The following is a 576,716-nucleotide window of genomic DNA, read 5'->3' on the forward strand; positions in this document are numbered from 1 at the left end:
TGCGTAGTCAGAAAATTTGTCCAAAATCTCTAGGCTCATTGGCAGATCAACAATTTTTTTTAATCTAAGTGAAATGCCATAGAAGAAAAATGTATTTCATATTGCAGAACTGATCCAGTAGGCTCATTTGGATTAACTTCCCTCTATGTAGTTTTAATAATATTTAGATGCTTTTTCGACAATAGAGGTGAATGAATAAAGGTGGTGAGTGGTTGTTTTCAGTCAAAAAATTTTGTGAAATATTTTTGAAATATGTAGCACCAGTTCTTCGAGGTATCCCCCTATGTATTGTAAAATCGAAGTGATGAGAAGTTGTTATTCATATAAAGCTATTAACAATACGAAAAGGAAATTCATAGAAATGTAAAATAATAAAAGAGTGGAGAAAAAAAGATGCTCAGTTTATGGCGAGAAATAATTTTCAATGGATTAACACTTGGAAGCTTCTAGTACTTTTGGTACTAAAAGTTTGGGGATGACTAGGAGTTTTTCTCAATAAATTTGATCCCGTACACCCTATAAAAAATAATTTATAAATTTTCTGATAAATTAAATAGGATAAAATTCTTAAAACGTATTTGCTTTCTTAGAATATTTTCTTTTCCCTTTATAGCTTTAGGGAACACCATTGCGTTGTGCAACTTTTCTTGGAAAAGTTGATAATGTTTTTAAGCGTAAGTCCTTACTTTTCTTTTTGTGTGTTGACAAATAAGTTTTGAAACGTTTTTGACGTCTCCTCGTTAAGCTGCGATGATGTGACTTACATATCTCAATGGTATATATTTGCCTTTGTGACAGTTGTGGAGCGATAATAATTAACAGACAAATTCTGAAACAAAATACATTTATGTATATGAAAATGGAATTTAAAAAGAATATTAAAATATTATAAAAAAAAATAAATACATTTAATAATGTATCTGTAGAGGCAGAGGTGATTTTTTAGCTTCATGAAAATGTGAAATTTGTGAAAATTGGCAACATAGCCTTCTCTCTCCACACTATTTACAGTGTTTCAAACCTTTGAAATTTAGATGTTCTTTCCTATTTCTCTGCCGTTTAAAGATGCCTAAAACCTCGTACATATAATATTTAATTTCTGTCTCTCTCACCAGTTTAAAAATTGACTTATGCAGTGCTGTTAAGTCCCAAACTTTAATGCGCTTGGTGTCAATACAATGAACATCCCAAAATATATATGTATGCACATACGATTGTATATAAACATCCCTTTGTTTGTTGAAAAAATCATGAACAACCGACAGCTTCTTTAACCACATAGGGGAACATCAACGCCAAGCGCCAGCGACATGTGCCAAACAGTTGTACTCGGAACTCGGATCTAGAATACAAAACAACAAAAGTACATAAAAAAAGAAAAAAAAAAAACAAAAAAGAGGGAAAAAAGACAAATACATATGTACATGTCAAATCCATAGCGATTGTTTGTTTGTTTGCGCTTTTGAAATTTTTGACAATGTCAAAAGGGAAAGTTTAACAGAGCGCAACGCAGTGGTAATGAGTGGGGAGATAGAAGAGATGGCGGAAGTAAAATGGAACAAATATGTGTATTTCAAATGCAAGAAAAATTAAATTTAAATTAAAGCAGTAACAATTGAAGCGCTCTGTTCTGAACCCTAATCAATTTTCGGGATCAAACTTCAAATTTTTTAGGGTTTAATTTGTCTAGCATTAAAGAGATGGGTTGAGCGGAGTTTTGTCGGAAAATTTTCAAGTTGTACCTTTTAAAAAGTACCTTTAAATATCAAAAAACATATTTAAACTGGTTTATAAACTATATTAGGAACTACCACTGGAATAGAGTTGCCACATTTATATAAAAAGTGAATGAAATATTAAAAAATGTGTGCTAATTAGATTAGTTTAAGAAAACTGCCGAAACAATTTTCCAGAGTTATACTTTATGTCAGAGTTGCCACCTAAAAAGAAAGTAAACGTGAAAAGAGGTATCTAACAACTTTAAGAAAGCTATCGGAGGTATTTCAAATGTATAGAGTTGTAAATGAAAAGACTGGAAGAGAAAATGTATAGGTCTACAACTTTGATTCTGCCGTTTTTTTTTGTAAATTTCAGGTTTTTTTTGTATAATAATGTTTATAATATAATGTCGTAGAATGTAGAATTCGGCTTAAAATATGACATTTTTTCAGTTGAGAATAAGCCAGATCTCTACAAATATTTTGTTGGGTTTATGTTGACACAAATGTCCAAGATCGATAAAAAACGATTTAATCGATTTAATCGACCAGTGCTTGACCCTAGAGGCATCTATTGGAAAACGGCGGAAGTTGTAGAAAAAAGTGTATTTTGTAATAGAGTTGCCACCTGGAAAGAAAGCATAATTTAAATGGTTTCGAAATATGACTCTACGTAAGTTTTATTGCAAAATATGCAAAAATTATTATTTTCCTTTAAAAATTGAGGTAAAACGAAATCCATTTGTTTTTCTCTTCGTTCAGTTCTCCAAAAAATATAATTCAAAGAGAATGCTCGATACCATGTTATTAATTCGACACATACGTTACATAGAGAAGAAGCAGTACTGGCTAACAATCCAGGAAGTACTCACACTATCATCAAATAAAAATCACAAATTTCACTCGGAGGACACCAACTGAAATATTTATACGAATACATATTCGCAAGTTAATGTGTTATCCAAAGACAATGTCTCTCAGGCACCCACACACACCCATAATCACATAATCTGTACAGTCCCACACGCACGAAAGCCAACCAAACAACAATGTCTTTTGTTTTTGCAAATGTCTGTCAGTTGCGCCACCTTAAAGACATTACGCCTTGTACATGCTCGCAATAGATTTTTCTCGCTTGCCTCCAAGCAAACATATTATTTGGCCATGCGCTGCAGTAAATATGTTTGTGTGGGTGTGGGTGGGTGGACAGCTATGCATATTCAGATTTATTTGGAAGCCACAATCGCCCCACATACGCAAACATGTGTATGCATATGAGCGTCGTAAATTTTTAACGGCAGCTCAACTAGATTTTCGTTTGCGTAGACCGAGCGGACATTAAAGGATTTTGGCAGCTTGAAGAAGTTCGGCAGCGACAGTTCAAGGACGCGTGACTGCTTTGTGGTTCTATTTTGAGGAAATTTTTTTTTTCGAAAAATAATAATGGCATATGTGTTCATATGTTGGTAGTACATATATTTATGCTCTAGCGTATAAACTTCTCCTTTGAAAGCAATGTGATCACGATTTTGGCAGCTTTGCTCTCGTTTCTCACAGCGATTTATGGTTTCTCAAAGGTTTTTACATACATTGTATGTTGGCACCTATCAGCAAAATTTATATATGCACTTGAATACCTGTCTCTGCCTGTGTGTGTAATAAATCTTAAGTATATCTTAAAGATTTCGACTTAATGTTATTTTAATACCATTTAGGTGAAATTTATTTGTTTCTGGAATTATTTGTAAATTTGACAAATAAAAGTTTCTTTGAAATGCCTTATACTATCAAAAAATAGAACCCCCCCTACGGTCTCGGGGAACAATTTCGTCAAGATATCTTAATTTTTACTCAAGTTATACGTTACACGGATGGTCGGGTGGACGGACGGACAGACATCCGGACTTCAACTCGTCTCGTCATTCCGATCATTTTAAAATACAGTGGCTCAAACGTATAATTGGATACTTGGTATAAGAAACATTTTGATACAGAATTGTATTATATAAATTATGTCTCATAAGGGAAAATATGAAAAATATTAAAATTTAACAAGTTTTTGCAAACTTACCTTGTTCCAAAAGTGAGAATCTTTTAACAAATACTCCTAACAAAAAAAAAAAAACAAAATTGGCGTAATCCAAATACTGGTCAAGGTTATCAAAATCGGAGTTATGACTATTCAAAGTGTTGTGGTGCTCACACTGAAGCTCTGCTCTGACGGGTTACCGGAACCGGATATGACGTTACGGGAACCGGGAATGGGGTAAACGGATATTATGTTACCGGAACAGGATATGAAGTTAACGGATAATGGGTGTCAGGATATGGGCCATCTGGAACCGGATATGGTAATGATGTTACCGGAACCGAAATGAGTCAAGCAAATGAGGAACCAGATATGGGATAACCGATGGAACCAGATATACGATATACGCCCATATTCCAGCCGTGTCATCAGGGTGTCTAGTAAGTATTATGCACCGAATTTCATTGAAATCGGTCGAGTAGTTTTTGAGATATGGTGGGCGTGGTTATTATCCGATTATATCAGTTTTAATCGTGTGTAATGGGGTCCGTAAGGGAAACGACTGCAGAAAGTTTGGTTTACATAGCTCTTTTCTAAAATATATTTGACCAATAAGGTTAATTATATGACATTGTTAATTAGGTGACAACTCTTTAAAAATTATTTTCTTGTGTTTTTTTCATTTGCTTAGTTTACGGTTTTATTTGTATTATTAGTTTTTTATACTCAAACATTTCAAATAGGTGGCAACTTTCAAATTTACTAAAAAAAACAGCACTAATGCCTTAAAAATATACCAAAATCTATCGAAAATACAAAAAATAGTCTACCCATTATTTTAGTCCCTTCTTACAAAATACTGTCCGCTTATAATTTATGCTCCTCTTCCATTAGCCCGCATTTGCATTTCTATTGGAATTTATTAGTTTTCCCTCGCCAGTGAGTGAGTGCGCCTTTTAAGGCTTTCCGACTGCGCTAATAAAAATCTTAATAAGCACAATTTGCTATTTTTCACTACGAAAACTTTACACCCAAACTCTCAAACGCCGTGCACCAGTTAATGAAGACCACCACAGCTTTTTTGTATGCTATTAAATACATTTTGTAGCTCCCGACTTTTACGTTCCCTCGATTTGCGTAGCCTCTTCTTTTTGTCGTTTATCCCTATGCGCTTTGCGTTAATCCGCTTTGTGGGTAATAATCCGCGTTGCTTTATTAGTTTTTTCTTAAGTCGCATTAATGCTGATAAGCGCTGAGTTGTCGTGGGAATAGTGCACCCCAACTGTTTTACTTCCTTTGATTGGGGGAAGTGGTGGAGTGCTTGACATTTAAATCTTTGACTCTTTTATTTCGCTAAGCTGACTGCGTGAAATCCTAAGGGTGGGCTTAAAGTTTTACAAGTTTAATTAGTGAGGAGTCTTCAAGTTTTATATGGCTTTAAAAATAGCCACTAGATGGCGCTATTTGTCATTGAATGATATGAACTACAAAGTTGGTGGGTGAGTCCTACAGCTTCTCAGTATTAAGTATCTCTAGGTTCCATTGAAGTTCCTCGAAAATAAGAAAGTCTCTAATAATTTTTTCCTGGAATTTGTCTTCAGACTTTTCATACCTATTCACAAATATCTAATTACTATTTCTTTGTTTCTGAAAAATTCTCTTATTAATAGGGGTATGTCGTTTCATATTTCATTTCACTTTAAAACCATAGAAAATAGTCAATATGCGCATAATTTAACCTTCCATTGAAAGCACACGTGCTCATACACATATAACGGTAATGTATTGAAAAAGCATGCTTCTGAAAACAATAGCCATAGTTAGCCGTCATAAGTGAATGACTAACATACGTACGAGTATGTTATAATGAAAGCTACCCTGTAGGAATTTTTGCGGAGAAAATGCTTTGCGTATTATTTTTCTTCGGTATAAATGGGTTGGTGTTCGACTTAGATTAATGAATTATTATTTTTATGTCACAAAATATACAGAATAATCGATTTATTTGTCTTGTTTGCACATCAATAATATTACACCCCAGATCAGCTGATTTTCGGGTGGGTTGCAATATTGTTCAAAATTGATATGTTTCATTCAATTTTGGGTATCAAATTCTTATCAGATTATTAATAAAAATTCTCTTTCTCTCTTACGACTTTTTTCTATTCCGAAATACCATATTTGTATGAGTTTTTTGTTTGTGTAATTTTTTTTTATGTTCTGTATAAGTAAAACAGATTGTTCCAAAAAATGATTGAATGTTTCTTAGAAATCCTACATTAGTTGATTGTATTTATATTTCTTTCTAAATGTTTAAAGATATACCATAAATCAAAATTCAATGCCAAAAATTTCCTACAGGGCTTGAGTTCATCAACCATGGTTACTGTGAAGAATGTAACTTTTGTTTTGTATCTAAGAAGTGTTTGATGAGTCTTATGATAGACTATAGTAAAATCGATTTTGTAAGCCCAAAGATTAAATTGGCTAAATTTATTATTTTAGGAAATATTTTTATATTAAGTACCTTTAATAATATTTATTAGTTTAATATTTTGTAGATAGAATATTTTTTTTTAAGAAAAATATAAATCTTTTTTTTTGGGAGATATAAATAGAAAGTCTTCACCAAGTTTTCTTAAATTTACATGTTTGTCTTCAGTTAAGATTTTGGTACAAAAAAACCATCTCTGCGAATGATGACTGCAGACTTATCGTTATTGTAGGTCTTCGGGTTCTTCAGCTGGAAAACAGTCCTATCTAACGTTGATTCGTGAACAGTACCAAATATTATTTTTTTGCAATCGTATCTACAAGCAGGTCAAGAAAGGCGTATGAGTTATAATGAGCGTGATATGCTGACTAATTGGCATATTCATTGCCGATCTCCGAGCACCATACTATCATCTTTTAATGCTTAATTGATATTAATAATATCTTCGATAAGTGCTCAACTCTGGACTGAATGCTTCAACTCAAACACGAGTTAATTCACAAGGGAAACAAATGCATTCGTTAAGCCATATTCAAACCGATGAAGATGTTTATATTGCAATTAACTCCCATTGCTTGGTATAATAAACGCTGCAAGGATAATGAAAAGCAGAAATACTGAATCGAAGGCGTAAAAGTGCAAATAAAACGAGTAATGGGGAGAGAATATAAAAAAATAAAGTAAATGAAAGCTTAAATAACCAGCATTTGCTGCATTAAATGCCAACAATAGCAATAAAAATGCGCTTAAGCAAAATTATTGCATATCGCATATCGCTTGCTATGGGTGGATAGTCGACGGCAGTATATATCTGTATATATCTATATATATATATTGATATGTATGAATATATACTTTTTATAATAAAATATATTTAATGACTATGGCCAAATGCGCGCGCTCTTCAACCTTCTCGCTTTCCTCCCAAAATTCCATATACTCCCACATACATATATGTATATCTTTATTCATATATAGCATACAACAACAACAACAACAACAAATTGTCGTTAAATAAGATTTTATTAACAATTGACAACAGCTTAAGGCATCGAAATCAGCGCAGCAGCTTTACGCTCAGCCATGCCCGCTGTGTCATACAAAGGTCGCCGGGGCGTATGAGTGACCATCAATGCATTGCATATACATTACATATATGTACTCTATCCACTATCTATGCGGGTGGTTGTATTGCTAAACTAAGCGCCATTCAAATAAATGAGTAAGCAAATATATGCTTCAATTTATAAATAGCACGCACACACAAATATATATATATATATATAAGATATGTATCTGTGTGTGTTTGTTTGTGTTTATGTTTATGTATGCGTTGTAATCGCATTCTTAGTGCCATAAAAGCAACGTTAGAGTAATAGTTTCGCACACACACACACTCTCCATGGCTATGTGGTCTCAGCTTCTTGTGCTCCCTTCCTAGTGCATGCTGCTTGCGAGCATAATTTTATTTTATGCGTCATGGCAATACTTAGCACAAATTAATTGACCAATAAATATCAGACATTTAGCTGAGCAAATCTAAGAAAGTTAATAATTCAATAGGTTGTTGTTGTTGTTGTTATTTCATACGAATGTATTTGTAAATATATAAATAGCGTTTGTCTGAGTGTAGGTTAAGTGCTTATTTGTAACTGAAATTAATTAACTAATTGAATCGAGGTTGTGATATGCAAAACTGTTGATGAGTGGACAACACCAGGAGGCTTTGAGTTGTGAGCATCTTAGAGAGTGATTTTGTGCAATTGCCGTGGGAGGGTTTTTATGAGTTAATCTGATACAGAAATCTCTTATGTGGTCAGTTTTGCAAATATTTTAGTAAGAAATTAATATGTAATATTTCTAGCCTACTAATGAAAATAGGAATATTTATCAACGAAAATGGTTTTATTGTTTTTCAAAATATTCTCCTTCAAGATTTATACACTTTTGCATGCGCTCAAACCAATTTTCGAAGCACTTTTTTGAGCCTTTTTTTGAGCGATTGTCAAATTGTGCGGGATCCAACGAGAACAAACCTTTTTTACGGCCAGGTGTTCATGCAATATCGAATGTATGCTGGTGGGAGAAATGCATAGGCATGCCTCTATCTGAAGGTATGTTACATGACGGTCTTGCATTATCAGTTCACGTACGGCATCGATGTTTTCTGGCACAACGGCTGTTTTTGGACGACCTTCACGGAATTCGTCTTTGAGTGAGCGTCGGCCACGATTGAATTCGTTGTACCAGTTTTTCACAGTGCTATAGGATGGTGCTTCATAGCCATACAAAGATTTTAGTTCATCGATGCACTCTTGTCGCGATAATCCACGTCGGAAGTTGTGAAAAATGATCGCACGAAAATGTTCACGAGTTAATTCCATTTTTTGGCCGAGATGAATTTTTCAATTTCCTGTAAATAAAACAATTCACAATTAAATGACAAAACATTCTGAGTGATGTTATGCTAAAAAATGTCAAAATTTCCTATGGAAATGTCAGATTGCACCTGGCAATACTTAGTGTTGCCTAGGCCAAAAATATATATAGCAGCCCTCGTATTATCAACTGTGAAAATATCTCAAAATATCTTTACTGTGTTTTATCTGTTAACGAACAGAGATTACATAAAATTTGAATGTAGGAAAGATTCTATATTATATTGAGGCTGAGTCTGTTTTAATTATCATACTTAAAGCAGAACTAATAAAATAAATGGAAATGAAAAAGTCATAACAATAAAAATAATTAAGAATTAAATTCAACCTCTTTTTATTCATGAAATATTTTTCTCCGAAAAAAAGTGAAATTAGAACGCAACATTTGCTTTTCGATACAAATTAAGTACGACAAAGAAAAACTTGAAATTAAATCAGAACATTAACAAAAATCAACAAAAACGTGCCGGAATGTAATTTCAATTATACAATATAACTTCCTTCCATAAAAAGCAGGAATTGCTGACACTTTATAAAAGCGAAATAATTAAATTCAAAATAATTTTTTTAGTAGATACATTTTATGACTGTAATTAAGCTGCGCATTTAATATGCTGCCATTATACTTAGCTATGCGCTAGAATGTGAAATTTTCTGCAATTCATACACCGAGCGTTAAAGCTACTTTATTATCGGTTTATTTACTACATACAGACTGACTGTGCTAAAAATCTTTTTATTTGGTATAAATGAAATATTTTAAATGAGTAAAATGGAAAAGGTGTTGCGAATCATAAAAATAAGAGAAATCTTCAAAATATAATAGATAAACGATTACGAAATGAGCTTCATAGCTCAGTACCAATGCAAATTTGCATTTGTATTTAGAGCGTCAATAAGAAGCCTTTACTCATATGCTAACCAATGCAATCTGAAATGATTTTCGGAAATAAATTTTTTTTGATTAATAAATTGCCAAAAGTGAACCATTATTGTTACAAAAAGTAATTAACAAACAAACAAGAAAAAGGACATCATGGCAGAATTAATAAGAAATCAGTACAAGCTAATGCTGCTACATTGAAACATATTTTGAATGTTTTATTATAAAAATGAGATTTAGTGCAGTCTGCCTAGTATTTTTCTTTATGGTCAAGATGCATTTAGTCTTTATTTTTATTACGAAAATATCGATAAATATGGTATATTTAGACAATAAATATATCGATTTTAGTTTTATTTCTTGTCAAACGGACTTTTCGATAATTATGAAAAAAAAATCGATAAAACATTTCGATAAATATATCGATTTAATTTTTTCTCGTGATAAATATGGTATATCGATAAAATATTTCGATAAATCAAATATATCGATTTTTATTTAATTTATTGTGACACTGAATTTCCGATGATCGCTTCGCACTTGCTCCACCAAGACGACTCAAACGCGTAAAACCCAGCGATCTTTTAAATTAGCCAATACTCTCAGAGTATTTTTGTAATTTTGTAATAATTTATATCATACTCAAGTTGCTTGCTAGTCTTTCTTTTGTAAATATTTTAGAACTAGTTGCAATGTAAAATAAACAATAGAAAAAAAACTTGATTCACGTTTCCGGCAGATTAACTTTTCAGAAACAAAAAAATGTTGTTCTGTTAGAAGTTTGAAAGTCTGGGAATATTTTATTGATAATAGAGCTTCCCTACGGATTTCAAATCTTTCCTCTGTTAGATGTTTGAAAGTCCATTTATGAAAAATAAATTAATTGAGCTCTCAACTTTTAAATAATTTTTGCTAAAAGCGTCTGTAAATGCTCCAATATTTCAACAAAAGTTGTAAATTCCACCGTTCTCCCATCCATTAATAAAATTTTCAGGTATTTAATTGTAGTGCATTGAACAACAATTAGTGGTAATAATAGACCTAATAGGAGACAAAAAGAAATTTACCGGAACAAGTGCACTCTCGAACCACTCGGGTTCACTTTAATGTCTATTGAATTGTATTGCTATTTATTTCTCTACTTCATTACCTTTAATTACGGTGAATTAGAGTCACATGGCAGTTGTTTGAAACTCCAATGTTTATAGATGAAATAAAGCAGTGAGTGTGAAGAGCAGAACAAATAAAAAGTGCAGAAAGAAAATACAGAAAACAGTAAAACATAAAAACAACAACTGTAACCACTCAACGCACAGCTGAAGCGTGCAGCAAATGAAGTAAATAAATAAGCAAACCCAGAGTTGACAGTGCGTATGAGTGACATTTAATTAAAAACCACCTTTGCCGCAGCAGAAATAATATAATACGAAATGTGGTTAACTAATGAAATTAACTGAATAGATCTGTTGCCGGCGGGAAGCAGCAGCTTGCAGCTGACACTGCAATTTCGAATGAGAAACGTGCCATCGGAGAAAGCAAAACTAAATAAACAACAACAACAAGTGGCAACACTCGTCGTATATTTGTAAACGTCAGCTAAAAGCTGTTTACAAATGCGGCAGCGTTGCGCTGGCCGCGCCACTGGCGGATCAAGTAATTAGTTTGCGATTAGCGGCAATAATTGTTGGGCGAAAACTGGTTGGCACGCGGGAGTGTGGCGCTTAGCCATCAATGACCAATCAATAGCGTGCGCTCGCTAGCTGCCTGCGGCGTTTTGCAGCGTGTACGCTGAGTTAGCGCAGTAAAGTGCGCATAATGCGGCCACTCTGGTGTAGCCGGTAATTGATGTGGTTGCCACCACTAATTTGCAACTAATTAAAGATGTGGCAATTGCACTTTTATTTTGTGCTATCAACGCTAATAACGGTTAATTGTGTAATGAAATTGATTTCGTAGCGGCTGGCATAATTAAAAACCGTTAAAATTGTGGGAAATAGTTTGGTTAAATGGAATTTCGTTTAATCTAGGTAAATTGTGGGAAATAGTTTGGTTTATAGTTTAGTTAAATAGAATTTCATTTAATCTAGGGAATTTACTGTCGATATAGCTTCGCATATTTTGAAAATTCATATTTGTTTAAATTGCTTAAAATGTTTCGAAATTATAGTGAATTAAACGAAGCTTGCTTTTGGACAAATATTTAACTTAACACAAACCCACTTTTCAGTCTACTTTTGGGAGTATTTATATTCATATCTAGATACCACTTTATTTATAATGAAATTGTTTATTCTCTTCAAAAATACAATACTTTTTCCGTAATCCATTGCAGAAATCAAAACCGCCAGTTGCGCAAATTATTTGCAAATCATTGCCTACGTTTGGGCGCATTGTTAATTTAGCTAAAATAATTGCATAATAGCGTAAAATTGCCATTGAAGTGATTAAAAATTAAATAAGAGTCTCATAGCTCGATTAAAAGAGATAATCAGTGTATTCTTAAAGTTATTCTAAGTTTTTCGAGAGATATTGTTGATATATTTTCTATTAAGTTGTAGTAATATTGAGCAATTAATTTACAACTCATATTTTTCTAAGGCTAAACAAGTTTTGTTTTATTCATTTATATACTTTAAAAACTCTGAAGGTGTGAATATTACTATCTAAAAATTTTCGTATCTGAAATCATTCAAATAAAAGTTCTATAATGTACTAATGTAAATGATTTACTAATTGATTTAATTAATAGCCTTTTCACACAGGAGTTAATGTATCAATTAACCGGTCTTTGCTCGATTATATCGCTGATATAGATCGATTATATATATATTTGGCGTAGGAACCGCTTTAAGCGATTATGGCCTAAACCACCTATAATATAAAAATGAATCGCTAAATGTGTTGCTAAGCGCTTAGAGCAGCTGAACCGACTTCGCTAATTCTGATTTTAGAATATTTCTTAAAGTACTAAAATGGTTCTTACGGAGAGAAAAATTACAAAAATTCACTGAAAAAGTCTAAAATCCAAATCCAAATTCGTTAGTCTCACCAAAAGTCGAGAATGGCCAAACCGATCTGGCTAATTTTAGTCTTGAAATATTGGAGGAAGTCCAGGAAAGGTTTAGAAAATAAGTAAATATGGAAAATTGCGAGGAAGAATAATAAGAGAATTTTATTTGAAATTACAACAAAAATATAAGAAGTACACCAAAAATAATAAATCTTTTTGAAGGTTGCCTTTGATGCTTTGTTAAAATATGCTTGTTCAATTGTATCGTATAAGATTGTGTCGATAGCTCAAAAAAATTTGTAACAAGTAAGGAAAGGCTAAGTTCGAATGCAACCGAACATTTTATACTACCGAAATTTTTTTAATATACATTTATCAAGATTACACACAATTTGACCCATATATTCGGCATAAAGTTCACTAGAATAAGGAAAATCATCATATATAGTATATGAGGGCTGAGGTAATTCCTGAACTGATTGCACTCATTTTCACCACCAAGGTATAATGGGAATAGGAGCAACTTGGCAACTGATAGTAGGCAAATAAACGGTATATTCGGCCTCGAAATTACTTCTACATTGTAAAGCTGATGAACTAATCGCATGCCTAAAATCATCTAATTTGTGGCAACACATAAAGAGTCGCCAATTAACACTAAGATACAAATATTTTTGCAACAATATCAAACAGCGATCTAGGAAGCAGTTGGAAATGATAGGGTCGCAGTTGACACCTCGACGGATTAATAACATTTCTAACAGATTTCTGTCACTTCATGGACACGAAAGAGGAAACCGCAAAATAATAACAAAGTTGTCAATGATCTCAATGCGACAATTTAGAATTTCGTTCCATGGGAGTTGACAGAGCTACAAAACAAGATTACGTAGTCAATCATCCCACAGACTATTTAAAATTACCTAAACTATCAACACTCACTTTGCAATTAGAATCAGTGTGAGTTGTCATCGTGTATCGTAATATAAATTAACCTCGACTTTGCAATATAACAAGACTGGCTGTGATTAAGGTAATCACTATCCTCACCGAAGAGGAAAGATTAAGCCAACTATGGAATTTTCTCAATTATTATATACTTCAATATACGATTAAAAATTTCAAAGTTCAACAAATTGTTATGATTTACGCTTAATACAGATCCACAATAATGTGTATCAATCAATATAACGGCTATAACGTTTTCTTCCTTATGCGTAAAATTTTTTTTTGCTATATTGAAAAATTTACTAATTTAATGTATACGTTAGCCACAAAAACGTACGGTCGGGTCTGCTAGTATATAATAAAAATTTCATTTTTCTACATTAATTTTAAATCAAATACAAATCGAGTTGAAAATGGAATGCAACCCTACGACTGTAAATTTGTTTGTATTTATTGATAAAATAGCAATCAGTTGATGAAACTTTATAATCTTAATGTATTCAATTAATTTGGCTGTGCGAAAAGTCTATAAGGATCGCTTACTAAATTAATTTATTTATTTGCCAACTCTGCCTGAGTAGTTAAGTATTACTAGTCTGATTTAGATGCTCCACTCATACTTCCATCTATAATATTTATCCTGCAATGAATAAGCTGACATCGTCTTTTATATTTCTACTACCAAAGATAGGTAACAACCACAGCTGTATTAAGACATGGCTTACAATTAAGTTGAATTGCTTAATAACTTACTTCCTTTATAATTAAATTAATTTTGTTGCATAGTAGCCTTTGCGCTTTACGCAGCTATCATAGAATAGGCCGCATGAGTATTAAGAAAATAATATTAATTGCCAATTAATTATACGCTATCATTAGTGGTTAAGTTGAATGCTATTCTGCTTGCGGTTTTCCGTTGCGGCGGTGAAGTATTTCAAAATTTTCGTATTTTGTAAAGCATTAGGTTGACCAAATCAGTAGTCTAATGTCTAATTTTTTCAGTTGAACCACTACTACCTTCACTAAATTAAGTTCATTGCCACGTGTTTCGCCTTAGCACCGAGTGACCCTAATTGTAACTTCATTTGGCCGCTTTTTCTACTCTACTTAACTTAAAAATACGCCACTACCTCACTCACTTTAAATAGCGCTGTAACGTTTTTATAATTAGAAAAATTTTCGGAGTGTGGAAAAACAAACACACTGGGTCCTTGTGCGCAATTATGCTGCGAGCGACGAAAAAAATAAGTTCACAAAAAGTAAAGCAATGCAAATTTACAGTCAAAAATTGAAAGAACAAAATTCTACAACCAACTCTGCACATACATATGTATATACAATTCAACTAAGGCATTCAATTTCTCGCCGCTGGCAGCCTTGACTGAATGCCCGCCAAGTGTTGGCCTTTGCTGAATATTTTCTTGCTTTTTTAGGCATTTTTTTAATTTCTTTTCCTTTTATTTTCCGTTCTTTTCTATGCTTCTCGCCTATGCTCCTTACTTAAATAACGCTGCTTACAAGCTTTTCGCTTTTCATAGCATTCTTGACTTTTATTTTCACACTGTGCCTTTCACATTTCCGCTTTTCTAATTCCCTTTAATGCGCTCGCATTGTGGTTGGCATTTTATGGCCGCGCTTCGAGTGCAAAGCATGCGTGCGTCACCGACCAAGCAAGTCCTTAAGTCCGTTGGTCAGTCGGAGAAATTTTTTATTAGATCATATTTTAGCACTGTAGGCGGATATGAGAGGAAATAGAATGAGTTGCAGAAGTAGCAAGACAAGTGGAGAATATTATTTTCGCTTTGCTTGCTGTCGCACCCATTGTGGGTCATTTGCGCTCGGCTCAAGCGTATGTGATGTACATAGAAATGTCTTCATAATTATGTGTTGTTGTTGGAAATGTCATCACTGGTACTGTGAGCGCATGTTGGCTCAAATGTTTTGATTCACACACTCAGAAGCTTAGCTGGCAGCTTGCTTTTCGTCAACAGTCTTTGGAAGTGCTCATTTTGTGTACACTGTGAGAAATGCTTAGTTAATGCAATCAGAAATTTGTAAGGTTTGTGACTTTGCTAAATTTTATATATGCTGCGCCTGGATGTAGGTAACAATTTGTTATTTTAACTCTAAATTTCATGAATTCTGCAAAATTGATATTAAATTTCAACAAAGCTGGATTGGTAAGCCGATTTTATATGTAACCACTGCCTGACTGTAATGATTTAAGTTCTCAGTCTCACATTTACATCTGTAAGTATGTAATTGGATCACTCTCATTAATCCCAATTCCACTGTATATTGCAACCATTTAAGCACTTTGTAAAATGTCCGCACAACGTCACCACATTTCTAAAAATAACAAAACTAGCATAAGCATTCATATCATTCTCTTGCCCATTAACATCTTGTTCTCAATTTGTTTCCTGTTGTGGTCATGTCTCCGTAAGTACCAAGTGGTTGATGAAGAGCAATGCAAAGAAACTTACTTGCCAAGTAATGAACGAAAGAAAATAAGAATTAGTTAAGCACTTCAGCAATTTTGCCACACTTGGAGGGATTGCCTAGTGCAGACATAACCACACAACCGCTACATAACGGCATCCAATGAATTTCGCAAGAGTTTTAATTAAAGTTTATTATCAACTTTTTTTCGCAAGCAAACTTTTTCTTGTGTTGGCAACAAACTGCCGGGCGCGTGAAGTACTTGAAATGTTTGCCACTTGCAATGTGGGTGTGTTTGCGTGAGTAAATATATATACCAAGTGAGAGAATGAGTGAGTGTAGTTTCATTAAAGTGGATCGAGAGAGAATTGTGGTGGGAGAACTGTAAGTGTTGTAGTGTCGAGAGGAGAGATAATTTGTTATGAGAGAGATATAATATTTTTGGGAAAATATTTCTAAAAAAAAATAATAAAAAATCAATTTTTTTTATAAAAATATTAATTATGTTCCATAATGATCTATATGAGGTGTGTTCAAAAAATAACGGGAATTTTCGTTTTTGAAAGAAAACAAATATTATAATAATTTGTTTAATTAATGTTGTTTAAGGGATGACAAAATTCCGACGAAACCAAGCCATCGAAACAGCTCGGAATTTAAAAAATTATATCTATAAAATTTTTACTACAGAGATGGCTTGAATTTGGATGAAGATAGAATATCTAGCCGCAACTGGTCCACACTTAAGTCATCAATATTCTAGTGGTGCTCTCAACTAAGCACAATAAACACCATTCAATGACTCGGAGAATTTTATAATTTGACCAAGATTCGAACTCTATCTCAACTGTCCGAAAACTGGGTATAAGTAATAGTAAAGCTTCAACGTTTTCTTATCTTCGATATTCTGTATTCTGCTGATTTCATCTAGTTTCTGAAGGATAATTATTTTATTAAAGTAGAAGTTGTATGTCCATGCGAGTTGTGACAACTTTTATTAATTATATCCCTGTCTTATCCATTGCTTTAAAAAGGCTTTGAAAACGTTGAAGCCTAACACACTTCTAGAATAATATGTTTAAAATCAGATATGATTCAACTACCATACTGAAAGAAATATGAGTCCAGCAGTGAGTGAAAATAAGCACCCAAAGGGATGCTCTAAAGATTGTTATTTTAGACGCGTGCTTTTCCAAGAGGCAATACTTTTTTCGGAGGTGGTCTTGGCTGTGACTTGATTTATACACAAATTGGTTAGTCTTTTCATAATGGAATGGACTACCTCCGGCCTAACGCTTGTTGCTCACATACAACCCCATTTGCTGGAAAAGTTGAACGAAAATTGAGCCTCTCGATTGGAATTTATTCAAGTCAGTGACGGCGATCCATTGCTCAGAATCATTTTTTAAACATAATGGCAAATCGTTATCTTTATCATCAAGCTAAATTCTTGACTACAGTTTTATTTCTTATTGGAAATCACAAGTCGAAAAACCCCCTTTATTTAAAAGACGAGTAATGTAAAATATCAAAGGGTTTCTTAAAAAATTGTCCCTTTAAAGATAGCATATTGAAGGCATTCACGTATTTCGATTCATACTAGAAACGTGGTCTACCTTTGGGCGCATATTTAATTTAGTCAAGTCGCACTCCTATATGAAAAATATAAATATGAAGATGAATTTTCTGATGAGAAGAGACTATTTTTTCCTTCTTTAATTATATTTTATATTTTACCGTATTTATAGATGCAATTGACGACTAAAACCACGAAACCTCCCAGTATAGCTGTCTGAATTTCCGGTAAGTAGTTAAGAAGCATTAATTTCTTGTCTTACTATTATTTTGCTGCGAAAACATAGATCATCATTAGGCGAAAATACACGAAGTGCTGCTCCAAATGAGCTTTAATGAAAGCGATTTGCATATTTTTCGGCGCCAAAGCGGCCCAGCTCAGCGTGGCGTCTTGCAGGCGAACAACAAATTTTAATGGAAGAATTACATATACATACAAACATACTTTTATGCTTGCAAGGTCATAAATTAATGAGTTCACTTTCAATGGAAATATTTTTGGACAAAAGCAAGTGCTGCAAATGTCTACGCCAATTGTTAGTGTTGTTGTTGTTATTTGTTTTTGTTTACTTGTACGCAGTAATGCACTCACATGACCATAAAATCAACTTAAATAACAAATAATTTAATTCGTTTGCAAAAGCAATTGCAATGCAGTAAGTGCTGCGTCAACATTAAAGTGCAACAAAGCGCCGAGGGAGGAGGGGGGACGCAGAGCGGGGGTGTCTGCAGTGTAATAAAGGCCATGCAAGGCAAGGCGTGTTGCATTTGCTAAAGTAATGCAATAATCTTGGCTCCAGACGACGTTAATGCAGACGCAAATAAGTAAGCACATAAATGGAGACACAAGCATACTCACAGGCGCTCACTACACACACACACACACACTCACACAGAGCTTCTTATGCGCATTACGCATTTTATTGCCGCCTACATTTCGCATTGCCATTCCATCAGCAGCCACGCATATTAGCGTCTCATTGCGCTATGGTGTCTTGGCGACACTCGCACGCGCCAATAACTTCTCGAATATGCTTGTGTGTGTGAGTATATTTGTATATGTGGTACTGCATTACTTGCCTCTGTGGTCTGTATGTGTGTGTGTGCAGAGTGTTTGTGTTGCGTATAACCGCATAATGCAGTGACAGCAAACCATTAAAGCGTCAGCAAACACACAAACAAGCGGACGGGGGTATGTCTAGCGCCAAGCAATGCTGTTGATTACGTATACGCACTGTTGCACTCTATTGCATACTTTATGCATGCATGCTGTAAATAAGGCCAGCTAGTTGTTTGTTTGAATGTGTGTGCCTCTCGCTTGCCTGGCTTTGCTTCTATGCCAATAACTGTTTATGTATGCATGAGTTGTCGGTGGCGTGTTGCCATAAGCCATGACAATTGACGGCAACCACAATTTGGTGACACTTCGCATATACTCAAAAGCTTGAACATGATTTCGCTCTGTCTAAAGTCTTATTGGCTAAGAGAGGCGAAGCAGTAGAAAATATTTTTTGGTAAAGTTGCCACCTGTTCAAAACTTTTATTTAATTAATTTTATAATATAAAATATTTTATTTATTTTACTGGATATTTAATATAAGAGACTAATGAAAGCTAACAATATATTTTTAAAATGTTGCCACTTGCTTGGAATTTTGAAGTAATTTATTATTTTTGAAAACATTTTTATTTCACTGGATCACTGGATGGAATTAAAGAAAATTAAGAAAATTTACATTTAATAGTATATTTTAAATAAGAGTTGCCATATGTTTAAAATTCTTAATTTAGTTATTAAAAATAAAATAGAAAAATTTTTAAATTGCGGATATGAAACATATTAGATTTAAAAATTTTTGTTGAATATTTTATTCTACAAGAGTTGCCACCAAGTTTAGAAGTGTTGCCACCTGGCTGAAATTTCTAATTTATGTTTCAAAAAAAGTTAGGCAAATTTTTATTTATAGAAATTAGTGAGTTTAAAAGTTTTGTACTAAAATTAATAAAATGGAATAATTACTACATTATGGATACGGAAGCAAGCGAACTTCAGAATGTTTCAGCTAGAAAATAAAGTTTAAAAGGTTGCCACCTCTTTGAAATTATAAATTTATTAAAATTGGTTAAATACATGTTCGAATGCCGGCTTGAAATATACTTAAATAATAATCTCTGACATTTTTTTGATAAGGATTACTACCTGTTTATGAAACTTAATTGATTTAAAAATATGTATCGGGCGGTAAAACTCCATAAGAGAGAAAGATCTACCCAATATATTTTATTCTTAGTTCTAAATCATTTAGTTTACAATAATAAATATATCTACTAATTTTTTTTAACTACATAAATTTCATGCAAAGGCAATAGAAACCCCTCTCCCTCTATTGCGGCCGAATTGCACGAGAATAAAAAATCATTTAAAATAAGTCATTTGACATCAGAAAAGTCACATATTGATAGAGCATCCTGAGAGCAGCACGAGAATCGCGGATGATTGGTTTTCGCAAGGCAGTTGGACCAGAGACCCACCAAAAACTACTTGGAGAAGATCGGGATTGCACGAGCTAGAATAAAGCACACCCTTACTATACTCCTCATATAAAATATAATAATATTTGTATTAAAAAATCTAAAAATTAAGATAATATACAGTGGAACTTCCATAACTCGAACTTCTTTAACTCGAAGTTCTCCATAACTCGAAATTTTGTATTGGCAAAGCGTTTAGAAATCAAATTTCATACAAATTTCCTTCCATAACTCAAACTTCTTTAACTCGAAATTCTCCATAACTCGAACTCTTGAATTGGCAATTGAAGTCAAATTTCATAGAAATTTCCTTCTATGAATCGAACACTTCGACCAAGGCATAATACAAAAAATAAAATTTCGATAATGAAAATGTATATCGATAATGAAAATCGATAACAAAGTATATAGATATAAGAAACACTTATTAAATACTTTTTATTCGTTAATAAAAGAAGTTAGTTAAAAATGGAAGAAATGCATATATCAATGCTATAAAATACCGATACTGATATCGAAATTATTTTGAAAAACTTTGATTATTATATATAATAATGAAGTTATATTTCTTATTTAAAAATGTTCACAATATATCGATAGTAAAAAATATCTATAATTATATCGATACTAAAACATCTATAAAGTATCGATTTAAATTTCAAAATTTTAAACAAATCTATAATTATATCGTTAAAAAGCCAAGCAATTAGTGAGATAATTTATCGATGACTAAAACCTTTGAATTATATTATCAATAATGTTGTCGAAAATTTGAATTATTGTTAAAAATATCGATAATGATATCGTGAAATAAAACCTTGAAATTATTTAAATCATTTATCGATAACAAAAACCGATCATTATATTGATATTCGAAACCTGACATTTTTCAGAAAAAATTATAATTTTGCTTCATTATTTTCTTTTATATTTGGTTATATACATTTGAATATTTCATCCACCACCATTTAATATTGTGCGTATACAGAGATAAGGTATATCTGGTGCATGTGTATATTTACTGCACTCACGCTACACAGGTGCCACACGTCGTGGTTTCCGGATTCGTGAAATCAACACCAGCATTCTTGCCATATGGCGGCTTATCATTCACCTCCAAAATAAATTTGCCTCGCAGATTATGCGGCACAGCATAACCCATGGGATATGAATTACCTTTGCATCTACCCGCCTGCAGACTTAGCAAAGAGTCACAACGTTTGGCCAGAAAATCGTACTCATCATTTGGATACACCGACTCCGCATAGTATGTCACGGCACGGCTATGTGAGCAACTTGCGCTAAAGCAACCTGGTTGCAAGGCAAAATGACCACCCGCATAGAAGTCCACACTACCGCTCGGCTTCCACTGACCCAGAATGCCGGGATCCGTGTGTATGATGTCAACGAAGTCGGCATCACTGGCCGACAAGGTGGTGAGCCGCTCGCCTTTGTTGAAACACGGCAATGCGGGATCCAAACCGGTCACGTAAGGTAAGCTGTTACCCGTCAAAACGCGGTAGTGACGCGCCGCCGAACCCACTATTTGTGCGCCCAAACTGTGACCAATCAAATGCAAGTTCGCGATGTCTATAACCGTAGTCAGGTGCTGCAGGCCCTGAGCGACATATTTGCCAATGACTTCGGAGTTCTGTGCCGACCACGAATACAACGTGTTCAGGTACTCGCCGAAATCCAGAGCCTATGTAAAAGAGAGCTTTTAGTACTAGACAACAACAACGAAAATTATATATTTTTATTACAATATAATTGACATCGCCACGGCAGTTGTACGCCTTGGTTAATGCTTCCTGTTGACTACTGTTGATAGTTGTCGTCCAGCCGGTAGCGAATATAACGGTCGGTTTTGTGCGATCGAAACTCTTATCAGCAGTCAAGGCAGTGGCGTTCTCAAGCGCAAAATTACGTTTATCACAAGCGGTGCGCATCTGAAACTTAATATCAGTGAGTACCGGCGCATATTTATCCGGAGTTTTGTCTCTACCCTGATTGATAACCGCCACACCTGCGCAGTTCAAGCAAAAAAAAAATGAAATAATAAATAAAAAAAAAAAAAAACCTTAAGCGCTATCTCCTTTCTGTTACTTACAAATTTCGTTGGCCACGCTCGAGGCGATTTGTAGCGGTAAGCCCGCCACTAAATTTTCGATAATTCTGAAAATATAATCTGGACGCAAATCAGACGATGCTTTTGCGATTATGGCCTTGGCAATTTCATCCACCGAATGCAGCAAATCGAAAATGGTGAAATTCAAGGCTACATTGGCGCCTATTGTGGCCAACAGCAAGAAAATAATGACAGATTTCATGGCGTCCGAACACTGGAGTTCAAATACAAATTGCAATTTTCGGTGTATAACTGTTTACACCGCTGTTGAGAGGGCATGTGGCTCAACTATTTATATGACAGTGGAGTTCAAGCGCTCATCTAAATTAGCCCAGTAATTACGGTGCTTATCATTTTCCAGTTTTCCGGTGTCTCGATTTGCATAAGACAAACATCTTACATGTGACTCAGTGTGCGGTGTACAGTGGTGTAAAACAATACAGTAAATGTAAAAAATATTTAATTTTTATTAATCCCGAAAAAACGGGATCCCGGAATTTTTTTTGGTGACTCAGAGTGCGCTGTAAAACACTAAGTGAATTTTTAAATAATTTAATTGTGGGTATGAATTAAATAAAAATTATTGATCCCAAAAAAATGGAATCCCGAAAATTTTTTCGGGGATTTCGGGATTTTGGAATTTTAAAAACTACTTTACATGATTTAACATCTTTAAATTTCATTCTTAATTTCTGTCGAAAATTCAGTATATATTTCTAACCTTAAGTTACTTTTTTTGTCAGATGGTAACTCTATTTCAGCAAGTCCCCGGCTTTACTTTGACACTCGTTCTCTGATATTTAATAACAAATATGACAGTATTAGCAAAATTTTCTTCTATTTCTATTGTTGGGCATTGCCAGTCATAATGACATAACCTCAAATCATAACGTCATTTTCATTGACATTAGACTGACGCTTTGTCAAATCATTTTTTTTTATTTTTGAATGCTTACAATTAAATTGACTTCATTTTTTCATAACACAAAGCCTAGTCAAAGTCTTTGACATTTTGACTTACACATCGTTTGACATTTTGTAAAAATAAGTTTTTAAAATTTTGTCATAAAAATGACATTTCAGCAAGACAAACAAAAAAATAAAATAAATTTCTGCAGATAAGGAGAACACTCACATGTTAGTTTGTTATTTGTTTTGTTTTTGTTGCAATATTTTTGTAAATCTTGCGAAAACAGCTGATTAAGTAGTGTCATTAGTAGAATGAGCTTATGTAAATAAGATAACAACTTAATAAGAAACGTTACATTAAGGTCTGTGTTAAAAGATAAACAGCGTTTATTATAAAGCTTAGAAGCGCTTAAGAATACACAAAGAAATAAAGAGCAATGAAAAACGGGAGAACGCGCAATTTATGAGGAATTCTGGGATTCTTGTGATAACTGCCTTTTTAGGCTTTATTTTTGTAGTAACGCTCCAAATTACTCTAAGAACTTAGAAGAGACAATGCGTCATTGGTAACTGACGAGCTGTAATTGCTATAGTATCTAGATAGGGTTTTCAAATGACTTGCTTTCTAATAAGATCTACAAGTCTGTTCTTATTGACTGTATAAGTATTTATAGATAGGTAGTCAGTAGTTTACTAGATAATAGGATAGGTTTGGTTGAGGACATATCTGAATATTAGGTTAAGTGGTGAAGCTGAGACTTCAGAAGGTATATGCGATTATTTATAAAGTATTTTGACTAAAGAGCCGGTTTCTGGATAACTAGCTGTTTCGAAATCTTTAGAATGAACTTATGCAGAATAGATTATATATATTTAAATAATTCATTTATAACAGTAACTAGGTATAATAATAGTGATTAAATAACGGCTAATATAAATAAAATGGTGTAGCTTGCGGCCATTACTTATTCCTCCTCACAAAGCCCGCAAGTAGTGGTGTCCGGATTCACATAGTCCTCAGTGGCATTTTTACCATACGGCTTCTCTTCATTCACCTCCAGTATATACCTACCGATTAAGTCACGTGGCACCGCTAAACCCATTGGATATGAATCGCCAACACATCTACCAGCTAGCAGATTGTACAGCGAACTGCAACGCTTCGCTAGGAAATTATGCTCATTATTCGGAAAGACCGATTCTATATAGTAATCGATAGCGATTACATGCGAACATGCTGGACCAGTGCAAGGCGCTTGTATGGGAAACTTGCCACCCACATAAAAGGTGGCATCAGCGCTGGCCGCGAATTGTCCGGCAATGCCGGGTGTCGTGATTATGTTGTCGACAAACTCGGCATCACTAGCCGAGAGTATGGTCAGCACCTGGCCTTCGTTAAAACACGGGAAAGCGGGATCCAGACCCGTCACATGCGGTAGTTGACTGTCTGTGAGATCGGTATAATGTCGCGCCGCGGAAGCCATTATTTGTGCGCCCAAACTGTGACCGATTATGTGCAAATTGTTGATGTCGATAATTTCGGAAAGACTTTGTATGCCCTCAGCGAGAAATTTGCCAATTGTATCGGTATTTTGTGCGGACCAGACGTAAAGCGTGCCAATATAACCACCGGTATCGAGCACCTGCGTGGGGGGAAAGTAAAAATATTACTTCAAAAATATATTTTATAGTCTCTAAGCAATACCAGAAAATTCGTATCGCCACGACAACGAAATGCCTGGCTCAACACACCGGTGGCTTCATAGTCCAATGTCGACAACCAACCCGTCGAAAATATCACCGTCTTCTTGTTCGGATCGAAATCTGGATCTGTTGCTAGTTGTGCTATATCTTCGATGGCATATACTCGCCCACTACAAGCTGTACTTAACTGCAGTCCAATATCTTCTATTCTCGGTTCAAAGCTTTCGGGTGTTTGATCTCTGCCCTCCGCAAGCACCGCTGAACCTGTAAATTGTGTCACATTTAATCTCCGCTACCAGATCCATATGTTCTCAACTAATTATTGATACTCACAAACTGCATTTAACAAACCGAAAACAATCTGAAATGGTAAACCGAAAAGGAGATTCTCAACGGTTTTGAAGAAGTAATCAGCACGATACATGTCCCCTCCACTCTCTTTTAAGGCGGCAATAATTTCAGTCACCGAGTATATGTAGTCTGCCGCCGTGGCATTGATGGTAGCACTGACGCGATCCAGAGCCAGAACAAATGTAATGAAAAGCAATAGTTTCATTGTTCCAAGTTGTTTCAAGTAACGGTTTCACTTTGCAATACTTAAATGTGAATTTTTCTAAGCCCTCACACTAATTTATATGAAATTTCGCTCAGCAGTTATATTCTGTTTTGCAATTTTTACTAGCCCATAAAGTGAGATTTATCGTTTCCGCGAATGTCGCATACCTTTGAAGTAAGCCAATTTATTTTAAATACGCGTTATCTTGCTCTAAATAACTGTGGTTCGAAACTTCTATTTTTTTGTGCTCCAAGTAGTGGAGCACGAGAATTATATTGAGTTCCTCGGCTTCTACAATCCAGTCGAATATTTCCGACCTTACTGTTTTTCTTTCCGCCTTAGTTACAGTTTCAACATAAAGATTAAACATAATTCGGCAACTGCATTCCAATATTGATAGTCTGTACCAAGTGTAAGATGTGCTTGGAGATTGAAATAAATTTCAGAATCTTAGACAGACACGACGACATATTTATCACATTAAAGAGAGATAGACCGAAAAGGATTATGAGGATGAAAGAAAGGTCTAATTGTCCACCGAAAATCTATAATAATTTAAAGGCCTTTTTAAACATCAAGAGAGTGCCGTCGAACACTTCAAATTCTTAGACAGAACAACTTTTACAATATCTCGAAACTAGGTAGGAGTGATACCGGTGGAGGACTAAAGTTTCTCCCTCTATATTCAGATAGGTGCAGCTTTAAGGAATAAGTCTTTATACCAGTTGTTGAGTATGACTCAACTTAATTCCTTGAGATAGTTTCTCAAAGCTAAGATATGTTCTATAACTTCAAGTAAAATACAGTTATTTCGAAGTTAAATGAATCAGAAATTTGTTCTCCAAAGGCTTTCTTTATGCGACTTATTCGAATCATATAAGTAGGCATCCAGATTGAACATATTCACTTTCCCACTCATATATCGTTTTCGATAACCAAACAACTTATCGAGTTAATAAATGCATCGAAAGAACCATCTCCATTATAATTTGAGTCTGAGCGCCATCTGTGTTTTCAACTGACATTTCATATATCAAAAGTTTTAAAAAGCTGGCTCTCCTTAAGTTCATACATTTCACGAGTAAAAAAGTCCTAATTTACATTTGGGAATTTGTGATATTTTTGGTCAGTGTTCTCAGGAAATTAGGTGGATTCTTCATATCGGCAATTGACGTGTTTTCGTTAAGTTGGACAGATGGATTTGTCTTCTGGATATAAGATAATATTTCAAAGTTATGTGTATGCCATAAACTCGCTGTTGACTGAGGAAAGCAATTGAAGAATTGTTTGTCACTGGCAGAAACTATTGATAACGGACGGTGACCAGGAAAACGTATACTAAGAACCATACATTAAAGAATAATAGCGGGAACTTAAACGATTGCCTAAGCTTTTGAAGATGGTTCAAAAAGTATACTGATCCGCTACTAATATATTTCGGACTTATAAGTAAAGAACCGCAATCTTTTATTAAAATATCCGACGATTTATAGCACTTTATTGTTTTGCACCCTTGCAACTACCACAGCTCGACAATTTGGGATCGGTAAAGTTATCATTTGCATTTTTACCAAAAGGCGGCTTAGCATTTACGTCCAGCACATATGTGCCTCTTATGTCACGAGAAACGGCATAACCCATTATGGTCTTATGGCCCATGCATATAAGGCGCTTAGAAGACATGCAATGTCTTGCAATGAAATTATTAGCATTGTTTGGATAAACCGATTCGGCATAGTAGGATACAGCAATGCTATGTGAACATCGCGTATCCGCACAACCGACTTTTATGGGATATTTGCCACCGACGTAGAAGCCGACATGTCCATAAGTTTCATACTGACCGAGAACACCGGGATTTGTGTGTATGATATCAACGAAGTCGGCGTCCTTCGCCGAGAGTGTAGTTAAACCCTTGCGTATGCTGAAACATGGTAAAGCGGGATCCAAACCGGTGACGTAAGGCAAGTTTTTGCCCGTTAAAGCACGGTAGTTACGCGCCGCCGAACCCATTATTTGTGCGCCCAAACTGTGACCAACCAGATGCAAGTTCGCGATGTCTACAAACGCGGTCAGACGTTGCAAGCCTTCAGCGACAAATTTGCCTATGTCCTCAGAGTTCTGTGAGGACCAGGTGTAGAGCGTATCCACGTAGTCGTCGACATCGAGCGCCTTTTTAATGGAAGTTAAATAAGTCCATCGTATAAAAGTTAGTAGCAAATAAAATCGAGTTTAGTACCAAATAATTTGTGTCCCCACGACAGTTGTACGCCTTGGCCAGTATGTCGTGTTGTCCATTATTCACCGTTGTCGTCCAACCGGTCGCAGCAATAACCGTCTTCTTTTTACGATCGAAATCTTTATCAGCCGCTAATCCAGTTAGATTACTTAGCGGATATTCGCGCTTATCGCAAGCGGTACGAAATTGTAATTTAATATTCTCAAGCTTCGGCTCATGCTTGTCGGGTATATGCTTCCTGATCTGGTCAATGAATGCGGTACCTAAAATCACCTCTGTTGGTACAGTGTGTCATATTACTATAAATATAACTTACAAACCACATTAAACACATTGGTCACAAGTTTAGCAGGCAACGCTGGTATCACTTGCTTGAAGACTCTGTAAATATTGTGTAATAATCTTTTGGCCTTCTCTTTAAACGAATTAGTTTTAGCAGCCTGTGGGGATATCAATCTTATATGCGTGTGCAAAATAGCAAAAATCGTTACAAAGTATAGTAACTTCATTTCGATAATTCTAAACTTGAATTCTCTGGCTGTTCTCTAGGAGAATTTTCTTTCAAGTAATAGCACGACCTTTCTTTTCATAATTTACTGAATAGCTGTGTAAAAATTAAAACCCGCTTTTAGAGATAATGGAACCACTTAAAAGGCACATGAGAAGAATTATTGTGGGAGAGTATTAAAAATGCAATGCCCAAATGCCGCGAAAGTCTGGAGTCATTCGAAAATAAAATTCAGAGAAATTATAATCCCGATTTTTAACACCTAAACTTTGGGATTATTGTTATTTTTCAGAGATTCTATGTTTGAAACGGTTCAAAGATGCAAACGATTCTTCTAGAACCAAAAAATTAAATATTTTTAAAGTGGTTCTCACAGAGCTCCAGTTGACATTAGGGATGGAAAATCTTATCTAATAAGTTCCACATCACGTCACGATAGCCCTGTTCATAAATTAAATATTTGCCTTTATTACGCGTGATAATTCCAACATTTCAGTGGGTAATGAAACAATAAATTTGTATCGACAGCAAAAGTATTACAATCCCTATTTTGACTACCGAATTTTCGAGATTATTATTTTATGTAGATGTTCAATGCTTTAACAACTTTTGATTTGGTTTTTAGAACAAACAATGGAAATAAGTTTATAAATATTTTATTCACACGACCATATTTACCTCCCTCTGAAGCTAGAACATATCACGACTTCTAAACAAAGTTTTAATATCGGAGTCACGATTTCAGAACATTGTGGTTTAATTATTGAATATTAATAACAAAGCTTAAGCAAGTTTTTCTATAATATTAGTTTAGTTGGGCAAATAGCACTGTCTACCTTGCTAGGGAAAAATGTAGTCATTGTGATTGTAGATTGTTAAATAATTATTTTAGTTGAACTACATATCTATAATATATAAGATTTAGCAGATAATGATAAGCTTTGTTGACCTTTCATGTATAATTTTTTTAGACGAGTGTTTTTCAATGAGGCAATACCCTTTTCGAAGTTAATCTTTTTGACAGCTGTTACTTGATTTGCACTCAGTTTATTTTGCTATTTCATTATGAACAGATTTAGATTCAGTTGGACCTCTCTGCTGCAATTTACTTGAACCAGCCGCTACGGTCACCTTCCTGAATTCATTTTAAAAACATAATGGCGAACACTTATCCGTTTCATAAACTTAAACTCTTGGTCATAACATTAAAATTGAAAACCTCATGTTTAAAAAATACTGTTTACAATATTTGTTCAAATGATAAAGTTATTGTCATTATATTTGACAAAGTCTTCCACAAGGTGACATTGAATAATTTTGATTGAAAGAAGTTATATTCTATTTTTCATCAAGTCTCTTTTACTATGTCACAAATCAAAACTAAAGCGCTTCCTATAGTGATTTAAAGTTTAGAAGACTTTGGTATGAGCCCTTATTGCATATTGTATTTTGTAAAGCTTTCTCACAATGTTTAAGTTAAGCTTTCAGTAGTAAAATACTGTATGATTTGCTATCTTGGAAAATAATATATTCAAATTCTTTAAAATATTTATTTATTCAATGCTTTATAAAAAGTGTTACAGTGTTCCCGATTTAGTTCAAATTCGATTTTTCGAAAGTTTTGTTCGATAATCTGTTTCCATATAGACGATTCACAATACCCCCCTCGTAGAAGCCCCCTCCTTATTTGCGAAGAACTCGGACATCCACTTTTCTCAAGCCTCTTTTGAGTTCAACTTTACACCACCAAGGGCGTTCGCCATGGACAGGAAATCACTGGGCGCTTTGTCCGGGCTATATGGTGGACGCGATAAAACCACTCATCCGAGTCCCCGAGTTCGTTCGGTTTCAGCAGCATATCGCAGGCGTTGATTCGATCAAGAAGGTTTTTTGCGTCAAATCATGCGGCATCCAAACATCAAGCTTTTTTGTGTATCCCACCTTCTGCAGATGGTTTAAAACGGTTTGGTGACTAACTCTCATCTCTTGGGCGATATTCACGAGATGCCACATGCCGGTCTAACTCGATGTTTTCCATGATTTGTTCGGTATTCGTCGTCACAGGTCTTCTGCCGGCTGCCTTATTCATGGTATCGTTTTCACCCGCTCTGAATCGTCGAAACCATTCCTCCGCAGTTCGAAGTGATAGAGTACCATCCCTCAAAACACCATTAATCTCACGGAGCGTTTCTCTAGCGGATTTGCCTTTAACGAAGGAAAACTTTAAAGTAGCGCGAATTTGGGCGTTAGTGAACTCCATCTTTACACGTCTATAACTGTTGAATACAATATCCAAACTAATCATGCATAGCGTCGTTTAGTAGGTTATGTCAAGAGCTTTCAAAGATGTAAAGTATTGCCAGATACGCCACGAAAGGGAGATATTTGCCAACCTAATACTTTAACGATGAGCTGTACGATTGACATAGTTCAGCGAATACGGCTACGTTGGCTAGGTCATGTTGTCCGAATGGACGAAAACACTCCAGCTCTGAAAGTGTTCGATGCAGTACCCGCCAGAGAAAGCCGAGGAAGGGGAAGGCCTTTACTCCGTTGGAGGGACCAGGTGGAGAGCGACCTGGTTACACTTGGAATCACCAACTGGCGCCGAAGTGCGAAGGAAAGAGGGGAGTGGCGCGCTCTCATCGATTCGGCTATAACCGGCTAAACGGTTCAACGCCAATTACATCAATACTTTAACTACAGTTTTAGCTTTCACTATGTCAAACTCAATGACAGTCGTAGTCAAATCTATTAATACGGTCGTCATTTCATTATATGGCACCTGGAAATTTAGAGCATAGGGAAAAATAATGGAATTCATACTAATCAATCAATTTGACGTAAAATATTACCATGTCTAAAATTGATAGTAAGGTAAAAAAGTTTGTCAGTCGGCGTAGACATACCAGCAAAAATGTCAGTTTATTGTCAGTAAACTTGACATAATAAAAACCGAGTATCCACATGTAATAAATATCTCGCACGTATTTGAGAATAGAATTGGAGATATATTTTCCAGCGTCATCTATCGGTGATGTTTATAGTATTATTTGCATTTTTGGTCAGTAAATTCTCTGAACATGTTCTGAGGTCTTCCCTCAATTTCACACTTACGCAACATTTCCTTTAACAATATATACATTCCTACATTTCAGCATCTTATTTGTGGCAATCATTCGCTTGTGCTCTTGGCCACTACTCTCAACACGCACTTATCCTTTATTGACAATGCGTTAAATCACTGAGTGCAGAGCAATGCCGCAATGTCTAACCACAAAAGAATTAAAAATGCAAAGAAAAAATAAAATAAAAAAAAACCGTAAGTAAATAACGGAAGCAATCAACTGCACTCATACATATTTAAAACAACAGGTGAGTCGCTGAAGCCACAATAAAAGCCAATGCGAAAACTATATAAAAAGTGGAGTAGAAAAAGAGAGTGAAGTGAGTGAGCGAGAGAGAGAGATTAAACGATAAAAATAAATAAATAAAGGCACTGTAACAGCGCTTTTGCTTTCATTTAGTTTTCTACTTAATTTATTTAATTGTTTGCATGGATTTTATGTAAATTTAATTACGGTGTGATTTCGAACTGTCGCACGAACATACATACAAACACATATGTACACATACATATATAGTATACACAATCAGTAGTCAACTCGAAACGTTCCAAGCACGCACCGCTGTAAAGTAATAAGTTCACGTGCGAAAACAAAAACACAAATGCAAACAACAAACACGATAGGGTGAAGAGCAACAACCAACACCAACAACAACAACAAACAGCAACAACAATTGCGTTGGCTAATGAAAAGTCCTTCAATTGCGCTCAAGAAGCAAACGTGAAGATTGTGAATTTGCACTCGGCGCGCTGAAAAATAAACAAATAAACACACAAGTAAGCAAGTGGAATTGCGAAGACACATGATTGTTGTTGTTTGTGTTACTATGTATGTTTGTGTGTTTGTGGTAAGCGAACGCTCACTTACACTAGACAAACACTCAAGTTCAAGTTACTCACATTTGCATTGAGAGCGAATGTATGTAGCTGCTGCTGCAAAGAAAGTGAAGTATGAGGAGGTGGAGGAAGGTGAAAGAGGAGTTGAAGAAGGTGAAAAGGCAGCATTCGAAAGCGAGTAAGCACACAACCAAGGCAACGACCGCAACTTAGAATGGCTGAGTTTTTGTGAAGACGCGCTGGCACGTACACATACGCACAGCTGTGACGATGAGTTCAATGCGCACATGTCAGCTAACCATGAGCTAGCGGCACAAGCACACACAAATATATATGTATGTGACATGCCCTCGTGCGCTCGCTGCGAAAAGTGCCACAAAAAAGCGTGGCTGTGTAATTTTGAATTGCAGATAATTTTCTTATTTGCGAATAAATGCAAATTGTTTAAGAAACGCATGCATGTGCTTACAATTGCTGCTACCAACACACACACACACATGCAATGAGGAGAGACTGCAATAATTTATGCACATAATCAATGCAATAAATGCATAAATATAACAGAAAATTGCATTCACCAAATAAAATCGCAAAAATGTCATGCGTTTTCCATTTTTCATCACAATGGGTTGCTCATACGCTATGTCCATCGCTTCGCTGTCGATGGCTGTGCATGTGTGCTGACGCACGCATTGCTGTTATTTTATGCACTTTAGCATTTATTTTCGATTCTTTTATGATTTATTTTCTTCATGAATTTCGACCAACATTGAGAAATTGCATTCGCAAGTCGGTCGATGAAGTGTTTGCTTTATATGAATAGAATAAAATAAAATAATTTACTGAATTCTTCTCTTGCTCGTATTTCTCTCTCACGTATTTGTTCAGCACAGTGGAAAATTTGTGAGAGTACAGGGTTTCACCATTAAATGTTTTCGATATTGCTTGCCCAGTCTGATCCCGAAAAGTACATTGTGTTTCTTTAGTTTCCCATTCCCATTCTCGTCCCAAAGCTTTTAATTCGGTGGAGTTTATGATATTTATCGAGCTCATAATATATAAGAAGGATCTATGCTTGTACCCTAATGTAAGGGAACCGAAGTCATTTCACTGAAGAAACCATAAAAGCGATGAGATGGATAAAGTTTGGTATTCGAGTTGGTTCTAAGCAAAACTTATTTATTTCTTCTTCCTGACTGGCGTAGACACCACTGACGCGGTTATAACCGAGTCCACAACAGCGCGCCACGTATCCCTCCTTCTGGCAGTTTGGCGCCAATTGGTTATACCAAGCGAAGCCAGGTCCCTCTCCACCTGGTCCTTCCATCGGAGTGGAGGTCACCCTCTTCCTCGGCTTCCACCAGCGGGTACTGTATCGAATACTTTCGCCGTTGCCAATGTTTAAGGGACCATAAATCTTCCGCAAAACCTTTCTCTCGAAAACTCCTAGTGCCGTCTCATCGGATGTTGACATCGTCCACGCTTCTGCACCGTAAAGTAGGACGGGAATAATGAGGGACTTGTAGAGTTTGGTTTTTGTTCGTCGAGAGAGGACTTTACTTTTCAATTGCCTACTCAGTCCAAAGTAGCACCTGTTGGCAAGAGTGATTCTGCGTTGGATTTCCAGGCTGACATTGTTATTGCTGTTAATGCTGGTTCCCAGGTAGACGAAATTATCTACTACTTCAAAGTTATGACTGTCAACAGTGACGTGTGAGCCAAGACGAGAATGCGCCGACTGTTTGTTTGACGATCGGAGATATTTCGTCTTGTCCTCGTTCACCACCAGACCCATACGCTTCGCTTCCTTATCCAGTCTGGAAAAAGCAGAACTAACGGCGCGGGTGTTGTTTCCAATGATGAGGTCTCCCTTTTTGTGTATTGGGCAGAGTACACTGAGATTCCAATCGTCAGGCATGCTTTCTTCCGACCATATTCTGTAAAGAAGCTGATGCATGCACCTTATCAGCTCTTCGCCGCCGCATTTGAATAGCTCCGCCGGTAATCCATCGGCATCCGCCGCCTTATTGTTCTTCAAGCGGGTAATTGCTATTCGAATTTCTTCACGGTCGGGCAATGAAACATCTGCTCCATCGTCGTCGATTGGGGAATCGGGTTCGCCATCTCCTGGTGTTGTACTTTCACAGCCATTCAGCAGGCTGGAGGCTGTTCCCTCCACAAACTCAGTATACTCTGGTCATCAATAACTAGATCACCTCTGGGGGTCCTACTGGAGTGTGCTCCGGTCTTGAAACCTTCAGTTAGTCGCCGGATCTTTTCGTAAAATTTTCGAGCATTACCTCTGTCGGCCAGCTTGTCAAGCTCTTCATACTCACGCATTTCGGCCTCTTTCTTTTTTTGTCTGCAAATGCGTCTCGCTTCCCTCTTCAGCTCCTTAAGCTTGAAAAGCTTCCTTAAGATTGAAAAGTTTCGTCAGGCTTAAAAAGTTTTCAAAACATATCAGAGATTGCAGTGTTGCATTTGTGATGAGTGAACTTTGATCGAAAGCATCATCCATGATAACTTTTAATACAACGATGTATAGTTTTTATCATAATTTCCATTTCTTTAAAGGTCTAGCTATTATATGAAAACTCGTTCCATATACTTCATGAATCTTTTGGATATCTTAATTTGTGCTGGGAAGCACATAAGCTTTTTGCGTTGACACTTCAAAGCTCCACTCAACTACGGTAAGAATATGATTTAAATTAATTAAGCCATTATAAATCCATATATTTTGACCAACACCACATAACATACTTAAATCTAGTAATTGAATTATACAATGGATCATACATTCGGGGGAAAAGGGCAAGCACCACAGGGAGACGTCTCAGGATCAGTATACGCTACGGTAGCATTTTTACCATATGGTTTTTCAGAGTTCGCATCCAAAACATACCGACCATTTATATTACGTGGCACGGCATATCCCATCGGAGACTCAATACCTTCACATCGACCCTCCTGCAGGCTATAGAGCGAATTGCAAGGCCTTGCCAGAAAATTTAGTACATTATTGGGATACACCGACTCCTTGTAGTAATCCCAAACGATCTCATGCGAACACTCCTGTGTTATGCACGCATTCTGAATTGAAAATTTACCACCCACATAGAAATCAACATCGCCGTAAGCTGCGTACTGACCGTAAACGCCGACATTCGTGTGAATGATGTCAACGAAGTCGGCGTCGTTGGCTGAGATGGTGGTCAGGCCCTCATCTTCGTTGAAACACGGAAAAGCGGGGTCTAAACCGGTTACGTATGGTAAGCTTTGGCCTGTTAACAAACGATAATGACGCGCCGCCGCACCCACTATTTGTGCGCCCAAACTGTGACCCATTAGATGCAGTTTGGAGATGTCCATAAACAGGGAGAGACGTTGAATGCCTTGAGCCACATATTTGCCGATGTTGTCGGTGTTTTGTGCGGACCACGAGTACAGCGTATCAAGATAGTCGCCAACATCCAGCGCCTGCAAAATTCTTGCTTCTTTATAATTGTTGAGAAATGTAAAATTTACAGGTTCTTACCAGATAATTGGTGTCACCGCGGCAATTGTATGCCTTAGACAAACCGTCGTGATGTCTATGACTCACAGTAGTCGTCCAGCCAGTAGCAAAAAGAATGGTATTTCTTAATGTATTAAAATCCGGATCCAATTGTAGACCACTAGGATCCTTTACAGGATATGAACGGTTATCACATGGAGTACGTAACTGAAAATTAATATCTTCCAATCTCGGTGTATACCGATCGGGTGTTTGATTCTTGCCCTTTTCAATAAGTGCGGTACCTGAGAACAGCGCGTATAAGCATTTTGATATAGTGATCTTTGTTTTGACACGCGGTAGTACTTACAAACAGCATTCGTTAGTGCAAGTTCCTCTTGTTCAGGAAAACTTCTGATCAAATTTCTTATTACTCTGAAAAAGTAGTCGGCCCGTAGCGGTCGAGGTGCAGTCGCGCTCAATGCATCGGCTATCTGTTGTGCCTCTTGCTGGTAATCGAATGGTGTACCCTGCTCTTTTGCGCTGGCTTGGACGAACCACCAAAGTGAAATGAAGTGGAATATCTTCATAGTGTTTTATCCGAAATCTCCTTACTTAGTCGCGATCTAGTACCAAATTGAGTGACTGTGCGTTCCAAAGTAAGCTATTTATATGTACGATTTTCTAAAATTTGTTTAAGGTTATTCATTACTGCGCTTATCTTAATTGGATGGGTATAATAAAATGCGATTTGTAAGAATGTATGTTCATGAGGCAACTAATTAGTTTTTGTACTCTCGTAAGATGTGGTGAATACTACATCTAAGAACTACTAGACAAATTTCAACCTTATTTGGATATAATATTTTCTTGATATCCTGATGTTTCATTTGGAAAATGCACACCTACTGTCCCTATAATACAATTTTGAATTCCTTCTGTGGAGAAAATTAATGAAATCGGTTCCTGAATTACCTCAGCCCCCACATACTATTTATAATGAAGATTTCCGTTACCTCCCCTTTCAGACTACAAATTAAGCTGTAGATATATACACGTAAGTGTTAAAGTATAAACATAAATATTCATTATTCAGTCATATTTATTGACACTTAATAATTTATGGTATTCAAGTTATGGTCTTACGTAACGATTACAAAGTAAGGTACAAAGTCAATAGTAAGGCAAGGGCTAAATTTGGGTGTAACCTAACATTTTATACTTTCGCAATTTATTTATTCAATTTTTATTTAAGTTAAAATACAAAATGACCCATCCAGCATCTGGGATCTGTCAGAATACCGTTAAGCACGACAAGCTGGGTCAAAATGCCCCTTCACACAGTCCCTGAAAGGTTACGCTTCTCCGCTGCCGTGCTTTTATCCTAAGCTCTTGAAGCGTTATTGCGGTCCACTCCTTCTGTTTTAGTCCACATCAGCTCGATTGTTGGACGCCATACTTTCATCTATTATCCACTCTATGGTAGTTCTTTGATCTACATACCTCAAGCAAGTGAAACAAATACGCTCTGATACCCAGATACCTGAGTGTATTTCTTGCATTCATAATAGGCGGTTTGAATGGCTAGTTGAAAGTATTTTTTACGCATCCATCTGGTGTCCCCCATGGCCTTGACAGCAATGCCCATCAGTTTTCTGACTGCGTGTATGGGGCACTGATACCTCCTGTAGCCAAACTGGTTTCCAGATAAGGTGACGTTGCAGGCTCTACCGACGGTTTGGCTTCTGAAGAAGGACCAGACTTCCGTTTCTTCCAACTCCTTTGTTTAGTCAGCGTGTTTAAAGCTCGGTGAATGCCGTTATGGTATGTTCTATATCAGTTCTAAGTGCCTTGTTCGGGATGCCATCAAGTGAAGGCCCCTTTTTCCGACACTTTAATTATATCCTTCGTCTCGATTGGTCTTGTGTTGGGAAAATCGTTTTCACCACCTTTCCTTTCTTCGCCTAGATAGTAGGCACACGTGGAGAAAACATATAACTAGTTAAATAACTAAGCAGATAAGAGCTGTAAATTTATATTGGCTTTAAAAAAAAAATCAAAACTTAGCTTTGACTAGCTTGGTTACATAACGTGGTCATAAAGCCGATTTAGATGTGTGGTATTCAACTGTGGGATACGACATGTGCAACTAATATTGTTATAATACAGAGGTTCTAATAAAAATGCTTAGAGCAATCTACTAAAGCTATATCAACCAAACTCTCGTTTCCTTTATACACTTCCTTATATAGTCTAAAAATGGAGTAAATCGGATTACCACCACGCCTACATCCAATACAAACTGTTTTAAAAATTACTCCAAATGCTTTAATTTAGTAAGGAAAAACATCAGGAAACCTTAATATTATGGTAAACATGACACATAAGGAGTAGCCGCAATTTGTAATGGGCGTTACTCGGTCCACTCATCGGTCAAAAACAATATCCCAGAAACTGATCGACCCATTTTAACTATATTCGACTTATAACATTTCCTTGACATCCCAATGCTACAGCTTGAAAATGGGAGAATACGACTCAAAACCACGCCTACTTCTCATTAATTAAAATTGAAGTTCATCTTATTCGTTCACTGAGCAATCTATAAATTAAGCACCAGTGAAGATATCGGCACAAAAGTTTGCACAAAAGTTTGCACAAACATTGCGTTTCGAGTCTGACGTCACGCACTTTAAAAGTTCATTCATTTCAATGCCCCAGATACCGAACTTGAGGACCTCAATGCTTGTGACCTATTTTATATGTGAGATATATCAGGAAATTTAAGTGGACGTATCATCTTGTATATGCTGTAGGTGGGTTGTGAAAAGTAGTAAAAAAAGTCAAGTCAAAAAAAGTAAAGTGATTCTCGTTATTCTTGTGGACTGTATGTTTATAGTAAACACTATAAAATTTATTGCTTATAGCTTGCGTCTGATAGCTGAAAGCTTTAAAAGCTTAAAAAAGCTTAAAAAAGCTTTTAAAGCTTTTAAAATTTATGAAAGTTTGAAGTTTGATCGGAAGATGGCACGATTACTTTTAATATAGACATTTCCTCAAAAGTCGGTTTGAAACATTCAAACTCGCACTCTAGATTTCGTTAATCGTTTGGATAGTTTAATGTGTGCTGGGAAGCATCTAATACCATAGAAGACATGTGGTACATATTGTAGTATCTGGTTTGTGTGTCACCGTTGCTCTGAAATTTGTTCGAAAGCAAATAGTGTTTCCTACTACAATCTGCAGCTAGAAACCATTGAAATTATGTGGTGTTGTGAAATGTACCACAATGGAACGCATTGAACACACCGAAAGCTGTAAGCTCTTCTATGATTCTATCTATATGTATGTTTTCTGACAATTTGGCATCCAGAAAATATATTATATTCTAAATAAACTCCAATCAAAAAACATAATTTTAAAATATTATGAGAAACATTATATGTTGAAAACTAATAATGAAAATAATATTTTAATTAATGTTTTAAAACTGCTTGTACTTCGAACTAAGGAGAGATCAATTTTCGTGCCTCTTATTTATAACTTTCTTTTGCTGTAATTTATTTTTATCAGCTGATAGATGCCAATGTAGTACAATACTGTATGTGTCTGACTATGGAATAAGCTTGAAAGTTCTAAGCTGGAAGTAGGCTTTTCAGCTGCTCAGCTCTACTACAGTAAAATTGAGCTTTAAATTGATTAGGCCGTGTGCAACCATATATTTTTTATTTTGATCAACACCACATAACATACCAGACACAAACTGAAATATTGCAGTTATATTATAATATTTATACATATACATATTCATTCAAGGGAAAAGCAACACAGGTTGACGCATCAGAATCAGTATACTCCGAGGTAACATCTTTGCCATATGGTTTCTCAGAGTTCGCATCCAACACATACCGACCATTTATGTCACGTGGCACAGCATAACCATTGACCTTCGCCATGACTGTCTATACTTCATTAATCTTTTGGATAGTGTACTGTATGATGAGAAGCATATAAGCTTTTAGCAGTGAAACTTCAATCACCTTCAGTAAGATTAAGCTTTAAATTCATGGGGGTACAACCATATATTTTTTATTTTAACCAAGACCACATAACATACTAGATACAAACTAAATCAGTACGATTTTATTACAAAATGTATAATTGGAACGAACTTCCTTATTCATTAAAGATACGAGCACAGGCACCACAAGGCGACGTATCAGGGTCAGTATAGTCCGATGTAGCATTTTTGCCATATGGTTTCTTAGAGTTTGCATCCAACATATATCGGCCACTTATGTCACGTGGCACAGCATAACCCATAGGCGACTCAAGACCTTCACATCTACCTTCCTGCAGGCTGAAGAGCGAGTTGCAACGTCTTGCCAGAAAATTGAGCTCGTTATTGGGATACACCGACTCTGTGTAGTACTCCCAAACGATTTCGTGTGAGCATAGCTGCGTTATGCAGGCATTCTGAATAGGAAATTTACCACCGACGTAGAAATCAACGTGACCGTATGCTGCATACTGGCCGTTAACGCCGATATTCGTGTGGATGATGTCAACGAAGTCTGCGTCGCTGGCTGAGATGGTGGTTAGGGTCTCACCTTCGTTGAAACATGGAAAAGCGGGATCCAAACCGGTCACGTAGGGTAAATTTTGACCCGTCAACAAGCGATAGTGACGCGCCGCGGAGCCCATTATTTGAGCGCCCAAACTGTGACCCATTAGATGCAGTTTGGAGACGTCTATGAACTCAGAGAGACGTTGAATGTCTTCAGCCACATATTTACCGAGGACGTCGGTGTTTTGTGCGGACCACGAGTAAAGCGTGTTTATGTAGTCGCCAATATCCAGCGCCTATAAAATTCTAGCTTCTTTGTAATTGTTGAGAAATATAAAATACAGGTTATTACCAAATAATTGGTGTCACCGCGACAATTGTATGCCTTAGACAAAGAGTCATGACGTTCATTATTCACGGTAGTTGTCCAACCGGTAGCAAAAAGAACGGTTCGTTTGTTGATATCAAAAGCCGGATCCAATACTAGCCCACTAGGATCCTCCACCGGATATTCACGCTTATAGCACGGAGTACGCAGTTGAAATTTAATATCTTCCAACCTCGGTGCATACCGATCGGGTGTTTGATTCCTTCCGCTGGCAATAACCGCGGCACCTGAGAGCAGCGAATAAGAGCATATATTCTAACACACCTTTGTTTTGACGCCCCGTAATACTTACAAATAGCATTCGTTAGTGCATTCGCCTTTTGTGAGGGCAAACCTTTGACCAAATTTTGTACTACTCTGAAAAAGTAGTCGGGCCGTAGAGGTCCAGGCGCACTCGCAATCAATCCTTCGGCTATCTGTTGTGCCGACTGCAGGTAGTCGAATGGTGTTGCCTCCTGTGCTGCGCTGGTTTGGACGAGGCACCAAAGTGAAATTATAAGTATTCTCATAGCAATCTTTTTTGTTGGATTTATATTTGTTTGGATTGATTTGCGAACCGTATCCGAAGTAAGTGACTGTGCGTGCAATAGTGAGCTATTTATACGCAAACGGCTTTGAGTACGTTTTACTACTTTTGTAAGGTCTCCCATTACTGCGCTTATCTTAATTGGTTGTATGGCGATGCGATTTGTAAAAGTGTAGGTCGATAAGACAAATATTAACTACATATATGTATGTTGAATTTGAATTTGAATTTGAATTTTTTAATTTTAATTTTAATTTTAATTTTAATTTTAATTTTAATTTTAATTTTAATTTTAATTTTAATTTTAATTTTAATTTTAATTTTAATTTTAATTTTAATTTTAATTTTAATTTTAATTTTAATTTTAATTTTAATTTTAATTTTAATTTTAATTTTAATTTTAATTTTAATTTTAATTTTAATTTTAATTTTAATTTTAATTTTAATTTTAATTTTAATTTTAATTTTAATTTTAATTTTAATTTTAATTTTAATTTTAATTTTAATTTTAATTTTAATTTTAATTTTAATTTTAATTTTAATTTTAATTTTAATTTTAATTTTAATTTTAATTTCAATTTTAATTTTAATTTTAATTTTAATTTTAATTTTAATTTTAATTTTAATTTTAATTTTAATTTTAATTTTAATTTTAATTTTAATTTTAATTTTAATTTTAATTTTAATTTTAATTTTAATTTTAATTTTAATTTTAATTTTAATTTTAAATTTAATTTTAATTTTAATTTTAATTTTAATTTTAATTTTAATTTTAATTTTAATTTTAATTTTAATTTTAATTTTAATTTTAATTTTAATTTTAATTTTAATTTTAATTTTAATTTTAATTTTAATTTTAATTTTAATTTTAATTTTAATTTTAATTTTAATTTTAATTTTAATTTTAATTTTAATTTTAATTTTAATTTTAATTTTAATTTTAATTTTAATTTTAATTTTAATTTTAATTTTAATTTTAATTTTAATTTTAATTTTAATTTTAATTTTAATTTTAATTTTAATTTTAATTTGAATTTGAATTTGAATTTGAATTTGAATTTGAATTTGAATTTGAATTTGAATTTGAATTTGAATTTGAATTTGAATTTGAATTTGAATTTTAATTTTAATTTTAATTTTAATTTTAATAATTTAAATATATATATTTTTTAATTGAAAACTAATTCATGTGTGATTTACCTCCCATTTAATTATATAAACAAAGCAGTAGATACATAAATATTACAATATTGTATTCATATTATCTTAAAAATAAACTGGCACCGTTGGTGTTTTTAATTTGCGAAAAAAAAACATTAAGTATTGACACTGAGCGATTTTTTCCCACACTAGATATAGATTATACATATATATGTACATTGCTTCGTATTCTAAATACGCTCATAGGTAACGATAACAAACTATAACACCAGTCAAATGCCAGCTATAAGTATTCGCTAATGACAGTCTTGCTCACCTTCATGTACATATGTATGTATGTTTCAATAAATGTGTGTTAAAGCGATTACTTAATAAGAATTTTACGAGGTAATATTTTAGAACAAAAAGTAGATAAAATTTAAGGTAGACATGTACTGCCGTTTTTACTAAATAATACATAAGCAATTTAATTAGTATAATCACCTAGCGGATTCCGAATAAATGACGTTTCAATCTTTCGAACGTATAAGCCAGACTCTTATTGATGTCTCATGATAGGGATGTATTATAAAAAAAAAATTTACTGGAAGCCTTCTCATGCTAAAGTGTATGTTCGGATTTATACGGATCAGCTCTTGTCATAATCAGTATACCTACATGCACTGCTTCCCTTTACTTCAAACTGGGTTTAGATAGCATCAATATCATCAGTAGAACTCGTTCCTGATTTCTGATATAATTTTTATTTCATTAAGCGTTTGAGAAGTACAATTTAATATGAACGAAATGCCATTAATGCTCCCACGAAAAAGTATGCAAAGAATTGTAGAGCGATTTAAACAGTAAGCAAATATTTTAGCTCACTCTCACGCTCTTAGTTTCTTCCTCTCCCGCCTACATACTTACTCAACTTATTCTCATAATTCAATTGCAATAAAAAACGGAATTTTTAAACAATTTACGCCACAATAAATAACGGTCAATCAAAGCTAAAACACACTTAAGATTATAACCCCCTTCACTTTCTTGTTGTTGTGTAAATGAGGCAACAGCTGCTCGAAATGTGGCACAAAGGCATAAATTCACGATGCGCATATAGACATATGTATGTTTGTACGTATGTGAGTATGTATTAGTCGCTTTCAACTGACCGAACACAGCAAATATTTTCAACTCTTTCGTTTGCACTTTAATCGAACGGGGCCGCTGCCTGTCGCTCCACTGATGGCCTGAGAAAACTACATAGCGAGCAGTAATAAAGCAATAACAACAAAAGCAACTGGTCATTTGTCATTGTTTGTCTACGCGCGTGCGAGTGTCGATCTGTATATGTGAGTGGGTGTGTCTCTGGTGAGGGATGCGGGAGTCCTGGTGGAGCGATGTGTGATTGTGTGTAGGTCGCCTTTGAAAAATTGTCACAATATGCCTGATTGCATTGAAAAATGTTGACGCCAATATCCAACTGTGCTGCACATCTATAAAAGCAATAACAACAACAACAACAAATAACTGTGCTTTGTTCTTTATGGAATATAAGAGTGCTCTCCGCATGTGGGCAAGTGCCTGAACGCCAATGGGATGCGTGTGGTATTTATGTGCATATGTGTGTATGTATATAACTGTTTATGCGTTTGCATGTATGTATTTCTGTATGAGTCCACTGCTGTTGGTTGCGATAATCTAAAGCTGTCATATCCGCTGGTGATTTGTAGGAAATTTATTGCACTGATAACGACGGAAATATTCCAACGAGAGACGGAGAAACGGAGAGAGAGAGAGTGCGTGTTATACACTCATATATTTAATATTTACTGTTATTTGTGAAAATTTTTATAATAGAAATACTCGGGAAAATTATTTATGATGAGCGCCAATTTAAGTTGTATATTTTTTTGCTCATAAATATGTTTTAAGCTACACAAAGGCCTTGCTTGAACACATTCAATATGGATGTCTGTATATTTTAAAACATTAATATACATATACATATAATTTCATACTCACCCCCTCAGTTCTAAAAATTGCGTGCAAAAGCATGATGAGGGGTCAACCAATTGAAAAATTCCACAAGTGGCAGCAACCAATCTAGCGTCATCAAGAAGCTGGTCAAACAACAGGCGAACCGGCGCGAGAGTCTGACAGTCAGCCAGTTAATAACCAACTGTACGCATTAGAGCGGTACTTCTGGCACGCACACGCCCTCAAATATAACAGTTTTCATATATTTCCGACAAATAATTCTATGCGGTCAAGCACGCAGTCAAGCGGATAAATAGGCAGTCAAGCAGCCAGTTCGACTAGTCAGTTAAACCGTTAGTCAAGTAGTCACTTAAACCATTAGTCCGTCAGTCTGTCGAAGAGCCATATAGCACTCTTCAAGTGAGACCCATTCATCAGCATAGTCACGCACTCACGCATTAATGATGATGGCAAGTGCTCGCCTTTAAACTTTAGCTCGGCTCGGGCACGTAAGCAATTGACTGACATTTTAACTCGCCATCATTCTCTTTCTGTGGCGCTCTACAGAATATTTGTTCATATTTGTTGCGGGAATTATTGGTCGCTTCTTCTTTTTCTTCTACTTGTTATTGTTGTTGTTGTGTCTGTGCTTATTTTGTTGTACTTTCATGGTCATGTTGTTTATGAAGCGGCGATTTTAGTGCGATTTATCTTTCTGTTGTTGTTGGCGCCGTTAATTTGCAGCTGCGCATCAAATACATATGTTGCTAATATGTTGACTAACTCTTTTGAGGCACATTATGCCACATGCGGCATACACACACTAACAAGAGTAACAACTCATGCTTTAAGCACTTTAATGGACTGCGTCAGTTTGCGCTTAAGTGCTTGAAAGCAATCTCCGAGTTAATAAATAATCATTAATTGGTTATGTTTCTCTTTGAGGTCGGCTTTAAATTTTGCACTAATTGCTGCATTTGAACTTGGTTGCAATTAATTAAATGATTTAGATGTCATTATGGAAGTTTTAAGATTTATTGTTTATTGCAAATATTTTGGGAAGTTTCCAAATTATAGGTAAAATTATAGGTTTATAAAATTTATATAAAAACACTAAAAAAGCAGAAGTATAAAATAAAGATAAAACATGAAAAAACGTTAACTTCGGCTGTACCGGAGCTAATATACTCTTCACAAGTGCATTTCTTTTAGTAACTATGTGTTTTAGCAAATCTAAAGACGTAAGAAAAAGTAAGTAAAAAAAAAAGAAAAAATTTTACTAATTCTTTTTAGCCGGGTTGTTTGCTAGAAACATTAAGGTTATATAGTTAACCGATCTGAACAATTTTTTCGAAGATTATATTATTACCTTAAGCAGTAATCCATGTCAAATTTCATGAAGATACCACGTCAAATGCGAAAATTTTCCATACAAGCCCTTGATTCCGATCGTTCAGTTTGTATGGCAGCTATATGATATAGTGGTCCGATATCGGCAGTTCCGACAAATGAGCTTTTTGAAGAGAAAATAACATCTGCAAAATTTCAAAACGATATCTTAAAAACTGAAGGATTGGTTCGTATATATACAGAGAGACAAACAGACGGACATGGCTAAATCGACTCAGTTCAACATACTGATCATTTATATATACTTTAAAGTGCCTCCCACCCTTCTGGGTGTTACAAACTTCGTGACAAACTTAATATACCCTATTCAGGGTATAAAAAGGATAAAATTCAAAGTACAGCAATACATTCACTTAAATTAAATTATAAATTCACTTAAATATTAATTAAATTAAATTTTGCAAATTCAAATCAAACCAACCAAAAAGGTTTTATTAAAAAATGTTTTTAATTTTAAAACTTCATTTGAAAAGAGTTGCCATACACTAGATATTTGTGCGAAGGGTTGCCACTTGTGAACAATTTTTATTTCTGTAAAATATATTAATTAAAACCAAATAGGTATAGAACTGAAGCAGTTTAGAAGAGCTTATGGTGGAAAGTACTTCTTGAGCATTATTGCCACCTGCTTAAAAATATTATTACACTTATTTGCTAAAGAAAGGATTTGTTAAAATATTTGTTAAAACAATGTAATAATTTTTCAGTTAATTTTTTTTTTAATAATTGATATTTCTGAAATATTTTTGAGCAGGGTTGCCAGCTGTTTATAAATTTCAATACGGGATACTTAAAATATTTGACAAGTTTTTGAGTAAGTGCATTGAATTCATGAGATTAAAGAAATCTTATATAAAAAAAAATTCTTATTGGGGTTGCCACCTATTTCAAATTTTAAAGTTTTATAAAATTTTTAAGGCAAACGAATTATTGCAATATGTGTGTCAAACTGAATAGCTTTAAGAAACGTTTATTGTGAAGCTATTTTTAAGTAGGGTTGCCACCTGTCTTTAACATTTATTTTAAGAAATTGATCAAATAAATTGATTACAAGGATTTCCAGTAAATGTTAATACATTTATTATCCACAAAAATAGCCACTTATCTACTGCAACTCATTGGGATCCATTTAAAGCCAGAATCAGTTACCTGATAATAATCTATTGTTTGTTGAAATTGTCTTCTTGCGCCATTTTCTTCAATTAATTACTTCAATAAATCTTCATTTCTGTCTTTTACTATGCTGATATGAACGCAAATCTTCATTGCTTTGTAGAATATATATATGTAAGTCAAAATGTCTCTACGTATTTTCGAATTTTATAATCTTTATTCGTATTTTTTTTCAATGGCCACAGCTACTGATAGCCAACCGGGTACATGAATATTACTTTATTTCACATTCATTTAAATTTAAGAATATATTCATCTTTCATTACATAGAGCACTTTTCTGTACATATGTACATATTTGTATATGGTTTGTATATAAGACGATTGAGCTGGCATGTCAGTTGCTGCAATTTCCATAATTGAAAATAAAAACTTCATGTCTTGTAATAATAAATATTGACTTTCGAATTTATGCAAAGCAATTTCAGTTTACTCAATTTACCTGTGTGTGTGTTGAAGAAGTTGCTTGAAGACGTCTGTAAAGTTTTGTCTTAAATAAATAATATGAATTTGCATGCAAATACTAAATGCACATACAGGTTTATTAATTTGCTCATATAAAAAAATTATTGCTTCTACTTTCACTAAAATTTCCACCTATTTTCGCCACTCTTCTTGCCAACCATATCTCAGCTGAACAGTTTATTTAATACAATCAGTATTTACGTTACCACTTTTGCCACACTTGTTGTTGTTGCTGTTGTAAAAACTTTTATTATTATTTACTAGCCTTTGACATTGCAGTACGTGCCTCTTTCCATATTCTATAATACATATATTTTTTCTACCTTTTCGCTCGCCAAAAACTTTCATGCTTCACCGAGAGTATCTTTTTTCACTTGTTTTCTCTTGAGTCATCATTTGATATTCATATTTTCCACCTTTTTATTGCAAATCGTCTGGCGCATAAAAATATGTATATAAAAGTGAATTCAATACATAGCAGAGTTGATGATGAAATATGCAGACGCGCACACACCCACATATGTAGGTGTAACGGTACCAAATGCTCTGCCAGGTGTGTAGGTCTCTCCGAGTGCCGCGCCGTCGTTGGCTCATTCCAGCCACTGAGTTCATAAAAATATTTCAGCAAATGTGTGTGTACAAAAAAAAAAAAAAAAAAAAATTGGCGTTGCCACCCTGTCAGTATGTCGCTATGATCAAATTGCATATTCATTCATTTTCAACGCGGCTAACGAAATTTTCCACCTCAACACACTTAAACGCATAAATTATCTAAGAATATGCTGAGCCATGAAAAGTGGCGTTAGAAATTGTGGAACGAGCGACGAAAAACAACAAAAAAAGTATGAATAAATATGAAAAAAACCAATAACAATAACAACACAAAGGCGCAGCCGTCTATGCGCGCCCAAAAATATTTTTGAAGCCACTTCCAAATGTTATTTTCATACATTTTACCGTTATTTTTATACCTCGCTCTGCTGCATATGAATAAATTAAGCAAGAAAACAGAGCGGAGTGGTGCCATATTTTTCTACGCATATTTGAAGCTTTTGTCTCTCACGTGCAGTATATGTGGGCAAGCCTTTAGGGCAGAAGCGTTGTCGTTGCACGTTCGTCGCATAAAATGTGTGTGTGCCAGCGTTGTAAAATGCCAATGAAAGTGGCTTCCAGGCTCAAATCGGTTGAAGGCTAAAATGCTCAAGTAGTTCAATATTTTTCGGATGTGACATTTAAAGCTTTGGGTTTGTGTGGGTTTTTGCGTTAAGTTGTGTTAAGGAGATAAAAATTGTATTCTAACTATCTTAGAAATACTTTGAAAGTAATATGTGTACTTTTGGCAGGTACTGTATGTTAACTAATGTCCTATTATCTGAAATTAAGAGTAATTCAAGTAATATATTTAAGCCAAGGTAAACATTGTTTTGGACTGTTCTCATAATTCTCAAAGCATCTTTTCCCAAAATATATATATAGTTATACGAGTATAGTATAGTTGTTTGGCTTCATGGCGGTATTCACTCGATGAAATAGTCGTAAAGCAAGCTTCTGTTTATTATCTAGGGCTTGGCTTAAACTATAGCGACATTTACTGAGCTGATAAATAACTATGAAGCCGAAGAAGTCTTATTAGAAGTCTTATTATTTATACGAAGTGATGAAGAAATGAACAGTTCTATAAAGGACCCTCCGATAATTTCTTAGTCTTTATTCAATTTAGATACCTTTTAGTCCGATACACTTTACCCAGCGGTTCATAAATTTTTGAACGCTTTCCTGGAGGTCCTAAAAGGTATCCTATGTGGCGGAGGTACCGCCCTACTTGCCAGAAAAGGGCAACTCTTTTTTTTCGAATTTTGTAATAGAGATCTGTAACTGTCGCCGTAGATCACACTTTGTGAGTCTTATAATACAGTGGTCATGACTCCTATTCCACGTCAATCGAAGCAGGTCAAATTAACAGCGACAAACCCTGATTTAAAGTGATCTCACGGTTTAGGTTATACTTCGCAGGGAGTCCTATGCACGATACTTCATGCAGTATATGAACCATACAGTTTTTTAAGGTCTACTTAAACGAGCTCACGGATTTTTATCACGTTATACTGCTGAGTGGAACTCAGTCTAAAACTTCTCAATATTAATTAACTCGTAGATCAGAACGCTTTCTTCTATAGATAATTAAGAATTCGAGTTTTGAAAAGGTTTACTGCAGGCAGGTTTCTTTTAACTTCATTTAAGTGAAGTTTTGAGAAGAGTTACCAACTGTTCAGCAATTGTAATATAGTAAAATTAATAATATAATTGAAATATACCAGTTTTAAGTAGATTTCTGGCGTGAATATCAATTCAAAAGAGAAGGGTTGCTGCCTATTCAAACTAAAAAAAATTATAGGAAAAAGGAATAATACAATCTGAGCTCTAGGAAATTCAATAAATTTATAATGCAATAATATATTTTAAGTAGAGTTGCCACCTTATAAAATTGTATTTAAGCAGAATTGAGACATTTGTGACTTTTATGAATATCAAAACTAACAAATTTGAGAAATTTTTTAATCCTGCACATTCTTTGGAAGTGTTGCCACCTATTTAAAAAAGAAAAAAATTAAGAAAAGAATTAAAGCATATTTTTGAGCTTAAAAATATATTTATATATAGTTATGTAGGAAACTCACAGTTGAAAGTATTTTTGGTAGAGTTGCCATCTCCTCATTATTTTTAATGAAATAAAATTAATTATTTAAATCAAATTTACAATATATTTAACATTAATTAGACACCCAAAAATGTATTATTTTTGTCGCAGCTTAATATTGTTAAGAAGACGGTCCTCTATAAGCTGAATAGTATCAATTTTGTTTAAATCTTTTCTAGACATTTGAAGTATTGAATATTGAACTACTTAGTGCAAAAATTTACCCATATAGACTATATTTTATAAGAATGTTTTTGGAGCCACGACACACTTCTTTCGGTTCGACATTAGTGAACCGACAATTCGTCCTCTCTCTTATCTTATGTGGAAGAACTCTTCAATACGCACCCTGATTTAGTATTACTGTATATATGGATGTATATAAATGTATATTCACATACATATTTTGCAATGATTAAATAAGTTTGTTATGCATAAATCCTTCCAAGCCATTTATACACTCAACTGTATATAGAATGTGTTATCACAAAATCTAAATCTACTTCCATTTGAACAAAGCACTACTTAGTTAGGTGCATGAGTTGCTGTGGGTGCGTGTTTTGTTTCCAACTAATTCAACATTAACTACTCGAAGTCGAGTTGACATTTAGCATAGATCCAGTCAAACACACACCCGCACATGCCGGGAAACTTTAATGTCATAGGAGAGTTGTCAGCCCGCACATTGAAGTATGCGTGCAGCGAATTAGTGTCAGCACTGACTCCAGTATATGCATGTATGTGTGTGTGAGGGAAAAAATCCAGTGAATAAAATCAGTTTAAGCGTAGCACTAGCTGACTAGCTGCACTTTAAGCAGCTTTGTAGCGAAAAAAAGAAAATCAAAAAACAGTAGAAGAACTATGCGTACACGTAGGAAATTACAGCTGAATATGCATGCGAGCGTTTCTGTGTATGAGTGTGTGTGCGTTTTGTGCTCCGGTTGACGCATATGCAAATGTGCCATGGCTGACGGCCGTTGGCAGTGCTTTAACAACTGCCGCAGTTCGTGAACATGCGTTGCGCTGCAAATGCAAATGCATCGCTGCTGTATGATGAAATCCACTCTCTGTCCTCCGTAGGCACCGTGGCACCGGTGTGTAAGAATGCGACATGGCCTCAACGTAAACGGAATATCAAATGATTTTTATTAAACGAGCACCGTTTGGCCTTAACTTCCGTCCGCCGGCGTCACTGTTGTAGCAGCATTGCGCTTTTGCATCGGTGTTGTCATATAGACGAGGGTGGTTGGAAAAGTATAGAATTTTTGAATTTTACTAATTTGAATTGTATTACTTTTCACTACCCTAATTATAGATATATTTTTGAATTTCAAAAAAGTTGGAGTATTAAAAAAAAAATACCACATGCCCCTTCGGCTGCAGTAGGGTCTACATAACTCATAGGAACCTCAACTTATCTATTAGGTTATAGTCTCCCAACAAGACATACCAATATAGATCAAGAAAGAGCTCCAAGAATGTTCCGAGGCCCTTAGTTGTATCCTCAAAGGATAAGAAGAAGATAAAAACCATATTCAAAAAAAAGTTTTTCCAATTAGTTCGTAGTGATTTTTTCAAAAAAGAAAATTTGAGATAGTATCGAATCTAAAAACTGATACTATCTGGCTGCTTTCAAGCACACTTCAGTAATATGGATTACTCTGTACCCCACTAGAGGTCATTTGAGAGACTTTTGTTTAACAGAGCGCTGGAAATTCCTCTCCGTATGATCTGGTTCCAAGAGCTTATATGGTTCCCAGTAGTGAATAAAGCGAGCAAATGAACCCCCATTCACTCCGAACCTTGGAATATGAGAATAATATTCCTTGTAATCTCTTCAACCAAGTAATTAATGTGACCTTTCCATGATCATTTTCAAGATGAATTATAATATATCTTACTACTTGAAGTTTCTAAGTTACTAGCTCCCGACGTTTTTAAAGTTGAGCTTCTGATGCATATCCGAAGAAATTAATTTAACATGTATTTTAGAAACCATTTAAGAATAACCATTCAATAATAAGAAAACTCAAAGCGTTTTGTCGGCTCTTGATGGTCTATGGCATCCTTTTTGAGGAGTTTGCGGCATCACAAAGGATGTCGCCTGTCCTAATGGGATCTCTTATAGCTTATTATTATAGGGATCTGTCCTATAACGTAATATAACCTAACCTTAAGTGAGAAACGGATTTCACACAAATAAAAGATTGCTTTGAAAGCAGGACATTTTAATTCAAATGAGAAACCTTCACTGAAAATATTGAGGACTCATGATATGCGGATATTGAGATTTGGAAGCACGAACCTTGAAAGAGATCTTTCAAAAGTACTGTCTTTCCGAACCAACCCCGTATTCCGGAGTTCGTGTTATTTACAGTAGCACTTTTGTGTATGAGTATATGAGCGTATCGACATTTGTATTTGCTTAACTCTTGACAGGATATTGCTTTAACGCTTTAAAGCCGTGTCGTTGAAAAGTGAAAAAAGCCAAACAAGCAACAACAAAATAAATGCAAATAACAACAACAACAACAAAAAGTCGTGCTAAATGCAGTGAGCACAAACACAAACGGAATGTGATTATTCCACTTATTGTTTTGCTTCTACTTCAGTGACTGCCATCACATGGCATGGCATGGCATGGCATGACAGCTCGGCAGCGTCAGATTTAATTTACGCTCTTTGCAAATTTGCGATTTTTCTATTAGATTTGCCAAAGAAGCAGCAGCAGAGAATTAAATTAAAGCAATTAAATCAGCGCAGTGCTTTGTGCTGTGCGCACAGACCCGGCGGCTGCGCGCTGTTTCTGAACGCAATGCCAAACACAAAAATAATTTACAAAAAACAAAATTATGACAATTGAATTGTTATGAAAACCACAAAGTTTGTGAATGGAAAATACAATGCATTCGGTTAATAAAAAAATTAAGTAAGAACGTCACTGGCGGTGGTTGGGAATAAGGACAGAGCACTCTTACATAGTTCTACTTCAAATAAGTTAAAAGATTAGAAAGGGATTTATGACCTATATACAAAAAAAGGGTTGGATCTTTAGATGAAAATATTAAAATTCGGATTTTGGACCAGAGCTGTTTATGAGTTCGCTATATAGGCTATATTTATTGCTAGATTCTGAGCATTCTGGAAATAGTTCCCAGGTGAGGGTATCAAAAAGACTCCGTGATGGAGAATCTTAAACTGAAACTGAAAATCGTCAATATATTAGAAATATACAAGTTCTCTTCATAATCCAAGAGAAAGACATCGAACACCTAAGACCACACTAAAAAATGTAAACAAAAATATCACGTGATCTTGAAATGACATCACGTGATCAGGGTGGAGTCATTGAACTGTAACGAATAATATCACGTGACCTTTATGTGACATCACGTGATCAGGGTGGGGTCATTGACCTGTAAACAAAAATATCATGTGACCTCGAATTGACATCACGTGATCACGGTAGAGTCATTGACCTCACTCAAAAATTTAAACAAAAATATCACGTGATCTTGAAATGGCATCACGTGATCAGGGTGGGGTCATTGACATGTAAATAAAAATATCACTTGACCTTGAAAAGACCTCACGTGATCAGGGTGGGGTCATTGACCTCTCTCAAAAATGTAAACATAAATATCACGTGACCTTGATGTGACATCACCCGATCTGGGCGGGGTCATTGACCAGTAAACAAAAGTATCACGTGATCTTGAAATGTCATCACGTGATCAGGGTGGGGTCATTGACCTCATGGGGTAACCGGATATGATGTTACCGGAACCGGAAATGGAGCATCCGGAAACGGATACGGATAATGATATTGCCGGAACCGGGAATGGGGTGGCTGAATATTGGTCACTGAAACTGGGAGTGGGGCATCTGGAAACGAAATGAGCCAACTGAAACCAGATATGGGATAACCGATGAAACCAGATATGGGAACGATGTACCGGAACCGGAAATGAAGAAACCAGAAATATTTTACTGGAAACGTAATTCAAAATGACGGAAGTGGAAATTGTACAGGAAATGTCCCTTCTCTAGAAAGTACTTAGTGAAGGAAGCAGCGACAGCTTCAGGGCTTAACATAAATTTGTTTGTATCATTTCCGCTTCCGTTTCCTGTTATCGATATTGGTGTAAAGTTTTATTCCGCTATCTTCATCGAACACCAAAGACTAGAGGTCGTAATCAAGATTTAGCTCATTACAAATAAAATATAATTTCATGCTCGAATTTTCTTCATTTTACTTTGAATTTAAATGAACCCACACAAGAAACGGGAAGTACATACATATGTATGGGAGCATGTGTAAAAATTTTTTAGCATTTGAAATGTTTGTTTAAAGCCGTGCGAAGCCGGAGCGGTCGGCTAGTAATTTATAAATATATGTGTACTAAAGAACATAAAAAATTATTTTCCCAACAAAACCAAACAACTTTTTCCAACCGTGTGAACATGCTTTAAAATTTGTATATTCACCTTTGTATTACAAGCGTGTGTATATATTTTTGCAACATTGAAAGTTGATACTTTCATAATTCATGTGCGGCTGAAAATTATACAAATTGGATTTACAGTTATAGAGCGTTGATTTTTTCTATACAAATACCTATTTACATACATATATAGTATTTATTCGCACATTCGTGTTGTAATCCATTTAGTAATTAAATATTTAAATAATACGCTCGCACCAGGCAAATTTATGTATACCCAAAGGCTTACATATTAAGCAACATTAATTTTATTTGCATTAATGAGATTGACCGCTTTCATTCGCCAGTGTACGACCTGTCATTTTTAACAATTAATAAGCGTTAATTATGATTGAATTTTAATTTCAAATGTTGAAATATTGTGCAACTAAAAATTAATTACAAATTAATTTGTGTGGTGACGAGAGAAGATATTGAATAGCAGATTTTGATATTTTTTTAATTTAAAAATTTAATTGTCAATCATTCAAATATTTTCAACTTTAAAATATGAATTTATTGTTAAAATGTTTAATTTATATATAACAATATATAAAATATCCCCAATTGTTCAAATCGTGATCCATACGATTCTTAATTAATAGCATTGCAGAACTGCAAATATGCACTCAATCTTAAACATATACCCGATAAATAGGACTCGAAATTACTTTCAACTCGGTTTGACTAAATTTGTACCAATCTGAGAGGTATTTATTTTATAGCGCTTAAACTGAGCGTAAATCAATCAAAAATTCGAAAATTTGTTATTTTACGCTGTGGAAAACTTTGAAATTACATTATGTCAAAATTGCTGACAGTAATTTGACACAATTTGACAAAGTCTAAATCATTAAAAAATGCGAAAATTTGGCATTTTCAGATGTGGAGAACCAATTTGGTGTGGAAAGCTTACCATAACTGAACTAGTAAGAGTATTAATTACTTTGACAATGGCTGTCATTAATTTTGACATAATGAAAATAGTGTATAAATAGGTACTGCACCAGCACAAATAAAGCTAGAGTGAATGTATTAATCGTGTTATCGTCTAACTGTTTTTAAAACGCTGTGAAATTCGACTGTAATATTGACAGTATTATGACAAGTAGGGAACATAATATATCTAGTAATATTGTTCCACAATTTATACTTCAAAGTTAGCATAGCTAATGTGAAATCACTCGATAAGTGAAAGAATTTTTTATGATAATCATTTAAATTATTAAATTTGCTTTATATTCTAACGAGTTCCAACAATAAGTCCATGTTTTTATCATAAAATAATCTTAAAGTCATTCTTATAAAATATAATCACATAAAACGTACCGCTTCCTGTTTATTATTCAACGCAATTAAATGCATATTTATTGGAATCACTTAAAACTTTAATGCTCATTACCATTGATCGCTTATCTATCGCGCTTAATTGAATTCCATATCTACTCGGTTTAAGCATTTGCCGCGCAACAACTCGAAGCTAGTCTCATTACGCGTACGCACTTTCGCTCCATGCTCGTATGCCATTTAACGCAACCACACATTTACGGCGCTACAAAGATAAGCTTCATTAGCATTTAGAGAAAAATATAAAAGCCTTTGGGATTTTACCGCCTTCGCGCTGCTCATACTCTCGCTCTCTTCATACGCGCTTCGATTTGACTGGCATATGAAAGTGCGCTAAGCGTTGGAATGCTTGAAATGCTTGAAATGGAAAAGTTAAATATTTATTGCATACTATTAGGCGTTGAACGTTGTACGTTGCTAGCATCGAATGCCACAAGGCATTCAATCGCACCGAACGTAATGTAAAATGCCAAACAGCGACATGGGCACGACACGAAAAATTGTGAATACGAGTGTGCGAAAGAAATGCACAACTATTTGCGGTGTAGTGCCGTTATATATGCTTATGTACCGTTACGTGTGTGTATATAGTATGTATGCATTGTAATGAGTTGAGTGTTGAAGATGGTTGGATTTGGTATTGGCGCAAAATATATTCGAGTGCGTATTGGGAGTAGTAATCATGGCCACAGTGGGTACAAAACTGTCATATGGGTGAAGAATATTCAATGGTTTGGTCAACAAATATTTAATAATGAAAATCTTAAGACAATGTCATTAAATAAATTCAAATAAAAGAATACTGAATGAGAATCCCCAAAAATATAATTGCAGAAATCTAAAAAGATTCTCAAAAGATCTAAATCAAGGTCTGATTTATCAAGGGTTAAAAAATTAGTCAGAACTATGCTGGAACCCGCGATCGCAACAGGAAACCACTAAATTTGTATTTTTGAATTTTAATATTAGGTCTAGAACTTTGCTTCCGCCGTTTTTTGTAAATTTAAGTTTTATTTTGTATTAAAACGGTTACAAATGTCGATGAGCCTCAGCCGCACTTTTCTTGGAGTTAAAAAAGAAAAGCAAAATTTCCCGCAAACGTCGAGAATTCGGCTCAAAAAGTGACATTTTTTCAGTTGAGAATAAGTTTGGGATGCAAACAGATCTCTATAAATATTTTGTTGGGTTAATTTTGACACAAATGTCCAAGATCGATATAAAACGATTTAATCGACCAGTGCTTGACCCTAGAGACATCTATTAGAAAACGGCGGAAGCAAACTTGTAGACCTAATAGAATTAGTTTTTGTTGTTTTATTTTTTATTTTCTTTTCAGAATTTGAATGATTATTTTATTGATTTCTCATTCTTTAGAAAGCATAAATTCTTTTATATATTCTTATATATGAAGATGTTTTTTAAGAAGGTGGCAACCTTTTTTAACATATTTTGATATCCAAGTGCTGTTCAAAATACTACTTAAATGTTGGCGTATGTTTATATTAGAAGTAAAATTAATATTTTAGGTAGGTCGCAAGCTATAACCTTCCAAGAAAACCCTTTTAATATCAATTAAACTGCCCTAATAGACTTTTCGCACAGGAGTTAATGATGAATTGATTACCAAACAAAATATGCTTCGTTTTTCCTACATTAGTTTGTAATTTAATACAAATCGAGTTGAAACTGGAATACAACTCTGCGCGTTGTTGTCCACGCTGTCAATTTGGTTGTGGTTATTGATAAAAAAGCAATCAGCTGATAAAACTTACTAACTTCTTATGAGCAGCAAATAAAATGCATAACAGCTGATAGTTAATCGAGTACTGTGTGAAAGTCGAAAACTGGTTTCTTTATTATAATCTTATTGTACTAAATTTATTTGACTGTGCGAAAAGGCTAAAAAGAAGATTCGCCACATTTTTACGAATTTGGCGAACCGATTGGTATAAATCTCAAAAAATGGTACAATCCGACATATGGATACTATTATATTTTTCAAGTGGTTTCTACAGTTCCTCCTTCATTAAATTTAACTATCTACAACTTTGCTTTCGCCGTTTTCCAATAGATGAATAGATGTCTCTAGGGTCAAACACTGGTCGATTAAATCGTTTGATATCGATCGTGAACATTTGTGTCAAAATTAACCCAACAAAATATTTGTAGAGATCTGTTTGCATCCCAAACTTATTCTCAACTTTCAAAATGTCACTTTTTGGGCCGAATTCTCGACATTTGCACGGAATACGCATGCTGCCAGAAAGATGGTCAAAAGTAGTAGCTAGCGATATTTTGAATAACATTTTTGTAACCGTTTTTATACAAAAAAAGCCTTAAATTTGCAAAAAAAAAACGGCGGAAGCAAAGTTGTAGACCAATATATAACTTTATTGTTGCTTTTACTTTTATTTTTTTAGGAAATTTGTAGTGGCGATTCATTCACTTGAGTAAAATTTTTATCTGTTAGACATCGAGTTATACTCTTTCTTTCACCCATATACTGAATGTGTAATCAACAGGAGCTTCTACATTTTTTTTACCGAAAATATCGGTCAATCTCTGAGGAATCTTATTAAAATGAATGGGACATGTGCTCTTTAGCTTCTTGCATTTATGATACATCTTTTATAACATAAATTTATAATTCTTTCTTACAAATCAGAATAATATATATATGTAATGATATTTTGAAAAGTATTTTGTGGACTTTACAATTGTTCACATTTCAGTTTTCTCATTTCGACATTCATGACAAGCATATGAATGCAGAAGTGCACAAATTTTGCCAAAAGAAAAATATTTTTATGCCAAAAATTTCCGATTTTTAATACCAGTGTGCAGGCATATGCCAAAGAGGAGCATAGCTCTTTATGGCTGGGCGTGATGACTTGCTTCCATAGCCACCAGCGACGCCATTTTTAGTAACACATAGCAAAGCTTTGTTCTACGATTCTCGGTTTACTATTTTACTGAAATCAATTGGCGTATATACATATACAGATATATAATATATGTATATAAAAATATGACTGAGAATGTACATACGTATATTTCTACATATACATAGTATATATGAAATGCTTATATTCACTTGCTTACTTACTTGACAGACAAATAAATTTTATTGCCTTTTCCGTTTCGTTCTTTTACTCTATTACAGCAACAGCTATAACTACAACAACAACGACAACAATACAACAAATTCCGTTTGTCATAATAAGCAAAAATATTTTTCGCATATTTCTGTGGCAGTTGGTCGCGTTCCTTGGCATCTCTCATTATCCCTTCATGTCAGAAGCGCGCTGTGAATACTAAACGTCAAAAGGATAACCACATATTCCTACAAATATATACTAGTGTGAGTGACTATGTATGTAAGTGCCACAGTTGGCAGCCAATGCGCAACAGTCGCGGCCGCATAAATTTTGCGCTAAGCTGTGGATAGAGCGCGCACTCGAAGCAACAATCAAGGCAGATACAACAAAATAGACAACAATAAAAACCGTTATTTTGGAGTATTCCGTTTATGATTTTTTTCTAGTTTTCAAACTACACACGAAAAAGACGCGCCGAGTGGCATATGTGCCGCTATTATAGACACAAATAGTCAGCCACATATATATGCTTAGATGTGTGTGCCTTTGTTTAGGCAAATATTTATCGAAGTGAAACACTTGTGGCAGCTTAAGTAGCCAGCCTTTCCCTGTCGGAGAACAGCTGGTGCGTGCGCGTGATAGTGCCATTGGCAGGCTGTTAAACCGTTATTTAGCTAGTTAAGCAATCAAGGCAAATGTGAAAGCAACAACAAGAAAAAACAACGAAAACAAACAGAGAGACAAATAAACAGTGAATAAATCTTACAACAAGTGGAACACACTTTCTACTGAACAACAACAACAACCAGCAAATTATTGTCTCAACGCGTTCGCGCATGTGAATTTGTACAACTTTCGTCCTCTCAAATAACGGCGCCAAAATGCAGACAAATGTGCAAATTGATTCGAAGAATCTGCGCTCGAATGACGACAACTTTCGCTCGCGCGGCCATCACATCACCATCGAGGTAAGTGCTTGTCATACTTTCTTACATACATTGCTATATTTAATTGTAATATTTATTTGAAATGGATGTTTGTATATGGTTTTGGAGATTAATTTATGGTTTGGAGAAAGTGCAAAAGAGGTCACTGCACTGTCTTATTTATGACTTTACAAAAAATATTATTGTTAAAATATATATACTTAGAAACTAAGAAATTGCTAAGTTCAAGCGCCGTCGGGTCAACTTAAAGTGACTTAAAGTTCACTGAAAACTCGGATAAGTTCATAATAAGATATATTTTATGCAATAGAGGGATTATGGTAGTTTATGAACCAATTTCATTACGTTCTTATTCCCATATAACACTGTACTCAATAAAATTTGCTCGAAACTGGATCACAAATTTTATTGAGACAAATCTATATATTAACCTATCTTTATAATGTCGCGTCAAGCGAAGAAATGGAAGAGAATTTATTACTATGAATGGATGATAATTGAAGATATGTGTATATTTTATATTTTTATATTTATATATCATATATTTTACAAATACAATTCATGTATCATGATAAATAAATTACAAAGCATTCATAGCCGTAAATTTCACTATAGTATAACCAGATGTATTCAATAATATTGACGAAAAATTACTTTATTTTATACTAGACTTTTTTCTTTATAAAGAGTGCCAATAAAGGCGATTGTCAGCAGAAATTTTTTTATTATCTAATATCTTTTCAAACATCTCCTTCAGTATATTTCTCACGAATGTCCACTTTATACTTACCAATACTCCGAAGTTAGATTACAAACAGTTTGTTATTTACCAAATAGTCGCATGAAAACAGTCAAAGGAGTCACGTCATCAAATCTGAGAATCAATGTCACTTTGTTTGGACATGAGATGTCCAGGGATTTTTTCTTCTGCAAACTGAAGAGTTTGATGGGCAGTGTGACATGGTGCATTGTCTTCTTGAAATCAAGGCCTAGTTTATACAGTTGCGCATAAAAATAACATAATGAAGCAATGTGCAATGAACTGATAGTTTTGGAATTCATCATTTGGTTGAATATTCCAAAAAGTACCTACCAATTAAAGTGAAATCATCAAGTCACTTTTTTCATGCTGTTTGAAATTGAATTTTTATTAAAGAATTTAGGATTAAAACTAATTTTTGAGAAGCAGAGATTTAAAATATTTTTAAGATTTTTAACACTCTGTTACAAGATAGAATAAAATGATCCGTAAAATCATACATCAGTTAAATTATGGCCGTGAAAATATGTCCACTTAATTTCATTAGGCTATCTCCAATATGGTCGGTATAATAAAGTGACCAATTGAGATACTCATATCCCGTATAAAGGGCTTACAAAAAACCAAGTTTAGAATCTTGTAGTGTCAATATTTATTTTGATAATTTAATTATTCTTCTCTATGATGTAGTTCAATTCTCCCATTATAGTGGTACATCAATGCTATGCTTTACATTGAAAGAGAATAATCAAGTAGAGTTTTAGGTTGCCTAGTCCCCCTCATTCCTAATGCCTTTTATTATTTTTTCCGATTTTTTAGTAGCTTTAAAAAGTACCGTTGTATGAAAGATAAGATTCAGGAATTTTTTGAAGCTGCTTTAATAGGACTACTTTTATTAAGGGGCACACCTAGTTTATACATGTTTCAAGAATATACAGTGAAATTTATGAAGAAAAAAATTAAATATTTTTTAAGTTATAGTCGATCTCCAACGGCGCGAAAAAAAGGTTCTTCACTGCTGCAGTGATTCCGGCCTTCTCCGTGGATGAAATCTAAAAAAACAAAATTCTCCATAAACTAGATAATATTGTCTGTACAATGACCTACCAAAATTTTGGTCGTTTTTGGCCTGCCAAAATTCGGTTTTTTGATCAGATCAAAAATCGATAGTTCATTGTACTGAGAACTATATATAGAAGATGTAAAAAAATTGGATAGTGATCGGATCATTTGTTTTTGAGTAATCACTGCAGCAAATTCGGAAAATGATGTTTCGAGAAAAAATGCGTTTAAAGATAAAATGATCGTTTTCACCGAGCGGCTGCTCTTTAAATTGCTATAACTCAAAAACTATTTGAGACATCGATTTGAAATTTTAATATGTTATTTTTAAAGGTGTAATCTACCGAAATATGAAATATGAAAAAACAAAAAATCGATTTTTTTTTTTAATTTCACACTAGGTGTGCCCCTTAATCACCAATAAGGGTTCTTTATTCATAGTTAGTTTACCTATATATTATATATAAAATAGCTCAGTAGTCCATAAAAAGAAAGCTATTTAATATATGGAAAAATTTACTCTCCACGCATTTCAAAGATTGTTTTTATAAATTTAGAGTCTTATTCTAATAGTGCTTATTTTTTACACAGAAAAATACATAAATTTTTATTGACATATTAATTTAATTGAAATGAAAAATTAAAAAGAATGTTAAAACTAATCTTCAAAATACAGCTTGGTTTTCAAATCAAATCAAATCACCAATTTCACCGAATAAGATTTAAACATTTACTCACCATAGTTTTATAGCCAGTATATTCACCACTTTTCCTCTTAAATATGAAAATCTCTCTTTTCAACATCAGTGATGCTTCTCTCATTTCAAGCGCTCTCTTTATCTTGCACTCTCAGCTACCCAACTTATACATGCCTCAAACAAATGTTGAAGTAATTAACATTTCTAAATATATTTATTTTGCATGCAACAGGTGGTGGTGTAGTAAAGCGGTTAGGTTACCAAAAGGAGCTATGAAAGCTCAAAAAGCACACTAACCGAAGCTTTACTGCTGCAGAGAGGAGAGTATTTTTATAGTGAGTGTCCAGTTTATGCTCACTTGAGTGCTCGCAGCCACTGAATGCTCTTTTAAGAGTTTCTCAGCTTAGCTGCAATACCATTTGCAGCGCCTAAAAGCTTTCATAAGAAAGCTCACTTTGTAACAAACTCAAACAACAACAATAGTTTTATTTGTGCGCGCGTGCGAATAAAAAACAAATAAACGAAAACAGCGTAAACATATGATTTTTGTTTATTTTAGCCAGCAATACTGTGGCACAAAGCGAAAAAAAGCAGGCAGGAGTGGCAAAGGACGAGCTTTTATTTGTATATGAATACTCTTTGCTTGTGACAATGTGTATATGATGTCTGTTTGTATGCTCTGCAAGGCGTAGCGCGCTTTTTGATTTTGAATTCTTCAATGGAATTCACACAGACAGCATGGCGTATGAGTGACTTCGTATACATATACAGTTGTAACTGTGTATCTATACACACTCTACGTATACATATACGTACAGCTACGTATACAAATGCGTGAAGCTTTACTAACGCAAGCCTGCTGTTATTGTTCTCACGTCGTCTGGCGACGCAAGCTATCAGTCGCAAGTAACATTTTGGCGCGTGTTGACATGAGAGACAAAATTTCGCCGCTTCATAACTGAAACTAAAAACGCGCTTATTTTTAACACTTTTTTTGCATAAATTCATTTTCAAATATTCTTATCTGTTTTTTGCATTGTGATTAAACGTATTTTATTGTTGCTGTTGTTGTTATGCGCTTAGTACATACGCTTTTTGTCGGTGGGTTTCAAGTGATTTGAAGTGATTTGTGCGTGCTGTAAAGGCAAGTTGATTATGAAAAAAAATTTAAAATAATTCAAAAAATATTTATTTAGTGTTTCAAAGTGCTAAAGAATTGTTAAAGTGTTAAAAAAATAAACAAAAAAAAATATTTTTAATAAAAGTATTTCAAACTAAATTGCTGCGCCGTGTTCCAGCGACTGTTTATCACAAAATTTTCCACATCGCCGGCTGCTGCTCTGCAAAAATAAAGTAATTACTTGTGTTTTTCTTCTTTTTGTTGTTGTTGTGAGCCATTGACCCGCCGGCTTGCACACCGTTGACCGATTTTTTTTTTATTTGCAACGTCAGCTGGGCGTCGTGTCACTAGCGATTTTACACGCTTCAACACACTAGCGCTGTTGTTATTGTTTTAGTAGTGTAGCGAAATTTCTGTGTGGGCGCTTTGTGCGTGGCTTATCAGTTGGCTGGTGTACAGCGCTGAGTGTGCAAAAACGCCGAAAATGTGTTTATATGACAAAATAAATAATAAAAGTAAATAAGGAAGTGTATAAAAAATATGGCAACCCTAAAAAAAAATAAAAAAATGAAATATAATTTTTTTTTGCGCGAATAATAAAAAATAGGAAAAATTGTGGAAAAATAAAAATAATAACAACAACAACTCATAAAAGTGTTAATAAAAGCCGTTAAGTGTCGATTCCATGCACTCACACATATGCTGTTGAGCAAACACTTACATAGAAAATATGGCAAATTGCACAAAAGGCTTGTAAAAATTGCTAGCGCTGAGCTATAAAGTGTAAAAATAATAAGAATAAAGAAAGCGACTTTTTGTCAATAAACATATCTACAAACGCATTGCTCTCAATACATACATACATATATCTATATATACTAACATCACATGTGCCTGTCGTTGAAAAATCGCCACTATTATCATCAACGAAATTGCTGCCCATCATTGTCACGCTTTTGTCTGCCCTCACTGGCCATTCGCTTTGGTATGTGTGCACTGTAACAAGTAGTTTAAGTGCATGTGTGTGTGTGCAGATGGCAAATGACAGCTGACCGACCCCCGTGCTCAGCCGCTGCCAACAACATGACAAATTCATTGTTGCCGGAAATGTCGCTGCTGTTGTTTGCATGGAAAATTTCCGCCGGAGCAAAATTGTGCGAATTGTTTTTGTTGTTGGGCTTTTACAAATAACACACAACAACAACAGCAGTGCAGTTATTGTGTAAATATTTTTTGAAAATTGCTGACTGCACGCGCGGCTGTTGCTACATAACTATATGTCATACCACACACACACAGTACAAGAGCAAAAACAACAACACTTTAGCTCTTGCATATATGTGTGTGTGAATAATGATAAAACTCGATTATAATGGCACAATGGCCGCGTGAATATAATTAATTATTATTTCATATATTTCGTATATTGTATGTGCGTGAGGTTAAATTAAAAACGTAATAAAATTGTTTGTTGTTGCTTATGTGTGTTTATGCCACGTGCAACATTTTTTGCATTTTTGTATGCTGCAATGCATAAATATTCATGATGTTATTAAAGTAAGTGGCGAATTTGCAAGTGCTTACCAAAAAGGGATTAAATATATAATGAGGTGTATATATGTACATAACTGTAAACATATAATAACTGCATACTTGGTTTTGTAAAACAATGTGTGTGTGCGGCATAATTAATTGCTTAGTAGCATTGATTTTCATAGCATAGTTTACGGCGCTGAAAATGCACTGAATGCTTCAAAATGCAGTAAATACTTAATAATTTAGTGTTGCCAGACATTTGATATTAAAATGCATATAAATATGTAAGTAGTTGAAATGTTTTTTCGCCTTTGTAACTGTTGCAACTTTTATTGTATTAAATACACTTCAAATTGTTAATCAAATAGATGTGGCAATATTAATTAATTAAATTTTTTTATAACTTCTATTATTATGACAAAATTTACAAAAAAAATGATAATATCAAATTAGTTTAAACATAATATTAGGTCTACAACTTTGCTTCCACCAATAAGATGCCTCTAGGGTCAAGCACTGGTCGATTAAATCGATTAAATCGTTTTATATCGATCTTTGACATTTGTGCCAACATTAAGGGGTTATATACAGTTAGAATTTTCAAAAACTCGATTTTTTTTTTTATTTCATTTTCTTAATGTACATATATTTAAGAATACACACAGAAAATTTCATATCGTTCCGGTGAATATTTTCAAAGTTACAAGCAAATGAAAAATTTGAAAAGGCGTTTCAGAGTGCTTTTAAGTACAAGGTCCAAACTTTAAACACGTTTTTCTCTAAATGGTGTTTTCAAAGTAACACGACCTTCTTAAATATATTTTTTAGTAATTAGTCGTAGATTTTTTTCTCTTCGATAAATATTTTTTTTTTTATAAACAATTGAAGGCCGAAATTTCGGTGAAAAATAGATTTTTTTTTTTGAGAAACCGCCATTTTGTCAAAATGGTGTTATTCCTTATTCCTTATTCCTTCGATTAATTACTAGATTTAACATTATTTTAATGAAATCTGTTTGGTTTTTTAATTTCGGATGATCCAGCTCCAAGATATAGTGGTCACCGCAAAACGTCTTTTTTGAGAGGAGCTCCTGGAGATCAGCTGTAGCTCTTTTTCAAATAAATATTTTTACTAAAACTAAGTCTTAAAATACAGTTAAAAGATGCCATAATATGTGTATAAATTTTTGGATCAATAAATTAAAAAGTTTTCTCAGAAAAAATTCTGGAAAATTCACTTTTTTTCGGCCGTCTAACTGTATATAACCCCTTAACCCAACAAAATATTTGTAGAGATCTGTTTGCATCCCAAACTTATTCTCAACTGAAAATGTCTCTTTTTGAGCCGAATTCTCGACATTTGCACGGAATACGCATGTTACCAAAAAGATGGTCAAAAGTAGTAGCTGGCGATGGCTAATATTTTGAATAACATTTTTGTAACCGTTTTTATACAAAAAAGCCTTAAATTTACAAAAAATGGCAGAAGCAAAGTTGTAGATCATAAAAAAATGCAAATCAAAAATTTAATAAAAATTAAAATTATAAAATTTTTTGAAAATTTACTTGAGAATATAAATCGTTGTTGGCAAAAAACAATCGGTTCCATGACAAAAAAGACCATATATTATAATTTAAAGCATACTTTTTGGCGGCTTACATTTTATTTTCCCACCCATTACCCAGTCAACACATATCACAGCCCAGTAAAGTATGAAATTTGCTTTCTGAGATCAATATAATGCTTTGGAGATATTTTCATAAACCAGTAATACTTGGAGAAGCAATCAGTATACCGGCTTAAGCGCGTTGTGTATTAAAAGGATTCGTTTTTTGCTTCGAATTTTAACTCAAAAATCTTATACTACCGGCACATAATGGGGGTCTATGTATGATTAACGAATGAAACTAAATCGATGAAGAGTAAAAAGAGTCAGTGCTATAGTAACTTTTCTTGTAAGATTATATGTATGATGCCTTACAAAATGTGAGACTACTACAATTGAAGCAAAAAGTATTTTCAAAACCTCCCAATCGAAAGTAGATCTATATAGACATAATTTCTCAACTACACTTAACTACATTTGTGCCAGTATTTCCTCTCAGTCTTGCTCCAAATCTTCAACTTTATGCCAGAGCGAATTGCCTGCGACATAAACTACATTCGTAAAAATAAAAATGAAATGGCAGCATAACTTAAAAGTTCAGACTTACACACACACAAACACACACGAACATAAATGCAGTTAGTATATTAACTCAAAAGTAAATCAAAACAAATTGGCGCTTAAGTAACTGCCAGCGCCAGCGAAAGCGTGTAGCAAGTGAGAGAAGATGAGGAGGAGGATGAGGCGCGAGTTTGCCGCATTTCATTTCGTTTTGATGTGCTGCACTTAAATTGTTTACAATTTGTAATAATATTTTATTTTCGCATTCATTGCCGCCATTCCGGTGTCCTCTACTTTGTTTTTCTGCATTTTTTTCATTTTTATTTTTTGCTCTGCTTCTGCCTTCCTGTTGTCTCTCTGGCTGGCCGTCAGACTGCCCTTGTTATGTTACCTGCAAAAAAAGATAAGTTTATGGCCAAGGTATGAGCAACGAAGAAGACTCCAGTTAGCCACAGGCAGCAATAAAATAAAAGAAAACAAAGAGAAAATGGCAAGAAAAAATAAAGGAAAAATGGAAAAGGTAAGAAAATATAAGAAAGATATGAAATAGCACAGCATATATAATTAGAGATATATATATCCATGCTAGTATGTGTGTCTATGACTGACACATGGAACGCCCGAGCGCAGCCAGCATTTCGATCGCATTGAGATAACCGTTACAATAGCGGTAGCAGTTTGCGCTGCCAGCAGACACCTTTAATGGCACATGTAACCTTCGTTTGCGGCATTAGCACTTTTTCTACGTTGCACGTCTGCCTGCGGCGCTGATTTACAGCCTCTAGGATAAGCGTGCAGCCGAGGCTGAAACCTAAGTCGGGCAGGATGAGCGTGAAGTCGGCAACTTGAGCGCTGTGCAAGGCGAACCGGAAAAATGTGGGCGTTTGCGGTTAATAAGCGGATGTGCGAAGTGTTGTGTACGCCGCCGACACACTTACAGTTATCAGCCAAGTAGACGTAGACCGTAAATAACCGCACACAGACTTTGTTGCAGACTCTGGGCACATAAAATTGTCGGAAAAATGCGCTGGGGGAGAAAATATGGCAGTAAATGTATGCTTACATACATTGAAGTTGAAGTTAGGTGTGGAGGAAAGATGTAATCAAAGGAAAGGTGAAATGTCGACTGTGGCAATTTTTGTTATAGACAACAATAACAATAGTATTTATCTAGTAGATTGCACTAGCTCAAAATGCCTCTGGAAGGCATATATCTAGAATATAAAAATCGAAATTCAGTTTAGGCATCAAAACAGAAGCTACAACTTCCTCTGAGATCCGTTGAGAAAAATCAAACTCTTATTTAGTTCTTCGAAAACAGATATGTATAGGAAAGACTTCTTCGAGATTATTTTTTTAAATCTGATCTATTTGAGTACATCTTTTCTACAACTTTCTGGCTTCAAGACACCTTTCATCGGACATCAAATCAAATTTCGTCAGAACTTTTTCATACCAATTTGATTTGACGATTACTGACTTAATCTCAATATATAACGATGATCACCTAATGTCTTTAAAAGGAGTATCAGTCAACTTACTTGATTCTAACTTAATACTTTTAGCTAAGATTCCTTTGAACTGTTAAGAGACAATGAATAACTCAAAAGTTTTCCCTCATTCACCTCAATCCGATATCATCTTCTGGGCAAGATAAGGAAAAAACGAAGAAGACAAAGAAAGTTATGGAAAGAGCAACCATTTATTGGCAACATTGGTCTTTGTAGATTCTAATCTCTTCATGATGATGCTCCAATCTTGAAGTGGAGCAATATGGATCGAAGAGCTGAGTAATCTGAGATAATCGTTTAATAAGTTCGAAGCAGATGTTATACCACACATCTAACCAAAAGAGTACCCAAACTGCGAGAGCAACTGCCTCAAGATCTCCGCAACTAACATATGATTTAATTCTAGCAAAATACCAAATAGATAAATTTAGCAATGATATGTACGAATATTAAAAAAGGGTTTAAAGATTTAAAGAACCAACTTTATACTCTTGGGTTAGGCTAGATAAGGTTGGGAGACTGATCTCTGCGTTTGAGGTTGCTGCGGATCCCACTTGGACAGTTAGAAATGCTGGCCCTTTGTGATGCTAACGAATATATGGATATCCATAGATCAAGACGACCCTGATTGACATAGCGCATTGAGTCTTGGAGAAATTTCTAAAGTCGGTTTCCGAAATTATGCCTACCAAGTTTCTTCGACCGCAGCCTGGCGAAAATTTGCCATTGGAGTAGAAAGCGGCTGGATGATTCAAACTCGCCTTTTTCCATACAGCTTTGACACCTTGTATTAACAGAATCGCTAGACTCTCCTCATGCTTGCCTAATGAACTTTATACTCTCAGAGAACAAATAATCCGAAAAATAAAATTTGCTTTTACTTCCATTGGGTAGATGGCGCTGTGGTGAAACTAGTTAAAATTCCTATATTTCTCGCACGAATTTTTACATTTTCGCAGTGTATATTTTCAGGTAATAAATGCGATAAATATAAAGATTATATCGCCTAATTGGTTGACTCACTACATAATTTATTATATGAAGGAAAACGTCAGTCGATACTGCTAGTATTCACTAGAGTACCTTTTATAAATAATGATAACATCTTTCCTTTCATCTCTTTCACACTACTGCCACTATCAGCTAGCAAATATGTGTTACACTACACTAGACAAGCTGCCATTTGTCTGTCTACTCTGTCACTTTGACCTACGCCCTGCGTCAGTAAGGTACATTGACGTAAATACGTAGAAAAGAAACGTCCAGAAGGCGAAGTCGGAAAATATGTGTGACGGTAATAAGTCAAATAGTGTATATTATATACACACATATGGATATTATATATAAATGCAAATTTCTACGCATACGTACAACTTGACGTGACTTTAAGTATATGTAAGTATGAATGAATGTTGCTTGTTGCATTCGCACAACTTCCAACCGTGTGGTTTTATAAGTGCCATTGCGGTTACTGATAACTGACGTTGTTAAACAAACCCAGGTTTGATGGACACTAAAATGGGCCATGAAATTGATTTAAGTACTCGCATATGTATGTATGTATGTATGCTTGCCACAAGGATGTTGCAAGTAGCGGTTGCGGCGCGTTGAAGTTGATGACCATGAAAATGACTATGGAGGCGGTCATCATGACAAATGGCTGATGAATGACGAATAGCACGAGGGGAATGCTACAAATGAGAGAAGTGCATGCTGGCGGTATTTAGATGATGATGATTGTGGGTTGGCGGCTTTAAATTCTGGATGTGTATATAAATGCGTTTATAACTGTGGGGTTGGGCGAGATTTTACGCACTGAGAGAGAGTTTAAATATGAACGGTGCTTTGTAATAATGTTTATGTTGTTGGAATTGCTGAGGCGGTAATTGAATTTTTTTATCGCTGAATATCAATATTTTATTTCTTTTTTAGTTAGTATAATTCTCTAAGCATACAAAGTCGCCTAAATAAAATTGCCTGAATTGAAATCAGCAAGGCTTTTCAGACCATTTAGGCAACAGCGCCATCTGTTGGATACATTTTTTTCTTCCCTACTCGTTTATCGTATAATATGTATCTAAACTGAACAAGAAAGTTTCTTAAATCCTATAATGCCTTTTTAGCCCCTTTTTGGTTTCTCGCAAAACTCGACAACATTTTCCTTCCCTTTAGACTCATAGCAACCTTTGACCGGCAAAAAGAGAATAATGAAAAAAAATATATTTTTTTATTGCCCTGCATGTTTGAGTTGAATATTTTTCGCAAAACACTAAATGCTAAATCTAAATTGCAAAATGCGAAATGCAAAATTTACCACAAAACTGTGCGCCTTTCAAATATTGCATTATCCAATGCGCTACAAGTGCAGCATGAGGGCGGCAAAGTAATGCAATAAAAAGCAGAGCTGCTGAGGCGAAATAAGCAACGATGCGAAAAGGCCTTCGAGCAACTCAAGCAACGCAAACAAACCGATGCAAGCGGAAGGGCGAACTTTTGCAAATAGCGGAACAGAGCGGAAATTATTAATAAACTCGCATAAATTGGTGAAGAGTTGCTGAGGTGCAGAGAAGGAATGTTGGACTAGGCGAAAAATGCGTGAAATATGAGCAGGAAATATAATATATGTGAATATTTTTATGTATGTTTTGGAATGTGTGTTGTTATGTTATATATGAATTCCTATGTACCCACATATTCATTCTTCTGAATTTCAAATAAATGAAAATCCCGTAAAAATTGTATTTCACCTTAAATTATTTTTAAAACATGAATGTTAATATACAGAAATGAATAATATTATTTTTTGGTTTCCTCTAGCTTTAGAGTTTAAAGAATATTTCCTACCCAAAAAATATCTGAAATCAATTTTTTTTACATTTTTTTAACCATGGTTTCAAAGCCAGATTTCATGGAGAAATGTCAAAATAAACTGTTCAAGTACTCAATACATCATTAAAATTGTTTGCATATCATTTTAGATCATACGCCAGAGATTTTGCTATTTTCAGTATTGTCATATTGTAGTGAGTATTCTGTCATTATTATTGTCAAAAGAAATATTAAACTTAATTTCTGATATATTATCTTTTTTTTCTTAAAAAGCTCATCTTAAGTGCTCATTACATAAAATTCTATGACAGTTTTAGTCAAACTAGTGGAAAAGGTTGTCATTTTATTTTGACAACAATTTATGGTAACATTTTTCAAGCCAAATCGACCATATTTTTGAGACAAGTGAAATAGGTAAAGTTTGCATGAAATATCCATGAGCGAGATATTTGTCAGTTTATTGTCATTTGAGCAAGTTATCAGAGTTTATTGGAAATATACGTCATCAAAGTTTTACATTGTCAGCATAGCGTCATTAAACTTGTCATAGTGAGAACTACACTTTAAACTGTAACACTTTAACACTCATGTACTACAAATGTTTTAGAAATACCAAATAAATATGATCGTACTCGTATGGTTCATATAAGAATTTGAAACTTTTTTCGTCATATTGGCAGCATATAGAGGAAAAGATATGGTACCTTTTATAAATTTATTTACTTTACGTCATTACTAATGAATGCTATGTTTAAAACATTAACTTAGTTCATATCATCTACTGGAGGTTTCCTTTTCTAAATCTAGAAACATTTCTTAAATCGTTATTGTGCCCCTCAGCATCATTTCGCATTGAAATGAAAAAATGTTTAGCAGTATATACACAATAAGATTTCGATAACATTCATTCACTAGTGTTTGGTTGAGAAAATATCTGTACGAGTACGTATGTTTCGACACACATAAGTATTGCCAATTGTCAAACCTTCCATCAAGATATTGAACTTTGACCTCCAACTTGTTTTCTTGCTGATTCAGCATGGTCTATGCTATTCGACGCAGTTTTTTACTTATGAATATTTCATAGAAAATGCTATACATGTATATACATGTATGATCACAAGCAGCTGAGTTATGCCAAAGAATGCAAAGAAGGAATGTAGAAAAAATACGTATAATAAAATAGAAGAATTTCATTTATCAACATGCTGACAACATAGTTTCGCATATACGTATATTTTCTAAAAAAAAAAAAACAGACAAAAGCAAAAGCAAATGTAGGTAGCTGCCGCTCCTACTCACCATAGGCTCTGCGGCACTGCCATGGCGTATGAGTAATGAAAAATTATCTTGAGCGCATAAAGTGTTGCACTTAACACAATTCCACAACGCAAAGTGGCATATTACACAGCATGCTGCTGTGAAAAGCAGCAGGCAGGCATTGAAACGCATTTGTTTGTGCGCCTAAATGTATGCTGTGATATGGTGCATATTTATTGTGGCGTGAAAATTATAAGTTCGTATAACTAGTTAGACTATGAATGGTTGAAGGAAGAAAAGATAATTTTTTTTATATATTATGGACCTTGACTGCTCTTATGCACAAATTAATATAAAAAGATGAATATAAAATAAAATATACGATTTTTTCAAGTAAAAAATTATTTTGTATAAAAAATCTTAAATTTTCGTTTCATTAATATGTAATTGAGTTTTCATAGGTACCTTCATAATTTTTTATAAAAAAAAATCATGGTTATATTGGGCTGCATCACTGTTTGCCCCTTACATCCATCACAAATTATTTAAAAATCTCATAATGGCAACAAATCATAGTAATCTTTCTATCAACGTCTTATATTTTTTATGATTTGATTTGCTGTCCCTCTGCCATTTGACAAGGGTTCGCCGAGCTTTAGCTTAATTGACAATCTGCTATTAATCGTCTTTACCTAAATCTTACAAAATGTCAGCAACAGCTCTATGCTGTCAGTTGTATCTATAATTCAGCAGTAAATACAAATATGCGCACGTATGCGTCTTAATAATCAAAGAATATTGACTTTTGATTAAGTTAATAGAATGATATTTGACAGTATTCGATTTATAACAATGATTTTCGAAAAAAGTCACAATATAATATTTTTTAAGTCGATAAAATATATGGGGTCATTTAAAATACATTACACTTGATCTAAACAATTATAATGCATAAAATCCCGAAAATTTTTTCGGGATCCCGAAATCTACATTATATAAATAGACGATTTTTGACATAAATCGGCGATTTTTGGGGAAAAAAAATTTCTGTTTGCATGCTTTTTTGGCACCTGCATTGATAATATCTCAAAATAAGTTATATATAGTGAATTTTTAAAGAAGATACAGATTTTATGCTTCAAGACCTTTTCGCTTGGTAACCACCATTATGGGTTAAGAATCTAATATCTTAAGTTCTGATCGCTAGAATCATCAAATAGCGAATAAAATACCAAAATTTGTCGAAATTCCCGAAAGTCTAGTTTCATAATTGTTAAATAAAAAATTCGGCATCCCGAAAGTAAATTTAATTTTTATGTCTGATAATTCAGAAAACTTGTATTTAGATCAGAAAAATTACACCTATGACGAAAAACATAATTACAAAATACCGAAAATTTCGGGATCCCGGAAATAGATATCTCAGGCATTTTTGTTTTGACTTCTCGAAATTAAAACCAAACAAAATTTTAGAGATCCCGAAAATATGTTTGCATTTTATATCGTAATAGCATTTCATCCATAAACCATAATTTCGGGATAACGAAAATTAAATTATTTTATTTTGCTTCTAATTCAGCTGTCAAAGTTAATTTGCGGTTACCATTAAAGTTCTTAATAGAAGATTCGAAAAGGCCTTTTAAAGGCCTTTAGTCTTTAACATTTTCAAGAGGCTCGTCAGCAACATTCCAGAAAAATAATTTTCCATAGCCTCATTACACTGACAACTAGATATCAGTCCACTTCCCATTCAACTCAATTTAAGGCAACTGCTCAGCCGTCACATGTCAAACTCAGTCAATTAATTAAGTATGAAAATTAACAATGGACATTAATCTACAGAATTTTCGAGTAAAATGACCGCGTAACATAGCAGCATATGTGAGCAGATACTAGCTGACACACACACACATACACTCATGTCAACAAACCTTTGTGGCTAAGCACTACTGTATGCGGAACTAGTTTAAGCACTTTGTTATGCGATCAACATAAACCACAAACTACACTCGACATGAATTGGTGTTAAGGGCTTACACGCATACAAAGGTATATATGTATGTGTGTGTGTGGAGAGTGTAAGAGCCTTCATGTTCAATTTTGCGGCAGGCAATTTTATTTGCTGTACCCTTGCTGAGTAATACAAGTCTATGAAGGCGAGGCTCATTCGCATTGTTATGTCGTTTTCTGCCAACACAGCAACAAAATGACAGATGTCAGGCACAAGCAGGCATTGAAGAGTGAATAACATGTCTTCTACACATAAAAGTATGGGTGTGTATATGCACTTTATTAGGCGAATAACCGTAGATAACTACGATTAGGCATGCAATGAGCTGCGGAACTACCGGTAAAGATGTTTGTGTGTGTGGGTGTGTTACACGAAAAGGATCTAATGGTATTATGAATACATGTATGAAGGGGATAACCACAAAGGAACCCAGCACATACCCAGTAGTTGTCGCACTCAACAACATTTCGATGAAAATTTAATTATTTTTGTACATTTTCGAAAGTAATTTCTGCAACTTTTGGGCTACAAAACGAGGGCTCAAGCAATTTTTTATGATATTTTATGAAATAGCAACAATTTGTGAATTTATCACAACTAACGTGCCACTATATTACTTAATGACTTGTGAATATGTGAAATTTCGGCTTTCAATGCTTTAAAATGAAATTGCTAAACTACTAAAATAAGCCTCTTACAACCCAACAGCATAGCTTTGCTTTAACCCCTGCCAGCAGTAAGCCACACCCTCCTCCACGCATGTGTAAACTTGGCCGCATAGCTTGTAATCGAATCAATGTAATTCCCTTACGCTACTAGCCTACTATCAGCCACGGCCTACCAGCTGTTTATTGGCATGCCTAACGCAGCTGCGACACGACCGACAGCGCTCAGTTGACTTGACATGAGCTGTGTGGATTTGCCCGGCGCAAACAAGCAAATGCGGCTTAGTTGCAAGCTTATTGATTTCGCACTGCGCATAGATTCACTGCTTGCCACCAATCCGCAGTGTGTTGGTATTTGCGTAGGCGATTACACAGCACATTTGTCAACATTTGCATTGAATCGCCAGTGGATTTGTCGGGCAGTTTTCACCATTTTTTTTTTGCATGTACGGTGGGTCTCTGCAAGACTTTAAGGGTGACAAGAAGATAGCTATATGCTTGGCCTATATATCAATAAAGGGAGAGCTTTAAGTCGTTTAAATTCCTTAAGGTTGTAAATTGTTATTTATAGTTTTCAATTGCAAATGTTAAATTTTAAATGTTACGTATACGACATGTTGGCCCAAGTATCGCTTTGCTCTTTGTAATTTATTAGTAATTTTAAATACTTAGTATAGCGAGAATGATAGTAATGTAATGAAATTAGCTGGAATTTGATCAGTTGTACTTGGATTTAATATTTTTAATAAGCGTGAGCTAATTTAATCAGCAATGACAAATGAAGTAATTGTAAAACTAAGATTCAACAATAGATAATATTTTGACAATTTTAATAGAACTTAACAATAATAAGAACATATTTAATGGCTACTTAAACATTTTTTTTTTTTTTATATTGAAAAACAAAGGAGCTAAACACCTTTTGACTCCATCTATAATGTTACGTATACGCCCTGTTAGCCTAAGTGGCATTGCATTTGATCCATAATATTTATTTGTAATTTGAAAATGTTATAGAAAAAATCGCATTTACATATTAAAATTAACATAATTTGCCCGAAATTGTTGACTTTCAATGCAGTTTTAATATTTTGATAAACTTTAGATTACTTGAAAAAAAAAAACCTGAAAAACTACTTAAAGACTTAGTAAAAATTGTATATCATATGAGAGAAGATTGTTAACATTAAAATAGTATAGTGAAGTAAATTCTAGTTATATTTGCTTTACATATTTTTACTTAAATGTGAAAAAAGTATATATTTTCCCATATTTTTACTCTATTTAAAATGTTACGTATACGCCATGTACCACTACTTGAATGGTATAGTATGCTATAATGAGAAGTTTTTTGCAACAAAAATGTGCATATATTTTTATAATCTGTAAAGAAAGATGAGAATTGCATTTTCCTATAATTTTTTACCATTTTGAGTAGCTTAATGGATCTCATAACATGGACAAGGTGACTTGATTTCCAAAGGCATTAAAAAATAGGAAATATGATAAATACATACAAGTAGCAAATTTATTGCCACAGTTGATAAAATCATATTGAATGTATGTAGATATTATATAATATTTTTCATTTTCATAAGTACCAGTAACCTTTGTGATTAAATTTATTTAATGTCTACACTAAAGACTTTTCCATTTTTTATTAAAAAATATTTCACATTAAAATTATATCACCTAATGAAATGCAAACAGTTCCATATTTTACCGCAACCAATATCAACAGCATCACATATTCATTTCATTTGTTAACCGAAAGCTGATTTTACTGCGGTAAACCAGCGACCACGGCATTTCAATTGACGGAGTGTGAAATGCATCAGTGGCTTATGAACACGTGTAAATAAGTACAAAAGTGTTAATATATGCTTTCGGATAATTTAAATAATTTTACAGACAGCGATATGTATTGTAGTATGTCTGTGTTCATCTCGCTTTAAAATGAGGGGTAGCCTGGAATGTCTGAGGCTTCTTATTCCGTCTTTCTTCTTCTACCTTCAGCAGGTTGTAACCAGCTTCAACTCACGTCCTCCAGAGTCTTCGTGGTATTACACTTTCTCTCTTGTTAATTTGTTGTCATTCATCATCCTCAATAACAAGATTCCCGCAACAGACGAGGTCATTAGGAAGCCATCTCAACCCATACAAAATAAAAAAAAATCCCAAAAAATAAAAAAGTACCTGTTTAACACATTTATTACATAATATAATTACAACATTTCTTAATTTCCTTCATAACTGTCTGGCACTTAAATCAACAACCCCACTTCGCACCCCTCTGACATAAATAATATATTACAACGCTCTTTATTATCACCTCGCGCACACCGTGACAGTAACCTTGACCCATTAGCCAGCCGAATGCGAGCAGCATTTACAGTTTCACAGTTTACAGGAGTGTGTTTAGCTCGCTTGGGAGCGTTTTGCGGTCGCTCAAGGGCACCGAGTTTTTTTTTTTTGTGCCTCTATTTACATTTTAATAAACACACAAAGTTAAATTCAACTGCAGGCACTCAGGTTTTCGGATTTCGCTGCCATGTGCTAGCAGCCAACATCGTCTAAATAATACATATGTATTCACATACATATGTGTTTGGTTGTGTGTAGGCTCAGCTGAACTGCAGCTTAACTCAATTTAAATTGCCCACTCAGACTGGGTTTTTGAGAAAATATTTCATATTTCATTCGAGTGCCACTTATGTCACTGTTGAAGCTCTGCCTTGCTGTTGCTCTTAAAATTTTTGCTGTTGCTGCAGTTTCCTTTGTGCGTCTCAGTGCCACTTCTGCGTCAAAATGGTGCAATCATTGCCTCATTGATGCATGCAGTCGGCTCTTGTGTGCCTTTGAGCGCCGAAGCGAATTATAAATAACTAAAAGACATCCGATTGCTGGAGCTTGAGATCTGCTCCACTGCAGTATTTAATTTATTAGTGTTGTAATTGATTGCTTTTGTGACGAAATGTCGCGTTAAGAGCTCAGATACATATTAGTAAATATTGCAGATATGCTTGTATTAATAGACTTATTGAAGTATATTCTCAACTCACTTAGACCCTGAATGGATCCAGAAGGCAATTATATATATTTAAGTGAAAAAATGGTTTAATGGTTTGATGTAGTCTATTTTAAGCAAAGGAAAACAGGCAATTAATCTGAAAACCTGCTAATATAAATTTTGGAATAGGGTTACCAGCTGTCGAAAAAAATAAAAATTGGTTGCTTAGTAAAAATTTAGATCTCAATAAAAGTTCTTTTAAAATGCCTTCCGGAAAATATTTGAATATTCTTCACTTTTTCAAAAGAGTTGCCACCTTACATAAAAAAAGTTAAACTCAGAATATTGAAAAAACAAAATATATGATAATTAGAAAGTCAATACAAGAAAATGCATTGATTACATTTAATATTTTAACACAGAGTTGCCAGAAATGTATATATTTACAAAAATAATTGTCGAGATAAAGGTGTTTTTCAATAGAGTTGCCACATGAATAACGAAAAAATAAACTGGAAAATAAAATTTTTTAACTTAAGCAGACTTTATAATCGAATTTCTACATATAATATAAGAGTAGTTTTAAATATTGCAAAAATGTTATAACAGAGTTGCCACCTAGTGAAAAATTTTTTTAGAAATTTTTTTTTAAACATAAGTGACAAAAACGCCCTTAAGAAAGTCTTCTAGGTATGCTCAGCGATGACATTTTTGCCACAGTGAGGTTGCCACATATCAAAATTGTTTGTTTTTGAATTTTATATACGATATAATATTAAACTAAAAGTATTGCAAAATTTTTGAATAGAGTTGTCATTTAGTGAAAAATTAGTACAGAGAAATATATATAAAAATATACACTCAAAAAGAGAACCTTAAGAAAGTCTTCTAAACATCCTTAGCGAGAATTTTTTTTGGACGAGAGTTGCCACATTTAAAAAATTTTCAAAACCATAAAATTCGAAAAGAGAAAATTTAATTTTTTACTTTTATTCTTGTCTTTAATTAGTATTTATGTACCACGTATATTGAAACCATAAAAAAATGCCACAATTTTTTCCTCACCAAAACTGAACTTTGAAAATATTCGCCTCATTAAACGCCAACTAAGCAAAGCGAAAACGAAAACGAACAACTTTGGGAGAGCGTAAAAACAAAAACGCCGCTAATCACGGCAATAAAACTTTGGCATCGATTTGCTTGACGAAAATCTCCAATTTCCTCTCGCCCCACTCGACAGACTTCGGAGTGAGTAAACGGAGCGGGGTGGAAGCATTAATAAAAATGTTTTCAAGCGCCGACAATCACTCACTTTAAAGCTGCCTGATATCGATTTTAATTAAAGTCCACCGACGAAAGTGTACAAACAAAATACAACAACAATCAAACAACAACATCATTAAAGCACGCGCTGTGTTTTTGGCTTTCGCGGGTCGCAGTCGCGGGTTGCCAGCAAAGCATTAAAGCGTTAAAGCTGAGGTAATAAATCAAATTAGCGCTTGCGAAGCCCGAGAAGCGCGAAAAATCTCACAACAGCAAAAAATAAGGTTGACGAGGTGGTGGCGAAATATATAAATATGTATGTATAGTGGGTGTGTGGAAATGTTTGTGGGCTAAATGTGCCTCTAAAATATAGGTCGGAAAAAGTGCTATTTTAGTTTTTTGTAAAGGGGAAGGTGTCAAAAATACTCGATGTGAGAAAAATATGCTTGAATGTATGGAATATTTTATGTAGTGCAGATATATAAAATAATTGCCGCACAGTAGACTACAAAATATATCAACCTTTGGACCCCAAATATTCTAAAAATCTTAAAATAAAAAAATATTTTGAAATAGAGTTGCCAACTAATAAATTTTTTTTAATTAATTATTATCGTAAGAAGTTTGAAATAGTCTCCAAGAAGCATTTGAATATTATTCAAAAATTTCATGAAAGCTTAATGTTATTATTATTTCTTAAATTGAAAGAAAAGCAGTATATATATATTTATATATATATTTCATGTACTAAAGTATATAAATATATTATCTTACTATATCGAATATTTTTACCCAAATAAAGCTATGTAAATAAATGTCCCTGTACATATGTATTCTCCAAAAATCACACAAAAAGCAACCAACAGCACGCCATTGATATGTTATGCCTTAGCAATCAAAATAAGGACATCGATACAATTAATTACCGAAGCCATAATAAAAACCTTTGAGTGGCAATGAGCGAATATGCTACTGCGCTTTGGCGCGCGGAATAAAAAATAAATGTGTTGTTATTATGGATAAATTAATTAGCGTGATTGGATGTAATAGTAATTGCATGTTTTTCTAAATACACATTTGGTTAGTTCGAGGTTATGATTTTTAGTAATTTGAGATTGGTATAATTGAGGTTATGAGATACTATAGTAAACATTGATTTTATCACAAAAACATAATTTAAATGTTGGGAAATTGGAAACGCTTTCTAGTGCATGGAATATCACATTTTTCTCAGCTTGATATATTTATTTTAAATGGCGGCAACTCTTTTCTTAAAAAAAAACTTAAAAACTAACTGAATACTTTCTGATATTCTACTCTTATTACTGAATGATTTGAAAATTGCCTCAATACAATATTGTCCTCAATGCTTTTTGAAAGCTTTTCAGGCACATAGTTTAATATTTTTTCCGTTTTTTTTTTTTCAATAAAAGATAAAATTATTTCTAATGTCTCTCATATATGTATAATAGATTATATACTTTTCTTATACTCTCGCACCAAAAGAGTTGCTACACATGTTCCTTGGGACCGTGAGAGGTATTGAAAATGTGCGAAATCAGGTCACTGCTACGCCCACAAAATGGCGAAAACCGGAAACACATAAAGTGTCATAACTAAGCTAAAAGTTAGAACAACGGATCGCACTAGCAAGGGCCATATTTGGATGTAATTTTTTTGGGAAGTGGGCGTGGCCTCGCCCCCAAATAAGTCTTTTTTGTATATATCTCACAAACCAATAAAGATATATAAACTAAACTTTCTGCAGTCGTTTTTTTGGCCACTTCCTAATACAGTCCAAAAATGAAAGAAATCGGATAATAACCATGCCCACCTCCCATACAAAGATTAATTTGAAAATTACTAAAAGTGCGTTAACTCACTAACGAAAAACATCAGAAACACAACATTTGGCTGAATCCAGAAGAAGGCTACACTCAGATTTTTTTACAAAATGGAAAAGGGCGTGGCGTGGCCCACCTATGGGTCAAACATCATATCTCAGTAACTAATCGACCGATTTAAATGAAATTCGGTATATAATATTTCTTGACACCCTGATAACACGTGTGGAAAATGGACGAAATCGGTTCACAACCATGACAATTTCCCATATAACTCATTCTTGAATTCCATCTTATTCCTTCACTTTATAATATATACATAAGGAACCAATGAAGATAGCGTAATAAATCTTTACACAAATACTGCATGTGATCTGTGACATAATATGTGAACAAATTTTCGAAATCAGGCTATAACTTTTCAATGCCCCGACTATCGTATATGAAGAACTTAAAGCCTTAAGGTAATTTTTCACCAAAAATATCGGTAAAGAGGAATATCAAGAAGCATCCTGCCGCTATCCCACGTTAGTTGTACTATTAGGTCTTTCGCTCCCTCATCTGCATTTTTATAGTCCCCTTTATCCCCTTTTTACCCTCAAGCAAAATCTTTCAAGAATACAAAATTGACTTACCATAACTTCGCGTGCAACAAATCCCCCTCGTTCTGAATAATAACCCACTCACAGTAAGCTGCATTGTCACACGTGCATTGCCAAGTACGCACCTCACCAACAGCAGCTACGCAGCGAGTAAATCTCGTTTGATGTGCCACAAAATGGGCGGACAGCATAAAAGGTGACACAAGTAGACGCATTTTGCATTCGCCAAGTGCTTAGTGATGAGCACAAAAGCCGTCATTGCCACTGACGCACTCGGTGCAACAACCAACTAACTGCCACCTGCCGCATGCTACATGCCACCTGCTGGCATAACTCAGCGTCGAGCTAGCGAAAACCGTTAATGCTTCAGTGCGTTAGTGCTGAGCTGGGGCTTACACCGTCGTTTACTCGTGTCGTCGTGTTGCTGCACGGAGATGCGCAAACAAAGAGTGCATTATGTGGCAACCACCTTTTCGGTGGCAACAACACGCGCTATTTGCATTTCCCTGCGTCAACCTTGAAGTTTAAGCTAAATAAATGCGCGAATGCTCTTTATTTGTTGTTGTACTTTACTATTCTCCACGTTGTGTCTATCTGACGCAATGTCAAGTGTATGCAGATAGTACTAGTCGTAATTGCATATATAAACTACGTAGCACTTTAACGAGCTTAATCAAGTCATTAAATTGTAATGAAGTGTTGTTCGCCGTCCCGTCGCCCTGCTCTCGGTCGCCTCCCTTGGCGCTGCGCTGTCGCTCTATAAATAAATAAATGCTCGCAGAGTAGAGTCTAAGTGGAAATTGAATTAGTCCGCCATGAAGGGGGTGCGGTGGGGGTGAAGTATTTTTGTTCTGAAATATTTATACCAATCTATGTGTGCTTGTGTGTTTGTGTGTATTTGCAGTGTCATATCTACTCGAATGCGTTATTGATAGGGGGTCCAGCGCAAATGCCATGTTTAATAAGGATTGACAACGCAACTTAAATGCTATTATGTTCGAAATAATTTGTGAGTAGCCTGAATATTTTAAAATTAATTGAGAAAATTACGCAATTGTCATTGTGTTAAGAGGAGAAGCAGTGGTTTATTACACGAATTTTCAATCCCCGATAGCGAAATTATTTATATGATTAGTTAAAGTATACTTCGAGATTCATTTTGGCAGTCTATTAGTAGATTTGGATGGAAAATGTTTATATTCACTCTAATATAGTTCGCGGACTTACATTTTTTTGTACGAGGTGTGTTAAAAAAATTTTTTTAAACAAAAATTTATTCACAATATATTATTATACATTAATGTTGCCTCCTTTAAAACAGTCCCTATTCGATATGATGCACTTATGCTCGTGCTTCTTCCTATCAGACTTGTCAAACTCGATTTTTGGGGTAGTCTTTGGTTCTTTCAGAGATTTCTCGTATGCTTGTAAAACTACAACAAGATTAAAACAAAATCTGCTAAAGTAACTTATACGAAATCTTGGAATTTTTAGTCTGAGTGGAGAATATCTTAATCAAATATTCTAATTATTTTCTATTTTATTAACTTTCTTAAGGCTTGCGACGGTCTTTATAACAGAAAAGGCACACTAAGATGGCTTAAAACTTCTCGTTTTAAATAAGAAGTTGAAATGTAGGTACCTTTATAGACATCTTCACAGTATTTCCCATTCTCTACGATGTGAAAATACAAAAAATGGAAATATTTCTTTAAAAATTCATGAACGATACAAACAAAGAATTCGTTTAAAGTCTTTTAGACGAGGTAAAGGTTTTAGAGTATTATCACTATCGTAATTTTTATAAAAATATAAGAATAAATGATAATATCTTGGCATTATACGAGGGCTGCTATATATATTTGTGGCCTAATAATGAAAACAGGAGTATTTATCAACGAAAATGGTTTTATTGTTTTTCAAAATACTCTCCTTCAAGAATTATACACTTTTGCATGCGCTCAAACCAATTTTCGAAGCACTTTTTTAGCCTTTTTTTGAGCGATTATCAAATTGTGCGGGATCCAATGAGAACAAACCTTTTTTACGGCCAGGTGTTCATGCAATATCGAAAGTATGCTGGTGGGAGAAATGCATAGGCATGTCTCTATCTAAAGGTATGTTACATGACGGTCTTGCATTATCAGTTCACGTACGGCATCGATGTTTTCTGGCACAACGGCTGTCTTTGGATGACCTTCACGGAATTCGTCTTTGAGCGAGCGCCGACCACGATTGAATTCGTGGTACCAGTTTTTCACAGTGCTATAGGATGGTGCTTCATAGCCATACAAAGATTTTAGTTCATCGATGCACTCTTGTCGCGATAATCCACCTCGAAAGTTGTGAAAAATGATCGCACGAAACTGTTCACGAGTTAATTACATTTTTTGGCCGAGATTCATTTAGATTTAATTCCCTGTAAATAAAACAATTTACGATTAAATGACAAAACGTTCTGAGTGATGTTACGCTAAAAAATGTCAAACTTTTCAATGGAAATGTCAGATTGCACCTGGCAACACTTAGTGTTGCCTAGACCAGAAATATATATAGCAGCCCTCGTATGAGACAATAAATATCTAGAAAATAATTTTTAAAAGCCCTTGAACGTTTTAGTTTTATTAGATTAGAATCATTAAAAATCAATTGAGGTGCATAAGTTACTATACAAATAATGACTTTGAGGTTTTTATATTCAGCAGTTTGGGTATATATTCTACAAGAAAAAAATGAGAGGAATACAACAATTTGTTGGCAGTCTAAATATACAGATACTTACAGAGTAAAATCAAGGAATTTAAGTTGGTGAGTGTAACTCAGGCATTTTGATCTATAGATAGACCACCTTCCTTATATCATATCTGAAGTCACATTGAGCACGATATTCCGTCAAAAATTATTATCATTTGATCAGTTCCTAAAGCTGCCCTTATAAAATACCTCTTAAATAAAGTCGTAAAGAAAGGTGTCGAGTTTTTAACCAAATATCATCATCATGCAGAAGTGAGGTTTAGCATAAGAAAAGAATCACAACTATCGCTCGATAATGTTGCGGAAGTTGCACAAATAAAACTTTGTGAAATATCTAATATTATGAAGCCCACGGGGTGGTTCAGAGAGGGCGTAGTGGGATCGCGCCCGTGAGGTTTAATAATGGGCCTCCCAAAGGCCTAGATGCTTCAGCAGACAGCCACTAAGCCTAAGCTAACCTGGTACATTAGCTTTGAAGTATCTAAGCGAGAATTAACACAGTTTTCAAATCAATTTTCAAATCACATTCATCATTCTGAAATTATTTTGAATCATGAAATAACATAAAGCTCCTTTCATAGTTAAATTAGAGATAAGTTGATGATAAATTATTAAAAAATATGCAACACTACACTTTTGATTGTAAAATATCATTTTTATTACTTATTACCCCTTTTATTATAATTATAGTAAAATTCTGTCATTTCCTTTAAATTTCATTTCATTCAAAATAATTTCCTGAAATCAACTTAAACTACTCATCTGGTTTGGAAAACACATTTCTAACTCAAATCGACACAGTTACGCCCTCCCATTCATACTTCAATGACACTCTGCGTAGCAAGAAAACAACAAAAGACAATTGAGTGCACTAAAATCTGCACAATGAATGTGATGTCCCGCATTTCATTTCGGTTGAATTGCCAAAACAATGGACCTTAGCACAATGTACCGTACGAGCGATAAGCGGCTACAGGCAGTCGGGCTATTGTGTCAGCTAGCTGTCTCTTAAATGTTTACAAGCCTTCAATGTGCTTTAATGCACGCATTCATGGTCGTTAAAATGTAAATGCGTATACGAGAGTGTGTATATGTGTGTTTGAGTGCGCTATGCACATAAACTTAACCAGTGTCATTGCCGCAGATGTACATCATACTAGTTGTACGAATGACTTACTCAACTGTGTGTGTGTGATTGCATGTGAATGCCTGCTCGCCCACTGTACTAAAAGCCATTCGTCAACGAAATGAAATTGTCATGCCAACAATATAGCGGTTGGCGCATTCATTTGCTTGCAACACTGTACACACATAAACACACACTCAAACAGTGAATGGCAAATACCTGCATATTTACAGCAACACAATGACCTTGGCTGGCAAATATGTTGCGCGTACTGACCTTTGTTGGCAACAATGTGTCGAAATGCCAATTTTATTAAAAATTTGTCACGTTACGTATACGCAACGTACACCCACTAGCACTGAACTCAATATTTGAGCGCTAAAAAATGTACAAAATATTTTAAATTTTTGTGTTTTTTCCTGCTCACTTAATAATGCTGAATTGTTCTAGCGCGAATAAAATGCTAAAATGCGCCACATTATTAAACCCTAAAGCCAAAGGGATGGAAATTTCTAATGAAAAATTGCTGAAAATTGCAAAACGCATGAATGGAGGTCTGCTTGTGCAACCAGCGGGTGGCACAAAGGCTTTAGCGGAATATTTCAGCAATTTGACAGCAAAACATCAAAGCAATTTCGAATTTCGGTATATGCAGGCAAATATTTTTTGGAAGCGTTTCGCTCTCATTATTGTTGTTGTTGTTGCTTTAGGGCTGCCAAATTTTTGTAGATTGATTGCATTATACATATCTACAGTTGTGCGCTTGCGGTAATTGCGGCTGCAGTAGGGTTTAACAAGTGAATCATTTAAAAGGAATCTGTGCCAAAAAGGGTGCACACAGCGTATGAGTGACAATTAAATAGGAGTTAGGAAATTTTGACTTTTTTCGGCTTTGTTGAAATTTTCAAAGCATTTGTGCGGCGTAAGTCTGACAAAAAAAATTGTATAAGTATATTAATAATAATTGGGGTATTACTATGAAAGCACGGATGAAAAAATATTGAAGAAAATATTCGAAGCTCACCCTTTTTGGTGAAAAATTTTAGAATATTTGAAAGAATAAATTAAGACATCTCATTTAGCAATACTTTTGAAAATTAAGAAAAACATATATTTTTTTTTTTTTGCTCAAAATCTTCTAAGTACAATGTTACTCATACGCCCTGTACGTTCAGCACATATTATTGTCACAAAGAGTTGGCTGCAGCTAAAGCAGTCGAATTTAAATTTAAATAATTATATATTTCACTTTCATGATTTCTATTTCTGCAGGCAATTCCACAAATACGTTTTTTTATATAAAATTCGCTTCAAATTTACCTCAAAGTAATTACAATTGACCATATTAAATGCATATATTTGCATAAATAAATGAATTTGCCGTCAATATCATCCATTAATATGTCACCCACTTCCTTCAGCTCGGAAATACGTCTTCATGTAATTCTATATGGTTGAAAAGCACTCACTTTCCATTTGCTACAAATCAGATCTTGGCTTCTCTCCGCCTTGCCATTACCTTGCCTTTGCCGTTGCTTAAAGCAATTTTCTATGTGTAATCAAAATAAATCTGCTGAGGCAACCGAAATGGAAGTGAATTAAATTTATATGTGGTTGACAGCATGTAATTTGCTGTGAAGCTGACAATTTGTGTCAAATTTCAGGCAAAATGTGCAAGTGAAAATGTTTTACTGGAGACGGGGTGAGAAGAAACTGGGAAAATTTGCTTAAAGTGGCAAGTGTGCTTACTTTAAGTTGTGTGGCGCAAATTTCAAAGTAAATTATTACTCGCCGAAAAAGTAACTAAAAGTGATTAAATGTGAGATTTCAAATAACTTTTGGACAAAAAAATATAAAATTTTTTATTTTCATTCTTTCATAGTCTCTGAATCACTTTACTTCTATATTTTTCACTTTCTATAACCTTCATCTTATGGCCCTATGCTCCTTAGTAACAGGAACTATATATATATAACCTTCATCTAACCTCTGACCTTCATCAAAGTATTTATTAATGTATTTTATATGCCTTCACCTCCTCTAACTATTATATTCTCGAACACAATAAATAAATACTTATCGAACAATATGTTACAATTTCAAGCTTTGAACTTCTATTGGCGTTCATTCATAAACGCACAAGTATTACAAAATCCATTTGGCACTTGCCATTCAACGAGTTGGACTTTCGATTTTAAGTGCTCATGCAGGGGTGTAAGCGTGTAAGACATTTTCTCATATTTTCCACAACAACTAGCACACGAAAGTGCATACATGAACGTAGTATTGTAGTGGAAATAGGTTTTCTGCTACATTGTTGTACATTACAATGGCAACAAGCAGTCTGAGCTGCAGCGCAGCGGTAAGCTGCTCCTTAGATATTGTGTGCTATTAAAGAGTGGGACGTGGAAAGTGTAGAAACTATTGTAAAATCTGTTTTGAAATGACACTGAGTATTGTTGTTGCTATATGCTGGAGGTAGTGAATGAAGAAAGCAATCACAAATAAATAAATACATACACACATACAAAGCCTAACAGTGACACACACTTCCAAGTGCTAGCGCAAGTTGGTCACTTGGGCGACTATAAAGAGCATAACTAAAGGCAGGTGGAACGTTGCCAATCAGCATTATTGCTGCATTCCTTGAACCAGCGTCCATACAACCACAAACCAGTCAACAGTGAAGAATTGGAGACAACATAGCCACGACCAATAAAATACTGAAAATACTGCTTAGTACGCTTTGTTGAGTACAAATTTTGTAATGAGTTGAATTCACCGCATTGCCAGCAATTTCATGTATGCCACTCGAATGCTTATATATTAAACAGCTATATTTGTTGTTGCATTTGGCGTGGTATTTGTGTTCCTCTGGCATTCTCCTTCAATTATATTGAACGTTTATTAGAATTTGCTCCACTTATGCGCCCGCGCTGTATTTGCAGTCGTTGAGGTGCTTGTTTGCTGCACCAAGTGTTTGCTGTATCGAGTAGAATTTAAGTGTTTGTAACGTAAGTGAGGTTTAAATATAACTCATACGACAGGTTGGCCACTCAAGTAATTTGCTGGAGAGCTGTGTAATGGTTTACAGCGCAAATAGAGGGTCAACATTTTCGTCTGTAAGGGATGTATATTTACTGACGTTCTTAATATGTGTTAAGCGTAAACTAAATAAAATATATTTGTAGAAAAAAATTTGTTCGACATGGCGTATGAGTGATATTTTCTGTTAACTTATTACATTTTTTAAATATGAAATCTGTGGTTAAATTGATGATAATTGCGATAAAATATTTGAAAGCGATAAATGTTTGTACAATATTATTTAAAAGTTCCAGACTATATTAAATGCTCACTTGAGTATAAACTAATAATTTTAAGGATATATTTGATTTCAATCAAATAAATGTGGTCTCTTTTTGATAATTAATTTTAATAATGCCATCTTATATTCTGCCATTTATTCATTTTCTTATGACTTTTAAACACCATCACAAAGCTTCTAAACATTTCATTTACTTCGCTGTCAGCCAAATGCAGTCTTTGCGTGTGGTGCGTTCACTTATTTCAAAGCAATTTAGCAATTCACTTTAACTAAAATCAACGTGACACATTTAGTATGCACACACAAAGTGGAAAATAATATTTAGCATTCAGTTGACGTGCATTAGCCGTAAATTTGCTGCGAATTATTATGATAATTGCTGTTTGTCGGCAATTTCACTTAAGTGTTTTGAATAATTTAATTAATCTCATATGAATTGTACGTGAGCGAATGCGAGATTTTAATTAAGTGCTTTGAATTTCGAGCGGGAGTAGAGGAGGTGGTATAAGTAAGCTCGAAGACGGTGTAATATTTCGATACAAAAATTCTCGTAGTTGTGCTAGTAGTGGTATTGGAAAATACCCGATTTATTCCGATCTAATTAAAACATTAAGGTGTGTGTAATGGCCAATAAAAAAGGTGATTTTTGGGAATATTTATTTAAAAAACTACTTTATCAATTAATTCAAAATTTTAAGAATACATGTTTCACGAATATACAGTGAAATATTTGAAAAAAAAAATTAAATATTTTTTAAGTTATACTCGATCTCCAACGGCGCGAAAAAATGGTCCTTCACTGCTGCAGTGATTCCGGCCTTCTCCGTGGATGAGATTAAAAAAAAAAAAAAATTCTCCTTAAACTAGATAATATTGTCTGAACAATAACCTACGATAAAAAAAATCAAAAATTGACAATATGGCGGCGTTTAAAAAAAAATAGTCGAATTTTACCCAAAATTTTGGTCGTTTTAGACCTGCCAAAATTCGATTTTTTGATCAGATCAAAAATCTATAGGTCAATGTACGGAGAACTATATAAAGAACATATGTAAAAAAAACTCGATAGTGATCGGATCATTTGTTTTTGAGTAATCACTGCAGCAAATTCGGAAAATGCTGTTTCGAGAAAAACGCGTTTAAAGATAAAATTATCGTTTCCACTGTTACCGAGCGGCTGCTCTTTAAATTGCTATAACTCAAAAACTATTTGAGATATCGATTGATTTTTTTGAAATTGCACACTAGGTGTGCCCCTTAACAGCAGAATAATGTCTAAGAAAGGTACTTCATGTTCGAAGTTCTTCGAAAAATATTTTTTAGCTTACTTCAGCTTCAGCCTTGACTTTTCTCTCTTAGCAAATGCTTTCAATACTTTCCATGCGAAATACTCTATTTACTTGAAATAAAACTATACTTATCCACGGAATTGTTGAATAAAATACGAGAAATATTAAATATTCCTCTTCTTCTTGACTGGCGTAGGATTCATATTAAATATTAAGTATAAATAATAAACACCATTTTGGGATCCCGAAATTACGGGATTGAATTTTCTAGTAGTCAATATTTCCAAAATTACATTATTTCTTTAAATATTAAATTTAAAGGATCCCGAATTTTCGAAATTTCTTAAGAGATTCGGGATTGAATTTCGAAGTGTTACTTTTTTCTAATTACGACAAATCCACTGACTTACACCGTTTTTATGAATGTGAAATTTTCTCGGCCCTGAAATTTCGAGAGTACTCAAAAGTTTCGAAATTGAATTACTAATTGTGCCATACATATTTCATAATTGGGTTAAATCTAATGATTTGCAACAATACAGAAAATATTGAATTTTCAGGATTTGAGGATTACGTGTTTCGGGAATGAATTCCTCAAAGTTCAAAATTACCTTATTTAATTTAAATATACTGATTTGCAATATTTCTTTGCTTGGCACAAAAATTACTAACATTTCGCCAGTCATTAAGAGTGAAAATCGGATATGTTGCACAAAAGCAATTTCCGCTAGCAGTGTGAAAAAAGTTTTACTTTTACAGTTTTGCTATTTTTCACTTCATTATTTTTCACTAATAAATGCACGTACGCATAAGTACAGTGCATTGTTGCTACCTTAGAACACACTCTCTGCCACCATTGTTGTTCATTTTCCAACATTTGTGAAACTAACTGTGCAACGCTCATGGCAAATAATATGTAAACGCACAAAGTTTTTTCTAAAAATACACATACTTACAAATGTGTATGTTTATATGTGAGAGCTATGGCTGCGTGCAATTCACAGCACAAATGCAATAAGCGGCAAAACAAATAAGCGAAAGCAAGGAAAAAAAGAAATGTGAAACAGTGAAATTTGTAATACCAGCGCTTAAGCAAATAAGCAGTGACAGCAGTTACAACAACAACAACTACTGCAATAACTGCAACAACCATCGTTAAGCGAGTGACGAGCAGTAGCAGCAACAGCAGCAGCCAATACAACCCTGCAACCTTGTGCAGAAGTCATTGTGCATGTTTTATTATAGTTTGACCTTGTGTAACCTTGCAACATAGAGCAACACACACAACAACACAAGCAACAAGAGCAGCTGCAACGCTGCACATTTTCGAATGATGGCTGACTGGCTGGCTGTGCGAAAAAGTTGTGGCAAGGTAAATGAAATGAGCGAACAAAAAAAGAGACCAAAAACAAATACAAGCGTGTTTGCACAACAAATAGCATGCAATAAGCCAAATAAAATAAGCGCTCACTTTTAAACACACACACACACACATAGATAAACATATACATGTATGTATATGTGTCTCTGCATGCGCTGCAGTCCGCTGGGCGCCAGCCGTAAATCCTTAAATGCTAATGAAAAGTTTTAAATGGTAAAATGAAATGATTGTGGATTTTTGCTTTCACTTTTCTGCTTTCTGTTTCATATTTTTTTTTAGATTTGCAGTTTGTGCGAGTTGCACTTGCTGAAATGGTAATTAAAAAGTTATTTGTTTCAAATTTTTTCCAAAGCTAGTATGGCATGAAAGTTCAGCTAATGGCTGTGGGCGTTTAATCTTTCGATATTTAAATACATATATGTACATATATATGTATATATAGTAGTGTGAAAGGTAACTTTTTCAAAGCTGTACTACGAATCTCTTCATGATTATTAACTTTTCTGCTTTGGTTTCTGGCAAAAAAAAAATGATTTAGCAAAAGTTTGGAAGAATTAATATGTGGCAACATATAGACGAGGTAATAAAGCATATACATACATACGTAACTAGTACGGCGAAAAACTATTTACTACGCTTTGGGAATTTGTAATTAAATTACTAAATTGAAAAATATTTTTTTTTATTTTAAACTAGTTTTCTTATTGCACTTTGTCTTTTGTGAGAAGCGCATGAATACTGCACAAATGTTACTCATACAACATGTACGCCATACGACTTTATATGCAAAATAACAACAATTAATATAATAAATAATAAAATTCTTGTATTTAGACTTAAGAAAGTTTGGATTTCAAGCCAGAGAAACCTCCTCAACTCAGAAAAAAAAATTATTAACATTTTTTCTAACATATCAGGTCTAAATTTCAGCAATTTTCTTACCGAAATCTTCTATATTGCCATTATCTCTATAATAGTGATTCATGAATTTCCAAGAAGCAGCATATCGAAAATTGTCGATCAGACAGGTTAATTGCGACGAACAGTTCGTCTAACAAATTCATCTATGAATGGACTGATCTGATTAATAATTTTAAATCGAAAAAATTGTACATTGCACACTAAAAATTTACTTCCAGATCTTGGAACTGCTTTTTCTCCTAAAATTTGGGAGTAAAATTCTTACGAAACGGGCAAGTTTGCTATGAGGAGTAAAAAAAATATGTTTTTGATTCTAACACAGTTAACTGGGAAAAGCAAAAATGTTAAATGCATTTACCACTATTATACGATATATTTTTCAATGCATATATTCAAATAAAGCTCTGTTTATCTCATACTAAGTTGTACGTGTGGTATACACAACTTTTGAAAATTTGTAACGCCAGTCCAAAACATATCAATTAATATTAATTTAGAATCTTTTCTAAAGCATCACATATTTGCTTAATACATATGTACAATCTATAACACATACAAATTTATAAAAAAAAGGTGCGTGGAGTCCCTACGCGCGGAAGAAGTTATACCTCTTAGTGATAGAAAACTAGCAAGAGGGAAAGGATAAAAATATGGTGGAGTGACCAACACTTTCTTAAATTCACATTTCATAAATTTATTATGCACATTTTATAAATAATTAATAATCATTTCTGGGTTCTGACGGATTTATATCTGTACTATATACAATTGGATTATGATAACTAAAATACGATATGAAATGTCTTACATCAATTTTATCTATATTTCTCGCGAATACAGCATCAATAGTCATACCTCCTTTTGTCGTAGAATCATTTCTTCCATTGATCATTTCTATTGAAACTTTCTCTCTGAGGAATGCCAGTATTGGTTCAGCTTCTACATACACATGCGAATATGTTTATACATACACATGTGAATATGTCACCAACCAAAAGACTTTCGATTTGCAAAGAAAGTAAATGAAGACTGACTACAAGAAATGATCCTGTGAAGCTTTACTTTTCAACGGCCAACGCAGAGTATTTCAACCAAAAGTCACACAAGATAGTTGAGAATTCGCAGAAATGAAACAGAAACGAAAGAAAAACAAATAATGCACAAACATACATATGCGTACACATGTGAATATGTCACCAACCAAAAATTGAAACATTGTTCTACAAAAACAAGAATTGCTCAAATACAGTGGTCGGCACTCCATACCACAATTGTGACGACTCAAGTCACACGTACGCTTACGCTCTATCATTCAGTCGTTGTCGAACCAGCAACGAGTAAACATCGCGCATGGCTATGGCACTTTGCATAAGTGCCCTGCGCGAAATGCCTACTTTTATGAATGTCGTTTTATGTTATGTATTATATTTATGGTTTAAATAATAAAATAACTAACATGAATAAATGAGCATAAAAATTCTTGTTTAATTAAAAACATTCTTAAAATGTTAGGCTACAAAGTTCTCACTGGGTATTCATTATTTCGTGCTCACCTATACAGTCACAATTCCTTTCGTGCCGACCACTGCTCAAATAGCATAAGCATGGCAAGTGCTTTAAGTTCTCTGCTTTACTCTCATTCACTCTCTCTCTCTCTATCGCTTTAATTGTTCAACGCTATTCCCTCTCCACTGAAGCGTTAAGCAATTATCGCAACCTTTTCCGAAGTCGTATAAGAAGTATAACTTCAAAAAAATTTAAGCAGGTGGCAACCTTAAGTTTTTTAATTGCCGCATCTTACCCTGAAATTTCAAAATAAGTGACTAATAGACATTTTTTAAATAGGGTTGCCATATTTTAAACGACTTAAAAATTATGTGAAAAGTTTAGAACAAAAGTGATGTGAAATTTTATAAATCAAATATAAATAAGGAGAAAATATGGCGCGAAAACGACACTAATATGATGAATTTCAAAAATATTTCTTGTTTTACTAAAAAGAATTAAATTGAATACAACATTAAAATGAAAATATTTCTAATAATAATTCTGAGGCGAAAATCATATAATATGGTTATTTTTATTAATTATTTTATACGTTTTTTATTTCATATATAATATTAGATATATACAAAAACAGATAATGCAACTCTGAAATTAAAAACTATATTTCGAAATAGTCTATGAAAGAAATACAAAACCGATGATGAAATAATGTTAAAAATTAATCGAATAATCAACATAAAACAGTATATATGCAAAAAATAATAAGAACAACAAAAATGAAAACAAATATATACATATATATGTATATAACTATTCATATTTAGCAACATGGTTTGAAATCGCTGTTATTGGATAATACAACATGTTTAAATATTAAATTATATATGTAAAGAAAACTGCTAAAACTAATTTATATGTATATTATGCCAGGAGGGTATAAAATAAAAAATAAATTAATTTAAAAAATATGGCGTTGATAAAAAATTACATATATCGATAATTGTAATGTGAACCACTCTACAACGTTGCAGCAAAATCAAAGAAAAATACAATAAAAATTAAAAATCAAATGACGGAGACTTTACTTCAGCACAATCTAGAAGAATAAAAGAGCAAAACAAGTTTCAATAATTTTAAATAATGAAAAACACGAAAATATACTATTTTTATACCAACTTATCCAACCAAAAAGCCTCACCATAAAAAGTTCAACATTGAAAAGTAATTCTTAACAAAAACCACCCCCAACCAAGTAACCCATATCCGGCTTACCAGGAAAGCCCAAAAAAAGTTTTATAAAATTTATACACCCTTTTTAACCAAAAAGAAAAACAAAAGAACAAAAGATGTCTGTGGATCTGAGCGTGCAACACGAGCCGACGGTGTCGGTGATCACCTCGGTGCCGGTGGCGCAAAATGGCGGCGAAATGGACGCACTGCTGCTGGGACGCATTGGGGTGAGTACCAAATGATATTTTATTAAACATTTTTATTAAATACGATTTCTTTGCTTTCATAATTAGTTAGTGTCATGACAATTGCTTGCATTCTAAGCGCACGCAAACATTCAACATTTCGTATTTATTGATAGTTCTCAGTAGTTTATTTTGCCTCATTTGCTCCACTCTGCTATGCTATTTGGTATGCTGCATTTGGCGCGTTGCCGTAGTTGACAATAACAACAACTAGTCTGCTATTTTCACAATTTCCAAGTAATTTACATTCGTACTCTAGCTTGCTCACTAATAGAAAAATGAAAAAAAAAAAATATATTTATAACGATTGTTTTTGTACTCTACAACTATACTTGTACTGAACTCAACTGTAGTTTCATCTCAATGCCTTGCCACTGTATTAGCACTGATTATCTTCGTAAAATTATTTCATATTTCATTTCGTTTTATTTCGATTATCTGCAACTGTCTGCGAGTATTTGTGTCTGCGATAGACTATAGCTCTGGTCTCTTTGAGATCGAAAGAAGTTTATATGTTTTCGAAATTCAACTTTTTGTATACAACAAAAATATTTCGTAGATAATTTCGAACAAAATTATCAAAGTGTCGAAAAAATGGTTGGGAACTAGATATTCCGTATGAGTCGAAATTAGTAAAAATAAAAAAAAAACAACTTGTAATATATAGTATACTTGGCAAGTATCGACTACTTGACCCCACTCATGAACTGGGAAAGAAAATTCCGAGTGAACTTGGAAAAAGACTGGCGTAAGGGAATGATAACCGCACGCAGAACACTGAATATCTACATGGATGGTTCGAAAATTGGGGACGGGGTAGGTGCGGGAATATACTGTCCGGAGTTAGGTCTAAGGCAGCCTTATAAACTTCCGAACCACTGGAGTATTTTTCAAGCGGATGTGTTTGCTATTGGTAAAGCCGCAGAGCTGGGCCTCAATATAGCAGCCGGCTACTCCAAAGTCAATATCTACGTAGACAGTTTGGTTTGCATTTCGGCCAAAAGTGTTTTGAATACCAGGGTGGCTGTGGAGAAATTTGCTAGCAACACGTGTCTTCACTTCTACTGGGTGCCAGGACATAAAGGCATTGAAGGCAATGAGATTGTGGACGAAATTGCCAAGAACGGTGTAAAACTGTCTTCCGGAAACGCGATCAACATTGGCAAACCCATGCACTGTCTATACGAAGCCACAACAACTTTTAAAATTCGCGTCAATCGCAGGCATCCTAAAGGATGACTACTCCTCGTGGACAACGTGACGGCACTCCATCTCGTATTGCAAAGAACCTGAATGGTCTATGTGTGGCGTATTGGCCTACCAGTATAATCGAACTTAACCTAATATATACTTCAGTCTCGTTTACGGGGCAAGTTTCTATAGCTAATATTCTGCGCAAATACTCACGCTCTACTTGTCATCAAAGTTTTTTAGATCAATATGTTGGTTGATACAAAAATGTATATCGAACATTCATTGGCATGACCAAAACCACTTGAACTGCCTTAATTGAGTAATGTCGATTTTTTTATAATTTTTTGAGATATATGTTTGCAACTGAAACTCATATGTAAGTTACTTTTAATAACTTTTTATTATTTTATTGGGCATCGTGGCCTATTCTCTCAGTGGAGAATTAAATTTGAATATTCCCAGCAATACATGTATTTGCTTAGTCTTATTGCTTCAACAAAATACTATCAGATGTGAAATGAAATTCGATATTCTTAATTGTTAAATTTGTATCACCAGTGCGGATAAGTAACACAATTTCATCTACTCATTAAGCTCAACCCACACCGCGTTAGTCAATACGTCATTTTTTGGCTGATACGACAACAGCCCATAGCTTCATATGTGACAACCCACACCGAACGAGAAGTGAGAAGTTCGCTTGGGTTGGGTTAGATCAAAATACGTTTTGTGTCTTAATAGTCAAAGACGTTTTTGACTAATCCTGTCTGGGTTGAGCATTTTTCTCTCTTCGTAAACGAGTAAATATTTCGTTTTTATTCATCATAAAAGCGGTCTTTGAGTACCTTGTTTTTCAAGATGTATATCGCAATTAAATAAATATTCCCGATTTTTGAGTGATCATTGAATTATCAGGAGAGCTATAGTAATACCATATCTCAATGAACATCGTCAATATGATCTTATATTGTACCAAAAAGATTTTCCTTTCTGAAAAATTAATCCAAAATTTATATTTACATTTGGAAAAAAGTGCAATTTAAGATAAAAGAGGGAGAACGCAATAATAAATTACTCGTTTATTAACTGATTGACCTTTGGCTGTGTTCAATAACGTATAAAAGAACCTTTTACTGCGAAAATGCAATATCAATAGGCGATGGAATTATATGAGCATTTCATTTCCAAGTAAAATCGGGGTACCCGCGCAGTGATAAAAAATACTTAACCGCCTTTACTCACTAGAAACCGTAGATTTTGACTTAAGCTATGCATTTAGCTTACTGAAAATTATTTTATCTAGGTCTACTTACTACTTTTTTGGGCTTCCTGATATCTATATAATTCTTAAAACTTTTGTATTAATTTTAAGGCATAGTCCCTTATTCAAAACTTTTTTCAAAATTAATTATTGAACCACACAATATTTGCATGACTAATTAAGATGATATGTCTTACCTGGAATATTTCTAAGCATTCACTCACTCTTTTCTAAACAAGCTACTTATTACACTAAATGAAAGCAAATGGATAGACACACCCACACATACTTACAACTTAAATATATTTGGTATTAAATATTAATATCATCCATGCCTCCAACTTGTCTACTAAACTCTACATTTAGGGCAAGCAATTCGCACAACCGAGACTTTAATTAACCATAACCCTAAATACTTTACTATGAATTGTGTACACATTTGCTAAAGCTCCAAGCGAAATCAACAAATTTATTAACAAACAAAGTCTTCTTTCAGTACTAAATAACTCAAAGTCATAATCCGATGGCAGCATAGAGAGCGCCTCATAATGTATTTCCAAATTACATATCCAGCGGCAAATGTACGCTTAACGGTTTTTATGTATACTAGTACATATTTACTTTGCTCATCTGAAGTAAAATGTTCAAGCTTATTTCGGGTCACTCACCATGCCCATACACATCAAGGCAGTGATGTTCGCCGGAAGCTTAATAAACTTTGAACTGACTTTTATTCGCATTTTGTATGCAAAAACATGTAGACGTGTGGGTAAATACATATTTATTTGGGTTTTCATTCATATTCATATGCAAGTCTATTTGTTCATAACCTTTGGCGAACTTTCTTACTTTAACTTCGAGTTAGTTGGTTTATATGGGTAGTTTCTGAAGTTAGTGACCTTACGAATATAAAACTTGAAATAAATATCGAGGAACATGAAATAAAAAAGTAAGCAATGAATATAGCCGAAAATTTTATCATACTAAAGAGGCATATATATCAAAACAATAAAAACAAGTAAGGAAGGGCTAAGTTCGGGTGTAACCGAACATTTTATACTCTCGCAATTGATTTATTTAACTTTATTTATATTAATAATACACAATTTGACCCACATCTTCGTCATATATAGTGCATAAAGTCCATTGAAAGTTGGAAACCATAATATTAGGTTAGAAGCACCGAGGTCCTCGTGTGCGATATATGGGGCCTTAAAAACCTATGGTCCGATTTCGGCAATTTTTAGAATGGGGCTGCCACACTATTAACATAGTATTTGTGCAAAGTTCTGCACCGATATCTTCACTAGTACTTACTTTATATATTGTAAAGTAAACGATTCAGATTGTCTTCAAAGTTCTGGTATATAGGAAGTAGGCGTGGTTGTGAAGCGATTTGGCCTATTTTCACAACATATAATTGGGATGTAAGGAAACTGTTACAAACCAGATTTCATTGAAATCGGTCGAGTAGTTCCTGAGATATGGTTTTTGACCCATAAGTGGGCGATGCCACGCCCATTTTCCATTTTGTAAAAAAATCTGAGTGCAGCTTCTATCTGACATTTCTTATGTGAAATTTAGTGTTTCTGACGTTTTTCGTTAGTGAGTTAACCCACTTTTAGTAATTTTCTACCTAACTTTTGTATGGGAGGTGGGCGTGGTTATGATCTGAAGTGGCTAAAAAACGACTGCAGAAAGTTTGGTTTATATAGCTCTATTGGTTTGCGAGATATGTACAAAAAACTTAGTAGGGGGCGGGGCCACGTCCACTTCCCCAAGCAAATTACATCCAAGTATGCCCCTTCATAGTGCGATCCTTTATACCAAATTTTATTTCCATAGCTTTATTTATGGCTTAGTTATGGCACTTTATGTGTTTTCGGTTTTCGCCATTTTGTGGGCGTGGCAGTGGTCCGATTTTGCTCATTTTCGAAAGCACCTTCCTATGGTGCCAAGAAATAAGTGTGCCAAGTTTCATTAATATATCTTAATTTTTACTCAAGTTACAGCTTGCACTGACGGACGGACGGACGGACGGACAGACAGACATTCGGATTTGAACTCCACTCTTCACCCTGATCACTTTGGTATATATAACCCTATATCTAACTCGTTTAGTTTTGGGTGTTACAAACAACCGTTATGTGAAAAAAACTATAATACTCTCTTTAGCAACATTTGTTGCGAGAGTATAAAAATAATTTAAATTTTACAATTCCTGTTTTTTTTTTTTTGAACACACCTTGTATTAGACTATTTTGCAAACTCATTGACCACAGCTGTGTTTGTTGACATACATATCAATGAATTATACATTACAGCTTAAAATCCAATGATTAAATAGCCTCAGAGCAAATACTTACATCACTTATTATACATATATTACAAATATACATAATATAGAAATAATATTTCTTCTTAGTTATTGAAAGCTTTTGAGGTAAAACTAATTAAAGTACTCATTCAAAATGCAATAAGAAAACTTCAAGGCGACAAGTAATGTATTAGCTTTTAATCCTATAAATGTCAAAAGAAGAAAATTCTCTCACACACACAATTCCGAGAACTTAATAACTTAATCTTCAGTGAAAAGCACTTATTTTCTTTAGTTGAGTTCTTGAGTCATGGAGACACTTTCTGCATCAAAATAAATCATAATTTTTTATGCTGAAATCGATAGCATCCACTCAAATCGCATTCAAACAGCTCTTTCATACGGAATTATGGCAATAATCGTAAACACCAGCAGTTTTTCGAGTGAGAATTGCAATGAATAAAATGCGAAAAACTACTCGAGGGAAATCAATGTGGCGACGCACAACTAATACACAGACATATACAAATACATACATTAATACATATATAATATATACAAATACAATAATTTCTATAAAAACTCAGATACATATACCAGTTTATGTTGGTGCCGGTATCAAATTCACATTTCGCAAGGAAGTGGGAAGTTGCGGATTAAAAATGTTACTCATCAACACCATCAACAGCCATTGAAAAATATGCAGTGAACTGCTGTAGCAAATGAAAGATGACGCGCAAAATACGATGATGTCAAGCTGCTTTAGTTTACCTTTGGGAAATTAACGGTTATTTATGGATTTCAGTTCAAAATGCAGGGTGTTTGGGGTTAAAATGAATTTAGAAAATTTTCATATTTTTTAAAATTTATCGAACATTTTTATTTGCATATAAATAGAGCTACTATTGGAGCTACTAGCTTTTTAATTGAGTTCTAAAATTGATTCAGAAATAAAAATTACTTTAGGGATCCAAGTGACATTAGTTTTTTAATTTTTTAGATATTGCTTTCGTTGCCAAAATGTATTCAGCTAATAGTAATATGAATATAGAACATTTAATTCTGGTCGTGAAGTCTTGGAATATTCATACGACCCAAGGGAAGAATATTGTTCTCAAAATCATTTCTCATTTCAATTGTGTCTGTCATTGCCTTAGAGTATGTCTGTCAACAGCCACCGATTAATGATGTTTCATCAAATCATTCTCAAGATATTGATCTGAAATTGGCTTACTGCAAAAAATTTCACTCCAATAAAGTGGAGTCAAAGAAACCCTTTCGTTGCCTCTAAATTTCACACTATCGAACCAATAGAAATGTGGGATTACTATTAAATCAACAACATCACACTATATTGAAATTATATGGACGAATTAAGTAATATTTTCTTTAAATATGACCGACCTTTCAATGATAAAAAGAAAGGACTTTCAGCTCATATATTATATTTGCTTCCGCCGTATTTTTTTTTTTTTTTTGTAAATTTAAGGCTTATTTTGTTACAATAATGTTATTCAAAATATTGGCCGTCGCTAGCTACTACTTTTCACCATCTTTCTGGCAGCATGCGTATTCCGTGCAAATGTTGAGAATTCGGCTCAAAAAATTACATTTTGACAGTTGAGAATAAGTTTGGGATGCAAACAGATCTCTACAAATATTTTGTTGGGTTAATGTTGACACAAATGTCCAAGATCGATATAAAACGATTTAATCGATTTAATCGACTAGTGCTTGACCCTAGAGACATCTATTGGAAAATGGCGGAAGCAGAGAATTTTTTTCCGCTCCTATTCTCGAAACTCTAGTATTCGCCTAGATTATCAGAGCTCAGATGTATTTAAAAAATTGTGTTTTAAAAGTCCAATTCAAATTTGATCGATAGTTTAAAGGCTAAAGGTTATACTTGTATAAAGAAAGCTAAGAAGCTGTGGGAAAAATTATCGAGATTGAAATGGACTAATAACAACATTATGTTGGTTTGTGGACTGAAAAAGACAATCATATTTTCATAATAACTCACTGATGGGCTTGGGATTTTCCCTATTTCTATCTTCATATCTGAATTCCACGATATTTTTGTAGGTTTCTCGTGAACAAAAAAAATATAAACAACTGCTTCTAGTTAAATAATTTCTTAGTTACCATAAGAACTTAGCACGTACAACAGCTTAATTAGTAATATAACCTTTTCTCATACTCATCACAGTACTCAATAATACTCACTACTACTCATTTAGTAAGTCACTTGAAACCATTAAATTTGAACCGTTTTCGACTCATCCTCATTTCAAATGTAGAACGCCATGCAATTTGCCTGCCTAATTTTACCATTTGAATTTTGCTCTTATTACAAGTAAGTAACTAACTAGCAACAAATTTTGAATAAATACATTCGCAATTCTCACTGTAGTTAACACAAAACGGAATGCATATTTTTGCCTCCTTATTTTACGTTGCTTCTTTCAAACATTTCCAACACATTAGCGATGCAAAGCAATTCGGTAAATTTATTCAACTAACACTTTCAATTTCACGCTCACACTCCAAAATAATATCACTCGCTCACTTTAGCTCACTTTTGTAGTTCTTTTAGTACTTCTCTACTTCTTCTACTTCCATCTCCTACTCTTCCATTGCCACTAGAAACGCATGCAAAGGCCGTAACTATAGAATTTTGTTTTGAGAAACTCTTAATTAGCATTTACTGCATTCTAGAAGAAACGTTGTTGTTGTTGTTGTTGCTTATTCTACTTCCACACACAGTAAATAGATTTTGGCGCATAATAAATTTTGTATGTAAACAAAAAACAACAACAACAACTGAAAGCCAGACAGTTCCGCAAATTAAATAATTCCGTTTTTTCTCTCTCCCTCTCTCTTCGCTCGGTTGCTCTCAACACGCAATTCTGCGAATGTTAAATGCTGCGAAAATGAAAAAAAAAATAAATAAAATTAAATGGAATAAAATAAATCATGCTACCAAAAACTGTACACAAACAAACAAAATGTAAAAATAAAAAAAAAATGGAAAAAATTATAAATAAATAAAATACAAATAAAATGGCTCAAAACAAAATGCAAACATTCCGCCAAACGCCAGCAGCATCCGGTAAGTACGCGTGCCTTACTATGAAATTAGATATATTTGTATATTTTTTCTCAAATGTATCTATAGATGTTTTTAGGCGAGCAGACAGCTGGAGCTTAGTCAAATGGTGAATATTTTTTCTGATTTGTTTTTGCAATAAACAACTCAAATTGCTTGTTATTATAGACGTAGCTTTTGGTATATTACAGCCGGCGGCACTTTAAAGTTGCCATACAAACAAACAAATGAATTATGCAAAATATTTTTTTGGAAGCCTTCTAACCGCTCTCATACAGAAGCGCTACAGAAGACTGCGCTATGAACGGCCATTTGTGGCATTTCAAATATTTAAATCCATTTTAATGAAGCTGTAATTAAGTTGGAGCGTATAATGATAACGTAATATTATTTAATTGGTCGGCATTTTGAATTTTCATGGTCGAATTATGCAGCATATAAAAAGTTTGTGGAAAAAAATTCTCCCAAGCGACATATACAGTTTTTCTAGCATGCGATATAAATATATATATCATGCTAGTTTTTGTACTTAGTACTTCTTCTTACGCTAATTGATTAGTTGTGTTCAAAATGGTTCAAATATTTTTAATATGCTATTCAAGCTTAGTGGCAGCTCCATTTCGTATATCTTCATATCAAATTCCAATTTGAGATAAAAGATCTAGAGATATTAATATGACGCCAAATGTACAAAGAAATAAGCGAACTAAATTTCAAAAAAAAATTTTCACCTTGATTCCTAAAAATGGGACTTAAAATATTATTTCTTTAACAAGCACCAGAGCTATGCTCCCTGCTACATATATATCTAGTACAATTGTTTCGAAAATACATCAGTTTAAATTTTATCTGAATTTTATTCATTTTATAAACAAACAAATAGAATCTTTTTGAAAAAACAGAATGGGCTGGAAACAAAAAAAAATAGTTATAGATTTTTTAATCAATATATCATATCCCTCGAATAACGGTTTAATCCAAGGATATCGGCCAGAGTTTATGTGATATGGCTAAGCAAAATGTATTATAGCTACAAACTTAGAATACAAAAACGAAGCTTTACCAAAATGGGGATCAGGCCACCAGACAAATTGAGTAAGTCCAGGAAAAATTTTGGTAATCGCAGCAAATTTCAAATCTTTTTCGGTCCCCAAACCAATATAATAATAAAAAATAACTATATTTAGGAAGTATTAGGTTGTTTTAGTCTTTGCTCTATATCTCATTTCGATATTTGATCAATCTATGGATTAAAAGGGAAGATGAAGATTAAAAGATAAGATAAGAGCATTTGTTGAGAAGTATGTGAATTTAGGCATTTTCAAATTAAATGTAAAGCATTCTATGAATTTATTTTAAGACTATCACAGCCGTATTACTTCAAGTGACTTTAATGGATAAAATATTTTCATTGGCCCATTAATATATACTTTAAAACAGTTTTAAGTGAATATCTTCAGCATTTATTTCTTTTTAGTGCTTTGCTACATATAATACTCAATAAAAAATAAAATCCTTTAATCTCTTTCCATGGCACAGAATATAAGTAGCTCCGTAGCTATGACTGTTATCGTTTCTTAAATATTCCCGCTAGCTCAGTTAATAATTACGCCGCTAATCCTGTTCATTAATGTTATGAATATTTAATCTCTTAATGCAGATTAGTATTATGGCGATTTGCTAGTCAAGTTGAACTTTCTTCTTTTTTTGAAGTGAAACAAGAAATTTTTTTAATCTTGCAAGGTATTCGTCATTATTTTTGCTGTTTAAAGCAAGCAAACTTTTACTAGGTTTAAAGTTCAAATAACACCAAACAAGTTCCACTTAAATCTATACTTTTTCTTGATTTCTTTTATTTTCCTTTTGTCGTCCATTCTCTGAACTGAAGGTGGAGTAAATAAATTTCGCAGAATTCTATTATGTTCCGCATTTTTTGCAACTTCCAGGAATTGAAGCGAAGAAATTCAGAATGAGAGATCATAATTTTTTTCTGTGAATTCATTCCTGAGAAAAGTGTCTAATAGTACAGCGCAAAATGAAAGGAATTCATTTCCTATTTTAAACCCGTGTTTAAGATTTGGTGGGTGCCAACAATTTTTTATAGAGCTTAAAGAACTTTGAATCTTACTAGCAGTTTTTGACAAAAAACTATATTTAAGGTGAGTTTGTTTTAGAATCACTATACGAGGTGTGTTCGAAAAAAAACTGGAATTTTCGTTTATGATAAATTTTGAGCTGTTCACTTTTGGACCATCAAAAATTCTCATTAAATTTTGAACACACCTCATATATATTTTTAGACTTATGTATATTTGAACAAACATTCATAAAATGTTTCAAAAATCTTGAACTTCATAGAAAACCAAATCAACTTTCCAACGACTTTGTCATCATATCAGAAACATTTTATTATAATTGCTGTCATGACAAACAGTGTGTGACTTAAAAAAATGTAGACGCAAAATCACACAGAAAAAATAAAAAAGTAAAGAATAACTGTTTCAAACGTTGCCACTGACAATGGCGACTTGCCAACAGAGGCACAATTTTTTCACTTTTTCCGCATTTTTTTAATTGTTTGAAACTCGTTTTGCTGTAATTACGCGCAGGTAGCAGACGGAAGTGAAAAACTGAAGTGAAAAAAAAAATGAAAGAAGAATCGTGGGAAGAGACTGCGCGCTTGATACAACAACAAAGTTCAAGTTCAACGTGCACGTCCTTGCAGAGCTGGCTGTGGATATAACAAGTAAAACAACAAACATACAGACATGCACATATTTGCTCCTCACGCCAACCTACACATGTTAGAAGCTTTACAAGCATATATTTGATTGTCTACATGTGTTAGCTTGTAGTTACAACAAAAGCACTTACAAGCAGACGCAGCTCAGCAATCTAGTCGGCATTCAACATCAGCAAAGCCTTGTTTTTGGTTTTTTTGTTGCTAAAATGTTAAAAAATAATAGAAGATTCATAGCGAGCACACACACTCTTATGTATATTAAGAGTATACACATACACATCCACCTAAACATGCCAACTCAGGTATGAATTCATGCGAGAATTAACGTACACACACACTCCTATATTTAAAACAATTCGTGTGCGTGTGCGTGTGTGTGTTTTTTGTATTTTTTCTATTTTCGTCTGCATTAAACTGTCATACATTTTTCATTCATAATTTAGCTATTTTCTCGGCAACACACCGCCGTTGAAGGTATGCCAGACGCACACACACTTGCAAACATTCTGACTGTGATATTTCACCAGTTGGCGCGCAGTCTTTCGCTTTAATTAAAGATTTTCATGACATTGTCGAACGAAAATTATATATTTGCATGCATTTATGTATGTCTTTTAAATTCCAGCATTTTTTGAAGTCTTCTTTATAGCAGAGTCTTCTTGCATAAATACATGTGTACGTACATACAGAGACACATTTTCTATTTAAAAACATTTTTGCTGGAATTTAAATGGCCTTCTTCCCTATATTTTACTTTCTACTATTCTTCCTTTTTATTTCTATTATATTCTTCTTTCACATGTAAATGTGACCTTTCTGAGGAATTTAATTTTCGCTCGAAGCTACAAATTTGCAAATTCAAATAATTTGTAAACGTCTTTCGTTAGCAAAGTGATGCGGGACTATAATTATATTGGTGTTGGCTTTGAAAGTGAATTTTTACAATAGCAAGAGGTAACTCTTGAACAGTTGAGTTATACGATCTGAGCCTTTAACTGCACCAAGCAATATAATATTTAAAGAGAAGCTTTCTTCTTATACATGTCAGTTCTTTGTTTACGCTTATTTTGTATTATATTTTTCTAAATTTTAGGATTGATGTAATTCAGTTTATTCGAAGATTTTCAAGATATTTATTTGTTTCGGCTCATTATATATATTTGCTATTCTAATAAAACTGACAGGATAAGAACTACCTAAGTGTGAGAGGATCACTTTCTATATAACCAGATATCATTTCCCATTTTTCTATTCCGAAATTAGCCTTCGAACATTTTTCAAACCGGTTTACTATTATTATACTCTCGCAACAACAAAGTTGCTAGAGAGTATTATAGTTTTGTTCACATAACGGTTGTTTGTAACACCCAAAACTAAACGAGTTAGATATAGAGTCATATATACCAAAGTGATCAGGGTGACGAGTAGATTTGAAATACGGATGTCTGTCCGTCCGTCCGTCTGTCCATCTATGCAAGCTATAACTTGAGTAAAAATTAAGATATCTTGACGAAACTTGGCACAAATATTCCTTGTCACAATAAGAAGATCAAGTTCGAAAATGGGCAGAATCGGACCATTGCCACGCCCACAAAATTGCGAAAACCAAAAACACATAAAGTGTCATAACTAAGCCATAAATGAAGATATAAAAGTAAAATTTGGAATAAAGGATCGCACTAGGAGGGGCATATTTGGATGTATTTCTTTTGGGGAAGTGGGCGTGGCCACGCCCTCAAACCGGTCATTTGTATATATCTCGCAAACCAATAAAGCTATATAAACCAAACTTTCTGCAGTCGGTTCTCTTACATACCCCACCACACACCATGAAAATAGTTGAAATCGGATAATAACCACGTCCACCTCCCATACACAGGTTAGGTTGAAAATGACTAAAAGTGGGTTAACTAACTAACGAAAAACGTCAGAAACACTAAATTTTGCAGAAGAAATAGCAGAAGGGAACTGTACTCAGATTTTTTTACAAAATGGAAAATGGGCGTGGCATCGCCCACTTATGGGTCAAAAACCGTACATCCTGATAACGCGAACAAAAAATGGGCGAAATCAGTGCACAACCACTACTACTTTCCTTATAACTCAATTTTGAAATCCATCTTATTCCTTCACTTTATAATGTAAACATAAGGAACCAATGAAGATAACGGAATAAAACTTTACACAATTAGTGCATATCATCTCTGGCTTCACTTGTGAAAAAATTGTCGAAAAAGGTCCATAACTTTTCAAGGCCCTAGATATCGAACATGTTGAACTCAGCGCCTAAGGTTAAATTTTCATCGAAAATATGGGTAAATCACTCAGATATCTCAATTTTATTCAGAGGAAATTGTTTTCTTCTAATAGTGTGTCTCTGTTCCAAAAATTATTAAAATCGGGTCATAACATTTCCATATCCCTCATTGTAGGTTTTTCAAAAATACGGTGAGCTTTATTCCGCATATATGTATTGGTTAAATTTCTTCAATAAATTGCGAGAGTAGAAACTGTTCGGTTGCACCCGAACTTAGCCTTTCCTTACTTGTTTTTAATAAGATTAGCATTTTTCGAAATATTCGAAGTTTTTATTTTTTCGAAAGTCTAAATTTTATCCCTTATAGCATCTTGAAGGTTTTCAGAAATTCTATTTTCGAAATTCGAAGGCGAAAATTTTGGTTTTGGAGGCTAACTTCGAAAAACTAAAAAATCCAAAGGACCAATAGAAAAAATATGGTTGCCGTATTCCTCTCTCTTGTGATATCGCAGAGTTTAAAAGTCTTTAACGAAGCCAAAAATTGCTTTACAAATCAATTCCATCCTTAATACTACTGCTTTATAACTTTGACCTTTAGACAGTCTTTACTAATATTTTATCAAAGTATGTGTAATATTCCCTACTAAAGCCTAATTCATTTCAAGAGTGTTCTTAAAATATGTATATGGCTTTTAAAGCTACTTTAAACTTGGAAACTTAAATCGGTTAAAACCAAAAGTGAAAATCCCCTTAAAAATATTTTTTAAATAACTTGAGATATGCTACAAGATTAAATTACCACCTACTCGTATTATGGAATTCTTTAAGAATAGTACCTATTCCGCGAAGTAGTTATGGAGCTTAAGCGGAGTTTTTAAAATATGCCAGGCTTTTTGCCTAAAATTGAATCAAACTATATGTGTAAAGGTTGTCTTTATTTCAGGTTGTTTTAAGCAGTTGAAATGACCATCAGCCAGACCAACGATATAATTAAGGCTCATTTTTATTAATATTTATATGTATATAATTGCTTCCTTGTAAATTATCAAGTATGTCGAATCAACATTTACATTTGCGCTTATTAAAAAACGCTCACAGCTATGAGTATTTATATTGATATCATTATGGCTTTTAAATTCTTATTGAATTATGACCACTCATATAACACTCAGCATTTAATGAAGCATGGTTGATTGAAATTCGTTTCGAGAGCTATCACAGTGGCCATGGATAAATAAAAATTTAATTCACAATAAAATCAAGAGCGCATATTTAATTGTGCGTAAGGCATGAAACTCAAATAAATCCGGCAGAAAAGCAAATTCATATATGAGTACAAACACAGCAACAAAATATTAATAATAAACCGAAATAAAATTAATGATTTCCAACTGTAAACAGCTCATAGCAATTTTCAGTAATTTCGTTTATTCGATTTCATATGAAACTGCGGAAATATACATAAGTGATTAAATCGAAATGAAGCGCAACGAAAAAAATTAATAATGACACCATTGACAATTGTTGTTATTATTTCTTGATATAAATAAGGCAAAAAAGCAAAAGTGGCGAGTAGGACACATGCCTTCTACTCATAATCCTCCAGAAAATTTCACACTTCCTTTTCGGCAGTTTTTCGCCGTTTTTATACCTACAGCATATGAGCACAGAACACACATTGTGATATTGAAGCACAGCTGAATACATATTTTCTTATACACATACATATGTGTAACCATATTTGTATTCTTACTTTTTGTCCTTTTTTCTGTTTCTGTTTCTGATTTTTTCTGCATTTTTTCTGTTTCTTGATTTTTTCTTCATCCAGTAACATCATGCCGTCATTTACCCAATGCGATGAGCACCGGCATAATCATTGTGCGAGCAGTAGTAAGTCTCCTGAAAGCTTGTAAATATGCATATGAGCCGGTGCGGAGACTTCCTCAAAATGGAAATGAAAATGAAAATGTATATGCGCCTTTCACGAGCGTTCGGTCGCGTTCGGCATTGGAATGGCATAATAACACATTAAGCCGGAAATATATACTTATATTTGTCATTACATTCACTTAAGCGAGTGCTTGCTTTGTGTATGTATATTCTCACAGATGAGTATGGAGGTACATGCATGTGCTGAGACATATTTATAAATATTTGACAAGTATTTGCATTTGCATGTATGAAATCGAGTATGTTAATAGGAGAATGTGATTGGCAGTGAGGTAGCAAGCAAATATGTTGCTGTATATTTGGAAGAAAAAATTTCTATCATCGAAGACTTGTGAAGAGGATTTGTTTAAGAAGCTTTAAAAATATTCCCATGTTGTATATATCAGGTAGTAAAATACTAGGGATGAATATATTTTTATTATTATTTTTTTTTTACTTCAGAGTATTTCCTTAGTGCTTTGCATAGTCTCCAATTTTAATAATCAATAATAGAATATATAAATAATTACAAGTTAGTCGTACAAGTTAGTATTATATTACCCATGTAATAAATGGTGGAAAAAATGTTGGTGAAAATGTGATATATTCCGGCCTTTTTTGGTGATATTCTTATCTCATAAAATTTAAGAAATAAAAATGAACATCGAAATATTAAAATAAAATAAAAGTGGCAACCCTATTTTAAAATAAAAATGCATTGTTAAATTTACTACTGAAAAAAATATATGTATATAATATAGCCAACCAATTTATTAAGGGACTAGCCGACCGCTCCGGCTTCGCACGTTGAGATTAAACAAACATTTCAAAAGTTATAAGTTTTTACAAACGCTCCCATACATATGTATGTACTTCCCGTTTCTTGCGTGGGTTCATTTAAAAAAGTAAAATGAAAAAAATTCGGACATGAAATTATATTTTATTTGGAATAAGCTAAATCTTGATTACGAGATCTAATCTTTGGTGTCCGATGAAGATAGCGGAATAATACTTCACACCAATATCGATAACGATTACAGGAAACGGAAGTCTCATAACAGAAGCAGATATGATACAAACTGAAGTCTTCTATGAACAGGAAACATTTATGTTAAGCCCAGAAGCTGACGCTGCTTCCGTCACTAGGCACTTTCTGAAGAAGGGACGTTTCCTGTCCAATTTTGCTCTATATCGAACATCCGTTTTCGGAAAAATATTTCCGGTTGCTTCATTTCCGATTCCGGCACACCATTCCCATATCTGGTTCCATCGGTTATCTCATATCTTGTTTCGGTTGGCTCATTCCGTTTCCGGATGCCCCACTTCCAGTTTCAGTAACCAATATTCTGCCACCCCATTTCCGGTTCCGGCAATGTCGTTATCCATATCTGTTTCCGGATCCCCCATTTCCGGTTCCGGTAACATTATATCCGGTTACCCCATGAGGTCAATGACCCCACCCTGATCACGTGAGCTCGTTTCAAGGTAACGTGATATTTTTGTTTACAAGTCATTGACCCCGCCCAGATCACGTGATGTCAATTCAAGGTCACGTGATATTTCTGTTTACATTTTTGAGTGAGGTCATTGACTCCACCGTGATCACGTGATGTAGTTACAAGATCACGTGATATTTTTGTTTACAGGTCATTGAGCCCGCCCCGATCACGTGATGTAATTTCAAGATCACGTGATATTTTTAATTACTTTTTTGAGTGAGGTCAATGACCCCACGCTGATCACGTGATATTTTTGTTTACAACCATTGACCCCGCCCAGATCACGTGATGTCATTTCAAGATCACGTGATATTTTTATTTACATTTTTGAGTGAGGTCAATGACCCCACCCTGATCACGTGATGTAGTTACAAGAACACGTGATATTTTTGTTTACAGGTTATTAACCCCGCCCAGATCACGTGATGTCACATCAAGGTCACATGATATTTTTGTTTACATTTTTGAGTGAGGTCAATGACCCCACCCTGATCACGTGATATCATTTCAAGATCACGTGATATTTTTGTTTACATTTTTAGTGTGGTTTTTGGTTTCCGATGACTATCTCTCGGATATGAAGTGAGCTTGTATATTTCTATTATTTTGACGATTTTCAGTTTCAGATGAAGATTCTCCGGAGTTTTTTTGTTACCGTCACCTGGGAACTATTTCCAGAAAGTTTAGATTATAGCAATAAATATAGCTTTTGTTACTCGAGGTGAATGCAGCTATAGAATGGTGAACGAATTTTTGAAATCGCCACAGTAGTTTTTGAGCTTATTCATTACAAACATACATACAAATCTTTCCTCTTTATAATAGTAGTATAAATTACATTAGTTTCGTCTGGGAAACCCGCATATTTTCAATATTCTTTTTATATAAAAATCTAAATACAGTTGAACTTACCTAACTCGAATCACCATAATCCACAAAAAAAAAATCGAGTTTGAGAGACTTCCATGTTACGGAAAGTAATTTGTATGACAATTGACTTCGATTGCCAAATCGAGAGTTCTAGTTATGGAGAACTTCGAGTTATAGCAGTTCGAGTTATGAAAGTTCAACTGTATTTAGTTCAAACTTTTTATTGCCTTTAAGACAAATATTTAATGTTTAATATCTGCCATTGCGACGCCATTTTTGCGAGCACTTTGACTTTCGAGTCCTTATATCTCGAAGATTGATTGAGTAGTTCTCTGACAATAAATCTTCCCTGGAGCCTGCCACTTCTTCAGGAGCCCGCCACTGCAAACATATGAACATATTCGTTATACTTTTATCTAGTCAAAAATACTATAGTAATTTGACTTCATCAGTCGAGTGGATTAAATGTCTGTCTTTATGAAATGTGCTTGCTTCAAATCACACTTGAACAACATTTAAAATAACAATTTATTATATTATAGTTTCACACATACTTATATAAGCTTCATTCAATCATCTGCTATTGTCACACCCATTATTTTTATTATTTCCGTTGGCAATTGACACAAATGCGAAATACACTTATTTACCTTCCTGTTAGCACTCAACACACACACACTCGAAAACATATTTACCAATTTATTTGCGGCTTAGTTGCCACGCACTTATCCGCTTTCAAAGCAATTTGTCTTAGGCGCTATGCTAGACACTCAACTAACAGCAACAACAACAAACAAAGAGCAACGAACAACAATAATACCGAAAATAAAACAATAACCCAGCTTGTGAAGTTGACTTTGCCTTCGAGCTTTTACACGAGATTTATATTTGGTCGAATTTCATTTGCGCTTTGTTGTTTGTGTCAAAACAATTTTGGGCTTAATTTCCCGTTAGCTGGCAACGTGATTGAGATTACGTGGCGCTTGCGAGCAGCTAGCCAAACCAATGGAGTGGTGTCTAATTGCTGCGCCACCATTGTTAAGCGCGTATTTCAAAGGCCGAATTGGGTGCAAACTGTTTTAAGAAGACTGATGAGCTTCGTTAGGGGTAAGCAGTGGGTTCTCACACACACAAACGTACCTTTATAAGCAGCGATATATGTAGTTTCCATAACTTTAAAATGTGCCTAAAAGCATGCTCCATTTTTTGGCAGCGTCGAAGGGACGAAATTGATTTCAACGCGAATATTAAAGAAAAAGGAACAATTTTTGTTGTTGTGCTTTTTATGGACTTTCGTTAGTATTTTGCGCAAATATTTGCGGCACAAAGCAAACACTACTCATACCTGCGGAAGTAACGGAACTGTTACTTTCCGTTAAGCACGTGCACTTAAGCGTCGCAACGAATGCGTTGTAAAGCCGAGCACACACTCACACACCCACATTTGTTGAAGTGAATTTTCAGCAGCGAAATTCTCTAGAGTTTGCACAGCAATTCACCCACTCATAATAGTAATTCAATAATCGGTAATGTTCGATTAACTCACAGTGCGCACCCGTGTGTGTTGGTGTTGTTGTGGCTTTTGTTGTGTTAGTAGCAGTAGCTATGGCAAACACTGTAAATTCTGTAAACTTTATTTTTGATATTTTATTAACTGTTTAATTGTATGTGCCGCCGAAAAGTTTTACTGCTGATTGAATTGTGAAATATATTAAGGCTTTCGAGGGAAGCGCCATAAAAAGTTGAAAGGAGAAGCAAATAAAAACAGAAACTAATTCTAAAAAAATGGAAATTATTAAGTGCTAATTATTAATGCTCGCTAATGGTGTTTTAGGTCTGTTTTCTACACGAAATCGGAAGAATAAGCCGTAAATAGTTAAAATAACAGAAAAGGAGAAATTTACAAACCACAACTTGCCCAATAACCAAATTTAGTCCAATTTTCGGAATTCGAAATTTTCAAGTCTTCGTACCTAGAGTATCATCCCATATCGCCTACGAAACCAACTTTTTGAGTCACTAAAAAACATGTCACCAATTGATCCCATCTTCAGTCTCACCTCGTGCCTCGATGGGTACGATTCTTAGTTCCCTCACGATTGCTTTTAAATGCTTCAATCAACATACCTTAGCCGGAGCAGATATTTGAGATTCGAAAATGGAAAAGGTCACTAAATGTTACCAATAAAGCGCTCAAGTCTTTTATTTGTCTTGTGATGACCAACCACAATTGTTGCAATGGTTTTCTATACCTTGCTTGGAGAGAAAGTGCAAATAAATTGTCAATGACTAAATGGAAGGCCAATAAATTAGGAGTTTTGACGGATTCAGACCATTAGGAGAAGTGTGTTAGATAATTAGGCCTCATTGTGGATGCAAAGAGATGGTTGGTATCATGGGTATGCAGAACCGAATTTCAAATATCCGGTTAATCTTCAAACTTATGGGTATTTAAGCCATGAAAGTTAAACTAATATATGGATCACAATCGCCTTGAACCTTATCATACATATATAATTCATGAGTAAAATCTTCCCAGATATTTTGTACTGTTTTCACGCATCAGTAAATAGTTTCTTAAATCATCGAACATGATGAAATCTCGAACACCAGTTGAAATTAAATTTCTCTTCACTTCTTCTTTCCAATCTTTAGAGTTTCTCATCTCAACATTAAAATATTATTATTCTTTCACCAGCACTTGCTTATGTCGATTTCTATATTTCAAAACAGAATATTTTTATCTACTTTGATTAAACTAGTCTGGCTTTTGGATCTGTTATATCCATATATTATAGCGTCAACGACCATTGCTATAATTAACCCAGTGGAATCGCTGTGAGATTCATTCCAATTATTGTATGATCCATCACCTTGTTTACCTTTTTATAATATATACTATATTTATAGTAAAATATTTATGAGACAAAATTCTTTCAAGAACATACAATTCAACCAATAGGTTTATCTATTGTGACACACACTTATCCAACATGGAAAATATTCTCTGATATTTTACCAATTGTCATTAAATTTTCTTTCTTTATTTTTTCTCAAAAATACTAAAAAAATCTTTTGCACATTATTTATAGCAAATTGATTGTCGAAACTTGAAAATAATTCACACCACTTCGCCCACACGATATTACAAAAACATATGTTTTCATGTGACCAACTTCAGTAAATCACCTACTTATCGCCCATTTAACACTTCATAAACTTGCCTTTAGTGTTATTGTTGTTGTTGTTGCGCAGTGTCAAAATCGAAGTATTGCAAAATGGAAGACCAAAAAGTATCGGCATCAGAGTGCAAATTGCCTATTAATAATTTACAACCTTTGGGACCTATTGCCCTCTCCACTACACTCACCACTCGCACTCACTGTATGGTACATTAAACGCACATAAAGTGCCGCCACGCAAGGCGAAGTGACTTAGACGCATTCATGTTTCTCGGTATGTAAATTGAATGTCCACATGAGTGTGTGTGTTGGAAGCCATTAAGTGGCGTTGAAAAAGCGGTTATTCCGTAAGCAAATGCGGCACGTACGTTAGGCATTTGTGCGTTGGCAGACAAGAGTGTCAGCGCCACCGAAGTTTGAAGCAGAGAAATATTAAAAAATATCTGCGAGCATATGTGGCCATAATGACTTTAAAAGGTATATAAATACGGAGTGTTCAAGATGGAAATACAAAAATAACAAGCTTTGCATACATATTCACTAAGTGAGGATGTATTTTTAGCTTTCTGCTTATTTTTGCATATTATTTCGTAATGTAACTGTAATCAATTTGCTGATTGAATGAAATTCTTATTTTTTTTGGTACTTTTCTGAAAAATTACGTATACATTTATGTCTCTATATATTGTGGAGGAAATAATGCGAACTGATCCTAAGATAACTAGTTTAGCCTCAAGTAAGGCTAAACTTAGCATCTGATTGTTAAAGTTTTCGTGACCTTGCGTGACCTCTAGTTTGACCATTTAACTTGACCATTAGCTTAACTAATATCTAGATTACGCTTGACTTTAAACATGACCTCATTGGACCCTTAGCTTGAGCTCCAGTAACCAATAGTGAGCTCACTTGACTCCAAGCGTTAGCTTATTTGACCTCGTAGTTATTACTTTTTCTTCATATTAAACCTTAGTTTTGAGCCTTAGTGTGACCATTAGCTTAACTTCGTTAGACCTCTAGCTTGATCACCTTGATCCTACCTCGAATGGTCCATAACTTGATACCAATGTTCTTAATCTACTTAACGCATATTTTCTAAACCTCTCGTTATCGTAAACCTATTTGGACTTGCTTCTAATGATCAATGTTGACCTTGTATGTATGCGATTGGCGTTCAACCGTTTAGCCGGTTATAGCCGAATCAATGAGAGCGCGCCACTCCTCTCTTTCCTTCGCAGTTCGGCGCCAGTTGGAGATTCCAAGTCTAAACCTCTCGTTATCGTAAACCTATTTGGACTTGCTTCTAATGATCAATGTTGACCTTGTATGTATGCGATTGGCGTTCAACCGTTTAGCCGGTTATAGCCGAATCAATGAGAGCGCGCCACTCCTCTCTTTCCTTCGCAGTTCGGCGCCAGTTGGAGATTCCAAGTGTAACCAGGTCGCTCTCCACCTGGTCCCTCCAACGGAGTGGAAGCCTTCCCCTTCCTCGACTTCCTCCGTCGGGTACTGTACTTTCAGAGCTGGAGTGTTTTCGTCCATTCGGACAACATGACCTAGCCAGCGTAGCCGCTGTCTTTCTATTCGCTGAACTATGTCAATGTCGTCGTATAACTCGTACAGCTCAACGTTCCATCGTCTGCGGTATTCGCCGTTGCCAATGTGTCTGAGGACCATAAATCTTGCGCAAAATTTTCCTCTCGAAAACTCCTAGTGTCGTCTCATCTGATGTTGACATCGTCCACCTTCTGCACCGTAAAGCAGGACTGGAATGATAAGCGACTTGAAGAGCTTGATTTTGGTTCGTCGAGAGAGGACTTTACTGTTCAATTGCCTACTCAGTCCAAAGTAGCACCTGTTGGCAAGAGTGATTCTGCGCTGGATTTCGAGGCTGACACTGTTCGTGTTGTTGATGCTGGTTCCCAGGTATACGAAATTATCTACGACCTCGAAGTTATGACTGTCAACAGTGACGTGGGAGCCAAGACGCGAGTGCGCCGACTGTTTGCTTGATGACAGCAGATATATTGACCTTACTTCACCCTTAATTTGACCTCGCTTGACTTTTTACTTTTAGGTTGATTTTTAACTTTACCATTGGATTGACTTTGTTGAGCTGCCTCCCTTACATCAATTTTGTTCAAGCTTGACCTCTCTTGATCCTTAGCTTGACCTCGAATGTAGCCTCTATGACCCCTAGTTTAAGCTCACTGGATCTCAAAATTGGCTTCCACATGCGAGTATACTCCGGCAACCACTCGTTCAAATATGCATTTTTGGCATTTTCGTGTTTACATTCGAAAGTCATGTTACACAAACTACTGTTCACACACACACATAGAGAGCAATTTGTGAGCATATGTATTAACATTGCAATTTGTATTCATTATTTGGCTGATTGTTGCTTATCTGCTACCACACTGAGTACATGCGTGTGGGTGTATGTACCGCCAACCAGACAAATAACCACATATTCGTTAGAAAATTCGAACTCTCAAACAAACAAACACATACATGACAGTATAAATATATGCGCGCTGAAATGAAATCAGTAGCACATTGCATTCAATTTACAGCAATCCACGCATACGCCCACACACACACATACATTGAAGCATTACATGAATAACTTTTGTTGCATTGCTCATGTGGTACTCTGGTGCATGTGTGTGCGAGTGTTTTAGTTAGCCTGCCACTGCATGGCCTTCACAGTTATTCGAGCATTGGCGGTGACTGTGCGCCGCCCTATCAGCTAATCAGCTAACCAAGCGTAGTTGCAGTGACGACCACACACAGAGTGCCGCTAACCCAAAGCACAATGGCGGCATGCGCCAACGCGGCGTACGCGGCTGTTGTAACCATTTAAGTGGATTATTCGACGCTTCGGCTTTGGGTTCCGGCGCACAAATGCGCTTGTAAAATGCGTGAAATGCATGAAATAAAGCGCCCAAGCTGCGAATGCCGTTAATTTCACTGGAATAATGCGATATATTTTACTGGTAATCAAGCAAATAAATTCAATGAATTTAATTTGTAACTTTCGCTGGAAAGTTGCTAGGATGTTTTTGAGCGATGATTTAATGTTTAATTGAAAAATATAAATTTTTAAAACAAAAAATAATTATTCGGAAAAATGTTTGAAAAATTATTATTTCATTAATTATCTTGTACTTAGCCTTTAATATATATATGAATTTACAGAAAAAATATGTTTACAGTTCTAAAGAAGTAAAAAGGTTATTATATATGTATATATTTTTAGAAAATAATATTTTCGATTATTTTTCGAACGATCTTTTTCTAAAAAACGAAAAATGGATGGTACTTGCTCATAAGCAAGGGAACAACCTTAAATAATACAAGTGTTATGCCATCACACATCATTCGGATTGTTATGAACCCAACACTTTGCAAAGCTCTCAGCCATCATAGAATTCTTGTAGCACTTTATAGGTGTTTTGGAAAAATTACCGTGCCAGTCTGGAAAGAGCAGTTTTTTTGCTCTCTTGGGTCTTTTTCGGAGAGTAACCTCATCAGTTGGTATCACCTTATATGGTATAAACATCCCATTTGTATTTCCAAGGTTAAGCACTCAATCCTTCTACTATAATTAATGTTGCCAAAAATGGTTTATTAAGGCAGTAGTCTGCTTTACAGGCTTCAAAAAATTGATTTTTTGTTTTGTTTTAAGTCTCTTCCAAAACTATCCTAGAATATGTCTTTAAAATTCCAGATGCCAATTCGACATATTTTCGAAGCTAGAGCAGTTTTAGTGGCCGAGCGTCGAGCAGGTGCGAATGCTAAGGCAAAACTTTAAAGCGCGTTTTCTCGAGTTTTCATTTTCACAAGTGTTAGAAAACGGTGCCGGCGATAGCCAAAAGAACGTATGTCCGATCGAAAAAAACCAAAGTGATCTAGCTTCAGTGTTAAATTATCTTCTATTTGAACTAGACAAAAGTAGTTGAAGTTGGACAAAAGTATTATTTAAACTACTTGTTTTGCAACTTAAAGTCAATTTTTTTTCTTAAAAAAGTGAATTTTTTTTTCAAACTTCGAAAAAATTTGGAATTTTATAACTTCTTCGGTATTTGTTTAGTCCATAAAGAAAAGAAGCTTATAAAAATTAAAAAAAAAAATTTGGTTCGACTGTTTCAGATGCATCGCACGACCTCCATCACCGGCACCGACTTACAAGTGCAGACTCCAGAAAAATCCTTACAACTTTGAAAAAATTTCAATATTTTTTAAGCATAAATATTATTTTTTAAGCCTTAAATATAGTACACTATCGTCTTAAAATTCCGTTTGCCGCAATCATTTCCTTCCCTTTCAAAAAAAATTGCTAAAAACAACAATTTTTTCCGGCTTCTAAAGCAGACTGCCTTAACTCTGGCACGTATATGCAGCACTTCAGGATTATTCTCTAAGTTAATTCATTATTATTAATTAATACTGGATGCTTGATTTGAAGGAATCCTGCGTAATAATTTTTAAAGAATTCTCATTTTGGGCATTTCATCTGGGCTATCCTAAAAAAAGCAATAGTTGATAATCAGTGGAGATGAAATTTGGCAACTAAAATATGGGTTTCAACCAAATGTTGTACGCAAAATTAGTATAATCCTTTCAGCACCGTTTAAAAATAGGCAAACTCGAGATATTAATATACGAACTTCCTATAGAATGTAATAGTAAATTTCATAAGATCTTTTAACCTCATAATACCAACAAACCAACATAGAAAATTCATATAGTCCTACTGACATTATAAAATTATTTCTGCTAAATTTGTCTTTCCATATTTTCAGTTAGAAACCATATACGAAATTAATCCCTATATAAACCCCTATATATCCAATAAGATGAACCACGTAGACAACTAGTAGTCTCTATACAGCACACATTTATTTATGTATCTATTTTCAATTGATCAATTGATTATCTGAATCTCTTTGTTTAAAAATGGAATCTATAATTGTAAAATCATTATTTCATTATGTATTTATTGCCTCCTCATCATGTCAGTTTATAACAGAAAACGATGCCAAATTTAATATAGATTATACTACTCTTACTACCTTTGTAAATATGAGTTCTTATGCAACTTTTTAATTAATCCGTTTGCTGCAAGGCATGCGTCATTAATTATAAATCCGATGAAGCGCATTAAATGCAATTTACAATTGCGAGAAATATAATAAAATTCATTAAATGTGCATTTTAACAAAAACAGAAAAATACACAAACTGATGCATTCGGATGCCAGTGATATGATTGCATCATAAACCACATTCACCTGTGGGCGTGCATGACAAATATGACAAGAACAAAAAAACCATCCAGCAAGCCGACTCTTAATGCCATTAAGCCGTGAGACTCTCTATCTCTTCTCCGTCCCACTGTAACAGCGCGCAAGCGAATACAATTACTCAGTCAACCGTGCGGCAAAGAATTGCAAATGCGAACGCACGTGTGGAAATCAAGCGCACCGCCACGCAGACAGACGCAACTAAATTTATGGAAGTGTGCGTGTGTGTTTTTTGAATATGCATATATGTGTCAATATGTATATGTAGAAAGCCACATATGTATGAACACAGCCACACATGCATGAAATCTGCATTGTATGCATTTACACTTTTCGCTTGTGTGTGTGCCTGTCGAGTTCGGTGAGTTGATGCAAAAATAGTTATCCATCATTCATTCACCACACAAATTGGTAAACAAAGAGCGTAAATTTCTTTGTGTAGTATGTGTGTGTGAGAGTCTTAAAATTGTCAAACTACTAGCCGAGGCAGCTGGAAAATTTAAGAAAATTAATTTAAAAAATATTTTCCTTAATTATTTGGATACTTGATTATTTGGATAGTAATGTGTTGATTTTTCGGGATCTCGAACTTTTTCCTAAAATATTGTTATAATCCATACCACTATTATGAAGAGCAAATATTTGTACAGGGTGGCTGATGAATTTTGCTACGCTACATTAAGAAACTCAAATAATTTTTTTTTTTTTCAGTGTATGGAATTCATTTTTCTTTTATTCATGTTAAAGCTCATTCAATTTTATTAAATATAGCTGAATTAGTTTTAAAAATAATGGCATTTAAATGCCCCCCCTGCTCGTTGATGCATGTGCGGCATCTTACCTTTTTTTCTTTTGTATGGCAGCAGTTACAGCAGAGATTGTATCCTCCGTTCGAACTGAAGGGGTTTCGATGGTAAGGTCTTCTGTTGACTGTCCCATGCTCGTCAAAATTGTTTACAAGTCTCATTATGGTCCATCTGCTCGGAGGATTGCCGAACCTTCTTTGAACAGAAACTACGGACTCCAGTGCGTGATAGCGGCGGACAATCCAAATTCTTGTTTCAGTGTCCCAGTTATCCATTTTTGTTAAATGTAAAAGTCAATCTGCAAAATAAAAAAAATTAACCAGATTCATTAAATAGAAAAAAAGTAATTTGATTTTTTTTTTTTTTGGTAGCGGCTTTCATCAGCCACCCCGTATGTATGTTTGTAATGAACTGTGCCGATTTCAAAAATTCACCATTGGAAAGCTACATTCACTTCGAGTAACATAGGCTATATTTATTGCCAGAATCTCGAACTTCTGGAAATAGTTCCCAGGTGAGGGTATCAAAAATACTACGTGATAGAGAATCTTAATCTGAAACTGAACCGAATAAGACCGAATAATTTTCAGGATCCCGAAATATAAAATTTATTTTTTTTTGTCTTTCAATTAACTGTGAGCAATAAAAATAAGTAAGTTCTAGGATGCTTGATATACTCATAAGGAAAGAGAGTGGTAGAAATTGGACTCATAAACATGCATACTATAAAAACCTGGAAATATTTCGGGATCCCGAACTTCGGAATTAATTTAAAATAAATTAATTTTGTTTGAAACTTATTACGATTGCATCAAACTTAGTGCTAGAAATTACCATACGGATTTTTTTCTCAATTCTTATTCCGATACTGTGTGTATGTACATACATATTAATGTATAAGTAATATCCAACGAAGAACATGTGGAAGTGTAAGTGATAACCCACACCAATTTCGACAATACCTTTAAATTTGAATTTTAAATTCCCTTTGGAAATTTCCAAAGTATCTCTCCCTTGACAAGTTTGAAATATTAAATGTCAAGTACAGCTGTGTAATGTCATAAAAATATTTGCGAAATTCCTTATAGACTCGCCAAAAATTAATAATTTCATACTCTTTACACCTGTATACACACACTCAGGTATTAACACCTGTTCAAATGCAATATAGCAGCGTGCTTGTCACTTGACAAATGATATGCAATGCAATAATACAGAATTGTCAAAAATACTTGAAATTGCAAAGAGCAGAAAAATGAAAATTGCACAAACGACAATTGACGTAGATAACGCAGACAGAATTCGCAAACAATTGCCAATTCTCAATGGACAATGCTTTCCAATACAGCTACAGTTGCAGGGAGTAAATTGGCAGCAAAGACACAAAGGACTGCAATGAAAGGAGAGCTGGTCGCAGCGGCAATTCCACTTTATTACCCCACATTCGGACTGCAGTGAGTGGTTTCATATTCTCATAACAATAATCATCGCATTTTGCTATCAACTGTGTGAATTGGAAGTGTTACCTTCGCACCATTCCAATCAAGCTTAAAATGCAGAAATTGCACATGAAAGAAGATTCGATTTCGTGAAATGACAAATTCTTCGCTTGTAATTGTTGCGTGTAATCCGCAACACTTTTACACAGCCAAATATTATTTCTATAAATGCAAACAATTTTTTAACACATTAACAGTGGGCGGGTAGCCAACGCGTGACAAACAACTTAATCGTCTGTACTACAGTGTGTTACTCATACGCACAGGTGCACACGAAGTGGAAATTGTGACAAAATAGCATTGTTGGCGTCACAAAAAGAAAAAAAATTAAAAAGTTGTTGAAAACTGTATCAGTGGTGTATGCAATATTTATATTTATAATACTGAAAGGGTGGTCCAAATGTTAGAAATTTAAAATAAACTAGTAAAATTAAAATTAAAATTAAAATTAAAATTAAAATTAAAATTAAAATTCAAATTCAAATTCAAATTCAAATTCAAATTCAAATTCAAATTCAAATTCAAATTCAAATTCAAATTCAAATTCAAATTCAAATTCAAATTCAAATTCAAATTCAAATTCAAATTCAAATTCAAATTCAAATTCAAATTCAAATTCAAATTCAAATTCAAATTCAAATTCAAATTCAAATTCAAATTCAAATTCAAATTCAAATTCAAATTCAAATTCAAATTCAAATTCAAATTCAAATTCAAATTCAAATTCAAATTCAAATTCAAATTCAAATTCAAATTCAAATTCAAATTCAAATTCAAATTCAAATTCAAATTCAAATTCAAATTCAAATTCAAATTCAAATTCAAATTCAAATTCAAATTCAAATTCAAATTCAAATTCAAATTCAAATTCAAATTCAAATTCAAATTCAAATTCAAATTCAAATTCAAATTCAAATTCAAATTCAAATTAAAATTAAAATTAAAATTAAAATTAAAATTAAAATTAAAATTAAAATTAAAATTAAAATTAAAATTAAAATTAAAATTAAAATTAAAATTAAAATTAAAATTAAAATTAAAATTAAAATTAAAATTAAAATTAAAATTAAAATTAAAATTAAAATTAAAATTAAAATTAAAATTAAAATTAAAATTAAAATTAAAATTAAAATTAAAATTAAAATTAAAATTAAAATTAAAATTAAAATTAAAATTAAAATTAAAATTAAAATTAAAATTAAAATTAAAATTAAAATTAAAATTAAAATTAAAATTAAAATTAAAATTAAAATTAAAATTAAAATTAAAATTAAAATTAAAATTAAAATTAAAATTAAAATTAAAATTAAAATTAAAATTAAAATTAAAATTAAAATTAAAATTAAAATTAAAATTAAAATTAAAATTAATATTAAAATTAAAATTAAAATTAAAATTAAAATTAATATTAAAATTGAAATTAAAATTAAAATTAAAATTAAAATTAAAATTAAAATTAAAATTAAAATTAAAATTAAAATTAAAATTAAAATTAAAATTAAAATTAAAATTAAAATTAAAATTAAAATTAAAATTAAAATTAAAATTAAAATTAAAATTAAAATTAAAATTAAAATTAAAATTAAAATTAAAATTAAAATTAAAATTAAAATTAAAATTAAAATTAAAATTAAAATTAAAATTAAAATTAAAATTAAAATTAAAATTAAAATTAAAATTAAAATTAAAATTAAAATTAAAATTAAAATTAAAATTAAAATTAAAATTAAAATTAAAATTAAAATTAAAATTAAAATTAAAATTAAAACTACCTCCCTTCGAACAACCCTTTGCATTTCAATGCAATTGCCATACGCGCTCATTGTCATTGTTGCATTAGCACACTTCGATTGTTATTGTTGTTGTTGTGTACCGCAAATTGCACGTAACACAGCGACGTGTTGAAATTTACAAATATCTGTAGCAATTTGGTTGTTTGTGTGCTGCAATATCAACTTTCTCTTTGCTTAGTCGTGCCAACTTTGATGATGGCTTTGTTGCATTGAAGTAATCGCTCGCTGTGGCACGATTTCTTTAGGGATCCGCATGTATGTGCTTATGTATGTGTATGAGTAGATATGTGTTCATAGCACTTTACAAAATTATTAATACTAGTGTAGTATTTTCTTTTCGATCGCAGATGAGTAAAGTTTTCATTGAAATTGTTGGTTGCTTCACGGACACGATATGATGAATTAATCCTGTGTGCGAAGTTCGTAGCACAGTTTATTATCTTTGAAGTTTTATGTTAGTACTAGTTCAGAAATGCAAAGCGTAATTGTCTAGGAAAGAACTCATGTGATATACACACATAAAACTTTTATCTAGTTTTTGGTTAAAACATTATTATTTATAAAATTCGGAAATCCAATCTAAAAATACTTTTGTTTACTGTTATTTTGCTTTTGTATATCATTTTTATAGAAATAAAAATATTTTTATAAATTTAAAATAGTTTTGAGTATTATCTAGCGATAGACATTGACTAAACATTTCATAAGTACTCATTGTTGTGTATTTTGTTTTCTGTTATAAACGGACAATTTAGGATTATACATTAAAAATTAAGATTTCCTTCCTTAGGCTCAACCCTTACCGGATTAGTCAAAAACGTCTTTGACTAATCAGACAAAGAAAACGTATTTTGCTTTAGTCCACATCAAGCGAATATGCATTTTTGTCTCATCTAGTGCGGTGTGGGTTTTCACGTATGAAGCTATCGGACAAGAAAAGACTTCTTGACTAATTCAGCTTGGGTGAGCCTTAAACTTCCTATATGGGCATTTTTTAAACATATTTACTTTTTTCACGACCAAAAATGTGGTCACCATAGTTATAAGCCTACTTTTTAGAATATTTATAGTTGAGAGATTAAATTTATAGCAATGGAAAATATGTTGCAAAAAAGCTCATCCTGAAAATTTAATATCCAATATTCTTGAACTAAATGAAAGCTTCTGATATTATGCTATGTAACACTGTTTAATATCTACTAATAATATTCAATTTTAAGCTTATATTTTAGTACACTTTATACTGCGTAACTGTTATTTAACTTTTTGAAATGTTATAAGCTCTGCTGGTAGAGCTTTTAGAGCTTTTTTAACAGAAAGCTGTTATGAATAATAAAGGCAGAGAGATTTATTTTCAATTCGTGAGTACGGGTATAACATTAATTATTTATTCATAATCTAATTAAAATAGATGAGAATACAATTAACACAAATTAAACCGATTTATGACAGAACTTTATATACGATATAAGCTACGATATATACAACCAACGATATAAGGCAACATTTCAAAGAGCGCTGATAATATAGATATCAGTAGGTATTCACCCCTTTTCTATATTCTACACTTATTCATATCTAGTCTTTAACATATATACACTTCTAAATATAGAAATATATGCAGCTTTTCAACTCTTATCATTTATTACCGAACAAAATTCAAAAGAAGGGACAACTAAAATATTATAATAACATAACATAAACTTGCTATAATGAGTTTTATTTGGTTCTTTCTTCTAATCTCTCTCTCATTCTGCGCAAATCAAACAAAATTTAATATACTGCTACACCAAACCAAATAATTATTTATCACAAAACAGCATACAATATCCTAATCCTCTCAAACACACAAGCTCGCACTCATACTACAACATAATTTCATGTAACAATCGCGTGCGCTGCCTTTATGACATCTCTAATAAAATAAAAACGCTTACGATTATAACTGTATATCTGTGGTCATAATTTTACCGAGTTCGTTGAACTTTTTTATCTGTGAAGACTACGCACTGTCTATTGAATTATATATATAAAAATATCTATAGAATGTCAGCTTCACAAATTCATCAAGCATGTCAAGCATTTGGTTTGGAGCAGCGGAAACGGAAGTATTCAATGAAGCGACATAAAAACGACAGCAAAATGTCTTATGCGCACCGTCAAGCGAGTGGAAAGCGCGCTAAGACAGATGTCACTTGCAGCCGCTTATTGCTCATGTAATCAGATGAAAGAAAGCTGACAGACCGCAAAGCCCATAAAGCCCCGACAAAACCTGTTGCTGGCTCGTGAAGCAATTTCAGCGCATTTACTTTGTGTTGACAAAGTTATAGAAATAGAAGAAGACGTAATAAAATGTGGTTCTAAGTATGAATGTAATATAAAAATCTGGCTTTAAGATTGCTGAGGGTGTTATGCAGTTGTGAATAAATGTAGACAAAAGGTTATGCTGTAGCTGAGAGATTAAGTAAGAAAAGCGGTCTAAGTATACTTAGCCGATAATTCTATGCGCAATCTGAAATGAAGAAAATAGTTTTCTAAGTGATCCTCTGTATAGAAAAATATATGAAAAGTAACAGTATTGAGATATAGATATTTTCGAAGTCATCTTAGATTATATCATACCACCACGACTTGGCCTTCACAAATGTCAAAACCAACCAACAAATATTACAGTATATACCTAATACAGACTTACAGTCGGAAAAATTTTTATATTCAATGCTTTACTCATTTTTTCAGGCTGCCGCTCATATTTTGCATTTTTATATTTACTGCCTTCTATATATTTCTATAATTTCCTTCATGCATTGTTCGCTTTTATTGCGTTTGGTATATGCAAACGACAGCAGAAGAATTATTGCTTTTGTGCGTCTTTATGACTGCATTGTGTGCGTGCGGATGCGTTATTGTTGTTGTTTTGTTCCATTTGTGGTAGATTTTATGAGCGCGTTGTTCAACTTTAAACCTATAATACGTAATGCTGTGAGTGGAGAGGTGAGGGTAAGTTGAGGTTGAGGGACATTTAATTTCTTTAATGGAAATATTATTTGAAAAGAAAGAAATGGAGAGAATAGTAATAATAATAATAATAATATTATATTTTACTTTGAGTATTTTTTTTATTCTTTTCGTTGATAAACAATACTAAAATTGAAGAATATTGGTGAAATGGTTGTCGAAGAAGCGGCAAGTGAAATGTTCATAGTCACTCATATAATAAACTAAAATGCATATAATCGCCAATTTAATAAGAAACGTGGATTTTTATATATAATTCATTATAAATGATACTTTAAACTGTAAATTTTTAACTGGAATCAAATTATAAAAATATGTAATGGCGTATACGTAACATTCATAACGTTCAAATTCGTGACCATGGCGTATACGTAACATTAAACACAAGTTGAAAGAGCCGTTGTTTGACAAACAGACGAGAAATCGCTGAAAGATACAAAGGTTATCCCAAAAATCGACCATATTAATGTAGATCCATGATTTTTTTTTTTGAATAACAAAAATTTAAGTTATTTTTTAACACACCTCGTAATGGTAAATTTTATAAGAAACTTGCGTATTTACTAAAAATTATTTATAAATCATTCTATAAGCTGTACGAGGGCTGCTATATATATTTCTGGCCTAGGCAACACTAAGTGTTGCCAGGTGCAATCTGACATTTCCATTGGAAAGTTTGACATTTTTTAGCATAACATCACTCAGAACGTTTTGTCATTTAATCGTGAATTGTTTTATTTACAGGGAATTGAAAAACTCATCTCGGCCAAAAGATGGATTTAACTCGTGAACATTTTCGTGCGATCATTTTTCACAACTTTCAACGTGGATTATCGCGACAAGAGTGCATGGATGAACTAAAATCTTTGTACGGCTATGAAGCACCATCCTATAGCACTGTGAAAAACTGGTACAACGAATTCAATCGTGGCCGACCCTCGCTCAAAGACGAATTCCGTGAAGGTCGGCCAAAAGGCTCAAAAAAGTGCTTCGAAAATTGGTTTGAGCGCATGCAAAAGTGTATAAATCTTGATGGAGAATATTTTGAAAAACAATAAAAACATTTTCGTTGATAAATATTCCTATTTTCATTATTAGGCCACAAATATATATAGCAGCCCTCGTACTGTTAACATTAATCGCATTACAAAAGTTTGAAATGGCGTATACGTAACATGCAATTTGTACCAAAATTCGTGACCGTGTCGTATACGTAACTTTTAATATGTTGAAATTCATTTGACAAGACACTTTTTCTGCGTGACTATAATATTATACTCAACTATAATTAAAAGTAAGCAAGCATTAGCCAAATTTTCAATGGCGTATTTATTCGGCCTGTCAAAATGAAATCAAGGCCTTCATTATCTGAGTTTATAAAGCAATTCTATGCTTAGTTGAATTTTATTCGAAAGAAAAAAGTATAATGCGACAAAAGCAAAGCTAATTATACCAGCGGTTCATACTCGTAGTTAATGCCTACAAACACAAACATACACTTACACACACATACATATCCATATGTATAGGTAAATCTAATATATCAGCAGCTTTCTATCGCATTTGCCCCACGAGCATTTTCGCATAATTTAGGCATAAATCTGCAGAAAGCATAGAAAATCACAGCGGGCTATAGAAGCGCACACACATACGTACAAACACTTAATTTTGTAATAACAACACTCACGCCTACGCTCACCATTGCTATACACTCAAACCATTGCTCTTTCATCACACTTTCGCCACCTTAGTTGCTGCAGTTGGATTGTAAGTTACTTTTTTTCTCGGCAAATCACTTTTGTTTTGCTAAGCAGCTTCGTCCACTTGCGGCGACTCGTGCATTTCGTGCAGCACGTGACACGGCGTCGCTCATACAGTTGACTAGCCAGTCGCGCTCTCACTCATACAACACTTTGCTTTGTCATAAAAAGCTCTACAAGTAGCCGACACTCCCACGAAAGCTTGCGGCGAATTCACGCACAGCTGTTCACCAAATCACTGAAGCGTTGTTGTGTCAACAGAGTTGACTGAGACCGCATCTCATGCAGCTGGCAAGCTATGCGAATTCAGTTCTTCGTGAGCTTTTGCCTTTGGCGCACGCATAACGGTTGTACGACGGTGGTACGCGCGTGCTGACTGCATTCGAATTGTGACAGTTTGATTTGAAAAATTTAAAGAATTATAAATATTCAAAAAAAAATAAATAAAAAAATTAAAAAAATATTGAACAAGTGGAAACCCCTCAAAATAATTATTTTCCGAATCGCGCTTTAAAGTAAACGGTAAAATTGAAGTGTTTTTGTGTATGCTGTAAATTGTGTTTGTGTAGCGTAAAAAGGCTTTAAAAAAAATTAATTTAAAAATAATTTCAAATTCTTGAAAGTCCTTACGATCCTTTAAAAAAGAAAAAAATATTCTCCCTCTTAAAATTTCAATTTAATTAATATGTAAGTGTGCGAGCGTGTGTATGTCATTATCAACTGTTGATGAGCTGCTGATGTCTCTCATCACTATGGCGCTTCAATTATTTTCAGACACACAAACACATCTCCTTACTGCCATTGGAGTCCTGAAACCACACAATTTTAACTGCGTGTGCTCGCTCAATTGACGCGTGAAAATCATTGTGCAAATGTAATCATTCCCATTGTCAGCACTGGTTGTTGCGGTGGCATGAGTGTATTGCTGTTGAGATAAAAGTTAAAATTACCAACGCACATATAACACACATATTAATATGAACGCGTGTTACTTTAACGACTTCAAGTTGATCCCTTCGATTTATTTGCGATTTTCTTCGACAACAATTCACTCGTCGTGTGTGTGTGTGTGTGTATGTTCGATAACAAATATTCATTGTCGTTGTTATGTGCTTGTGAAGTGCTGTGGTTATTCTGTCTGGCGATAATATTGTTGCACGGAGTACATGACAAGCATGCCGATGCATAAATGTAAGAATGGAATTATGCTGGTGGCGAGAAACTGAGATGTACAACTTTGAAAGGACGGAGAAATTGTGTTAAAAGAAGGCAATAACAAAATCAAGCAAATAAAAAGAGAGAAAAAGCAAATAGAAATAAAATTAAAATCACAAAACAAGTGCGCTTAATTTTATCTTAATAAAATAAATAAATTGGTAGATTAATTGTATATGAGAGTTTGTATATGAGAGGTATAAAATTTTCTAAAAAAGAAAACAACGAAATCACTCTGATTCTCACATATGAGAAGTACAAGTAGCAGCAACTTACAAAGCAGATCACTTATAAATTCAAAATGCGAAAGATTTTACCTTAATTTGTGATACAATTTTTATAAATTACTGTTGTCATGTCATAGAATAGATGCGCCACAAATTGCATATGACTTAACTACCTCTTAAAATGTTGTGTATACGCCATGTCATACTTGTATGCACTACTTGGAGATTTACGTTCAAGGGCATTTAAAAACTTTGTATCAGTCATATTTTTTTATAAATTCATTTGTGTACAGAAAGCACTCAAAATTACACTAACAACAACAACAATAATAAGTAATTTTTATTCAACAAATACCATCGTACTAAGAAAAGTAAATTTTTTAGGCGATTATACTACGAGGATTATATTGACTTTATTTTTCTTTGTCTCAGATTAATTTTTTTAATTTATTAAATTGTATTTTCTTTTAATTCATCCACATTCGAAATAACAAAATTCGAAAATTTTTACATTTAAAAGCTACAGTGCTAAAAATTACTCGACTAACTTAAGGGGTTCAGTGGGTTTTAGAGGCTAAAAACAAAAAAAAATTTACAATTTTTTTTTAATATATACAATTATATATTTCATTTAAACATTTCAGCGTATCGTACAGTTTTGTTTGAAATTTTTATTTAAAAATTCCGAAAACTCAGCCGTTGGCACCTCATCTCCCATGACGTGTTCAAAAAAAAGGTCTTGCGGTGGACATCATAACTCATGATTGGTTCACCTAAAATCAATAAACCAAAAATATTTCGATAGTACATGGATAAATCTAGTTAATGATCAAGGAAAAAAAATATTGAAATTTGAATTTTTGACAAAGGTATAACCAAAAAATTAAATTTTCGCCACATATTGGCCCGAAAAAGTTAGTTATAATATAAATATAAAAAAATCCACCGACTTGAAAAATTTAGTTTTGAGATAAATACATTTAAAGTTTTACATTCGTACAGACAGAATTTACATTCTCTTAAAGTATTACTCGGATTGATTTGATATTTTTTTGATAATATTTTAGAGATATTGCACTATTTAATAAGTATATACGTTTTTCATATTTTGAAACCCACCTAACCCATTAAGGCAGCTGCAAAGTGTAACCTACTAGACTAGAAATATATAGAAAATTTTCCTTACGGGTTATCAAAAATGTAATCGTCAGTTTTCTTAAAATTTAGTAAAATTAGTGTTAACTTGCATTCCATCAGTTGTTCAAAACATTTTCTGTGAGATATTATTTATAGTCACTGCCTTAAAGCTTTGAACAATAATGATTTAGCTCTAATAATTACACGCATATATTTATAAAATATATGTTTATATAAAAGAGATCCAATATAAAAGGTTGAGAGTAAAATTTTAATAAATTTAAATGAATGCAATTGCAAAGTAAAAACGTCTAATAAACTAAATTTATAATAACAGATGCATGCGCTATTCATTAAAAAACAAATTGTCTCTACCTTTTTACCTTTGTTGCTTCTGACTCTTAATATTCCACAAAATGAAAAAAATGCCTTAATTTTAGTAATCAAAAAACAAAAGAAAAATTCTTTCCACGTGACTACACCAAGGTTATGTTTACCTCATTAAATGGGAATCACTGTCTAAAGATTATTTTGTTCCGTTCTCTTCCGCTTCTCAACTGAGTATTTCTAGGTGATTTTTTTCTTTTTTTTCCAAAAATATTCCATATAGTCATATCTCACTTACTTGAGATTCCACATTCATTTACACATATATTTATATCTCACTTATTTCTCATTACACCGACAAATATTTATATTTATAGCTTGCCACATGTCAAGTGTCGACTGCACGAAACTGAAAGCCACAAAAATTACTGTATGCCTATACAAGCGCGCCTAAAAGCAGGCTACTTAAAAGTGAAATTTTTATTTCGTTGCTATTATGCCTATCGCGCTTTCATTTACTGACTACCTTTCATAGCGACAGACATAGAGGCTTACATACGCGCCTTCATTGATATGTATATCTAATATATGTATGTGTCTGTATACATATGTATGAATGCATGTACTGGTATGTGTACTACTGTATGACTATGATTTTTGTAAGCATAACCTCGAGTATTTTTGAATTTTCATGCGCTTTGAATTTTGATGCTGCTCATCATAATCAACAACAACAACATCGGCTCTATTTCCCTTTCATATTGCGGTTTTCCGTCTCAATTTCAAGGTAGCTCATTTGTAGCAAACCTTTGGCTTACGTTTAACCCACGAGCAAGGTGCGTATTCCGAACTTTTGAAAGCCGTTTGTATTACAAATGCTTTGAGGAAAGCAAACAGCATAAAAAGTAACCGAAAGTTACACAGTCTTTATTACCTAGAGTCTACGTTTTACAATTCTTTTGCAAACTTTTTGTTGATTTTACATTTTTTAGACTCAATTTCTCCTCTAGTTTACTGTAAAAACAGTTGCGCGACAATCAAAGTGAGATTAGCTGACCTTCCTACCAGCCAAAGTGCGTGTTGGCTTCACAACAGCGTTTTGTTTGTTGTTGTATTAGTGTATCGCATGCTATTTTCATTGCTGAGATTTATGTGGAATTCGTTGCGGGACACCTCTCGTGCTATTCCCATTTGTGGTAAAGCCTTTTTTCTGCTTTTTATATATTTTAGTTGTTAGCTTGTCTACATATGCACAGGAGTGTGTGTATTTGCAAAAAAAATCTGCCCTCGGCATAATCTCATGTGAAACACGTGCAAGCAAATCTCTGATAACACACTGCTCGCTGCGTTTGTTGTTGTTATTTTTGCTGTTGTTGACATTTTTATTAGCCGCTCAGCAGTGGTGAACCCAACAACAAACTTTGCACTGACACGCCGCTGTCTATGGCAATGACCTCGTCTAAGGTTGGGCGCTTAATTACACACGCACATACACATATGCATACACTCATATAGGTTTTTTTTTAATTTTTTCATGTGTGTATGTGTGTGTTTTTGCAACTGCTGTAGTATATTAAAGCAAGTAAAATTTGTTGAAAAAAATGTCAGAAGAAACTTTGCCCACAACTCGTGATTGCTGTCATGCGTGTGCTCTTTCGCTGAGACAGTATATACTCGGTTGTCCAAATGTGCTTAATGGTCGAGTCACGTCTGATGACATTTTAATTTGGTGTGGTGCTGTGCAAAAGTTGACGCAAAGTTTCATCTGTCGGCGGTATTGAAATGCCATGACATATTTATGATATTATGTATGTCTTTATGAGACATGAGTTTTTGTTTTCAAAGTATTCATTGCTCGTTTGTTCATATTATATTGGCTTTTAAGAGGTAGATGAAAATCAAATATATATACTTTAACTGGAAAAAAATGTAATCTTGAAATGATAGAATCAAATAATTTTCCGTAAAAAATCTTCATTCCTCCAAAAATATGGTACTATTAATGAATATATAAAATTCTCACCAATGGGTCAATTTAATCCCATTTTTGACTTCTTCATAAGAACTGAAGTGCTCGTTAGCTAGACCGTGTGCCATCGATCGGAACAAGTGATAGTCAGATGGAGCAACGTCTGGAGAATACGGCGGGTGGAGTAAGATCTCCCATTTCAGCGTCTCCAAATATTTTTTGACCACCTTTGCGACGTGAGGCCGAGCATTGTCATACTGGAGAATGTCTTTATCGTGTCTTTCCTCGTATTGTGGCCGTTTTTCTTTTAGTGCTCGGCTCAAACGTGTCAATTGCGTTCGGTATCGATCTCCTGTGATGGTTTCACTTGGCTTTAGCAGCTCATAATATATCACCATTCTTAAAACGTTGAAACCATTCGCGACATGTTCTTTCACTTAGGACAGCCTCACCGTACGTATCCGAAAGCATTCGATGAGCCTCAGCAAAAAGCAAAATTTCCCGCAAATGTTGAGAATTCGACTCAAAAAGTGACATTTTCAGTTGAGAATAAGCTTGGGATGCAAACAGATCTCTAAAAATATTTCGTTGGGTTAATGTTGACACAAATGTCCAAGATCGATATAAAACGATTTAATCGATTTAATCGACCAGTGCTTGACTCTAGAGACATCTATTGGAAAAGGGCGGAAGCATAGTAATATGACACATAACTGAAGAGACCTTGGTATTTAAGAACGATTGAGTCATTGAGAAAATTTATCCCTTGGTTTTTTCTAATACCAACTCCCCTCCATGTTCTACTCCTTTTTGTGGCTGCCTAATGCATATCAGCTGAAATCTGCAAAAGTTCCTGCGAAAATTCAATTTAACTTCAACGCGGGTTGGAAATTCACATTCATTCAGCACACAATAGAGCCCACTCATTTGCCCAAACAAAAACACACACGCACAAGCGATTTATTAGTGCTGTAGTTTGGCTGCCAGCGTTTGAGTGCGAATTCGTTTGTGCAAAGTTGCATACTTAATTGACCCACATTCGCCAACAAAAAAAAAAAAAGAAAAACACATCGCAAATCAAAGCAAAGTGAAAAATTGGAGGAAAAAACCTGGTTGCGAAATGCACAACGGAAATCACAAAACGAAAAACGCCATTAAGTGTGCGCTTCAGCGCACGGAAATCCCGTTAAGCATAAGTGAGAGCGCATACAAAGCATAAACAAAATGTAAACGCCAATAGCTAGCTATGGGTGTGGGTAGAGGGAGGCAGGGAGCGGCAGCAACTCTGTTTTGTTGTGAAGTGCAAAGCTTGCGTTTAGCAAGAACACTCACACATACACCTCCGCACCCACTTGCATTCAGCGGCAAGCATGGCCGAGAATGGCTCAGCGCCTGCAACTACAACCAAGTGGGAGAATGTGGATAGTTGAGTGTATGGACTCTGCTATCACATATGATATACTTCTTATTATTTTCACCAATATTTGTTTTTGTCATTGAACATTGTAACAAATTTTGCGCGAATAATCTCAACTTCAAGGCGAGACGGCAGACTTGCACACACACATGAGGGATAAATATAAATATATTTAATGTCAGTGTATGTTTGTAGTGTAGAGTGTACGCGTGCAGCCACTTGAACGTGCCACAGCAGCTTTCGCTGACGCGCTTTTTGTTGACTTTTTCTTGCAAAATTTTTTTCGCGATTTTTTCTTTATTTTTATTGTGTCGAAATTGTGCTGACATTTGCACTACACTATAGTGCGCTACATGCTGCGCTGTTTCTTTCAAAATTATATAGTTTATTTTCAACTTTTTTTTTTACTTTTCTCGTAGAAATTATGAAATATGGCTTTTTGGTAAAGCGCTTAGCTTTTCTGTTTATTATGTTGTTGTATTCGTCATAAGAATTCACTTTAATAACTAGATATGGCATTTCACAGCTTTGACATTTATAACAATAAAAGCTTCAAGTTATATTTGAGTTTATTATTCTCTTGTTGGTATTTAAAGCATTGACAGTCCTTTATCACTTTTATTGTTTTTAAAATCTGCGAAGTGTGGGGTATGGTATCTCCGACTTATCAAAGTTCGATCACAGTTTCATATTAACTTTAAAAATTCTTTCCTTTTTTACAAGCGGTGGAGAATATCGGGTCTCACATTGTCATACTTAACCTAATATATAAAATTCTCGTGTCAAGGTGTACGTTATTGAACTCCTCTGAAACCGCTCGACCGATTTTCGTGAATCTTAGCGTGCATATCGGCTAGGGTGGAGAATCGAACAACATCTATTTTCCATCCTCCTAAATGTTAAGGGGGGTCCACCCCTAAATTTTTTTTAACTTTCCGCGAAGAAAATTAAAAAATTTCTAAAATCGGGAAGTTATTGGTTGTTGAAGTTCAAACCGATCTGGCTAATTTTAGTCTTGAAATATTCGTGGAAGACCAGAAAAAGATTAGAAAGTGAGTAAATATGGAAAAGTTGGAGGAAGATACCAATAAGAGAATGTTATTCGAGTTGAAAAGAAAAATATAAAAAGAAAAAACAAAAAAATAATATTTTGAAGGTTGTCATTGTTGCTTTGTTAAAATATTTTTATTGTTATTCAATTGTATAAGGTTGTGTCGATAGCCCAAAACAATTTGTAAAAAATAAGGAAAGGCTAAGTTAAGGTGCAACCGAACATTTTACACTCTCGCAATTTATTGATGTAATTTTATTAAGATAACACACAAATATGACCTATATATTCGGCATAAAGTCCAATAGAAAATCATCATATATAGTATATGAGGGCTGATGTAATTCCAGAACCAATTTCACTCATTTTCACCAAGGTTCCAAGGTTTCCAATGTTAACGGGAATAGGCACCTGTTAGTAGGCAAACAAACGGCACATTCGGCCTTGAAATTACTCCTACATTGCAAATGAACGAAACACCAGTCGGCAAAATCGCCAAAAATAGCGCTTTAACGAAGATTTTCCAAATATTCAAGAAGTCGCTGGAGGTACTGCACAGGACTTTAAAAGATCTTGATTGTCGATAAACGTTTTGGTGGAGCCAGGATTCTGTTAACATGTGACACAACAACGTGTGGCCGGGTCTGCTAGTTTCCTATAAAATCCACTAGCCTTTCTGATGCAGAATTTCTGCTTGTATTTTTCAAAGTTATCTAGGTCCAAACAACTATAGAGAGATGGGGGGGATATCGAACAAACATCTAACAAAGACGAATAACTACTAACAAGAGAAATTTGTAAGAGGTAAAATCTGTCAGATCCGCTTCGACTAAAATTCGTCTATATCTTTCTCTCTTGCGGCGAAGAATTTAAAATTTTGTATAATTTGTGGTATATTTAAATTATTTTATTTAGTTTGATATGTAGCTGAATACCGGTAAAGTGTGTGAACTATATATAGCTCTGTATCGTTCTCGTTCGTCAGAGCCTATAAAACCTTATTCATTCTACATTTAATACTGTCATCTTTGGTCGATTTTAATGTATAACATTCAGGATTTATTCCAATAAGGATAGTTTATTACACATGCTGATCTTTTTCTCATAGTAAGCATTTAGGAGAATAAATCGAATATCTAAATCAATTTTATTTCAGTTTTATTCCAATTTCGGCTTTCAATCTGTAAATTGTAAAAAAAAAATATTTAGCAATTAGTAGGCTTTCAAATAGGATACGTGATAATTTGTCACTTTTCTACTCGCTTATTAGAGCTCAGCTTGCGTTGAAATTGGTTTATAAAGTTTTGTGTTTCTTTGTAAACAATTCAAATGAAGTGAGTGCTTAATTATTTCATAAAACTGGTATAATACTTTCCTAGTGTACTTAGTTATACCAGTATTTTATACTTATGCCAGTTTTTTGTTCGAATTGTCAATCTTTGGATAGCTCTTTATCTGCTCATATGCTCTTTGGAAAAAAATAACATTTCACAATAAAACTTAACTCACTAGTTCCACATAAAAGATTATGCTCGAGTTTGTTTTACATTTTTTAGACCAGTTTTAATATTTTCAATGGTAATTTTGACAAATTATATTAAAAAACTATAATACTAATATTTTTTTATTGATTTTAATTTGAAAATAATATTAATTATCAGAAAACGTCAGGTACGTATAGGATTATCCGCTCTTCGAGAACAACACTTAATTCAGGGAATGCTTCATTGACTTTCAAAAGAAAAGCGAACGAAAGTTGGTCTTAAGAAAATCGCAAAGTCTTAGAATATAGAAAATATATTTTCCAATGAATGTTTAGAACACTTACAAAAACACCACCCAATAAAGGTGAGAATTTCTATTAAATAAAATAAAATAACAAATAAACCACTTGCAAAAACACAGCCATTAATTTCTGGGGTTATAGTCAATTTCCTTGAATTTGAGTTCAATTAATAACCAGTGTGCTATTCACCGAAAAAAACTTTCAAAGCAAATTTTTTAGATAACTAAATTGGACTTCCTGCCTTTTATTGCACCAACACACTTACATATTACTCATATTTGCCTTAGTTGCCGTTAAGTGAAAACCGCAAATGAGCCATAATTCACTATGTAATCTTGCGGTTAAGCGCAAAAAATTATTCGTGCGCCTAATTGCTGGTTAATGCAGGAAAATGCGACGATAATTCAATTTAGCGCAATTATTTAGGCGAATGAGTTAATCAAATTAGCGGTAGAAGGCAAGAAGGAGGGTTAGTAGTAAGTATGGATGGAGTATGGAGGTAGTGTTGTCGTAAGGTTTTATGTGCTTCATAGTAATAAATATGACATAAAAAATCACTTAAACTGCAATTGACGGTAAAAATTAAAAATTTATGTCATTAATAATTTCAAAAAAAAAATATAGGAAAAAATAATAATAATAAATAAATTATAGCAAACAAAATATAGCAAAAAAATATAGGAAGTGCCTGTGAATGCGAAAAAATTATGCAAATAAAAATTAATTAAATATTTTTTCCGCATAAAAATAGAAAGAAAAGCTTAAAGTGGAATTAGTGAAAGAGAAAAATAAATAAATAAGTGCAAACAACAGCAACAAATACAAGAGAGCTAAGAAGTAATTAATTTAAAAGTGGAGCGCTGCCGTCAACGCCGTAAAAAATTAATAATGAAATAAAGTGGCTGGTGAAGGAGAGTGGCAAGTAAAAAGCACAGCAAAAGTGTTTGAGTGTAACAACAACAAAGTCACTCAACTTAAAGGCAAGCGAGTGTTAAATTAAATAGCAAATAGTGTTGAATATATATATGAGAGTGTGTATGTGTGTGAGACCTGCAAGTAAGACTGTAGGCAAGTGTGCAGAAAATAGCGTCTTTATTTATTAAAGCCATTTATCTGCATAAATAAATGCAAGCTGGCAACACTAACGCAAATTAACGGCAGAAGAAAACGCACAAGTAAATACAAACAAACACACTTCGAAGACAGACACACACATAGAGCACACCAACGCAAGAAAGTTCCAACTAAATGAAAGGTGCAAAAATAAATACGCCGGAAGCAGCAACAACAACTGTAACAACAACAACAAACGTTGCCAGCATTCCGTGCGCTTAAGCAGCGACAGTCCCTACTAAAGAGAACGCTCACCAGCGTTAAACCTTAATTGCCTCGCCTTCATGCATATGCGTGAACACATACAGACACACAAACAAAAATAAAAACAAACACGCACACACGCAGGGAGTCATGCATGGAGCGCTCTGAGTGCGTTCGTTCGGACAGCTTGGCTTGACTTGGCAGCTGTGTCTTCGCGGAGCAAAGCAAATTTCTTGCAAGCTGCAGAAGTTTCAGGACACGCTGTTGATTAAGTAGAAAGTTTACAAAAACAACAACAACAAATTTTAAAGCAAATAAGTGTAGTCAACGACATGTGGTTCTTCGTGTATATCTGTTTGTGTGAGTTATGTCGTCATAAAATTGTTAGTTGTGTTGGACACTGAACGCCGACAACAACAATAACTACAACAACACACCTAAACGTGACAAATTCAGCAAGAATCTTTCAACTTTAACCTCGACAAGGTCAAAAGAGCGCCAACAAAAATGAATGCAGCACAGAGCGGTGGCCACACGAGCAGCTCCTCGATGGGCAAGAAGGGCTCACAGATGGAGGTAAATTTGTGGTTATTTTAATATTTTTTTTTTATGGAATGATATTTTTGGGTAAATATTGTATTTTTGTACACTACGTAAGCTTATCAAAGTATATCAAATTTTATAACGGTACTTTGTTACAACTATAAAATCTCTTATAAAACTCAGATTTGTTTATAACTTAATTTTGGAAAATACCAGGCAACTTGATTTCCTATAGATTCTATTAAATTTTGAAAATCGCCACTTCAAAGAGAACAATGAAGGCGATGCAAAAATATTATACCCATCAACACAAGTCATAAAAATTAAATTGAAAGCATTGCATATTCTCCGGGCAGCAGGAGCCAGCTGCAAGCAGGCACTTTGATGTAGAAAATATAGAAATATGAAAATTTACAGCTACATTAGCAGTAACAATTTGGCATGTGGCATGGCAGCACTTGAGTGTAATGAGCGTGTTTATTGCAGGCAATTAATGGCAATATTTCACGAAATAATAATACTAGCTGTTGTTGTTATTTTTAGAAATGGTAGCACAAAAAAAATTCACTAAAATCTATTTAAAACAAAATTTTTGTACTCGCCTACAACAATAACAGCAAATAAGTGGAATTGTTTTGTGGCAAATTGGCCATAAATGCAATGTAGCATATACATAAATGCGAGACAATTGACGCCTTGAGTCTGTAATAGAAAGCTAAGAACAATATTTTTGTTGTTGTTGCGCGGTCATTAAAATTCGCAATTCATTATGGCGCAAATATTTCGGTACTTGAGCTTTCAATTAAATTGCTCTATCGAGTGGAATGTCTTGTTTGAACGCCTCGCAGATGCAAGTATAAAATGAATGATGACATATTTATATTTGACAATCTCGCGAACATGTTTTGTAATATTTAAAAATTATTTTTAATTATAAATTTTATTGAGCGAAATTTTAAAATATCATAATTTAATTTCTCTTAGTAATATTCATAGTTGGCCAACATTGTTTTAAAAACCTTCTATTGGTGACAGTGTATTGTTCGAGAAATTGGACAAAAGCTTTACTGGAATATTAGGCTACACAAATATGACTGACATACGATCGCGATTGTCGCAAAAAGTGCTCAAAAATTTGGTAGAACGCGGCGGTCAATTGCCTGAAATAATTTTTGAAACAGAATTACAAACCCTTATCTCCCAATATAGCTAAATTCTTGGTCATAAGATTCAATTATACTATACACTAACTTTTAAAGCAGTATTTCTAATTCAGTTCTATATTATCTTAAATGATTATTTGTATTTTAAGTTGGAAAACATGTAAAATAGATTAATTGTTATGGCAAAAACGACTTGTCTCTGGGTATTGGACCAAACTATTTTTTTCCAGGAGATTGAGTCATAAGTAAAAAAATTAATTCTCCGATTTTCGAAATTAGCCTCCTAAATCGAAGTATTTGATATTGAACTTCGAAAAAAGACTTTAAAAAAATTAATTTATAGCTACTAAAAAGTCCAAATTTTGGATAAAATCTAAATTTTCCTCTTATTTGTTTTGAAAACAAAGCTGAATTTGTATAGTGTTGGAAAACATTTATTTGCGATTTTTCTACATTTTTTTTCAATGTAACTCAGCTTAATAAACAACATTTTTTGTTTTCTGTTCCGGGGCGTAAATGTACAGAGAAGATGATCTTTCAACTCGTAAATGAAATTTATGCCACACACCTCCAGCGACTGTCTTTGAGACCTGTTAATTGTCATCCCAAATGCAAGTCTCATTGGAAACTGAATACGTTTGAACTGAAATGGCAAATCTTTGGAACCCAAAGAAATTCGTGGAATCAAGCATTCTGTTCCCTTGTAAGTCCCTTTAAAAAATTCTTGCAACTATTACATTATTCGATAGCGGCTATCAAGATTGCGAAGCATAATAAATGACAAAGCATTATAATGACAAAGAATTTAGAAATTTCACTGGATAATTCACAGCTTCGTCTTCATTTTCAACATGATCGATCGATGTGTATGAACACAAATCTCCCGGAAGTTGACTTTAAGTCGTATAGATTATATCATCGACATCGGTATTTTTGGCAGTTAAAAATCTGCGTGCACTCAACCAATCGTAGTTACGATAAATTTGGCTAATGTTCGGATTGATATCAAACCATTAGAAGTATTAACCAGAATTTGCCCAGTTCTTTGCAAATCTTCTGCGGTGCTTTCCTGTTGCAGGAACACACGCATATTCATGGTCAATCATATGGTTTTCGCGTGCCGCCACAAGTACGATGACTTGAGGCATGTGTTCAATTCCTCCGCCGCTGTTGATTTCGAAATAACAGAATGTGTTTGTCAATAACAGTATCATTACGCCACCAAAGCGATGCTTATTATTCCACAGATCTTTCATTGTTCTGTCAAGTGCTTCTAGAAAATTTCGCTCATCTCATAGATGTTTCATAGGTTTGCATGTTTAACTGAAGCTAGAATGTCGAATGTGCCGTTCTTCCAACTTCAAGTAGCTTTGCTGCAGTTCCAGTAGACGCGAGAGCCAACGTAATGCCATTTTGAGATCGTATTGTTGCCAAAATCAATGATATCAGAATCAATCAGGATTCCCAGTTCCACCGTGCGTATCAAGAAATAAAAGTCCACCATTTCCATCATGGACAGCCTTAATCAATTCATCATAGGTTGTCTTTTGCTGCTCATTAAATAATGGAACATTTCTTTATACTTGTTGCTCCAAAGTTATTCTGTCGTATGCACGATTCAGTACATCTCTAATTTGACGATTTGGTGATGGCATATGAATTTCAATGCTTCATTGTAGATGTCACCGTTCATTTGCAATTTTGAAATCTCTGTTGCCACTTGCCAATTTCCGACTTTTCCGAATTGTTTTTTTATAGATAGATTGAAAAAAGAAATGTATGGAAAACAACACTTTTTGATCCACAACGAACAACCTCTGAACATTTCATCAAGAATGGTCCAACCGTTCTCGATCCTTAGCGTATCTAATCTTGAACCGCTTTCGCAGCTCAAGGAACGGAAGCCCTCAAAGATAAATAATTTCTCCCGTTTTTTACACATTTACCACTGTATCTTCGCTCCTGATGCTATATAGCCTATACCTTCGATAAATGGACTATCCAACACAAAAATAATTATTCAATTCGAACCAGTAGTTTAGGAGATTAGCGCGTTCAAACAAACAAACAAACTCTTCAGCTTTATAATATTAGTATAGATTATTCGCAAGGCTAACGTTGCCTACATCTCGGCGCAATGAAATATTAAACGGGTTCCCTTAAAAATTCTGACAGTATATAACATATTTCCTATTCGATCCGTTGTATTTTTGAAGCGTGTGAGCACGCGACTGACAACTCGGAAAAATTAAAATTTAAAATTTTTTGGAGTTGGGAGAAGATGCTATCATTTTCACTTAAAATTTTGCGAAAACATATATTAAATACTGCGATTTAATTAAGTTATTATTGTAAATTGTTTATAATACATACAAAACCAAAAATTTTTGTATTAAAAAATATATATTTTAGTCTGGCATTTTGAGAAAATTGTATGTAAGATAATAACATACATATCTACTTTACAAGTAAATCTCATAATAAGACACTGTTTTTTACCTAGTTGAGGCAACACGAGTTTCTAGAAGGCGTCTTGAATTATCTAATTCTAAAGCCAAAAAAATTTGGTTCACAATTTTATAAAAAGCTATCGTAAAAGGCTTGAAAGTAAATAATTCGATTACTTTTTCCCCGACTTTCATAACAAATTGCCGTAGGTGGGCGCTCAAGACTAGCCTAACCCCTTAATACACTCTTTTCCACATAATACAACGAGAATTCCAAACATATAAATTTTGGTTTCATATTAAAATAAAAACCCCGTTATGCAGAACTCAAAGCATTCAAAAAATCTAATTCCGTTCCGCCGAAGAGCATAACACTAAATTTTAGGCTTGAAAGTTTCGCAAAACCGTCATAAACTCAACCACAGCGGTCAGCAGAAAACACAACCACCACATGCAGCTCACCGCCGACGGACACGAGTGAAATGGCGAAATGCGCGGCGAAATACCAGTGGTAACCACAGCAGCAGCGGTGGCGGTGGCGATAGCTGCAGCAAGCACACTTGGCACTGAATGCGTGGAACACAATTAAACAAAGTTGAAACTGCAATAAATTAGTTTTCATGGCGAAACACGCAGCAACAACAGCAAATACCACAACAACAACAACACAAACACATACAAATGCACACAGAAATACAAACAGCGCTAATTCGCAACAGCGCAATGGGAGATAAGGCAGCGAGCAAAAATTGGCGTGAATAAAAATGGCAACAACAACAGTAATAACAACAAAACGTCACTTCATCATCACCACCAAGCTCCAGCGCCGAGACCAACCGAACTCAGGCGAACGAAATTCAATTAACCCACTTCTGTCGCAAGCACAAAGGCCTGGAAGCGACAAAAACAAGAACTACACTGACAACAACAACAGCCGCATGGAAATCACAGCACATGCAAAGAATTAACAGCGGAGACACTTTTTCGCCGCTGCTGCTGCTTCTTCTTCCTCGCGCACCGCTCTCATTTTTAATAGCGAAACTTTTAATTGGATATTATTAAGGCGCACGCTGAGTGGGTGTGGCAGTTGCCCGGCAGCGTAAAATGTGACAAAGCCAAGTGGCTAGCCACTTTTTTATGCCACAACAACTTCAGCTACGGCGCACTCTACATAAATAACAGCTCGTTATGCGGCGTCCACGGAGAGTTCGCAATTAATGCGCTGCCGAATAGTGGAAAGTGGCAAGCGGAAAATTTGACAGTTGGTCAGGCGTTAGCGCTGACGCCTTCGCAATAAAAAGCTTCGTAATTATGTTGCAAATTAATTTTTTGAAAAAGAACCAGTTAGGTTTCTGGTGGGGTGGGTGGAAATATGTGTGAAATTGGCTCACTTTTGCTGTGTTGAGTGAAATTGTGCAAATTTATTGGGGAAATAGAGGGTAAAATCTAAAAGGCTTATGTTTAAGTGGATCCATTTTAGATGTTTTTTCCATGCTGGAGGAGTTCCCTAATTTGCCAAACTAAGCTAAGAACATATGACGAAGTCTATTTTAAGGCATTTTGGACCACGCTAAGTTCTAGTTACTTGTTAACAGTTAGACTCAGTGAGACGCGCTCAAAAGATTTCTGCAGAATATTATACATTGCCTTAATTGAAGTAATGATTGTAGAGTTTAGACAAAACTCTCGAGAATTTTTATATTATTATAGTTATATAAATATTTCATAACAAATTCATTCATTGTAATTGGTAATTGTAATTGACTTTGGTAATAAAAAATTTACAATCCTAAATGTAGGCAACAATTTTGTAAAATTTGTCAAAAAGATATGAATTAGCAAATATTTAGGTAGTAGCTGTGTTATCAAGATCCACACAACATGTATGTGATTGGCGTTGCAACCGTTTAGCCGGTTATAGCCGAATCGACGATAGTGCGCCACTTCTCTCTCTCCTTCGCAGTTCGGCGCCAGTTGGAGATCCCAAGTGTAAACAGATCGCTCTTCACTTGGTCCCTCCAACGGTGTGGAGGCCTTCCCCTTCCTCGGCTGCATCAAACACTTTCAGAGCTAGAGCACTTTCATTCATTCAAACAACATGACCTAGCCAGCGTAGCCGCTGTCTTTCTATTCGCTGAACTATGCCAATGTCGTCGTATAACTCATACAGCTCATCATTACATCGTCTGCGGTATTCGCCGTTGCCAATGTTCTGAGGACCATAAATCCTGCGTAAAATTTTCCTCTCGAAAACTCCTAGTGCCGTCTCATCCGATGTTGACATCGTCCAAGCTTCTGCACTATAAAGAAAGACTGGAATGATAAGCGACTTGTAGAGTTTGATTTTGGTTCGTCGAGAGAGGACTTTACTGTTCAATTGCCTATTCAGTCCAAAGTAGCACCTGTTGGCAAGAGTGATTCTGCGCTGGATTTCGAGGCTGACATTGTTCGTGTTGTTAATACTGGTTCCCAGGTAGACGAAATTTTCTACAACTTCAAAATTATGACTATCAACAGTGACGTGGGAGCCAAGACGCGAGTGCGCTGACTGTTTGTTTGATGACAGGAGATATTTCGTCTTGTCCTCATTCACCTCCAGACCCATTCGCTTCGCTTCCTTATCCAGCCGGGAAAAAACAGAACTAACGGCGCGGTTGTTGCTTCCAATGATATCAATATCATCGGCGTACGCCAGGAGCTGTACACTCTTCCACACAACATACTTTATTCAATAAAAACTATATTAAAAATTCGACAGAACCACTTCAAAAGCATTCTTCAAAGCTAATTAGAATCCAAAAATTGTGTACATTTAATTGAAAATAATTCAAAACTCAAAAATCTTCAGCTAAATACTGAGTAAGTCAATAATAAACATTTTATAAACTCAGCAAATACGGAATTCCACTTTTCTGCCAACCACAGTAACCTAGACAGCAACAGTAGCCGCTCAAAGCCAACCAACCTCCAACCACTCTCAACCACTCGAACGAGGTCACGACGTTGAAATATGCATAACTTTGTTGTTGTTAAATTTATGACCTGTTAAATTTCTTGAGCAAATGAATTATTGACGAGCGACAATGTTTGCCGAATCAATGGGCTTCGGCTAATAAAACTCTACAAACTTTCGCCAAGATTTCGCTCATAAACCTCGAAGGAAACATAAAACCGTCGTCGACGGCGTGCAAAGTATATTAATAAAAATGCTTATTTAATAAACTCTCAAGTATTATTTAACGCTGGCGCAGTAACAAAGTGGAGCAACAACAACAGCTGACCACTACTACACCGTCTGTGAAAGGTTAAGTGCGAATAGCTTTAGCGGCATGAAGCACGAAATGACGGGCAAAATTAATGAGCTCGAAAATGCTGTGTATAACGGAGAGTGGGTATTTGTAACCACTACATGGTACGACACAGCTAATAAATATTTTTGTAGACGGTAGTTAATGAGTAGTGTCAGATGGCATGCAGTATTTTTGAGATATTTTGTTAGTCTTTTGGATTTAGTGGCTGCTGAAAATTCATTTGATGCTTGATGATTAACGAAAATATTATGTCACAAAAAATAACGGGTGTTGTGAATTTGTCCTGTGATATAATTATAACCAAGAATCGATGCAGTACCCGCTGGTGGAAGCCGAGGAAGAGGGAGACCTCCACTCCGGTGGAAGGACCAGGTGGAGAAGGACCTGTCTTCACTTGGTATTACCAATTGGCGCCAAACCGCCAAAAGGAGAGATGCGTGGCGCACTGTTGTGGACTCGGCTATAACCGCGTAAGCGGTTTCTACGCCAGTTAAGAAGAAGAAGAATCGACTAAATAAACTCCAGGCTCCTAGTAGCACTCATATATGCTCAATGCAAAATATTTCAATAATCATTTAATAGCATAAATGCTCATTGTCAACTTGTTGTGATCAAAGATTATCAGCTCACATCTCGATTGCATAAATAATTCGGTTCATATGCAAATATATGCGAAACAAAGGTAAGCAAAATGAATGCAAATACCAAATGGCAAACATTAAGTGTACGTGCGGTCCACAAAACAAACCAATCCATTAAATATAACTCAAAACAAATCTTATATAATGTGCATGGAAAATAGAAAGTATAAAGTTTCACTAGATTTCCGCAAGCCATAAGTACATGAGACCACGTACATGAGCCACAAAGCAATGCCCCGCTCTTGCGGTTGCGGAGGAGTAGAGAAAAACATGAAAAATAATCGCATATAATTTGAGTTTGTCTGCAACGTTTCGCAATGGCATTAGGGTGGTTCAGTGGTTAGCATAAGAATTTACATGAATTAAAAAATGTAAAACAGATTTAATAGCAGGAAATAATTTACTTACTGCCTTATGTAATCAGTCTATAATAATATTGTAACTGAAATCAGAGTGATCCGTCCAAAAATGATCTCAAAATTTAGAAAATATTTCGAGAAAGTCTCAAAAAATATATAAAAATCTCAAAAGCCTCACGAAACAAATACGAAAAAACACAGAAACGATCCAGAAACCGTTCGAAAAATTTTTATTGAAACCAAAAAAAAACAAGTAAATATATTGAAATGCTACCAATAGGATCTCGAAATAATATTGAAATATTGACATAATGAAAACAACATGGAATTTTCTGGAAATACGACCATAAAACAATTCAAAATAATACCGAAAAATTCCAAAATTCTTCGAAATATAGTTTTTTATGAACTTTACTTTGAGTATTATACGATGGCTGCTATATATATTTCTGGCTTTGGCTACACTAAGTGTTGCCAGGTGCAATCTGACATTTCCATTGGAAAGTTTGACATTTTTTAGCATAATATCACTCAGAACGTTCGGCCATCATCATTATCTCGGCCAAAAAATGGAATTAACTCGTGAACATTTTCGTGCGATCATTTTTCACGACTTTCGACGTGGATTATCGCGACAAGAGTGCATCGATGAACTAAAATCTTTGTATGGCTATGAAGCACCATCCTATAGCACTGTGAAAAACTGGTACCACGAATTCAATCGTGGTCGGCGCTCGCTCAAAGACGAATTCCGTGAAGGTCGTCCAAAAACAGCCGTTGTGCCAGAAAACATCGATGCCGTACGTGAACTGATAATGCAAGACCGTCATGTAACATACCTTCAGATAGAGGCATGCCTATGCATTTCTCCCACCAGCATACATTCGATATTGCATGAACACCTGGCCGTAAAAAAGGTTTGTTCTCGTTGGATCCCGCACAATTTGACAATCGCTCAAAAAAAGGCTCAAAAAAGTGCTTCGAAAATTGGTTTGAGCGCATGCAAAAGTGTATAAATCTTGATGGAGAATATTTTGAAAAACAATAAAACCATTTTCGTTGATAAATACTCCTATTTTCATTATTAGGCCACAAATATATATAGCAGCCCTCGTATTTGAATTTATTTTTTTAAAGAAATGTCCAAGTTTTATGATACAATAAGAAAGCAAAGTTCGAAGCACCTTAATGTAGCATCGTCTTTTATCCATAACAGACTCATGTTTTGTGCTCTTATTCAGTTTGATATGTTCTCACACAAATAAAGGAAACCAAAAGCTGAGATTATGTGCAGCAGGTGCACCTGGCGATGTTCACTTTGGATACATTCCACAACGGTAATAGTTTTGTATTAGTAAAGTAATGCTGACAGCACACGTAGTACTCCACACAACATGTTGCAAATGGCAAGAGACAATATCCTTGTAAGAATATGTATGTAGAATGCAATTTAAACTGATACTAAAACAGTACAAATTTTGGCCTAGCGATCTATTAAATCTTTCGATAACAGAAGTTATATCATAAGTTCAAAGTAGTACTACAGGGGATTCTTCTGAAGAGTTAGGAGTCGCAACGAAAGAGATTTCATACTTATAAATATACTATCTATGGATTATCCTTAGAAAAAATTAGAAGCAAGTTAAAAATTTCGAAAACATTCAAAACGTTTTTATTTAATTAATAATACTCAAACTCACATAATTTGAGACATATTTGAGGTAGACAAGCTCAGTATTGCTGCTCGGCTATCGGAATGATTGCCCACTTCTCTAAAGAACACTAAATCAGAGCAGTATCTGATGGCAGTTATTCATCAACCCAGTGGTTTGATCTATTCGCGAAAAATATGCCACCAGACACATTTAAAAACATTCCTCGCAGGTATGTATGTATAAAACGGTGCAAGTATTTACTAACAAAGTGACAATCAATCACATACCCATACATCCACACAAACATCCAGACATTGTTAAGCACTTGACATAACTCGTTTTGGCACTCACTCGCTGAACACTTTAAGCAATCAATCGCTTGGCAACAAAAAACTGCATCTTCTTTGTTGCTCAGGCTTTATATTGTATAAAAACTACAAGTTTCTGAATTGCGCTACTTGAATTCGCGTTACATTGTAGAAATATGTTGCAAGATGTGTTCTCTTGTAGTCGAACACGAAAGTTTTTCCGGTGAGATGCAACCTTCTTCTTACGAGATTTTGTACTCGTACATATGTGATTTATAACAAATGACGGAGGTAAAACTTGAGTTGTGCATTGACGTGTTGCAATTCTGACAATGTGGCACTTGGCATGTGGCATGTTGCGACATATGACATACACGGTTGATAGCGAAAATATTTTCGGTTATGACATGACGACTTCAAAAACAGAACTTCTTAAAAAAAGAACAAAATAATAATATGTCAATAAAAATAAGAAATTGTTATTAATCCTAATACATACAGCAAATAATGAATGTGTCATCGATTTATATGAATTAAATTTTTAAAATATATGGCAACCACTACCTTTACCTGCAAATTTTAATCGATATTAATTTCAACTCGTGTGGCGCACCTAGCAATAATCATGTTGCAATAGTTCGTCCAATTAATCCCGTTTATTGGTTAAAAGAATTTAAACATGTGGCAACACTCCCCATAACGTATGAGTTTTTTGTATGTAACTTTCATAAACCCTTTATGTTTCTAACATCTTTGTTTTTCTGGTAAAATTTTCTGTCAATTATTTTTAATTCAAAATAGGTGGCAACACTCGATCTAAAAAAAAAAAAATTTAATTGCTAGCTTTCTTAAACTCTTTAACCAAACTATTATTTTGCAATATATATTTTACTATCTAATATTTCAAATAAGTGGCAACACTTGACAATAACATTTTTTTCTTTCCAACTATGCAATGCAGAATTCAAACAAATATTGAATTTTTCCACTTTCATAACTATTTGTGCGCTTTAGCTAGGAGCGTGACGGATTTTTGTTACGTTACACAATTTCGTTGCAGTTAAATGTGTCTGAAATGGTTTTTTGTGAAAAAATTTTGTTATCAAAATTTCTTTTCATGACCTCCATATTTTTCAATTCGTATTTTTGCACACGCTTCAAATAAACACGGAAAAATACCGCAGAGAATAATATTTTGTTTATTAATGGACATCACTGTTTACAAAAAGTTATCACGTATTGGCACACTGCTTTCCCAGAGCCAACGATGCGAGTCTTTTTTTCCACATATGCAAATTCATAGATAACAATTCACTGTGCGAAAACACCAACACATATACACATATGTAACGTATCTCCCTGACGCATTTGTCAACATATGTTTACAATATTTCAAAGCACCGCCATACTGACGTACATATGTTTTTGTAATAAGCGTTGACGCTTTGTCGCTATTGTCGATTGCTCGTGACAGCTTCAAAATATAATGAACATTTTGAGGTTTTATGCTGTTTGTGTGACATATTGTTGTTGTTGCTGACGTGTGAATTATGCAAAACACTTTCAACGGCATTCATCATGCGGTAAATCTAATTAAAAACGTAAATTGAAGGGGACGCCAGTTAGTACACATATGTACACATTTAATTATGGGGTAGATAGGGGCTTACATAATGAATGTGAGCAGTCAGCGGTGTTGCCATATTTCATTGTTGCTTTACAAGTATGAGTGATGTTTGTGGTGTGAGCTTGCATATTTTCAATATATAGTATATAGAGATTTTTCTTAAAAAAAAAGTATAACTGAGATAAAGGGTCTGCGGTTAAAACTCGATTCCGTGTCATTATTTTGACATTTAAAGTGTCAGTATTTAAAACTAAATTTCTGCACATTTTCAATTGGTTTCAATGTCATATTTTAACACCAATAAATAAGTCTAAGACCCTAACTACAAAAATTGGTGATTATGTGAAGAGTTTTTTATTATATGCCGTTTTCACTCTGTCAAATTTTATGACAGCCTATTCAACAAGTTAAAGTGATTATAATTTCCATTTTATAGTAATATTTGTCGAGCCAAATTGTTAACACAGTGAGAAAATAAAGATATTTCTAGACCATTAAGTTGACGTGAATTGTTTGGGCGACGAACAACAATTGTCAAATTAGTGTCATAAATATTGACAAATGTAAACACTGCATTAATTTCTAAGACAATATATACCCATATAAAAATATTTCAACCACATAAGATCATATGAGAAATAGTTCTGAAATCCCCTCTTTTCTTTTCATCCCATTGTATACCAGTTAATAGACTTTTTGGCCACTGACTTGACTAAATTTTGTTTTTCAACTGTTGGCTGCGGTCATCTGGCATGTTGCATCATTAACCAACATACAGCCCGAAATTTCCAACAACAAATGCACGGCTTCCTTTGAATACTTCGTGCACTTGCTGCCTTGCCAAAAGAGCTATCTTTGGAAAATTTTCACAAATTATCCAAGGGAATGCACAGCGCAGCAAACGAGCTGTAAACATAAGTTAAATGTGGCAGCATGTATGTGGCATGCGGCATGTGGCACAAATAGATTGCCATGCAAGCAACCAACGCGCTGTGCCAAGAGCAAAACGACAAACGACATGTGGCAAAGCGCAGCGAGAGATGCTAATTTTTTGTGTTTCCCCTGAGCTTGAGGGTTACCACGCGCACGCAACAACAGTTTTAGAAATGCGAAGAAAAGTGAGAAAATTATTTATGCACATAAGAGTGTCACACACGCAGCTGAACCGGAAATGTCAGTGAAATGCAAAATTCTTGGAAAGTTGCCTCGAAAGTGATGGAAAATGAATGTTGGAAATTTGCTGTTATTTTTGGTTTTCCTGCATTTGATGTGTTTTGTGCAGTTTTATACTCGGTTTCAAGTGATTTAGAAGCTGTTCGTGAGCGCTTGCCATACTCACTTGCACTGAATGACTGCTTACTGATACATACATAGAATGAAGTCTTCCGCTACTTATTTGCATGCTGAGTAAAAGTTGTTGCTGATTAATCTGCGGTTTACTAAATAATTCGTTTGCTAAATAAACTTAGTAAACTACAAGTGCCACAATTTGTGCTCTGATGACAAGCGGAATGACACCCGCGTGACTTCTGTGGCAAGTTGTGTCATAAAAGAAGGATAAAATGGAAATGTTGAATGCTGCAGGGCGAAAGAAAATTTCAGTTTTTTTTAGAAAAGTAGTCGAAACAATTTCTGCAGCAAAATAAAATGAGATTAAATGCAAATATTTGACTTTCAACATCACTTTGTTGCACTCTGAAGGATGTTGATATGAATGAAATGCAGTAGTGCCTCAAATTTATTTAAATGTAGCTTTCTTGGAAGAGGAGACAAATATTTATGTAGGCAGTCAAACATCAGTTATGACTTCCACCTTATCAGTTGAAATGTAGTGAGTTACTGTTTCAATCGCTAAACAACTCTATGTACATTTCTCTTGTATGGATAGCTTAAGGGGGTATTCTGGTCTAGACGCATGAATTTTATACATTTTTTAAACTAAGATAAAAAAAAATTAAAAATATTTTTAATATCCATTTTGTTATATGTTTTTTATTGACGTTTTAATAAAATAAAAAAAAAATTGCAAGAAAAAAAACCAAAATTCGTCGAGATACGTGGCGGTGGAGTGGGTTGATTTCAACCCTTGTAGAGATCTAAAACTCAAAAAACAAGAAGATTCTTCATTAGTAAGGACGGACCGTGGGGGTATTTGACCACCAAAACGGCGATTAATTGAAAAATTAATATTGAGATATCCGATTAATGTTTTATACTCGATTATTGAAGACAAAATTCGCCATCATTAGGCAAAGGAATCGATAACATATGTTGCGTAATTCAATTTTTGTGTTGTCTCAAAGTTCATAATTTTTTTCGATTTTTTCGCGTTTTTGCAAAAAGTAAATTTTTTATATTTTCAAGTGCAAGTTTTTGTATTTTTGCCATGCAAAAGCCAAATATTATTATGGATCCTTCAACTTCAGGTAATTACGAACAAAAGAAGCAGTTGCAAGTCGACATTTACCCTGTATAACTATTTTTAATCATTTATGGAAAAAGGTCTAAATTTTAGCCATTATTGAGAAGTATGTAGAGTTTTAAAATGGTGCCAGACAACTTCGTGTTCTGAGATTTATATATTTTTAAAGCTTAGGAATTATACTAATATAATAAACAAAAACATCTTGCGCGTTGTTGTGCCAATTCGATTTTTGATAAATTTTGAAAAAAAAACGCATGTCATCCAAAGTGAGAGAAGTACCGTTGCTGTAGTTTTTGTTTTGTTTTCGCTTTCGTAGGGTAAGTTTATTTTTGTATAACTTAATTTAAATAACAGATAATATAGATAATAACAGATGATAAGCGTGTAGTGTTACTTTACATTAACTATTACATATATCTATTTAATACGAATACAATTCGATGTGAGTGGTCGTGGTGGTATATTTCCGGTTACAGCAATGACGTGCTGTTATATTTTTGTTAAGTGTTAATATATAGAATGTGTTGTTCCTCTTCGTTATTTTGTTAATTGATAAAAGAAATATCACGCGAAGTTTCTGAATACAGTCTTTATATTTTAGGAATAAACTCAAAAAGATTTATTTCTCGGCGTAGTCTTTACAGTATTTTTAAAAATGCTGATTGATGTTGAATATATTGAAGCAAGAATTGATAAGACAAACGAATCCAGAGGATATGCAAGACTTTGATTTGAATTTTTGTCGTTTTGTCTGTGATTTTAAGGGTCGATGGGCAAAATCCAACAGACATGAGGAGAGGTTTTTGACACAAAATCAAAATTGCTTAGATTCTTCAATACCGTTTGTGACTACAACAACTAAAATGTGTCGCAAAGAAATTGATTTCGAGGAGTGTTCCGAAAAAACAAAAGTGAAAAAATGTAAGAATTTAAGACAAGACTTCCCTGAATTAATCTCCGGTTTAGGGGTCCTATACCCCACTGTGGGAATCCGTTATCGGGTTGATAACTTTCAAAAAAAACGATAACAAAATGGCGTCGACTTGAAAAATTTTTTTTTACCCGATTTTTTTGACATTTTCGAATTTTTTAAAAATACTTCAAATCAAAATTTTTGGACATCCAAGGCAGACACGATAGGGCATTGTATTAAGAGGTATACCAAATTCCAAAGAAATCAGTTCAGTAGAACTTGAGATATCATGTCAACCACCTCAAAAAAATAGTTTCGAGAAAAACGCGTTTAAAGTTTAGGAGATCGTTCGGCCGGTTCGGACGCCACGTCACAAAATCGGCTGTATCTCCGAAAATAAATCGAATTTTGAAAAATCCTTCCAAGGTCATATTATAGAAAGTCTTAACTTTCAAAATTCATGGAAATTTCGGGAGCATTCAATAATGTGTCTACGGAATACATCCTGCGAAGTATCGAGTCATTGGGTGTTGAGATTGTCATACGAAGGTGGTGAAAAACCTCTTGATTTCTAGGAAGATAAAAGTAGAATAGAATGATGCCAGTGTGACCAAGGAAGTCTGTAGAGGTACTCCGCAAGGCGCAGTGCTATCTCCACTCCTATGGAGGATGGGATCATGTGTAGAGGAGGATGGGATCATGTGTAGTGGAGGATGGGATCATGTGTAGAAGTTCACGCAAGTGAGGAAAGTTTTTGATTGTCACTCACTTGGGAGTGGCCAGAAACGATTCTTCTCCACATGGTTCAAGCAGCTCACGACTTCCGGTTTTAGACCAAGTATCCTCTGGGTAGCCAACAGACATCCGTTTGAAGGCGAGCTAAAGTGAGAAGGCGAAGCCCGCTTATGCGGTTGTGCGTAGGGTTTGGGACCCACCACATAAAAACACCCCCCAATGAAAAATCTACGAAAGCCTCGGATGAGACACCCCCCTTTTGATGACGACCCCTGCAAACGTTTTAAGGATAATGATATAAGGGCATGCACCTGGAATGTCCGGACCCTTAATTGGGAAGGTGCCTCTGCCCAGCTGGTTGATGTCCTCATACGACTTAAGGCTGACATCACCGCCATCCAAGAAGTGCGATGGACGGGACAAGGACGGAAGAAGGTGGGTCCTTGTGACATCTACTACAGCGGCCATATAAAGGAGCGCAAATTTGGTGTTGGATTTGTGGTGGGAGAGAGACTCCGTCGCAGAGTCCTGGCATTCACCCCGGTGGATGAACGTCTAGCCACAATCCGCATCAAAGCGAGGTTCTTCAACATATCGCTGATTTGCGCCCACGCCCCAACGGAAGAGAAGGACGATGTGACCAAAGATGCTTTCTATGAGCGCCTAGAACGCACCTATGAGCGCTGCCCCCGCCACGATGTAAAAGTCGTGCTTGGTGATTTTAACGCCAGGGTGGGTAAAGAAGGTGTCTTTGGCACAACAGTCGGAAAATTCAGCCTCCATGACGAAACATCGCCAAACGGCCTGAGGCTGATCGACTTCGCTGGGGCCCGAAATATGGTCGTCTGTAGTACCAGATTCCAGCATAAGAAAATACATCAAGCTACTTGGCTGTCTCCTGATCGAAACACGCGGAACCAAATCGATCACGTTGTGATAGACGGAAGACATGTCTCCTGTGTTTTAGACGTGCGTACGCTCCGAGGACCAAATATAGACTCGGACCATTATCTGGTCGCAGCGAAGATACGCACCCGCCACTGTGCAGCAAAGAATGCCCGTCAACAAACACAAGGAAGGTTCGACGTCGACAAGCTGCAATCGCAACAGACAGCCACGAAATACTCTACTCGACTTGCACTCCTGCTCTCTGAGAGCACTCATCAGCATCTCGGTATAAGGGAACTGTGGAACGGCATCTCAAACTCACTGCGTACCGCTGCAGCCGAAACAATTGGTTTTCGGCAACGACAAAAAACAAGCTGGTACGATGAGGAGTGCCGTCTCGCAGCGGAGAGAAAACAGACTGCCTACCTCGCAACATTGCAAACGACCACAACACGTGCGGGATGGGATAGATACCGAGAGCTGAAGAGGGAAGCGAGACGCATTTGCAGACAAAAAAAGAAAGAGGCCGAAATGCGTGAGTACGAAGAGCTTGAGAAGCTGGCAGACAGAGGGAATGCTCGAAAATTTTATAAAAAAATGAAGCGACTTAACGAAGGTTTCAAGACCGGAGCATCCTCATGTAGAGACCAAGGTGGTAATCTGGTAACCGATGTCCAGGGCATACTGGGATTATGGAGGGAACACTTCTCCGACCTGCTGAATGGCAGTGAGAGTACAACACCAGGAGATGGCGAACCCGATCCCCCAATCGATGACGATGGAACAGATGTTCCATTACCCGACCATGAAGAAATTCGAATAGCAATTACCCGCTTGAAGAACAACAAAGCAGCGGGGCCGATAGATTACCGGCAGAACTATTCAAATACGGCGGCGAAGAACTGATAAGGTGCATGCATCAGCTTCTTTGCAGAATATGGTCGGAAGAAAGCATGCCTGACGATTGGAATCTCAGTGTGCTCTGCCCAATCCATAAAAAGGGAGATCCCACAATCTGCGCCAATTACCGTGGGATCAGCCTCCTAAATATCGCATACAAGGTTCTATCGAGCGTATTGTGTGAAAGACTAAAGCCCACCGTCAACAAACTGATTGGACCTTATCAGTGTGGCTTTAGACCTGGAAAATCGACAACTGACCAGATATTCACCATGCGCCAAATCTTGGAAAAGACCCGAGAAAAGAGGATCGACACACACCACCTTTTTGTCGATTTTAAAGCTGCTTTCGACAGCACGAAAAGGAGTTGCCTTTACGCCGCGATGTCTGAATTTGGTATCCCCGCAAAACTAATACGGCTGTGTAAATTGACGTTGAGCAACAGCAAAAGCTCCGTCATGATTGGGAAGGACCTCTCCGAGCCGTTCGATACCAGACGAGGTTTCAGACAAGGTGACTCACTATCGTGCGACTTCTTTAACCTGATGCTGGAAAAAATTATAAGAGCTGCAGAGCTAAACCGAGAAGGTACAATCTTCTACAAGAGTGTACAGCTCCTGGCGTACGCCGATGATATTGATATCATCGGAAGCAACAACCGCGCCGTTTGTTCTGCTTTTTCCCGCATGGATAAGGAGGCGAAGCGAATGGGTCTGGAGGTGAATGAGGACAAGACGAAATATCTCCTGTCATCAAACAAACAGTCGGCGCATTCGCGTCTTGGCTCCCACGTCACTGTTGACAGTCATAACTTCGAGGTCGTAGATAATTTCGTATACCTGGGAACCAGCATCAACAACACGAACAATGTCAGCCTCGAAATCCAGCGCAGAATAACTCTTGCCAACAGGTGCTACTTTGGACTGAGTAGGCAATTGAACAGTAAAGTCCTCTCTCGACGAACCAAAATCAAGCTCTACAAGTCGCTTATCATCCCCGTCCTGCTTTACGGTGCAGAAGCTTGGACGATGTCAACATCAGATGAGACGACACTAGGAGTTTTCGAGAGGAAAATTTTGCGCAAGATTTATGGTCCTCAGAACATTGGCAACGGCGAATACCGCAGACGATGGAACGATGAGCTGAACGAGTTATACGACGACATTGACATAGTTCAGCGAATAAAAAGACAGCGGCTACGCTGGCTAGGTCATGTTGTCCGAATGGACGAAAACACTCCAGCCCTGAAAGTGTTCGATGCAGTACCCGCCGGAGGAAGCCGAGGAAGGGGAAGGCCTCCACTACGTTGGAGGGACCAGGTGGAGAGCGACCTGGTTACACTTGGGATCTCCAACTGGCGCCGAACTGCGAAGGAGAGAGACAGGTGGCGCACTATCGTCGATTCGGCTATAACCGGCTAAACGGTTGCAACGCCAATCACATACATGGACATTAGTTGTGAACAACTTGCAAAAACATTTTGAAAACAAAGCTCCCAAGATAACAGCGTATGCGGATGACATCGCCATCTTAATAACGGGGAAGTGTCTGCACACTGTCAGCAGTATAATGACTAGCACTCTCAAAACTGTCAATAACTGGGCAACGCTAGCGGGACTGGGGCTCAATGCGGAAAAGACAGACCTTCTGGTGTTTACTAGGAGGTACAAAATACCTGCCCGGAGGCCCCCTTCGCTAAATGGAATCGAGCTCCCGCTCAAGGACCGTACCAAATACCTAGGGATAGTCTTGGACACCAAACTTCTGTGGAAGTACAATGTGGGGGAGAGAGTAAGGAAAGCCAGTAATGTTCTGTATGCATGCAGGAAGATGCTTAGCACTATCTACTCAGCAATAGTGAGACCAATTATGCTCTACGGTGTTGTGGTGTGGTGGACGGGTACTAGGAAATTTACGTATCGGAAGCCGAGGGAAAAGGTTCAGCGACTTGTATATAACGGGGGCCCAGCGACTTATGTATAACGGGGGCCCTAAGAACCACCCCAACGGCTGCTCTATAACGAATATTAAACCAGGCTCCTATAGATCTCTTTGCCGAAAACTTCGCGGCGAAATCGGCGGGTCGACTGATGGCAACAGGTGAATTTACATACAGTCCTTCGAACACAGCTCGGTTGTTAAGGGCAATCTGACAGGCACCGACTATTTGGTCCCATTCTACAACTGGGAAAGAAAGTTCACGGTAAACATAGAAAAGGATGGTTGGCGCAAGGGCACTGCAACTACACGCAACACCTTAAAGATCTATACGGATGGCTCTAAAATGGATGAAGGAGTAGGTGCAGGGATATACTGTTCAGAATTAGGCATAAAACAACCGTTCAAACTGCCGAACCACTGCAGTATATTTCAAGCAGCGGTCTTTGCTATTGGGAAGGCAGCAAAGCTAGCCTCCAACGCACAAGCCCAATACTCTAAAATTAACATCTACGTAGACAGCCAAGCAGCAATCAAGGCAGTAACCTCGTGTCGAATATCGGCCAAAAGTGTCTTGGGCAGCAGGGCAGCGGTGGAGAGCGTCGCCAGGAATATGAGGCTACGCATCTACTGGGTGCCAGGCCATAAAGGCATCGAGGGCAACGAAATCGTAGACGGGATTGCCAAGAGTGGTGTACAGCTGTCACCCAGAAACATGATCAACATTGGTAAACCCATGCACATTCTGTACGACGACACAGACAGGTCCATGACAAGAAAACTCATATCTCACTGGAAGGATCTACCGGGGTGTAAAACTGCAAAGGTTATGTGCAAAGCGGTAGATAAAAAATATACAAGGTTCCTACTGGAGCTCGATAGAAAAGGTTGTAGGACCATGGTTGGCAATCTTACCGATCACAGCCTAGTAGCGATGTGCTTTCGAAAAAGAGCCACGGAGATCTACTACAAATTAGCCTGTAAAAAGTGGTCGAAAATTGGGACTCTCGGCTGGAATTCATTCGAGGCAGCGGCGGCGATCACTAGCGCGAAGTCATTTTGGAAACATTATGGTAAACCCTTATCTTTATAAGGAAGCAAAATTCTTGGCTTGAACATTAAATTAAATACTTTTGATTTCTTCTTGGGAACCACATGTCTAATTACCCTATATTAATATATCCAACTGGACAATTCATTTCATAGATTGTAAAAAATATCAATTTAAAATAATTTGTAAAACACTTATCACATGAAATCATCTCGCACAAGTGTCACATGCACACACAAATTCCACTTAATCCATAATTAGTAATTTAAATATTTACTTTCATAACTTTTGAGTGGACAAATATTTATTTATGAAAATATAAATTTCCTGATAACTACAAAAAGCATAACATTAAAGTTGAAATTTAACAAATTAATTAAGCATTGTTGGCATTTTAACAATATAAGTAATATATAGGCTTGTATGCATGTTTGATATATGTATGAGTATGTGTGTGTTTGTCCACTTAAATTCACTGGCTTCTACTCAATCAGGCATTGTGTTACATGACATTTGATGCATGTGACAGTTAAGATAATATTATCATTATAAGCTCAGATGGCAGGAATAATAATTGTGTGAGCAGCTCAAGCACGACCACAAATACACACGCACACACACTCTCAACCATAAGTAAACTGCACACAGCTGCACAGTTGGCAAACAAATGTAATTGCAGTAATTGAAGTGTATACATTACCCGGATAGACATTTGAGCGCAACACCATTGCATTTATAGCCAGAGCGTGCATTTCGCTCTATTTTAATTACAGTTATCGGACGCTATTGGTTGTTAACAAGTGGCAATTAACTATCCATGACACGAGTTGACATTTTATTTACGCACTCGCTGCACAAAAATAACCGTTTTTAATTACAACGGAGTGGAATGGACGTGATGCGCAGAGTAATCTCCACGAACCAAACACCCTTCCGGATAAATGACAATGTGTGTGTGTGTGAGTTGGCTTTCGTTCTGCGTAAACAATTTTCTTTTTAATGAAATTTTCTCTCGCGTGTTCCGTTAAAATCGCACCGCTGCGTAGGCGGGTGCGTGTGAAAACGTCGCTTAGTCGTAGTCGATTGAGTGGCAAACCATAAATATTTATATGCTTGCAAAAGCTGTTGAGCACCCGGCGGCGTATGCGTAACATTTCAATATGCGCTCACTGAAAGTGCAGCCAATATGAGCACTCATACTCATGGGAATTTATGTGAATTTGTGTGGAATGGATGAAAGTGTCAGTCGAATTATGTTGTAAAAATGAAGTGTTTTCTCGGTTGCCAATCTAGAATATTAATGCAGAAATCAACTTCATAAATGGCATTCAAATTATGGGGTGTGGCCGACCATTTAAATTCTGGCACCTCATTTGGCTGGGAAAACGCATAAATACATGTATTTTCATGGTATGATTGCTTGGCTGGCTTATCCGTCCCTTCCCCTCCAGTCTGTCAGAGACTGCCAAGGAAGAAAATCGCGTGCGAATATTCAGTTTGTCTGCGAATGTGTCTTATATTTCTATTTCTACTTGACTTTAGCAGAATTAAGCACTATAGTGAAACAACCAATAAAAATTTTTTGAACGAGTAGTGGTGTTCTTTTTTGGTCTGGTTATCAAATAAAAATACTTTATTCACCTCCAAATTAAAGAAACCGTTCACACAAAGATATTATTATATAAGTAATATATTTGAATAATTTTTGTTGACAAAAACTACAAACCCTGCATATTTTTGAGATAGTAACATTAAAGAACCGGTATCTTTCTCAACACTCCTTCAGAACTCGCTCACATAATGCATCTGTCTTGACTGTCGAAGTCTTGACTAAATTAATTATTTTTCTTCTGAAATTAATAATGTTTGGCATACTTTTAGGGTTGCACGTTATTATTATTTTATTTTAGAAACTGTAAGATACCTTTAGGATCCAATAATTTTTTTCAAGTGTTTATTGGATAAGACATATGTAACACACATACTTCGACAATAATTTTTTTTGGAATTTTTTTCCTACCTTTACCCATGATATAGTTCCTCACAACATCTTTTAGGTTAGAGCCATTAGTGGATTTGTTCTTTATCTGTATCACTCTTCTAGCTACTTTTTGGTTTATTTATTAGGTCTACAACTTTGCTTCCGCAGTTTTCCAATAGATGTCTCTGGGGTCAAGCACTGGTCGATTAAATCGACAAAATCGTTTTATATCGATCTTGGACATTTGTGTCAACATTAACCCAACAAAATATTTGTAGAGATCTGTTTGCATCCCAAACTTATTCTAAACTGAAAATGTCAGTTTTTGAGCCGAATTCTTGACATTTGCGGGAAATATTCCTTGCCTTTTTTAATTCCAAGAAAAGTGCGGCTGACGCTCATCGAATGCTTTCGGATGCGTACGGTGAGGCAGTCCTAAGTGAAAGAACATGTCGCGAATGGTTTCAACGTTTTAAGAATGGTGATTAAGAAGCCAAGGTCATACTCTGCTTTTGGTGGGACCAGCTGGAGGTGATATATTATGAACTGCTAAAGCTAAGTGAAACCATCACAGAAGATCGATACCGAACGCAATTGATGCATTTGAGCCGAGGACTAAAAGAAAAACGGCCACAGTACGAGGAAAGACGCGATAAAGTCATTCTCCAGCATGACAATTCTCGGCCTCATGTTGCAAAGGTGGTCAAAAAATATTTGGAGACGCTGAAATGGGAGATCTTATCCCACCCGCCGTATTCTCCAGATGTTGCTCCATCTGACTACCACTTGTTCCGATCGATGGCACATGGGTCTAGCTAACGAGCACTTCAGTTCTTATGAAGAAGTCAAAAATTGGTTTGATACTTGGATCGACTCGAAAGATGAGGAGTTCTTTCGTCACGGAATACGCATGCTGCCAGAAAGATGGTCAAAAGTAATAGCTAGCGACGGCTGATATTTTGAATAAAATTTTTGTAACCGTTTTTATACAATAAAGCCTTAAATTTACAAAAAAACGACGGCAGCAAAGTTGTAGGTTTATATTTCTAATATAATTTAGAGAATTTTATACAAAACTATACTAGATAATAATTTTTTTGAAATTTTTACTGAGCCTAAATGTAGGCAACATTTTAATTAAAGCTATATGCACATTAAAAAAGAAAGTACAAATTTGTATAGCCCAAACAATCGCTTCCTGACTACAAAATGACTCATTACGTGACTCACAATATCCGAATCAAATTGCGGTAGTCTTTGGCAATAACAAAAAATAGTAGTTCTTAATTAACCCTCTATTAACAAACTCAACTTTATTACTACTACAATGCTTTTTATAAAGCCTAAAACCACATATTCTTAATTAAATTATTATTATATATATATTTTTTTAAATAAACCCAATAGCTAACATTGAAAAAATATCTATTATTTTAATTCTGCTCAAGAGAAAAAATTCACGTTCAATGAATAGCCAACTGATTGCTGATTGATTAAAGTTTTTTGTAGACTCTTCCATAAATGTGTCTGTATATACCTATATGTAAGTACAAAAAGCTCAACTCTACTTGATTGCCTCTGAAAAGCATAAGCAATAATTTCTGTTAAAAAATTGGATTATCATGTAGCAGAGAAACTATAACAAGCTTTCGTAAGCTGCAGGCGATTGAAAATCAAATGCCTTTCAGCAAAAAGCCTGCAAGTAAGACACATTTAGTTGTTGGTAGGTGGAGGTGGGTAGAAAATTAATATTTCCACCTACTTTTCTTTAAAATATGTGCTGCATTCTTCCCTGAATTAAGTAATGAAATTTCAAAGCGCTGGTGGCATCACGTGTAGTACATTGCTTGTGCGCCTGGAAGTATGCAAAGTTGTTATGATTTTTACAGAAATTCACTTGCGTTCCCATTTTTTATTTAACTTTCATTGCCTTGCAGTAATTTTCCTATTTGTCTTTCATTCGTAATGTTATTGTCTTGGCTTCTTTCTCTCTTTGGCGAAATTGCTGAAAAACTTTTAGAAATTTACCTTTAGTCTACACTCAAAGGCATACTTTCGGGCGTATATTTGCAAGTTTGGCTGAAAGTTATTTGCATTTATGGCTGAATATTTTGTTAAATATTGTAAAGTAGAAAATTTGAATAATAATAATAAATTAAATTTTGTGAATTTAAGAAAATGAATTATGAGTCATGAAAAATATTCTCAATATTTCCAAGCCACTTTAAGAAATTATTGCTTTGAAATATTATTGATATTAGTCTTCTACTTTAATATCTAATATCTGACCACAAATATTTCAACGTACCCTTGAGAGCCTACAAATTCTCCGCCGCTTTTGGCTCAAACAACAATTTGTACTTTCAATTTCGGTCAGTCGGAAATAGGCAAATGTTTACGCACACGTATAAAAGCATACCCTATCTGTATCTACGTTTGTATGTGTAGAGTGTATTCAACCGAGATTTGCATTTCGCCTTGACCCATTGTATACCGTAATCCGCACAAACGCAACTTTAATGCAAACAGCTGTACATTGAGTTCCGCAAAAGTTTTTCACAGACACGCACACATTAACACTCACATACTGCTGTGTAACAGTACATAACCGAAATGCAAACAGAAAAGTAATGAAAATAAAACTTCATTAGCACTGACCCAACAAAATAAGCGAAGAAATAACGTGAAATGTGTAAATAATCAGTGCGAAAGGTCGCTATAAATACATATATAGATTTACAAATAACGGTACACAAACAAGCAAGTAGCTTTGAAAAACATTTTTGTAAGAATTTCTGAAAATAAATAAATATTTGTTTTTGTTTGTTGGAGAGTAAATATTAATATCCGAGTTATATTTTATGAAATTTCGGAGTGTTTTTACTGCAATTCATTATAATGAATGTTTCGTGATTATAATCTCTATATAAACTATTAAACGTAATGTAACAGTCAAAAAAGTATTAAGCTTAATATAGCAGACAAAATCTTGCGGAGGGGCGAATCGAACAAACAACTGGTATACATATAAAAAACTGTTATAATATACTTAATTGAATAGCGAACAGATTTTAATCTGGTATATTTTCCTTTTTAAAATATTCTTCTGTTGCTCTTTGAATCAGATACTATGTTAAGGGATATTTCCCTACATATAAAATGATCTTAGATTTCTGCTTTGCCATACATATCTACTCTTTTGTATTATATAAGTCTTCAGAGCCGGTAATATAATTTCCGACAGGTGGCGCGAGAGTCGAATTATGATTGAAATTTTCATTTGTGGCCTAATTCGGATCATATTTTGTCATGTGCTCAACATATGTTTTTTATATCTCAGTAACTAATAATTCCCACATTTTGGGAAAGAGTAAAACAAGTACTCTCCCAGCAATACAATTCACTGAGTTACAAATCATGAGACAAATTGGTAATTGAATTGGTTCCGAATCCAATGCATTATACAGAACTAGTTTCTTTGACTTTTTGTCTTTTCAGTCTTCAAATGAATGGTGAAAAGATTATTAGCAACGATTACAAGTTAATTGTCTAGGATAAGACCTATTTTAACCCTTTCATGCTCTTGTACTTACCGGCTTCTAATTCTCGTTATTTAAATATTTTTGACCAGGGGCTTTTTCAATTATGTAGACTCATGTGCTGTACAAGCTTACAGTTACATTTTCTGATATGAGTTGTGCACGTGTTCATTCAGTATTCGTTCTCGGCAGAGTGAAATTGGCAAAAATCGTTTCGCAAAAAAAGTTATACTAAAGTGGTTATACAAAAAGTGTGTTCAAAAACATAAAAATAATTGTTTTATTTTAAAACAAAGTGAGCTATATAAATGAGTAAAGATAAGAGAGTTATTTAAAAAAAAAATTCATGAGAAAAGTGTTTAGTTTATTTATAATAATTTAATTTGTGCCTATAAGCAACATCCTGTAACTAATGCCCCAGGATACAGAGGACTTTGAAATTTGTATGACTTAATATTTGAGTTAAGGCTAATTTAATTCGGGTGTAACCGAACATTTTATACTCTCGCAATTTATTTGTTTAACTTTATTTATATTATATAATACACAATTTGACCCACATATTCGTCATATATATGGTCCATTGGAAATTGGAAACCCTAATATTAGGTTAGAAGCACAGAGGTCCTCATATTCGATATATGAGGCCTTGAAAACCTATTGTCCGATTTCGGCGATTTTTAGAAAGGGGCTGCCACACTATAAATGCAGTATTTATGCAAAGTTCTGTTCCGATATCTGCACTGGTGCTTCCTTTATATATTGTAAAGTAAACGATTCAAATCGTCTTCAAAGTGCTGGTATATAGAAAGTAGGCATGGTTGTGATCCGATTTGGCCTATTTTCACAACATATCATTGGGATGTAAGGAAAATATTACAAACCAAGTTTCATTGATATTGGTCGAGTAGTTTCGGAGATATGGTTTTTGACCCATAAGTGGGCGGAGCCACACCCACTTAAAATTTTGTATACCAATTTGAGTGAAGCCCTTCTGTACCTTTCATATAATGAAATTTAAGGTTTCTGGTGGTTTTCCCTTACTGAATTAAATCATTTTTAGTAGTTTTCAACATAACCTTTGTATTGGAGGTGGGCGTGGTTATAATCCAATTCCCTCCATTTTTGGATTGTATAAGGTAGTATCTAAATAAAATGATTCTAGAAAGTTTCGTTGATATAGCTTAAGTAGTTTACGAGATATGTACAAAAAACTTAGTCGGAGGCCGGGCCACGCCAACTTCTCCACATATGCCCCTTCATAGTGCGATTCTTTATAGCAAATATATTTCCATAGCTTTATTGATGACTTAGTTATGGCACTTTATGTGTTTTCGATTTACGCCATTTTGTGGGCGTGGCAGTGGACCGATTTTGCCCATCTTCCTATTCGAAAGCAACCTTCCCATGGCGCCAAGAAACAAGTGTGCCAAGTTTCATCAAGATATCTTAATTTTTGCTCAATTTACAGCTTTTACAGACGGACGGACAGACAGACATCCGGATTTCGTTTAGTTTTGGGTGTTACAATCTAACTATACTATAATACTATAAAAGTCTTATAAAAAAATTCCCTAAAATAACGGCTGACATAAAAATAATTGCAGCATATGGAATAATTGTTTGCTTACTTCACTCCTGTGCTTAACCAAATTGTACGCACTGCATTTGCATGGAAACACAATTATTTCAGCACATTTTTGAATTTCACATTTTTATTTCTTTTTCATTTTTGTGGTTGTGCAAATATTGTCGAATTAAAAACCATTTATTATGTGAAATCAATTTCAAATTTGTGTACAAATTTTAATTGCCTAAAAGCACACGAACAAGCTGTTAGTGAGATATATGTAATATTGTACAATATATGTATAAAATATTATTTTTTATGAACACTTAAATATAGATTTTGTGATTTTATAGTTTTCATTTGTTTTGTTGTTTTATATAAATTGGCTAACTACTTGCCTCTAGCGACTTACGTATGCATGCTGTATGCATGTTGATTACCCAATTTAATTGCAAAAATTTGTCAAACCGAAATTGATGGCAAATATTTTTCAATAAATCACATATATATATAATACAAAAAAATATATTTTTTATAAAACAAGCTTCGTATGAAACGTGCTAGTACGCACCATAAGAGTTTAATTTCATAAATCTTTTCAAAACAAAAGCAAGAAATTCCGTACAAATCTTGCAAAGTTAGCTGCAAATCGAGTTGAAACTAATATAACTGTTGTTGTTGTTTTTGTTATTGTTGTTGGCTTAGTGTTGCATGCAGCAATTCTATTGTATATGAAATTTATTTCCATAAAAGCACGCTTTCAATTCCAAAGCGCGTACAACAAAAACTCGAACTAAATGGAAAACAAAACAACAGTAAAAAGAAAAAAATAGAAATAAAAAATAAAATAGAAATAGAAAGTTCTCACTTTGAAATTGTAATTGGTAATAAATATTGTATGGTTTGTAAACGTGCGAAAATGCCAGATTAATTCGTAAGGCCAGTGCAAAACTACCGCGTTGCGTTGGTATCTGTTAGGTATGTAGAGAGGAATGGTGAGAGCGATGAGGGGTGAGAGTTAGAATGTTGATTGGAAAAATTGCTTACGGCGCAAAAATGCCAGAAATACTTACTTTGATGCTGATTGCTTTGGTGGGAGAGCATATCTTTGAACTCAGCGTGTATACTATCTTCAATGAAAATTATGAAAATATAATTTTTACGAGCTGTGTGAGTGGTGTAAAATGTGTCTTTATTTGATCTTGACTATTCGGAGGGTAAAATAGAAACTAGTACCGATGTGATAATTAATTTACCAATCCTTGGACGGTAACCGGTATCGAATAGAGAACTGGTATAAATCTAAGAGACTGGCATAATCATGAATAACAAGCAGCTTTCCAACCTTAAGGCAGTAATCTGCTTTTTTTAGCAATTTTTTTTGAAAGGGAAGAAAATGATTGCGGTAAAAGGAATTTTAAGACGATAGTGTACTATATTTAAGGCTTAAAAAACAAAATTTCTTATTAAAAAATATTGAAAAAAGTTCTAAGTATTTTTCTGGAGCGCCTGGAGTCTGCACTTGTGTGTGCAGGTGCCGGTGATGGTGCCGTGCGATGCATCTGAAACGGTCGAACCAATTTTTTTTTTTAATTTTTATAAGTTTCTTTTATTTATGAACTAAAAAAATACCGAAGAAGTAATAAAATTCCAAATTTTTTCGAAGTTTGAAAAAAAATTCACTTTTTTAAGAAAAAAAATTGACTTTAAGTTGCAAAACAAGTAGTTTAAATAACAATTTTGTCCAACTTTTTTAGTTCAAATAGAAGATAATTTAATACTGAAGCTAGATCACTTTGGTTCTTTTCGATCGGACATACATTCTTTTGGCTATCGCCGGCACCGTTTCTAAAAACTTTTTTTTCACTTGTGAAAATGAAAACTCGAGAAAACGCTCTTTAAAGGTCTGCCTGAGCATTCGAACCTACTCGACATAAATGATGACATACATTCTTTTGGCTATCGCCGGCACCGTTTCTAAAAACTTTTTTTTCACTTGTGAAAATGAAAACTCGAGAAAACGCTCTTTAAAGGTCTGCCTGAGCATTCGAACCTACTCGACGCTCGGGCACTGAAACTGCTCTAGCTTCGAAAATATGTCGAATTGGCCGCTGGAATTTTAAAGACATATTCTTGGATAGTTTTGGAAGAGATTTAAAACAAAACAAAAAAATCGATTTTTTTAAGCCTGTAAAGCAGACTACTGTCTTAATAACCATAAATTCCTCTCCTCTAGGCTCAACTCATATAAGTCTGGATTTGTAGCACTCTCCTGATTTCATCGAACACACTAATTAGTGCCCATTTTTTCAGCAAACGAGGCAACTTTTTTACTTTTCTCCTTTACTAGTGTCTCTTTAAAAAGCTTTTGAGTTAGCATTCCTTCTTTATATTCTTCCATACTGTACTCTCTCTTTTTCTTATGCCACACGAGGCACTTAAAACCAGCTTGCAACCTATAAAATTTACCATGAAATTGGCACAGCCAGTAGCAAAGTAATTGCATTGTCAACTGATATGTGTCAATGCTGCCAGGGAGTTGGGCGAAAGTGAAGTGCATGTGTTCATACTTGCGCATCTTCGACCTTAGTTGCACGAAAGCTCCAGCCGCCTACAGTTTTGAATGCACTTTTTTCTCACAAACTGTGCTTAACATCCTTTTTATAGCTTGTTTCGGTATAGTCAATATCTTTTTTTCTACTCGGTTGGCATCTGAGACGCCTGTCAAATTGACACTTTCATTTCAAAGTGCAAGTGCTGGTCGGTTTACCCAAACTTACTTCGATAAAATTGCATGTTGGTATTTGAGTGCATATTTATGTGACAGACAGGTAGGTTTAAAGCCTGAACAATTGACAAGGTTAAGCATTTTTTTCGATTGAAGAATTTTTCAAAAAATGCAAAAATAGAGAACTAGTAAACTTAGACACTCCCAAGCCTCCCAAGATGACATTGTTTTTCTTCTTTGTCCTATCTAAGCTATAGGTTGAAATTTTAAATGTCCTCACAACATAAATATACCGTTACCTCCATAAAATATGAGCGCCTGAAAATTATATCGATTAACACTTGTTTGCAAGACCATATGTATTGACAATTTAATAGCTTTTAATGCCAATAAACTTTCACTCAAACATGAAAGCTCACATGAATATAAAAAAACCCTAGATTCATGAGTTTACATACCATAAACTTGCTGGAGGCCAATCTACTGTGGCTATTGCAAAGATTCCTTCGACTGAATACATATTTATTTATATGATAACAGTAAATAAATAGCTGCAAGTGCCAAAAAGTGGACAGCTAAATCTTCACAAGCAATATTCTCATACAAATACTCTCATGTGACCCCACCAAGGTGTTGCCTTAAGGCAATCAGGCATATGTTTCTTTCAAGATGCCGAGTTATTGGTCGCCATTTGCCTTTGGGAGCTGTTGCGGATTTACAGATGGTCCCATAAATCAAACGCACATACTCTGACATGTGTAACGATTATATAAACACGCATAAATTTTCCATCGACTGCATGGTTTATTGCCCCATTTTATTGGCTCATATAAATTTATAACAATAACCGTCGGCACTTTTTAACCTACTTCCACTTACTCTTCTCACTAACGACAGCCTTCTTTGCTTTCGCTATTTTTTCTTGGCACATTTCCACCCTTTTCCTCTGCTGTCTATAATCACCAGATTCTGCGTCAAAAGTTACACTTCATTAGTTTCCGGTCGTTCGCTTCCTTTGACGCCCGGGAATTGCCATATGTGCGGCAAAATATGATGATAATGTGCGAATTTTTTATGCATACTCTCTTCATATTCTTTCAATATTTCAGAGTGAGGCGTGAGTAGAATGTACACAATAAGTGAAAACTTTAGATTTTAGATTAACTCTAAAAGTGTTGTGATTTTGCATATGTAAAGTAGTTTTATTTGGTAGCTAAAAAAATAAAATATTACTAAATAGTTCACAGGAAAGCAACAACAAATTCATACCAATGAAAAATGGTACTATTCTACACCTATTTTATTACATCATTCTATTAAATTTATACCAATTGTTTTTTCTATTCGCACCTATTTCGTTATACCAGTTTATAAAGTTTATACCAATTGTTTGTTTGATTCGCCACTGTAGATAAACTAAATATTTATTTATGAATAGTTGAGTTCAACACAAGAGGGTATATGAATACCCCATGAAAATGGTACTTTTCTATACCAATTTGATACCCATTGATTATATTGGATTTATACCAATTGTTTGTTCGATTCACCACTCTAAATACACTAAATATTATAGTTCACAGAAAAGCTATAAAAAATGTATACCAGTTAATTTCAACATCAGAAAACATCTGGATACCTTATTAAAATAGTATTATTCTATTCTACACATATTTGATTGATACTATTTCTTTGCTCGATTCGCCACTCTCCAAAGTTTGCTCATTATTAAATAGACAGCTTAAGGGGCTATATCAGTGTAATGTATAAAAAATTCTACGATTTTCCTGAATTTTTTTAAAAGAAAGTACTTGATCGATTGTGTCTAGGTTTGTTGCACATAATAAGGTATATTTTCAGCTACATTTCACATTTTTTTTTTTTTACAAAAACATTGAAAAATAACGGAATTATATGCTATCTTCGGAGGTGTCAAAAAAAAAGTTCCATAACTGATGATATGATTCCGGCCGAATGAGTTGCTGAAACAATAAAATTCGAAAAGGATATTAAAGTTAAATATATTTCCTATACAATGACCTACGATTTTTGAAAAATATCAAAAATTGACAAAATGGCGTAGTTCGGAAAAAATTTCGTTTTTTTAGGTAAAACAATGGTCTATTTTAAATTGACAATTTTAACTTTCGTCTATATGTAGCTGCTTATACCTGCGGGCGGTCGGTCTTTAAAACGCTACTATTCAAAAATTCAAGATACGATCTTGCCGCTTTCAGAGAATATTTTTGAAAGTATAAACTATCGCATAAGCAAAAAATAAAAAAATCGATTTTTTGAAAATGTCACACTGGTATAGTAAGGGGGTATATGATTATTTCAATATAATATGTTAGATTTTTCATGTTTTAACTGCACTCAATTAATCTCTAAAGACTATTCGGCACTAGAAAATCAAATGCGCGTGACAAACCACCAAATCCCCACTTCAAAGGCTAACTAAATACCCACAACAATTTTGAAAAATACAACGCCGTGGCTTCAAACATTTAATTTTATTGTTCGCTCTGCCTTTCATTTTTTACTTTTCTCATCTTCCAACTTTTTCCACACTATTTTATTAGATTTCCACATTTAATTCGCTTTTGATGTTCACACTTTGTTAGCAATCAAATAAAAGGCCTGTCACATTGAGCGCTTTCAGCGAGTTGAAATTCGTTTAGCCGTCAAATGGACAAGTACTTTTTTTTATTAGCTGCAGGTCGGTTTTTGTATTTTTAACAAAAAACTGTACTCAATTGTGCTGTTGGCATAATAGCGGTTAACACAATAACGGTTTGAGTGTGTGACCACTTTCTCGGCCATTTAAAGCGCATTAAAGGATTACACACTTGTTTTCGGTTTTTTTTTGCTTCTTTGTGGAGAGTATCACTCAAGCGATAATTAAATATAAATTCGAAAACCTATTAAAATAATCGACGACCAGTCACTCAACGGTATTAAATATATGGTGATTATCAACGAAGTAAAAGCCCTTTTTACAGTAGGGATATACTCATAGCGTTTAATTCTATCTTATTGAATATTAAAAAAAAAAACATTTAAGCTATTTCGGGTTATTTGTTTGCTTAAAAAAATTGGACAATTTGGTATTCTCAATTGCGCAAAAAAAGCTGAGCACACGCTTTTTTTGCTCTCCATTTTATCTTTCGCCTTTATTCCTTGGATGCCTTTAGAAATTCCGCCAATTTGTTTGCTAACCGCCGCTGAACGTCCTTTTTTGGATAATAGCATTTTATTGTCAATTTACTTGTGACCTTGTTGTCGGAATCTGAACCGTCCTGGCCATTGTCACAGGCACTTATCGTATTATTAAGATGAAACTAATGGGCCTGAGTTGTCTGTCCATTATTTGTACAATTTATACTGAAATTTTGTAAAAGGAATGTCAAGTAAATAGTTTACATGAAGTGGACGGAGGGTATGAGAAATATGACTGAATTGAAGAGTGTGAGAGAATGAGCGGGAGTGAGAGAACGCTCAATAGAAGAGTATCTTATTAATAGATTGGCTTTAGAAACATGCATTTAGACATTTTAATACCAATATTATTATTAAAATATTTTATTAAATGCTATGATTACTAAAAACACAAATAATTGATGTGTAATTAGAAAAAATTTGCTTTTAGTGAAATGAACATTTTCAGCGCCATCTGTCGGATTTTCGTAGTGAATGAAATGTAAATGTTATTTTCTAAAATTTGAAAAAAGCTCTTGAAGTACTTAAAAGCTTATCAAAGTCAGCGAAAATAATTATTTTTAGGGTTATCTATTTTCATTGTAATATCTAACTTATATCATACAAATGCACTTACTAAATTATTTCTTTTTCCTTTCAGGTAAGTCTATATGCATTACGAAAGTGTAGAGATTGAAGTTTTTCAATTTAACCCACATGGTGCTAAAGCTTCAACAGGTAAGAGGATACTATTGAGTATATTATGGGGAAAACTCTTTTGTAGGAAATCGGACATTATGCTACTCAATATTTACCACCAGAATCGAAGCTATTATAACGGAACTTTGAAAGTAGCCGATAAATTAGTCCTTTCTCTCTCTCTCTCTTTCTTTTCATATATATCTATCTCCCTTTCTCTGCCTATCTCACTGTCTCTCTCTTTCTCTCCAAATATCTTTGTCTCTCTCTCTCTCCTTTCATACATAACTACCTCTCTACATAACATAATTGAATTACTAAAACGGAATCAAAGATCAGGTTGTGATTACACTTATCGTTGGATTCTTATAAAATATTGTATCTGACTGTTTAGCTCTTCAATGACAATTTTTGCGGGTCATTTGTACCTTTTTCCGAATGTCTATTCAAAATATATTTCGGAAGCAATATTAACAACTGGAATATTATTTAAAAATTATTAAGAAACAGAAGGAACTACCAACCGAAGACTCTTAATTTCTACCATATTCGAATGCTTTAAACCCCACTTTAACCTACAAAAGCTTAAAACATGCTGCTAAAGTAAAATAGACTCCATGCTTTAATAAATTTGCCACAAAGCCAACAAAGCTACCACGCCCACTGTGTATAAAACAAATTAGCCGAGACAATTTTTTCCCAGCCAGCCGCACTAATTCCCAACATACACGCAAGGGATCTGCAAAGTAGTTGACCCCAATTTATTAGCGGCACAGTGAAAATTAATTTCAGCAACTTGCCTTACAACACAAATTTGTAAAGCCAAACAGCCTACAACGATTAATAACAAAAGCTTGACAAAACACAGAGGAAAAAACTGAATTTTCGGTTAGCCACAGAAGCTTGAAAAGTTTTGTTCACTCGCTGATTAAGAGCAACAACAACACAAATATATTTGAATGCAGTGGAAAATTAATAGATAAACTAAATATATTCATGAATATATATAATATTACAAATTACTGCGAGATTAAAAGCTGTCGCATTTTATTTTGTAGAATGGAGAGCTTTTGCTTTAAATAAATTAAGAAAATATAAACGAAAATAATTCGTATGCAAATTGTCTATCGAAAAATTCTAAAAGTTTTTAGCAATTTAACAAGCGCTAAAAATATATATCCCACACTCCAGTTCAAAGTATGGCAACGCCATTAAAAATAATAAATAATGCCACAAACAATAAATCAAAGTGAAAGTTGCGCATCTCATTTGTCATAAAAATTGCTGCGAAATAAAAAATTCAGCAATTCAAATTTTACGAAAAATACGCGAAAAGCTTTCGAAAGCAAAAAAATATGAAATAAACCAATAAATAATTCAGCTTGAAGCACACACTTGAGCGCCAATCGATTTCGTCTGCGAGTATTTACTCACATAATGCATCATTCTCCTCCCCGCTCCACTTTTATGATTTATGATAATTTTTATTGTAATTGTCATTGTTTAACTGTGGCATCAGTATGATAAGCGCTGGAGCTTAATGTCAATAAAACGCTCTTTACACACTGCAATGCTTTGAGGGCGGAAAATACTGATTTAAGCATATTGAGCACTTGTAATTGTATTTTCGCAGATAAATATTGGCAGATATACACGTTAGGGGTGTTCTTATATTATTTTATTGCAAGCTTTTGAAGCTTTGGTGCCATGGGAGCTTTTGATTTACCAAAAGCTTTTAAGGACGGTCTAAAGTAGGTGTCATTCAATACATCTCAACAACTCTGGCGAAAATATAGTTATAAGTCCTATCCACATCTTTCTTAATTAATACTATAAGTAACCTTAATGTCACTTCGAAGCTTTTTAAAGAGCTTTTTCAAGTATTTATATTTTTTGTAGATGAAAGGTAGTAATAAAGCCTATATTTGTATACCTTAACCCCAAAATATTAGAATCACCCTAATGCTTTCTTAAATTGTACACTAGTCCTACTACATTCGCTCTCCATTTGGCCTATTTGCAGTATAATCGTAAGCTTCATGTAAATCGATAGTGTAGGCAAGATAAAGCTGCAGCAAATTTCGGATTACCCACAGCCATTTTTCCAATCTCTATTGGTCCTTAATGGCCTACCAGCTTTATTTTTATTTTACTACTCTGGCGAACAGAGTATTTTGTGGTAACTAGAAAAGACGCAAAATTGTAGTAGAAATAAAATTGGGAATTAAAAGCGGCAAAGCTGCACAGCTTTAGCTTACGCTTAGCTGAATAGCAAGTGTAGCTAAACACAATTATTTTTGGGGCCATCAACGGATCAATGTTAGGGTTTGAGGTTATCTTATACAGACTTATTAAAGAGAACAAAATTCAAAGAGAGGGACAAGACGAATTTTTGTCTTTAGTCAGAGCGGGTCAGAGAGTCAGAGGGACACGGAAATTAAGTATATGAATTATGAATTATGAATTATGAATTATGAATTATGAATTATGAATAATGAATTATGAATTATGAATTATGAATTATGAATTATGAATTATGAATTATGAATTATGAATTATGAATTATGAATTATGAACTATGAATTATGAATTATGAATTATGAATTATGAATTAAGAATTAAGAATTATGAATTATGAATTATGAATTTTCAAATATGAATTGTGAATTATGAATTATGAATTAAGAATTATGAATTATGAATTATGAATTATGAATTAAGAATTATGAATTATGAATTATGAACTATGAATTATGAATTATGAATGATGAATTATGAATGATGAATGATGATTTATGAATTATGAATTCTGAATTATGAATTATGAATTATAAATTATAAATTATAAAGGAGGCTAGATAATTTACATAGGAGGTAAAATCACTTAATTAATTTAACTCTGCTGATAACAGCTGATATATTTTTTTGTCTCTCCATATTCCAAGTGAATGGCTCCAACAGGTATTCAATTAACACAGACTAATTATGCTGCTTAGTGTGGCATTAACTATAGACACTTTTTCTGCACTTTTTTCCCTAAGCAAAAGCAACAAATGAGCATTCTTGTCTTCCAAACCCTCTCATACACACATAAATAACACACCAGCTGCCACATATTCACGAGTACGTAAAATAAACGCGTTGTGTACGCCATCAGCATAAATTTGCTGTGATAACAACAGGGTGGAGATAACGGCGAGGATTTTTATATATTTAATAGTCAGCAGCTGTGGCGCTCCTCTTTTCCATATGATTTCTCATGTGTGTGCGTTGGTATTTATAACTTAAAGCAATGAATGGCACATGAGTTGGTTATTAAATAACACAAGCGACCAGCTAACAGCTGTGCTTGGGAAATTAGGGTGAGGTGAATAAGGTCTCCATATGTAAATGTTCATATATATGGATTTAAATATTTGTGTATGCGTGTGAAATAATTTTACTAAAGTCACGTACTTGGCTGCAATGATATATTACTGAAGTGAGACTATTTCAAAGCAATGCGATGGGACTTCATACAGCTAAGCTGAACAGACAGGTTTATATGCCATTCTGCATGCTAATTAATATTTCTAGGAATCTTGGCTGACCACCTAATCTTGCTAACAATTTAGTATTACCGATGTTGCTTAAATTTCCAGAAATATTCATTATAAGGTTGCTTGCTGAAGTCTTATTTCAAACTTAAGTCTTTAATTTTTTCTCCTCTTCTCCTACACATATGTCTCTGCTGTTGACGTTATTTTATATATTTATTTTTTTCGCATTGTTTCTGCGCCTTGTCTATTTATTCACATGTCTGCCGCCAAATTAATGTGTGTGCGCACGCTAATGTCTAACGTCGCAATCTTATATTTTACGCATTATATATTATTAATTTATATATCTTTGCTTATTTTTATGTTCTTCCCTTCGTTCAGCTGTTAAAATCGCAGCGCGTACATTTTATGCCTGGGGTATACATATACTTACAGGATTTTTATACAACGAAAGTCTGTTTTAGGGCACAAATTGCTGTTAAAACAGACGATTTTCCGCGAATTTTGTTTTTATGTGTAATTTGTAGCGTGTTCGGCGTAAATTTTAAAGCAATGACGTATATTCATAAATATATGTGCTGAAGTTAATAAAATAAGGCGTGGGGCGTATATGTATCTTCAAAGCAAGAAGGCTCATGAAGTGTTTCAATGCACTTAAATGTGTTACTAAAATTTGAGAAATGTTCTAGATTAGAGAAAGCTCTTATCCAATTTTTACTCATCCATGTGACTTAGCAAACTTGCCGATCAAATCAATAATCTAGTTAGCTCTATCGATTAGATATAGCTTGAAACGCAGAATCGTATGAAATATGAAATATAAAATATGAAATATAAAATATAAAATATAAAATATAAAATATAAAATATAAAATATAAAATATAAAATATAAAATATAAAATATAAAATATAAAAAATAAAATATAAAATATAAAATATAAAATATAAAATATAAAATATAAAATATAAAACATAAAATATAAAATATAAAATATAAAATATAAAATATAAAATATAAAATATAAAATATAAAATATAAAATATAAAATATAAAATATAAAATATAAAATATAAAATATAAAATATAAAATATAAAATATAAAATATAAAATATAAAATATAAAATATAAAATATAAAATATAAAATATAAAATATAAAATATAAAATATAAAATATAAAATATAAAATATAAAATATAAAATATAAAAAATAAAATATAAAATATAAAATATAAAATATAAAATATAAAATATAAAATATAAAATATAAAATATAAAATATAAAATATAAAATATAAAATATAAAATATAAAATATAAAATATAAAATATAAAATATAAAATATAAAATATAAAATATAAAATATAAAATATAGAATATAGAATATAAAATATAGAATATAAAATATAAAATATAAAATATAAAATATAAAATATAAAATATAAAATATAAAATATAAAATATAAAATATAAAATATAAAATATAAAATATAAAATATAAAATATAAAATATAAAATATAAAATATAAAATATAAAATATAAAATATAAAATATAAAATATAAAATATAAAATATAAAATATAAAATATAAAATATAAAATATAAAATATAAAATATAAAATATAAAATATAAAATATAAAATATAAAATATAAAATATAAAATATAAAATATAAAATATAAAATATAAAATATAAAATATAAAATATAAAATATAAAATATAAAATATAAAATATAAAATATAAAATATAAAATATAAAATATAAAATATAAAATATAAAATATAAAATATAAAATATAAAATATAAAATATAAAATATAAAATATAAAATATAAAATATAAAATATAAAATATAAAATATAAAATATAAAATATAAAATATAAAATATAAAATATAAAATATAAAATATAAAATATAAAATATAAAATATAAAATATAAAATATAAAATATAAAATATAAAATATAAAATATAAAATATAAAATATAAAAAATAAAATATAAAATATAAAATATAAAATATTAAATACCATGTGACTTCTTCCATGTCTGCTTCACATTATTCATTTGCGATTTCCTCTACTTAACTAAAAGTGCTTTTATATCTTAATTTCTTAACAAATACATACCTAACACATATACATATATATCACATATATACGAGAAACTTCCGCGAAAAAGTTCGCAATCTTACACAGACAAGAATTCATTCCCGCTAACTATTAACAATCAACCAACCATTACACTTTCAACGGAAAATTGAGAAGAAAGTGTATATCCGTGTGGATGTGTGTTCAAGGAATGTAAAATATTTCAACCGCTTGATAGTTTAATGGCAATCGTGGTGAAGCTAAATGTGGTTTGATGCGCGTTGCACCGCACTTAGAGTGTTAACAATGGAAGCACCCCTCAAAGAGTGCTTTACAAAAGTAAACTCACATATTTATACATACATATGTATATACACCTATATATATTTCCAAATAGCTGAAAAATGAGCACTTAAAAGCATTTTAGTGATTTTACAGAACTTGTCATACTAGCTGCTTTCACTTCCTTTTACACCAAATGCAGCCGGATGTTACAAAATACACTCGAAAATTATTTCACACAGATCCATACATATACACATGAACATATGCTCCCGCGCAGTTTCTTATCAACGATTTGACGTTTGATGTTTATTTGGCATTTAGGGTGAATTCCCCGCTGTCGCTGACTATCATTCAAGTTCACTAAGTGGCTGATTGGCTGTTGGGCGAAGTGTTGGCGTTGCGGATGCGAAAATAACGGTTATTCCGGGCGTGGTTCGTGCACTAAATTGAATTTGATGCCCGTAAAACTGAATGTTGCAGTAGTTTTGTGCTTGCCAAAAAGGTAATCAGTGTGGCATACGATGCGTATTTAAATGCTTGCGAAGGGAAAGTTAGATTGACTGGGCGTATGAGTGACTTTTTTATGTGTGCAAGTTAAATTTGGTGGAAAGTTTACAATTTCGGATGGAAATTACTTTTGAAGTGACTTTTATTAAGAGATATTGAATTTGATTGTAGATTGGCACGAAAAAATTTCAAATAATTTTAAAATTTTACATTTTTGGAATTTTTTTGATAAAAAAGGGATCCAAGTTCCGCTTGCTTGACAGTAATTTTTGAATTTTGAAAAGTCAATTAAAATTGATTTTGATTTTCTTCAATTGAATCATGAAAATTAATTTAAAATGTTTCTTTCGCTTTGGATAGAAATATTAGCTTCCATCTTCATAGTCCCCAGAACATATCAAAACAGCTTTCCAATTCAATTTAAAAACAATCTTGTACCACTCGTTTACCCTTGTAGCAATTTATTTTTCCATGATTTAAACAATTCAACCCTACCAACAAAAACCGCATAAAATATGACCTCATTTTCCGTAAACAACGCTTCCATTTATGAACTGCAAAAGTGACACTTCCGCTCCGAAATAAGACCATGTGAATGAAATTTTAAGAAATTGCAATTTTTGTGTTTCGCATTTGTCTCTTGCTGCCGTGCAGCAGCTGTACATTTTTAAGCCAACATTTTGAGGTTGCACACACATACATGCACATACAAACATATTTATTTTCGTCCTGTCACCCTATGTCATACAACTGACCTTAAGTGTTAAGCATAATGAGATGTAGACGCCATTGTGCCAGCCGGTTCAGTGACAGCAAAGGAAACGCTTAAGAGTGCTGACATACTTTTAATCTGGGTGAGAGAACAAAGCGGATCGCATGAAATGGGTTCACCAAATTAAATTCAAGTGACAACTGTGAAAAATAAATGAATTAATATATTATATTAAAGGGTGATTTTTTAAGAGCTTGATAACTTTTTTAAAAAAAAAAACGCATAAAATTTATTTGAAACGTTAGATTGGTTCATGACATTTACTTTTTGAAGATAATTTCATTTAAATGTTGACCGCGGCTGCGTCTTAGGTGGTCCATTCGGAAAGTCCAATTTTGGGCAACTTTTTCGAGCATTTCGGCCGGAATAGCCCGAATTTCTTCGGAAATGTTGTCTTCCAAAGCTGGAATAGTTGCTGGCTTATTTCTGTAGACTTTAGACTTGACGTAGCCCCACAAAAAATAGTCTAAAGGCGTTAAATCGCATGATCTTGGTGGCCAACTTACGGGTCCATTTCTTGAGATGAATTGTTCTCCGAAGTTTTCCCTCAAAATGGCCATAGAATCGCGAGCTGTGTGGCATGTAGCGCCATCTTGTTGAAACCACATGTCAACCAAGTTCAGTTCTTCCATTTTTGGCAACAAAAAGTTTGTTAGCATCGAACGATAGCGATCGCCATTCACCGTAACGTTGCGTCCAACAGCATCTTTGAAAAAATACGGTCCAATGATTCCACCAGCGTACAAACCACACCAAACAGTGCATTTTTCGGGATGCATGGGCAGTTCTTGAACGGCTTCTGGTTGCTCTTCACCCCAAATGCGGCAATTTTGCTTATTTACGTAGCCATTCAACCAGAAATGAGCCTCATCGCTGAACAAAATTTGTCGATAAAAAAGCGCGAAACACATTTCGAACCGAACACTGATTTTGGTAATAAAATTCAATGATTTGCAAGCGTTGCTCGTTAGTATGTCTATTCATGATGAAATGTCAAAGCATACTGAGCATCTTTCTCTTTGACACCATGTCTGAAATCCCACGTGATCTGTCAAATACTAATGCATGAAAATCCTAACCTCAAAAAAATCACCCGTTATTTAACGACATGAAGAAGTAGGAGAACGAAAAAGAGCGAAGTAAGGATTGCAAGCGACTTTATAGATTACGTTACGCCTTGGATTAGCATTACAGTCATGTGTGGCTGGCAAACAGGATTGTTTTACGGAGAATGCCATGCGAGAAGTAAAAAAAATATGGAATTTAAAGAAAATTATTACTTAACATTTTGTGCTTGGCAACCCTATATTAATTAATTTTCGTTTGGTGAAATAAGTGGCAACTCTATTGCAAAACATTTTCAAACAGAAGTTTTCTCAAACTCATTTTTTCGTTCATTTACATAATGATTGCAGTTGAAGAATTTTATTGCCTAATTTTTATTTTTCGATAAGGTGGCAACTCTGGTTATAACAATTCAAACTGGAATTTACTCAAAATTTTACCTTTGTATGTCCATTAAATTAGTTGGTTCTGAAGAATTTTATTGTCTAATTTTCATTTTTCGATAAGGTGGCAACTCTGGTTAAAATATATCCAAACTGAAATTTGCTAAAATATTTGCTTTTGTAGAAATATTAAATGTATTAGGTGTGAAAGATATTATTGAAATATTATTTTTCGCTACGGTGGCAACTCTATTTCAAAACATTATCAAATTGAAATCTACCGAAATATTTAATTTTGTATATTTCTTCAATATATTCTGGCAACACGTCAAACTGTGAAGTTTAATTTTTTCTCGGTTCTTGAATTTGTGCTTAAATTTATTAATATAATTAAAGAAAGTTTACTTTTAATAAGTATAATCTAAAGCTAAGTATTTGTGCTAATTTGCTTTTGTGTTATATTTAAATTTTAATTGTATTTTAACTATTTTCTTAAATTCTGGTGCCGAGTCTTTTAAATCATTTGTTGTTGTTATCAATTATCAATTTTATTTCCTACTTTGCAATTGTTTGTGCGATTGCATATTGTTTTTGTTTTAATTTGCTCTTTTTCTTTTGATTCGTCTTTTTTTCTTTCATTTTTGCTCACAGCTGTTTGCGTGTTATTTTTAAGTGGCTCAGTGCTTCTCAAACTGCTCACTATTATATTGGTTGTGATCTCGGCTAATTCAGTATAACTATTATTGTTTTTCTATTTACTATTATATCATATTTTAATTTTTATTATTATTTACTATTCTGTTTTTTCCTTCAATTTAAATTTTTTTTTCATAATGACTTGCAATTTTCCGAATTGTACTATTAAAGGCGATTCTGATCGTTTTGTTTCTTGTTGGCTTTGTGACGGGCTTGCCCATCTTAAATGTGCTGGATTGACAGGTAGAATCTTAGATTCTATTCTCGATGGAAAGGGTCTGCGCTGGTCGTGCTTAAAGTGTAGACCAACAGATATTGAATTATTTAAAGTTTTTAAACAGGCGCGCAATAATTTTAAAGAAATCGGTCGAGAACTTCAAAACCTTACAGAAAAATTTAAGCATTATGAAGTGTTGTTTCAATCATTTAAATGCCTAAATGATCAAGATGATAATGCTAAGCCTTCATCAAAACGTAAACGTCCGTCTAATGAGGAACCTGCCACTTTGTCCGTGAAAAGTATGTCACCGGTGAAATTAGACCTTATTAATCTCTCATCTCCTTGCCCTCAAGGAGAGAAGCCTTCCTCTTCAAAAGTGCTTAATCCTCCGAAAACAATTAACGATAACCTTAAGCGGAAAACTATTCAGGATCCGCCTCCTATTAACTCTGAGTTTGTGGCAAAAAATTTGGTAGTAATACCTCAACGAAAATCTATTTTCGTTTCGAGATTCGCTTCGGATACCACAATCGAAGATATAAAGTTTTACATCTCGTCGAAATTAAAAATTAACGATATTGATATTGATGTCAGAAAATTTAACTTTAAATACGAAAGAAACATATCTTCTTTCAAGATTGGCGTTTCAGCTGTTAATTTTCAATTGCTACTTGATGAATCATTTTGGCCACCTGGTGCTTTCGTGCGCGAATTCGAGCAAAAGCAACAAAAACAAACTGTAATTGCTCATATTCCACAAAATGCCGCGGATTCAAAAAACTAATTATAAAAAATTCATTACAAATTCACTATCAAAATGTAAGGGGTTTAAATACAAAATTAAAAGAATTGTATTTGAACAGCACTAATTGTAATTTTAAAGTCATCGCTTTTACTGAAACTTGGCTTAAACCTCATATCTTTGATAACGAAATATTAAATAGTGAATTTCAAATCTTTAGATGCGATCGACTGAACAGAGTCGGGGGGGGTGTACTATTTGCTGTGCATTCTTCAATTCCATCTGAAGAAGTAGAAGTTCCTCATGCGGACTTTATTGAATTTAAGTGCATACGAATTTGTATTAATAAATGTTCTATTTATCTAACTTTATCTTATATTCCGCCTCAATCGGACTTATCTGTATATACGCAGCATGTTTCTTTAATAAATAATGTTTTTTCAATTGCTAAGAATACTGATTACATAATTGTTCTAGGCGATTTCAATTTACCGTGTGTATCTTGGAAATCTGTTGACGATTGCATTACCCCTTTTTGCACTCGTTTAAGCTTTAATGAGTTTTTGGAAGAAATGTCGGGGATGGGTCTTAACCAAATTAACTTAATTCCGAACAAGTTTGGTAAATTCTTAGATTTGGTCTATGTTGATAATACTTCAACAGTTTCTGTGGTCCGATCTGATCCTTTAGTTTTGCCAGAGGACTCTTATCACCCTGCCTTGGAAATTAATATCGAAATCATAGACGAATTACTTGTATGCAACAAACAGGACCTTTGTTCTCGGTTCAACTTTGCGAAAGCTAACTTCAAAAAGATTAATTGTGAACTAAATTGACTTGGCCTGATTATAGTGGTAATATTGAATTAAATGTATCACATTTTAATGAAACAATTTTTAATATTTTTGAAAGATTTGTTCCGAAATGTTTTATTATCAAAAGAAAAAGTTCAAATTTGTGGTATTCGAATGAGCTATGTAAATTAAAAAATAAAAAAGCTCGTGCTTTTAAACTTTATAAAAGAACTGGAGCTCTTGTTGACTATTTAAAATATTCTAAATTGCGTCGTCAGTTTGAGGAACTTAACAAAAAATGTTATAAAAACTACATAATCAAAGTAAAAAATAATAGTATTCGTAATCCGAAATTGTTTTATGGTTTCGTTAACTCCAAACGCAGGATTTCAAATTTTCCGTCCGCGATGAAATATAAATCAACAATGTCATGTGACAATTATATTATTTCTAATATGTTTGCAGAATTCTTCAAATCCAATTATTGTTCAAACTACCCTATGAATGTGCCATATCATCAAGTGTTATGTCCGAGTACTGTAATTAATACACCAATTATTTCTGAAACAGATGTCTTAAATTATTTAGTTACGTTAAAAAATTCGTTTAAATATGGCCCTGATATGATTCCCTCAAGCTTTCTTAAAAATTGCGCAAAATATATCTATCTGCCCTTAACTAAGCTTTTTAACCTATCTCTTAAACAAGGTATTTTTCCGTCAATGTGGAAAAACTCTTTTATATTACCTTTGCATAAAAGTGGAGTTAGATCATCTGTTGAGAACTATAGGGGGATAGCTAAAATGTCAGCTATACCCAAACTTTTTGAAGCTATTGTCACTGACCAAATAACTTTCTTAATCTCTCCTTTAATTTCATTCTCTCAGCATGGATTTTGTAAAGGGAAATCTACAGTAACTAACTTGCTTGAATTTGTAAACCATGTGTCAATGGGTTTTAGGGATAATAAGAATACTGATGTTATATATACAGACTTTAGTAAAGCATTCGATAGAGTAAACCACTCAATTCTTTTGCAAAAACTGAATCTTCTTGGTTTTCAACCAAGACTTCTTGAATGGGTATCCTCATATCTTACTAACAGAAAACAACAAGTTTTATTTAATAATACATTATCCGATTCAATTAGTGTCACTTCAGGGGTTCCACAGGGTAGTCATCTCGGCCCGATTCTGTTCTTGTTGTTCATCAATGATATACCTTCAGTAATTAAGTTTTCAGAAATTTTATTATATGCGGATGATGTAAAACTTTTTAAATCATATACTTCTCATAACGAAAGGACTGAGTTGCAATCGGATTTAAATAATTTAGTTACTTGGTGTCACAAAAATGATATGCCACTGAATCTTAAAAAATGTAAAACGATGTGCTTTTCCCGTAGAACTGTTGATCTTTCCCCCTATGTAATAAATAACTTCAGTTTAGAGCAAGTTTTTAGCTTTGTTGATTTAGGAGTTAATATGGACCCTAAACTAAATTTTAATTCTCATGTAAATTCAATTGTCTTAAAAGCTAAAGGTGCTCTTAGCTTTGTTAAACGTTGGTCTAAAGAATTTAGTGATCCGTATATTACTAAAATTCTATTTACAACATTGGTAAGGCCTATATTGGAGTATGGTTCTGTGGTATGGAATCCTAGCTATCAATCCCATTCTGATAAGCTTGAGTCCGTTCAAAAACAATTTTTACTTTTTGCTTTAGGCCACTTACATTGGGATTCAAGATTGAATCATCCCCCGTATACTAGTCGTTTAAAACTTATAAATCTTCCCACACTCACTAGTCGCAGAGAAATGCTAGGTATAATTTTTCTAGTAAAACTTCTGAATGGTTTAGTTTGTAGTTCATTCCTTTTGTCTGATATTAAGTTTAATGTCCCATTGCGTTCATCCAGGCAGTTTAGACCATTATTTCTAAAATCTTCTAGAACAAATTTTGAGTTAAATGAACCATTCTGCCGAATATGTCATGATTTTAATTCGCATTCCAGCACATTTGATCCATCTGACTCAATATTTAGCATCAAAAAAACTATTTTGTCTTCTCTTAATAAATAATATTCAGAAATTTTTAACTTTTTGTTTTTATAAATTTTTAAATCTCAGCGGTTGAAATGTTTCTTTCTGTAGCTGAGCAGTTTGAGAACCGGACGCTTAAAAATCTCTTGCCTTTCTAGACTCGGCAAATTCCGCTCGTATGCGGACTGCGCCCCACGCGTCGGTTGGGCGGGAGGAGGGTAATCGTTTGGGTTAATAATTATGTGTGACGAATTTTATTGTTTATTTTTTATTTTAAAATAATGTGACAACTCTGGTTGAAACATTTTGAACTGAAATTTATTCACAATTTTTATTCGCATTTTTTTCGATGTATTGGATTTCAAAAATTGTATTGGTTATTTTTTAAACAAACTTTTTTAAGTGGCAACCGTGGATAAGACATTTCAAGCTGAATTTTGCAGAAAATAATTATTTTAAATACTTTTTCAATGTTTTGGATGTGAAGAATATTATTGTTTATTTTCTATTGTTCAATAAAGTAGCAACCCTGGTTAAAATATTTTGCTTTTAAATTAGTTTCTCTAATATATTTCTCAGATACTTTCAATTTGATATCAAATCTTTATTTGCTGATCAAAATAAATGTATTTAGCAAACAGGTGGCAACTCTTCTTTAATATTTTTTATTTTTATATTATTTTTATTCTAAATTTTTTAAGGCAATTCTGAAACAATCTCATTTTATCCCTGCCATTAAAATTTATTTCCTTTAAGAAAAGCGCCGTACCTTACGGACACATAAACATAAGTGCACAATGAAAGTACAGCCGAGGGAGTTACATTAAGGCAACAATAACAATAATTATAATATTTACAAACATTTCAGTTAAGACTCTTAAGGGAGTATACACAAAAGCACACAAGCCGATACATAAGCAAACAGGCAATTTCATGTTGAAAGCATAAAGAGCGCCCGCAGACAATCAACTCACACACACACACACACACACACACACACACATATGATGAAAATATAAAATTCCATAAGCGCACACACGCATTATGCGAGTAATGCATGAAAATATAAACGCTGACAGCATTATGGCTAATGCATGCGTGTAAACAAAGCGAGACGACAAAGTGTTACGTATACGCAGTGTTGTCTCAAACTAAAGTTAAAATGTTACGTATACGCAGTGTTGTCTCAGTGGAAGTCCAAAAGTTGCGTATACGTAGTGTAGTCTGAGCATAAAGTCGTCGTGACTGGGAGAGAAAGTGAATTGTTTGAGTCTATATGTACATACACACACAGATATATATTCAACCACGTTATAAGTAAAGTAAAACAAAACCGAAAAAAACGCTTAAAATAACTTTAACTAAAGCTAAGCCCGTTAGCTGCGAAATCTGATGCTGTGCAAATGCTTTTTGAATAACATAGTTTTACAAAGGAATTTTCTGCGCTCAGCAGCTGCTTAACATAATTCCGCTAGCCTTGCCTTATACTCTTCTTGCTCTTGTTGTTGCTGCAGCAGTCTATATAGCAATAAAGTTGCGTGCGGCCCCAACACTGGCAGTGCCGCTAAGCCGCCAAAGTCAACGAGAGTTTGAGACTGCTCAATGGCCATCGTGGCTGTCATGCCATGGCCGTCGCTCTATTTTATGCCGCCATCATTAACGCCCGCTTTTTTCTAGCTTTTTTTCTGCGGCTGCAAGGCTCCATTGGCTGGCCGTTTCACTAGTTTCAGTTTTATGCGGTTTTTTTGTTCTCTCATACACTTCACGCATATTAGCGGTTGCTTAAATGCCTCAGTTTTATATACTTAGTATATGAAAAGTTCAGACACATACATATAGTTGTATGTGTAGAATTATACGCACTCTTGAGTTCGCTTATATGCAATGTCATGTGCGGATGTTCATTTAACCTTGACTCTGTTGCGGCATTACGTTGCTAAACTTCTCTTATTATTGTTGCTGTTGTTGTTCGTGGCAACGCAGTGGGTGCGCGTGACAGTTGGCCTTGAAAAGTGTTGAGTTCTTAACATGTTCGTTAAAGTTAGCGTTATTCACTGGCTTAAGGCGCATTTAGAGTTATGCAGTTAGCTTTTGGGGCTCACCTTTTCTGGTTTTTGGTGAGATTTTTTAAATTCGCTTTTTTGTTCTTTTTCGTATTTTCATACACAATTTATAAGTTTTATAAAACACTAGCTGACTCCGCAGTCGTTGCACTGCGTGAAATTATTTGTTTTGAAAACAATAGATAGGTTGAAAAAAAAATGTATGGAAAAAAGTCACTTTTTGGATTTTTACAATTTTCCGACTAAACCATCCAAGATCCACAACGAACAACCTCTGAAAATTTCATCAATAATGGTCCAACCGTTCTCGATCCTTAGCGTATCTAATCTTGAACCGCTTTCGCAGCGCAAGGAACGGAAGCCCTCAAAGATAAATGATTTCCCCCGTTTTTTACACATTTACCACTGTATCTTCGCTATATAGCCTATAGCCTTCCTCGATAAATGGACTATCCAACACAAAAAGAATTATTCAATTCGAACCAGTAGTTTCGGAGATTAGCGCGTTCAAACAAACAAACAAACAAACTCTTCAGCTTTATATATTAGTATAGATTATAATAGATAGGTAGTAGCAGTCATACATATGATTGTACCACATTTTAGACAAGTGATATTTAGACATAATTTATTGACTGCAAATGTCAGACAGGCTTAAATGTGCGATAATATTTATCTTTTACCTCAATTTACAATGGTAAACTTGTAAATAAATCATCATGATAAACCACTCAGAAAGACAAGAACTTTGCAAGTGTTGAGTGGATATACAATTACATAAAGAGTGAATAATTAGAAAGAGAATGCAGTTGTGGTGGATGGAGTTTATTCTGAGCTTATTCTGATTATAAAGAGTGTTTTTTTGGACATGTGGTTTCAAAGAAGAATTAAAACGAAGATGTAATTGAATACTATGACCTTCATTTAGCTTTATTAGAAAGGTTTGCCATCATGTCTTAAATATGCTGTCAAAAGCACCAACTCCGAAAATAGTATTATCTCAGTGAAAACCACACGTCTAACAAAAATGATCTTATACAAACGCAAAACGAACACGAACATTTTTTTTTCAATTAGAGAAAAAGGATAAATAGTGAATTCAATACAATTTATTGAATTGAAAGAATTTCAGAAATATATTTTGAAGTTTTTTTTAATCACAGTTGCCACATTTTCGAAAAAAAATGTTCTAATATAATTATTCGATCACAATAAATTTTATGAAGATACAAGAGAAAAACACGGAGTTAATTTTAGTTTGAAAGTGTTTCGGAAAGAGTTGGAACTTATTTCACATAACTAAAGTGGCTTAATACAGAGTTGCTACTATTTAAATCTCTCAAACTGAAGTATTATATATTTTTTCTACGCTCGATAATATCTTACTTTGCGAATTTACAGTATTGGCCCTTCGCACTGCCAGCTACTCGATTAACTATCAGCTGTTATACATGTTTTTTGAGCTAATTTGCTCTTCATAAGAAGTTGTTAAGTTTCATCAGCTAAGTGATATTTTATCCATAACTACAACCAAATTTCCAGCGTGTCATTCTAGTTTCAACTCGATTTGTATTCGATTAAAAATTAATCCAGTAACATACGATTTTTCTTTTGTATGGTAAATCGATCTAAATTAGCGTTTAATCGAGCAAAGGCCAGTCACTGTGCGAAAAGGCTATTAATGTATACGCCTTCATTATGAAGGATGTCTTGACTTCTCTAAAGTGACATACATATCTTCTGGTAACCATGCATTTTTGTGCTGCTAATCCGAAAATGAGCTCTTCTAAATTATGTTTTAAGGGGTTATAAACTGTATATAATATATGAGGTCGAAAAAAAGGAATTTCAAGAATTGTTTCTAAGCAAACTATTTGGTTTATTGATTTGAAACGTGGCAGGTATATTATGACGACCTTAAACTATATTCACATATTTTTTATCGCCAAACATAATCATCGGGAACGTGAAAAAATTTTCACAAAATGGCGGCTACTCAAAGCAAAAGGTTCGATTTTCGACCAAAATTCGGGTCTTTAATTGTTTATAAAAATAAGAAATTTTCATCGGATGGGGAAATCCTTCTATTAATTACTAAAAAATATAGTTAAAAAGCTTGTGTAAAAATTTCAGACCGATCGGTTCAGGCGATTCTTAGAAATCTTGCTCACCGACTATGAAAAAACCGTTTCGAGAAAAACGAGTTTAAAGTTTTGTAAGCACTTTACATGTAGTTTATAACTTCGAAAATATTCGTCGGATCGACTTGAAATTTTGTGTGTGTATACTATTTATTTTGAAAATTCTTTATTTATTCTTCCAAATCAATTTCATCCCCTTCAAAGTAATCCCCTCCCGATGTAATGCACTTATGTCAACGGATTTTCCAATTTTCGAAACACTGGTTGTAGTCACTTTCCGGGATGGCCTTCAGTTCCGTCTTCGCTGCGGCTTTAATCTCCTTTATCGTATAAAAACGGTGTCCCGGACCGGTCTTTTGAGCTTGGTGAACAGCCAGAAGTCGCACGGCACCAGATCAGGTGAATACGGTGGTTGCGGAACGATATGGGTTGAGTTTTTGGCGAAATGATCACGAATTACGACTGAATTTTCGGTACCAGTCGAGATTTGATGCGCTTGAGGCCCAAAACATCCTTCAAAATGTTATTGGCTGAGCCTTTCGATATGCCAACTTCATCAGCAAGGTCTCTAATTGTTAATCGATGGTTTTTCAACACCAAATCTTTGATTAGTTGAACGTGAGCTTCGTCGGTTGAGGTTGATGGTCGCCCTGGACGCTCTTCGTCTTCAACACGTTCACGGCCGGCTTGGAACTCACTATACCACTTGTAAACATTTTTTTTTAGACATATCCTCATCACCAAAGGCTTTCTGCACCATCCTGAACGTATCCGCAGCAGAAAATTGATTCCGTCAACAAAATTTAATGCAAATTCTTTGCTCAACAAATTTCGACATCGCAAAAAACGAAAAACTCACTTTTAGCAGCTCACAAAACGACATGAATAATGAATGAATATTTTGATATGAAATTTGACGTAAATGTGACTGACAGTACTACCAACCTAAGAAAAAATAATTCCCCAAATCCCTCGACGCGCGCAGTTTAAATTCAAACGTCACTTTATTATTATTAAGAAAACGCAAAAAAAATCGACTTTTTGAAAATCCTAACTTTATATAACCCCTTAAAGAGATGACGCGCCAACGAAGTGGACAGTCGTCTGCAAACGCTTTAGTTTAGCCTGATACACCAGGCACAGTCTTCGGATCATACATAAGCTTTATCTGGAAACCAAAGATGAAAACTTATCAGAACAGTATCGGCATGACCTCTCATATTCCTGTTAACCTATATTGAATAATATATTATTTTCAGAAGTGTATTGGAGATAGTTTTGAGTCTTCAAGTGTTTTGTAGTGCCTGTTAGCCGTTCAACCCTCCTTCTAGATCTTATTTCAACTTCCCACAAATTATGTACAGTTTAATGTGTCCTCCAGTATTGTATATTATTTATAGAAATATCTGAGTCTGTTAGTGTCTGCCATACTTTACATATGAAGTACCCACAGTGTCTTCTCTCAAATGCGACATTTTACTACAATTAAATAAATTAAACTAAAAAAACTTCCAACAAATTTAATTTCACCTCCTTCCACCAACAGAAAATTAAGCAGCCACTGCAAAAAACAATCACAGCCATTCATTTGTAAAATTTAGCACAAAAACACTTGCTGCATTTGAAATGTGCTGCTCTGACAGCAACGGACAAAACAAACTTACAGTAAGAAAATAAGAATGAGAGAGAGAGCAGTCAAATGCAAGATATTTCCGTTGACATTCACAGCAAAACAAACTGGTTTTAAGCCAAGAAAACACAGGATATTCAAAAGCAATGAGCGTTGTTCTTGTTACTGCTGTTGATCTAACAGAGAACGGAATGCGAAGCGGACATTTCATGCTGTGATGAGCAAATGCCGGCGAAATGAAGGAAGCAGCCGGACAAGCTGTCAGCAAAGCAGCGAAAGCAGGAAAATAGCGTGGAAAACTTTTCGTAAATAATTACCAAAATCCCAACGATGCTTCAGCTCATTCTGCATGCAGTGTGCGTATGCTTTAGCATTTCAACTTAACGGTAGTTGCTGGTTGGCGGCGCGTTGTTGTTGTTGCTGTTTATCTTTGGCGGTTACTTATTGCATTGTTAGTTCTATTTTATTTTTATTTTTTCTTTTTGTTTTTGTTGTATTTATATGCAGTAAGTCCGTAATTGCTACTTTCATTATTGCTTCCATATAAACAAGCAACATAAAAATTTATGTATTTATTTGTGTTGCTGCGCTTCATTGTTGTCCAAGCACCTGCTCAAATACATTTCTAAGAATCTATTTGCTTTGCAACCTTCAACTCTCCAACAGCTATTGGTTGCTCTGATATTGCTTGTACACACCCTGTATATAAATGGCGCTAATTATTTGCGTCCATTGTTACTTTTGCAGTTTTTTCCGAATTCGGTTGGGATTTATATAAATTAGCTGCTGTTGTTATTGGAAATTTAATCGAAATGAATGTGATGTGAAAATAATATTGAAGTCTTGTTACTAAAATTTTATGTGAATAAATGTGGTTTTATTGATGCTATAAAATTTTATAGAAAAAGCTAATAACCTTTATTTAAGAAAAAACTTTATTTAAGAAAAAATATATTCTTTGTTCCTTGTTATGAATATTGTAAAGCTCCCTTTTATGCATTCTTTCATCAATATGCGCAAATTAATTAATTTAATTATAGTATCCACACTCATTAATCATAATAGGTACTTCGCTGTATAACTATGACGACGATAAATTACTCACATTCAACTTTGATGAGTTATTACATCAGCAGTGATTCATTTCAGTCTCTTTTTAATATATTTTATACACATTTATTTATGTCTTTATATGCAAGAGAAATTCACATCATGCACATGCTCATCATATATGTTCATACATATATACTTATATAAAACAAACATTTAGTACCCATTCTGCATGGATAATTACGACTCATTAAAACAGCATGAACTGCATCGTTACACATGAGCATACACTGCTCATTCACTTTAGTATGCGCTGGAAAAAATATGTATTACTATTTATTGAGATATTCATGTGAGATGGTTTTCCATCACTCATACGCCGTGGCGGTTAGTCAGCGCTTTGCTGCTAAAGCAATGAAAACGCTGTAAAGATATAATTAAAAGAAAAAATATTTTTTGCTGATTTAAAGCAGAATGTCATTTGCATAATGGCAAAAAAGGTAATGTATGTGTCTTTATTAATATCGTTCATTAATTAATTGAATTGCGAGATTACTCATACGCCATGGACACTCACAAACTGATGTAAAAAATTGTAATAAAGTATGAATTTAATTCATAACTACTAATATGGTATTTAGAAATAAAAGAAAAAATATATATTTTAATATACTTTAGAGGGTTTTTCATCATTTAATAAGAATAAATTAAAATGAATTATAAACTATTTTTAAAACGGGACATTTTTTTTAGAAAACATAAGTGAACATATTTATGTCGAATTAGAAAAAAATCGAATACTATTCTTCGATATTGTCGTCTAAAAAGCTTTACAATATATGTGATTCCCTTATTTCGCCAAAAAAAATTTATACCAAAACAATTTTAATGAAAATTAAGCAATTTTTGTTGTTTTTCCCTCTATTTGATTTTTTATTGTTTTTTTCGAAAACCTTATTTATTGCCAAAGTTTTTTATAATTTCACACAACCACAAACACTTGTTTCGGTTTTCCGTCCTTTCGCCACTTAGTTCAGTTCTTTTTTCCACTTCACGCTATTTATAACAACAGGCTTGGAGAAACCAACAAAAACACACAATGTTTGACCACTTACAGCGTGATTTATTGTTTTCAGTCAATAAACTTACACACCCGCATATAATTGCTGGCGGTGAGGAGTGATTAAAAGTGATTTCCGTGCATCGCACTCATAAAATGAGAATAAAGAAATTTATAAAAAAGATTTTACAAGCGACAAAAGTGTGAAGTGTGTGTTCGTTAATTAATAGCTCAATTTCCTTTTGTTAATCCAAAGGATATCTCAAAAAATATTTTTAAAGAAATTTTTATACATTTTTATTCAGTTAATTTTAAGTTATTTTATTTTATTATTATTTTATTTTATTTTATTTTATTTTATTTTATTTTATTTTATTTTATTTTATTTTATTTTATTTTATTTTATTTTATTTTATTTTATTTTATTTTATTTTATTTTATTTTATTTATTTTATTTTATTTATTTTATTTTATTTTATTTTATTTTATTTTATTTTATTTTATTTTATTTTATTTTATTTTATTTTATTTTATTTTATTTTATTTTATTTTATTTTATTTTATTTTGTTTTATTTTATTTTATTTTATTTTATTTTATTTTATTTTATTTTATTTTATTTTATTTTATTTTATTTTATTTTATTTTATTTTATTTTATTTTATTTTATTTTATTTTTTTATTTTATTTTTTTTTATTTTATTTTATTTTATTTTATTTTATTTTATATTTTTTTGTTGGTACAAACTTTAGATCACCTGCTAGTGGATCTACTTGCACACACATGTCCTGCGGTTATACAATTTACACGACGGCACTCAGACAGCAGACCAATATGTTATTCGCTCCAACCTTTGTTTTGACCTCAATAATTGGCATGACATGTGCGTACGATGATTATTTTCCACGCGAAGCATACCAAAATGTTTTCATAATGACATATAAATACTAGACTCTCTCACCGAACTACACAGCAAGGGCACTGCCCTTTGGCGCATGGAAAAATCTGGGCATTCATTTACTGTAAGATTTATGTCTTAGGCGAAAAAGTGTGTGAACTTATAGCTGTAGTCACACATATAAAAATATCCAGAAAGCGTGCGACAATAGCCAGCGGCGATATGCAAATTCGGTATTATCGCATAAAATATTTCGAACGACGCAGCTCACACTACAAAGCAAGCGTCTCACAATAGCTAGTGAGATTGCTTAATGTTTGGCTGTGGGTAGGTGGCGTATAAACGACAATCATAAATAAAAGTCATAGTAGAAATAGCTGAGCAACGCCTTAAAATAAGCTACAGGAAAGAAAGGCACACGGTGAGTGGTTGAGAACACGTTTTGTAAATTTGCTACGAATGCAGTCCTTGGCTGAGGTTGAAGCTTCTTTTTCGAAGAAATTTTCCAAATATTTACATAAAATGTATGAGGACTTTCCTCTATTAATTCGACTAAACGTGTCTGGGAATAAAAACTGGAAAATGAAGGAAGAGGTGAGAACTCCTTTGAGTTTAAAATATTGAGTTTTAGAAATATGTAATCTAAAGTAGTTTAACTTAACTCCAAACTCAACAGCAAACTCTGTAATGTAATTATGTAGATTCCTTACCTAATTTCAAATTCACTTTTTCAACAAGACACTCTCGGCATATTCAAATATGCGCGCTCGAGCACTAACGCAAATTTATCGGCACGTTTGTCTTACACAACAAAAAACCAAAAATAAATCGAAAGTGAATTTCCCAGAAGACCAGTGGATTGCAGTTAAAAAATATTCAACCATAAAGAGTAAACAAGCGAAAGCAATCTGCCGTTGTTACAGTTATGAATGGAGTGTAGCGTGCGAGAGAGAAAGTGCAAAGTGAGGTTAGGCGACGCGCTGTGTGGAATAACAAATGAGGCAAATTCTCTATCCTCTCCTCCTCACTCCGCAACTAAGTAATGCAGTCGCCAACCGAACAGCCACTCAGCCACGCATTGCTACATTCTTGCACAGTCACAGACTCACTGAGTGCAAAAAACTAGAGTAGGTAAAAGCGCATCCATCTCCCTGAGTCACATGGCACGCTGTGCGCTCTTTCGATTCATTTGAATTCAGGCCAAGTATGCAATTGAATTTTCTCACGAATGAACTCGAACTCTCGCAATGCAGTCTGTGTGTGGGTGGCCTAAGCAAAACTAGCACTGTAATTGGAAAAGGAGGCCACACTAACATCAAACAAGTGAAATCAACGAAAGTAGATCGAAAAATTATAAAGTCAAATAATAAGTTCGGAAATTATGTGACAAGTGTTTGGCAAACAGTCACTTCCTTAAGTTCGCCTGTGATATTATTATAAGTGAGTATGAAGATGGCTAAAATGTGAACGCTCAGCTCTTGCTGCGGTCTTGAAGATTCTAGAGACAGAGAGAGTGACATAGTTTTAAGAAAGGCATTACATTCATTATAGAGAAGCATTCATGTTCTTTATCGTTTGCAAACCTATGAGAGTGGGTGCAGAAAGTTTCAGTGAAAGACTATTTTCATAAAACTTTTGTCAATTGAAGTCGCATTCATTAATTTTACTCCTAATTTATGTTAAGCCTATCATGGAAACAATCTTAAATCGACATTTACAGTAAAAAGCTCTCAAAGCTCACGGAGATCGCAAAAGCTCGTTAAGTGTATGTATCTTTGCAGACTTTTTTCGAGTACTTAAGCACATGCATTACTGAATCCTTGAACTTTCTGAAGTACTGTTGAAAGCTCTGTGAGCTTATAAAGCTTTCAAACCTCACCGAGATCGCTAAAGTTCGCTTGGACTCAAATATGTGTATTTGTATGCTTTCTTCGAAATATGTTATTTGCTCTTGGTATTGTCTGTCTTCTGTATCGCTCGTCATTCACAGGCAGTTTAATAGTAAATTGCAAATTGTGAAGCACTATAAGAAGAAACAAACTTACTATATTCTTAAATAAACGAATAGCTTAGCAGCTAATTAAAGAGATAATTGACCTTCTCAATAATGTATAAAAACTAATGAGCTTCTTAGCACACACATTTCCATTAAAATACATTCTAAAATAAATTGAGACATTTAACTATACTAACTGGCAAAATATTGGTAATAAAAATATCCATTAAGTTTGAAGAAAAGCAGGCATATGAAGACATTACAAACAGAAACTGCAAATCGAGCGCTATAAAAATGGTGCGAAGTGTTGCGCGAATAGCTGCACTAACCGTAAATATGTCTAATTAAATAAAATGAAATTGCATCTGTCTTTTGTATCTGCCACACACATGTGAAATCGCAACACAAAAATGCGGCGCGTAAGTGTAGTTTTTACGATATTCACACACGAGCTAATGCGCGTCGTGAAAGCATGAAATTCTGCTGCAGCGATGGCGATAATATGTGAAAGCTTTTCAGCATGTGAATGCTTGGCATAAAGTAAGAAATTTACATTTTTCCATAGCGTTCTTTCATGAAACGAAATAGCTGTACTAAAAAAAAATATGTGTATATATGCGTTATAGGTGAAAAATCTTTTGCTCAAAAGCTTTGTTGTGCAGTGCATTTTTATGACTACTTAGCATAGCATTAGCACAAGCACTGGCGCAGTGGTTATTGATATTTAAAAAGGAATATGGAAAAAAATGCTATTTCGTTCATCTCTCTTTGCCGCTTTTGTAGCTTGTTATTGAGTTTTCTTTATCCCTCTCAATTTTCTGGATTAAGTGGCAGTACAAAGCTTGTTAGCGTTAAACTAGAATTCCACTTTCTGCTAATTGTCAATGCGCTATATTGCCTTTCAATTTACAAGTCAATAAAAAATTTATTTCTTTCGCTTTATGCTTACAGCAGTAAATTACGAATTCACTTGGTTTAAGGAAGTTATAAAAAGGGTAACTGACAAGTGGTCAGACTAGCTTATTGTGCACTTCTTTTGCTATTTCGTTGGTTCCATAATTCGATTTGATAAATATTCATAGAGCTTTCATAAATTTGTTCTGAAACAAAGAGCTTTTATAAACGCCATAGAACTTTTATAAATTCTTTCTGAAATATAGTCCTGAAATATATAGCTTTCGTACATTCATTCCAAAATAAATATCTTTCATAAATGCCCATAGATATTTCGTTCATTCATTCTAAAATACAGAGCTTTCATAAGCGGCCATAGAGCTTTCATACATTCATTTTAAAATTAAGAGCTTTCATGAACGGTCATAGAGCTTTTATATATGCACTTAGAGCTTTCATACATTTTTTTTTAATTAAAGAGCTTTCATAAATGCCCATAAAGCTTTCACACATTCTCTATAAAACCCATTGCTTTCATTAATGTCTAAAAAGCTTTTATACACTCTCTTTAAAATGAAGAGCTTTCACAAATTTCGTAGAGCTTTCATTAATTTTACTTAAAACAGATGATTTCACAAATTTCCATAGAGCTTTTTCTTAAAACTCTCGGTCACATAACTGACCTTACACTTTTCAGTGTCATAATAATGTCACTATAGTTTTACTAACATACACACACGTAACAAATCATATTTTAAATACAACAAAATGAATTTAAAATTTTTCTCGAACCCTGACAGTGAGACATATGTATTTGCCGACATCTAAGTAAACTGTAATTTAAACAATGTATGCTATGCTTGTTTGCTCAGCCAGCTAGTCCAATAACAAGCCGGAACATATGACTGAGCAAATAATGATGGAAGAATTTATAACCATATCACAAATGATTACATATGTACATATGTATGTATGTATAGTTGATGCATGTTCATGGCAATGCATTTCTTCTTTGGTGTTTTTTTCTATTTCGCCATCACTGTATTTTTAGTATGAAAGTGGTGATTTGCATTAAATAGACTTAAGTTCATATTATGAAATTTGGGAAAAGGTTTGAATATTTTTAAAATATATAAGACATATCCGAGGTAACATATAACTATATACCATTTGAACTACAATATTCCCTCCATTTGAATATTTTTGAGCAGGGTTGCTATATTTTCTGATAATCTTTGTATTTCAATTTTATTTAAAATAATTTCTGAGCAATATTTGAACAGGGTTACCATTTGTTTCAAACCTTTTTATTTTTTATTTGTTATTTTTTATATTTTTTATTTGTAAGAACTTTTTCTAACGCTTGGACCCAATTGATAGATAATTCTCAACCACACTGCCCATATTACAAATACAAAGCAAAATCACTCAAAGTCGAGTTATCTCCTTTTTAATAAAAAAGGCAAGAGCATCATGTGCACTCGCTTCACAACTCACAATCATTCATTTACCTCTGTTTCACTCGCTTTTTGTCATGACCTCCGTCATTCATTGCTTGGCATTTCACTGTTTGTTCGTCACGTTTCTTGTTTGCTTACGCGTCAGTTTGCACACCTGTCCGTCCATCCAACTCAACTATCAGCGTGCGTTTTCTGACGCACCCCCCTCCCCCACAAAAAAAAAACTGAGACAGAATGAGAGTGCGTGCGAATTGCAGTTGCCATTTATATTCTTGCCTCAAACAACCAATACAGTGAAACAAATGAAGCTGGCAACAATCCTTGACATCCAATTTCGCACACACAGTTGCTGCAGCTAACGGTGCAAACTGAGCGCTTTTAAATTTTTTTTAGTGCATTTGTATGCAAGTCAGTGCAATTGGTGAGTGAGTGTGCAAGTCATCGCCTGACAGCTTGTCTCGCATTTTAACGGTACAAAGATATTAGATAGCGCAATTTGTAGCCGCATAATGCAGAAAGGATGCGCACGAAAATCACGCGTCCGACAAGTGACCGACTGCAGACGAGGTTAGTCTAATGCAAGCGAGAAGACTGTGCTGTGGAGATAATATAAGGCAGCTGATGCTGGTTAGGAAATTGCTTTGAAAGATAACAAAATATAAAGAAAAATATAAATATTTTGTGCAGGATTATTTTCACTTTTCATATAAATACTTTTTTTATAAAATAAATTAAATATCTCAGCTAAGAAGTATTATGACTTAAAAAATTATTTTCGAATTTCCTGCGGGGTATCTTTTCTTACAGGTTAATTGCGACAAGACACTTTAACTATGACCTACAAGCAGGTGACTACGAATGTGACAGACAGGAAGGAAAGCCATTCGAAAATGAATTTCTCTCACGTCGCCCGTTTTCCTTGCAATTTTCTACTCTTAGTTTCAGCTGAAATTAGTTTGACACAAATAAAGGGTGTTCAAAAAATTAGAATATTTTTTTTTGTATAACTAACATACATATTTGAATATTTGGGTAACATATTTATCGCATGCAATAAAAATATATCTCATGCTATAATATACAAATCTCATGAAATAAAAAATAATTTTTCATCACATAAAAAATTCGGTGCAAAAGTGTTTTCGATAGTCTTCACTGGAAGCGAAACACTTAAATTCTACTCAACAGTGGTCATTTGCATTCCATGCATTTTTTACTTGAAGGTGATACTGGTAAATTCAATGATGGTAAATCGACAAGAACACAATTGCAATTTCCTGGATTTTTTCGGCATTGAGACAAATTTATCAAAAGTAATGAAGAAGTTCCATTTCAGTTTAGGGAATATAGCATACCAACTTCACAGAGCAGCATAGATTTGACGTTTGTCATTCCGTTGTCAGTTTGCTGTGTGAAAAGACGGTATTTTGACACCACTGCCAGAAGTAAATAGCTTAAAACCTTCCTTAGGGAGAAAATAGTGGTATTTCATTTGCTTATTCAGTGAGATTTGTTCTTGAAGAATGTTCAATAAAACTTCAAAAATTAATAAAATATAATATTTGAACTCCATCGAGTTCAATATATTACCGCATCACGCAACTGAAGTATAAATCAGTCTGAATACCTTAATTCTTACCCTGTATTGTATAACCTGTAATGTACATGTACCGTATGTGTCTAAGATAAGAGAGTCCAGTACTGGCAATTAATCAAGTTGTTGACATTACTTTTGGGGTTTGAAAAACTGAATACATTTTCGAGGAAATTCGAAAAATTCTCTTCAAAAATTATGGGCTATAGTGCCACCAAATATATATCTCTCAAAAAAGTTAACTCTTTTTAAAAAATTATATTAAATGCTTTCTCAGAAATATTATTTCGTTTTATAAAAATTAAATTTTGAAAATATAATACTAAAAATTTAAGACGCCTCAAATTGAAGAAGAAAAAACAAGTGAGACTCTTCCTCTCCATGTTCCTCTAATTTCACCATACCAACAATCAATATCCTTACACTTTCAGCTGTCTAGCTCTCAACACCTCCTCTAAAAGCTATTAAATTTTAACGCTCACTACTGCAGCTCACGGCACGGCAACAGCAGCTCTTGAGATGGCAGTCAGCGGAAATTCTTTGCATTTTATTGACTGCCAACAAACCGGAAGCGTCCGCACTTGAGTCAACTGCAAATTGAATTTAGAGCGCAACAACAGCAACAAGCGGATAAGCAGATGCCATGTCAGTGGGCTTAACTCGAGCGGGACAGCTGCACAAAAGACACTGCAAAAACATTTCATTTCGAATAGTAAGCTTACGTAAGGAGCGAATAAATTGAAAATGTGAAATAAAGCGCAGTTTGAAAGGCACAGTAATTTAGTTGATTTTATTATAAAATACATTTATTTGCTCATGAAATTTATTGAATGACACACTGTGCGAAATGCAGCAGCAGCCAGCTAGCACTTTCGTTTTCATACCCTCGATTACACTCTTTTCTGTTTGATTTTCAGCGTTGATTTGAAAATTCAATTAAATTTAGCCAGTGGCTGTGGAAAATTCACTGAAAACGCTCGACAGCACGACGCAGCGAATATGCAAATATGAAAGCAGGTGACGGTGCTTTGGCTCTTAAATTATGGCATATAAATTTGCAACTAAAGTTTAAGCATTGAGTGGACGGGAGTTTGGCTAATGAAAATGGTAGCGAAAAAATGTGTTTTTTTAGTAATTAACTATTTATGTGACATAATTAAATTGGAATTTTGTGCAAGTTTTACGGAAAATATTTCTGGCGATGGCAATTTTTATGGTGAAACGGGGAACTAATTAAAATATTTTTAAAATTCCGCTAGGAGCGCTATATAAAACAAATATTTCTAAAAAGCTTTAAAGAAGCATGCTAAAAACGAAAATTGAATTTATGTGAATTCATTAAAAATGGGATATTATGATATAGAAAGAATTTTTGGACTAAATAGTTTAAGACTAAATTTAGTGGATATCATCGAATGGTCGTGTACAGGAATAAGAAAAAGCTAACATCTATAGTCTAGATCTTAGAATATATTCTGCTTTCAGAAATAGTTAAGTTTATTCGTCTTTCACAAGATGCATATCAGCATCTATTGCCTTACTATCTCTCGGTCGATGCATGTCGGCCGGTGATAGGGCTTTAATATCATTATTTGGAGGTCAACAAAAAGGAACTATTTATTTTTCTATATTTTTACCCCCCGTGCTTTTAGCATTCTGTTTTACTATTTTCACCAATTTCTCAAGGCTTCATATATCTTTAATCGATGCTTAATGGAATTCACAATCGTCACTAGAACTACAATGGACTTTGAAAGGCTTTTCCAGATCTACTTGATGTCTCACCAAACGTTTCAATCAGTCGATAAGTCATCTGACCGCAGGCGATCGTACTTAAATCATAAGCATGCTCAGTGGCTTGGACAGTGAGACCACACTAAATATAATTTTTTTTTTAACTTGCTTGACTTTGGCTATTTGAGCTTCATATGTCGTACCTAGCCACTGTCTTTAAAGTTTGATGACGGTAATCTAAATACTTTCCGATATAACGACTCTAATGTTTTATCGCTCTCAGCATAGAACCTTCTTTTCTAACCATTCTATCTTACCATTTTTCGAGAGGCGAAAGAGAAACTCGTAAATGACCCACGTGTTCCTTGAAACTATGTGTGTTTGACCTGTTGACTTTCAACACTGTCCCAAGTTAATTTTTCGAATGGTCGATGGTCCTGTATATTTCTTTAATATACACTTATTTCGACAACATTAGCAGAAACTGTAACGACTTTACGAAATTTATGGAGATCACCTCTCTCTAGAATCTCTCTCGCATCAGTGAACTAATTGATCAGGAATACATTTTTAGGTTATATCGCTCGTAGCGCTATGCCGAGGTCTAGTTGCATAAAACTTTGGGGAATAACGTCGTAAGTCACTAGATTATTTTTGCTAAAATCTCAAGAATGACTACCAGAAACATTGTAGAGATGATAGGGTTGAATATTTTAAAAGCTGTTCATGGTAGACAGAACCGAAACGACTGACCACACCGAAATCACTGATCCTACACACTCGCCTCTGGAAGCTAAAATCTCATTATTATTCGTAATAGTAATACTTGTTGTAAATAGAATTCAAAAAAGCCGGCTCTTGAATGAAACTTTGTCTGTTTTAAAGGCAGGGAAATTTTATTTATTATCTATATAATTCTAAACTAAAAATGTTTAAATCTCAGCATTTAACGTCAATCATAACTCTTCTTCTTTCTTCTTGCAGGTAAGCTATCTTGTATATAAAAATAAATGAGGTCAAAGGACAAATTCATACTTGTATTTGTACGAGTAAGTATTTAATCAAAAAATACGAAAGAAAATATTAAAGACATCCTAAACAATCCAACTGCTTAATATAACAGAGTAGTGATATACACTACAACAAATCACCGAATTATGACGAAAGCTTTCAATCACACAAAAATTTGCCGACTTGTCAAAACTAATGCGGAACCAAATCAATCCATGAAGGTCGAAAAAACAGACACAATCAAAGCAACAACAGTAATCGCAAACGACAAGTTTGAAAAGGAAATCGCCAATCACGCTACGCATTTGCAGGGTTGCCAACACAGCTCAAAGCACTCATAAAGTCTGACAAAAAAAAGAAACTTGCACGTTTCATGCTCGTCCTCGTACAGCATATGCAGTTATGTATTCAAATGCTTGCTTTTTATTGTTGCTATTGCTTTTCCAACACTTACAACGTAACTAGAACTGTATTCTCGTTGCTCGTTGGCACGGCCGCTTGATTATGATGGCGATGTGACGCAATCAACCGCAATTGTGTTGGCAGCATCAATGTCACATCATCATAATCAATGCGAAACCGTTAAGTGGTCACGCATGTCACGCACTGGCGTGCTAGCACAGTGTGGCCCGCCACACAGGAAGGACATTGGCATACACGTGCGGTCGAAGGAAATGTGATAATTACGAGGGTTGGGGTATAAAAAAAATCGGGCTTATTTTATTACTAACATACTCACTGAAGCTTTATTTATTTATTTTTGTCTGATTTGAAGAGACTTTATTAGTTCCGGAGCTTTTAATGTGCACTTTTGGATATGACCTTGAAGTGTTTCAGCAGTGTAGGGCTAATATTTTTTCGAACTTTTTTTATCTTCACATCAGCCTTTAATTAATACTGGTTTGTGAGGTAAGATTTGGTGATTTGAATTCCTTTTGCTTAGATCTCTTTCTGGTTCAATCTCGGAGCCATCCTATAAAAATACCGAAACCTAAATTATAACCCTAGTAAACTAACCAATATTCACAACAAAAAAACTAAACAAACGAATCTTGAAAGCCTACAGCAAGTACAACAACAGCAAACATTACTTGCATTTATCTCAAATAACATCCCTGATGATGGTCAACAGTCAACAGCCCAGAGTGCTGTACTAGCAAATAAATTTATGACTCAATACAAGTTCCAGGCCCACTTTCATCTGCCACTCGCCTCTATTACAAATGCAATACTGATATACAACAACAACAACACAAGTGTTCAATACAAAATTTACATGCACATTGCCAACCGCAACCGAGTAATGTTTTGCGCCGCCTTTTCGAGAGGCGAGTTAAGGGTCACGATAATTTATCTTCAGCTGTCGCCAATCGCAACAAATTATCGTTGAGGTTTTCCCTAACAAATTGTTTGTTTTGTTTTTGCCTCTTGCATGCCAAATCAATTAATTCATTTGGCAATACTTTCGACGTTTGTTTGTATTGGTTTCACGTGCCAATTTGTTGTTTGTTGTTGTTGGCGGGTAAAAGCAAAGCTGTTTAATTAGCTTAAAGAGAAGCTTGAGATTCACAATGAAAGTATTAAGCTTTAAGTTGGGATTGATTAGGTTAAGATGTTCTGAAATATTTCTCCAATAACTACATGGATCCATACAATATCAATCGGCTCAGCCCACTGACAGCTCGTTGAGACTCACTCTTCATGCTTCCAATATGAGCATTTTGATATTGAAGCTTTCAGTGGGTTGACCTTATATATATATCTACGTGTACGTGTATCTTTAAGTTGTGCGATTTTCGAATTCGGAAACAGTAGGTCCTCAATAGAGGTCAACAAAGGTCAAGTTCAATAAATCTAGTGAGTAATTATAATTTTCATCAGTCATACTAGCTTCAATGGGTAATTTTTATACTCTCCTAACGTTTTAAAAGAATGTAATATATATATATATATGGACTATAACTTTTCAAGGCCCCAGATATGGGACCTCAGTGCCAATGGATTTTTTACAGAAAATAACGGTAATTTTTTCAGATATTTTATAGGAATTCAGAGGGAATTTTTGCTTCTAATAAAGTTTCTTGGTGTCAGAAATGGGTAAAATCGGGTCATAACTTTCCATAGCTCCCATACATATAGCTCATATAAGGATTTTCAAACATCCATTGGACTTTATACCGAATATCAAGTTGTGTGTTCCCTTAGTAAAATCAAACAAATAAACTCTATCAATGGCAACAACAACAACAAATACAAATAATTCAATGAATGTGTTACCGTTAACATTGGCTGCTGCAATAGTCACCATTAATGCTTAGCTGATCCAAGTGCTCTTCACTTTCCACGTCAATTTTCATTACCTCAGCGTTGGCAATAATACTAATAAAAGCAACAACAATAACAACTTAATACATTAAGCTCCGACAACAATGTTAATTAACACAACGGTACACACATCAGCTGCGCTGCAACAGCACGACAGCACGAAATGGTGAAAGCGTCAATTCCACAGCGAAGGTCAATTAGATAGCACATATTGTGAACATAGACACACACATGTGGATTTATATATGAGTTCATATGAGAGCTTAGTTGGTTAGAGCTTTCGTTCACACATTAATCCATATGCATGTGTGTAGATATGTCTGCCAATGGACCAAACCACCTAAACCCTAATGCATTGACACCATTTTCAAAACTCAATTATATTGCGGTTTACTTAGCCGCAAATTTCTGACAAGCAATTAGAATTTTGCGACTCTTTGCAGAATTCTTCTTGTCATTCGATATGAACACACTCACTTTGATACATATGTATATCAAATGCCTCTCTCGTGGGAGAATTCGCTTGTAATGCCGAGACAATTAAAGCGCCGACATCTAAAATGTCATTTAGTGCCAATGCGCCTTGGAGTATGCAATGAAAATGGGTAAAAACAGCAATTGTTTGCTCTTCGCCAATCATTTTAAGCACTTATAGCACATTGACTACGCCGCAGCTGGTTAGCCGTTTGCATACATGCCAGCTGAGCGTTTTAATCGCTTTGGTCTTCACTTAATGTGTGGCGCTAGTGGTTGGCGCTTGGTTGGGTATTGCGTTTTTTTTATTGCGTATCGTTAAAAGTTGCCCCTCTGGCAAATGAGCACAATTAAGTATGCAGCGCAATTTAAACTTCAAGTGAATGTGCGTGAATGTGTGTGTGTGTATGAAAGACTATTTGTGTTTGTGTGTTTGTGTAAAGTTTAAAAGTTAGTTTTAAGTGCCACTAGCGTTAATTTCCTTTGTATACATGGCGCGCATATTGACACACGCACACAAGAGTACACAGTTCACAAACACACACTTTCATATACTCACTCACAAATACATACTCTACTTCCCACACTTCAACTAAGCGCGTTGACTGAACTTTTTTGCAACAAATTTTCAACCAAGCTCTGTGTTGTCTGCTGTGTTAAAGGAAAAAAAACTCCTGTCTATGTATAAGTATGTTTGTATGTATGTGTGTCTATATAAAAAAGTTAGATTAACTTAATTTGGCTGAAAGCAGACATTTACTTAGCTGTGTATGTGGCTTAGTATCAATCTAACTGGATGTAGTAGTATGTACTAAAATGTTTGTAATGTATCACTGCTGTCCTGATATGCTCTTTTAAAGTTAAAGCAAACAATTATTCAAGCACATTTAATTATATGAGTCCTTCTTAAATAAATAAATGACGTCTGTATGTAAGTAAACTTTTGTCTTCAATGTTAAAGGGATAAAATGCCCAATTATGCCATAAAATACAACAATTTCAAACACGCTAGATCTGATGCCTTTTAAGATTTATATCAGGAAAATTTATTTCTTTTTTAACTTTTTAGCACAGGAAGCAAGACTAAATTTGCAAGAATATTTTAAAAATCTATATCACTTCAGATCTCATCAATTACTTGCTGTTACAAAGCTACTTCATCACAGTTCTCATAATAGCATTCTGAAAATATATCCATTCCTCATAAAAATGATTTAGAGCATTCAAAGTAATATTCTGTGATCTCATTGTCAGCCGATTAACACCCAAAATATAGTTTATTTCTACTATATCCGATGAACAGATTATTTAAATTTTTGTTGCTAGTTTTTGCTTTAAAGTTTAATAATGACATAAAGAAACTTTATTAAAGGTTATAATAGTCTTCATTTCTAACTCCTATGGGTCCTGTATAAACCTCCTAGCCGAATCGATGAGAGCGCGCCACTCCTCTCTTTCCTTCGCAGTTCGGTGCCAGTTAGAGATTCCAACTGTAACCAGGTCGCTCTCCACTTGATCCCTCCAACAGAGCGGAGGCCTTCCCCTTCCTCGGCTTCCTCCGGCGTGTACTGCATCGAACACTTTCAGGGCTGGAGTGTTTTCGTCCATTCGGACAACATGACCTAGCCAGCGTAGCCGCTGTATTTTTATTCGCTGGACTATGTCAATATCGTCGTATAACTCGTATAGCTCATCGTTCCATCGTCTGCGGTATTCGCCGTTCCCTATGTTCTGAGGACCATAAACCTTGAGCTAAATTTTCCTCTCGAAAACACCATAAAACAAGACGGGAATGATAAGCGACTTGTAGAGTTTGAAATGCCTACTCAGTCCAAAGTAGCACCTGTTGGTAACAGTGATTCTGCGCTGGATTTCGATTTCACATTACGTAGCGAATATTTGACCGACAAAAGCTTTAAGCAGCATTCAACTTCACTGAAGTTAAAGATCTGATACAGATATGACCAGCTTGTCTAAAATCTTTGTAGACAGTTCAAATAAAGTTAATCTCATTTTGCTATCTTAAATAAGTCTTTCTTCATAATCGTTTCTGATGAACTCTGTATGTATGTATATAGAATTATCTAAGTATGAGACTGCGCACTGAATGATATATCGGATTTTAGTAGACATATTAATATTTATGCACATAGTATTGTTTAAGTCTTCAATAGTTTTCGGGTCTATAGAAAGCTGTCTTGGAGACATTAACTAATGCTGTTACTAAAATTAAGAAAACGATTTATAGATGTTCTCCGAGCAGAATGAATAAAATCCATAACCTTTTTGGCGGCTTCTGGACCCGGAGAAGAAATCTCTGAGGTCCAAAAAAGTCATATCCAGCATTTTGCAGTAAATTTTCCAAAATAGCTGAAATGAAGAAAGGGTTCTTAGAAAAGACTTTATATTTAGTTAATTGTGCTATAAGCTAAGGCAGGATATTCTTGATTACACTTAATGACTTATCTTGTTATCGCTGACACTCTCAGATGAAACGGTTCCCTTTGAACAAAAATTTTTCTTAGAATAATCCACACTTATAAAAGATAACCTACTCGAGTTTAAAAACCAGCATAGCTTAGGCAATAAATTTATTTTTTTTTTTCGAACCCTTACGCGCATCAACATTTTTTCCCCAACCAGGAAAAACCCACTAAGCAATCTGCAGCTGAAGAATAGAGCGAAAGTAAACCAAAACTAAAGCAAGCGCGAAAAACACAGTTCTAATTGACAGGTGCAATCTAGAACTTTGGCAGAAATTCAAACTTCAACTATGCCGGCACTTCCTTGTTGCCACGTGCGTGCTGAGTGTAGTATGTGCGTCCGAGTGAATGCCACGCAACCAGGTTAAATCAATCACTGTCTGTCAGTGGGGTGGTTACTTCAAACTACACATAACCAAAGTTGGCAACAGCATTCAACGCCAAACACACACACACTCACGCACTCAAAGTAAACCGAAACCGTAACCACGTGGTCGCTGAAAACCAAAACGCTCATCTCTCACTCAATCGAGAATGGGAGTCGTGGAAGTGGAGCCAAAGAAAACACACCAACGACGCCCGAACATTTTCATTTCCATTAGCATCATTTTTATGACCATCATCAAGCGTTTAGCATTGACAACACTCTCCATCATCGATGACAACAAAAAACCACCGACACTAACTCAGCCGCAGCGCGCCTCTGGTCTTCGCTGTGTTGCGGCGCGTCTTCCAACCAATCGACAATGACAACTTTCGTGTTATTGTTCTGCTGATTTGAATGAGTATGACTGCCATTTGAATAAGCATTTCCGTTTCCTCAATTTCCATATTGTTTTGAACAAAAGCAAAGCAAAACCGACAATTTGTCACTGTTGCCGAGTGAACTGTAACCTAGTGAACCAAAGATAGAGGCAGTGACCATAACTAAAAGATATTGAAAAACTAAATGTACCTTTAAATGCAGCTATTTCGTTAAACAGGGTTACCAACTAACTAGAAACGTCATAAATATACTATTTAGTTGAAATGGTAATTCCAATAAAAATAATGTTTGAAACGTATTTTTTTAAGTTATTTCAGTTATTAAAGTTGTTTTGAATTTTAAAGGGTTGCCACCCATTTTGAAAATCAAAATAGAAAATATTGTAACAAAACTTGCCAATACGAAATGTATGAACTTCGAAAATATTTATAGTATAAAAATGTGGTCACAGGGTTGCCACATAATATTTATTTATCTATTTAGGGAAAGAAATATTGGTCCTGCTTTTTAAGACTCCTTATCTAAGGCTCTATTTTAACGATTTCTTTAACGTTTGAAATTAAGTGTAGTAGAGTACAGGGTTGCCACTTTTAGTTACTTACCTTGATTAAATAAAATTTTTATATATGTTTTATGGAGGTATTCATATAAAGTCTACAAAAATTGTTATTTGTTATGAATCAATAGGGTTGCCACAATAGGAGAAAAAATAATAATCCTTTAAAAATTTAAGAATTGTTTCTCAGCCAATAAAAAAGGGTTTCGTGAATAATTTCGCTTATACATTTCTCACTGGGTACATTTCATCCAAAACCACCAACAACTTTTATGAAGATAAACAGAAATATGATAGCACATTATCTTTATTTGTAGTTGTTATTGTTATTATTATTGAAATTGCTATTGAAATTATTCTTTCATCTTGTGCTGCCTCCACTCGGCATTATCTTCGGCAAACTCCTTGATGCCGTCCTCTAATATTTGCTTATTTTATTGAAATGCTTTCTCTATTTTCCTTTGTCTATTTTCTTTAACAAATAATAAATATATTTTCATTTATGTTGTGAGATTTATTCGAGCAATTTCGCTGACAAGTGGAAACAATTTACCGTTTTGGAATTTAATGGATGACAGACAATCAATATTATAATATATAATATGCAAATTGTGTTAAGTGAAAGGTTATGAGAATGAATGTAAGCTAATCTTTAATGCAAATATGAGAAGAAGAGAAAACCTTATTTTCATTGAATTTTAAGACAGATATTTAAGAGCTTATGGAAAGTGTTTTTTTTGGTATTATTTCAGAATATCTTCTGGATTCTTTTTTAGATCTGTTTAAGGAACTTAATAAAATAGTCTTTAGAGAAGTCTCAAGAAGTTTGGTTATTTAGTACTTGGATAGAATTTAGAAGAGCTCAGATGATGGGAGGTCTTGGTTAGTTAAAGTCAAAGTCCTTATTGGTTTTTCTGTGATCTCCATATGTTGTTGATGTTAATATATACTCTTTTTCTTGCTGAATTATATACTGGTCTTTAAGAAATTCAAAGCGAGTCTTTATAATAATATTTGTTTTTCTGAAGCTTCCTTACGTGATGCCCCTACATACACATATCATTTTTTGTATTGCAATGCACATATTTCGTATTTAACATTGATCGGATTTAACTTCGTACAAGAAAAAAATATTTTATTTAATAAAAAATAAAAATGAATTTTTCTCACTAATAACCACCATTATACTCAAAGAAAACTGCAAGCAAAGCAAAAATAAACACACTAATACTTCGAAAAGACAATATATGAAGATGTATGTGAAGTATTTGGAATTTTCTCACGCATGCCTTTTTCCATTTCCTCAGTCTTCGAGTCATACTAAGAATAGACAAAAATACGCTAGTGATTTCATGTAAAATGTACATACTCATTTATCTTGTAACAACATCTCTCATTGGTTTACTGCAGAAATTCGTAACAAAAACAAGTAAGGAAGGGCTAAGTTCGGGTGTAACCGAACATTTTATACTCTCGCAATTTATTTATTTAACTTTCCTTATATTATATAATACACAATTTGACCCACATATTCGTCATATATATTGTATAAAGTCCATTGAAAGTTGGAAACCCTAATATTAGGTTAGAAGCACAGAAGTCCTCATGTTCGATATATGGGGCTCTGAAAACCTATGGGCCGATTTCGGCGATTTTTAGAATGGGGCTGCCACACTATAAACGTTGTATTTGTGCAAAGTTCTGCACCGATATCTTCACTAGTGCTTACTCTATATATTGTAAAGTTAACGATTCAGATCGTCTTCAAAGTTCTGGTATATAGGAAGTAGGCGTGGTTGTGAAGCGATTTTCACAACATATCATTGGGATGTAAGGAAACTATTACAAACCAAGTTTCATTGAAATCGCTCGAGTAGTTCCTGAGATATGGTTTTTGACCCATAAGTTGGCGATGCCACGCCCATTTTCCATTTTGTAAAAAAAATCTGAGTGCAGCTTCCATCTGACATTTCTTATGTAAAATTTAGTGTTTCTGACGTTTTTCGTTAGTGAGTTAACCCACTTTTAGTAATTTTCAACCTAACTTTTGTATGGGAGGTGGGCGTGGTTATGATCTGATTTCTTTCATTTTTGGACTGCATTAGGAAGTGGCTTAAAAAAACGACTGCAGAAAGTTTTGTTTATACAGCTCTATTGGTTTGCGAGATATGTACAAAAAACTTAGTAGGGGGTGGGGCCACGCCCACTTCCCCAAAAAAATTACACCCACATATGCCCCTTCATAGTGCGATCCTTCATACCAAATTTTATTTCCATAGCTTTATTTATGGCTTAGTTATGGCACTTTATGTGTTTTCGGTTTTCGCCACTTTGTGGGCGTGGCAGTGGTCCGATTTTGCTTATTCGAAAGCAACCTTCCTATGGTGCCAAGAAATAAGTGTGCCAAGTTTCATCAAGATATCTTAATTTTTACTCAAGTTACAGCTTGCACAGACGGACGGACGGACGGACAGACAGACATTCGGATTTGAACTCCACTCTTCACCCTGATCACTTTGGTATATATAACCTTATATCTAACTCGTTTAGTTTTGGGTGTTACAAACAACCGTTATGTGAACAAAACTATAATACTCTCTTTAGCAACATTTGTTGCGAGAGTATAAAAATGAAGTTAAATTAAATTAATTTTAATCTTAACCAATAAACCATGATATGTCAAGTCAAGTCAAGTCAAGTTAAGTTAAGTTAAGTCAAGTTAAGTTAAGTTATGTTATGTTAAGTTAAGTAAAGTTAAATTAAACTAATTTTAGTCCTAACCTATAAAACCACCGCTTCTTCCAAGATAAGTTAAGTTACATAAGTTAAGTCAAGTTAAGTAAAGTCAAGTTAAATGAAAAAAGGATTAATCTTAAACGAAAGAACTACATCTCTTTCTATTCATTTCATTAAGCCCCCATCTCATATTAATTTCAACTCCGCTTAAGTTGTTTCAATACAACTTTTTCTGAGTCTGTGCACAGAACCCCAGCAAAACGCAAGAAACACGCACAGAAAATGCTATTAACTCCCCCACTGCATGCATTTAAAATTATTATTTCTATATGCATACAAACACAGTGGCATTATAACCGCTAATGCGCCTGCAAGTATGCAATGCGCACGCAATTTCCAATTCGCCGCCAAATAAAGTGTGTGAATACAAACTTACGCATATTTCTGCACAAAGTAAATGCAAAAAGACCTACGCAATGCGCGGTGCATTTGTGCATAAACGGCACGCAGACTACTTTAGTGGAGTAGAAACACACACAAACACAGAGGCTCATATGAGTGTTGTGCGAATGCAAAGGTATGCTCGCGAGCACTTAACGGCTGTGAAGTGCAATACAGTTATGTGAAATTTTGTATTTATACGTTCATATGTATGTATATGTGTGCGTGCGTTGTTGCCTGATAAATGCACAACACGCTTGGCTGCCTCGCGCAGCTTTTCAATTTAACCGAAATGGGTGATTTCCAAGCTCTTTTGTAACAGTTTGCCGCGTGCCGCATACATTTACATACATAATAAACCAACGGCCGTTAACGCCAACAACAACATAAATTCGTTAACAACATTTTGCGAGCATTTAACTCACCTTCACATACGCACACTCACTCACTTATCTACACTCAGTTCCACTCATATATGCAAGTATGCATTTGTATGTGTGTATGTATGCGCGCGTTTATTTCCGCCTTGTTTATTATTCGCGTGCCTCAGCATTAAATTTATGCGTTCCACCATGCACATATACCCACACTTGTTGTATATTAAATGTATGCATTTCCGTTTCCTTTGTATACTCGCATATAAACCCCCGCCCAACCTCTCTTGTGTGCCACTAAAGCTTTCCGCTTTTAACTGTATTACTTTCCACATTCATTCGCATAAAGTCATGCAGTCGGTTGGTTGGTTGCATGCAACAATGTCGCTTGTCGCAAGGTTCTTATGCACATTCGTGGCGCCACACACAACGCATCACGTCGCACATTCAACAAGTTATTACACGCTTATTTGATTAGCCAATCTACTGCACTCGCTAGTCCAGGGCGGCAGTTCATTGCATGTGCAAGTATTTGCACGCGCATTTGCATTTGCATTTCCATCACACTTACATGTGTATTGTATTGCGCTTTCATTAGTTGATGTGTATTTTAATTAAGCTGCTTCGTTAGCGTAGGTACATTGTGTAATCTTAAGTAAATAAGAATTATTCATTGTACCTTGATGGGGAAGTACATATGTGAGTGGAGTTTTGAAGGGTGGCATATTAAAGCAATAAATTTGAAGAGTGATTGCTTAATATTCAATATAAGTAAAGGAAAGTGCAGACATAACCACAAAAAGTAGTAACAGGGGTCTCGCTAAAATTCTGGTTGCCTAACGGGAAAGACAATTTTGTATTATGTAAGACAACCTAACTATTCAGCCACAATATTCCTCAATTTCATTTAAAGGAATGAAGGACTGTAGTTTTTTTTATACTCTCGCAACAAAAGTTGCTAAGAGAGTATTATAGTTTTGTCCACATAACGGTTGTTTGTAAGTCCTAAAACTAAACGAGTTAGATATAGGGTTATATATACCAAAGTGATCAGGCTGACGAGTAAAGTTCAAATCCGGATGTCTGTCTGTCCGTCCGTCCGTCTGTCCGTCTGTCCGTCCGTGCAAGCTGTAACTTGAGTAAAAATTGAGATATCTTAATGAAACTTGGAACATGTGTTGCTTGGCACCATAAGAATGTTAAGTTCTAAGATGGGCGGAATCGGACCACTGCCACGCCCACAAAATGGCGATAACCAAAAACACATAAAGAGCTATAACTAAGTCATAAATAAAGTTATGAAAATAAAATTTGGAACATAATATCGCATTAGGGAGGGGCACATTTGAATGTAATTTTTTTGGAAAAGTGGGCGTGACCCCGCCCCCAAATATGTTTTTGGTATATATCTTGCAAAACAATGAAAGTATATAAACCAAACTTCTGCAGCCGTTTCCTTATACAGTCCAAAAATGAAAGAAATCGGATAATAACCACGCCCACCTCCCATACAAAGGTTAGGTTGAAAATAACTAAAAGTGAACTCACCAATGAGAAACGTCAGAAACACCAAATTTTACATAAGAAATGGCAGAAGGAAGCTGCACTGAGATATTTTTAGAAAATGGAAAATAGGCGTGACGTCGTTCACTTATGGGTCAAAAATCATATCTCAAGAACTACTCGACAGATTTCAATGAAATTCGGTATATAATATTTTCTTGACACCCTGATGACACTAATAGAATCGGTTCACAACTACGCCTACTTCCCGTATAACTCAATTTTTAATCCTTCTGAATCCTTCAAACAAGAGCAACTCAGTGCCTTAGGGTAATTTTTCACCGAAATTATAGTTAAATCTCTAAATAAACTGCGAAAGTATAAAATGTTCGGTTGCACCCGAACTTAGCCTTTCCTTACTTGTTTTAATTAAAATTTCATCAATTTATTTGGGAACCAAATTTTTTGTTGATTTAAACTTTTTTTGCATTTTCGTTAGGAGTAAAATTTTAAAAATATTCTCTGAAAATTTGAAGTTGAGCCGATAATTACTTTTCGAGCTATTCGACAAATAACAAAGAGCGCTCAGGCACTCCAACACACTGGTGTCAAACTTTAAATGCATTTATCTCAAAACTATGTTTTTTGAACTGGTGACAACTGTAGCTCAACTCAACCGCTGAGTAGATTTTAATGAAATTCATAAAGCTTTTAGAATGCATAATAAACTCAGGCCTGAACCAAAGATTTTTTTCCATTTTGTTAGTTGTTGAAAAAAAAGTTTGGTTCAGTCCCAGCATTATCCATTTATAAAACTAATTTTTTTATCCGATTGATTTTAGATGATTCTCCAAGACCTTATGTTTGTCATTGCAAGGACCTTTTTTTGAAACTGGGTCAACACAGACAGCTATAACTTTGGAAATTATAATTTTTTTTTTCAAATTTTCGTGACTTTAAGTCAAAACATGTGTTATATAATAATGCCATATTATTACTCTTGTAAAATAACATGATTTAATAGCAAAAAAAAATTACTGAAAATTCTCATTATTTCGTGTCTCTGACTACCCCTAACCCATTAAACTGAATTTCCTTGGAAACTTTTCTGCATTATTGACCGTCTGAAAGCGCGAGATTTAAAGATCCTCTAGAAACATTCTACTTCAAAGAGAACCGGTAAAGTCATCAGCCACACTGTAATCTCCCTTGAAAATAGTCCAGATCTAAAGCCTATAATAAAATTAGTATTTTTATGAGTAAACTTTTACACGTCTTCTTCCTCCGACTACATACACCCAACTGTCGTGGGAACGAATTCTCTCCCCTATCTATCAAATCTAATTTTCTCGAAAGCCCAGATTATTTGCATATTTTCTTCTGAAAGTACTGAATTAATCGCAGTCAATCAAAAAATAAACCTTTTAAGGACAAATCAAACTTGTATTAAGCGCAACTGTATATTCTATAACCCTATATTATTTGAATTAATTTTTTTAATTTCAGTATAGCTTTAGCTTAACATTTATTTTATAACAGTAAAGTCTTTAACAGTACCAGAATTTGTTCAGCGTGGGTACTTAATATAAATATATTAGTTTCAAAGACTTTTATAACTTTTTATAGCAAGCCATTGATAAAAGCTTAATAAGCCACAATATTGAGCTTTAAAATATTGTAGAAAAAAGCACAATTCCCTAAAAAGCCAAAAAGCTCGAAAGCATTAAAAAGCAGCGAAAGCTTCTTAAGCTTTTAAAAGACCAAAAGCTTACAATATTTCGAGCATCAACCATATTTGACTTCAACTTTTTTCTCTGCACTTACGCTAAAGCTCTTTGGCATAACTTTCCTTTTGACACTTAAGAAATTCAACTGGAAACCGGTTTCCAGCGCTCAGCACTGACACTTGCAGAGCATAAAAATAACAATTACAGTGGAGAGAGCGTTGACCATGACAACTGGCGTAAGCAGAGTAGCGCCGCAAGTCCCAACTCATGGCAATGGAATCGTGTCAACAACGAACAGTTGCTGCTCACTTTTGCTGTTGTGAACAACGCAAAAAACGGACAAACGGAAAAACGAAAGCGCATGCCGTCGCAAAGCCTACGTGAGACAAGTGCAAACATTGAAATTGCTACGCGGCGCGATGAAAGCGATTTTACGCGCGCGAGTACTTTAAATAGATTTAAAATGTAAAGAAAGCGTATAACTAAACAGTAGGGGTGAAGAAATAAAATATTTTTTCTTTAACATTAAGCAAGTTTTAAGTGCGCCTTTAAAGCTCTACCAAGAAAATGTCGAAAGAATTCTAATTTTCAATAGACCCACAGGTGTTAGCGCATTTAATTGGCAAACAATGCGAAAAAAGTGTGAAAGTGTGTGAAGCAGATAATAACAGAATTCTACGAAATTGTATACATACTTCAAGGCGTGAGCGCATGCATATGTTGACACTGCCCAGCCAACTCACACAAGCTATTGACTGACTAGCATACTTCATTCAGCTTGTTGCTGCTGCTGGCTGTGGTATTTTATTGTTGTTGTTGTTGTTGTTCGTGTGGTAGCCAGCCAACAGTGGGCGTGCGTGTGTAAGCGCGTGTTTTGCAAAGGCGTGCGAGCTTCACAGCTGACTGCGCCATACTCTTCCATACCAAACATGGAGACATTGAAAAATAATAGCGAAAACTCGCCACAAGTGAAATTGACTTGCTTTTTGTTGTAATTGTTTTTCCAAGAAAATTTGGTGAAAAAAAAATCATTGTAATTTTTTTTCTATAAATTTATGCTTGCATTTGTTTTTGCATTGCAAGGCTAGCGTGCTCTCCCCTTACTTCTATTGTCATTTTCATTGTTTGCTCTTTTGCGTTTGCAAGCTCATTTTTCTATTTATGCATATCTTTTACGCACAGCTGTGCGCACAAATGCACCCACACAAATCGCACAGACTACATAGTTATATGTTTACATTTATGTCCCCACAGTTATTTCTTAGTATTCTGCAACAACTTCGCGTTTTCTGTGGACCCACGCAGTTTCATTCATTTTTAGTTCGAGTTTAACTACACACAGACCTTCAACAGTGTTTTTTTCTGATTTTAGCCTTCACTTTCTTCGTTTCCGTTGTGTTTCACAAGTTCATATATTTCGTGAATGATTTTTTATCTAATTTTTCTAGGACATACAGTGTTTTTACCTTTAATTTGTGTTTTCTAGAACTGTTCATAATGATAAATCTATTCCATGGTATTCATAGAAGCAATGGAATCAAATCAAACTCCTAGAAGTGTCCTTAGGCAGACAACCTCTTTATTCACCATATTTGTAGTTTTACTGTTAAATAGTCCTCTTGGTTACTGTACAATCTAAGTTTTTCTAATATATTCTTAAATTCTCAATTTCCTTTGTTTAATGTCGAAGACAGACTATAACGATTTCTGCATAATCCAATGAGCCATTACGAACCAAATTTGTAACTTCCTGATGTTGGTTTGACGCGCTTTCGGTGTAGTCTGGGATGCATTGGGTTGTACAGATTCTAAAATAACTAAATTTAGATGAAGTCTAGTATAACTAAGTCACATTACTGTCAAATTCCCTTGATTACTAAGAGAGATTAACAAAATTTCAAAACATTAACGCAGGATATGCTTCTAAGTGCCTTATAGTATACCCAGGCAGCATCCATCTCAGGTCAGGGAATCTGTGAATGTGTCATAATTTTCTTAATCGAGTTAATTTTTCGATCGAGCTTTTCTCAAGTTTTTCTTACACGCGGTCACTAACTGTGAAGACACATAAAATAAGATATAGGTTAGGGTTTATGGAAATATTTTATAATTTTTATAAATCTATGAAATGAATTTAACTCGCCAATAGTGATTCGGGGTCATTATGACCCAAAAACCCAATCCCCCGACTGGCAGTATAATTGACTTCAATCGATTAAGTCGACAAAATTCAAAAATTTCTAACAATAGAAAAGCATTCACAGTCGTTGGTTGAACTCGATCGATACTTACAATATCATCTGTAGACGACAATCGCTCATTGGCCGACACTCGCGATAAGTGGGATAATTTTTCATAAGGTGGAAGTTTCATATCACAGGAGTAGTGAACTTAAATAAGCATTTGCAAATGTTTCACATTTAATGGAAATATAAATGAGTCACAGTGACCCGTGTTTATTCTACGTAAATCTACTAAAGCTTAAAATATATTTTTTTTTTTACTTTCTAAAAAAATGTATTTTAATTTCAGATGTTCTGAAGGGTCTAAGTTACTCTCGCAATTTATTTATTCAATATTATATAATAGACAATTTCACCCACATATTCTTCATATATATGGTATAAAGTCCATGGAAAGTTGGAAACCATAATATTAGTTTAGAAGCACCGAGGTCCTCGTGTTCGATATATGGGCTTAAAAACCTATGGTCCGATTTCAACGATTTTTAGAAAGAGGCTGCCACTCTATAAATGCAGCATTTATGCACAGTTCTGTTCCGATATCTTCACTAGTGCTTACTTTATGGATTGTAGAGTAAACGATACAGATCGACTTCAAAGTTCTGCTATATAGAAAGTACGCGTGGTTGTGAACCGATATGTCCTATTTTCACAACATATCATTGGGATGTAAGGAAACTATTACAAACCAAATTTCACTGATATTGGTCGAGTAGTTTCGGAGATATGGTTTTTGACCCATAAGTGGGCGGAGCCACACCCACTAAAAATTTTGTATACCAATTTATGTGGAGCCCTTCTGTACCTTCTTTATAATGAAAGTTAAGGTTTCTGGTGTTTTCCCTTACTGAATTAAAGCATTTTTAGTCGTTTTCAACATAACCTTTGTATGGGAGGTGGGCGTGGTTATAATCCGATATCCTCCATTTGCCTGAAATGCCTGAAAAAAATACTCCTGAGAATTTCGATGATATAGCTTTAGTAGTTTACGAGATATGTACAAAAAACTTAGTAGGGGACGAGGCCATGACCACTTTCCCAAAAAAATTACATCCCAATTCGCCCCTTCCTTGAACAATCCTTTGTACCAAATTTTATTTCTTTAGTTATGGCTCTTTATGTGTTTTCGGTTTTCCATTTTGTGGGCGTGGCAGTGGTTCGATTCCGCTCATCTTCGAACTTAACCTTCTTATGGTGCCAAGGAACACGTGTTACAAGCTTCATTAAGATATCTCAATTTTTACTCAAGTTACAGCTTGCACGGACGGAGAGACAGACATCCGGATTTGAACTTTACTCGTCACCCTCGATCACTTTGGTATATATAACCCTATATCTAACTCGTTTCATTTTAGGACTTACAAACAACCGTTATTTGGACAAAACTATAATACACTCTTTAGCAACTTTTGTTGCGAGAGTATAAAAATTGTATATATAGAAAAATACTGGACCCCTTATAGCATCTGTCCTATAAGCTTGATCGAAAAGTGGTCTACACCATTAAATTCATAGGAAATTGTAGATTAGGCTACCTTCAAAATCGGAGAATACACTATTTTACTTATGACTCAATCTCCCGGAAAAATCCAAAGCCAGTAAACTACTTAAGTCGGTACCTACAAAATGCAAGGAAATCTGTTTAGGCGTTTTTTCTATTTTAGTGATTTCCTAACCAACAAATAGTGTATGAAAAAAAATACCGAATACTAGCAGAGCGATATTCGAATGATATTTCTGCCTTACCATATTTATTCTTAATTCTCAGAGCACGTTTAATCTGTTAATGGAGATCAATTAGTTGTTGCTATGGCAGCAAATAATAATTAATCGGAATAGTTTAAAGGAATTGTGACGAGTAGAAAATCCTGGATCGGAAACAAATCTGGAAATACCCTGATTTTTTCAGTTCAGATTACGTAGAGCTGACTACCGTGAGAACCTTATCTTTATTGAGGTCAATATGCCCCTGTGTGATGTCTGTATAAACTAGTAGGACGAAACTACTTTTGTATAACTTTCAAGATTCCAATAGGAAGGAAGAAGCAACTATCATAAATGTAACTTTATTATTGCTATTTAGGCAAAAATCTGTAATCCATGAAAAAAACTCAGTGTTCTACACAAAATTTAATATATTTCAAACATCAATTACAAACTCTGCACCCCAAAAATTTACAAGCTGTAGCGCAAGTTTAGATATGAAGAAAAACACACGCGTGATCCAGTGCCAAAATTCAATTTAACGCTTACTAGAATAAAATCCAGAAAAAATTTCACTCAACCCACAAACATATAATTTGACAGAAGACAAGCGCAAGCAGTTGAAAAAAGAACGTGCGACCCATTTACACGTATGGATAAGATAAAACCTTGAATAGAAGAGGGCTGCAGAGTGTTGAAAATATTAAATTTAAATTGACAGTAAAATCAGCAACGCCATTTCATAAGAAAGAAGAAGAGCAGAAAAAGGGATTTTTTATACACCTAATCCCATTTGAGGCACTAACCGAGGTGACAACAACAAGGACAACGCTGAAATGTGCTGTAAACCGCAAAATTAACCTTTAACTCAAATGTGGCACAAAAAACAGTAACAACAACAACAAAAACAACAATGAGGTTATGCATTTTATGTGGCATTTGAAATGTGGAAACAATCAGCTGTCGACACATTACTAATACGCCATGACGACCCGCACGAAACGGGCAGACGCGCATAAACACACAGAGTGAAAGAGAGAGCTGTGAACGGCACGCATAAAACCAAATGAAGCGCTAAATATTTGTGCGGCATTAAATGAAATGAAAAACGTAACGCATAGAATATAATGTTATGAGGCGATAATATGCCAGGCGCGCAATAAAATGCATAAATGTTCTTTTTTGCAAGAAAAAAAAAACAAACAAAAATATGAAATGTACTTTCCCCCTACCCCCATTTTTCTTTGTGAACGCTTTGGAGGGTCTTTCTGTGTGAATGTGGCGTAAAATTGAAAAGATGAGTTAATGAAGCCATAAAAAAGAGCTGCGAAAAGTTTGTGCGCCTGGAAGACAATCAAGCGTTTGTGGCGAAGAAAAAGTTCTCACGCTTTTGCCTGAACAAATAGCGGCCTTTTCGTGCGCCGCGGGCTGATTGTGTTGTCACACACTTGGGGTTTGAGGACGCGCTGATAACCCTTTACGTGACATTAACTTTGTAGATTTCTCGGTTTCATTTGAAGGCGCTTTGTTTTTGTTTATTTGATTTAAGTTTTCAAATATATTTGTTTTTTTTTTAGTTGTTGTTTTTGTAAATTATTGCTTGCCTCCACATTGTTTGTTGTTTAATGAATCATGGCGCTGAAGTTTTGAAATATAGGGAGAAAACAAATAAAAATTATTGAGAAAATCTAATGAACTCATAAAAATAAAGGGTGACCAAATAAGTGCATAAAAAATTAAAAGAAAATAAAACAAACGAGTTTGAAAAAGAAATTCTAAAAAAATGTTGAAAAAGTAATTAAAAACAATTTAAAAACAAACCTTTAAAGCATTTTTTTAAAAACAAAATCTTGAAAAAAATTTAAAAAAAAGTTTTGAAAAATAAGTCTTGAAAAAAAATGTGAAAAACCGTTTTGAAAAAAATAAATTTTGAAAAAATATTTTTGAAAAAATGTTTTGAAAAAAAAAATTTCAAAAAGCTTTGAAAAGATATTTGAAAAAATAAATTGAAAACAAAATTTATAAAATAATTAAAAAATTAAAAAATTTTTGAAAAAAGTCAAAACAAACTCCTCCAATAAGAAAAAAACCTGAAAATCTAACACCTTCGCATACCCGCACCCCCCTTAATAAAAAATAAATCATACCCACAAAGTATGGTGGAGATACAGAAACCGAAATCTGCACTGAAAACGCCATCGGTGAAGCGAGAAACAGTCGTTGTCAACAATAGCGCACCAATGAAGAAGGTCACACTCGTAGCCAAGGATGAGGTGAGTACACAAACACACCAACACATTGCAACGTCGCCGCTTGTTATTGCGTTTGCTGCCAAGTGTCTTCGCTCGGCAGACAAACAAGCAGCGAAATGTGAAGCAGCGAAGCGCATCAATAAACGAGTTCTTTCAAGAAAACAAAAAACGCAACCAGCGTACTCTCCTCGCTGCGGCAACACATATGCGCTTCACACGTGTGCACACGCAGCCGCCAGCAGCTCGACCACCCCCAGCCTCGTTCACTTTGTGGCATTTGTGTGCCAATTTTCAACTGTTTTCACATATTTGCTTCGTGCTTGCTCTGCTGCACATCTTTGACGGGCAGACACAAACCAGCGATGTTGTTGTTGCTGCTACTGCCATCGCTGGTTTGTCTCTCAGTTTTTCGCTGTTGCTGCATCTGTTATCCATTGTCTTGTGAATTTTTTATTGCCACACATTTAAATTCTTTGTGGAGCGTTTATATTTGCCTGCTCGCTTGGTTGACTTCGTGGTTGGAGAGGAGCAAGCATAGACACACATACACAAACACGCACACAGTCGAACGGTAGCTAAGTTGAAGGGCGCATTTAGTTGAAATATTGGGTTTGTTAGAATAGTATAATAGTGAATGTTGTAGAAAAATTCTTGTAATGTTGGCTCGTTGCAACTAAGTTTTTTGTTGTATTTGATGAAGAATTTTTGTTTGTACAACTAGTTGTATGTTAGCGAAATTTCTATGGAAATCTTGTCAAAGAGACAACCACAAGTTTACTCACAATGTATCATATTGCCTAGCCTTATTATTCTTCGAATTTTAAACATGTTTTGAAATTTGAAAATACCAACTGGCATCCGTGGTACAATATTTTCTAGAAAAAATGTTACCAAATCTGTCCAGTTTAGTGAAGCATCGCTGTATAACCTGGTATTATCAGACATTTTTTTCAGTAGAAGATCCAAATGGAATTCCTGTACAAAATAAAACTTATAGAATTTCGAAAATATATGGTCTCTTGGTACATTCAATTAAATTTGACAGCAATTCCCACAAATAATCCGAAATCTAACAATGTGAGTTATAGGAAAGGGTTGGGATTTATATTAGAATGGCCCAACTTTTCAGAAGAAATGTTAACGTGCTGGGTTCTAACTGTACTCATTTTTTTTCAAAAAGCCAAGAACTTATCACTCATTAAAAAATTAATTAATTAATTAATTTTCTCTTGACTCAAAATATTACCGCAGACTGTAACGACGCCCCAGCATCCATATTCGAGAGATATGTCACTGTGTTATTTTTTCCTATTTCCATAAATAAAGAGAACCTTAAAGAGCCCTCGTTTTACAAGCATACGATCGTTGAAACAACCAAAGGCTTTCCCAAGTATCGAGAAGTGCCTCGAGGAAGTGACGGCACAAGTGCATAATATCGAATGGGGGGAAAATGAGAAAACAATTTTAACCCTCCAATGCCTACCCTACAGGTCATTGTGACCCCTATAAATGAGAACTACCAAATTTAAGAAAAATACAGGGGACTGAAATCATTCATAAAAATTTTCTGTCAGAAAATTTCACCAAAGTCGCTAGACAACACACGAATCGATTGTTCCAAGAATATAGTTTTTGTGTAGCACACTGATAAGAAGGTTATTCAACTCTCTCACTACACATTTTACTTATAATACGTAAACATGGTCAAAATGTCCCCTAGATGTCGAAACTCTTTTCTAGAAAGACTAGACTATTTTATTTGCAAATGAAGGTATTCCGCGGCGTCAAGTTTTTACATAAAATGGTAACACAAAAGAGACAAATTGCTGATAACCAAAAATTTCACGGATCAGTAGTAAGTTCCCACTCCATTAAGTTTTGGTAATTTGGTGAAAATTTAAGAAATTTTTGAAGGAATTTAAGAAGAGTAAAGCGAAGGATGTTAACTAACACGCAATCCATTAGCCATCTCCCTTTCATTCAACAGATTAGTCACATACTTCCTTACCTTTGTACCTTAATTACCCCCTTCACTAATTACGCCTATTATTTTATTTATAAAGACACTTCTCTCCTTGTCTTTGTTTTCTTTTTTACTTAACGAGAGCACAGCAGATAACAGCACGTCCGAGCGGCAACTCATTTCATTGTTGTAGTAAATTAATACAATTAGACGATGGCTCTTCTAAACAACAATCTAATTACGGCGTCGGCTGCAATGCAATGGCGGAAGCCGAAGCAGATTTCCTGTATTTCCTTTATGTATAAGTGGGTGGGTGTGTTTGTGTGCGATAATCGCATGTTTTCTGCACATTTTTTGAAACTGCGTACATTTTTTTTGTTTGAATATCAAATGCAGGCACTGTCGGGATGACCAAAAGAATTGACCCACAGGGTCGTTGTTGAAGGCTGCTGTGCACTGATAACAGTAAAGCACAAGTTGAAGTTAAGCAGTTGTTGACGGGTGTGTTGTTGTTTGTTTTGGTTGTGGAAGAGAATTACGTTGTTTTTATTTAGTGAAAATAATAATAAATTTATAAGTTAAATGCTTGCCTTCTAAGTGCGTCAGTGCGTATACGTAACATATATAAAATTATGGTATATTCAGCACATACATAGATATCCTTAAAAAATCTCCACTCTATGCAACCCTTCTACCCAAAAGACGTCTTTAATAAACCCGCACATTTTTAATTTAATTTTTTTCCTATTTATCTAAGAGACCTTGAGAAAAGCGTTCGTTAGTGTCGCACACACATGTTGACAATATACTTATGCATAAATTTATATATATCCATATGTATGTGTGTAATCTACACGTGCCTTACGTTGTCATCTAAATTCTGAAGCCTTTCAAACATTTTATGCAAATACCTTAAAGGCAAGTTTTGTCAAACAAGACAGAATTTCGCTACAAAAATGCCTGCTCGCACAGGCAACCACCAAAGTACAAGTGCAGTGTGTGTGTGCCTGCCACTGGGCCCAAGATACTCATACATTTAATACTGCGAGCTGTCTGCATAATCAGCTTATAAATTTGTACATTGTTCCCTTGCATGTGTAGGTGTGCGCTTGTGCTATAAATACATAAGCTACATGCTGCATAGACACAATCGACCTTCAGTTGACTGGTTTTTGGGAGAGAAGACTTTTCTCTTCTTGTGAGTAGACTTAAAACTCCCAAATAGGCAAAAAGATACACTACTAAATAAATAAGTAGTTGTATAGAGTGTTGAGTTGTTGTTGTTTGTACTGCATAATTAATAAAAGAGGAGGTGAATATGTATAAATAACTATAACTAGGAAAAAAATAAAGGAGGTACCTGTGCAAATATAAAGAGAAATAATAAAATAATATTAAAATAAAATAAAATAAAATAAAATAGAATAAAATAAAATAAAATAAAATAAAATAAAATAAAATAAAATAAAATAAAATAAAATAAAATAAAATAAAATAATATTATAATAAAATGAAATAAAATAAAATAAAATAAAATAAAATGAAATAAAATAAAATGAAATAAAATAAAATAAAATAAAATAAAATAAAATAAAATAAAATAAAAATAAAATAAAATAAAATAAAATAAAATAACATGAAATAAATTAAATTAAATTAAAATAAATTAAAATAAAACTTGACTATACATAACCTAGCATACCTTAACATAACAATACATAAAAAATAACATAATATAATAATTCCTAATCATAACTTTAATCAAAATATGAGCTAAATGAACATAACAGAAGCCAACATTGCACGAAATAATAAACCTAAAATAGAAAAAACTAAATTATATCCTCTCATATAAGCATTTACATATAACCTATTATCTCAATTGCCGTGTAATATTTTACAAAAAAAAATAACTAAATTACAACAACAAAACATATGGCTAACATTAAATAGCAATTAATATTTATTAACAGCGTAACGGTATATAATTCCCGTATTTAATGCCGCCACAGGAAATATTAATATGAACGCACATGCCGCTGGCCATAAAAAATATGATACATGTCCAATAATTTCGCACAGTGCTGCCACCAGGAAATAAAATGCCATGCCATTGAACATGGACTACACTCTACTTTGATATTTACGGTGCGCATTTGCTTGCTGCCCAGCTGGCTAATAGCCAAATGTGAAATGAACTAACGCCGGTATGCTTGTGAATAGCTATTAATGCAACAAAAACAACAATGATACACAATAACGGTACTATTCATTTATTTACGAAAATGCGCTCGAATTTTGCCTTTGTTATCGGACTCTCTTTGCCTCTCGCACTCTCTTTGCCGTCGCCTTGTCAATGCCATTTAATGCTGAGTCTCTATGTTTGTGTGTGTGTGTGCAACATTAAATATAACTGCTTTCTGCTATGTTCTGCTATTTATGTGTCGCTGTTATTACCTTTTGCGCTGCCTACTTACATCATTCATTTGCCCATTGCACAACTGCACAATGGTTGGACTTTTATGGACAACCGAAAAGTGGAAAAATGTCACAAATTCGCCTAACAACTTTCGCTTGGCAATTATAGTAAATTATTTATGACCGTAGGCTAACATTTGGCTATGAATTTCTCTCATTGTTTTTGCAATATTTCTAATTCATGGGAATTTTCATGAAAGCAGCACAAGTTCGGCAGAGAGCGCTACAAGCGATTTTCGCTTGGTTAATAACTTTGTGGCACAAAGCTACCTGATTTTAATGGTGGCATATTTTTTGACGCTATTAAATTTCGGCTATTCATTTGTAATTGTGCTATTAGATAGTAAATATTGCTTTAGTATGCCATTATAACTTGCGCTGTTAATATTTATTGTTGAGGTGTTTGAGGTTACTCATACGCCGTGGTGTACCACAAAGCATTAAACTGAAAAATGTAAACTTTGAATATATAAAGTGACTATTGTTGTTATTGTTGTTTGCGAATCATCAGAAAAAGTAAAAAAATTTCATTAAGAAAAAATTATTATTGTTGCCACCCACCCTGTACTTGTTAGTTCCACCGATACTTATCTGACTGTTTCAACGATTATGACAAACAAAAACAACAATAAAAAACTTCAAGTATAATGGCACTCAAAATGCCACAGCACGTTAATTGGCGTCATGTGGACGACACTCCTTTGAAATAATAACAACTAAAAGGAAAAATGTGAAATATACTCATGTGAACAACAACAAAAAAAAACTCATCACTATCAGCTGCTCGGCATTGGCGGTGGGACAGCGTTGACATACGTTGACCACATACAGCGCGCTGTTTACTGTTGAAGCTCATGTGAAAATGCTTATAGAGTGTTTGTGTGTGTATAAGTGAATATAAATATTCATATGTAAAGATACCCTGTAGGAAAGAATCTAGAGCAGGGGATCTTCGATAGAATGAAGTATATTTGCATAAATTTCGCATGGAATGAATTTAATTTGAGCGTTAGCTGCTACGAATTAAGTGAATTAATTTAAGAAACAAAAATTAAATATTTTACAATTTTAGGGTTGCCATTTATTATTTTCATTCAGTTTCAAAATAAATTTATTTAATTAAGAAAATTTTAAAATTCGTATTCAGAAAAAGTTTACCCAGCACAAAAAATAAAAAAAACGAAAATAGAGTTGCCATATGATTCAAAAAAATTATTAAATGTTTGCATTAAAAAACCACAGCGTTGAAGAAAATTAATTAAGGAATATTTTATATAATATTTTCTGCTTAAAATATTAGGGTTGCCAACTGAATTATTTTTGATTTATTTTAAATAAATACGCTAAATATAGATAAATACATTCAAATATAGTAAAACAATGCAAATTAATTAAAGAGTCTTTAAAATTTCATAAAAAAGCCTCAACGTTGAAATATTTTCAAACAGAGTTGCCACACTAAATCATTTCATTTTTTAACTTTTAAATTATTTGATTTTTTAAATGATCATACAACGCGAAGCTAACAATGTTTGATTTAAGACATATTTGGACAAGGGTTGCCATGTAACCACTGATAAAATTTTTTACAATATTTTAAAATTTCTTTATATGACTAAAATATAAAAATTCGAGCTTTATACAACAAACATTCTACAAGCATTTTATCAATAAGTAAACAATTTAGGTAGGGTTGCCCCTAAAATATTTTAAATACATTATATAAGGATTTAACGGTTATTTAATTATTTAAAATCTTGTGTAAAGGGTATAAAATAAAAAATGTATACCCTTTACATTTTCTCATTCATTGAGTCCACTTATTTACAAAACATTTTTCTAACGGGTTGCTACTTAAGCACATACACACACACAAATAACAGTGTTATATAAAATTCACAATAAAAGTTGCGGTCAGACAGACATAAATACCCAATTTGTCTGCGCTGCAGCGCTTTTCTGCACTCAGCAACTTAAATATTACACATACTCGTATATAGCATATGCATTGTCCTTCCATTGCCACAACTACCTCAATATATCATCGCTGCGCTGCATTATCCTTATTTGTTGTTTACACACCATAAACTTTACGCATCTCTGACTCACATCTACCATATTTGTATGGCCATAATTATATTGCACTCGCATGCAATTAAATTCTGTTTACAGCACACATACAAGTGTAATTGCCTCCGAGTGTGGGTGTGGTCCGACGTCAGCAGCCAGCCGTGATTGCCACAATGACAGTGCAATCATAAATGCACGCACACACACACACACATATACATACAGACGCGCAAACAATCAGCCTTCACACACTCACAGATGGTTGAATGCCCATAAATGCTTGTGGCAGATTGTATGTACACATGTACACATCCGGTGGCATATAAATTCATATTGAGGCTGCACCTCAAAGTTTAATTGCCCGACCGCTTGGCCCACATACATACATATGTACATACATACACGCTCGCAATTTGGATGGTTTCGCACGGCATTGAGTGGCAGCGCTTCCTTTCTTTTTAGCGTTTGACAATATTGCCACTTTTATTGCTCATTTTTATTTATTGTTATTGGAAGGCATTAAATCATAATTTTCCTTTAATATTCAATGAAATGAGACATAACTGGAAATTGCGTAATTGTCAAAAGTAATTAAAAAGTAATTAATTTGGAAATTAGCAAGTCTTAAATGCGATAATAACTCGGAAACTCGTATAAATATAGCATACTCACTCTCTCGAATAATATTTATAATTTTTATATTTTTGAGAATCCTTAACCCTTGCAGAATTTATATAATTATTAATTTTTCTAGCGATCTTTCCCGTTAGATACGCCACAAGTAAATCGATTTCAAATTTCAAGATAAAAATATTATAAAATCTTTATAATTATTATTTTTATTTTAAACTAGCCGACCGCTCCGGCTACTTGACGTTTTTTGCGTGGGTTCATCTAAATTCAAAGTAAAATGAAGAAAATTCGAGCATGAATTATATTTTATTTGTAATGAGCTAAATCTTGATTACGATCTCTAGTCTTTGATGACCGATGAAGATATCGGAAAAAAACTTTACACCATTATCGATAACGATTACTGGAAACGGAAGTCTCATAACGGAAGCGGATATGATACAAACCGAAGTCTTCCATGAACAGGAAACATTTATGTTAAGCCCTGAAGCTGGACGCTGATTCCGTCACTAAGCACTTTCTGAAGAAGGGACGTTTCCTGTCCAATTTTCACTTCCGTCATTTTGACGTCCGCTCCATATCGAACATCCGTTTCCGGTAAAATATTTTCGGTTGCTTAATTTACGGTTCCAGCACATCATTCCCATATCTGTTCCATCGGTCATCCCATATCTTGCTTCAGTTGGCTCATTCCGTTTACAGATGCCACCCATTTCCGGTTCCGACAATGTCGTTATTCATATCCGATTCCGGATGCCCCATTTCCGGTTTCGGTAACATCATATCCGGTTACCCCATGAGGTCAATAACCCCACCCTGATCACGTGATGACATTTCAAGATCACGTGATATTTTTGTTTACAGGTCAATGACCCTGCCCAGATCACGTGTTGTCACTTTAAGGTCACGTGATATTTTTGTTTACATTTTTGAGTAAGGTAAATGACCCCGACCAGATCAAGTGATGTCAATTCAAGGGCACGTGATATTTTTTTTTACATTTTTGAGTGTGGTCAATGACCCCACACTTATCACGTGATGTCATTACAAGATCACGTGATATTTTTGTTTACATTTTTGTGTGTGGTCTTTGGTGTCCGATGTCTTTCTCTCGGATTATGAAGTGAGCTTGTATATTTCTAATATTTTAACGATTTCCAGTTTCAGATTAAGATTCTCCATCACGGAGTCTTTTTGATACCCTCACCTGGGAACTATTTCCAGAAAGTTTAGATTCTAGCAATAAATATAGTCTATGTTACTCGAGGTGAATGTAGCTTTCGAATGGTGAACGAATTTTTGAAATCGGCACAGTAGTTTTTGAGTTTATTCATTACAAACATACATACAAATCTTTCCTCGTTATAATAGTAGTATAGATAAGCAAAATTTCAAATAAAATTTCCTTCCTTTTTTATTTCAGATATGTCACAAATAAATCGATAACAAATTTATCGAAAACTTCAAATCGATTTGTTATCGATAATAATATACATATACATATATAATTATATCGATCAAGACAGAAATATTTTAAACGTACTTAATATTTTCATTTTGAATAAATACACATATCATAAATAAATCGATAACAAATTTATCGAAAACTTCAAATCGATTAGTTAACGATTATTATACGATTTTTCTCTTGAAAAATGAAAAGAGATTTTTTCGCTTGCTGTCAAGTATTAAAAAAGAAAGCTGAATCAACTTTTTCCGATAGAATCTTAAGCTCCAAAAGAAGCATTTCAACTATAAAAGTGTTTGCTATCTTTTCTTACTTATTTTTATATCTTTTCTTATCAGCTACGTCGGTTTCCTGGAAGTAATTTCTTTAGGAAGATGATTTTTTCCGACATATTTATTTTCATTTCGATTAAAAACCGATTTTTCATTAATTAATATTTAATAGAAAGTAACATAAAAAACATTAATTATTAATATAGTTTTTCTTAAAAACATACATATATTTTAAAGCCATTGTAGAGCTTTAAACTATTTTTAAGCTGTCCTTAAACCCTATAAAATTTTAGGCGCTGTAGTCTACATATTTCGAAATATTGTTTTTATAGTCCGATTTGGCTCATTTCCTATAAGAATACTGATAACGGCAATCTATTTTTTAAGGAGGTCTATATTCCTATTGGTCTCATAAGTGATAATGTAAAAAACCCTTCCCTGGATTCTTAGTAGAAAGAAAAGTTCTTACTCATCTTCATTTCACTGGTTCAAATTTATTTTCCAACTATTTTATAGCACATCGTGCCCACCTAAGCATGAAGAACGCATCAGCGCTTCACTTGCACGCAAAGTAGCGTAATTGCAAGCGGTATTTTAGAGAGAAAACAAAAGGCGGACACATTCGCTCGCCGCAAATGATGAATGATGGCTTTGGCGCCGGCATGGCACACTCAACTCCATAACCATTTATCTATGCACTACATAATATAAAGTATATGAACTCTCCGGTGAATGTAATTGTGCATATTGAGACGCTCGAGAAAGTACATTTATTGTCCGAACACATGCATTACATCACTTGGGTTATAAAATTTTAATGAGATTTCCATTGCAAATAAGCAAAATGCGTAAAGATTTTTATTGCACATCGATTACGCTTCAGTGATTTACTGCAGTGCAGGTTGCGTATACGCCCCGACCAATGCAAGGTGGAGTGGTAGAAAATGATAAAGCAGAGCAATTCAAATGGATTTTTGTTTATGTATGTATGTTTGTATATAAATATATATTCTTTACTTCTCTTTCAATTCTCCTCCGCTTTGCCATGCATTCACTTCATTATGCAAAGCTTTCATAGCTTCCTTAACGTTATGATAATAATAACGAGCGGCAGTACATTATGCGGCGCATTCGCTTGTCAATGCGATTATATCAGTGAGTGAGCAGTAAAACATAAAGCAAGGACACAAATTTGTATTGTCTTCCCTTCGTCCTTTGTTACGGAGAAAATATTTTATTTATAAAGCTGCTCGGAGGTGTTGAGCATATTTCACTGATTTTCTTTATTTTTTTCTGTCACTTTATACGCACCTAGCAAGACACAAACAAGCATATATACTAATATATGCACATATACCGTTATTATTAGTCCTAAAATATGTTTGTCCCGAAAAATCAAGGTCGAAAATTGCCAGCCCAACAGGCAGCAAGGCGCAGAAAGTCACACGAAGTCATAGAAATATTATTTGCCACTGTCAACCACTACTCCCGAACACACATACATTTCCATATAAAACATATTCTACATATTCATATTAGTGGCTTCCTTTGTCACATAAACTATATGCCGTTATTTTTGGCGCATAAAGTAGCATAACTTGTACGCTGTCGCACGCAAAATTTCGATTCATTTCTTTTTATACTGTTTATATGTATGTATAAAACACGACTTTTTGCTATGGCAACTCTGCTGAGTGCGCCGTTATGTGTCACTTTACAATGACAAACTTCGCAAATTACAGCAAAAACACCTTATGTGTCAGTCTAATGATTTATTAATAGCAAATCACGCGCCGCTGATGTTGTTAGGATTATGGGGAGACGTTGATTTGGGAATATTGTGAATAGGCTGACAGTTGTTAGGGGGAATGCATGTGACATAATCAGCAGTATTGGTATATGTGAAGTAAAAATTAGAAAAAATCGCGCGTGATATAATTGAAATACGCTCACTTAATGGTGATTATGGAGGATATTTTTTGAGAATTTTTTTTGTTTTTTTTTTCGAACATAGCATTGCTCGATTCACTTTTTCCCCCAGCTTAAGATTCAAGAGTTTGGCTAAGTAGTTAATTGATGAATTAAAAAGCTGTTCCCAGTATTCAAACGGCTAGCAATAAGTTGAAGTTTATTACTACCATATATGGACTACTTGTGCCCCCGATACCCTCCCTTTTTGATCTTAATGATTCTTCGAAATAAAATTCCACGGAACCTGAAGAAAATTTTGTCTTCGATTTTGTGTTGCAAAGATCTCAGAGTATTCAGCGAATTTAGGAACTGAGGGATCTGGAAGATTATTTTTCGGTTCGAACGGAGATTTTGATAACAATCTGAGACTCAAAATGGACTATATAGAGACCATAGCTACTGAATACCAGTTGCAAAGGTTTTAAATATGCTCAAAGTTCTAAGGAATGGATGCATAGAATTTTGCTCTAGACATGGAGACCTACACTTGCATATAGCAAACTCCGTTAATAATACCAACGGTTCAGTTGATCTTTTTCTCTCTCTCTCTCTCTCTCCAGCTCTGAGGGAGCACTATTAATCAATATATGTTGTAGAATTTTAAATAATTACGCCAATTATTGTCATTCAAAAAATTTACAGTAGCTCATTACATGAAATTATAACAAATATATAGTTGAACTTTAGCTTTAAAATTCAGTGCTTTATCCACCCATCGTTTTGTAGAGCTGAATAAGTTTCGGAAGTCAAACAATCTGAAGATACTGGTATGAAGTTCCAGCTGTATAAAGTTATTCCAAGCTATTCAGTCATCGTTTTGATAAGATGAATAAGTGGAAAAGTCAATAAATTGAAGTTCATGTGACGAAGTTCCAGCTTTATAAATCCATTCCAAGGGTTCAGCTATCGTTTTGTTGAGCTGAGTGAAAAAAGGCAAACATTTTAATATCCTTGCATTGGCTCCAGCTTTATAAATATATTCCAAACTTTTTTATGCGTTTTGATATTCAGCACTCTATTCAGCAATCGTTTTGTTGAGCTGAATGAATGGAAAAAGCAAAAAGCTTGTAGATCCTGACATGAAGTTCTAGCTATATAAAGGTTACATATCCTATCTGAAGGCTAACAATTATTTTACAGTTAGTCTTAACGCTCCTTGTAGACTACTAAATTTACAAAATGTTGTTGGCAGCACTAATAGATATATTTTGATAAAATAAACTTGTTAATCTCTTGACTTTTCGAAAACAAAAACTTCCTTGAAGAAGCCGTTGAATCATTAGTCTCAATCCATAATAACTTTTTTTCACACTAACACAACCAAACGTTTATGAGACTAATTACATAATAAAAATTGAACAAATGGACCTATTAGAATTCCAATTAAATATTTTACGGCTCACCTGCATATGAGTGCCCACGCAAATCAAGCAAAAAAATATGTTTTTTTAGCGCCCCTTAAGCTATATACATGATGGCGTAATATGACCTTAATACTTGATCCAATTCAATCATTTAGTATTTTTTTAGTAGAAACCCGCAAGAAATTCAATTAGCGCAAAACACAAAGAATAATTACAACGAAAACCACACATAAAAACCGACATAAAACACTTACAACCACACAACATACACACAGCACATACACACATACTCGTAGATTATACCGTTAACCAAATCATGCATGTGTTTAAGCAGTTAAATGCAGTTCACCTGATTGCATGTGCAATGGCGCGACTGCCTCGCCAAGCAAACCCACATTGCAAGTGGCAGAAGAAGCAGCCAAAGAACATATGTACATGCGAGCACAACTACAACAGCGCCAACAACAACAACACAAAAGCAACTTTCTGCAGCAATATTCTCGCTTTTTTTACGCCGCCTCGTGCGCTTCGTGTTGCAAGTTGCAGGTCTTCATCAATTAAATTTGCCGTCGAGCGCTTAACTGCATGCCTTCGTGTAATTTCCGCTCGATTTCGTAAGTTACCGTTATTCAGCAAATATATGCGCTAGCGAGCATGTAGTAATTGTGGATATATGGAGAGATGTATGTATGTGTATGCATGCATTATTAATGGGCTTTTTATGTGCAATCTACAAGAGGGCTTATCATTCATTCTCCTTCTTTGATTTTGATTAATTTGAGTATGCATTTGCTTGGAGTCAAGCAAGTACAGTGTTGTTGGAAAAAAATGCACCGAATATTCGAAATTAAAAATTTTAAATTCTGTTATTTTTCTGGGGTTAAATTTTTAAAATATTATTTGCCTTTCAAAATTTTAAATGTTTCTGGCCATCAGAGCCATTTAAGCGACCGTTTCGACATTTTGAAAAAATCATGAATTTTCATAAATATTATTTAACTTCTAAGTGCTCTAAATTTGGTAGATTTCGCTATCCTTTTATTAAAAAAATGAGTTGTTTGTCGACACATTTCCGATTAAACGTAATTTCAAAATTTCCATAGATGGCGCTGGTAGCGAAGTGATTATAAAATACATGTTTTCTGCCTTTTATCTAAGAGGAGTTTAGCATAATGTATGTACCGATTTCTGGATCGAAATAATTTACAAAATGACCTTTCAGAATTTCATTACAAAATTAGCTTAATCCAACTACGGCATTCATCAATTTTCCCATGACCTTGCTTGACCTCTAAGTATTAAATATAGAATTCAATTTCTATTATTTCCCCAAAGCGAATGCCAGCAGCCAAAATAACCTTCACGCTCTTGACATTAACGCAGTGTCATGTAAACAAAAGGCGGCGGCAATGATTTCCATATACCGTTACAAGCGCGCGAGCGAACGAACGAGCAATCGAAAATGCATATGATAAAAGCGCATTTTTGCTTGAATAAACAAGCGGCGAATGCAAAATGTTGCAGAAGCATTATAGACTCGCGCTGTCGAAAGGCTGTTACTAAAATCCTAAATGCAATGCATAAGTTTTCAAGTGAGTGTAAGAGTGTGTATGAGTGTGTGCTCGAGCGATTACTGGAAAGAAAGTAGTTTGTGTGGAATTTCAATGCATTAAAAACATAAAAGGCAGATTATGGCGAATAATGCAAGCGATTGATAGACACATGCCACACAAGTGCGTCGAGAGGAAAAGGCGGCGTGCTAAGAGTGTAGATTCTAATCTATTTCTGCATAAAATTCTTGTGAAAGTTTACGCGCACTTGCAGCTGAGTCGCCCGTAATTGAAGAGACTTGAAAATCTTTAAATATTTTATGCTTGCTTTTAGCATTGCCACTTGTTGGCTGCGACGATGGTGCATCAGAGCACAGATGATACATAAAGTAAGAAGATTTTAATTCTGGGACTGACTTCCAAGTACACAGTTTGAAACAATAAAATTAATTTCACTACAAATTGATCGATTAAAAGAGATAAATTGTTTCGGTAATTAATAATTTCTAATTGTTAAATATCGATAAATCTTCAATTATTTGCAGCAATAAACCTGTATTTAAGATCGATTAGTCGATCGAAACTACTCGGTATAGGAGATACTTTGACTGAAAGAACATAATTTCGATATGTGAAACCGTTTAACGCTAATCAGTCGATTGGAAAAACTCACTATCAGTTAAGAGTAGCAAAATGTCGATAAATCGATTTATGGTAATTATTTTCAATAAAAACCCCGTCTTTATAGAAAACAACGTGCTTTATGAATATCGATAAATCAATATGAAGTGCATGTTATAGATAATGATATCAAACTGATATCAAACTGATATCAAACTGAATTGCAAACTGATGATTTGATTGAAATGATGTAATTTCGATAAAAAGTATATCTTTACTTTACACTGAGTTCAAAGAAGTTAACAAATATTTATAAACCGATCAGATCTACTTCATACACATCAAGGAGACCAATCCAAAGAGGATCATGGGTTTCGAAAAATGAGTTTAAGAGACGCAATATCAATAATCAAAACTTATATTTAGATAAATCGAAAAATCGACCGCCTTAGTATAGAACTTGAATTCCGAAAAATGGATTGAAGATAGGCCATATCGATATATACCAAAAATTTACTAATCGATAACATGTAATAATTGAGCAGAAGTAATCGAAATTCTGAAACCCCCGGAAAAAGTGCTCTATGAGTTTCAATAAATCGATTAACAGTAAATATTTTCAATAATAATAGCGTTATAATTAATGAAGAAATAATAAATAAATAAGAGGTACTCAATATCGATAACATAAACATGATTTTCAAACATCGATTAATCGTTTCAAAGTATTGAGTTTCACTAAAACGTAACCACGAAAAATACATAGACATGTAAAGTCTCTTTTAGCACTTTTTTCCGCACATTTCATGCACTCATATGCATTCCCAGTCGCACAATCGCATTCGCCGCAGAGGAAATCGCAAAGATTTAATTGAATTTAATAAACACAAAGAAAGCCACTTAATCCGCAATCGAATTAAAATAGCAAGCATAACTCAATTAACAGCGCACACAGGCACACACATATTGCACACAGTTTATGCAAACAATGAGCAAGGACTGCGAGCGCATAACTAGTCAGAGCAGCTGTTTGTACTCGTGCATACATATGTGGCAGCGAGTAACTTAACGCGCTCAAACGCACATATTTTCCGCTCAACTAACCATTACACTTATGACTGTGCTAAGTAAATACACTTACGCCAGTATTAACCGTGAGATCCGTGCCATGCACCGCAACATACACACACACAAACACACAGACAGCAGTGTAAATTTGCAGCAATTTGCTGGCGGTCACATCACTCATACCCCCCGCCGCACGCGCAACCTCAACTACTTCTGCGATTTGCTTTGCATACACATTCGCACACGCTTGGCATAACTGCATTCTCGCTCGCTCGCTTCTCGGTTGTGTAGTGCGCTTCAGCTGATTCGCTGATGGCTTTTCACTTCATTTCAGTTCACTTGTCAATTAAGCAAATCAAGGATAACTATTTTCCCCATTGCATATTTTTAATTCCTCATACACACACACACACACATATATATTTTACTGTGGCATTGCTTATCGCAAGCTTTCCATTTTTAGCGCCACATTGAGTGCACTTCTTGCATTGTCTAACTGTCGGGCGCTGTCGGTTTGTCGTATCAATGACGCTGACAGCCAGTGGCGTCTTCTCGGCTTCTAGAGATAAACGAGAATGCCAAAAATAAAGTTTTCAATTTTTATTACTTTCATATATTATTTTTAATTTTAAGTGGATTGGAATGCAGAATATATTTCATTCTTATCTGTATGCACATTTCTACAAGGATCAGCATATTGAATTCAATATGAATTTTAAAGAAAACCTATGAATAGAGTGTGAGAATTGACAGAAGAATGGATGGAAATATATTTTTAAGCAATTGGTTAACGTATTTCTATATTATTTTACAGTGGCTCTGAAACTGAATATTCATTCCAATTACAGAGATAGAGATAGAGATAGAGATAGAGATAGAGATAGAGATAGAGATAGAGATAGAGATAGAGATAGAGATAGAGATAGAGATAGAGATAGAGATAGAGATAGAGATAGAGATAGAGATAGAGATAGAGATAGAGATAGAGATAGAGATAGAGATAGAGATAGAGATAGAGATAGAGATAGAGATAGAGATAGAGATAGAGATAGAGATAGAGATAGAGATAGAGATAGAGATAGAGATAGAGATAGAGATAGAGATAGAGATAGAGATAGAGATAGAGATAGAGATAGAGATAGAGATAGAGATAGAGATAGAGATAGAGATAGAGATAGAGATAGAGATAGAGATAGAGATAGAGATAGAGATAGAGATAGAGATAGAGATAGAGATAGAGATAGAGATAGAGATAGAGATAGAGATAGAGATAGAGATAGAGATAGAGATAGAGATAGAGATAGAGATAGAGATAGAGATAGAGATAGAGATAGAGATAGAGATAGAGATAGAGATAGAGATAGAGATAGAGATAGAGATAGAGATAGAGATAGAGATAGAGATAGAGATAGAGATAGAGATAGAGATAGAGATAGAGATAGAGATAGAGATAGAGATAGAGATAGAGATAGAGATAGAGATAGAGATAGAGATAGAGATAGAGATAGAGAGAAGATGGAAAAGGGGGAGAGACAAACAAAGACTTTTATATCGTTGGAGAACTAAAAATCTTCGTTGCAACTCTTCATTCAAATGTAAAATCTCCAAAACTCTCCACATTCTCTTTGTAAGTAGAAAAATTACCAAACACCAATTGTAATTACTGAAGAAATACCGTAAGTTTGTTCAATTCCAAAAGCTGAAAGGTTTCGTAAGACTATAAAAGGTCTTAGATCCTAGTATTATGTTGCCTTTCTGCTATAAAACCCTAAAATTACTCAATAACAATATGGTGAATTGGCACCTATAGAGCGTTTAAATCAATATTAACTTACTTTTTCTGTACAAAAAAACATTAAAATACCTATTTCTCAACTCAGTCCCCACATTCAACCTTACCATATTAACACTTTCCCCAACATTTACATAACCCTTCCGCAGCTGTCACATGAGCGTATGAAGTTTTCGCCGCAAACTTTAAAGATAACCACTTTTGCGCTGCTTTTTCAATTTTTTTGCACTCGTCATTGTGCTCACATGTCAACAATATCCTTTTTCCTGAAAGTGAATTACTGTAATTTTAACTTTTTGTCATCACTCTTTCATTTGCCTTCCCCTTTCTTTTTTACTGTCTTTATACTATATCGTAATTTTCATGCTCACTCTCCTTGATATCGCGCTGTCTTCTGTTGGCATTCGCACTTTTGGCGCCAACACACACATCCAAGCAAACATACCGAAATATTCAGTACGACTCATATAAAATTAATGTGGCCACTTTTGCGCACTATTTGTTGAATATACCAAGCGAAGGCGTGGCATGAAAGCGTATTTGTTGAATATTCGCAACTAGCGAGTTTATTTTCTGCTTACGCTTTCATGAGCTCATCCTGATGGTATGCTGTGGGATTATTTGAAACGCCGTTAACACCCAATCACGTCGTGTACTCGTACTGTCACATGGTTAACGGTGGATATATATTTCCAAACAACACAAGCACATAATTGTTAATGTTGAAACAGCTAGGGATATTAAGACTTTAAGGTAAGACCACGATAAAAAAAGTAAAATGCTGTGAATAGAAATTTAGAAAGCTTTGAATAGTTAAATGCAAGACGAGTCGGAGACTGTTGGTGAACTATTAGATTTCAGATGTCAGGAACATTAGATCAGTTCTTATATAACGAGCACTAAGTATAGACCACTGATAAGTCATAGATCAGGGGTCTGAAATTACTTTCAAATATTAATTATTAGAAGTCAAGTATCAGAGTGCAATGATCTCAAATGAATATCATAATTCGAAGAGGGATCAGAGATTTTTTTTCAATATTTAGTCATTCGTCTACATTAATATTGTCACCTTCAATATAGTCCCCATGCAATATTTTACACTTATGCCAAGGCTTCTTCCAATCGTCGAAACACTTCTCAAAGTTACATTGAAAATGACTACCAACTACTAGGGAACAAAAACTCAATATGAGAAAAAAAAAAGTGAGAAGCAAATAGTCGAAGATTATAAGTAGAAACTTGATAGTAGAGACCTCATATCACATGTACCAAGATTCGGTATTTCTATATCTTGAGCAGCTATTAATCTCTAGCACAGAATGTAAACATTCAAATTGTGGTTCAAATTTCCAGAAAGAGAAGTCAGATTCCAAATAAGACTTGAGAGAAAATGAACTTGGATTTGCAAACAGTGATCTATAAAAGATCAAAGCCAAACATCGAAGATAAAAAAACTAGTGCACAAAGGTCCCATCGACGTAAAATCAGATATATAGACCAATCAATATGCAAATACATAAAGCATGGATCAGGTATAAAGGTGCTCAGATTAGGACTTCAGATTTAATATAAAAAGTTAAGATCGAAACTCCTTACTAAGATGAAATAAGAGTAACCCTTAGTCTTTCGATCGATAAAATACAAAGTTATAAGAGATCTCTAATCGCGAACTACACAACATGATATTAAAGACCAAATTCAGAAACCCAGAGAAATAAAAAAACTCTACCCAAAAGGTTTCCTCTAGACCATTTGTAAAATTTTTTGAAGTAAATATATTTTCCACTGTGTAACAGACTCCAAAGGACGCTCTTCAATTTTTATATTTTTTTTCTTGTAATCACAATTTTTAAACCCGTTTTTATGAATGTTTGATTCTCCGCTATTACATTACACGCTGTCATCGTTGTTAGCGGTTTTTCTCTGCGCTCTTTCAACACGCATACGCGCCCGCATATTTACATTGACATATTATACCGTTTTGCTTGTTTCTTGTTTTTTCTTCTTTCTTCTGCTTTTTGAAACCGCTATTTTGTTGGCATTAATGGCGCACACTTAACTGGGTCGCTTGTCATCGCCGCCGCCATACAACATAATTAAATGACTGTAAGTGGTGGCTACACGGCGGTGCGTGTGTGTGTGGGGGTGTTGGTGTTGATCTTTGCGGTGCCCTCATCAACATTTATGCAAACACAAACACACACATACATATACTTACATACATACGAACATCATCTGCAAGCGTCGCATACTTGGTCTTCATTGAAGGGCCTCATGTGCTTCGCGTTTGGCATGCGGCATGTGATTTACTCGCTATTTGGTCGCTTAAAGGCTTAAGCAAGTCATATAATTTCACTTTGTAAACTTTTAATGGCTGCTCTGCTCAGCTCTTGATGACACATCACAATTTGTGTCACCACTTTGTTGATGGGTCCAGTTATTTAATGTGAGGCTCACGGTATGCTCTTAAAAATGCGAAGCAAATTTTATGCCTCAGCGGTGTGTAGTAATCACTCGGTAATGTAGAAATTAAGAAGAGATACTTATTTGATTTCAGTTGAGAGTGGCGCATCATGCTGTGAGGGGACTAAAAGTAGATAGTACAGCTTTTATAGTCGTAAATATATGTACATATCTGAATATGTCATCATTAGTAAATAGACATATGAACGAGCATGCAGAAGGTCTAGGAGGTCTAGAAGATCATATTAGCTTATAAGCTCTCATATAGAGAAGAACAAAATGATATTTTATTGGAAATCTGAGATAACGAAGAATTTTGTTAAAAAACTAGAATAAGTTAAGTAAAGAAATAGACAAATGGTTGGTCCAAATAAGACCCAATTAGATTACATTAGCGCTACTTTTCCCAAGCAAATTTATGCTAATTCTCTCTCCTATTACATATGATACAAATACCTTTAACCCAGATTCGTCCAGAGATACCCATTTTGTCACCAACTCGTGCGTACTCACATTCTACAATATAGACAGAACACATGAGAGAGAGATAGATAGATATCCATAGACTTAGTCCAAGTATTCAATACCAATACCTTAAAATTTTATATCTGTTCTCTGGCGAAAATACGGCTCATACCACACGGTATTAGTCAAGACGTATTTTCTTGTCCGATACGACAACTGCCCTTAGCTTTATATGTGACAACCCAACAAGACGAAACAAAAACGCATGTCTGTGTCTTGACTTATTTGAAAAGGTTTTGTCGAACTTCTTATGTATTTTCATATAGCCAACTCACACCAAATGCGACAAAATTTGTCTCAAACCGTCTTTGATGTCGTACAATACATGCTGAGCAACAGCGCAACCAACACAGAATGAACCAATACAAGACAAGGCACGACAAGGAAAGACAGAAAAACGACAAAATAAATTTTCTTTTATTTCGAGACAAAAAGACAAAATATTTGCTACGTCGCATTGTATTTCGCTTGGTGTGGGTTAGAGTAAAACAGGTTTTTGTGTCTTATTAGTCAAAGATGTTTTTGTGGGTAGAGCCTAAAGCTAGTAGTACTAATGGCTAACAAAAAATATATTTACTTTCTATATAGAGGTATTGATCTATGATTTTTCGACTATTGGCCATGCAAGAGGCGAACGTGAAATAAAGACATTGAGCTGCTCTTCTCACAACAGCGTCCATCTCGAACCCATCCTTATAAAGCGTAATGCATTCCCTATCTATGCGCGGTCACTTCTTCACGCTCTTGAAGGGATAAAAGTTCTTTTCGAAGCCTAGGACTGTGGACCTTATACATATTTTCCGTAAGGATGTTAATATCAAAGACGATTCCGTGTCCAAATGAACTCATATTCCATAGTCCAGAGCATATTGAAGATATTACGAAAAATCGCAAAAATAAATTTTAAAGTGATTTAACCCTTGAAAGGGGAAGACTTCTTCTAAATTGTATTGAAATTAAATATTCTTGTATATTTATGTAATACCTTGTAACTTATCTTCCACTCAACTCACGAAAACCATGAATTTATCACAATAATATTTATCTACAACAAACTCACCACCAATTCCACCACAATAAGCGCTTATCCAGAAATTTATGCGTCGCGATTTGCGCTTAATTACTACGCACTCAATACACAGATTTTAGAATTTTAGGCTGTTCAAAGTGGCACAACCCTAAATCGGCTGTGGATTAGCATAAATAATTGGCTGAAGTCGGTAAGTAATGGGTGACATTAAAAATAAACAAAAACTAAATTAAGAAAAAAAATAGTGAATAAAAATTTAATGCTTATCGCGCAAGCAAAATAGAACGATTTAAAGCAACTGAGAGGAAAATGAAGGAAATTTATGCAAGCATATAAGCAGCGAGGTACGACAGGGCGTATACGTAATCAAAACAAATGCCATTTTCGCATAAACACGACGCAGGAATGTATTGGCAATGGAAATGGAAATGCAAAACTAATGGTCAAGGTTTTCACAAAAGTCATGCTTTTTATTTATATATGTGTATATATAGCAACACTCAGGGCGTGGAAAATCACAGTAAAAGTAAAGCGTAAAGCAATAAATATCTATCAGACGCGCTTCAAACTTCCCGAAAGACGCAGAAAGCAAAACACATTTTTTTGTGCTTCTCAATGAATTTGATTGATTTGTTGATTTGCGAGGGTATTATGCTGCGCGCCTGTGTGTGTGTGTTTCTGTGTGTGAATCTGTACATATGTAAATTAAGCTTTTGGCTTACAAAGCTTTTCCAAATAATGAATGGGGGCAAGTGTAGGCATGAATCAATAGAGGAATGAGTCAAACGGTGTTGGAGTGTTGTTGGTAAATTGCATATAAATAAATAACGGCGATAAAAATGAAAAGCGGAATGAGAAAAGTAAATTAGAGTCAAGTAAAAAAGTTTTGGCGTTGAATTCACGCCCACTTTTTCTATGAATTGACTAAGCACATTCACTGTAAAATTTATTTTGTATTTTTTCTTGCATTTCTATGAGTTTCTTATGCATCTACAATTTATTTTTTTATTTTAGTATATGTTTATCTAGCAGCTATGAAAATATTTATTTAAAATGACGCCTGTAAATCCATTAATATTTCATTAAATATCTTCTGCTGTGTACTAGAAACGTTCAGTTTTGTTTACTTTAGTGAATATTAACATTTATAAAATTCGTTTTATTGGCGTATTTATTCAGTGAATAAGCAATTTGATTACACAACTCGATAAAGCTGTTAAATAAATATTATTAATAAATAATTTAATGGCTTCTTTTGAGGCGTTTTTTTTTTTTTGTATAAACGAATTTAGAAAATAAATATTGAGGATATTACGAAGAGATAGTGCTTTTGTGTACACAAGTTGTTCAAAGAAGCTAATAAAACTTAAAAAAAAAAGAAAATTTAAAAAAATTTTAATCAAAAAATTAATTCATATAAACTTGAGGAGATTAAAAAATCTTTCAAAAAATATTATCAACTCTCATGGAAGATTGCAACTTGAATTTCACCAAATTTTTTGCAAATATTCACATTTAAAAAAATTTCACGAAATTAAAAATTATCTGTAAGCTTTCCGTCAAGCTTTCTATAGATTCTAAAATATCCCTAAAATATACTAATCCGAAGACTTTTCTTATGTAAAATATAATATAATATATATTTTGCAATATTTCTTTGAATTTCAAAATATTATACAGGTGGCAACTCCAAAAAAAATATGTCATTGAAGCCTCCAGAAGCTTTGGAACCAATTTATTAACATATTATTTAAAAATATTATATTTAACCCTTTTAAATGCAAAAAATCGGAACATTCAACTCCAGCGCCATCTATCGGATTATAAAATTTGAAAAACCACGAAAAATATAATAATATATAAGGCACATATTTCCACACAAGTAAATATGTAAATTCCGACGATTTATGCGAGTTTAATATTACGTCGTCCTAAATCGATTAATAAGCGGTCGACAGCTGCAAGTTTCTCCTTTTAAAACTCTACCCAATACCAACGTCTACGAATTGTTAATGTTATAAAGATTTTAAATGAATGAAAAGTGTAATTGTAGATGTAGAGGGACAGCGGCAACATATTGCGTTACAAGAGAATTTACTCTAATGCCATTTTCAAAACTTTGGCAACTCACACCGGAGAGCATAATCGAGATATGTGAAATATTTGTACTCCTATATTTGTTGGTATGTAAACATAGTACATAATTTCTCAAGAAAATCGATTTCGTGATAAATTATTCGATTTGCTTTAATGGCAAATTCTTCAGAAATACTAAATAGTAATAAAGTTTACCAGTTGAAAATTTTCCAATAATTTTGAAATTTCAAAGAATTCTACAACTGGATTTGTTGTTGGTTTTGTAATAAGTTCGGATGAAATTTAGCGGAAATATTATTTATGTCATCTACAAACTTCATTTTAGTCTCAAAATATACACACATAAATTGTCCCTCATACTCGCCATTGATAAGGAATTTAATTCTACTTCTTAAAATAACTTGTGTTTAAAAAATAATTCGGTCTTTAATGATAATGAATTTTTGGGTTCGATCATCTACTCTGATAAACATAAATGCTTGGACAAATGCGTCAGAGAGCAAGAGCAAAACTTGGTGAGAAAACCAAAATACTTCGGTAGTAGTATATTAAACACCTCTCTCTTACATGTCGATAAAAAATTACTCCCAATACACCTCAGTTCATAAGAAAACTAACGGAAGAAAAATGTACAGTTATTATTTTTCTAAAATATTTTTAGGTGGCAACTCTGTTCCAAAATATTTCTACAGAAGACATTCTCAAGTGCCTTCTATAGGCACAAAAGTTTTAGCGAAATTATTTCCTTATATTTTATATTGGATTTTTCAAACAGGTGGCAACTCTGGTCAAACAATATTTTTTTTAATTCTTACCATTTAATATATATTTATTTTTTAAATTTATAAATAAATTAAATTTTTCAAATAGGTGGCAACTCTTTAACAAATATTTAAATTTCACAGAAATATTTGCAGCTTTCAATTAAGCTATACAGCAATTTTCTGGAAACATACATATCAATTATAATATACATACATATATTTACATACATTTATATTCCATATTTCAGAAAAAAATCTCCTCAAAAATTGCTGCCGTCACTTGGCAATTACTCAAATATAAAACTATTTTTACCAGCTGACTCTAAGCCCTTAATATGCAACATTAATATTTTACTACAAACAACACGTTTAACGGGAATTTTCATGGTTATTTTTATGCTTGCTTTCCAGGAGCTGGTTGCCATATCGCCGGAACGACGTAATTGGCGTGGCATATTTATAGCGTTGCTGGTAATAGCAGCTGTCTTCAGTCTCATAATATTCTCCATTTTTCTGCTGTCGCCAGGTAAGTGACATACACAAGTGATATACAAGTACAAAAACAAAAAATAACTGTAAATATAGAAATATGGTAACTATGCATATGTAGCTATGTAACGGTACTTATGTAAGTGAAAGTGAAAATATAATATCTCTCTAATAGCTGAAAGTGTAATTTCCCCAAAGACATTAAAATTATTTTGACGCATTAGAGTTAAGTGAAAATTTTGCACAACAACAACAGTAACAACCTATATAAGTATGTCTCTATGGTATAAACAATTCTATGCTTATTTATGACTACTCTTATTTTGCAACACACCCTTTTTTGGTAGAATTTCAACTCTCTCTCTCCCTCTCCATCGCGCTGTCATTAATTTGCCTCATTTAATTTCCATTCTAATTTACATGCAATTATAGAGGATGAGGGGTTGCGCATACGCGGCCGTCACATGGTGCTGCCTGATATTTTGGGCAAAAGTTTGCAATGGAAGCCCTTCAACGGCACTTGGAGTAGCGGTAAGTTAACAAGCTATACTCAAATTCAATGCTTATACATTTAATCTCCGCCTTCTTTTTATTTATTTCGCATTTTTTCAGACATTGAACTGATATACCGTGATCCAACGGGCGGCTTATCGATATTAAATCTGGACAATTACACAACGCGGGTTCTAATGACCAACTCGACATTCGTAAGTACTGGCGTCTCAACTCTTCTTCTAAAAATGCTTTCAATGCTTCTCCCATAAATTTTCATTTTATTACAATTTCAAATGATTTCCTTTTTCTGCTTCTTCTTCCTTCCAGCGTCAGTTGAATGCTGAATCGTTTCTCGTATCGCCCGATCAGAAATATGTACTGCTGCAGTCCGACAGCAATGCGGAAGGCTCCAGGTATATTTGCGTAGAGATTTGTGCAAATAATTTGTTGTTTTTATTTATACTTTCTTATACACACGTCTAAACATTGCTTGTAAGAAGCTTACTGCTTTGTATTGTTTTCGATACTGCAAATAAACAAATACTCTTACAAATATCGCAAGTGGGCAACGGAAGGACAAATTCAATGGCCAGTAGCAATTTCATATTTACTTATGATGTTCGGGGCATTCCACGATTGAGCGACTTTATGTCATTTGTAGTCGTTCCCTTTTAAATCGCACAAAAAATGCTTTCTGAAAATCGCTTGGGGCATCTGTTTATCGTGTGATCCATCTCTTTAATTGATTTAATCTTCATTTCTCTCAAACTATTCAGAATATCACATATACCAATCTATCTTAATGAAAATATATCTGAAGTCGGTTAATAACCACGACCACCATTCAAACAAATGGTATATTCGAACTACTAAAAGTAGGGCTATTATATAAAGATGGTCAAATCTCATATGTCTATTCGATTAATTTGAACCAAATTTGAATAATAATTTCCCCTTGATATTCTCATTTTAGTATTTAGAAACGAACTATATATTCGAAACTTTACTTTTTTATTACGATTATTTTCGAATATTTTACTTTTCATATTATACAATTTCAATTCCTAGACATCAATTAAGGTAATGGAATAAAATTTAACACAAATAGTCATTTTAAAATTAAAAAATTCCTTTTTATACCCTCGCAACAAAAGTTGCTAAGAGAGTATTATAGTTTTGTTCACATAACGGTTGCTTGTAAGTCATAAAACTAAACGAGTTAGATATAGGGTTATATATATCAAAATTATCAGGGTGACGAGACGAGTCAAAATCCGAATGTCTGTCTGTCCGTCCGTCCGTGCAACGGATAACTTGAGTAAAAATTGAGATATCTTGATGAAACTTGGAACACACGTTCCTTGGGACCGAACACAAAAAGTGTCATAACTAAGCCATAAATAAAGTTATAAAAGTAAAATTTGGAACAGAGGATCGCACTAAGAAGGGACATATTTCGATGTAATTTTTTTTGAAAAGTGGGCATGGCCCCGCCCCCAAATCGGTTATTTGTATATATCTCACAAACCAATAAAGCTATATAAACCAAACTTTCTGCAGTCAGTTCTCTTACGTACCCCACTACACACCATGAAATTAGTTGAAATCGGATAATAACCACGCCTACCTACCATACAAAGGTTAGGTTGAAAATGACTAAAAGTGAGTTGACTCAGTAAGGAAAAACGCCAGAAACACTAAATTTCACATAAGAAATGACAGATGGTAGCTGCACTCAGATTTTTTTAAAAAATGGAAAATGGGCGTGGCAACGCCCACTTATGGGTCAAAAACCATACCTCAGGAACTACTCGACCAATTTCAATGAATCTTGGTTTGTAATAGTTTCCTTACATCCCAATGATATGTTGTGAAAATAGGCTAAATCGCTTCACAACCACGCCTACTTCCTATATACGAGAACTTTGAAGACAATCTGAATCGTTTACTTTACAATATATAAAGTAAGCACTAGTGAAGATATCGATGCAGAACTTTGCACAAATACTACCTTTATAGTGTGGCAGCTCCATTCTAAAAATCGCCGAAAAACTGAAACTATCAGTATAACCTGTGAGAAATAATGAGAGAATATTTCCTTCTAATAATTTGTCAAGATGTTAAAAAATTATAAAAATCGGTTCGGTACCTTCCCAAGTCCCCATATGCCCAATTAATGATTTCAGAACTTCCAATTGACTTATCGCCGTATATATAGATATTTTTACTATATTAAGAAATCATATATCATTTAAAAAAAAATGTGTGAAATCGGAATTAGCCCAGCCCCATAAGCTATATATAAGTTTCATTATTTTATTTGACTTTACAAAAATAAATACAAATTTTTTTTCGCTTTTAATCGCAAAAGCAGATGATAATGTACTAGACCTTTCTAGGTTCAATATATCCAATATAGTGATTTTCGACCTTCCGAATAATGACTTTATGAGGGATGTATCCACCAATGTTGAACAATAGTGGTATATGCTATTTAAGACATCAGATGGTTAGGTCCTAAAAATCTGTAAATCAGTCCTTAAATCGATTTATGCGTTGCTTTAAACCCCCTTATATTTGGTATAGATTTACGTACTACTGATTGATTGCAATTTATTCACAATTTCGTCAATAATTCATATTAAATTCATATCGAATGAGCCTAACGTCTTGCTCATACTTGGAAAATTTTTTAAATCCTCACATTCTAACGAATTATAATGATATTCAGCTGGATCTCCACACACACATTTTCTTTCATAATTATTTGCCAAAAATAATCAATTAGTCTTGCCGCCTTGGAATGCACCATTAGCTCTTTCCCACGTGCAGATAATCATAATTTGCACAGCAAATGACTCAGGAAATGGCAATTTCTTGCCGATACATATGTATTACAATACAATAGCCTGGGCCACATGGCGTATGATAAACATTTGTGCAGCTGATGAGATAAAGAGCCAAATTTTATGACAACGTTAATATTTTTTGTGTTTAATTACAAAGCGAGTAGAAACAACAACACCACCACATATAAACATACAAGCATATATGTATTCATAAATATTTACATAACACGAGCGACTAGTAACATTGACCCACAAGCACACTTACAAACAACTACATATTTGAAAGCAGCTACGAAACACCCTAATATATTTATGATTAACATTTCCTTTGAATTAATTTTTATAACACAATTTTCTCCACACACCAACCAACAACAACACGCAGACATCACGTTTACGAGGTGCAAACAGCGAACACCTTCCCACTCGGTCCCACAGAGAACATAGCGGAGCCGCCGCGCTTGCAGTATGTCACATGGGCGCCCAATGTGTTACTCGCGCCCGCCACAACCACAACAACAAGCACCACCACTACCACAACAACAACAGCCAGCACTACAACCACAACAACGAGAGCACCAACCAACACAACCACACAAGCCGCACGTTTGGTGGGCGCCGCTGCAGCAGCTACAGCCGTCAACGCCTCGGGCGGCGGCAGCATATTGCTCAGCAGTTTGGCAGGCGCTGCGACAGGTGGTGGAGCGGTTGGCAAGCCGCCGCCAAGCAATTTTCAATATCCTAACGGTGGCGCTGTGAAAGCATTCCCACAAAATCAGGCAATCGCCTTTGTGTACGAGAACGACATCTACTACAAGCCGAAGGTGCAAGGCGAGCTGGTGTGTCGCATTACAACAACAGGTGGGTGTGAGCTAGTTGTTATTTAAATCTTATAAGCACTCTTGTTATGTTGCATGAGTTCAGCTTTCTACATTTTAGCTTAAACTCTATTCATCTTCTCTCCTCTCCCCCTTCTTTTCTTCTTCTTCTTTCTATTTCATGTGGCTGTTCGCTACCGCTTCTGCTTCTTCTCGCAAAGGTCGCGCTGGCATCGTCTACAATGGCATCCCGGATTGGACGTATGAGAACGTGCCGGAGCTGAATGGGCGCAGCAGCGGTCTCGCCTTCTCACCGGATGGCCTATTTTTAGCATTTCTCACATTCAACGACAGCGAAGTGAATGAATACAAGTGAGTACCGTTATGAATATTTAAAATTCTATCAAATGTGTTAACAAAATGTGCGCTGTAATAATTGGCGCCGTTGTGCGCGCTTGTTACGGTATTTATATATATGTTTAGTGTCCGTAGTCAAGCGGATGACGTCAATATATTCAATCGTTTATAACGAATATGAATAAGTGATGCTCACATCAATGATTTCCCGAGCTTCTTCTCCCAGATGAGATGTGAATTCTTCTTTCTACTCGCTCTATACTCTTATCACTCTCCATTATCTCACCCCCTCTCATAGATACACCTGGATGGGCGACGATATCAAGTACCCAGCGGTGCTAACGCAACGCTACCCGAAGGCCGGCGAAATCAATCCGAATGTCACCGTGAATGTGGTGAATCTCTCCGTCCTCAAATACATCTTCCCCACTCAAATCAAACTTCCAGCCGATCTAACGAATGGCAGCTACATTGGCGCCCTAACCTGGGCCACACCCATCGATCTCTCCGTGACGATCACAAATCGTGGTCAAACAAAGGCCACAACTGTGGTTTGTCGCGCACCGGACTTCCATTGTCACCCTGTGCATACAGAGGTAACGGTCAATGACGGTTGGGTGTTACCAGCCGAGCGTCCCATATTCTCTGCACGCAGTAGCGCCAATCTTAAACGCAACCAACTGCAATTGCTCGCCAATGGACTGAATGGCAATAACAGTTACCACAATGTGAGCAACGGTCAAACCACTTATGAGATCTCACATGGCGGTTATCTGCTAAAACGTTTGCCGGTGCGTGATGGCGAACATGGACACTTCCGACATGTGGTCTTCATCTCATCGCTGGATCGCCGACCGGTGCCGCTCACAATGGGACGCTTTGAAGTCACTGAGCTTTTGGGTTGGGATGAGGCGCATGAGATTGTCTACTTTATGGCGGCGCCAGAGAAGCGTCCGGGTGAACGGCATCTCTATAAGATCAGTCTAAAGTTGAATGAGACGCAGAGCAATCGCGCGTATATTACATCAACACAGCCGACTTGCTTGACCTGCGACAACACCATATCCACGTTCCGACTGACAGCGCAAGGTATACATGTGGAGGACGCGGAAAACCGTAGCGATGACGAGACCGAGTGTTACTATGATATACCGAAGAATTGTCTTTACAATAAAATCTACTTCAGCAAAGATTACTCGCATTATGTACAGGAATGCCTCGGACCGGAGTCGCCCAGCGTGTATATGGTGGAGACACAAAGCAACATGAAGACGTATATACTCAATGCGGGTCACAGTTTGCGACATCGGCTGCAACAGCTCGCCTTACCACAAATACGTACGTTCAGTGTGGAGATACGACATGGCTTCCATGCGCAAGTGCGACTCTATCTGCCGCCCGGTATGCGTGAGGACGAAGAGGTCGCCTTTCCGCTCATACTGCACATGTAAGTTGAAGAGTAGTAGTCTATAACTTTGGAACCCAAAGCGGCTGCAATGAAACTCAAATCACTGTATTCTTCCCCCGTCTACTTACAGCAATGCGGCACCCGGTTCACAGCTGGTCACCGAAAAGTATCAAGTGGATTGGAACTGGTATTTGAGCAGTCAACGCTCCATGATTGTGGCGCAAATTGATGGACGCGGCAGCGGCTTCCAGGGTGAACTGCTGCGCACACAGGTGCACGGCAAGCTGGGCACCGTCGAAGTGGAGGATCAACTGGGCGTATTAACGTAAGCATCTACCAACTAATGCCTTGCACACGTGTGCGCCGAGAGTTATAAACTCGCGCACACCAACTCATTTAATAGCACTAAAAGACACTGACCGCAAACTTTGAACCATTGTAGTAGTCGTGTAGACTCATTAAATGAGCTCAGCACTCGTCAACAGCTTTTACTCACTTTATTGCTTTTCTCTTCCACACACCCACACAAACCTCTAGCTACCTGCGCGATAATTTGAAATTCATTGATCCGTCACGTATTTGTGCCTACGGCTGGGGTTACGGTGGTTACGCAGCAACCATGACGCTTATCGATGACTCACACCAGGTGCTGCAGTGCGCTGTGGCCGTCAACCCGATTGTCTCCTTTGGCTATCATTGTAAGTTTGCAATTTACAGTTATTTTCGCCACACTTGACGTGTCCGTTGTTTGCTCATTTTAACGGTGTATTCTGCTGTTTCCTTGTAATCGTTGCAGACTCATTTTTCACCGAACGTTACATACCGTTGAAGGGCGATTACTTGCGCGCTCTGCAGGAGGCCGACCTGACCATGAAGGCTGGCAATATTAAGGGTCGCAATTTGATGTTGATACACGGCACGGCGGATAGACTGGTGCATCAGGAGCACACATTGATGTTGGTGCGTGCGCTGGTGGATCAGCAAGTCAAGTTTCGACATCAGGTAAGTGAGTTTTATACGAATGTGTGTAGTGAGACTCTAGGGAATGGACGTTGAAACTTTACGAAAGGTCAATGATTTAGAACATAAGATGATCCCTTAGTTCTTGGAGTTTCGAACCGATTAGCAGATTTAAAAACTCTGAGTTCATTTGGACTATTTCTTCATTAAACCCGGACAGTCTGTGTTGTGCCTCTGTCTCACAATTTTTCTGTTTTTTTTTTTTATTTATTTCCAGGTCTATCCCGATGAGGATCACGCGATGACGAAATCACTTAGCCATGTCTACAAAACCATGGAATGGTACTTCGATGAGTGCTTCGGCCCCAATGACGACAGCGAATGGGATCCGACGGGACTGTTTGTGTTCAAACAATAATTAATCTTTCACCGTGGTGAAGAGGTCTATTTGTAGAAGCAGGTACTAAGTAGTTGCATAAATTAGTGTGATTAGAGATTATTTAGGAAGCACGAAAAAAACAGTTTAAGCGAGTAGAGTTAATACAGCGTTGAAAGCAGTTTATGTGTATGTAGTTAAGCGTAGAAATGGGTAAAGCGAGTATAGACAAGTTTATATGAATATACAGATTCGATTAAAAGGAGTTTAGGAGAGTTTAAATAAATATACGCGACTAGTTATGCCAGTTTATACGAGTATATACAAGTTTAAACTAGTATATATGGGTATATGCGAGTTTATACGAGTTTATACTAGTTTATACCAGTATGCATATTCGATAATATACGAGTTTAAACGAGCATATGCGAGTTTATACTGGTTTATGCGAGTTTATAGCAGTGTATATCGGAGAAAGCTTGAGTACACGTTCATTGCTGTGCGAAGCGATCGAGATAGCGCGATCTTAACTAGGAAAATTCAAGTTTTTTGCATTTTTGAAAGAAAATAAAATTACAAATTAGTTTTTATATTCGAAGGCTAAGCAGACAATTAAGCTAATTAATAAAGTTGGTTAGAAACAAAGCTTAAGTTATGTAAAACTAAGTGTAAGTGGGTATGCGGAACAAAAAAATATGAAAATTAATTTTAAAAAAATATTGAAATAAATAATAAAATTTAAATAATTAATTGAAGTAATTAAAATAATTAATTGAAAGCTAACGAATTGTAGAGAAGCAACCGCAACATGCAAGTAACGTGATTAATTTGTGCGACTGATTATTGAAATATGCGTAAACACATTTAATGAGCATAAATAAACATTTTAATTAACAAATTTAAATTAACAATTAAAGAAAAAATAACACAAAATAAAATATCATAAAAATAAAAAAATTAAAAAAAAATATTTAAAACAAAAAAATAAATTTTGTGAAAAAAAACAACATTCAATAAACTAAGTGATTACATTGAGTTAACGGTTTATCATATTTAAAGTAAATTTATATATATAAATTAATTGTATTTACTAATTTTTTATACTCGTTCAAGCGTGCATTTCACAGGCGATTACACGTGCGCATGAAACAACAAAAAAACATATGAATATATAATATTTATTTACTGCATAAAAGTTATATTGAAAATGGAAAATTATATATATAATAAAAAAAAATATATATGAATTTACTATTTATTTAATGTTAATATGTTGCGATATTTATTAAGTGTATCATTAAATGTACTGTTATGTGTATTTTATAGCTGTACATATGTATATGTGTATGTATAATTAATTATACCGTTATTCACAAAATGAATTAAAATTGACTGAATGTTATTTTTTTATATGTCATATGTATGTATGTATGTAATCCAATTGAAATGCATAAGTTTATGGAAATTTACATGTTTTAGCTTTAAAGCGCATATTATTAATTGAATTATGAATATTAAGTATGTTCAAGCAGTCAGAATAAATATATATATGTTAAATTCGATGTTAATGTAATGTTAGTATGTATTTGGGAGAGCAGTTGTTGGTGTAAGAAAAATTAAAATCAGCGAATTATGTGGTAAACCATAAAATATATGTTTTTAATAACACACGCTGTTAAAAATGATCTTCTTTTCATATTATTTCCACTTGTTAAGCCCAATAATATTAATTTCCCAAAGAAAAAGTATTTCAAAGAAGCGTACTATGAAAATTATAATCAAACCGCCTGAATGTAGGCCACATAACTTGCGTTGCCTACATTCATACGCTTGTTGAATATAATGAAGCGCGAAGTTTTACCTTTATTATTTCAAAAACCACTTTTTTGCACTAAAAAATTTAAAAATGCATAGAAGAAATTTCTAGTAAACATATAAATTTAGATACAAATCGCATTACTATTTGGAAGTTCCAAGTATTCTTATGAAATATAGCACTCGTAACAATAACAAGTTGAGGTAAAAAAGAAAAACTATAGGTTTACTTAAGCTGTAATACAAAAAAACACTAATTATGATGCAATTGTATGTAGCAAAATAAAATGCTTCCATTTTCAACAAAGAAACACTACAACAAAAGAGAAGACATAACTATAACTAAAAAATATATGAAGCTAAAATATAACACTACAAAAAAGAGATGTTGACAGCACAACAAAGCAAGTATAATAAAATAGGAAATACGAACTAATGAAGGCATAAAAGACCCCAAAAGAACACAAGAAAATATAAAACAAAAAGAAATTTAAAACAGAAAAATAACAAGAAAACAAAAGTAGAGCTAAACATTCTACATATATATGAAATAGTGAAAGCTTTAAGTGTGTATTTGTGTAATGCCGCAAAAAAAAAAACAAATCCAATACATATGAATATGTGAAATTTTAAAAGTAAAAGAAACTAAAAAGATTAAAAATAATTATTAAAACTAAGAAATTATATCTGATAAGTAAAAAGATAGGAGATACAAAAATTATAAAAAAAGAAATCGAAATTAAATTATTATTAAGCAAGATTTTGAAGAAAATAATTAAAAACCTTATTTGAAAAAAAAAAAACAAATTAAAAGTTTGATTTTGAAGCATACACAACCAGCTACTCATACAAAACAGCAAACATTTAGCCTTTAATTTAAACAAACGAAACACATACAAAATCATTGATTAATCCCAAGTTATCCTTAAGGAGTTGAAGCAATAATTATGCTTCAATAATGAAATTTCAAATACAAAATATATACACATTTGATTGTGGCCGCACAATAATTCACAAAGAAAGTTGAACGAATTTATTTGGTTTCAGAATTCATTTCTGCCGTCCCCCGACACACCAAGTACATACACAGATGTACAACAACAGCACAAATTGCTTAGAAATACACACACATAAAGGCTTTTACCTTCGCTTTGTTGAAACTAAACCCTTGAACCTTAAGAAACACTTCATTTGGCTATTTAAAGTCCATCAGGACTAGAAACACTTAAGCTAGGCACCTAGTGCATGGTGTGATGAAGCATTAATGGAAGGAAAACACTAAAAAAAATTAATTTTGCTTTTAAATCCACTATGTGCTTAGCAGTATTCTATAAAGCCTTGTTCAAGAATTTCATTTTATATTTCCTTTTTTACTATTTTTGTTTAATATTTTTTATATATTCACCACTAAGAATATAAATAATTTAATTTAAGCTAAATAAAAAAGCATACATAAATGGCAACAATGTGAAATTTCATGTATAACTGTTTAGTCGTATACATATTAGCTGCTAAATGTATGCCTGTATATCACATAATCTCGAATGAAGGTGTATAATTAGGCATAATGCAAATGTTAAAATAAGCATATATAATTTTAAGTGAAAACAAAAACACCCTGTAAAAGGCGAAGAAAATCACCAAAACAGACAACGCATTAAAACAATAATGAAAACTAAATAAAAATGGAAAATAAAAATCAAATGTTGAAAACAAAATTTTCGGGTTTTATTTCGATGGATTTCTTGTTATTGATTTAATTTTTCTTTTTTAAATAGTTTCGAAGTATTTTTTATCTTTTTTGATTTGAAATATTAATGTTCAAGAACCCTAAATGTAGGCTACATTACAAATATGCATTTCGAAACCACTTCGTTGCCTACATTGAGGATGATATCGTTTTATGATTATCATTAAGACTTTAGGAAAACAAAAACACAGCCAAGTAAGCCAAAATATAATTAGATTATTATTTCAATCATGTTCAATCATGGAAAAATCGTGTAAAAGTAGCATATTTTCCATACTTTTAAGGCAGGAAGTCCCATATCTCTTCGGCAACACATTCTTACTTAGTTTAAATCTTTGTAGATTTTTCAACGACATCTGGAGTCGAGGCAATATTTTTCTTAATAAAAACTGAGTCCCTAAATATCTTGGAAAACTGTAGGAAGTAATTTATGAATTCATTAAAAAGCTCCATTTAAGTTATGAAAAAAGTTATGGTTAACTCGTAAATGTTATTTAGATATATTTTATTTTTCTTCCTTTGGAACAACTGACAACATTTGCCATCAAAAATTACTCGAATTCTGAAATGACCGAACTGAAAATCTTCTGTAATTAGCTCCAAAATAAAATGCATATCTCCAATTATACTTATCTCCTCTGACACATCTTTTGCGCAACTTTGGCGAGTTAATTAAAAACTACATTTCACAAATTTAATTGCGAACACATACTGCACTGCGATAAAATTGCAGCGAAATTCAATTAAGAGTAAATAACTAGAGTAGCGCTGCAAGGACACTAGCTACACTTAGCCACACTAAATTCCACTAATGGAGTAGCTTTTGTGAAAGCGCTGGCCATTGTTATGTGAAATGAAATGAAATGGAATTGAATGAGTGTTGACCAGCGAGTTAACTGAGAAAATAGAATAACACATGTCGCATTATTTGGTGGTTGAAGACAAAGGGCCGTCGCTGGTGGAGGCTGCTCTGGTTAGTTGGTGGTGGATGAAATTGCAACGAAAATCGGACTAATGCAGAATGTGGTGGTTTTTAGTGTAAAAAAAAATCTCTAAAAATGGCTTTGTGGAGGGGAACGCTTTCAGTGGATGTGGTCTATTTTACAGACTGTAGTATAGTTTGACCATATATATTTTTTAATATCCACTCACCAACTTTAGAACCCATATGAGACTTCTCATACATATATATCAAAGGATGGGCAATATTCGAAGAGTAAAACTTAATTATAGAACTCGAAGCTGCGATGAAGTTACTATCTAGATCCGTCAGACATACTAATGATAAGGGATCTGTTCTAAGCTTGCCACGACTTTCAATGATTTATACCTCTTCAAAATGTTTAACAAAAGCTTTCATAAAAATAAAAAATCGTAATTTTAAATGTCGTATTTACGAAGGACTCTTATGAATTAGATTAATCGAAGTAAAAAAAAAATACCGAAAAAATACTTTTGAGACCGCATTCAATTTTAGAGGGCACTGGCCTCGGTCTTTGAAATCTTAGTGTTACTAAATTATTTTTTCATTAAAAGTAAACGTTTCCACAAACATTGACTCCCCTTTTGTGGTAATATGAGTCCTCCCATACTTATATATATACACGAACCGTATGTGTAGTCCACCTACCGCCACATAAAGTACTTTTTCCCAGCACTTTACTCTCTCTGTTTGCACGACGCCAAATTTGTGTATTTGTTCAGCAATTAAGTGCACTCAAATTCCGTTTTTATTGCTTTTAGAGGAAAATAAACATATTCACATATTGTTGTATAAGTACATTAGGGCGAACATTTTTAGAGAGAGAGAGAGGAAAATTGAATATAAAACCAAAAAATATAAATAATAGCTGAATTTATATTTAAGCGAGTAGCAAAAGAACACTCGCTTATATTTTAAATTAAGGTATTAGAGTAGCATTAGTAACAAGCTTGGTGCTAATGATTAAAGAATGGTTGTCTTCAGTTTCAGACTTGATTATTTTAAAGTCATAAATCTAAAAAAGTGTACTTTACTCTATAAGTATACACTACAGAACCTCCTTAATATACCTACCTAAGTACCATCCATTAATATTTCCAGCTGTTTCAGCGTATCACATGTCGCTCTCTCTTGTTCATGCCCGCTGTTGTCGCTAAATAAATAAACTCTTAATTCTATTCAATTTACAAAACGTTTTAAGTTAATTTGTTTACATTTTTGCGTTTCACTTCGTTCAATTTCGCGTTGTTGGGTACCGTTGTTTTTATGCGATGCTGTTTTTTCACTTTGGACATCTCACATACTCTCTTTTTTATGAGTTAAGTGGTTTCACGCTAAATTTTTTCCTTTTACGAGACAGGTTAAAGTGCGATTTAGGAAAAAATTTAATTTGTTGTAGCTTTAAAGGGTGAGTGTGAATGAGGTAACCTGGAGATTTTCGAAATAGTAAGACAATATGGTTATCAATTGGAAAATATTTTGAAATCTTTAATTTCGTAAACGTTTTTAAACAGAGTTGTCATCTATCGAAATAAGAAAAATTTAGTCAAATATTAAAAAAATATTACAAATCTGGGAGGTTCAGGAAAAAAGTTCCGCTAGGTATTTAGAAAATCTTTAGTTGAAAGAGAGAAAATGTAAAACTGAGACAAATTTTGCTAAATGCATGGCAAATATAAGGCGTTTATGGAGCTTTTCAGAACGACTTCAACTTAAACATATTGGTAAGAGTTGCCATCTATTGAAAAGAAAATTACATATGTACATTAAAAATTAAGCAAAAAACGTATTAGAAAAGTTGTTGAATTTTTTCAAAAATTATTAAAATTTTGGAATAGGGTTGCCACATTATCAGAAAAATAAAACTTAGTGAAATATCAAATTAAAATTAAAAAAAATACAAATTTCTACAAAATTCGTGCCAGGGCAAATTTGGTAAAATAAAAATAAATTCAAAGGATCCATCTATTTTTTTAACACTTAAATTAAATATTTTTTCTATCAATTAATCTGAAAAAAAATAATTTATCACCCCAACACCAGAATTAAATCTCAATTTCATTCTCATTATTATCACATTTAGTTAAGTAATACAGCCATAAATACAATACATATATGTTTATATTTGTTGACAGCTCGTACGTGTATTCAATGACAACAACGTGACCTTTTATTTGGCATGGTGTTTGTGTTGAGACTGACAAAGATATTTAATTATGTTGACAAGGGTAAACATCACGGTCTTTATGGGCAGATATGAATATATTTGTATTCAAATACAAAACAAAAATATAATAAATATTAGTGGTGGCATTTGTTTACATGTGGTAAGTACCCAGCAGGAAAAATATTACATTGTCCAATGACATTTCGATATAGAAGTAATTTTTTTTTTATTATGTGAACTAAATAACTAACGCTTACCACTATAAGAGTGCCAAGGAAACCTTAAATAGCATTGGATTATTATTAGGAGGAAAACAATTTTGACAGCTGTCATATTGCTCAATAAAAATGCATAAGTGCGCACTATTATTGTTTCTAATAAGCAAGTTGGAAGTAAAACTAGCTATATTTTAGTCAAAAACATACTTTAAGACCCATTCACAGTAAGTATGTGTTGCCTTGTCAGAAATTCTCAAGTCATAAATATTCAATTTTCCTAATGGGTATACATTATGTGTGTGAAAAGTTTATGACCAAACATATAAGCTTATATTTAATGGAAGCTATCATTGCGCCCCATCTACTGTTGTATTTGTAATACTTTTGTTAATTGATTGATTGCATTTCATTTTGAGGCTTTATGTGTTAATGTTTTAGTGCTGTCAAAGCGTCTGTGGTGACATGTCTCGCGGTAATATTAATTTTTGGTAAATATTTAAGTCAGTATGGGTAGACCAGTGGCTAGAGTGCGCAATGGAGACGAAATAGAGACGAAATGGATGGAATGCTGAGACACAACATTTATGTAATTTAAAATTGTGGATTTTTTTTTTTTTGGGATTATGTAGCATGGTCGGTTGGATTCTACAGATATTTAAAGACATTTTGGCAAAAATTTCACAAATCGTTATATATAGTATATGGAGACTGGGGTAATTTCGGGACCAATTTGAATTATTTTTTACAACAAGCTACATTATATTCAAGATTTTACATTCACTTAATTTTGATAAGATATACCACATATGAATCAATATATAAGGTATAAAGTCCATCGGAAGTTTGGAAATCTGCATATGAGGTATATGAGGGCTTGAGGAAGTATTGACCCGATTTTGCCCATTTTTGGCACAGAGACAGACTATTATAAGAAACACATCTCCGTTAAATTTCTTTAGAATATCTGAGAGATTCACCGATATTTGCGGTAAAAAATTAGCCACAAGCACTAAGGTCCTCAAGAAGATGTCTAGTGACTTGAAAAGTTATAGTCCAATTTCGGAAATTTTTAATCGAGCAATACCACACTATAGAAACAGTGCCATATTCGGTATCTAGGTTCTGGAAAAAGTATAAATCAATCCTTATAAGCTGACTTTTTTTGTTATAAAAGTCTCTGTAATACAAATGAAAATTTATTTCTCAAAACTTTCTTAAATTTAAGCTCAAATTACACTTTAAACCCGACTAATTGTTGTTGTTTGTTTTTTGTTGGAACTATCATCTTGTATTCTTTTATAAATCGCATTTAACCTCTAAAATTTGTTGCTCTTGCAGCTGCACTTTATTTGCATTCTAACATGTGAAGATGGCTGCGAATGCATTCACCCTTCACCCGCCGTCAACTTGACATTTATAGACGCCCGAGGCGAACACACTCGCATTGGCAAACACAAAACAATCATTTACGAGTGTAAATAAAGAGCAAAAATGCGCACCCACACACAGAGTAGAGAGGCCTAAAGGTAGGCGCTCAAGTGAATAAAGCTGGCCTCTAAGTAGGCAACTTAAAATGCATACAAAACAAGTATGTGTGTATGCATATATAACTGTATAACTGTGTAGACTAATGTGAGTTGAAGGCTTGTAATTCCAGTGCGTTAGGTTTAAGTGCAGACTCGCACACATATTTAACTACATATCGTAATACATATACATGTTCGAGTTTGAAATGCAGGCGAATAAAGGCTTGTAAAACTGTAATTAAGTGCACATTGAAATGTTAAGAAGCGCACCGAGCACAAACAAGGAATGTTGGAAAAAGGCATAAAATGTGGGTTATTGTTGTTGTTGTAGTGCTCGTCGTGTTGATCGCATTTTGTGAGTTAAGTTGCAAACTCGGTTCGGCGGTAGACGACAAGTGTCACTGAATGTTAAAGTGGATATATGTATAGGCATATGGAAATAAATAATAAATTTATTTTCCAACAAAATATTTTTTTCAGAGGAATCTTTCTTAAATTTATTAATTGTAATGTCCATATTATAATATTTAACTTTGCTTCCGCCGTTTTTTTTTTGTAAATTTAAGGTTTTTTTTGTATAAAAACGGTTACAAAAATGTTATTCAAAATATTGCCCGTCTTTCTGGCAGCAAGCATATACCGTGCAAATGTTGAGAATTCGGCTCCAAAAGTGACATTTCCAGTTGAGAATAAGTTTGGGATGCAAGCAGATCTCTACAAATATTTTGTTGGGTTAATGTTGGCACAAATGTCCATGGTCGATATAAAACGATTTAATCGATTTAATCGACCAGAGCTTGACCCTAGAGACATCTATTGGAAAACGGTGGAAGCAAAATTGTAGACCTATTAACAGAATTTAAATTTGGGTGTCAAATAGGTGGCAACACTTTTTAAAAATATTTTAGGTGTCAACAAGGATTTTATATTTTGAATCTAAGCTTTCTTTAGTTTGTTATCGAATCATTTTTTTTTAGCATGTGGCAACTCTCTTTAACTTCAATCTTAACCTTTTGTTTCCGGGTTTTTAGAAAACATATGCTCATTCAAATTTTTTGGTCCTTTCTTTAAGGCAGTAGTCTGCTTTAGAAGCCGAAAAAAAGCGTTTTTTAGCAATTTTTTTTGAAAGGGAAGGAAATGATTGCTGTAAACGGAATTTTAAGATGATAGTGTACTATATTTGAGGCTTAAAAAACAATATTTATTATTAAAAAATATTGAAATTTTTTCAAAGTTGCAAGTATTTTTCTGGAGTGTCTGGAATCTGCACTTGTAAATCGGTACCGGTGATGGAGGACGTGCGATGCATCTGAAACAGTCGAACCAATTTTTTTTTCACTTTTTATATTTTATGAACTAAAAAAATACCGAAAAAGTTATAAAATTCCAAACTTTTTCGAAGTTTGAAAAAAAAATTAATTTTTTTAGAAAAAAAGTTCACTTTAAGTTGCAAAACAAGTAGTTTAAATAATATTTTTGTCCAACTTTTTTATTTCAAATAGAAGATAATTTATTACTGAAGCTAGATCACTTTGGTTTTTTTCGATCGGACATATGAATATTCTTTTTGCTATCGCCGGCACCGTTTTCTAATACTTGTGTAAATGAAAACTCGAGAAAACGCACTTTAAAGTTTTCATTCGCATTCGCACCTGCTCGACGCTCGGAATTTAAAGACATATTCATGGACAGTTTTGGAAGAGATTTAAAACATAACAAAAAAATCGATTTTTAGAAGCCTGTAAAGCAGACTACTGCCTTAAACCAGTATATTTTTCATATCAAGATTTTAATATTTCGTATTAATTAAACAAACAACACATAAAAATGTGGCAACACTAATTTTTTATTTTGAATCTAAGCCTACATAAACTTTTTTATTTTGTTGTTTAGTTGTAGTTGAAATTATTTTCAAATCCAAGTTTTTACTTCCGGATTTTTTTTAAACTAGACCCTAAATTTCTAAATTATATTCAAATGTCTTTTATCACTTCCTATCATGTTCCCATACCACACCGTTTCAATTCTTAAAAACAACCTTGATGTTAATTTACAAATTTTGTACTTATATTTCACTATTTAAAGCATACTTTTAGGATTGCCACCGTTTGTTTATAGTAAAAATATTTTTTGGAATATCATTTAGTTTTTATTGTAATAGGCAAAAGAGATTCTGTCCAGAAAATAACATCATAGGATTCGTTTTACCTAGGGATCCACGGAACCTGGAGCGTTTTTCGATTTTGTTGCCTACATTTAGAGGTTCATCAAAATTGAAATACACGAAATGGACACATGAGACATCAGCACATTAAGACCTTATCTTAAACTATTGAGATCACGCTTTCTATGGAGTCAAGACGATGGAGGATGGTTTAAGATTCCAACATTTTAATTTGACCTCCAAACTATTAGTCTCTGGGTAATGAGCGGATGTTATAGTCGACTATCGAGAACTTTCATCAGCACATTATTTATACAACAACAAACATTATTTATGCAACAACAATAATAACAAAAACTTTTCCTAACCTTGGGTGCTTTCAACAGGAAACGTCAAAATAAAAATTCTAAATCTAGAATTCCAAACCAAAAATATCACACAACAAATAAACCATTCAAAAATTAGACCAACTGAGCCGAAGGTCACCGACAATTGCATACACAATCACATATTAACGGAAAGTGACAAAATTTTGTCAAATAAGTGCATTCATTTATTTGTGTGTGTGTGTGTTTAGAATAGATGTATGTATGTATGTATATATACCATAAATATGTGCTCGTTTAAGTGACTACTGTTATTGCGCTAGTTGATGTTATCACTCAAAAGCGCCACCGGCATGTGCATGGGTTGCCAACGGAAATTATTTAAAGCGTATTTATGTAAGTCCGGCAACCTTGCAGTGGCAACCCTATCGTTGTTCGGCTAGCTTTTAGCACTTTAACAGACAATTTCGGACTTTTTGCTCGCCACAATGTGAATGAGTGCTCATGTGCATAGCCAGCGGCGCACGAAACTTTTTACATATCTCTCGCATATACATACATACATATGTAGCAGATATGGACGCCAACATGGAACAACTCAATGAGTTCGCCTCGTTGCATATATGAGTAATATGCACATATCAACATGTAAGTGAATTTATGCATGTGTGTGAAAAGACTTTTTTTAATTACACGCTCAGCTGGGAAATAAAAATCGCTGAATGAACATTTTAAATGAATGTATGTATGTATGTACATATGTAGGTTTGAGGTTATGTAATGTGAGCTCCCAAATGTAATGGATTTTTGAATGAATAATCACCGTTAAATGACGGAATATATATTGCATTGCAATTTAAGCGGAGTTATGAATAAAAATATGAAATATAAATAAAAATAATTTTTTTTTTTATAATTCATTACTTTGAAAATGTTTGAAACTAATTTATACATAATTAATATTCCAGACTGTATTTCAATCCAAGGTTAAATTTAGCTTTAGCCTTATTTTGTGAATTTTAATTTCAAATTTTTTTTAATACGCATTGGCAACCCTTTCTTCAAAAACAACAAAACTTTTCTTCAAAAAGTCTTAGAGCGTCCATAATTATAATTACGTTAAATTATTTAGTTTAATTAATTTTTCGTCAGTTGGCAACTCTGGTCAGAAAAATTTTTAGTTAGTATTTTCTAAACCACTCGTTCAAAAATTCGACGACAATTTCATTAACATTCGTTATGCATATCTTCTTGTTAAACTTCTCTATAATTTTCATTTGATATTGGTCTTCGGATTAACTCTTCTTCTTCTTGACTGGCGTAGACACCGCTTACGCGGTTATAGCCGAGTCCACAACAGCGCGCCACGCATCTCTCCTTTTGGCAGTTTGGCGCCAATTGGTAATACCAAGAGAAGACAGGTCCTTCTCCAACTGGTCCTTCCATCGGAGTGGAGGTATCCTTCTTCCTCGGCTTCCACCAACGGGTTAGGTTAGGTTAGGTTAGATTGTAAGGCTGTTTCCCAAAGGGAAAACACATGTAGACTTTAAAATATAGTCCTCTGTGAAGCCTAGGGCCCCCCTTAGATTAACAAATTAGGAGTCGACAAAGCGACCTAAACCTACTACAAATCTGCAGAGATTATTAACCTCTGTATTCGCTATTTCGCGAGCCTGTTCTAAAAAGTGAGATCCAAGAAATCTCTTTCTTGATCTTGCAAAGGCGGGACATTCCAGAAGAAAGTGATGAGACGATTCCATCTCATCCTCCTCCATGCAGCTTCTACAGCTAGCATCCGGTAAGATTTTTAACCTTACAGCGTGGATCCCAATGGGGCAATAGCCAGTAAGAACCCCTACAATTAAGGAGAGGTGAAACGGGTACTGCATCGAAAACTTTCATAGTTGGGGCACTTTCGTCCATTCGAACAACATGACCCAGCCAGCGTAGCCGCTGTCTTTTTATTCGCTGGACTATGTCTATGTCGTCGAAGAACGCATACAGCTCATCATTCCATCTTCTGCGGTATTCGCCGTTGCCAATGTTTAAGGGACCATAAATCTTCCGCAAAACCTTTCTCTCGAAAACTCCTAGTGCCGTCTCATCGGATGTTGACACCGTCCACGCTTCTGCACCATAAAGTAGGACGAGTAGAGTTTGATTTTGGTTCGTCGAGAGAGGACTTTACTTTTCAATTGCCTACTCAGTCCAAAGTAGCACCTGTTGGCAAGAGTGATTTCAAGGCTGACATTGTTATTGCTGTTAATGCTGGTTCCCAGGTAGACGAAATTATCTACAACTTCAAAGTTATGACTGTCAACAGTGACGTGGGAGCCAAGACTTCGGATTAACAGTCTTTTAAAAAACGTCTAAAACTACCTCTATTATAAATGTGTTATCCTTTCCAGCTTTACAGAATTAGATACCCAATATTTTACAGAGGAGTAACCTAAAAATATCGAAAGTACATTTAGCAGGGCAATGTTTATGATAAGGAGGTCGTCATAACATAAATCGGGAAGCAGGGATCGGGGTTTATTAAGAACCATATTGAATAAAATTTGCTAAAATATCCACCTGTCACTCACTCCGAAGGCGACCCGCAGAAGACAATCAGTTTCAGTTTGTTTTAGTAAATTTCATCGTGGTACCTGAGCTAACCGTTATTGAGAGAATAGTCCCCGAAGTCTTCGGCAAAATATTGCCAATAACAGTAGCTCTAAATAGGTAAGGATCTCTTCGGCGATCTCTAAATAAGGTTTTACCCAGGAGAACTCTGTCTTGTGATTTCCTCTGGAGCAGGCAGTAGTGAAGTAAAGTCCTTTTTCGACGAACCAAATTAAGTCTTATTTCGGTCGTCTTTAAAATGAAATATAGTTGCATAGTTTCTATCGGGCGGTTCTTAAACGGTTCGAAGAATCTTATGTGGATGGTGAGATCGGGGAAATACGCATAAATGTAATGATGAACGATACGATTTCTATGACTATACAGGCTTTAAAAGATCGTTCGAATTTACGAAGAGTTCCCAACTATAAATATACTACATTCAGTACCAGACGAAGACTGGCGTTAACAGACGAAGAACTAAACTTTTTTCGAATTAAGCGTAATGCTTTAATGACTTTGTATCCGACAAATGACTTGCAACGCAACTCGTAAAATGTTCCTCTTTTTTTATTGGCGAATATTAGTTTACCCATTGACAGTTTCACGAAACAATAATCTTCTTATGTTCCATAAAAAAGTACGCTTTTCAATTCCTGAACACGAAAACTATAAAAACCTGAAAAAATAATAATTTAATTGCAACTTTGCTCGAAATTTTGTGAACTCATTTGACTTAATTTTGGTTTACCAAAGCTAAGCTCGCTTTTTATAACATACTATATACACAGTTACATGAATATTTATTTGCAGTTATTTGCCCTTAACACCTCAGAAGAGCTAACAGTTTCTCATCACCGCTTTGGTGCACACTTTTCCAACAGCAAACTGTGAGCTCGAGGAGCACAAAGGTCCTCCACAGCTGTTGGCAATGAATGCCGAAGGCGACCTTGAACCCTGCAACTTTCCAGTGTTGCAACAAACGCTTCGACACTTACAACTACAAAGGACCATTGCATAGAATATACCGTTATATACATATATAGTATACACACAAAGGTGTGAGCACACAATTTTCAACTTCAAACTGCACAACTTCGCCTTTGTTGGCTCGCACACTGGAGCTTCTCAGGTCAGTCAGGTTGGACTAATGAATTTATGCAGCAGTTACCGTTAAATTTTGGACACTTTGGCAGTGACTGCAGTGATCCGTAGACAAGTTGGGACAAGTTTGGTGAGGCTTCTGTGTATTTTATGCGTTGTCGCACTGACATCCTAGGTGTTTGTATATACATACATATGTACTGTTGTTGTAGCTAACGTTGCGGTCTTTGCGGTTGCAAATACTCTTAATTTTCTTGTACTTCCCCATTAAAATATTATTTGTCCCAGTGGCTTAAAGTCCGGTAATTTGTGCTAATTGCGGTATTGAGGCAAAAAATTCTCAGTTAGTATAAGGCAGGACATTGCAGTTGATTTAAGTGAGGAATAAATTTATTTAATTGCTAATTTTCACATATTTTTTATTCGAATATATTTATTTAGAAAACATTTATCTGCAACATATTGACTTTGTCTTTGCCGTAGAAACCTAGTCTTTGTTAAATATCTCACTATATAGAACTAATGTTAAACAAATTTAGTTGCAAATTTCAAATGAAGACTCCATTAGGAAAAATTTCATACTCAGTTGAGTCGAGGTCACAAAATCTTCCAAAAGGCTTATAAAAAGACAATACAAATGTCACATAAAAGAAAGGAAAGAAAGGAAAATAATACTTTAGAGTTATAGAATTTCCGAGAGGGATAGCTGTCAAACTGACTGTCAAGCCAGCTGTCAAAGAAAGCAGAAGTGTTTGGCATTTGTATTCCGTTTACTTTGACAAGTAAACCTAGCACCGGATCCACGTTTAAGAAACCATATTTCTGTAATTGGAGTGGGAAGTATATTGATGATACACTCCAAGCTTCATTGAATTGTAAAACCAATGTTTTGTTCCATCGGACAACATTGTTAAGATTGAAGATGGGAAGAAATCGTAACAAATTGTACCGAAATTACTTATATCGGATATTATATTATTACCTTAAGCATTAATCCAAATGCGAAAATTGTATGGCAGCTATATGCAATAGTGAACCGATCTGAACAATTTTTTCGGAGATTAAATTATTTCTATGAACAATAACTCGCACAAAATTTCGTGAAGATATGTAGTAAAATGCGGAAGTTTTCCATACAAGCCCTTGATTCCCATCGTTCAGTTTGCAACTATATGATATAGTGGTCCGATATCGGCAGTTCCGACAAATGAGCAGCTTCTTGAAGAGAAAATAACATCTGCAAAATTTCAAAACGATATCTTAAAAACTGAAGGACTAGTTCGTATATATACAGACAGACGGACGGGCAGACAGACGGACATGGCTAAATCGACTCATTTACTGATCATTTATATATATACTTTATAGTGCCTCCGACTTCGTTCTGGGTGTTACAAACTTCGTGACAAACTTAATATACCCTGTCTGTTCAGGGTATAAAAATTAGTTTTATAAATAGATAATCCTGGGCCTGATCGAAGCTTTCTTTTTTTTCAAAAATTTACAAAATGGCGGCCTCAATAAATATTTTTCTAGATTTTCGGAAAAAATCAACAGTTAATTGGTCTTAAAAAATCGAAATTAAAAAAAAAAATCCTTCGATCAGGCCTGAGTTTATTATGTATTCTAAAAGCTGTATAATTTCATTAAAATCTACTGAGCGATTATCGAATTTCAGTTGCCACAAGTTCAAAAAACATAGCTTTGAGATAAATGCATTTAAAGTTGCTCCCGAGCGTTTTGGAGCGCTAGAGCTATCTTTGTTATTTGTCGAATAACTCGAAAAGTTATTATCGGATCAATTTAAAATTTTCAGAGAATATTTTTAAGATTTTACACTTAACGAACACGCAAAAAAAATTTATTTTTTTGAAAATCCAGACTACCCCTAACTCCTTAAAAAAATAACAGGTATTTTCGTTTTTTCGAAAAAAAATTTAATGTTGTGAAACAACGGCTTTTTAAGGTTCTTTTTATTTTTGGAAATTGGAAAAAGCCATGTCTGACGAATATGGAGGCTGGGACATCGTAACAGTATTGTTTTTGGCCAAGAGTGCACGAACAAGCAACGAAGTTTGAGCTTTTAACAAACGAAAATTGGCAAACTCCTAAAAACACGTCTAACCTTAGCTGCTGCTATAGACAAGTAAGAAATTAATATGGATGAAGAATTTATCGTTTGTTCAGGAGCGTGTATGGTATATCAACATAATAAAAGGAATTTGACAATTGGACTCCCCAAACCCGCGAAATGTTAAAATTCGCGATATTTTTTTAACACACTTCGTATATAAAAATATTTAATAAATCTTGAAATATCAAAAGCAACAACAATAACTGATTATATGCGACAAAAATTGTTTATCGATACCAAACAAGACCAAAAGCATTGAAATCACAGGCAACCAACATGATATTACGAGGAGCTCGTGTGTCTCCTCACTTTGTGTGGCAACTAGACTGTTATATGACTACATACCAACACCATTCCACCAGTTTTCACAAACTCAACGGACGAACTCCCAGTGCCAGTTTCATATGTGATTCATCTATTTCTATGTTTCAACTGTTTTTATAGAGAAAGAGTGGAATCTTAAAGCACTATTATTTCAAATGGAATATTCATTCTATTCATATGCACTTTGTACTTTTATTTTCGTAATTTTAAATTTTTCTTCCTCTGCAATTCTACGCATTTGAAGATATTTGCCTCACTTATTCCCTGAACATTTTTACTTTTATTACAAGCTGCCTTGAAACACCCCTCAATTATTTCTCATTCACTAATTTCATTTTAATTGTTCTCGGAACAAATGCCGCATGCCACTTTTGTAAATTTGTATGTATGTACGTGTATGTGTGAACAAATGGGCGTTTAAATTAAAAGAAAAAAGCGGCAAATGCCAAATATTACTCATACGCACCGACGCACATTTCATTAAAATCCACAAAACTGCATTTGTTTTCATGCCAAGCGGGTGTATGAACGGTAAATTGCACAGCAACACACATACACATGCATATTCATTTAATATACCGTTATTTGGGTTTGCATGAGTTTGACAAAACCCGAAAATTGCAATGCTTCGCAAACCGCTCGAAGCGATGTCTAAAAATGCCTGCCGGGAGAGAGGGGAGGCGCGCAGTAAAGTATGAAAATATGTGGTCACATCAGCTGACGCCCTCAACACACAGCGCAAACTTGCGAAACTTGGCGTGCGATAGCGTTTTTGCTCTGCTTGGTTGTTTGTCGACACGCGTTGATAGCATCTAAACTCACACAGAAACACTCATACACAGAGACGGAAAACCAACTGCCAACTTAATGTTGTGATTGTGGTGAAATGCTAGCTGAAATGTTGTTGTAGTTGTTGTTGCAAAAAGTGGGCGCATTGTTATTGTAGTCGCTCGGACACGTAATTCACACGACTATGAATGTTGTCATAATTGCATTAAGACACTTCATAAAAATGGCGAGAAGGGGGAAGGAAGAGGATGAGTGAAAGCGGGGAAACGGTAGGTAAAGCGAAGAGAGGGGGAGCAACCACAGCGGTAGTAATTGTGAGCTCTATGGTACTGATACACACTCATTCTTGGCGGTCGGATTGTTTTAGTTGCGGTTTCAACAGTGTTTGAAGCAACTGCTTCGTAAGTAGGAGGTACAAGGGACGTAAAAAGACCGCTAGAACTTGCAAATTTACCCCTCAAGTCTGCCGTCGTGTTTACTGACACTTTTTTTAATTCATTTCATTGCTCTTCAAACAAAAAATTTGCATTACTTCCGCATAACGCCTAAATGTATGCAACGTTTTTCGAAAGAGTTGTGATTTTACACTCGCCACTGGCTGAGAGCACTCGAACACGCGGTAGTTAAGTTATGTAATGCGCTATAATGAAAAACTTTGGCTGCCAGCAGCTATAAAAAATAAGGAAGTTGAGAACTAGAGGGGTGTGAAGAGCAGACAAATAAGAAAAGTGCGCCAAAAAATAGTTTACAGCGCAAAGTAAGCGTTAAAGCAACTCTTTCGAACTTTCACCAATTGTTGTTTTACTTTCATCAATTTTTTTTGTATTGTTTAACAGCTGTCAACCGAAATATTGCGAATTGGAAGCGTTAGAAAAAAGACGCGAAAACTTACAACAATTTTGACACTTACATAAATGTATACGAATATATAAATATATATGGAAGGGTCAAAAAGTTAAAAGTAAAGCGAAAGAAATATTATTTTTTGTTCTTCAAATCAAGTTAGGATTGGAAAAGAATTGAGTTACATGGAATACATGTGTATATATTTTTAAACACAGCGAGAAGGCAAGTAGCGAATAGATACTTGAAGGAAGTATACATTTAGGCGGTACTACTTTTCTCTTATCTCTGATTCAATCGTTTTCGAATGAAATTCTCTTCAGATATGCTACTCAAAAATATAAGATTGTGATTGCTTTTGTCGGTGTTCTCAGAAGACCCTCAAAAGCTTAGTGTCCTATCTCAGTTGCATACCTATAGGCGCCCAATATCGGGTTACTTGAGGTTTGGTTTATCATATTTCGAGGATCAAGTTTATTTACATTGTGAAAGGTCACATGAGGTCTCTTTATACGAGTTGTGTTCAAAAAATAACGGGAATTTTAAAATTTCCAATTGTCAATTTTATTGATATTTTTTTATTATGTTTATTGCCTACTTTGCTTGTAGCAGCCGCTAAGGTTAGACGTGTTTTTAGGAGTTTGCCGATTTTCGTTTTTAAAAAGTTCACACTTCGTGAGCATTCGTGAATTCTTATTCAAAAACAATACTGTAACGATGGCTCCATATTCGTGAAACCTGAATCCCTCTGACTTTTTTCTATTTTCAAAAATAAATAGAATCTTAAGCATTCGAGAAATCGCTGAAAAAACCGATCGGATCCCAAAAATCGAGTTTGAGAAATGCTTCGACGATTGGAAGAAGCGCTGGAAAATGTGCATAGTATTGAATGGCGACTATTTTAAAGGCGACTATTTTAAAGGCGACAACATTAATGTAGATGATAAATAAAAAAGAAATTCCCGCTATTTTTTGAACACACCTCGAATTTTGAAATTTCACGAAAAGTCAGATTTTTTTATTAGGGTAAAATGAGAAAGCTAGAGGTCACGCGACTTCAAAGATTTCAAGACAGGCCTCGTAAGATTCGGAGTTGGCAGCATCCGGGCCATTAATTATTATTATTTTTTTTAATTTTTTTTCCAAATATGTCCCTTCACATCGCGTTAACCATAAAGTTTTCCCATCAAATTTCATAGTTACTCCCTTAATTGCAATTATCTTTGTCAACCAATTCATGGCTTCCGGTTAATTACCACATTCAAAGCAAACTTTGACACTAAACACAGGAAGGAATTGGAACAACAAAGTTTTGGCCGGAATACAAATTGTAAATTAATACAAATTCGATAATAACAATATTGGTGTTGTTGTTAGTAAGCGAAGTTAAGGATTGAAAAGCTTTGCTGGGGGGCAAAATTGTTAAGGTAAGGTTACTTAATGAGTTGAATTATTGTAATTTATGAGGTGAATTGAGTCTTAATAGGCAAAGGATAATGCTTTTGTAATAATATGTACCACAGGTGAAACTTTTATGAGTTGAATATTCCCGTTACAAATCCAATCAGTTGATGGGCTTGAAAATAAATATTTATACTCTATAAATATTACTGCTCATATGACATCCTAGAAATATTAATATAATATTTTATAAAAATATGCAATAAACCGTTAGTAATCATTATATATGTGATTTTTGCTATTTTTTCTATTAAATTTCCTCCTAAAGGTATCTTAAATTTACCGACAAGCATACCTTAAGGCGCTGCTCTTGAATTGGCTATCCCATTGTCACACCTATTTGTAATTTATTGGCATTTTATACACCTTCTTGCTGCTTATCTATGATATCTAACAGTATTTGTGTATAAGTGTTGGTGTGTGCTTGAAAAGGTCTGCAACAACTCCAAATCGAAATGCCTAACAGCTGTTGCAGCAATACATATCTATATACAAATGTATATACCGTTACAATTTGATACTTTCCAACTTCACACATCGGATGTACCCGGCCACTTGCTTATTGTAACTGTTTTCTATGGCGTATTATTGTCTACCCGTTTTTAAGGTTAAATCCGCTCACACTTTTTAAGTAGATTTTGGCTTTTTGGAGGCAGCCAATGCTGTCAATAAATTTCAAACGCAAACGGCATGCTTGCACAAGGTCGCACAGCTAAACAATTATACATACTTATGTATATGTATATATGAAAACAGTTTCGGTTGCACAAGTATTTCCGCCTCAACTTACACTCTCGTTTTCCTTTTTTGTATGCCTTTGTATGAAATATATAACTGTAATAAAGTACATATGTATATAATTTATGTGTGTGTGTGTGTGTGCTGATTTAAACACGCATACAAACACAAAACAAACAATATCGAAATTTTCCACTCGACAGCACCTTTGGCAAGTGACTTCCTTTTCCGCTGCGAACACACTGCCTAACTGTACTTATATGCACACATAACATTGTGTATATAGATAGATATATGTTTGCTTAGATATGTTTAATCTATGACTATGACAGTTAGATTCGGCTGCGGGTGGTGGCATTAGTGCGATTAACACTGTGCCAACTGAAAAAGGTGTAGACTTTCGGGTGTAAAATGTTCTTTGTATTGAATTTTTTAATGCAAATATTTTTTTTTTTCGTTTTCTCAATACACTGTGTTATGCATATTAAATGGTAATATATTTATTTTGGATTTGCCTACACACTTTTTTGCGTAAAATATTATATATTTTGACCTTTAAGGTGATTTTTGTAATACTTCATTATTTTGGTGTATTTGAAAATGATTTATCACGCTACAAATTGAAATTTTTATGTTTGCATAAGAAATTCACTTTCAAAAAAAACTTTTTTTACACTTTCAGAGTACTTTGCAGCATTAGAGAGACATTTCTTTCACACTTGCATGATGTTGCATAGAGAATATAACAGTTTTGTTCACATAACGGTTGTTTGGAGCACCAAAATTTTTAGACTTTAATTTGTACTGAAATTAGAAACAAAATTTTAAAAATTCTTTTAATATAATAATTATTATTTATTTAATAACTTACAGTTATTTTATATATTATATTTTGTAAATGTGAAATGCGTACCTGCATATAATAATATAAATAATATGCAGGTATGAGCAAAATATTCAACTACGTAAAAGGCACTAATTTCAATGAAATTGTTCTATATATACACGCGCTATATTTATAGTGATATAGTACGTTATCCGTTGAGAAAATCTTCGAGCGCATCTTTGTTGGTGGAATCGTCCAAAACCACTTCTTCGAGTGCAACTGGCAGTGTTTGCTCTTCTTTTTGGATTTCTGTGAAAATAAAATTTTATAATTTTTAACATTATTTGTTTCAAATAAAGACTTTAAAATCTACAAATATTTAATACTCACTGGTTAGCACACCCTTCGATTTGAACTCGGCCAAATCGCCGCGGAATGCATCATCAAATACTGCTTGGCGTTCGCGTTGTATGCGTCGCAAGTTTTGTTCATGTTGGCGTATCTTCTCTTGATGCTTTGCAGCAACACGTTGACGATATGATTCTAGTTCAGCTGTAAGCAGCTGAATGTTAAAAATTTATAACAACAGAAAAAGTGAAATATACAAACCCATTTTAATTTGTTTAAATTGTGATAATTCACACTGTTTGTTTAGCATAAACTCTTGCAAATCACACTCCTCACATAAGTCCTCCAAACGCTCCAACTCCGTTTCCACCGTCGCGCTTAATTTATTCACATTTTGCAATGTTTCTAAGCTTTCATGCAATTTCTCCACCAGCGCTGGTATGCCCGACAGGCAAGTTGCTAAATCTGTCATATCCGTGTGTAGCACATTTGTAGCTTGTCCAATTCGTTCGATTTGTTTGGCAACTTGCGTCGCTTTTGTCGCATTATTCTCATTCGCGTCATGTAGTTGTTTCCAAGCATCTTCGTATTTCGCTAGTAAATTACAACCAGCTGCCATATTGACATCTCCTGGCAGTATCAAATCACTTCCCGGCAGTTGTCCAGCAAAAGAGCTGGAACTGCGGTTGCTGTGTATGCTTTCATCTAAAGTGGGTGTAGTGGCACTACTGCTGGCGGAGGAAGTTTGGCTTTGCCGATATTGCTGTTGTAAGTTTTCCGTAATAATATATCCCTCCTGAATGACGCTATTCAGTTTCTTGCGTAAGCTTCCGAACATTATGCGTGCGTTAATTTGGCACTGTATTCTTTTAATTAACAAAATATTTATAATAAAATTAAGTGAAATTTATTCGTAAACACAATCAGCTGATGGAGCGACGTCAACAAGTCACAGTGGACTTGCCAACTACCGAAAATAAACGTAGAACCAATTCGAATTTTGTATTAAGTTAAAACTTAAATAATTCGAAATTTAAATTAAATTTAATTGGAAATTTACTATTTATAAAGTATAACCAATATATATTTAATTATTATTTCAGACTTAATTAACCACATAAAATGATAAAAATATTTGAGATTTGTTTTCATATAAATATATTATTAAAATCATATTTACACAATTTTACTATGAATAAATACATGTAATTATGTACATACAAATGTACATACATGAAACTTAATAATTATTATCTAGAAAAAACAGTAATTTTATCTACAATGACATTCTTTCTTCAGTAGACACCAGGTAACTTGAACAACTGTTTGATTGATATTATAAGTATTAAGAAATTAAATAAATTGTATAATGAGATCAGTTGTGATATTGAAAAAATATTGAAGAAATTCGATAAAAATTATTTGAGATACAAAAGGTAATTAAATATTTTCTATTATTTGTTGTTCAAGTATTGACGAGCCTACTGTAAGTATTACGCTGAAATTTGTTCATCAACTGACTCGAGCGTAGTTACTGTTGACTGATTTTGTATTAAGTTTAGTTCCACTTGTGCCTTATCTATTGTAGTTATAGGTGGTACCATTGTATAGAGAAGTAAAGAAACTATCAGCTGATAAAACGTAAACAATCCACAGCTGAGAGACGTTCATGGAGAACTGTCAAGTCATTGTATAGATATATCTATACAATGGGTGGTACCGATATTGCTTCAAGTGAAGAACTCACTGACAGATCAGTTAGTGATGACGGTGGTAAAATATGTGGATTGCCGACTGCTGACTCCTTTATCGGCACATTGACAACGTTGCTGCTCATTTCAACTTCCGATTTAATATTTTCCCGATCAGTATTCGCTATTGTCTTACTGTTTGTACCGGCAGTTTGGACGTCACTTGAATTTGATTCACAGATTCCATTAGAGATAGTTTCACTGACTTCCAGGGGTTGTGTTTCATTTATTAAAGCTTGCTGCGCTTGCACTTCACAAATTGGCATTTCCGTTGCATCAACTTTTATTGACGGTAATGAACACTCCGTAGGTGTTATTAATGAGTTGACCTCAACTGATAAGTTTGTATTCTTTTCAGGCACTCTAACTACCGAATCATCTGCAACTGTTGTTAGACTTTCGTTTGGCATTAAAATTGCATTCGTCTCAGCACATATAACTAAATCCGATGTCATATCTGTGTCTGGTAGTTTTTGTGCCGACTCATCAGCAACATTCAGAGTTAGACTTTCCTCTGATATTGAAATTGCATTTGTCTCAGACACACACAAACCTAAATCAGATTGTTTCTCACATGAGAATGTTATATCTGTGGGCTGACCTGCTGTCTTCACTACGTCTGGAAGTTTTTGCGCCGATTCATCAGTGGAATTCAGAGTTAGACATTCTCCTAATATTGCATTTGCGTTCGGCGCAGGCACACATAACACTAAATCCGATTGTTTCTCACAAGCAGACGTTGAATCTGTTAAAACTCGATCTGGTAGATTTTGCACCGACGCATCAGCCCCATTCAAAGTTATAATCTCCACCTCACTATCAGATGAACTGAGTAGTGTAACAGTTTCGGCCACAGCGTGACAAAGCGAGTTAGGTTCATTTGTATTATTTGTACTTTCGATATCTTTTTCACTAGTTGAACTCTCCGACTCACTGTCGTCATCTGTAGTAGTTTCGGATTCAGATGTTATACAAATACATTCGTCGTTTTCCGTTTGCTTTTCTGTCACAGCAATTATTTCAAGTATTTTATCACCATGTGAACTATCCGAATCTAATTCCAAAATGACTGCGTCAGAACTTGACCCGTCAGAGCTGTCATTAGGCAAATCCGCCTTGGGAAGTTTTCTTTTCACTTTCTTCTTTCGTATACTTGCGTTACTCTTAGCTTCACTACCACTGGATGTGGCGGAGGAGAGGCTTATCTGCAACACTTCACTACCGTCGGAATCACTTTCATTCAAGTTTAATGATGATGCAGCGCTAGAAATGGACGCCTTTTCCTTTTGAGTTTCACTAACTTCGGCGTCACTTATACGCAGTTCCTCTTTCAAAGCTTCGATTTCGGAGGTTTCATGACCAGCCATTAACGTGTTATAATATAATATTTGTTGTAATTGATGTTGCCGGTAGTTATTGGCCATTAGCGCAGCATCAAACTCAATGGCAGCATTTATATCAGGTTCATAGTAGATCTCACCTGTACCAACTTCCATTGCATTATCATCTGGTTGCGCAATCTTACGCGTTTTGGGTTTGGAACTTTTTCGTAATTTACTTTTCTTTCTTCTGTAACTGCTACGGCTTGTAGAAGAGCTACTGTCGCTGTCGCTACTGCTATCACGGCTACTACTACTGCTGCTAGAGTAACGTCTCTCATCTTTTTTACTTCGACTTTTCCTCCTTTTACTTTTTTTGAGTTTATTATATTTAGTTTTCCTTTCATGCTTTCTGCTTTTCTTTACATCCTTGGAATGGTCTTCATCTGAGGAGCTACTCAATACAAGTTCCCAACTGCCAGATCGACTCCTTGATCTCATTCTTTTTATTATTTCTCGTCTTTCATCGAGTTCTCGCAACTTCTTTCTACAATTCTCTTGAGTACGGTCATTTTTACGCTTGTTGTGGGACAACACTGAATTGAGTGTACGTCCGAGGAATCGCTTATTCGGTTTTGCTATTGGATTTATCTTGCGCTCTTGTATTGCAGGCTCTTTAACCTCACCCATTTCACGCACAATTTCAGCTATCGCTAACCTGTATATATCAATAACTGTAAATCCATTTTTTATTATATTGTTCATGTAGTTACCTAGTAAGCTCCGCATCATCCATGACAAATTGTTTATTTCTAAAATTTCTGCACTAAATAAAACCAAATTAAATTTTCTACAAAGAAATTCGAGGGAATAATAACAAAAACAGCTGAAAATGTGAATGTAACCAGACTTTTCAAATTGATCGATATGACAAATATACACGAGCTTTCAAATATCAAATAAAGCCTTTATATATTAATGATGTGTAACAATTGCCACATTTTACTTATACTTTGTTGTTATTGTAATATTCTATTTATTTAATGCATTTTAATTGAAAATATCTTAATTTTTTAATAACTTCTCCAATTGGTTACATATTTTCGTGGTGTAAACGTCGAATATAAAATATAACTCCCCAATTCAAATGGCATGGGCGACATCTGCAGCTTAAATGTAATCAAATTAGGTTCCACTTTAGTATTAATTTAACACAACTGGCTATTCTAAAATGAAATAATATAATTTTTACTATTAGGTTGATTTAATTCGAATTAAATATAATTGTATCACTCATTTCAGAGTTTTTCTATATGCATTTAGTTGTATTACTGAAATTTTGTGAATATTTTTAAGCTGGCATCACTGGTGGTTTTCAATCCGCTTTGTGGACTGTAGAACTATGGAAAAAATCATTCGAAGCGTGGTTGAAAATTTGTCGACTCGTACTCGTTCTTGCGGATTTTTTCTCGGCGATTAATATAGTGCAATTGTGCTAAAATTCGTTATGTTCATAATAAATGTGAAGTGAAATAATGGCTATATATTGTTTTATAAAGAAAAAGTGTGTAAAATAAGTGCGAAGTGAGAAAGCCGAAAAATTCTCGTACGCCTTCGAGATATCTGATTGTGAGTGGCAATCGCTGTGGAGAAGAACGAGAAGAGGAAAAAAGTTGGAAAAGGGCGCTCCGCTGGCAATTTACAGTAATAAAAAAACAACTTCACCTCGATACAGATAAACTCAACACTCCCGCTCACTTCACGTCCCACTCGTCGTTCCATTAACGACGAACATATATACACACACAGCCATTTTGCTAGCAATACGTTCATTATAGGCGGTGCGTATTTACGGGCGCGAATTCAGTCGCAACGAGTGAAATATTTTTTTTCCTACATTTGAACTAAGTAAAGTTTTAAACCAATAAACAATTTGTGTGCAATTAAAAAGACAAAGTTTACGAGTAATATTAACTCTTCGATATTTACAATTGTATTGCGGAAAAAAATCTACAAAAGAAAAATGTGAGTGTCGTATAAAACAACAAAATTGACTTCAAATTTGTCCATAATATCAAACGTCGTTTAAAATTTGTACAAATATGTATATAAGCGTTAAAAGAAGAGTGTAAATCGCAAAACGATGTGATTATTTGGATTATTGTATGGGTGAATTAATAGACAAGTGAATTTTGCTGCTTATTTGCCATATAAAGTCTTATTTCAAGTCCTCGATCTGACGACGCACGACGTCGGTCGTTGCTGTCCGGTGCTGTGGATGCTAGGTGTCGCCATGTTGCGTTTAATTGTCATTGCGTTTTATCAATTTTCTTTTCTGTCATATTCGTAGATTTTTCTTTTCATTTGTACGTAAAGTGTGGGGAAAGAAAATGTGCTAAAAGTGGGTGAACAGATAATTTATTAAATCATAGGAGAAGTTTTCTTACGTATTTATATTTTCGAAGTAATTGTTGTTTGCAGTTTGAAATACACACGTTAACTGTATTAGCGGTAATAGGCATTTCTGTAATTCTGCTAATAATATAAGGTGTCCAATTACAAGGACGAAATTTTTTACGTTGTACATTGTATTATAAACAGCATGGAAATAGACAAGTGAGATTTCAACCCCTACAAATTAAGTGTGTGTATCAGCGTTGATGAAATTAATTTAAATAATTTAGTAAATGTCTTTTTTTAAAAGAAGTAATTACATTATAGTGGAAAGTAGCGGACAGTAAGCCATCTTACATATATGTATTAATTTCGAAGCTAAATATGCGAACGCAGCCCGTTAAACCGCAACAAAAATTATTTGAGGTTATGGTCAATTTACGGCCACCACTTGTTTGCCATCGCTTATTTGTCTTGCGATTAGTGTATGTCAGGTATAATGTTAATCAAATACTGATATCTTTCATTAGCAACATTTCGTTACAATTATTAGTATAATATTTTCCGAATTCCACGTAAGTTTGAAAAACATTTACTATTTGTTATCTGCGTTGTTGTAGATATGTTTGCCCGAAAATAAATTGTTGGTTTTCTCGTAGTTACATATACCAAACGATCGCATATCCACCTGCTATCATCAACCTTGCAGTCTTTTAAAGTCTCGTGAGTTGATCGTGGCGAAATATTTTTATTTTTTATATTTATCTTTATACCGCCTTATTCGTAATTTAGAAGGTGTTAATTGATTAACCATTACATATGCGCTTTCTGTCGAAATGTAATATTACTTATGATATGGGTCCAAAACACCAATAGAAACTGAAAGTAATACAGCTTCTCAGTTTATTACTTACAAACCGAAGATATTCATATGTGCTTATACGGATTATATTTATAATCTTATCTAACCGTTTACTGTTTACTACATTATTCTATTTTACAGCTAGCATCTTATAAAACGGCTTAGGCACGTTGCTTTCAACTCTCTGCCGGTACAAATGCTGGCATTTTCGGTATAATTACCACACTGCCAACGAGTTCGCAAGAAAATTTCTTGATTCGTTTGTCTTACGTCGATGGTGCAATTTGATCTATATAGAAAAGACAATAGTTAATTAATTACCGCGCAACGCTTCGTAACGGACGACGCGAAAAAAATCCAAACGGATTGCGCATACAATTCCCGTTCCGTGAGAAGAAGACTGCTTTGAATGGATCCTTTTGTCGGCTGGTTTCAAGAGGAACAGGAGGGTCCAGCATTACGCACATGGTGTAAAATTTGGGAGACCAATGCGCATGATATGAGCCAATTGTTGGAACAACAGAGCCAACAATTACAGCAACTGCAAAGCGTTGGCAACGGCAAATTGAACGGCACGTTAAGTGCACGCGATCGTGATTCATTACAATTGCTGCTACAGCAAGTTGGCAACGGCGGCCTGCGCAATTCCATATATAATAATAATAATAACAACAACAACGGTAGTAGTGGCACAAATAGTGGCAATACATCCAGCAACAACTCAATTGACTCGACGAGTAACAACGACTGCATCACACCGGCCACTACACCAGTCATAGGAGGGGGGGATAATAACAGCACGAAAATGCCGTCACACGATCGTCCAAGCTATTATAATCCATCGCGCAGGAAAATTGGGCGTATAGTTGACAATAAGGCGAGCACATTTAACGTCAACAAATATATGGGTAAATTGGTAATCAAGTACAAAGGCTGCCCTTGGCGTGTGCCGGGTTTCGAGTATGGCCGAGGAGTTGTCGGTTTACATCAGGAAATCGAACAGTTTTACAATTACGTATTACCTACGCCCACCGAACATGCCATACGCAACGAAGTCGTACAGCGCATCGAAGCGGTGGTGCACTCAATATGGCCAAAAGCGATTGTCGAGATATTCGGTTCCTTCCGAACGGGACTTTTTCTACCCACATCGGATATTGATTTGGTTGTTTTAGGTGAGTGTAGCCTAACATTAAGCAGAAAAAAAACACAATATTTCATTTACAAAGTAAATATGTTGTTTATTCAATTGTTTTACTGTTAAAAATTTATTTATAAATTAATATTAAAAATGAGCTCAAATATAAATAAAAATTTGTAAATACAACACATGTAAATTTCTACCCACAAATAGGCTTATGGGAAAAGGCGCCATTGCGCACACTCGAAACAGAACTGATTGCCCGCGGCATTGCTGAGCCACATTCGGTGCGTGTACTCGACAAAGCCTCGGTACCCATCATCAAGCTCACAGACCGCGAAACACAAGTGAAAGTCGATATTTCATTTAATATGCAGTCCGGTGTGCAATCGGCCGAATTAATTAAGAAATACAAACAGGAATTTCCACTGTTAGCGAAACTGGTGCTTGTACTGAAGCAATTTCTGCTTCAACGTGATCTCAATGAAGTTTTTACCGGTGGCATTTCCTCATATTCGCTGATATTGATGTGTATTAGCTTCCTACAATTACACCCGCTACAAATCGATCACGACAAAGCCAACTTGGGCGTGCTGTTGCTGGAGTTCTTCGAACTTTACGGACGTAAGTTCAATTACATGAAGATCGGTATATCGATCAAAAATGGCGGCCGCTACATACCCAAGGAGGATTTGCAACGTGAAATGATCGATGGCCATCGTCCATCGTTGTTGTGCATTGAGGATCCACTGACGCCAGGCAACGATATCGGTCGCAGTTCATATGGTGCATTGCAGGTGAAACAGGCATTCGAGTATGCGTATATGCTGTTGGCCAACGCTGTGAGTCCACTCAACGAATTCGGTAGTAATTGCTCAGAACGCACCATACTAGGTAACTTCCATTGTACTAACGGCAACTACGTGTGGTCGCTATTTACTTGTTTCAATAAATTTTTCATTTCTCTCATGCAGGGCGTATAATACGTGTTACCGATGATGTAATCGATTATCGTGAGTGGATACGTGAACACTTTGAGCATCTTGTGATCCCTCATACGCCCAACAGTGGCAGTGCCGTTAAGTTCATTCCGTCGATGCTACCACCTGGCGTACTGACACCACCACTGCAGCATCAGCACATGCATCCACTGGCGCAGCAACAACAGCAATTGTACCATCAACATCAGGCCGTGATGGCGCAACGGTTACGACGGAGTAGCGTCTCCTCTGGTGACGATTCGGAGGATAGCAAAGAATGTGATGTAGACTCAACGTCATCTCCACCGGTAAGCAATCCACTTATTATAGCGCCGGCAACGTCTGCGGCGCCAACCGCCATGACCTCTTCCGCGAATATTCATACAATGTCTCGTATGGATACATGATGAATAGTTGCTGGTCTGGTGCAGCAGCAGCAGTTACAACAACAACAGCAGCAGCAAGAAAACCAAGAGCAACAGCAGCAGTATCAACAAGCGTCATTGGTTAGCAATAGCAAACACACTGTCGCCAGTGTAACCACAAACATCGCTGTCAACTCTCAAATCAACACCAGTACCAACGTTCAAGACAGTGGCAGTGTTGGTGGTGCTGGTGGTGTAAATGTGAGCGGCCATATCGCTGCTGTTGCTAATAGTCCACATAGTATTGGTGGTAATGGTGGTGGCGCTAGTAGTCAAATAAGTGTTCGTCAAAAATTATTTATAAAGCCACCGCCAACAACGCTGCTGCCACTGCCGCTGCACCAGATCAATCAGCAACAACTTAGTCCACAACAACATCATCAACAACCACAATATGCACAGATTACGCAGCAAATACAACATCAGCAGCAGCAACTACAAGCGAGTATACATATGCAGCAGCTGTCACAACAACAACAACAACAACAAGCGTCAGCCTCCTCCCAAATGCAGCCACAGCCGCAGCTAACGCAACTGCCGACCCAGCAACAGCAACAGTACGCAATGCAACAGCAGCAGCAGGCACAACAACAACAACAACAACAAATGCACACACAATGTCCGCCTCCGCAAAAACAACAATCGCCGCCGCGACAACATAAGCAACCCTCACCGCCGCAGCAACAGAAGCAATTATCCCCGCCCCGACAACAAACACAACAACAACAGCAACAGCAGTTGCACGCACAGCAGCAGCAGCAGCAGCAACAGCAAGCGCAGCAAAGATTTTCCGGCCCTTCAAATCGCCGTCAATTCTATGTGCCACCGCCAATGCAGCAGCAATATCAACAGCAACAGCAACAACAAATATCCAAATCGTCTTCTACCGAGTCGTATACGAATGCGACAAGTACGAGTGCAACTTCCAGCTATGTGGGCAACAGCAATAATAATGCCAGCAATAGCAATAACAACAGCAACAATAATAATCGTACCCGTTACACACAGCGGCCGTCGCAACAGCAACAACAACAGCAAGTACGTCAACAACGTGTGCAACAACCAGCGATGCGTCAACAACGTTATAACGTGCGAACAGCATCACCCGCGTCAACAGCAACAACAACAACCCGCCCATCAACAAATCCAATGCAACGTGCGACACTCACCTCTGCCTCGTCGACAATATCGATAATTTCCATATCGTCGGAGTCGTCAGTGGGTTCGACATCGTCATCGGCGAATAGTTCGGGGTCGGCGTCAGCGTCTGCGTCCGCGTCAATAAATACAAGAATAGGTGAGTCTTAAAAGCAAAATCAAAAGTGATCAGAAGACTGCGTTGGAGTTTGGTAGTTAATGCAGTTCGTTTAGCAATTTTGGAAGCGAAAATATTGTGTTGTTGTAGTGTCTAAAGTTACAGTTGTTTTGTTAATTTAATGTGATGTTGTACAAATGACCTTGACTTGTCCTCTGCCGTCTTTTGTTTGTTGGTCTTTGAAATCTGAATCTGAATATTGCCAACTAGCTTAAAGTAATTGTCGTAGAATACTGTGATTTGTAAAAAAAGTAGTAATTTCTTTTGTCCGCCGACCTCTTATAATTTTGCATTTCAATAATTACTCGTTTTGTCGCGTCCTTTGAACTTAACCTCACATATTACTCGTTTGTTTTGTCCGCAATTGTTTTCTGTGCGCAACTTAACCTAAAAATTTGAAATATTTTCTTCTATTTGCTCTCTAATCATGCTAATCGTGTCGTGATAAAAGGCCAACAACGCAACCGCGATGGTAACGATAGAAGGACGAAGAAGCACCAATCTGGTAGCAGTAGATCTAGTACCAGCAAATAGACGTATCAACAGCAAGCAGACTGTATCGAGTATGTGCAAATTACCGTTGGGAGTTGCAAAAGCCATTAAGAGCAACAACCAACGAATCTCCCAAACGACTGCCTACGATCATGAAGTGACATGGGAAGCATTTCGAAAGCACAACGAAGAGTTTGCGCGCGCGCTCAGTTCAGAAAACACACCAACAACACACTTACATATATACAAATTCACAAACACACACTCGTACTATAAACGCATATGCACCATATGCTGTAGCACACACTATTAGGCAACTAGGAAATTAGTATGTATGTATGAAATTAGGTACTTTTATGTAGTCCTACAATGGCGACATTTGGCCAATAGTTTGTAGACATGCAATATATTAATAATACTGTAGCGGCGCTTAGTTAAAGGTACAGTTGTGACGGGCGGGCGAGAGCGGAGAGGTTGTTTAATTAATAAACGATTTGTGCTTGCATTATTCTATATAACTATAATTACTGGGCTGATATTAGTAGAAATAGTTGATAACCTGTGCCTATTTTAACGTAATAATTTAACGAGTAAGCAAAAAATGCTAAAAATCATTATTCAATTCAACAATAACCTTAACTAATGTTTGTTGTGCGCGACATAGCATTTGCACATACACACACACACACACAGACACACATATAGTTACGACCGTTGATGTATGACGCTACTGATGATTGATATATGATGACATAATGTTATGTAATATGTACTAGGGTTGTAGTGTTGTCACACTATACAAATACAAAGAGGGTAGGTAGTTAAGGTAAGGTAAGACCGGACGATCATGTTGGACGTTGCTACGAGAATGCCACATAGTCCCCAACAGCTATTTAGGATAAAAAAAGGAAAAGCATGTAAGAGACACGACGTGCTTAAGCAGTAGGAGAGCAGTAAGAAAAGTTGAAGTAGTTTTTATTATAAGTGAAGTTAAAAGAGTTCTAAGGTGAAATATGTAAGATAACACACACAAAGTGAGGGAGAAAGCGTGAGTGCGAGAGACGGATCCTTAAAAGTTAAACTTTTACCAGATAAAATGCAACAGGTAAATTAGATACTCAAGGAAACGATTTGAAAGTGATTTTAGTTAGAAGTTGCAACAAGTTGTAGCACCAGCAGCGTATGGAAATGAATACTATATGCTTGGCTTGCTCTAAGCGAGAGAAATGCACATATGAATTATGAACAAAAATTAGAAATGAAAGTAGACAAAAAAATTAAAAAAAAAATATATATTAAGTAATGCAAAGAGCCAGCCTAAACCGTTATTAGTATTTAATTGCGTTGAATGAATGCTAATCTGTTGCTCTAAATAGTTAGAAATCGAATGCAAACATGTAACCCAAAATCAAATGCTTTCAGAAATGTAGTCTGTAAGTTAATTAATTTTTTCCCCCACAAAAAAATCTTTGTGTGTATGTGAATTGCAGTAGGAGCAATGAAAGTATATATAGCAACAGCAGCAGAAGTTTCATGTGATATTAAACGAACAAAAAAAATTTAATGATTACTACAAAAATACACAACACAGCGAAGAAAACGCGTAAAATTTATGTAATGTATGCTCAAACTTCAACTTTTCTTCAGTGTGCTAGATGTGGATGAGTTTACGAGAGAAAGCAAGAATTCGTATGTTTAAAAGTAGAGAAAATTATAAAATGTACATGCAGATGTACGCGTAGCTTGATAGTAGATACATATATGTGGCAAGCTGTAGAAGAAGGGTCTTAAATTTTAAGCCATAGACAATACAGTTGTAAAATCGGGTGGGAGGGTGTAGCATTGCGCCTGTGAAGAGCATCTTTTAATTTGAACTATTATATAATTTTTTAATGCAAAATATCGGCGTTTAAGCAATAATATACTTTTTTAGTTTAAAAATTGAAAAAAATTGGCCAAAAAAACATGTTATGTAATCGAGTTCAAGTTCGATGGCAAGAAAGTGAAATGAAGTCGAATGAAAAATAATCAAAAAGAGAACGTCAACAAGAGAGTTTGAAGAGCGTGATCAACGTTTCAATAATAATAATCATATAGTTTTGTCATTTCAATTTCCTTTAATTAATTTCGCTTTCAAAAACACTCGTAGTTTGAGGTTAGCTGCATTTTCCAATTAAAAAAATTTTGTTTTATTAAAGAAGTTATTTCCTTGAAGAAACTAGTTGTATTTATAATTGGAACTGAAATTGGCCATGAGTGTGTAATTTTGTATATTTTTTCGTAAAATTATGAAGCTTCACATAAATCATAAATAGAAAGCAGTCTTAATTACTAACTAATAAAATATTAAAAAATAAAAAAAAAAATCATAAAAAAACAGAAAAGCACTAAAAATCAAAAAAATTGAATCAGAAATATTACAAATTATAATTCTTTCCAATTATTATTATTTTTTTTATTTAATTTCGTATAATAATTTTAAAATATAATTGTTTATTTTAGCATCGTTTAATAATTAACATTTGCATAGGTTCACATATTTTCAGTATCTTCTAACTAAAATTTAAAATTCTCTTAAAATTTGAATAGTTTTTCAAACATTTTTAATTTTTTTTTAAATAATTTTTTAACTAAATTTTGTAAAAAAAAAATTAATTTTTTTCTTTATTTTTTTTTCTCAATTTATTTACAAAAAAATTTGATTGTAATCACAAAAAAAAAATATTTTTATTATTTGTATTTTAATTACTATTATTTTTTTTTAATTATATAAAATAATATACAATTAATTTATAGGAGATTAACGCTTTCTATTTATGTTATACGAAAGATTGATTTGCTTTTGCTTCAAATGTTGATCATGCTCCACATGCTTTCTTTATGCAAACACAAAAAAAAAAAGTTTTACAAAAACGTTCTAAAACGCCAGTTTTCGTAAGCAAGCGAGTTTCGAGTATTCCGTGTAATGTTTAAATAATTTCTTTTAGGGTTTAGGGCTTGCACAGTAGTTGTGGTGCGCACGTTTATCTTATGCTTCGTTTAGAGGAGGGGCGTTGAGTTTTAGCAGCAACAGTTAGTTTTACTTTTCGGGCGGGTAACAACAACAACAACACACAACATTATTAAAAACGACAAATAAACTATAACAACAACAATAAAAAAACGCTCTACTTAGTTACTTACATAGTTACAGTCGTTAAATATTTTTACACATTTCGTTATTAGCTAAGTTTCACAATAAACATAATTAAATTAAAGATTTTTACTTAACACATAAGCAAGCCATTAGCTAATTAAGTGCAAGCATTGTTTGTAATACATCTATCTATCTTATCATTCAACATTTATTTAATTATAATTAATTAGAATTTTCCAATTTGAAAGAAACCAGAAACAAAAAAAAAAATTATTATCTACAAATGTATGTATGTTTATATATGTATAAATGAAATGATTTACATGAAAATATGCAAAAACGCCCCTACGTGTCGCACACAGTTTCAATTTCAATTTCAATTTGCAAAACATCCCAATGCCGCCACCGCTCAATTTATACATATATAATCATATTGAAAAAAAAAATCAAAAATCAAAAACTATAACAAAAAAATTATTAAAAAAATGCTGTTAAAATTACTGATTACTATTACGTTATTTACACTAAAAACTAATGTTCTGTTTTAAATTATAAATGAAATTAATTTTTTTAGCTGTCATACTTAGTGAAAGTGTCGCATTGTGCGCTCAAGTACAAAGCAATAATAGCAAAAAAATAACAAAAAAAACGTCAAAAAAAAAATCCAAGCAGAAAAAGTAATAATGTGTGAAAATTATTTTTGACCACACCCTAATGTGTGCATTAATTTTTTTTGTTTTTGCTCTTAAGACTGCACAAACATCAACCAGCAACCGTAGTTTTACGCCGATTTATAGACTTATTTGTTAATAACATAACCGTTTCAAGACTAAAGTAAGAGCTAAACTGCATACTAATGGTTAGTATATATATGCATATACTTAGTATATATGTCATGTATGTAAGTGTATATACAATATAGTATTTAAAATGTAATATGCATAACAACTAACAAGCTAACTAGTGGGTGTGTAGTTTTTGAAATTGTTAATTAACGGTTCAAACACGAACAACGAAGTGCGACCGAAGTAGTGAAAAGTGTGTGTTGAAAAGAAAAGTAGAAAAAAATGCGATTATTTGTGAGCAAATGCGAAAATTGCTGCGATGTGCAACACTGTGTGCTGTTTTTTAAATAACGAATGCCTGCAAATTTAAGTGAATTTTTGAAATTTTCAATTTGCTCGAAATATTTTGCGGCACCTAAAATGGATTTTCCGCTGTGCAATTTTAATGAAAGCCAAGTAATTAATTATTTTTATTTAATTTCTTTTTTCATTATACTTACAAATTTGTTTATGTATAAACGCCTCCCACAACAACAACAACAACAACATTGAACACTGTACTATATTATTATAACTATTTGATTTAATTAGTATTTAAGTTAAGCTGTGAAATTCCGTCTTATTTTATTTAAGCGTAAATTACGAAATACGAAGCGATATCGCTCGCTAGTCAAAAAGAGTTGAAGAATAAGCAGCAGTATAAGCTGAATACTTGTTGTATGCGTAAATTTGGAATTTTTATGGCTCGAAGCTGCTGCGAGATTGTGTAGCGTAAGCGAAAAAAAACTAAAAAAAAATTTTTGTTTAATTAATTCATAAATGCAACTGCGTCCACATATGGTGTGGCATGCATTATGTAAACTAAAACAACAACAACAACAGCGCTGCAATCAGTTTCGTTCCAATTTGCTATTAGTAGCGTAAAGAAAAAAAAGAAATGATTTTGAAGTCAACACTTTATTTTTGTATGCGTCCATACATCATGCGTTTTTTAGTTTTAATTTAGTTTTACTTACAATACATTTTTTTTTGTTTCCAAATAGACATTAGTTGTGTAAAAAAAATATTATTATATATGTACATATACATATTTTGATTTCTATTATACATATATAAAATATCTCGTTGGTCTATGCATGCGTGCGCGCCGTAGACGTTCTTACTTACTTTTATCTAAACTAACCTTAAGCGCTTAAGTATAGTGTGTATGTATTATATATTATTATATATAAGTTTATAAACGATTTTTTTTGAACGTTCATTTGCAAAAATATCATTTTGTCGCTGCAAGCTGCTTAGTGCGCCTAGCATTCGAAACGCGCCCACTTCTATGCCATTTTGCCGTTAATAATTTGTACCTTAAATTAAACTGAATATACATATATACAATCCTTATGCATTATATATCGATATAATTGTGCATATTTTGTTCATTGCATTACCTTCTTTTTTTAGACAAATTATTTTTATTAATAAAATTACAATTACAAATATTGTATTTACAAAACCAAAAAAAAAAAATTATAAAAATGCATTTTCGAACTTAAAAAATTAATACATAATTTAAATTTCGAACTCCAAACATGAATAATTTAAATTTACATTTTACTGCAACTTTAAGTAAATTTTAATATTTCTTTTAGTTCTAAATTTTAATGACTTTGGTTTTTAAATGGCTTCTGATTGAATTTTTTAACGATTTTTTCATTGAATTAAATACTAAAACTTTCTAGAAATGTTGAAAATAACATTTTTTCGCTTAAAAATGTAAAAAATAGTTTACTTCGATTGAAAATATAAAAAAATATTTTTTTTTCGTCTTAAAATATAAAAATTAAATATTTTTCTTTCTTTAAAAAATTTAAAAATAATTTTTTCGTCTTAAAATATAAAAAAAATATTTTTCTTTCTTTAAAAAATTTAAAAATAATTTTTTTTCGCTTAAAAATAAAGAAAAACAATATTTTTCTTTCGTTTAAAATTTTTCAAAATATATTTTTTTCTTGCTTAAAAATATATAAAGAATATTTTTTTTCGTTAAAAAATGTAAAAAATATTTTACTTCAATTGAAAGTATAAAAAAATATATTTTTTCGTCCTAAAGTTTAAAGAAAAAAATTTTCGTTTAAAAATTTAAAAATATTTTTCTTTCGTTTAAAAATATAAACAAAAATATTTTTCTTTCGTTTAAAAATTTTTAAAATAGTTTTTTTTTTGCATAAATATTTTTAATTCGTTTAAAATTGCAAAATAAAAATTCGTTGAAATATTTACAAAACTACTTTTTTATCGTTTGAACTTTAAAAAGTATTTCTTTTTGCTTTTAAAAATATGTTAAAACAATTTTCGTTCATAATTGTCAATTTCTTCTCTTTTAAGATTTTCAAAAAAAAAAATTAAATTATTTTTCTTTTAAGATTAAAAAAATTTCGTTTAGAATTAATTATAATAATAAATTTTTTGATTTAAAATTTTCAAAAAATATTTTGTATAAACAACTAAAAAATATTATTTTTTGATTTAAAAACATTTTTTTTTAACTTTTTGCCATGTCAACTTTAAATGTTGTGTATATACAACAAAAGAATACATTTTTTATGATGAGAAGTATAATTTTAGCTATAAATTTTTAGACTACATTTTACATTTTTTTTTCAAAAATGTAATGCAAATATGTTGATAAACATATATATTTAACAAAATCAAAGCAAATATGTATATCAGAAGCATTTCCTATAAAAAATCATACCAATTTACTAATGTAAAAAATAATAATTTTGAATGCAAGAGATTAGTACATAACTGTAAAGAACCGTAAACTCGTTGGAAGCGGCATATTTCTCAAAAATTAAATTAAACGAAAATTTAGGGAACAAACGATGGCATTGCGCGCGCGCTGCAGTGGCTAAAACAAGTTGCAACACAAACAAGAACAACAACAACAACAATGCAAAGTAACTAAAATTATGTAACAACAATATCAGTAAACAACAGTGTGCTGTCTTAGCTCGAACTTAACGTAACATAGTGTCTCGCTTACGTTAAATGTGTGTGTTTACAGACAAACAAAAAAAAACATTGTGCAAAACCAACAACAAACAGCAGTAAAAATAATTGAATTTAATTGCAAACCACAAACGTTTAGGCCACCCACACTCACACACACACACACACATAAACACATACCTTTACATGCATGATGAAAATTAACTACATTTAAGTAAATAATTAATTCGCAACTAATGTTACTTAGCAACTATGTACATACAAACAAATCGAAAAATAAGAAAGCAAATGCAAAAACAACAACAACAACAATGTATAGATACATCAAATCAAATTTTAGATGTAAAACAGTCAAAATATTTTTTTCGCTCGCTCTCGATAATAGCAATAAATATGTAGATGATGATGATGCTGTGTATGTATGTATGTATGTACGTGTGTTGATGCTATTAGAGGATAGCTAACATGTAAAACTAATTAATTATATTATTATTAATATACATACACATGCATATAGATTACTGCAGTAAAAATGGCAGTGATTTGTTTCTTTTGAAATACATATGTACATACAAATGTGCGCCAAATCCTCTTTAAAACATTTTTGAATTCTTTCACAAAAAAACCTCCCACAAGCAGCCACACACGCATATGCACGCATACACACACATACACTCATACAGAGAACTATACAAGTCTACAAGCGAACATTTATATATTATATAAATATATATATATTAATTATATATAGTCTAGTTAAATAGTGCGAAAGTCGAAAGTATGATGATATTTGCAAATGATAACAAAAACAAAACACTAAAACTAAAAAAAGATCGTTGAAGCATATGTGAAATTTGTAATTTTACTTATATATAAATATAAATACATATATATATATATACATATACATATAAAAAGCATTACATATTAATAATAATATAAATATTAGTTCGTGTAATTTAAACAATTTTTATTTAACGTAACTTAAAAAGAAACACACAAAAAAAAACAAAAACCATTGTATAAAAATGTAAAATTAATATGAATGAAAATACGCTAGAAAATATTCAAAGAAAACAAATTACCAAGTAAAGCGTAACAAAAAAAACAATAAAAGTTTTGAAAAATCGCCTAATTATTTTAGGTATACGTAAAAACTAAATGCGGTCTTTCATTTTTCATATTGTCAGAGAAATAGTTTAGAGTATGAGGTGTGTTCAAAAAATAACGGGAATTTTTAAAAAATTGGCAATAACACTCTTCAAACCAATGAAATTTAAAAATTCCCGTTATTTTTTTCAAACACAAATATATTTATTTGCTTGTAGATGATCGAACATTCGTTAACTTATAGCTTACTGCGTCGACTTCGCTGCAAATACCTTAAACGGTCTTTGAATTCGTCCGAATTTCTCGAGATCAGCGACAATGGTACCTAATAAGCGAGACTCCCGGATTAGGAGCTCAATTTGGAGATTCCACAACTGGTTAAATAGACAAGCGCTGCAAATAGGTTAGTCGTCAGAATAACTTTTTACTTTTTTACTATGCCCGGATGTACATAATTAATTCCGAGGAGTGATTTTATCAGTCCTATTAAGGGGCTAAACCAGTGTGACATTTTCATAAAATCGATTTTTTTATTTCTTGCTTACTCGATAGTTTATACTTTCAAAAATATCCTGTGAAAGCGGTAAGATCGTATCGGTATTATAAATAGTTTTTGAATGGCAGCATTCTAAAGAGCGACCGCTCGCAGGCATAAGCCTATATAGTCGAAACTTTAAACGCGGTTTTCTCGAAACGACTTTTCTCAAAATTGCTGACATCCTAATTCAACGATACATTGACCGATCGACTTCAAATTTAAACTGAGTATTCTTGAATATGTTTACTATACAATGACCTACGATCTTTTTGATTGTTTGAAAATTTTCAATATGGCATTTAAAAATCTAAATAAACGAATTTTTTTTCAGAACTACGCCATTTTGTCAATTTTTGATAATTTACAAAAATCATAGGTCATTGTATAGGAAATATATTTAACGTTAATATCCTTTTAGAATTTTTTTGTTTCTGCTACTCATTCGGACGGAATCATGTCAGCAGTTGGGGAACTTTTTTTGGTGCTAGCATATAACTCCGTTATTTTTCAATATTTTTGTAAAACAAAAAAACAATTTGAAATGTAGCTGAAAATATACCTATTATGTACATGTGCATGTGCAATTTTCCATAGGTTACACTGGTATAACCCCTTAAAGCTGAAGGTTTTCAATATGTCACTGACTACTCTTAAAATGTCTGATATATGTTATGTTATGATGGTAAATCTCAAATCTGTTCCCATTAGTCTCGGTAGATCTTTTGTGATTCCTCTTAGGCTATAAGGATCAGGTGACTGCGCATGTGCTAGTGACTAATCAGCGCTTGCCCAGCTCAGCCGCAACCAAACCTGCCCAGTAATAAACAAAACAAAAAAAACGTTAACTTCGGCCGTACTGAAGCTAATATACCCTTCACAGGTGCATTTCTTTTAGTAACTATGTGTTTAAGCAAATCTAAAGACGTAAGAAAAAGTAAGTAAAAAAAGAAAACATTTTACTAATTCTTTTTAGCCGGGTTGTTTGCTAGAAACATTAAGGGTATATAGTTAACCGATCTGAACAATTTCTTCGGAGATTATATTATTACCTTAAGCAGTAATCCATGTCAAATTTCGTGAAGATACCACGTCAAATGCGAAAATTTTCCATACAAGCCATTGATACCGATCGTTCGGTTTGTATGGCAGCTATATGCTATAGTGAACCGATCTGAACAATTTTTTCGGAGATTAAATTATTTCTATGAACAATAACTCACACCAAATTTCGTGAAGATATGCGGAAGTTATTCATACAAGCCCTTGATTCCAATCGTTCAGTTTGTTTGACGGCTATATGATATAGTGGTCCGATATCGGCAGTTCCGACAAATGAGCAGCTTCTTGAAGAGAAAATAACATCTGCAAAATTTCAAAACGATATCTTAAAAACTAAAGGACTAGTTAGTATATATACTGACAGACGGACATGGCTAAATCGACTCAGTTCAACATACTGAACTAAGACCAGTGAAAAAGCAGAACGATGTCACTGATTGTAAAGGTAGGCATTTCTTAACTTCTTCCTTTATTCGATGGCAATTCTCCGAAATTTTTAAAATGAAACAAGCCATTTAGCAAGGAAACTTTCCCTATTTTTCAGAATCTCGGCATCTGGAACATTTTTCAAACTTCGGCCTGATGTTATAAACCGTTGACTGCCTTGTAGTGTGTTTAAAAATAAATTAGATGTACCTTAACGACTTTTCTCGCTCTCGTCACCCATCCCTTTCTCAACTTCTTCTATTTCTCATTTCCTTACACATTAAACATTCCTCCATTCTAGCTAATAGCGAATTTGAACATAACCTAAGCTCTCTTTATTTAATAAAAAAATAGAGAGAAATTATGGGTAATGAGAATGTAAAATTTATTTTGGGGATATTGCCTCGAACAATCAATTCTCATGTGCAAATGGATATAATATTACTTTCAATAATATGTGTGGAATAAAACTACTGCTAACATTTAAATTACAGCGCTACAACGACGTCATCAACCGTTAACACCGAAACCACTCAATTGTGCTATCGGCCATACAATATCCTCTATCCAGTCAATGTACGCCGAAACACGCGAATAAATACTCGGCGGTGCGCCACCACAAGCTTGTCCAAACGACGTTATACCCACCACATACGAGTAGGTGATGTCGCGATCCACCTTCAAGATCAGCGGTCCACCGGAGTCACCCTGTAAGAAATTTGTTGGTTGAAGTATGGAACATTTATGATACGAATATTGGCTCACCTGACACGTGTCGCGTCGATTTTCTTGATCCCCCGCGCAGATTTGTGTATTCGCCAAGCCCTGCTGCAATATATTCTCATCGGGCATGTAGTAGCGTTGACAAACATCGCTCGGCACAAGGAATATGACGGCCTTATGTAAGACATTTGAGTTTGCGCCAGCTGAAAGTATTTAAGAAAATCAAATTGCTGCAATTTAAGTAATTCTTAAGAGGTCTCGGATACCAAATTGTGTATGTCCATAACCGAGCGCTGTCACATTATTATGAGGCACATCATACTGGGTCCACAAGCAGGCAGGTTTCGCTCTGTGAACAAGAACAGAAAGATAATTAAATGGATGGGACTATAGATAATTAGACTAAGCACACAGTGGAGAGAGGAAACCAAGACATAAAACCGGACGTTCGAATATATTCACACTTTGTGCTCTTATCACTTATCTGCCACCATCGCTACTTCGACTTCGGTCCACTATGTGCTTAGCCTCAAATATCTCGCTTGCATATATTTTTACAACCTCGTATCCTGCGCAAGTTCCAACAGCGCAATGTCATTGTAAGAAGAGCCACTTTGATAGCTGGGATGTACTATGATCCGTTTAATCGGTATGTTGGGTGTTCTCGAATCGGTAAGATTAGTGCCACCAATGCGAACCACTGTTGGTGATTGTCTGGTAAATGTAATTGAAAGTCAAAATGTCTGAAGGTGTTCTCACTTCAAGTACTTACCCTCCCAAACCGGTACAATGCGCTGCAGTTAAGACGAACCTCGGTGATATCAAAACACCGGCACAGTAAAAGAAAGCGCTACTTCTATCCGTATTCGATATCCAACCCACGGCGGCCTGTCAAATGCATAAATTACATTTTTTACGAATAAACATTTTCATTTCTGATTACCATGTAGGGGAATTCATTGGGCGCTGCTGGTTGTCCGTTCACAACGGTTGTGTAAAAGGTGCCATGTTGGGATTCACATTCTGTGGGAAAATACCAGTTCAATAAATACTTGCTTACATACAGACATAGATACATATGTATATGAAAATTGAATTCAATTGCGGTTGTTGATGAAATAACCTCAATTTCTTGTTTCTTTATAAGCAAGATACAAAATAAAATAGTTTAGACTGTTCTCTGATGGGTGTAGGGCTCACACTACATTTATAAACCTTTTGGGTAAGCTCAATATGTCTGCCCTTGGCTTAAGTGTGATCTTCAGCCTTTAGTTGCAACATCAACATCAACAGAATGGGGTGTCGTTCTGGAAATTATGGAGAATTATGGAAATAATGGAGTGAACTGAGCTTCAAATCCGCATATCTGGTTCTTAAGTCTTATATATTATTCTTAATAATATCCAAACCAATATCAACTGAAGAAGCTGAATGTTTTCGTCGTCTGGCGGACATTCGACATTTGAACTCATCCTAGATCTTGAAAATAGTAGGGGAATCTCGGCAAGTCATCCCGCATATATTCCATGAATAAAATGAAACGTCTTTGAGCTGACGAGAGCCATCGTCGTCAACACCGTTATAAAAAGCGCATTGCATTTTACACTCGTTAAGAAAGTATGTAGTTCATGGGGCAACACTTGTCAGCATACAACCAATTGAATCTAATTATGCGCATTTAAATAAGACAATTATTTTATTGCACGCTGTGATAGGGATCAGTGCAATTAAAGTGGAAAATACGGAGAAATGGGAATGCATTTCGCAATTGCACTCAAGATGGCCGTAGCAAGAGCACACGTTATGATATTTCAGTAAATTTAATTATTTTGTTTATTTCGCTTTGTTTTCTTCTGCATATTCTAATGCAATTATAAATCAGTAGAGTTCAAAGGTTGTCATAATGTGTAGATGGCTTTGAAGTGTTCTCGAAACAACGAGATTTCTCAGAGGTCAGTCTGATGTATACAATCCAAGACGGTCTGTTGTCTAAAGGCGATTATTGAGCGATTACTTTAAAATTCGACTACTCGTTTGTTTTTAGTCGAGAACTATTTTAAGAATGTAATGATAACATGGACAAGTGAGGCCAAATTGCATCTGGTTAATTTTTTGTTAAACTGGGAAGCACTTAAAATAGGAGAGTCTCACAGTGAAGGAATAAATCACAAGCTTTATAGATGATTTTGGTTCCAGACCGACTTGGATAGGAATGAGAATATTTTGATCAAAGAAATCCCGAAAATATTTGAACTTATGAGGTAATTTTGTGATGATTTTGACAGAAAGGTCGTCTATAGTTCGTTTGACATGATAATTATAAGGAAATAAACTTTCTGGGACAATAAGGTTTAAGTCGCCGACGTCCAATATAGAACCTATTTAAGATCGGGAGTCTATTCCTGATATTTGCAGAGAGTGTATTCTTATATAAAGTTGGCTTTATGGTTTTAAATCTCTGACTGATATTAAGCTGCGATCAACTCCAAGCCTTCGATGATATTTCTAACTAGAAAAAGCCATAAACTGTCCAGAGATGGCACAAACTACCGAAATCTTTCCAAACATTGACGCCCTATATCCTCAAATTCCTTAACTCACCCACTTCACTGCGTCTCTTCACCTGCATGGGCTTCATATAAAGGATCGGCTCCAATATGGGACTTCTTTCGATATCACAACAGACTATATGTTCGAATTTATTGAAGTAACAAGTTTGTGGGCGTATATTTTGATTCTTCCAACGACGCAACGCTGAGCCGCATTCGGCGAGATTTTTGCAAGTGCCACGCACTTTCTTTGCGGCATCCACAAAGCAGGAATTATCATGGCTCTCCACTGGGAAATGGATACCACGCAGAGCATCCTGAGCGAAGGCTAATGGAGAGGTTTTGAAAAACAAAAATTAAATTTTCACACACTCAACTTCACTTGCAACTCACAATTTTCGCAAATGCAACTGGCCAGCAAGACGATTGCAAAAAGCCTACGCCACATTCTTTCTTTCGCTGTCCTCCAGCAATTTCACTTTATTTGAATTAGTACAATTTGTATGCTTGTCTGCGTGTTTGTATGCAAATTTCACTGTTCACCGGTTGCGCAGTCTCAGTGCGTTCACTCGAATACTTTTAGTTGTGACTTGATTCGCGTCTCGACAGCAACTGAAACGGCTTTTGACTCAGCGTCGTTATTTTACTAAGCGCAAATCTTCCTGCCGCACACACGCACTCAAACTCAGGCGTATGTGTTTCAAGAACTGTAGAACTTGCTGTGGTTCTCCGAAAGCCGTAAACTGGATTTGTTGCGTTCTTTTCAATGTCAAGAGCCTTCTTGCCAGCCGCTTATTAGTCGGAAAGTCCCCAGTTGTTGTTGTTGGTTTGACAACTGTTCTGTGGAGAACATCATATGACCGCTTGGTGCTCATGAACTGAGCGGGTTCTGGTTAACTGTCTGCTAAGCGTTGACCGGTTGTAATCTGCTTTTGTTTACACTTTTCTCCAATCAAGTTGGGCGGCATTAAATGTGCGCTGGCAAGAGTCAAAAACTACATATGTGTGTATAAGGTGGCACGCGATCGCTGAGACAACTAAAACAACAACAAAGACACTGTCATCCGCTACTCGTTGATTCATTGACCGGTGGAGGCTTGTGGGCGCTGACTTGCAAACATAAATATTCATGTGGATGTACATTGCAACTTGCCTAGTTTACCAGACGAGTAGGCGCACTACTTTGGGCGGCGGATGTGCATAATTTTACGGCAACATCTCTGTGATACTCCCCGTTGCATATATTTAGCGCACTTGATGTCTGAGAGGTGCATATGTTTCATAGGGTAATCGGTGTCTTTTATGCTTCCTTGGATCCTTCCTTATTGGCTAACTATATTTTCTTATAATTCAAAATCCTATTATGTGGGCTATAATAACAAATCTGCAAGAGGTCGCTGGGTTAAGTAGTATGAAAGTAACGTTCATCGGTTCTATAACGTTTAATTTTTTTGGGTCCCATTTCTAAACATTCAACTGTCGACGAAAAATATCGAACTTCTTATGTGGTCTACGGAAGAATGTCTTCAATGTAAATATTTAGCAACAATTTAAGAAAATCTTTATAAATTTACATGTGGTTTCTTCCAAGTCGAGTTTTAAATTTTGATAGAAAGTCAGTATTATATTAGCATTGTCGCATTTGGAGATGCGCATATATTGTCAAGATGACATGAGTCCAAATTTTGGAGGCATTAACAGAGGTTCATGTTTTGAAAAACTGTTGGTAACAGTAGAGATTGACTGCCCCAGACCACATTTGATTTGATTTTTAGGAAGACAAGTTCAATTGTCTTAGTTTAAACTATTTCGGGCCTTAAGGTAAATATCGAGCAAGACCCAAGAAACATTTAAGGCTTGCTAAATTGAGCGGTTCCAGATATTTGAATGAATTAGATAATGACTCATAATAAATAAATGGGACATCATATATAAGAATAATTTGTCTCTGAGTAGACCCTTTCATGAATCCCAAAAGATTGTTGAAATTTTAAATTTGCAAAAACTTGTTAACTGATATTTAATAGCTTAGACCTAAAATTTATATTGTCTTGAATTAGGATCTCAAGAGCTATGGACTATATATATAATTTTCAAAAAAGTTTCCGACCAGATAATGAAAAAAAAAATGGCATAACAACTTACTACAATTCTGAAATTTTCTAGCCTGCTATACATGTAGAACAACCCTAATACACACATAATACACCACTTTTCTTTGTGTTAATGCATTGCAACATATGGAAATTTCTTGTAGTGCACAAGATAAAACTCTTATTTGTGCTGAAATAAAAGAGTAAGTAGGTGTTTGAAGACAAAGTCTTAAGTTTTCCGTTTTAATGCATATGCACTCTAAATGAGATGCGTTGAAGATGTTGCAAGAATGCGCGGCAACAATTGGAAAGTTTCAATTTTAACCCAAAACAATGGATAATGTGCGGAAGTTACTGTGGAAAAGCAATTTCATTGTTCGTTGGCTAAAAGCTGTTAATGTGAGATAAATACACATTGTTGTTGCAGATACCTACAATAACTGGCATTTCCATGTGTGTAGGATATGTACAAAATGTTTACAAAAGTGCTGTTACACCTTCCGATAATTAGATGTTTTGTAATTACTAACAAAATACTGTAATGAGTATAATGTACATGTTGTGGAGCTATATGCAGAGCTATTTGCTTAACTACTCTATAAAACAATGGCACACATACACACATGTTAAATTGGGAGTTTAAGTCAAAGTCAACAAACTAAATCACATCGTTAGATCACGTGATGTCGAAGGTACATCACATCAACAGATCACATGATATCATTTACACATCACATGATGTTTTAAAATAATATTAATGCAATTTTTTATAAAATCAATTTTAAGAATTAACTTGAAGCATGTCAAGTTGCTTTCAACTGAAACACTGTGCTTTGTCCTACTCATAGAATCCAACAAGTATAAGAGTTATATTTAACGCAGTTGACAGTCCCGTGGGAATCGACACTTCATTCTTGGAAGCATGTGGAGGTTGACTGTTTAATTACACAGTGGTCTAAAGCTGCTCATGTAATTGTAAAATAATACGTATATAGTATCATAATGTTAAGTAAATCTAAATTTACGAATAAATAGTAAATTTTACACCACTGTGCTTAGCCTCAGTCATCTTAAGAACTATCTAAAGCTTTCAGTTTTCCGCATTGTGCAAAGCATCAACATAGATTTCATTAAACTAACGCCTATGTTGTTGTAACGCTTGGCGGCAAAGTGGACATCAATGGTGGATGACGGCAGCGGTGACGCGATGTCTTACGCGAATGCCGGTGATGTTGTTGCTTGATCAGCCATCCACCAAACAAACGTTTTCATTGTTTCTCGTAAATTATACTTGTTGAATGGTGTAAACGTAAAATTAATTGGTTTTCATTTAGATTTTTAGATTTCCATATGCAGAAACCATATTGATAAACTGGAAACATTCAAAATTCTTATCGCCCCTAAATGTAGGCAACGTTTACGAGAATTGATTTTTAACATATAAAATTGTTGTCTGCTCTTAGAGCAGAAATTTTGTCAAAATAAATAAACACGTGGTGTTCTTCTTCAACGTAAGATAAAGTGGTGGTTTTATAACTATTGATATAAGAAATATATTTGTTAGCCGAGCTACTATAGAGCTTTTACATATGTAAATGAACCGGTGCATTTGGTGACAATTCAAAGACAGATGTGACATTTTCATGCAAGTTTAATTAAATATGCGTAAAAATTGAAGCAATACTAAGGGTGGCCAGATATGCTATCGTCTGAGTGTCAAATGGTAAAAAATATAACTTTCCCGCTATTTTTCCTCACACGGTGAAGGCATTTATAGAGTTACACCAATGAAAATAAAAAATCAACCCTTATACATACATAAGTATATAGTACTGTGCCCTTAAGCTCTGTAATAAAAGTTAACTCCGCCTATATAAGAGCTCAAAAAACTAATGAAACTTAGCAGGTGCGTTATTTACTTAAAATGTTGCCTACATTTAGGGTGTTACACGATGAAAAGGCAGTGCTACAATTTTTAAATACAAAGGTAAGTCTATGAAGCGGTATAAACAGTGTTATATAAGGGTCTAAGCTTAAAATAATGAAATTATATTTTTTAGATATTTTTTAAATTTTATTAATACCCTAAAACTATACTAAAAAAAAGTAAAACTTAATATCATTTCAGGTCACATCACAAGTCACTTGCACATCACATGATGTGGAAATTTTCCGTTTCAAATTTCATCCAATATATTTACATACCTCTCGCTACAATATTTCACCCACCTCATGCATATTTTTTTTATTTATTTTTCATACCTTTTAAAAAAAAATGAAAATTAATGGAAGCAAAAACATGCAACAGACTCATTCAAATGGAAATCCAATTCAAATATAAGTCAAGTGACGCCGCCGACCTGATGCAATGCATCATTCATCAGTTTCTATGAAGTATTCGTGCACTCAAACGTTCAACAACACAACGAAGCAACAATGTTGCAATGTGATGAGCACACACCTTCATGGCATACATTTATACATTGATATACATATATATATATATATATACATTTGTAAATACATATATACAGCGGCGTGTGTTTGTGTAAATAAAGTGCCATCGTATGCTGCTGCAACATCAGCAATTGACGCGAATGCCGGGAATCGAAACTGAAAACAAAGCAACAGATTTGATTGCAGGCAGGCAGGCTTTTGTTGCCGCTAAACTGATGTCGCCAACACATTGTAATTATGCTCTTACATACACACACACATACACACACTTGTGCATTATATAAAAAGCGCCGTTGTGCAGAAACGTTACGTTAAAAAATTCTCTCAAACTTCACTTAGGCCGGCGTCAAATGTTGAAAGGTACGGTGGCACAGTGGTATAGTTTGGGAAGAAAACAAAAAAAATTTTTTTGAATAATTTGAATTTTAACATTTTTCTTTTTCTTCTTTCACATGATCATTCTTTATATTTACTATCGCACTTAAAATTTTTTTGTTGGATGTTAGAGATGTTTGTATGAGCTTTGCGATTTTAGTTTGTTAAAAACTCACACTTCATTGTTTCTTAGTGAATTCTTGGCCCAAAACAAAGCTATAACAATGTCCCATTAACTAATATGGACGAATGAAGAATTTTTTTTTCAAAAATGAAAATTCCCGTTATTTTTTGAACACACCTCCAAATGTTCATAGATATCCAAAAACAATTTCGTTTTTAAACAATATATTGATTATATCTATGTCAAAAGATACTTTACTCCTTCGAAAACTTGTTCCCCGACTGGAAGTAATTGCTTGCTTAATATACTATGCTCTCTTCTGAGACCCAAATTTAGCTGATAGGCGATAACTGCATTTATTGTTTTGTGTTCCAAGTTTATATCATAGCAATTCCGATCTTTTACCAGGGATCTGACAGCGATTCGTTCACTAAAACAAAGAAAAAAGGACTAGCGATCCCTGCAGAATTATATATGTCATTTTTCAATAAATGCAATATTTATTGTGATCAGCTATACTTTTTACTGAATCATTCTATAGATATAGTAGAATATTTTTGAGAGAGCTTCACTCATTTGTCATGCCTTATCTAAAATTATAATGTTTGCCCAGAAGGTATCTTGATTACAAATAGAGCCATTTTCATCAGTCTAAACTGGGGATAGGGAATTTCAATGCTTCTAGAATACAACTGCAGACTATAAACTTTAATAGGTCGAATAAGCTCTTTTTGCGCGATTTTCTATAGATTCATGTCGAATGCACCATTTTTTTAACTCAACCATTTAGAAACTCTCTCTCATATATGTACATAATACATTCTCTCACATTTTCTAACACCTTACACCACTGTGCGCTGCCGCCAGCAGAACTCAAATGTATCTGAAGTTGATTTTTTCGCAATTGACTAAGCAGCAACCCCGAATGCGTCGACGCTCACACAGCCCCAGGAGCTGTTTGCCGGCAAAGTGAGCGTCAGTGGTGTATGACGGCGACGGTGACTGATTGTGGAGCTAACGTTGCCACCGGTGAGCGCTGATGTTGATTGTTTGTAGTGTTACTGCTGCCACGGCGCTGCTGCTGCTCCAGGCGCTCACGGCATTCAGCCAGCCAGCCAACAAGCAAAGCAAACAAACGAGCATTTCGCACGACCCAACAACCACACAACCAGTCGGCCGCACAACCGTTGGGCACTGTTGTTCAGTTGTTTTTCAAACGCTAAACGTGTTGGTTGTATCGAATACGAGTGCGGCATAAAGTGAGTTGAAACAAATTGTTTTAAAGGAAAGAGTTAATCAAATTATTTGAAAAAAAGAAATATTCGATATTGAAGTGGAAGTGCAAATAAAATAAAGGTATTTTTGATAAATATTTAATTTTGTGCAAGAATTAAGCGATAAACCAACACATACAAGCCTAAAAAGCTATCAACACACACATAAAAGTGTTTGTATAAATGTGTGTGTGAATATGTATTTACATACGACTTAAGTGCATGCAAAGGAACGACGGCGTTATGTGTGGTTAAATGTGCAAAAAAAGATAATAATAAAAAAAGAATTAAAAGTTGTTAGTGAAGGTAAACCGGTGAACAAGTTGCTGATGACCGCGCTGCGCAGTGTTTTGTATATTTTTTTCGATTTTCGCGCGCGCTTGCCAATGCTCAGCTGTGCAATAACCTCGACTTTGGTGTGCCGAAATTACCTTAAAGTTTGACAAAACGAGTTATTAAATGTTATTGTCAATATTGAAATCAAAAATTAAATGTGATAATAAAGTAGTATTAATAAAAAAAAAAATAAAATAAGGAAATTTAGTACTGAAAGGAATTGCTAAATTTGAAGTAATTGAAGCTTGATTAAGGTTTAATTGGAGAAAAAATTAAAAAATATATTTTTTTTTTACAATATTTTTTAATATTAGCTTAAAATTACAACAAAAAAATATAAGAAAAAAATTTAAATTTTTTTTTTATTAGAGAAAAAAATAAAAAAAAATGTTGGTTTTATGAACCCAATTTGATATTGATTTTTTTAAATATTAAATATATCAAATTTCAATATTAATAATATACAATATAAAAATAAAGCAGTGAACCAAACTAAAATATAATAGTTCAACTAAATAAAATAAATTTTTTGACGATATATCGAAGGTTGCACATATTAAATTTGTTGAGTTAATTAACTTCATCAAGACCACAAAGTGGTTTAGAAAGAACATTGTAGTGTCAATGGTATTTTAGTACCCAGTGATTCACAAAGGGGCCTCCTAAAGGATTATATGCGTCCTCTGACAACCACTATACCTACCTACCTAATTAAATTAGATTAAAAAGAGTCGATAATAAAATTTTTAAACATAATATAGATTTTTTCGTTTTTTTTTTATATTGTAACAATATTTTTTTTAAACAATAATATCAATAAATTTATAGTTTAGACCAATGAATAAGTGTGTTTTGCATTTTTTTTTTTTTTTATTTGTTAATACCAATGTGATAGAATAATACTAACAAAAATCCTTTAAAATAAAAATAATTGAAAAAAATATATAGTAAAATTTTAATATCAATTTCAATATTATTTTTATTTTTTATTATTAGTTTTTTTGTAAACTTTTGTTACAAAGAATAAGGAAGAAATATAAAAAAATGTATTTAAATTAATTTTAATAGACATTTGCTATTAATTAATATAAAATTATTGCTATAATTCAAAATTAAAATTTAAAATTAAAATTATTTTGATTAAATTAATTTTAAATTAATATTTAAAACTAAAATTATTTTAATTAAAATTTTGTCTGTTTAAATTATTTATTTATTCCATACAGTTTATTAATTTAAAGTTTTAATTGATATAGTTAAAAAATATATATAGTTATAAAAATATGAAGCAAGCAAAAATTTTAAATATAAGAGGAGTATAACTAAAATATAACAACAACAAAAATTATATGTTATAAATTATCAAAATATAATATCATTTCCGACTGCAAAATCTGAAAGTCAAAGGAAATGAAAAACCACTTGTTTTTTTAATTCCAAAAAAAATATGATAATATACCGAGCTACAAAAAATCACCAATGAACACAACAACAATAATTTTTATAGAGTAAATGTGTCAAATAAATTAAGCAAAGTGTAACAGTTTAAAAGATAAGCCCAAAAAAAATAAAAAATAACCGTCAGTGTACGAATAATTGAAAGGGTGTATTGTTGAAATTTGAGTCACTAACGAACGCTGGTGAACTTTTGAAAAACACTACTGTTTGTGTATACATGTGCACACATCCATATATGTATATAAGTTAATATGTATGTACATATATGTACATATATGCTTTTTGATACTCTAGAAATTAAAAAATGCTTGCCCAGAATTCGCAATTAGAAATACAAATGAACTTATAAGCAGTTTTATGGCACATAAATATATATGTATGTGTGTATACTCTTATAGGCACGTCTGCTTTCCGTTATAAAACTCACAAAAACAATAAATAACAAAACCGCCATTAGAAGCTAAGCAAAATTGCTGATAAAAACGTGCAAGTGTGAAAGAAAAAAAAAAGAAAAAAACACATTTCGGAAATTAGTGTGTTGTTGTCATATATATATACTACATATACTATATGTATGTACATTCAATATCAAAGTGTTATGTAGAACAATAAATTCTATATATAAGCGCATATATAAGCTCATATCGTATGTATGCGTGGGTGCTCCAATATCTGCCAATATCATCAATTCAATATCAACTCTTCTCCCAGCCGATCCAAACTGATCAAATATCATAACGATCACAACCTCCACCCGCTATTTCGCCTCAACGACCCAGCACTTCACGCAATCAAGCCAATCAGTGGCGTTGATGATGTCATTAAGTAAAGCAACAACAACTATAAAAATATATATTTGCATGTCTCACGATCGCATGAAGTCATAAGCAACGAAAGGGAATAAATTCGCAACACATTTCTAATAATCAGCCGCTATAAACATACACACATACATATTTACCTGCAGTAACTTCAAAAGCCATCGAGTTGAACTTGTTTATTTTATTCAACGGCAGCTAGGCTATTTTTGTTGTTATTGTTTTAATAGTATACAGCTTCAAATGAAGTGGCTAAAAAACAGAATGAAAAAATACAACTCAAAAGAATAACAAACTAATTTAAAAATGAAAGAAAGCCCGAGCACGAATAAAAGCCAGTTTAAAGACACACACACATACATATATGCACACATATACATTTGAAAGTGTTTGTATGTAAGCGTAACAAAGTGCTGAACTTCGTCAGTCACCGTAACTTAATCTGTCAATGACGTCACTCGTTTCACGCACAACTAAGTGATCATGCCTAAATGCTAAACACACATACTTAGCATCTACATATATACATATATAAATATCTACATATGTATGTATATCTGTATGTTAGTTGAACTTGTTATGAACTGTTTAGAACAATTATTGTCGACCGCATATCGGTGAGCGGGTAATTGCCATTGGCATTGGAAAGGTGCTTGTTCTGACTCAACTATTTAAATGCGATCGTTTGTTGAATGGCGGCACACATACACACAAACATACAGAGATACATATAGTATATTTATCTATCATATCTATATGTATGCGCCTTGTTATTATTGTTTTGCTTTGTGGCGGCATTTTTCCTGCGAACAATTTTCAGCTCGTACCTATTTCGTCTAAAAATAACGCACAACTCATTCAAATGGATTAAGTGAACTGGAAGTGCGCTAGAGCGCCTGTGGGATTAGCGCGTTTGAAATATTTTGTAACTTTCTCATTCAATTAGTCTGTGTTAATTTATGCAAGCTTGATCTCTGTGGAGCTTTTGAATAATTTATGCATTTTTGCGAGTCGATTTTAAGTGTGGGTTTTTGTTGTTTTTGTGAAAGTGGCATGTTAAGAGTTTAGGTTGTCAAGTACGATATACGATGGTAGTGAAGCATCCGGGTGAATTGTAATACATTTATCACTAGAAAATTTCCATGGAATTATTTATTGGTTGAAGAGATTTGTAATTTGTCACTCTATATTTTTCTCAGAGACCGCACATAATTCCATTAGGCCCAACCTTGAAAACTAAAGAGTCAATCTTTTAGAGTGTTCTGACATCTCATTGCATCTACAGTCCTTTTGACACTATCAAAGAACGAATTTAGGTCTGTGATTTCTCACTTCTTGTATTCTAAGGGGAAAGTTATATGATATGGATAAATGGCTTTCGAGATTATTATTGACATTCTCTCAATGAGGTTCCTGAAAAAGAACGTTTAAATTAGGCAATGAAGTTCTCTTAAATAGAGAATAGTACTTTAAAGAAGACCATATGTCATACCTTGGCAGAGAGATCTATAGGACTGAATATAAGGAAGTAAGAGATTAAGTCCTTATCGGCCAGCAGCGATTAGTTACAGCTCTCTACCGTGCTTAGTTTAATTTAGAGAGAGAAGCTTTCTCCTACATTTCAATAACACAAGGGAGACATCGATCTCATCATGAATCAAAAGAGTGAAACACTAATTTAAAATCTTTATATAATTTTAGTTAGCTTTCCTTAGCAATCGAATCATTCGACCTCAAACACTTAATGAACTTAATGAACATACTCTCTTTCCCTCGCAGTTCGGCGCCAGTTGAAAATCCCAAGTGTAACCAGGTCGCTCTCCACCTGGTCCCTTCAATGGAGGCCCCTCCCTCGGCTTCCTCCGACGGGTACTGTATCGAATACTTTCAGAGCTGGAGTGTTTTCGTCCATTCGGACAACATGACCTAGCCATCGTAGCCGCTGTCTTTTTATTCGCTGAACTATGTCAATGTCGTCGTATAACTCATACAGTTCATCGTTCCATCGTTTGCGGTATTCGCCGTTGCCAATGTTCTGAGGACCATAAATCCTACGTAAAATTTTCCTCTCGAAAACTCCTAGTGTCGTCACATCTGATGTTGACATCATCCAAGCTTCTGCACCAAGGACGGGAATGATAAGTGACTTGTAGAATTTGATTTTGGTTTGTCGAGACAGGACTTTACTTTCCAATGGCCTACTCAGTCCAAAGGCATCTGTTGGCAAGAGTGATTCTGGATGGATCGAGGCTGACATTGTTGGTGTTGTTGATACTGGTTCTCAGGTATACGAAATTATCTACGACTTCGAAGTTATGACTGTCAACAGTGACGTGGGAGCTAAGACGCGAATGTGCCGACTGTTTGCTTGATGACAGGAGATATTTCGACTTGTCCTTATTCGCCTCCAGACCCATTCGCTTTGCTTCCTTATCCAGGCAGCAGAACAAATGGCTCGGTTGTTCCTTCTGATGATATCAATATCATCGGCGTACGCCAGCAGATGTACACTCTTATAAAAAAGCTTACATAGAAGATAGCAAATTGCGATTTGGTATTTTAAGATTTTCTTCTCACTTCAACAGAGCCTTGCTGTGAAAGTTAATGTGTATTTATTAATTATATCTGAGTTCTAACCTGAAATGATTTGTAATAGAAAATAATCTCTGTACTGGAAAGTACTCAACTTTGTTTTACCGTTAGCATAAGCTCGAAAACCGTTTCTACTCGAAAATTTCTCTTTTATTGCCTGTTAGTCGCTTTCAAAATCAATGAAACTCGTGTATACCATACAAGCTTCGTCCCAACTACGCGCATTATAGCCAATTAATTTCCGTATACATAGTAATTACTCAGTTTAACAAGAAAATCGCCAGCGTCAGCGGCATTTTAGTCATTCATAGGCCAGCAAGAATGCAGACTGTCTGCCACACATTTGGACGCACACTTTTGCCATAAACCAAGCAAGAGTCGGTGTGTGTGGTATCTCAAATTGTAGATACCAGTTGAATTAGTAATTTATGACACATTTCACTTCATCGCGAAAACGGCGAAGAAGTGAAAAAAGTGATAAAAATGTGCAATTTCCCTGAACCCATTGACTCCTTTCGCTCGCCATCGACAAGCGCTCGGTTGGCACTCTTTCTATTTGGAAATATGGAATTTTATCGCTTCGATCGTGTTTGTGTTTGTATTGGGAAATGAAATTGGTATTGGTTTATTTGACACAGATAACCGTTATAGTGGTACACATTCATTGGAATCTTATCTAACACGCTATCACCTGTTCGTGAGCTTACGAAAGTGTAGGGACTGATAAGGCGCGTGGAGAGTACATACATATAGTTAACTGCATAGGTGTCAGAGCATATTGAATGCTTTTGAACATTAGTCAATATAATGTTTACATTGTTATTGTAAGGTAACGGAAAAATAAAACAAATAATTCGTTAAGTGAAATAGTGTTAAATACAACCCCGTGCACAGTGTTTCGAACAACCGGATCTAAATTATAATCATTACAATTATGTGAAAGCAACTACTGCCGCTTCCATTGTTTACTTAAAAGCTCAAACCCATTATTAAAATTGCACATTCTCCACATTGTATTGCGCATTATTATTGTTTCCTTCTTTCGGGAAAAAGTGCAGTTAAACGTGTCATTAAGCACACAAAAGAAAGAAGGAACGTAAAAATCAAAGTTGGTAAAATCTGTCGATGACTTCAATCGCTTTTCAAAACAAAACCATAAACAACAGCAATAAGCAGAGATTATAAAAATAATAAGATAAAACAACAAAAGCAACACCTTCATTAAGTGTATTTTTTTCAGCTTTTCGCTCACAAACCGACCGCATGTGCAAAGTAAACAAAACAAAACATAAGTGCAGAAAATAAGTATAAAAACCAATAGAGCTTCGAAAACCAGTTAAGAACTAACAGGTGAACCCAACTTTGTGGTAAAATAAAAATAACAACAATAAACTATAAACAGCAAAAATAGGAAGGCGGCAATTAGAAAGGTAAGAACATTCGCAAAATTACATATATCTATCTAGATCTGTAAATCTAACAAAATTTGTCATCAGATACAATAATTTATGTACTATATTTGAGGTTATATTTAATAACTAATACTATGAAAGTAATGAAATCCTCCTCCGAGCTTAACGGACTTCTGGAATTAATGACCGGTCCTGTTAAATATGGAAGAACTTGATTCAGATATTTCTCTAGCCACTAAATAAAAAAATACAACAAAAAACCTGAGTTTCTTATATCTGATGGACCTTTAAATGAGTATATCGTACGGATTATACATATATCTTAAGGTGGTAGATATGTAGGTTTCCTTTATATATGTATGTAAGTAAGCTCTCAAAATTAGGGGCACCGATCTTCATCTAATAACAAATACTGATTTCTCAGACATTATTTATTGTTTCAGTCGAACTAGACTTTACCTATTTATCATGTTTGACTCTTATAAGAAGTATACCTACGAGAAGTGTACTCCGAATTTCTTTCGCAAAATCATTTCCATTGTTTCCAATATATTTGTTTGTAGCCCGACTGATTTGAGAAGCTTTGAACCCGATTATAATGCTGTCGTAATGACTTAAATTTGTAAATGAGATTAGGATAGATAGATAGATTTGTCTATCTTTCAATTTCCTTTGATTTCCCTTCTTCATAGGTTTTTTTAGATAGAGAAAAAATAAACTTAAAGCTGTTGAAGCTTTTGAAAACTCTTAGAAGCGAAGCTTACATTTTAGTAAGCACTTGAAGCTTTCGAAGGCTCGTTGAAGCCATGTTTAAATTTTTTTCTTCTTATCAGCTCTTGAAGCTTTCGAAAGCTCGAAGAACCGAAGCGTTTATCTTTCTTCTTCTAATCAGATTATGTTTTTTCGATCAGTATTATTGTATTGTATAACCTACATATTTGCAATAAATTTCTTAAAAAATTCAACTTTTCTTAAAAAGCGTGTCTCTTTTTAGCTAGGCCTTTCAATTTTATGTAATAACTATATAGTAATAGCAAACTAATAAAGCAAATTCAAACTTGAATACAATTTAATGTGAAAACAATGCTTGGTTAACCTTCAGTGGGGCTATCAAGTTGAAAACACGAATAAGTGTTTGCGGTTATGACATCACTAAAGTGAGCTTCCTTCCTACTCATGGAAAGCTCGCTATAAAGAAACGACCTTATATGCGAATAAGTACAAAAACGTATATATTGATTTCTCATATGTCTGTATATTTAAACGCGTATTTACATGCTCTCAAATGCAAATTACTTTAATTAAAAGTCACGAAATGTGGAAAAAAGGCGTCTTCCAAATACCGCTTGAACGCCAGTGAATCACCTAAAAGCGTTTTTTTGCCTTTTGTACTCCAAATTCGCTTAAATAAATAAATAAATAATATGAGTAAGTAAATATGTAAATTGAAACGTAGTAAATGCACACAAAACACTTTCGTTGCCGCGGCAAATGGGCTTTTGTTGTCGTCCGAAGCGCAAAAAAATTGTGTGACAAAATGTGGCAGTGGCGATTTAGTGCTTAACATATATATTTACATGTATACTTTATATTTAATTGATTTTCCTTTTCTTTTGCGTTTTGCTTTGTTAACTCTTACCGTTCATGGCTTTTTCGTGTCGCATTGTGTGAATTTAATTGACATTGCGATCACAGTTTAAGCCAGAATTGAAACGTACTTTGTCAAAATGTGATCATGTGAATGCGTTCAATTATAATAACATATTTACAGTTGTGGGCATTAGAATGGGATCAGAAAATATTTTGGAATTTTTTTTTTAAACTTTAATTCTTTTTATTTAAAATTAGAAATTTTCAAAAATTTCCAAAAATAGTTTGGAGAGCAATGTACTCATATACATTTTTGTCTACTGTTAATTTTAATTTCCAATTCCTGCGCAATGTTGTCCAACACATTTTAGCACACTATAAGCTTCTTCTTTGCGTTGAATACAAATAATTTTAAAAATAACTAAACTCAAATCTAAATATTTTCGACACTAAACAGTGCTGCTTACGCCTAAATCGCAATGCTTACACTGAGTGTATTTGAAAAATTCCAAAACATGCTCCAACTGATTTACTTAGAATCAATTCTGCACCACTTTTATACGGTATTTCTGTGTATATACGAAAATTATCGCAAAAACCAAATTAATTTTGTATAAAAACATGTGCGGACCCACACATTCTTCTACACACGCATGTGTTTGAAAGGAAATTATTCAAAAAATGTGTTTATTTATGGAACAACGGGTGGTTTTGGGCATTGGGCTCGTTAAAATTCAATTTTTTATTTTCTGATTTTCTTAACACTTCATTGTATTGAGCGAATTTTGACATGTGCACTTGAAGATGTAGTGTAAAGAAAACGAATTTTATTTTTGTAAAAAGCTTTGGATGAAAAAAAAAATAAGTGCGTGGTACTTTAGCAATTAAGTGTTCGATTCATGATAACTCAATTGTAAATGTTACTATGCACATAAAATATTTCTAATATACTTTCATTTTCATATCAATATTGTAGATTTAAATTTGGATTTCAAATCAAATCGTTTAAGCTACAATTTTTAAACAGCTGGCAACCCTATAATTTTTCAAATCTCTCTAAAATGTTTAATAGAAAACTGTTTTTCAAACTGTTTCATAAATCGTTTGTTTTACCATTTTTAATTAATTTTAATTTGCAAAGATCTGGCAACTCTCTTTGGAAATTATTTTAAACGCCAGGCTTATTAATCATCTTAAGATTTGTGGAGTTTTTTTTAAATTTTTTTCGTGTTTTTTGTATTCAAAATTTAAAACAAGTGGCAACCTTTCAATAATTTTGCTTTAAATAATTTCAGTTTTCCATTTAAAATTAAAAAAAATCATTCTGATTTCTTCTGCCTTTCCAATTCATAGATAAATTGGTTAACGGAATTCAGGGGCAAAAGACCAGTTCCATTGGGAAACGATTCGATATATCCAAACTGATACTTATATTTTATAGAATTAGCGTAAGTAGGTGTAGATGGCAAGTATTGTAAAAGAAACCCTTTTGTGTTTGTCACGCTGTTAACGCTTTTCTAGCCTGCAGTTTAGCGCAGAGCAGCTTACAGTCGGATCTGCATATGGAAGGTCCTACTTCGAGAAAGCCGAACTAAAGAGAAATATGGAACAAAATTTTAAGTAGCATGAAAGGGTATCTTTAAGCCTTTCTCTGGCAGGAACGACGAGTATTCGATATACGAGGTGTGTTCAAATATTAACGGAAAACGGGAAAAACCTTAAAAGCTCGTCGTCTAACAAGCATGCAAGAACTCGGAGACAAGGTTATCCCAAAACAAGTAAGAACATTTTATACTCTCGCAATTTATTTAGAGATTTACCTATACTTTCGGTGAAAAATTACCCTTAGGCACTGAGTTCTTCATACATTATACATTATAAAGTTAACGCATCAGAAGTATTCAAAATTGAGATATATGGGAAGTAGGCGTAGTTGTGAACCGATTTTGCCCATATTCCACCAGTTGCCATCAAAATATTATATACCGAATTTCATTGAAATCTGTCGAGTAGTTCTTGAGATATGGTTTTTGACCCATAAGTGGGCGACGCCACGCCTATTTTCCATTTTGTAAAAAAATCTCAGTGCAGCTTCCTTCTGCCATTTCTTATGTAAAATTTAGTGTTTCTGACGTTTCTCATTAGTGAGTTAACCCACTTTTAGGCATTTTCAATCTAACCTTTGTATGGGAGGTGGGCGTGGTTATTATCCTATTTCTTTCATTTTTGGACTGTATGAGGAAACGGCTGAAAGACACAACTGCAGAAAGTTTGGTTTATATAGCTTTATTGGTTTGCGAGTTACATACAAAAAACCTATTTGAGGGCGGGGTCACGCCCACTTTTCCAAAAAAATTACATCCAAATGTGCCCCTCCCTAATACGATCCTATGTTCCAAATTTTATTTTCAAAACTTTATTTATGGCTTAGTTATGACACTTTATAAGTTTTTGGTTTTCGCCATTTTGTGGGCGTGGCAATGGTCCGATGTTGCCCATTTTTGAAAGCAACCTCCTCAGGGTGCCAAGGAATACGTGTTCCAAGTTTCGTTAAGATATCTCAATTTTTACTCAAGTTATCCGTTGCACGGACAGACGGACGGACGGACAGACAGACATTCGAATTTTGACTCGTCTCGTCACCCCGATCATTTTGATATATATAACCCTATACCTAACTCGTTTAGTTTTATGACTTACAAACAACCGTTAGGTGAACAAAACTATAATACTCTCTTTAGCAACTTTTGTTGCGAGAGTATAAAAACTTAAATTTACAAAACGACGTCGGAATGAAAGTTGTAGACCTAAGGTACCTAGGGTATCTTTCAGACATTCGACGGTATTTGATATACGAGTTGTCTTACAAGCATACAAGAACTCGGATACAAAGGTTATCCCAAAAATCCTGTTTGAGAAGTGTTTCAGCGATTGGAAGAGGCGTTAGCATAAGTGCATAATATCTATTTTGAAGAAGAAAAACATTAATATAGCCGAATGAATAAATATTTTTTCAAAACATGAAAATTCCCGATATTTTTTAAATACACCTCTTATTAACGGATCCGCCTTTTTCTGAAAGATATACTATATGTTTTGAAGATAAATAATACACTGATAGTTGTGTTAAATATATATTTATCACTCATAAATTAGATGCTCACATTACACAAACATGTAAACATCGCGTATACATATATGTATAAGAATTGGCGCCCCAACGTACTTGACGCTCACTCCAGCAAGGCCACACAGAATTTTGAACTTTTAACCCAATTGTATGCGGTCTTCGGTGGCAAGTAGTATTGTATTGAAAATTTTACCCCGAAACATGTAGCCAAAACAAACAAACAAAAAAGTGACCATGGAATGTATTTGTTTCTATGTTTTCATTTGTTTACATACATATATATGTATGTATGTGTGTATGTTTGTACTCTTGTATATTTGTTTAATATCGCGTGTGGCTTTCTTTGGCACAAAGCCAAGTAGTTACAGCGAAAACAACAAGAAAAACAGTAGCATTTCAAGCATATTGCCTGACATTTGTCACATTGTGTCGAGTGAATAACAGCAACAACAACAATATGAAGGACTGAAAGTAACGCTTGTCCATAATTTTTGGAAAAAATTTCAGCAACTCATGCAAATTAAGTGTGTGTGTGTGTCTGGCATTTTCATTCAACAGCTTTATTATTAATTTTTGTTGTCATTCTTGGCATTGCTGTTGTAAATAAAAAATGAAATCGCCACCAGTTTTGCACTCCCCATCATCACTGCTATTTATTCACTTGCGCACTTACTTTCAACTGACCACACATTTACTGGCTCGCTAGCTGGTAGCATGCCCCAATTTCTAGTTGCACAAACTGTATGTGCCACACATGGAGCGCAGCGTGATTTTCACCAGGTTGTGCCATTGCATGTCGACTTGTCGTTTTTACTGTATTTACTTTTTGTTGTTATTGTTGTTTATATGTGTGTATAACAACCATCGCCTGTCACCCAACACACTATGAGGTCATCAACGCCATCATAATCACTCATGCATTACTATCATACTGTCGCTGTTATGCCGTGCAATCAAATGCATACTTAAGTATACATATACTATATATATATATATATATACAGAAATACATATGTACATCTACATATAAAGGCATGCACTTACAACTTGCCGCATAGTTGGACAGTAATTTCTTTTCTCCGGCTGTGTGGCACGCGCCATTACAGACGACAATGGCAAATTGCATTCTCAGGCTTGTCATATACATATATTCATATATGATTTACAAATATATATACATACATATGTACATACATGTCCACATAAGAATTTACTGAATGAAGCCTTCCTTTTATGCACTCATACCCATCTACATAAGTCACTTGCTTACTTTTCTTTTCCTTCTTTGTCCACCATAATTGTATGTGGCAGCTTTTACTAGGTTACTAATTCACTTTTCTTTACAACAACAACAACAACAATAAAATTTCAATAGAAATTTTTATATGCACCACTTGGTCGTGGCTACTTCAAGTTGCGTGACAAGTAATTGTTGCCACACTTGTGTGTCGCATATAAATTTATAAATTTGTTTGCGCTTTAGCTCCAACTAACTGTTATTTGCCCAATACTCGTAATAAACACCCCGAAGTCCCTTAGGGCGCAGGTGTGTTCAGTTATATTTGTGTCGCCAGCTGCATTCTTACCGTCCTTTTTTAGGTTAGGGATATTAAAACTAAAACAGTCACTATTAATTCCCTCTAGCTGTACATGCCCTGTAGGAAAAACTCAAATTGAAGAGCTCCGAAATACACGTCTAATATATTGATTATATAACTAGTAATGTTGGGTTTGACATTTTCTGATTTAGATCTTTTACTGAGATTTGGTAAAAGTAAATGTTTTTCATAGTGACGCAACCTCAAAAAAGGCTTGAAATTTTACAGAACAAAGTTTTTTTGTTTAACCATTAGATTTAGATTAGATTAAAATTTTTATGATCGTACTGCGACCTATGGTCTATTATCACAGTTATCTCATTTAACTCCGTAACGTCGCAAGGCAATCAGGAAGGCCAGTATATATAGCTCTCTTTGTCTCAGTTTGTTTCGTGGGATCGCGATAAATTATTTAAACCTTTTCTGGTTGTAACCCACAAGAAACAATTGGGAGTAAAAAATCTCCGCAATTGCAGCCAGTAGTAAAGCAGTAATTCATATAAGTGTTGCCTACATTTGGGCGCTGAGCGTATTCAAGTCGCACCTAGTGCGCTTATCGTAAAGGGTATGCTTCTATAAATATATATGTAATTTAACTCTCTAGAAGTGTGTTGCTTTGCTGTAATTTGTAATTATTCAAAATGTCGGTCAAAGAGCTTTTACACATGAAATATCAGTCCCCATAGTACAATCAACTATGTATATATAAATTCTTTATTTATATTTTTATGTACTATATCCTAAAAAATAAAAAAAAAACACTGGTAAATAAAATACAAGCATGTGAAAGTATATAAGTCATGTTAACAATTACTTAGTTCGGTTATAAATTTATGGTACGAGAAATTGGTTATTTGAAAGTGCCATTATATTGAAGTGACAAAAAAGTGTTACAAGATAAGTGAAGAATTGAGTCCATTTCCAACTTAAACGATATTTCACTTCCCTTAACTAAATCTATATTTTAGAACTTTAAACGGGAGAGGATACTTTACTTTGAACTAAGAAAGCTTTCGTTGAGAGAACTTCAGAATAGTAAAAATTGCCGTAAAAATCCTTCATAAGCCTTTTGTATTCGATTCGCCAAACTTTAGGGAGTTGCGAATCGAAGATTGTGAAGTACGATTAGCTAACTCTCAATCTATATCAGCTGTACAAACAATTGTTTTCACTACTTAAAAAATAAAAATAAATCGCAGTAAGCTAATAATAGTCCAACTTTACTCTTTCTATTATTATATCCATTAATATTAAAGTTAACTATTTTCCCACTTAAAATATAGGTTAATAACCGGCAACTCAGTGACCACGACAACTGCTGAGCTAATAAACAAACAAAAGGCGCCACTTTCCACTTACATATGTATCTAAAAAAATATTTATTACCGTTATTAATGCAAACATTGCCGCTCACAAGGGTCACTCTTCCGCTCTGTCGCTGTTGCATATTCGAATCGATTGCCCTGTGGCATGCAACAGCGACACATTGTGGGCGTGCGTGACTGCCTAACTGATTGACTACCGCATTTGCCCCATTCTTTGGCATTATTTGATATGAATTTAATTGCCAACCACAACAAAAGCCGAGAGCAATTAGCACTCAGCTGAAATCTATTCTCGTCATTTTGTTGTGTGTGTGCGTGTGTGCCTCTGTATGAGTGAAGTGCATTAAATGAAATTGGATTAAAAGTTTCAGCGGGCGTTGTTTGATTTAGTTTTTATGGCGATAGGAATTGTTGAGTTAATTGATGGTTTAACTTAATTTTGTCTAAATTTGAATTTAGGTTTTAATTAATTTTTAAATAAAATTATCTATTAACAATTTGTTTCTGTTAAATTATTGTTTTAATTAATATTCACATTAAATTTAAATAATAGTTTTTAAACTAATTTTTATCTTAATTTTTTAATTTTAAAATTAGTTTTAATTTTAGTTTTAATTTAAATTTTAGTTTTAATTTTAATTTTAATTTTAATTTTAATTTTAATTTTAATTTTAATTTTAATTTTAATTTTAATTTTAATTTTAATTTTAATTTTAATTTTAATTTTAATTTTAATTTTAATTTTAATTTTAATTTTAATTTTAATTTCAATTTTAATTTTAATTTTCATTTTCATTTTAATCTTATTTATATTTTTATATAATTTATTTTTTTTATTTTAATTTTTTTTATTATTGTTTTCTTTACTTATTAACATTATTTTGTTTTCCTTATTTGCTTCGCGGCCCTTTTCTATTTTTACTCCAAACTTGTGCGCTACAATTGCAGGTCAACCGCTTGTAAATATGTACGCGAGTATCAAAAAAGACTCCACTCGAAAATAGCTTTCATCCGAACGCTCGAAAACATGCCGTGACAGCCAGCTTGTGCAATAACACCGTTATGTGGGCATATATGTAAGTGCCTTGGCTCTTCAACTCATCATCGCTTTGCGCGCGTCGCGACGCGTAGGTGCGTCTGAACGCCTGTCAGTCTGGTTTGCTGTCTGTTTTGCCGGCCTGTTGCTGTCGATTAGTCACCCGATGCCCCGGGCAAGTCGCTTTTTGTTTTATCTTTGTTTTTCACTACTGCCGCTGTTGATCGTTTTTCCTCTGTTTTTCTTTCAATTTACTGTGAATAAGAAACTTCAGCGCCCTTTAATTTGATTTTCATCAACTAATGAGTTGCTGCAGCAAAGTGGTTGCACACAACACACATACATATATATATAACATATATTATCGTTCATATGCACACTCAGGAAGATGCGCTGTGCATCTGTGTTGCTTCGCAGTCTTTCTAGATTGCCTATTTTAATTGCTTCTTGTTGTCGAGCAATGGGTGACTCACTCAATAGAAAATGCCGTGAGCACAGATCGCTTGTGGGTATATATGTATATATGTATGTTTTTGAATATTGCAACATTTTGATTGATTTGTTCATCGCACAGTGTGCCATTTTTATACAAGGAAAGTTATTAGTAAAAAATTAACTCTAAAAATTAAAAGGGATTTTTTTATTAGAAAATTATTTTATTTGACAATTATAACCTAAGCTAGTATTTTAAAATTGTGCATTTAGTCTATGAAATACGTATCTATGTTTCAAATATATTTAATTTTAAACCAAAAAGGTAGTATTGGATTTTTTTCAACAATTTCTTTATTTATTTTTTTTTAAATAGCTGGCAACCCTCCTCAAAAATATCTTAGAATTGCAATTTTTATTTAATATTTTTATTTTGTTGCTCAATACAATAATATTTTTGTGACACCATTAAATATTTTTTAAAGATGGCAACTCTTGTAATTTTTTTTATTTATTTCAAGTCGTCCTCAGCCTCTTTTGCACACTTAATGTGAACATTAATATTTTTGAAATTGAAATTCTTAAACAGCTGGCAACCTCCCGTAACACATATTTTCAACTCAAAATATGCTTATAAAAATATCTCAAAATTTTAATCTTGCTTTAATCTTTTTATTTTGCTGTTCATATTATTGCATTTTTTTCCGATATTTTATGATGCCATTAAATATGTTTTAAAGATGGCAACCCTTAAAAAATGTTTTTAAATTTAAGTTATCTTCAACCTCACTTTTACACAAACAATGTAATAATGAATTTTTTGGAATTACAATTTTTCAACAGGTGGCAACCTCAAAAATTTTCAATTCTAAAGATTCTCAAATCTTATAAACCAATCAATATTTTAATAGCACCCCACGTACATATAGTATATAGAACGCAAATAAATTCAGACATCATAATATTCAAAATCCGACACATGTTTTCCATGCTTCACTCGCATTAGTTAGGATTTATCACAACGTTTGCTAACGCTTGAGTTAACCAGAAAACTATAAATAAAATAAAATTGCAACACTATTGTTGTTGTTTTCGGCGCATTTTTTTATGTACTTCCAATTTATGTTTGCTTTGGGCAGACATAAGCGTCTTTGTGTTGTTAGACTGATATGAGATGATTGCGAAATAACGACGAAACAGATGTGCCACCCGCACTCAGTGACGAAATTGTGAATGAAAATGTGTCAGAAACTGAAGCAGACACACACAGATGAGTATAAAAAACAGCGAAAATTTTCGAGACTGCAATAAAAAAGTCGTTCAAGTACCTATATACATATATATTGCCAGATTGCAAAAGCTTGTGATAAAATTATACAATTAGTACAAAAATAAAATTTGTATGCCAGAATGTTTAAGGCAGCCGTGGCGTATACGCAATGACTGCGTACAGTTCACTTCCTCAATAAATTTGCGCCGTTTCCAATGACAGTTTTACTGCCTTCGCTGGACCCAAAAACTGCGCCGTGTTTATTTTTAGTTTTTCATTTCGGATATTTGAACTATATACAGACACAAGTATGAATTTATTTTGCATTTTTTATTTGCATATTCGCAAATTCACGGAGCTTAAGTGTTTTTGTTTTGAACGGAAATAATTACACAGCTGATTTGCACAATGCAAATGGGTTGCTGAAATTTCTGTTTTTAAGTATTAAAACGTTTTTACGTTTAAAACATTTCAAATTTATATTCAAATTTAATGCATTTATATTTCGTATTCATCGAACGATCAAACTGGTGTGATGTGTATTCAACTCAAGCACTCGTCATAATATTTTTTATTTGAAACTGACATATCTGTCAAACACTTGGGCTATCCATTTTGGTTACTATTATATTGAATGAATAAAATTTCATACCAACCTTAAATCAGTAATGTTAACCACATTCGGCTAGGAGAGGTATTCACGAATAACACTATAATATGCTGTTAGAAAATATGCCGTATCTTAACAAAGGATAATTATTATTACACTCGCTGATCCGATATGCTTTTCATGTTTCCTAAAATAAAAAAAACGAAATTTTGAAACGAAAATCGGCAACGTTTATATACAGAATGACATCAATTTTAAAAGCTGGCAACAGTTTGCAAAATGTAGGTAAACAATAATAAGAAATACCCCAAAAAAGTTAAAAAAAAAAATTTTAAGTTAAAAATATTTTAATTAAAGTTGCCAATCGGGTTTTTTTTAAATAAGTCAGAAAATTTAAATTAAGATACAGTTAAAGCTCATTATTCGCGCTTCCTTTATTTGCGTTTTCACTATTCGCGGATTAAAAAAATGAGACCCAATTTCTTTATTCGCGACTAAAAATTTTTTTATTCGCGGATCTAATAAGCACATACATAATAATAAAATTTTTCCAATTGGTATCCACCCAATATTCTTGTCGAATGGACTAATAAAAAAGTAAAATAGATCTTATTACAAGAAAATTTTGGTAATATTTCCATATAGAAGGGGCTCACATGGAACTGAACACAACCTATTGAAGAAGAGGCTTCAACAAGCACTGGAAACGTGACATTCAATTTGAAAAATCTTAGTGAAGGTATAAGAATGGCAAATGAGCTCTGCGATTTCTTTATGAATATTGATCCGTCTATGGAACGAAGTCGAATTTTTAAGAAACAAATTGCTAATGCGACTGCTGTGTATCAGTCTGAATTGAAGGAGCTTTTGAAAACTGCTAAGCAAGAAAAAATTACAAAATTCTTCAAACCATTGCCTAAGCCTTAAGATAATTAGTTGAAATGTTCAAAAACTTCAATGAAATCATTTTTATATACCTATTTGCCTTTTTTTGTCACCTAGGAACATATCCCTTATCACCCCATATAAATTACCATCCCGTATTCACGGTTTCTGTATTCGCGGTATATTTATGGAACATATACCCCGCGAATAAAGAGCTTTTACTGTATTTAATTTAGTATGCAGGGAGAAAGGTTAAAGAAATAAGAAAATATTCCAATGGAAAATATTTTTGTGGAAAAATGTCTTATTTGAATATTTAATAATTTATAGAAATATTTTAATTAAGATCCATAGGTTTATGGCACTGTGGTGATAACAAAAAAATACTAGATTATAGTATTGGAAATTCAATAATTATTACTCTCATTATTGAAATTAAAATATAAATTTTTATCAAAATGTAATCTCCAATATTTTGAATAACATTTTTGTAACCGTTTTTATACAAAAAAAAAAAAACTTAAATTTACAAAAGAAAGGAAACAAAGTTGTAGGCCTAATAAAATTAAAAATGTTTTTGATATTAAATTTTTAAGGGTAGGACAATTCTAATACAATGAAATACCAACATCAATAAGAGTATTAGTGGAACGTTGCCTATATTTGGGCGAAGCTGTAATAATGAGAAATATAGACTTATAGCTACATATGTATAGGTAGATATTTATACAAATACTTCAAGAAAATATCAGCAAATGACGAAAAATTGTTGGTGTAAATTGAAAAATCCGTTAAAGCTTCTTGGAAAAAATAATTAATCGGATTGCGAAATTTGTAGCACACAAATATTACATTGAGAAAAATGTGAACAGACTTTCGGACAGCTTAAGCACTCAATACCTATATTTTTTGGAAAACGTTGCATATAATTAGGCGTTTTTTATAATAACGATAAAAAAGCAATATGACTAAGAAGACTAAGATATACTGGTTTTGGTATATGGGTAAAAAAACTGCTACCATCAACATAAGAGGAAGTCGCTTAATATTATAACGATTAACTACAAAACTGACAGAAAAAAATTAATCAGATTTATACAAATTAATATCACATACCGATGCTTTCAATTTAATTACTCACAATGCCATAAGTCATAAAGTAATCACAATTGGCGCCCCACACAAGCCCATAAAAGGCGACATAAAACGCATTTCGCATTTGAACAATTGACATTGACGCCTGATTTACAGTCGCCAAAATGCTAAACACTTTGACAGGCGTCGACATTTAGTGACTGCTGCTCTTTATGACTGTCAGAATAATGAATTGAAGAGCACATATACAAATGAACATCTATACAATAGAGAGTAGTAGGTCAGTATTGCAGCATGCCATTAAAACACTTCTCATACAGTTTTGCTACTTGTGGCGAAAACAATTTTTTTTCTGGTTCTTCTGGTTTTATTTTTTTCTTTATTTCTTTTCATCATATTCACTTTTGCGGCAATTGGCTTGTTATTTTATTCATGGCGTTTTCTTCGCTTTGTTTACTTTCTATTGAATGACGCAATTCCATAACTTACACATGATTGCATTTCTATTTCCATGACTAGGAGAACTCATCACTATTTCTGCGCAAAAGTACATAGATATATATGTATATTATTATATTTATTAATGTATCCTTGTATTCGTAAGAGCACCACAAGCTCAATTTTTATGGCATTCAATTATGATGTGCGCTTATTTTAGTTGTTGTTGCTGCTGTCGAGTTGTCTTCATTCATTCTCTGTCAGCTCGTTAATTTACTTGTGAATTTAATGAAATCAAAATCAATTTTCTGCTTCGCATATTTTAAATTATTTTATTTACAAAAACAAAAAAACTCAAAGTGTATCTATCAATTACACTTACATTCTTACATGAGTTTGACTTGTTTGCACTTTTGCAAAAAAAATCAATAAAAATAATATTTATGAACATTAAAATCTATTCCATAAAACTCACATGAACTTTTGCACTTTTTGAATAAATTTTTAGGTAAGTATGATTTACAAGAGACGAAGCCGTAAATGAAAATCGTGAGAGGTAAAAGGGTTGTATAGTATTACAGTCTCAAATTTGATTACCTTTTGTGAAATCTTTTATGAAATATCTTAAATTATGCATTCGAGTTTAAAGGATTTTTTGCTCGAAGTTCGAAATTTTTAATAAAGTTAAGCCATACCCTTCAAATCTCACTAATATACTGAACTTTGAAGTCGGCTTCTCCAACTCTTGTTCTTCTTCCGTATGTGTGTATGATTCTTGAGATTTTCTTATGAAACTCAATGACGAGTTGACGAGCCTTTTTGTTGTAGAATAGCGTAGGTTTTCAAAATCCAGCCATTCCAAGATAATCATATAGAGGTTTCTGCAATATTTGTTATGGTGACTATATGTAATTGGAGACTTATAAAGTGTTATTTTTGCTTGTCGGAAGAGGACTATACTTCTCTTGAGGCAATGCTCCTGAAACCTTCTGTTGTTCCAATCAATTCTAACGTAGCGTGACTTCAAATCATACTGGTTTTTTAGGGTCATTGAGGTAAACGATCAAGTTCATGTGCTCTCAGAGATCAAGAGTCTATTTGTATTGCTAGCTGTGCTCTCTTTACTGAATATAGGAGTAGGTATTTCGATCGGTAGGCTGTAATATATCTTTCGGAATTTTTTGTTATATCAGCGCCCAAAATGACATAAATCTCTATACCTGGAGGCACCCTTCTCGTTAAGGTGAGCATTTTCTCAGAGTATTTTGATCTGAATGTTTGTTAAGAAAGCACGAGAAATTTCGATATGGTTTTTTTTTGAGTTATGAGTTTCGTGGCGTGGATAATAGACGTTTCAAGCAAAGAGTTCCAAACATATGTAGGTTGCCTATGAGATCATGAATTTCTGGAATTACCAATTAAAATTTAAATAAAATAATTAAAAATTATCGAAAGCGTATCAGACGCATTTTAATATGTATTTAATACAATTCTAAATAAATTTGAAATGTAAAATTTCAAGGTTATTCCCCAATCACTGCTTCCCTTTAGCTGTTATTTACAATTCAATTGCTGTTGTTTATTGTTTTTTTGCCGAAAAGCTTAGTGCCTTTGATTATTTAATTTAATATTTATTATTAAGCATGAGGCATACTTCCAAATATTCGCAGCAATTTTAGATTTCCTCTGAATGAATTCAACAGTCATACAGCAAGATATATGAAATTTTTGGTACTTAGTATGTACATATATATTTTTTCAAGAGATTAGCACTAACTAATTCTGTATGAAAAATATACATATATCCAACTCGAAGGCGCCGTTGAAACGAGGTTATCGCACTTCGACAATTGCCTTCATCTCAATTCAAGTCAAATTGCCTCGTTGCTGCCCCAACACCTTTCTTCTGCCCCCACTTGCCAACCAAACGGCAAACAGGAAAGCAGCACTTCCGCTCCAGCTCTCGATTATTTTCTTCCCTTTGTTTTTGTTGTTTTTGCAAACTCAAATGGGCGTTAAGCAATTCAAACGTTCGCCAACTTACCGCACCGACTGTATGTGCAGCGCACTTAGAAGCGACGCGGCGTTGGTAGGCTGGTAGCTTGTTGGTGTAAAGTCAATTTCGCTTGTGGTTTTCGCTCGCCATTTGTGGGCGCACTCAGGTAAAATGGAAAATCTATGCAACAAAAGGTGAAACTTTGCGCTTTTCTGTTCGCGCTTGTTATGCAGCATTTTGTGGCAATAACCTTTGCCAAGTGGCAAACACCAACTAGCAGTGTGGTAATGAGTGGGTTGTGCTTTGTTGTTTTTACTGCTATTGCTGTCAGCGGATGCGGTTACTGTTGATGGTTGATAGATAGCTTTGTGGTGTGATTCAGTTAGTGTTTGGTGTTTACTGTTTGCTCTTGTTTTTGTTGTTGTATGGGAAGCGACGGCTGTTGGCCTTAATGGTTGGGTTTCTGAGGAAGCAATTATATGGGAATACGTTGTGTCTGTTGCGTTTAAATTTTATAATTTTTTAATTAGGTGGCAACTCTATATCTCTAACAATTTATTTTTATGCTTCAAAAAGACATTAAAAAGTGACGATTTTGGTAGTAAGATATTTAATTTTTTTAAATAAAGTGGCAACCCTAATATTAAAAAAATATATATTTAAAAGATTTATCTGTATTTTTAATTTAATATGCTTTAGTAAACACTTTTTTCGTAAACATAATAATTTTTTTTAAAGGTGGCAAGCTTGTTAAGCTTTAATAAGGCGTTAGTAGTACAAAACATATCTCCAAAGAGCAAATCACTTTTTAAATAATTTTCATATTTTTTTATTATATGGTAAGCATAGCATACAGCGTAGTGGTTTCTAGACGCAATTTTTTAAATAATCTGATCTAATTGTTAAATATGTATAGTAATCAATCCTAAGGCCTTTGTACTTTTTGCTATAAAAACATGTAGTGAAGCACTCTTTCTTTTAGTTCCAATAATTACTAAATTTCCTTATGGTAATCCAACAATTACCATACGCCTACGGGTATAAATGAGTTTATAATTCCACATATAGTACATATCAACGGCCATTATAGTTTCAATAACCTTGTGCTAAATACACTACATTCATTACATCCATACATACATATGTATACAGTTGTATGAATAGGCATGAAAATATATTTATTTATTTTTATAATGCTTATCCGCAGCTTTAAAACAAAGAAAAGAAAAAAATATTGAAAACAAACTTATCAGCATGAAGTGTAAGCGCAAAGGCAATTTGCAATTTGTATATGGGCAATTTGAACCGTGTTATTATTAATGTGATGAGGATACATATACATACATATATATAAATTGATTTATATTGTTGTGCATATATTTTTGTTATTTTTTCAGAATTATTTCAAATATAGATATTATTTGTTTTCAAAGTATGTGTTTTCAGAACTCATTTATATGATTGAAAGTTTATTAATACACGAATTATGTTTTTTTTCTAATCCTTCACATTGCGTCAACTTCAGTTATTAAAGACGACACTTGCTTCACTGATGCTTGTTTTTCGTGTTAATCTTCTCTGATTAAATCAAACTATAAACATTTTTTCTAAACACAAATTTACTCCAGCATCATCTAACGGATATTAAGGGCAGGGTAGGGTTTTCACTTTCGAAAAATCGAATTTTCTTTTGTTTTAACTTATTGTTTAACATTTCAAGAATATGTCCTCAAAATTTTAATCTGATCTTAGCAATATTCTTGAAGTTATTGTTTAATTAGTATCGGGACCTTTAAAAACTACTTTTTCGAAGTCCGTGTTCACAGCCTTTTGAAAACTACTCTACCGATTCCTTTCAAACTTTGAACACATTTTCTTCATGTAAAATACCTCCCCCCTACGTTTAGTAAAAACCTTTTTTTAACATTAAGGGTGTTTCCCACCCTGAAAATGGCGGAAATTTTAGTCAAAAATAATAGTTCACACTTTAGATGGCCGCCAAAAATTTTTAAATTAAAAAAAATAATCAGGGAAGATTTGTTTAAAATTTAACTAAACTTTTATGGTTTTTCATTTTCGGATAATTTCCGGCCGAGTTACAGTGAACACCGCAAATTGTCCTAGGGGAAGCTCTGTCACGGGCTAATGGTTTAATATTTTTGCATGCATGCAAAACTATTCTCAATAATGTATAGAAGGTTTGAATACAACAGGAAATTTTGCTCAATCGATATTTCAGATAAAAAATCACAAAAAAAGTGTTTTTTAGTACGCTAAAACCCAACCCCTCTCTTAACTTCAAAGGGAAACAACATACTTCCAAACTATTTGCTAGCAAATTCGTTTCAAGGTTTCCTGCTGCAAGGTTGTAATTATTGTCGGAGGCTTTATCAGCATATATATATATATTTACAACGAAACTGTTAAAATACTTCCATTTTCATTCAATTTAAGTTAAAGGCATATGTATTTGGATCAAAGAGCTTCGAATAAAATATATAAATAATTAGCCACAGAAAGGAACATATTGTTTTAAACAAAAATACTTTCCACAACGCAATGATTGGGTCCAAAACTATCCTAACCATGTTATTGGAAAAACAAAAATCTTTAGAAGAAAACTCTGTTAATTTGCTTGCTTATAACTATATAATGCCAGTCTTTATTGGGTAATTACCCTACTTAATTAGCATATACCTTGTAAACTTAAAATACTTCGGCGTTCGGCGTATTAACATAATTGAAGGCTACAAGCAACTTGCTTTCATATCTACACTCAAAACAAACCTACAAAGTTGTAACCAATAATTTATGGAAACGAGTTAGTTGACTAATGAGTCACAAATAAAGAAAATATACATTATTTTCAAAAATAATAAAAAATACTAAATCAGAAAACGAAAAGAAAAAAAAAGATTCAAGAAATAGTTAAAGCAAACTGAACAACAAAATTGTAAAGACTTCATATACAGGTTAATTACTAACAAAATATGCTTACTAGTGATGAATGAAGTTATTAAAAAAATTTGGTAAATCAAAAATGAAAAGAAAACCGAAAAACGTGTGTAAATGCCGACAAGTTGTGTTATTGAACTTGACCTTGAGAAGAATTTTCACGGCGCCTTTGCATTTACTCATTCTCAATCAACAAAATAATTGGTATTTGAAGGGTTAACTGATGATTTATTGCTGTTATTACGTATAGAATATGTGAGGATGATAAAATAATGAAAGCGTATTGCTTTTTATAAAATTATAAATATTTTTCATTTTAAAATGTATAATATATACTAAATATTACAACAGCGATATCTCATTTATTTATATTTCAATATTAATTCATTTCTTACTATTACGTATACAACTTGACTTTAAAGCGCGGGGCATTCTATATATGGAGGTACACTTATTTACATATAAGTATGTACTCCTAACACTTTTGCTTTCCATTTTTGATAACCACCGCATAGCTTGAATTTGCCTATAACGAAGCTTGTTATGGCGGAAGTGCCATTACATACTATATATAGGTTTATTGGTTTATATGAGTAGCAGTAGTAAAGTCGTTATAGTTAGTCATAATTTTAATATTTATTTTTTAATATTGCGTAAGAAATATACATAGTTGCTTTTAGAATGAGTCAGAGTGTATTAACATAATCGTTTGCGATTATACCAGTTGTTTATTCGAAAGTAACGAAGAGACTGGTATAACTAAAAGTTGATAGATCTACGAATCGATACTATCCAAGGCTTATCGAGTCAAATATACTGACTTAAATATGTTACATACCAGTTTTTTCGAAGCTGAGAAGACCGACCATTCAATACGTTAAAGTTTCGAAGAACATCTAAAATATAAAGATCAAATATTTGAGAAAAAAGTTTAAATAATAAACCAATAAATATTACAGCAAATATAAGAAAAACAGCATAATTTACAGAGAATTGGGGAAAGCATTGAGACAACTCACTGGAAAGTGGACAGTGTCAGTAATTTCCTTAGTAGACAAAGTCAATTGTGCTTGGAGCATACGATATACACACCTTCATACAAGTTCTTCGCTATATAGTAGGTTGCTAGTAACATTTTGTATTTAATTATCGATTTCCTTTACGGTCGAGTAGTCAATAAGTCAAAAAGGCAGCTGGCAATTACAGAATTAGGAAAATGGCAATTCGATTCAACTAAAGTGCAGGAACGTGCCGCAATAATAAGGGGGTAATCAATTGCACACAGGCATGCTTAGATACAAATAAAATTTAATACAAATTTCTCAGTGGTGAAAAATTACATTGAAAGCTTTGAATATATCAATATTACAAAAGCACAATCACTTCTAAGAAAATATTTGCCAGAGTTCTGAAAGTATCTGCGATTTGATTATTCAACTGTGAAAGTCTACTGTTGTAAATCATTCAATTTATCAAGCAGTTTTAAGGTTTTCTTAGCGAGCTTACTCAAGCATAATTAGGTCACTACAAAGCTAAAAAAACAATTAGTTTGTATGACCTAAAAATTCTCTATCAGTAATTTAGTTGAAAAAGCTTTTAGTATAAAAAGCTTTTTAGTATTCGCAGAAAAATTGCTGGTGAAGTGAAGAGACATTTTTTTGGTGATAATGATTTTAAAAGAACTTTTAAGTTCAGAAAATTATATTCGCAGAAAAAGTTCTGGTGAAGCTAAGATAATTTTTTTTGGTGATACTGATTTTAAAAGAACTTTTAAGCTTCATGAGCTTGATATGAGCTTTCGAGCTGAAATGTTACTTTTTTCAGTTTAGTGCTCTTAAGGGGGGGGGGGGGTAAGGTTTGACAAATTTTGTTTTTCATATTTTTTTTTTTTCTGAACTATCAACATCTCAAGAATATTGTGTTAAAATTTTAGGTCATTCGGAGAAAAACTAACGAAGTTACAGCAGGTTGAATAACGGTACCTCCAGCTATCTGCGCTGAGTGTACAAAACTTTGAATCGATTTTCCCAAATATGTCATTTTTAAAGTCGGTGACCAGCCTACAGAAAAAACTGCTGCATCGATCGTTTTGAAATTTTGAATAAATGTTCTACATATATATGGCTCTCGAATGACGTCGAGTTTTTCCAAAAATTTTAATTACTAACAATTTTACAATAATAAATAGGTCGATTTTTTCGTCTAAAATCGTCATTTTGGGTTGAAAATGGTACCAAAAATTTAAAAAGAACTCGACGTCAATTGAAAGATAAACTAATAAACTAAAGAGAGCATTTTGATTTTTTGGTTTCGGATGATCCAGTGATGCAGTAGGCTGGTCACCGCACAAGAACTTTTTTTCGAGGTGCCTGCAGAGATCGACGATAAATCCGTTATTCCTCGCTATTTTTCGATAAAACTTTTTTTTAAGTATCCTTCAAATGTTGCACTTTCATATAATAATAAGTAAAATAAACCTACAGCAATAATTTTTTCTAAAAAAAAATCATGAAAAAAGGTCTTTTTTCGACGAAACAAACCCTTCAAATGTTGCACTTTCATATAATAATAAGTAAAATAAACCTACAGCAATAATTTTTTCTAAAAAAAAATTCATGAAAAAAGGTCTTTTTTCGACGAAACAAACCTTAACCCCCCCCCCCCCCCCCCTTTAATTTGCTAGAGACTTAAATCAATGAAAGCTCCACAATACCACTTATTCTACTAATGTAAATGAAAGCTCTCAAAATAAGAAAGTCTGACTAAAGAGATAAATATATATGTTGTAAATATTACCTAACTCACTTGAATTTTGTTTTCGTATATTAAAGTGGAATAAAACCCGAAAGCTCCGTGGTTGATCCACAACGTTTTCGCTAAGTTGTAAGCTTAATACATTGTTTGGGTTCGTTTGATCTTGAACCCAGTTTCTTTTTAATTTCCCAAAAATGTGATAAAATAAAAGTTTCGGCTAAAATTTCACACATAAAAATGCATTGGTGGAAATGCACAAGCCCTCATGTACAACTCCGTATAAAATCTGGAATGAAAATTTTAAAATCATCTCAACCTCACTACGCTCATATGACATTTACATATTAAATTTAAATTAAAAGTGCAGACAATAATCAACGACTTCATCATACTCCCATCAAGTATTTTTTAGAGATAGAGATGTAATACTCATAAAAATAAACAACAACAATGTCATTGCATTGAGCAATGTTACATGGTGTAGGCATATGTATGTATGTATGTTTGTCTCATAATTTCCGTTCGTGCATCTCGACAGCCCATTTTCAATTTAAATTATGGAATTTGAGTGCTGCAATTGTGAAGCACCATAAGCCCCCCACAACAGCACACGACTTAACCCCAATCGGCAATGAACCGTTATGTATACAGCTGCACCTTTGTTTTTCGCTCGAGCTCATCAACTAGCGAAGGGAATACAGGCGCTTAAAGTGACTATACAGGGTGTTCGAATGCAAATTATTAATTTTTATCATATAAGATATTTAAAAAAAATTTTAAAATTTTATTGAAAACTTTGTAAGCGCACCGTAACATTTTGAATGTTGCACAATTTTTTCTATAATTTTTTTCTTGTTGCAAATATTTTGAAAATATGTATAACCCTGTATAATAACTGAATGTGCCATTTCGTGTGCATGAAGACAGCCATGTGTCACAACCGCCCTTTCATTAACTTGGTGATTTGTCATTTTGTGCTTTCATACTTCACACACAAGCACTCTACAGGGTATTATCGTAAAGTTATAAAGTCATAAGCTCCATGATTTTTTTCCGCATGCAGCAGTCTAATCCAATTACTGCAGTGATGAATAACTTTTCACTGACAATATTTGCTCCTCTGCACTTACTATAACGGTATATGCAAATAACACAAATGGTATTTCGCAAAAGAAAATAAATGTTGGAAGTTTCATTCGGCAGTGGTTCTTAAACATAAAAAATAGAAAGAAATTTAAGTTGATTTTTTCATAAAAATAAAAATGTTGACACTTTTAATGTGTCTCTAAATAATCACTGCTTCAGTTTTAAAATTTCATGGCTATCAAAATAATTTCCACTTGTACGCTGACTTTTTAAGTGCAGTGTTAATTTATATGTTTCGAATACGTATCTAAGTTATTTCCCACTTAAGCGTTATTAATATTATGGATATTATTCCTCGAGGGCCATTCACCTCAGAAATGTCAGAAGTGTTTGTTCACAAAAAACGCTTTTCAGACGAGGGCAGTTTGATAAGTCCGGGATAGAATTTCCAGTTTTTGAGTACACTGCGTTCAACGGGTGAATTCTAATTTCATCTAGTAATTCTCTCAAAATCCTAACTTATTTAACAAAGAAATACTCTACGCACCAAATAATTTAATACAAAGATAAACATTTTGGAGGCTCTTTCTTGCCTTTGTCAATACAAGTTCCTTTGAAAAATTCCCTGATTTTTTAGCTTGCCCGCCATTCTGATCAAAATATCATTTATTAATTGTTCGTAAAATTTATTTATTTAACGGTTCAAACCTCGGTCCAACATTCTCCATTGGATTTATTCAAATTTCTCAACAAATTTCCTTGAATCGAATTTTGAATCTATATTCAGGAATTTTCGTTTTAATCCAAAATACCAGCGTTTCAACTGCCTCGAAACTAGCCTAGTCTTGTAAGAACTATTTTGAAAGTATTCATCGATTTTTTTTTCTAAATTTGTATATCTTAGACACTTATCTCAGAAACTATTCAGTATCTTCAAAACATTCCGACCATTCCTTGTAGATATATACATCCATATATCGCTATTTATATATTCAACCAAGAATCACCTCCTCGTCCTTTCGGCTTTAGCATTTAAATTGCAAAATAATGTTCAAATACAAATGTTATCCGATTGTAAATATTGCGAAAACAAGAGCAATACAGCACTTGGCAGCCACCCGGCGTCGGCAAACATCTTGCAAAAGATCAAAATTGTGTTTGTTTAGTCGTGGTAAGCCCGAAGGGTGCGTTCGGCGGCTTTGGTGCATGTGAATGTGTGCTGTCGAGTATTTACTTGAGTGTTTGTGGAAAGCTTTTGAAATGCTTACGCCCAGAAGACGAGGGTGAATTTCACACGCAATGTGACGCAAAAGTTGAAGTTTACACTCAATGGCTGCTCTTAGGCATCAAGGGGCTGTGACAATGTTTAACCTTTTTATGAAAATGACGTAAGTGATGGATTGATGGTTTTCATTTAGATTTGATAAAGGCGTGATTTTATAAGAGGGAATCCTTTTCTTGCGATTTTATTAAAAAAAGGTAGAAATAGATATGACGAACATTTGATTCTATTACTCTTTTTGGAGTATATTTGTCAGAAAAATACTTTGGTTCATTGCGTCATATGAAAAAGAGAGGATTGGAATCATAGAAATAATTCTCTGTAGCCAAATAGTATGATACTATTGTTTTCCTGTCATATTTAGACCGATATTCTGCCCGACAAATATACTGCCCCAAGGTTAAAAGGATTTCAGTCCTTCATCTTTGAAGTGAATGTAAATTGTGTAAGTTCAAAAATGTCCCAACAAAACACACCTCCTTGATGACCTACCTTAATTTGAAGCTTATTTTACGAATCCTTTCTTTTCACCATCGAACTTTCGAAATCGAATTCGCGCAGACGATATTGGTAAAGTGATAAAATTTCAATTAGGCGGCGTCCATTTAACGCCCATGATTAACAAAGTGCATAGGTGTGCGGATATTTAAACGCCCTTTCAACACTTTCGATTTCATTGGTATTTAAAGACTTTAAATAAATATATACTTACATACATATACAATATTATATTGTGCAAACATATGCGCATGTCAAGCTAATGATTTGCGGCACACGCTCTAATTTGACCTAGAATGAAGTTGGGCATCAGGTTACCCACAGGTACATGTACATACAAACACACAATTTTGTTGATGTGAGACAAGCAAATTTTCTGAAATGGATATCTAATAAAAGTGCTATAGCTCTTTTAGGTATGTACATGATAAAAATGTAAACAAGTCGTAAATAATATTACTATATATAAAATACTGCTATATATAAAATATCTGGGTGTATGTGTGTAGATGTGCGTCTCGTATATTCGAGAAGGGGTACGCGTAGCACACTTTGCCACATTCTGCTACATTGCATTGCTTCACTGAATGAATGTTGTTTACCTTTATGTTCGAAGTCAAATTTCGACATAAATACATCAAGCCATATTGCATTTACATGCATACCCCGTAGGAAATTGAGCTGGCATTAAATTTAATCGGCACTATAATTTTTGATACATTTAGTAGCTCGCGTTCTACCGCGTTCCAAGTAACTCAGGTTTTCTCTAAGTGCTTTGAACGGCCATTAAAATCCAAATCCAAATTGAGGTTTGAGGCTTCGTTTCTAACCTAACATTTCATACATTCAAATTCAACTAACTTAGAAAAACAAATCTACTTATGAAAGCTATAAAACATGAACATCATTGAAAGATACATAGATATGTTTGAGTCAACTGAATTTTGGACAGACACCAAAATTAGAAAAACCAGGTTAGGTTTTTAAAATAATTACTCAAAATAGGCAGAGGCCTTGCAAAATTTATTAAGATGTCATGTTGGGACATGAGTATGTAATTATGACAGATGACTGTCAAAAATCTAGACCTTTTTAACAAAAGGTTTCGAAATATTTTTAACAATTTTATTTCATTGGTGTATTAGAATTCAAATTTTAAAAAATTTCTTCCAACAAGGGTATTTTTATAATTTTTTTTAATATATAGAAACATATAGCCCATGACGTGTTCTAAAACAGTATAACTCATTATTGTTTCATCCATAATCAATAAACCAAAAATATTTCGATAGTAGTACATGGATAAAATTAGTTAATGTGCGGAGAAAAAAATATTAAAATTTGATTATTTAAATTTTTTGTAAAATTGAAACCCACCTAACCCTTTAAGTCCATTGGAATAATAGGAAATGGTAGTGTGTATCCATATTTTTGAATTTTTTGTAACTACATCCTGTAATTACAAATAATACTTTTCCAAAAGCCCATTTTTAAAATTCGAAGGCAAATACTTCGATTTTGGAGGCTAACTTCGAAAAAATTATTTCGATTTCTATCACTTTATTAGATTACCTGGTCATACTTATCATTTATCAACAAGAATCGCTATATAAGCTGGTTATGAAGAGTTACTACTGTTACTTTATTTCCTACAGAGCATGTATTGCCGCTATTTTCGTTTGCTGCACAAAAGGGTTGGCAAAATATTGGCTTTCAAATTTGTTTGCTCGCAAAAATAAAATCGACATAAAATATTATTGGTTATAGGCACGTAACTTGAGAGCGTACATACGTATTTATATGTACTTTGCAGCTTGTTAATATATTGATGAACTGTTTGGCGCTTTTGTTGTAGCTACGACAACATTTTATAGCTTGTGCATTGGACTTCAAAATATCAGCCCTAATTTTATGACAGATATTAATAATAGTTAAGGCAACTTTTGCTTTTCCTTCTTTCGCAATGGCTTTATTTTTCTTCTTTGTCTACTTTAACACATTTCGAACACGAACTTTTCGAATTAATGGGTATTCGTGTAAAAGCTCGTGAGCGTTTATTGAAGGGATGGTTAAATATAGAAGAATATAAATAATATATACATATACATAAATTTTGCAGTTTTGTGCTGGTAAAATTTAAGGTTGATTTCTTCAACTACACTGGAAAAAATTGTTATGGAAATTCGAAAATTTTTGAAATCCAGTATTTCTTTGAAATAATTTTAATAGATTAGGAAAAATATTGGAAATTTGACTTCGATAAAGTTTATATCACCACGCAGCTAATCGGAATGTGGAGCCAAAACTACTTATAAAAATGAGGCTCTGCCTCAAAAAATTTATAAAATACTATTCTATAAACTAGGTATACTAGCAATGAACTAATATTGATATATAACCAATATATAACCATTAAGATTTCATCATATACAAATTTTCTCTCAGTGTATTCCGCCTTAGACTTATTGTCATTTCTTTCTTTCTATTTCAGGTCAAAACAATAGAATACGTAAAGTTTGTGGAATTTTCGAAGTTTTGAATATATTAAGCTCGAATCAAGGTTGCATATCCAAGTGGAATAACCGAACTACTATCTATAAGACACACACACACACACACCCAGACACCTGTCCACAGCACCGTCATGTCAGCTCGAAGTCATCCACAAATGGCACCACCGCCACCACCTCCCAAACCAAACAAATCCGGCGCCAGCGCATATGACAACCATGCAGCCAATGGCAATGGCACATACGCCACGAATGGCAACGGAAATGCTAATGGCAGCGCTAGCGGCAGTCGCAGCGGCAGCATATCCTCGCTGACAGACAATCAGGGCAGCCTGCAGCGCCACAGTCAGAACGTCAATGGCCGTAGTACGTGTCACACGCCACCGCGCACAGATCGAGAGCAGGTCGTAATGACGCCAAAAGGTAAAACCGCCAACAGTACCGTTATACTGATCGAACGCAAGCTCGTCGATGAAATCAATGAGCGTGTGCATGTCGCTGGTGGCGATCATACAGGTATCATCATCAATAAGGACACCGTTAGTGGACAGAAGAGCGAAATGCTGCCGGCTCAATTGTCGCTGGAGTTTCGTGTGTTCTTGGTGAGCGCCAATAGCGGTAAACATTCGCAGGAATCGCGTACGTTGCGCTTCTGGTTCCGGCAGTGGTTGCGCAGCGACGAGAAGCAGGCACAGATTGCACAGGATTTCTTCAAGGAGCTGGTCAGTCCGAAGGACTTTCCCAGAGGTGAGTTGGGAGAAAAGAGTGTGAGCAAGAGAGGGAGATGAGTGGACCGTTTTGTTTGCCGAAATAAAGTGTTCCTTATTTTTTGAATATTTCGCAGATTATGTGGGCTTCATTAAAAAGATCATGAAACTACTGCAACGTGGTTACGATGAGATACAGTCTTTAGAAATCGAATTGCGCATTTTGGAGGAAACTGCAGAGCCACCATCCAGGCCACGTAAGTATTTAAGCTTAGAAATTGAGGAACAAAATTCTAATTGAACTTTTTTGATTTGTAAAAAACTGTAATTTTTTTTTAACCCAAAGCTGAGAATTCGTTAAAATGAGAAAAAATGTGTTGATATTGGTTTCCTTTTGAAGTCGGACCACTTCGGAAAGCAAGCTGGTTCCTAGCTGATAATCGAAAATGCGTCTGTAAACGAAGCAGGGAATCAAAATTTTTTTCGGTGGATTGTTCCGGTTTGGAAGCGCCCTATTTCTATTCTATTTCTATTCCTCACTGAATAATTGACGATACTTTCCGACTAAAATTTTGTTGTTAAAACTGAAAGAAAAATTGGTTACCAACCAACCAATTTACCGAGAAATTCTCGGTATTTGTGGAGTTTAATATATTCTAAGCTACTTGAACCATTGCATTTTGAAATTCGGAGCTCCATATTTTGAAAGTGGTTTCTAGGACTCTAATCAAAATAGACGTTTTTTTTGTTTTTGATCGGCCTGAGAGTTCGAATTACCTTATAGGATTTGTTACTGTCATAGATATTTCCAGTTAGTCCAAAATGAGACTAGGATAACATAATATATCATCATGCTTTACTTTTACAAGAATCAGCTGCAAAGTGCCTCATAGACCACTTATGTGTAACCAAATATTAACAGGTTGACAACCAGAAAGTGCTGAAACCAGTAACCTTGACTCGATTCTTACATCAACAAGCCTTGAATACGTAAATTGGGTATAAAAAATTACAGTTGTTTCACTAAATATATTCTTCTTAGCCAAAATTTGCATTTTTCCCTCACAACTGAAATTGATTTATTTCACTCTTCAACTACTCTTTCGTCTGCTGCGCGTCTTGTGGGTGCGACGAATTATGCCATCCACTACAAACACTAACCTCGCACAAGATTAAGAAATGAACTTGTCAAATGGATATGCACACACACACCTGCACATATACATAAATAAAACTTTAATCCTATGTATTTATCTAGCTCAATTTGTTATATTAAAATGTTTCGTCTATCTCTCTCTCTACTTCTCTTTCTACTACATCATCATGGTGTTGGCGATGCATACATACTCACACATGCATATGTATGTATGTATGTATATGTCTCTATATGCATACATCTGCATGTCTACTCTGCGATTTCTGCCCTTTTCTTCACCCACGCGCCAACGATCCACCAACGAATTTGATGTTTTCGAAATTTCGAATTTTCGGCATGCCTGGCATGGGTTGTTTAGCTCGCGACGGTTATATTATTTATTGTTATGGTGATTGTAATCGCAAATTTGAGGAGGCACTACAGGCGCAGCGCAAAACAGGTGATGGCGATGACTTAATGAAAGCCATTTGGCTGGATATGTATAATGAGCGACTAACCACACGACGCAAATGATTTTGATAGATTAGCGGCGCATCCCGCAACGCATACATACAAACATACATAACTGCATATATGTATGGATGTGCATTCTAACACAAACAAACTTAACTCTAGTTGTAATTATTTGTATAGCTGTGTGTTGTTGTTGTTGTTGGTGCACCACCTTACACGCGTGCATGTGGGATAGGAAGTGAGGAAATAACAATAATAAAAATAAATTCACCTATTTTTCGCCATACATAACAATCGAAGTGAGCGCTGCAAAAAAATAATAAAAGCAAAAATAATGAAATAAAATAAATAAGTAGCAAGCATTACAACAACAACACAAATGTGTTGTAAACAAATGAAATGCTGCGAATTGCAAAAATAACTGTTGTTTAATCATAATGTCAATCTGATAATCGTGGTACTCGTTGGCTGGCTTGCATATATTCATTTATATGTATGTATATAAGCCATAGTGTGCAGTTTTCTATGAACAAACAAAGATGCATACATATGTACATGTATAAATATATATGCAATATGTATTTCACACATACGTGTAAACATTTTTTATTACTCATCGCCGCTGATTTTATCATATTTCTTTCATCAATCTTGTATTTTTGTTTTTTATTAGTTTTTATTTTATTTATTTTCTTGTTTTGTTTATTGTTTTGTGTTTTTTAGCTTTATTTACATGTTTGTATAATTTTATTTAATTTATTTCTTTTCATTTTTATTTTTATGTTTTATAAACATAATTTTTTTTTTGTGATTCCAACCTTGCTCTGCTTACGTCTGCATGTTTTTGTTGTGATTTTTGGTTTTATGGATTTTTGTTATGGTTGTTCATCTTGGAATTTAGTTAATCTTGACATTTGGCCACATTTCTACTAGAATTACTAAGTATATAAAGTAAGCTGTTAAAAGAAAATAAATAAAATAGTTTTAATAAAGTATTAAATTAAAGTCTTGAAAAAATGTGGGGACTATAGTTGTTTTGGTTGAACTTTTTAATGTAAGATGTGAGATATGGATGGAACTTACTTCAATCTGTACAGCAATACCACTCCAAATGCTTTCTATTATCGATAGTTAACGTCTGATTCTGGTTAGTATTCGGAAGGAGTCTTTCATGAGAAATCAAGACGAACTTTCTAGGCTGCCTTTTCTCTATGTTTCGAGCATCTCGGGCGGGCTGCTATATATATTATATATATATATATATTTCTGGCCTAATAATGAAAATAGGAATATTTATCAACGAAAATGGTTTTATTGTTTTTCAAAATATTCTCCATCAAGATTTATACACTTTTGCATGCGCTCAAACCAATTTTCGAAGCACTTTTTTGAGCCTTTTTTTGAGCGATTATCAAATTGAGCGGGATCCAACGAGAACAAACCTTTTTTACGGCCAGGTGTTCATGCAATATCGAATGTATGCTGGTGGGAGAAATGCATAGGCATGCCTCTATCTGAAGGTATGTTACATGACGGTCTTGCATTATCAGTTCACGTACGGCATCGATGTTTTCTGGCACAACGACTGTTTTTGGACGACCTTCACGGAATCCGTCTTTGAGCGAGCGTCGGCCACGATTGAATTCGTTGTACCAGTTTTTCACAGTGCTATAGAATGGTGCTTCATAGCCATACAAAGATTTTAGTTCATCGATGCACTCTTGTCGCGATAATCTACGTCGAAAGATGTGAAAAATGATCGCACGAAAATGTTCACGAGTTAATTCCATTTTTTGGCCGAGATGAATTTTTTAATTCCATGTAAATAAAACAATTCACGATTAAATGACAAAACGTTCTGAGTGATGTTATGCTAAAAAATGTCAAACTTTCCAATGGAAATGTCAGATTGCACCAGAAATATATATAGCAGCCCTCGTATGAAGCCAGAAAGAATATACTCAGGAAGTCTGATCTTTTTTTGGATCTATTGGACCTTTAAGAACTATTTAATTTTATTAGCTGTGTGAGATATGGTGCGCAGTCTTGTTGAATCCAGTAACTGCACAGGCCCTTCTCACGCAATTACCAGCAGGCATGATGAAACCATAACCTCAATCTTATATTTCCAACGTCTATTTCGGATTATTTGATATATGATTCAACTACGGTTTGGTAATAACGCTGGCTACCTTTTGGTCATGAAATTTCGTGTTATGGATCTCGAATGGATTTTCTTCCAGAAATCAAGTGCTGCATCAAGCATTGGAACAACTGTTTGACCTATTTCAAGTGGTTGGCATTGTTAATCCATGATCTTTTGCGAACAAAAATTATTATTTTCTAAAATTTTCAAATCTAAGTTTAGATCCGTTGATATTAGGGAGTAGAATTAAAGACATTTTAAAATAATTTTTAGTGTAAAAAATATATTTTATTTAAAAATGTTAATTTTTTTATTTTTATTATTTATTATTTTCCATTCTCCGCTTTACCTAATTACTAAAGACCGACAGTTAACGAGTACAAAAAAAAAATACAAAAGTAAAATGTTTACAAAGTAATTATATCTTCGAGTTATTTTGCAACCCAATACACCTCATTCGATACGCATAATACGCCCATAACCTACGCGCCATTACAAAGCTTTTGCACTTTAACCCGCCATGCCGTCCATTGACTTATATCGGGAGCGCTGCGTCTCATAACTGCGCTAATTTACTAAACTAACAATCAAGCATACATACATACGCATGAGTAAGTGCGCCTACCCACCGGGGCACTTCGTTGGCTCATTGGCTCTCTGCTGTGTTTTCGGTGCAATTCGCTTACTGCTCCCGTTGGCCCTTTAACTCCCATATTGAATGCAAATTATCCAATTTAATGAAATTAATCAAACAATGGTCTCGCATGCAATTACATACGTACACGTACTCCTCGTGTATACTTTATTGTGTTGATTTTTGTTTAAAATTTGCATGTGATTAACGAAGTCGCTTAATTGAATGCATTTTCTTCTCTTTGCTCTTCTTTCCTTTCGACGCTCCTTCACATTTGGATGCGTGTGAATTTGTAGTCTCACTGGAGGAATCACAATTTGAGTCACCGCCCTTGACGCCGGAAAAGGTGCTCGAATTAATTGAACAGGCCTATCCGAGCCCCATTACACCGGAAGATTTGGCTAAGTATGCAACAATTTTGTTTACTTTTTTTCCGTTTCTTAATATTTATTAATTTTTCAGAGATTACGGCTGGGAGGAGCAAGATGTACTTTTGGTATTCATATCACTGAAGGAACGCGGTCTCATCAAATCTATGGAGTATAATTCATACACACGTATACATCATGAAGACAAGGAGATTAAGGTGGGTCGTGAATTTCAGGCGTAAAATATACACAAAATTATAATTTTTGTTCCTTTTAAAGGTCGTTAAACAAATGCCAACCATTGCTTCGAATAAACAACCCACCATTGCTATTATAACGGCACAATATTGTGAGAAACTAGCGGTGGACGCCATGTTGGAGAATAAGGAAACATTTGTACGCTATACAACAGTCGGTGAGTTTGATTTTAAGCCTATATTTACAAGAGGATCTTCGATTATTTTAGTCATATATGCATACATACATTCTGTATTTGAAGTTGAGAAGAATTGAACGAATTATAAGGGTACGGAGCTCAAGGGTTTTGAGAGCAGCAAAACATATGTAGGATCTCCTTCACTTCTTTATTAACCATCGGAGATTGATTCTAACTAACTAACTAATTTTTCTGAAATTCTCTTAAAAACTATCCTTAGAGTCCTAGAAATCTTTCTTAATTAGAAGTTATGGGACTCATTACAAAAGTCAAATATTGGAAATTGCATCTTCACGGGGACTTTTCGGCTCTACAATTGAATTCTTATTAAACTTATTTAAAAAGGTTACGGAACTCAAACGAACACTTGAGACCAGTGTAGCGTTGATTCTATTTCACATAGCATAGAGTGTCAGACTTCGTTTTTATCCATACTAGATTGATCCCAACATAATTTAAGCATAAATTCGATTGAAAACCATCCATAGAACACATAGAAATAGATCTTTGATAGAAGATATGAGAAAACAAAATTCAAAGATTGTAAGTGGCCTCTTCACAGGGCCTTCTCGGCACTATAAATGAACTTTTACCACCGACTTATTAAAAAAGCTCAATTTATCGGAATGGTTTTATGGATACTGTTATATATGAGATCTATTGTCTATTAAATGAAAGCAACGACGAACGACAACGACGAGTTGAATTCAACACAAGATAAGAATTAAGGCAGCATAATAGTCAGCAGTTCGTTCTCTCTTTGGTTATAGCAATATCTGTAATTTATGCCAGTTGTTTGCTCGATTCGTTTCTCTGCTGGCGTAGAAATTTAATAAAATTCACGGTTAGTCTTTTCAGCTCACGACTCGGTCTTTTTTAGGGTTTAAAACAGGAAAGCTATAGATTTCATATACAGAATGTATGTGTGTATTTAATTAATTTTTAATATTTTTCTAAATTTTTAATATTTTCCGTATAACGAATATTTAACTATTTCGTCGAAAATGCAATTATTTCCATAATATCCTTAATTTTTCGACTTTTCAACATTTGATAACAAAAACAAATAACTGAAAACGGTTCTGAATACTAACGAATTGCAATCATTTTCTTTCTCTTTCTTCCCACCTGAATTGAACTGACTCCTTAATGGCGATTCGTTCATTGTCCGCACTATTTATCTCCATTCTCACATGCAAAAAAAAACATATAAAAAAAATAAAAAATAAATAAATTCACTTTTCTTAAACCAGATTCCGATCCCAATTTAACAAACTCACTCAGAAAATCTAAAAAGAAAAGACGATTTGGTAAGAAAATAAAGAAGAAGCTAAGTTGTGTCTACTAAATATAAATGCTAATTTCCTTTGTTGTGGTTTATTGTGTTCTTTTGTTGTCAACATTTGGGTTCTGGGTCTTTGTTGTTATTTGGTTTTACATATTTATAAAAACTTTCTACATAAACTTATACATAAAAACGAACATATGTGTTGTGAGTCCTTATACACCTTGTAAAAAATTTACACACATTTTTATATACTCTCATAAGTATGTCTATCGATATTTTTTTATGCATAAAAAAACAATTTACCATTGTTACCATGTTTCACCATCACTATGCACAACAAGCCACGACAGCTTAATGAATAACCTCACTCACTTCATCAAACGAATAAATGACTACATCATATATTTCAGTTTCTCAGACTGATCTATTTTTAAGCGAAGGATTTCGAGGAATTCCATTTCTATTCTGCGCAAATTTAATCAGTGTAAAATAAAATTTGAAGAAATTTGTTTCTAATTCATCATCGTTCTTTCATTCTCATCTCATCATTTAAAGTTATTAAAACTAATGAGGGGTGTTAAATATGTCAAAATTAATGACAATATTAATATTTATAATTTGACAATGAATCATACAAGACATTTGTTTCCACTTTGTACTGAGGAATGATTCAAATAAGATCCTCAATATTGTCTTCATAAATTGTTTCAAAAATGAAACACAATATTTTTTTCATTTTACTACGATTGTCATTAAATTTGACGTAAAGAAAACTGCACATACAGTGCTTTTAGGCTACTGCAATTAGTATTTTTTCATAATTTGATCCTTCACAGAATGCTTGGAATTATGATCACTTGTCAAGTCGATTGACTTTTCTAAAAAAATCAGATTTGGATCAAATGCATTTAAAGGAAAGTGTTTTTAGCTTTTCCGGAACCCCAATTACACGAGTTCAATCACCGTCTAATTCTGGAACAAATTTGGTTTTTTATAAAGACATATTTCACGCAATTGTCATCTGTCAGCTGTCACTAGTCAACTGTCTACTCAAAATCAAAGAAATCATAAAATATACGGTACATTTACATTGATATCCATCCAAAACTGTAAATATTACAATTACTAAGGTTGAGTTTATGACATCTTAAATGTATATAATCTCTACTCGACGTCCAAATTATGAGTGAGGTCATTCATGATACTAAGCTAATATACGACTCGCTGTTTTTGTTGTCCACACTTTTCACCTTCTTCATTTCAACTCACCGTTTCACTGTTTTTGTTGTAAATTTGCCCATTTCGTCAACTGTCACCAGCCAAATCACCAAACCACTTGAACATAAACATTTGGGTATTCTACAGCATTTTGTCAGAATCACTGAAAATAATCTCTGTTACCAACAGGCGAATCGAACGTCTATACCTTGGGCAACATTGGCGCTCATCGCATTGTCAGCACCAAATTACCATCGGTGGGTAGTACACGTGAGGCAATGACCGCTACGGGCAATACAACGACACGTTTGCTGGGCACATTCCAAAAGGTCGACTATGTCTTCGTGGTGGGCGTGGCCGGTGGTGTGCCACATTATACGGATTACAAGAAGCACGTACGTCTGGGAGATGTCGTAATATCGTATGTGGATAAACAGCGGGCGCTGTTGAGCAAGTGGGTTTTTAACTCAAAACTGCCAATACAGATTTGTTTATTAAAATTCTCGATATTTCTCCATAACTTTCCAGAAATGAGAAACCCTATGTGTATGTCTACAAGAGCGGTGAAGATGTGAAAACCTACTTCCCCATTAATGACTCACTCCAGCAAATCGCCGAAGGCCTGCAAGCCAATATGGAAGTGAAGCGTCCATGGGATACCTATCTGCGTGAAGGTTTGGCATCGTTGCTGCAAAAAACGGAGAGCGACTTCAATCGTCCATCCGTCAATACCGACAAACTCTTCATGAACATCGGCAATAATGAGGTTATCGAGGTGGCACATCCGATTGCCACGGACACCGTGGATGGCGTGCCACGTTCCCGCCTGCATCTGGGACCCATTGGCTCCGGACGTGATCTGGTGCGTAGCGACAACTCACGTATGGACTTCGCCAAGAAGTATGGCTTGCTCGCCACAGATGTGGAGATGAGCTCGGTGTTGGACAGCATTATCGGCAATTGCAGGGAGAGCTTCATACTGGTGAAAGGTAAGCGGAAAATGAAATAAAATTTTCAAAATTAATTACTAAAATCAAATTTTCGTACTCACTACAGGTATTTCCGATTACAAGGATGGCATGTCGACGCGAAAGTGGCAGAATTTCGCCTCTCTGGCGGCCGCTTCAGTGGTCAAATCGATCATCTGTGGCATGGATGCGCCAACAAATGTTTAATTAGCAAGCAAATTGAAATTATTCTAATATATTTATATATATATAATATACAAATTTATTAATATTAGCGCAAAGTAAATTATTTTTTAGAGCTACGTATACAGTTGTATAACGGTTAATTGTATAAAATATTAAGTAAAATGAAAGTGAAAGTGAAAGCATTTAGATTTCTTTATACTGACTTGATAAAATCACATATTTATAGTAAACAATAACTATTTAACAGCATTAATACCTACAAACATGCAGTGTTGCATAATTATTAATTCTTCTTAATCATATTTACTAAATTGACAGAATTAAAAAAAAACTATTTTTTTCTGCACTTTTTTATTTTCTTTACCTTTGCTTTAAGTGAAAACACATTTTCCTACATTTTAATTGCAATCTACATACTAAATATAAATGTATAACGGTAATCAAAGTGTTTTAGTTGATAAAGAGAGAAGAGAAAATTGTGTCCTTGTTTTTTTGTAATAATTTTTGTTATATTTTATTGAATTGTTAATTTTTGTATTGCAATAAATGATTACACTTAGACCATACAGTAAATATTTGAGTGGAATTATTTTGGCGGGAATATATAGATTTATATATATCACTTGCAAACGGTGATCCATTATTTTATGAATAATAACAGGTTTTGCACACTGAAAATGTGACCCATAGCAGTGTTTCACACTTCTTTCCAGCTTGTCGGCAAATCCGTAGATATGAAAAAGTTATTCACAAATAATTGTCATAAATCTGTCAAATGTGTCAAAAACGTCACTCCGAGTACTACGCCCATATTTCCGGAAGCAATTTGATATGGGATAGATACCGAGAGCTGAAGAGGGAAGCGAGACGCATCTGCAGACAAAAAAAGAAAGAGGCCGAAATGCGTGAGTACGAAGAGCTTGAGAAGCTGGCAGATAGAGGGAATGCTCGAAAATTTTATGAAAAAATGAAGCGACTTAACGAAGGTTTCAAGACCGGAGCATCCTCATGTAGAGACCAAGGTGGTAATCTGGTAACCGATGTCCAGGGCATACTGGGATTATGGAGGGAACACTTCTCCGACCTGCTGAATGGCAGTGAGAGTACAACACCAGGAGATGGCGAACCCGATCCCCAAATCGATGACGATGGAACAGATGTTCCATTACCCGACCATGAAGAAATTCGAATAGCAATTACCTGCTTGAAGAACAACAAAGCAGCGGGGGCCGATAGATTACCGGCAGAACTATTCAAATACGGCGGCGAAGAACTGATAAGGTGCATGCATCAGCTTCTTTGCAGAATATGGTCGGAAAAAAGCATGCCTGACGATTGGAATCTCAGTGTGCTCTGCCCAATCCATAAAAAGGGAGATCCCACAATCTGCGCCAATTACCGTGGGAAAGGAGCTGCCTTTATGCCGCGATGTCTGAATTTGGTATCCCCGCAAAACTAATACGGCTGTGTAAGTTGACGTTGGGCAACACCAAAAGCTCCGTCAGGATCGGGAAGGACCTCTCCGAGCCGTTCGATACCAAACGAGGTTTCAGACAAGGTGACTAACTATCGTGCGACTTCTTTAACCTGATGCTGGAGAAAATTATAAGAGCTGCAGAACTAAACCGAGAAGGTACAATCTTCTACAAGAGTGTACAGCTCCTGGCGTACGCCGATGATATTGATATCATCGGAAGCAACAACCGCGCCGTTTGTTCTGCTTTTTCCCGCATGGATAAGGAGGCGAAGCGAATGGGTCTGGAGGTGAATGAGGACAAGACGAAATATCTCCTGTCATCAAACAAACAGTCGGCGCATTCGCGTCTTGGCTCCCACGTCACTGTTGACAGTCATAACTTCGAGGTCGTAGATAATTTCGTATACCTGGGAACCAGCATCAACAACACGAACAATGTCAGCCTCGAAATCCAGCGCAGAATAACTCTTGCCAACAGGTGCTACTTTGGACTGAGTAGGCAATTGAACAGTAAAGTCCTCTCTCGCCGAACCAAAATCAAGCTCTACAAGTCGCTTATCATTCCCGTCCTGCTTTACGGTGCAGAAGCTTGGACGATGTCAACATCAGATGAGACGACACTAGGAGTTTTCGAGAGGAAAATTTTGCGCAAGATTTATGGTCCTCAGAACATTGGCAACGGCGAATACCGCAGACGATGGAACGATGAGCTGTACGAGTTATACGACGACATTGACATAGTTCAGCGAATAAAAAGACAGCGTCTACGCTGGCTAGGTCATGTTGTCCGAATGGACGAAAACACTCCAGCCCTGAAAGTGTTCGATGCAGTACCCGCCGGAGGAAGCCGAGGAAGGGGAAGGCCTCCACTCCGTTGGAGGGACCAGGTGGAGAGCGACCTGGTTACACTTGGGATCTCCAACTGGCGCCGAACTGCGAAGGAGAGAGAGAGGTGGCGCACTATCGTCGATTCGGCTATAACCGGCTAAACGGTTGCAACGCCAATCACATACATACAATTTGATAAATCAGCTGTTTTACTCAAGTTCGTTATGAATAGAACTTTACAAACCAAAAGTGGAAACGATCGGTTCTTTGGTCCTTAATATCTTGGGGAAAGTGAACTGAAACTATTTTCATATGAATAGCGTTGGATGATATTGTTAAGAACTTTGTAAATAATACTTGTGTATTGTAGTGCATTTAGGGATCGGCAACTCACGGCGTCGTACTGCTTTGGGTGCAATGGCATTATTCAATTGATGATGAAGGGGTGAAATGTACAGTCGGCAATGTTCTTTAAGGCAATTGGAGTAACTTTTGCCGAAATATATTACAAAAGACACCGGAACCTGTAATAGTAAATATTGAAATATATATATATATATGTTTACTTCGGGGTATTACTATTAAGGCAAGTAGTCTGCCTTTACAGGCTTCAAAAAATCGATTTTTTTGTTTTGTTTTAAATCTCTTCTAAAACTATACAAGAATATGTCTTTAAAATTCCAGAGGCCAATTCGTCATATTTTCGAAGCTAAAGCAGTTTTAGTGGTCGAGCGTCGAGCTGGTGTGAATGCTCAGGCAGACCTTTAAAGCGCGTTTTCTCGAGTTTTCATTTTCACAAGTGTTAGAAAACGGTGCCGGCGATAGCAAAAAGAATATATGTCCGATAAAAAACCTAAAGTGATCTAGCTTCAGTATTAAATTATCTTCTATTTGAACTAAAATAGTTGGATAAAAATATTATTTAAACTACTTGTTTTGCAACTTAAAGTCATTTTTTTTTTTTTTTTAAAGTGAACTTTTTTTCAAACTTCGAAAAAATTTGGAATTTTATAACTCCTTCGGTATTTTTTTAGTTGATAAAGAAAATAAACTTATAAAAATAAAAAAAAAATTGGTTCGACTGTTTCAGATGCATCGCACGACCTCCATCACCGGCACAGAGTTACAAGTGCAGACTCCAGGCGCTCCAGAAAAATACTTACAACTTTGAAAAAATTTCAATATTTTTTAATAATAAATATTGATTTTTAAGCCTGAAATATAGTATACTGCCGTCTTAAAACTCCGTTTACCGCAATCATTTCCTTCCCTTTCCAAAAAAATTGCTAAAAAAACGCTTTCGGCTTCTAAAGCAGACTACTGCCTTAAATAAGCTTTTGTTTTCATTTGGCATAAATCTTTGAAAAAAGTTCAGAGCATTGCACGTATATACCGTTATGAAAGCTCTCTTAGTAACACTTAAGCTTTTAAAGTTTATGTTCTTTCAATTAATGATACAGTGCCGTCCAAAATAATAGAACTTTTTCACTTCGAGTCTATTTAAGAACATAAATAACTTATAAAATATATAGATACTACCTCAATGAAGCACAAAAAATATGTAGGTTTATATTTGACCGACCTTTACTTTCTAAAAATAGTGCGTGTTCCTTTAAAATTTGTATTATTTTAATTGCAGAAAAAATTTAGCACAAAAAAATTTAATTCTGCAATATTCAAAAACAATTTTCCTTCTTCAAAACCATAAATGAATTTCAAATTAAACAGTTATGAACCACATTTTGAACGCCCTGTGCTTTACTCTTACAACTTGTTGCTATTTTCTCTGTACGCAGTTATCGCACAAAACATATGACTAGGAGCAACATTGAGAAGTCAAAAGAAAGCAGTCAGTAGTACGAGTATAATGAAGAGCGCACATTTTGTTTCAGCTGATATGAAAATGCCGGTCTCGTTGAGATTGCGAGAGCCGCTAAACATGCTTGTTGCTGGAACTAGTCAGGTAAGTCGCAAGAAAAAATAAAAGCTCTCAACAGTGGGCCAGACACTTACTCAAATACATTTCGATAGATACTCGCATATACTTATTGTACTTGTGGAAATTCAGGGTTGCCATCTAATATAATGTTTTGAATAGTGGATAGAGGATTTTTGTAAATTGAGTTTTAAGCATATTTTTGAGTTAAATAAAAATATTTAGAATAATGGTTTTTTTTCTTAAAAAGAGCGCTAGTTAAACGCTAAAGTTTTACTTCAATAAGTTTAAGCGCTTCATTTCCTCTGATATTTTCATAGTTATCTCAATCTTGTTCCAAAATTTTACTTCGATTATATGTCATTACGAGTAGACCTGTCATTCTACAAGCTACTTTTTCGCAAGTAGCTATCTGAGTTCATTATGGCTATAAACGGGTTATCTTTTAGGAAGCTGACTTGGATCGGTGTATACAAAATTTAAATAATATTCAAAATTTATCAAATAAATATAAATTTAATTTATTTTAGATTTTGTAGACGCTCTTAATCTAAAAATCATATTCGATTTCTCCATCGAATACCCTCCCTCTTACTTGGCAACCCTACCGTAAAGCTCCGTCTCTTTGCGTGCTCCAACCTACGGTTGGTCTCTGGGCGCACTGCTTTGGACAGACAGTCGTGTGCTAGCGACCAATCGTGAAGGTAGTAATTTCCTTCTCCAGTACGGTTGTGTTCCATAGGGATAGCAAAAGACACGTGGAAAGTTTGCAAACTTCAGAAAAATCGTATTTAAGTGCATTTTGTTTACATCACACAGAGACAAAGTGAGTGATAAGTGATAACTAAGTAAACTTAAGCTATTTACAATGGATTTTCTTTAAAAACAACTAATTTTCTGCTCAAGTACTTACACTTATGTACTGCCAACGTGTGTGTGCGTGCGTGTATGTACATTTGATGGGTACATGTGGCACATGGGCCGACTTGAATTTCAAGCGCTGTGAAATTATTTATTTTACTTTAAATGAAATATTTGCAATATTACAATGTTAAACAAATATAATTGTGTAATTTAGAATTAAAAAAATTTTTTTTTTATATATTTTGTCGAAAGGTCACGCAGTTGTATGTATGTACATACATACATATATATACATATAATTTTATATATGTATGTATGTATATATATGTAAGCAACTCTGCCTTATTGCCCACTTTACCTATCGTCTTCAGTCTTATAACCGGTTCATTAAGGTAGTGGGCCTACATATGTTTATCACACAACTCCTTATGATTACATACATACAGACGTACCTTCACATAGATAGCCATATATGCTCATCTGTATGTGTATGTATGTATGATCATATGTTCATAATTAAGTATATTTTTTATGCGGACTATTTGTTTGTTTTTTTTTTTACTTTTTTTTTGGTTTTTTGTTTTATGCACACAAGTGAAGCGTGGAAATTGAACATAAACAAGCCGTTGTAATTGAAAGTGTACATGTTCTTCCCGGCGATTGGCGTTCCAACTCAAATTGCTACAAACTTTAGGGCACATGTGTTGTGCCATGTGTGTGCGCTCGCCTTCTAGATCTCCATTGTTTGGGCGCGGCACATACAAAAACTAAGTTGAAAGAACTCAAGCGAACGTTAAAGTTGTCGGTTTTATTTACAAAAAAAAAAAAAAAAAAATTTACAAATCTGACTTGATTATTGTAATGAAATTAATACTTTAAAGCAATATACATATGTATATTGAGTCCCTACCTTCGTAAACAAAGTGATAAATAATTTTTTTTTTCATTGGTGTAAAAAATTTAATCTGAAAATATTTGTATAAAAGTGTGAATTTAGTCGCAAAAAAAAACAAAATTATTTGTGTATAATGTACCCTTCGCAACAGTATATGCATATATGCAAGTTGTAACTGTCGAAGCAAAATATATACTTTTCCCATCTCATATTTTTGAACAAGAAAATATTGATCATAAAAATAGCTAGTATGTAGTATCCAAAATTATAAAAAAAAAATATTAAGTAATAAATTTAAATAAAAACTTTTTATCAGAAAAGCCTACAAATATTCAAATACAGAGGAAGTAAATGTCAATGAACCTAAACATCGAACTAGAGACGGTTAGATTTGCAACTATCGTGTAGACTTTTAATCATGAAAATGAAGACAAAATTCTTAAATAACTTGTAAATATATTCAAACATCACAGTATATTACTATATTTTCATAAAATAAACGGATTTCATTCACTTAATCTGCGAGATATGATCATAATATTAACGACTAGTTCAGAACTTTAAACGTGATGAATACGATTTTAAGTGATTTAAGTACTCGGTAATAGATATTTCTAATAATTAAAGTGTTCTTAAATCTCAAATAAAGGAACAGTGACATAGTTCCCTATTCTGATATCGATTAACTAGATAATGTTATTTCAAATATATGTGTAAAATTTGAACAAAAACGCTTCATAACTTTTTAAGAAATCGTGTCGTAGTCTGCTTTAGAAGCCGAAAAAAGAATTTTTTTAGCAATTTTTTTTGAAAGGGAAGGAAATGATTGCGGTATACGGAATATTAACACGATAGTGTACTATATTTAAGGCTTAAAAAACAATATTTATTTTTTCAAAGTTGTAAGTATTTTTCTGGAGCGCCTGGAGCCTGCACTTGTAAATCGGTGCCGGTGATGGAGGTCGTGCGATGCATCTGAAACAGAAAAAAAATTGACTTTTTTAAGAAAAAAAAATTGACTTTAAGTTGCAAAACAAGTATTTTAAATGATACTTTTGCCCAACTTTAACTACTTTTGTCTAGTTCAAATAAAAGATAATTTAACACTGAAGCTAGATCACTTTGGCTTTTTTTCGATCGGACATATATTCTTTTTGCTATCGCCGGCACCGTTTTCTAACACTTGTGAAAATGAAAACTCGAGAAAACGCGCCTTAAAGGTATGCCTGAGCATTTGCACCTCCTCGACGCTCGGCTACTAAAACTGCTCTAGCTTCGAAAATATGTTGAATTGGCCTCTGGAATTTTAAAGACATATTCTTGGATAGTTTTGGAAGAGATTTAAAACAAAACAAAAAAAAAATTGAGTTTTGAAAAAACTCATTCAAAGTTTTATTTTCAAACTGATGTGGTCTGATGGGTCTATCTCTTAGAATTTTACTGGGATCAATTTGATATTTTTGGATAATATTTTAAACATATTGCACTATTTTTTTAAATATTGAAACCCACATATCATAAACTACTTTGAATTACTACAATAATGTATAAAAGTCTTCTAAAATGAAAAAAATATGAACGATTTTGTGTGCAAACTTCCAAAAAAAGTTCTTGAATTTATGAGATACATATGGGTTATGAATTCATACATTTTTTATACATAAATAAAATATAAGTTGAAAACTTACTTCGTCGACTTAATTTGTTTTAAATTAGCTCATTAGGAAAGCTGTTTTGCAAAAAATAATAAAATATTTGAAAGTATTGACTAGAAAACGATAATTACTTGAGGTAATTGAATGTTTTGTGAAATATAATTCGGATGGGTTCCTAAAGTTTTGCAATGTGCCGATGGAAAATGATCAATATTAGTTATTGTACCATTAAAGGTAACCTTAAACGTTCGTGTGTTTATTTCATAATTTTGTCAATCCATTACATTTGTGTCAGAATTGATGGGGATTGGAAAGCTCTTACTTAATCTCATATTTAAGTACTGTACTGTCGCCAATAATTTTCAATTAATTCCATAATTGCATTATATCTTACTTTAAAGTGCGTGATAAGTATCTATGTACAAGCGTTTTGATAAAGAAAATGTGTCCTCTGTACTCACATACTTTTTTATGATAAGGAAACGTTTATTTACTTTATTTCTTTTTTTATACTTGTCTTAGCAAGAATTTTTTTTCAATACAGAAAAATAACAAAGATGTTGATCATAATAATAATTGCTATTTAAATTTATATTATTAAAGAGTTAAATATGCTTAAAGAAATTCTAAAAAAATAGTTAAAATATCTACAATTTTGAAATAGAAAATATATAAAAATTATTATTTTTTCATTAAACTCCAAAAAATATATATTTATATTTTTAAAAAAGTTCTATTTATATATTACACACATACATATGTATATATGAAGGCCTACGTTCACACGCACCAAATGAAAAATTACGCATTGATTAAAGCATAAAAATGTTCCAGACTGATTTGCCTAATCTACATAAGCCCTATAAAATAATACTACCTATATTTATAAATACATACTCACACACACTTAGGCGCATAGATGCGTATAAATTACCAATTAGCACGCTAATAAAAAAAAAACTGTGCAGACCAGACCACAACGCAGTTACTAACCTCATAATCATCAACATGACACTATCTTATCGCTCACTACTTGTAGAAAGCGCTCTCACACCAGCCTCTTTTATTAAACAGGTCTGAGAGACCTCATTTTGTTTTTGCTCTCAATGGAGGCAAATGTCAAGTCAACTCAAGTCTGCCAGTCAAAACAAATTCTGATAAGATAATTTTTGGTAACTCTCGGGTTTTTTCGGTTTCGCAGAGCGATACGTGTGCACACCTACTCACAAACGCACATATAGAGACGTACTATTTGTGGCCAAATGGTGGCACACGTGCTTTAAGAGAAACATAAACAATGGACATGCCGACGCCAACGAGCGAGTGGCGTGATTCACATTTAATGATATCTGAGTATACCCTACATAGATAAAAATAGCATAGTTTTCAATTATCAATAAATTTGTTTGTGTCCACTTCATGCAGTAAGCACATGGAACATAAGAGTTGAAGACCATGTGTATGATTTTAGAGAAGATGTATCCGATCGCATAAATAACCTCAAACAATTTTATAATAACTTTTGGGGAAAAATACTCTTGAACAATGCCGACTTAGAAAAAATCGTGAGTTGAAATCGTTCTTTATTTTGAGATACCCTGATTTTTCAGTCTTTGACTAGATATAAATCCGGGCCGTTTCGGTTACGTACATCTTAGGCTTGTGGCAACGGGACTGGAATGATTTTTATAAAACCTTTGGAGATTATCGTTGGAAGTCTTGTAAATACAAAACAGCAGTTTCGAAAAAGAAACTGAAGTCTTCAAATAAAGACTACCCATATTTTTGGTTATAGAGAGAATAGAAGCCCTTCTATGACAATAATTCCATCCACTTTCTTTTCCCACATTTATTTAATACCATCTATATTATTAGGGCTAATAATATACTATAATTTCTATTCTCTTTCAGTATTTTTCATAAACCTCCAAAATGACGTCGTCAAACTGCTATTTGGTACTAGAAGACAACACCGTATTGCCGGGTCAGGCATTTGGTGCCAAAGCACCCGTCGATGGTGAGGTGGTCTTTCAAACTGGTATGGTCGGCTATCCCGAATCGATGACTGATCGTTCATATCGTGCACAAATACTAGTACTCACCTATCCACTAATCGGTAACTACGGCGTGCCAGATGAGAAAGAGCTCGACGAGCATGGCTTGCCGGTTAATTTTGAATGGTTCGAAGGTATTACACTGGCTGCGCTGGTGGTGGGCGAAGTGTGTGAGTCACCCTCACATTGGCGTGCCAAACAGACGCTGTCACAGTGGATGGAGGGACACGGTGTACCAGGCATTAGTGGCATTGATACACGAGCACTGACGAAAAAAATACGCGAAAATGGTTCCATATTGGGACGTATCGTGTACGAGAAACCTACGAATTTGGCTGGTCTAACATTCGCTGATCCAAACTTGCGTAATTTGGTAGCCGAGTGTTCGGTCAAGGAGCCACGCGTCTTTAACGCCAGCGGTTCGCCACGCATTTGTGCGATCGATTGTGGTTTGAAGCTGAATCAGATTAAGTGCTTTGTGTCGCGTGGTGCGCGTGTCGATTTGGTGCCTTGGAATTATGCGCTGAAAGAGGAGGAGTTTGATGGACTTTTCATTAGTAACGGTCCAGGTGATCCGGTTGTGTGTAAGGATACAGTTACGCAGATACAAAGGGTATTGAAAAATGGCAAGAAACCGATCTTTGGCATTTGTTTGGGTCATCAATTGCTCGCCACTGCTATTGGTTGTAAGACATACAAAATGAAATATGGCAATCGTGGACACAATCTGCCATGTGTACATAACGGCACTGGACGGTGTTTCATGACCTCACAGAATCATGGTTTCGCGGTGGATAGCAACACATTGCCAGCTGAGTGGGAGCCACTCTTCACAAACGCCAACGACAACACCAATGAAGGTAGGATGAAATAATTCAACCATTTTTGACCCTTATTAATTTCATAAATCTCTTTTAGGTATCATCCACACAAGCAAACCATACTTCTCGGTACAATTCCATCCTGAGCATACAGCTGGCCCTGAAGATTTAGAACTGCTCTTCGACATTTTCCTCGATGCTGTCAAGCAAAACAGCGGTGACGTGAGCTTACGGCAGAATTTAATCAATCGCCTTAAATACACCCCACAGCTCGATACCATTCCCGAAAAGCGTCCACGTAAAGTCCTCATTTTGGGTTCCGGTGGTCTGTCGATAGGACAAGCCGGCGAATTCGACTATTCCGGCGCACAAGCGATCAAAGCAATGAAAGAGGAGAAAATACAAACGGTGCTGATAAATCCCAACATTGCCACCGTACAAACATCAAAAGGTCTGGCCGACAAGTGCTATTTCCTGCCATTGACGCCAGAGTATGTGGAGCAAGTTATACAAGCGGAGCGTCCAAATGGCGTACTACTCACGTTCGGCGGTCAAACTGCGCTCAATTGTGGCATCGAACTGAATCGTGCTGGTGTTTTCGAGAAATATAATGTGCAAATCTTAGGCACACCCATACAGTCGATTATCGAGACTGAGGATCGTAAAATATTCGCAGACCGCGTGGCTGAGATTGGCGAGTGTGTTGCACCTTCGGAAGCTGTCTACTCAGTGGAGGAAGCATTGGCGGCCGCCAATCGTTTGGGTTATCCAGTGATGGCGCGCGCTGCATTCTCATTGGGTGGTTTAGGTTCTGGTTTCGCAGACAATGAACGCGAACTCGAGACACTCGCACATCAGGCATTGGCATACTCAAGCCAGCTGATTATTGACAAATCACTCAAGGGTTGGAAGGAGGTGGAATACGAGGTTGTGCGTGACGCCTTCGATAACTGCATAACGGTTTGTAATATGGAAAATCTCGATCCTTTGGGCATACATACAGGCGAGAGTATTGTGGTGGCGCCATCGCAGACGCTCTCCAACAAGGAGTACAACATGTTGCGCAGCACTGCGTTGAAGGTAATCCGTCACTTCGGTGTAGTCGGCGAATGCAACATACAGTATGCACTCAATCCACACTCAGAGGAATACTACATTATCGAGGTGAATGCGCGTCTTTCACGCAGCTCCGCTTTGGCTAGCAAAGCTACAGGCTATCCATTGGCATATGTCGCCGCCAAGTTAGCGCTAGGCGTGTCGCTACCATCGATTAAGAATTCTGTAACTGGTGTGACCACAGCGTGCTTTGAACCCAGTTTGGATTATTGTGTGGTCAAGATACCGCGTTGGGATTTGGCGAAATTCACACGCGTCTGCAAAAATATCGGTAGCTCAATGAAGAGTGTAGGCGAGGTTATGGCAATTGGACGCAACTTTGAGGAGGCATTCCAGAAAGCTTTACGTATGGTGGATGGCGGTGTAAATGGTTTTGATCCCGATCAACATCCATTGCGCCAGGAGGAACTAACTGAACCGACAGACAAGCGTCCATTTGTGCTTGCCGCGGCACTGAAAGCCAACTATGGTGTTGAGGAATTACATCAGCTCACCAAGATTGACAGATGGTTCTTAAACAAGATGAAGCACATTATAGAGTTTCACAATAACTTGGAAGAGATTGGTAATACACTTTCGGGCGCACAAATCATACAAGCTAAACAGATTGGTTTTTCGGATAAACAAATCGCAGCGGCTATTAAAAGCACCGAATTGGCGGTACGTAAGCAACGCCAAGAGCTCGGCATCAAACCGTTTGTCAAACAAATAGATACTGTAGCTGGTGAATGGCCAGCGGCTACCAATTACCTCTACCTCACCTATAATGCTAACGAACACGATTTAGAGTTCCCAGGCGGTTTTACGATTGTAGTGGGTTCGGGTGTCTATCGCATTGGCTCATCGGTGGAGTTCGATTGGTGTGCCGTTGGATGTTTGCGTGAATTGCGTAATCTCGGCAAACCGACAATTATGATCAACTATAATCCGGAGACTGTGTCGACCGATTATGATATGTGCGATCGTCTATACTTTGAGGAGATTTCATTCGAAGTTGTCATGGATGTTTACGAAATGGAAAATTCAGATGGTATTATACTCTCGATGGGTGGGCAATTGCCAAACAACATTGCCATGGATCTGCATCGCCAACAAGCCAAAGTGCTCGGCACATCACCCGAATCCATCGATAGCGCTGAGAATCGCTTCAAGTTCTCACGCATGTTGGACCGTAAAGGCATATTGCAACCACGTTGGAAAGAGTTGACGAACTTGAAGAGCGCCATTGACTTTTGTGAAGAAGTTGGCTATCCATGTCTCGTGCGTCCATCCTACGTGCTTTCCGGCGCCGCCATGAATGTGGCATATTCCAATCAAGATCTGGAGACCTACTTGAATGCTGCATCACTCGTAAGCAAAGAGCATCCTGTGGTCATATCGAAATTCTTGACAGAGGCTAAAGAAATCGATGTGGACGCCGTGGCTGCGGATGGTGAAATTTTGTGTATGGCCGTTTCAGAGCATGTGGAGAATGCTGGAGTACATTCGGGTGACGCCACTTTGGTAACACCACCACAAGATTTAAATCACGAAACCTTAGAAACAATCAAGCGTATTACACGCGATTTGGCCGCACTGCTCGATGTCACCGGTCCATTCAACATGCAGTTGATTGCCAAAAATAATGAGCTCAAAGTGATTGAGTGCAATGTGCGGGTCTCACGTTCATTCCCCTTCGTATCGAAGACATTGGATCATGATTTTGTAGCAACTGCAACGCGTGCCATTATTGGCATAGAAGTGGAACCGGTGGAGGTGTTGCATGGCGTTGGTAAAGTCGGTGTGAAAGTGCCGCAATTCAGTTTTTCACGTTTGGCCGGTGCCGATGTGCAGTTGGGTGTGGAAATGGCTTCGACCGGTGAAGTGGCTTGCTTTGGTGACAATCGCTATGAGGCCTACTTGAAGGCTATGATGTCCACCGGTTTCCAGATACCGAAGAAGGCCATTCTACTCTCGATTGGCAGTTTTAAGGTATATTTTGTATAGATATTAATTAAGACTGGAGAACCTTATAATAAACTTTGACTTCAACTTTATTTTAGAACAAAATGGAACTATTGTCTTCGATCAGAGACTTGGCAAAGATGGGCTACAAACTGTATGCCTCCATGGGTACTGGTGATTTCTATGCAGAACATGGCGTTGATGTGAGTAAAATAGAAGAAATATATTTAGCATTAGTTAAAAAAATCATTGTATGGGGTTTTGTGGGTGTATAACGTCCCAATTCCTTATATCTCCAAAAACTGTGAGTCTCTGGAACTCCATTAGTCTTAACAACTTTTGTATGTGAGATACCCTTTAGTTTAGAGCAGTTAAAACTACGAGGAATGAGATTTGGAATCAAGTAGTAGTAGTGGAAAGAACTGAAAGCACTCCTTCAAGTAATTTTCAAGAATTCTGCCGAGTTGACAATCCTTGATCGGAAAAACTCTGTAGGACCTCTATAGAAAAGCAGGAACGGGAACTTTACTGTTACCTTAAAGAGGGCAGCTAATTGGGAAACAATTTTATATTTTATAATTTTCTTTAATTTTAAACTAATAATAACACTTATATATAAAATTCATGGAAAATATCCAAAAATCAAGGTCATGACTCCGAGCTCTGATTAAATGCGCCTTTTAACTGAACTGTTTTGCGTCTGATGACATCTTTTAGCTGTGAACGCTTTTCTTCTGAGGCCACCGAAACCAATAGCTTCTCCGTAGACGTTGTAATATCTTTGATAACTTGCGAATTACCGAGCGGTAAATTACGCAACATACCGACCTTTTTGCTTAAGCCACCGAGTATTCTATCATCGCTAGGTGTCTTTACTGTAGTATGCAGCGGACTATCAGTTGTTGGTTCATTTTCCTCTTCCACCTGAGATTTATTGATTTCTTCAGCGCTCACTATAGTTTCGACATCTTCTTTCAAATTACAGTTATCAACTGTGTCATAGCGCTCATAAGTGACGTTCGACTCGTCTCTCTGTGCAACTGTAACTGTATCACATATTTCCGTTACGTCCGGATTGAAGCGCAAAATACCGACCAAACTTTGACCTTCAGGTTTTTGTATGGGATTTGTGTCACCTTCATGCACTTCGACTACATGTTCGGTAAATTTGATAGACTTACGTCGACCTAAATTAGGCGTTACGTTATCCACAAACTCGAGATTTTCATTAAAGGAGCACGGCGGCCTAGCGCTCTCCTCCACAAATTTCGCAATACTATTATTAGTTATCGGAGACTTTTCTCTTTCACTGCGCGTTACTTCTATGTCCACTTTCACGGTACGACGCACACTCTCCAAATGATCGAAAACCTCTTTGGTTAGTTTAGACTTATTGCTAGCCTCTACACTTGTGCGTATCGGCAAAGTTGGCGGTAAATGCGTGAAATCTTCGTTCAACTGCAAACCGGCAATCTCCTCTTCTATGCTATCGATAGTGTGTAGATATTCTCTAGCGCCCATATCGCAACCATAGTTATTGTAGAATTTGCAGAGTCGTCGCGCTTGTGCCAAGAACGTTTTCGCCAAATATAAAACACGAAACTGCATTGCTTTCTCGGTCATCGCTATTAGATGATCGATGATTATTTCGAGTATATTTGTGCGTCTTAAGTTTTCAACACCCTGATTGAGTTGCTTCAGTTGGGAGTTCTTGAGATTGCGTCGGAAGAAGAACTGTTAGGAGTGAAAAACAATTGGAAATTATTGCTTTAGTATGCGAAGTAATCAAGATAAGAAATAATTTAGTTCGATAGTCATATCCAAAAGATTCCCTCCTCTGAGTAACTGCAACTTACCTCAACGTCTATGGACTCCTCCGACAAACGTCGCCGTTCTAATTCTTGTTTCTTCTTCATTTCGATATTGTGCCGCATCACATGAGTTTTCCGTCTTAATTTACCTTTGGTCTTATCGCGGTGCTGTTTCATGCCGACCAAACCCTTTGCATCTTCATCTGGCATGAGTAGCGGTTCATCTTCCACCGCATCTAAACCGACTAGACTTCGCGAGTTTTTAGCTTGTATTTTCAATTTCAACATATTATTTTCGGAAAGGTTTTCGAATATCCTTTTGAAATTTAATTTTGGGAAGAAATCTTCGGCAAAATCTAAATTTTTAAGCGCCACCATTAGATGCATTAGTGGATTCGCAACAATATCGGCCAATATAGAGAATAACATGACCAACGAGTATTCAGGTATGCTCTCGAAAAGATTACGCTCTTCAATAAAGAAATCCTTCAAACACTTTTCGCGCAGTCGCTGCATGAATGTACTGATAAAACGCAACAGCACCTCACCGAGATACTCCTCTGGCCAAGCAGTGAAATTACGCTCGCACTCCCAAAAGAGGTGCATGCGTAGGTGTTCCATTATAAATGAGAGCGCCTTATGCTTCTCTTGTGGTTCGACAAACGTTTTCACTAAAGCCTTGGTCATCATGAATACCTTCACCTGTGTATTCGTCAAATGCTGCTCCAGATAGCGTTCGGCCTTCGGAAAGACAATGCGCCATTCAAGTTCGCGAAATGGATTTCGTTGTCGTTTGGGTGCATAACCAATCGGTATGACATGAAAACCAAAAGTTTCGATACGTCTGATCATCGAACGCGTTGGCCATTGAAACTGTTGCCCAGTTAGCGGATTAGTGGAGATTGGACGCTCGCGTATGCGAAATTGAAATGCGCAATCGGGCCAGTGCTGTGCGTTATGCGCCACATAAATGGCTGGTATGAGTTCAAAGTATTTGGTGTAGATCGAAGAACCGCGATATGTGCCCTCATCCAACTCCTCTGGATATATTTGTAAGCGTTCGGCAAGCTGTTGACGTACCAACTCACCGAAGTAACGCATAAACTCTTTGGAGTTGAGAAAGCATTGCTGCAACAGCACCTGACGTCGTTCCTGCTCCAACTTGTACAAACGTATGGCCTCCACCGTCTCCTCATCTCGATAGCGTGTCTTCTCATACCGCCGCCTTTGCAAACCATTGTAACCTTCATCGGCGCTATCTTCATCATCGGACTCCGGCTCAGTTTCATCTTCATCGTCATCATCGTCGTCGGTGTCCACATCATTCAATGGTTCAACAAACTGCGCCAGTGTGGACACACATGAGTCCGGCAGGACTTTGGCATTCAACTTATAGTTACCCCGTTGACTGTGCATCTTTAGCTCGGCCAACGGATGATGTGTATTCAAATGTGCTATGTAGGTGTAGTCATATTCAGATTCCGCACGATTGCTGCTAGCTGTGATCGGTGCTTTGAGACTATATACGCTGGTCGTGCTGTAACCCGAACTGCCGTCCGTATACACATCGCCATCGGTGGCACCGATGCGTTGAGTTTTGGGTTCTTCGCGTAGTTTCAGACGTACATAGCCCTTCCATTTGGTCTCGCGCAACATTTCCATGTAGTCCTCTTTACAGGGTGTTGTGTTATAGAAATCCGTGTCCAAGTCGACTTTGCAAAGTGGTGATATCGAATCGTAATTCGCATCATTCGGACGCGCTATATCGATGTTCTCGAATATCACATACATGGCCAGCGGTTGAAGTGGTTGTGGATTGTGTTTTTCTGGACCGTGGCTGCGGATATAGTGATTATATAGGAGATTACAGAATAGGTATGGATCTCGATGATGGAAATATATTATAATGGAGCTAGATTACAGAAAAGGAATAGTTCTCGCAATGATTCAATACTAATATAAATTATGTAATATTTGATCGCCAACCTGTTTTCTTTTTGACACTCACTTAAGATGACATCAAATAATTATCGGTAACGTTATCAGAATACGTTCTTACTGCTGCGCTCTGAATTTAATTATAAATACTCACATTGGTTTATATTGCAACCACTTGGAGACAGCAGCATCCAATGGCGTCGATAAGAGTATGGAATGCTCCTCGAGATTCTGATTCAATTCATTCTCTTTTGCTAGCAATTCCTCAGAAATATTTGCCAATTCACTGGAACCAAAAAAAACATAATTTATTATTAGATAAATAATTTAAAAGGTACATAAATGAAATGTAGTTATAGCGTGAAACTCAGTCTCGAGTGTTGCATTTGCGAAATACATAACTAACAGTTATGATAACAATTGAGTTGATAAGATTTTCAAGCACTTAAAAATCAATGCCATTAGAATTGCAATATTTCCAAAGAGCTTCCGGTTTTAGTCGCTATTTCCTATCTCAAGTGTTCCAGCGGCAATTAGTTGGCGCTTGAACGAAACCACTTGACCTGTGGAAGAGGGACTATAGATAGGAAACTATTTTGTTTAATTTATGCGGTTGATTTTATTCACTCAGTGTTAGGATTCGAACAGAACAATTTAAGAAACTTCGAAAAGCCATCATTTGTCAATTAAAAAAAGTTTACAAATTTCGAAACTTAAATTCTTTAAAGAAATTACTAATTTTGAATTTTGGAAATTGTAAAATTTTTCTAAAACTAATTTAGTCGAATTTTGAAATGCTTCGCACCTTACGACTTTCGAAACTGAAATTCTTAAAAAAAAATCATATGTTCGAATTTTCGAAAACTTATTTACCCGACTTGAAAACTTGTCAAAAACTTCGAATTCTTCGAAGATTATAATTTCGAAACCAAATTTCATAGAAAAATAATGATGAAAAATCGAAATTGAGAAATTTTTCATTACTAAAAACTAAAATTACTAATTTTCAATTTTCGAAATTGTAAAATTTTTCCAAAACTAATATAGCCGAATTTTGAAATGCTTCGAACCTTACGACTTTCGAAACTGAAATTCTTAAAAGAAATCCTATCTTCGAATGTTCGAAAACTAATTTATCCGACTTGAAAGCTTGTCAGAAACTTCAAATTCTTCGAAGATTACAGTTTCGAAACCAAATTTCATAGAAAAATAATGATTTCCAAATTTCGAAATTGTGAAATTTAAAAAAAAAAAAAAATTTTTTTCAACTTTTCGAAATTGTGAAATTAAAAAAAATTTTTAGTCAGTGCCTGTATTTCTCAAACAAAATAAGATTACTTTTAAGACTTCACCATATATGTATATGCAGCAACCAAGTCCGTATTTTTTCACCCACTACGTACTTTTCATAGTTTCCGAAAAACTGCAACGTCAGCGACACTTGATTCATAACGAACGTACAGAGATCACTATCCAAATGATTTTGTATTTGCTGTTCAATTTGTCGATTGAACTCCTCCTTATTGATTTCATAGCTTGTGCTCTGCGAATTCAGACTGTTTGTGCGCTTTGTAACGCCACTGGCGAGTTTCGTGGTAATCGAGGTCTGCTTTTCGGCATCCTGGCCTAGTTTACTTTTACGTTTTGTCTTCTTCGCTTGTTTCTTTTGTAATTTGGCAATTTGTTTTTGTTGCTTTTCTTGCTTGCGTTTACGCTGCTCCCGCTTACGCTCCTCAAATTGCAACTCCTGCAAAGGGTTGTTGGGTGTTTCCAGCAGCTTGGAACTGGACCGACCCATTACACAAATTTCGTTTACCCACGTACCGAATATAGAAAATATCAAATTTTGCTGTGATTTTTTGAACTTCTAAAAAATTTAATGGTATTTTTACTTATATTATATACACGCTTGTATTCGCGCCCGTTTGTATTCACGCGCCCGTTTGTTTCCACCGCCGTTCGTTTGTCTACTGTTCGAAGAAATTCGCAATGATAGCAGATCGACCGGCAAGTTATCGCTTTTTGCAATCTCTTGATCGAGTTATATGTTTTTTGTTTTTGTTGTATTCATGTTCGAATGCGCGACTTGCTACCTTCTTCACCTATGTATGTACATATATCGCAATGCAGTTGGTCCCATATACATACATATGTATGTATGTGCAAACAGCGACAGATTTCATGTCTTTTTCTGCGCGTGTTGTTTATTGTTGTTGTAATAATTTGATTTGATTTTCTATGTAATTGATAATTTCTGTTGTCATTTCACTTAACTTGCAGTTGTTTAACTGTTTTCTTTTATTTTCCTCCATGGTACTATGTGATTTTTTCTTTGCTCTGCGTAATGTTCGGTGAATGCTGATACACATATAGGTGGTGCATATGTACTTATAGGCCGTGTAGGCATTTACAATTTTCTCAAGGTTTAATTTCTGCGTAAATATCATAAATCATTTGTGCAAATAGGAGAATATATTGATTGTTGGTCTTTAGTTTAGGTCAATGCTATACAGTATCAAGGACAGCATACAAAAAGTGTAAAAAATAATTCCATCTTTTTATGTTCTCAACGTAGAGTTAAGTTCTCAGCCTGTTGAATTTCTTGCTCATATTGTTAGGTGTGAAATAATAGTATATAGTTTGATCCAAATCAAATATTTGCTCGAAACTTTATCTTCTATGTAGTTAGATTTCATTTGGTATTTTTACTTCAATGAACAGTTGAAAGGTATCATAAATATGTATATACAGTTGAACTTGCATACCTCGAACTTCTATAAACCGAAGTTCTCCATAACTCGAACTCTTGCATTGGCAATAGAAGTGAAATTTCATACTAATTACCTTCCGTAACTCGGAAGTCTCTCTAACTCGAAGTTTTTGTGTGGATTATGGTAATTCGAGTTAGGCAAGTTCAACTGCAATTCTTTTCATGATTGTAAAAGCAGATACTCTCTGTGTTTCAGGATTTCCTTTTCTATTTACAAAATATCCATCATTCGTGCTATAATACTCTGATTCTTAAAATGACGTTTGACCCAACCTTTAGAGACCCCTAGCTCATCTATTGGAAAATATTCATAATAAATTGTTATAAAATGGTCTGATGATCATCTTGTATAGAAATACTATAGTCCATACAAGAATTAATTCAATAAAACGTTCAGATCTAAAGTCCGTTCCTTATAGACAAAAAAATTGTTCTAAATCTGTCACAATTCATTTGTGACAAGATTACGACCCCCAAAGGTGGATGGCCTATTACCTCATTTATATATTTACTACCATTCAACGATCAAAGAATTCAAATTAGATGATACTTAGTCTCACTTGATTATTGCAATAGGCATTAGTTGACCTCATCCCAACAGAACAAGTTTCACGATTTCCTGGTAAACCAATATAGTAAATAACGTCCAATTAATAATTCTGCAGTCGCTTCAAATTCATTTTTTCTTCCCCACAATCTAAGTCACTATGAGACCTAATGTTATTTATAAATCGTAATCTTGTACACGACATTTTGACGTACAGTTTGACCGATATTTAGCTACATATATTGCATATATAGTATAATGATGTACATCGCCTATAAAATCGTGCTTATCTTCAACAGGTGGAATCCGTTCAGTGGACTTTCGATAAGCAATCACCGGAAGATCCCAACGGCGAGCTGCGTCACTTGGCTGAGTTCTTAGCGAATAAACAATTTGATATGGTTATAAATTTGCCGATGCGGGGAGGAGGCGCAAGAAGGTAAGATATAAATCATGTTTATTGAACTTATCAGTAGACCTTTCCCGAAATCACCGTCATGCGGATTAAATCCTTTTAGTTAAGACCATGCATGTATTGTATTGGCCATAAAAGCAGACATGAGAGCGAGGTCTTCTGAGGTTAATTATAAATTTTCAATTTGTCCGCATCACCCAATTCTTAATTATGCCTTTGGTAGATATAAGGAGGGAAAACTGGGTGTTCTAAAACACTTAAAAAATATATTCCTCGTATAAGTTGATGACTTATATTAACACTATCATTCTTTACACCTTTCAGAGTGTCCTCCTTCATGACACACGGCTATCGTACACGTCGTCTCGCTGTCGACTACTCCATTCCACTGGTGACTGATGTTAAGTGTACCAAACTTTTGGTTGAATCCATGCGCATCACGGGCCGTCGTCCAGCAATGAAGACACATACCGACTGCATGACTTCGCGGCGCATTGTTAAACTGCCTGGTTTCATTGATGTGCACGTCCATTTGCGAGAACCTGGCGCCACACACAAGGAAGATTTCGCCACTGGTACTGCAGCCGCGTTGGCTGGTGGTGTCACATTAATTTGCGCTATGCCCAATACAAATCCATCAATTGTGGATCGTAATAGCTTCCAGGTCTTCCAAGACTTAGCAAAGGCCGGTGCTCGCTGCGACTATGCGCTTTATGTTGGCGCTTCCGACACAAACTGGCAACACATTGGTGAATTGGCCTCACAGGCTTGCGGTTTGAAGATGTATCTGAATGACACGTTTAGCACGTTGAAAATGACCGATATGACTGTGTGGGAGAAACACATGCAAAACTGGCCGAAACGTGCACCGATTGTGTGCCATGCCGAGCGTCAAACTATGGGCTCCGTTATACTAATGGCTCACTTACTGGATCGTCCTGTGCACATTTGTCACATTGCGCGTAAGGAGGAGATTATGCTAATACGCGCTGCAAAGGAAAAGGGCATACGCGTGACCTGCGAAGTTTGTCCACATCACTTATTCCTCTCCACAGATGACATACCCGCTATTGGTGATGGGCGTGCAGAGGTGCGTCCTGTTTTATGCACACCAGAGGATCAGCAAGCGCTGTGGGACAATATGAACTTTATCGATGTCTTTGCCACGGATCATGCGCCGCATACGTGGGAGGAGAAGAACTCTGAGAAGCCACCACCAGGTTTCCCCGGTTTGGAAACCATACTACCACTTTTGCTCAAAGCTGTGGACGACGGTCGCCTAACATTGGAGGACATACAGAATAAATTCTATCGCAATCCGAAACGCATCTTCAGTCTACCCGAACAGCCCAACACCTACATCGAGGTCGACTTGGATGAGGAATGGACGATAAATAGAGAAGAAATGCATTCGAAGGCGAAATGGACACCGTTTGAGGGTATGAAAGTGAAGGGTAAAGTGCATCGCGTTGTCTTGCGCGGTGAAGTCGCTTTCGTTGATGGTGAGGTACTCGTACAACCCGGTTTCGGTCAAAATATACGCGGTCAATATGGACGCAAATCGCTGATGCAACAATCCATGGAATCGCTGGATATTTATGCCTCCACTGACGCGCTCGACAAGCCGCAAGATCGTAGTACCGATTTTCTTTCCGATTCACAGGCCAACGAAGCATTCGCTAAGCTACTGGCCGAACCACCAACGAAAGTGCACTTTGCCGGTGACCCCAGTTTGTTGCGTCCCATCTCTCCATTGCCACGCATACGTTGCGACTCAGCCAGCAATGCGACGTTGCGTGAGCTGCTGCCCAAAAGCCATCCCACCGCAGCGCCAATCAGTCCCGTGGTACACAGTTTGCTCAACAAACACATACTCTCCGTCGACATGTTCAGCAAGGAGCATTTGAATGAAATCTTCAATTTGGCGCAAATATTGAAGAGCCGTGTCTCTAAAGATCGTCCGCTGGATGACATTTTGCGTGGCAAGATTATGGCTTCCATTTTCTATGAGGTGAGCACAAGAACCAGTTGTTCCTTCGCGGCAGCCATGCAGCGTTTGGGCGGACGCGTTATCTACATGGATCAGACAAGTTCATCGGTGAAGAAGGGTGAAACTTTGGAGGACAGCATCTCAGTCATGGCAGGTTACTCCGATGTGATTGTGTTGCGTCATCCAGAACCGGGTGCAGTTGCGGTAAGTTAAAAGTGATTTTCCTAGAAAATTTTCTTTACTTCATAATATTTTTACTTACCCACAGCGCGCCGCTAACCACTCACGTAAACCCATTCTCAATGCCGGCGATGGCGTGGGCGAGCATCCAACCCAAGCTCTGCTCGACATCTTTACCATTCGTGAGGAAATCGGTACCGTTAATGGTCTTACAATCACAATGGTTGGCGATCTAAAACATGGCCGCACTGTCCACTCTTTGGCGCGCCTCCTCACACTGTACAATATCACTTTACAGTATGTGAGCCCACCAAATCTAGGCATGCCTGAGGAAATTGTACGCTACTTAGCTACAAAAGGTGTCCTACAGAAGACTTTTAATTCTATGGAAGAAGCTTTGCCCACTACAGATGTACTTTACATGACACGCATACAGAAGGAACGTTTCGCCACAGAGGAGGAATACAAGAAGGTAAGAAAATATTTAAATTTTGGCGAAATTAGCGCAAGATAGTGCGTACGAGTTCGTTGGTATTGTGGTCCAACAGAGGCTATTGGAAAACAAGAGTAGATAAGGTTGTCTTCATGTAATCAAAATAATTATTCTGAACTTGGAATTTATTAAGTAGCGGCGAGTTGGTTGCAAAAATTATCTTAGAAAACGATGGAACGCCCCTAATCAGATCTCTGATCACAAGACAAAAATTTGTAGGTAATCTAAGGGAAGTTGGAGGTAATGAAACCTGAAGAAGTTCCAATCTTTAGTATGGGGAACCTTTTGAGTTCATAAATTTTAATTCTCGGGCTTCTTCCATTCGTTCAATTCAGCTTCGAGTATACGAAAGCTTTACTTCCGAGACCATTTTCAGTTATCTAAGACGCTCCCTTGCAGAGTACTTATATGACAAAGACAAAAATAGTATTTAGACTGTACTTCCACATTTCTAATGTTCTTTAATTTTTCTTCTTCTAGGCATGTGGTCACTTTGTTGTCACTCCTAAGCTAATGACGCTGGCGAGCCGTCGCACAATTGTTATGCATCCATTGCCACGTGTCTTCGAGATCAGCAAGGAGTTCGACTCAGACCCGCGTGCCGCCTACTTCCGTCAAGCGGAGTATGGTATGTATGTGCGCATGGCATTGCTAGCGATGGTCGTGGGTTCGAGAAACTGAGAAACAGCAGCCATATTTTCCTTCCACAATCCACAATGCGAAATAAAAGACATTTTTGGTATAGTTATGTGTGTGATTTTACATATATTTTTTATAATTTGTGTAATCTTTTATAAACTAAGAAGTATATTTTGTAATAAAACATTTTGTTGAAATATTAAACAAAAAAAAATATAAGAATAGTTTTTATAATATTTTCATAGCTGAAATGCATTTATAGAGATTAACGGTGCTTATAGTAAAAATTCCTCAAGTATTATATATTTATAGTTATCAGGTAATCGTGTGTTTAATTATATTGCTTAGTAATATTTTTTCTATTTTATAACTTTTGGTGCTTAAATTTCTATATATTGATTGCTACTTAACTAAAACAAATAACAAAAACGAACAAAAGAAGTTTTCCGTGAAAAAAACTCTACAAATCAGTCTTCACAATTCCACCAGCGCTTTTGAGAGTCTAACTGTACAACCACAATTCGCGCATGCGCATAAATTCAATTTTATTTTACAAAATTTCTTTCGCCTCTTCAGAAACGCTCAATATCCACAGCGGTCTCTTTCACACGCGCCTGCGCATTCACCTCATCGCTCCAGTGTGTCTTCTTCTTCGGTTTCGACAGTGTGTTCGTCAAATTCAACTCACTATTCATAAATGCCGAATTGAGATTACCCGATAAATTGCCAGAAGAAATCACCGCGACGCTGGGATTGTAAATTGGTGTTGCTGGCACCGAATTGCCCTCCTCGAGACTTGTGCCGCGCGTATAAGTGGTCGATATGGATGAACGCGTACTGTTCTCATCCAAGCTGCAAGTGCGTGCTGCGTCTGCTTTACCGTTTGCAGTGCGCGGACAATTTTTGCAATGGCGCACTCTGCAAAAGAGGAGGAAGGGTAAAAAATAAGAATTATTATAAGAGTCGGGGTTACATTTTTGTCTATAACACTTACTTTTTGCCGCTCTTGCAGCTCACCAGTGAAACCAGCACAGCTAGTATAACCATGGCGGCGAAAAGACCTGAGAGTCCAGCAATCATGGTCATCATCTCGTGTGGTTCGCCATCGGACGTAACTTTGGTTACTAAAATTATATGAAAAAGAGAATAAATTTTATTATGCTGTATGCTACTGTATATGTAAATTCATGTAAAGATTAAATATTTGTAATCATATATGAGCTCTCGTCCTCATCAGCAATAAATATAACTATTTGTAATTACAATAAGAGTGAATGGCCTATACACTAATAAGACAGTGTAGAAAATTGTAGCGGATGATATTACCAACAGTTATTTTATTTCATATAGTTTTTATCTTCCATTAGATCTAGTTGTTTCCTCAAAATACATATAAGAGTTCCAAAAAAGTTGTTGGATAATCACCGCAAAGCGGATATTCCGATTTTTCTTGTTATTCCGACCGACATTTTCAGTTTGGAATAAATGGGAATATATAGGATATCATAAAGGGAAGAGATGGGAACAGCCAAGGATAGAGGTTGGGCTGAAATTATTTGAATTTAGATTTTTGCGACATTTTTAGCTGCTGTGAGAACGAGAAGTACAATATTTTATTGATCCAATACAATATAGCCTCAATTTTAATCTATATATCAGCTGATTGCTTTCGGTTCCCTTTTTTGTAGGACTTCTGTTATCTCATGACCCATTCTACGGAGCAGATATTTGAGTCTCTTCCTGAGGAAGAGGTCACAGGGTGCCAAATCTGCCACCTGTTTTTACTTTTGTACTTATATGAATTTGACCAGTGGCGAACGCAGGAAAAAAATTTGGGGGGGGGGGGGGTTGCTTTTAGGTAAAAAGACAATGTTTCATTGTTTTATTCAGAAATTGAAGTCTAATCTTCTTTTAATTTGGGCCATAACATTTAAAATCTCTTCCTCCGTCACGTCTATATCTCTATGGATATTCAAGAGAGCCATTCCGTTCAGGCGTGCTTCTCCAGTTTTATTTCTTAAATATGTTTTAAGCCTGCGAAGTGAGGAAAACGAGCGTTCACTTGAAGCGACAGATATAGGGATTATTGCTCCAATCTTTAAAAAACGATGCACTGTTTTGAAAATTTTTGCATCGCAACAATTCAACGCGTCTAAAAAAGTTTTGGATCTCTTTGTTTGATTTAACCAGTTCCTGAAAATATATTCAAAATTTTAGTTAGAAAATATAATCTGAAGAAAAGATTTTTAACCTTTTCCACATTCTAAATTCAGCAACGAAATCATCGGGATCTTCTACATCAGCGGTTAAGTTAAGACACTCAAGTATTTTTTTGCAAAAAGCATAATTTTTTTTAATATATATTTATTTCACAACAGTTTGCTCATGGAACGAAAACTGAAAGTCATAATAAAAATTTTTCAAATTTTTCCTGTATTATGATTAACAATAAACTCTAAAAATAATAATAGAAACCTTATTGGTGACTTATCAGTTCAGAACTAATTTTCAAAAGAAGTCCATTTTCGACTCACAACTCCCCTTAAATCTAAAAAAATCCAGTTCAGTAGCCACAGAGTTATAAGGCAAAGTCCAGTTTATATTTTTCTGGGTTTTTTTATTGGCCTACATTCCCACAACTTTTTAATACTATCCCGATACAATAGGTTTGTTTTTAGTTTAACATTTTCATAGTTTCAAAAAATTAAATTCTATCAGCAGAAAAGTATCAAAATAGGCCGTTTGTGAACAAAAAAGTATCAAATCACAAAATTTAGAAAATACAATTGTATCAAAACAGCAACGCTGTTAGTGACTAATGTATTCATTTATTTTACATATTCTTACATCGTCGACAGAAAGATTGCTTTGAAAACAACAAATTACAATTTTTCAAATGACTATGTAGAATTAAATTCTATTATTTAAAAATTCAATTACTTTGGTGGGGGTTTTAACACCCCAAAACCCCCCTCCCCCCTGTGTTCGACTTATGACCCCTGGATTTGACTTATATGGTTATTTGCTTCACTAACTCAATGTCATGAATTTGTTGTTCTTTTTTTTATTGACTTAAATTTTGTTTAAACACATTCTCTGATACTCGAAATCAATATCAATATCAAACCAAAACAACATTAAAAATATTTTTTTTTAATTCTTTAAGCATTTAAATCTTGCTTCGAAGTTCTTAAAATTTGTCATAAAATTATAAATTTGGCAAAATAAAAATTATTATACAATATCAAAGTCAAACTCATTCACTATATGTAAAAAATACATACATACAACAACCAAAACAAGAAAAATTCATTAATTTGCATAAAATAATATAATTAATTATTTGTTTTGATTTCGTTGAAGGTCTTAATCAAGTATAAGTTATACGCCTACGCCGCAAGAGGTCAAAAAACTATTGTCACTTAATATTGTACAATATTTAAAAGCCGTTATAAATATAACGGGTGATTTTTTTGAGGTTAGGATTTTCATGCATTAGTATTTGACAGATCACGTGGGATTTCAGACATGGTGTCAAAGAGAAAGATGCTCAGTATGCTTTGACATTTCATCATGAATAGACTTACTAACGAGCAACGCTTGCAAATCATTGAATTTTATTACCAAAATCAGTGTTCGGTTCGAAATGTGAAATCCGCTTTTTTATCGACAAATTTTGTTCAGCGATGAGGCTCATTTCTGGTTGAATGGCTACGTAAATAAGCAAAATTGCCGCATTTGGGGTGAAGAGCAACCAGAAGCCGTTCAAGAACTGCCCATGCATCCCGAAAAATGCACTGTTTGGTGTGGTTTGTACGCTGGTGGAATCATTGGACCGTATTTTTTCAAAGATGCTGTTGGACGCAACGTTACGGTGAATGGCGATCGCTATCGTTCGATGCTAACAAACTTTTTGTTGCCAAAAATGGAAGAACTGAACTTGGTTGATATGTGGTTTCAACAAGATGGCGCTACATGCCACACAGCTCGCGATTCTATGGCCATTTTGAGGGAAAACTTCGGAGAACAATTCATCTCAAGAAATGGACCCGTAAGTTGGCCACCAAGATCATGCGATTTAACGCCTTTAGACTATTTTTTGTGGGGCTACGTCAAGTCTAAAGTCTACAGAAATAAGCCAGCAACTATTCCAGCTTTGGAAGACAACATTTCCGAAGAAATTCGGGCTATTCCGGCCGAAATGCTCGAAAAAGTTGCCCAAAATTGGACTTTCCGAATGGACCACCTAAGACGCAGCCGCGGTCAACATTTAAATGAAATTATCTTCAAAAAGTAAATGTCATGAACCAATCTAACGTTTCAAATAAAGAACCGATGAGATTTTGCAAATTTTATGCGTTTTTTTTTTTTAAAAGTTATCAAGCTCTTAAAAAATCACCCTTTATATGCGTGTATGTGTGTATGTTTATATATGGCTAATTGATATGGACACATGTCAAACAATTAATGCAAATTTTATGGCTCATTGATTTAATTCAGAGTTGTGTAGGAAAAATTATCGATTATTGTTGCAAATTAATATGGCAATTATAGGGCTGTTGAAAAGCGCATGGGAATATTGAAATACCTATAGGTAATAGGTAAACAATTATTAACATAACTATTGACACGGGGAACTACCTGCGCGCCCACTGTGTGCTGGGCGCGTGTGTACTAAGTGGCTGGCATTTAGACTACATAGGTGTAAATTGTTTATGGTTCAAGTGTCGCTTAGCTTGATGTCACATTCGTTATAAATTTCATCAGTTTCCTTATCGGAACTACATTTACCTACCACCTATGCCATGGAACTACATTTGAATAAGTTAAAAATTACAAGAAAATGTGAACTAGAGCAGGCGACGACTGTTGTACAGTGAGTGCGTGACTATCTAGCTACTTGAGTTTGGTTCGAATAATGATTTCAAATATAAGAAAACTTTAGACACTTTTTTTAAGTGTATCAGAAACCTTCTATAGTACTACTAACACAAAAGAGTTTTCGAAAGCGGCACACCATTTAATAGTTTGCTTTAATTATATAGCGCCCCATAAATTGTTGGTGCAGCGCGGCCCAGTAACTTACAACTTGTTGGCGCTAAGTTATTTCTATTTAAAGTTACAAATTCAGTTGTCTAATTGGTTACATGCTTGAGGCGTTGAACTGCATTTTTTCCCTCGCAATTCCAACTAACCAATTGACATTCTCATTTAGTATTAATTACTTGCGGTGACAATTACACAACGCAAACAACTGTTGCTTTGTTGTGTTCTACTTTCACCAATCGCTTTGGTTTTCGGAAATGAATTAATGTCCCGTTGTCAAACAATAAATTTAGTGCTAGAATATTGACAAATGAATTATATATTCACATTCTAGTGTTTAATGTGTGTCGGAAATGCGTTGAAAAGTGAAAGTTGTCAGCGTTTACGTAGTCTATTTTTAGAAGCATCTACAGAATTTCCTAATTTTCTGAGTTAAAACTGTGCTTTTATTTGAAATCTAGATTATTTTTAGCAAGGTAAAGTAACTTTTATTTACAATGTTGAAATGAAATATTTCCACTTGATTTGCAAGTCTTGTAGAGCTTGTAATAAATTAATTTCCTTGTACATTTTTAGAAAGTAAACCATAAAATTTACATTATTCATAAATAAAAGTGGTAAGAAAATGCATTTTTTCCTGTTCTTGTTTTACATAAAATCACAATACTATTATGCTGCACTGTAAGTTGTTTCGCAAATTGAGATCGAAAAAAATGGTTTAGAGTTCCTTGTTGAGTACTAACCCACAAATCAATTCGAATGTAGAATTCAAAAATAGTGAAATTGTAGCATATCTTCATAATAAGAGAACCTTATAATACAATAAAAAGTAGAAAAATTAATTTAAAACAAGTAAAGTAGGGTTAAGTTCGGTTGTGACCGAACATTTTATACTCTCGCAATTTATTTATTTAATATTATATAATAGACAATTTGACCCACATATTCTTCATATATATGGTATAAAGTCCATTGATAGTTGGAAACCCCAATATTAGGTTAAAAGCACCAAGGTCTATATGGGGCCTTGAAAACCAATGGTCCGATTTCGGCGATTTTTAGAAAAGGGCTTCCACACTATAAATGTAGTATTTATACAAACCAAATTTCATTGATATTGGTCGAGTAGATTCGGAGCCACACCCACTTAAAATTTTGTATACCAATTTGGGTGGAGCCCTTCTGTACCTTCTTTATCATGAAATTTAAGGTTTCTGGTGTTCCCTTACTGAATTAAAGCATTTTTAGTAGTTTTCAATATAACCTTTGTATGGGAGGTGGGCGTGGTTATAATCCGATATCCTCCATTTTTGGACTGAATAAGGAAATGACTGAAAAAAAGTAGTTTTCGAGATATGTACAAAAAACTTTGTATGAGGCGGGGCCATGCCCACTTTCCCAGACAAATTACATCCAAATATGCCCCTTCCTAGAACAATCCTTTGTATCAAATTTTATTTCCATAGCTTTATTTATGGCTTAGTTATGGCACTTTATGTGTTTTCGGTTTTCGCCATTTTGTGGGCGTGGGAGTGGTCCTTCCTATGGCGCCAAGAAACAAGTGTTCCAAGTTTCATCAAGATATCTTAATTTTTACTCAAGTTACAGCTTGCACAGACCGACGGACGGACAGACAGACATTCGGATTTTGACTCCCCTCGTCGCCCTGATCACTTTAGTATATATAACCTTATATCTAACTCGTTAAGTTTTGGATGTTACAAACAACCGTTATGTGAACAAAACTGTAATACTCTCTTTAGCAACTTTGTTGCTAGCAACATTGTTTCGAGAGTATAAAAAACTGTATTTCGGCTGGAATAATTTTGTTTATCGAAGACAAACGAAAACCGAAAATATTTTAAGCATATAACAGTTTCTTTATTCAGACTTCTGGTTTTCAGTGAGACAATATTTTTCGGAATTGGTCTTTTAGACAGCTGTACTTGACTCACACTCAGTTTGGTTTGCCATTTCATAATGAAACGGACTTACTCGAGAACAACATTTATTGTTAACATATGACTTCTATTGCTGCAAAAAGTGTTCGAAAATTGGGCCTATCGGTTGGAATTCACTCGAGCCTTATGCGGTGGTTAACTTGCCCGAAATCATTTTTAAAACATAATGGCAAACTCTTATCTTTTTAATTAAATTAAATTCTTGCCCACAAAATTTAATTTTATAATTTTATTTCTTCTTGAAAACCAAAAGTCTCAAAAAACACCCTTTATAATCAAGAAATAGTTAGACATAGTTTTTTTTGGTGAACCTACGGTGAAAATATAGTCTAATCGTGGTACTGTAACTACAAGCCTACAACCAACCAACTGCACCTTTGAGCACATGTCACTCATACCACACGTTGCACTCAATTAGTACGTACCATGTTCCTATGCATGCTAGTAGTGAATTCTTGCCTCCAATTCTTGTATGTTACTTATTCTCCCACACGAGATAAAGTGATTTGTCTTGTAAAAACAACTTTTTATTTAAATTAAGCCAGACTCTCCAGTGTGCTTACATAACCGCAGCAAGCCACCAGGTCGTATGAGTAATATAAGACACAAAAGAAGTAAATAAATAAAAGTGCAAATAATTCCAGCGATTTTCTGCTCGAACACGTTAATTTAGTGTTAATTGCATTATTTAACATAATCCTAAACGCATTCTCATTTCAATTTGCAAACAAGCGCAGACAATTTTGTGCAACATTTTCACAGCATAATTATTTGAAGTTCAAGTGATTGTAATGCCATAGAGATAATGAGTGTGTTATAATCATAAACGCACTCTCGTGCAGCTGTGCTAACACATGCGTTTGTATATATATTTATGCGTTCACTCGCGTGTTTGCCATCGGCATGAATAGTGAATAGTGAATGAACGCGTCTGGCAATGACACTGACAATGAGACGAGTGCATGGCTGTTTACTTTCGATGCCCCCAATGGGTTCAACAATATATGCAACAACAATAGCAACAACAAATATGCGTAATAGATATGAGTGAATGCAAATGTACATATTTACATGCACTCAGTTTTCAGCAAATAGTTATTTACATATGAGTGTGTGTATGTGCAAGCGTCAGTTGTCAACATGAATTCAATTATTGTCACGTTATTATGAGCGAGCTATTACTGTTATGAACCTACTCATGTGCAAATATATTATTGTGACGATTACAACAATGCATATTTTTGTGTTTGCTATAAACGCGTCATTAGAAATAAATACAGTTATTGGCGACATGCGGCTATTTTGAATACAGAAAGGGTACTTAACAGTTACGTATTGTTCGAAAAATCGCTTAGAAACACAGCTAAAGTGCAGGCTTTGATGTTGTTGGTGGGGTTAATGAATATATTAATCGAGCAGATGAATTTGTTTCGACGACTTTATATACTTCTTCCAGATTTTGAAGTACAGTCAAAAATATCTTTCGAATGTGGTTTTCCTTTTTCTTTAATAATATAAATCAAAAATAATCGGCTGGTAATTAGTTTAGAAATTTATCGATAACTTATTTTTTTCAATAACAATTATTTCAGAAATGTGTATCACTTTTAAATATAGAAAAATTACAGTAAAACGATTTTATGCAAATATTTGAAAAATATAGTGCTCGAAGTGTATCGATAAGTAAATAATAAATAGTTTCGGTGTTATTATTTTATTTATGATTAATATCAATAAAAAATCGATTAGTAAATAATTTGAAAATTTTTTCGATAATACATCTTTCAGAAAATTTTTTTAAATATTTCTAAATTTAAGAACGATTTTATGCATTTATTTGAAAAATACCGCTCGAGATAACTATCGAAATTTATCGATAAATAACAAAATTATGTTTTATTTTCGGTGTTATTATTTTATTTATAATTAATATCAATCGATTTGAAGATAATTTGAAAATTATCGATAATTTATTTATTTATTTTAATTTATTTATTTATTTTTTCGATAATACATCTCTCAGAAAATTTTCACTGTTATCTTAAATATTTCTAAATTTAAGAACGATTTTATGCATTTAATTGAAAAATGCCACTCGAGATAACTATCGAAATTTATCGATAAATAATAAAAATTCGATGAAATTATCAAAAAAGTTAAACAAATTAAATTTAAAAATTTACAAATTTACAAATAAATAAATAATTTTTTAATTTTTTTTTTTGGTCGACTAATTCCGGTGATATTCGAATCATCTTTTGAAATGAGTTTGATAGCTATTTTATGTTTTGAATTCCACTTCAAACACCAACTTAATGAAAAGCTCTCGGCCTAAAACCTCTATATTTCAGTGCGTGGTTCAATCACTTCGAATGATGTGCATTCGAATTTATGCAAATTTCTGCCAGATCGTATACTAAATTATAAATAAATTTCTAATTAACAAACTGTCAACATGTGCTGAATAACTCAGAGTGTTTTATCTTCGCATTCATTAACAAATTGAAGGAAAAAACGACGTTGTCATTCATTGTGGGCAAATTAGGAGAAGATGTATCAACTTTTCATTGACTCTACAGAGCTCTGCTATTCTAATGTTGAAATAAGAAATCGCTAAATTAACATAATTTAACTGCAAACACGTGATAATTAAATATTTAATAGTCATTTTATAGACAAAAATAAATTATACTTGATTTTATGTGAATTTGTGTTAAAATATTTTGAGTTAATTAATTCGAAAAATAAAATGACTAAATTAATTTTATGTGAAATTATATTTATATTAATTGTTTCATATATTCATTATTGAATTAACGGCAGTTGATGAGAATTTTGTGAAAATTTATTTTGCATTTATTTTATATATATTTTTTTTTTTTAATGTATTAATAACCCTTAATTCCCTGCATTTATATATATATATATTTGAATCAGCTCAGTAACCCATAATGAGCGAGAAGAGAACGAGTTCAGCCGAGCCTTTTCGGTCAACTTATTTTACACCATAATTACTTGGTATGAAATTAACATATGTTTTTGGGTTAGAGTGTATTTTAAAACTGTCCATATTTGCGCTGCATAATGAGCTTATTGAATGTGCTGAAGCCCACAACTTTGTAATTTACAAAGTATTCAGTTACAGAAATGTAAAACACGTCATTTGGAGTTGTGTTTATTTTAACCGATGGGTGTGTAATCTCCACAACCGTTAGTTTAATAGAGATCAAGTCAAACACTGACGTCTTGAACGTGTAGTTTGAGTATAAATCGCTTAATTTTAGTAATCTTATTTGTGGCGTATTCAATCAGTTCTAAACAGTTAAGTATTCAATCTGATCAGAACAGTTAAGTGATCCCAAGAGGGGAACTGCGGAACTATTTACTAACGATATGGATATGGTACTTGTGTTGGTATTATTTATTATTTTCTACAGTAGTGTTTTCCTTGAAATTATTAGCTCCTCTACTTCTATCTATGTATTCCAGATGCTTCATATAGATTTCAAAGAATTTCTTCTAGTACCACGTGTGCCATTATCAAACAAAAACGATCCTGAAGTGAAGATCGAATTCCACAATGAATTTCGTTACTTTCAAAAAATTAAAATAACTATAAACACAGTTAAATATTTATAAACTCTTTAAGCAAGCACTTATCTACTACATTTCAAAAATAAATTAACGATTCTAGTTGCGTTTAAATAAAAACAAAAAACTTTTATTTCACCTATGTGTGTATGCAAATTAGCAGCTCGTTCACACCTTTTTTTCTATAATGTGCGGCAATTATGCAAATTTCGAATTCAAAACAAAAAAATAAGAAAAAAGCGAAGTAAAGGTATATATGTGATAGTCGTGCGTGCCTAACACGTCTTACCACTTTTCCGCATTTGCTTGCGGCGCGATCAGTAACCATGATTCAATAGCTGTATTTCATATGGCGCAGACAGCATGGTTTTTGTCTGTACAAGCGTCTGAAGATGAGCATCGCGTTCGAGTGGGTAAATTAATGCGCTAGCAGAATGTCAGACAAATGCAATTGCAGTGATGCAGTAAGGCAAGCAAACCGGCAGCAACAAAACTGGTCTCTTAACATTGATTTGCATTATACAATGATTTAATAAGTGATAAGCGGCAGAGTTTTAATGGCTTATTTGTTACGTACTTAACTGGGTTTTACCCAGTTTGGTTTGTGCAAAACAGTTTGCGCAATATTGTTTGTGCATTTAAAGTTTTTGTTAAAAGTTTGTTTAACAGAATTTTTGTTAGTTAACTAGTTTGTGCAATATAATTTGCGCAATAAAGTTTGCGCAATATAGTTTGTGCATTTCTCATTTTTGCTAAATATTTATTTTTTACAAAATTTTCACTTTTAAACATATTCTATTATTTGCACAAACCAGTTTGCGCAAACTCAATTTCATATATAACTAACTATCAACTTTAGTTTCCTCTCTAGCACTGTAAACACACTCTTGTTAATTATTAAGTGATGTACAAATTGCATGTTTACTTAAACTTTTCCGTGTCATCTACAATGCTTCTCCTACAAGTGGGAAATTCCATTACATATTCATGTAGTCCATACATTGTATATGTGTGCCGCATTTTAGTGTAAATTTTTATATTTGCAAGCTTGTTAAGTTACACAGCTTGTAAAACAGTTTAGAGGCTTGTATATTATCTATGTACACACACTTGTTTCAAGTGCACCAATAACAAGTGTTGGGACGTTTTCCGACATGCATTATGATTTTCAACAGATCAGCTATCAAGTGCTATTGATTCTTCTATATAATCTCGTATTTGAGATTAGTCATTCCTTGGTCTCATCTCATTAATATTAATGTGCTTCCATATAGCATATAAATTATTTATCATTATCGCCTATTTGTATTCCTTTTAATTGACAGTCGATAGACAGTGCAAATCGATTTTAGATAAGACTCTTGTCATAATAGCAGACTTTTCTATTAAATTCTTTACAAATAGATTATTCAACTAAAGCTTAGAAACCTTAATTGTGTTAATTATATAGAAAATGAAGAGATCATCTTCATCCTAAGGCTCCATACTTTCAATTGATATACGATATGATATGTGATCTCTTGTTATAAGGAATATTCTAGGACAACGTTAATTAAATGTTCAAATGATTTCTAGACTTTGGAAACTATGACATAACGGTATTGTTCTGAACTCTGATCTTAAAGTCATCCAGATCACGATATAACTGTATTTCTTTCAGTCTTGGAAGAAAATATTGATCAGAAGATTCGTCAAAAAACGATACTTTGTTGCATTTCTCTATTATCTATATTAGTCAGAGATCGCTTCTATCGACTACAGTCTTATATACGTAATGAGAGAGAGAGAGAGAGAGAGAGACAGAGAGAGATAGAGAGATTACAAAGAGATTCCTAGTTGGGTAATTAAGAATCTTTTAACAATTCGGTAATTGTTCTAGAAAATGTTTTCGAAGATCGATCGAGAAATGAGTTTGAAGATCAATATAATCGGTGTCAAATTTTCTTATTTTTTTTTCTAAAGAATGAGTTTTTTAAAACAACACAAATTTTTCTGTTTGTATGATGTTTAAAAATTGTGATGATCACTTACTTGAATCCTCCACCACAAAGCGTTTGGTATGCATGGCCTTCATATACGGATCCATTTGCTCCTTATTTATGGTTATGCTGGCATCCATGTGATGTGTCATTAATTAAACGAAATTTCGAAATCTCTTTCGAAAATAAAGTGGGTTAACAATACGTTAACTTGCGCACAGCACTCACTGTCTGCTACTTCGTCAGGCGCGGGTTAATGAACTGTAATAAAAAAGAGCATATAAAGGTAAGTAAGTACATTTAGTGGCATTTCAGGCTGTGTTAAACAAAGAAAGCGTTTCAATACTATATGAAGTCCGAAAAAAGTTAGTTATTTTCAGTTCAAATTTTTACAGCAATTGCCAAATGTGGCGGATGGGAAAAACTTGTTGTTTGCCTGTTTATGCGTACATTAGTAATGACAGCATTTTTGATTTTTTGCTAAATTGAGCAATTAATTTTTTCACTGTGATATGTCAAATAAATCAACATGGTGAAATTGTCGAAAGTCATTTAAAACTAATGATGGTAATTTGAGCTTTTGTGGAGTCGACAAGTAAAGTTGAAAAGCAATCAAACGCTCAGTTTTTTACTCGAATGAAAGTGTTCCGCTTCTGTGCGCAAGCTTCTCGCATGTGAGTGATTGGCGACATAATTTTTTTTTCTCTTTTTGCACTAATATCGCAATTTCTATTTATAGAGTATTGCAGAACTGTTAATTAAGTATGCTTGACTAACTCAAATAACAGGAATAATGGTTAGTAGAAATTAAAAAATAAATTTAATTAAAATAAATAGTTTAGAAACTATAGTTAAAGTGATTCTAAATAAAATTTTTATTTTTCTATTCTATCATCTTCCAGCTCCTGAAGACCACTTTCTGATCTGTAGTTTTCATTTTTCTGCTATCTTAATGTAACCCTTAAAATGATACTGTTTCCAAAAATCCTAATTATAATTCGTTATTGTTCATATTAAAGCTATAGCTTTTTTGGAAGAAAAAAACTCACATTCAAGTGATAAGTAAGTAAGAATTACTATCTGAACCACAAACTACATAGCTGTATACTCATGTATGTATGTATATAATAGACAACTTTCGTCGGCTTTTAAATAGAAAATTAGAATGTTCTAATTAGTTGCAGTAATTCATTAAGAAATATTATATGTCAACTAAAAGAGCAATTAAAGCCAAAGCTATAAATCTCAGAATTACGTAACATACATAAATTAGATCGCAGGCAATTCTCTTTCATAAATCTCTGTTATCTATATAATAATTTAGGCTGTCTAAGTAATGAGAATATTATCAGCTATTTTGTGCTGAGAATCCAGACTGTGCCTTTTGTTCTTCATTTTTGGTGTGCTTACGTATTTATGGGATTTTTTTTCGTACATGTCCATAGATTGAGGTTAGATTACTGATCGTCGCAAAAGTGGAAACACACAAAATTATATAAGAATGGTCTGAAATATCATACACATGTCATGGAACTGCTGTCAGAACCATCGAGTTACCATAAATGGACATAATATAAACTTTGTTCATAAAAAATACGGATCCTCTGGTAACACTAAGTTATCATTAATTAGTACACTGTCCAAAAAACTATTATTGAAAAAATATTTATAGACTTTCTCTATGGAATCCTAATCTGATCTTAAATTTACTGGGCTTGTCTTTGTGGAATTTTGGTTTAAAAACTAAGCGGCTCATATGATAACAGATTTTATGGAATTCTAAAAAAAATTTTTAAAATACTATTTTGGAATTTCGAGACTCTCATAATAATTTTAAAACTGAATCAAATAAGAAAATTTTGCATAAAATCAAAAACTTTCGAATCAAATTTATCTTCTACAGAAAACGTCCCTTAAGAATGGGTTCTAATATTTAATATTATTAATAATAAATATAAAGTTGTTGCAGTTTCATTGAGCTGTGTTATTAAACTCATTTTTTGTTTCAAAATACATTTTACTAATCGCATCACTTATCACATTTGCGACGGAAATGCAAGCTTCATTGAATAAATTCTTAAACTTCAGTTCGCGCTTATCGCCAATTCGGCAAGGAGAGGGTTGAAATTAAAAAAAAATTGCAATTTCATATCGAAATTTATATATTGCAGGCAGACAGAAAAAAAGTGAAGAAACCACAAACAACTATGTATCAAGAAATATAAAATGTGATATAAAAATATTGCTGCATTTATTTATGAATAAATTAGTTGATTATGGAAAAATGTGTTGAATTTGTCATAATAGCATAAATAATAAAGTAAATAATATTAGATAGTTGTAAGGTGTGGTAGCTAGTAAACCTTGCAAGAACATAGGTTTTCCATTTTTAAATATTTTATTTATTAGAGACATATGCATATACATACATACATAAATTTCAAATACATATAATAATATTTTTATAATCAGCCAATAAGGTTTAAAAATTCAGTATTTTCTTCATTTTTTTTAATTAGTTTAATTTTTGTAATTTTGGTGAAAATGAATCTTCCAACAATTTTTTTATATTTTTTATAAATGTTTTTTTTTTTGTACTTGAAATTATGAAAATAATTTTTTTTTTAATTTTCTGTTTAATATGCTTTCACTGCAGTTTTATCGCTAAACACCGTTTCACATCAGAATCATTTATTTAAAAACTCGAAAGCTAATTAGGACTATTCACAAAGTCGATAAATTAAAAATGATTTAAATATACATATGTGTATATGTATATATATATTTGGGATGCACTCGTTTCAGGTTTTTATGTTAATATAAATATTCCGACTTTTATAAAACCATTATTTCACATTATAACAATCGAATTCGAATTCACTTGACTTTTTCACTAATATTGTTTTTGATCAATTAATCTTATATCCTTTACAAACTACATATGTACCTTTCAGTCCAAATTCCTATTTTTCAAGAATTTTCGATTAAAAAAAATAAATATTTAAATATTTAATTTTTTTTTTCAAGATTAATGGTATGTATTTTTAAATTTATTTCATATTTTTTCAAAAAAAAAAATTATAATAAATATTATTTTTTTTCCAATTCTAGTTGTATTTTTAAATTTCCATGTTCATGTTTTTCAAGAAAAAAAATATTAATTAAAAAATATTTTTAACAAAATAAAAATATAAATTTTTTCGATGATATTTTTAAATTTTTGACAATTTTTATATTACTGGTGCACGTTTGAATTATTCGATCAGTGTATTTATGATAAAACAGTTAAATAATTTTATTAATTTGAATTTAACTTGCTCCATTTTACTCACATATTCAAAAATGTGTGTTCACTTTCAAATAAACTTGTTTTTCAGTTAAACTATTTATTATGTTTTCCTTTCAGAATTAATTAATTAATTAATCTCCTTCCACAAAGTTATTATCTCACAATTTTATATTCAATGATTTTCGTAGAATTTCAGTTCATTAGAATATTCTTGAAACTTGTACTTGGTAGTTCACAACACGACCGTAAACGTCGACTTACTGCGTTCAACTAAATTTGCGCGCCACTTTAAAAAGGTAAGTAAGCTAACTTCGAATTCAAACACAATCAAATCGAATTGAAAAAATTAGTGCACTGCGAGACGAGTCTTGCGTTTCATTTCATTACTCATTAACCAGTTTTCGGTGTAGAGGCAATCGTACGGCACACCACATACTCGTACTAGCGCGCAGCGATCTACAGCATAGGGTGAATGCAACCGTGTGTGGGTGTATGTGTGCGACTACGATTAAGCAATTCACTTACTTTTCCAAATTTCCAAAATACTTTTACTCGCGTGCGTTTGGGAATTCCGTTCCTTATCAGATTCGCACAGTCGCGTTTGCTTCCGTTCAATTCCGCTGCTGATTGTTGATATCGCACTGTTGACTCGATCACTAGAATCGCCGCTTTTATGTCTCACACAACCTTGGCCAGACCGCGGACTGAGCGACACTACCCCCACATCTGCAGTAAGCTGGCGCGCGAGCTCCAAGCTTCAAGTTCCAGCGGCACATGGTTTTGCTCGGCAGACAAGTGTTTATTCACATGCCAAAGGCGAGTATTTAGACGTTCGGGTGTGTGTGTGTGTGTGTAGCGACGCTGTTGTTATATCATTTAAGTCTGCGTTTATCAAAGAATTTCCATGCGTGGCGCGTCAGTCAGCGACATGTCTTGGCGATAAAGCGCGAGTCACTAGTGAGCTCTCCTTCTTCCCACCGTTGTTGTGCGTCTCATTGCGCGCTTCACTCAAAGCGCATGCGCAGCGTTTTCTTTGTATGCAATTTTATGTAATTTATTTTTTGTGCCAATTTATATTTCTTAAATGATTGAAATGGAGGCAACCTGGTCAATCAACAATCGCATCAATCAAGCGTTCAATTGTCTGCTTACATTGAGCTTTTTCAATGAGTTGGGAAATTGCGTGAATATAATTATGCAAGTGACACACCTTAATTAAGGATCAGTGAAGTATGTTGTTCAGTAAGATAACATTCACGTACGAAAAATACACAATACGGCTTACAAAATTTAATCCCAAACCCTTTTACAAATTTTCGACCAATTCTTGAAGCAATAACGTTGTCCCGGTCTGTTAAGTCTGTTCATTATGAAATTTCAAACAAAATTGAGTATTAATCATTGAAACCCACACGTCCAAAAAACAAAGATATTGCTGACTGTTGGCGCGGAAACCCGCAACAAAAGTGTTTCTTAAAAGTCTATAAATTTGTAGACATAATTTTCATCGTGAAGGATATTAGGTCTACAACTTCGCTTCCGCCGTTTTCCAATAGATGTCTCTAGGGTCAAGCACTGGTCGATTAAATCGATTTTTTTTTATATCGATCTTGGACATTTGTGTCAAAATATTTGTAGAGATCTGTTTACATCCCAAACTTATTCTCAACTGAAAATATCACTTTACCGAATTCTCGACATTTGCGGGAAATTTTGCTTTTCTTTTTTAATTCCAAGAAAAGTACGGCTGAGGCTCATCGACATTTGTAACCGTTTTTATACAAAGAAAACTTAAATTTACAAAAAAAAAAACGGCGGAAGCAAAGTTGTTGACCTAATATATATTTTCTATATTTATTTGATCACTAGGACCAATTTTTTTTTAAATTTTGGAATTATTTTCTTTCAAAGAATTGTATGTATCAAAAGTAATTCATCAAAACCGAAGATTTTAGTTATTGTTAACGATTAAATATAAAATAAACTCTTGACCTCATTTCAATAAAAAGGGGGATTTTTGTAAGGGATTATATATATAGAGAGATTCCAGTCTTATTGGAATTGGAGTTCAAAATACCTGGTAACTTTCCTAAATTAAGTTAAAATATCCGAATTTAACTTGTGGTTAATGAAATAAATATATAAGTGTCTTTGTTTCGTCACTTCTTTGAACTCTTTTTAACCAACAATAAAGTACTCAAGTTGAATTCAATACACAAAGTACATATGTTGATTGCTCTTCCTGAGTATACGAATATATGTGATTTATACCAGTTGTTTGTTCAATTCGTTACTCTCCACGGTTTAAACAAATAAAACTGGAACAATTTTGTTTTACCGCTATATTACATGTAATTTCGTAAATAATTAGATATTATTATTTAATAAAAGTAATTTCTATACTTTAATGAGGTATGTTGGTAGGGACGAGTGGTATATTGGTTCACTTGGGTTTGGTAGATACAAACGATCTCGAAGTAAACATAAAATTTTTGTTTCGTACTTTCGAATATCTTCTATATTTGATTCCCCAATCGACACGTACACCTCTCTGGGAGTTTAAAATTGTGTCGAGTCCAACGTAATAGAACAAAAATAGAACTGTCAGCTGACACCTGACGACAATCGATACGTAAAAGCGCCCAAAACCAGAAATGTAAATAGCGATTCGCGCAAATCACGCAATACAACCGTGTATGGTATTCCTAAAATAGCCCTTTATTTATCACTAAAGCACTCCAGATTTCACTACGCACGTACAAAAAAAATCTTATCTCAAATGAAATTGTCGCGGAATTCACAGAGATCAAACAATTGGTTGACTCGCATTGGTAAATTAATTAAAAGTGATTTGTTGCGAATAAAAAAAAAACAGTTATACAATTATAGTCACAGTTAGACCTTCTTCGTAGGCATACCATATGGTGTCGAAATCGTGTGCCACTTGTTTACGTACCATTTTGTCTGTCGCAAGTTGTACAAAAGACAAGACATGTGACTCATTGCCACTTAGATAAGTGGGGTAAAGTATGAGATCAAGGCGTTTTTAGGCACAAGAACACAAATGTGCTATATAATAGACATATTGTACGTTGATTACCGGTGATATGAAGGAATAAACCCAAATTGTTATTGAATTAAATGAAACAAACAATAATATTTATGCTGACGCCGGCAACAAAACAACTTCACAGCTGATATTGAGTTGTATGCTCAATTATGTGTCTCAATTATGTGTGTTGTAAGGAAGCATTGAAGCTGACTTTGCAATCGGAGGAGATTGCATATTCGTCAAACTGGATAGTTACTTTTTGATCTTTTAATATTTCAAGTTTCTCAAAGTAATTTTTCATTAGAAAAATGTTTTACAAGTTCTAGTTGCTTCATAAACTACTTTACTAGTTTACGGAAAGTTAAATGGGTTTTATAGCTTAGAATATTGCGAAATCTTAAAATTGTTCTACTAAATATACGAACAATGAGGTTAAATATTTAAATTGAGCTGTAAAATTGCCAAGTTAGACTGCTTTTTAGACAGCCAAATTAACTGATCAATCAAAATTTTGATTGAGAAACCCTTTTTTGCCTTTTAGACTGCCGGCTACTCGATAACCGATCAGCTGTTATAAATGTTTGTTTTTGCTTTCCATAAGAAGTTGGTAAGTTTCACCAGAGTTGCATTTCATTTTTAAGTCGATTAAAACTTAATTAAAAGTCAATGTAGATTTTTATTTTGTATGGTAAATCGATCTTAATAAGCGTTTTAATCGAGCAGAGGCCGGTTAATTGATCAATTAGCTCCTGTGTAAAAAGGCTATTCGATTTCCATAAATTGAAAAATGATGTTTGAGGTGAGTAGCGGTATAGGGGATTGCATATTAAACTTCATGTTTGTAACTGGAGTTTAATGCCAAGAGTCATACGGACTCAAAAACTCGAATTTATAGACTAATATTTCGTTTAAAATCTGAGTTTCAAGCAGACTTTATTTAATAATCTTAAGGAACCATTGAAGAACTAAAATAAATTACATTCGTTATGATTTACTTCATAAAAGTGTTTACACTATTCCCCCACAATACAATAATACACATTACGGTCCGCAGCTCATCTTTCATCTTCAATTAGTATCAAGCATGGCGATATTGTCCGCGCGAAAGCATGTGATCTCATATATAATAGAGTCAATTAAAGTAGACGGATGTGCGTGGATCACGTTTTTGCGGTAATTGCATGGAGCCGCACTTTAACACGTCACTCGAGCGTTGCTTTTACTCATACTATGTGCCGTTATAAATGCTTGTGCATGTTTTTTTAATAACATTAGATTACTTTCCCAGCATTTAGTTGGACCTTTGAACTTAAAAATATTTGCCTGCACTACAGATCGCGCAACACATCACAGCCCTTCATTGGAATTGAGTTAATGATTGTTGTTTTCAAAACATTTAGACAGTCGTACTTAAGTGATTTCAAAACGCAAATCTTGCAATCGGCGCTTTACTGAAGCGTAACTAAAACGCAATTACATGAAAGCACTTCTAAGGTTTTTCTTTTGACTGAGCATATTAAACTAAATTATACCTTCGCCTGATCGAGTTTGTGCTACAATATTAAATGTAGTATTTATTATGTGGCATATGTAAATCGCATGTTTGGGTTATTCGTAGGGTGAGCGAACTGATTTGTAGCATATGGAAGTGAATAGGGTTGCCAATAACAATTTCTTTGGATTTATACTATGTATACTTTAGAAGCTTGCCCAAGTTTCGTTCGATTTCATTAACATTTAGAAATTTTTGACGATTTGCTCAACACTGTAAAGTAAATTAACCCGTGTATTATTGGAAATATTCTAATCTCCTCTTATTTCAATGTATCCTATCTTCTTAATGGCGAAATTTATCGAACTTTTCATATACATATTTCCCGATATAATTTATTGTTATACTTTCGGAGATTCTCAGTCTCAAATCATTGGGGTTCCTGTTAAAGGTGGCGGTATAACCACAGGATGGATTTGTAAAACCACAAAGATTAGAAAGCTCATTACAGAGTAGAAATGAAAGCTTTTAGGTGAACTTTGAAATTAAATTGCATGCTTACTCTTGAATACAAGTTGTATATATTTGTATGTGGATAACTTAAAACCGAAAACCGACCCATAATTATAACTTTTAAATTTCTCAGATATGTAATACTATTTTATGAATTACTAAGGGACTATTGGAACTCTCTTCCGAAGAAAATTAGTTTAAATACTTTTACAAGGTGTCTTCTACAGATGAGGTGATAGCTAGACTACACCTTGTTGCTAAGAGAGTATTATAGTTTTGTTCACATAACGGTTGTTTTTAAGCCAAGGAGGTTGCTTTCGAAAATGGGCAAAATCGGACCACGCCCACAAAATGGCAAAACCAAAAACCTATAAAGTGTCATAACTAAGCCATACATAAAGTTATGAAAATAAAATTTGGAACATAGGATCGTATTAGGGAGGGGCACATTTGGCTGTAATTTTTTTTTTGGAAAAGTGGGTGCGACCCCGCCCTCAAATAGGTTTTTTGTATACAGTTGTATACAGTCCAAAAATGAAAGAAAAGGATAATAACCACGCCCACCTCCCATACAAAGGTTAGGTTAAAAAGGACTAAAAGTGGGTTAACTCACTAACGAGAAACGACAGGAACCCTAAATTTTACAGAAGAAATAGCAGAGGGAAGCTATACTCAGATTTTTGTACAAAATGAAAAATGGGCGTGGCATCGCCCACTTATGAGTCAAAAACCATATCTCAGGAACTACTCGACAGATTTCAATGAAATTCGGTACATAATACTTTCTTAACACCCTGATGGCACATGGATGAAATCGGTTCATAACCACGACAACTTCGCATATAACTCAATTTTGAATTCCATCTTATTCCTTCGCTTTATAATAAATACATAAGGAATCAATGAAGATAGCAAAATAAAACTTTACACAAATAGTGCATATCATCTCTGGCTTCACTTGAGAAAAAATTGTCGAAAACGGACTATAACTTTTCAAGGCCCCTGTTATCGAACATGTTGAACTCCGCGCCTAAGGGTAAGTTTTAACCGAATATATGGATAAATCTCTCTGATAATTTAAAGTAATTCAGAGGAAATTGTTTTCTTCTAATAGTGTGTCTCTGTTCCAAAGATTATTAAAATCGGATAATAACATCTCCTAGCTCCCATATACATAATTATAGGTTTTTCAAAAATACGGTGGGCTTTAATCTGTATATATGTATTGGTTAATATGTAAGATATCTTAACAAAATTAAGTGAGCGTATAGTCTAGGATATAGTGTACCTTGCTGGTGAAAATGAATGAAATCGGTTCAGGAATTACCTCAGCCCTCATACACTATATAGGACGATTTTAGTTATTCTATTGAACTCCATGCCGAATTTATAGGTAAATTTGGTTGTTATCTTAATAAAATTTCTTCAATAAATTGCGAGAGTATAAAATGTTCGGTTGCACCCGAACTTAGCCTTTCCTTACTTGTTTTTCTATATTTCAAAAACAATGTTTAAACCAGGACATTCTGGAAAATAGATCAAGAATCTACACTGTCTAACTCTACATGGGTTCTCAAAAAATTTAAAATGTGTCAAAATGTTAGGTTTAAAACGATCTCATTAAATTACAGTCAGTTTAAAAAAATTAGAAAATCTTCAATTTTTTTCTTAATTAATTAACGATCACCCTAGTGAATAATTTGTATACTAATTGTTTTATAAATGTCTAAGTTTCTTATTGCGTTATAAATTATAATAATTAAGCTACTGTTAAGGCTAGTATCACCGGCATCGGTTGTAACAACAATAACAATAACAGCAGCAATATGTACACCTAAGTACCAAGCGTATAAGCGAGTATTGACTGCTGCTATCAGTTGTTAAACGCAAAAGGCGTCAGCAGAACCGGTTTCATATTTTTTTGTTGTACACCGAAGTTTATATAGTATATAAAAACATATAAATTCGTATTATTTTCAATTAATTACTGATTTTATAATATGTCTGTATGTATGTAATTCGGAGCAAACCGCATTGGAATTCCCCAAAATTTCAACTTTCGCAAACAGAAACGCATTCAATGTCAGAGACCAGTTGAATACGAAGTATTGTAACTGCAATTATTCTTAGAAGAAAAACAAATTATTTAATATAATAAAAAGTGTGTTTGTGTTTTTTGCAACAAAGTTACTTCATAAAATCGGTCAGCATCAGTAATTATGTAGGTGAGCACATACATATTTATAAATAAATTTAAGACAGTCCAATAAGCCGTTACGCTTTCTGAACGCAATGTTTATATGTACTTATGTATTTATATATTGCACCACCTTGACAGCTAAAAAAAGTCGCTTGGGTCATTAGCCAATAGCAACTACTTCGATTTTTAGGGTTTATTAACCTAGAGTATGTCTACTCGGACAGAGCAATAGAATATCTACATACATACATATGTACAACTCGTATGTATCGGTACATAAACAGATGAAATACCCATGTACTTGTCTGAATTGCGTTGCCATATTAATTTATTTTAGATAGATATCGAGCTTTAGCTGACTAATTCGGTCCAAAAAACAAGTTTTTGGCAAAATAAGTAGGTTTCTTGATAATTTCATTACGAAAATTTGTGTTTTTTATTTTAACATTACCGTTATATTCACACCATCTGTCCAAAACGTACAAATGGTAGCTTGAGTAAAAAGAAGTGATCGTTCTTGGCCTTAGTGAGGACTTTCGTATATCAAATGAACAAAAACGAACCATAGCCACACCCACAAAATGCCTTAAAGGGTAAAAATATAAAATGTTGTAACTAAGACACAAATGAAATTGGCTCAGAGAATGCCAGTAGGGAGGAGCACCTACTGATAAATAGTTGCCATGGCCCTGTCCCTAATAGGTTTTATGGAGTTAGCTTACAAACAACTAAAGCTATATAGAAACTACCCCACTTTTTGGGTAAAATAATAAAAATATCACTGCTTCGGGCTTCCATATTACCGAAAATATCGGTCAATCTCGGAGATATCTTAAGGAAATTGAATGTTATGAAAGGCGTGATAGTAATATGAAAATAATTACATATTTATTTTTGAGCTCTGTGACGAGTGTGTAAATTGTTTCGTTAAACCCGATCTCAGTCCATCCTTGTTTGTTTTTCATTGGTTTAGAGAGTAACGAGTTTTCGCATATAATGATATGAAATTTCGGGGAAAAGTCTCAATGGGACATGAGACTATGCTCAGCAACTACTGGGCAAATTTTCGAAATTTCTACAAGAATTACGTAATCAAGAAATATAGCAAGCAGATAACAATTCGAAAAGGTTGAACTAACATACATACATATTTCCCATATTATCGGTAAGAAAACCAAAACCTTCCTATATACCACTTGTTAGTTTTGAACATGGTGATTTTTACATGCTACATTTTTAATTACGAGGTGTATTCAAAAAATAACGAGAATTTTACAATTATATATTTTTTATTATGTTGATATAAAGTATGAGAAAATTTTCAGCTATATTTACTGCTTGCTTTATCTCTAGTAGCTAAGGTTAAGCGTCAAAATCTCACACTTCGTTGCTTTTTCGTGAATTCTTGGTCAAAAACCAAACTGTAACGATGGTCCCGCCTCCTTATTCGACTGACATGGCTCCGTGTGAATTTTTCTATTTCCAAAAATAAACAGAACCCTAAAGAGCCGTGGTTTACAGTCATATTCGTAGTTGAAATCGCTAAAAGAGCCAAAAATTATCCTAAAAATCGAGTTTGAGAAGTGTTTCGACGATTGGAAGAAGCGTTGGCATAAGTGCATACCATCGAATGGGGACTATTTTAAAGGCAATCACATTAATTAAAAAAATTATTAAATATTTCTTTCATAAAACGAAAATTCCCGTTATTTCTTGAACACAGACTTATATGTCTATAAAGATATAATAAATAACATATACATTTATTTTTACGAATGAAAACATAGTTATAATATTTTGGCATTAAATTCTAAAATCTAGTATAATATCTCGTACATATCTAATATAATAAATTATGCAGATGTATGAGTTGAAAAGAAAGTGAGAGTGCAAATAATGAAAGAATATTTCTGCGCACACTTTGTCTGTTAGCACTTTCTTAATCACGAAAGTATTTCCGCTTTCATTTATAATATGCCCACACAAACATTTCGTTTAACACACACATAAATCAAGCAAATCAGTCAAATTTAATGATATTGTCAAAGGCGTCAAGTAATTGAACTCAATTGGTGTGATAATCTCTTATTTGAGAGCGTTTAGTGGTGTACTCTTAACTTGATTAAATTTTTAATTTGTTTTTTTAATTTTTACTTTGCGCAAACTTACCATTCAACCATTCATATAAGTAAGCGGATGACTTGCATAAAGCGAGTCAAGTAGTGAGTCAATTTACACCTTTTTGAATATGTATGATTGTATGTGTATGCACTTCACCAAGTTTTTTGTGAAACTTTCTCACGTTTAATTTTATATCAATACAATTTCAGCTTAAATGCTTCTCGTTCACTCGAAATTCTAAGAAAATTGCACGCACTGTCAGACAAAACCACAGACTATCGGCCGTTTCGTGATTTATGCCAGTCACACAATTTTTGCTTAATTTTTAACGGCAAATGAATGCACACACTTATTATATTATTTAATTTTTTTTATATTTTAATTTAGTTGAGCACCATTCAATCAATATAACTTAAGCACATTTTATAGAAATTATTTGTACAATTTGAAATGTTGAATTTGCGGTTTATATTTACATAAAAAATTTATTTTATTTAATCAATTTGTTAATATTCGTATGAACTTGCACTGTTCTGTTCACTATTCGCAGCAAACTGTGGGCGCGTTGCGCTCAATTGTTTACACGAGTTCAAAATAGGTTGCCATTGTTATTTTGTTTATTTAAATGAATGCTTTTTAAAACAAAAATTATTTAATTTAGTCTATTTTTGGCAACTGCACACATGCATATAGACACAGACTAGCACCCAGTGGCAAAAAGCAGGATTTGTGAACTAGTGTGATTTGGGGTAGTACTGGTCAACATAGAAATCTAAGTAGTCTCTAGTATGTGTACAATCCGCTCCGATGCTTCCAAATTTTCATTTCTTAGCATCTAGTATCGGTAGGCTCGTCAAACATATTATTTTTTACTTACGATGAATCTCATGAAAAATTTCTCATAAAATCCATTTCCTTTTCGGAAAGGACCCAACGCTTAATAATTATCACATTGAGCAAGGGAGTTCACATAAAAATAGAATCGTCTCGACAAATTTTGTCTTTTGATTTGCTTCAAAAAAGGCCTCAGTCTGAGAACAGCAATCAAATCCACTTCAAATTTGGCGAATACTTTGGACGCGGCAGTAACTCAAAGTTCAATTTATATATCATAATTGAGCATCATTTTCATTGAGGACCAGGTGTATTGTTTTTATGGAAAAATTCTTTCATTTTCTCTTCTCAAACGGAATGTTTTACCAAGTATTCAATGCCAATATATAATAATAACTGATAATTCCACACATACCTCAAAATATGCAAGCCATAGCTTTGTGAGCTGACTGTCACCCATCACATAAAACAAATAAAATAAAATAACACTATCTCTCTAAAATAGATGATATAATAGCCCTTTTATTGGACCCTATTTTCACTACACTCTCTTTGCACTGACCCAACAGACTACAACCACGCTTCTCCTTTCGTATTTTTTAATTACAGCAACTTATTTCACGTTACGTCAGATAAGTCAAGCATGAATCCAGATATCGCAGCTAAACTAAGCACGAATAGATAGAGGTAATATTACCCTTTTCAATTAATATAATATCCGCCAAAGGTTGACTTTCTATTAAAATAAATAATATATTTCAGATATTTTAAAAATTTAAAAAATCGATTAATGTCTTCTTTTGTCCTCCATATTCCATCAAATATGAAGATCTGATTTTATCCGGTTGACGTGATATGATATATAATTGTTTATATTTAAAAATCTTTTCTGTAATAACTGCAATTTGTAGTTTCCCTAGTTCACATTGCTTTTGGAATAGTTGTCAATTAATAACAGTATATCTAGTATGTTTGCAGGCATAAGACTGTCCTAATTGTTTTCGGTTAGGCACATATGCCTTATGTATTTACGAAGAAAGTTTGTTTTGTCTGTGTAGACTTTCAAGAAAATCTAAAATTAAATGCTCAATGCGTCAATGAATATTTGCCTTTGTTTCACTCTGTGGGGTTTTGTTTTTAAAGATAAAATATAGGATATACCCACTATATATGTGGGCGCACTTCTGTATATGTAGCGAATATATTAACCTTAATCTGCTTTGATGTAGATTTTGCTTATTTTTATTTTTTCTTTTAATGGAAAATCAGTATATATTATATAATATACTACGCATACTGATTGATTATTTATGTACATGCTCCAGCTCGTGTTTTACGCAGTACGAAATTTTGAATTTTGAATTTTTAATTTTTTTTCTTGTTAAATAATCCATACTTACACCGGAAAATACAGAAAAAAATCGTTGGGTACTATATCTGGAGAACAATTCAAGACGTAACTTTGCTTTCTTTAGTTCCTTTTCTGCATTAACTTCATTATACGATCGTCTCTAAGATCCTTTTTGGACGTCCACTTTCGAAAAATGTTATACTCCACTAAAATAAGAAATTGTAGTTTGTACCAATATTTTTGATTCTTTGGTAACTATAACCTGTAATTTATAATAATACTTTTTCGATAATCCCTTTTTCGAACTTCGAAGGAAAATATTTCGATATTAGAGGCTAACTTCGAAAATCGGTGATTACACGTTTTTTACTTATGACTCAATTTCCCGGAAAAAACAGTTTGTTCAATACTCAGCCGAGTGTTGTACAATATAATAGAACAATACATGTATGAATAGTTTGATTATATCTCGGCATGAATTACAAATGAAAATATCCCAATTCTCACATGAATCATAGCAATACAATACCCTTTGTAATATACTTATAGGCATCATAAAATCAGGAGAACAAAGATTTTTTTTTCAATTTTAATGTTTCATTAGAACTAATTATAATATCCATGATTATAACTCTTGAAGTAGATATCAAAAATAATCTAATTTTTTTCACTCTTCACCGTCATTGCAGTTTTGTCAAACCATCAGAGGCAAGCAAAGTCAAGAGTCAACTGTCCATTCATATTGTCATCCAATGCTAAATGCCAACACTAACTTGACTTTGATACTAAGTTGATTCTTATTGTCATGGTTGGAAGATTTGAGGTTATAAGTCGACGACTGTTCCAAAACAAACTTTGGCGTGCTTCCAAAGATTGGCTTTGATAGTTTTTTTACTAGCGCTAACAAACTAAGAAGCTACTAAAACAAACTCATTAAACTAACACTATCTTGCAGTTCTAAGTATTTTAGGCACGTTCCTGGTGTCGGTCTCCCTCCAGATTGTTGAAAACTTTAAACAAATTTATTTAAAGTTTCTATGAGATAGCCTATTTAAATATTTACACATAAACAAATGCTGCCAACTGACTTTTAAAATAGTCCCACCACTATGGTGAATATCTCCACTGTAATAACTGTTCGATTTTCTCTCTCGATGGGAACTATTTAAGCAAGTTTCACTGTATTTTTTCTGCTATTACTATTTAATGGGCGTTAAATAATTATTTTTCGCATAGAAAATGTCAACAAAATTGTGCAATACACAAATGAGTGATTTTAATTAAGTGCCTACAAGATTATTGTGGAAATCCACTTGGTGATAATTAAAGGGCTCCTGCTATGGACACAAGCAATATAATAAATATAATAAAAACAAATATGTATTCAACAAATCGGCAATTAAATACTGAATACTCGTGGCGTAGCGAATATCTTGCAATAATGAGCTTAGCAGCCGAAGTCATTAATTGTGACAAAATAGGTGTGTAGGCATGCTAATTTCAATAAATAAGTTATTTAAAGTTCTTAAATTATATATGTGTCTATATTATTATATCTGTCATTATAGTATATGTAGGATTAAACGGCATTTGAATGCAGCGCATGTTGTTGTAATCTAAAATGCGTGCCACCGTAAATTGAGGTGTGACGACGATTAAATATTATTTAATATTTATTTTCAAGCGTAAAATTGAGAGAAATTTATAGAAAATTTTAATTGCATTTCTGAGTAATTAAAATATTTAAAACAATTTACTTCTGTGCAACATTTTGCGACGGTATGAAAAATTTATCGATATACGAGGACCGTTTGTTAAGTGCGTGAGCTGTGTCATTCTGAACAAAATTTATTAAGTCCTTCAGGACTGAACAGAACAGAAAATTGTTATACATACTTATTCCAAAAGTTAGCGCAACGAAATCAACAAAATCTCTGTTTAGTGAAAATATATAGCTCTACCAGACCTAGCAGAATATTGATGATATTTTCTTGATTAAGTCTGATCGCTAATCGCTAAATCGAAAACAGATTAATTAAAGCAAGTTTTTCTTGAAGGATTCCTCAATGCAAGACATCCATTATTTTGATTTTTTTGGGCGAAAAATTCTCTAGTCCTATTGTCAGTCAGTAAAGGAACTATTTAAACTGATAGAGCAATTAAAAAGTTCGATCTAAGTAATCAAAAGATTCTCATTCGCATCTTCTTAATATATGATGCAGTTTCGTGGACGATGGGGCAGCTCTGGAAGTATTTACTGACGAAAAGATAATCTATATGGTCACCTTAATGAATATCGACTTCTGAAAGGCTATCCAGTGGTGGAAGAGAAAGAAAACGGAAAACCAACAAGAAGGAGAAAGGGGAAAGATCAAGTGGAAAAGTGCTTTACTTCACTTCGTGTTTCAAAATGGTTCCTCTTGAGAAACTACTGTTGAGGTACATACGATTTGGTTAAGGTGATCAGGTTGGTAGTATGACAGGATCAGTTACATTAAAATTTAAAAATTTTCCATTATCTAAAATAATATTCCATCTAAAAAAGCTGCAGTGAATAATTTATTTCAGAACTTATCGCTTGTACCATGTATAAAAATATATTATATAAGTTGGCTCGGCTAAGCCAACTTGACAATGACAGTGAAATTATATTGATTAACTGTTTTCCCATTTCATTTTGAGCCGAGTGTCAAATTAAAATTAATCGCATCAATTAAGTGGGGAATACGTCAAAAATTCAAGTAGCGATAATAACAGCAAATAAATAACTGGCATGCTGACAATGTGATTCTCATTCTTTTGTTATTGCACACACACACGCATTTGCATACAAATTACAGCAAACACAGCAGGAATAATGGATTTGTAGAAGAAACAAAGTCGTAAATAGAAAATTTGTGCAAATAAATAACATTACAATCGTAATACCGTTGCACATTGTGCGCTAAACGTGCATTAAGTAATAGCTAATAAGGTAAAAGTGAAATAATATTTGCGATGAACGGCGCCTGTTCTAAATACACATACAGTGACATACATACATATGTATGTGTGGATGGCAACTGCGCATCTTTCTTCTGTTTGTTGTTATTTTCTTTTCATTTTGTTTTTGTTACAACAATTGGCTATTCGCCTATTATTTGTGACTCACTAGCCTGTTTTCCGTTTGTTTACATCGTTTTCAAGGCTTGTCACCAATACAGTAGCAAACTGGTCTTATGCAGCTTATCTCATCCCCATCTCATTTTGTTCTCATCTATTGTTGGCGCAAAGGGTGTAATTTATCTGATTATAATCAGTATTTTAAAAAGTGGGATAAACCGCCAGAGACTTACTGGTGAAATAGATAAATAGGTTTATAAATGTAACTTCAATTTTCCATCTTTTATATTGTCAATCAAAAATATATTTTATTTTCATAATGTTTTGAAAATTTTACAAAAATAACTGCCAACTTAGGCAACTTTTAAAAATTAGTTGTTGCTGTTGTTGGTAATACTACAAAAGAGTAGTAAAACCATGACAATTCATCTTACATTTTTTGACGAGTTAAGTTGTATTCTTAATACCAAGTTGTAAAATTTCAACTGACAAGAAGTTGAGTTGTAAACCGTGTAATATTAATACTAATTAATATTTGCATACAAATGTGTGAAACTGTAAAATTTCAACCGAAGTGTAGTTGAGTTGTTTGTACGTCAACTCGGTTTTGAGTTGTGTTTATAATATTACTAAATGATGGTTTCAAAAATTTATCAAATTGTAAAATTACAAGCGAAGTGAAGTTGAGTTGAGTTGCAAATGGCGTAATACATACATAGTGGAACTTCTCTAACTCGAATCACCATAATCCACAAAAAAATTCGAGTTAGAGAGACTTCGAGTTATAAAAATGTTCATTAAAATATACATTTTTCAAAACTTACTTCACAACAAGTTGTATTAAAATACATTAAAACATGTATTTTGCAATTTAGTTTGTTGCAGTTTGCCATTGTTTGGCGCTTGACATATCTCATGCCTTTGTTACACTATTTAGGAAATCTATAAGTATAAAATCATATTCTTTGTTTACCCCCATACCATATAGAAAGACTCTTTTAAAATTGTTCCCTGATAGTAAAATTTTAAATTTTGTATAATGTCCTGGTCGAAAAGTTCGATTTATGGAAGGAAATTTGTATGAAATTTGACTTCTATTGACACTTCAAGAGTTCGAATTATGGAGAACTTCGAGTTAGGGAAGAAAATTTTTATGGAATTTGGCTTCTAAACGCTATTGCCAATTCAAGTGTTCAAGTTATGGAGATCTTCGACTTATAGAAGATTCGAGTTATGGACTGTATTTACAAAAAAATATCAAAATGTAAAATTACAACTTAAATTAAGTTGAGGTATAAACTGGGAAATATTGAGTAATGATTATGCTATTACTAAATAATATTTGTAAAAAAATTTAAATTTAATTTATTAAAAAAAAAATTTTATAATCAGATTTTCTTTTATTTTCTTTGCTTTGTATATCAAAAATTACTTGTACAACCTGTAGATCTTCTAAATCGTACTTCACAAAAACTTTAAAATTAACCAAAATTCTTTGTTTTTTTTTGTATTTTTTCTTTTATCAACGCTATGAAATGATAGTTGTCAAGTATGGAAATTCGTTTCAGAGAAACCGAAGGTCATATGCAATAAAATTGTGTAAATTGTTGGTATGATTGACTCTATAAAAGTCCACATTGAAGGCGATAATAAAACAATAATATTTTTCAAACAGTTATTTATTTTTTTTAGAGAATATTTATGCTGTAAAACCATTTGTTTAAAGGAAATTGCTTTGATGTCATTTTATTTGTTACATGCTTAGTTATCTTTTTTTTTTTTTAATCGCCAATTTAGCTAAGAATCGTCAAAGAAGATTACACCGGTGCCGGTAACTACACATTTTTGCATACATACATATAAACAATAAATAAAATATGACAATCGAGCGCATGGTCGGGCCCCTCTAATTACAGCCAAAGCGGTATTTTATAAAGAAATTTTATTAGGGTGGTCATTAAAAAATTCACGTTTTTTTCTCATATCATAATCTGTAATATCGCGGATAAAGATAAGAAATATATTTTTCCTTATTATAGATGGCGAATATATGATAAATTTGACTGAAGGGGGTTATCCCATGTGATGGGCTAAAAAAAAATTAGTTTTGTCATAAATTGCTTACTTAGAATACGGTAGTAAAGTAAAGTAATTTTCTGAAATTCGAAGTCGTTTTAAAGATAAAACAGTTAGAAGAAGGAGCAGTTCGAAGCGCTCAGTTGGCAGCTGGAAACTTAGAACGCATTTTTCTCAAAACCGTGTTTTCCAAACTTTTCTCCATCGTATCTGGAAAACGCCTTGACCGAATGACTTGAAATTTGCTACATTCAGCACATGTAAAATTCCAAATACTAAAAAAACGCAAAATTGAAAAAAAATTCAAATGTCTACCAAAAGTTAAATTTTTGGTATATTCACTTGATCGTAGTGCGTTCCATGTATTTAAGCTTACAGATTAAAACGTCACTAACTTTTTTCGTTTCGATTCAATCAGCCAAAATCGTGGACTCGTTTCAAAAATCAATTGTTGGAAGCTTGTTCAGTCCAAAATAAAATTTCTTTACGACTTCATTGAGAAACTTGAACTGAGTTCTTTGCCTTAATCATCTCTAAAATGTGTATTTAATATTGTCGACTATTCGTGTATTAAGATAAGGTTTGAGTTTTATAAAACCTGCTTAAAAAATATTCTTATCGCATCTAAGGACCACCCTATTGTGTTTACATAGTAATATGCATTGTTCTCGAGCAACCACAAGCAAGTCGCTAGCATCATCGTAATTTAGAATCTAAATTGCCGGTGGTCAATTGAAATAAAGATTGAATACGAGTAGGTATCTACATGTGTATGTATATATATGTATATATACATACATGTATGTGTGTGTGTGTGTTGCGTGGTTGGTTCAATGCATAATTAGCCGGCGGCGGCGCATTGCATAAATTGTTTGTAATAATTACCGCATAACTGTCGTAACTTGCATTTTAAATTATGCAAAACCATTTAAAGCCACTTCATGTAAGCGCTTATGTACTACTTTATTAAGTAAATGCTTACAGCTAAGTGCGGCGAGTGAGAATATTGGCTGTGAGTTAGCATTGCGCAGAAGCAAACATTTCATATGAATTTTAACTGAAACGTTTTGTTGTTATGTTATTAATAAGAATATTATTACATTATTCTGTCGTCACGACTTTTGCACGTGAATCACAAACCAGCGAATGTTAGCGCACAGACATTCGCTTGAATGTGTGTGTTTGTATATGTAGTTATAAGTGTGTATTTGCTTCGAACCACTGTTGTTGTGGCGCTGTTTTATCGCGATTTGCCCGTGGTTACTTTAGTATGCGAGACATGCGGTTTGCAGCTGAATTGAGTGGGGATTTCCGACAATTCGAAAACTATTTACAGTCGATAATCTTGGACTTGTAAGCCGCACTCATCTTGATTTTACATTTAATGCCAATTTAATTGCCATTAATGGCGTAAACGAAGATTCGCGAAGTATCCAAATGTAATGTATATAGGTATGTCTGGAAATACTTGCTGGTGTATTTAATTATCTTCTATTTAACTTGTGATTTGATAGGTACATAAATACATCATACAAGCCCACTATAATATAATAAGTCACTCATACGCACTGGTACTCTTAAGAAGAGCGCAAAACCAAAAGCTGTTTTACAATCATAAGAAAGGGTAGAAAAAATAGGGTGCTAATCAAGTTTACTATTAACAGTTGTATCTCTTTGCCATTAGAAATCTTTAGTGAAAATTAATGTAGTAGTTCAGTGGCGATGCGAAAAACCTGTCTAAAATACGTTCCTTGAAACATAATTTCTGTCAAGAGTGAAAAAGAATCTGTCAAGAGTGGACTTTGGAATATATTTTTGGTGGAAAAACAATTAAAATTTCACGGGTTTGGAGAGTCAAATTGTCAATTTTTTTATTATGTTGATATGCATGCCCTCGAAAACGATAAACATTTCACCAGTAATTATTACTTATTTTGTCTGTAGCAGTCACTAAGGTCAGGGGTGTTTTTAAGAGGTGATTTTCGTTTGTTCAAAGCTCACATTTCGTTGCTTGTTCGTGAATTCTTGGCCAAAAACAATAGTGAAGATGCCCCAGCCTCCATATTCGCCAGGCACTGCTCCATGTGACACGGACGTTGCTTTACAAGCATACGAGAAATCGACGAATATAAGTGATATATGATATCGAGTGGGGACCATTTTCTAGGCAATAACATTAATAAAGACTAGTTCTTTGTTTTCAAAAAAAAAAAAAAATAACGAAAATTCCCGTAATTTTTTGAACACGTCTCGTATTAATGAAATTGTAGAATTTGAAAACTGCAGAAGGATACGTATTACCTGCGGAAGGAAAAAACATAAAGAACTAGTTAGACGTAACAGTATCAAATAGTTCATAAACAGTCTATATTGGTCATCCCCAGGGGGAAAGTTCAAAATCAATCATGATCCTGGCCCAAAAATCTATAAGTCTGATAGCAAACTACATATAAGCCCTTCCTTACACACCTCTGTCCGGGACTGTTTGAGTTTCTAATTGCAAGGATTTACATAATTTGTTGATCATGGACTTAATCCTTAAAACTAAGTAAAGAATAATAGGTTCCAATCATAACTGAGAAAAATACTAAAATTATAAAAAAAGTCTAAATGACTAATATCATTATAAGGTTTTCCAACGAACTAGATTGCTGTTCCGATTTTCCTTTATTTCCGATAAGAAGATAAGAAGACGATTTAATACTCTAGTCCTTCTTCCTTTGCTTTAGTTAACTAACATGATTCGTAATGAATTTAGCCAAAATCTAGAAAACATATAACTTCTACTGAATCAAAGAAGACGTCTCACATATCTCGGGTGGTAAACGCACACCCAATTTCAGTTTTTTGGAAAAAGATTCTTATTTGACATCAATATTTGTATGTAGTTCTTAATTTTTAAATTGTATTAAATATTTTTTAATTATCCAAACCAAATTTCTTACAAAGCTCGAATTTATTTTTTCTCTTTCTTATCATCGCATTTTTCCACGGGTTTTGGTTTCGGTTTCTTTTCAGGCTTCTTTTCGGGTTTCTTTTCGGGTTTCTTTTCAGGCTTTTTTTCGGGCTTCTTTTGCGGCTTTTTCTCGGGCTTCTTTTCTGGTTTCTTCTTTTCAGGTTTAGCTTTCTTAACTGGTTTTTCTTTCTTTTTCTTCGGACATTTAGGCTTATAATAACTGTTATGCAATATATAGAGACACAATTTATATTTTATCATGCACAGACAAGCTTACCGCTCCGACTTGGGTATCGCCTTGTGACACATACAGGCATTCATCAAATGAAATACACCTGAACAAACGCTGAAGGCGCCGGCAACAACCAAAAGGAACTGCGCATAAAATCCACAGAATGATATCATTACCATTATAAGACTTAAGCCAATTAAGAGGCACATGACACCAATGATAAAATTGAACATAACACCCTGCAGTAAGAAATATGCTGAATTGAACTTGTGGAACACTATTGTTTAAGTTATACATTACCAGCGGATCAATGCCCAATGTATGCAGTTTAGGCGTAAGTAGAACATAGTACAAATCCGGTATGAAAGCGGAAAAGATAAATAATAAGAATATAAAAACGGGACCACTAACTTCATTGCCCAGCACACAACTGGCAGTGAATGTGCAATAGAAAACTAATAAAATCGCACATCCCTCCAATATCTAAAGCGAAAATCGTGTGAATAAAGATTTCTTGAAGACTTTCTAGTTTTACGATTGTCTTACAGTATTGAGAAAAAAGTAAAACTTGCTCTTCTTGCGTTTCTTTCTATTTTCATCGATCCTTGTTGCTTTCATTGCAATTTACGCGCTTGCAAATGCCGATGATTACAGTTCAAAATAGTTTACAGCACTCAAGAAGTGAATGTAAATTGTTTAAATAAGAAAAAAATATATTTTTTTTAACTTTGTGCCCTTTGACATTTCTACATTTTCACTTTGTACATTTTACATATGTGTCAGAATCGTGCTTGAATCATTTATACAAGCGTCAAATCGTAATACCCGGTAGAAAATGTTTTTTTTTTTTTTTGTTATAACATGGAAGTGTTCTAGGCTAGGCTATTGAAGTATATAATATAGATCCTGTTACTATATGGTCTATAGTAGCAAAGAACTAAAATTTCACGTTCAAAAGTATCATTGAATTGATGCCTAAATATTTCAAAAGAGGAGCTACGAGAGCTCCGACGAAAATCATAATTTAGAATTGGAGATTATTTGTAGCAGATTTTATACCAGATCGATCCGTTGTCTTCTTCGTTTGACTTCTTTTAGACAGAATCTATCCAGCAAGCAATTGCTTACTCAAAAATTCTTGCTTAATACCGGTTCTATGGTTTCGGAGCTATACTATGAACCAGAACCTCCCCCCACCTGCACCAGAAGCAATAACTTGTGGCTAATTGAAAGCAAAAGTCACGCCATTTGTTATAATATTAAATTCTCATATATTAGTTAAACATTTGTATCAAATAATTTCTTTAACAAGTTTTACGAAATAAAACTTCGCCTTCATCGAGATTTTCATGCACAAACCACACGAATACCAGATGTATTATGCCGGCAATAAGCTCAATGATAGCGACAGCTTCTATTGTCGTTTGTATTGGATTGCCGCAACCCGTATTTGCGAGAAAGCCAAAAAGGCAGGCTAGTATGCACAATAAGCCCATCACAATGTTATAACAGCCGCCCTATAACAACAACAAATATATTAGAGACATATACACACGAATTGTAAATACCAAGCAACTCACCAATGCCGCATAGTATGGCTCTGATATTAGTATGCCCATGAGACAGAACAAAATATCCGGTATAATTGGTATAAAGATGAAGATCATTGACCACCATATAATTGAAGAGATCTCACGTGCTGCAACACAGTCGCTGTCGACCGCGTCGTGTAATAACACAAAAGCGATAATTTCAAGAACCTGCCAAGAAGCGAAATCAATTAACTTTTGTATGGACCACATACAATTCCAGTAATACCCACGAAGCACACAATGTAAACTATCATCGAGATAACGCAGCGCTGTACATGGGTTAGCTTTAACGGCATTATATCGAACAGAAATTGAAACGAATCAAAAATATGTACAATAATTAATGTTTTGTTACTCGCAAATAATTTTTCTTCCGATTGTCAGTGCTTTTGTTTTGATTCGAAAATCTAGACTCATGACATACAGACATATGTGTATGTAAGTATGTATGTGTTTGGAAATAAATTATAGCAGTTGAGTAATGTAGTAACTTTTCAGTAATGTAGTTTCGTATCGAAAAAATATTGTATCCACTTAATTACGGTAGAAAAAGGGGAAGACAAACTATCGAGTTTACTATCGTTAGAATTTGCTAAGGATCTAACTCTAAAAGTCACCACCGACGGAAATAAAGTTTGATAGGTGATGTTTTAAAAATCATCTCAATTCCGACGCGAATGGATTCAATTGAACAAATTTTACTTTTAGGATATATCCAAAGGTACACGCAGACGGTTCTGACCCCATAGAGACGCTTAATTTGATCTATGATGATCCATCAATAATTTGCTGTCGACAAATTCCCAGAACCTCGTAAAACGAGCTAGTTCTAAATAAGAACGACATCCGTCTATCAACATGCGCTAATATCACTCAAAATCGGTTCAAAGTGCGATCAGAAATTCAAAACGAAGCTAAGATAGGTAGATATAGTAATTCAAAGGCTCAGAAGCCGGAAGTTAAACGATAACTTAAGGCTTCCCGAGATGTTTTCCCACGATATTTTGAGAGATTTAAACCCAGGATCATTCCGGTTACGTACAATAGACTGTATTGGCAATAAAAATGCAGTTTGATTCTATTCTGGAATATCATCGACAAATTTCTTCTGATTTCAGGTGCTTTTATAATAAAACTAGCCGACCGCTCCGGCTTCGCACGGGTTTAAACAAACATTTCAAATGTTATAAATTTTTACACACGCTCTCATACATATGTATGTATGTACTTCCCTTTTCTGGCGTGGGTTCATTTAAAAAAGTAAAATTAAGAAAATTCGATCATGAAATTATATTTTATTTGTAATGAGCTAAATCTTGATTACGATGTTTGGTGTCCGTTGAAGATAGCGGAATAAAACTTTACACCAATATCGATAACAATTGCAGGAAACGGAAGACTCATAACGGAAAACGGCGGATATGATACAAACCGAAGTCTTCTAAGAACAGGAAACATTTATGTTAAGCCCTGAAGCTGACGCTGTTTCCGTCACTAAGAACTTTCTGGAGAAGGGACGTTTCCTGTCCAATTTCACTCTGTATTCGGTTGCTTCATTTCAGGTTCCGACAAATCATTCCCATATCTAGTTCCATCGGTTATCCCATATCCTTTCCGTTTCCGGATGCACCACTTCCAGTTTCAGTAACCAATATTCAGCCATCCCATTTCCGGTTCCGGCAATATAGTTATCCAAACCGTTTCCGGATGCCCCATTTCCGGTTCTGGTAACATCATATCCGGTTACCCCATGTCAATGACCCCACCCTGTTCACGTGAGGGCATTTCAAGATCACGTGATATTTTTGTTTACAGGTCAATGACCCCGCCCAGATCACGTGATGTCAATTCTAGGTCACGTGATATTTTTGTTTACATTTTTGTGTGAGGTCAATGACCCCACCCTGATCACGTGATGTCACATGAAGGTCACGTGATATTTTTGTTTACAGGTCCATGACCCCACGTTGATCACGTGATGTCATTACAAGATCACGTGATATTTTTGTTTACAGGTCAATGACCCCGCCCAGATCACGTGATGTCAATTCAAGGTCACGTGATATTTTTGTTTACATTTTTGAGTGAGGTCAATGGCTCCACCCTAATCACGTGATGACTTCTCAAGATCACGTGATATTTTTGTTTAAAGGTCAATGACCCCACCCTGATCACGTGATGTCACATCAAGGGCACGAGATATTTTTGTTTACAGGTCAATGATCGCACTCTGATCACGTGATATCATTTCAAGATCACGTGATATTTTTGTTTACATTTTTGAGTGTGGTCTTTGGTGTCCGATGTCTTTCTCTCGGATTATGAAGTGAGCTTGTATATTTCTAATATTTTGACGATTTTTAGTTTAAGATTAAGATTCTCCGGAGTCTTTTTGTTACCCTCACCTGGGAACTACTTTCAGAATATTTAGATTATAGCAATAAATATATCCTATGTTACTCGAGGTCAAAGCACTTTCGAATTTTTGAAATCGGCACAGTAGTTTTTGAGCTTATTCATTACAAACATACATACAAATCTTTCCTCTTTATAATAGTAGTATAGATAAGATTTCAGAAGTTCCGTGGGTTTCGAGGATACTGGATTGCCACCTTCTAACTTTGACCCCCGAATTCACTCGTTTCGTAGCAGTCTGAATGGTATATAAAAAATATTTTATGTAGCCACACCCCCGAGGAATGTTATTCGTAGTTGTTATGTCTGCAGTTTTAAAGGTCAACGGTACAAAAATTTATAAGCTTATTCTGATCCCTCAAATATTCCAAGTTTATTTCAACGAATTTAATGTCTAAATTTACCACGGCTTAAGTAATTATAAACGACGACGTCAAACGTAAAAACTAAAACGCATTTTTATTCAAGAAAGCGACTCTCGTTAAATTAATCCAGTGCATTGTGTGCACGCTTTTAAATTAAACAGCGTCACAATTAAGTGATGCAATCAATTTGTTTCACCCAATTTCGAACTTTCGCGGTGCGATTGAAAACAATCTCACTTAATTGATTTGTTTTGAACAGCTTTGTAAGCATCCTGTGAATAATAATGATGTAATGTGTATTGTTGGTGTTTTTGTGTGTGAAAATACCGTAATTTCTTATCTTTCTCAGACATGTAGGTGTGTACGACATGTGCTTATATATAAATACAGCAACTAATTAATAATAATTGTTTGATGTGAAAATTTCTCAATATGTAATTGCCTTAATTAAATGATAGTGTTATAATATTTAAACTTAATTAAATCTTGATTACTTGCGACGCAATAGAATTACATAGTTAATTAGAAATTTTAGTAAAGCAAATTCTCAGGAAATTAATGTTGATAACAGTATGTTCTATAAATGTTTTCAATAGAAAAAAGTATTAAATAAATATAGACGTTAGTAGATCAGTTAGTAGTTTTCCAAATTAAGTGGAAGAGATTCACATTAAAAGTTTATCAAACTGAACAATCAGCTGTCAAAACATTTTTTTGAGGTTAGGGTTTAATATGGTATTTGTGACAGCAAAATTTTTCCAATATAAGAATAAGATAAGATTTCATGGGTTGATCGGTATGAATAAATTAATTTTGAGGTTCTGAGTTAAGGGGCACACCTAGTGTAATGGCCTAAAAAAAGATGATTTTTGGGAATTTTTATTAAAAAAAACTATTTTATTAATTATTTCCAAATTTTAAGAATATATTTATGAATATATTTATACATGTTTCAAGAATATACAGTGAAATTTTTGAAAAAAAAAAATTAAATATTTTTTAAGTTATAGTCGATCTCCAACGGCGCGAAAAAAAGGTCCTTCACTGCTGCAGTGATTCCGGCCTTCTCCGTGGATGAAATCTAAAAAAAAAATTATCCTTAAACTAGATAATATTGTCTGTACAATGACCTACGATAAAAAAAAATCAAAAATTGACAATATGGCGGCTTTTAAAAAAAAATAGTCAAATTTTACCCAAAATTTTGGTCGTTTTTGGCCTGCCAAAATTCGATTTTTTGATCAAATCAAAAATCGATAGGTCATTGTACGGTGAACTATGTAAAGAACATGTAAAAAAAACTCGATAGTGATCGGATCATTTGTTTTTGAGTAATCACTGCAGCAAATTCGGAAAATGATGTTTCGAGAAAAACACGTTTAAAGATAAAATGATCGTATTCACTGTTACCGAGCGGCTGCTCTTTAAATTGCTATAACTCAAAAACTATTTGAGATATCGATTTGAAATTTTAATATGTTATTTTTAAAGGTGTAATCTACCGAATTATGAACCCAAAAAAAATTTATTTTTTTGAAATTTCATACTAGGTGTGCCCCTTAAATCAGGTATTTATAACAACAAAATTTTAAGTTTCCGAAACATGCGTGGAATAGTCTAGCCATAATAATTTTTAGATATGAATATCATTTTTTGGCTTTTGTTTAAGGCTTGGCCAATAATTTAGGACTCAAAAAGTTGGTTATGTTCCAGAGAGCAAATATTTGAGTAATCATTGAGGGATAATTTTGAACAATTTCAAAAAGAAAGACGAGAAGAGGCCACAACCAATCGCTCAGCCTCCTAAATGGTTATAAAAAATGAGATAAGAAGAATATAAACTCTGCATCTGGAATGCAGTCACAGATGGAAGAACTTGACTCCCTGCGCAGTTTCGATAACTTTATACGGCAAAAGCGAATTTTTTTTCTCAAAAGTTTTGATTTTTTAGCAGTGGCACTTAAGCGGGGTTTGCAAGGATCGCTACAATTGAAAATGGAACCGGAAGGTTGATTAGTAATATGTACTACAGAGAATGTTCGCCACAACTCCGTAATATTAAACCATCTCGCCGAGGACTAACTCATGCTATCATCGGACAATTTTGTTTAGTCATACGGACTTTTTCATTCCTTTAAATTATTTGATTATATGTATATATATATTTGGCGTGGAAACCGCTTTTAAGCGGTTATAGCCGAATCCCCCAGAGCGCGCCACTCTTTTCTCCTTTTTTCTTTTTGGCGCCAACTGGAAACACCAAGTGAAGAGAGGTCTCTCTCCACCTGGTCCTTCCATCGGAGTGGAGGTCTCCCTCTTCCTCGGCTTCCACCAGCGGGTACTGCATCGAATACTTTCAGAGCTGGAGCACTTTCATCCATTCGAACAACATGACCTAGCCAGCGTAGCCACTGTCTTTTTATTCGCTGGACTATGTCTATGTCGTCGAATAACACATACAGCTCATCGTTCCATCGTCTGCGGTATTCGCCGTTGCCAATTCTTAATTATTCGGGTGTTGACACCGTCCACGCTTCTGCATCGTAAAGTAGGACGGGAATGATGAGAGACTTGTAGAGTTTGGTTTTTGTTCGTCGAAAGAGGACTTTACTTTTCAATTGCCTACTTAGTCCATAGTAGCACCTGTTGGCAAGAGTAATTATTTCATTACGGTCGATTCCTTAGTGTATGGCTTTTATATCAAATGGTAAATCCTATTCGGTTCATTTGAAATTTTATGACCAACAAAGAGGAATAAACGTAAAATAATGTAAAATCAAGAATTTACTTTTTATTCCGTTTTCCATGATGCAATTTGGACGAATTCTTAGCTCAGGCAGTACCGAAGACAGTCAGTAAAAAAATGAATGAAGATTTTAATGCATTTTACACAAGTTTCTAAATAAAGAACGGCTGCTGCAGACCAACATTTTAAGCTTCATTGCGCTGCAGCCAATTCGTTTGCATTCAACCATTTACATATCGTATATGTATATAACACACCCAACACCCAACTTGCATGTGAATCTTTTAGTCCGTTGGTTTTTTTGCATTTTAATCAGCTTTAAATGCACTTTGCGGCCCGCAGCGTTATTAGTGATTGCATAATGTTTGTGTTTGTTTACATCAGCATACGTAATGTCTAACAGTAAATTACAGAGCACTATGCACATGGCGTAACTGAGCACATCAAACTATTATTTAATTGCAGCGTTAATAACCTTTTTATTTTAATTTTATTGCGATTTAAGCGCTCCTACTGCACAGCACTACCTGTACACAATCCGATACAACTGCAACAACAACAATCGGCGGCAAAGTGAGAAGATTTATGCAGCAATTAATTCCTACCGATGTAAGATAAATAGCATTAAAACTTGTTAAACTCTAAACAAACAGATCCCCACCGAAATTAATTCCAACAATTGATTGAAAGCAACACGAAACGGTTTTTTGCAACAGCGCTGTTGTGAAATACTGTAATACAACAAAACACAGACGCGCATACGGAAGTAGACGGGGCGTAGGTGAGAAAACCCAGGCTTTACTGTTGATTGTTTAGGCTGTGACTTATTAAGGGTATATACAGTTAGTTATACAGACATATTTGTTTAACGGGAAGGCACATCTAGTTCTTGTAAAGATGATCTTGATCTTCAGAAAATTGTTGTTGGACTCTTCCATAATTTAAACAGAAGAATAATAAAAACTTTCGTCCCATTTTTTTCTTCGGAATGTGTTTGATAAAAAATTATATCAGTTTGATGAGGCCATGAAGCGAAGGTTTTATGATTATTCTTGGCTAAGCCATCGGATTAGATGTGGTATGTTCCCGACGACCATTTTTGAAGAATTTGTCAGCATCTGTCAGTGATCTGATCTTTTTTCGTCTTGATTGGCTCGTTGTAAGTGATTTCAAGTACTTAGTCATCACGATAAATGTGCATGTGATAGAGGTAAGATATTAAGTGATTTCAAGTACTTAGTCATCACGATAAATGTGCATGTGATAGAGGTAAGATATCGTCAGTACTGGAGAATGGAGTCATATGTAGAAGTTCACGTAAGTGAGGAACTTTCTGACTGCCATTCACTTGGGAGTGGCCAGGAACGATTCTTTTGCAAGTGGCTCATGCAGCTCACGACTTCCGGTCTTAGACCAAGTATCCTCTGGGTAGCCAACAGACATTCGTTTGGAGGCGAGCTAAAGTGAGAAGGCGAAACCCGCTTATGCGGTTGTGCGTAGGGTTTGGGACCCACCACATAAAAACGAATAACAAATGAATAAGAATCAACAGCCTCGGATGAGACACTCTCCTTTTGATGACGACCACAGTACTTATTAGAAAGTTCATTTGTGTGTTCATGAGAGATAGTCAATTTACAGGGTTGATTTTGGCTAAACATTCTATCCTGAAGGTTACCGATAAACTACTTTGACTTTCTAAGTACTTGAAGTAAAGCCCATTAATTTGATTATTGACTTTGAGGTAATATCTTCTCTTGCGCATTGAGACTATACAAGTAGTATCGACGTTTCTTCACCCTGCAGACGACAAAATATAAACAAAAGACACAATCTATAGCTAAGCGGTCGGATCGGCAGACTTCGAACGAACTTCCAATATTACTATGGAAATTTGTATTTTTCGACATTTTAATATTTCAACTTAAAAAAATTAGCAATGGGAGATCTCTTCTAGCTATCTAAACAAAAAAATATTATTACACTAGAGTAATGTCGCTATGGTTTGAATTACGAAAAAGTTTCAAAAAATAAAGAAATAAAAATTTTTTTTTACATAATGGCGACTGTCTGAAATACCAAAATAAAAAAAACAAGTAAGGAAAGGTTAAGTTCGGGTGCAACCGAACTTTTTATACTCTCGCAATTTATTGAAGAAACTTACAAACATACAAAATTTACCCATAAATTCGGCATAAAGTTCAATAGATATGAGGGCCGCTTTTCATAATTTTTACAACTGAGACTTACTAATAGAAGAAAACTATTTCCTCTGAATTACATTAAATTTCTGAGGGATTTACCCATATTTTGGGTTAAAATTTATCCTTAGGCGCTGAGTTCAACATGTTCGATATCTGGGGCCTTGAAAAGTTAAGGTCCGTTTTCGACAATTTTTTCACAAGTGAAGCCAGAGATGATATGCACTATTTGTGTAAAGTTTTATTCCGCTATCTTCATTGATTTCTTATGTTTACATTATAAAGTGAAGGAATAAGATAGAAGGAATAATTGTGCCAAGTTTCGTCAAGATATCTTAATATTTACTCAAGTTACAGCTTGCACAGACGGACGGACGGACAGACAGACATCCGGTTTTGAACTCCACTCTTCACCCTGATCACTTTGGTATATATGACTCTATATCTAACTCTTTAAGTTTTAGGTGTTACAAACAACCGTTATGTGAACAAAACTATAATACTCTCTTTAGCAACTTTTGTTGCGAGAGTATAAAAAAATTTATACAACTTTTTTGATCTTTTCGAATTAAAAAAAACTGCAAATTTGAGGATGAGGCTAGTTTCAGACAGATATGTCTGTGAAGAAGCAGAAGCAGGACCTGAGAAATCGTGAATACCGTTTTGAAAAGGACAATTTCAAAAAAAAAAAATTGATGTTTCGCGGTAAGCCGAGCCAATTTAGATGCCGCATCTGTATCTCCGAAAATAAATTGATTTTTGAAATATTCCCTGTAGACAAAAAAACGATTTTTTTTTAATTTCTACACCGGACTGAAGTGAAACCAGGGCTTAATACACATAACCTACAGCAAAGATTTTGACTAAAGGATTTTGCCGCTTAGAGATCCAAACAGGTCCAAACCAGCTAATGAGCGAATTTACTCATACAACAACCCTCTCCGTATGGTCTGACCAAATGGTTTCCTGTGCCTTCCATAAGTATACCTCAATTACAATTAAGCTCACGCTTTCTGCTTTAGGGTGTAGCTAATCGTTGAAACTACAACAACTAAAGGATTTTTTGATGTGACTGTAGTGCAGAGGTCCGGTATACACTTCTGAATTTTTTACATACACTTCCTTTGTTTTCGGAAACTTTATTTTTTATCGAAGAGCGACTGTCCTCTCCAATCAATCCTTATTGACAAATAGAGTTCAGGTTAATTATAGTTGTAGTTGTTGTACCGAATGTCATGAGAACGATTTCCATCAGGGTCTTTTAATCTCCCTTCAAATTAACATATGTTCACATATGTATGCATTTGCTTGAGTATTTGATCTTGCGTTTGCATATGTGAGGTATGTATGTATGTATGTATGTACGTGTAAATTGGTATTCACGTGTAAGCAATAGCATGCAGTCGAATTTATTTTCGTGCCTTGCAATTTGTAAACAAAAAACGAACAGAAAGACGCGCAGCCGAAGTAAACGATCTGTTTAGGTCATGGACCACAATAGCGGCAGTCTGCTTGGGGGATCAAAAAGGAGACTATTTTTAGCATATCCTGTTGTGCAGTTACTCTCCAATGGCATGAAAGACGCATTTGACAAACAGTGCGTGCACGAGTGGAACGAATATTTTTACAATTCGGCATTCGGTCCATAAATAACTGAATATTTATATTGTCGCAATAAACAAAGTAATTAAAAAAAAAGAAAAAATTATAAAAAATACAACAAAAACCATTAATTTAGAAAATATATAAAAAAGGGTTAAAAACAAAAAATAAAAAATAAAATTTTTAAAAAATATTTAAAAAAATTATTAAAAAATTATTAAAAAATATTTTAAAAAATTATTAAAAAATATTTTAAAAAAATTATTAAAAAAATTATTTAAAAAAATATTAAACTAATTTTTAATATAATAAACTAATAAATTGCGAATACACTTTTAATCGTCTGCCATGTCATTTGGTATGCGCGGTGTTGGCCAAAATTTCGGCTTCAAACTTTGTTGTTGTCGCGTGTGTACTTGCGTAAATTTTGGTTTCGTGAATTCACGTGTGGGTTTACTCAAAATACTACAGCTAACGTTGGCTTTCTTATGTGAGGGCCTGCTGGTGCGTTATGGCGTGCCGGAAGCAGACACAATTGGACAGGCGTTGACCAGCATGCTCACAACGACCGCTTACTGCTTCACCACCACAGCCATACTGATTATTTGCTATTGCTTCTCGGAGAAGTCCACCAGTCTTATAAGACAATCACTATTTGTAGGATTGCTTTCTGTTTCCAGCTTTCCTTCGAATATTTTTTTAATTTCAAGTATTCTTTTTTTCTGCTCAGGAGACACTCTTCAATGCAGTCGCTTGCAGCTTTTACTTCAGCTCCTCCAGCTATATGGGTTTCGCCTGTGTGGTGTGGTTGCATCCGCAATTTCTGGTGCGTCCCGGTTTTTGGGCCTATCCCGCAATGACGGCGGCGTATGTAAGTATAAGTAAACTGTTATAGTAGCATAAAAAATTAATTTTAAAAATTATTTTTACAGTATCTTGGCTATGCTGCGGGCATTTTGCATGCCATCGATGCCTATTTGGCTTTCAGATATTACAGAGGGAGTCGTTGACTTGTTGAGTTAAGTTCAGCAAACTAGTTGTTACGATTTTATTTAAAATGTATGTATTTCACATAAAAATTAATTAATTTAATTATTGTATGCGGCACACTGTAGGCACTTATGTGAGTATATATTTATAATATTAATATTTGGTGGCGGTTTTTTATACACAAAATAATGTAAATGAAATATTTAGAAAATATTATTAATGAAATGTATAAAGTTAAATATGAAAATATGATTATAATAAAATAAATATTTTTTAATAAAAAAAATAAAATTATCAATTTAATTAAACAAAATAATGCTTGATGAGGAAAAATATATAAATAAAAATTAAAAAATATAAATTAAAAAAATTAATAAAAATAAAAAAATAAATATAAATAAAATATAAATTTAAATAAAAAAAATCAATTTAAATAAAGATAATACATATATATCAAAATAAATATATATAGATTTAAAAAATAAATAAATAAAAAAATATTTAAAACATCACTGGTTCGCCACTAGCACTCAATTGGTTACAATTATTACAGCTGCGCTCAAACTGTCGCAGTTTTGTCACTTTCAGGAGATTCTGTTTAGCAAAATGTCACATAATTTTAGTCAATTTTGTTGAGCGCCTTGAATTTTCTGCAAATATTTATGTATTATTTAACCTTCTTTCTCAATTCTTAGCTCAACTTACTTCAGTTTTTTGTAAGCTTCGTCAGATTCGTAGTCAGCCTTCAGCAAAGCAATGCGCACCCAACGTGGACGCTCATGAATCACTTTGTGTATAACGAATTTTAAACCCAACAACAGATGTTCGAAGAGTATAAAAGTGATGTCAGGCATTTGTGGAAACAGTTTGGAGAAGAAACCTCTGCAAACATTAAAGTTTTTATGTTTTATTGGCATAAACCGGAAAAATATTTATTATTGTACTCAATAACACACTCACTTCACATTTGGCTGCAAATAAAGCAAACCGCAATTGCTTAGAATCGCCATCACCGAAAGTAGTTCAAAAGCCGACTGCCATGCGCCCGTATTCTTTGCGCGCCTGCCGAACGGACGTTTGAATATGTTACAGAGCTAAAATGAAAGCATTTTGAGTTCGATTATTATAAATTTAAATAAAAATATCAATTTCCAGCGCCCAACACACCTTAAACAAATCGATATGCATGGCAAAAATGTTGTTGATTAAAGCACCGAGAGCAGCAAATGGCGCTACGGCGGCAAACAACACCACATAACCGAATTGTATGCACATTTGCAGGTAATCCTCATAGGTCGACTGATATTGATCGAGTCCAGCCTCATAGAAACATTGTTCGTAGCGTGCCAAATCGCTGACGTTATTCTTCACTTCCTCGTCGATTTCTTTATGCATATACTTAACGAATTTCTGGCGCACCACGGCCATGAGCGGAATGCCAATCTCTTGTGCAATGCAAACAATCTGTTTATGAAAATAAAATATTAATTATATAAGTAGCTTTTATGCGTTCAAAATCTTATAGATTGAGCAACATACCTGAAAGATGAGCAACTGCATCATCAATTGATATTTCAACTGCTTCAGATCCTGCAGCACAAATGCAATGTAGAACAGCGAAAAAAAATTGTTGACAATTTCGAAAAGCATTAGCTTATTCACACGATGACGATCGTATTGAGAGCGTGTGCGATGATTTTCCTGATCAGTCAAGAAGGTGGCTAACTTCTCGTAAGCCCATGAGAAAATAGCTATGAGTATTGATTGTACGATAACGGGTATGTAGAGTAACCAAGAGTCGGGACCTGAAGAAAAAAAATATGTTAGAAAGAAAAATTAAAAAAAATATTAAAAAAAAAATTAATTACAACAATTTAAAAAAATAAATTTAAAAAATATTTTAAAAATAAATTTAAAAAAAATTAATTACAACAATTTAAAAAAATAAATTTAAAAAATATTTTAAAAATAAATAAAAAATTTTAGAATAAGATAAAATAATATATTAAAAATTAAAAAATATTTAAAACAAAATCTAAAAAAAATATTTTATTAAAAAATGTCTTCGAACTCACCAAAATCTGCCAGCACCTCAGCTTCTATTTGAAACTGATAGAGCGCAAAATAAGAAGCCGCTGCCACGCACATTAGCACTACAGGGTACGAAACACAATACATTTGCAGATAAGTGTAGCGCATGGGATATTGCAGCATCATTTTGCCCGTTATGGGATCCGGTTTAAGTACACCATGGTAAGCCGAACGTGGTTTGTCCAGACTACTCATCTCGATATTACCCCAACGGTACGAATAGCCAGAGCACTTGCGCTTCCAGAGTTCCAGGAAAATCTAAATATTTTGAAAAACATATAAATATTATTTCTTTAAGAAGAAAATATGAATTTAAATCTTTTGTTAAAAATTGCAACTACCGTTGTCCAAAGCACATAGAAACTGCAAACCAATGACAAATTCACATTCCACACACATTGCAGCATACCGAAAATGGCGGGAAATATCAGCGCCTTCGTGTAGAACTCAGTGAAGCCGAAATAGAGCGCGATGCTTGCGCCGAAGTAGTTGCATATATCTTCAATGGGCAATTGGCGACGCCGCCAGTCAAATGCAAATCGATCTAAATACTCCTACAAAGACACAATAGGTAGTAATGCGTGAATAAATCAAAGAGAAATTAATTTTCAGTGCTTACAATATTGTGCAGTGGGAAGAAATCTTCAACTATGCCATTTTTTATATAGGATAGTATAGCTGGTTTAACGATATCTTTAATCAGCACCGGGCCCTCGAATTCACGCACAATATCCGCAGGTGTCATGCCAGGCAGCAAATAATCGGATATGCAATCACAATTGAATTTTTGCATGCTGCCGGTTATGGTGAGCTTACTCAGTTCGGCCTCATCGGCGAAACGTAGCAGTGTATCCGTAGTTGCAGACAGATAGAGGTATTTTTCTGTTTTGCTGTAAGAGAAGATAGGAAAAGTTTTGATTAGACTAGAATCTGAAAAAGAAAATAAAATTGTGTTGACGATCTTTATAGGTCTTTTGGAATTACTATATCGTTGTTTTTCTTATAAATATTTCATTACTTACAATTACATTACCGTTAATATAGTAATTTAAGCAGATTGATTTAATTTATGCACTATTATTAGAGGTTAGGAAGTAGCTTATACAAACACACAAACCTTTACTATGCACATACCTTATAACCTCAAGCGTTGTAAGCACTTTAAATTCTTGTATTATCTTTTCCACATCTTGGCAGTGGCGCAATTTGGCCTTGTCCGAGAAAATTATTACGGCATAGGTCTGAAAAAGTTCATATTAATTGCAGTAAGAGCAACTTAAATTGGTTAGGGACATTTACCTTCTCAAAATCGGGTATATCAATGGATTGCTTTTGTCTGATGCTCCGTTGACGCCGGAACAACTGATTTTCGATAATCGAGGTAATACGTGGACCTTGTAAAATAATAATATATTGAAAATGAATATTTCATAACCACTTAGAGAAGTAGAAGAAAATTTTAAAATTCAAAATACACACTTTTGGCACCATCTGACATTTTTCACTCTTTATTGTATTAATAAATATATGTATCTAATAATTTTGGCCACCTCTTCACCACCAACAATTATCACCTACAACAACTTTTTGGCAATGTATGAATATGCAGTAGAAATACTTCAAAAACACATAAATACAGTATAAGTTTGCATATTGAACCTACTTGATATGGTGTAAGAGAAATAAACAAATAAACAATAAACATGCCGTAAGAATTGTCAAAATCACTAAACACCAACAACAACAATTCGATATGACGTTGTCATCTTTGCCATCTTTGTCGGCGTTTTTGTTTTTGCTATGAAGGGGCGCCTTTTCGCCCTTTGCGGGCTTGCTAGCCGCACCGCCTGGCATGCGATCCCACTCCCACAGAACTTCAGCTTCCGGATCAGGATTGTAATTATTACTTTCTGTAATAATCATTTAAAAAAGTGATTGTCATTTTTTCCGTAATTAGAATATAAAAATTAACAGATATAATACTGGGAGAATTTGGTGCGCTGTGAGGGAAAAACATCGGTTATCTGGAAAAATATGGCCCAATTGGTTTTTGTCCAACGTGGCAGCACCACTATTATTCTAATGAAATGTCAGTTGAACGTGATTTCCAAACTTTACACCGTTTGTATTTTTCTTTTTCTTTCGCTATTATTGTTATTTGGGAATCCTCTTCTGCTAATCGCTGTGATGCAATAGAAAGTGTTGTTGGTTTTTATTTAATAAATTCCGCAGGTGAAAGTGAAAATCGTAGCTGTGAAAAAGTAAAACAAATATTTTTCTATCAAAAGTGCTGAGAAAAGTGTGAAATTGTTTTCAAAACTAAACTGTAAAGTGCGGAAAATCGAATAGTGATTGACATGGAGCAATCGTATAGAGTGAAAGAACCATAAAGTAAATGAGTATTTTATACAGGTAATATAAACGCATATTAGCGGACTTTGAGATTAACATTTTGCATATATTGGCTATAATATGTGCAATTATTAGTTTGCCGGTTGCATGACTTTTGTGCTCAACGTACATTACAGCGACGTCGCACTACCTCGCCGCAACCACTGACGGAACTGCGACACCTAACCTCGAAAGAGCGATCGGGTAACCAAAGCAATGGTTGAGAGCGTATGAACAATTATTAAATTTCTAACATAAAGCAATACAAGGCGCTCAAACATAATGCAGGGCTTAGTTCCAAAATGGTCAAACATTCGCGTGCTTCCCTTCCGCATGACTACCTCGCAAAAGGTAATTGCTATTTTGCGTTTCTTTACTTATTAAATTATTTTGCACAAATATATACTAAGTAAAATATTTTCACAAACAGGTTGTTTTCTTCTCGCTAACCGCGGGCGTAGCGCTACTGGGGGTGCTCGCTCGGTTTCTGCGTCGTAGAAAACCACCGCGTCCGCCACGCCGTACGCGCAAATATACGGGACGTCGCACGCGAAACAGTATGCGCAGCCCTAATGATATGATATCTATAGCCGGTTCTAAGGCATCCGCACGTTCAGGCAGTCCACCTGGCTCTACGGTCGCTTATTCGGATCGCATGTCACTTGCCTCAGGATCCATCGGTGCTGGCGCACTTGTGTCGACTGCGCAGAGTCAGACAGGTGCAATAGTTGTACACTTAACCGCACAGCAGCTCGGTGTAATGGGCATGGAGGCTTTGGATACCGTTATAAATTATTGGGAAGATGCTTTAGCTGCGCACAATTCTCCAGGTGGTGTGCCAGCATTACTCACCACTGCTGAAGAGTCTGAATTTTGTCGTGAAATACAAAATTTACTTGACATGGCCTACACGCTGCAGGAACAAAGTGAACTGCTATTTTTGGATCAACGTTCGGTGCTGTTTCGGGACGAACCATCTATCGACGAATTAGAAGAAGATGGTCATGCGCTAGATGATGGCACAGAGGATGACAGACGTTCACATAGATCGGTTATGAGTCGTACCGGTTCCGATCCAAATTTCGATTCGGCTGAAAGTTTTGCTTCGGCGCTAGATCAAGTCGCCGATATGCGTGATTTCGAAGAATTCGTAGACACATCGTACGACCAATACCCATTATACAATGCGGCGTTGAAGCATCACGATGAAACGCCTATACCATACCGCACTATACGCACCGATCTGGTGAACTGTGCCAGTGACACCGAATATTTGGTGAAATTACACTGCGTGCGCTTAGCATTTCAATATTTGTTCAAGGTACCGTAATATATGAATGATTTTCATGTCTGGTGAGGTGATTAATTTAAGTCTTCGTGTCTTTTAGGATCCAACCATCGGACAATGGGTCTGCGATACCGGACGTCAAATACTTACCGACCTACTATGTCTGGGAGATAAGGACACTAAAGAATTCCTTGTTGGTTACGAGGATATGATCAATTATTTGCAAAACCCCAATAATTGGGATGAGATACAAAAGGAGCTGGAGGCGCGCAATGTCAAAGCGATGACCTTCTATGACATTTGCTTGGACTTCATTGTGTTGGACTCGTTTAGAGATTTAGATGCGCCACCTGCCAGTGTGACGGCGGTTGTACAAAATCGTTTTCTTTCCAATGGCTTCAAAGAGATGGTGAGTTTTATACAATTTGTTATACATACTAATTAAAGAAAGCTGACGAAAAGCAACGCTCGTCAACGGATGTTGCAACAAACATACATTACGTACATATATATGATAACAGAAAGCGTGTTTATTGCTAATACAACAATGCATATAAACACATGTAGATTAAACGATAAGCGAGCGGTTTTGCTTGCTGCTGCTATCAAAAGTTTGAGTACCACTGCCTACTAATAACGCTTTTTTTTTAGGCGCTCACTTTAATCACACACTTCACTTTCAGGCACTCAGCACCGCAGTTTGGTCTGTACTAAAAGCTAAAAAGCATGGCCTGAAATACACTAACGGTTTTATGGCACACTTCTACGTAATCTCCGAGCAACTATCACCACTCATGGCCTGGGGCTTCTTCGGACCCGATGAAAATTTGCGCGACATTTGCCATTACTTCCGCGATCAAATGCTGGGTTTTCTAGCGGATATATTTAGCTTTCAAGCGAGCCGTTATACAACTGTCGAAGAGTTTGCCGAAGACATACTGCAACACATGAAGACGCGTGTGAATAATATTGGCGTGAAGTTTAGTCAATAGTGGAAATTTGACGATTACAAAATAAATTTAGGAAAACTCAATGAAATAGTTTTGAATTGCGCTAAGGAATTCCAAGTGTTTTCAAAACTATTTTACTTATAAGTTTAAGTATATTTTTTAGTTAAGCAATTAATTTTAGTTTTGAACAATTTCAAATAGCTGGAGACGTTGTGGTGTAAGCGTATTAAAACTGATTTTCTTTTTTCTTTATATAATTATGTACATATGTAGTTATGTATACATTCACATTGTTTTTGCACTGAATACTGTACTACCAATTCCATAATGTTGTGAACGGCTTTTACTATTCCAATTGTCAGCGTGTGTAAACTGGCGCAGTGTGCATGATGAAATGCTAATATGTGAGTGTGTGTGTGTGTGTGGAGCTGCTACCGCCACTTTAGTGTGTTCCTCACTAAAAAAATTTGAATATTTGCTTTGAAACACGCGCTAAAACTGCGTTACTTTCTTGTTTATATTTTTTTTTATAGATTATAAGAAGAAATTTTTTGTATAAAGAAATAGAAATGAAATTTGAATTAATTATATGCAATTAATGGTGTAAGCGTTTGTTATCAAAAAAAAAAATTAAATGAATATTCATTTTATGATTTATTTAACTAGTACAAAATGTAGTAAAATTGTTATAGAGGTCCTGCAGAGTCCAACTGAAGAAATGTATAGTTGTCGTAAATAATTCAGAATTATTTATGGCGAACGCTTGCAAGTTATATTTTCTTACAAATTTAGTAGCCAAATAATCAAAAACACATATGATTACATACTCGTACACTAACTCGTTAAAATTAGCACCGAACTTTGTTAATATATTTGCAATATGCTTTACATAAAAAAATGAAATTTAGAACAAAAAAAACTTCTGGAATTATTGTTAACAAGTAGCAAAAGCATTTACACTCTTTACGATTATTCTCAAAACACATTCGTTGTAAGTTTTTCTTTATTTTATAAACAATAACATATTATAAATATTAATAATATTTGAACTAAAATATATAATACATTTATTAAAAAATAATAAACTATAAACAATTCACTTTAAACTGATTGCGACAAGTCACTGTAAAGTCGACAAATCACTAAAAACCAAGGAGACGGAATTGTCGTAATCTAATTGACATACAAGTGGGTAACAAATACAGAAAAAGAGTTGTGTTGTTGTAAATACAAACATTTGTTTTCATAAATAGCAATTAAAAGAAAGTGTGTGTTTAAGCGGCGCTCAAAATGAAATGTCTTTCGGTGAAAGAGTCGATAGCCATTGTTGAAATAGTGATTGCGGTATGATTTATAGTTTCTTACATATATAGTAATAGTTAAGAAACAATAATTTACATACATATACACACACACATCGTAGTTGCTCTGTTTGCCTGCCATTTTGCTGCTGTCGTTCGTGCTAACCTTCCCGGACGATATGAAGATGTTCCTGTATCAATGCTCTTTGGCTACAACAATGGTGCTCTGCTTGCTCTTCGGCTTCAGCACGTGGTTCTACAATTCGAATTATCCGAAAACGCGTTTTCATGTGCGCATCTTTGTAAGTAAATATCTTATAATGTTGCTGTGATAAATTTTCATTTTACACTTCTTCACTTTTCAGATTGTTATTGTACTATGGACTATGTTTATTTTTGGTGTTGTCACCGGCGTGCTATTCGATATGCAATTCTTCGATAAATATTTATACGGTCATTTCGAGCATGACATTTTAGATGGCGCGGAAACTTTGACTTTGTATGCGGCCATGATTTTTGGTATCATTGTACTCTTTTTACTGTTTATTGTCAATATAATATTAACGGTTGGTGTTTGTCGAAGAGCTAGAAAAGGAAGGAATCGTTCGACTCGTAGATAAATACTAATACTCTAATGTGCAATGCATTAAAACTAAGTAGCCGAGTGTATTGAATCTGTAACAACTATAATCTCTTACTTTCTCGGATCAGTGACACAGAGCGTGTAAAGGTGGAGTAAGCGTCATAAAACTTTTAAAGGTATAGGTATATGTACTTGCAACGAATCAAACAGTTTTTATACACAAAAATGGTCAAAGTTGTCTTGAGTAAAGAAAACATTTCGGAGCGCTCTACTCGATTGTCCAACTGTTGTTACATGAGGGTCTCGATTGTCGAGGTGATTGCTATATTCTCGGGAACTGTGGGAAAATTTGAACTCCATCTTATACTTTTAAGTTAATTTTACAATTGTACACTTTCAAATAGCTGGAAATTATATATAATTATGTACATAGAACGAAATTTTACACAAAAACAACTTCTGGAATTATTGTTAACAAGTAGCAAAAGCATTTAAACTCTTTATGATTATTCTCTAAACACACATTCACGTTGTGAGTTTTTATTTATTTTATAAACAATAACATATTTTACATATTAATAGTACTTCAACTAAAATATATAATACATTTATTTATAAAAAAAAAACAAATATTTTTGAACTAATTGCGACAAATCACTTTAACCTAAAAACCAAAAAGACGAAATTGTCGTTAGCAAATTGACAAAAAAGTGAGTTACAAATACACAAAAAGAAATAATTCTGTTGTTGTAAATATTGTTTTTATATAAAGTAATTAAAAAAAGCGTGTCTTGAAGCGGCGCTCAATATGAAATGTCCGAAGGTGAAGGAACCGATATCCACACTTCAATTAGTGATTGCGGTATGATTTATAGTGTCTTATATAGTAATAGTAATAGTAAAGAATGAAGAATTTATAAACACTCACAACCTAGGGACTCTGTTTGCTTATCATAATAATATTGTCGTGCATAGTAACCTTCCCGGATGATATGCGCATGTTCCTGTATCAGTGCTCCTTGGCTACAACAATGGTGCTCTGTTTGCTCTTTGGCGGCAGCACATGGTTCTGCACAAGCAAAAATGCGAAAGTGGATTTTCGTATGCGCATCTTTGTAAGTAAATATCTCATAATGTTGCTGTAATAAGATAAAAATATTGATTTTCCACTGCACATTACAGATTGTTGTTGCACTATATACTATGTTTATTTTTGGACTTGTCACCGTGGTGCTATTCGCTATGCAATACTTCGAAGAATATATATACGGTATTTACGATCGTGATATTTTCTATATCGTGGATTATATTGCTTTGTATATTGCCATTATACTTGGTTTCATTGTACTCATTTTAGTGCTTATTGTCAGTATAGCATTAACGGTTGCTGTTTGTCAAATAGCTATAAAAGAGAAGAAAAATCGTACACAAAATTAGTGCAAAAATGTGAAATGTATCAAATTCATTTCTGTTCAGTAAATTCCATGTGTGACCACGATCATCTTCCCAATTTATAACTTGTTTTTTTTTTTTTTTTATTTCGAAATGAGTGTAAAGATAAGAGTCGTAAGACTTGTAAAGCGAAACTGAGCAATAGGTGTACATGATCACAAATTGTCAAAGTTCGTCTTGAGGGTGGAAAATAGGTCGAGGCTTACTACTCGACTAGACATCATCGCATAACTTCTGTTGACGGACTGAGGCAGATCGACTTCGACTGAGCTCGGAATATAGTAGAACGGGCTGATCTCAAACTGTAGAAATAGAATAGAGAACCGAACATCAACTCGTATATTCGGAATCACGCTTGCTTTCTGAGAGTACGAGTCTCGAGAGCCGTTGTTGTTGTAGCGTTTATGGTTTAGTGTATAGGCAGGCTAAAAGATATTTCGACGCATTTGGTTTAGAAAAAACACAAACAAAAATCTTTTTCGAGTACTTTTTATTTAAAATGTTTACATAAAAATACATTCCACACAAAATATTTATTTTTGCTAGAAATTTATAAATATACATACATAGCAACAAATGTATATATATTATATAATAGACGAGTATTTATAAAAAAAGAAACAGTATGAAAGTACTTATTTCAATGTTTAGTAAGTATTTTTGGTTTGCTTTATATTGAATTGTTGCTGTTTCTGCTTTTCGGACTTGTGCATGCTGCGTGACTAAAAAATGCTCACACAATTGTAAATATGTATTTATGTTTATTCCACTGTGTGCTCCCTAAATATTTAAATAAAACTTATTATTATAATATAACTTAAGTTTATCGTAGTAAAAAAGACGACTTCCAGCAATGAACACCCTCGGAAAGCTACGCAAACGAAGTGATGCCACTTCGGTAGCTTCGGTTGGTTAGGCAACAGACACTTTAGATGCCGCGATATGATCGGTGAGCCAAGAATGCGCTAATGAAGTAGAGCACCGTATTCACGAGTCCCATAATACCGGCAGCCATGTAGGCATCGTATTGCTTACCCCAACGGAAGTGTCTGTCGTTCAACTGTATGACGAGATTCAATGAGGCAGCCAGCAACAAAATGGCCGCTACACTATGATAGATGAGTTCCTGTGGGTCGAGAAAAGCACCGTTAAAAGTTCGCATTTACATTTTTCGTTGCAAACTTACATAAATGGTTTTGGCTATAATGCCGCCCGTACTGAGCGACGTTAAACAGGATAGTAGCAGACAAAATGTTCCTATCAGGAATGTCGTGGACATGAGGAAGAAGAAGATTTCAGCCGAATTGGCACTTCCGCTCCAATAATAACCGAAGATGCCAACTGTGGCGATGCCGATCAGCTGCGAAAGAGGAAAATGCGCAGGTTAATGTGATTTCGAATTAAAAAAAAATGCATAACAGTTATTACACAATTTTAGTCGGGTGGATGGACTTACCATTTCGAATAATTTTAATAGACCCGAGAATGACTTCAAGTATCCAGTATTAAGTACAATATAGGATGTATTTGTCGTGCTGGTGGTCGTTCTGGTGATTGTCACTGAGTGAGACATGTTTGCGATTTTTTATAAATGCGTTAACGGTGCTAGGAGGGTTCGGGAAACCTTTTATAGCTGGAAAGATACAAGTAAAATACAAAAAAAAAAATATTAATAAAAATTTTAAAATTAATAAACGACGAGAGTTTTTCAAAAAAATGTATGTAGACTTTATGTTATGTGTGTTCTAATATAGTTTTACATCAACACTTTTTAATACTATATACCCCTTTGCTTGATTTGTTGAGCTATTGTGATAAAAATAATTAAATTTACTAAAAGATGTTATATAGAATAATAAAGAGAACAATGAAATCCCTAAAAACGCGGTGTGAGTTCTATAAGAAAACGCTTAATGACAGAAACAATTTCAGAGAATAGAAGTATCGACGTTCCCTACCAAGAACCAATATGTTTGTCAGAACAACTTTTACTATACATAATTCGACCTTTAAATTGAATATTAGTGGCGAATCGAACATGCAAATTTGTATAAACCATAACGACTAGCCGTAATGATTTGATTGGCACTCTATTATTATCATTTGAGAAGATATCCAGATATTCTGCGTTGAGCTACTTTGCTTTCAAATATATTTTTTTTATATAGGAGAGTACAGCTAAACTGTAAAATTAAATTAAATTCTCTCATTCGCGAATTCGCTTTCACAGCGACTTTCACTAATTTTAAACATTTTCTCAGTCTCTTTCTATTCGAAAATGACTACCGCTAACCTTCAATACAAGCGCACAGCTACTTAAAATATAAATATTTGAAAATAAGTAATAATTCTAAAAATAGAATTTGTCCTAGACTTGTCTTTTACAATCAAAACGTTCAATTATCGCATGAAGGAGTCATCGGCAGTGCAATAAACGTTTACAAGTGAAATCGCCCACACACAAATAACCACAAAAAAAAAAACAAACAAATACTGAGTATTTTTGAGAAAATGCTAATGCATTTAATTGATTTTGAGAATTTCCGTCTCACCCAAGAAACTTGCATTGACAAGCTTGACGTCATTCAACCATATGGTATATATTTTGCTTATAAAAATTACATATAAATTGATGAAAATAATTAAGATTTAGTTAACGATTTTTTACTTGAAAAAAAATAAGTTTTTCACAAAATTCATTCATTTCATTCTAACCTCAAAATTCATATAGAACTACAGCTTTTTTCTATTGAGTGTGCAGCTAACGGTATGAAATTTTTGCACTTTAATTCCTTCGACATTGTATCTAAAGCTACATAATTTCTCCAAAATTGAATCTATGCAGCTTTACCACACATGCGGTTATGACAAACAATGAGTGTACTCTTGAAACCCTTTAAAAAATTTCGAAAATAGCAATACGTTTGAGAAAAACTTGCGGTCTTCGCAAGATAAGGAACACGTCTTAATCATCACACAGCGTGACGCGTCATATTTAATGTGATGTACATATGTAAGTACAAATATTACGCAACTGGAGCAAATAGAAATTCTTATATTTATACAGGCCCTGACCTAATATTCTTATGTACGAGAACAATTCGTCATCACTGACCTCAATTGCTCTCGATACACACACATTTACAATGAAACTACGCATGAGATAAGTATCAATATACATATATATTGTATGAATCTAACTTTGTACCTGTTATATACAGTATGTCAACTATTTGATCATATACATTTAAAAATACATTATATTTTGTTCTTTCTATGTTAAAAGAAACTACTAAATAAAAAAAGTTAGTTGACTAAGTAGGCCCATGAACTAACAGTTAGTAAGTGCAGAATTACTGGAAATATGCCGCTAGTTTTCAGGGAATATTAACAAATGTAGACAAAGGCATGTGATCAATTAGTTGACTTTGTGAAGTAAAGAAGTATTGAAGCCGTAATATTGCTCTGCGATTCAAGTTTTTCTTCTTATTCTATAATTAAATATTGTGGGATCATTTGATTTTTTTTTTGTAAAACGTGAGTATTTTTCATAGTTTTTCTTTGATATTTTCGTAAATTTGGTTTTACTATAGATGAAAAAACTAAATGCGACAAAAATAGAAGAAATCAAAAGGCTTATTGATTTAAACACAACGCATAGGGAAATTGCAAGACTCGTTGATGTTTCTATGGGCGTGGTTTCAAAAATAAGACAATCAATGAGTCCTTTATGCAAAAAAAACCCTCCTGGACGAAAGCCAATTTTGAATGGGACACTGGAAAGGCGCATTGTTAGAATGATAAAGTTTGGTGTACATGAAAATGCGGGTCAAATCAGGCGTGAATTATCCCATAGGGATGGAATAAATGTGACAAGTGAAGCTATCAGGAAGAAATTGCGAAACAACGGGTTACACGGACGTGTCAGAGTAAAAAAACCACTGTTGACAAAACGACACCGTAAATTGAGGCTTCAATTTGCAAAAAAATATAAAACATATACCCAAAACGATTGGATGCGGGTCATATGGTCCGACGAAACAAAAATAAACCGTTTCGGAAAAGATGGGCGGCAATGGATTTGGAGAAAACCTCGTGAACCTTTGACAAGCCGTATTGTTCAACCAACGGTGAAATTTGGAGGAGGTAATGTAATGATGTGGGGGTGTATGAGGATGGAGGGGGTGGGAGAGTGCGTAAGAATTGCCGGACGAATGGATGCCAACCAATATGTTGATGTTCTTCAACGAGGTTTGTACAGGAGTCTAGAAATGTGGGGCAAGGATGTGTCGGATGTCATCTTCCAGCAAGATAATGATCCTAAACACACTTCTCGTGTAGCTAAAGCTTGGCTTCAAAACAATGGGTTTGAAGTACTCGACTGGCCCCCTCAATCGCCAGACCTCAACCCAATCGAACATGCTTGGGTTGAGGTCAAGCGTGCGATTTCTGATACTCCAGGTGAGTGTCAGAATCTTAACGATTTATGGCAGAAGGCTCAAAATTCCTGGAAAAAAATTAGCGGAGATTTCTGCAGAAAGCTAGCCGAGTCCATGCCCAAACGAATTGAGGCAGTAATTAAAGCAAAAGGTGGTCATATTAAATATTAAGTAAAATATTCGTTTGTGTCAACCAATTGATCAAATGTGCAGCGGAGAAGTTTTTAACAAATCTTTTAAATGAAACATGCGTTTTGAAAAAAAAGTATTAACTTGAATTTATTACCTTTACTTGTTTTGTATATGAAATAAAATTGGATTGTCATTACAAATAAAAAAGTTCTAAACAAAAATTCTTTTCTGGTACCCAGGTGTGATCAAATAGTTGACATACTGTATAAATATACATTTTTTCTGTTGCAAATTTGTTGTATTTATGACACTACAATTATCGGTTATTTAGCAAACAGCCGGCTTTTTCTGATAACTGCATATCATATGTATATATATATATATAATATTATTATAAAATGTTTTTATTTGTCTTGATCGCGTCTCACAAATTAGTCGCCTTAGCAGAAATTTAACTGCATTTTATATACAGATTTATATAAATGAGTAGGTGAACAAACAGTGCCTTATATGGGTGCATGTATGGAATGCATTTGTATATGTATACAACGGTACATTCATAAATATTGTTTGATAAGTGAGTAATAATTCCACTCAAAAAGATTGATTCATTAGTCGGCAGTGGTAACTGCGAAGGTAGGAGTAAAGTTGTAGGGTACACTTACACCTAGTGGAAATACATATGTATGTACACAAATATCTGTTACGCGGTAAAAAGAATTTCTTTGTTGATTGCTGGGATTGCGAAAATGTGTTCTTTGATAAGCGCACTAATTAAAAGTTGTGAAAAAACATGTACTCGTCTGTATACTTCCAGTGCAGTAAAGAAATGATGAATGTGGAGCTATTTTTGTACTGTAAAAAAACACTTTTATATGGTCGTAGCACAGATATTGGATGTGTCATTAACATTTTTGAAGAAATTCTTAAATAAAAAATGATTATGAAATCGTCTTTTATTGCACCTCGCATTTAATTCAATTTAACCAATCTTCACTTTCTCTACTTAACTTCATAAAATTGAAAATTAAATTAATCCATTATGAATATTTTTTTTTAATCTTCGATAAACAAATCTTTAATAAACAAATGACTATTAATTAGAACGAAGCCTGAAGAAATCTGATATGAAATAGATGTCTCTAGAGTCAAGCACTGATCGATTAAATCGTGGACATTTGTATCAACATTAACCCAAAAAAATATTTGTAGAGATCTGTTTGCATCGCAAACTTATTATACCCTGAACAGACAGGGTATATTAAGTTTGTCACGATGTTTGTAACACCCGGAAGGAAGCGTCGGAGACCCTATAAAGTATATATATAAATGATCAGTATATTGAGCTGAGTCGATTTAGCCATGTCCGTCTGTATATATACGAACTAGTCCTTCAGTTTTTAAGATATCGTTTTGAAATTTTGCAGATGTTATTTTCTCTTCAGGAAGCTGCTCATTTGTCGGAACTGTCGATATCGGTTCACTGTAGCATATAGCTGCCATACAAACCGATCGGAATCATGGGCTTGTATGGAAAACTTCCGCATTTGACGTGGTATCTTCACGTAATTTGACATAGATTACTGCTTAAGGTAATAATATAATCTCCGAAGAAATTGTTCAGATCGGTTAACTATATAACCTTAATGTTTCTAGCACACAACCCAGCTAAAAAGAATTAGTAAAATTTTATATTTCTTTTTTACATACTTTTTCTTACGTCTTTAGATTTGCTTAAACACAAAGTTACTAAAAGAAATGCACCTGTGAAGGCTTTATTAGCTTCGGTACAGCCGAAGTTAATTTATTTTTCTTGTTTTTTAAACACACTCGTACATTTTTGAAGTTATTTATAGATTAAACCACTACTATATTAAACAAATTTGGTACATTCGAATGGAACACATAAATTATCCGCCATTACAACCATTATCCATGAATGTATTGATTAATTGGTTCTGTAAACATTCAATATATGGAACACGGAGCAGATGGCGCTGTTTTAACGAAGCATAGCAGCGTTTTTGAAGTGATCTATGAAAAAATGGAAGTACATACCCAAACATATATGGATGAATGTATATAATCAGGAAGTATTTTTTGAGTGCTAATTGTAATAAAAAAAATTAATAAAACATACATACACTACATACTTAGGTAAATTTACGTCTGCAGAATTTGTTTAAAAAAATTCAAAAAATATTAGTATAAATGTAAAGTTAAAGGTTCTGATATATGCACAAACATACATATTTATAAATATATTTGTATGTGTCTTTTAATTATATATATGGCAGACAAGACATTCCAAAAAGTAAAGCAAATATGAAATTTCCAGACATTCATTACAAAATAGCTCCAAAACAGAAAAAAACAGCGGTCTGTGCCGCAAACGTGAGTGTCTTCACGTATTTCTGGTTATTCGCAATTCAATATTTATTTTGATTCTACGGCACAATGCCGCATACAAACAAGTTCTGACTCCCATTTCAGTTTCATTGTGATTTCAAGTAAACAAAAATATTATGCGCGATTATATACATACATATATACCCATATATATGTATACTCATATATATGTATGTAGTGCAACACATAGTGTGTACATAGAAACAGTAAATACGCTTTTAATTCGGGTTATGAGGTAATCGCAAAAAAGTGATCTCATCAATGGAATGCCATGAATTCTTCTTCTTTACATTTTTTATTTTGATTATTTTTTTTTTGTTTTTTTTTCATGAAAGGTAAATATGTACATATGTGAATGACAATGAGTTTAAGCAGTCGATTGCAATTTGTTTGTATGTATTTATTTGTGTATTTACTTGCGTAAATATGAATTTAATTGTGAGCAAACAAGGACAAATCGTAGTGATCACTACAGGTTTTAGACATACATTGATACATATGTATGTATGTATATGAATATTACGATATCCTAAGCAATATCATTAAGATTGATTAAAATAGCTAGTAGTAGAGGATTTTGTGATTTACATAGATTTGTATATTTAACGAAGTAAAGATCTTCTCTCTCTCTCTCTCTTGCTCTTCGTCACTATAACTACCGGTACAAAATTCCTTTCATAACTTTATTGGTCACTTACATCACAATGATAGTCCATCGATTTTCCATAACAATCTCTCAAAGTATAACTTTCTGAATACTTTGCCTTGTGAAGATCCTTAAATTTTTGCTTAAGTGGACAGACAGACAGTTGACATTAACTTTATCTCGTATTCCTTAACAGTTTGATATTGTATATAACTCTATATCTGTATCGATTCCAGGTGTGTTCAAAAAATAAGGGGAATTTTTTGGCCCAGTCTCCATATTCGCCAGACATGACTCTTTGAGACTTTTTTCTAGTTCCAAAAATAAGAACAATCTTAAAGAGTCGTCGTTATACAAGCATATGAGAGAGAAATCGCTGAAAGAGCCAAAGGCTATCCCAAAAATCGGGTTTGAGAACTGTTTCGACGATTGGAAGAAGCGCATCATCGAATGAGGACTATTATAAAGGCGACAACATTAAGGTAAACGAATGAATAAAATATTTTTTCAAACATGAACATTCTCGTTATTTTTTGAACACACCTCCTATTAGAAACAACCGTTAAGCGAACAAAACCATTTTTCTCTGTTAAACATATTGAAAAAAAAAAATAAAAATATATAAAAACCAATATTAAGCACTTCTGTAATGCTTCATTGACAAAATTTATTCATTTGTGACGCCCCTGTGTAATCGATTTGATCACTGATGAGTACAACGTAGTACGATGTACGAGTATGTATGTAAATGGTTGCATGCGTACGCACAATCTGTTGAGTTTCCTGATTTCATTGCGAATGAAAAACATGAAAAACACGCTTGAGCAGCTCTCAAGTGCGAGGTTGGGCAATTTAAATTTCCAACTACATACAACATTTACAAAAAAAATTACAAGTTCAAATGCTTTATATATACTTGATACATACATTCTAGATGATTTTTGTTATGAATGTTTAAATGTAAATAAAGTCAGAAAAACTGCGAATGAAAGAAATTTTGAAATAGCAAATTGCTGAAAACAGTGAAAATAAATTATTTTGTCATTTGAAAACAAAGAAGAATTCACAATTTAATGCAGAAATGAAAATTTTCGAATATGGAATGCAGATTTCGAGTTTTTAGTTGGCAACTCTGAAACAGTAACTGAGTTTTTTTTTAATTTTTTGTTTTTAGTTTCCCAGAACCTGTTTGCTGAACACAATGTAAATAATTTCCGGCTTTGAGTTCATATATTTCGACTCAAAAACATTATTTTCGAAAGAAGATTCGAAAAAATATGTAAATTTGAATTTAAAAAAATGTATTTTAAATGATAAAATGCCATTTAAGAGATCACCTTACTAACTCATAAATAATAAAGCACAGTATTTTCAAAATGCTTTATATGCCAAATCAATGAAAGCGAAAGTGTCGGTCACAATGAAAAACGCATTCGAATTCATAATTACATAATTGTACATATTTACATACATACATAGAAATTTATTATTATAAAATGCAACGGGAATACCTTCTCTGCCATCATCTAGGCCGTACGCGACTTGGGTGCGACAGCCGTGCCGTTAACAATTGATGCATTCATAATGAACAAGTAAGGAAGGGCTTAGTTCGGTTGTAACATTTTAACATTTTATACTCTCGCAATTTATTTATTTAATAGACAATTTGACCCACACATTCGTCATATATATGGTATAAAGTCCATTGAAAGTAGGAAACCCTAATATTAGGTTAGAAGCACCGAAGTCCTCATGTTCGATATACGGGGCCTTGATAACCTATGGTACGATTTCGGCGATTTTTAGAAAGGGGCTGCCACACTATAAACATAGTATTTATGCAAAGTTCTGTTCCGATATCTTCACTAGTGCTTCCTTTATATATTGTAAAGTAAACGATTCAAATCGTCTTCAAAGTGCTGGTATATAGAAAGTAGGCATGGTTGTGATCCGATTTGGTCTATTTTCGCAACATATCATTGGGATGTAAGGAAAATATTACAAACCAAGTTTCATTGATATTGGTCGAGTAGTTTCGGAGATATGGTTTTTGACCTATAAGTGGGCGGAGCCACATCCACTTAAAATTTTGTATACCAATTTGGGTGGAGCCCTTCTCTACCTTCTTTATAATGAAATTTAAGGTTTCTGGTGTTTTCCCTTACTAAATTAAATAAATTTTAGTCGTTTTCAACGTAACCATTGTATGGGAGGTGGGCGTGGTTATAATCCGATATCCTCAATTTTTGGACTATATAAGGAAATGCATCAAAAAACGACTCCTGAGAATTTCGTTTATATATATGTGAACAAAACTATAATACTCTCTTAGCAACTTTGTTGCGAGAGTATATAAAAATGAAAACAAAGCTGTGAAACTGCTTGACATTCCTAAACGCTCGGAGCTCAATTAAATAATATATGTATATACATATATTACTATTTATTATTAATTTACACCACACAACTGTTTCTACTAAGAAAATCACTTTTTATCAGCTGTTTAAATGCCGATATTTTTTTTTTCTTTTTTTACACAATTGTAGATATGTATGAACTTCGTTACTTTTCCCTGCAATTATTTTCTATTTTTTTGCGCTAAAACCAAAGCGCTTATCATGTTAAGTACGTTCGATAATGGAACATTTTTCTGATATAAACATTCCTAATCTTTCCGAATTTGCAAGCTAAAGCCGATGCATCACTTGTAGCTTTTAATTTTTTCTAAATATGTACATACATATACATAGATTTTGAGAAGTCCAATATTCAAAAAATACTTTTAAAACTCTCTTCCAATAAAATTGTTTATTTATTCATGTGAAATACAAATAAAAATGCAGTAAACATCATTTCTTGCCATTAGTCATTTTAACGTTGCTGGCGGATAAACAATTTCAAGTACATAGCAAGTAGCAATATATAAAAATACATAAATAAAAAATATGTACATATATGAAATGAGTCAGTAAGAGTTCCAGTAAACAAAAAATATGAATAAAATCACCAAAAAATTGTTGCCGTGAGGTTTGGTCAAACACATTTCTGCAGAGTTACAGGGCGTATGAGTGATTATTTTTATATACCATGAGATCTAATGATTCAGTTCAAATCCAGTAAGGGATAATATCTAGCAGTTGTTATACAAGTAGAGAAAATTGAGTAAATTAATTAATTTCATGTTGAAGAGAAGCTTTGTTGACGATAGAAGTCAAGTATTTGGAATTTTTACAACAGAATACTTTGAATAGAAACTAATACTAATATTCCACCTGGATTTCTGTTCTGTGAGCTCTTATCTGGATTTCTGCTTTCAGAAAGTAAGAGAGAGCATGATTTTAACATTGAATGAGAATGCTACGCTTATAATCCACTATTTTTTTCACACTTATATTGCAAGATTTAATGGAAAATAATAGCATTCAAGTCCCTTAACAGCTGCTTCGTCGATCATTAGAGAAATTCGATAACCAATATCACGACGATCGATGCCACTTAACTGGAACTGTACCAGGGCTTCATCTGGTCAAAAATTTTGAACCCGGCAGCGTGTTAAATAATCTAATAGAGAATATTTTAATTCATCACAACGACAACAACAACAACAACAAAACAGAAAAGTGTTGTAAATTTTCCAAATTAAAAAAAATATCGAAATAAATATTTTAATAAAAGATTCCAATTGGAATTCTGAAAAATTGGACAGCAAACTTTTTAATTATACGGTACTTGAGATTTATAATAAACACGTTTCATTATTAGCCTTTACAGCAGTTTTTGTATTCAATAATTTCAAATTTGAATATTCAAACGTCTGAAAAACGGAATGAGATCACCGCAGCCAGTAAATATGTATATGTATTCGCTTGAGAATGTTCTGTGTGTGTGTTGGTATATATGTACATGTGTGTGTATGTTTACAAATGTGAAAAAGTGGTAAAATAGCAAAACAAACATAAAATGAAAATAGAATTTTGAAGATCGCACACACAAGTGCCAATTTTATTTCCAAAATATACCAAACTAATTGCGGCATACATACATACACACCTCGAAATATATAAAATACATAACAGTATTTCTACAAAAAAACATTTTTTTTTTCGAAATTCTAGCGGCAGTAAAGGTGCGCCCAGGCTGAATAGTTTTAAATAATTGCAATCATTATTTTACTATTTGTATATATGTATGTAGGTGTGTGTGGTATAAAGTTCATTGGACACCATGGAGCATTTATTCGACCAGCTGGATGTTTCTATGGCAAACGGCGATACGTTAAGACACATAAATATGTTTAGAAGTATTTATGTATCTAAGTGCTCGAGGAAATTTGGGAGCTCTTTACTTAGTTACTCAGCCATAGGCACACACTCAATCACTTTGCGCACACATAAATATATACACACTCATACGATCCATAATACGCTTATTTTCGGCTAAATTAGCGAATAAATAAAAAAGAACCAACGCCCACACCCGAATTGCGGTAATAGACCACAAGGTGACTACTGGCCGAGCAGCTGGCGAAGCGGCGAGGACAATGGCGAGGCAAGTGATTTGAAACATTTGGCGGACCAAAATGTAAAGAAAACAAAAAACAAATATATATGAAAACACAATCGGAGTATAGTATATATGTATGTGTGTGTGTATTTAAAATTACTTCAATTCATTAATACGAATATACATTATATACTTGAATACATATCCAACTGTATGTGTATGTGTTACTGTTTGTAGTTGTTTTTCCTATATATTTTGAGTTAAAAAAATATATTTCGAATACATTTTTTTTTGGATTTAAAATTTGTTTGTAATTAAAACAAATTTAATATTTCATTTATTTGTTTATAATTTTTTTTTTAATGTTTTTAAAAAAAATGTTTAATAATATTTTTCTCTAATTTATTTTAATTTAATTTTTTATTTATTTCGAATAATTTGTTTTTGTATTTACATTTTTTTTTATTAAAACAAATTTAATATTTTAATATATTTTATATATTTGTCTATAATTTTTTAATTATTTTTTTAAGTTTTTTAAATATTTTTTATGAATATTTTTCTCTAATTTATTTTTTTTTATTTATTTCATTTTTTTTTCATAAATCAGAGTCTCACTAAACAACACCGTTATTTTGTACACAAAAACAAATTTTATTAAAAAAGATGGCAAAAAAAAATAAATTATAAACAGTTTTCGCTTACATTTTATAATTTTTTCGCTTTTGTGCTTTTATTCACGTCAATCAATTCTCCACTTACGATCGTTCGAGAGGAGCTTTTCTACTTTGCTACGTCTTTACACGCGTACGTTATGGGCAAAACTGAAACTGAAATTTCGCTTTCAGCGCTCGAAAGTGCGATGGTGCACGCTTCACGCCACCAACTTATCTATTCCGTCGTTTGTTTTGCTCAAATGGTGACGTCATAAGATTCCAACAAGTTGAGGTGATGATTAAAGTGTTCCAACGCAATTAAAAATACACACACACACACACACACACATCCATGTACATACACACACCTAGTATGTAAAGTTATGTTTGTTTTGTTGTAACAACGGAAGCAACAAAGTCTCGACGGTGACAGCGACGTCGACGCGCACCATGAATGTAGGCAGCACGTACAGGCGAGACGCCCATACCCCACACTATCTTCATCGGCATCGGGGTCGGGGTCGGTGTAAGCTTATCTACATGCCTACATACATACATATGTACATATGGATATACAAGCAAACAGGTAAACAAATTTTAAATTGTTGCTTAGGTAATGCCGCCGAACTTGGACACTCGATTTAAATGTGTGACTACTGGAGGTGATAATGAAATAAGGTGACCGCTTAAATTTTTTTTATTTTTCAAATAACACGAGATTCTCGACATTTGGATTAAGACACTGTAGCTTCTTCTCAGTGTATAGCGGAATATAGTTTTCCGGCAACCGGTAATAGGCATCTTAAGACTGCATGAAATATAGGTCTTAAGAAAGCTGTCGATGTGTTAGAAACCGAGATTGCTCACTTCGAACATCAAACGTAACGGTTACTGTAGTCTTTTGGGCTTTATAAGCACGATTCAAAAGCGTTTCTTCATTGTTTCAAGGATCTTCACGCAATACAGTGAACTTCAGCCGCCCGACCTGGACCAAAGGAGATGAAGACTGTTCCAACAACCGGAAAAGTGATGACTACTGTTTTCTGTGATTTACTCAGAGTAAGCTATATACATCGATTACTTGTAGAAGGTCAAAACGTTTACAGATATACCGAAGTCATGAGTCAACGTAACAACTCACTCATCCGCCGTCAGCACTAATAAATCGGTTGTTGGTGTTGTAAGGTTTACACAAACCTGCCTGAACCGGCAAGCACAAGTCAATTCTCATCGAAGTCATCTTAGGGGAGGCCCAGAAAACACGCTGTTTCGACGAGGTCGGACCAAAGGGAAAGCGTTGATAGATGGAGAGGTTTAATTGGGCATACAAAGCGGTGGTTAATGTTACGCGGGAACTCTTTGCTTGCAGGGCATATATTGGGTATGTCGGCGTTCAGCCTGGATAGGTATCCAGACAGTATCCAGAACGAAGTTGCGCGAGGTTCACTCTAGTTTCGCGAAACAACTCGAGCTCGGTGTCTGCAATTGGTCCAAATCGGTAAAATTTCGCTACAAACTGCTGCCTCATCCAATATTAGCTACCAGCTGAGGTTAGTAAAAGTAGTAGGAGAACTACTAAAGCCAAGCGTAGACTTGAGTTAAGTACTATTTAGAGCATATTAGTTCGAAATTCGAAAGTTAATGTTTATTTGAAAAAAATTTGAGCATATCTGTATTTTGTATATTTGAGAGATAGATTTGTCAACATCTAATGTCTAGTTCAATGAAATCCAACGAACCTAGTTCATAGTAAATGAAATACAAGTGCGTCTATTACGTAGCGTGAGATCATTGAATGCAAATATTAAAGATTTTGAAGGTTCTACACAATTATTAACTAATAATAACACATTACTTTATGGAATCGCATGCAATCTATGCAAATGTTATAAATAGATTTTGAATCAAGTGCTTTGAGTGAGTAACTCAAACATGAAAATTTATTAAAATGAGTAATACATACAAAGCCACATATTTACAATGTGGAGGCTGAATTCTACTGAGTCATAGTTGAATTCATTTATGACGTATTGTCTGGAGAAATGAAAATTGTTTGTTATTGTATGATTGGCTTTTTTACTATCGAAGCTAAACACCCCCAAACGAAGACAATGACCTGACCACACAGCGAAAACGAGGATATGTTATTATTTATGAAGAGTTCATTCACCTTTGAATTAGTGAGTACATCGTATAACCACAGCCGAATGCAGTGGAGGGGTTATGAAATGCAATAGACACTATGACTTCGTTCGTTTTTAATGCATGTTTTCCTTTATTATCATTTTTATTATTACATGTAGTTATCAATATTCGCAATACAATACCGTTAGAATTTATTGCTTGCAGTGCATATACGCTTATTTTGTTTTTTGTTGTTTTGCCTACAAAATGAAAAAAATCCGTAGATTTTGTTAGCTGCATATAAACAATAAATAAGTATGAGGTTATGTATGTATGTATGTATGTATGTATGTATGTATATAAACATGGCCACCATTGGTTAACTTTTTCGTTGATTTTATTGTTAAAAAAATATTATGAATTCATATTTCGCAGAAAGTGACATTAATTACTGCGATTCATTAAACTTAGGCTGTCTTTAGGCGTAGCAAATCCACGGCAATTAAGTGCAAGTTTAAAAATTGAGAAATTATAAAATTTTCATTTAAATGACTTTTGAAATGCTTTGAAAGTCTCAGAGACTAATAAAATTACAAACTAAAATAAATTTAATGTTTTTTCCTTCTTCTTCTTCTTCTTTGTGACAATTTCATTGTTCAATAGAATAATTAAAGCGACTTAGGGATTATTAATATTAGTTCAATTCTTACTGTTATAACTTGCAATGCTCAATGCATATAACCACAAATCCAGACATTTTTTCTGTTTTAAACGATTTCCATTGAAAGTTCGACGCAAAAACAAACACCATTTTTGCCATTGAAAAACTTATAGCTAATTGATTAATAAACCAGAAGAGTGCGCTATACAGCGGTACAGCGTTGAACAGTCGTCGAAAGACATTGTTGTTGTTGGTTTCTAATCTAAATTGTCATCGAAGTCTTGTGGCTTTGGAGTCGGCTCGGCTTTGGGTTCGGGTTTAGGAGCTTCTCGTGGTTTATTGAAGCCTTCGAACATCTTTGCGACATTTTCAAAGCCGATCTTGTTGCCAAACTCGGCGATTTTAGCAAACTTCGGATGGTTCTTGTATTTCTCAATGTTATCGGAACTCATTGAAATGTCTATCAACATCTGTTGGAATTCCTTATCCTGCAGTGCGGCGAAAAATTCCGGATCGAAGCGTAAATCACTTTGTGGTTGTTTTGGCTCTGGTGGCTGCTGCTGTTGTTGTTGCTGCTTACGTTCCTTGGCATGTGCACGTGCACTGTGCTGTGCCTTCTTGCTTGCACGCTCGGCACGCTTGCGTTCCTGCTTAATACGATGCTGTTCGAGTTTCTTAGCATTGGGTGTCACCTCACGCAACCATTCATCGGCCTCCTCATCGAAATCTAACTTACATGCTTGTCGCAAATCATTGGCAGATTTCTCCCAATTACCCAATAAACGATGTGCACGTCCGCGAAACTTGTAGGCCGCCGCCGAATCGCAATTCAACTCCAACGCTTTGTCACAATCACGAATACAAGCATTGGGCTTCTTCAGTTTGAGGAATGCCTGACCGCGTTTGGCATGGAACAAGGCATTACCCGGATTCAGTTCGATAGCTTTGGTGTATAACTCGATGGCTTCTTCGAATTTCTGTTCGGCATAAGCAGCGGAGGCTTGTGAACGCAAATCGCTTGCTTGGTCGATTTCCTCCTCGGTCGGTGTCTTATTCGTATCACCCATAGGCTGTTCGGCGTCCGTATCGGCTTCGATAACACCTATAAATAAACACAAGGAAATTGCAAATACATCAGACTTCTAATAAGTTGAATATGCATCACTAGTACACACACACTTTTGTTGGCTTCGCCTTGTTGCTACGTTTGCACTCGGGTTAAATACAAATTCGAACTGTTTATTTCATAATTGTAACTATTTTTTTTTTGTTTTATTTTACTTATAAATAAAGCAAAATACACTGAATGTGTGAAATTAAAATTCCCAACATACTTAAAGTAAAGCTATCTACTATATTCAAGTTTGTATTACTAATACATAAGTTGCATATATTTGCTTACAATTAACTAAATTTAATTTTCATTCCTTAAAGCATATGAAAGTTTTGTGCACGCTCTTCGCTCTCGTAGCCGGCGTTCATGATGTGCGGCTGATGCACATAGCCACCGCCGCCGCCGCCTCCGGCTTGTGGCACAAGTTGATAGGCAGGAGTGGGCATTATTGCGGGTGGTAAATGTTGTGGTTGTGGTTGTTGTTGTTGTTGCTGTTGTTGCTGTTGTTGCATTTGTGATGTTTGTGATGTTGATGGTGGCGTTTGTATTAGTTGCTGTTGGTGATGATATATTGTGGGCACAATAACAGGCGTTGGCGCTTGTGGCGCATAACGCTGCTGTAAGAAGCGCATAGTTTCAGTTGCATTTGGTGTTAGTTGCGTCCAAAAGCCGCCCTCTTCACCGGTGAATGTGGAAATATTCGGATTGAGTTTTTTCGTTGCCGGCACGCTGCTGCCGTTTCCCTTGACAATTGTGCTGTCACCCAACAATGCATTGTCTACATTTGCATTAGCTAAATTATTGCCAATGTCAGATTTAGTCGCCTCATTGCTCTTTCTCTGTGAGCTGACTTTGTGCGCATGTTTAGAAGTGGGTTGCAAAAAAGCCAACTTGAAATCCTTATGGAATACGCGTCGAAAGTAACTGGGACTGACGGCTGCTTTATTTTGACGTTCACAATCCACTTTATATTCCGAATACATTTTCACTATATTCAATGAACTGTGCAAAAAGCGGGTTTTATAACTTTTATGTGGCACCCATGTGGGGTAGCTGTTGATATGTTCGCGCACACCGCACACAAGTTCATCTGATATTTTATTCTTTTTGGCAGTGCGTCCCCGCCGATCTTCGCCCGCGTAGGCACCGGTCTGTTTATCGACATTTTTCTGTGCATTGGCGAGGAAGTGACTGCCGATGCAAAGCGTTGTGTTGAAGAAACGCGAACAGACGCGTACATTTTCACCGCGTTCGCCACGTAGAAAATAACGATTTGTATAAACCCGTACACGATTCGTCTTTCGGTGCTCCGCTGCAGTCGTGCTGGTATTTTCATGTACTTCAACGCGTGACAACACAAAATCTTTACGTCTTTTATAACTCAAACGCCAAAATGCCGCACATAAGAGTGAGCGTTGCTCCTCGGTGAATTTTGTGTGACATTTAAAGCGACACGATTCGGCACAATTAACGGGCTGTGGTATACGATCTTTCTTTACCGGGATACCTTTTCTACTGGGACGATTATTAGATTTAGATTTAATTTTCGCTACAGTTGAAGTCTCCGGTTCAGTAGGTTCAGATAAAACTACTAAACATTCGTTACGTTTGGTTTCTTGCGTAGAAATTGATGAAATCTTTTCAATTCGATTTTCCTCAGTTTCGTTCTCCTCTACATGTTCATTTTGTTCGCTTAGCTCACGTGTTGCATAATTTAGTACATCTGTTTCAGTTGTAGTTATATCCCTTGTAACAACATGATCCACTTGTTCTCTGGCTTCTTCAGTGACTGAATTATCTGCACTAGACACTATGTCTTCCATAGAACAATCACGCTTCTGTTTCGCTATTTCACTTTTTAGACGTCGCCCCTCGCCGCTGCCACCGCGCAAATCTGTACCGGTATAATGACCTTTGCCATCGTTATTCTCCAGCGCATCCTTCACCAAGTAACCACTTATAACAAGTGTTTTCAAAAAGAAATCTAGGCATACCCTGACGCGTTCACCCTCGCCTGTAGGCATGAAATAGTGATTAGTGTGTTGACGTGCTTCTTTTACTCGTTTTATAATACGCATTTTTCCAAGCGGTTTTTTCTCTATACACGTTAGCAAATAGTTTTTGCGTTCCACGAAACCCAATGACCAGAACTGTTTACACAACTTCAGCCGTTGATCTTCATCAATTTTAACACAATCTTTTCTACATTTCCCATTGCAATTAACCGGTTTAGGTTTCCTTACTTTCTTCTCTGGTTTCAATTCTGTGTAAAAATTTCTATTCCTTGTGTGACTTTTCTTTTTTCCTAATTTCCGTTTACAACTACGGGTTTCTCTTCGCGTAGAAACCATTTCTGCAGATTCGTCACTATCGCTATCGTCTTCGACTTCTTTATAATTTTCATCATGAAGATCATCATTTTCGCAATCACTATCTAATTCAAATTTCAACGTAACAGACGCAGCATTAGTTTCGATAGGATCCTCTTCATCAATATTATCCTCTTCATCATTGTCATAAACAGCTTCCACCTGACATTCAAACTCTTCGATATTGTTTTGTTCACAATCAGAATTTTCTCGTTCAGTTTTTATTGGCTCTTGTTTTCTGATTACGTTCGTTTCCTCGAGATAAACTGCACTTGTATTGATGAAATTATCGTCAATAATAGATCGAGGCGCCAAATCCGGTCCACTTTTCTGCCTTTTCCGTTTATGTTTTGTTTTAGCTGAAAGCAAAAGTGCGTATACAAGAGCCGTGTCAGGCATAACTCGTTAAATAATATTATAATTGAAAAGTTGTCTACCTATAAAAATTAATATAATATCGACCCTATACTTTTCCTGACACGCCTCTGTACGGAAATTCGCAAGCTATCTTAATAACGAAAAATAATTCTTTCAACTACCGCATAAAACATAACCTTGTTTAATTTATTTACCAACCCGTAATAATAAACGCTTACCTTCCAAGTCTAATTCTACCTCCGACTCAGGATCTGAATCTTCCAATTCCGATTCCTCCGATTCATCAACATTCATACCACTACCGCCGGCTGCGTCCCCGCCAAATGGACATTTTCTATAAATCGTATAAATTTCTATAGAAATCTTCTATTCGCTCAAATGTGTGTTGTGCTAATCTTACCCGCCGGCAGCACCAGTGGGCATCTTAAATTCTCCAGTCGGCACTTTACCTCCAAATTTTTCCAAAAAATCTTTAACAAACTGTAGTTGTGGGAGATTAAGAACAGTTGGATTTTGAGATACGAAATTTATAAAAAATTTCAACTTTTCCAAGTCGGCATGGGACAAATTGGGCATAGCCATTTCTGCGTATTTTTGTCTTATAAGTCTCTCAAAGTAGTTCTAAACAATTATTTGGATTCCGTTCTATGTTAAGAACAAATAATATAATGTAACTATCACGTTTTTTGTATATTTTTATTAGATGGAAATTTTCCTTACTTTAATTAGTCGGTAAAATGTTATCGCGAAACTTCTTTTTTGATTAATGGCGCAGGGTTGATCTGCTATTACAAGCGAAAATCAAAACAATATTGCCAGGCACAAATTGGCGTGCTGTTCAGCAAAGTTCGTCAAAGTTCACACATAGCTTTTTTTTATAAAAAATATTTAAAACTGTAAACTATGGAAATACTTTTAAAGAAATCTTCTGTCAATCCAATTATGCTATTATAAATTTACTTGTTTCTTTGTAATTTAAAGAATTAATCTCCAACCAATAATGAGTGCCTTGTCTATACTATAATATCGATAAGTTACCCCTCGATATGCATTACACATCTGCAAATTGGAGATTGAAGTTTAAAAAAGCACTTTGAATCAAAAATACCGCGCAAATAAAATATCAAAAGTTTCTGTATCATATTTCTGCAATAAGCGCCATAAAATGGCACTGAAGCGTAAACGTAAAGCTCAAACTCCATCTGAGGTATGTACTTAAATGCAAATAAAAGTGATGATGTATTGATTTAGTCCATAACGCTTTAATAGCAGAAAACCCAAGACGGTGCAGAGACCAAAGCCAAGTTTTCCAAATCTGAAGATCCAGTTGTAGCTGCTAATCTTCCCGTTTTGTATATAGAACATTGTCGCTCCTGAAACGTGTTTCGCCGCCGTGCTCTTCAAGTTCATGCTGATCTGCTTGAACAATTGCGTTTATTAAAGCCAGATGTAGAACTTCAATTGCTTATGAATACCGATCGTCCACCTCGGCGAGGTTCCTTTGAAATATCTATTGCTACAAGTCCTACTGAAGAACGGCAAGAAATTTGGTCAGGCTTAAATAGGAAACCCCGAGCACAAAAGTTTCCACCAATTAAAGAGTTAACTGAGGCGGCAGGTAGAGTTTTGGGCATACATGTGGTTAAAGATAAGGTGGGTGAGATTGAAGTCGCTAAAGATCAAACTGAACAAAAAGGAGTAACTAAAACTGGCAATAAGAGAAAACGTTCTATGTAATAAATATTTTAATTTTTGAAAACAACGAGTAGCATTTATGACTAGTGTTTGGTAAAATCCTTTAATCGGAAGCTAAACGCTATGACTTTTTTTTGCTCAAAACGTTTGTTCGATGAAATTAAAATATGTAGAATACGGGATTAATTATAATTAAGAAGTTACTAATTTAGTGTTTCTATGTTATTATTATAAAAAAGCAGGAAATTCACATAATTTTGTCAAATTTAACAATATAAATTACCCCTGACTTTCTTTATTACTCAAAACCGGTATTATAAGTTAAGTTAATTACGTCCTATTTCATGGCTGCTAAGGAGAAGCAATTATTAAAGCATACGATATTTTTAATTTTTTGGTAACAAAATGCTGAATTTTTGTAAATAAAATATTTTTGCTTGTTTACTTGATTTGTTTTTTTTTGCTTCTCACTTTAAATCGTTAGTCTCATTACAAGGTGCACACGAATTGGCTTCTACAGTTTCACCTTCCGGTACTTCTTCTCCACTCTGCTTATACAAATCAAGCGTATCTTGCAGATCATGTTGAGCATCAATGAACTCTTGCTCTTCCATTCCTTCCCCCGTATACCAATGTAAATGAGCTTTGCGTCTCAACATTATGCCGCTGCCATCTAAAATACGTTGCAAGAGTTTATATATTGCTGAAGTGTTGCCAATGAAAGTTGCGGACATCTTAAGCCCTCTTGGTGGTATATCACATATGGCAGTCTTTATATTATTGGGTATCCATTCTACGAAACTGCTCAAGTTTTTATTACGTACATTGGTCATCAATTGATCCACCTCACGTGGAGACATGCGACCACGAAAAATACCAGCCGCAGTTAAAAGCTTTCCATGTCGCAAATCAACAGCACATAATAAATTGTTGGATGAGAATATTTGTTGTACCAATTCGGCGACAGTACCCTGGGAAAACTCTTTTTGTTTGCAACTAATAAGTGGCGCAAAACCCGGTATGAGGAAATGTAATTGGGGAAATGGTACCATGTTAACGTAGAGTTTGCGGAGTCCAGCATTTAGTTGACCTGGAAACCGCAAGCAGGTAGTTATGCCTGACATAGTAAGTGCCACGATATGATTGATGTGTTCATAACCACTAACAGCCATTTTCAAATTTCGTGAAACAATTTGAAAAAGCGCCTCATTGTCCAGGCAAAATGTTAAATGAGAATTGTGTATTAACGATGGCATGCTCAGCAAGGCATTGTAAGGTTCAACAACTACTTGAGACATTTGAGGTGAAGGTATTGAAACATAATTCGATATTAGATTATCGGGATATTCATCCACAAGTGCGTTCATTACTAGAGCAGTTAAACCGGAACCAGTACCACCACCAATAGAGTGTAGTATTTGGAAACCTTGCAAGGAGTCCACAGATTCGGCTTCACGTCGTATAGAATTTAGGACAGCGTCCAGAATTTCTGCACCGTCCGTGTGGTAACCTCGCGCAAAGTTGTTTCCGGCACTGTCAGTGCCAGCCACGAAATTCTCGGGTCTGTACAGCGAAGAACGCTTGTGAAGATTTTCAATAGTTGTCGCCTCCGTATCTACACAAATAGCGCGTGCATAAAAACGTTTACTTGCGGTGGCGTTAAAGAAAACGTTGATACGTTCCAATTGTAAAGCGCTGGTCCCCTGAAACCGTCCAGATGCATAGTCTACGCCATGCTCATGAGAAATCACATGCCAGAACTGCTGATCGGATATAATTTAGAATACCTGACTTCAGTTTATATACAATTCAATAGCTTACAGCATCACCTATAGAATTTCCGCTTGCACCAATTTGGATAGTAATAATTTCGCGCATTTTTAAATCCTATAAACCTTTTTTAATCCCGAAACGTTAATTTTTTTACAAGTAATTTTGGAAATATGTATTTTTTTGTAATTATTTTAACAAAATTTATTATTTGTGTACATTTTATTAATTTTTCTAAAATTGTGTTTTGAATATCTGTGCCTGTCATTTGCAATGTGTTGCTAAGAAATCGATTTTTTTTATAGTGATACATGTTAATTCTTTATAGAAAGCACACCTTATTAGATGTTTTACAAATCCCAAGCTAGTAATTGTCTGATATATTTGTTACGCCAAGCTTCACGCTGCTTGATTAGAATGCCTCTAAAATTTTTTATAAGCATGAATACTTACCAACTTTCATACATAAATTTAAAATAACTTCCTCACTTTTGGACAAAATTATTATTGTTGAAATGCATATTTTCCAAAACGGCTTACAAATTATATGGAAATATTCAATTACTAATGTAAAAGAATATACATTTATATTGTTATTATACACACAATGGCAGCAAATCTAAATCAGCTACATCCATAGCGCTTTCACGATCTCGTCCAACCTTTTCATCGCCATCATCATCTACAACAACGTACCTTCCATTTTCATTGTGTGTACTATAATTTAAATACATTATTATACTCCTACTTCATCCGACAGAGCGAGCTACTCATCCTTTTTCCCAGCTGACAAGGAATTAAACAAACGATTGACTTCATTTGCAACCAAGTTGTCCAACACAATACCATTGGCGTCAATGAAATTGGCACATGACTTAGTGCTGCTTGCTTCACGTACACCCTTGGTATCGCTTACAGAAAAAGTGAGTGTATATTTGTCATCGTATTTCTTCATATCGGAGCTAGCTTCCCAGGTTCGTGGTCCATTGTTGCCATTCTTTTGGATTGCAACCGCAAAGGTGCCCTTTTCGCGGAACGTTGTATGCAGTGTGAGAATTCCCATTAGAGCGAAGTAGGCAATTACGCTAAAGAGCAAGACCGGGCGAGATTCAGGGAAGGGGTGTGTGAAATCCCAGCCATGCGCCAGCACTGCAACACCTACGGCCAGTGCGCACAACACCAGTCGGGTATTTATCAAACCGAATTGCTCTTTCAATTGTGGGCGATCGCACAATAGACAATTTTTCACGGCATCATCTAGTGCATGTTTTACAGCAGATCCATCCCATTTGTTTATTTTTACAACCTGCGATACAAAATAAAAATTAGTATTTTACTGATTGGTACATTTGCTTGTGTGCCGTTGTATGTTTCATTGGGAGGGAGTTGACGTGTACAAAAAATATCACCTTGCGGTATACAAGTAACAAACGCTCTTAAAAATGAATAGAATTTGCTTGACAAAACTATATAATTTACCTCAATTTCTGGTTGTGGCTTCTCTTCTTTTTTATTAGCCATTAGGAAATTAGTTCTATGTTAAAGCACACTTAAGTTGAAATGAGAAAAATTTTAACAACTTGAATGCAATTCACTATTAGTACACGACAACAAATAATTTGCCGCTTGACAGATTGTGTTTGGGGTGTTCAGTGAATATCAATCGGTTCTTTGCCACAAAATATGCAGGGTTGCCTTTAGTATGATAGAAATAGTATTAAAGAAATTGATTTACAATCATACCAAAATAGTCTTTTGTAAAAAAGTGAAATTTAAAAAATTAAAAAGGATTATGTTTTTACGTTTCATAGTTTTTAGCTTTAAATATTTTTATTTTTTTTAATCTCTTAAGATCATTAATATTATCAAAGCAGTAACTATAAAAAAATAATGCAATATGGTTTAACCTTAATTATTGGAATAAATTAGTAGATGTATCACTTTTCTTATAACGCCTTCATTTGAGCAAATAAGTCATCTAAATCCACGTTAGCAGCAGCGGCAATTGTAGGTACGCTTTCCGTGGTATTTTCTGGTGCCTCATATGCTAAACGTAAACCGGCTGCAACTTCACTGCTTGCACTTGTTGCTTCTGCCACCGGTGGCGAATCATCGACTAGCTCAATGCCCCATTCATTTGTTTCGTGCAATGGTGTATCATCCTCAACTGCACTCTCTTCGGCTACAACTTTTGGACGTGCTTGATATTCTTTTTGACGTTCCTGGCAGTGTCGGTCATCACATTGAGTATTCGGTTTCAGACTCATACGTGGAAAGAAATCATTCATTGCATTATAACCCAAATAGTCCGACACTTCACCGAAACTGAGCAAATATTTGAGTGTGTTTTGCACCAACATACCCGCTGTTATACCCATAGTAGTGGGTAGGGAAGCAGCACATACTCCTTCACGTTTCAGAGTTTTTTCGTCAATATTTTCTGCTACTACCAAAGGTGGTGCACAACCGAAACAAGCCGTTTCACCGGGTCGTATAAATTGTATATGTCCGGAAACGGCATTCTCAGATACACCTGATTCGAACCAATTCAAACCGAGCTCATTACATGCAGTGTTGATAGCCATGCGTGCTTCAAAGTTATCAACACAGCTTAACACCAGATCAACTGGTGTATCGGTCTGTATGCCACCGTGTGATATAGTGTGCAAGAATTTATCGAATGATTCTACTGTGGTGATGTTATAATTATGAGTCTCGATGCGTACATCAGGATTAATAAAGCTTAAAGTGCGTGCAGCTGCTTCCACTTTGGACAAACCGGCCTGGTCAGGCGTGAAAAATAGTCGATTCATATTTGCCAGTTCCACCTTGTCATAGTCAAAGAGTATCAATTTGCCGATGCCACACCTAGTTTAGTTTGAAAATAAAAATTTAATTTAGTATGTTTATATTATCCATATATGAGTTGTGTTCACGATTAGCGCTAACCTCGTTAACATATCAGCTGTTACGCTGCCTACACCACCAATTCCTACGACAGCCACAGTTTTTTCGCGAATACGTTCATACTCTTTAACAATGCCCATACGTTGTAACGCCATGAGACGACTATAAGGATTGGAGTCTACTACTTCTGCCGACATTTTATCAATTCGTTCTCGAGCTGCGCGTGTCGCGCTTTTCTGGTGCTCCAATTCATTTTTCAGTTCGGCGATTTTCGCTTGTAATTCATCGATAGCGGACATTATAACTTATAAGGATAATTAACTTTATTTCTTGTCTATTTTAAAAGCACTGCAGTATGATAAGGTTTTGTTTGCGTGTCACTTTCACTATTAGTAGGACTTGACCAAACTTGACAAACTGCAATTACTGCTGTCAAATAAAACAGGTGTTGTTTGTTGTTGATAGAAAAAGAGCTGCCAATTTTAAATAATAATTTTGTAAACACAACTGGTGCGAAAGAGATAAGAAAATAACGGAAACGGAATTTATCGGAAGGTGTATTATTTGAATTCGATTTTGATTTGTTGCGGTTGAGTTTTTACTAAACATACATACGACACGCTCTTGAATATGAGCTTTCTTCATTGAAAACTTATTAAATAAATAATATCGTATAAATCGTATATAAATGAGTGAATGATTACATGGTGTTTTATATAGGAATGAAAAGGAGAGTTATGGAACGTTTAGAAAGAGGAAACGCCAAATGAGAATCAAAATGGCAGTCAAGTTAGTTGGGTTGCGAAAATAAAAATATCTCCGCAAGTAAGTGCTAAAAATATATATTATTGTTTAGTTTACTAAATACTTATGTTTATCTGTGAAATGTTTTATGTGTTGTTTCACTAAACTAGAGGCTGGAGTATGAGAAGTAAGAGGTTAGTATAAGTCTCAATTTAATAAATTTCGCATTTTTATGGTTATATTAGGCTTGGCAAAAAGAAGGGCCTGTATGTACCATATTTTGCATGGGCGGGGAAGTGGCAATGCGATAACGAGTGGACATGTTGTTAAACATTTTTGATGTACAATATATGTATGTACATAAATAAGCATTTCAACAACCTAATCTAACAAATAAATGCAAATGCGCAGTCTGTAATTATTTTGTATTCATATTTACGAATGTATACATTTTTACACATTTATATGATTCTATTTACACTTTTGTCTTTGCAGTAGAGATAATTTGAGTTTAGTTACGAGTTTACCGAACAAATATTTAATCAACCTTCTCTTCTATTTGTGGTTATTCTAAATTACTGCTGATTATTTTTATTCAAAACGCTTGCATATCTAAATATACGACGTCGGCTGCTAGAAAGTCAAACAGTTTTGCCACAACGAACTGCATTTGTCGCAATAAAATAATATTTGTTATACACAAAGAGCTTTTCCATTATAAAATGTAGATGTATTAGAAATTGTCTGCAATTAATTTGAAGTCAAAGTCGCTAATCTTGTCTTATTTAATATTTATTTGTAAATAACGAACATATTGTAGGAACTTAAATATTTAAAAAGTCTTAATAATAGAATAAATAATCTCATATAATCTAACAACAATTACACAGCTGCACATGTTGTATGCATATTTTAACGTAAACAAAAGAGCGTTCCTATTTCATAACCATCTTCTTGGTGTTTGGTAAAAATGCTGACATAATTCCGGCCGCTATAATTGAAAATTAAGTTTGTATTGAAAGAAGAATATTGTTTTCAAAAATTTCATTAAAACTTACACCACATTACGGTCGTGAGCATAATGAATGGTGGTATACAGCCAAAGGACATGAAAATGGGAAACAATACATTGCCCAATATAGAGCCAGTGCGTCCAATCATCATTGCCAAAGAAACCACCATTGTGCTGTAAATAATAAAATTAAATTAATGTGCATTTCTTATTAGTTTTTAGTTGGAAATTTACCGCAAAGACGTTGGGAATAGATCGACTGATGAGCTAATAATGGACATGGCTGATAAGCTGCCCATTGTCACCGATACTGCAACAATAATTGATGTACTCAACGAGGATACTGAGAAATACAGACCGATCGCACAAAGACCCGCAATTGTGGAGGTAATCGCTATTGAAGAAAAATTAATGTTAATATATATAAATATTTAAATATTTTTAAGACTTACTAAGCATTACTTTGCTGCCAATACGATTAACAATGAAACCAGCAACTACATAACCTAAGAAACCGGCGACTGCTACAGTTATATTGTTGGTATAAGAGGCGGCTGTAATAACCTATAAGAACATTGAGACTATTAATGCAAACTCATTACAAATGTGTGCAGAAAGTATGCGGTTAAAATTGAAAATGAAATATTTAAAAAAATCAAAACATCAAAACAATCATGTTCTTCCTCTAACTCACCACTTCACATTTTCTCATTTCCAAATTTGCCAGCTCAGCCTTCAATAATTGCGTCTTATTAACACTGTACTCCAAAATGGAACACATGGTAGCGCCGTCTGTACCGTACATCTGCTCATATTCCTCAATAGAGGCAAACATTTGTGGAGCCCATAGACGCAAGGTATTTTGACTAAAATATATCATTTATATTAAATTTAATTGTAATAATGCAGGCGACTAATGCTTTTGTTAAAGTTGTGCTTACCCAAACAAAAGTGCGAAATTCATGAGATAGACGCGCGCAGACAGACCAAGATAAGGTTTAGTAAGCAATGGACGTAATTGTTCCCAACCTTGACGCAAACCGATTTTGGGCTTCTTCTCTTTCACGTCCATTTTAGCACCTATGGCTTCCTTCTCCTTTGGAATAGAACTTTCAATTGTAGCTATGCTAACCGTTGAGGCATCGCTCTCTTTTTGGCTTTCGCTTAGCAATTCATTAGCGAGCTCTTTAATCTATCAAAAGGATTGGAGATTAATTGAAAATTGACATTTTTTTAATTTATTGTTGTAATAGAAGCAATAGTAAACACAAATAGCAGTGCGAATTGGAAGAATGTTGCCTTACCGGGTAATCTTCACGCGGCTTCCGATGATTGAGCGCGTAGATGCGCTGGAAAACACGCAAAGCCTCGGTATTACGACCTTGTGACATCAAAAATTTCGGACTTTCGGGGAAGAAATTAAGTAAACTGCCGCCAAGTAGACAGGGTATCGCGGAGATTGCCAAAAATACTTGCCAGGAATGAACTGCGATTGATTATGAAAAAATATTGAAAAGTGTTTAATGCAAAAGAAGCAATGGCAAATGCAAAATAAAGAAAAAATTAATTAAAAATTTCCACTCACACTGCAGGCCCAACAGTTTAAAGTCCCAATGACTGGGTAAAACAAGCAAAGCAATTACGGGCATTGTTATATTGCCCACCGAAAACATAAGTCCTATCAGCATAACCATGCGCGAACGATATTTCTTGCCATGCAATTCGGTTACGTAACTCATGAGTACAGCGAATGGACCACACATGCTGCGGAAGGTAAAAAAATAATAAAATAAGATTTAAAGTACGCACAAAGTAATGATGAGTCATGCATTACATAAATCCGGAGATGAATTTGAAGACCATCAGTTGTATGACATTTTGACTGCAAGCACCACCCAATACCGATATAATATTACTTAGATAACCGAAGACGAGCAATTTTTTGCGACCCTTCGTATCGGCGAGATAACCCCACAGCACGGCTGAACTGATCATGCCTATGGAATATTTGTATAAACAGTGAAAAAGTCGACTTCCTTACTTGCTTGCATTCTCACCTGCATATGTAATCGCATTTAGCAGTCCCTTATGCAGCAGCGTCAGCTTCAGATCACATTCCGCACTCGGCAGTATGTACGACATGGTGGACGTTTCGACAATCGTGGCTATCGCTGCGGGCAACACACATATCAATAGCAAAATATTGAATGCACCAAAACCCGCTACTTCCATAGCCGTCTCGAAATCTGCGGGCGCATCCTTTTTGTGCTCGGCGGCTTCTGTTTTACATTGCAAGCCGCTGGCGAGCGTGCGATTGGGCTTTGTTTCATTGTTATTGTCAACAATGCCCTTGGCTGTGGAGAAATTTCCATTACGAAATCAAATTTAAGAAGTGCACAAAAAGAAGAGCACGCGCTATCAATGGTATGCAGATATATTTAATAATACTATTTACCAGGCGCTACATCTGTTGTCACTTCGGCGGCCATTTCTTTTGAATAATTATGTTATTTTTTTTTTTAATTTTTAATATTCAATTTAAACACACACGCGTATATTTGAGGATAGCATTAATTTTTTATTTTATTTTTATTTATTTACTTTTGACTATACTTCTTAACAAAAACACCGAAAATAACTGTATATTTAGTGCTTATTCACTTTTAGCTGGCCACGCTTCGAATTGTCGCGCACCGTCATTTGCCAATGGTATTGGCTTGTCTGAGGTGATCTTACACCCAGTAGCATCTTATGTACTACCTTACAGTTGTCGTTGTTGTTATTTTTGTTCTGCTTAATTAGCTAAATTATATTTGTTTTGTAGAGAAATGTTGAATGTGTTATCATCAGATTAACAACAGCGTTTATCTCAGTGCTGATGGATATGCATATGCGTGTGTATGTCAGTTTGTATTTGTAATTTTCCCACCTACTTATGTTACCTATGCATACAAGCCATTTATCGTGATAAGCATGCCGCCACGCTTTAGACAGGTGTTTTCAACTGAAACGGTACTACAATCATTTATTTACAAAAAATTAAAAAAAAATTAAATAAATAATTTTTGAACAAGTAAATAATTTAAATGCACATTCGTTTACATAAGCAGCTTGCGCATGACCTTTGACCCATTGGAGAGAAAAACACTTTGTTTAGCTCTAGAGATAAGAGTGTCGTTACTATTCAAAAAAATACACTTTAAGTCCATTTTATATATGAAGATATGCAAATTACCGTATATTAGACATTCACTTGTTTACCACAAAAAAGTGGGTATGTCAATGAAATTATTGCTACAGCAATTGAAATTATTAGTTAAAATTATTAAGGCTCCTTTTTTGTTAAGCATTTGAGTATCATAAAGCTCTGGATAAACGTCGGAAGATTTTTGATGGTTCTGTCGGTAGTTGTTGTTGTTATTGTGGCAGCCGAAAACATTCCCCAAATAATTTTAAGGAAGATTAGCAATCCTTTGTCGGATAAAAAAAGCGCGCCGATGTTATACTCGTGCTAGGTAGGTAGGTAGGTAGGTAGGTAAGATGGATGTCGTACGCAGCACTTAGGCCTTTAGGAGCCCCATTGTGACACCACCGGGACTAGAATCCTTCACCAGATCCTCATTGAACCATCGTGTGGTCTTGATAAACTTGTTCAGTTCAACAAGTTTTATAAGTGCAACTTCGGAGACGTCGTCAAAAAAACGTTACCGAACGTTGTTTTTCTTTTCCTGTGCTAAGCCTTGAATTCTACTCTTCTACTTCTTGGGTGCTTCTGCAGTAGTCATTGTATGGTGTCCCCAGTTTACTGCCATGCTTACCGATCAGACAGTGAAAGGGTTAATACTCCCTCTAGAGTTCTTAAGTAATTTCTTTTAAATTTAAATAAACGATGTGCGGCCCTTATTTCATTCAGGCCACGTTTGTCTGCTTATTGAGCAAGTCAGGAACTGTTTCCATCGAGACTCTGCTATGCCTATGAGGTAGACTCTGATTTGTCGATTAAATATACATACATATACAAGTGGTCAGTTTCATGTATATTCCCCATTTATTGAAATTTCTTTGTAAGGTGGTACCTATTCTGGGTAGTTCATCCGCTTTACAGTTTCCTGGAAGGTCACTGTGTCCTGGAACTCATTGCAGGTTTATCGTCAAATAGTCAGATAGTTCTATTAATAGCTCAAGGCATTCTTTCATTTTCTCATAATATTGCTCTATATTTCCAATTGCTCAATATTCCATACTGGTCCAGGTGAAAATATAAACAAAAAATGGGAATTATAATTTTCTGAATTTTTATAAAAAACATTTGCATTAAGACCTTGTGAAGACAGTTTGGATCTCAAGAAATTTGTCATCAGCTATTTTGCTGACTTCTTTTGATAATTTTACTCCACAGACAATACTCATTTAAGTTTTCTTATGTAAATACAATGGAAGCGCCTAACAACCTAAATGCTTACACAATAAATATGGTAGTAGTAGTAAAGCAGTTTGACGTAAAAAATTCTAAACAGTTTTTCATGTTCAAATAAATATGAATTTTGCGAATATTTATGTGAATACACTCACATGTCTCTATGTATAGGGTGATCCAACTTAGAACAGATTTACAGTTTCGCGGTATTCGAGAATCGTTTAATTGTTTCGAATTTGAAGTTAACCTCAAATATTCAACTTAACGGTCGTGAAAGGGTTTTTATAACCCATATATTTTTATTGACTATGTATGAAGCCGTTATAAGGGAGACTTTCTTTTTTTTTAAGAAAAAATTGTAATAATATTCATTACAATTGTTGAACCCTTTGCATAAAGTTTTTAACATTTCATCAGCAGCTATCTAAAGCTATCTTATCTTGGCGCAGCTGTGACGTTTTTCACGTCAGCGGCTTGGATTAAAGTCATAAATAAATACTATAGCGTAAAATACTTATAAACTTTTCCACAGTAGCTGCCCTCATACATACTTATTTATAATTATTTCTCCATTTCTTTGCAAAATTCAGTTTTAAGTCAATATTTTTGGCTGTTTATTTGCGTATATAGTATATAAGACAGACACGGAACACTTGTATTTTGACCCAACTATACCTTTAATTTACATTATTTATATAGACATATAAGGCATAAATTACAGACGTTTTAATTCGTTTTGAATTGAGCGTAGTATTTTTTATTATTTTTATTTGTTCTTTATGAAGTGATGATGAAATCATTCTAAATTAATAATAAATTATCGCTGGAGAGTAGAATGAATTGCAGCTACTAAAGAGATAATAGTAAGTCTAGCTGGCAACAAAGGAATTGTGAATAATGAGTAATCAAGCGATTCGCTATTGCTAACTGAACTTTTCATTACAACTGTAAATTTAATTAACTAAAACAAATAGTATTTTAAAATGGTCACTGATATGTTAAAATCGATTCCGCACGGAATAGAGGAATAACTATTTAAATATTGGAAAAAAACATATTTAACAAGTAAAGAAAGGCTAAGTTCGGGTGCAACCGAACATTTTATACTCTCGCAATTTATTGATATATTTTTATTAAGATAACACACAATTTGACCTAATTTGAAAATTCTATAATTAGGTATATGAGAGCTAGGGGAACTCTTGCCATGACCCGATTTTAACCATTTCTGGTAGGAGACACACTATTAGAAGAAAAATATTTACTCTGAATTAAATTAAGATACCTGAGAGATTTACCGAGATTTTCGGTGAAAAATTACCATGGGGTACTGAGTTCTTCATATTCGATATTCGGGGCTTTGAAAAGTTATAGTCCGATTTCGACAATTTTTTCACAAGTGATGCCACAGATCATATACAGTATTTGTGTAAAGTTTTATTTCGCTATCTTCATTGGTTCCTTATGTATATATTATAAAGTGAAGGCCGATTTCATTCATTTTCCACACGTGTCATCAAGGTGTCAATAAAATATTATATACCGAATTTCATTCGAATCGGTCGAGTAGTTCCTGAGATATGGTTTTTGACCCATAAGTGGGCGATGCTACGCCCATTTTCCATTTTGTAAAAAAAATCTGAGTTCAGCTTCCCTCTGCAATTTCTTCTGTAAAATTTATCGTTTCTCACGTTTTTCGTTAGCGAGTTAACCCACTTTTAGTAATTTTCAACCTAACCTTTGTATGGGAGGTGGGCGTGGTTATTATCCGATTTCAATTATTTTCATGGTGTGTGGTGGGGTACACAAGAGAACCGACTTGGTTTATATAGCTTCATTGGTCTGCGAGATATATACAAATAACCGATTTGGTGGCGAGGCCACGACCACCTCCCCAAAAAAATTACTTCCAAATATGCCTCTTCCAAGTGTGATCCTTTATTCCAAATTTTACTTTTATATCTTTATTTATGGCTTAGTTATGACACTTTATGTGTTTTCGGTTTTCGCCATTATGTGGGCGTGGCAGTGGTCCCATTTCGCCCATTTTCGAACTCGTTTAGTTTTATGACTTACAAACAATCGTTATGTGAACAAACTATAATACTCTCTTAGCAATTTTTGTTGCGAGAGTTTAAAAATAAATTTATCTAGAATAATTACAACAAATGTCAAAGCGATTGGTCTCCTGTTTCATCTTTGTTGAATGGTTCACAGTGCTAATTCCATTCAGACTGCAACATGTAAGGAACGGAAGTTCTGGTAATGTACCGAGGCTGATCGAAGTTCATGGTAGGATATCTGTTTTTTTGTATTCTTAACCTCAAGAAATAATTCAAGCCAAGAAAAGAACTAAAGTGGCTCTACAATTGAAAAATAACCAACAGTCATATAACTACATAGTTAGTTCTATCAAGAGATAAAAAGTGAAAGTCGACATCGATTTGTCGAATCAAGAAAAAAATATACCGAAACGCTTTAGAGCGAGGTGCTTGAGATACTGGTTGATAGAAAGATCCCCTGAAGTTTTTACTATTAGGTCTACAACTTTCATTCCGCCGTTGTTTTGTAAATTTAATTTTTTTTTTGTTGAAAACGGTTACAAATGTCGATGAGACTCAGCCGCACTTTTCTTGGAATTAAAAAAGAAAAACAAACCGCAAATGTCGAGAATTCGACTCAAAAAGTGACATTTTCAGTTGAGAATAAGGGATGCAAACAGATCTCTACAAATATTTTGTTGGGTTAATGTTGACACAAATGTCCAAGATCGATATACGATTTAATCGATTTAATCGACCAGTGCTTGACCCTAGAGAATCTATCGGAAAACGGCGGAAGCAAAGTTGTAGACCTAGTATTATAATTATTCTAAGAAAATCCAGATAACAACTCAGCAAGGTGGGTGACTTTAGGATCACACAATTTTGAATCTCAGCTTTTATGAAGTATTTTGTTTTTTTCTTTTAAAAAATTACTACCAGTTATGCCTGAAATCAATATCAAAGTACCGTTAACTCCCCATACTTCATAATAGCAAATAAAAACACGAAATTAACTGCTTTTTAAATTTTAAATAATTTATTGTTTTTTTTTCTTTTTTTTTCATTTATAATATGGAACAATACAATACACAATTTAAAGAGTACATTTTTGTTATTTTTTTTGTTTTTTGTTTTGTTTTGGTGTGGAAATTGCACCATGATTTTTTTATATGTATATATATGTATGTATGTTTGTTTGGTTTTTCGTTTTTTTTTTCACTTTTAAATGTGTGTACTTATTATTTAATAAAATTGTTTGTAGATAATGCTCGAATACATAAACATCCAAACTATGTGTGTGTATATATATATATAATATTTATATACTATATATGTATGTTTATATATATATATATATATCTATATATATGTATATTGAATGTATATATACTTTATATGCATGTATATATAACTAATATAAGTATGTATATAAGTATGATTTCCGTTAATCTCACTTCTCAATTTGCTATTGTTTTTCTTTTATATTATTTTTATTTTAATGTTTGCCCTTTAAAATGTTGTTGTTGTTGTTTTCGCTTTACTTTAAGTCAAGAGTTGTTGTTTTTTTGGTTTTTTTAATATTTTTAAGTAGATCTTGGATTTAGAGAAAAGAAAGTGTATCAACTGTTTGCTAGCATTTGTTTCTTTATAATACCGCCTTCTGCTTTAGTTTCATGTTTCGTAATGAAATATGCTCAACTTGACTTTGTTTATTGGCTAGTACAATAGTTAATGTTGTATTTAGCTCAAATATATGTTTTTTTGTTTGTAATTGTTTTTTGTTGTAATTTTTTTGTTTTTGTATTTTTTTTTATTCTTGAATTTCTTTTTCAATCTTGGAGTATAGAAATATGTATTATATGTATTCCAGCATAAATATATGTATTTACATACAACACAATGCAAGCATTAGTAATTAATGTATGTATGGATGTACGTATGTAAGTACTAGTTATTCCCAGTGTAGATGAGTATATTTAGTTACAAAGGACTAATTGTAGTTTTTGTACGCGCTGTGGCGCACTTTCATTCCTTAGCGTTTTGAGATTTTCATTAGAGAATTTTTATTTAATTTTTTTTTTGTTTTTTGTTGCTGTTTTGCATTATAAAGTGTTGTAAAAGATTGGGGTTAACTTGATTTGTTTTCTTATATGTGTGAGTGTATGTGTAGCAACTAGTAGCATTAGTACTCGCATATGTAAGGGCTAGTAAGACTTCAAGCATGTTTTATCGAATTTTGGAACGTAGCCTTATATAACCTGATTAACAAATCACTGGCATTGACCTAACAATGCCTTTTAATGAAAAAAAAAACAAAAATATTTGCTTAATAAAATCTGAGTTTATCATTAAACATTTGTATACACGTGTTTTAGGAAGTACTGTACCATACTAAAGTTTTGTAAAATGTATTATAATTGGAAGTTTGTTTGTATGTATTTACATATATTTACATATATAGTTTTATGTGTCAAATATGGTGTTTTTAATTGTTTGTTATGTATTTCAATTGCTGAAAGTAGAATTGCTGTAAGGCTTCAGTTTTTTGTTTTTTTTTCTGTCGTGTATTTTTGCGCTTAATCTCAATTTAATTTTTTTTTAAATTTAATCGCCTAAATTTTGCAAGAAGCGCCTTGTGGTAGTTAGTGTTCTTATCAAAACTAAAAATTATTGTTGTATTTTTTTCGAACATTTACTAACTTTTCTTGTAAACAAACACATTTTTTTTATAAAAAATAACACTTTTTGTGAGTAAACGACTTAACCACACTATATTTCGCCAAAACAAATTTTGTTGGAATTTTTTAAGTATCGGAGTTTAGTTTCTTCTAGTTGTTGTAGAAAGTACAATATAAAAAAATGTTATCTTTTTTTGCTAATAAATAATTGCTTGTTCTACAAATTCATTTGTTGTTTTCAATTATTGATTTTTGTTGCTATTGTTTCATACACATACAGTTATTAGTACTTGTTCCGAATTTAACACTTTCCTTCCATTACACTGGTGTGTGTATATTTGTTGTAGGTGTAAAATTGTTAAATTTTGCTTTTTCAATAAATTCGTTAGGGCAATGGACTAAGACACAGCAATAATTTTCAATGAATAATTCGTAAAGATATTTTTTTGTGCATTTTTTTTTTGATTTTTTATAATTTTTTTTAATACGTTTTTTGGCATTGTATGCATTTTTTTGTATGTTTTTAAATAGAAATAATTAGCAAAAACGCAGTAAAACTCACTTTGTTTAATTTGGCGTTGAAGTATGCATTACGCTTGTTTCAGTTAAGTTTATTTGGTTTTTGGTACTTGGTTATGAAACAAACGCGTTTTCATAAATCATTTACAACTATTTGTTTGTAAGTTTGGTTTTAGTTTTTTTTTTTAATTTTAATTTTTAGTTTTTGCTTTTAATTGCGGGTGTAAACATTAACACATGTTTGCTCAATAAAACTCATTTTTTTGTTTTAATTTTTATGTTTTTTATTTTTTTTTTTTGCATTTTCATCATTTTTTTTTGTATTAAAAATTAATTACAATAACCCCAGCTACTTAAATAAATAGTATGTATATTATTTGTTTTATTTTTGTTGTTGCTTCTATAATTGCATAAAATTGTTTAAATAGTTATGTGTATACATACATATGTTTGGTATATTCAATAAATATATGTTTATATGTATGCATGTAATGCTTGTATATATATGTAGGTATGTATATGTTTTATGATTATTAAGTTGTTAATTAAGTTTTTGTGTTCGCCACTACTTTGCTTATGTAGTTATGTTTTCACACACACATACAATGAATATAGACTTCTTGTCATGCTCATGCCGAATATATGCTTATTCATACATATGTATGTGTTTTTTTGTTTACATGGTATTTATGTATATGTATATAATTTATTTATGAATATTAAAAGGCTTCGCTTACACAATTAATTTCGTTTTTCTGCTCTTTTCATGTTTTTATTGCGGTTTTAATCCAAAGAAATTTTGAAGCCATTATGATTTTTATATAATAAAAAAATATTTTTGTTTTTATATTTGTTGTAAATTAGAAACAGTGCTATACTCGTTTTAAGTACAGAAAATACAATAAATATTATCAACATTACATATTGTTTAGTCATTTCGTTTATTTGGATTGAATGCTTTTGCTCATAACAATTATTTTCACTTATTAATTACAAAATTGTTTTTTTTTCTGTTTTTTTTTTTTTGTTGTTGTTTTTATTTCACTACATATTGGCGATAAATTTGTCAGAAAAGCTTTCATTATCTAAATGTGTACGTGTATGCATGTATATATGAGTTCATGTATATAATATTCAATAATTATATGTATTTAGTTTATAAAATTAAGCATTCTACGCACATTCATCACTAGATTCTTTACACTTGAATATTCCACATCACCAAAACCCATCACTGACAAATGTCATTTCTTGGGCTGATTATTGATGTATCGCTTTCGAGCTTACAAATTTGTTTTTATTATTAACTAATTTCTTTTACAAACTATTATTAAATTTGTTTGATATGTTGGCATTAAAAAAGGGCATTTGAGTTTTTTTTTTTTTTTGAAAAAGTTTGTCAACGAAAAAATTAAATTCGTTTAAATAAAATAAAATGCAGTGATTTCAACGCAGGTCATTTAAGTTTAAGTTAGTAAATTGTTAATTCCTCAGTTAATGCACCAAAATTGCGCTTTCAAATGTCGTATAGGAAAACCTATAGCTTAATATTGCATGTGAATAGCACAATTTCAGCGCTGTATTACATATAACTACATAAATATTTTGGACGATGTCTAATGCTAATAAATCACTTTCGAGATTATAAACAAACACTATATCGAGCACTTTAGCGCTAGCGATGGCACAGCGCTTTCATACACACACACAAATGTACATATAGGCGGACGCGTTGAGCTTTCACATGTTAAAGGGCTTTGTGCTTTTCCACTATATGTACATATTTCCAATAATCCAATCGTGTCTAAACATAATACTTTAACGCTTCCATTACAATTTCGAAAGTGTTAAAAATATTCTGAATTATTTTTTTGTTTTGTTAATGGGAGACATTATTCCTTCTTTTCTTTCCTTTTCTTCCACAAAGTACATGTTATATTTAACGTTCGATTTGTTTAGTTTTTTCTTTTCCTGCCCCTTATACGTTCATTTCATTTGCGTTCGCTGAAAAGGTAAAGTTTCCTTAGTAAAAATTATGCTTCACTTCCTTGCCAACACACAGATTGTTCGCTGCTTTAATTGATTTGAGCTTTAATACTAATTTACAATTTGCAGTCGGTATTTAAAATCATTATTTTTTGCCTACATATTTGAGTTTACTCTCTGGGGGTTCAATTTTAAAAGCACATTATCCTTGTTCAGCTTCCTGCTGTTTTTTTTTTCAACTGTTCGTCTCGTTAAGTCGTTTGGAAATTTACTTGAAATGCAAATTATAAAACTTCTTGCATTGTTTGCTTGTATAGTAAGTTTTTTGTTTGCATTTTTGTTTCATTAAAAAGTGGCCAAAGCTTATTGTCAGAAGCGAATATACGAATGTATACTACTATTTTTTTTTTATTTTCACTTGTTTTCTTCATTTGCAATTAAATATGTGTATCTTAATATCATCAAGTTCCATTAAAACTATTAAAAAATTACGTAACATGAGTGAATTCTAAAAATATTTTGTTTTCTACATACAAACTTTTTCGTTTTGTTTTGTCACTTTGTTGTTTTTGGTTGCTTTGGAAAAGTTTTGAATAAATATTTCTTTTTCATCATTGGTAAACTATTTACTATTTTATTGCTAAATTTCTTAAAAATTTAGAAGTATTGTTTTTATGTAAATTTACAAAGTAATTTTTAATCTAAATATTCTGTTGCCGAAAAAAATAAAATCTTTTCATAAGAGTTCATTTGCATATGTATGCATTTATCATCATTTGTGTATGTTTGATAAAAACAGAAGCATAAAACACTCAATTTTGAAATTTTAGTCAGAAAGAAACAGATGGTTAATCAAATAAAATTATTTCAATTAATTAGGTTCTTTAAAATTTTATTGAAATTAATTATTTATTTTTTGAAAGTCAAATGTAGGTCATGCCACCTGCACTTCAACAGCTCTGAAGAAATGCCAAATAATCTCGCTGCTGTTTTACACTTAGAAAACACTTAATTTTTTTCTTGAGTGCAATCAATTTTAAACATCGAGTTGAGAAATTTGTAAAATTGTTAAATTTCTTTTTGTTTAACATTAAAATTATGTAAAATAAAATTCTTTTAAATGATACGGAATGGTTTTAGAAAACTGGTTTGACAAACTGCGAAAAATGTATTAGTTGTGAAATGATCGTTATAAATAGCGAATAGGAAAACTCGTTACGCTTAAAAGAATATCAACGATAATGTAGATTTTGTTTCTAAGCAATTGCGTGCAGTTTAAGTATACAATTCTATTAAAAATTGTGATTTCAAATTATGTAACCGAGTAAATAGAAAAAATAGTGATACTTTATTAAATAATAGATTAGAATTAATAGCAAGTCGCTCGAAGAATATAATAAATTGTGCAAAATAACTATTTCTGTGTGCATTTATTTGATGGCATTGCCATATCAAATTATTACAAATTGCAAATAAATAATTAATAAATATTTGAAAATAATTAAATAATTTAAGGTTTCAAAAATAACAGTCTTCTGCGCCAACTTTGAAACTCTGTGTGTCTCTTCTTCCTTTGAAAAATACATACATACACAAATACAATTGATTGTTGCTATTTCACATGCATTTTTGTAAACTTCTACCATCTATTATAGAATATTTTGTATTTTAAGTATACCAAAACACTTAACGTTTATAATTAGTACAATATAGGATCATATTTTGATGTAATAATAAAAAACACGCTTTTTACAATATTTGCAACTATGCATGTCAGTATGTAAATAAAATAGGTATTTTCAATGTAATTTTATATTAGTTAATAATATTTTAGTAAATATATACGTTTAACATACTTGTAAAATATCGAAACTATCTAAGGTGGTGAGGCATAAAAGTGGGCATTGGACACAGAGTACTGGTGCCATTGGGACGTGGTGTATACGAGTATGTAAATAGGTATATGTATGTATTGTATTAGTCTCGTTATGATTAATTTAAAAAACATTTCAGATGCTTCAGCTACCGAAATCGATATCTACAATACGAGTACAACTTTTATTGTTATCTAGTGTAAAAATACGTCACAAAAAACTATTATTTATTCGTATTGTAATTACATACGTACACATTTAGGTACACATACACATACACATACATAATATGTATGTACTACCACAAAACACGACTCATCAAATGAAATAAAAAATAGAAAATCAAAAATATGTATAATAATTTTGATTCTTAATACCTGATTGCATTAACTGTTAATTGTTGGTGTGTATATGTATAAATTTATATATTATTTTTAAGTAGTATATAGTAGTAATGTATATAGTAATTAGTAGTTAAATAGTTACTGGCTTGCACTTGTATTGTAGTAGTTTGCAAATTACATTTTCTTTTCATTTTCAAGGTTTCCATTTAAACTTGAAATTAATTGAAATTTTCTGCATTTCACCTATTTTACTTTTAATGGTGTTTTCTGTTTTCTGGCAAATTTGTATTTTTTGCTTACTTAATTAAAATTTTTTTTCTTGCAGTTACAGTTAACACTTTCAAACTCCTGTAAAGGTAGGTACATACATACTTAAATATGTATTATAATATGTTTTTTTTTCTTAAACTTTTTCAAACTTTTATTTCCATTTTAGGTTTTTGCGAAACATTTTAAGTTTTTTGCTTTTCTGCTATTAGATATTATTTTTAATTTGTAATTATGCTGATAAACACTTTCAAAAACATTGTGCTTTTTCCATTTTTTTTTGTTTGTTTTGTAAACTCTAATATGTAAATATACAACTTCTACCCATAAAATTCTAAATACAATATACAATATATGTTTTTGTTTCTATAATATGATTCGCAAGTGAGCAAAAATATACCTAGTTTGTATATATGTATGTAATATATACACTATTTTTTGCAGTACTCATATGCACAATATATATTTTCATTGCATATTTTCTATGAGTAAAATTATGTTTGTGTAGGTTTTGTTAGTCCGTTTGGACGCATAAATTGCCCTCCCATTGGTTTTGTATCTCTGTTCTCCCCACTATGTACGTATGTGTGTCGGTTTGTTTAGTGAAATGCTATTTTACGTAAACTTTGTAAATTGCGGTTGTGTTGGCGTACTTGAATTTACACTTGTGTATTTGAAAGTCGCCGGATATATTTTAATGTATTAGAGAATGAAATTAGTTTTTTTTTATTAATAAATAAAAATATTAATTAAGCAATTGAATTTGCGGCTCTTCAGAAATAAATATTAAATATGCGTAATTAAAATAAAATAAACTTGCATGGTAGACAATATTCACACAAATTTTGCAATTAATGTTTTTCCTTAATACGTGTCACTTGTCACAACCTTAGTTAAAGCATAAATATTAGTATAATTTGTGAATAATATTCCATGTTTGGTATTGTAAATTAATTTAGGAATTTTATTTTATATTTTATTTAATTTTCAACATACATATTTAATTTTGACAATTAAAACATAAACAAACGCATATGTAGGTACAGCATGAACCGAATGCACAGAAAATAGTGTGTTTTTTTGTGAATTCATTTAATTGTTGTGTGAATTTGAAATGCGGTATTTTTTTATATATTTTTATTTATTTAATTATTTCTTATATTTTTGCATGTACAAATATCAGAAATTAGAAAGTATAGTATATATTAGTTTTGTTGTAAATATGCACCTTTTGTATTAAATTTTCAGCTATTTAAGTATACGCTCATAAATGGTTGTGCTGCTATTCACCTAGAGAGTTTCTCTAATAATACAGTTACAAGTTTCAAGTAAAATTTGCAAAAATATTTTTTTGTTATAAGTAATGCAGCAAACGGCTGCAGGTATGTGTGTACAAAAAGTGCTTGCTGTTACATAAAATGTAGGGTTGTAGCAATAGATTTAGTATTTGTAAATAGGTTTATTGCTTTTTATTACAATTTTTTTACTTTTGGTTCAAAAATAAAATGAAAATGTTTATTAAAAAAATGATATTTAATACACTCACAGTTAAAAAAAAAAAATAAATAAAAATTGTTCAACAAATTCTCAATTTCTGTAGTTGTTTCTTGCTTGCTGGTCAACAGTGACATTTATTTTGTAGTTTCAATAGATATTTGGGAAGACATTAAATTGTAAAACTGTGTTGTTATTTTAGAGCATCTAATATCTTGTTTGTTGTTGTAAATTGGACATAATTCTGTTTCATGTACGTGTCACACTACATCTAAGTTGTCAAATGTGTTTAAAAAGTAGTAGTTTTTCTTTGTGGCTTTTAAACATTCCATAAATCCTTAAATATTGATTAAAGCATTTTAATTTTATTGAGTAAGTATTTGTTTTTTTTATTAAAGTTCAATGTTTTGTTGTTATTTGTTAATTATTTGATTTAGCTGCAGTTAATTATGCGTCCAATCAATATGAACAACGAGAAATGTCTGCAAAGTGCAAAGCGTCAATATACATTTTTTTGTTGAATTTTAAGAACGTAGTTTTGTGATTATAAGATTTGCTTGCTTCTTTATTAAATTTGTTGCACATTTGTGTACTGTTGTTTGTTGCGTTGCTTGCTATAATTGATTGATTTCTTTTGTTGACAAATTCAAAGTTCGTTTCATAAATCTTTTGATTACAGTCATCATTAATGATTTTGTTGTCTTTGCTTATATTATTTTTATAATTCTTATTTGTTGCCAAACTGTGTAATATTTTTCACTTATTTTAGTACAAATACTATAACTATATATATATTTTATATATATGTATATGTTTTGTGTATGTGAATCAGCATTCAAAATACTTTGCTTAGTTTTTCGGAACAGTTTACAAATATATTTCGATATTTCTGCTTTTGCATTTTTGCTATTTACTTTAGCTGTTGTTTAATGTATTTGTTGCGACAAAATTGTTGTTTTTTTATATTAAGTTCATATTTTTTTAAATTTAATTACTAGTAAATATAAACTTTAATATTACAGTAAAAATATCAAATGGATGGAGTGATGTCTAAATATTATAAATATTCATCTATATTATTTTTATTTTTTTATTCTCTTAAACCTTTGCTGTAGTTAACAATGTTTTGTTGTCCTTTTATACTTTGCAGCGAATTAGGAATCTGCTTGACTGTTGCTTCGCTCTTAGCAGTTATTTTGTGTTAAGCTTATCAAAATGAACCAAATATTGAAATTTTGTATAAGTTACATTGAGTATTTTCAAATGTCTTTTGTTCTTTTAAAAATTGTTGCGCAAAAAGATAAGCTGTACGCTTAAACTACTGTTAGTATGAAACCACTAAACTTTTAATATGATAAAATGATTTATATTGATCGCCGGTATGCAGAATATCGATAAGCAGTACACAAGCAAATGATGTGGCAACGCCTTTTAATTTTGACAAACGATGCCAGCCACCAAATACGGTACTGGACGTCAAACGGAAATAGTTACAAAATGGAAGTTTGCAAATTAATTTGATAAATGATTGGATTTCAAAGTTGTGACTTATATATATTATATATATAATATAAATTAAAATTAAATATTAATATTAATTTCATATTAATTTAATTTAAATATGAAATATCAGACGGCTAATTTTGTTTTCACCTTAGTGATATAAATACTCCATTATTCGGTCTGATTTAAAGAAATAGCAGGCGTTGTAGCATTGCAGTTACAATTACAATTGATACACTCTTTAAAATATACAATTTTGAAGTCTACAATAAATTTACTTGTGTACATGCGTAAATATGTAGGCTTAAAAGCTAGAAATCAAATATCGTACATACACATCTAGTTCAAAAGTGGTGTCATGCTGAAACAGCGGTAGTAGCAAATCAGACATTTAAAGTGTTACTTGGTTGAAAAAGCTGTTAATATATTGTCATTAGTTTACGAAATGCCATTAATAATTTCAATTTATGTATTTTCCCAAATCAAATTAACGGTGCTATAGTGAGTTTTAATTTTATACGCTACTATTTTTATAAGAAGTTTTTTTTATTGTTTTTCTTTTGTATTTTTATTTCCCAAACATAAAATCATAAGAACTGTATAATTTTTGTTATTCAATATATTATTATCTATCACAGGCAGGATCTTAATACAATAATATGTATAATAATGTAATAAAAGTGCTTTCAATTTATAAGCAAGGGTTGTTTGGTTGATACAAATTTCACGGTGTAAGACAGTTTAAATATAATGTATGTGTATGTGAAAAATTAAAAGAAAAGGAAATTCAAATTGAAGAAAATAGCATTTGTGTTCAAGTTAATAAGGTGTAATAGTACTAAATAATTATGAATGCATTGCATTTCTATCGAAAAAAAATGTAAAATATTTCCATATGTTGATTTATTATGCATAGTAGAATACAGTTATTGTAGTTGCAAAGTGGGCATCGTGCAGCATAATATTGTAATAGTTTAGCAAATTAATAGAACCCATATTAGCTGCTATAAATACAATGTCATCTCTAATGTATGTATGTATGTACATAATAACTTTATAATTCACAAAATGTTTAATTTTTCCCGCCATTAATGCTTTCAATATCAAAGAGTAAATTGTGGTGTAAAAAGCCTAAGGAATACAGTCACACATCAGCAAAAATTTTAGATATACATTGATTTTCTCTACTCGTTGCGATTTAACGAAATATTAGATATAATTGTCGCAAAACTTCTTTATTTATTTCTATTATTGTGAGCTTAGCTTAATATTTGTTTTTTTTTTTTTTTTTTTTTTGTTAAGATTCACTTACGTTTCGAATAAATTGTTAGATTTACACATATTTCTCTTCGAATATATGTTTGTATATGTATCTGCATATGTTTGAGTGTAATATATTATACTTTTACTTAATATTATTATTATTTCTTGTATTTTGGTGGAAGGGGTAAACTTGTTTTTTGGTGTTTGTTCTCAACTCTTCACTAATAAAAACTTACAAAGCTTCTTTAGAAAAAAAACGTATTTTTTTCTATTTTAAATGATAACGTATGGAACAAAAAATACATTTAATGTTAGTAGTAAAACGCCAACCGATAACGGTTGGAACAAAAAATACATTTAATGTTAGTAGTAAAACGCCAACCGCCAAAATGGGCTAAAAGTATTAATACGCCATAAAATGGCTTTTGAATTGCATTAGCTTTAGTTTATATGTATGTATATTTACTAATTTATTTGTATCTTATTATTAATATTATTATTATTTTAAATAAAACATGTCATAATTATTGATTTGATTAAATATGTATGTATGTATGTATATATTTTTGTTTTACTGAGGCAGCTTTTAAAGTTACATCACTTTCACCTTAACTATCGCACCGATTTGCCGTTCGAAAGCGCAAATGTTGTCAAATTGCCAATTGTCTTTCATGCAATATATTTTTTGGCTTAAGAACTTTTTGGTTGCATCAAAATTGTTTTCTATTAGTAAACATCAAATAACAGCTAATATATTGTTTTCCATTTTTTTTTTAGATATTGACACTCAACTACATACACAACACCAAAATGTAACGCACAAATATACAAATTTATTGTATTATTGGAATTTCAGCATTTTGTTAAAAATATATGTGGCGAATCTGGCAACATTTACACTTTTAACGGTTATACTAATCACTCGTCACACTACACGCTGTAAAATAAAGTAAAATTTAATTGTTGTTTGTTTTGCCGTCTTCATTTGACTTATTTTTTATTTTTTTTTGTTATTGTTTTTCTTTTCTTTTAGTATATGCTTAATGTTGACAATTGTTGGAAAACCGTTTCTTTGCATGTAACTACTATTATTTGTATTATTTGCTTTATTTATTTTACTGAATTTGCATATTTTTTCATAAATATGTAGTTTGTAGTTTAACCACAAATTCATGCATATTTGAGACTGTGCCAGTGCTTGTTTCACGTTGAAGCGCAATCTTAAAAATTTTGTTTTTTTTTCGCACTCAACCGCAATTTATACTTCCTTCAATTGTATGTTTTTGCTTGCTACACTACTCTTACGTTTTTTCACTTTTAAAACTGTTTCCTGTGCACATTTAGTTTTTCCCAACACTCTTTTATAATGGTCTTACGCGCGTTGCTGTCAGCATATTTCAATTATAACACTTTATACGTTGCACTTTTTTTATGGTGTTCATTAACTTTACTTCCTTGTATTTGTTTTCATTAGTTTGAGCATTTCTCCATTCGCTACTGAGCATTTCACTTACATTCGATATACGTCTTTTAGAGAAAATTAGCACAATTCTAGATTTTCATTACTGTAGAATTAGAATAACTTTTGCATTGTGCTTTACGTTCATAAGTGATATTTGTGTCGTGATGTAACGGTTTCTTCTTTCCAATTTTTTTCTCAACTGTTATTTTTAATGTCACATGCTTCTTGTTGGTTTTATTTGGTTTGGTGTGTTAAAGCCGTGAATAATTTTTCGCTCAATATCTTATTTTTTTTTGTTAATTTTTAGTTACTAAATTTCAGCTTATTTTTGCTTAAAAAGTTAAAGCCTTGAAACTTACAAAGATTGCATTTATTTGTTGTTGTTATTTTGGCGCTAATATGAAATTTGGATGTGGTTGATTTAGGAGCTTCTTTGCAGTTTATTTGTTAATATTTATTGTTTTATTCTTTAAATGTGTCATTTATGTATGTAAATTGTGGTATTTGTGTGTGTGTGTGTGTTTTGCCCTAAAAATATTAATTTACTTATGCTTTGCTCATTTTCACTCTGGTTTTTGTTTTCGTTTAATGTATATTTTTCATTAATAATTGTATTACAAGATTTTTCTTTTTTTCTGTTTTTAACATTAAACATTACATTTTGATGTGCAAAAACACTAAATTGGTTACTTACATATGCATATATATAGTATATAGTATATTTTTCAATTTTTTTTCCATATATATGAGTATAACTTTGTCTAAAACTTGCGAGCTGCATTTTTCAATTTGACTTAACATTTAATACATAGTTTTTGGTTTTCGTCGTTTACGCTCTTTATGTGCAACGCAACAGTTTTAAAATTGTATATTTAATAAATATTTGCTATTTTTCAGAGTTTTTTCTTCACTTCACCGCATCAAAATATCAGTATGTATGGAATTGGCAAATTTAGCCTCTTTTCTTTTGTTTTTGTTTTTGTTTGGTTCACAACATATGTTAGGTATATAAGGTTTTGTTGTATTTAATTTATTTTTAATATATGTAAGTATCTAAATACATATATATAATTACTGAGCCAACGGACTCTCATTTGTTTAGGGTTGCATTTTGGACAATTTAATCGGTACTTAAGAATGTTCGTACACGTTTAATTTAATTAATACAACACAATACTAATATGCCTGTATATATTTTCAATATACACATGTATATATACTTATTAATGTAAATATATATTAATATATAGTTCATATATATATATATATTTATAGTCATGTATATATATGATTTATTGTATATAGTTTTAGTTTCCATTGATATAAACTGGGTTTAAACACTATATGTATATGTGTATGTATATCACCTAAAATTATAATATCGAATGTGCATAAAAACAAGTTAAAGGGATATAGACTTAGGCAATCGCTCACTTACTTTAGACTTAGATACTCACGAACGAAAAAAATAGTGCTCTCTTTAAGAAAACTATGCAGTTTTGAATTAGGTAAATAGATTTTGAATTTTTGAAAATCTATTAATCATGAGCTCATCATTTGATTTGTAATCGTAAGAACGCATTTCTTCTTTAATACACTACACCTAATTGGTTTTTTATATTTGAAAATTGTATTGTATGTATGTAAAAAATAGACAAGCATAAGTATGTTTCTTTAGACGCACAATCTTTAGATTTAGACATAGTAGTTTTTCTATTTAAATTTAAACTAACACACACACACATATATATAGTTAATTTTTCAATTATTCCCTGCAAATTTGTGCAGGCAAGTTGCTTTAAAAGTTTTTTTTTATAAAATATCGCGTGTTTGTTGAAATTCTCCTTTTTAATTTAAATTTATTTAACTTATTTTGTTTTTGTTTTTTGCTACAACTATAAACAATTTAATTTTGCAGTTGCTCTAATGCTTTCAAAAATTACATTTATTGCTTTTTTGTTTACTCGTTTGGTTGACATTCACTTTGTTTTGCTATACACTTTGATTTTAGTTTTATATTTTTGGTTTATCATTACATTTAAAAATTTTTAAACTTTAAATTTTTTTCAAAATATTTGCCTCAAATTAAGCGACTGTTGTGCTTATTACTTGCAAATAAAAATGTATAAAAAAATATTCTGAACTGCAACATAATTTTACGCATGAACTCTTGTACCACTGCATGTGCGCTGATAATTCAAATGCTTCGCATGTGAACGCTATTATTTCTATAAACATTCTTATAGTTTTTTATAGCTGTTAGCATTGAATTTTTGAAATATTTTTTTTTTTTTATTATATTTTAAGTTACATCATCCGGTTCTTACTTCTTTGCACGACAGCTGCTATTACATATTAATACATACATGCATTAATTTGAATTCTTCTTACACTTATTTTATTGATTTTTTATTTAAGAGTTATTATATATTTTTGCTCTGCCTACCCTTATAACCCAGAGCTGTTATGTGTTTGCATTATTAATTGTTTTTTTTTTTGTTGCTTCATTTTAAACACTGTTTCTTATTTCTTAACATTTGTTTCTATATCTGTACGTATGTATGTATGTAGAAAAAGTTCATGATAAATATGATTTCGTAAATTACAGCTTAAAAATTGTGATTTCTTTTTTTTATTTATTCAGGGAGAGATCTGCGAAAAATAGGAAGATTTTTTGTCCTTCGTCCATCGTTCTGCTTAATATTTTACAAACTAATTGTTTGTTATATGCTCGCATCTATGTATCTTTGTATGTATAAGTATGTAATGCATGTACTTTGTTTCTTTTGTATTGCACTAATGTGTCTAATTAATTTGTTCGAGAAAATATAGGAAGAAAATGTATTGTAGCTATTAGTTTGCATGTAGTTGCAGTTGTCAAAACGTCACTTCTTCTATGCATTTATTTATGTACATTTGTTGTATGTGTTCAAATGTCAACTTCAATGTTGCAATCTTGATAATATTCTTTTTACAAAAACTCCTTATTGCGTTTACACTTTTTGTTGTTGTTACTTGAAAGAGTTTTATTTGTTCATAAGTGACATTTTAATTAAATTACTAGAAAAATAAGTGATTCTTAGTTTTTTAATTTATCCATTTGTTGTCAAGTCATTATTTCCTTAGTATTTTATAATTATTCGTTTTTTTCTTTTTTCGTTTTTCTAATCTGAATTTGTGCTGGTTTCATTTAAATAGTAGTAATTTTATTTGCATTACTTTGAATATCATTTGTTTAAATTTTCAAAAATGTTATGTGATATACTATGGCACTAAAATTGATTTATATTGTTGGTTAGTACTTGCATATTTTTATTTATTTCATTGATATTTTTCTGATATTAAATGCCTTGCAAACAATTCTCCGCTAAAGTATGCATTTGCAGTTAGTATTTGTTGATTCATGCTAGAATAATACAATTTATATTTTTGCAAAAAATAAAACTCAAAATTTAATTTCAATTGAATTGCTGCGATATGAAGAAGACAAAAAATAAAAGGAAATTCGGTAAACAAATAATACTGTCAAATACCGTAGTGCATTGCCATATCTTTTTAAACGACTAAATATTTGAAAATAACAGAAACTCAGTGAAATTATGAAAACTCTAATTTGACGTCTAAAGCGTGAAGAATAAATTAAAAAATTACAAAATTTGTTGTTGTTTACTGTTAAGATTTTAAGCACAGCAGCCATTTAATGCATGAATAAAAACAATTAGAAATGTGTTAAAAGCAAAGTCTGGCAGGCCGCATAAAATGTCGTTTTTAACGGAAAATGAAAGAATTCAATTTAATTTTTTCACTTGGCAAAAATACGAATTAAGCTCTATCGAAATTGTGTTGCGATTAATTGAAATCTTGGAAGTGCGAGCGTAAATTGATCAACACTGTGCGCAAATTGCAATCGACATTAATTTTTGCTCTACAAATTCTACGCCTGCTTGTGTAGCGCATTTCGATGTTTCGTTTAAAAAGCTTTCTTTATGCGAGCGAAATTAATAACCTCAATAATTTTTTGCAAAGCGCTTTCCTTTCTACACCGTGACGTCCTTTAAATAAGCACACCAACACAAATGTAAATTATATAAAATAGAACTACACCTGAAAATTGTTAAAATAAGAAATTAAAGGTTAAAAAATAAAACAACAAATTTTTGGTGTAATATTCCATTTGCAATTTTATTAAAATAAAAAAATTAAAATAAAGAATGATAAAAATCGTTGGCATATATGTAAATTGAATATTATTTTAAAATATATCATTAAAATATATATGTATGTATATTTAAAATAATAAACTGGAACACAACACATGAGAGAAAATATTTTAAATATGTAGATATGTCTACATATATGCTATTATAGTGTATAATTTATGTAAAATGTAGTGTAAAATAATTATTTGCTTTTGTATACACACGATTGGAGAAGTTTTGGAGACAATAAAACGCTAAATAACAGTAAACGAAGTTAAAATAAACATTAAAATAAAAATAACTTTTAATGCTAATTTTTAAATAATGGAAAATAATAAAACAAAATATTGGAAATGTTTTTTCTGTTCATTCAAGTGTGTTTAAACGCTTAATTGTAACTACAAAATGCTAAATAAATTGTATTTCGCACATTTTTTGCACAAAAAAATGGTGTGTGTGTGTTTTTACTACTTTAAAACTAAAATTAACAAATCAATTCATAAGAACATGGCGGGAGGTGTGTCAACGTGCATACAATTATATGCACTATTTATTTAATTGAGTGTTTGTGTGTGTTTTAACATAAAATTAAATATGATTTACGCTTAATTATTATTTGTCTTAAAGGTGATTTACTTAACACATTTTTGCTTATAAACGAAACTTTGTAGCTAGCTCTTCGTTTCATTGCTTGTTTATTTATTGATTATTTATTATTTTTTTGTATTCTTGCTTTTGTTTGAGGAACTTGTACACCACAGATACATAAGCAATTTGTTGTTTTTTTTTGTTGTGTTTGTTGCTTTGTTTGCTATTGCTTGGTTTGTTTCAACTATTTCTTTTGCATTTTGTTTAAGAACAAAAGTTTCTTAAAATATTTAATTCATTTTTGTTGTTTTTCTTTTTGTAAATGTTGCAATATTTCACTATTTTTATTTGTTGCATTTTCAACTTGTCGCTTAACTGTATACTTTATATATGTATGTAGTTAGTTAGTTGTATAATGTATATATTGTTGTATTTGCTTTAAGTAAACCTGTTTTTTTTATTGCTAATTAAAATATAAATAGGCTTATAAATAAAATAAGGGTAGTTGATTGTTTAAGCGAATGTAAGTAAATCATTGTAATTAATTGACTCTTGTCGGTAATACATGTGTTTGTATGTATGAACATATTTAAAATAATTATAGTGCTACACAGCAGCTGCTTGTTCCAGCTGCGGTTCATTTCTTTAGTTATGCACAATAATTTGTTTAACATTTTTTAAATAGTGATCCATTTTTATAAATAAAGACTTCATTGAAATTTTGTTCAAATTGTAAAACAAAAAAAAAAAAAAACGAATTTAAAACATTTGATCTGTGCTAACTTTTGTTACTGTAAGATTTTCATACTATGCGCGGAAATTGTTTGCATACTTGCTAGCATTTCTTTTTTTTTTATTATTATATATGTAATTTTATTGATTTTTCATTATTCACTTATTTCATTCATTAATTTAAGTTTAATTTGTATGTATGTTATTGCATTTTTATTTGTCTTATTTTTTATCGTTTCTCTTATGACAACTCGTTCTGATTTTTTGGCTTCTTTTGTGTATATATTTTTTAAGATAGTTTCTTTAAATTTGTTTGACCTAATTGAATTTTGGTTAGAATTCCTTATGTATGCTATATGTGTATGTATGTATGCATGTACGCAGTAATGTAATATTTGTAAGTATATATGTGTGCATTGTCATTTTCATTGCCTGATTTGTTAATAAGTTTTTCGTTTCAGATTTCGTGTTAAAAAATTGACATACACCTAACTTCAATATTTTTCCATAATATGTATATATGTATGTATTTATGTATATGTGTGATTATATGCACTGCTGCGCTTGCAAATTTTATAGTTTTTTTTTCAACAGATTTCGCGCTCAATTATTTTTTATTACTTAAAGTTCTTGAATGTTTGTATGTATAAGTGTATATGTATTTCATGTGTTTTTTGTTTTGTTTATATGCATGTATTATATGTTTTATAAGTATTTATGTATAGTAATTGTATATGAAGTTTTTTTTCACTATTTGACTATAATTTCCGTAAAGTTTGTGGTTTTATCTACACATACTGAGTGTTTATTATCCACATATGTTTCTATGTATGTATATGCTGTATATAATTATTGTTGTTATTGTATTAAACGCTAATTTCTTTTAATTTTCGTAAAATTTATGTAGTTAGTAAAGAGGAATAGCAATAAGTTCTCATTAGTTTCTTTCTAGTTTTCTACAAAATTGTTACGATTAACTCCCTACACACGTCACAACAACGGCTGCAAATACAACGCACTACACACTTTAGCTGATAAATATGTATACATACAAAGATGTATGTGTATGGAATTGTGAAGTGATAAATTTTGAAAAAATGTGATTAAAATTATATTTAAGAAATATGGATTTTTTTAATTTCACGAAGAAAGTGTTTATATTTATATGAATGCGCGCCGAATGGGCGGTGGTCGTATGGTGGCGACGATGCGTAATAAACAAAATTAAAAATTAAAAAATAATACAAATAACTGTTAATAAAAAAGGAAGGATAAAAAATTATTTTTAGAAAGAAATAAAAAAATCTTTTTTTCCTTCATTTAAATAAATATTTTTCTCAAACCAATGAGTTACACTGCTGTTATGTGCGTAAATTGTAAAAGGAAACGGAAATTAAAAAAAAAACGAAAAAGGTATTAAATATTTTTGTTAGTGCCCGAAAATTATAAATAAATTTAAAAATTTATTAAACTAATTTCTAAACATATTTTCAAACTAAGAAAATTAAAAAAAAAATACTTTGGAAACTTCTTTGTAATCTGGCAATCTCGTATACATGTTTTTGAAAATGCAATTATTAAAATTTCCTATAATTATGAGAGACTATTTTTTAAGTTTAAAGAAAATTTTTGGTTCAACACAATACTCAAGAAAAGTTTAAAATTTAATTTATCAACTTATATTTAAAAATTTAGTTATTTACTAGTGCTAAATTACCGATTTTTTGTGAATTTTTTTCAAATAAAATGCAATCTTTGGCAGCGATTTAAGAAATTAAATTTTTTTTACATAATAAATTGAGTATAATCTTCAAATTTTAATTGTTTTGAAGTTTCAAAAACAAGAAAGTGTAATTTAATTTAAAAAACATGGTTAAAAATTCCAATTCTATTATGTTTCAAATGTAATATAAGATAAGATGTGTATAATATACACCTAAAAGTATAACTAAATATTTTATAAAATTTGTTAACGAAGTAAAGAGGTTAAAACTTTTTTTAAATTTAATTCAAAATTTTTTAAATTTAAATTTGAGTGTTTTTGCATTTAACTTCTAATTCCAATTTACTATTTAGATAAGGTAAAAGCAATAATTTTGTGTTTCATACTGTTTTTGACTCGTAACAAAAATGTTATATACAAAATTAATTCCGTTTCCATAACATTTTTAACTCATTGCTTGCAGCATTACAAAATAATAATAAAATGATTGTAAAGAGAAATAAAATAAACGTTATTTAAACACATTCATTCGCAGTCGGTGCGTACTTAGAACAAAAAAAAAGCTATTAAAAATTTTTAAAAATATTTTAGGTGGGCATTTTATTGTGGAAAATTTGTATATAATTCCAAAAATCATTGCATTAACAGTGTGATATTTGTGGTATTCGAGACCTTTACACAAGATATAAGAAATATATGTACAAAAAACTCGGTCTATTACATTTCAGTACAATTTGTTGTTATTTAAACAATTATTATTTTATTTTTTATAATTTATATTGCCAGCAAATTTATCTCAATTTGTTTCTTAAACATTTTAAAAATACTCTAAAGAGTCACGAAAAACTAGGAGGATTGCTTACATGTTAACCAAAAGTCATTTAATTTTTATTTTTTTTTTTTTTTTCATTTTATATTTTTGTATTACATATGCTTTTCTCTGTAAATATTCTATATTTTAAGCAGGAATACTCTAAACTTATTTGTAAAAAAATACAAAACAAAACAAAAAAAATTCAAATTTGTAAATAAATGTAAATGTGTAAGTTTGTAAAAATTCACTCAAAGTAAATAGTCTCGTTTTTTCGTTCTGTTTTGTTTACCACATACAACAGTTGGTTGCCGCTGCACCGACGCTTCAGCACACAAATCGTAAATCGTGTGATTTTGGCATGTTTGTATGGATGTATGGTTGTGAGAACGACGAAATTACTTTATGATTGACTCACATTTGTTTTAATTAATTGACTAATTAATAATACGAAATCGTTATTAATAATAGTGCACGTTGAAAGCAAAAATTAATTATTTACTTATATATAGTACACACTTTTAACGGAAAATCACAACAGTAAAATAATTATTTATAAATTGCCCTTTACCTTTAATTTAACGAAAATTGATCATTAAACATTTTGTTTTTGGTTGCCATTTTTTTTTGCACTACAGCCTAAACAAAATTTGTAAACTAATGCATTTAATACAATTGTATGTTCGTGTGTTTGTTGGATTTACAAAAATTAGTTATAAATAATTTTTGTTGGTATACATATAATTAAATACACACGTTTGTAAGTAAAAATGTAGGTATATGTGTGTTGATTTGTGTAAATTTATGTATTTTGTATAATAAGTATAATATTTTTAATTTTTTTTTTTAACTTTTTTATTGAATTTCATAAACATTTCATTTTTAAGAATAAAAGTAAGAACAAAAAAAACATCACTATTACAATTCAAATTTAATAATTATAAATATATTAAACGGAAAATCTTGGTGGAAAGCGTTAACAATTTCTTTATGTATGGTCTGGTCTTCTTCATTATTTGACTGGATTTAATAGAGGTTTTTGTAAAATTATATAAAATATATTCGCAGCACATTTAACACACACAGACATTGTGTTTAACGCAAAATTGAAATGTCGACTGGGTAATAAAGTGGATAATTAAATAAAACACAAACAAAAACAATCAATAAAACAAACATAAAATTAAATAAAAAAAAAAAATAAAAATAGTTTTAAAATAAAAAAAAAATAAAAATAGTTTTAAAATAAAAAAAAAATAAAAATAGTTTTAAAATAAAAAAAAAATAAAAATAGTTTTAAAATAAAAAAAAAAAATAAAAATAGTTTTAAAATAAAAAAAAAATAAAAATAGTTTTAAAATAAAAAAAATTGTTAAAAAAATAAAAAAAATATGTTAAAACAATAAATAAAAATAATATTAAAATAAAAAAAATATGTTCAAACAAAAAATAAAAATAGTTTTAAAATAAAAAAAATAAAAATAGTTAAAAAAAAAATAATAATAAATAAAAAAATTTAAAAAGAAATATGTTAAAACAATAAATAAAAATAATATTAAAATAAAAAAAATATGTTCAAACAAAAAATAAAAAAAATATGTTAAAACAAAAAATAAAAAAATTTAAAAATAAAAATATATGTTAAAAAAAATAAAAAATCGTTAAAATATAAAATTATTAACAAATTATAAAAAAAAAAAACTATTATTATTAAAACAATTTATAAAAATTATTAATTAAATAGTAAAAAAATAAACAGAATAACAAACAAAACAAATTGAAATAAAATATTTATTTTGTACTGTATCTAAGTCAAAAATATAATTTAACGTGAAAAATAATTTAATTTTAAATCATTAATATTTAAAATTAAAATAAAAAGATTTACTTAAAATGCCATTATCACATTTAACAAACCTAAAAATTTTAATTACATTTTACTCCTTCGTCGACATTTTATTTGCGTTAAACAAGAATTATCAGTTCGCACATATAAACCGCCTCTAAAAAATAAACAGTATGGGCAGTTCTTAACAATCATTTTTAATAAATGCTAGTAGATCTTCCAAAAATTTTAAATTAATGCTTTTTTGAGAGCAATAAAATATATTTCTTAAAAAATAAAAAAGTATTTTTTAAAAACAGAAATATTTTTTTAAAATTAAATATAATTTTGTAGAATGAAAAAAAAAAATAAAATAATTTTTAAATAATAAAATAATTTTTTTTTGTTTTTTTAATTTAATTGTACAAAAAATTAAATATTTTAATATATAAAACGCTATTGTCACGCCGGAAACATATTGAGACTACGAATTCAATTTTTTTTGTTTATAATCAGCAATTTTGTTGTACAAAAACAACACACAAGTCGAAAATGTTTATTTTTAGAAGCGGCTGACCACAGCTGACCAACGCGTATGCATAGAAATAAGTGAAGAGATGTTAATGTTTGGGTTGAATGTGTGTGTTTGTGAGAAATGTATATGTAAATATGTATATAAATTCTAAACACTTAATTGCGTAAAAGGAATATAATAAAGAGGTCGCTAAGTTCTACAAATGTGCATTTCATACGATTTCTTATGCATTCATCATAAACAGCATTGCTTGCATGTTTGCTTCAAAACCACAAACATAATAAAATATTTCAACTTACACTAAATGTTTTTTTTTTTTTTTTGTATTTTATTTATATATATTTTTTTTCATATTAAATTTAATAAAAAGGTAAAAGCACAGCAAAGTGACGTTTTATCGTTTATAAATTTTTCGAGCACGAATTCAACATTTTAACAATTTATAATTAATATATATATTTTTTTTCGTTTTTTTTTTGTATGTTTTTATTTTTATTTAATAATAATATGTTTTGCATTTGATAAACTATTTATATAATATAATATGTTTAAGATTTTTGTAAAACTAATATATAATATTTGTTTTGATAAAACTTTCATTGGAACGAAGAAAAACCTTCCTACAAAAACTAAAATAGCGTCAAGTACGAAAGTCTCACTAACACAACAAGGACATCATTAAAAGCGCATTACGTTGATTCACTTAATATTTAATAAAAAAAAAACTAAAATCTAATAAATATATACTATAAATGTATATAGTAGAGTGTTAAAAATACATATATGTTGTTAAATAGACTATAAAATTTTCACTGTAATATTGATCAAAAAATTTCAAAAAAATAATATTTAAAATTTGTTTTTGTAAACAATAAAAATAAATATTTAAAAAAAATGTTTAGAAACTGGTTTTGTAAACAATAAAATTATTTAAAAATTTCAAAGTTAAAAAAAAAACTAGTTTTTATTTAAAAGAAACTAACAATTAACAAAAAAAAAATCCGAACAATTAAAAACAAAAATCAAATAAATAAAAAAAATTTTATAATTACAACATATTAAAACACTTTAAATAAAAAATAAAAAAAAATTAAAGCAATAAAATTTGTAATTTAGTTTGTTTGTGTTGAGTGTGGAAGTGAAAAATAATATCAATACGTTTTGGCATACAGCGCGAAAATGCAATTTGCTGCTGTTATATATTTGTTTGCTCTAACTCTTCCCTCGCTCGCTTCCTACCTTCCTTACTCCGCCGCCTCTCTTTTGACCAACTCTACATTTTCTCTAATTAATTAATAACAAAAAGTACACAACTAGACCTTAAATAGCAGTATATAAACTTATTCAAAAATATACATGTATAAGAAAAAACAATGGTTATATATAGTAATTTTGTAGGATAAAAGAAGTTTTGTTTGACAAAACCCAATTCAAAGTAAAAACACAGCAGCAGATACAGTTATATAAGGGTTACAATTTGCAAAAACAAAAAACGAAAAATGTACGTATTCTAACTAAAATCTAAATGTAAATGTAAATGTAATTTTTTTATGTATACACTTTAAAATTAAGCCACTCATTGATTGTGAGGGAACTAATTTTTGCAATTTTTTGCATTTTTTTTTTTTGTATTCAGGTATTAATTTGTTTTCTTCATATAAACATAAATAAAAGGTTGTTGATAATAATATAGCCACGCAATATTAATAATACGTATAGTTTTAGTTTTTGGCGCACAAGTGGCAAGTGTTTTTGAGTATGTGTGTAAAGTGTGTAGCATTTTATATAATAAATTTCAATAAAATTCGAAACAAAAAAATAAAAAAATATTGTCAACACTAAATTTCAGTTGGTATTTTTTAAAAATAATGCAGAGATGTTACACTTTTTTTTGTAATTTTAAATTTTGTGCACGTAATTGAAAAACAACTTAATTTATAAATATAAGTATTTAAACTTTTTGTATAAAGAAAAAAATCTAAACACATTCTCCCCGCCAGACATTTACAGCTACAATCTATAGTAGTTCACAATTTCACAAAGCTTTGCTTAATTTCTCTCTCTCTGAAGTTTGCTATTTCTCGCTAAGTGTGCGTGTAAATACGCACAAAAGTTTTGAATAAAATATATAATTTTTTTTTAATTTTTTTTTGTTTTTGTGGTTTTTGCTTACATTTGCTGAAAAACCTGAAAAACGCCGCAGTGTATCTCAACTATGCATGTATATATGTATGTATGTAAGAACTACACTAACAATTATTGTAAATATTTTTTTAAGTCATCATACTAAGGCTATTTATATAATTATAATAAAAATATAACTAAAATAATAATTAATAATAATAGTAATAAAAAATGACTTGAAAATATGCGATTATTGGTTGTGTTTTGTTATGGTTGTTGTTGTTGCTTTGTTGATTTTGTATTTGTTATTTTTCTCAACTTTTTTTCTCTTTAAATATATGCATATGTATATATTTGCTGTTGTTTTTTTGTTTTTTTTTTTTATAGCAATTGCCTTCCCACGACCTTAAATTGCGCCGTATACTAATGCTAAAAATACATATTTTTTATTTATTTGTTTTCTTAACTTCGCTTCATTTCACTTCAATAAAAGTCTTATAAGTATGTATACATTTACAAGTTGTTGTAAAAATTAAAATAAAACAAACAAAAAAATATTCAAATTGAAAATTAGTTTTACAAATAATATATATATATATATATATATATGTTTAAAAATTGCAATAAAAATTCTTAGGTAGCTTTTTTGTTTTTGTTTTTTTTACATTTTTTGTTTTTTTTTTTTGTTTACATATAATATGTATTGAATTTGTAAATATATAATAATAATTTTAAAATTTGCTGTTTCTTCGTTAATATGAAATAATGAAATAAAATAAAAAAAAAAATAATGTTAAAAATATTGGTAATACAAAAAATGACAAGAAAATATTTGAAACACGCAAGTTGCTGGTATGTTTGTTTGTTTTTTGTTTTTTAGTTGTTTTTTTTTTCGTTCTCTCTTTCATTTAACATTTATGTATGTAATAAAAATAACTGCGCAAAAGCAATAAACAGGAAAAAAGTAATAAAATTAAATAAAATAAAGTAATCATTTGGGCGGTCACGAACAGCGCCACGCTTGTGTTTACAAAATATTCATATTTTTATGGAATTCACCCGCCAATGCATTGTAAAAGTAAAAGTATTTACACATTTGCATTTGTTTGTGTTAGTAGTTAATTTGTTGTTGTTGTTGCACACAATATATGTATGTATGTATATAGCATATTTAATATTGAATTTTAAGTGAAAATATTTCGTTTTTTTTTTTGTTTAAACACATAGAAAGTAGGATTCAAATAAACGTTGATATATATGTATGTATGTATGTATGTAAGCAATGCAAAACAAAAAATATGTAAAATATTTTCGTTTGCTTTAAAATTGTAATATAGTAATAATAATGTAATATTTAGTATTTAAAATTGTAATTTAATAATATTTAGTAATAATAATGTCTTGGAAAACCAGCCTTCTTAATGTTGTTGTTGTTGTTGAATTCGTTTTCGCAATTTCTTAGTTTGTAATGGTAAAAAAAATAATATATATGTTTGTAATGTATGTATGAAGTTTTTTTTTGTTATTGCTTTTCCTTTACAAACCGCATGAAGAACAAAAAAAGAAGAAGTTATGATAAAAAAATCAAATGCAGTTAGCGCGTGTTGAAAATGTGCAACGCCGCTACCTTTCTACGTCTTCATTAGATGGCAATGCATTCGTTGATCGATTTTTAATTAAAAAAAAAATTATTAAAATTATATTTTATTTCTTTTTTTTCATTTTATGTGCTGTTGCCTCAAAATTGTTTATAAAAAAATAATAGCAGCAAAACATAAGAGTAAAACTTATATACAAAGTTTTTGTTTTTTTTTTTTGTTTTTTGTAACTGCATCTATACATACGCGCGTGTATGCATATAAATAATTCGTTTTGTTTTACAAAAAAAAAAAATTAAATATTTTTTTTACTAATTTAAAATTATAAATGACTATGAAGACTATGAAGCACCCTTTGCTGGCACTGCATTTCGAATTGTCACCTGTCATCACTGAAATTGTCACAACAACACAATAACAACCGACTAAAGCGGAGAGGGTGAAAAACAAGACAAATTGCCAGTATTTGTATTTAAATGCTTATTTCGATTTTAATTAAAAATTAAATAATTGCTGCAAATCCGTTTGTATATTCTCACAAACGCGCTGCCACCTGCTGTTGCAATAGCTAGAGCTATGTAATAAAACAAATACATCTGGCAATACTCGTGGCACACACATAGTACAAAAGCAACAAATGGCTGCTGCATACACATACGCTTTAAAAATATGAAAGCAAACTGCATTTAACAACTTTTTCGCATTTTTAACACACGACACATAATTGAATGAGCCAAATTTAAGCGCTGCTAACAATCTATAACAATTGCTCGTCAATTTTCGTTCGCTTATAAGTTGTATCACAGAATTGTTGTTGGCAATACTTTTTTCAAGAAATTTAAATTTCTGTTCCAATTATTTGTTATTTTGTTTGCTTTGTGTTAAATTTTGCGTTTATTAGCATTTTCCGAGTATTTCCCTGAAATGTGTGCTGAATTAAGGCGGAAACATGTAGTTAAAATAATATTTGGCAGGTTTTGGTGTTCGGTTGCAGCACAGTCAGCTTTTTTAACATTGTTTTTTGCTTGAAATTAGCAACTATTATACACTATATGCACAACACGGCACTGCCTTTAATATTTTGTATAGCGTAAATTACATAATTTCTTTACATTTATACGCGCGCCCAAGTATTGCAACAGCTGTGGAGTTTACTTTTTGGTAATCTAAAAAAATCGTTTTTTTTTTTGTTTTAATTATTATGGTATTCTGTAAATAAAAGCTTACTCGAAAAAATTGTGTTTACTTTTAGTTAAAAGCGCATTTGTAAATTTGTTTCTTCAATATAGTGTATGAACTGGTATAGATTTGAAAAAGCAATCAAACTTGGAAAAGAGATCAAAAACAATATGTATGTGTATATAATATGTTTGCGTGTGTATGTTAAAGCTTGTTTTTGCTAAAATTTTAACAAGCTGGTTGTAAATATTTTTTTTGTTTTACTAATTTTTGGCGATTTCACAATTTTTATTTTTTTTTTAATTTGATTTTTCTTCGTTTGAGATTTCAAATTGTCTAGTCGCAGTGTTGTGTTTTGGTGTTATTAGTATTTTTTGTATGTGTATGTATACTACATTCTTATTTTGTTTGTTTGTTTGTTTATAATTGCTATAGTTACTTTTTGCCATTTGCATTTACTCACGACATCGTGAAAACCTCCCTTTCAAATAGCTACTTCATTGAGTTCAACGAATAATTCGTTTTCACTGGTACTTTTAAATTGTTTTAGATTATGTTTTTTGCATAAATTGGTTTTTGGCCGCTCTAAAAGCAATTTACCTGCTAAAATGATGAGTGTTGTCTGTTTGTTGCACTGCCGCTTTGTTGATCTGCAATTAGTGCTGGACATGTGGTGGTTGTGGCAAAGTACGCTGCTGCTCACCAGCAGCACCAACACAACCGCCACCGAAAGCATGTTGTTGACCGCTATTGTTGGCCGTTGCACCAGCAACACCAGCACCAGCGCCGTTCATCATCAACCAGAGATTTGATTTATTTTCCATTGAGCGTTGCACTGTGTTGAGATTATGCAATTGATTGTTGTGGTTGTTGTGATTGCCGATGCCAGCAGTGATGTTGCTGTTGTTCGTGTTGCTGCTATTTAAAGTATGTTGTTGCTGCTGCTGCTGTTGATGCTGATAATGTGGCGCTGCATGATGATGCTGATTGTGTGCTTGTGGCTGATTGTATGACTGTTGATAAGCGTGATGATGATTGCTCGCATTATGACTGTTGTTGCTGCTGCTGCTGTTGCTTGTGATGCTGCCGTTGTTCGATGTGTATCTACTGCTACTTGCGGTATTATTAACATTTTCATAAATGCCACCGTTTGTGACACCAGCACCAATACCACCGGAGGACACATTCATTTGCAGGTTATGCTTGCTGTCATTGTTGTTGTTATTATTATTGCTGACACTGATATTGCTACTGCTGGTTGTGGTTTTGATTTGCGATCAGTGAACGTAGAGCGTATTAAGTACCAACACATGGTGATTGTTCTTGGCCAAAGTGACCACATAACCTTCGGAGGTTATCTTTAGGCCGCAGCAACGTGAAACCTTTGCGAAAGTTAAATATGTGGAATATATTAATTATTTAGTCGAAATATAGTTAAAAAGCCGTTATAGCAACAACATTACGGGTGACAGTACAACATAACCTCAAAATTTTTAAAACATAAAAATGGTTTATTTTTAAATAGTTTCTTATTTAAAACACTTATTATAATAAATCAGCATCCATGCTTTTCTACCACTCACCTTAACGTGTGGACATTCAAATTCAGATTGTAGCACGCCATCGCGCGAATAGCAGGCCACGTGGAAGCGATTGCCATGCGAGTCACCAATTAAAATATCGCCTGCATTTGATATATCGATGCCATTTGGGAAGCATGTGACCTTCTCATTACCAATGCGATACTGGAAAGTACCATCCTCTTGGAAGACAGCAACACAATGGCCCTTGAAATCGCAGACATAGAAGTCATTGTCTAAAAAAAAATCACAATAACAAAAACAATGCACAATTAATGCCACGACACATTTACGGGATTTGCAATTAATGCCTCGTACCTCGTATGGCAATATCGGACGGTTCACGCATATAATCGCTGCAATCGAACCAACGCACGAGCTCACCATCCTCGGAGATAACGAAAACTGTTGGCGACACGCTGTCTACAGCCACGATATGACCCTTTGAGGTCACAGCCAAACCAGCGACGATATCAATGTATCTAAGGAAGTGTATAAAAATGTAATTTAATAGAAATATTTATATTTAACCGTTAAGTGCACCAGAACACACCTGATGGCGATCTTGCGCATGAAGTGACCGCATTTGGAGAATATTTGCATGCGTGAGCGTTCATTGCCACGATCACACACGACAAATTTACCATTGGTATGCATAACGGCTACTTTGCGTGGATACCATAGTTGACCCTCCTCCTTGCCGGGTACGCCAAATTGGAATTTAAGCGTGCCGGTTTTGTCGAAAACCTCAATGCGATGATTATTCGTATCGGCGACAATAATCTCCTCGTCTACGCCCAAGCAAAAACCATGTGGTGAATTGAATTGACCCTTCGAGGTGCCAAGCGAACCGAATTTACAACGTATCTGCATGGGTGTTGCCTTGTTGCGACCGGTGACAATATTGGTGGTGCCCGGTGTGGCACCGGCATGGAAATTTGTTATGGACATATCGTCGACGGGTCCAGCGCCGAGTGGCCCGAGTGTTGAGAGGCTGGGCGATGTGGCTGCGGGTAGGCAGAAATCTGGTAATATACAATCAATTCCGGGTGAAGCTCCGCTCGATAAAAGCTGATTCATGTCTGTGTGAAAATCTACTTGTATTATGCCAACAATAACAACGACAACAGAAAACGAAACGACGTTGTAATTACGACGTGGTGTGGTGGGTTGGCAAACACATTGGCATTTGTTTTTTTTTTTTTTAATTTCATTTTTTTTGTTTTTGTATGGTTGTTCATTTCATAAATTATGTTGTGAATTTGTGTGGATGGTGTGTTGTGGTGGTGGTGGTAAATTGGGTGGAGCGGAACCAAGCGGAGCGTTGCGCAAGGATATTCGACAAATTTCAAGGACATTTTATGGTAATAATAGTAGTAATGGCAAACAGTGGTTGTTGTGGTTGTGGTAGTGGTGTGGAAGCCATTTGAAAATCAAAAATCATATGCAAGAATAAAGAAAGGATAAAAAGGTAAATAGAAATCAAGAAAATATATACGAAAACAAATTTATAAAATAAAAAAAGATAAATAACTTATACTAAAGAAACCGTTATGTTTTGGAAATTAGCTAAAAAATGAAATGTTTAAAGCAAATAATTGTAAAAAAAGTAGATATTGTTGAAAATCGTCAAATTTAATTGGTTGGAATTAAGATTAGACTTTATAAAAAAAAACTAACTTACCATAAAAAGTAAAAAAAGTATACTTTAAACTACAATATAAGCTAAACAATAGAAATCGGAACTCAAAAGTGCATTCGAACTATGGAGCGGAACGTGGTGGTGATGAAAAAGTAGGCAATACATGACTAACGGTATCATTTAAAATGAGCGTTCCCAATTTCACACACTACAATTGCAAGAGCAGCGTTTTTTTCTTCTCTCGACCGTACTTACCATTGTTATTGAGTCCCATCTTGGCAAGCGCTTGTAGATTGTTGAAGGCGCGTTGATCACCCGACAGTATGTCCGCCAATGAGATCTGTTGGTTCTGTGATGACGATGCTGGCACTACCGCCTGATGATGACCGCCAGCGCCTGCGCCGGGTCCCACCAAAGCGTCGTTGAGCGTGACATCCGGTGTGGCCTCAGTGAGGCTGGCAAGACGTGACAGATTGTACTCAAGAATACTGTTATAAGCGCTTGGTGGTGGTGCACCACCGCTACCAACACCGCTCTGATTATTCGGTCCATTCAGCCCACCATTGAGGCCGCCATTCATACCACTGCCGCCGCCTCCGCCAGCAGCACCACCGCCGCCGAGACCATTTAAGCCCTGACTGAGCGAAGCATTTATACCATTGCCTAGAGTGTTGTTGTTCAAGCCAACACCTAAACTATTGCCAGCACCGCTTAGTGGATTGGCGCCAAGTGCATTGTGACCACCATGTCCATGGCCATGATTTTGATTGTGGCCATGCATTGGACCATGACCGCCGGTAAGCGCATTCAAGCTGTTGGCGAGGCTTGTGCCGGGCAAACCAGCACCGCCGACACCAACACAGCCGACGCCATCAAAACCGCCGCGCACGCCGTTCACACCATGTACTGGTGCTTGTCCTGCAGCTGATGACTGCGATTGTTGCTGTTGCTGCTGCTGTTGATGCGAGATTTGGTGGTGCAATGTAGGTGGTTGATGTGGTGGCGAATCCGGTGTCAATACATTCGGCATAAGGAATCCATTGCCCAGCACAGAGAAATCACCGTCGAATGAACTTTGCATCGAAGTCGGCAATGATATTGGGCTGCTGGCGGTAACGGAGCTGCCACCGGCTAGCTGACCTTGTGAACCGCATGTATTCATACCGCCACTGCGGCTGCTCATCATGTTGGGTGGCATGCCGGGTAGCGTGGGTGGTGGGGTGCTCTCCTTCGGGGAGGGAGGTGTCGACTCAGTGCGGAATTTACCAAAGGTCTCCTGTGCGACCTGCTCGAATTTCTCCGTCTTGGTGTCGAATGTCAGTGAATAGTTAATGTCACACTTTGGTGTGCTGTTGATCAGATTTATGAACTGCGAGCTAATCAATTTCTTCATCGACAAAAATTCAGCGGCATTGGCTTGATCCAGCACACGCATGGTGAATTTGCAAGTGCCATCGATTTTGCCCATCGTATTTTCGATGTTCTGCAGCAGGTCCATAACTTTGAGCTCACGCTCCGAGTGCAATTTGCCCAACTCGGTTAGCGATTGATCACGGCATTTCTCCAAGATCTTCTTGTAGCTCTGATAGGTCTCCTCGATGCGGGCGCGTGCCGAATCGTGTTGGGTTTGTAGCTCGGTGAGTGCGCTGGAAAGATTCGAAGCGGCAGCATCACAATATTGCACCTGGAATTGAAGTAGAAATGCAAATGTAATAAATGCGCAGAGAGGAAAACAAAAATGAAATTACCTTTGATTTGGCTTCCTTCATCAAATTCTCAACATCAATGCGCACCGACTTCTCAGCCGAAGCGATCACATCGTAATGATGCTCACTGCCCTTGTGGTCGGCGATTAAGCAATCATTGCACACCGGTATTTGGCAATTGAAGCAGTAATATTTGAGATTTTCAGCAGTATGCACATTGCAGAAAAGTGGCTTGTGTATGGTCAATGGCTTGTCGGCCGTAGACTTCTGCAGATCTTCAAGCTTGACAACTTCGTGATTCTCAAAGCAACGCATATACTTGTGGGCGTTGTCGCAGCCGCTGCACAAGAAATTAGCGCAATCGCTGCAGCGGGAAATGGCCTTCTCCTTGCTCTTGCACGAGGTGCAGGACAATTGCTCCGATTCGATGGTGGAGAGATCGAGTATGTTGGTCAAAATGTAATCGCATGTCAACGATTCAATGCCTTTGGCGCCAATCTAAATGGAAAAAGTTGAGTTTTGTTAAAAATTTAGTCAAGTTACACAATTTAATAATTAATGTTATATATTTGTAAAGACTTAAAAGCAGGATAACGGGTTTCAAGACACTCTTGCTACTGCTAGCTGAAGTCACTTTGCGTATACTCAATATTTGTTGGTTAGGAACATTATGCTTGGAAAAATTAATATATTTTCAGGCGCATTTTTCTATCCATAAATATGTACAAAGATTTTTTGTATAAGAAAAAATGTCGTTAATTTCCTACATTTTAGCAAGAAAAATGGCCAAAACGTATTATTATCATCGAGCGCCGCTTTAAGTTACTTACCATAGTTACTTGTTTGCACGTGGGACACTCGATAACGGACTTCAATGGCGGCATTAGTTCACCGGCAGTTGAAGTAGTGGACGAAGCCGATGACGAATTGCCGTTCGACTCTTCGGTAAGCAGTTTCATCAGACAAGATTCACAAAATACATGGAGACATGAGAGTACGCGTGGTGTAACTAAACGTGAGCTGCAAGTAAAATGGTTTCAAATTAATAAATGCCAATTTAAATCAAATATATACTAAATTTCATTCGCTTACCTGCAAATCTTGCAATTCTTATCCATGCCATCGGCGCCAATTGAGCTGCACGAGTCCTCCAACGAACCGGATTCTAAGTCATTGCCCTTATTCTCGAACACCTCGCTAAACATGTTGCCCGCCAAGGAGGATGAACGCGACGAGACGCTCTTATGCTCGCTGGCAACGCTGCCGTTGCAGTTGAAGTCACGTGCCGACATTGTTGTATTACCATTAACCAAGGCGTCCGTGTCCATATCCAGAGTCAGTGAACTGACGAGCTTCTCCACAATGGAATCAACACCAGTTGTTGTTGCGGTGCTATTGATATTCAACGCGCCGATAGCGCTATTGCCGCCACCACCACTTAGCAGGGTGGCAGGCGTCAAAAGTTGCTTGTCGGCACAAGCGCCTAAGCCGAAATCCGAATCCAGCGTTGACAGATTACCAACGAGCGCGTTGGCAACAGCAGCAGTGGCAGCAGAAGCAGTAGTGCCGGAAGTAGCGGTTACGTTCGAAACGATGTCAGCAGAGGTATTGGTGGTAGCGGGATCAAAGGTGGAAATGGCGGTGATCGTTGAGATTGGTTGTTCCTCGAGTGATGCCATAAGTGGCGTTTTTGGTTTAATAATTGAGTTCAAAAATGAAATACGTTAAAATCTCCGTGAAAATGGATGCGAAAAGTTGTTGTTGCAGTTAAATGCGTGCAAGCAAAGCAATCGCAGTAGCGCTAATTGTAAAGCTTGCGAATCTCAGAGTAAAATTTGTTTGTTGTCAATTCTTGATTTTACAAATATGTATTTCAAAATCTGGTGGCAAAAACGGAAGATGTTGAAGTTTCGGTGTGATTTGTAGCAGGCAAAATTGCGGCAAATGCCCTTACTTTGTTTGATATATTTTGTTGAATTGAGGTGTTTAGCTAGTTGTTTTTGCTTACAAGCTTTTAATAAGTTAAATTTCTGCTCCTTCGGGTTTCTTTTCCTCCAACTTCTTTAAGCTGATTTGATTTGTGTTGTTCAGAGATTTTGATATCCTTGTTGTTTTAGACGATTTTGGATTCTTTTTGTTTTCTTTTTTGTGAGTGTGACTTTTTTTCCGAATGCTGTTGTTGTTGTGTTTTTTAAGTGCTTGGCTTTGGTTTATATATATTTAAATTTAAAAAAATAATACAAATATGGCGCTCGTATCTTTTCAAGTTATGAGTATATACTATATATATATATATATATATATTGTATATATGTATGTAAATGACCAGCTCGACACGATTTTATAAATTAAAAACGATGAATATATAAGTAGTAGTTGTAGTTGTTGTTGTAGTAAAAGCGATAACAAGTATAACGCGTGGGAAAGTTCGTGGTTTTTTGCGGGAACAAAGTTTGCTTTGCTTCGTCTAAGCAGCTTCAATTATAAAGAAAATATATGCAAAATAACGCTGGAAAAATCTGTATCGTATATATCGTCAATTAGTAAAATGGCTTGTTTTGCGAGTAAAGTCTTAAGAGAATAGAAGATTGATGTACGCCAGCTGATTGACTTTGTATATTATGTGTCCGTTATGTGCAACTATAATATCGTATCGTAGTAGTTGAAATTCCACGAGATTTTGCTGCTGGTTTTCGGTTGTTACGTCTCAGCTCAGCGTTTGGCAATGTTCTTTTGATAAATTTGTTTTTTTTTTTTGTGGTTTTTTGGTTTTATATATATATATATATTATTTTATGTATGTAGTTGTTGTATTCGCTTTAAAATGGCGCCTTTTTCAGACTTCTATGCAGCCACTGGTGGCACTAAATATTTCTGTGCGAAAATCCAAAAGCGGATTTAAGCACAAATTGAAGCCTCTAATGGGTGTCGTTGAGATTTGAGATTTTGTTTTTTGTTTTTTTTTTTTATATTCAGCACGCAGAGTATATTTTGGGGCTAGTTTGTCTCGATCTGTTGCCTGTTGCTCTGTGTCACGTTGTTGTTGTTTTTTTTTTTTGTTTTCTTTATAGTTTTAGTAATTGTAAGTTACCAACAAAAAAGTTGGCGTTTTACAAATTTTGTTTTTCTTATAATTTGAACTTATTTGTGTTTTTGTTATACATATATATATATGATTTAAAATAAAATATTGTAATATATATTATTAAGTGTATAATTAAAATATTTGTTATTTATGTTTAAAACTGGTTAAATTTGCTTTTGTTTATAAGTGTGCTCCTTTTTTCAGCGTCGCACAATAAATTCCTTACTACTTCCGCCACGTTGTTTGAAACGCTGCTGCTCACGCGTTTTTTCAACCTTTCACCTTTACTCGACGCAATTGCGTTAGCTTCCTGATTAATTTGTTCTACGATATTAATTATTGAATACTATTCAGATATATATGTATGTATGTGTATATAGAATTGTAGAATAATTATTATTATTGTTCACACATTTGTCTACGAACTGTTGAAATTGTTTTGTTTTGGTACTTGCAGTTGCAAAAGTAGTTTTGCTACACGTTGTCGTTGTTGCTCTTCAGCTAAATTACGTGCTAAGAGTTGCGTGTTTTTAGCGGAAAACGATTTTTTCAGGTCCAAGCAATATACTCAATGAGCTGGTCAATATGAGCGTTCTATATATGATTTAGTCGTTGCTTGTGATACGCTGGACCTCGGCTCTTGGTAGGCTTTTAGCCGCGTTTTCAAACTACTTTAGACACAATTTTCCCACTGCGTAATCAAAATTGCTCCTCCTTTTTGCTTTGTATTGTATTGATTTAAATATTTGTTAAGCGCTTCTAAAGAAAATCACACTCTTTCAATTATTCGTCTTCCTTCTTCCACTTCCTACTACCTCACACTGCCTTTTGTTAGCCTTTTGTATAATAAATACTCAGTTTATGTAGCCGCTTCTGCTGTTGATATAGCTGGGGTCTTTAGTGAACAGTCTATTGAACACCCAACGTCTGCAAAAATATTAGAAAAAATACAAAACTTTAGTTTTTTTCAGCTTTCAAAATGTTTTTCCACTCGACGTTAAATCAATTGTGTTTAATTGGAATGCAGCCGTATGTTTTATGAAAATAATAATGGCTTTTAGAAAATTTTACATTGTCTACTGCGATTGTACGAATTTAAAGTTGGCAAGTGGAAATCTATTAGGGCCCATGTAGAACAGTGAAATCACTTGTGGCAAATGAAATTAAACTTAAATATTCTGAGTGTGTTTCAACTGTCACAGTTGACAGTTTTTGAAATGCAAACTATATACATATGATTTGTGAATATTTTTATTACAAAGTTGTTTAAATAAAAACACAAGTATATCAAAAATTATGCTAAAAAGTGTTTAAAAATAATTTTAAAATACTATTTACGTATTAATGCAACAACTTTTGCTTTTTGAGGGAAATGCAAAATAACACAGCACAAAATTGTTCTCGTTTATTTTCTTCAAACCATAACAAATTAAGAAACTTTCAACATCTTCGCAAGTGTAACAGCGTAGAATAGTTCGTCCAAATACAATGAAACGATTAGTCTGCACTCGAAACCTCAATTAAAAATTTGTACATATTAAACGCATGAAACTTAAGCATGTTTAATGTAAATTTAAAAATCTACACGCAACCGAAAAACACGCAAATCATACATAGTATAGGGGAATGCACACATACACACATGTATTTGATATACATACATATGTACATTAAATTTGCCACTTGCCTCGCGATCGCCGACTATAATAATTTCAAATTGGAGACTGTTTATGTCTTTTATTGAAAACGCTACACGTTGAGTATGCACATAAATTATTTGCTACGAATACAAAAGTATAACGTTGTAACCCAAAGGAATGCACAAATTCGAAGAATGCATTATATTCTTGTTTAGCTTGGAACTCAATTTAAGTGACGGGTGATTTGAAGTGTATAGAAATATGAAGATGCGAAAGCAGAACATATCGGAGCATATCCAACAACAAAGTAATTACAGCAACATTTAATGCGGGGGTTCCCCAGTTTTGTTTTTATCTTCAGTTTGTGATATTTGGAGGTTATGTTTGACTTCAGTGGTAAATATGCTGTATAATTGTATTATTGTATGCTGACACATATTGAAAAAAAAAATGTATTATTAACAAATGTTCTTAATAAATCACTAATCTGCTTTTCATATAAATAGTTATTTTGATATTGAAATCATATCCAAGATATTTTATGCCATTAAATATATTTCACAAGTCTCTACAAGAAGCAAGCAAATACGTACACACGCATGTATATCAGAGACTTTCATTTAGGAATATGACGACAAGTAGTTAAAAATAGCATACTAAAATTGAATTGTCTCATTCATTCGCAACGTAGTGTATGTACCTATACATTGTAGCTGCAATAAAAACAAATCAGTGGCTAAACTAAACTAAAACGGATGAGGTACAAAAGTAGGAATTAGGTCCAAAGGTTAGAATAATCAATGCACAACAAAGGAAGTGAATGAATAAATAACAATATAGGGGAGCGAACAGGTTAATATTCAATTGAGGAAGCTTACAATACACCCACAGACCCATAGCATAGCTAACTAGATAATATGGTGCAGCTAATCAGCAAGTATGTATAGATTATTTTAAAGTTCCCCCATTTTTTCATCTAAAGTAACTACGGAACTAATTATGGCAAAAAAAAAAAAAAAACAAGTAGCTACAGCAGCAGTCACAGCAATAATAAAGATGTACATACATTTATGCTCCCCTAGTTTACGCGACAAATGAACTATGGTAAAAGCAAACACGAGGGTTGAGATGTAGTGCACGGCGCTGAGCGCAGCAAAAAACCAAGATAATAAACAATGAATGAAAATACGTATACGCAGCGTGTGCCAAGCATAGTGGACAATGCTCGAATTTAAATCTAGTTAGGTATCTCTTCTATATGAATGATTTGAATGTATGTTTGTATGTATGCGCACAAACGCTCACGGCATAGCGAACAATTCAAGACAGCTGAGTATGTGTATAACAATAGAATATAGAGCAACAAAGGTAACGTAACCCCGAAGCCACATTGCACAGCCAAAGATGACAGCTGAAACGGATTACACATGGCATATATTGTATACGCCTTATATAATATAGATGTGCGAACGTATGTACATAGACAAGTAAATAATGTAATAGTTAAGCATCATGTTTAATAAGTAAAACAAATTTCAAGTCGCTCTAATACAGTTATTGGATTGCAAGACGGGCGGAAACAACGTGTACATAACGACTAATATTAGTTAGCGGATGTGGTATGCAAAAACATATACATATCTAACTAATACATGCACATTTGTTTTTTCTACGCAAATGCATAAATGCGTTAGAGTCAAGGCCCAGAATTTATAAAGGGCAAAATATACCCAAAACCATACATACGTACATGTGTATGCGAATCTTACATATATGTATATATGTATGTATAATTAATTTCTGCCGCACATTGCCTATCAGCTCAAATACAAGCAGTGTTATAGTATAAATAATTAAACACTTCTGTGTAAGCACTAGGAAACACAAGTTGTCACTTTAATTATAGGTACAATTTATATAAAAAATAATTCGCACGTGCCAAATACTTCGTGTAAAATAATTTGGTTGACATGCCGAATGTTTGGCCAGTTACATAATAAATCTGCTAGGATTAATGCCAAAGGTTTGCATACGAATAATCACTTTAATCAAACAATTAAATTATTAAGTTTGGCACTTTTACAAATATAATGTTGTTAAATGATATACATTGTATTTTGCACCAACTCTCTAACAGCAAACAAAGAATATATTTAACAATGCAGCTAAATCCTCCATTTTTATTAATCAATCAATATTTGAATTTTCACTATTAGCATTTTGTCTGCGCGCCACACATACATACATGTGTACACACATTACTTGCTAGAAAAGCATGCATATTAGGTAACTTTTGCGGCTGCTTAAAAGCCAATTGTGGACACGAAAATCTATTAATTTCCATACATACATTGTATGAGAAATATTATTTTCATTTATTTTTGTGTATGCGCGTGATTGGTTTAAATAACATTGACAATTGGCAAAAGAAAAACGTGTTCTTCACTCGTTTGCACAGCACATACCAGCGATCCTGTAACCTTCAATGTTTGGTATACAATGTGCTGGCAACTCTGGGTACTGCAAACTTGATTGTGGTATTTGCATTCGTGCTAATGAAATCTCCTATATCGATACTTATGCTATTTGGTATATATTTATAGGTATGTTTATATATGCGCTTTTAAATTAGTTCTTACACTTTGTACACGACATTATTGCAAAATTTGGAAATGCACTGTTTTTTGGCGAATTTTCCATCACATTGCTTCTAATTTAACATTAAATCATTGCAAATTCATGTCTAATTGTAATAAAATTAATGTATTCTTTTGTCAACAAATCAGCAATTATTTTCGTAATATAATGAAATTAAATATTGAATTTAAATATATCCATGCATGCAATACATTGAGGATTCCGACGACCTCCTGTCTGTTAAAACACAATCATATAGTCGAATTTTTCTGTAGACAATCAGTGCATGAAACTTTCGTACACACGTCGCAGTCCCCTCAATATCGTAACGAGTGTTTTACACATCAGTTCGTGTTCCGGAAGGCCCTGTGGTCTGCTACCATGTAGTAAGCAAGCCCACCACCACCCAACACGTACAAATACATGCACGAAAAACCAAAACCCTCGTGCCCCTTGAACCAGCAATCAAAGCCATAATACGCTGACAACGCTCATGTGTCCTTGAAAGTATTTCTCCTTTTTATGCCCATCGGAAATGTCCTTCAATTTTTAAAACTCAATTTAAACACAATTTTCTTATATTTCAACAATTGGGAAGCAAATATATCAATGTTTTACACTTTTTTCACGCGATTTCTAGATTTTTTCGCAACGACCCCCTTCGCAGCACTGCCGCAGAAAGAACTTTTCGTACCCATATACAGACTTCACACAAGTTTTTTTCAATTTGAAAAAGCACACATTTTGCCCTTTTTTTGGCAAACTTTCATTTCCAATAGATAGCACACATTATTTACTCCAAATTTATGCAAAATTTACTAAATTTTAACACTCACCTTTGCCATCACAAGATTTTTTCACTATTAATGGAATGGCGCAGGCTGCAAAGTAAAACTGTGTGCGGTGTGAAAAAATTTCACGAGCATTTTGCGCCGGTTCAGTAGGGGGCATTGTTATTTGCCATTGGGCATTATTCACTGACAGCTGTCAGAACGCGGTGATGCCATTAAAGAACGCACTACAAAAATGTATAGGAAACGTGTAATAAAATAGTTGTAGTTTTTATAATGATCAAATAAACTGACCTTAAAAAATTTAGTTTTATTTAAATTATAGATCAGTAATTGATTTCACATTGATACAATCCTATAAACGCTCCAATATACCACTGGTGTTGCCATTAAGTTTGTCTTCTTGTGGAGACATTGCAAAATGTGTATTTGATAATACGGCAATATGAGAAATCATTGGGCATTAATGCGAAACAGAAAGTGAAAGAATAGAGAAATTGCCAATTTGAAAATAAATGTAGAGTTAATTAATTTGGCGGTGTAAACAAAACTGAATCAGTTATAAATGTTATAAATAATAAGAAAATCAACAAAAATAATAAATCATGTCTCAAGCAAATTCTATGAAACAAATTGGCTCCCGTATGGTGGGAGGTGCTGTGGAGCGCATGGAATGGAGCAACAAAATGGATTTAATAGCCTATGGCACTGATCGAGGTGAAGTTATAATACAACGCTTGAATTGGCAAAAGATAGTTACATTTCCCTCACTGGGTGAGGATATTGCGGTACGTTCGCTCGGCTGGCAATTGGATGAAACTGTTCTAGCTGTCGGTGAGTGTATACAGGCATATGTTAAATTTCTATTTACATAGAACCTCCTATTGACAGGGTACAGCAATGGACGTGTAACGTTGCTTGACGCAGAGCGAGAAGATCAAATATCTGTGCTCAACTTCGAGGAGGATATCAAGCGTGTGTATTTTAGCAAATCTATAAAAACATCTGATTATCGCAGCACTTACCGTAATCGCACAGAGGTATGTCCAACATCTCTTTGCATTAAGTTATAGCTTAATAATAACCACCACTTAGCATACCTTCGATTTTTTTCTACCACCACTGCCACCATTAAGCGGCATAGGCTCTTCCGCTAAAATGCCAGATGAGCAAAGATCGTTTGCAAAAGGTTCACCGTGCTTTCTCGTTGTAATAACGGTCACTGGAAAAGTGCATTTACTATTACTAGGCGCGTTACGTGCCGGTCAAATAGACTTAAGACAGCATGTTCAACATCCCGAAGAGTTCACTGTGCACGATGTGCGTTTAAGTGGCGACTTTAATGCTATATACGCTTTGGTAACTGACGGTACAGAACTTAAGGTGCTACATTTTCATAACGCTGTGCTACAGGATTACATCTCACCAATGCTACACTTGGCAGTGCATTGCGCCAATGTGCTGGAGACTAAGAAGTATGTAAAACCGTTATTTAGAAACACAGCTAAATTTTAGTTATTAATTTCAGTTATATAAACGAAACAATACAGTGCATCATGGAGGCATGGGAAACAGTGCTGTTAGAAATGGATAATAAGCTTACGAAATATGCAAATCAACAGCCGGAAGGTTCGCTGTCCGCAGACTTTTTGGAATTACTCGTGTTCGGCTATGCCACACATGAAATTGAAGACTTCTTAAGGGAGTGCGTGTATTTACAACTTATGTCAGAAATTTTTGTATAAATATATTTACAATTTCATTTAGTGACTTAACCGAGAAGGGACTGAAAAAGTTGGCGAATTCGGTGGATCTCAGCTACTCAACTGTGGAAAGTCTCATCACTAAGCAATTGCAGAGCAGCGGTGTGAACATGTTCTATTTTCTCAACTCCTTGAAAGGTCTTAGCCGTATTACTTATTTCTTTGAGGTATTTATATGCTTTATTTAGTAAATACAACAATTGAATTTCTTTTTTAATTTTTAGCCCTTACTCTCATGTGATGCCACACAAGAAGCGCTCCGTGCTTGCGGCGCGTTTCTGATGAAAATACTGGAAGTGCAGCAAGTCATTGATCAGTGCGTTAATGACATGAAATTGTTTTTCTCATGGCTCTGTATTGTAATTTTGCGTCTACATCAACATGACATACCCGAGGAGATGTCACAAATCACGCCGGAGGACACCATTTATCTGGCAGAATATTTGAACAGTTTCGAGGATAGCGTTGTGGAGAATGGTATACAAATTGTTGGTTTTTTTTTATAATTTTGACATATATTTTTCTTCATAAACGCAATTCCAGAGGATGGCACTGTAACAAAGCGTAAATTCAATTTGGAGAAAGTGGGTCAGTATCTGGAAAAACGCAATTTGCAGCAAATCGTCAAATCAGATCCGCACCATTTATGGCATCGTTTGTTGGAAGAAAATGAATGTTTACGCAATTGTTCCTTACTATTTCCACATGAGAAGGAAACTTCACTTATACAAGAACGTGATAAATTGATGACAGCTGTAGACACTGTCTTCAGGCGACCCAGTGAGAGTATTAGTGCTAGTTTCAAGCTCGATGCGAGCATTATTTGTGCCACATTGCCCGCTTCAGGAGAACAAGATTTGGTGCATGGCTCATTTTTTGTGCATGAGGAGGAAAATACGGATCTCTTAGTGACAACAATAAATGCGCATGAAACACTGTTACTCGAGTTCAATAAGCAATTTACGCTATTGAGATGTGTACGCTTGAATTTGCAACCAGGTCCATTTACCAGCGAGGCGCTGCGTGAGGATGTCTTCAGTACTTTGCGTTTTGTAGATTTAGAGTTTTACAATGAGAGCATACTCTCAATATTGCTACAGAGTAGCGCACAAAATGTTGATAAGCAAAGCTATTTCCTACAACTTGGACTGGATGCGACCAAGGCAAAGCAGACACAGCATTTAATGCCGAATAATATTAATTTGTTGGATGTGGCTTTTCCATGCCATCTACCAGATCTGATGGAGGGTCATAGTTTGAAACCGCTTGAGGGCCTTTGCACGCGTTTGGCTGTGTCGGGTAGTCGAAAGGTGAGTTGACATACAGTAATTGTTATTGTTGTTGTTTATTAAAAAAATATATATTTTTTAGGTTGTCACCGTGCTCTCCGATCAGTGCAGGAAAATGACCATATTCGAAATGGAAATCGAAGATGATGAGGATGATACGGAAATGTCGCAAAATTCGCTGTTAGAAATAAGTAAAGAGTCTGCGACCTCTTCAAATGAGTGAAATAAAACACCGTTATTTATATCTATATGTAGTTTCGCTGTTATTTATGCATGTAGGAGTGGCATTTTGTTGTAGTAGTTTTTTTTCGTAAAAAGTAAATTTAGCAAAATAATATACACACACACAATGAATTATCGTAACAAATGCAGCATTTCACATGTAAAAAACGAGAACTACACAATTTCGTAAGTTTTCCTTAAAAACTTAAATGACAAATTATTTCAGCATAAGAAATATTTAGCCTAGACGGCATTTGTGCTACACTTTCACTTTCACTCTCAGTCATCAGTTCATTTCGTATTGATAAGCGTCATCTGAGTCCTCATCGCTCGACATATTCCGTCGACGTCTACGCTCTTCGCGTTTACTGCGCTTCTTGCCACCTTTATCCGCGGTTGTGTCATCTGTGACATTCTTCACTACCTCATTGGTAGTTGCTGGCACTTCTTCCACGACAGGCTCCACTTTCTCACTATTCGCTGCTTCATTGGCTGCAGCAGCCTCCTCTTCGCTCTTCTTTTGTGATTTTACCAATTCGCACAAATACTTATAGCGCACTAGACACTCCTCTTTCGACTTCTCTGGCACGCAGTTGGCGATTTTTTGCCAACGATCGCCACTTGCATTTTTGCGATACTTGGTAATCGCTGATTCCAGCGCGCGTTGCTGTTCTTGTGACCAATTTGTTTCGGGCACAAGTATCTGATTGTCGGCTGCGGCAGTTTTTTTCACCTTCTCCTTCTTTGCCACCTCTTGCACCTGTGTTGTGAACTCGCTGCTTTGTTCGGAGCTTTGACCTGGTAGACGATAACCGTTCTCTTTCATTTTCGCCGCCATGAAAGTCACTTCTTGCACAGAACGATTCATTGCTTCGGCAATGATATTCCAACGTGCGCTCGAGCCGCCGGGATGTTTCTTCACTAAACGTATCAATTCAGTGAGATCTTCATCGGTCCAGAAGCCGCCGCTCAATGTTGCCTAAATGTGTTGAAATAGTTATTGTTAGAAACCCTCTGGCAAAATGAATTATTTTTCTTACTTTTTGTTGTACAGGCTTGACGGCATCATCTTCGGTCAATTCGCGCGCTTGTATCTGCGAGTAACCGCGCAATTCTTCTTCAGTCTTTACGGGCGCTGTGGTGTTTTGGCGTCGTTTACGTAGATTTTCCTTCTTTTCTTTGCGCAAACGTGCTTGTTCTTCAATTTCACGTTCGAGCTCTTCTTGCCGCTTAACTTCTTCTAGTTCACTGCAAAAATAATAATTTCTAGTTTTTTTTTTGTACAAACCAAAGCAAAGGATATGACTTACAGTCGTCGTTTTTCTAAAGCTATCTCCTTAAGCTCATTAGCTTTACTAAATGCGTCTTTTATTGTGCTTGGCAAATGCCAAACGAAAAGTGGAATTTGAAATGGTAAAGTATTCTGAAATGGAAAATAAACAACAACAATAAAATGTGACTGATGCTAAAAGAGCATTTATGTTACCAAAATGGAAGGTGAAGGAATTTCTTTAAGTATAACGTCCATATCAATATTTTTATTCTTTTTCTGCAGTTTCTTTAATTTGGAACCAAATACTTGCTCCTGAAAATATAGTTGATTACAAATTTTGGTGTAATAAACAATATATGTATGCTATTTTAACTTACGGCCGTATATTTCTTCTCCAGATAAGCAGCCCACGCAAACAAATACTGACCAATGGTAATAATGACGAAAAGTATAGCCGCTCCTTCGTAAAGACCAATCTTACGCATACGCCGATAGTAATACAGCGCTGACTTCCAATTTGGCAAGCCCTCACGCAAAACTTTATTGTACTTCTCACGTTTCGATGTCTCCTTCAGCACTTCGTAGATGGACACCAAGTTACGAAATTGTATGTTGGCATCTTCGGATGGATTTTTATCCGGATGTAACACAATTGAGAGTGAACGGAAGGCGCGTTTAATTTCATTGTTTGTAGCCTCTTGCGATATGTTCATAAATTCGTAAAAGTTCTGATTGATTTCTTCAACCAAATCAAATATTTCCAACTCCTCGGAATCCCACGCGAGCGCGCCCAGGCAGCAGCTGCACAGCAGCAGTAAATTGATGTAGAATTTCATTTTTTAACTTCAGCGGAATAAACCAAATAAATTAAACTATTAACACAACTGGTACAAGGTTGTGGCCAGCCGACTAGAATTGTAGAAATGACAACGTCAACAAATGTGAACAAAACAAAAACAAATATTTGACATTTCGTTTCAGGTGATGCACAGCATGACACAAGTGATTAATTTTTTTGATATAATTAAGAAAAAGTTCGAAATGAAAATAAATACAAACAAATGAATTTTAAAAACCTATTTTTAAAATAAATTTTTTATTTTATAATTTGAAATTTTATAATCTATTTTGAAAATACATATTAAAATATTTTTGTTTCTAATTACGTAGTTTTAATACGTTAGTATACGTTATAAAGTCAGTTTAAATGCATTCACATAATTGTTCAATAGGTCTGGCTCTAAGTTCAGTTAATTCCTCGACTGTACAACGGTACACACATTTCCCGCTAATCCATGTTGATTTCACGAATAAGTCATCTGTCAAAAGAATAAAATCGGCGTCAGCGCCAAAATTTAAAGTGCCTTTAGTTTCCGTCATTTTTAAACAGCTGGCCGGATGTAGTGTAGCGCATTCTATAGCATATACAGTTGAACAGTCTAAAATAAACGGAAATCGAATTATTTGCTAGTATAATATATAGTTATAATAAAAAGTGAGTCTTCTACTTGTGGCCTTTTTGAAGATGCGTACGCACGTATCCAGCGGCGCTATACTGCCACACAACGTATCCGTGCCAGCAATGTAGGCTTTGCCTTCACGTACTTCGAGCTGTAGTTGACCCAGGTGATGTTTACCGTCACCTAGACCTAATGCTGCTATGGCATCAGAGACCAATATGAGACCATTCGGATGTGTGCGGTGTGCTATGCGTAACGCAGCCGGATGTGTGTGTACACCATCAGCGATAATGCCATAATAAATCTGCTGCCCAGTTGGTATATTATTGGATGCCAGCAGGCCGACGAGTCCCGGGTCGCGGTGATGGAACTGTGATGGATATAAATAAAATGTACATTAGAGTATTATATATTTAAATTAAAATCATTAAATATTTACTGGAAGCATGGCATTGAATAGATGTGTTATTAAGCGTGCGCCACTTTGTACGCCCACTTCACCTTGCGACAAATTCGCTACGGAATGTCCCAGCGCCACCGTTACACCCATTTTGGTTAGAGCTTTTGTCACAGTACCCTCCGGATCTTTTTCCGGTGCTAATGTTATTATTTTGACATTGCTCAAATTGCTGTAAGTGTCCACCAAAGTGTCCATTCCCTGCAACAATCAAAAAGTGAGTCAAAAAATTTATGCGAATTTAGATATTCATACCTTATCGATGTCTTTTATGCAGTGTTCTGGATGTGCGCCCTTCTTTTGCGGACTAATAAAGGGTCCTTCTAAATGCAGACCCAAAACTTGTGCGCCTTTTGTCTTGCCGCTTACTTGTGGCACGATTTTGCGGTAAGTTTCCGGCGGAGATGTGACAATTGTGGGACAAAATGACGTAATACCATTTGTGATTAGCTCTGTCGCGACCTTCTCAATACCTTCGGCGACTGTGTCTACATCATGTGAGAAATCAACGCCATATCCACCTGTTTGGAAGAGATGTGAGTAATTAATCTGCAGTAAAGGCAATCAGCAATAACAAATAATTAACAATGTTTTCAAGCTTGTTCTTTGGTGGTCAGCCAAATCTATACAAGTGCATGTAAGTGAGTGTGTTTATAGAAGTTGATAAGATAAAACCCTGATCCACTTTATTTGTCGATCATGCCAGAACACTAATACTACGCTATTAGCAGTTGCGGTTGAAACGCGCTTTACACACACAAACACACATTACATTGAAATTTACAAGTGAAAAGTGTTCACTGTGCAATACTGTTGTTGTTGTTTTCAGGGCATTGCCCCACAATCACTTTGTTTACCATTGATTTGCAGTTCAATGTAGCCAGGAGCAATAATTGAGTTTCCGCAGTCAATTTGCCTATGCGCCTATGGAAGAAAACAACAAACAAATTTTAGTTTTTCAAACCAATTAAAGTTACTGCTAATTGATGAACTCATAGCATTATGACCTTTCATTTGACCCACCTGCTGCTTCTCATCGAAGAACACTGGTTCTGGATTAATAATTTTGCCATTGCGCACCCAAAGATCCTCCTTCACCAGCTGATGATTGCGTACCAAACGACAATTAACGAATTGCAACAGTTCATTTTGTGACATTTATCAAAATTTCTTCAGTTTGGAAATTCCAAACTGACTACGTCCGAAAAGTAATGTGTAAAGTTAATCAACTGAATTGAAACGAAAAAAGTGTACAATGCAAAACGCTACAATTCAAAGCGACCTCCACTGACGCACTACATGCTCGCTTTATATGCCGTAGCGTTCATCAAACAAACGCAAAAAATCGCTTGAAAACACTCCAACTGTGGAGCAGCGGAGCGCCAAGGTTACGCCGGCAGAGCTTCTTATTTTATACAAAGCAAATCAGCTGTTCGCTGGTGCTGATAGGGTGAATGTGGCGAATGTGGGCATAGAGATAAATAAGCTTTTGCATTGTGGTGTTATTATCGTCATAGTTTGTGTGTTTATAACGAAATTGTTTTTTGAGGTTATGAAGTTTGGAATTGTTTTGGTTGAACGAATTTCAAACTTTCTTGTGTTTATATAATTGCTGTGGTTTTATTAAGATTCGTGAGTGCGACAAAGGTAAATTGAAAGATAAGATTGTTGTTGTAGTAGCAATAAAAATTGTAAAAATAATTATGAAGAATGTTACCGAATCGGCAGTCCTTCATCCAACATATATAAATCCGGGTTCATACTCTTTACATAGACCCGACTGTCTATGCATAGGGAAGCTAACAGTAAATATTACGAATATTTGATGAAAATTAAAGTTCGCTGAAAAAATAAATCAAGTCAATATGAACTCAAGGACGGACAGAAGTTGACAGTCCCTCATCTCTCTTTGTTAGCTTCGTGAAACTAACTACTCACGTATCTTCTAGGGCTACATCAATCGCCGCAGAAAAGGTAGTAAGATGGTTTAATAATTTAAAAAATAAATAAAATCCAGGTCCATTCCGGTTCCACAGAACCGGCTGTAGTGGGAATTGGTAAGATGGGAGCTCGAGTTGCCCTACGAAACTAGAGTGACTCTCGCGCAACTTCGTTCTTGATATTGTAGTAGATTAAACTTTTACTTATACAGACAGGACCTCGAACAGGAAGAGTCCCTGCATGATACTAATCATATCTTTGCATGCCCGATCAACCCTTTATTCCTTCGGTCCGTCGAAACAGTCGAACATTTCCATTAGATGACTTCGATGACAAATGATTAGTGCTTGACAACTCAAACTGTTCTGGATAACCGCTACAACAACAAGAAGTACTCAGATGGACCCCTACATCTCCCATATTATAAGAGACCGGGGTAGAGAAATTTTTTTCAAATAAAATAAAAAATCGTTGGGTTTTTGCAACGACATGAGAATGATTAGAGACGTCGGCTTCTGTTGTTGTTGTAATGGCATGAAATATACGTCAAAAAATTCTGAAGAAAGTATCCGATTTGACAGTCCTTGGCTGGATGAGAATGCGGATAGGATCTGGTTACGTAGGATCGTACGGGACGTCGGTTAAAAAAACTTTACCGTTACACTTCTTGGCCTTGGATATGAATTAAGGTCTAGTCCGGTAATGTAGGACCAACTATCGTGAAAGCGTGCGAGACGTCGGCTCTTATGTTATGTTTGTTTCGTCCGAAGGTTTGCTATCAGCATACAAAACCGTTTAAGATTTACGGAGAAAGAAAGACTAAGGCATGTACTGATTGGTGAAGAACAATGTCGAATTTTGGACCTGACCCAACTCCGTCATGGTTCACTTTTTCCGTATTAATTATAAAAGAAAAAGGAGAAGAATACAAAACGCAGGTCATCCTTTCCAAGTGTAAATTCTTGTTGAGCTAATAAACCGAAACCACAATTAAAACATTACACAAAATAAATATTACGATTATGATAAAGCAATAAAAATAACATTACGCAGACGATTACACAGACACTTACCGCAATTCGGTGGGCGTATTTAAAAAAAACAACGGGGGTTTGATGATGAAGCACAAAAACAGCCCAAAAACTGAAGGGCGACGTCTGTCTGTCTGTCAGTCAATTTCGCACCATAAAAAACAGTGAAGCTGCCTCCTCAGCGCTCTCCTCTCTTTCCTTTGACTGTCTACAAGATTTGTTTGTCTGTTTTCCTTGAAATAATTTGTTGGTTGGCTGGTAAAATTTTATTGCCTGCATTTACTTAAGTGAATCTACGAGTCGCCTACCGAGCTGCCAACGGAAGCTCTGTGTGTGTGTGTGTGCGAAAGTAAACGAAGTTCTACAAGTCCACAAACGACGTTTCGCGCATATTTTAATGAATTTCATTCGTACGCTCATTCGGTTTGTGCGCTCGTTTGTTCGTGTATTCATTTAACATTTTAATGAAATTTCTTAATTATACTTGATTAACATGGAGAAGATAAGCGCATGAGGGCGGGATATGCGAGCAGTTACCCGAGCGAAAGTGAGCAAAGAATAACAAAGCGAAGCAAAAAAAATGAAAAAAAAAACAAATAAGGGACGTTGAAGCAAAAGAAAAAACTTTCGCGCCAAAAGGTATGCAATGGTTCCCCGAGACAGCACGTCACATGTGGAAGACGGAGGGAGACAGTAAAGGTGAGCCGCTGGAGATCGACTTGAGTGACTTGAGCGCGCACTTGGCGCTGGTAATTAAGTGTGTCGAGCGCCGCTTGTATTTTAACTGGCTGGTTGTGCGCCTAAAAGGCAGCTATAAGCCTATATCAGTGCTGTGGAGGAGAACGCTATGTAATCAGCAATGCGCGCGGCATCTTACACCACACGGCTTACGTTGGAGCTAAAATTGTACAACACGTTCCTGCGGCGCCTACGATTGACAGCGCATCGCACAGGCGCCGCTTGCAGAATGCTGCAACGCCGAGCTAAGCGGGATTAGCGGTGGCATACGGTGACTTGTAGCTGTACTATATATAAATATATATTCATATAACCCTACATTCATATGTCGGTGCGTGCGCGCCAAACGTGACTAAAATCGTAAGGCTTCAATTGCAACGCTGCGAAATCTTGGCGTGGCGTCGCGTTGATGCGCCTGACAGGCGTGTGGAAATGCTGTAACTAACACAGTGAATTGCAAGTAATTTGTGTTATTTAATCAACAGTGGGATTACATTTCCGCACTTTTGCCGTAAACTGTCGGTGTCTTCCCCGCAGTTTAGCGCTCTGTTTACATTTGCAGACACGATCGCTTAGGCGTGGTGTTGTTTATGTCGAAGCTTTGACAACATTAAATTAATAAACGCAGTTGAAATGCGTAAAATATTTGGCGGGGAACTCGCGATGTGCTTGGGGTAATATTTAATCTTCCTAAGATTGACAGAAATATTACCGTTCGAAATACAATTTTGTACTATATTATTCGCGAGAACACAGACAATTTCATAGTTCTGGACCGCAGAAAAGTCTTGGTCCGTTTCCGTTACGTAGACCGGATTGTTGTGAGAATCGACGTTGTTACTCGAATAGTACGCGACAGAGTTCAAGCTTAGGAATTAGCCACTAGATTGTTGTTTGTTTGATCTTTAGTTGGGCATACAACTAATTATGTTTTGTGCTAGTTCCGTAAGCTTTAAATGGGGTTCTATCATGACTATTCCTAATGAGTATTCTGTAAAATCAGGAATCAATATAAAGCAGTTATCTTTATGTTTAGCTAGAGAGATGAATACTGACGTTCAAAATTATCAGTGACGATAACAAAAGAAGATTTTTGTTAAGTCACGTACACCTTAGCGAGACTTTGAAGTTGTCGGATAATATTCTCGCATATATAGCTCAGTTTATTTTGGATCCGTTGGTAAATTTGAATCAGGCTCAGCATCTGCTTTCAGAAATTGGAGTTCAATATGTTATAATGACTTCAACATGTTTGCGGTCTGCCTCTTCTCATGATGCCTAGTCCAACCCGAAAGATTAGGTTTCTATTCCTTACAGAAGGTGATCTTATGCGTACAACTAACCATTTTTCCAGTACATTTAGCACTAGGGATATGAGACTTATGAGTTTTGGTACGAAAAAACCTTTATCCGTTTACATCGGTGATGAATTATTTCTTGACTGTTTCGTTACCAGAAGAAGTGGTTCCCTTACTACTTCCGCTAACAAATCGAACCTGCTCGGTTACCAGACCTTTTAGCCCAGAGTGAATCTTAACAGGTCGACTGAAATACTTGATCTTAAAAAGGTTCACATTGCCGCAGAAGTGGTTAATTTAATATTTCCGTTAACAACCACAACCTGCTCGGTTGCAAGAACCTTTTAGCCCAGAGTGGAACACAAGATGTTGACTGAACTATTTGCTCGGAATAGATATGTATATATGCGATGAGGTTGGGAATCCTGTCGGAAGCAAACTGCCATAGCTGTATGGAGGAAGGCGAGATGGAAACATCAAGTTACCTCCTCCTCCAATGGCCAGCTAGAACGCGAACCAGACCTGACCAGAACTGGACGTACATTAGGCGCCTCATAAAATATATTGGAGTGGAGATCTGGAGTCTTTTGGAATCACAATGTATCGGCGCCTTAACTGTCCAAATGGAATCCATCGATGATCCATCTCTTTCTAAACCTAACTTAACCTAACTACTGCCGTCCTTACGCCTTCTTATATTGTGGTCTTTTTGGATAGATAGGAGGTTAGCTTGGGATAGGATTTATGAATGATTATTCGCCTGTGTGTCGTCCTACCTGAATAGGAACCGATCTTGCTGAGGGTCTCACTTGACATCTTCCAATTCATACTGGACTAGCAGAACCAGTTTGACTCTAAACTGTAATTATAATATAATAACTCATATCATGGTAATCATACAATACTTCCATACAAATACTCTATGAAAATGAAGTACCACTCTGAACTTTTCTCATATAAATACTTCGAGTTGTCATTTTATAAGTTTTTAATTTCTCGCTTTTGCAACAGACTTCGCTTATCCGCGCTTACTTGTTGAAGGGATTAAACTAAGGTATCACAAACACACGGCTGCGCTTTAAACTCCGCTTTCTAAATACTTCCATGTCTATGCATGTTAAGTTTGATTACATCACAGTCATACACTTGACAAAATGAAGCCATTGCATTGCGGTGCGCCAATCCCCCACTGCACCCCAATGCAACCGTCGCCAGTCGCCGACAGCACCCACACGAGCGCACACTCGCGTGTAAACTTCGACTTCGACGACTAGTGAAACTTAAGGAAGTTCCGCGAAGTATTTTCAACTCAAAGCCAACAAACGTTCAACTGCAGCGACAGACAGACAGCGGCAGTGACGATGGAGGAGGCCTGCTGGTAGCGGCTCGTCGGCGCGCGGAGCTAATGCCACTTACGGACCGCTGAAGTGGATTTGCTTGAGTGTGTGTGCGCGCGCTGGTTGAGCTGCGGTGTAGTCTGGCTAAGTAGTATTTGGTTTACTGAGCGCATATGCCTCTGTGTGTGTGTGTGTGCGTGTGTTTGCAATTTCTAATTACATCAAATGCGCACAGCTTTTGCTTACTAAATACTATTTGCCATACGCCACTATTCTATATTCACCCTACACTCCCACCTTCTACTTGCTGCTCATTGTAATTGTTGCCATTTTATTGCCACTCACTGTTGTTGTTGTTGTAACTATTATTATTGTTGTTGTTGTAGGCAACAAAATAATGGCAATGTTTTCACTAAAAATTGTAATATATCTTTTTGTGTAAGAAATTAATATTCTACTCACATGACAAGCACACGCCGACTGCGGGGTGGAGGGGGCGAAGCTCAAATGGCAAGAAAAGTGTTAGGGAAAGTCAGTTGGCGTTAGTTGCAGGAGCAGCAGCAGGTGGATTGGTGCATAGGCAACACAAATTTGTTAGCTTCTTTATGTTGTTGTTAGTATTGTTATTATTGTTGTTTTTGTTATTTTAGTTACTTTATGTAGCTCGCATTTTTGCGCTGGGATTTCAAAACTTTAAATTAAATTTAGTATATGCACAGGCGGAAACTTTCCGCTGCAAGTAGGTGAATTTTCAAGTTTGTTTCGGGTTTCTCGTGGAAATTGTGGCACTGAATGTTTGACTGCTTGTTGTTGTTGTTCTGCGTTGAGGAGTAAATAATGCGAAATTATAAATTCATATTTTCTAAGTTTAAGTGTTGTAGACTGGTTTTGTGAGTGACACAAAGTGTTTGTTGTAATATTTTATTTGGAAAATTTCAAGCTTTTCGGCTTTTAGGGTACTTGAGCTATCGATTAGAACTTAAAGAAATTAAAATTTTAGAAAAAAAAAAACGAGTTAGTTCTTCAAAAAGTCTCCTTTTAGTTCGATCCAGCTCGATCCAGTGATGCTTCAACTTATTTAATCCGCCTGAAAGTGAAGGTCTCTAAATTAGGCCTCCATGGCGGTAATAAGTTTCTCATTTTACTCAAATTTCGTACTATTTATTCATGGCAAGGACGGAAGTTTGTGAGCTGGTGTCCCAATACCCTTCCTCACCAAGTGAAGTGTAAATTTCAAGGTGGAATTGCTTTTATAGAGCCCTATGTTCATTTTGTCTTTCTCCAAAAAGTACACTTTGTGATTACCAAAAAACGGTAGTCTTCATCTTTCTTGTTTTGGTTTTTTTTGGGTGCAGGTTCGCTGGTGTAAGTTCACTGTTTCTACTACACCTTAGTCTCCGGTGTGGATCCATATTTCGTCGACGGTCACACAAGGTCATAATTAGGGTTAAATACTGATGTGATTCTAAAGGCACCAGTCGTACTGCCCAGCAGGATATGACCAATGGGGTCTTTTGAAATACTACCTACAGCTTCAACTTTGTCGCGCATATTTAATCAGTGGTTTGCCAGTACGAGATAGTGTTATTAAAAATTTACACCTAGGTATGGCTCAAAAGCCGACGTGGGACTACGTGGGGCCACGTTGAAACTCGTTAAATAAATTGTTGACACTCACCATCGAAAAAGAAAAATTTCACTGAGCGATCTTCTTCTTTCCATAAGCCAGAATCGAATAACTGACCGTTATTTTTATGAAATCAGCGAATCCGTCCATTTCCACACGCAGTCATAACAAAGTACGAGACCGATTCGTCTAAAATTAATGCTAAAACTTCTACGGCTCGCTTTACAAACTCTTTGAAACTTGCTGGAGAGGGGCCATGTAGAAACCATTGAAAGATAATGAAAAGTAAACAACGTCCTCGATTGAGAGATCGCTAAAAGTTAGTAAATTTCTCTTGCTATAATCTGACGCTGCTTTCGTCACTAAGCACTTTCTGGAGAAGGGACGTTCCATGTCCAATTTCCACTTCCGTCATTTTGACGTCCGCTCTATATCGAACATCCGTTCCAGGTAAAATATTTCCGTGTCCGGCACTTCATTCCCATATCTGGTTCCATCGGCTATTCCTGCGATCAATATTGAGCCACCCCATTTCCGGTTCCAGCAATATCGTCATTCATATCCGTTCCCGGATGTCCCATCTCCGGTTCAGAAAACCCATGCGGTTCCCAATTTCCGTTTCCATCGTTCATATCCCGTTTCCCCATATCCGGTTTCGGTAACATAGTTATCCATGTCCGGTTCTGGATACCCCATTTCCGGTTCTGGTAACATCACCTCCGGTTGCCCCATGAGGTCAGTGACCCCGCCCAGATCACGTGATGTCCATTCGAGGTCACAGGATATTTTTTTTTACAGGTCAATGACCCCGAACAGATCACGGGATGTCACATCAAGTTGACGTGATTTTTTTGTATACAGGTCATTGACCCACTCAGATCAAGTGATGTCAACTCAAGGTCACGTGATATTTTTATTTACAGTTCAATGACCCTACCCTGATCACGTGATGTCATTTCAAGGTCACGTGATATTTTTGTTTACATATTTGAGTGAGGTAATGACCCCACCCTGATCACGTGGGGTCATTTTAAGGAAACGTGATATTTTTGTTTACATTTTTGAGTGAGGTCAATGACCCCACCCTGATCACTTGGGGTCATTTTAAGGTCACGTGATATTTTTGTTTACATTTTTGTGTGAGGTCAATGACCCCACCCTGATCACGTTGAGGTTATTTCAAGGTCACGTGATATTTTTCTTTACATTTTTGTGTGAGGTCAATTACCCCACCCTGATCACGTGATGTCAACTCAAGGTCTCTTGATATTTTTGTTTACAGGTCAATGACCCTACCCCGATCACGTGATGTCTTTTCAAGGTCACGTGATATTTTTGTTTACATTTTTGAGTGGGTCAATGCTCAGATCATGTGATTTCAAATCAAAGTCACGTGATGTCCTCCATTTTTGTACTAGATATGTACAAAGAACTTAGTAGGGGACGGGGTCACGCCCACTTTCCTAAAAAAATTACATCCAAATATACCCCTTCCTAGACCAATCGTTTGTACCAAATTTCGTAGCTTAATTTATGGCATTGTGCCGATTTTGCCCATCTTCGAACTTGACCTTCTTATGGTGCCAAGAAACACGTGTACCAAGTTTCATTAAGATATTTCAATTTTTACTCGAGTTACAGCTTGCACGGACGGACAGACAGACAGACATCCGAACTTTACTCGTCACCCTGATCACTTTGGTATATATAACCTTATATCTAAATCGCTTAGTTTTAGGACTTACAAATAACCGTTATGTGAACAAAACTATTATTAATTTAATTTCTGCTCTATTATAATATAATTTCATGTATTTAAGAGCATTAAACTAAATTTAATTTTATAAATTTATTACAAAAGCAAATCTCCGCCGCTTAAATAAAAGTTATGCTAATTACCAGACATTAAAAGAATACCAGCGACTTTTGAAGCAGACAGAGCGCTTAAAATAAATGTGTATAATCATTTAAAGTACCAATATACCGTTATACATACCCCACATATGCACACCAACACCCACACTTATATAGCTTCTTTAATAAATTTTGCAAAATTAGGCATTCATCGAGGGTTGCAACATTTGAAAAGGGGGCAAGAAAAAGCACCGTTAGACGGCGAAGAAAATTAACCCACATTAGCATGCGCGACCCGTTAGACCGACGTTACAATAAACACAATGAAGGAGTAAACACACACGCATACACTTGAGTGAATGTAATAATCATAAAAAAAATAAATGAGTGCATAAAAATTGGGCCAACACTGTAACGGAGTTTTAACGAATATACGAGCGCATAAAGTACGCCTCCGCAATGCCAAAAACACGCCAAATCGGCAGGGCAAATGAAGTTGCTGGGGAATAAACGCCGAAGGACTACACACACCTAATATGGCTCTGCAGTAAAGTGTTTAGAGCGAAGCTTTTTAGTGAGTGTGTAAAGTCATTGCAGTGATTTGAATTAATTTATCGCATGCAATATTTGCAGGAGTATACTTGAAAGCAAGACACACACACTCATAATACACAAGTGAGATATATGTATGTACGAGTATGAGGAAGGACGTGCATGAGCGCCGCATGTTCAACCAAATTACCAGGCAAGTCAGGTGTCGGCTTTAAAAGACAACGACATCGGTGTTGGCAATTTGGGCGACGCCGTTGGCCCACTGCGCCGTTATACAGTGCTCCTTTGGGACACATCACACATACACTATATCATCATAAAGCTCGTTCATACTCATACATGTTAGTTAACGGCTAAGATGTGATAAGTGGATTTTTTCACATTTTTTTAATTCGATATGTTTCAAGAAGCAAGTCTTTCATAAATGCAAATCATGGAAAAATTTCTCTTCGAAAATTTTGAAAAAAGTGAATGTAAAAAATTCCAACCTCAAATTTTGGCGAAGAAGGCTGGTATCAGATTCAAACATTTTGGGTGCTCGGAGGACTTCTATGTATAATTTCCCTGTAACAGTGGACGCACTGCTCCGTATGGTGAGGAGGTATGTATTCAGTCCGACAGCAGAAGTACGCTCTGGGCTAGTTAAGGAGTGTCTTAGATCCTTACAGCTATTTTGCTATCCGACTAGTGTGGGTACCCGGTCACTGCGGGATTGTTGGTAAAGGTATAGCGAACAAGCTTACAAGGGAGGGTACTCTAGCTACATTGACGTCGGAATGGAAGCGCGTTGGTAGTCCATGGTCCACCTGCGCAAGAGCGCTGGACTTGCAGACTACGCATGAGTTCGTCAAACGCTGGTGAACTACCAGGACAAGGTCCATCTCACATTGTCCAATGGGTACCCATACGTTGAGACTTGAGATCGTGGCAGATGCGAGTTGCCAAAGCTGTATGGAGGAAGGCGGGGTGGAATCATCTAAGCATTCCCTTGCATTCCCCTTCATCTAAGCATTCATTGTCCAGCTTTTGTCAGACTGAGGTTGAAAAACCTCGGAAGGCCCTTTTTCGGCGATCCTAGCGAATTAGCCAGAATCGACATTAGCCCTCTTAAGAAATTTGTAACGGATTCCAAGCGTTTTGCTGAATCTTAAAGGTCTTTTATACATAGGGAGTTTTATTGGTATCACAATGGACAGCGCCAGGCTGTCTAAGTGAGGTTTTCTGTTTCTTTTTTTTTTTGCAGAGATCTGCCTGCAAACCTAACCTACCTGAATTTCTTGGTGGCCTTGTATCTAATTCTGTTTGTTCCAATTCCTACGCCGAAAATCTAGGTCTGGCGGCCCCTTTTATACTCATCAAACAGTGGAAGATTTCTAAACAGAGCGGCTCCGGAGAGGAAGGGAAGCAATGGGCTTCAAGAACCTCCAAATCGAGGAAATTGTAGAAGATTCTTGGAGAGTAATTCACCCTCTGGTAATCACTATGAATGGTCTCCGATTGATCAAGTTACCTAAAAATTTGGACTGATCCCTACTGATGAAGTTATGCGGAAAATGGTAGAGTGGAATCTTAAGACTTTTTTCTCAATTCCGCTCATTTTAAGTAGTTAAAGTTGAGTCATTTGCGTGTTCCGAGGGTTGCCCCTGAAAAATTTAGTTAAACATGAAAAAGTAGTATGATATGGTATGGCTACAAAATAAATAAAAGTTATAAAAAATATTTGAAGAGGCTTGCCACCATATATTTTTTATTTTATTAAATTTTCATTACTGTTTTTGCAAATTTAAAATACAATTAAAAAAAATAATTAAATTAAAAAATATTACTACAATTTATTTCTCGAAAACTCTTTTATGAGAATGATAAAACTGTCATAAATTCGCCTAATAACAAATTATGATTTCCGGTTCCGAATTTATCACTCCTTACCCACATTTCCCTTGCAACTCTTCAAGACCGTAAAATGTTATTGGCTTTCTGATTTGACATTCAAAAGCAACGACAAACTAAAATTCTACAAACTTGCATTAAGCAACAAACAGCAATCAAATCAAATAATAATTGTAAAACTACAAAAACAAGCAAAACAAAAGACAGCAAACTAAGCAAAGAACAAACCAACCAACAAGCAAACAAATAAATAACCACAAAATATTTGCAGCAGCACAATGTCTCAGCAACTTTGGCTGAGCTCCCTCTCCCTCTTTCAACTTTTACCCTTCAACAGTTCAGTCTTAGTTCAGTAGAGTTTTCTTTCCGCTACTCATGTTGATGCAGTTATTGTTCAGCGGCTGCATTCAAATTCCACCAAGTCATTCGCCTCTTCAATTGCAAAAATATTCCGGTAATCCGTTATTGCGACCGAGTCCCTGCATCTTTAGTTTGGCGCTGAGAACTTGAAATTGTGTTTTGCAAAACTTTCTTAATGTTCAGCTCAGACATGGCGTGTTTTATTGGAAATTTTGTTACACGACCGCAGAGACATACACACGCATTTCAATATAGTTGTAGAGATTATGCAATAACTGTTGCAGTTATGTTATTAAATAACAAATAAAGCTCAGCGAAAGAGCTTTGGTAGAAGTTTCAGTGCACTTCAATTTCATATGATTTGGGTCATTCAACAAATATGGCAACACTATTGAGTCGAAAGTGATTTATGACTGTGTTCAAGAGATTTTTGAATCCATAAAGAACGTAATTGTAATTGTCTATCCGTCGGGAATTGGCTAAAATCTATAACATCCACTATTTTCATTCATTGTTTACCAGTTTCTCAAAATTGGTCCCTATTTAATTATCTGAATGCTGAACGTAAGACTTCCAAAACTCTGCATTCTCGATGTGAACGATTTTTTGTTTTCCTACGAAAACGAAGGGCTCATAGTTCATCCTATAGTTCATCCGAAAACCAAAGTCCCTCTCTAAGTAGTACGGGTGAAAATACGTCTTTCGTCTTTTAAGATAGGTAAAATCAATGCATTGGACAATCATTCATCATGAACCGCAGTCCGTTCCACATAACCGGAACCCAGTCAGTTTTATTCGGCCAATGATTTTCAACTCTATAGCTTTCAGTCCCCAAAAATCTCATACTTTAAAGATATATGAGGTTTCCTGATGCCTCAATTGTATTATAGTATGATAAATGGTTCGAATTTGGTATTTCTTTATACATGAGCTCTAGCTTGAACTCGCTGGACCACTAGCTTGTATTCTCTTGACTATTAGCTTGAACTCCTTTGAGTCTCACTTGACATTTGGATTGATCTCGCTTGAACTCGGTTAACATTTAACCTGATATCTCTTGATTTAAAACTTGTACTCCCTTGACCCCTGACTGAACCCTTAGCTATAACTCTTTTCACCTACAACCTGATCTCACTTTTCCATTAGCTTGAAATACTTTGTGACGTCGCTTAACCTCCAACTTCAACTCTTTTGACTTCCAGCCTCGCCTCTCATCTAGCCTAATGTCTCTCGATCCCTAACTTGCATTCCCTTTACCTCTTGACCATCAAGTTGAACGCTTTTCACCTCCAGTTTGACCTCGTCTTTTCCTTAGCTTGAACTCCTTTGACCTAAACTTGACTTCGTTTTACATCTAGGCTGAGAGGTCAAGCAATCTTATAAATTTATCTCTAATTTGAACTAATTTTGTCCTTACCTTGAAATCCTTTGATGCCTGCTTGACTTCGCTTGATCTAAAGCTTGACCTCGAGTGACCGAATTAGGAGAAGATGATTTCTTCTAGAATTTATCTCTCAACTTGTACTAATACTAACGTTTTCATTATATTTTATGCAATAGACAACAGAGCGTGTAATAATAGGACCTCATCACTAAAAATTATACGTGGTTAGGTCATTATGTAAATTTTATTTGTATTTGTAGAGAATTGAGAGCATTTGAAAAGCATTACTAATTGAAATTAAAATAATTTCATTTTACTTTTGGTCAAAAGTTTTATTTAACTTCAGCGTCTCGTTGTGCACTTAATTTTGGCTGCTGCAAGTACCGCTACTAGGGGCATACTTAAATAACTCCCGCCGAACATAGAACGCAACTATACACCGTTATACGCACGCAACGCTGCCAAGTACTTAGCAAGCAAAGCGGTTGCTTGCCAACTTGTCTATGGATCCTGCTGCACTCCTTCAGTAGTAGACATTTATATTCATTGTGAAGGGTGAATGGTGATGAGAGGGAGGGAGAGGGTTGAGGGGTGATGGCAATAATTTAAATTACTTACAATTAAAGTATATTTATGTGCGGCAGAAGCACCAGTTTGCTTTGCCAAAAATGCGCTCGCACAACCCTCTCCTCTAATGGCTCAACTGGCTTTCGGTCTGCCGCTTGCCAGCCAAAAAGACACTGCAGGTGAGCGACTTTTGCATTTCTTCGCCGTCTCAACGCAACTAACTGGCGGCGCCACTTGCCACTTGAGGCACGCTAAGTATCTATGAGTGACGGTGGTTCCGCCATAAAATTATTGTGCAACAACAACAGCCCGCCGCGTACGCACAGCAGTCAGTCTTGAAGTGAAGACGCACAAGTGGCGTGCGCATCTTTGCATCTGCTATGGCGGAATAAAAGTTGGATTCATTTGTAAATTTGACAAGTTTTGGGGTAATTTTATTTTGTATTCCTTAACTCACTCTTCCTCCATCCGGTTTCAGTAGTTTCTTCGGTCTACTTGTGGGTCCTCTTCAATCATAAATTTATCATTCTACAATTGCTGAGGTGCTTCAGCACCGTTCCATCAGCGGTATTTTTGAATGAAATCATAATTTTATTGAAAAGTTGACAAGCTGGTGGACCGCAGCTTTGCATATGGTTTGCCTGACAAAAACCCTGGAATGAGGAAGGAATCAGTAAGAGAAATATCTTAGAAGGTGGAGGATATTTATCTCATTCGTGGTTTTAAAATTCAAGATCAGTCATTGATCCAAAAAGGCGAATATTAAAAGATCAGGAGGGAAGCTTCAGAAAGCCACCAATGGGTTTTAAGCTTGCAAAGAATATTCGGGTAGGGAAACCAATAAGGAACCAAGCGCTAGTGTGAATTTGAATATAAACGTGATTAAGGCAGTAGTCTACTCTACAGGCTTCAAAAAATAGATTTTTTTGTTTTGTTTTAAATCTCTTCCAAAACTATCCAAGAATATGTCTTTAAAATTCCGGTGGCCAATTCGACATATTTTCGAAGCTAGAGCAGTTTTAGTGGCCGAGCGTCGAGCAGGTGCGAATGCTCAGGCAGACCTTTAAAGGGCGTTTTCTCGAGTTTTCATTTTAGAAAACGGTGCCGGCGATAGCAAAAAGAATATATGTCCGATCGAAAAAGACAAAAGTGATCTAGCTTCAGCTTTAAATTATCTTCTATTTGAACTAAAAAAGTTGTACAAAAGTATTATTTAAACTACTTGTTTTGCAACTTAAAGTCGATTTTTTTCTTAAAAAACTGATTTTTTTTCAAACTTCGAAAAAATTTGGAATTTTATAACTTCTTCGGTATTTGTTTAGTTCATAAAGAAAAGAAACTTATAAAAATTAAAAAAAATTTGGTTCCACTGTTTCAGATGCATCGCACGACCTCCATTATCGGCACCGAAAAATTTTAATATTTTTAAATAATAAATATTGTTTTTTAAGCCTTAAATATAGGACACTATCGTCTTAAAATTCCGTTTACCGCAATCATTTCCTTCCCATTCAAAAAAAATTGATAGAAAAAACGATTTTTTCGGCTTCTAAAGCAGACTACTGCCTTAAAGCTCAGGATACATACGAGGTGTGTTCAAAATATAACGACAATTTTGGTTTAAAAAAAAAAACATGTTTATTTATTCGTCTACATTCATGTTGTCGCCTTCAAAAGAGTCTCCATTTGATACTATGCACTTTTGACAGCGCTTCTTCCAATCGTCGAAACACTTCCCTAACTCGATTTTTTGGATAGCCTTTGGCTCTTTCAACGATCTCTCGAATGTTTAAACGGCCCTTTTATTTTTGGAAATTGGAAAAATTCACAAGGAGCCTTGTTTGGTGAATATGGAGGGTGGTTCATCCTTAGAATATTGTATTGGAAATTTAAAAATTCCCGTTATTTTTGAACACACCTCGTACATCGGGTGGACGGAACCATCACTGAGATTTTGGGCTATAGCTTTATATGTTACAGATGAAATATATTAGAGGAATATCTTCCAAAAAACGAAGAGATCATTCATAGCAAACATGCTTTCATATGCTGGAAGCGAATTGTCCTTTTGGCGTTCGTTACTCACAAAGAATTACTGAAAAACTGAGTGATAGGCAAATAAGTAAATGTTACACAAGAAAAAAAGGAATATAAATATAATATGCAAAGTGACAATAAAAATAATTTATAGATTTTTATTTTAATTTTTTAAGGGTTGCCATGTTTTTGATTTTTCAAAAATATTTTTTTTTTTCGGGAGAATCATTTTATGTTACTGTAAAACAGCTGTCAAATTTTACGAAATTTAATGCCATCTAATAAAAATTATTAATAAATTAAATAATATTCCCATTATATTGTAGTCTTAAAAATCACCTTTATTATTCATTAGAACATGTTTCCTTTTTACAAATTTTTCTTTATATATATACATACGTGTTTCATATTAAATACCGTTAAATTCTCTCTTTCATTTTCCAACGCCACAAAAGTTAATCGACTGATAAGCCTATACCCCTAAATGTATGCTTTGAAAAACCAATAAGTGTGAATATAAGCTAGTTTTCACTTGTGTATTATTGTTGTTGTTTGCGGTTATGTGTTTAAGCCACCACAACTATTTTAATATTATTTGTGTGCGCATATTTTCTTTGTAATCTGTGGGAATATACAAACGAATGCATACATATACACATATGGACATTGAAATAGAGAAAGTTGTTAAAAAAATTAATATAACAAAAGGGAATAAAATGTACATTATGCAAAAATTCGTGACGAGTGCATTGGTACACATTTCTGTGCCCGTTGGTGTACACTCACAGCTTTTATGAATTCATTTTAATTTAACCGCACTGCTCTTTGCGTTTAATTTTTTGACCTATTACCTTTAGGCATTCAAATCAATCAATGAAAAACGCACGAGAGCACTGAAATAAATCTGTGAGTTTTTGTGTAAAATATTTTTCGATGTAATAATTCATTATTGGTATGGACCAATTATTCGAAATTCGATTTTAGATTTGACCTTAAACAGTAACAAACACTCGAAAGCTTCAAATTATTATCATAAAAAATTAAAAATTTAAAATTTTTAGGTCATAAAATTTCAGCAAGGAATTAAAGCCCATATAAAGTAAATTGCCAAAGATTTATCGAACTGTCCTCATACATTTTACATGTATAGTTAAAATGCTTTAAATAGTCTTTAAAAAATGTGTAGTTGCTTCACACTCATTCACAACTTTCGCTGTAATCAAAAGCACTTAAATATTTATTGATTTTAATTTCTTAGTTTTTCATTCCATTTTTTGTCTTGTAAAAAAAGACGCTTTCACGCAGAAAAATGCACTTACATTTAATTTACACCTATCAGCAATGAATAGGCATTGTTTATAGCTTTAAATAAAAACTCAATGATTTTTTATGTTTTTCTTCAGCATATTTGTTGTGTTCAATGAAAGCTCAGTGAAAAGAATAGTGCTTTAAATTCCATAAATAAATATTTTAAATTTAGTGAGATGAGTGCATTACCAGAGTATTACTGACAAGTGCTTTAAGTTTTATAAATGATGTTGAAGATTATAGTAAATATTCAATGTAATAATTAGCAGGGTCGCTCAAAAGGGAGTGAGAGAGTTAATGTATTATACGCCAGAAACAGTTGCCTTTCACTATGCGTACTCCTCTTTCACAACTTGATTTCTTTCTTCTTTTATCTTCAATTGCTTGTTTTCTAATTGGATTAAATGTATCACGAATAAAGATTATAAAATGAGAGTCAAGTGATATCTAAGTCTAGAACGAATAATATATGTATCCTGCAATATTTCCTAAAACAATTACACATAGAAATTTAGAGAAAATTCTAAAGATTAAAATGCTGTTAGATACATATATCGGGTAGAAAAAGCTATTCAGGCTATTTTATTGCCATAAGCAATCTACTAGTCTTGTTTTACATATTGAACCATAATGGTTTTCGTAGGAAGCATTTGTTCTTCCTTCATTCCTTGAAGGAAGATACTATTGTATGATCAGAGCTTTAGTCGTGATAAGAAATCGTTGTCATTTTCAGACTGACATCATTTTATTTTGTATGTCATTTAACAATTCTTCTAGACTTAAAAAATATGTATTTCTTCAAATAACTGGCTTTGCCCCTAAATCCAATTTCAGTCCTTGGGATAACATCACGGTCGTTTCCATCGAGATCAGAGTGCGACCTATTAATTGTTTTGTACTTGTTTTTCTATGCTCACCACCACTTCGTGATCTCACTAAATTTATAATTTGATTGTTTCGCTTGAAAGTTGAATTTATACCTTGATTCGAGTTAAATTCTTGGAATGAATTAAACTTAAAACAAATTATCTAGAACTGCAACCTCCTCTCAGAACATTGAACTTAATAAAATTGTGTAGAAATTAATATTTTAATTTGTTGCCATTAATTGAGTAATTAGTTAATTATTCGATTATACGGTAATTTGACAATAATTAAAATTTAAATTGATGAAATTATAAAAATTATCAAATTAAGAGCTGATATCCAAAAAACAATCGAATGTTATGCTTCTGTGTTTGGTAAGAGTAAAACGAAACAAGCTAGCTTTAAACACTTCAGTTTAGTATAGATCACTTTATAGTTTTATATCAATTGTATCAGCTGAATATGAAATCTTTATGATTAATTGTATAGTTTTTTAACAAAAACATGAAGGTTAATGAAAAATTCAAAAGTCATACTATGTTTACATATAACGAGATTATCTCCATGTAAGAGCTTAACTCGATAATCTGTAACTAAGAAACGAGATTTCCCATACAAAATTCCTCTCTGGATAATCCGAGCTTATAAAATTATCTCGTTTTATACAACTAGATTTCGGATTCCTAGGTTTATCGATAATTTTACGAAGAAGAGGAGAAATGTCAAATGAAAAGTAAACAAAAATGGCCGACAGCGAGAGAAATATGTGTAATACAACAACATATGCAACACATTTGACAACTCATATTCTCATTTGGCTATATGTAAACGGTTAGATTATTGAACGAGCTTAGAACGAGATTATTTTCATATGTAAACATACTATAAGCTTCGATAATTTTAAACTTTAGCTCCAGGATATCAAGCCTAGTAAGGTTATCGGATATTTCCTCTACTTCTTGTCTATTTGCATTATTCAAGTATTTTCGTTTAATTCTCAATTACTTGATAGATTTTCTAAATATTGCTCTTTAATTGAAGGCTTACTAAATGTTTACCATAATATGATAATTTATGAAAACTTAAATCAACCATTAACTTCATTAAAGTATATAATTATCTGATTAACGGTAATTGGAATGCAATTGCAATTGAAGGTATATACTCACTTATACATATATTTAAATATAAATACATGAATATATAAGTATCATAGCATCGGTTTCATAAATCACACGATAAGAGAGACACTGGTAAAATTCTTTGCTTTACCTTGAAGCAATTGATTGAGGAATGCCATCTCACACACAAAAATACAAAGTGTGTTCAAAAAATAATGGGAACATGCTCTTGAAAGACGATACAATTTTCAGCTGTATTCATTGCTTACTTTGTCTGTAGCGCCGTTAGACTTGCAAGTCGGTAAGGTTAGACGATTTTTTGAGCCTTTTATGGCGATTTTCGTTCGTTAAAAGCTTACATTTCGTTTATTGTTGGTGCATTATTGGCCAAAAACAACACAGTATCGATGCACCAGCCTCCATATTTGCCAGACATGGCTCCGTTTGACTTTTTTTCAAAATATATTGTTTCCAAAATAAAGAGAACTTTAAAGGGCCGACGTTTTACAAGTATACGAGAAATCACTCTCCCAAAAATGGAGTTTGAGAAGAGTGTCGACGATTGGAAGAAGTATATAATATCGAGTGGGACTATTTTGAAGGTGACAACATTAATGTAGACAAATAAATAAATAAAAACAAGTAAGGAAAGGCTAAGTTCGGGTGCAACCGAACATTTTATACTCCTGGAATTTATTGCTATATTTTTATTAAGATCGTGCATAATTTGACCCATATATTCGGCATAAAAAACGGCAAATCATCGTATGTAGTATAGAGGCTGAGGTAATTCCTGAACCGATTTCACTCATTTTCATCACCAACATACATTATATCTGAGAGTATATGTTCACTTAATTTAGCTAAGATATTTCACATATTAACCGATTTATAAGCTATTAAAGCCATCGTATTTTTGAAAATCCGATAATTAGCTATATTAGAGCTAGGGGAAGTTACGACCTGATTTTAGCCATTTCTGATATAGAGGCACACTATTAGAAGAAAACGATTTCCTCTTAATTAAATTGAGATATCTGAGAGATTTACCGATATTTTCGGTGAAAAATTACCGTAAGGCATTGAGTTCTTCATATTCGATATCCGGGGCATTGAAAAGTTATAGTCTGATTTCGACATTTTTTTCACAAGTGAAGCCACGGATCATAAACGGTATTTGTGCAAAGTTTTTTTTCGCTATCTTCATTGGTTCCTTATGTTTATCTTATAAAGTGAAGGAATCAGATGGAATTCAAAATTGAGTTATAGGGAAAGTTGTCGTGGTTGTGAACCGATTTAATCCATTTTCCACACGTGCCATCAAGGTGTCAAGAAAATATTATATACCTAATTTTATTAGACTCGGTCGAATAGTTCCCGAGATATGGTTTTTGACCCATAAGTGGGTGATATTTGGGAAAATCTCAAAGCAGCTTACTTCTGCCATTTCTTATGTAAAATTTGGTGTTTCTGACGTTTTTCGTTAGTGAGTTGACGCGTTTTTAGTAATTTTCAACCTAATTTTTGTATGGGAGCTGAGCGTGGTTATTATCCGATTTCTTTCATTTTTGGACTGTATAAGGAAATGGCTAAAAGAAATGACTGCAGAAAGTTTGGTTTATATAGCTTTATTGGTTTGCCAGATATATACAAATAACCGATTTGGGGGCGGGGCCACGCCCCTTTGCCCAAAAATATTACATCCAAATATGCCCCTTACTAGTACGATCCTTTATTCCAATTTTATTTTATTTTATTACGGACGGACAGACATCCGGATTTCAATTGCTCGTTTAGTTTTACGATTTACAACCAACCGTTATGTGAACAAAACTATAATACTCTCTTAGCAACTTTTGTTGCGAGAGTATAAAAATAAAAATTCCCGTTATTTTTTGAACGCACCCCGGGTATACATATTTGTTTGTGGGTTCCTGTCACCTAATAATTTCAATTATTGTGACAAATTCGCAAATGAATTTTTGCGCATAAAATGCCAATAAGCAAACATAATAAATCACGCAAATAAGTGGCGGTGTGTCTGAGGAGGCCAAATGGATGGGCATTGGTCACAGAAGGTATGCAAATGTGTGTTTGCGGTGAAAGTAGGTGAAGAAATGTGGCAAAGGACAAGGTAGGCAACGGCATGAAATTGTAGAATATTATATGAATGAATGTATTTGAGTCTGCCATGCGCTCTTATGTAATTTGCAGGTAACTGCAATTAATTTTTATTAATTCATTCATTTTTATTGTATTGACAGCAACGCATGGCACGGCACCGCATGGCATGGCAGTGAGCGTCAATGCCAGGCGCATAATTAATTGCTTGCCCTATCATTTTAATTAACGGCTTTGTCTAACAAGAACAATAATAATAACAACAGCAACAACAACAACAATTGGTGGAAAATATTATTAAATAGTGAAAAAGTGAAAATTATTTGTTTTATTTATATGCTACACACGTGGCCATACAAATGGCGTTTTTGTTGTATAATTAAAATTTTATATTGAAAAGTTGTGCGCCAAATGAAATGGATTCACTAATAATGAAAAGCAATAACAAAAACAACAAATTGAGGCAATTTTAACAGCTTCAATGTGTCCAAGCAAATTATGGTGAATAAATTGGTGAGGTTTGATTTAATGTCTGCACACACACACACTCACACATACACTCACATAGAGCGCAGCTTAATTTCGAAATTCACCTTGAAAATGCATAATGAATTATAATGAAATTTTATCATTATGAATTTGTCAATCATTATTATAAATTTATGAAACAACAACAACAACAATATTATGCAACAACAGCATCAACATTTTTCACATTTCAATGTGCGGCTTCGCTTTGACTTTTGCTTGACAATCAGCAGTGAATTGCTGTGAATTCATTGGAAAATTCCAAAATGTCAACCGTAGCATGACAATCGGAATCGCAATGAAATGTTATTCATTCTGAGCGAAATCGACATTCAATGGATTACTCTGCGTGCCACTGTGTGTGTGTCTTGGTTGTACGGGGGGGAAGCTACTGCAGGGGGCGATGTGCTAAATTGCGTTGCAGCGGCAATGGGGCATGACTGAAGCATTAAAAAGTATTTAACAAATGAATAAAGTGCATTTCAATTAATTTTGGTGAGTGGGGAAATGGGTTTCGCTTAATGAGTTGGGACAATTCTGTCGAGAGTGTGCACTTCTTTTTGCGCCAATTTGCTGTATGTATGTATTGTGGGATGTAAAGGGGAAAAGGGTGTGTGAAGGGTATTCACATTATTGAAAAATATAAAGTGTTTAATTTTAGCTAAATAGTATTTTTATATGAATTTTTTATACGGACTAGATTTGCTTTAATTTATTTGTTATGCCTTCGTAGAATTCTAACATCTTCATCCATTTCTTTCACGATTTCACATACGATTTCTTTCACATTTCTTTTGGATAAAATAATGCAAAAATGTTACGAATAAGTCGGTAAACCGATTTTTATGACTTTTTTAAAAACCTCTTGATATTAAGTTTTTTGATATGGTCAAGGATGTACATATAACTTGCCATGTTAATGAAACCCAACGGGTGTCGCTATAATCTAATAACACCAGAAAATCATTTTATGGCCCGATTTACTTCACATTTAAGGCAGTAGTCTGCTTTAGAAGCCGAAAAACCGCTTTTTTAGCAATTTTTTTTGAAAGGGAAGGAAAAGATTGCGGTAAGGCTTTAAAAACAACATTTATTATTAAAAAATATTGAAATTTTTTGAAAGTTGTAAGTATTTTTCTGGAGCGCCTGGAGTCTGCACTTGTAAATCGGTGCCGATATTGGAGGTCGTGCGATGCATCTGAAACAGTTGAACCAATTTTTTTTTATAAGTTTCTTTTCTTTATGAACTAAAAAAATACCGAAGAAGTTATAAAATTCCAAATTTTTTCGATGTTTGAAAAAAAATCAGTTTTTTAAGAAAAAAATCGACTTTAAGTTGCAAAACAAGTAGTTTAAATAATACTTCAACAGTTGTCCAACTTTTTTAGTTCAAATAGAAGATAATTTAATGCTGAAGCTAGATCACTTTGGTCTTTTTCGATCGGACATATATTCTTTTTGCTATCGCCGGCACCGTTTTCACTTGTGAAAATGAAAACTCGAGAAAACGCGCTTTAAATGTCTGCCTGAGCATTCGCACCTGCTCGACGCTCGGCCACTAAAACTGCTCTAGCTTCGAAAATATGTCGAATTGGCCACCGGAATTTTAAAGACATATTCTTGGATAGTTTTGGAAGAGATTTAAAACAAATCAAAAAAATCGATTTTTTGAAGCCTGTAAAGCAGACTACTGCCTTAAGCTGTACATTTATATACAAGAAATTATGTTTCTAAACACTACTCCCGCTAGGGGACGCGGCAATCATTTTTTACCATTTAACATATTTATATTAGAAATACCATACATATTGAGATGACATAGACAAAATATTTTACATGACATATATATACATATATTCCGATATTTTCCTATCACTACTTTGATACTTTTGAAATTGTGAAATATATCTCAGGTTCTATTTTTCGGACTCAAGTTTATTTTTAAATGATCGCTAGAGTTTGTGCCAAAATTCCGATGCAATCCCAATCAATTACTACTGAGTGCGATGATAGAAATGGTCAAGAAGTAGTCCAATATTCCCATGGAGACTACAGCGAAAGCCGCGCTCAGTCACGAAATAGTCGACAGGAGAGTATTCCGATAAATTCTCTCCTATTTCTTCTAATAAAATTCATCATTCATATTTTTGATCATGACGTCCACGAACAACACTTCGAACCGTATTCAACATTAAATAAATCAGAAAGAAATTTTCTTTCCTTACGAATTTGTTAATAACTCTGCAGGAAGCTTAACTTCTTCATCAAATGTGATACATCCTGTTCATATGTAATATTTTTTCTATATTTTCACTTTCCTGCTCTTTTTTATTACTCTTTATTCATTGTTTAATATTTCAAAGCTTTAAAGGTCATTGTGGAAGTCAAGGTTTCTTTCTCTCCCTTTATATTTGGAATCAATTTAATTTGGATGCGCTTGTCATCTATCTCACGATAAGGAAGTAGATGATTAATTAAATATTCCTTGATTAATTAAATATTCCTTGTAGAATAATAAAAACCAGCAAACTCTGATAAAACTTGACGTTATCCAAGGTTTTTTCTACATTCTGATATCCTTTGTTTTTTTTATACTAAAAAATGCGTAAATGGGGATTCTTGTTAACTCGTACTTCTATTATCCCTTATAAAGCTTAATGCTTTATAAGCTTGGCTCCAAAAGGTATGCTTTCCTTTTTGCTTACCAGAATGAATATTTGATATCGCTAAAAAGTATGCTTCACCAATTAGTGACTAAATAAAAATTCTGCTATCTGTCTGAATACCGCCATCAATAATGCGGCAAATGAAAAGCATCGGAGCTGTTAGTTAAATGGCTTAAAGTGAGACAGGCGCACGGATGCAGTTGCAGTTGTTTCCTGTTGATTACCGAAAAAGGTACAAAAATCTCATCGACGCTGCAATTCAATTGCGATGACAGTTGCAACATTTTAACTGTAAAACGTGCGCAGACGACTTCAAGGCACTGCCGGTACCTGCGTGTGTGAGTGAGTGAGAATAATGGTTGAGGTTGCCTTGCTGTTTGCAGCAATTATTTTCAAATTGTGCGCTTTGCCAAAGTTCGATACATTTCATTAAGTTTATTGAACTATTTTTACACCTTTCCACTCGCAACTGCACTCGTGTGTAGTCCATGATTTCTACTTTATTGTTGTACTCCATATATGTTTTTTAACAAAAAATAAATTTATAGAAAAAATCTGTAAAACGTTTGCAAAAAATAAATATTTACAGCTTTTACGCACTCGCCATACAGTATATGGACGTATAATTAGAAACGCTGTCTGTTTTTTCAAGTGTTTCACAAGTTCATAAATTTTTTGGTTTGTGTATTTGAAGCTTTTAGAGTTCAAAGCATACTTTTCGACAGAATTATATAAAAATATTGAAAGATTAGCTACAAATCACTACATTTATTTCATCATTTCCACATCGTCTCCACTTTAGTGGCGAGCACCTGTATTTACGTTTATTTTTTGTTTGCTAAAATTGTTACAGTCCACTAGGTTAAGCCTCGTTGCCGTTTAATGGTGTTTGTATTCTTTTCCGCTTTATTTTTTTCCACACCAGCCTTACGCTTCAAATTTTGTGCGTTTTTTCCGCTACTGTGTGCCTATCAATGTGCTTGTGGGTGTGTGTGTCTGTGTGTCGGTGCGAAAAAATTGCAGCTGACAGTGCATTTTTCCATATTTTTTCTGCGAATGTAGTCAGGAGTCAGTCGTCGGCGATGGAAGGTGATGGAAACTGCTTTCGGCAGGATGCATGCGGAAGTGATTCTGCTGTTGTTGCTGTTGTTGCTTTTGTTCTTGTTGTTGCTTTCGCTGCTCCAGCGCCTGCTACTGTGGCTGACGTGCTGGCAGCAGCAATTAAACTCAATCGAGCGCATGTGTCCGGCAACTGCAATAGCAATAACAACAATTATAGTAAAACTAACAAGAAGACGGCTACATTGACAGCAACACCAACAACAACAATAACAGCGAGAGCAATGTTATCAATATCGACCTCGATAACATTTCCCGTTGGCAAGTCGGCGTTGAATGCATTTATGAGTGTGTGTGTTTGTGTAAGTGGAAACGCCATTTTCACTTTAATACACACACGGAGTGGAGGGGAATTGAATCGGTGGTGATTCATATGACGAGTGCTTGACTTCGTTTTTTGTGAGTTGGTAGTACTGAAGAGACTACAATCAGAAAATAATCAGTTAAATTTTGGAGTCATACATTTTAGGGAAAGCAGTGACTCGGAAAAATCATGTGGCTAGTTGTTGAACCTAAAATATATTTGAAGACAGAAAATAGGTTCAAAATTTTTTGGATTAGGGCGGGCTATAAAGAGCTAAAACCTTCTACTAAGATTTTTGTCTTACTCACCTGAAAGATGAAAGTCCATCGTGGGAAGCTGTTTGAAATAGAATTAGATCTCACTGGCATTTTTATGCTTTTAAGAGTTCTTAGTTAGAGCTGCAGCTTTTACATTCTCTAGTACCAGGATATAATCCGAGTTAATGACCATTCACAGCCATACATTTTTATTTGAAAGTCGGCAGGATACGATATACCGATCCAAGATATACAAACTGTCATGAAAAAAATTTCTCAGAACACCGCTTCCAGTTCTCGGTTTACGTACGGTGAAAGCTCTAAAGTCTAACAGCTGTTTTTCCGCTGTATCAAGTGTCTTGTAGTACTCGTATTACCTAATCTTTCTGAAAGTGACTTTCGGACCTTAGGGTCCTATTTTGTAATTATTATTGCTTTCAGTGTTCAAGACCTAGTTACTGATTGTTTTAGGATTTATGTGAAGCTTTTAGAGTTTTATTGCGTTTAAAGTTCGAAAAGCTTTCAAAGTTTAAAGTTCAACGTTTATGTTTTCCAGGATAGAAGCTTAGATATAGTGTTGTTGATTCATTTAATACATCAGCAAATCTTCTTTTTGAAAACTTAGTCGACAGTAACCGATCCGAGATTTAGAATCTGCTATAAAAAAGCTTCTTAAATTACCGATTTTAGCTCTCGGTCTACGAATGGTGAAAGCTCTCAGAACACCGCTTCCAGTTTTCGGTTCACGTACGGTGAAAGCTCTAAAGTCTAACAGCCTTTTTTCCGCTGTATCAAGTGTCTTGTATTACTCGTATTACCTAATCTTTCTGAAAGTGACTTTCGGACCTTAATTAATTAGGGTTCTATTTTGTAATTATTATTGCTTTCAGTGTTCAAGACTTAGTTACTGAATGATTTAGGATAAATGGGAAGCTTTTAAAGTTTTATTACGTTTAAAGTTCGAAAAGCTTTCAAAGTTTAAAGTTCAACGTTTAAGTTTTCTAGAATAAAAGCTTAGATATAGTGTTGTTGATTCATTTAATACATCAGCAAATCTTCTTTTTGAAAACAAAGTCGACAGTAACCGATCCGAGATTTAGAATCTGCTAGAAAAATGCTTCTCAAAATATCGGTTTCAGCTCTCGGTCTACGAATGCTGAAAGCTATAAAGGTAGGCTCGCTGAATCTGATGTTTTGAATTAGAATTCTTAATTCAGGACCTAATTAGAGATCAATTGTGTAGTTAAGTTTGCTGTCAGTCTTCAAGACCAACGTTACGAATGTTTTTGGGATGGATAGGAAGCTTTTAAAGTTTGAGAAAATTCAAAGTTCGGTAAGCTTTCAAAGTTAAAATCTTTCTAGTTTCAAAATTTGGTAAATATATATAAGCAACGTCTATACTTTTAATATACATATGCATTTCAGAAATCTTTATTCAGAATTAAGATTTTAGTACTTCAAGAAACTGTGAATCTCCGCAGTCTGCAATGAAAAGCTTTACTCTATATTTCTTGTTCACAAAACATAAATACTCACTCTCAAGGAATCACTTCACTGCACTTAAATGCCTTAAATCTCTCTTATTTATGTCTTTAAACATTGACAATCCTTTAATTCCACAGCCATTCATTACCCTTCTCAACGGAGCGTTTTCTCCGATAATTCTACGAACCACCCACACTTGCACACACACATACAAATAAGCAGGACCATCATTGAATGAAATAATTGCAAATACCCTTTAACTAAAGTTGCCGACGCGTCACTAACAACTTGCTTTTCGCAGCTCAGCCCTCATCCTCGCGCTCCCACGCTCGCCCCGGTCAGCTGGGCCACTTGCCGTTATGCGCTTACGCTTCACTCGCTGCTGCGCATCAAAATATATATTTCTTTCTTCCTTTCTAGACGGTTGCGCTTTCACTCGAGCAAATTCAGTTTGAATTTCTGTGCGTAGCCCCTGTGCCCTCGCATCCTGCCTGCCGCTCGGCTGTTGCGTTGCAACATTTCAATATTTTTCGCAATTTATCGCAGATTTTTGTTGCTGCTGCTGTTTTGTTTCTACACACTTGCTTTCTACGCTTTTAGCTTTCACTTGCTCGCTCTCCTTCCTGCTCTATAACTACTTTTGGTGTTGTTGCTTTAATTTCTTCTGTTTTGCTTTTATTTCTTGATGTATATTTTTTGTTTTTGTTGTTACTTTTTACAATTTACGTCGAAGTTGTTATCACGCATTAAAGAGCTGTGACAGCTACAGCAACAATTATCAGGCATCAACAGCAGTAAAACATCAGCGGCCACTTTGTTGTTGTCATTGGTAGACTCAAATGGAGTCTCTAGGGAAAGTTTGGTGGAAAATGTGAAAGAACGTACTTTATTAGAATATCTATTTTGAAATGAGGTTTCTTTTTGATTCCAAAATCCTATTTGTACATGGCTAGTTATTCTGTGATTTTCAAGACCAAGTGTTGTATTTTGACAGTCTTCAAAAGTAAAGTACTTGCCATATGAAGAATATTTTTAGTTAAAATGTTGAGATTTATCTTGAGGCATATTCTTCAGAGCTTGATATGAACCAATACTTATCATCGAATTTTCCCAGAAGTTAAAAACCACACCGTGTAGTAATGAAATCCTCGGATACTTTTGGAAAATCTTTCCCTACTCATAGCATATAGGAATCTCAATATCGATATTATTAGTAGAAGTCTCTCTCAACATTTAAATATTGTACTTTATAAGCCTCTCATACTCATCTCTCCGAATGTTTTATCTATAGGCTAAAATAATATTATGCTAAATGACTCTACGGTAACAACAAAATAGTTCAGAGAATTGCAATCTAGTACGCCGCGGATTAGATTTAACCGTCCAAATAGACGATGCTTTCTAGAAGAGCGATACATCTGGGAGAAAAATGGAGTAACAATTGCGTTCGGTTGTTGTTGGGGTTCGGAAAAAGTTTCATCTCTTGCGTAATATCTAGAGGTAAATCTGGAAAGGGAGATATGAAGCTGAGAACTGAAGACTACGTCTCATTTTTCGGATGCATAAATAGATGAAATCCACATCTTCATATTCTCTTATTATCTCCCTTATCTTAAAATTGTTTCATTTATTGGTTTAGTGACCAGGTCCAATAGTTTCTCGGATATTTTAAAAACAAGTGATTTCAAGGCTGATTCAGCCTCATCTACAGTGGAATGGGAACAAGTAGAAGCACCACTATCCTCTTGTGTTTTACTACTAGATGGATGGGCCTCAGTTAATCTGACACTTGAACTGCCTCAATATTCTTCTGGCCTAAAGTAAAACGTAGCAGGCCTAGTCCTCTGTTTGCCCTATTCTATCGGGATACACGCGGTCAAATTAAAAATTTTACCGTATGCTAGCTTTAAAAGCTATGTGGAGGCAAACGATATGAAATCATCCCACATTCGTTATGGATTAGGTACTATTCTTCGGTGAGCTCTATACAAAAATTTCTTTGTTCGCACTTTTTTATACAACCTTGAATATGAACGGATTAGAAGTGAAAACCCTTGCAGATTTGCATCTATTAGCTTTGTTGGCATTACAAAAATCTGACCTTCATAGTCTAAGTGTGTATCAATGGTGGGGAAGAACCGTAGAGCCTAGCAAAAGTGATTTCAATCCATCTTCACTAAACCAAGTTTTGGCAAGACTTGCAGTATAGTCCCCATCTATAAAGTATAGTCCCCACTTGATTTGTGTTGGAACTCACCAAGTCACTTATTTTTTATTCAAACTCGCTTATTATAGAAAAATATCCGAGTGCATGTTCCTTTGGCTCTTGCTTATAAAAGATCGGTTATTTACATACTTAAATCTCAGGATTTCACTGGTATCATGAATGTCTTGACCTTTCCTAACGGGGCATGAACACAGCGCTTCACAGCTGCTTGGCAAGCGAGCGCCATGTCATTGCCACTGGCATTCGATGGGTGAAATGTAACAATTACAACAACAATAAATTACAGTGCAACATGCATTTGTTGGCCTCTTTGTTGTTGACTATTTATTGCAGTGCTCATTTTTTGCCACACTAACTGTTGTTGGCTGCTGTTGCTGCTGCCGCTTCGGTTGTTGTTGTTGCTTTTGTAGCTGACGCTGTTCGCAGCTGCTTTGCCTCAAACTTATATTCTTTCGTGCGTATATTTATGCACGCAGAATTGTTGATGTTCGTACTTTGCTGGTCGCTACTGTACTTTTTGTTATTGTTATTTGCTACTTTTTTGTTTTCGTTGCCGACGATTTTAATAAATGTATTTAATGCGCTTGTTAAAGATAGCAAATAGTGGGCGAGCTGGGGGCGCAGTAGTGGTTGCGCGACAGCCGCAAGTTGGACGCGGAAGTGCGTGGCGAATGCAGTGAAATGCAACGCTGCGTGTGTCTGTTTTTTTCCATATATTTTATTTTAATTTATGCTTTGAATACATAAATTACAGTACAGTTATATAGTTATACCATAACCATTGTTGCTGCTGCGCGGTGATGTAGAAAACTGTAAACAACATTTTCCACTAGCCAACAACTATAACAAAAATTTTTGCTTTCCGCTTAGCTTTTGGATGATTTCTTTAAAATTAATATTCATCGTCAGATCTTTAGAATGAAATAAAATAAAATAAAATAAAATAAAATAAAATAAAATAAAATAAAATAAAATAAAATAAAATAAAATAAAATAAAATAAAATAAAATAAAATAAAATAAAATAAAATAAAATAAAATAAAATAAAATAAAATAAAATAAAATAAAATAAAATAAAATAAAATAAAATAAAATAAAATAAAATAAAATAAAATAAAATAAAATAAAATAAAATAAAATAAAATAAAATAAAATAAAATAAAATAAAATAAAATAAAATAAAATAAAATAATTTTTTTTTTTTTGAATTGGCAATAGCGTTTAGAAATCCAATTTCATGCAAATTCTCGAACTTTTCGGCCAGGACATATTACAAAACTTAAAATTTTAATTCGAGTTAGAGAAGTTCCACTGTATATAATATACTGTTTATAAATCATGTTGCAAAAATTTTAAATCCATCATTTATTGCACCTTTAAAATCAAAAATAAAGTAAAATAAACAAAAAAGTCACTCATACGCCCAGGTGACTGAACAAAAAGTGCAACAGCAAATTAACGAGCAATCAACGTTAAATTAAATCAATAAAATGTTGTAATACCATTTAAATTATTCATATCGCCAACGACATTGCTGCTACTCTAACGGCAATTTATTCATGCAACTTTTTGTGGCATAAACAGCAGCAGACGCACACACGCGTACACAGAGCGTAGCTACGTGATTGCGGAAGGGCGGCAACTAATTCAATTCATAATGTCGTGCAACACGTGTTATTTGTTGACTCTGTGGCTGTGTAACGTATTTTGGTTTTGTTGTTGTTGTTATAGTTGCCATTATGCATGTGTTATTGTTTTAAGTGCGGTGTTTGGCGTTTGCTGCTGTTGCTGTTGGTGTTGTACGAAAATTAATTAATGTGCTTGGCACGCCTGCAAATCTCAACTAATGTTCCCTGAACAACAACAATAACAACGACAGCAACAGCAATACAAATAGTTGCATGTAAATATTGCTGCAATGTAGAGGTACCGCAATTACAACAACAATAGCAGCAAGTTACAACAATTGCCGTAAATTCAGCTATCAAGTGTAATAACAACAACAAATCAGTATTAAATGCAAATATCACAAGAACAAATAAACAAAAGCGTAGATAACGCGGCTTCGTGCATATGTGTGTCTGTGTGTGTTTGCTTTTATCCTTTGTTTGTATGTTTGAGTGTACTGCATGCGTGTGTATGTCACTTAAACAGTGCGTCCTCTGCATTTATTTTCAGTTCACTCTCTGCTCTCGTCGTGACGTTGCCATGTTGCAAGTACAGCTGCCACAGGCCTTGCTGCGAACTCACGTACATTACACTTACGCACACATTTACACGTTTTGTATATTTGCATATGTATTTCTAATGTGCTATTTTCTATTAACCAGTAAAGAAAACTAATTAAAGTTTGTAGAAAATATTTAAATTTTTTTTTTTACAAAATGTTCAATATGTGGCAACCTCTTTCGAAAATACCTCCGACAAAACTACTTTTAGAATATCTTTAGCTTGATATTAGTATTCTGTAAGTCTACAAAATTTTACGAAATAAATCGTATAATTTTTTTAAACAGGTGGCAACACTTCTCAAACAAATGTTCGGCCGTAGTGTTTCTTAAATCTCTTTAATTTGATACCCATTTTGTAACAGTTCAATCTTTTTTTTTTGAATATAATCGTATGAAAATTTATGAAGCGGTGGCAACCCTTTTAAAAATATTTCCAGCGGTTAGCTTTCTTAAATCTCTTTAATTTGATATCCATTTTGTAATAGTCCAATTATAATATTCATTCAATTTAATGACATTTTTTGAAACAGATGGCAACCCTTTAAAATTGTTTTCAGTCGTATATGTTTCTTAAACACTTTAGTTGGATACCCATTTTATAAATGTTAATTTTTTTATGAATTAAATCGAATGAAATTTTTTTCAAAAAAGGTGGCAACCCCCTAAAAACATATTTTCAATGGTAGATCTCTCTGTTTGATGCCAAAATTGTTTTTTTATGAATTTTTTTAATGCAAATTTTTAACATCTGGTAACTTTTCTTCTCATCAAACGCTCTTAAAACCTCGAATATTTCGGTTTACTGGGCCCAAACACCCAATACATATTCAAACATATTACATGTGTATGTCTCTATGCATTCACAATCATATAAATCTCTCTTTGTATACATTTGCATTTGTCTTCATCTTGTTTCTTTGTGTGTGTGGCAAAAGTTTCTAACAATTTTGTTATTGTTTTTGTTTTTGTGGTTGTTGCTGGTGCACCTTCTTGCAATCTAATTAATATTCAGCATGCATTGTAACATATCTTCCTACTTCTATTATTGTAGTTGTTGTTCTAATTGTCTTGCAGTCATTGTGGCTAATGTTGTTGTTTTCGTTGTTATTGTTGCTCTATTGACTTTGTTTTTGCGTTCACTTACATACATTTGTATATTTTCCGGCATCATTTTCTTAAAGTCCTCTGGGTAATCTTTGCAATTTCTCGAAATCACTTGCACACTTCATTTGTTTCGTCGCACGCACGCACAGTTGCACAGTGCTGTGCGGAACTGATGCATAATGTGTGTAGATTTAGGTTATGTGTGTCTAAATTTACATTTCTTTAATGGTGGTACAGCTGAGGGGTATGCAAAGACTTTTTTTGACTTCGACAAATCTTTAAGAAGCATTTCTGTAGCTCTCTCCGTTTTTAGTCATAATATGAGGAGATGAGGAGATAAACCCGTATCGCAAGCAGAGAGCTTGAGGTATTGATGAAAATTATTTCAATGTGATATTCAGCTGTTGAACATATTATTTTAAAGGACTATTCTATGCAAGTCTGAAAGATCAGTCGAAATTTAGTCTCTTTTTCGGCTTGTCTCATCAAAATTAGTTTCAAATTCATATGGAAACATCGTCGAGAAAGCACACCCTTCTGACCAATCTTCTGATGAACATGTAAGCTCGAATAGGATTGGTAAAATGATTATCGGGTCGAGGTTATCATTTTTTTAAATTCTTGTTTTATTATTCTAGGTAGTACAACCATTTATCAATGTTCTTCTCTTGAATAGTTATTAAATTCTACCAATATATTCAAACATTTGAAACAGAAGATATGGTATTATGATTCGTTTCGGATTCGGTAAAAATTAGAGACTTCAGGGATAGTCTTCTTCAATTCGGCGAACATATTGATCTGACTCTTCTTGAATAACTCGAGTGATTGTCTAAAGTAGTGTCCGACTGATACCCCTGAAGCTGAAATTTGTGCCCAATACTGGCTGAAATCGATGCCATGGCCGATTAATCGGTCGAACGCTAAGGTGAACCATACAAGAATCCTCTAAACTATGTATAATTGAAGATATTGAGCTCATGGATCAAACGTTTAATTAAGTTTCTTGAGTTTCTTTGTTAATCGAGTTGTAATGTCGATTCAATCGATGATAACTGAATACTTTAGCTCACAATTATTGCTCTCTTTCAAATCTCAAAACATTTATAAAAGTTTTATATTCTACCAATTCCATTCCGAAAGTTATTTATATTATATTATCGCATATAACTCTAAGTTCGGATAATTGTAGGTTGAAATGCTCATGAGTCCCTCGTATTGCCGAAGTGGGTACGACCACAACATCGGGAAGTCAGATTCTTGAAGTTTTAAAGTATGAAAAGATATTTTCCTCTTTCGGGGGCCTGAAATATCTTCGACTATGGACGGAAGAACTACACCTATAAGGTTTATGACCAATTTTTGAATAAAAACTAATAAACCCAAACTGTCGCTTGTAACTATAACATTGCAGTGTATAATTTAAAATTGTAATAATTTACCGGGAGTAAAACTAAACAATATAAAATTTGTGAAACAATCAAAGCAATCATGTAACGGTGCAACGCCTACTCTCGCTCCCGAAGGCGTTGAATAAATAGAAAATGAACGATTAGTGTTGCATAATGAATGGCGAAGAAAGTGGCGTAATAAATAGCAGACAAACTGAGCCCGGAGGCGGAGAGGCTATGGTGTAAGACAAACTTCAAAGAAAAAGGGAAACATAGGGAAGACCTAAGTGAGGGCGGAAAATATTGCAATACAAAATATTTATTATATATATTATAAGATTCAATAATTTATTTTAATTTTTCCGTAAAATATAATTACCGGTTGGCTTTGTCTAAAAAATTGCGAGAATGCTGACCCTGTTTGAAAACTTTAAATGAAAATTGCAATAATTTAAGAAAATGTTGAAACTCTATTATAAAACTATCAAAGTTTAAGAAACCTTACGAATAAAATATTAATTTTTTGTTATATTATAGGGTTGCCACCTGTTTAAACTTATTATTCTGTTTGAAAATCTTAATTTAGTCAGCTATTAAAATAAATGATTTATATCGAAAAATATGCTCATCAAATTAAGTAGGTTTAATTAAAAATGGCTGTATCGTTTTTTAGGGTTGCCACATATTTGCAAATTTTAATTAAAGGAAAAATATGAATATAACGGAATGTTGTGAAAAGATTAAAAAAATAAGAGGTTTCCAAAAACTTACTACTGGAAATACTTTTTAAGAGAGTTTCCAATTGTCAATAATTTAAAAAAAAAATTGAAAGCGCTATATTACCATATTGATATCAATTTCAAAGGTATTACAGACATTTTTGGTTATGCTAGAACTAATTTCCCAATATTTCTTGTATTGATGATACCGTTATATCGAAAGTGGTAGTGGTTTTGTACAAATTACGTATATTTCCATTTCCATTCAATTTACAAAACTTTTCTACCCTAGTTAACATGTTGCGCTCGGGTAGAAAAATTTAAAAAAAAGTCAGAAAAGGCAAGTGACGGTAATAATTCTAAAGCAACGGTACTTTTTATGAGACTTTTGTTTATAGTATATCTAGAGTTACTTGCTCACATCCATACTTTGCCACACAAACTATTTATTTTGCCGCTCATTTTTTCCTACTTCTTCTTCTTTATTATACTCTCGCAACAAAAGTTGCTAAGAGAGTATTATAGTTTTGTTCACATAACGGTTGTTTGTAAGTCGTAACACTATATGAGTTAGATATAGGGTTATACATCAAATTCAAAAGCCCCGATGTTCGTTATTTAAGGTATTCAATGTAAAAAAATAGCTTTTTCGTTATAAGCGGTTGTGGTTAAAACGAATATTCATTATTTCGGAAATCTAGAAAGTAAGACACCCTGATGACACGGATGGAAACTGGGGCCAACTCATATCCGGTTCAGGTAACATCATTCCCGTTTCCGGTAACCTCATATCCGGTTTCGGTTCTTTCATATTCGGTTCCGGATATTTGTTTCTTCTATTAGTGTGTCTCTGTTCCGCATATATCGATTAATATGCGAGATATCTTAGCAGCATTAAGTATAGTCTTGAATATAGTGTACTTTAGCGGTGAAAATAAGTAAAATCGGTTCAGGAATTACCTCAGCCCTCATATACTATACATAATGGTTTTCGTTATTCTATTGGACTTTATGCCAAATATATGGGTAAAATTGTGTTTTATCTTAGTAAAACTATGTCAATAAATTGCGAGTGTATAAAATGTTAGTTGTTGTTGTTGTTGTTCATGTTTTTGTTGCTAAATTTCTCATAACACAGCCAGCTAGCATATTGCCGGCGACAGCTAACACTTTTCTGGGGCATTGCTGCATAAATGCTAAATATGCAACAATTGTCCTTGCCGGCGGCGTTGAGTGTAGAAACAGCGACACCAACAACAATAATAACGGTGCATGGCAGCGTGTAGCACGCAAAAAGGCAAGAAAAAAGTAGGTGTTGCGCAAAGTCGGCACAAATTTGCTATGATTACAGTGGTCGCCATTGGCGGTGGCATGCAACATGCCTTGCCACACACAAACATATACACACACGCTTGTTGCTGTTGGTGTTGCTGCTCACGCGCTGCTGCCATCAAATGCTCGACGCTTTGTGCCACACACTTGCTTGTTGCAATTTGTGTTTGATCTGATTGTAGTTGTAGTTGTTGTATGGATTGTTGTTTCTTGCGGTTTCTATTGCCGCTGGTCGTTCGTGTGTAAGTTGTTGTTTGTTTGTTTATTTGCTTGTTTGTTTGTGTTGCTGTAGTAGTTTCAATTGCGCGCAAACCCTTTCATCCGCTATGCGCACCTGTATATTCATACATACTTGCCACACCCTCTTTACCACATAGCATCCTGGCGTGCTTGTGGAGCTTTGTGTTCCTGCCTCCCCTCCAGCCACTCGTCGTCGTGCTGTTGCGTTCAAGTGTTCGGCTCTTGCTTGCTGACACTTTGTCATTGCTGTTGTTGTTGTTGTTGCAAGTTGCAGGTTGCACGTTGCTGCCATAACAAATTGCCAGCAATTGCGCTTTGCAAGTAACGTTCGTTCGGGGAAATTTCCAACGTTTCACATTTGCTGTGAGCATATTTCGCTTTCATTGTTGTTATTGTTGTTGCACTTATAAGCCGGTTTTTTCTGTTTTGTTGCCTGCAGTTTGTTTTGTTGTTGCTCATGCGGCGCGTTGCTCATGTTTAGCCATTTTGGCATTGTTAGTTGTAGTCGCTGCTTCTGTGATTGCCTGTGGCTGCATGTTGCATGCCGCATGTTGCACGTTGTGCTTGTTGCCGCTTTCACTTTTAGTTTTTGTACCCTTTACGGCTACACACCTCATGTCTGCCTCCGTTGCTGCACTGTTATTTTGCCGTACTCCTGGTTGTTGTTGTTGTTGCTGTTGCATCAACGCTTGCAAAGTCGCAATTATTTAAACAAATTCATTTCACGTTCGCTACACGGATCTTTGTTTCCCCACTTAGACTTAGATGTTGCTCTTATTGTTGTTGCTGTTGTTATGCTTTTAGTTTTCATCTTTGTTGCTGTTGTTGTTGTTGGCCTTTACAGCATCTCTCATGTTCGTTTATTGTTTAGCCATTGTTTGTTGTTCGCAAAGTGTTTCATAACTTTGTTGGCGGGATCGAGCGGGGTGCCAACGAGCTTTTCGGCATTTTGCGGTGGATAATTGATTTGGACGTTGACAATGTGTGGGTGGCAGGAGTGGTGGCGAGTGGCATGCAGCCGGTCTAAAGTGGTTGAATTCGCTGTTGCATCTTATTGTTGCAAATGTGGAACTTAAAGGTTAGTTGCTATGAAGGTTGTGGAGCAGCAAGATTTCTAAAGACATTGGAAGTTGAAATTAGTTTAATGTAGATTACACAAGGTTAATTGAGTGCAATGGGGAATTGTGAACTATATTTAATTTCCTCATGAAGAACGGAATAAATATAGACGTATGTATCCACAACACAATATGATAGATGACTAGACGGTTCTTGTTGTTGTTATTTTTGTGTTTTTATAAAAGAAGTACTGCTGAAAAGTGAACCCGACCTCTAAAAAGACTTTTGCAGTTATCTACAGTGTAAAATTTGTTGATTTCAGCTAACAATCATTCCCAACTCCCTTCTTATTATTCAATACTTTATTATGAGAATCAAATGAATCCAAAACATTCGTAGATCTCTTTAAGCTGAACTTGTTTAAATATGGATCTGTTAAAAAATATATTTTTAGACGTGACACCACCAACAAGAGTTATTTGACTGATTAGAACCACACTTAGTTCCTCATGAGTCATGACGCATAAGGCTCTTTCTAAGAATAGTATGGAATTGAACTAAAGCGGGTGAAATGTGTGATTTGTTACCAAAAATGGATACAAGTTGTCCCTACTTTACATTCGGTCCTACTAAAGGGGTTTTCAATAAGAGCGCTACAAAAATTATTTTAAATAAAAAAAAACGGTGACATTGAAATGATGTGAAAGTACTTTCGATGCCATTATGTATGGAACTCGATTTCTTTTGCATGGCACGCTTGCAAAAGTCCAGACGCTGAACCCAATGCGCTGAACGGTGCAATTTCACGTTCGATATTCGTAGGAAGTTCATCAATCGTCGGTGGTTTGTTGGCACAGACCATAAACTTGACGTAGTCCCACAGGAAATAGTCTAACGGCGTCAAATCGCACGACCGAGGCTGTCAATTGACTGGGCCATTTCGTGAGATAACACGTTCACCAAACTTGGTTTTCAATACATTTATTGTGATATTCGTTGTGTGGCTTGTGTCGCCGTCCTTTTGGAACCACATAGTGTCCAAGTCCATATCATCCAATTCGGCCCAAAAATTTTCGGTTATCATTGAGCGGTAGCGATTCCCATTCACAGTACTTCTTCCGTGATGATCAAGACCGACACGGAAGAAGCGCGGCCCAATGACCTCGCCGGCCCATAAATCCCACCAAAGCGTAATAGTTTGGGGATGCAATGGTGATTCATGGAGTACGTGTGGATTGCTGCCTGACCAATAACGCATATTTTGCTTATTGACGAAGCCATTCAGCCGGAAATGAGCCTCATCGCTGAAGATGATTTTTCAATGGAAATGCGGATAATTTTCAAGTTGTTGCTCAGCTTAATACACGAAAATACGACGATTCTGGTGGTCAAGCGGCTTCAGTTCTTGCGTCAATTTGGTCTTGTAAGAATTTCGACGTCACAGAGATGCCCAACGTTTGTGAGTGACTGATTTGGGTCCTCTCCTCTATTTATGCGCTAGCGGCAGCAATATTCTTGACAATACGGGCACTTCTCCGTTTCACTGGCTTCGACTCGCTGTTGGATCGTATATCTTTCCATGTTGAAATGGCAAACATTACTGAAGAGAAATGGAGAAATGTCAAAAGAACGGGGGAAAAATATGGCATCGCTTGCTTTGTCCCTATCGATCTATTTTTTTAGCGTCCCTTTTGAAAAACCCTTTATATATCGAATAGAAAGATCTCCGATGCAGCGGTTATACATTAAAAAAAGAAATGGCTTAACCAAACAACAGTAAGAGCTGTTTTTTAGCATTTTAGAGTTAAAAAACATATTTTAAAAGAATTTTTACTAAAATTGGCAATTCATAAAGGAAAATAATATTTATTATTATTATACGACTTATATCTCAGTAAGGGAGACATATATGATCATTGTTATTCCTAGTGCTGCCGGCTGCCCAAACACGTACTGTGCCATTGTTGCATTAGTGCACTCAAAAAAAGAAGAAAAAAGTGCCGTGAGTATCGCTCACTTTAACGGTATACAAAGTATTGTAAGCCTAGTGCCAACTTTCTAAAGTTACCCGCAACACATTTGTTGTTGTTGTTGTAAGTAATGCTTTTGTTTTATTTGCGGCACTAGTCACTTCCTCACAGCGGCTGTTGGCATCATTATGACGGAAATTGCTAGATTGCATTACCGAATGTTTCCGTTGGCGTCGCGTCGCGCCACAGAGCCGTGCTAAAAAGCGGATACTACGAAATTTCCACGGCGCTTTTGTTGTTTTGTCTGCTTTTACAATGATTTTATTGCATTATTTGAAGATAGGCGAAATACGAGAAAAAAGGTAAATTTTTTTGTTTTCTACATTTCTATTTGGCTGTGATGAAAGTTTTTTTTTGTATTTGGCCCAATCGTTTTTGGTTCTTTTTGTGATCCTTTTCGCATACCCATTGATTATAGCAAGTGATGTTACTTTGTTGTTGTTTCTGTTGAGTAGTCTTTTGATGTGTTTTGGGTTCTTAATGCTTTGTTTTTCTTTGCGGTCGAACTGTGTAATATTATTTATTTTTTTATTTTAATATTTTTTTTTAAATCAAGTAATATTTCATTTGATTGGTTACTAAGAACCTTTCACAAATTTTCATGTTTCAAATTTGTATGTTGTTTATTAGGCTGGTTTTTTTTCTCAAGGTCACTTTCCTTTTTTGAGAAGACAGTGTGCACATCGTAGGCCTACAATAAATTGGAAAAGTTATTTTGTGAAATAAGTGCGTGAAAAAGGTCTTAGCTGGTGTTAATTAGCAAAAAATAAAGAATAATAATAACATAAAATGAGAAAAATTAAAAAAAAAAATATTCGTAACAGACGTTACATAGTCAGTTTCATTAACTATCGATAAAATGTAATTTTTTCCTTTTCACAAATTATTTTTTATATTTTTTCATATGCTTCCCTTTACTTAAATTCCATCTATATTATCTAGATTTCGCCTTTGTATTATTATTTTACTTATTTCTTTTTCTTGCTCCATATTTTTGTTCTTCCAAATTGGCAGCCAAAAGTGCGGTCAGCCGAAAATTTTATGATTGCAATTTTTAGTTGATTGAACCGCGTAAAATTTAATTTTTGTTGTCATTGTTTTTCTTTTCGATTTTATTGTTTTTTTCTGTTCACAATATTCGGACGGAGCGAAAAGTTTCCAACCCCTACTGCACTTTTCTAATTTCTTTATTGTTTCTTTTCTACTTCTCTTTTCATTCCTCGCTTAGAATTTGTTGAATTTGCTCATTACTCGCATTTTTTTCTAAATATTTTTTTTATTGCCCTTTCTCACAACTCGCAGCATATTTAAAGTAACCATGTAAATTGGCAAAAGATATGCGTCATACGCTTCGAAAGCGTCCTTCGGGTTTCCTAATTTTTTCTGCATTGTTTATTGTATTAGCGGTCAGGGGAATGATTTGAATCTCTTTACTGTTTTCGTAGCGCTTAACTAATTTATTGTCGTTTCCCTCTTTAATGCTAGGGATCAAAGAAGAATACTGTGATGAAGAAGATGAAAACATATTTTAGAAATCTACAAATAATCAGTTATTTATTTTTGCGTTCGTTTGACAAAATATTTTTATTGACAGCCCATGCTATTTCAACCTTGGCTCTCTTGAAAAAATGTACAGTGACAGACAGCAACAAAGTTCTCCCAAGAATTTATTAAAATTGATACCTCTGTAACGTGTTGTAACCTTTTCCGTTACAATAAAGTGGTGGGTTCTTGAATTATAGTAGATGGATCGTTAGATCGTCCCACTGGAATCTTTTAGTTTTTAGATGCTTGATATTATGTGTGTGAACCCAAAGGATCTCGAATTATATGCCTGTAACACCTATGTATTTCCGGAAATTTAAGTTCCATGTTAAGTTTTAAAAATATTAGGACCATTAATGTCTTCGAGTTCGGAACTGTATAGTTAATATAGACCCAAGCTGAAGGGTCGCCGAAATCAAGAGTAGACTTGACTATTTCAAATTTAATACAATCAAATCTGAAGTCGATTGCTCAGATGATCTAAAATAACAGATCATAGACTTGGATATTAAAATATATAATTACATGTGAAGGCAGAGTCGAATATAATGACATGATGAAGGTTTCAAAATTTTTAGGCTACTTGAAGAGAACGGAAAAAGACCGCCTTTTGGAAGAATTTCGAGAAATTTTTTGGTGATTTCGAACTCCCTGGATCATAGCTAAAAGCAATAGTAATTGCTGGTAATCAATTTTTTTAGGCACAACCACTTTCAGCTTTTAAGTTACTTAAATGGAATTGGTAAACTAGAAACACTGTAACAGCTTGAGTCAAATAATTTTCCTCACACCTTATATGTATTCATTCACACATTTGGAAAAAATTAATAAAAGTCACTTAATTAATTTCCAATTAATACACTAGCTATTCACACACAATAAATTATTTGCTTTATGTGATAAGTTCTATTGAAATCTCTTCACTGCCTCTACCACCCACTTATCTACTTGTTTGCGCTCTTTATTACTCTATTTTATTAGCTAATCAGCATTTAATTGGCGCTTTTCGACTGAACAAATGAAGAATAAATAAAGAAATTTGCTTTGTTAAATAAATTAAATTACCACATAATTGAAATGTGCGTCAATAGAAAAGCACAAAGCGCAGCTTTCATTGTTTCAGACATACGTGAACTGATATGAGCATACATTGTGTTTACTATATAATTAAACTTTATATGGCTTTCACATTGCTCTTAATACTTGTTGATTTTAATAATGAAATTTGCTTACCGTCGATTGTACAATATATTAAAAAAATAGATTTGTGTTGTGAATTTGGTTGCCCGAATTTATTTTAATTAAAACGCATACAATTTGATTTATCATTAAATAGAGCGCAAGTAACGAGATAGATAGAGAGAGAGATAGTTTTATATATTAATAGAAAATAAATAACTGTGGAGGTGAAAGCTAATAAATAAATTTTAGCTTTTAATTGTTTTCGAGGATTTTATGATATATACCGCTAGAAATGTAAGCCTTCAAGCAACGTGAGAGTTGAGAAACATTATTATTTATTTTTATTACCATATATTATGAATTTACTCATCTTATGCATTTTATAGCTCCGGCGGTTATCTCCTTCACAATTCCACTACAATTCAAAAGTTATATATTTCGTCAGTAACGTATCTAACTCAGAAATTACTAGACCAATTTCAACGAATATCGATAAAATCGATTCTAATGAAATTCGAGGGAGATCCGTTTTTTCTACTTGTGTGCCTCTGTGCCAAAATTGGGCAAAATCGGGTCAATACTTTTCAAACTTACGATGGACTATATATCTTAGCAAAATTAAGTTAATATATTAGGTCTACAACTTTGTTTCCGCCGTTTTCCAATAGATGTCTCTAGGGTCAAGCACTGGTCGATAAAATCGATTAAATCGTTTTATATCGATCTTTGACATTTGGATTCTCGACATTTGCGGGATATTTTGCTTGTCTTTTTTAATTCCAAGAAAAGTGCGGCTGAGGCTCATCGAATGCTTTCGGATACGTACGGTTAGGCTGTTCTAAGTGAAAGAACATGTCGCGAATGGTTTCAACGTTTTAAGAATGGTGATTATGAAGTCGAAGACCGGTATGGTAGTGGAAGGGAGAAGATTTTCGAAGATGCTGAATTGGACATTACTCGACCAAGATGCGTTTCAAACCCGAGAGGAATTGGCCGAATCGTTGCAAGTGACACAGCAAGCCGTATCAAAACTCCTCAAAGCCATGGGGATGATTCAGAAACAAGGAAACTGGGTTCTTTACGACTTGAAACCAAGAGATGTCGAACGGCGCTTCTTTGCATGTGAACAACTGTTTCAAAGGCACAACTGAAAGGGATTTTTACATCGCATTGTAACTGGCGACGAAATGGGAAAGCCTGGACATGCGTCCACGTCGACTGCAAAACCGAACAGTTACGGCGCCAAGGTCATGCTTTGCATTTGGTTGGGGGTGATATACTATGAGCTGCTAAAGCCAAGTGAAACCATCATAGGAGATCGATACCGAACGCAATTGATGCGTTTGAGTCGAGCACTAAAAGAGAAACGGCCACAGTATGTGGAAAGACAAGTATAAAGTCATTCTCTAGCATGACAAAGCTCGGCCTCACGTCGCAAAGGTGGTCAAAAAATATTTGGAGACGCTGAAATGGGAGATCTTATCCCACCCGCTGTATTCTCCAGACGTTGCGCCATCTGACTACCACTTGTTCCGATCGATGGCACACGGTCTAGCTAACGAGCACTAGAGTTCTTATGAAGAAGTCAAAAATTGGATTGATACTTGGATCGACTCGAAAGATGATCGATTTTCGTTACGGAATACGCATGCTGCCAGAAAGATGGTCAAAAGTAGTAGCTAGCGACGGCCAATATTTTGATAAAAATTTTTGTAACCGTTTACAGCGGAAGCAAATTTATAGACCTAATATAATCTTGGATTTAATGCAGTTTGTAGTTTAATGTAGTCAGACGCCCCGTGCCAGATGTTGAAACTAATTCAGATCCAACTTTGAAAACGTTGCCTACATTTTGGCATGCATTGATATGATTATTTTCTCCAGAACGACCAACAAGTATGAGCTATGGTAGTTGCAACTTTTATAAAACAATAAAAATAAGTAAATTGTGTGATAATATTGAGACTTTAGTTTGCTTATATATATTTACTCTCCACTAAAGTTTTGAACGTAAATTGAAATTAATTACTTGTTAATTCTTTAATTTTTAAATCTAATTGAAATTACACATTTTTATATGCCCAACCCTACCCCTATGAAGCGAACAAAGTCCAAACTGTCAATGAAAATACAAGAAAATTCAATTATTTGCGCACAAGGCGACAAACAGATTATGTGCATTTGAGTATTAAAATAAAATGCGCCTGCATGTATGCTACAAAACACACACACATGTGCATATATAAATATAGTTATAACAATTACGACATACAGGACATGTCGGTATATATTTATTGGCAAATGTGAAAAATGCAAATTTATTAAACCAACAAAAGTGCATGCTGAGCGGTGGGCATGGCGACCGAGATGAGCCGAACACTGTCAACAGCAGAAGCTGACAAAAAATCCAATGTAAAATCGGAGAACTCAATATGTCGACAAGCAATAACAAAAGGCAAATCAGCAAAAAGGAAAAAAGAAATAACTCACACAATATTTCTGTAATTGGATAGTTAATTAAATAGCAATCGATTGCCTTTTAACATTTTAACCTCATTTTGTGGCTTCAACTAAAAATGAAATGTTGGAAAATGTACGAAAATAAATACAAACAAACGAGCGAGGTATATAACGGACTGCTTGAACTGCAATTGTTGAGTGCATGACTTAACCACTGAAAAAATGAGCTGGCTGAGTTGAGTTCAGTTCAGTTGCTAAGTGAATTTGTTGTAGATAAGTATGTGTTGGAGAGTGTGAGTCTATAAAAATTTGAAGGTGGCTGTCTGCGCTTAAAACTATGCTTCATATTGCTTGTCGACGGCCTATGTGGTCGGTATGTCGCTATGTCAGCGAATGTTTTAATTGAATTTTCGGTATTGTGGTTTGACTTCTTATCATAGCGTAGGACGCTCAGTTGGAACAATTAAAAATATATGACTATTTGTCAAGAACAAAAAGTAAATCTATAGCAGGGTCTCATAAAAAGCAGCTAAAATCTTAATTTTTATTAATTTATTTATTTATAGTTGAAGGTATAAATCTCTAGCGATTTTATTACGATCTTTAGCTTCTCAAAGCAGTATTTCCATAAGAGCATTTCCGAAAGAGTATTTGGGTTAGTAAATTTTCTTTCTCACTAGCTGAGTACATATTGAAACTGAAGAAAATTTACTGTCATTAAAGAAAATACGAAATAAAGCATTGAACATTAGTTTCATAGGAAAGAAAGTATTTTATTGGATTTCCCATAAGATAGGATAGTGTCAACTGTAATAAGGTAAGCTTTTACAGGATTTTAAAATCATGAGACGTGACCAAAGTTGAGGAAAAATTCTTTCTCCAAAACAAAGCAGAGTCAATTCTTCTTCTTCTTCTTGACTGGCGTAGACACCGCTTACGCGGTTATAGCCGAGTCCAAAACAGCGCGCCACGTATCCCTCCTTCTGGCAGTTTGGCGCCAATTGGTTATACCAAGCGAAGACAGGTCCCTCTCTACCTGGTCCTTCCATCGGAGTGGAGGTCTCTCTCTTCCTCGGCTTCCACCAGCGGGTACTGCATCGAATACTTTCAGAGTTGGAGTGTTTTCATCCATTCGAACAACATGACCTAGCCAGCGTAGCCGCTGTTTATTCGCTGGACTATGTCTATGTCGTCGAATAACACATACAGCTCATCGTTCCATCGTCTGCGGTATCCGCTGTTGCCAATGTTTAAGGGACCATAAATCTTCCGCAAAACCTTTCTCTCGAAAACTCCTAGTGCCGTCTCATCGGATGTTGACATCGTCCACGCTTCTGCACGGTGAAGTAGGACGGGAATGATGAGAGACTTGTAGAGTTTGGCTTTTGTTCGTCGAGAGAGGACTTTACTTTTCAATTGCCTACTTAGTCCATAGTAGCACCTGTTGGCAAGAGTGATTCTGCGTTGGATTTCTAGGCTGGCATTGTTATTGCTGTTAATGCTGGTTCCCAGGTAGATGAAATTATCTACAACTTCAAAGTTATGACTGTCAACAGTGACGTGGGAGCCAAGACGCGAATGCGCTGACTGTTTGTTTGACTACAGGAGATATTTCGTCTTGTCCTCGAGTCAATTGCACAGATTTATTAATGTTATTCAAGTGTAACCTTCAATTAAAGATTCTATAACAGTTCTTTGTTTTTATAAACCAATTGAGAATTACGGAATTACGTTGGATGAATGAAATAACGTAGTATCACTTCCATAGTCGATTAATATAATATAGAAACACTTTTTTTTGGAAAATGTAATATATATAACAACGTTTCAGAAAAGTCAAGGTGTGTTCAAAAAATAACGGGAATTTTTAAATTTTCAATTGTGCAAAAGTCCAAACTTTTTTTTTTTTGATTATGTTGATATGTATGCCCCTGAAGATGATTATGATTAAGAGGCTAGATCTGTTTTTATCAGCTTGGCTTTTGTTTGGTAAAAGCTTACACTTCATTGCTTGTTTGTAAATTCTTGGACAAAAGCAATATTGGAACAATGACTCAGCCTTCATATTCGCCAGACATCGAATACTTCGTGTGATTTTTCTTATTTCCAAAAGAGAACCTCAAAGGGCTGTCGAGAAATCGCTGAAAGAGCCCCAATCTATCCCAAAAATGGAGTTTAAGAAGTGTTTCGATGATTGAATTCTTTAACTGGCATAAGTGCATATTGTCGAAAGGAAACTATTTAAAGGCGGCAACATTAATGTAAACGAATGACTAAATATGAAGAAAAAATTCCCGTTATTTTTTGAACATACCTTGTATTGTGGAAAAAATGCATATCCATTCGTACATAACCTTAAACTCCGAATTCTCTTTAATTTCCAAAACTTCATTGCCAAAAGCTGTACCTTTAATGGCATCACCGAAATGGCCACAGGATGTAGAGCGATTCAGTAATTGTTTTACTAAGAAAGAGTACACAAGCCACCCAAAAAGAGTTCCAAAACGAGGTAAAGCTGCAACACAACACCAACATAACTCTAGCTAAGACTGCAGTATGCTCTGCTGAGGTAACCAAAATGAAATTAGCACACGCTCTGAGCAAGGTAACTGTTTTACCTATTTGTATGTAACATAAACTAGCTTGTTGTTGTTGTTGTGCAGTTTCGAATGCTCGTTGTGTAGTAGTAAAAAATGCTGACCTTTTAATTTTCGCACTTTGTGTCGAAGATTTTTGCAGCAAATTTGGTAATTTGGTTGCTCAACAGTTGTGGCCAGCGTGCAGCAACGAAGTTGAGCTGCTACTAGGCAGCAGGAAGCATGAGGAGGCGGTGGGTTGGGCTGCTCTGTAGCGGAATTAATTGCAAACTAGTTGCTCAGGGTTTTGTTGTTGTTGCTTCAGCTTTTGTGCTGTGTAAATTGGGGTTTTTTAGTTGTTTTGGTATTGTTGTTGTTACTTCATGTACTCGTAGCTATTCGGCATGCCGTAATGCATAGCTATTAAGTATATTGCACATTTAGTGAGTGAAATTACGAGTTGAGGTTAACGAAAAATACAGAGATAATAAAAAAATAGTAGTGCATACACGCCTCTCTAATTTCACTGGAACATGAAAATATGTGCGCTTGTGTGAAAATTAATGAAGTCCTGTCTCGCTGGTGTTTTTGGTTTAAGCTCTTAAAGTTCATACTTTTCAGGGAATATGGTGTGATTTAAGTGAGATATTTGCTTTTTTGTTAATAAAATGTATTTTTTTAGAAATACTCGAGTCGGAGTATGCTTTTCGCTTCATCAGCGTGTCATCTAACGGTTGTTTTCAAAATAAATTCGGATATACATATATATACTGAACTGCTCTGGATGACAGGACGAATTAAGCATACGAAAATCGGTCTTCACAAGTAAAAACCAGCTCTGGATTCACAAAACGCATTTTAAAAGTGAATTTAAGTTCCATATAAGACACAACAACCTCGCTAAAATTATCTGATATCGCTTCGCGATATGGGATTTTTATGACTAGTCCAACTATAAATAATTCCAAATAGGTAATGCTTTCTATAAAAGCGTAAGATGATCAGAAAACGTTCTTTCCAAGTCCATTCTTGCATCTCGAAACTACTAGACAGATTTCAAACAGTGAGAATTGCATATGTCTCCAAGTAAAACTTGAGTTAATGAGAGAGAAAGAGTGAGTGAGAGATGGAGAGTACGAGAGAGATTCTATATGTGTGTTTGAGTGTGATGGGGAGAGAGAGAGAATGGTAAGAAAGGGTAAGAAAGAGATTACGTGTGAGCCAGATGGAGAGAGTAAGAGAGGGGGTGACTGAGTGAGAAGGATATTATGTGTAAATGAAATGGGGAAAGAGTAAGAGAAAGAGGGATAAGTGTTCCCTTTAGTGATCTGAGTGATAGAGAATGATCCGTTAGAGATCTGAGGTTATAATAACTTATATTTAGTGAGACCCTTAGCAATGCCAAAGGAGCATTAAACTGCTGGAAAAGTACTAATAAGTATTTATTAATTTACATAACGGAGTGCGTTAAAGGCTTGACGACCACAATTGGTATAATCAGAAACTCGTCTAAATATCAGATAGAGGTATAAGCGCTATTCACCATAAATAGCATTATAATACATAAAGTAATAAATTCAAAGTCTGTAAGGGAACGCAAACTTATGGATGGTCAACAACCTAGATCTTGTACGAGTTTGAACTCAAGTCTGTTCGTTCTAAGAAAGGTCAAGTTTCTGCCAAGCAATGTTGCATCACATATTAGAAAGACAAAATAAATATGAATATGATACTCTGGGACTTTTTTTCAACAATTTTGGAACCTGACTAATTTCCCCTTCCTTAACAAACCCTCCACTATTTCTTCAACGTAATTATAATTTATATCAATTACAAAACTGTTTTGCCTAACACCACATAATCACAAATACAGTGGCTAAATATTTGCATAATTAAATTGTAATTAAACTAAAGCCGTCGCCAACACCAAAGGCTATTGACACCTGCGCACACACGCCGCCGCCGCCAACAGTGACGGCTTCACAGGGTTTCTTCTACTCGAAATCAAGTGTCAAATGTTATTAACCTCGACGCTGCATCGACTGACTTTTTACTATCATTGAAATGCAAATAGAGAAACAACAAAATATTTATTGGAAACCTGGAGAGTACACCAGGGGCCAAGTGGCTGAAAAGACGTGCTGAGATTTTAAATTGTATGCAAAAGGACGGCGAGCGCAGGACAAAGCAAGGCGACAACTGGTTGGGAAAAGGTGACAAAAGGTGAAATGAGCAGTGAGGACTTGGTGGATGCGGTGTAGGAGAGTGGGGGTGTTGAAGAACACAAAGAAGTGCAAATAAACAAAAACAACAACAACAATAAAATTGTGTATATTAGCAGCAATAAGAGTAACTACAACAACAATAGTGACTACAACAACAAAAAAAATGTGACAATAAAAATGCTGATGAATCTAGAGCTATTGACTATTGGACAAGCAAAACTGAATTTACTAGTGTCGCCGGCCGCACTCGATGACGTCAAACCAAACTGGGAGAACTGGAAAATATACAGTTATATACATATATACACTAATGCATAGATGGAACTCGCCTCTGTATTGGTTGCCTGGCACCATTCATTGTCGCTGTCAATAGTGGCGACTAATCGTTTTTGATGTTGATGCTTTTGATGGTTGTTGTTGTAGTTGTTGCTTTTAAAGCTAATAGCGTCAGGCCAGCATGTCACACAGACACACACACACACCTATATAAATGCGCATTCGAAATTCACCGAATTGACGACATTTTCGCCACTGAATATGCAACAAGCTGCTGATGAAAGACAAAAGCGGCAACAACAGCAGCAACAATAATAACCACAAATATGCAAACACGCAGTGTGACAGAGGCAGCGCCGATAGACTGTAACGTTGCAAGTGTATGTGTATGTGGTTGCGTGTGTGCACTTTTGCAAGGCAAGTCAATAGAATTGTCTAGTTAACATCAGCTAAACAGAGGAATAATAACAGAAACAGGTGTCTTATTAGCATATAAATGAAATTTGCTGAATAGTTGGCGAACTCTCAAACACACACGGACACTGGCACTTACCCGCACACTGCTATGCTTGTGTCCAAAGAATTCATAGACGAAATTTTCGAAAGTGTCGAAATAGTGGCAAGCGTCTAGCTGACACTTCTCGCGCACATGAAAATGCATAAATACAAGTGTTCAAAAAATAACGGGAATTTTTTCAAAACTATTTTTTATTTTTATGGGGATTATTTTTCAAAAGAAAAATGATTTTTAATAAAAACAAATTTAAAAATTCAAAAATCGAAAATTCCCGTTACTTTTTGAACACACCTCTTTTGAGTTTGAGGTTAGTTTTCCTGGCTCTATGCGCTTGTGGCACGTACTCCGTTCGCAGTTATGACCAAAACTATAGCAAAATAATGCGCTTTATTCTTGTTGCTACACTAGCTGCTGTCTGCTATTTGGCTGTTGTCTGCTGTCTACTGTCAGCTGTCAGTGTGTGTTGTTGCGTGCTTTGTTTGTTTGGTTGGTTGGTTGGTGCAAGTCGTTGCCAATGCCAATGATGCTAATGGAAAGTAATTTCCATTCGCCATTACCAAAGCGCCAGCAGTTAGTGTTAGATGCTGTCAGAGTGTTCGAAGTTCAAACGCGTGCACCGCAACAACAACACAACACACACACTCAATCCAGTTTTTTGTACTTCGAACAGTTGTTAGTTAACTGACACTATTATTTGAGTTGCCAAGCATGGCATCCACCGAATTTTTGCTGTTTATCGTCATTATTCGTCTGTGTTATGAGCAATTTGTGTTGTATACTTGAGTATGTATGTTTGGTAGCAGCGTCATCTGTCGATGAGCTCTTTAGTGTCAGAAAAATTTTTATTTTTGTTCACACGGTGGGTAAAAAGAAAAATATTTTCTGTATTCTTACTAAGTTAGAGAAGACACTCACGATTCAACAATACGCCTGGTTTATTACATCATTCTTAATTCGGCTAATGTCAATCCCAGTCAATTCGCTAGGTCCGCCGAAGGCGTACCTTCCAAGATGTTTCAACCTCACTCTAAAATGAAAACTAGACATTGTCGGAGCAAGTGCTTTGATAGTGCCATCTGGTCTTCTTCCAAAGAGCTCTGGAAATTTGCAGAAACTCTAGTCTCGTCGCATTTATATCTCACACCTCATGAATCCAGCTAAGTGAAAACAGTTTTACGCTCCACCACTGGCCAAAAGCATCTTGGCACAAGTGCTGGTTATTGTCCAGCTCAGATGGATCTCTATGTCTAGATCGCGGTGAACGAGTACCCACATCAGTCGGATAGCAAAGTACCTTGAAGCTAGTGAGAAAGAAGTCAGACAGTTCTTTACAAGCCTAGATCATACTGTCATCTAGTCCAAAGCTCTCTACTGCTATCTTAAAAGCAGTTCTTGTCTGGAAACCTACGGCTGCAGTTGATTGAAAGCTTCCGCCAGGCAGCTCCTCCTTTCACCATTTCCCCGACCTTCGATTCATCCTTGAAGCAGCTCACTGCTCCACTTCGCCAACGACTTCTCCGCTCCCATATAGTTCTATGTATGTGCGTAGAGAAGAAATCACAGAGAGACTGGTTCCACGATGCAGTGGTTCAAGTAATCAGGGTTGCAAGCAAACTAACGGAAGATTTCTGAGTTTTCGCGTGTGGGATCCCTCACGTACAATCTTTCCTGAGTCCCATTTACCGATACTTAGAAAAAAAATTAATTCAATAAAAATTTGTAGAAACAATTTGTATGGCAACTCTATTATTATTTTTTTTTAATATTGGCAATTTATAATGTTTTTTGCGGAGAAGAAATTCTTCTGAGTTTAGACTTCACTTAAAGACTTCAGTGTGTTTAAATCTACATTATATTGAGTGTTTCTTTAAATACTTAATTCCTTACCGGTGGCAACCCTGCTCAAACAGTCAAAACCCATATCGAAGGAATTACTCGATCAAGTTTACACTGTGAGATCATGTTCCTATTGACTTCCAATATCCAACTCTATCTAGTTTCGTATATCTGAGAACCAGTATCAACAACTCCAACAATGTCAGCCTCGAAATCCAGCGCAGAATGACTCTTGCCAACAGGTGCTACTTTGGACTGAGCAGGCAATTGAACAGTTAAGTCCTCTCTCGACGAACCAAAATCAAACTCTACAAGTCGCTTATCATTCCCGTCCTGCTTTGTGGTGCAGAAGCTTGGACGTTGTCAACATCAGATGAGACGACACTAGGAGTTTTCGAGAGGAAAATTTTGCGCAGGATTTATGGTCCTCAGAACATTGGCAACGGCGAATACTGCAGACGATGGAACGATGAGCTGTATGAGTTATACGACGACATTGACATAGTTCAGCTAATAAAATGACAGCGGCTACGCTGGCTAGGTCCACTCCGTTGGAGGGACCAGGTGGAGAGCGACCTGGTTACACTTAGGATCTCCAACTGGCGCCGAACTGCGAAGGAGAGAGAGAAGTGGCACACTATCGTCGATTCGGCCATAACCGGCTAAACGGTTGCAACCCCAGTCACATACATACCTACATCCAACTCTATGAATGCTTATATTGACTGTCTTCGATTTGCCGAACCTCATAAAGTAGCGAATCGAAGAAACAACTCTTATCACTCGTTTAATTTCATTTGTATCCTGTTGATCGACATCTCTTAGTTCCTTCGTCTTATTTAGTACCTTTTTGATTCTCGTAATGATACCGAAAATTAATTCGTATTCAATAAACTCCTCTTGAATTACAATCATCTTCCTCTCTCTCTACCCTCTACAAATTCATTCTGTTTGCTTTCAATTTCAGTTGAACTGTACTTAATGCGAGCTGCTTTGCATTTCATCCACATCGAACCCATACCCTTAAGCCGGAAGACACTTGTCGCACAGCGCAACAACAAGAACACCAACAACAACAATCTAGCGACAATGTGACAGCAGGCAACTCAACGGCTCAGCGGCTTGGAGCGAATTACAAGCGCAAACGATTCAATTGAGCAGTTGTAAGGCCAACGAACAGCCAATTAAGAGAGGCGCGCAGCAGCAGCCGAAGAAAAAAACGCAGCGAAGGCAGTGAACTAAACGAAGTGCGCAAGAAAACAGAAAATCCACTGGCGGAGACGCAGCAGCGCAAAGGTGAGAGCTGAGGAACTGTGAGAAAAACGCATATTTCCAATTTACGATTTAATTTCGCCATTTCGCCGTGAAAACGAAATATTAGTGTACGCGCGAGTGTGTGTGTGTGTGTGTGTACGAGTATTCCTGGCAGACATAAAAGTGGCGGAGAAAAGGAAAGTTACAAAAAAAGAAAAAGCAAAACAACAACAACAACCAGGCAAATGGCCAAATTGAATGGCAGTACAAGATTAAGGCGAGCAAGTAAGCATCTGAGTGAGGTAAGTATGTAAAATCGTGTGTAAATGTGTGTAAAGCAAGTGTGCTAGCGGGAAGACAGCGCGACAGACGCGAGGAGGCGCGTGCATGTGCAAGTTAGCAGCACACGAGAATGCAATGTGTAAAGTTTTTCATTTTGCGAAATAGTATCCGGTAGTGCATTTTCAGCTGCTGGTCGTTTAGTGGGTTTCACGGGGCGTATACGTAACACCAGCATTGGGAGGTGAGCAAAGAAACCAGCATGAAATGAAGCGAAAACCACCAAACTGACATATGGGAAAAGTGAAATGCGCAAATGGATATTAAATGCAATAAATATATTGGCAAAAATATAGAGAGAATACATGTAAGAGCGTGTGACAGCCGGTTGGCGGCAGCTTGATTGCAAGTCGCAACCTTAACAACTAAGAAGAGGGAGGTGAGAGGAATTGAGTAGTTTTGGGAGCAGGGAAAAGTGCAATTGCACTTTAAAGCTTTTATTTTATTTTTTTTTTATAGTAGGGGGAAGCATTGAAAGCCGGCGTGCGGAACTTTAATCCGCTAAACCTAACCTACTCCCAACACAAGACTCTCCCACGGGACCACCGGATAAGGTATTACTTCGTGGGAGTGACAAGACATTTTAAGTCTCCTCTATAGCGCGGACTGACTGACGCCTAATCTGTTGGAGATGTCTCAGTTCTGTCATGATTAATGCTGCCGCTTCGCTAACAGCTTTCCATTTTTTAGAGGACTGACACATAAGTGCAGTCAAATTTTCCACCATTAAGCTACCACCTAAGTTTGTTTTCATCTTTTCCCTTATATTTGAAAAGCGTGGACAATGAAAAAATACGTGTTCCGAGTCTTCTACAGATTCTACACATATTGGACAATACGGACTAACATCACAACGGAATTTGTACAGGTAGCTTCTGAAGCACCCGTGACCACTTAATATTTGGGTCAGGTGGAAATCCAGGTCCCCATGTTCCCTATGTGTCCACGAATGGATGTCCGGTATTAGTCTATGGGTCCACCGTCCTTTGGTTGAGGTTTCCCACCGTTGCTGCCACTTTGTAATGCTCATTTTTCTCTCTTCTAGTTTTTTAGTCTCAGAGGGGGGAGCTGATAGTTTATACAGTCGAGCTAGTTCATCACCCTGGATATCAATAGGCGGCATGCTGGCTAAAACTTCAGCAGCATCACTGGATATGGTTCGGAAAGCACTAATTACTCGGATTGCCGACAGCCTATGTACTGCGTTAATTGGTCTAGCATACGCTTTAATGTCTAATGCCTGGATCCATATCGGAGCCGCATACAAAATTACGGAAATCATCGCCTTTGCAATTAACAGTCGTCGACTGGAGCGGATGCATCCTCTATTCGCCATCATTCTAGATAGAGCGTTATATATTTTGTTATGTTTTTGGTGTATTGTTGTTGTTGGATTTTTTTTTTACTGAAGCTGGTTTATACTTTGTATACTAGAGAGAGCGAGAATAATGATAGCGGATGTTTTACCTTATCTTATCTTTTCTTCTTCTGACACAATTCTATAAAAATATATGAATTTCATCTGAAGCCTTTGAGATTTACACGAAAAACCCCGGAGACTACAGCCTTTTGTCAGATAACTATTTCAGGTAAGCTCAGTGGTTCAATCGGCCCAATTTAGGATTGTTTCTTGGCTCATTGACTGGGACATTATCTGGACTATCTGTAGATATTTTGGACAGTATAATCTTTGAGACCCCAACAGGAAATGGATGGATAAGATAAAATACTTTTTGTAGTCGATAGTCTTCGAATTACACTAAGATCAAAAAAAGTCTTCCAATATTGGTACGCTTGGTAGTTCTTTCGTTCATTCTTACAGACCAAAACTACACTCCAAATAATATCCTCTAAGTACTGCCGATTTGGGACGTAAAGACTATATTTATATTGCATATCTACCTGCTAGTTAGTACAACTTATTTTGAGAATCCTACTTAACATTGCGCTAAACGTTCTTGGGTGATTCGTGGTCGGAACAATATCTCCAGACCTTGACTTTTACTATCAATAGTTTAGTCCAATTAGAGAGGAATAAAGCGGTTAGGTAACCTCGGTGATTTAATGGACGCAATATGGGATTAGTTCTTCACTCTTCCAGCTGACGAGAATACTTCCTGTATTCCTGTTATGGAGAGTCTTCGAGTTACTCAGAGATCAAAAAGAGACATTCAGTAGTGGTAAGCTTGGTGGTAATTTTGTATATTTTGTTGTATCGTTGAATCTTACAGACCAGAGCTGTAGTCTAACCCGTATCCTCTAACTATTGTCCATGTGCTACGTAAAAATTATATTTCTGCTGTGAATATTCCTGGTCAGAACAGCTTAGTTCGAGAAGGGATGCTGCCTAATAGTGATGTTGTGATTTTTGGGAGATTCGTAGACGGAATTTAACTCTCTTGACTTTGAATTTCACACTCTTAAATAGTTTAGTCGAATTAATGAAGAGTAAAGCGGTAAAGACCTCTCTCAACGAACAAAAACTAAACTCTACAAGTCCCAATCATTCCCGTCCTACTTTATGGTGCAGAAGCGTGGATGATGTCAACATCCGATGAGACGGCACTAGGAGTTTTCGAGAGAAAGGTTTTGCGGAAGTTTTATGGTCACTTAAACATTGGCAACGGCGAATACCGCAGAAGATAGAATGATGAGCGGTATGTGTTATTCGACGACATAGGTATAGTCCAGCGAATAAAAAGACAGCGACTACACTGGCTAAGTCATGTTGTTCGAATGGACGAAAGTGCCCCAGCTCTGAAAGTTTTCGATGCAGTACCCGCTGGTGGAAGCCGAGGAAGAGGGAGGCCTCCACTCCGATTGAAGGACCAGGTGGAGAAGAACCTGTCTTCACTTGGTATTACCAATTGGCGCCAAACTGTTAGAAGAAGAGATGCGTGGTGCGCCGGTCAAGAAGAAGAAGAAGAAAGCGGTTGACCGTTTGGGAAGTCTTTTTGAAGTAGAGTATAAACATTCAGATCGTCTTTTTTGGTGATAATTTAATAAAATTACTTTCTACGACCATTAAAAATATTGAAGATCATAGAGCTCTGAGCTACATTTAAAAGGGTATGTTGTTGTAGTAATTGTACTTGTATACAAATTCTCAGGTATACTATAGTATCGGGTGTATATTGAGTAGTTATGATACTGTCAATGCTAAATGAGTTCTGTGTGTCCTCAAAATGCGAAAAATTCTAGCTTTATCTACTAGCTGCAATCATGATCAGGAAGTAATAGACCCACCCAACCTCCATCTGTCAACCTCTTACCCACAGTTAAAAGAAACAATTGCAGTCACAGACCCTCAATCGTATGTGAAAGCTGCGCACCTTTTCTTATCTCGGTTAACAGTTTATGTTGCCACAAAGCAACAACAACATCAGCGGCGATAAGCTGCAGCAATGAATTCAACTCTCTGCCAGCAGCGCCACGACTAATGTTTGGCGCTCCATTAAAAACCGCAAGAAAAATAAAAAACAAACGCACACACACTCATAGACAGACGGCAAATGCAGCGCAAACTAAATGGAGCAGTCAACAAGCTGCAACACTTTGTTTGCCTTTTCAAAGTTTTTTCCAACTTTTTTCACTTATTTCTGCACTACTTTCTTACTCACAGCTCATAGTTATTGTTGTTGTAGTATTTTTTTGTGTCCCAAGGCAAGTGGCAACAAAGTTTCTGTGCGGTGTGATAAAACTTGGCAGCAAATCGTCGAAGCGATAAATGAGCTACGGAAATCAATTCAATCAGTGTTGCCCCACACACATACACAAACACACTCACACTCCCAAGCTTAGCGTCCAGGCAAGCGTTGGCGCCTGGCAATTACTCGCATGCGTGGGCGCCCAACTGTTTCCGAAAGAGAGGGAGAGAGAGGAGAAGCTGTGTGCAGAGGCGCAAAAAGTTTTGCCTCATCAAACTGTAAATGAGCGCGCGTCAAACTTGCTCTGCTGCACTTCGGCGTCCAACGCTGCTGCTGCTTCTTCTTTTCCCACTTTCTGCAGCAAAACTTGCGCTTCTCGCGCTGCACTCATCACTTATCACTCATCACTTTTCAATTTTTGTATTTCACTCTTCATTTTGCACTTTTTTTTTTAATTTTCCGATTTTTTACTTTTTTTGCTTTTCTACGCTTTTTTTTCGTGCCGCTATTCGCCAGTTCGTGTAATTAAAATTCAAATTAAACATCGCTTTCAACAAACCACGAAAGTGTGGCAAACTTTTTCCGCTGAAGCAACAGTTTAATACCCATTTAATTGTTGCGACTCCCACGCGCTTTTGTGGAGAAGAGTTACTCGCTGCGTTCTATGCATACTCTTCGCTTCGCTTTGCTGCACCCACTGGTTCTTATTTCCATTCGACGGTATGTCTTGATGCACTTAGTTAAATACCCACCCACATACTCTTAAGCAGTGATAAATGCTGTCAACTTGACGCTGGTTCACCTCAAAGCAGCTGCAATTGTTACCTTTGAGTTATATAGGGGGGAATTTCAGTGATATAATCGGGGTTTAAAAGCTTTGATGGTTGCTTGTTTAAGTAGCTTAAGTCTTTTCTTTTTCGAATTTATGAGCAGATAAATTATCGTATTCTG

At 34.3% G+C, this 576,716-nt stretch overlaps 31 protein-coding genes across 63 annotated transcripts; 9 read left to right on the forward strand and 22 right to left on the reverse strand.

Annotated features, from left to right (window-relative positions):
• Positions 1–20,974: 20,974 nt before the first annotated feature.
• Positions 20,975–28,129, reverse strand: LOC105213845 (uncharacterized). Its single transcript, XM_029041383.2, has 9 exons — positions 27,922–28,129; positions 27,606–27,868; positions 26,865–27,538; positions 25,144–25,316; positions 24,812–25,074; positions 24,117–24,749; positions 22,180–22,450; positions 21,833–22,095; positions 20,975–21,771 (listed from the first exon to the last, which is right to left on the reverse strand). Exons 1-9 carry the CDS (start codon positions 28,112–28,114, stop codon positions 21,097–21,099), a joined length of 3,408 nt encoding a protein of 1,135 aa, XP_028897216.2. The 5' UTR covers positions 28,115–28,129; the 3' UTR covers positions 20,975–21,096.
• On the reverse strand, positions 23,956–25,418 carry LOC105213778 (vitellogenin-1). Its single transcript, XM_011186834.3, has 3 exons — positions 25,144–25,418; positions 24,812–25,074; positions 23,956–24,749 (listed from the first exon to the last, which is right to left on the reverse strand). Exons 1-3 carry the CDS (start codon positions 25,364–25,366, stop codon positions 24,072–24,074), a joined length of 1,164 nt encoding a protein of 387 aa, XP_011185136.2. The 5' UTR covers positions 25,367–25,418; the 3' UTR covers positions 23,956–24,071.
• Positions 28,130–34,792: 6,663 nt separating the features above from the next.
• Positions 34,793–36,229, reverse strand: LOC105213844 (vitellogenin-1-like). The gene is made up of 3 exons (XM_011186938.3): positions 35,944–36,229; positions 35,616–35,878; positions 34,793–35,557 (listed from the first exon to the last, which is right to left on the reverse strand). The coding sequence occupies exons 1-3, from the start codon at positions 36,161–36,163 to the stop codon at positions 34,871–34,873; spliced, it is 1,170 nt and encodes a 389-aa protein (XP_011185240.1). The 5' UTR covers positions 36,164–36,229; the 3' UTR covers positions 34,793–34,870.
• Positions 36,230–39,645: 3,416 nt separating this feature from the next.
• LOC105213843 (vitellogenin-3-like) lies at positions 39,646–41,203 on the reverse strand. Its single transcript, XM_054231218.1, has 3 exons — positions 40,821–41,203; positions 40,493–40,755; positions 39,646–40,436 (listed from the first exon to the last, which is right to left on the reverse strand). Exons 1-3 carry the CDS (start codon positions 41,176–41,178, stop codon positions 39,750–39,752), a joined length of 1,308 nt encoding a protein of 435 aa, XP_054087193.1. The 5' UTR covers positions 41,179–41,203; the 3' UTR covers positions 39,646–39,749.
• Positions 41,204–59,395: 18,192 nt separating this feature from the next.
• LOC105213776 (inactive dipeptidyl peptidase 10) lies at positions 59,396–261,189 on the forward strand. 3 transcript variants are annotated; one of them, XM_054231156.1, is made up of 12 exons: positions 59,396–59,816; positions 250,316–250,430; positions 250,826–250,924; positions 251,006–251,100; positions 251,216–251,301; positions 254,123–254,598; positions 254,777–254,927; positions 255,211–256,359; positions 256,451–256,645; positions 256,858–257,018; positions 257,117–257,322; positions 257,558–261,189. In XM_054231156.1, the coding sequence occupies exons 1-12, from the start codon at positions 59,730–59,732 to the stop codon at positions 257,696–257,698; spliced, it is 2,961 nt and encodes a 986-aa protein (XP_054087131.1). In that variant the 5' UTR covers positions 59,396–59,729; the 3' UTR covers positions 257,699–261,189. The 3 variants fall into 3 exon arrangements, with proteins under 3 accessions (XP_054087131.1, XP_011185134.2, XP_011185133.2); XM_011186832.3 differs by lacking the exon at positions 59,396–59,816 and adding an exon at positions 140,245–141,477; XM_011186831.3 differs by lacking the exon at positions 59,396–59,816 and adding an exon at positions 225,468–225,793.
• Positions 261,190–279,490: 18,301 nt separating this feature from the next.
• LOC105213775 (dysbindin protein homolog) lies at positions 279,491–280,742 on the reverse strand. The gene is made up of 3 exons (XM_011186830.3): positions 280,040–280,742; positions 279,821–279,982; positions 279,491–279,739 (listed from the first exon to the last, which is right to left on the reverse strand). The coding sequence occupies exons 1-3, from the start codon at positions 280,614–280,616 to the stop codon at positions 279,639–279,641; spliced, it is 840 nt and encodes a 279-aa protein (XP_011185132.2). The 5' UTR covers positions 280,617–280,742; the 3' UTR covers positions 279,491–279,638.
• A 738-nt stretch (positions 280,743–281,480) lies between these two features.
• On the reverse strand, positions 281,481–283,971 carry LOC105213774 (serine-rich adhesin for platelets). The gene is made up of 2 exons (XM_011186828.3): positions 283,622–283,971; positions 281,481–283,566 (listed from the first exon to the last, which is right to left on the reverse strand). Exons 1-2 carry the CDS (start codon positions 283,642–283,644, stop codon positions 281,481–281,483), a joined length of 2,109 nt encoding a protein of 702 aa, XP_011185130.2. The 5' UTR covers positions 283,645–283,971.
• A 259-nt stretch (positions 283,972–284,230) lies between these two features.
• Positions 284,231–292,384, forward strand: LOC105213772 (non-canonical poly(A) RNA polymerase protein Trf4-1). 4 transcript variants are annotated; one of them, XM_011186824.3, is made up of 6 exons: positions 284,231–284,873; positions 286,246–287,279; positions 287,459–288,139; positions 288,220–288,533; positions 289,053–289,947; positions 290,417–292,384. In XM_011186824.3, exons 2-6 carry the CDS (start codon positions 286,514–286,516, stop codon positions 290,497–290,499), a joined length of 2,739 nt encoding a protein of 912 aa, XP_011185126.2. In that variant the 5' UTR covers positions 284,231–284,873; positions 286,246–286,513; the 3' UTR covers positions 290,500–292,384. The 4 variants fall into 4 exon arrangements, with proteins under 4 accessions (XP_011185126.2, XP_011185127.2, XP_011185128.2 ...); XM_011186825.3 differs by lacking the exon at positions 284,231–284,873 and adding an exon at positions 285,322–285,464; XM_011186826.3 differs by lacking the exon at positions 284,231–284,873 and adding an exon at positions 285,353–285,492.
• Positions 292,385–300,878: 8,494 nt separating this feature from the next.
• On the reverse strand, positions 300,879–304,417 carry LOC105213771 (serine protease snake). The gene is made up of 8 exons (XM_011186823.3): positions 304,183–304,417; positions 303,842–304,117; positions 302,184–302,263; positions 302,013–302,128; positions 301,802–301,954; positions 301,507–301,589; positions 301,283–301,443; positions 300,879–301,225 (listed from the first exon to the last, which is right to left on the reverse strand). The coding sequence occupies exons 1-8, from the start codon at positions 304,235–304,237 to the stop codon at positions 301,028–301,030; spliced, it is 1,122 nt and encodes a 373-aa protein (XP_011185125.2). The 5' UTR covers positions 304,238–304,417; the 3' UTR covers positions 300,879–301,027.
• Positions 304,418–309,966: 5,549 nt separating this feature from the next.
• On the forward strand, positions 309,967–353,351 carry LOC105211721 (uncharacterized). 6 transcript variants are annotated; one of them, XM_054230955.1, is made up of 12 exons: positions 309,967–310,097; positions 316,557–316,746; positions 343,200–343,965; positions 344,063–344,182; positions 345,440–345,520; positions 348,611–348,719; positions 348,777–348,900; positions 348,962–349,097; positions 350,372–350,428; positions 351,814–352,078; positions 352,153–352,613; positions 352,681–353,351. In XM_054230955.1, the coding sequence occupies exons 3-12, from the start codon at positions 343,353–343,355 to the stop codon at positions 352,797–352,799; spliced, it is 2,085 nt and encodes a 694-aa protein (XP_054086930.1). In that variant the 5' UTR covers positions 309,967–310,097; positions 316,557–316,746; positions 343,200–343,352; the 3' UTR covers positions 352,800–353,351. The 6 variants fall into 6 exon arrangements, with proteins under 6 accessions (XP_054086930.1, XP_054086929.1, XP_054086932.1 ...); XM_054230954.1 differs by having other exon boundaries at positions 310,040–310,194; XM_054230957.1 differs by lacking the exon at positions 350,372–350,428 and having other exon boundaries at positions 310,040–310,194.
• Positions 353,352–357,684: 4,333 nt separating this feature from the next.
• On the forward strand, positions 357,685–377,367 carry LOC105211724 (CAD protein). The gene is made up of 8 exons (XM_011183315.3): positions 357,685–357,845; positions 362,345–363,347; positions 363,406–366,395; positions 366,467–366,571; positions 373,734–373,873; positions 374,174–376,043; positions 376,108–376,491; positions 376,993–377,367. The coding sequence occupies exons 2-8, from the start codon at positions 362,366–362,368 to the stop codon at positions 377,191–377,193; spliced, it is 6,672 nt and encodes a 2,223-aa protein (XP_011181617.1). The 5' UTR covers positions 357,685–357,845; positions 362,345–362,365; the 3' UTR covers positions 377,194–377,367.
• Positions 366,736–372,061, reverse strand: LOC114803949 (uncharacterized). Its single transcript, XM_029039959.2, has 4 exons — positions 371,521–372,061; positions 370,272–370,403; positions 368,225–370,016; positions 366,736–368,102 (listed from the first exon to the last, which is right to left on the reverse strand). Exons 1-4 carry the CDS (start codon positions 371,913–371,915, stop codon positions 367,017–367,019), a joined length of 3,405 nt encoding a protein of 1,134 aa, XP_028895792.2. The 5' UTR covers positions 371,916–372,061; the 3' UTR covers positions 366,736–367,016.
• Positions 377,367–402,922, reverse strand: LOC105211722 (uncharacterized). Of its 3 annotated transcripts, none has more exons than XM_054231463.1 (4): positions 402,444–402,922; positions 389,781–389,989; positions 378,146–378,275; positions 377,367–378,069 (listed from the first exon to the last, which is right to left on the reverse strand). In XM_054231463.1, the coding sequence occupies exons 2-4, from the start codon at positions 389,878–389,880 to the stop codon at positions 377,724–377,726; spliced, it is 576 nt and encodes a 191-aa protein (XP_054087438.1). In that variant the 5' UTR covers positions 389,881–389,989; positions 402,444–402,922; the 3' UTR covers positions 377,367–377,723. The 3 variants fall into 3 exon arrangements, with proteins under 3 accessions (XP_054087438.1, XP_054087437.1, XP_011181614.1); XM_054231462.1 differs by lacking the exon at positions 402,444–402,922 and adding an exon at positions 393,543–393,701; XM_011183312.3 differs by lacking the exon at positions 402,444–402,922 and adding an exon at positions 393,061–393,675.
• A 9,646-nt stretch (positions 402,923–412,568) lies between these two features.
• On the reverse strand, positions 412,569–413,720 carry LOC105211851 (uncharacterized). The gene is made up of 4 exons (XM_011183515.3): positions 413,493–413,720; positions 413,247–413,429; positions 412,992–413,185; positions 412,569–412,934 (listed from the first exon to the last, which is right to left on the reverse strand). The coding sequence occupies exons 1-4, from the start codon at positions 413,562–413,564 to the stop codon at positions 412,715–412,717; spliced, it is 669 nt and encodes a 222-aa protein (XP_011181817.2). The 5' UTR covers positions 413,565–413,720; the 3' UTR covers positions 412,569–412,714.
• A 464-nt stretch (positions 413,721–414,184) lies between these two features.
• Positions 414,185–417,562, reverse strand: LOC105211728 (uncharacterized). 4 transcript variants are annotated; one of them, XM_054231471.1, is made up of 4 exons: positions 417,074–417,350; positions 414,769–414,822; positions 414,527–414,706; positions 414,185–414,463 (listed from the first exon to the last, which is right to left on the reverse strand). In XM_054231471.1, the coding sequence occupies exons 2-4, from the start codon at positions 414,790–414,792 to the stop codon at positions 414,251–414,253; spliced, it is 417 nt and encodes a 138-aa protein (XP_054087446.1). In that variant the 5' UTR covers positions 414,793–414,822; positions 417,074–417,350; the 3' UTR covers positions 414,185–414,250. The 4 variants fall into 4 exon arrangements, with proteins under 4 accessions (XP_054087446.1, XP_054087445.1, XP_054087444.1 ...); XM_054231470.1 differs by having other exon boundaries at positions 417,070–417,350; XM_054231469.1 differs by lacking the exon at positions 417,074–417,350 and adding an exon at positions 417,358–417,562 and having other exon boundaries at positions 414,186–414,463.
• Positions 417,563–422,550: 4,988 nt separating this feature from the next.
• LOC105211727 (protein singles bar) lies at positions 422,551–425,102 on the forward strand. Its single transcript, XM_011183319.3, has 3 exons — positions 422,551–424,524; positions 424,598–424,738; positions 424,800–425,102. Exons 1-3 carry the CDS (start codon positions 424,216–424,218, stop codon positions 424,875–424,877), a joined length of 528 nt encoding a protein of 175 aa, XP_011181621.2. The 5' UTR covers positions 422,551–424,215; the 3' UTR covers positions 424,878–425,102.
• A 160-nt stretch (positions 425,103–425,262) lies between these two features.
• LOC105211726 (anoctamin-8) lies at positions 425,263–429,072 on the reverse strand. The gene is made up of 12 exons (XM_011183318.3): positions 428,932–429,072; positions 428,428–428,858; positions 428,248–428,342; positions 428,083–428,189; positions 427,568–427,838; positions 427,290–427,502; positions 426,933–427,206; positions 426,397–426,662; positions 426,025–426,321; positions 425,818–425,951; positions 425,563–425,739; positions 425,263–425,507 (listed from the first exon to the last, which is right to left on the reverse strand). Exons 2-12 carry the CDS (start codon positions 428,444–428,446, stop codon positions 425,477–425,479), a joined length of 1,884 nt encoding a protein of 627 aa, XP_011181620.1. The 5' UTR covers positions 428,447–428,858; positions 428,932–429,072; the 3' UTR covers positions 425,263–425,476.
• A 479-nt stretch (positions 429,073–429,551) lies between these two features.
• LOC105211725 (mitoguardin) lies at positions 429,552–431,876 on the forward strand. The gene is made up of 4 exons (XM_011183316.3): positions 429,552–429,690; positions 429,770–430,660; positions 430,728–431,036; positions 431,311–431,876. Exons 1-4 carry the CDS (start codon positions 429,622–429,624, stop codon positions 431,617–431,619), a joined length of 1,578 nt encoding a protein of 525 aa, XP_011181618.2. The 5' UTR covers positions 429,552–429,621; the 3' UTR covers positions 431,620–431,876.
• A 142-nt stretch (positions 431,877–432,018) lies between these two features.
• Lgt (Prolipoprotein diacylglyceryl transferase) lies at positions 432,019–435,740 on the forward strand. 11 transcript variants are annotated; one of them, XM_029039944.2, is made up of 7 exons: positions 432,019–432,769; positions 432,831–432,921; positions 433,001–433,180; positions 433,244–434,171; positions 434,234–434,323; positions 434,397–434,576; positions 434,644–435,740. In XM_029039944.2, the coding sequence occupies exons 2-4, from the start codon at positions 432,868–432,870 to the stop codon at positions 433,496–433,498; spliced, it is 489 nt and encodes a 162-aa protein (XP_028895777.1). In that variant the 5' UTR covers positions 432,019–432,769; positions 432,831–432,867; the 3' UTR covers positions 433,499–434,171; positions 434,234–434,323; positions 434,397–434,576; positions 434,644–435,740. The 11 variants fall into 11 exon arrangements, with proteins under 11 accessions (XP_028895777.1, XP_011181625.2, XP_011181630.2 ...); XM_011183323.3 differs by having other exon boundaries at positions 432,019–432,765; XM_011183328.3 differs by having other exon boundaries at positions 432,019–432,765; positions 434,437–434,576.
• Positions 435,387–447,907, reverse strand: LOC105211731 (uncharacterized). Of its 2 annotated transcripts, none has more exons than XM_011183333.3 (4): positions 447,748–447,907; positions 436,370–436,546; positions 436,100–436,273; positions 435,387–436,039 (listed from the first exon to the last, which is right to left on the reverse strand). In XM_011183333.3, the coding sequence occupies exons 2-4, from the start codon at positions 436,484–436,486 to the stop codon at positions 435,842–435,844; spliced, it is 489 nt and encodes a 162-aa protein (XP_011181635.1). In that variant the 5' UTR covers positions 436,487–436,546; positions 447,748–447,907; the 3' UTR covers positions 435,387–435,841. The 2 variants fall into 2 exon arrangements, with proteins under 2 accessions (XP_011181635.1, XP_054087439.1); XM_054231464.1 differs by having other exon boundaries at positions 447,805–447,902.
• A 2,833-nt stretch (positions 447,908–450,740) lies between these two features.
• Positions 450,741–451,550, reverse strand: LOC114803952 (hsc70-interacting protein 1-like). The gene has a single exon (XM_029039971.2). The coding sequence runs from the start codon at positions 451,548–451,550 to the stop codon at positions 450,741–450,743; it is 810 nt and encodes a 269-aa protein (XP_028895804.2).
• Positions 451,551–451,657: 107 nt separating this feature from the next.
• LOC105211732 (uncharacterized) lies at positions 451,658–455,224 on the reverse strand. 2 transcript variants are annotated; one of them, XM_029039940.2, is made up of 4 exons: positions 455,065–455,224; positions 454,745–454,989; positions 454,563–454,678; positions 451,659–454,325 (listed from the first exon to the last, which is right to left on the reverse strand). In XM_029039940.2, exons 2-4 carry the CDS (start codon positions 454,924–454,926, stop codon positions 451,912–451,914), a joined length of 2,712 nt encoding a protein of 903 aa, XP_028895773.2. In that variant the 5' UTR covers positions 454,927–454,989; positions 455,065–455,224; the 3' UTR covers positions 451,659–451,911. The 2 variants fall into 2 exon arrangements, with proteins under 2 accessions (XP_054087435.1, XP_028895773.2); XM_054231460.1 differs by having other exon boundaries at positions 451,658–454,325; positions 454,745–455,139.
• A 53-nt stretch (positions 455,225–455,277) lies between these two features.
• LOC105211734 (selenoprotein BthD-like) lies at positions 455,278–456,483 on the forward strand. Of its 2 annotated transcripts, none has more exons than XM_011183337.3 (2): positions 455,278–455,551; positions 455,617–456,483. In XM_011183337.3, exons 1-2 carry the CDS (start codon positions 455,510–455,512, stop codon positions 456,079–456,081), a joined length of 507 nt encoding a protein of 168 aa, XP_011181639.3. In that variant the 5' UTR covers positions 455,278–455,509; the 3' UTR covers positions 456,082–456,483. The 2 variants fall into 2 exon arrangements, with proteins under 2 accessions (XP_011181639.3, XP_028895775.2); XM_029039942.2 differs by having other exon boundaries at positions 455,283–455,551; positions 455,614–456,483.
• LOC105211733 (beta-Tubulin at 65B) lies at positions 456,286–458,087 on the reverse strand. The gene is made up of 2 exons (XM_011183336.3): positions 457,861–458,087; positions 456,286–457,799 (listed from the first exon to the last, which is right to left on the reverse strand). The coding sequence occupies exons 1-2, from the start codon at positions 457,915–457,917 to the stop codon at positions 456,507–456,509; spliced, it is 1,350 nt and encodes a 449-aa protein (XP_011181638.1). The 5' UTR covers positions 457,918–458,087; the 3' UTR covers positions 456,286–456,506.
• A 207-nt stretch (positions 458,088–458,294) lies between these two features.
• LOC105211735 (signal peptidase complex subunit 2) lies at positions 458,295–459,429 on the reverse strand. Its single transcript, XM_011183338.3, has 2 exons — positions 459,289–459,429; positions 458,295–459,115 (listed from the first exon to the last, which is right to left on the reverse strand). The coding sequence occupies exons 1-2, from the start codon at positions 459,328–459,330 to the stop codon at positions 458,576–458,578; spliced, it is 582 nt and encodes a 193-aa protein (XP_011181640.1). The 5' UTR covers positions 459,331–459,429; the 3' UTR covers positions 458,295–458,575.
• LOC105211736 (ubiquitin-like modifier-activating enzyme 5) lies at positions 459,287–461,160 on the reverse strand. Its single transcript, XM_011183339.3, has 2 exons — positions 460,759–461,160; positions 459,287–460,677 (listed from the first exon to the last, which is right to left on the reverse strand). The coding sequence occupies exons 1-2, from the start codon at positions 461,013–461,015 to the stop codon at positions 459,756–459,758; spliced, it is 1,179 nt and encodes a 392-aa protein (XP_011181641.2). The 5' UTR covers positions 461,016–461,160; the 3' UTR covers positions 459,287–459,755.
• A 1,074-nt stretch (positions 461,161–462,234) lies between these two features.
• On the reverse strand, positions 462,235–465,202 carry LOC105211738 (synaptic vesicle glycoprotein 2B). Its single transcript, XM_011183340.3, has 11 exons — positions 464,928–465,202; positions 464,530–464,826; positions 464,307–464,469; positions 464,058–464,236; positions 463,777–463,958; positions 463,414–463,664; positions 463,167–463,338; positions 462,925–463,036; positions 462,707–462,866; positions 462,519–462,646; positions 462,235–462,451 (listed from the first exon to the last, which is right to left on the reverse strand). The coding sequence occupies exons 1-11, from the start codon at positions 464,959–464,961 to the stop codon at positions 462,396–462,398; spliced, it is 1,734 nt and encodes a 577-aa protein (XP_011181642.2). The 5' UTR covers positions 464,962–465,202; the 3' UTR covers positions 462,235–462,395.
• Positions 465,203–498,746: 33,544 nt separating this feature from the next.
• Positions 498,747–510,922, reverse strand: LOC105211739 (brain tumor protein). Of its 5 annotated transcripts, none has more exons than XM_011183341.3 (9): positions 510,765–510,922; positions 503,659–506,578; positions 503,397–503,586; positions 502,609–503,064; positions 501,116–502,544; positions 499,772–500,312; positions 499,537–499,700; positions 499,222–499,454; positions 498,747–499,020 (listed from the first exon to the last, which is right to left on the reverse strand). In XM_011183341.3, the coding sequence occupies exons 2-9, from the start codon at positions 504,243–504,245 to the stop codon at positions 498,916–498,918; spliced, it is 3,705 nt and encodes a 1,234-aa protein (XP_011181643.2). In that variant the 5' UTR covers positions 504,246–506,578; positions 510,765–510,922; the 3' UTR covers positions 498,747–498,915. The 5 variants fall into 5 exon arrangements, with proteins under 5 accessions (XP_011181643.2, XP_054088586.1, XP_011181646.2 ...); XM_054232611.1 differs by lacking the exon at positions 510,765–510,922 and adding an exon at positions 506,723–506,857; XM_011183344.3 differs by lacking the exon at positions 510,765–510,922 and having other exon boundaries at positions 499,772–500,225; positions 503,659–506,704.
• Positions 510,923–511,152: 230 nt separating this feature from the next.
• On the forward strand, positions 511,153–514,019 carry LOC105211742 (anaphase-promoting complex subunit 4). The gene is made up of 8 exons (XM_011183346.3): positions 511,153–511,553; positions 511,611–511,759; positions 511,815–512,194; positions 512,248–512,424; positions 512,487–512,649; positions 512,707–512,959; positions 513,026–513,792; positions 513,854–514,019. Exons 1-8 carry the CDS (start codon positions 511,325–511,327, stop codon positions 513,992–513,994), a joined length of 2,259 nt encoding a protein of 752 aa, XP_011181648.2. The 5' UTR covers positions 511,153–511,324; the 3' UTR covers positions 513,995–514,019.
• Positions 514,007–516,201, reverse strand: LOC105211741 (uncharacterized protein F54F2.9). Its single transcript, XM_011183345.3, has 5 exons — positions 515,644–516,201; positions 515,480–515,578; positions 515,304–515,416; positions 515,034–515,241; positions 514,007–514,972 (listed from the first exon to the last, which is right to left on the reverse strand). Exons 1-5 carry the CDS (start codon positions 516,100–516,102, stop codon positions 514,280–514,282), a joined length of 1,572 nt encoding a protein of 523 aa, XP_011181647.1. The 5' UTR covers positions 516,103–516,201; the 3' UTR covers positions 514,007–514,279.
• A 127-nt stretch (positions 516,202–516,328) lies between these two features.
• LOC105211743 (N-acetylglucosamine-6-phosphate deacetylase) lies at positions 516,329–518,561 on the reverse strand. Its single transcript, XM_011183347.3, has 6 exons — positions 518,207–518,561; positions 518,041–518,107; positions 517,439–517,704; positions 517,166–517,384; positions 516,775–517,096; positions 516,329–516,705 (listed from the first exon to the last, which is right to left on the reverse strand). Exons 1-6 carry the CDS (start codon positions 518,339–518,341, stop codon positions 516,470–516,472), a joined length of 1,245 nt encoding a protein of 414 aa, XP_011181649.2. The 5' UTR covers positions 518,342–518,561; the 3' UTR covers positions 516,329–516,469.
• Between the last annotated feature and the right edge of the window lie 58,155 nt (positions 518,562–576,716).

Source organism: Zeugodacus cucurbitae, chromosome 5, assembly GCF_028554725.1.
Source record: "Zeugodacus cucurbitae isolate PBARC_wt_2022May chromosome 5, idZeuCucr1.2, whole genome shotgun sequence".
NCBI lineage: Eukaryota > Metazoa > Arthropoda > Insecta > Diptera > Tephritidae > Zeugodacus > Zeugodacus cucurbitae.

Coding starts and splice junctions, on each gene's coding strand:
- LOC105213775 (XM_011186830.3), bottom strand. CDS start 280,616: ATGTTCGGAAGCTTACGCAAGAAACTGAATAGCGTCATTCAGGAGGGA. Junction 279,983..280,039: donor ATTTAAACAAATTAAAATGG/GTTTGTATATTT, acceptor AGCTGCTTACAG/CTGAACTAGAATCATATCGT. Junction 279,740..279,820: donor ATCGAAGGGTGTGCTAACCA/GTGAGTATTAAA, acceptor TTATTTTCACAG/AAATCCAAAAAGAAGAGCAA.
- LOC105213772 (XM_011186824.3), top strand. CDS start 286,514: ATGGATCCTTTTGTCGGCTGGTTTCAAGAGGAACAGGAGGGTCCAGCA. Junction 287,280..287,458: donor TATTGATTTGGTTGTTTTAG/GTGAGTGTAGCC, acceptor ACCCACAAATAG/GCTTATGGGAAAAGGCGCCA. Junction 289,948..290,416: donor GTCAATAAATACAAGAATAG/GTGAGTCTTAAA, acceptor TCGTGATAAAAG/GCCAACAACGCAACCGCGAT.
- LOC114803949 (XM_029039959.2), bottom strand. CDS start 371,915: ATGGGTCGGTCCAGTTCCAAGCTGCTGGAAACACCCAACAACCCTTTG. Junction 370,017..370,271: donor TGGTTGCAATATAAACCAAT/GTGAGTATTTAT, acceptor CTATATCCGCAG/CCACGGTCCAGAAAAACACA. Junction 368,103..368,224: donor AGGAGTCCATAGACGTTGAG/GTAAGTTGCAGT, acceptor CACTCCTAACAG/TTCTTCTTCCGACGCAATCT.
- LOC105211725 (XM_011183316.3), top strand. CDS start 429,622: ATGCAGGGCTTAGTTCCAAAATGGTCAAACATTCGCGTGCTTCCCTTC. Junction 429,691..429,769: donor GCATGACTACCTCGCAAAAG/GTAATTGCTATT, acceptor TTTCACAAACAG/GTTGTTTTCTTCTCGCTAAC. Junction 430,661..430,727: donor CATTTCAATATTTGTTCAAG/GTACCGTAATAT, acceptor CGTGTCTTTTAG/GATCCAACCATCGGACAATG.
- LOC105211731 (XM_011183333.3), bottom strand. CDS start 436,486: ATGTCTCACTCAGTGACAATCACCAGAACGACCACCAGCACGACAAAT. Junction 436,274..436,369: donor TATTAAAATTATTCGAAATG/GTAAGTCCATCC, acceptor CCTCTTTCGCAG/CTGATCGGCATCGCCACAGT. Junction 436,040..436,099: donor TTATAGCCAAAACCATTTAT/GTAAGTTTGCAA, acceptor CTCGACCCACAG/GAACTCATCTATCATAGTGT.
- LOC105213778 (XM_011186834.3), bottom strand. CDS start 25,366: ATGAAACTATTGCTTTTCATTACATTTGTTCTGGCTCTGGATCGCGTC. Junction 25,075..25,143: donor CGGTTTGTTAAATGCAGTTT/GTGAGTATCAAT, acceptor CACAATTTACAG/GTTCAGCGGTGCTTGCGGAG. Junction 24,750..24,811: donor GTGGCGATACGAATTTTCTG/GTATTGCTTAGA, acceptor CCCCCCACGCAG/GTGCTCGATACCGGTGGTTA.
- LOC105211721 (XM_054230955.1), top strand. CDS start 343,353: ATGTCAGCTCGAAGTCATCCACAAATGGCACCACCGCCACCACCTCCC. Junction 344,183..345,439: donor AGAGCCACCATCCAGGCCAC/GTAAGTATTTAA, acceptor TGGGTTGTTTAG/CTCGCGACGGTTATATTATT. Junction 349,098..350,371: donor TGTACGCTATACAACAGTCG/GTGAGTTTGATT, acceptor TTCTTAAACCAG/ATTCCGATCCCAATTTAACA.
- LOC105211726 (XM_011183318.3), bottom strand. Junction 427,503..427,567: donor TCTTCCCACTGCACAATATT/GTAAGCACTGAA, acceptor GTGTCTTTGTAG/GAGTATTTAGATCGATTTGC. Junction 427,207..427,289: donor TCTATGTGCTTTGGACAACG/GTAGTTGCAATT, acceptor CAAAATATTTAG/ATTTTCCTGGAACTCTGGAA.
- LOC105211733 (XM_011183336.3), bottom strand. CDS start 457,917: ATGCGCGAAATTATTACTATCCAAATTGGTGCAAGCGGAAATTCTATA. Junction 457,800..457,860: donor GAAATTCTATAGGTGATGCT/GTAAGCTATTGA, acceptor TCCGATCAGCAG/TTCTGGCATGTGATTTCTCA.
- LOC105211722 (XM_054231463.1), bottom strand. CDS start 389,880: ATGACACATCACATGGATGCCAGCATAACCATAAATAAGGAGCAAATG. Junction 378,276..389,780: donor CTTTGTGGTGGAGGATTCAA/GTAAGTGATCAT, acceptor ATATAATTTTAG/TAACCAAAGTTACGTCCGAT. Junction 378,070..378,145: donor AGCTGCAAGAGCGGCAAAAA/GTAAGTGTTATA, acceptor CCTCTTTTGCAG/AGTGCGCCATTGCAAAAATT.
- LOC105213843 (XM_054231218.1), bottom strand. CDS start 41,178: ATGGGAGACCTTACAAAAGTAGTAAAACGTACTCAAAGCCGTTTGCGT. Junction 40,756..40,820: donor TGCACTAACGAATGCTATTT/GTAAGTATTACG, acceptor CGCTGCTCTCAG/GTGCCGCGGTTATTGCCAGC. Junction 40,437..40,492: donor GCGGTGACACCAATTATTTG/GTAATAACCTGT, acceptor AGAATTTTATAG/GCGCTGGATATTGGCGACTA.
- LOC105213845 (XM_029041383.2), bottom strand. CDS start 28,114: ATGAAGTTACTATACTTTGTAACGATTTTTGCTATTTTGCACACGCAT. Junction 22,451..24,116: donor AAAATGCCACTGAGGACTAT/GTGAATCCGGAC, acceptor GCGGTGTAAACA/GTTATACACCGAAAATTGCA. Junction 21,772..21,832: donor GTGGCGATGTCAATTATATT/GTAATAAAAATA, acceptor TCTTTTACATAG/GCTCTGGATTTCGGCGAGTA.
- LOC105211851 (XM_011183515.3), bottom strand. CDS start 413,564: ATGAAAGCAACAAGGATCGATGAAAATAGAAAGAAACGCAAGAAGAGC. Junction 413,430..413,492: donor TTTACTTTTTTCTCAATACT/GTAAGACAATCG, acceptor TTTTCGCTTTAG/ATATTGGAGGGATGTGCGAT. Junction 413,186..413,246: donor CATTGGGCATTGATCCGCTG/GTAATGTATAAC, acceptor TTCTTACTGCAG/GGTGTTATGTTCAATTTTAT.
- LOC105211735 (XM_011183338.3), bottom strand. CDS start 459,330: ATGGCTAATAAAAAAGAAGAGAAGCCACAACCAGAAATTGAG. Junction 459,116..459,288: donor AGCCACAACCAGAAATTGAG/GTAAATTATATA, acceptor TTTGTATCGCAG/GTTGTAAAAATAAACAAATG.
- LOC105211736 (XM_011183339.3), bottom strand. CDS start 461,015: ATGTCCGCTATCGATGAATTACAAGCGAAAATCGCCGAACTGAAAAAT. Junction 460,678..460,758: donor ACAGCTGATATGTTAACGAG/GTTAGCGCTAAT, acceptor AAACTAAACTAG/GTGTGGCATCGGCAAATTGA.
- LOC105213774 (XM_011186828.3), bottom strand. CDS start 283,644: ATGGATGATGCGGAGCTTACTAG. Junction 283,567..283,621: donor GATGATGCGGAGCTTACTAG/GTAACTACATGA, acceptor TGATATATACAG/GTTAGCGATAGCTGAAATTG.
- LOC105211741 (XM_011183345.3), bottom strand. CDS start 516,102: ATGAAATTCTACATCAATTTACTGCTGCTGTGCAGCTGCTGCCTGGGC. Junction 515,417..515,479: donor TTCCTTCACCTTCCATTTTG/GTAACATAAATG, acceptor TTTCCATTTCAG/AATACTTTACCATTTCAAAT. Junction 514,973..515,033: donor TCAAGCCTGTACAACAAAAA/GTAAGAAAAATA, acceptor CAACACATTTAG/GCAACATTGAGCGGCGGCTT.
- LOC105211742 (XM_011183346.3), top strand. CDS start 511,325: ATGTCTCAAGCAAATTCTATGAAACAAATTGGCTCCCGTATGGTGGGA. Junction 511,760..511,814: donor CTTACCGTAATCGCACAGAG/GTATGTCCAACA, acceptor ACCACCACTTAG/CATACCTTCGATTTTTTTCT. Junction 512,960..513,025: donor GGATAGCGTTGTGGAGAATG/GTATACAAATTG, acceptor ACGCAATTCCAG/AGGATGGCACTGTAACAAAG.
- LOC105213771 (XM_011186823.3), bottom strand. CDS start 304,237: ATGTGGCGTAGGCTTTTTGCAATCGTCTTGCTGGCCAGTTGCATTTGC. Junction 302,264..303,841: donor GAAGAGACGCAGTGAAGTGG/GTGAGTTAAGGA, acceptor ATTTTCCCACAG/AATGTGAATCCCAACATGGC. Junction 301,955..302,012: donor CATTGTACCGGTTTGGGAGG/GTAAGTACTTGA, acceptor TACATTTACCAG/ACAATCACCAACAGTGGTTC.
- LOC105213776 (XM_011186831.3), top strand. CDS start 225,677: ATGGTGGAGATACAGAAACCGAAATCTGCACTGAAAACGCCATCGGTG. Junction 251,302..254,122: donor AGCAATGCGGAAGGCTCCAG/GTATATTTGCGT, acceptor AACAACACGCAG/ACATCACGTTTACGAGGTGC. Junction 257,323..257,557: donor AAGTCAAGTTTCGACATCAG/GTAAGTGAGTTT, acceptor ATTTATTTCCAG/GTCTATCCCGATGAGGATCA.
- LOC105211738 (XM_011183340.3), bottom strand. CDS start 464,961: ATGGCCGCCGAAGTGACAACAGATGTAGCGCCTG. Junction 462,867..462,924: donor TGGCAGCAAAGTAATGCTTA/GTAAGTCTTAAA, acceptor TTTCTTCAATAG/CGATTACCTCCACAATTGCG. Junction 462,452..462,518: donor GCTCACGACCGTAATGTGGT/GTAAGTTTTAAT, acceptor TTTCAATTATAG/CGGCCGGAATTATGTCAGCA.
- LOC105211743 (XM_011183347.3), bottom strand. CDS start 518,341: ATGTCACAAAATGAACTGTTGCAATTCGTTAATTGTCGTTTGGTACGC. Junction 517,705..518,040: donor CATTGAACTGCAAATCAATG/GTAAACAAAGTG, acceptor TCTTCCAAACAG/GTGGATATGGCGTTGATTTC. Junction 516,706..516,774: donor CATCTTCAAAAAGGCCACAA/GTAGAAGACTCA, acceptor CGTTTATTTTAG/ACTGTTCAACTGTATATGCT.
- LOC114803952 (XM_029039971.2), bottom strand. CDS start 451,550: ATGGGTGATACGAATAAGACACCGACCGAGGAGGAAATCGACCAAGCA.
- LOC105213844 (XM_011186938.3), bottom strand. CDS start 36,163: ATGAAGATATTCCACTTCATTTCACTTTGGTGGTTCGTCCAAGCCAGC. Junction 35,879..35,943: donor TGCACTAACGAATGCTGTTT/GTAAGTACTACC, acceptor CGCTGTTCTCAG/GTACCGCACTTATTGAAAAG. Junction 35,558..35,615: donor GCGGTGACACCAATTATCTG/GTAAGAACCTGT, acceptor AGAATTTTGCAG/GCGCTGGATGTTGGCGACTA.
- LOC105211727 (XM_011183319.3), top strand. CDS start 424,216: ATGTCATTTGGTATGCGCGGTGTTGGCCAAAATTTCGGCTTCAAACTT. Junction 424,525..424,597: donor TTATAAGACAATCACTATTT/GTAGGATTGCTT, acceptor TTTTCTGCTCAG/GAGACACTCTTCAATGCAGT. Junction 424,739..424,799: donor CCGCAATGACGGCGGCGTAT/GTAAGTATAAGT, acceptor TTATTTTTACAG/TATCTTGGCTATGCTGCGGG.
- LOC105211739 (XM_011183341.3), bottom strand. CDS start 504,245: ATGGCATCACTCGAGGAACAACCAATCTCAACGATCACCGCCATTTCC. Junction 503,065..503,396: donor CGTGCAAACAAGTAACTATG/GTAAGTAACTTA, acceptor TTTTCCATTTAG/ATTGGCGCCAAAGGCATTGA. Junction 502,545..502,608: donor TGAAGGAAGCCAAATCAAAG/GTAATTTCATTT, acceptor CTTCAATTCCAG/GTGCAATATTGTGATGCTGC.
- LOC105211728 (XM_011183320.3), bottom strand. CDS start 414,834: ATGCCGTTAAAGCTAACCCATGTACAGCGCTGCGTTATCTCGATGATA. Junction 414,707..414,768: donor TAGTTTACATTGTGTGCTTC/GTGGGTATTACT, acceptor GCTTCTTGGCAG/GTTCTTGAAATTATCGCTTT. Junction 414,464..414,526: donor AGCCATACTATGCGGCATTG/GTGAGTTGCTTG, acceptor TTGTTGTTATAG/GGCGGCTGTTATAACATTGT.
- LOC105211724 (XM_011183315.3), top strand. CDS start 362,366: ATGACGTCGTCAAACTGCTATTTGGTACTAGAAGACAACACCGTATTG. Junction 363,348..363,405: donor CAACGACAACACCAATGAAG/GTAGGATGAAAT, acceptor AATCTCTTTTAG/GTATCATCCACACAAGCAAA. Junction 366,572..373,733: donor ATGCAGAACATGGCGTTGAT/GTGAGTAAAATA, acceptor TATCTTCAACAG/GTGGAATCCGTTCAGTGGAC.
- LOC105211732 (XM_054231460.1), bottom strand. CDS start 454,926: ATGGCTATGCCCAATTTGTCCCATGCCGACTTGGAAAAGTTGAAATTT. Junction 454,679..454,744: donor CCCACTGGTGCTGCCGGCGG/GTAAGATTAGCA, acceptor TACGATTTATAG/AAAATGTCCATTTGGCGGGG. Junction 454,326..454,562: donor GGTAGAATTAGACTTGGAAG/GTAAGCGTTTAT, acceptor TTTTGCTTTCAG/CTAAAACAAAACATAAACGG.
- Lgt (XM_029039944.2), top strand. CDS start 432,868: ATGAAATGTCTTTCGGTGAAAGAGTCGATAGCCATTGTTGAAATAGTG. Junction 432,922..433,000: donor TTGTTGAAATAGTGATTGCG/GTATGATTTATA, acceptor CACACATCGTAG/TTGCTCTGTTTGCCTGCCAT. Junction 433,181..433,243: donor GTTTTCATGTGCGCATCTTT/GTAAGTAAATAT, acceptor TTCACTTTTCAG/ATTGTTATTGTACTATGGAC.